This window comes from Pan troglodytes, chromosome X (assembly GCF_028858775.2).
Source record: "Pan troglodytes isolate AG18354 chromosome X, NHGRI_mPanTro3-v2.0_pri, whole genome shotgun sequence".
NCBI classification, from domain to species: Eukaryota; Metazoa; Chordata; class Mammalia; order Primates; family Hominidae; genus Pan; species Pan troglodytes.
In genome coordinates this window covers 53,941,133-54,465,441 of record NC_072421.2, presented here as the reverse complement: position 1 = coordinate 54,465,441, position 524,309 = coordinate 53,941,133, and the positions used below count along the sequence as shown (strand labels likewise).

The following is a 524,309-nucleotide window of genomic DNA, read 5'->3' as shown; positions in this document are numbered from 1 at the left end:
CTTGAGACCAGCCATGATCAACATGGTGAAACACCATCTAAACTGAAAATACAAAAATTAGCCGGGCATGGTGGTGCACACTGGTAGTCCCAGCTACTCAGGAGGCTGAAGCAGGAGAATCACTTCAACCCAGGAGGCAGAGGTTGCAGTGAACCGAGATTGCACCACTGCACTCCAGCCTGGGCAAGAGAGCAAGACCCTGCCTCAAAAAAAAATAATAATTATCTCTGAGAGTGGAGAGGTGATCACAGCAGGATTGCTATGAGTCCCAGCTACTAATGCCTATTTGAGGTCTGCAATCAATACTTTAGAGTGAAATCATTGGCTTGTGTGGGGTTTTTTTGTTTTGTTTTCTCTAACAGCATTCAGCTGCTCTCTTACAGAGGTAGAGAGTAACCTGGGTTGTGTTTGGCCAGATGAGTATAAAGATGAGAGAGACGGGCTGTTTGTTTTCTATGCTGTGTAACAAGTTACCACAAAGTTAGAGACATAAAACAACACACATGTATTATCTCACAGTTTCTGTGTGTCAAGAGTCTGGGAACAAATTATCTGGGTCCTCTTTTTCAGGGTCTAACTAGGCTGCATCGTGGGTGTCAACTGGGGCTGCAGTCTCATCAGAGGCTTAACTAGGGAAAATATCTGCTTCCAAGCTCCCTCAGGCTGTTGGAAGAATTCATCTTTTGTTTCTTTAATATCTCCTATATCATATCAAGGAAGAATTAATCTTGAAGCTATAGGACCGAGGTCCTCATTTTCTTGCTAGCTTTCATCCAGAGTTGGCTCTCAACTGCAAGTAATGAGTTCCTTGCCACGTGGCCCTGTGATAACTTGGCAGCTTATTTTTTCAAAGCTGACAGAAAAGAGTCTCTGTAACTCCAGTATACTAAGGTGGAGTCTCAGCAAAGTGACATCCCATCACCTTTGCCATATTCTATCGTTATTTATTTATTTATTTATTTTGTAGAAACAGAGTCTTGCTATGTTTTCCAGGCTGGTGTTAAACTCCTGGGCTCAAAAGATCCTCCCACCTCAGCCTCCCAAAGTGCTGGGATTACAGGTATGAGCCACTGCACCTGGCCTGCCATAGTCTAGAAGGCTAGAAACAAGTCACAGGTTCTGCTGACACTCCAGAAGATAAGATTACATAGGACATAAACACCAGGTGGTGGGGATTACTGGAGGTCACTTTAGCATCTGTTGGCCACAAGGGCTAGAATAGTAAGGATGTTTGCAAGGGAGTGATTATAATGATGAATAATGAAATCTAAGCTGAGTGTATTAGTTTTGTATTGCCACATAACCAATTACTACAAATTTAACAGCTGTAAAAAAACACATATTGTCTCCCAGTTTCCATGGGTTAGAAATCCAGGCACAGCTTAACTAGATTCTCTGTTCAGGGTCACACAGGCTGCAATCAGGATGTTGTCCAGGACTACAGCGTCATATGAGGTTTGGGTCCTCTTTCAAACTTACATGGTTGTTGGCAGAATTTAATTCTTTGTGGTTGTAAAACTAAGGCCCTCAGACCCTAGGGGCTGCCTGCCATGTGGCCATCTCCATAGGTAGTACACAATAGCATAGCAGCTTCTTGCTTCTTCAAGGCCATCAGTTTGAGTTCTTTGCATGCTAGCAAGATGGAGCCATAGCTATATCTAGAGAGAGACAGAGAGAGAGGTAGGGGCAGGGCAAATCAGAGGAGTGAAATCCTATCATCCTGGCCATATTCTATCGGTTAGAAGCAAGTCACAATGACCACCCCCTTCAAGGGAAGGGGGATTATACAGGGCATAATAATGGGGTAGAGATACTATGGGGGTCATCAGATAATTCTGCCTACCATACTGGGTAAGGAGAGAAGTGAGGACATGAGGGGACTGAGGGGCAGTTAGTTAAAAGGTGGTGGGACCTGCCGGGCGCGGTGGCTCACGCCTGTAATCACAGCACTTTGGGAGGCTGAGGCAGGCAGATCACGAGGTCAAGAGATCGAGACCATCCTGGCCAACATGGCAAAACCCCATCTCTACTAAAAATACAAAAATAAAAATAAAAAGAAAAAATAGCCAGGTGTGGTGGTGCATGCCTGTAGTCCCAGCTACTCTGGAGGCTGAGGCAAGAGAATCGCTTGAACCTGGGAGGCAGAGGTTGCAGTGAGCTGAGATGGCGCCATTGCACTCCAGCCTGGGAGACAGGGCAAGACTCTGTCTCAAACAAACAAACAAACAAAAGGTGGTGGGACCAAAGAATCAGAGGTTGAGGTGAGGTTGAAGAATTTTTACATGGGAGAACAAATTAGAGAAATGAGCCTCTTCCTCCAGAGATAGATACAGATTTACAAAGAGGCAGCCAGCTTGTTGAGTGGATCATCATAGGTTAGATTTCAGTCCAGACCCTACTCATCCTCTGGACTGGGCGTGCTTGTGCAATGCATAAACTGTACAGCCATACACAGCAGCCAAGGCAGCATATATAGGGGAAATGACCACTATGTGGTCAGCCTCAGCTCTCTCATCTCCCAGCTAGACAACCTAAGGCCAGCTATCCCCCATCTGAGCTTCAGTTTCTTCACTGGACAAATGGGAGACATTCACACTCATCTTACAGAGTTGTTGTGATGATGATGATTATTATTATTATTATTATTATTATTATTATTATTATTTTGAGATGGAGTCTCGCTTTGTTGCCCAGGTTGGAGTGCAGTGGCATGATCTCGGCTCACTGCAACCTCCGCCTCCTGGGTTCAAGTGATTCTCCTGCCTCAGCCACCTGAGTAGCTGGGACTTACAGGTACCTGCCACCACGCCCGGCTAATTTTTGTATTTTTTTAAGTAGAGAGGGGGTTTCACTATGTTGGCCAGGCTGGTCTCAAACTCCTGACCTCAGGTGATTTGCCTGCCTCAGCCTCCCAAAGTGCTGGGATTATAGGCGTGAGCCACCGCGCCTGGCCTGTTGTGATAATTAAAGGAGCTAATTGACACAAAGCATCTGATGGGGAGCCCTAGAGAGGGCAGTGGGACCTGGCTTCTGCCCTAGAGAGCACTCAAGCCTGATAGCCTATGTGTCACCCTCTTCTCGTCTCTCTCACAACCTACTCCAACATGATTCCTCCACTGGATTTCCACTTCTGTGGTCTGCCATATCCCTTGGCCATTTTTCTATTGGGATGTCGGGGCTTTGAATCTCTTTTTTTGAGACAGAGTCTCACTCTGTCACCCAGGCAGGAGTGCAGTGGTGCAATCACAGCTCACTGCAGCCTCAACCTCCCTGGGCTCAGGTGATCCTCCCACCTCAGCCTCCTAAGTAACTGGGACTACAGGCACGTGCCGCCATGCTCGGCAGGAGCTTTGACTCTTGAGTGATGCAAAGATAGAAAAAAACGATTGTCGGCAAGGCGTGGTGTCTCAGGCCAGTAATCCTAGCACTTTGGGAGGCTGAGGCGGGTGGATTGCCTGAGCTCAGGAGTTCCAGACCAGCTTTGGCAACATGGTGAAACCCTGTCTCTACTAAAATACAAAAGAAAAAAAAAATTAGCCTAGCGTGGTGGTGTGCACCTGTAGTCCCAGCTACTCAGGAGGCTGAGGCAGGAGAATTGCTTGAACCCAGGAGGCGGAGGTTGCAGTGAGCTGAGATGGTGCCACTGCACTCCGGCCTGGTGACAGAGTGAGACTCCATCTCAAAAAAAAAAAATTGTCTATTCATTCATTTCAGGAGTGGTGTCTGGGAAAACTCATTAATAAGTCTCGCTATTATCAAGTTCCCTTGGTAGTTGAATGGCTTCTGTCTGTCCAGCCTTCCTTTTAATCTTGTGAGTTCTCCTCACAGCCTTGAAATAATTCCCTTCTTCCTTAAGGTAGACAGGGCCACTTTCTGTTACTTGCAGACAAAGAATCCTGACCAAACCCCACAGTTACAAATATGGAGATGAGGCTGGGCTGGACTTCTGCTAATCTTGCCAGAATGATTTGGAGGGAAGCCTCCCAGAATAACATGCTGAATTCTAATTAATGAAGTGTTACAGGTTCAAGTTTTGCTCTCTATGAGTGGATGTATTAAATTACTATGTGGGCCGGAAATGGCAAATGGCAGCTCACGCCTGTAATCCCAGCATTTTGGGAGGCCGAGGTGAGTGGATCACTTGAGCTCAGGAGTTTGAGAAAAGGCCTAAGCAACATGGCAAGACCCCATCTCTAAAAAAATAGTTAGATAGATAGATATAGATAGATAGATTAGATAGATAGATAGATAGATAGATAGATAGATAGATAGATAGATCTCTCTCTATATATATAAAATTAGCCAGGCCTGGTGGCATGTGCTTATAATCTCAGCTATCTGGGAGGCTGAGGTGGGAGAATCACTTGAGCTTCGGGTGTGGGCGGGTGTCAAGGCTGCAGTGAGCCACGATTGTGACACTGCAGTCCAGCTGGGTGACAGAGCAAGACCCTGTCTCCAAAAAATAAACATAAAAAATAATTTTTTTTGGCCAGGCATGGTGGCTCACGCTTGTAATCCCAGCACTTTGGGAAGCTGAGGCAGGAGGATCACCTGAGGTCAGGAGTTTGAGACCAGCCTGACCAACATGGAGAAACCCCATCTCTACTAAAAATACAAAAAATTAGCCAGGAGTGGTGGTGCATGCCTGCAATCCCAGCTACTCAGGAGGCTGAGGCAGGAGAATCGGTTGAACACAGGAGGCAGAGGTTGTGGTGAGCCGAGATCGTGCCATTGCAATGCAGCCTGGGCAACAAGAGCAAAACTCCGTCTCAAAAATAATAATAATAATAATAATTTTTTGAGATGCAGTCTTGCTCTGTCACCCAGGCTAGCGTGCAGTGACACAATCTCGACTCACTGCAACCTCCATCTCTCGGGTTCAAGCGATTCTCCTGCCTCAGCCTCCCAAGTAGCTGGGATTACAGGTGGCCACCACCACACCCGGCTAATTTTTGTATTTTTAGTAGAGACGGGGTTTCACCATGTTGGCCAGGCTGGTCTCCAACTCCTGACCTCAAGTGATCCCCCCGCCTCGGCCTCCCAAAGTGCTGGGATTTACAGGTGTGAGCCACCGCACCCGGCCAAAAATAAAAAAAATAAATTACTATGTGATATGGAATAATAAGCCCATTGTAAACCAAAGTTTGAGTGGACATAATATACTATTTGCTGTCAGAAAATTTTTGGAGCCTTGGAGACAAAGCCATATGGATAACGCGTTGGCCAGCCGGGGAGCACCTATTGTGAGAAAAGTGAGGGCAAGCAAAGCGCACCCAGATTTTTGTTTCCTCCACTATGTAATCTGCTTCATACCCAATATGGCCCCAGTTGGAAACTTCTTGAGTGTTCTGTTACCTTGCCTGTGAGAAATAAGAGCTCAACAGTTCCTGAAATTCTCAGCTGCTGGCCTCATCCACAATGATGCCCGTGTCCCCAGGCATTCATTCCATCTCTGAGAACCGGGGGCTTCATGTAGATTAACCCTCACAGAGATGTTAAGTCTGCTTTTGTTTTGTTTGATGAATCCCTAGGGAATGGAAAGAGGGAGGTTCTATGATGGGCAAACAATTACCTTAATCTGAACCTAGTGCCTTTGAGACAGTGAGATCTCTGAGAAGAGCTGAGCATATGCCCAGAAAGACTGGTCACTCAGGGTCATTCATCCCAAGGATTTAGAGGCCTTCCGTTTTAAACCCCTGAACTTCACTTTCTTGGGGAACCTATGAAGGACCTCACTGATCGGTACTGGAAGGTGGGGGTCAGGCAAAGCGTTGCTCAGTAGTAGACCAGCAGTACCAGATAGAAGCGGACTGGTGTTCCATAGCGACACTTTGTGGCAATGAGGCAAAACGGCAGGCATAGCAGTGGAGGCCTTACCCCACCCCCCACCCCCGACCCCTGACCCCACCGCCCCCCGCAGCGCTGAGGCTTAGACATCAAGGCGACCTCCTTTGCAGATTGTGTAAATTCCTGGATAAACCAGAGGAAGAGAAGAGCCAAAGAAAGTGGCACTAAACTTTTTTTTTTTTTTGAGACGGAGTCTCACTCTGTCACCCAGGCTGGAGTGCAGTGGCGCGATCTTCGCCTCCCAGTTCACACCATTCTCCTGCCTCAGCCTCCTGAGCAGCTAGGACTACAGGTGCCCACCACCACGCCCAGCTAATTTTTTTTTGGTATTTTTAGTAGAGACGGGGTTTCACCGTGTTAGCCAGGATGGACTCAATCTCCTGACCTCGTGATCCGCCTGCCTCGGCCTCCCAAAGTCCTGGGATTACAGGCGGGAGCCACCACGCCCGGCCAGAAAGTGGTACTAAACTTATTGCTACTCTGGCCTGTGAAGGCTCAAACCAGTTTTCATTTAATTCGGAGAATTACAAAATATGTAACTGGGCCAGGCGCGGTGGCCACCATGCCCTACTAATTTTTGTATTTTTAGTAGAGATGGGGTTTCACCATGTTGGCCAGGCTGGTCTCGAACCCTTGAGCTCAAGTGATCCACTCGCCTTGGCATCCCAAAGTGCTGGGATTACAGGTGTGAGCCACTGTGCCTGGCCAGGATTTCTCTTTTGCACAAAGTACATTTTGTGCAACGACTTTGTTCAAAAGCCTAAGTTAGAAGCAAAACAAAACAAAAGCTGAACATTATCTACATCTTTCTCTTACATTCCTTCTCTAACAATCCTTTTTGTAGAAGCAACAGTGTACTATTGTGTTGAATAGTGACCCCTCCAAATGTATGTCTACCCAGAACCTGTGAATTTGATCTCATTTGGAAATATGTATTCAAGTTAAGGTGAGGTCACATTGGATTAGGGTGAGTCATAAATCCAATGATTGGCGTCCTTGTAAGAAGAGTGGATTTTGTTCAGCTTTGTCCTGGATTGAGAAAGAAAAAAAAAAAAAGTAAATTTTGGACAAGATACAAGAAAACAGGCAGGGCACGGTCGTTCTTGCCTGTAATCCCAGCACTTTGGGAGGCCAAGGCGGGTGGATCACTTGAGATCAGGAGTTTGAGACCAGCCTGGCCAACAGGATGAAACCCCATTTCTACTAAAAAATACAAAATTAGCAGGGTGTGGTGGCGTGCACCTGTAATCCCACTTACTCAGGAGGCTGAGGCAGAAGAATGGCTTGAACCCAGGAGGCAGAGGTTGCAGTGAGCCGAGATTATGCCACTGCACTCCAGCCTGGATGACAGAGCAAGACTCCGTCTCAAAAAGAAAAAGAAAAAAAAAGATAAAAGAAAACAGACACACAGGGAGATGGCCATGTGAAGATGGAGGCAATTACTGGAGTAATGCATGTACAAACCAAGGATTGCTGGAAACCGCCAGAAGCTGGGAAAAAGGCATGGAACAGACTCTCCCTCAGAGCCTCCTGAAGTCACGAACTCTGCCAACACCTTGATTTTGGACTTCTGGTTTTCTGAACTATCGGGGGATAAATTTCTGGGGGTTTTTTTGGTGTTTTTTTTTTTTTTTTTTTTTTTTTTTACAGAGTTTTGCTCTTGTTGCCCAGGCTTTGGAGTGCAATGGTGTGGTCTCAGCTCACTGCAACCTCCGCCTCCCAGGTTCAAGAGATTCTCCTGCCTCAGCCTCCTGAGTAGCTGGGATTACAGGCATGCACCACCATGCCCGGCTAATTTTTTTGTGTTTTTAGTAGAGACAGGGTTTCTCCATGTTGGTCAGGCTGGGCTTGAACTCCCGACCTCAGGTGATCCGCCCACCTCGGCCTCCAAAGTGCTGGGATTATAGGCGTGAGCCACTGTGCCCGGCCTAAATTTCTATTGTTTTAAGCCACCCAGTTTATGATACCTTTTTTTAATGCCCACTCCTGCCCCAGAATTGTGTACTTCTTTTTATGACAGCCCTAGGAAATGAATGCAAACATGGATGCCCTTATTTCCTGATTGAAGAACCAGGAAAGGTAAGGCAGAAAAGGACAGCACAAAGATTAAGGTTTCAAAATCTCATCCTGAGATTCTTAGCATGGCCTACCACCTTGTTAATCAGGGTAGGTCTGAGGAAGCAGCAACATTACAGTTTAGGAAGGGCTGGCCCGCCAGTCCCAGTGGCTCATGCCTGTAATCCCAGCATTTTGGGAGGCTGAGTTGGGAGGACAGCTTGAGGTCAAGAGTTGGAGACCAGCCTGGGCAACATGGCGAAACCCCGTCTCTACAAAAAAATACAAAAATTAGCCGAGTGTGCTGGCTTGTACCTGCAGTCCCAGCTATTCGGGAGGCTAAGGTGGGAGGATTTCTTGAACCGGGGAGGTGGATGCTGCAGTGAGCCATGATCACACCACTGCACTGCAACCTGGGCAACAGAGTAATACTCTGCCTCAAAAAAGAAAAGAAAAGAAAAAAGACTGGCCCAAAGGAAATTTTAACACGTGCTACAACATGGGTGAACTTTGAGGACATTGTGGTAAATGAAATAAGACAGTAACAAAAAGAGAAAGACTAAGCCAAGCAGGGTGGTTCATGCTTGTAATACCAGTATTTTGGGAAGCCAAGGCGGGAGGATCCCTTGAGGCCAGGAGTTCGAGACGGGCCTGGGCAACACAGAGTCTTCATCTCTTTAAAAAAAAAAAAAAAAAAAAAGCAAAGACTGCATGATTCCACGTATATGAGGTACGTAGAATAATCAAAATTATAGAGATAGAAAGTAGAATGGTGGTTACCAGGGACTGGGGGGAGGGAAGAATGGGGAGTTGTTTAATGGGCACAAAATTTCAGTTTTATAAGAGGAAGACAGTTCTGGAGATGGTTGCACAACAATGTGAATGCACTTAATGCCATTGAACTGTACACTTAAAAATGGTTAAGGTGGGGAGTATATATTCAGGACAATTTGAATCTATGCTCCCATGAAAAAAAATTTACAGAAAAAAATGGTTAAAATGGTAGCTTTTATATTATGTGTATTTTATCACAATTAAAAACATTTTTAAAGAAGGGCTGACCTACAAAGCCACTTCTGGCCCTTGCCACCTCTCTAGCCTCATTTGACCTCCTCCCCCTCACTTTGTTCCCCAACAATCAGGGAACAATCTGTTCCCCTGAGCGTATTGTTCACCTCTGGACCTTGATAAGATGTTCTTTCTGCCTCGAATGCTCCTCCCATCCTTTTGCCTAATGTCGAATGTCCCTTTCTCAGGGCAAACCTTTCCTGACACTAAAGACCAGCTTGGGGCCCAACTGTACATCATCATGGTATCCTGTACTTTTTCTTCCTAGCATTTATTGCAGTTAAATACTTGTACAATTGATTATTTAATGTTTATATCTCCAACTAGAATGTCAGTTCCACAAAGACAGGGACTGTGTCTATTTTGTTTACTGCTATATTCTGTTAGAACAGTTAGATACTCAGTAAACATTTGCTGACTGTCTGAATAGATGACCTACTTATTGCTGGTTCAAGCTCCTCACATTCTATAATCCAGAGCCTGTGAGCCTCAGCCTTGTGGATCCAGAAACCTGACTTTGAAGAACACACAGAGCTGATTCAACTCAGAGCTGGGCCACATGAGCAAACTGTACACTTGATTACTCCACAAAGCATATGCCATTTAATTAATTATGGAGTGGCTCCCTGGTTGAGTAGAGGAACAGAGCCAAGAGAGATGAAGAGTCTTTTTTTTTTTTTTAAGACACAGCCTCTGTCACCCAGACAAGAGTGTAGTGGCATGCTCATAGCTCACTGTAGCCTCGAACCCCCAAGCTCAAGCAATCCTCCCGCCTCAGCCTCCCAAAGTGTTGGTATTACAGGCATGAGCCACCCTGCCCAACCAAGATGGACAGTCTTGAGTGATATTTGCTTGATGAAACAAAATGAAACAGTGGTGATTGGAATATTCCTGTTTCTGACCCTGCATATCTATTAAGGTTGTTGGTTTTGAACAGCAGAAATCAACTTTGGCTAGAGAATTATTGGATGACTATTAAGTGCTTGTAGAACCCATGTGTGGCTGGAGGAGCAGGCTTCAGACTGGGCAGGAAATAAAGGGAGCTGCAGGAATAAAGAATGAACAACTTGGACGTGGCATGGTGGCTCATGCCTGTAATCCTAGCACTTTGGGAAGCCGAGGTGGGTGGCTCACTTGAGCCCAGGAGTTCAAGACCAGCTTGGGCAACATAGTGAGACCCCATCTCTACAAAAAATTTTAAAAATCAGCTGGGCGTGGTGGCGCATGCCTGTAATCTTAGCTACTTGGCAGGCTGAGTGGGAGGATCACCCGAGCCCGGGAAATCGAGGCTGCAGTGAGCTGAGATCATGCCACTTCACTCCAGCCTGGGTGACAGAGCAAGACCCTGTGAAAGAGAGAGAGAGAGAGAAGGAAAAAGAAAAAGAAAGAAGAGAAGGAAAGAAAAAGAAAGAGAGACGAAAGAAAGAAGAAAGAAAGAAAGAAAAGAAAGAAAGAAAGAAAGAAAAGAAAGAAAGAAAGAAAGAAAAGAAAGAAAGAAGAAAGAAAGAAAGAAAGAAAGAAAGAAAGAAAGAAAGAAAGAAAGAAAGAAAGAAAGAGAAAGGGAGAGAGTGGTGAACAACTTAACACTCTTCCCTCCATCCTTGTATTCTTTGCTCACGATTCAAAGATAGCATCTGGTTGGCTAACCTTAGGTTATATGCCTGCTCCGCTCAACACACCAGGAAGAGAAGAGGTAAGATCTTGCCTCTTGCCTAGTCAGGGTTTTCCTCTTTTTTTTGAGACAGGGTCTGACTCTGTCTCCCCAGGCTGGAGTCCAGTGGCACAATCTCAGATCACTGCAGTCTCAATCTCCCAGGCTCAAGGAATCCTCCTGCCTCAGCCTCCTGAGTAGCTGGGACTACAGGCACATGCCACTACGCCCAGCTAATTTTTGCATTTTTTGTAAAGATGAGGTTTCACCATGTTGCCCAGGCTGGTCTTGAACTCCTGAGTTCAAGTGATCTGCCTGCCTCAGCCTCCCAAAGTGCTGGGATTACAGGCGTGAGCCACTGTGCCTGGCCCTGTGTATTTCTTTTTAACATCAAGGACACCTTTCCCAGAACACCATCCCACAGAGGAACCTATTTCTGTCTCATGAGTCAGGACAGTGTCACATTCCCCCACAGGAATAGGACCCCTATAATTTGCTTAAACCAATAGTTCTCAAACTTCTTGGCTTTAGGGCATCTTTATACTCTTAAAAATTACTGAGGACCTAAAAGAGCTTTTGTTTGTGTGAGTGATAGCTGCCAGTTTTTATCTTGTAATAAATTAAGAATGAGAAATTTAGGCCAAGCACAGCAGCTCATGCCTGTAATCCCAGCACTTTTAGAGGCTGAGGCAGGAAGATCATGTGGGACCAGGAGTTTGAGACCAGCCTAGGCAACATAGTGAGACCCCATCTCTACAAAAAAAAATTGTTAAAAAATAGCCAGGCATGGTGGTGTGTGTCTGTAGTCCCAGCTACTTGGGAGGCTGAGGTAGGAGGATTGCTTGGGCCCTGGGAGGTCAAGGCTGCAGTGAGCTGTCATTGCACCACTTCATTCCAGCCTGGGTGACAGAGCAAGACCCTAGCTCAAACAAATAAAAATTCAGGGAGTACATGTGCAGGTTCATTACCTGGGTATATTTAGTGATGCTGAGATTTGGGGTATGATTGATCCTGTCACCCAGGTACTGAGCATAGCACTCAATAGTTAGGTTTTCAACCCTTGCCCCCTCCCTCCCCATTCTAGTAGTCCCCAGTGTCTATTGTTGCTATCTTTATGTCCATGAATACCCATTATTTAGCTCCCACTTATAAGTGAGAATGTGTGGTATTTGATTTTCTGTTCCTGTATTAATTAGCTTAGGACAATGTCCTCCAGCTGCATTCATGTTGCTGCAAAGGATATGATTTCATTCTTTTTTATGGCTGTGTAGTATTCCATGGTGTATATGTAACATATTTTTTTAATCCAATCCACTGTTGATGGGCACATAGGTTGATTCCATGTCTTTGCTATTGTGAATAGAAGCACACATTCTATTAATGTCAGAGTGATGACATCATATGTCATGTAACCTCTGAAAAACTCCATATACTTGTGAAAGAATGAGAGTGGAAATTCAAGACAAACAACATCATGAAAAGAGTTTTGAATTCGCAGTCTGAAAAAGTCTTGTAGATCCCCAAGGATTCCCAGATCATACTTGGAGAGCTACTGGTTTAAATCAATTAGGACTCAGTTCTGAATCCCACAGGGAAAGAGTAGACACTGGAACCAAAGCAGGATGCTGACAGCTTAGAAGAAGGGAGTAACTTACAAGGCCTGCTACAGTGGGGTCAGAAAGAATTCTACAAAGGCAACCACGGTACAATTAGGAAAAGGGAGAAGTGAGTCTGGGCAAACAACAATGAACAAGCAATGTTATCAAATCCCTCTCGCCTGGACAGGCCTACCCACACTCTACTGATTCAGTGTCTCTCCTTTTCAAGGCTGGGCACAGCTGGGAGCAGAGGCTCATGCCTGTAATCCCAGCACTTTGAGAAGCCAAAGTGGGAGAGTGACTTGAGCCTAGGCGTTCCAGACCAGCCTGGGCAACATAGCGAGACACCATCTCTACCAAAAATAAAAAAATAATTTTAAAAATCAAGGCTGGCCACACTTGTTTGTGGAACTATTCTTCCTTCAGATGTGTTTATAGTTCTGATGAATCTGTGCAGGCATTTGTCCCCCTCACATTACATATTGATTTCATTAGACCAGTGTTTCCTAACTAGCAGCCAGTGAAGAACCACCTTAGAATGTTTTCCAAGACCAAGTGCCACCTTGGCTATTATTTACTTAATCTTCATCTTTAAATCAACTTTATCTATTTCAAAAAGAACATTTTATTCACCACCTACCCCGCTGATTGAAAGCCTCTTTAAGCTTCTCCAAGGAGTCGCAGGAAAAATGATCCACCAGACTATTGATTCTTCATTAGAATCACATTTATGTGTGGGTTAAGTTGGCTTTAAAAGCTTTTCTGTTTTCATTGTCTTATCAGATGCTGTGGTCCACGGCAAACCAAGTGTTTAAAAGATGCGGTTTCTTAGAAGAGTTTTCATTCCTAGAAAGGCAAACTAAGCTCTTAGACCATCATTAGTTGCATCTGGGGCAGGACAAAAGAGGAAGTTTTAAATTCCTTTGTTTCACTTTTCCCCTCCAAAATGAATGGCCAAAAAGAAAGCTGAAAATGTAACGCCCCTTTTTCCTGCTACCCCTCCCCCTTGGCCCCTCCAGAGGGTCGGCCTTTTTCCGGCCCCAGTGGTGGGAGGCCCCAGCGTCTCAGAACAGCTGCGGGACTTCCAGACTCTGAGAGGTTGCTCATCCGTAAACGTGGGGTGGGGGAGGAAAGGTAGAGTGGGAATGAGGAGGACACGGAACCATAGGGCACTGGAGGCAGGGCAGGGGGTCAGGGGGACAAGAGAGGACAGGAGCAGGCAGACCCAAAGACCAACCCATCAAAGGGAGGGAGAAGAGAGACAGCAAAGCAGTAATCTGCATCACAGAGAGAGAGAAAGGGGACAGCACAGAGGGTGGCGAGGAAGGAGGAAAGGACAGAGAAAAACAAAGGGAAGGAGAAACAGAAGAAAAAAGAAGAAAAGAAAGGGGAAAGAAAAGTGGATGGAACAGTCTCCTCTAACCCTCCTGGGGAAGGATCACAGTGGTCTGAGTACCACCCAACTAACCTTTCTTAGGACAACATCATTTCTGTTCTGTCCACATCTTTGCAATGCACCTAGCTGTTGCCTCCCCCTATAAATCTGGGGGGCTTGGCCGGGTGCGGTGGCTCACATCTGTAATCCCAGCACTTTGGGAGGCCGAGGTGGGTGGATCACCTGAGGTCAGGAGTTCGAGACCATCCTGGCCAATATGGTGAAACCCCGTCTCTACTAAAAATACAAAAATCAGCCGGTCATGGTGGCTCACGCCTGTAATCCCAGCACTTTGGGAGGCCGAGGTGGGCGGATCACTAGGTCAGGAGATTGAGACCATCCTAGTTAACACGGTGAAACCCCATCTCTACTAAAAACACAAAAATTAGCCGGGCGTGGTAGCGGGCACCTGTAGTCCCAGCTACTTGGTAGGCTGAGGCGGGAGAATGGTGTGAACCCGGGAGGCGGAGCCTGCAGTGAGCGGAGATTGCGCCACTGCACTCCAGCCTGGGCGACAGAGCAAGACGCCCTCTCAAAACAAAAACAGAAACAAAAATTAGCTGGGCATGGTGACCTGCGCCTGTAGTCCCAGCTACTCAGGAGGCTGAGGTAGGAGAATCGCTGTAACTGGGAGGCGGAGGTTGCAATGAGCCGAGATTGCGCCATTACACTCCAGCCTGGGCAACAAAGCGAGACTCCGTCTCAAAAAATAAAAAAACAAACAAAAAAAAACACCAAAAAAAAGGTTTTTTTCAGGAAATTTAAGGTTCAGGAAGACCAGGTGAGCCAACAAGGAGACCAAAGGCAGGGCAACCAGCTGGGAGCTCTTCTAGAAGTCCTGGCAAAAAGGATGAGAACTGGACTAAGGGGACAGTTAGGAGAGAAAGAGGCACTGCAACATCACGATACCCGCAATTATATGGCCAGCTTTCCAATAATTTCCCTCACATCCACGGTTTCATTCCATTTGCTCCAAAAACCTTTTATTTGCAGGGAATATTACTCACATGGTACAAATGAAGAAACTATGTCTCAGAAAGGGGAAACGATTTGTCTAAGATTCCTCAGTGAGTCCATGGAGGAACTACGGCTAGAGCTGAAGAATTCTGTGTGTCCACTAACTGCCAAGCCCAATCTAGCTGCTTGGAACATATATTCGATCATTATGACAAATTAATATCCTCATATTGCACAATTTACACAGAAGCATAACTGCTCCTGGACTCCCTTGAGAGCACAGCCTATTGGCTGCCAACCTTCCTGGGAGCCAAAGCTTTCTGGGGGCTATGGCATCTTTCCATGAGGAGAGGAACTCTCCCCACAATTCCCAGAGTAACCACCCTAACTTCTCCCTTTGGGGAATTGCTTAGGGCCAGAATGAGTCTGAACCCACATGGTTGGTGGGTGTTACAGCTGTTCTTAGAGAAGCAATAACACTCCATTCTTCCCAGAGCTAGGACTGAAACTCAGGGCTAAGGATATTCTCAGCATTTCCCTTGTGCATTTGCCTCCCTCCACCCTGCTACCACCCTGATCCAAGCCATCATCATCTCTCATCTGCATTGCCAAAACAGCCTTCTACCAGTCTCTTTGATCGAGGCCGTAGACAGTTCTGTGGTTTGTGCATTGCACAAGGACATCTGGCTAAGGGGCCCAGTAGGGGCTGAAATCCAGCCTGTACTCTGGTGCCAAGCCATGAACCCTGGTGTGGGGCTACACCTGCAGGAGGAAGAGGCATCTTTCTCTTTAGACAAGGGCCCTTTCTTTTTTCTTTTTTTTTTTTTTTTGAGACGGAGTCTTGCTCTGTCGCCAGGCTGGAGTGCAGTGGCACTATCTTGGCTCACTACAACCTCTGACTCCCTGGTTCAAGCAATTCTTCTGCCTCAGCCTCCCAAGTAGCTGGGATTACAGGTGCGCACCACCACGCCCAGCTAATTTTTTTTTTTTTTTTTTGTATTTTTTAGTAGAGATGGGGTTTCACCATATTGGCCAGGCTGGTCTTGAACTCCTGACTTCGTGATCCGCCCGCCTCAGCCTCCCAAAGGGCTGGGATTACAGGCATGAGCCACCGCGCCCGGTGACAAGGGCCCTTCTTTCCAAGCCAAGTGCCATGGGGCTGTGTCCACCCAGAGGAAGCACCTTTTCAAAGTCACACAATGATAGACAAACAGCACTTAAAGCAACCATGTTCCCACTTCCACCTTTGCCCCCTATAGTTTAGTAGGCAACCAGAGGTGTCCTGTGTAAAGCAAAGTCAAATCCTTCCCCTGTTAAAAATCCTCCTATGGCTCCCACCTCACTCAGAGTCAAAATCAAAGTCCTGGCGGGACTCAGTGGCTCATGCCTGTCATCCCAACACTTTGGGAGGCGGAGGCAAGCGGATCACCTGAGGTCAGGAGTTCGAGACCAGCCTGGCCAACATGGCGAAACCCTGTCTCTACTAAAAAAAAAAAAAAAAAAAAAAATTAGCAAGGCATGGTTGTGGGCGCCTGTAATCCCAGCTACTCGGGAGGCTGAGGCAAGAGAATTGCTTGAACCTGGGAGGCAGAGGTTGCAGTGAGCTGAGATCGTGCCACTGCACTCCAGCCTGGATGACAGAGTGAGACTCCATTTCAAAAAAAAAAAAAAAGAAAAGAAAAGAAAAGAAATCAAAGTCCTTATAGTAGTCTATAAGACCACACATGATCTGGCCTCTCAATAACTCTGAACTTTTCTTTTTTCTTTAATGTGTTCCCATCGTTAAGCAATTTCTCCAATATGACTTCCTACCTCCCATTAGCTCTACCCCAGCCACACTGGCCTTGTTTCTGTTTCTTAAACATATTAAACTCATCCCATCTAGGGTTTTTATACTTGCTTTTTCTTTTGCCTGGAATTATTTTCCTCTAGATATCCACAGCACTGATTCCTTATGCTTCAGGTCTCAGCTCAAATGTCATCTCTTTAAATAGGCCTTCCCCATCTACTTTATTTAATGCTGTCTTCCCCACTCCACCCCCAATGTACCACTCTATTACTTTTTCATGTTTTATTTTCTTCATATAACTTATTACTCTCTGAATGTGTTTATTTATTATCTGTCTTGCCCACTGGAATGTAAGCTTATGAGAGCTGAGAACATGTCTGTCTTGTACAGTATTGTATCACAGCATCTAGAACAGTGCCTGACCCAAAGCAGGTACTGAATAAGTTTTTGTTGAATGAATGAATCTATGACTTTTCTCTGATAACCAGAAGTGCAGCCTCGGCTAGGGGTCCCCTATAATAGACTCACACACACTGGGGAATAAAGCTGATACTTAGGGAACAGACTTAGGATATCCTAGGTTCTATGAGGCCCACAATAGAGCCCAGAGCACAAGTTCTTTTGATTCTTTATCTGGAGGAATGGGAAGGAAAAAGTATTTGTGATATCATTGAAATTTCAGGGAACAGTCTTACTTCCAAAATTTCTTCCATCATTGCATCAAAGTCCTAAGAGTGAGCCAAATTTGGGTCAAGTGCCCATACCATGTCTATACCAGGGATCAGGTAAAGAAAAGATCTGGCCCCTTCAGCTTTTGTAATGGGAGCCTGCAGTGTGAAGCAGGTGTTAGGAATTCCCCTCTTGCCAAGACTACACACAGTGGAAAGTATGAAATTGGATAGCCCCCAAAAAGAACAACTGTCATGTTTTTAGGCGATGAAGTGGGAGCCTCAGTCTGAAGCAACCACTTGACAATTTCCATGAGGAAGTAGAAGGGGGATGTTTAAAGGTATTGGCTAGTATGGCCATCTTTGCAGGAAATGCAAAGCCAAAGCCACACTGAGTGTTAAAACTGGTCAAGTAGTGTATACATTTATTTACTTATGTTTTTACTTAAATACCTAATAAAATGTAAAGTTAAGTAATATTTATGTCCTTTTGTGGGAAGCAAGAAGGCTATAGAGTCCATCTCCCACCAAGTTGAAGATGAATCTCTTCTGGGGGAATTTTTCTTTAAAGCTTTTTCAGTTAAAAAATCATTTAGGCCAGTCGCAGTGGCTCACGCCTGTAATCCTAGCACTTTGGGAGGCCGAGGCAGGAGGATCATGGGGTCAGGAGTTCGAGACGACGTTGGCCAACATGGTGAAACCCCGTCTCTACTAAAAATACAAAAATAAGCTGGGCGTGGTGGCGCACGCCTGTAATCCCAGCTACTCGGGAGGCTGAGGCAGGAGAATCGCTTGAACCCGGGAAGCAGAGGTTACAGTGAGCCAAGATCGCACCACTGCACGCCAGCCTGGGCGACAGAGTGAGACTTCATCTCAAAAAAAAAAAAAAATCCTTTAAAATTGTTTAGAATCCTGTCCGGGCACGGTGGCTTACGCCTGTAATCCTAGCACTTTGGGAGGCTGAGGCGGGTGGATCATGAGGTCAGGAGATCGACACCATCCTGGCTAACACGGTGAAACCCTGTTTCTACTAAAAATAAAAAAAAAATTAGCCAGGCATGGTGGCAGGTGCCTGTAGTCCCAGCTACTCGGGAGGCTGAGGCAGGAGAATGGCGTGAACCCGGGAGATGGAGCTTGCAGTGAGCCGAGATCTTCCCACTGCACTCCAGCCTGGGCAATAGAGGGAGACTCCGTCTCAAAAAAAAAAAAAAAATTAAAAAAAATTGTTTAAAATCCTGAATCTCTTTGGGCAGAGCGCTTTAAAAACAATAAAAATGAAAGTTATGTTTTTCTTTTTTGAGATAGGGTCTGGCTCCGTCACTCAGTCTGGAGTGCAGTGGCGCCATCTTGGCTCATTGCAACCTCTGCCTCCCAGGTTGAAGCCATCCTCCCACCTCAGCCTCCTGCGTAGCTGAGGGACCACAGGCTCGTGCCACCACACCCAGCTAATTTTTGAATTTTTTGTAGAGATGGGGTTTTGCCCTGTTGCCAAGGCTGGTCTTGAACTCCTGAGCTCAAGCAATCTGCCTGCCTCGGCCTTCCAAGTGCTGGGATTACAGGAGTGAACCACCATGCCCGGCCAGAAAATGTTTTTAAAATGAAAAGAAAGGAGAAAGAAAAAAAAGAAATTTAAAAAAATCCTGAATCTCAGGGACCCAGAATTAAACTGATTCGCTCAATCATTGTGGCAGACAGACCCTAAGGATGAGCTCCAAAGATTCCCACCTCCTGACATCTGTGCTTTTGTATCACTTCTTCTTGAATATAGGCACACTTGCTTCTCACCAACAGAGCATGGAAAAGCTGATGGGTTGTCACTGCTTTCATTAGGTTACATAATATGGCAAAGGTGATGGGATGTCACTTAAAACATAACATTATATTATATATGACTCCACCTTAGAAGACTGGGATTAGAGACTCTTCCTTGAGCCGGCACCTGTAGTGCAGCCTGATGAGACTCTAGAGAATCCAGCTAAGCTGTGCCCAGAATCTTGACCCACAGAAACAGACAATAAATGTGTGTTGTCTTAAGCCACAAACTTTATGGTAGTTTGTTACACAGCAGTAGAAAACTAATACAATCAGGCCGGGTATGGTGGCTCACACCTATAATCCCAGCATTTTGGGAGGTTGAGGTGGGCAGATTACTCGAGGTCAGGAGTTCGAGACCAGCCTGGCCAACATGGCAAAACCCCATCTCTACTAAAAATACAAAAATTAGCTGGGCATGGTGGTGCCCACCTGTAATCCCAGCTACTCGGGAGGCCGAGGCAGGAGAATCACTTGAACCCAGGAGGCGGAGGTTGCAGTGAGCTGAGCTCGCACCACTGCACTCCAGCCTGGGTGACAGAGTAAGCCTCTATCTTAAAAAAAAAAAAAAAAAAAAAAAAAAGAGGAAGAAAGAAAACTAAAACAATCATACTCCTTAGTTAGTGGTCTCATCATCAACCTAGACATGGTACCACATGGGAATAATAATAGCACCTTCCTCATAAGGCTATTATAGAGATACCATTAGTTTAATCTTGTAAATGACTTAGAACAGTCTGTGGTACATACATCAGTGTTTTTAGGCTGTTTCTTGTTGAAGGATGGTGGTCCCGTCTTCATCCCAATAACTTCCACATTTACACTATTGAGGCTTGCTTATGATATCCATTTTGCCATCTCTGCAGAGTTCACAGGTTTCTGGACCATTCCTTACCCTATTTGGCATCTTGTGTCCTTACCCTATTTGGCACATCATGGAGCATCTTGCCTGGAGGACAATGATATTTAATTTAGCTGTTTCCACAAGACCCTTTTATTTAATTCTGTCTCTTTTTTTCCATTTTTTATTGTGATAAAATACATATAACACAAAATTTACCATTTCAAAGTATTCAAGTCAGTGATGTTACGTACAACCATTATCATGTTCATCACCTCAAACGGAAACCTCATGCCCATTAAGCAATCACTCCCCACTCCCTCCTCCCCTCAGCTGCTAAAACCACAAATATGCTTTCTGTCTCTATGAGTTTTTCTATTCTGGATATTTCGTATAAATGGAATCATATAATATGTGGCTTTCAGGTCTGGTTTCTTTTTTTTTTTTTTAGACGGAGTCTCGCTCTGTCGCCCAGGCTGGAGTGCAGTGGCACAATCTCAGCTCACTGCAACCTCCGCCTCCCGGGTTCACACCATTCTCCTGCCTCAGCCTCCTGAGTAGCTGGGACTACAGGCACACACCACCACGCCTGGCTAATTTTTTGTATTTTTAGTAGAGACAGGGTTTCACTGTGTTAGCCAGGATGGTCTCAATCTCCTGACCTCGTGATCCACCCGCCTCAGCCTCCCAAAGTGCTGGGATTACAGGCGTGAGCCACCACGCCCAACCAGGTCTGGTTTCTTTCATGTCACACGTTTTCAAGGTTCATCCATATTGTAGTATGTGTCAGTGCTTCATTCCCTCTTATGGCTGAATTATATTCTATTGTATGGACATACATTTGTTTATCCATTCATCAATTCATAGACATTTGAGATGTTTCTACCTTTTGGTTTTTGTGAATAGTGCTGCTGTGAATATTCATGTGCAAGCTTTTGTTTGAACACTTACTTTCAATTATTTTGGGTATGTACCTAGAAGTGGAATTGCTGGGACATATGATAATTCTTTTTAACCTGTTGAGGAACCCAAACTGTTTTCCACAGTGGCTGCGCCATTTTACGTTCCCACCAGCAACGTACAAGGGTTCCAGTTTCTCCACATCATCACCAATTGTTGCTTTCTGTTTTGTTTGTTTGTTTGTTTGTATGGTCATCCTAGTGGGTAGGAAGTAATATTTCATTGTGGTTCTGATTTACATTTCCCTATGACTAATGATGTTGAGCATTTTCTCATGTGCTCATTGGCCATTTGTATATCTTATTTGGAGAACTGTCTATTCGAACCTGTTGCCCATTTTTAGGTGGATTATTATTATTATTATTTGAGACGGGGTCTTGCTCTGTTGCCCAGACTGGAGTGCAGTGGTGTAATCATAGCTGACTGCAGCCTCAACTCCTGGACTCAAGTGATCTTCCCACCTTAGCCTCCTGAGTAGTTGGGATCACAGGTGCATGCCACCACACCCAGCTTTAAAAAAATTTTTTGTAGATATGAGGTCTCACTATGTTGCCCAGGCTGGTCTTGAACTCCTGGGCTCAAGCAATTCTCCTGCCTCAGCCTCCCAAAATGCTGGGATTACTGGCATGAACTACTGCACCCGGCCCATTTTTAGTTGGGTTGTTTATCTTTCTGCTGTTGAGCTGTAGGAGTTTGTTATATATTCTGGATACTAGTCCCTTATCAGATATGTGATTTAAAACTATTTTCTCCCACTCTGTGGGTTGTCTTTTTACTTCCTTTTTTACTGTAATAGAGATAGGGTCTCATTCTGTCACTGAGGCCTAAATGCAGTGGTGCAATCATAGCTCACTGCATGCAGCCTTGAGCTCCTGGGCTCAAGCAATCATCCTGCCTCAGCCTCCCAAGTAGATGGGACTACAGGCACTTCTAGGCTCAAGTGATCCTTCCACTTTGGCCTCCCAAAGTGCTGGGATTATGGGTGTCAGCCATGGTGCATGGCCTCCACCCCTCCTTGATTATTGCATTTGCCTCTCTCCAATTTCCTCTTCCAGTCCACCTGCTACAATGGCCACTGCCAGCTGTGTCCTGGTAAATGTTTAACAGACTCTCTAGAAAAAAAGAAACTCTGATTTGTAGCATTTGCTGATTTCCATGGTGTAAATATTCCCATTATACCAATTTCAAGCCACTAACACGATGTCAGTTAGCTTGCAAAATTCCTGACATTTTAACAAATGTCTTTCTTGGGAGTTGGTAGAAGCCAGCTCCAAAAAATCACTGACACAGCTGAATCTTTGTAACACACAAATTTACCAGGTCACTCCCCTGATTAAAACCTTTCCATTTTCATCTGTGGAATGAAACTGGAAAAAAAAAATGCAAAACCTTTTCGATGACTCTCCCTCTCCCACAGGATAAATACCCAAGTTGTTCAGCCCGGCATTTATATTTCTTTGTGATTTACCCACTGTGGATTTCACCATCCTCATCTCATAAACCACCCAAACTACCACCCTGATGCCCCACCGATTTTGAATGGCTCAACATTCTGGGTTTGTTTTTTTTTTTTGAGACTGAGTCTCTCTCTGTCGCCCAGGCTAGAGTGTAGTGGTGCAATCTCTGCTCGCTGCAACCTCCGCCTCCTGAGTTCAAGCGATTCTCCTGCCTCAGCCTCCTGAGTAGCTGAGACTACAGGTGCCCGCCACCATGCCCGGCTAATTTTTGTATTTTTAGTAGAGGCGGGGTTTCACTATGTTGGCCAGGCTGGTCTCGAGCTCCTGACCTCGTGATCTGCCCACCTCAGCCTCCCAAAGTGCTGGGATTACAGGTGTGAGCCACTGTGCCCAGCCAGCTCAACATTCTTATATTCACCAGATTTTTTTTTTCACACCTTTGTATCTTTTCTCTTGCTTCTCTCTGTACCTGGTGAACACCTATTTATTTTTCCAGACTCATCTGATGCCCTCAGGTAGAACTAGACATTTCCATGTTGAAATCCATTGAGACCTCTATCATAGCACCTGTAACTCCTTGCAGCGTCTGTTCCTTTATATTTCTTTCTCTGAGACCAGCCTGTGAAGCTACTTGAGAATGGACAGTTTCATTCATCTCGCTAACACCTCAGACCACAGCCTGGTCTATAGGTACCATTTAATAAGTAGTTATCAGAGGAATGTAAATCTGGACTAAGACTTTAGGAGGAGTTAGGAGTTGGCTAAACAGACAAGAGGGAATTGCAGGTGAGAGAACAATGTGTGCAAATATACAAAGGTATAAGCACACACTCCAGCTCCTTGGAAGGCAAGGAGTGTGTATGCCCCTGAGGAGTTTTTATTTTTTATCTTTTTTATTTTTTTATTTTTTTTGAGGCGGACTCTTGCTCTGTTGCCCAGTCTGGAGTGCAGTGGCATGATTTCGGCTCACTGCAACCTCCACTTCCCAGGTTCAAGGGATCCTCCTGCCTCAGCCCCGCTAGTAGCTGGTATTACAGGCACGCGTCACCATGCATCACCATGCTTGGCTAATTTTTGTATTTTTAGTAGAGACGGGGTTTCATCATGTTGGCCAAGCTGGTCTCGAACTCCTGACCTCAGGTGATCCACCCGCCTCGGCCTCCCAAAGTGTTGGGACTACACGCATGAGCCACCGCGCCCAGCCTTGAGGAGTTTTTAAAATCTTACTTTAAATAAGTAGATGAAAAAGTGAATTGTGAGTCTATCACACTGTGGACTCCAGTGATTAATAGCAGCAAGTACTATGATACTTTTCCTCCCAAACCCCTGTCTAATCTGCCAAGGGTACAGGAAGAGTGCTGTTTGTTTGTTTGTTTGTTTGTTTGTTTTTTGAGACAGAGTCTCACTCTGTCGCCCAGGCTGGAGTGCAGTGGTGCCATCTCATCTCACTGCAACCTCTGCCTCCCAGGTTCAGGCGATTCTCCTGCCTCAGCCTCCTGAGTAGCTGGGACTACAGGCACCCACCACCACGCCTAGCTAATTTTTTGTATTTTAGTAGAGATGGGGTTTCACCATATTAGCCAGGATGGCCTCGATCTCCTGACCTCGTGATCCGCCCGCCTCGGCCTCCCAAAGTGCTGGGATTACAGGCGTGAGCCACTGCGCCCGGCTTTTTTGTTGTTGTTGTTGTTACAGGGTCTCACTCTGTCGCCAGGCTGGAGTGCAGTGGCGAGATCATGGCTCACTGCAGCCTCGACCTCCCATCCTCAAGCAATTCTCCCACCTCAGCCTCCTAAGTAGCTGGGACTACAGGCACACGCCACCACGCCTGGCTAATTTTACTCTTTGTACAGACAGAGTCTCGCCATATTGCCCAGCTGGTCTTGAACTCCTGGGCTCAAGCAATCCTCTCGTCTCGGCCTCCTGAAGTGCAGGGATTTACAGGTATCAGCCACCTTGTCAGGCTCATGCTGCTCTCTTGATTTGGGAAAGTACAAATGTTCCTTCTCCTCTTGTTTTCTTAGTAGTGATTCCCAAGATTTCTTAGTGCAGATGGTGAGAAGTGGACAGACTTAGAATATATTTTGGAGATGAGGGTAAGAGGTTTTAATAACAGACTTGAATCCAAAGGAAAGAGAAGTATTAAGGATGACTCTTAGGGTTTTAGTTCAAACAACTGAAAGGATGGAGTTGCCACTAACCTAGCTGGGTAAGACTGAAGGAAGAATAGGTTTGTGGTAGTGGGAAGATCAGGACTCTATTTTAGACATGCTAAATTAGGGAAGCCTATGAGACATCCATGTGGAAAGTTCCAGCAGGCAGTTGAATATACAACTGTGAGGCCAGGCACGGTGGCTCACACCCATAATCCCAGCACTTCGGGAGGCCAAGGCAGGCGGATCACCTGAGGTCAGGACTTTGAGACCAGTCTGGCAAACATGGTGAAATCCTGTCTCTACTAAAAGTACAAAAATTAGTCAGATGGGGTAGTGGGCACGCCTTTTTAGGAGGCAGTGTAGAATATCATACAGATTGAGAGCACAGACTTTATTTTATTTATTTTATTTATTTTTTAAGACAAGTTCTTGTTCCGTGCAGTGGTGTGATCCTAGCTCACTGCAGCCTCAACCTCCCAGGCTCAAGTGATCCTCCCACCTCAGCCTCCCGAGTAGCTTCGACTACAGTCACGTGCCACCACAGCTGGCTAATTTTTGTAGAGATGGGGTCTGGCTATGTTCGCCAGGCTGGTCTCAAACTCCTGGGCTCAAGCAAACATCCTATCTTGGCCTCCCAAAGTGCTGGGATTAGAGGTATAAGCCACCACACCTGGCAAGAGAGCACAGACTTTAGAGTCAGACTGTCTGGTTCTAGTTCTGACTTAGTACTTGCTAGTAGCATGATCTTGGGAAAATAACTTCCCCTCTCTGTGCACCAGTTTCCTAATTTATAAAGTGAACATAGGTTATTGTGAGATACACATAAATTAGTCTGTATGACATACTTAGAACAGTGCCTGGCTTTTTTTTTTTTTTTTGAGACGGAGTCTTGCTCTTTCGCCCAGGCTGGAGTGCAGTGGCGCGATCTCGGCCCACTGCAACCTCCGCCTCCCAGGTTGAATTCGTCTTTACTAAAAATCAAGATAAAATACATAAAAATAAATAAACAAACATTATAAAGAGGGTGAGTGGAGGAAGGTTTTGGAGATGACGGATAGGTTTATGGCATAGATTGCAGTAGTGGCTTCACAGGTGTATACTTACCTCCAAATTAATCAAGTTGTACACATTAAATATGTATAGCTTTTTGTGTGTCAATTACACTTCAATAAAGTAGTTAAAAAATAAAATGATTTTTTTAAAAAAACAAAAACAAAAGATTTTTAGAAATCCAAGAACATGGACTAAATTTCAAGCTATCTAAATGGCAACTTACAGCAAATTCAGATTCTTTATATTTGACCTACATCTGTCTAAAACTATTCTTGTAACCTTTTCTATGATGTTTTGTCCCCTCCCCATTTAGTCCTTCATTATTTAAAAGTACTACGTAAACATTTATTATGGAGCCAGATATCTAGGTAATTCAATCATTCTCCTGTTTTCATTTCTTTCTTTCTCTTTCTTTCTTTCTTTCTTTCTTTCTTTCTCTTTCTTCCTTTCTTTCTTTCCTTCCTTCCTTCTTTCTTTTTCTTTTCTTTTCTTTTTTTTTTTAGACGAAGTCTCTCTCTGTTGCCCAGGCTGGAACGCAGTGGCATGATCTTGGCTCACTGCAACCTCCGCCTCCCAGGTTCAAGTGATCCTCCGCCCTCAGCCTCCCTAGTAGCTGGGATTAGTAGAGATAAAATTCCTCACCTGAGGTCAGGAATTCGAGACCAGCCTGGCCAACATGGTGAAACCCCATCTCTACTAAAAATACAAAAATTAGCCTGTAATCCCAGCACTGTGGGAGGCCGGCGGGGGTTGGGGGGGGTGGATCACTTGAGGTCAGGAGTTCGAGACTAGCCTAGCCAACATGGTGAAACCCCGTTTCCACTAAAAATACAAAAATTAGCCGGGCTTGGTGGTGGGCGCCTGTAATCCCAGCTACTTGGGAGGCTGAGGCATGAGAATCGCTTGAACCCGGGAGGTGGAGGTTGCAGCGAGCCAGGATCATGCCACTGCACTCCAGCCTGGATGACAGAGCGAGACTCTGTCTTGGAAAAAAAAAAAAAGAGAGAGAGAGAGAGAGAAATCAGATTTCATCCTTACACTAACTATGTCATGTTCAAAAATCCAATTCTAGGCTTCTTAATCACTTAAAAATAAAGGCAAAACTTTGAAAAAGAAACAAAAAATAGCAGCCCCTGATATTCAGAAACTGGCTTAACACTCAGAGGTAGGCTATGTTATTCTCCTATTTAGACATAAACAATCTCACAGAATATCAACCTCAAACAAGTTTATTCTGAGACCATGAAAAAAAAATGAGACAAATCAAGGTCACTTCATAATTTTGTCTAAGCACTGTGCCACCCACAATATACCAAATGACCCCTCTCTGGCCCAAAATAAGTGACTGTTACTTCTTTACCAATTTCAACTTTATCTTCACAATATTTTCCCCTCCCTATAGATAAGATTTATTGAGATATACAATCATAGAACTGTCCCTGCTTTCTGATAGCATTCAACCTAGACTAAACCACGACTATCTTAGACCCTCCTCCAAATCACCAAACCAAAGTCAAATAAGAGTTTCCTTCTAACATGATCTTACTGAGAAACCCCTTGATTGCTCATGATATGTCCTCCCTTGCTACAATGAGTAATAAACCCAACTTGTTCAAGTATGTCCATACTCAGTTCAGGTCTCTTACTGGTGGTCTTTGGCTGCAGGGCAGTGACAACTTCAAAATCTTTAGAAGAAAATACTGGAGAATACTATAGTTCCCCCATCTATGGAGGATACTTCCCCCTGTGTGGTAGGCAGTCTCTAAGATGGCACCGATGATCCCTTTCTCCTGATATTCATACACTTGTATGATCCCTTCTCCTTGGAAATGGACTGGATGTAGTGATTTGCTTCTAACATATACAATAGGCCGGAAGTGATGGAATAGCTCTTCTGAGATTAGGTCACAAAAACATGGTGGCTTCTATCTGCAAAGTCTCTCTCTCTCTCTCTCTAGCTCTCTCTCTCTCTCTCAGATTGCTCACCCTGGAACTCAGTTTCCACATCATGAGGCAGATCTATAGAAAGACACCCAAGACAAGACACCAGGGTTATTAATCATCACATAAGTGAGTTTGGAAGTGGATTCTCCTTCACTCAACCCTTCAGGTGAGACCACAGCCACTACGTTTTCAAGTAATTTGTAACTTATTGATAATAAGACCTGATCTTATATAGACCACATTAAAATTAAGAACTTTGAAACTGAACTCATATATAGAGAGACTAGAAGGATGGTTACCAGAAGCTGGGAAGGGAGGGGGGTTGGGAGGGGAGGTGGGGATGGTTAATGGGCATAAAAAAATAGAAAGAATGAGTAAGACCTACCATTTGATAGCACAATAGGGTGACTATAGTTAATAATACTTTTTTTTTTGAGACACAGTTTTGCTCTTGTTGACCAGGCTGGTTCAAGCGATTCTCCTGCCTCAGCCTCCCTAGTAGCTGGAATTACAGGCATGCACCATCACGCCCGGCTAATTTTTGTATTTTTAGTAGAGACGGGGTTTCTCCATGTTGGTCAGGCTGGTCTTGAACTCCCAACCTCAGGTGATCCACCTGCCTCAGCCTCCCAAAGTGCTGGGATTACAGGCGTGAGCCACTGTGCCCGGCCAATAATAACTTAATTGTACATTTTATTTTTTTTGAGATGGAGTCTTGCTTTGTCGCCCAGGCTGGAGTGCAGTGGTGCGATCTCGGCTCACTGCAAGCTCCACTTTCCAGGTTCACGCCATTCTCCTGCCTCAGCTTCCCAAGTAGCTGGGACTACAGGTGCCCACCACCACGCCCGGCTAATTTTTTTGTATTTTTAGTAGAGACGGGGTTTCACTGTGTTAGCCAGGATGGTCTCAATCTCCTGATCTCGTGATCCACCCACCTCGGCCTCCCAAAGTGCTGGGATTACAGGCGTGAGCCACCGTGCTCAGCCAATTGTACATTTTTAAATAACTTAAAGGCCAAGAATGGTGGCTCATGACTATAATCTCAGCACTTTGGGAGGCTGAGGCAGGCGGACCACCTGAGGTTAGGAGTTCGAGAACAACCTGACCAACATAGTGAAACTCTACTAAAAAATACAAAATTAGCCAGGTGTGATGCCTCCTGCCTGTAAGCCCAGCTACTAGGGAGGCTGAGGCAGGAGAATCGCTTGAACCTGGGAGGCGGAGGATGCAGCGACCCGAGATTGTGCCATTGCACTCCAGCCTGGGCAACAAGAGAGAAACTCTGTCTCAAAAAATAATAATAAAATAACTTAAGGAGTGTAATTGGATTGTTTGTGACTCAAAGGATAAATGCTTGAGATGATGAATACCCCGTTCTCCATGATGTGCTTATTTCACATTGCATGCCTGTATCAAAACATCTCATGCACCCCATAATATATACACCTACTATATATGCACAGAAGTTAAAAATTAAAAAAAAAAGTGGCCGGGCTCCATGGCTCATGCCTGTAATCCCAGCACTTTGGGAGGCCGAGGTGGGCAGATTCTGAGGTCAGGAGTTCAAGACCAGCCAGACCAATATGGTGAAACCCTGTCTCTACTAAAAATACAAAAATTAGCTGGGCATGGTGGCACACACCTGTAGTCCCAGCTACTCGGGAGGTGGAGGCAGGAGAATCGCTTGAACCCGAGAGGCAGAGGTTACAGTGAGTTGAGATCACACCACTGCACTCCAGCCTGGGCAACAGAGCAAGACTCTGTCTCAAAAAAGAATAAAAAATAGTAAAAAGAAGGAAACAACCCGAATGTCCATTGAGAGAAAAATGAATTGTTGTATATATACATAATGGAATATATTTGAAAGCAAATGAACTGCAGCCACATATAACAAAATAAATGAATCTTAGAAATACAATGTTGAATGAGACCGGGCGCGGTGGCTCACTCCTGTAATTCCAGCACTTTGGGACGCCAAGGAGGGTGGATCACCTGAGGTCAGGAGTCCAAGACCAGCTTGGCCAACATGGTGAAACCCTGTCTCTATTAAAAATACAAAAATTTGTCAGATGCGTTGGTGGGTGCCTATAATCCCAGCTACTGGGGAGGCTGAGGCAGGAGAATTGCTTCAGCCCAGGAGGCAGAGGTTGCCGTGACTGGAGACTGCACCACTGCGCTCCAGCCTGGGCGACTGAGTGAGACCTCATCTCGAAAAAAAAAAAAAGATAGATGCAAGTTAATAGTAATTTTCTAGTTTTTAAATGGGTGTTTAGGCCGGGCGCCGTGGCTCATGCCTGTAATCCCAGCACTTTGGGAGGCCGAGGCAGGCGGATCACGAGGTCAGGAGATCAAGACCATCCTGGCTAACACGGTGAAACCCTGTCTCTACTAAAAATACCAAAACAAACAAACAAACAAAAAAGCCGGGGGTGGTGGCGGGCACCTGTAGTCCCAGCTACTCAGGAGGCTAAGGCAGGAGAATGGCGTGAACCCGGGAGGCGGAGCTTGCAATGAGCCAAGATCACGCCACTGCACTCCAGCCTGGGCGACAGAGCGAGACTCCATCTCAAAAAAAAAAAAAAATGGGTGTTTATTATTAAGCTTTATAATTTAAATAACAAATTACAAATATTCTTTCATATACATCAAATATTATTTTATTTTAAACATTTTAAAAAGTAGGCCAGGTTGGTCGGGTGCGGTGGCTCACGCCTGTAATCCCAGCACTTTGGGAGCCCGAGGTGGGCAGATCACGAGGTCAGGAGATCAAGACCATCTGGCTAACACAGTGAAACCCTGTCTCTACTAAAAATACAAAAAAGTTAGCCAGGCATGGTGGCGGGCGCCTGTAGTCCCAGCTACTCAGGAGGCTGAGGCAGGAGAATGGCGTGAACCCAGGAGGCGGAGCTTGCAGTGAGCCGAGATGGCGCCATTGCACTCCAGCCTGGATGACAGAGCGAGACTCCATCTCAAAAAAAAAAAAAAAAAAAAAAAAAAGTAGGCCAGGCGTGGTGGCTCACACCTGTAATTCCAGCACTTCGGGAGACCTAGGTGGGAGGAGGCTTGCTTGAGTCCAGGAGTACAAGACCAGCCTGGGCAACATAGTGAGACCCCATCTCAAAAAAATAAATTAAAAAATAAAGAAAAAAATTGTTTTAGGCCGGGCGAGGTGGCTCACGCCTGTAATCCTAGCATTTTGGGAGGCCCGGGCAGGTGGATCACCTGAGGTCAGGAGTTCAAGACTAGCCTGTCCAACATGGTGAAACCCCGTCTCTACTAAAACACAAAAATTAGCCGGGCATGATGTTGGGTGCCTGTAATCCCAGCTACTCGGGAGGCTGAGACGAGAGAATCGCTTGAGCCAGGGAGACGGTGGTTGCAGTGAGCCAAGATCGCACCACTGCACTCCAGCTTGGGCAGCTGAGCAACACTCCGTCTCAAAAAAAAAAAAGAAAAAAAGTTTTTAATTAGCTGGCCATGGTGGTGCACACCTCTAATTCCAGCTACTCAGGAGGCTGAGGTGGGACTGCTGAGGTGGTCTGAGGTTCATTTGAACCTGGAAGGTCGAGGCTGCTGTAAGCTGTGTTCATGCCACTGCACTCCAGCCTGGGCAACAGAGTGAGACCCGGTCTCAAATAAATAAAATAAAAAATAAATTATGAGTATTTTAAACTTCATATTATAAAAATTAAGAGCATTTTTTAGGTCTAATGAAAGCAACAAAGTTCATTTTGTTTTAAGGGAAAGGAAAAATACAGAAGGAAGAAAAGTTTGGTGAGCTCCTAAGAGGATCAAGAAAAGGAATACAATTCAGGGGGAAAAAAAAACCTTCCATTTTAAACCATGTTATTATTTTAATCCTAGATCATTCAGGAAGCTATGCTGGCTGAAACTGGAATTTATTAAGAAGATTACACTTTCACCTGCAGTTCACATCAAGTAATTTCCATCCATGTTCCATGATTACATCTTTAAATAGTTTTTAATGATCCCCTTTCTCAATTCAATCTCAAACGCCAGAAACTGCCACATAAAGAAGTAGATACAGGCTGGTCACGGTGGCTCACGCCTGTAATCCCAGCACTTTGGGAGGCCGAGGCCGGCGGATCACCTGAGGTCAGGAGTTCGAGACCAGCCTGGCCAACATAGTGAAACCCTGTCTCTACCAAAAATACAAAAATTAGCTGGGCGTGGTGGCGGGCGCCTGTAATCCCAGCTACTAAGGAGGCTGAGGCAGGAGAATCGCTTGAACCCAGGAGGTGGAGGTTGCAGTGAGCTGAGATCACACCATTGTACTCCAGCCTGGGTGACAGAGTAAGACTCCATCTCAAAAAAAAAAAAAAAAAAAAGAAGAAGTAGATACAGCTACTTCTGCTGGGGCAGGAGTGGGGAATCAATCTTGGTTAAATTCTTGGGGCTTCCCTAACTGGTTCTGGGGTCTTATGTAATGCCAAACCTTGGCGAGGTGTTGAGGAGGATCGTTTATCCCCACAGGTTATCACTGAGGGACATTGTTCACTTGGTATTTTTAGATTGGTAGGCTCTCTGTGGCTTCTGTGCCATGCTTGGGACACAGAAATTTCTTATAATACATGTCAACACAGGCTTTGCATTCCTAGCTCCCACATTCATTAAGCAACTATTCCACTGCGAGCCCTTACCAGGAATCTGTAAGAAGTCAGGCCCAGCTCCCCAGCTGAAATTTCCCCCCTTCAGCCTGCAACCCAAGGGACATCTCTTTATAATCTGATGGGAGCCCCATTCTCCTTCAAACCCAATTCTCCTTAAAGTGCTTGGGCTTTTAGAAAAGAAAGATCCGGCCGGGTGCAGTGGCTCATGCCTGTAATCCCAGCAATTTGGGAGGCTGAGGCAGGCGGATCACCTGAGGTCAGGAGTTTGAGACCAGCCTGGTCAACAGGATGAAACCCTGTCTCTACTAAAGATAAAAAAATTAGCTGGGCCTGCTGGTGTGTGCCTGTAATCCCAACTACCCAGGAGGCTGATGCAGGAGAGAATTGCTGGAACCCGGGAGGCAGAGGCTGCAGTGAGCCAAGATTGAGCCACTGCACTCCAGCCTGGGTGACAGAGCAAGACTCTGCCTCAAAAAAAAAAAAAAGAAAAAAGAAAAGAAAAAGAAAGCTCAGGCTGGGCACAGTGGCTCACACCTGTAATCCCAGCAGTTTGGGAGGCCGAGGTGGGTGGATCACCTGAGGTCAGGAGTTCAAGACCAGCCTGGCCAACATGGCAAAACCCTGTCTCTAATAAAAATACAAAAATTAGCCAGGCACGGTGGCGGGTGCCTGTAATCCCAGCTACTTGGGAGGCTGAGGCAGTAGAATCAGTTGAGCCTAGGAGGCGGAGGTTGCAGTGAGCTGAGACCATGCCCTTGCACTCCAGCCTGGGCAACAGAGCGAGACTCCGTGTCATTAAAAAAGAAAAGAAAAGAAAAGAAAGCTCAAATATCCTGCAAGCTAATCTGCTCTCAGCTGGGCCACCTACTTCCTAGAAGGTAATAAAGCACAGAGCCTGCTATTTTCTAGAAAGGGAGAAAGAAAGGGTAAAATACAGGGAGGAAAAAAGCCTAATATTTAAAAATATTATCTGGAAGTTAGCAAAGATTTTTTAAACAGGACACAAAAAGTGCTAACCATTGAAGGAACAAATGATAAATTGGACTTGATTGAAATAAATAACTGCTCTTCCCCCTGCTTTGGCCATGTAAAACATATCTCCTTCCTTGGCCAGGCGTGGTGGCTCACACCTGTAATCCCAGCACTTTGGGAGGCCAAGGCGGGCGGATCATGAGGTCAACTCTCGAGACCATCCTGGCTAACAGTGAAACCCCGTCTCTACAAAAAATACAAAAATTAGCCAGGCATGGTGGCAGGCGCCTGTAGTCCCAGCTACTCGGGAGGCTGAGGTGGGAGAATGGCATGAACCCAGGAGGCGGAGCTTGCAGTGAGCCAAGATCGCACCACTGCACTCCATCCTGGGTGACAGAGTGAGACTCCGTCTCAAAAAAAAAAAAAAAAGAAAAGAAAAACAACAACAACAACAACAAAACACACACACACACACATTATCTCCTTCCTCTTCACCTTCCACCATGATTGTAAGTTTCCTGAGGCCTCCCCAGCTGTGCTTCCTGTACAGCCTACAGAACTGTGAGCCAATTAAACCTCCTTTCTTCATAAATTAAAAGAAAGAACTGCTATTTAACAAAATACACTGTTTAACAAAAGAGAGTGAAAAGGCAAGACAGAGAGGGAGATGTTTCAAATACATATATCCAAGGAAGGATTTGTATCCAGAATACAAAATGAAAGTGAAGATAATACAATCAAAGTGACTTAAAACCAATACTTCATATTTCTACACTTGATCTTAGCCAAAGGGCTGAGAAGCAAACTATCTCAACACACAACAACATGGAAGATTACAAACACAATGTTGAGTTAAAGAAGCCAGACAGGCCGGGCGCGGTGGCTCATGCCTGCAATCCCAGCACTTTGGGAGGCCGAGGCAGGAGGATCACCTGAGGTCGGGAGTTCGAGACCAGCCTGACCAACATGGAGAAACCCTGTCTCTACTAAAAATACAAAATTAGCCGGGCGTGGTGGCACACGCCTATAATCCCAGCTACTAGGGAGGCTGAGGCAGAAGAATCACTTGAACCCGGGAGGCAGAGGTTGCGGTGAGCCGAGATTGCACCATTGCACCCCAGCCTGGGCAACAAGAGTGAAACTCCGTCTCAAAAAAAAAAAAAAAAAAAAAAGCCAGACATAAGAGTACATACTGTATGATTCCATTTATATAAAATTCTAAAAGAGGGAAAATTAAGCTTTGGTCAGGATAGTAGTTACTTTTGAGATGAGCAGTGACTGGGAGGACACATGATGAGAAGGGCTTCTGGGGGATTGGTCACTACTCATCCATGTTGTTAACTGGAATTCTGAGCACATATGTAGGATTTTTTGTTTTTTGTTTGTTTGTTTTTTGAGACAGAGTCTTGCTCTGTCGCCCAGGCTGGAGTGCAATGGCATGATCTCGGCTCACTGCAACCACTGCCTCCTGGGTTCAAGTGATTCTCCTGCCTCAGCCTCCTGAGTAGCTGGGATTACAGGCGTGCACCACCATGCCCAGCTAATTTTTTTTATCTTTAGTAGAGACGGGGTTTCACCATGTTCATCCGGTTGGTATCGAGCTCCTGACCTCGTGATCCACGTGCCTCGGCCTCCCAAAGTGCTGGGATTACAGGCATGAGCCACTGCGCCGGGCCACATATGTAGGTTTTTATGAAATGTGGCGGCCTGCCACTCACTGGTAAACTTGCTTCATTCCTACCTCAGCTGGAAGTGAGAGACAGCAACTGGTTTGAGTCTCCTTGCCAAACTTCACTTGATTCCCAATCCCACCCTCCCCCAAGCAAATTGCAAATAAATTTTTTCTTTTCCTTCTTTTCTCATTCTCCAGATTCTCAATTCACACCTCCAACTAAACAGGAAATGCAGACTTCATTGCTTTTAAAAAATCAAATATGCTTTTTATAGAAAAGTCAATCGACAAAGAACAAACAAAGCAACAAGAACCCCAAAATCTCACATCCCGGAGTAACCAGAGTTAACAATTGGTGAAGTTTATTTTTGTTTTTTTTGAGATGGAGTCTTACGCTGTTGCCCAGGCTGGAGCGCAGTGGTGCGATCTCAGCTCACTGCAACCTCTGCCAGGTTAAAGCGATTCTCCTGCCTCGGCCTCCCAAGTAGCTGGGGACTACAGGCGTGCGCCATCACGCCTGGCTAGTTTTTTTGTATTTTTAGTAGAGACAGGGTTTCACCATGTTGGCCAGGTTGGTTTCAAACTCCTGACCTCAGGTGATCTGCCCTCCTCAGCCTCCCAAAGTGTTGGGATTACAGGCATGAGCCACCGTGCCCAGCCTTGGTGAAGTTTCTATTGGATATAACCTCTTTTTTTCTTTTTTTACATCTGTGTTCATGAACACATCTATAGGATATATTCTAAGAGCCAGAATGATATAGATGAGTGGATGGATGATAGCTGTACAGGGGAAAATTTTATGAAAAAATTAAGCTGGGCATGGTGGTTCATGCCTGTAATTCCAGCACTTTGGGAGTCTGGGCGGGAGGATTGCTTGAGTCCAGGAATTTACCAGCCCGGGCAACATAGTATAAACCAAAAAGTATTTGAGACAAGTCACAATCAACTTAGAAGTTTATTTTGCTAAGGTTAAGGACATGCCCATAATACAGCCTCAGGAGGTCCTGAGAACGTGTGCCCAAGGTGGTTGAGCTACACAGCTTGGTTTTATACATTTTAGGGAGACATAAGACATCAATCAATACATGTAAGCTGTACATTGGTTGGGTCCAGAAAGGCAGGACAAGTCGAAGGTCCAAGTCATAGATGGATTCAAAGATTTCCTGACTGGCAATTCCTTGAAAGAGTTTATCTAAAGACCTGGAATCAATAGATGAGAGTGTCTGGGTTATGATAAGGGGTTGTGGAGACCAAGGTTTTTATTATGCAGATGAAGCCTCCAGGTAGCAGGCTTCAGAGAGAATAGACTATAAATGTTTCTTATTAGACTTAAAGAGGTGCCATACTCTTAGTTAATTGTCTCCTGGATGGGCGGGGGAAGATCTAGAAAGGGTAGAGGATTCACTACAGTATGTAGATTGTCCCCACAAGAAACAGCTTTGCAGGGCCATGCCATTTCAAAATATGTCAAATAAATATATTGGTGGGGAAAATACTTTGATTTCTTTTAGAGCCTGCTATCTGTCCTGTTGGTATCTTATTGCTATAAAGAGTCTGCTTTGTTTGTCTTAAGGTCTCTGGTTTTTTTGTTTGTTTGTTTGTTTGTTTTTTGAGACAGAGTCTCACTCTGTTGCCTAGGCTGGAGTGCAGTGGCATGATCTCCACTCACTGCAAGCTCCACCTCCCAGGTTCACGCCATTCTGCCTCAGCCTCCGGAGTAGCTGGGAATGCAGGTGCCTGCCACCACGCCCGGCTAATTTTTTGTATTTTTAGTAGAGATGAGGTTTCACTATGTTAGCCAGGATGGTCTCGATCTCCTGACCTCGTGATCTGCCCGCCTCAGTCTCCCAAAGTGCTGGGATTACAGGCGTGAGCCACCGCTCCCAGCACTTAAGGTCTCTGTTTTAATGTTAAATGCTGCTCAGCTGTGTCTGAATTCCAATGGGAGGAGAAAATAATGAGGCATTTTGGACCCCCACTTCCCATCATGGCCTCAACTAGTTTTTCAGGTTAACTTAGGAATGCCTTTGGCCAAGAGGAGGGGTCCATTCAATTGGCTGGGGGGCTTAGAGTTTGTTTTTGGTTTATGATAGTGAGACCCAATCTCTACAAAAAAATAAAAAGGAAAATTAGATGGGCATGGTGACACACACCTGTAGTCCCAGCTACTCGGGAGGGTAAGGCAGGAGGATCCCTTGAGCCTGGGAGGTCAAGGCTGCAGTGAGCTGTGATGGCACCAATGTACTCCAGCCTGTGCAATCCTGTCTCAAAAATAAAAATAAAAAATAAAATAAAAAATTAAGCCACCAAATGGGAGAAGAAAATTGCTATAAATATAGCAGCAAATAATGAATACCCACTATATATAAAGAACTCTCATAAATCAAAAAAGGTAACTCAATTTAAAAATGGGAAAACAAAGCCTGGGCAAAATAGCAAGACCTCATCACTACAAAATATAAACAAAATTAGCCAGGAGACTGGGCGCGGTGGTTCACGCCTGTAATCTCAGCACTTTGGGAGGCTGAGGTGGGCGGATCACGAGGTCAGGAGTTGGAGACCAGCCTGGCCAACATAGTGAAACCCCATCTCTACTGAAAGTACAAAAAATTAGCTGGGCGTGGTGGCAGGCACCTGCAAGCCTAGCTACTCAGGAGGCTGAGGCAGGAGAATGGTGTGAACCCGGGAGGTGGAGCTTGCAGTGAGTGGAGATCACGCCACTGTACTCCAGCCTGGGTGACAGTGCGAGACTCCATCTCAAAAAAAAAAAAAAAAATTAGCCAGGCATGGTGGCACATGCCTGTAGTCCCAGCTATTTGGGAAGCTGAGTTGGGAGGATTGCATAAGCCCAGGAGGCCGAGGCTACAGTGAGCTGAGATTGAGTCACTGCACTCCAGCCTGGGTGGCAGACCAAGACCCTGTCTAAAAAGAGTGGGAAAATTATATGAACAGATAATGCACACAGAATGAAACACAAAAGAGCCAATAAACATGTGAAAAGATGGTAAATCTTACTAGTAATCAGGAAAATTAAAAGTAGAATGACACAGAGTGAAGGAGATGGGACTTATTCTTACCTCAAAGCAATTTGATTGGTAATATTTCACAACAATCAAATTGGCAAAATTAATTTTTTTTTTGAGACGGAGCTTCGCTCTTGTTGCCCAGGCTGGAGTGCAATGGCACAATCTTGGCTCACCGCAGCCTCTACCTCCCAGGTTCAAGCAATTCTCCCACCTCAGTTTCCCGGGTAGCTGGGATTACAGGCATGCGCCACCACGCCCGGCTAATTTTGTATTTTTCGTAGAGACGGGGTTTCTCCATGTTGGTCAGGCTGGTCTTGAACTCCCGACCTCAGGTGATCTACCCGCCTCGGCCTCCCAAAGTGCTGGGATTACAGGCATGAGCCACCGTGCCTGGCATAATTTTTTTTTTTTTTTTTTGAGGCAAGGTCTCACTCTGTCACCCAGGCTGAAGTGCAGCGGCGCGATCTTGGCTCACTGCAACCTCCGCCTCCCCTGTTCAAGCAATTCTTCTGCCTCAGCCCCCTGAGTAGCTGGGACTACAGACGCATGCTACCACACCTGGCTAATTTTTGTATTTTTTGGTAGAGACAGGGTTTCCCTGTGTTGGCTAGGCTGGACTCCTGGCCTCAAGTGATCCACCCGCCTTGGCCTCCCAAAGTGCTGGGATTACAGACGTGATCCACTAAGCCTGGTCAAAATTAACAAAATTTAAAAAAAATTAAGTAACTCTGGTAATACCAAGTATTTGTGAGAAAGTGAAGAAAAGGGAACTCAGATGTTAATGGTGGGAGTATAAATTGGCACAACCATTTTGGAGATTAATTCAGCAATGCCTAGTAAAATTAGATTCATAGCAAGATAAATTAAAACACATGTCCAGAAAAAGACTTTTACAAGAATGTTCATAGCTGTTGTATTATCCACTGCTGCATAACAAATTACCCCAAAACTTAGCAGCTTAAAACAACAAATATTTATTATCTCACAGTTTCTGTGGATCCAGACATACTGAGCGTGAATACTTGTGCTTCAGGGTGTCTCGGGGCTGCAATTAAGGCATCGTCTGGGATTATGGGCTGATCTGAAGGCATGAAGGGGTGGATCTACAAGGCCATACATACCAGGGGGCAGGAATCATTTGGGGCCACTTTGAAGGTTGCCTACCACACAGCTTTATTCATAACAGCCCCAAACTGGAAACAGCTTAGATGTCCATCAATGCGAAAATAGATAAACAAACTATGGTATATTCATATAACAGAATACTATTCAACAGTATAAAGGTTGAGTGGGCCAGACACAGTGGCTCACGCCTGTAATCCCAGCACATTGGGAGGCCAAGGCAGGTGGTTCACTTGAGCCCAGGGGTTTGAGACCAGCCTGGGCGACATGACGAAACCTCCCCTCTACAAAAAATACAAAAATTAGCCAGGCATCTTGAGGCGCGTTTGTAGTCCCAGCTACTTGGGAGGCTGAAGCAGGACTATCACTTGAGCCCAGGAGATGGAGGTTGCAGTGAGCCAAGATCGCACCACTACACTTCACCACTACACTTCACTTCTGGGTGACAGAGCAAGACCCTGTCTCAAAAAAAAAAAAAAAAAAAAAAAAAAAGACCGAGTGCAAGAAGTTTTACACTAATTAAATAATACATAGTATATGATTCAATTTACATGAAGTTCTGTAACAGACAAAACTGCTAATTTCTTGTGGAAAAAAAATCAGAACAGTGGTTGCCCACAGTGTCTGGGGCCTGGAGGCAGAGGCTGGATAATTTTTCTTCTTTTGATACAGAATCTTGCTCTGTCACTCAGGTTGTAGTGCAGTGGCATAAACACCTCATTGCAGCCTCAAGATCCTCAGCTCAAGCAGGCCTCCCAGCTCAGCCTCCTGAGTAGCTAGGACGACAGGCATACTCCACCATACCCCAGTAATTTTTTTTTTTTTTTTTTTTGGCCAGGCATGGTAGCTCACACCTGTAATCCCAGCACTTTGGGCAGCCAAGGAGGGCAGATCACCTGAGGTCAGGAGCTCAAGACCAGCCTGGCCAACGTAGTGAAACCCGTCTCTACTAAAAATACAAAAATTAGCCAGGCATGATGGTGCACACCTGTAATCCCAGCTACTTGGGAGGCTGAGGCACAAGAATGGCTTAAACCTGGGAAGTGGAGGTTGCAGTGAACTGAGATTGCACCACTGTACTCCAGCCTGGGCAACAGAGTGAGACTCTGTCTTTAAAATAACAATTTTTTTTTTTTTTTGTAGAGACGAGGTCTCACTATGTTGCCCAGCTTGGCCTCTAACTCCTGGGCTCAAACAATCCTCCCACCTCGCCTCCCAAAGTGCTGGGATTACAGGCATGAGCCACCATGCCTGGCTAGGGGTGGATGATTGAGAAGAGGTGTGAAATAACTTTCTGGGTTGATGGTAATGTTCTGTGTCTTTATAGGGGTTTGGTAAATTCAGATACATGCATTTGTTAAAGTTCACTGAATCACCACTTAAGATTTGTGCTTTCTTTTTTTAATTTTTGAGACGGAGTCTCACTCTGTTGTCCAGGCCAGTGTGTGCAGTGGCGTGATCTCGGCTCACTGCAACCTCCGCCTCCCGGGTTCAAGCCATTCTCCTGCCTCAGTCTCCCGAGTAGCTGGGATTACAGGTGCCCACCACCACGCCCGGCTAATTTTTGTATTTTTAGTAGAGACGGGGTTTCACCATGTTGGCCAGACTGGTCTCGAACTCCTTGACCTCAGGTGATCCGCCCACCTCGGCGTCCCAAAGTGCTGGGATTACAGGCGTGAGCCACTGAGCCCGGCCTCAACTTTCAATATAAGGAGTCTAAGGCTTAAGATTAAATAGTTTAACAAATATTATACATGCTACTAGATCCAGAAGGTCTAACAGCAGAGCTCACACTCTTGACCACTCTGCTTTAGAGTTTGTTGTTGTTGTTGTTTTGTTTTGTTTTGTTTTGAGACAGAGTCTCACTCTGTCACCCAGGCTGGAGTGCAGTGGCACAATGTTGGCTCACTGCAACCTCTGCCTCCTGGGTTCAAGCAATTCTCATGCCTCAGCCTTCCGAGTAGCTGGGATCACAGGCATGTTCCACCACTCCTGGCCTGCTTTAGGTATTGTCTGTCACCTCATTAGCCTTGTGGATTGGTGTCTGAACCCTGTAGAGAAAGAGGTTTCAGGCAGAATATGAGGAGCTGGTTTTACAAGGGACCCTATAAGGCACAGGGGGACAAAAGTGGAGGAGGTGGAACTTCTATACAGAAGACAGCATAATTCTAGCACCTCAAACATTGAAAGCAGCAAGAGATATAACCCTTGACAACATGCTGGTGTTTAGTGAGTGTTGGCCTCTGTTGTGAGTTGAATTGTGAGCTGCAAAAAGATAAGTTGGAATCCTAACCCCCTCTCTGCCTATACCTGTGAATGTGACCTTATTTGGATACAGGGCCTTTGTGGATGTAATCAAGTTAAGATGAGGTCAAACTGGATACTCCTCTCTCTTGCCCTTACATGTTGTTAGGTAATTCAGGGGATAGATGAGATGACCCAAATCCTTGGCTTATAACCTCTGCAGATTCCTGAAAGAGGTATGTCTCAAAAAAAAAAAAAAAAAAGAAAGAAAGAAAGAAAGAAAGAAAGAAAAAAGAAAAAAAAAAGAAAAGAAAAATCATTTGGCTAGTTCTCTTAGTTATGTAAATTGAAGGCAAGAAGGCACTCTTAGGCAAGGAATAACAATGATTTTTTCTTTTGTTTTATTTTTATTTTTGAGACAGAGTCTCGCTCTGTCGCCCAGGCTAGAGTGCAGTGGCGTGATGTTGGCTCACTGCAACCTCTGCCTCCTGGGTTCAAGCAATCCTCCCACCTCAGCCTCCTGAGTAGTCGAGATTACAGGTATAGCAATTTTCAGAGTTCTGGAGAGTCTTGGGGAGAGAGTAGATGAATTTGCGTAAGAAAGCAAGGGGATTTCTGAGAAGGAAGGGGCCAAGAATCCAATCTCTTCTTCCGTAGATCTAAAGTTTTGAAAATCTGTTGGGGTGGCAGTAAAAGACACTAGTGGTCTCAAAGAAGAAATTACCTTAGGCCGAGTGCAGTTGCTCACATCTGTAATCCCAGCATTTTGGGAGGCTGAGGTGGGAGGACATAGTGAAACTCCATCTCAAAAAAAAACGAGAAGGAAAGAGGCACGGCGCGGCAAGGCGAGGCGAGAGAGGCCAAGGCAGGCAGCTCACTTGAGGCCAGGAGTTCGAGACCAGCCTGGCAAACATGGCAAAACCCTGTCTCTACTAAAAATACAAAAATTAGCCAGCTGTGGTAGCACAAGCCTGTAGTCCCAGCTACTCAGGAGGCTGAGGCAGGAGAATCGCTTGAACCCAGGAGGCGGAAGTTGCAGTGAGCCAAGATTGTGCCACTGCACTCCAGCTTGGGTGACAGAGTGAGAGTCTGCCTGAAAGAAAGAGAGAGAGAAGAAAGAGAGAGGCCAGGCGCGGTGGCTCACGCCTGTAATCCCAGCACTTTGGGAGGCCAAGGCAGGTGGATCACCTGAGGTGAGGAGTTCAAGACCAGCCTGGCCAACATGGTGAAACCCCGTCTCTACTAAAAATATAAAAACTAGCTGGGCATGGTGGTGCATGCCTGTAATCCCAGCTACTCGGGAGGCCGAGGCAGGAGAATTGCTTGACCCAGGAGACGGAGGTTGCAGTGAACTGACACAGTGCCACTGCACTCCAGCCTCGGAGACAGAGTGAGACTCCATCTCAAAAAAAAAAAAAAAAAGAAAGAAAGAAAGAAAAAGAAAGAAAGACAAGAAAGAAAATAAAAGAAGGCAGAAAAGATTACCTTGAAGGCAGCAAGAATCCGGGCTAATTATCTTAGCTCAACACTAGAGCCTAAGGGCTCTTGGGGGTTGGGATGTTTCTGTTTAAAGCACCAGGACTGAACCTGGCAGGTACAGTGGTGTATTTTGAGGATCAACAACAGCTGAGCATGAAGAATTAACTTAAAGAGCTGTAACCTTGGTATTCTAAACCCTTGTACTGTGCAGGACCCACAGGAAAAGCAGCAGTGCTAGTGGAATGACTGGACTTCCTCACTAGACTTTATAAACTCTGTATGGAGCTTATAAATAAGATTCATCGCCCTGGAATGAATAAGTACCTATAGTTCTTTACCAAGTTAAGAGGAATAGAGGCCTCAAAAGGAAAATAACTTCCTATTAATAAAAGCCAATGCATGCTTAAACAATTAATAGGAAAAAGGAGACAAATAGCCATTATTTATATTCTTAAGTGGTGACACTGGTCAAAATTTCACTCAATGAATATTATTGAGTGCCTATATGCATCAGGCATTGTACCAGACTCTAGAACTATGGTGGTGTGCAAAAGAGACATGGTTCCTGTGCTCTTTGAACTTATAATCTTGTAGGGAAGACAGACATTAAACAGACTGGATGAAAACTTGGTTTCTCATTAGCTGATTCAGTTCATGTGGCCCAAACATGGTCCCCCAAACTCCAACTTTATATCCTTATCAGCTCTGCACCTGTAGCTAGCTAACTGGAGTGTCTGAGTCCTCTTCCAAATTCTTAGGGAAGAGAAGATTTCCTCAGCTTAGGTTAGGTGTCTACCCTGGTCCATTCAGCTGTAGCCTGGGAATGAGGTAACGAAGGCCCATTACCCACTCAGTGGGGCTATGCGAAGGCTCTGTGAGAAGTGAATATAGGGGAGGGCAATTGAAAACAATGGACCTGCTATCTAACCCAGCTCTACATACTGGATTTCACAATGTGTATCAAGTAACTACAATGACTTATCACAATCAATAACCAATAACATTTAATAATATCATCTTTTCCATGAGCAAGTTAATCTTTTCTTCCCAAGAAAAAATTAAAGCTCCAGGCCAGGCACAGTGCTCACACCTGTAATCCCAGCACTTTGGGAGGCCGAGGCGGGTGGATCACTTGAGGCCAGGAGATCAAGACTAGCCTGGGCAACATGGTGAAACCCCGTCTCTACTAAAAATACAAAAATTAGCCAGGTGTGCTGGTGCACACGTGTAGTCCCAGCTACTCAGGAGGCTGAGGCACGAGAATTGCTTGAACTTGGGAGGCAGAGGTTGCAGTGAGCCGAGATGGCACCACTGCACTCCAGGCTGGGTGACAGAGTAGACTCTGTCTCAAAAAAAAAAAAAAAAAATTAAAGCTCCAAATGTATCCAGGCATCTTATCTCTCATCTGGTTGCCTGATGGTGGCCTAAATTCCTAATTCTGTTGCTATGGTGTGGGCTATCTTCCACGACTGCTGTTTTGTTTGGCCTTGGGAAGTTCTTAGGAAGGGGAGAGGCCTAGCTCTTGCTGAGATAAAGCTGAGGGTTGCCTTGGTTTTCCCCAGCCTGAGAAGTGTCAGATAGCAACATCCACAAACTGGCAGATATCTCCCTAAGCACAAAAGAGATCATTAGGCCCCTTTCCATGGTCTCTGCCCAGCCTCCAAACCTCCATAAAGTATTGAGAGACATTCACTATCATATTTCAGATAGTAAGCAGAGGTATTGGCATCACCATATTATGTGTGCATATAACAGGCTGTTGAGCAACAGTAAATATTAGTTGTGTTGAGGAAAAACATTGCAATGCAAGATCAGGAAGTTCTTCAAATCTTAACCCAGGAAGAGGAGCTAGAGCATATATGCACCACAGGGAGTCTAAAAAGAATGAATCTTTCCAGCTCAAGGTCTAAACTAGAGACTGGCCAGCAGGGTGCGGTGGCTCACGCATGTAATCCCAGCACTTTGGGAGGCTGAGCCAGGCGGGTCACTTGAGGTCAGGAGTTTGAGACCAGCCTGGCCAACATGGTGAAATCCCGTCTCTACTAAAAATACACAAATTAGCTGGGCATGGTGGTGGGCACCTGTAATCCCAGCTACTCAGGAGGCTGAGGCAGAAGAATCTCTTTAACGTGGGAGGCGGAGGTTGCAGTGAGCTGAGATTGCACCACGGCACTCTGGCCTGGGCAATAGAGCGAGACTCAGACTCAAAATAATAATAATAATAATAAAAAGATAAATAAAAAAATAAACTAGAGACTGGACAGTTGAGATCCTTGGTACTTCCCTCTGGGCTCATAACCTGTGTTCTGTCCCTCTTATTGTACTACCCAGACTACGGTGGTAGGAGGCATAGAAAACCAAATCCAAAGAACAGAGCTCCTTTTCATAAGGCTTACAGTAGTGGTTCTCAACCAGGAGGGATTTTGTCCCCTTCCTCCTATGCCCAGAGGACATTTGGCAATGCTTGGAGGCATTTTCTGTTGTCACAACTCTGTGTGTGTGTGTGTGTGTGTGTATGTGTGTTGCAGGGGGTGCTATTGGCATCTACTTGGTAGAGGCCAGAGATGCTGCTAAACACCCTATAATGCACAGGGAAGCCCCACAACAAAAATATCAATAGTATTGAGGTTGAGAAAGCTTGGCTTAGAGGGCTTAGAGCAGAACATGCCTTACTCTCACTCCTCAATTCCAGGCTTCCAATCTTTTGGACTCCATTGAAGTTCCCACTTAGTCTGCTCAGAGAAGAATGATGGTCTAGGGGTGGACATTTCTACTCCTCCACCTGCACAGGAGGAAAGGCACAATCCAACAAGTTAGGGAACGATGTCCAAGCAAGGGGAAGGCCAAGATTGCCAATAGAGATATGCCAATGAGCTTCAATCAATGACATGAAAAAAAAAGGAAAATAGAGATATGCCAAAATAGACATCCCCATAGCAACAGCTTTTTACCTCTCAGTTATTACCTGATAAAGCTCTACTGCCAAGAAAGTGGTTCAATTATGTGCCCTCAAACCCTATCACAAGACCTCCATTTTGAAAGCAGATGAGAATAAGGAAAACTTGAACTCTTAAAAAACAATTTAGAGACAAGGTCTCACTATGTTGCCCTGGCTGGTCTCAGGATCCTGAACTCAAAGGATCCTCCCTCTTCATCCTCCCAAAGTGCTGGGATTACAGGCATGAGCCACCGCACCTAACCAAGTTAAACTCTTCCTACTGACCCAAGTAAGTTCAAGCTTCCAAAGTTTGCCTCCACTCAGAATGCCTTTTTGCACCATCTTGGCCTGTCTACAGCTTTCCAGTCTTTCAAGGTCCACATCAGTGTTACTTCTACTCAATCCCCCATAATTCCCCTAGCTCTTCCAAATTTTATTTATTTATTTATTTATTTATTTATTTATTTATTTATTTTGAGACAGAGTCTCACTCTGTCACCCAGGCTGGAGTGCAGTGGGGAGATCTCAGCTCACTGCAAGCTCCACCTGCCAGGTTCACGCCATTCTCCTGTCTCAGCCTCCTGAGTAGCTGGGACTACAGGCACCCACCACCACGCCTGGCTAATTTTTTGTATTTTTAGTAGAGACAGGGTTTCACCATGTTAGCCAGGATGGTCTCGATCTCCTGACCTCATGATCTGCCGGCCTCGGCCTCCCAAAGTGCTGGGATTACAGGCGTGAGCCACCGCACCCAGCAAGGATTTATTTATTTATTTATTTATTTATTTGCTTGTTTATTTATTTATTTTTGAGACGGAGTCTTGCTTTGTCACCCAGGCTGGAGAGCAGTGGCGCGATCTCAGCTCACTGCAAGCTCCGCCTCCCGGGTTCACGCCATTCTCCTGCCTCAGCCTCTCCAGCAGCTGGGACTACAGGCGCCCGCCACCATGCCCGGCTAATTTTTTTGTATTTTTGGTAGAGACGGGGTTTCACTGTGTTAGCCAGGATGGTCTCGATTTCCTGACCTCATAATCTGCCCGCCTCAGCCTCTCAAAGTGCTGGGATTACAAGCATGAGCCACCACGCCCGGCAAGGATTTATTTTCAATTTATTTATGTAGTTCTCTTTACATTAAAAAATATACATATTTTTTGTAGAGATGGGGTCTCACTATGTTGCCCAGGCTGGTCTCGAGATCCTGAGCTCAAAGGATCCTCCCTCCTCAGCCTCCCAAAGTGCTAGGATTACAGGAGTGAGCCACCGAGCCTGGCTGGATTTTCTTTTTTTCCTCTTTTTTTTTTTTTTTTTTTTTTGAGACAGGGTCTCACTCTGTCACCCAGGCTGGAGTGCAATGGAGTGATCTCTCACTGTAACCTCCACCTCCCAGGTACAAATGATTCTCCCATCTTAGCCTCCAGAGTAGCTGGGACTACAGGCACGTGCCACCACGCCGGGCTAATTTTTGTATTTTTTGGTAGAGCCAGGGTTTCACCATGTTGGCCAGGCTGGTCTGGAGCTCCTGACCTCAAGTGATTCACCGGCCTCAGTCTCCCAAAGTGCTGGGATTACAGACGTGAGCTACCACACCCAGCCTGGAGTTCTTTTTACAGCACACATTATTTTCTGCTTTGTTTTTGTTTTGTCTTGTTTTTTGAGACAGAGTCTTGCTCTGTCGCCCAGGCCAGAGTGCAGTGGTGCAATCTCGGCTCACTGCAACCTCCGCCTCCCAGGTTCAAGCGATTCTCCCACCTCAGCCTCCCTAGTAGCTAGGACTACAGGCACCCGCCACCACGCCCGGCTGCTTTTGTACTTTTAGTAGAGACAGGGTTTCGCCATGTTGGCCAGGCTGGTCTCGAACTCCTGACCTCAGGTGATCCGCCTGCCTCGGCCTCCCAAAGTGCTAGGATTACAGGTGTGAGCCACCGCGCCCAGCCGTGATACTCTACTTTGTATTAGAGTTATTTGATGTCACAAGTTTTCAGCTTGTATCCATATAACTTCTATAAAATCTATGCAATCATACATTACACATTAACATACCCAAACATTCTTCCCTGTGCTGAATTTGGACTTAAATACATCAGGTGACAAACATTTCAAGCTACTGTCTGTCGGCCAATTCTCCAGTTCCTAATGAGGCAGGAAAATAGGGTCTGAAGGCAGGGAACCTAAGGCCGTTTCAAGCCGACTTCCTAGGACTAAATTGAAAGGAAAACCCTAACTTTCGAAGCCTAAGTAACAAAAGGACCAGAGGCTACTCCCTTTGCAAACCTTCACCTGTTCTGAGCAGCAGTTGGGAAATTGAAAGTACCTCTGATTGGTTGTTTTTTGCAAATGGAAAGCCAAAAACATGAAAGTATTAATACTGCAATTTAGACAAGGACAGATACTATTAAACATGCCAAAAGCAATGACTCTTGATGTAAGCATATTAGAGCAGCTGGTTAACTGGAGATTTGGTTGTGAAGGAAAAGAACAAAGTAAAAGAATATGTACAGATGACTGAAAATACATCATTGAAAATTGAGTCAAAAGGTACAATGTGGCTGGGCGTGGTGACTCACACCTGTAATCCCAGCACTTTGGGAGGCTGAGGCAGGCAGATCTTTTCAGGCCAGGAGTTTGAGACCAGCCTGGCCAACATGGCGAAACCCTGTCTCTACTAAAAATACAAAAAAATCGGCTGGGCGCGGTGGCTCACGCCTGTAATCCCAGCACTTTGGGAAGTCAAGGCGCGCGGATCACGAGGTCAGAGATCGAGAGCATCCTGGCTAACACGGTGAAACCCCGTCTCTACTAAAAATACAAAAAATTAGCTGGGCGTGGTGGCGGGCACCTATAGTCCCAGCTACTTGGGAGGCTGAGGCAGTAGAATGGCGTGAACCCGGGAGGCGGAGCTTGCAGTGAGCCGAGATCGCGCCACTGCAATCCAGTCTGGGCAACAGAGCGAGACTCCATCTCAAAAAAAAAAAAAAAATAGCCCAGCGTGGTGGTGTACACCTATAATCCCAGCTACTCAGGAGGCTGAGGCACAAGAATTGCTTGAATCTGGGAGGTGAAGGTTGCAGTGAGCCGAGATCGCAACACTGCACTCCAGCCTGGGTGGCAGAGCCAGACTCTGTCTCAAAAAAATAAAGCAAGAAAAAGGTACAATGTAATGGTGAAAGAAATGGAGAAAGTATTTACATTTTGGACTGAGAATCAGTAGGTTGCTGATATATACAGGTTTCCAGAATCAAGGACGAATTCACAGCTCCTCAGAGCTATTGATTAGGGCAGAGCTTCTTACACACAATGCTATTAAACAAAAAAGAAGGCTGGTGTTCAATTTCTTTTTTTTTTTTTTTGAGACGGAGTCTCGCTCTGTCGCCCAGGCTGGAGTGCAGTGGCGCAATCTCGGCTCACTGCAAGCTCCGCCTCCTGGGTTCACGCCGTTCTCCTGCCTCAGCCTCCGGAGTAGCTGGGACTACAGGCGCCCGCCACAACGCCCCGCTGATTTTTTTTATTTTTTATTTTTTAGTGCAGACGGGGTTTCACCATGTTAGCCAGGATGGTCTTGATCTCCTGACCTCGTGATCCGCCCGCCTCGGCTTCCCAAAGTGCTAGGATTACAGGCATGAGCCACCGCCCCTGGCCGGCTGCTGTTTAATTTCATTTGGACAACTTTGTCAAGAGAGTGAAAAAGACACCTCAAAGTCAGCATGAAGAGTCCCTGCTCAATCCTTTGAGAGTACTTATCAACAAGTCCCTCTTCTCAACATTAAAACCAAAAATGTTTGAAGAACTACCGGCCAAAAATTTTCAAAATCTGTTGAACATTACAAAACCACAGATCTTTTTCTGAGCTCCTGTGAGTTCAAGCATTGGGACTTGGGCTAACCCTCTATCCTAGGTTCCCATATCAAGTTGAAAAATTAATAAGTTTAAGGAATAGCCGGCCGCCGTGGCTCACGCCTGTAATCCCAGCACTTTGGGAGGCCAAGGCGGGCAGATCACGAGGCCAGGAGATCGAGACCGTCCTGGCTAACACGGTGAAACCCCGTCTCTACTAAAAATACAAAAAATCATCCGGGCGCGGTGGCGGGCACCTGTAGTCCCAGCTACTCGGGAGGCTGAGGCAGGAGAATGGCCTGAACCCAGGAGGCAGAGCTTGCGGTGAGCCGAGATCGCGCCACTGCAGTCCAGTCTGGGCAACAGAGCGAGACTCTGTCTCAAAAAAAAATAAAATAAAATAATAATAATAAGTTTAAGGAATAAATGAACCTTATTATTTTCCAAATATCCAACAAATATTTGCTGAGGTCCATAGGAGAAATAACTGTTCTTTTTTTTTTTTTTTTTTTTTTTTTTTTTTTTTTTGGAGACAGAGTCTCACTTTGTCGCCTAGGCTGGAGTGCAGTGGCGCGATTTCAGTTCACTGTAACCTCCGCCTCCCGGGTTCAAGTGATTCTCCTGCCTCAGCCTCCTGAGTAGCTGGGATTACTGGCGCATGCCACCACGCCCGGCTAATTTTGTATTTTTACTAGAGACAGGGTTTCATCATGTTAGCCAGGCTGGTCTGGAACTCCCGACCTCAGGTGATCAGCCCACCTCTGCTCTCCCGAAATGCTGGGATTACAGGCCTGAGCCACCGCGGCTGGCAAAATAACAATTCTTGAAAGTAGAATGCTTTCAAGTGTAAGGCTTACTTGTGAAGGGAGCTTCTGTAACCAATAGGTTATATTATTGTTTCCAACAAGAAGTCTGCTATCATCCTTATTGTTCTTCTATACAGAAAGTGTCTTTTTTCACAAACTGCTTTCAAATTTTTCTCTTTATCATTGATTTTAAGCAATTTGATTATGCCATGCTGTTATATGTAAAATGTTTATTTAGAAACAGAATGCTTGTTCCCTGGTGCTGCAAAGAAATAGCAATTGAACATAAATTTAATTTTCTTAGCAAGGCAATTTTTACTTAGCAAGGCAAAATTTTCAACAAATTTGAAAAAATTTCAGCCATTAGTTCTTTAAATAATTTTATGATCCCTTCTATATTTCTGGGACCCTGATGACATGTATATTAGGCCCCATGAAGTTGTCTCACAGCTCACTGATGCTCTGTTTATTTTTTTCAGCCTTTCTTCACTTTTTCAGTGTTTCACTTTCAATAGTTTCTATTACTAGGTCTTCAAGTTCACTAATATTTTTTACTGCAACATATAATTTTCTGTTAATTTCCTCAGTTTATTTTTCATCTCAGACAATTTTTCATCTCTAGAAGTTCAATTTGGGTCTTTAAAAAATATATTACATGTTTCTCCTTTAACATGCTCACTCTTCGGCCAGGCATGGTGGCTCACAACTGTAATCCCAGAACTTTGGGAGGCTGAGGTGGGCAGATCACCTGACATTAGGGGTTTGAGACCAGCCTGGCTAATATGGTGAAACCCTGTCTCTACTAAAAATAGAAAAATTAGCTGGGCATGGTGGCGGGCACCTGTTAATCCCAGCTACTTGGGAGGCTGAGATGGGAGGATCACTTGAACTCCGGAGGTGGAGGTTGCAGTAAGCCGAGATCATACCATTGCACTCCAGCCTGGGTGATAGAGTAAGACTCCATCTCAAAAAACAAAACAAAACAAAACAAACAAACAAACAAAAAGCTTACTACTCTTCTACTTTTTTTCTTTTTTTCTTTTTTTTTTTTTTGAGATGGAGTCTCGCGCTGTCACCCAGGCTGGAGTGCAGTGGCGTGATCTCAGCTCACTGCAAGCTGCACCTCCCAGGTTCATGCCATTCTCCTGCCTCAGCCTCCCGAGTAGCTGGGACTACAGGCACCGCCACCAAGCCTGGCTAATTTTTTTTTGTATTTTTAGTAGAGACGGGGTTTCACCATGTTAGCCAGGATGGTCTCGATCTCCTGACCTCATGATCTGCCCACCTCGGCCTTCCAAAGTGCTGGGATTACAGGCATGAGCCACCGTGCCCGGCCTACTTTTTTCACCATATAAGATATATTTATAATAGCTATTTAATATTGTTTTTAAGGTGTCATTTCTTGGTCTGTTTATATTGATTGGTTTTTCTTCTCAGTATTGGTTGCATTTTCCTGCTATTGTGCATGCCTGATAATTTTTTTTTTTTTTTGAGACAGAGTTTTGCTCTTGTTGCCCAGGGTGGAGTGCAGTGGCACGATCTCGGCTCACTGCAACCTCCACCTCCCAGATTCAACTGATTATCCTGCCTTAGCCTCCCAAGTAGCTGGGATTACAGGCACCTGCCACTACACCCAGCTAATTTTTTGTATTTTTAGTAGAGACGGGGTTTCATCATGTTGGCCAGGCTGGTCTCAAACTCCTGACCTCAGGTGATCCACCTGCCTAGGCCTCCCAAACTGCTGGGATTACAGGGATGAGCCACTGTGCCCAGCAATTTTTTTGTTTTTTGAGACAGGGTTTCATTCTGTTGCCCAGGCTGGTCTTGAATTCCTGGCTCAAGCAATCCTCCCATCTCAGCCTCCTGAGTAGCTGAGATTATAGGTAGGCACTACCACACCAAGCTGCCTGATAATTTTTATTTAATTATTATATTTTAAAGGTGTCAAGGGCTTTCAATAGCTCACAACAAGAGAGCTGCTCTGCTACATATATAAAACCCCAACCCAGACCTGATAATTTTTTTAAAAATGTTTATTCATTCAAAGACTCCCACATCATTTTGCTTACTTTTTTTGCCCTCTAGTTACATTGGCTTTGAGTTCTTTTTTTTTTTTTTTTTTTTTGAGACAGTCTTGCTCTGTCGCCCAGGCTGGAGTGCAGTGGCATGATCTCAGCTCACTGCAACCTCCGCATCCCGGGTTCAAGCAATTCTCTTGCCTCAGCCTCCCGAGTAGCTGGGATTACAGGCGCCTGCCACCACGCCCAGCTAAATTTTTGTATTTTTAGTAGGGATGGGGTTTCACCGTGTTGGCCAGGATGGTCTTGATCTCCTGACCTCATGATCTGCCCGCCTCGGCCTCCTAAAGTGCTGGGATTACAGGTGTGAGCCACTGCGCCCAGCCCCAGACCTGATAATTTTTTACTGGACACCAGACGTTATGAATTTTACCATGTTGGGTTCTGGCTTTTATTTATTTTTATTCCTTTAAATTATTTTGAGCTTGTTTTTGGACACCATTAAGTTACTTTAAAACAATGTATCCATTTGAGCCTTGTTTTCAAGCATTGTAGATGGGACCAGAGTAGTCTTTAGGACTAATTTTGCCGTACTACTGAAGCAATACCTCCTCCAAGTACTTTTCCTGATGCCCCATGTTATTACAAGGTTTCTCTACTCTGACTCTTGGAAATAATAATTATCCCAGCTCTGCATCACCCCCAATAATTTTTATGAATTTTTTTTTCAGGGATCTTTTTCCTCTGCCTTGGATAAGATCCTCACACACATGTGCTGATCAGTACACTGCTGTAGACTCCGTGCAGGTCTTTGGAGTTCTTCCTTTGTTCAGCTCTCTACTTTCCATGCAGCTCTTCCTTCTTTGGTATTCTACTTTATGAATTCTAGCAATTGTGGCTTCTCTGAATCCTTAGCTCCATCTCCTCAACTTAGGGAGCTCCATTAAGATTCCCCCTTGGCCAGGTGTGGTGTCTCACACCTGTTATCCCAGCACTTTGGGAGGCTGAAGTGGAAGTGGGAAGATCATTTGAGCCCAGGAGTTCTAGACCAGCCTGGGCAACATTGGGAGACCCTGTCTCTACAAAAAAAAAGAAAAGAAAAAAAAAGCCAGGTATGGTGGCACACACTTCTGTAATCTCAGCTACTCGGGGACTGAGGCAGGAGGATTGCTTGAGCTCAGGCTTAAGGCTTAAGCCTTAAGCCTTGAGTTGAGGCTGCAGTGAACCATGATTGCACCACTGCACTCCAGCCTGGGTGACAAAGCAAAACTCTGTCTTACAAAATAAAAATAAAAAGGATTCCCCCTATCTGCACTGTGGCCTGTAAACTCTCTCTGGGGGTAAGCAGGGCCAATCATAGAACTACCTCACTTGTGGCCGGGCACGGTGGCTCACGTCTGTAGTCCCAGCACTTTAGGAGGCCGAGGCTGGTGGATCACCTGAGGTCAGGAGTTCGAGAGCAGCCTGGCCAACATGGTGAAACCCCGTCTCAACTAAAAATACAAAAATTAGCTGGGTGTGGTGGCAGGCACCTGTAATCCCAGCTGCTCCAGGGGCCAAGGCAGGAGAATCGCTTGAACCTGGGAGGCGGAGGTTGCAGTGAGCTAAGATCCTGCCATCGCACACTAGCCTGAGGGACAAGAGCGAGACTTCATCTCAAAAAAAAAAAAAAAAAAAGCCGGGCGCGGTGGCTCAGGCCTGTAATCCCAGCACTTTGGGAGGCCAAGGCGGGCAGATCACGAAGTCAGGAGATTGAGACCATCCTGGCTAACACGGTGAAACCCCGTCTCTACTAAAAATACAAAAAATTAGCCAGGCATCGTGGCGGGCCCCTGTGGTCCCAGCTACTCGGGAGGCTGAGGCAGGAGAATGGCGTGAACCCGAGAGGTGGAGGTTGCAGTGAGCCGAGATCGCACCACTGCAGTCCAGCCTGGGCGACAGAGCGAGACTCCGTCTCAAAAAAAAGGCCGGGCGTGGTAGCTCACGCCTGTTATCCCAGGACTTTGGGAGGCCGAGGCAGGCGGATCACAAGGTCAGGAGATCGAGACCATCCTGGCTAACACAGTGAAACTTTGTCTCTACTGAAAATACAAAAAATTAGCTGGTTGTGGTGGCGGGCGTCTGTAGTCCCAGCTACCTGGGAGGCTGAGGCAGGAGAATGGCGTGAACCCGGAAGGCGAAGCTTGCAGTGAGCCGAGATGCGCCACTGCACTCCAGCCTGGGCAACAGATAGAGACTCCGTCTCAAAAAAAAAAAAAAGAACTACCTCACTTGTTTCCCGTCTCTCAGGGCCCACTCTTCTGCACTGCTTGATTTCCAATATCTGAAAACCTTTCTTTCATATATTTTGTCTGTTTTTTAAAAAATTGTTTAAGGCAGAGAGTAAATACGTCCCCTATTATTCTATCATGGCTGGAAGACCATTGAAGAGCTTTAAGCAGGTACGTGACATGGATGGATCTGCTGGTTAGACAGATCTCTACTGATAGGTGATGTCAGAGATTCGTTTGTTCTGGAAGGTGTGAAAAAGAAAAAAAAATTAAATGATATGAGAGATGGAGTGGTAGTATTGGGCTACAGGCAGAGAGATTGGCAAGGAGGCTGGTGTAGTTTATTTTATTTTATTTTATTTTAGTGAGATAAAAGCACTCGGCCGGGCGTGGTGGCTCATGCCTTTAATCCCAGCACTTTGGGAGACCAAGGCGGGCAGATCATGAGGTCACAAGTTTTAGACCAGTCTGGCCAATATGGTGAAACCCCGTCTCTACTAAATATACAAAAATTAGCCGGGCACGGTGGCGGGCGCCTGTAATCCTAGCTACTTGGGAGGCTACGGCTGGAGAATCGTTTGAACCCGGGAGGCAGAGGTTGCAGTAAGCTGAGATTGCGCCATTGCACTCCAGCCTGGGTGACAGGGCGAGGCTCCATCTCAAAAACAAACAAACAAACAAAAAAGCACTCAAGCCTTATGGTGTAGTTTATTTATTTATTTAGTTGTTGTTGTTGTTGTTTGAGACGAAGTCTCACCCTGTTGCCCAGGCTGGAGTGCAGTGGTGCAATCTCGGCTCACTGCAACCTCCACCTCCCGGGTTGAAGTGATTCTCTTGCCTCAGCCTCCCGAGTAGCTAGGATTACAGGTGCCTGCAAGCACGTCCGGCTAATTTTTTTTTTTTTTTTTTTGAGACGGAGTTTCGCTCTTGTTGCCCAGGCTGGAGTGCAATGGCACGATCTCAGCTTACCACAACCTCCGCCTCCCAGGTTCAAGCAATTCTCCTGCCTCAGCCTCCCTAGTAGCTGGGATTACAGGCGTGTGCCACCACACCCGGCTAATTTTGTATTTTTAGTAGAGACGGGGTTTCTCCATATTGGTCAGGCTAGTCTCGATCTCCCGACCTCAGGTGATCCGCCCCCCTCGGCCTCCCAAAGTGCTGGGATTGCAGGCATGAGCCACCGCGCCCGGCCTGGCTAATTTTTCTATTTTTAGTAGAGACAGGGTTTCGCTGTGTTGGCCAGGCTGGTGGCGAACTTCTGACCTCAGGTGATACGCCCACCTCAGCCTCCCAAAATGCCAGGATTACAGGTGTGAGCCATGGTGCCCGGCTTTTATGGTGTGGTTTAGATCTATGTAAGCAACATCATAGAAATCTGGCAGTAAGAAGCACAAACTCATCCAATTCCAGAACAGATTTCAGGACTGGTGTCTGAGAAGGAGGGGGACAGGTAAGAGAAAGGCTGAGCCCAAAGTCCAATGCATAGAACAGATTATATAGATGATAACAAGCCAGGAGATCACCAAAACTGGAAAACCAGATGAGAAATAAATTTTAGACACCAATTTTGAGAAAGGAGGATGCTAATTCATAGGGTATTAGCTTGTGCACTAATACCCTATGAATGAATGAATAAATTCCTGAGTGTCTGTAGCACTTACTGTCAGCAACATGTACATGATAATTAGATGTTCAGTACCTTATGATCATTCTTGAATTATTATTCACTTCTTTATTTCTTATCTCTTCATCTGCATTCTAAGTCCACCAAAGGCATAAACTGTGATTGTGTGCTTCTCTTTCTTTTTTTTTTTTTTTTTTTTTGAGACAGAGTTTCACTCTTGTTGCCCAGGCTGGAGTGCAATGGCGCAATCTCAGCTCACAGCAACCTCTGCCTCCTGGGTTCAAGCGATTCTCCTGCCTCAGCCTCCCGAGTAGCTGGGATGACAGGCATGCACCACCACGCCCAGCTAATTTTTTTGTATTTTTAGTAGAAACGGGGTTTCTCCATGTTGGTCAGGCTGGTCTTGAACTCCCGACCTCAGGTGATCCGCCCGCCTCAGCCTCCCAAAGTGCTGGGATTACAGGCGTGAGCCACCACACCCAGCTTGTGTGCTTCTCTTTCTTATAAGTAGCAGCATTAGTATAATTATTTTGCCCAAGTTTCCTGAATCTCAGTTCAATAATTTTTTAAAACTATATTACTTAACCAGCATTCTTTTTTTTTTAAACATACCCCTAACATGAAACTCATTAACCAGCATTCTTGAACAGAAATAGTTTACCGAGGTAATTTATACGTATTCCTTGGCATATGCAAGGATGTATTCTTGAAAAGGCATGCATGGCTTAAAACCGTGCAAATCAAAAGCAATTTTCTCTCAAGAAATTATGGTAAAAGACTTCATTATGCCATTTCCATTGTGGCTAGGTAAAATTTTTGCTACGGAAGTAACATGTGCAAACCACTCCTAATTTCACACATTTCCAAATGATTTAACCATTATTTAAATTATTCTGTGGACTCTCAAAATTTTCCTCAGGTCAACAGGTAAAATAGGTCTAAATATAACTCATTATTTAAATTTTTTTTTCTTTTGAGACGGAGTCTCGCTCTTTCGCCCAGGCTGGAGTGCAGTGGCGCCATCTCAGCTCACTGCAAGCTCCGCCTCCTGGGTTCACGCCATTCTCCTGCCTCAGCCTCCTGAGTAGCTGGGACTACAGGTGCCCGTCACCACGCCTGGCTATTTTTTTTGTATTTTTAGTAGAGACGGGGTTTCACCGTGTTAGCCAGGATGGTCTCGATCTCCTGACCTCGTGATCTGCCCACCTCAGCCTCCCAAAGTGCTGTAATTGCCTGTGTGAGCCACTGCACCCACCCTATTTAAAAAATTTTAAAGCGTATTTTATATGCTTTAGTGTGGATGTACCACAATTTATTCAACCATTTCCCTCTTGATGGGCATGCAGGTTTCTTGGTACTTTTATTTTTCATTTTATTTTATTATTATTGTTTTTTTGAGATGTAGTCTCGCTCTGTTGCCCAGGCTGGAGTGCAGTGGCATGATCTCAGCTCACTGCAACCTCCACCTCCTGGGTTTAAGCAATTCTCCTGCTTCAGCCTCCTGAGTAGCTGGGACTACAGGCATGCACCACCACGCCCAGCTAATGTTTGTATTTCTAGTGGAGACGGGGTTTCACCATGTTGGCTAGGCTGGTCTCGAACTCCTGACCTCAGGTGATCCGCATGCCTTGGCCTCCCAAAGTGCTGCGATCACAGGCATGGGCCACCACGCCTGACCTCTTAGTACTTTTATTCCTTACTCCGAACAGCTCAGTCAAAGGGTAAGTATATGTAGCAGACACAGTGGTTGTCTAATCAGCTGGCATTCTCCTCCTCCTTTCCTGCTAACAGAATGCTAATTTTGTTCGGGTATTAGGCAGAGAACCCTGATCTCAAGAAAGGTGGTCTTACTCCCTGGCCTAATGTCATCAGTTATGGCAAAGGAGATATATAGGTAAGTTCCTTTTTTTTTTTTCTTTCCTTGGCTCACTGCAACCTCCACTTCCGGGGTTCAAGCGATTCTCTGGTCTCAGCCTCCTGAGTAGCTGGGACTACAGGCATGAGCCACCATGTCTGGCTAATTTTTGTATTTTTAGTAGAGACGGGGTTTCGCCATGTTCGCCAGGCTGGCCTCAAACTCCTGACCTCAGGTTATCCGCCTGCCTTGGCCTCCTAAAGTGCTGGGATTATAGGTGTGAGCCACAGTGCCCGGCCAGTTTCTTGAGGGATATCTGGAAAAAAGGGCTTTCCCTGAAAAAAGGAAAGTGGCATCTCTCTTGCTTCCCTGGCCACTGCCATACCTTCACCCCCTTTACTGCCTTTGAATGCGATTATGATATCCAGATTCAGCAGCCCATCTTGCAAGCATGAAGCAAAAAGCCTAGGGACAAGTACCCTGAAAAGGACTTTAAAAAATAAAAAGTAAAAAGCCTAGGGACAAAAAGGCAACATGCCGGACTAGATTCAGAGAGCTTCCAGATAGCTTCAGCACTTGGAGTTTCATGGAAGGTGGCACCCCTGGAGAGGGCATGGAAGTTCTGGGCCCCTTCTGATACCTCGCCCTATGCATCTCTTCATCTGTATCACTTATAAATCTTGAAGCCTAAAATATCCACGGTGTCTTAAGTGAAGTCAAAGAAACACTGCAACAGGGATGGCAATATCCAGAAGAGTTCCATAATGAAATGGAAATGGCTTATACAGGATGATGCTACCTGGGGAATGCAAGGAGGAGACAGTCAGGAGTAGGGAGCCTCTTTTTCCCTAGGACAGACTCTGGAACTGTGTAAGAAGCAGATGGGTTATTCAGTGCCCTATACACAGCTCCCGACTGACTGACTAAGAGCTGCTGGGTTTGTGGATGGCAGTTCCAAGGTGAACAGACAACATCCTATTTGGGAGGATGCCACGATCGAAGAAGGTAAAAACAAACCAGTATGTGGGCTGAATTGCATGCTATTTTCCTAGCAGCGATGGAAGAATTGAACATTGATAAAAGCCCCTGTGTTTGGATTTTTACTGACTCCTGGGCAGTGTCCAATGGCCTGGTTATATACTCAGGCAGGAGGGCAATGGAAATGTGGCCTATTAAGGGGATGCCCACATGGGGCACAGCCCTGTGGAAATCTGAGGGGTGCATTAAAGTAGAACATGTCACCAGGCGTGGTGACTCATGCCTGTAATCCCAGCAATTTGGGAGGCTGAGGTGGGCGGATCACTTGAGGTCGGGACTTTGAGACCAGCCTGGCCAACATGATGAAACCCCGTCTCTACTAAAAAATACAAACATTAGCTGGGCAGGGTGGTGGGCGCCTGTAGTTCCAGCTACTTGAGAGGCTGAGGCATGAAAATCACTTGAGCCTGGGAGGCGGAGGTTGCAGTAAGCCGAGATCGCACCACTGCACTCCAGCCTGGGCAACAGAATGAGACTCTTGTCTAAAAAAATAAATTAATTAAATTAAATTTAAACAAGTTTTTAAAAAGTAGAACATGTCAATGGCCATCACAATAACTCCCTTTTGTTTTGGAACGTGATTAGAATCATCAAGTAGCTATCCTTATGTGCTCATTTATAAGGCGAACACCTGGGTCAAGAAATGACTGGATATCAGAATTCTATAGCTATGCAGAAATGGGCTGAATTGAGACATATTCCTTGTGCACCTTCTCAGGCACACAATGCCAATTAAGAACTGTTCTGTATGCCACAAAAGAGACAGAGACTGCCAATGACTATGTGGCAGATTCCCTGGTGAAAAGGCCCTGAACATAGTTGACAAGTCAGACTAATGCTGGTAGCCCTGGAGGGCTACAAATGGATTCTGATAGGTTGGACTTTGCTTACTTGGTAGAATATGCAAATGCCCAGAGTGCTATGGAAGAACCAGGACAGAAGATATTGCATGGATTTCGATGGCCATCCATCATTTCTTCAGCCCAAGGAACACTGTACAGCCCATAATGCCCAACAATGGGCAGAGGGACAACCTCCTCTGAGTAGTAGTTTGATAGAGTCAGAAACAAGGTCACTGGAAGGAAAAATAGTCTGATAGAGATGGAGAACTGGCAATCGAAAGATTCGTTATCTAAAATGGAGAGGGATAAAGGCATAAGGGGCTGACTTACACGCCTTCATGAGAGTGTGCTCACACTCAGCATGAGTGGAACTAAAGGAGGGTCCGCACTAGAGATTCTTCTGTTTTTCTGGTAGATCTGGGGAAGAGGGGATGGGAAAGGATCCCAGTATGACTATGCAATTCTTGCCAAGGGAGGAGTACAGTGGTATAACAACTATACTTTTTTTTCTTCCCCATATCACCTCAACTTTTTTAAAAAAATTTCCTCTCCTTGATGCAGTGGTCATAGGACCAGGTCTGCAACTATAAATGCTGGAAGTAGGGATGATTCCTAAGAAACCTCATGTTTGGCTGGGCACGGTGGCTCACGCCTGTAATCCCAGCACTTTGGGAGGCCGAGGCAGGAGGATCACTTGAGGTCAGGAGTTTGAGACCGGCCTGGCCAACATGGTGAAACCACGTCTCTACTAAAAATACAAAAATTAGTCTGGTGTGGTCGTGGGCGCCTTTAGTCCCAGCTACTCAGGAGGCTGAGGCAGGAGAATCTGTTGAACCCAGGAAGCAGAGGTTGCAGTGAGCCAAGATCACGCCACTGCACTCCAGCCTGGGCTACAGAGCAAGACTCCATCTCAAGAAAAAAAAAAAAAAGAGGCCCCAAACCAAAAAACAAAAAACCTCATGTTATAATTCCTAAGGACCTGATGGGGTTGGGCTGTGCTTCACCCTATCTAGCAACATTAGGGTTAACACAGAGTGTGGCTATATTTTCTGGTGGTAGAAAATGGCCCATTAGTTCTGCACCTATGTAACCTTACCGCATCTCAATGGGAATGAACTGAGGGTGATGCACTTGTTGGACTAGTATTGCTGCATGCAGTCTAGACAAGCACAGTAGCAGAACCTAATATCCCTTACAAAGATGGAAAAGGCTGGGTGTGGTGGCTCACACCTGTAATCCCAGCTACTCCAGAGGCTGAGTTGGGAGGATCGCTTGAGCCCAGGAGTTTGAGGTTGCAATTAACCATGGTCATGCAAAAATAAATAAATAAATAAAAATGAGCTGTTGTTGATTTGAAGCAAGAAAAAAAATTTAAGTAAAAAGAAAATAGCTGGGCTGGGCACGGTGGCTCATGCCTGTAATCCCAACACTTTGGGAGGCTGAGGCGGGCACATCACCTGAGGTCAGGAGTTAGAGACCAGCCTGGCGTGAGATGGTATCTCAATGTGGCCAACATGGTGAAACCCCATTTCTACTAAGAACACAAAAAAATTAGTCAGGCGTGGTGGCAGATGCCTATAATCCCAGCTACACGGGAGGCTGAGGCAGGGGAATTGCTTGAACCTGGGAGGCGGAGGTTACAGTGGGTCAAGATTGTGCCACTGCACTCTAGCCTGGGCAACAGAGACTCTGTCTCAAAAAAAAAAAAAAAAAAAGAAAGAAAAAAGAAAATAACTGAAAAAACACAAGGTGGAAAAATTTGGAGATAAATGAAGAGAAAGACAAATAGTAGCCGAGGCTAAAAGAATAAATAAATGGGTGGCTGGGCACTGTGGCTCACGCCTGTAATCCCAGCACTTTGGGAGGCCGAGGCGGGTGGATCACAAGGTCAGGAGATTGAGACCATCCTGGCTAACATGGTGCAACCCCGTCTCCACTAAAAATACAAAAAATTAGCCGGGCATGGTGGCGGGCGCCTGCAGTCCCAGCTACTCTGGAGGCTGAGGCAGGAGAATGGCATGAGCCCAGGAGGCGGAGCTTGCAGCGAGCCGAGATTGTGCCACTGCACTCCAGCCTGGGGGACAGAGCAAGACTCCTTCTCAAAAAAAAAAAAAAATCCAATACTACATTAACACCTTGACACCTTGATTGTCACATACAAGGACCAACAACAACAAAAAAGAGATACATTAGCACTTTGAAGGACAAGAGATGACATTGTCTTCTAGCTCACTTACCCCAGATGCCTGAAAGAGTTATGTTTGCCAAGACCACTCCTGCTTTTGGAACCTAACAAGATGGAATGGAAGCCTGCAAACCTGAGTGACCTCACCTTAGAAGACATATTTATACAATATGATGAACCAGATTGATTATTAATGATTGAATGAGATTCTAGTAATATGGTAGTATCTTTGGACTTACATATCCCTTTTTTTTTTACTTTTTGACACAGTCTCCCTCTGTCACTCAGGCTGGAGCGCGGCGGTGCCATCTCAGCTCACTGCAACCTCCGCCTCCCGGGTTCAAGCGATTCTCCTGCCTCAGTCACCTGAACAGCTGGCATCCTCCCTCATCAGCCTCCCAAAGTCCTGGGATTACAGGCATGAGCCACCACGCCAGGCTGGATTTCCTTTTTTTTAAGGAAGAATACTATTCTATTGTGTATATACCACACTTTCTTTATCCACTCATCCATTGATGGGCACTTAGGTTGATTCCATGTCTTGACTGTTGTAAATAATGCTGCAATGAACACGGGAATGCAGATATCTCTTTGATACACTGATATCCATTTTCTTTGGATATATACCCGGTAGTGGGATTACAGAATCATACGATAATCCTGCTTTTAATTTTTTAAACATTTTTTTTCCTCTATAAGAGATTGGGTCTTGCTATGTTGCCCAGGCTGGTCTTGTACTCCTGGGCTCAAGCAGTCCTCCTGCTTTGGCCTCCCAAAGTGCTAGAATTACAGGCATGAGCCACCGTGCTTGGCCCTATTTTCAATTTTTTGAGAAACCTCCCTACCATTTTCCATAATGTCTGTACTAGTGTACATTTCCACTAACAGTGTGCAAGGGTTTCCTTTTCTCCACATCCTCTCCAACACTTGTTATCTTTCATTTTTTTGATTATAGCCATTCTAACAGGTATGAGGTGAAGCCTAGGTTCTTTTATTTATTTATTTTAAAAAATGGGATACATGTGCAGAATGTGCAAGTTTGTTACATAGGTATACGTGTGCCATGGTGGTTTGCTGCACCTATTGACCCATCCTCTAAGTTCCCTCACCTCACTGCCTATCCCGCAACAGGCCCTGGTGTGTGTTGTTCCCCTCTCTGTGTCCATGTGTTCTCAATGTTCAACTCCCACTTATGAGTGAGAACATGCAGTATTTGGTTTGCTGTTCCTGTGTTAGTTTGCTGAGGATGATGGCTTCCAGCTTCATCCATGTCCCTGCAAAGGACATGATCTCATTCCTTTTTATGGCTGCATAGTATTCCATGGTGTGTATGTACCATATTTTCTTTATGCAGTCTATCATTGATAGGCATTTGGGTTGGTTCCATGTCTTTGCTATTGTAAATAGTGCTGCAATAAATATATGAGGGCATTTGTCTTTATAGTACAATGATTTATATTCCTTTGGGTATATATCCAGTAATGGGATTGCTGGGTCAAATGGTATTTCTTCTTCTAGATCCTTGAGGAATCGCCTTACTGTCTTCCACAATGGTTGAACCAATTTACATTCCCACCAACAGCGTAAAAGCATTCCTATTTCTCCACAGCCTCACCAGCATCTATTGTTTCCTGACTTGTTAATAATCGCCATTCTGACTGGCGTGAGATGGTATCTCATTGTGGTTTTGATTTGCGTTTCTCTGATGATCAGTGATGTTGAGTTTTTTTCATATGTTTGTTGGCTGTGTAAATGTCTTCTTTTGAGAAGTGTCTATTCATATCCTTTGCCCACTTTTTGATGGGGTTTTTTGTTCTTTTCTTGTAAGTATGTTTATGTGCCTTGTAAATTCTGGATATTAGACCTTTTCTCAGATGGGTAGATTGCAAAAATTTTCTCCCATTCCATAGGTTGCCTGTTCATTCTCATAATGGTTTCTTTTGCTGTGCAGAAGCTCTTTAGTTTAATTAGATCCCATTTGTCAATTTTGGCTTTTGTTGCAATTGCTTTTGGCATTTTAGTCATGAAGTCTTTACCCATGCCTATGTCCTGAATGGTATTGTCTAGGATTTCTTCTAGGGTTTCTATGGTTTTGGGTTTTACATTTAAGTCTTTAATCCATCTTGAGTTAATTTTTGTGTAAAGTGTAAGGAAGGGGTCCAGTTTCAGTTTTCTGCACATGGCTAGCCAGTTTTCCCAGCAGCATTTACTGAATAGGAGATCCTTTCCCCATTGCTTGTTTTTGTCAGGCTTGTTGAAGATGGTTGTAGATGTGTGGTGTTATTTCTGAGGTCTCTGTTTTGCTCCATTGGTCTATATGTCTGTTTTGGTTACTGTAGTACTGTAGCCTTGTAGTATAGCTTTTTTTTTTTTAGACAGAGCCTTGCTCTGTTGCCCAGGCTGGAGTGCAATGGTGCGGTCTTGTCTCACTGCAACCTCCGCCTCTCGGGTTCAAGCAATTCTTCTGCCTCTGCCTCCTGAGTAGTTGGGACTACAGGCATGCACCACCATGCCTGGCCAATTTTTGTATTTTTAGTAGAGACAAGGTTTCACTACATTGGCCATGCTGGTCTCGAAGGTCTCGAACTCTTGACCTCAGGTGATCCACCCGCCTCGGCCTCCCAAAGTGCTGGGATTACAGGTGTGAGCCACCACGCCCAGCCAACTTTGTAGTATAGTTTGAAGTCAGGTAGCATGATGTCTTCAGCTTTGTTCTTTTTGCTTAGGATTGTCTTGTGAAGCCAAGGTTCTTAATGAACTTGTTGAGCAGCTGATCCAATATTAGCATCTGTGTCCCTCTAGATTTCTTGTTATGTGAGAAAAAAACAAAACTCTATTTGTTTAAGCTACTATTAGTCAGATTTTCTGTTGCTTGCAGCCCAAACCATTCTGAACTAATACCATAGATTTTAAATTTTATTAGATTCTTCCAGATTACTTTGCAAACAACAAAAAAAGATAATAGTGATTCATACTCCTAGCAGCAATGGATGCATGTAGGGAAATGGACATTCATCTGGATTTTTTTTTTTTTTTTGAGACAGAGGGCCCCCTCTATTGCCCAAGCTGGAGTGCAGTGACATGAATACAGCTCACTGCAGTCTCGACCTCCTGGGCTCAAACAATCCTTCCACCTCAGTCTCCCGAGCACCACCACACCCAGCTAACTTTTTTTGTAGAGATGAGGGGGGTCTCAGTATGTCGCCCAGGCTGGTCTTGAACTCCTGTTCCTGGCCTCATCTGGAATTTAATTTTGTATATGGTATAAAGTAGGAACCTAATTTTGCTTACTTCTTGCTGGATAACCAATTTTTAAGCACCATTTATTAAATAAACTGTCTTTTTTGCACATAATTGAAATTGAGATTTACTTATATTTTCTGTAGTTATTTATTTATTTATTTTTTGATGAAGTCTCACTCTGTAGCCCAGGCTGGAGTGCAGTGGTGTGGTCTCGGCTTACTGCAACCTCCGCCTCCCGGGTTCAAGCGATTCTCCTGCCTCAGCCTCCCAAGTAGCTGGGATTACAGGCACACACCTGCGTGCCACTACACCTGGCTAATTTTTTGCATATTTAGTAGAGACAGGGTTTCACCATGGTGGCCAGGCTGGTCTTGAACTCCCAACATCAGGTAATCCACCCGCCTCGGCCTCCCAAACTGCTAGGATTACAGGCGTGAACCACCGCGCCCGTCCTATTGCTTTTAATTCCTCTGTCTTCCTCACCCTCTTCCCCCACCCCGACCCAGGTTTTATTGTTTTAGGGGAAGGGATGTGGCAAGAGACTAAGAGCAGATTTTACTTGCCCATCTCTTTGTTTTTGTGTTTCAAAAGCCGAAGTCCTTAGTGGAAGAGGGTTAGGGTGTAGTCAAATTGTCTTGGCCAGAAAATATAAAGGGAGAATGATTTTATCCACCCTAAAGAGAGATTCTAGCCCCTCCTACCCCCTAGGTCTGAGGATAATATAATGCTATCAGGGAGATCCTTGGGTTCCAGGTAGAAAGGACCTGTGTTCTGCTTCCTGGCACCATCCCTGGGTAGACAGCAAAACGTGAGAGAACAGAGGCTGTTCTAGGCAACTTTAACAAAAATTCCCAAGTCACTGGGAGGGACCCAGTGTAACAAGGGCCTGCCAGACCGTAAAGGAACACTGTGGGAAAAGGCAATGGACCTCTGACTGCTAACCTGTGTGGCCACATAGCTAAAATTTTTTTTTTCATTGCCCAGACTGGTCTTGAACTCCTGAGCTCAAGCAATCCTCCTGCCTCAGCCTCTCAAAGTGCTGAGATGACAGGCTTGAGCCACTGTGCCTGGCTATGATTAAGGATTTAATGGACCTCTGTTCCCAGGTCTTAGCACTGTGGCTTGAACCTGAGATGGAGGAACATCAAGAATAATATAGGTTATTTTCCAATCCCAAGGAATAGGGGATATTGGAGTCCAAAGTTAAATGGAATCATAGACAATAAAGACAGATGCAACAAAAAATGTTTAAGAGCATGGACTCTTTACTAAACTAACTGGGTTCAAATTCTAGCTCTGAAACTTACTTGCTGTGTTACTATGAGCAAGTTATTTAACTTCTTTGTGCCTTGGTTTACTAATTTAAAAACTGGTGTTAATAATGGCACTTACCTCATAGGATTCAATGGGCTTGTACAAAGCGCATAGTAAATGCTATTGGATTATTAGCCGACATTATTATTATTGTTGTTATTACTATTATTATTATACACCTTAGTGGGGAGACTACAATTCATACCTGCTACATGAGGGATTTGTAACAAGACTGTTTTGAAAGACTACTACAGACTATTGGAATAGATCCAGAGAGTCCATGGAAGGAATGGAGGAAGAGGAAGGAAAGGCAGGTCAGCAAATGAAGCCTGGTTAGTTAGCCCAGCAGACTGAAGTTTCTGATTCTCAAAAGAATATACTATGTCAGACTGTACATTTCTTAAAGAACTGATCTTATTCTGGAGAGGGAGGGGCTGTTACAGCAACCCCAACTCAGGCTCTGTAGTCTGGCCACATGGGAATTTTGCAGAGGAGTTAAGATCTTGGACACTTTGCAAGTTTTAGAGAAGTGATGTGGGCTTAGTCATTTGTAGGCACTCTGAGAGTCAGTTGTCAAGGCACAGACATTTACCTTAAGATTGCTCCCTGATGGCTGGGCGCAGTGGCTCAAGCCTGTAATCCCAGCCTCAGTTCGAGTTCGTCGGGAGTTTGAGACCAGCCTGACCAGCAAGGTGAAACCCCGTCTCTACTAATATAAAATTTAGCCGGGGGTGGTGGCACGTACCTGTAATCCCAGCTACTCTGGAGGCTGAGGCGGGAGAATCGCTTGAACCCGGGAGGCGGAAGTTGCAGTGAGCCAAGATTGCACCACTGAACTCCAGCCTGGGCGACAGAGCAAGACTCCGTCTCAAAAAATAAATAAATAAATAAATAAATTGCCCCCTGACGTATGCTCTGGGCACATGTGGAAAGACTGCATCTAGGAAGAAGAAACTAGACCAATAGCAAGGCTGGAGAAATTGCATTATCCAGCCTGAAACGTGGAGTGTTTCTAAGTCAGTCGCTAAGCCAAAGATAGCTGTTCACTTCTGAGTATGCCCTTACTCAAGGAATACTCAACTTGTGCTGGGAGGAAAGAGAACCTTCTGGGAGGACATTAATAACCCTTAGATGATCCTGGTGAGAAATTCCCCTAGTGGAAAGACTTGGCTGGAGAAAAGATCACCCAGACATCCAAGCCCTGGGAGTTACTGCCTTGAACAGAGGCACCTGGATGAGAAGTACACTTTCCCTTGCTGGGATGCTAAGATTTAATAGAAGGAGAATGTGGCTCAGTATTATCTAGAGAATATAATATATTTTTTTCTTTCCTGTATTTTTCTTTTTCTCTACCTGTCCCTGCTCCCAAAATAACATAGCTTTGTGGTGTACCTCAGGGGAGGGAGGTGGCAAGGCAGTAAAACAAATACTCTGCCACTCTTTCTGGTTTCTGTGTTTCCAAAACATAAGCCCTTAAGCAAGGGGTATTAGGGTGTAGGGGCAGAGACCAAGTATCTGGGCCAGAAAACTAGAAGAAAGAGTTGCACAAACCTAAAAAATGATTCTTCTCTTCCTCACTCCCCTCTCCTTGCGAGGAAGAGACAACAAGAGCAGAGAGAGATCTCTGTGGGAGCTCAAGCAGCATTGATTAGCCTCAGCTTCCCAGGAGCAACACCTAGCTGATGGGGAAGACTCAAGAGAGGAAGAGCTGTGTGGAATGTCTAGGTAGATGGCCCAATATCTATTGGGACTTCGGGAAAAATTCTGTGCCCCGTGTCGCAGAGACATTGGAGAGGACCACAGCACTGGAAAGGACCCATGTGGGCAGAGGGCTCAGCACAAACTGCCAGGATCTAAATAACTAGAAGCAGATATCCTTACTCCACTCCCACTTACACCCATGCCTGGACATTACCTAAGATCCCCAAACTGTGGTATCACTTGGGTTAAGGGAAATGAACATCAAGAATGATGGACATTGTTTACCTCCCCGCCCCAATAACCTGATTAAAAAGAGGGCACAGGGTCAGAAATTAAGTTCCAGAAACAGTCACAACTCTACCCATGGTTGCAGTAGTCAGCTAACTACAAACTTTGAGGTTCATTTCAGCTCCATCTTGTTGACTGAAGGAGTTACAATCCTGTGTGGTAGGAAAGAGACCAACAGATAGTAGGGCCATGAAACTAACCTCCTACCCCCACTCCTGTGGGATTTTGGGGTTTAAAAATGATTCCAGTTAAATCTTTTGTAATTTATTGGCACCGGAGCCTCTAGAAAAAAATGAATTAGATTATTGGAAGGATGATTTCCTGGAACAATGTAAAACCAAACTACAAATAGTTAATATAAATCAAAATTTCTGTTTGATGAGTAGGAACATTGCAAATGTCACTTGAGAGTCAGTGGAAACCAGTAGGTAGGAAGGGAATGTTCCCTGTCATACCTTGGTGATTAGCTAGAATTGCCCGCTCCCCTTTCTGCCTACAGTGGCATTTGTGCTGAGTTACAGACCAGATTGTCCCAAACAGAAGAGCACATATGTCAATAAAAGGTCTAAATTGAGAAGGACCTGTATTTGGATGGGGAGCCGACTTGTTTGATTTTCAAATTTCTAAAGGTCATAAAAGTCACTCTACTCAATAGCTTTTTTTTTTTTTAACAAGTATTCAACTATCAAAGAGGTACTGCTCAAAAGAATTAACATCTAAGCAGATTGAAGGGCTAACATTTCCAAGTGTTGTTCTTTATTCATTACCTACATCATCAGGCTCAGAGACAAGGGAAGAAGAGCAGGTCACAACTGAGTTAGATGCCTTGCTTTTCATAAAGGTGATGTGTGTGGCAGTGGTGGGAATAGGGTGACACTGAGAAACAGAAACGGTGGCCACAAGTTTCTAGTTGCCATCTCATGGGAGTCAGGACCTACAAAGACTTGGGATAAACTGGTAACCTTTGAAACTTTGAAATTGCCCCTTAGTGGTTGTTCAGCTACTCTTCCTCTGTTTTTCCTACACTAGTCAACCAATCAACAGGGAAAAGGGACTATCTTCAGGGACAGTGAGGAAAGGAGCGTGGGAGACCCCATCCATTTTTCAGCTAATTGAGACTTCAGAGACTCTTAAGGTAGAATGGTGAAGCTATTTGGAGAAACCACACCTTGCTCTTTCAAATCGGCCAGGAAGGAAGATCTCCACCGTTCTAGTGGCTGGACCTCATAGGCCCTATTGTTTCCTCAGCATCTCCCTCCGTTGTCAAAACGGAAAGATGGGAGTTTGAATGTATTAAGGGCATGGTCCGGTTTCCTTACATATTCTGGCAATATGGAAATTAATAAGGAAGGGACAGAGGCAAGAGATAGGGCTACAAGGCGTCCCACCATTATACTCACCCCCCCCTTACAAAGTCAAAGATAAACCATTACACTTTATTTGGACTTTGGAAACCTGAGTTAAATGTATTGATTGTGCTGTTTTAAAGAGCTGAAAAAGACTGAGATTTCTGAGGCCTACAGCAGGAAAAGAAAAATAGGTAGTGGAGAAGGGATAACTCAGTGATAGGGCCGAGGCTGGAGGGCTGAAAGCATTAGTCAGATATTTCCCACACAGCCTCCCAGCTTGAGGGGCATTCGAAAAGAATGCCCTGCCCTTTAGCTGCGCCACCAGATGACTCCCGGGAGATTGAAAAATGCCTCGGCTCTGGAGTGAGCACACCTGGGTTCAAGTTCTAACTCCACAAATAGTATGAAGTTGAGCAATTCATGTCCATTTCCCCTCCTGAGCCTCAATTTCCTCCTCTGTCGGGCCGGGATTATTCATGGGAGAATGACGGAAACAATTCTATACTGCTTCTGGCATAGCACAGGAAGCAGTTTGAAGCCGCTGCGCCGAGGCGAACATGTACCGAAAGCTCGAAGGAGGCAGCATTCACTACCAGCTAGAGGATCTGGGAGTTTTTCAAGGAGGTGGCCGGTGGGAGACACAGAGAGCCAGTCTCAGCGGGAGGCAGCCTTTCCGCATGCGCGCGCTCTAGAAGCCTGGCGGCGGCGAGGGGGCGGGACCAGGTTTCTGAAGGGGTTGCTATGGCACCAAGGGGCCGAGGAGGTTCACCGAACCCTTAAAACCATTGCTCCCTCCCCCACCTGCCACCATCAGGGCCGAGGGCCATTGTTCCCGGCAAAATGGCGTCGGTAATCCCCCTCCCGGTCAGAGGCCTAAGTAAAACTGAGGGTGGGAGTCGGACCATAGGTGGGAAGAAAAACTACAATTCCCAGGGTACATCGCACCCGTCTGCGAGGCGCAGGGCACGTGCCCAGGCCTAGCGGTTACATGCCGTCAAAAATCAGTTTCATAGCTTCCCTTTCCCATCCCTGCTTTGGTCGTTTCCCAGCCCCCGCGCGCGCGCACTGCGGTCCTGGGGGGCGGGGGAGACATGCCGTGGCTGTTGCCCCCGCAACGTAACTGGGAGGCCAGTATTTGTAAATCTGTACTTCGACTTCTAATCCCAAAGCCGGCAGGTATGGGTCTCGCGAGAAATCCCGGGAGTTGGAAAAAGGGAGTCAGGGGTGGCGGGCGAAAAGGTGCCGGCGGGTACCACCTCCTAACAGCGGCGCTACAGCATTCAGAGGCTCGCGGAGACCCAAGGGTGGGCAGTGGGGGGCTAGGAAGTAGTGTGTGCTTGGACTTTTCTTCTTCTTCTCTGAGGGGAGAGGGTAGAGCAGCTGAGAGAGAGCGAGAGCGCTTCGGAACACACAGGAGATGTCGCGCGTGCTTCCTCTAAGAGATTTTCTCTTTGGAATGGGGAGAAGCCTTTCTCCTCGACGCGCATCCCTCTCTCCCGCGGCGCCGAGGGGGGCGGGAGGCGTGCGCGCACTCTAGTTGGCTGGCCACTCGGCACCTCGCTGCGATAGGGGCGGTTCCGAGTTGGGGCTGCTCCGTTGGCTTTCTCCGCCCCTCCCCCTCTTCTGTTCTCCCCTCCCTTCCCCGCCCCCCTCCGCCCCTCTCTCCTACCCGTCCGAATTCCCTGGCTGGAGTACGCGTGCGTCTGCTCAGCTCCGGGCCGAGCGCGAGCTTGGGCTCGTACCCCGCTCCCCTCTCTCCGCCCGCTCTTTACCTACCGGCCGTAGCTGGCCCGGTGGGCTCGCGGGGAGACGCTCGCGCGCGCAAGCGCACACGACACGGAGCGGAGCTCGAGACATCGAGGAGAGGAGTAAGAAGCATCGGAGGAGGCGATCGAGGAGGAGGCGGTGTGTGTGTATGTGTCTATTCTACGGTGTGGCTCGTCGTGGGGCGAGAGGAGGCTCGAGAGAGGGCGAGGGAGAAGCGAAAAGAGTAAGAGAGTCTTCCTTTGCGAGAGCCTCTAATCTGGTGAGGGTCCCGGGCCGGCCGGGGCGCTAGGAGAGAGGGAGGAGGCCGGGGGGCGTGTCTGGGATCGGGCTGAGAGATGAATGGGCCAGGGATGAATGGAGGGAGGCAGCGGCGGCCAAGAGTCTCTTAGGAGTAAGCGCCCTAGCGGGGGGCGGCTTGACCGAAGCAGGGTGAGTGCCTTCACCAGTCGGTACCGGACGAGGCCGGGCTCCGGGCTAAGGGGCTGTCGAAACTGCTGAATAGGCGGAGAGGAAAATGAAAAGGGGGAAAGTGGGGAAGGGCAGGTTTGAGGCTGAGGTGCGTTTTTTGTTTTGTTTTCTTTTTTGTTTTTGATTTTTTTTTTGGTTGTTGTTGAGGGGTGACAACTTTGGGAGCTGATGGAAGACCAGGGGACGGGGAAGGTGAGGAGGATACAGGAGGGGGACAGGAGACGGTTGACAAAGGACTGAGTGATCACTTAAGTGAGATTGAAGCTACTGAAAGGGAAGATCGCTTCGGGTGTGGGAAGTTCAGTTGTATTGATGGGAATAGGATGAAGGAAAGAGTAGATTTATTTCAGAGGTTCAGCTGATGTGTGAGGGACAGGATGGGGTGAGGAATATTGCTGGCTTGTTGTGTAAATGTGTTAGGCTCAAGGAGATTCTGAGGTGTTATTTGGGAAGGGGTGGTGTGTGTTGTGTGACTGACAGGTTGGGGATGGGGAGGAGATGGTATGATAGGTGAGGATGAAAGTGGTGAGGTGGCTTCACTGTACTGAAAGAGGTTTTGTTTGACTAGTTGAAAGTGGTGAAACATTTATATAATGGGGTGTGGATGGAAATCCTGCACGTGAGTATCTCCGTATCTTGGGGGTTGAGAGACTGTTAAAATGAGACTGAACCCTCAAAACAGATGCGAATAGTATGGCTATTTTTTCTTAAGAGTTACTGTTGATTGAGACAATTATATGAATGAAACAGCCTTTGAGTTGTGAAAATCTTCTGCATAGTAGTGATTGTATCCAATTTTTGGAGATACTGTTATCTGTTTTTCATCTATAGTAAGTTGTAATACCAAGAGAACTTTTGAAGAGGTCTTAGTATGTGATAGAGCAGCAGGTGTCTTTTAAGACGGTCTCTATCCTTTGGATTGATGAGTTTAAAAATTGTTTAAACTCGACAGCTCAAGGGAAGGATACCTTGCATTAAAGGATAGCAAAAATGCACTAAAGCTTAGCCGGGCGTGGTGGAGCGTGCCTGTAATCCCAGCTACTTGGGAGGCTGAGGCAGAAGAATCTCTTGAACCTGGGAGGCAGAGGTTGCAGCTAGCCAAGATTGTGCCACCGCACTCTAGCCTGGGCAACAGAGCGAGACTCTGTCTTAAAAAATCCACTAAAGCTGACTTTGAACTAAAATAATTGTACATGTTTTTTTGGTCATTCCGAATTTATCTTTGAAAATTGGCACTCGCTTTTTGGTGTGAGTTTAAATTACAACAGATTACGTGAACATTTTGTTTTCTGAATACTTATCTTCTGATAAGGATGTCTTGTCCTGGTCTCATTCTGTTCTGGGTCAAGATTAACGGTTATGGATTTTAATCTTTTGTGATTATTTTTTACACATTTTACTGATATATATTTAGTTTTCTTGGAAATGTTGCAAACTTGAGAACATTCCCATGCTGTTTTTCTTTTATTCTGCTTTGATATTGGAAAGAGTGTAATCCTTGTTTAGGCTACCCGCAGTTTGAATACAAAAGGTCATATTCTGTTCATAGTCTCTCAGATTGAGATGAATACTTAATGTATTAAATAGTACAGTAGAAGTATAAAGGCACTGTAAGAGCCTGGAAATGTTGCACTACCTCAACCAGGCAAGGCGGCCTCCCAGTTTTGAACTAGATGTTTCTAGAGTGAAGGACATTCACATTTTGGGTCTTGAAAGTGTAAGCATGGTATATTTGGAGAATGGAATGAGATAAGGCTGGAATCCTAGGTTGAGGCTGGGGTGAATTAGGAACTCTTGATTGTTTAAGAAGGGGAATAACATAAACAGATTTATGGTGTTTCTCTCTCTGCCTTTGCTTCTGATGTCCCCCTCTACCTGGAATGCTCTCTCTCCCCCTCCCCTAGAATTTGAACTCATTCTTTTAAAACTTAACATCTGTCACCAGCTATTCCTGAAAGCCTTTCCTGGTTTCCCTTTCTTCCTTTTCCCAGCATCCTCCACCAAGCTAGGTTAGGTCCCCCTCTTTAGAGTTCTATCATACCTTGTACATAATTTTATTACGGTACTTTGGTTGGGAGGCAGGTAGGAAAGGTATTTTTCTCCTTCTATCTGAAAGAGAAATGAAGCCCAGAAAAACAAGACATGCCCTAGTAAGTGGTGGACCCCGGAGTTCTGACTTCTAGACCATTGTTGATCTTCATATCACAAGTTTACATTTGCTTAAATAATTATAGTTTTAGGAGTTAGATTTCTGTAGTGTTGACTTAACTTTCTTCCATAGAGTTTTGTTTTTACTATATTGTTCATTGCTGAGCTGGTAAATGATAAAGCCAGTGGCTGCAAAGAACCAGAGTAGGCAGAAGTAAAGAAAATAATGGATATTATTATTATTATTTTTTAGAGGGAGTCTCGCTCTGTCACCCAGGCTGGAGTGCAGTGGCGTGATCTTGGCTTACTGCAACCTCCGCCTCCCAGGTTCAAGCAATTCTCCTGCCTCAGCCTCCCTAGTAGCTGGGATTACAGGCACGTGGCACCATGCCTGGCTTATTTTTGTATTTTTAGTAGAGATGGGGTTGCCCCATGTTGGCCAGGCTGGTCTCAAACTCCTGACCTCAAGTGATCCGCCCTCCTCGGCCTCCCAAAGTGCTGGGATTACAGGCATGGGCCCGCTATCAGATTTCTAGTCGGATAATTGAAATAAAAATAATTAACAGAGGGCCTAATTTTTTTTATTTTTAAATAATACTTATTAGCATATTTAACTGATTTTTTAAAAAATAATTATTTTATTATTTTTTAAGTTCCGGTGTACATGTGCAGGATGTGCAGGTTTGTCACACAGATAAACGCGTGCCATGGTGGTTTGCTGCACCTATCAACCCATCACCCAGCTATTAAGCCCAGCATGAGTTGGCTCTTTTCCCTAGTACTCTCCCCTCCTTCTGCCTCCCTGACAGGCCACAGTTAACTGTTGTTCCTGGAGGGCTTAAATTTTTGTATATGTTTTCGTGGGGAAGGAATTGTGTATAAGAAAAAAAACCCCTCCTTTCTCAGTCTCTCAGTATAAGTAGACCAGCTCTATTTACAGATATACTCGATTTTGTCTCTTGGCCAAAAGCCAGAATTCTTTCAAACGAGTGGGTCTTTTCCACCTTTGTTTGAGATCATAACATTTATGATGCCGTTAGGAGATATTTGATGACTAAAAGACATCTATAAGACATTCATTCAGAAATTTTAAAGCTTTAAAAGTAGAATTGATACAATTTTTAATTGTTTTGATAGAGCTTGTTATGAGATTTGGTTTGGCAAATGTTGAGATTGACTCACTACAGAAATGAGCTTTGATGCCCTTTCAGGGATATATTTTTCTCGTGAATCTTTTTTTTTTTTTTTGAGACAGAGTTTTGCTCTGTCACCCAGGCTGGAGTGCAGTGGTGCGATCTCAGCTCACTGCAACCTCTGCCTCCCAGGTTCAAGCTATTCTCCTGCCTCACTCAGCCTCCCGAGGAACTGGGATTATAGGTGCATGCCACCACGCCCGGCTAAGTTTTGTATTTTTGGTATAGATGGGGTTTCACCATATTGGCCAGGCTGGTCTCGAACTCTTGACCTTGTGATCCACCTTCCTCGGCCTCCCAAAGTGCTGGGATTACAGGCGTGAGCCACTGTGCCTGACTGAAAGAAATGAAGTACATTGTTTTCTGTGTTTTAGCATGGTAACTTTGTTTTTTTGAGAGGGAGTCTCCCTCTGTCACCCAGGCTGGAGTGCAATGGTGCGATCTCAGCTCACTGCAACCTCTGCCTCCTGAGTTCAAATGATTCTCCTGCCTCAGCCTCCCGAGTAGCTGGAATAACAGGTGCCCGCCACTACACCCGGCTAATTTTTGTATTTTTAGAAGAGACGGGTTTTCACAATGTTAGCCAGGCTGGTAGCATAGTAACTTTTAAAAATTGTGATAAAATTCATGTAATACAAACTTACCATTTTAACCATTTTATTTTATTTTATTTTATTTTATTTATTTGGAGATGGAGTCTCTCTCTGTCACCCAGGCTGGAGTGCAATGGCACGATCTTGGCTCACTGTAACCTCTGCCTCCTGTGTTCAAGTGATTCTCCTGCCTCAGCATCCCGAATAGCTGGGATTACAGGCATGCACCACCATGCCTGGCTAATTTTTGTATTTTAGTAGAGACAGGGTTTCTCCATGTTGGTCAGGCTGGTCTCCAACTCCTGACCTCAGGTGATCCACCTGTCTTGACTTCCCAAAGAGCTGGGATTACAAGTGTGAGCCACTGCGCCTGGCCCCATTTTAACCATTTTAAAGTGTACAGTTGTACAGTGGCATTAGGTAACTTCACAATGTTGTGCAGCTAACACCACCTCAAAAGGAAATTCTGTACCCAGTAAGCAGTCACTCCCCATTCTCCCTTCCTCCAAGTCCCAGGTGACCATTAATGTTTGTCTATTCTGCATATTTCACATAAATGGAATCATATAATATATGACCTTTTGTGTCTGGCTTTCACTCAGCATGTTTTTGAGATTCATCTGTGTTATGGCATGTAACATTACTTTATTCCCTTTTATGGCTGAGTATTATTCCTTTGTATGGATATACCGTATTTTGTTTATCCATTTATCAGTTCATAGATATTTGGGATGTTTCCACCTTTTGGCTTTTGTGAATAGTGCTGCTATGAATATTTGTATACAAGTTTTTGTTTAAATACCTGTTTTCATTTATTTTGGGTATACCTAGGAGCGCAACTGCTAGGTCATATATAATCCTATGTTATGTTTTGTTTTGAGACAGGGCTCTGTTGCCCAGGCTGGAGTACAGTGGCATGATCATGGCTTAGTGCAGTTTCAACCACCCAGGCTGAGGCAATCTTCCCACCTCAGCCTCCTGAATAGCTGGGACTATAGGTGTGTGTCACCACGCCCCACACCAGGCTAATTTTTTACATTTGGTAGAGACAAGGTCTCCCTGTGTTGCCCGGGCTGGTCATAAACTCCTGAGCTCAAGTGATCCTCCTGCCTTAGCCTCTCAAAGTATGGGGGTTACAGGCATGAACCACTGTGCCTGGCCCTATGTTTAACTTGTTGAGAAACCACCAAACTGTTTTCCATAGCAGTTGCACCAATTTTCATTGCCATCAGCCATGTATGAGGGTTCCATTTCTCCACATCCTCACCAACACTTGTTGCTTTCTGTTTTTTACTTGTTTTTTAAAAAATTATTTTTATTTATTTTTCTTTCTAAATAGCCATCATAATGGGTATGAATTGGTATCTCATTGTGGTTTTGAATTGTATTTCCCTAATGATGTTGGGCATCTTCTCATGGCGTGTTGACTATTTGTATTTCTTCTTTGGAGAGATGTCTATTTAAGTTCTTTGCTCATTAAAAAATTTGGTTGTTTGTCTTTTTATTGTTGAGTTTTAAGAGTTTTTAAAAAAATATACAGTCTAGATACTAGACCCTAATCAGATATGTGATTTGCAAAGTTTCTTCCATTCCATGAATTGTCTTTCTGCTTTATTTTATTGTTTTGTTTTGTTTTGTTTTTGAGATGCAGTCTCACTCTGTCACCCAGGCTGGAGTGCAGTGGTGAGATCTCGGCTCACTGCAACATCCACCTCCCAGGTTCAAGCAATTCTTGTGCCTCAGCCTCCCGAGTTGCTGGGACTACAGGTGCGTGCCACCACGCCCGACTAGTTTTTGTATTTTTGGTAGAGGTGGGGTTTTGCCATGTTAGCCAGGCTGGTCTCGAACTCCTGACCTCAGATGATCCACCCGCCTTGGCCTCCCAAAGGTCTAGAATTACAGACGTGAGCCACTGCACCCAGCCAGTATTTTATTTTATTGTAAAAATAGAGATGAGGTCTTGCTATGTTGCCCAAGCCGGTCTCAAACTCCTGAGCTTAAGTGATCCTCCCGCCTCAGCCTCCCAAAGTGTTGGGATTACAGGTATGAGCCACCGCACCCGGCCTTTTTAACTGACTCTTTTGTACAGGTTGTTAATGGGCAACTCTTCTTTAAAGGATTAAAGTAATATAGCATTAGATTAAAACGCCTTTTAACCCAACTTCCTGTCCTCCCATAGATAACCATTTGTTAAGAGTTGGTTCCATGGTTGCCAAAATAAGGATGAAATAAAAAAAAAAAGAGTTGGTTGTGGAATAGTTATAGTCCTTTTTTCTCTGTATTTGCATGCATATGTTTGTACATATACAAATAACAAGTATGTGATATATATTTTATGACTTTTCTCCCGAAGAGTGTCACTTAGGGCTCTTTTCATATCAGTATTTATATGTTCACTTCATTCTTTTTGATTGATACATAGTATTTCTTCCTGTGTGCTTCTCTAGCTTTGACTACTAGGGTCAGTTTAGAGTATGTCTTTCTAGCCTTTTTTATATGCATTCACCCATATGTGAGTACATTTAGAAATACATAGTTTTGTGGGGTTTTTTTTAACACAAATAGTATGTAGATGTAATATACATGTTGTACTACAACTTACTTTTCTCACCTTATAGTATATATATGTAGGAGATTTTTATATATCAGTATATATCCATCTTGCATTTTTTAAACAGATGCTTATTATTTCACAGTATGGACGTACCATGTTTATTTCAGCATTCTCCTATAGATGGATATTTAAGTTCTTTTCAGGTTGATTTTGTTTGTTTGTTTGTTTTGCTATTTAAAACAATGTTTCAGTTTTAAAAAGCCCTGTACCTACATATTTGTTCACATGCAGGAATATTTCTCAAGCGATACTACTAAGGATTGGAATTGCTGGGTGACAGTTATGCACTATGTACTTGGAATTTGCCCTATGAAAAGGCTATTCCAGTTTAGCTGCCAACAATGCATGGAATACCAAATTTCTTATACAATTCTCAAACTTAACAGATATTTATTTTTTGCATCCTGATAGATGAAAAATGATACTGAATCATTTGAGTTTGTACCCCTCTGTTTACTAATGAGTTTGAGTAATCCCCTTACCATACATGTATTGGCCACTTGTACTTACTTTTTTTTTTTTTTTTTTGCGACAGAGTCTCATTCTGTCACCCAGGCTGGAGTGCAGTGGCACAGTCTCGGCTCACTGCAAGCTCCACCTCGTGGGTTCACGCCATTCTCCTGCCTCAGCCTCCCGAGTAGCTGGGACTATAGGCGCTCGCCACCACGCCTGGCTAACTTTTTTGTATTTTTAGTAGAGACGGGGTTTCACCGTGTTAGCCAGGATGGTCTTGATCTCCTGACCTCGTGATCAGCCTGCCTCAGCCTCGCAAAGTGCTGGGATTACAGGCGTGAGCCACCGCGCCTGGCCTATGTTTAGCTTTTAAGTCCACATGGAATTTATTTTTGTGACTGGTTTTTGGTAGGGCTTTAGCTTACCACTCCTCAAAATTGATAACCAGTTATCCCAACACAACTTATTATACTACCTGTTCTTCACAAATTTGAAATGCCATTTTTACCATAGACTGCATTCCTATACATACATGTGTTTGTTTCTGTACTAGTTCTATTTCATTAGTTCATTTGTCTATTTTAAATTAAATTTTTTATTTTTTAAAGGCGGGATCTTGTTCTCTTGACTAGGCTGGAGTGCAGTGGCATGGTCATAGTTCACTGCAGCCTTCAACTCCTAAGGCTCACAAGATTCTCCTGGCCTAGTGTCCCATGCCACCATGCCAGCTAAGCTAATTTGTCTGTTTCTGTGCTAAAACCACATTGTTTAACTTACTATAACTATATGTTACTATCTGGTAAGGCAAGTTCTTGTTGTTCTTTATCAAGATTTTCTTGGCTTTCCTTCTACTCTTTAGAGAATCAGCTTGTCAGTTTCAGACAAAAACATCTCTTTGGGATTTTGATTGAAATTGCATTGATTTTGGAATAATAGTGGGGGGAGGGGAATTGTGAAGATGTTGATATTGGGTCTTTCCATCAAGGAACATGGTGTAGTTTGTGTATTTCAGTAAAATTTCATGGTTTTCTTTATGTAGGTGTTGTATATTTCTTCTTGAGTTTGTTCCTAGACTAGTATTTTATAGCTTTGTTGCTCTTATGAACAGGATAATTGTTTTTGTTTGTTTGTTTGTTTTTGAGATGGTGTCTTGCCCTGTCACCCAGGCTGGAGTGCAGTGGCACGATCTCGGCTCACTGCAACCTCCGCCTCCCCGGTTCAAGCAATTTTCCTGCCTCAGTCTCCTGAGTAGCTGGGACTGCAGGCGTGCGCCACCATGCCTGGCTAATTTTTTTGTATTTTTAGTGGAGACGGGGTTTTGCCATGTTGGCCAGGCTGGCCTCGAGCTCCTGACCTCAGGTGATCCACCCGTCTGGGCCTCCCAACGTGCTGGGATTACAGGCATGAGCCACTGTGCCTGGTCGATAGTTGTTTTTTCAAATTACATTTTGTAATGATTACTGAGATATATGGCAGATTTCTGTATGTTGATTTTGTCTTTGGCCTGTTTGCTGAACTCTTGTTAGTTCCTTGTTAGTTATAGTTTTTTAGTTGATTTTCTTGGATTTTCTAGATAGATAAACATGTAGTCTGCAAGTTTTGAGTTTTGTCTTCTACTTTCTAACATGTGTAGGTCTTGTTTTATTTCCTCAGTTGGTAGTAGGAAATCTTGGCTTATTCCTGACTTTAACGATTGTTTATGTGAAAGATGCTTGCCCTCATGTGTAGGATAAATGCTAATTGAAACCACACTGAGATTCCTTGCTTAAACTTATCAGAGTGTTAAAAATCAAAATGTTTGATAACACTCTTTGTTGTCAAGACTCTGGGGTAAAAGACACTCATACGTTGGAGGTAGGAGTTTCAATTGGTACATTGCCCATGGAAGGCAATTTGGCAGCATTATATAAAGATACACATGTATTACATACATTATTTTGGATATATTAGTATACTTAAATAAATAAAAGTTTAAAAAATAAATATGCAAATTTCCTTTGATCTTGGCAGGGCACAGTGGCTCACACCTGTAATCCCAGCACTTTGGGGAGGCCGAGGCCAGCGGATCACCTGAGCCCAGGAGACCAGCCTGGCCAACATGGTGAAACCTCGTCTCTACTGAAAATACAAAAATTAGCCAGGCATGGTGGCGTGCGCCTGTAATCCCAGCTACTCCGGAGGCTGAGGCAGGAGAATTGCTTGAACCCGGGAGGTGGAGGTTGCAGTAAGCTGAGATCACACCACTGCACTCCAGCCTGGACGACAGAGCGAGACTGTCTTAAAAAAAAATTTCCTTTGATCTAGCAATTCTAGTTCAGGGATACACACACACACACACACACACAATGAAATCTACAATGTTATTTATAATAGCAAACAATTGCATACTACAAAATAAGAATGAGAAACTTATATGTACTGAAAAGGAAAAACATGTATCTTAAGTTACTATGACTATAAAAAGAGCTTGGTGTGTACTGTGTTCCTTTTTGTGTAGATAGTGAAGGAGAGAACATATATTTGTTAATTTGCCTAAAGAGATTCTGGAGGAATACACAAGAATCTGTTGAGTGGTTACCTGTTGGTGGGGCAAATGGAATTGAATGGAAGGGAGATAGAGTTGGGAATGAGCCTGCCCTTTATAAACCTCTTTACTTGATATTTGAGCCACATGATTGTATTATATATATGTATATGTACATGTGTATATATATAATATAGTACATACATTGTGTTTTTTATATATATATACATATGTGTGTATATATATATGTGTGTGTATATATATATATATATATATATGTCTTTTATTTTTTTTTGAGACGGGGTCTCACTCGGTCACCCAGGCTGGAGTGTAGTGGCACAATCACTGCTAACTGCAGCCTCAACCTCCCAGGCTCAAGCAATCCTCCTACTTCAGCCTCCCAAGTAGCTGGGACTACAGGCGCATACTACATGCCTGGCTATTTATTTTTTATTTTTTGAGATGGAGTCTCGCTCTGTTGCCCAGGCTGGAGTGCAGTGGCGCTATCTTGGCTCACTGTAACCTCTGCCTCCAGGGTTCAAGCGATTCTCCTGCCTCAGCCTCCTGAGTAGCTGGGATCATAGGCACGTGCCACCACGCCCAGCTAATTTTTGTATTTTTAGTAGAGACGAGGTTTCGCCGTGTTGGTCAGGCTGGTGTCGAACTCTTGACCTCAGGTGATCCACCCACCTTGGCCTCCCAAAGTGGTGGGATTATAGGCGTGAGCCACTGTGCCCAGCCACGGTTGTCTTTATATATATTCCTAGGGCTTAGATAAGTGTATTTATCATTTTATGAAGGAAAAATGGCTACATGTAGGTAATTATATATAACTGTGAACTTAGTAAGAGACTCCAGGTTTGAGGCCTGATTTTTGTAAACTTTTTCACTGGGCCATGTTTCTACATTGTTGAATGTAGAAGAGATATTATCCTGGTCACTGGAGCATATCCCTTTGGCAATGCCTACATGGTTCATTACTGAAAAACTTTAGAAAATATATGGTTTTCTGCCTTCCTAAATAGAGTCTCCTGAAAATCATTTAATGTTTTCTGGAGTATTGTTGAATAGTACTTTAATATAGTGCTGTCCCTAGGGGTTTTTGAGACATAGAAAATAAAAGCTTGCATTTATTGATTATTATATTGTGCCTGGCACTGTGCTAAATATTTTATATGTGTATTTTCATATTGGTCCTGTGAGACTTCACAAATGCAATGAAGAATGATTGAGGTTAACTAATTTGCCCGAAATCTCTTCCAAGGATTGAAAGGCAGAACTTTGATTCCAGATTTCTCCCACTCCAGGGCATGTGTTCTTTTTTTTTTTTTTTTTTTTTTTTTGTTTTGAGACAGAGTCTCACTCTGTGATCCAGGCTGGAGTACAGTGGGGTGATCACAGCTCACTGCAGCCTCAACCTCCCTGGGCTCAGGTGATCGTCCCCACCTCAGCTTCTCAAGTAGCAGGGACTACAGGCGCACAATACCACACCCAGCTAATTTTTTATTTTTTGTAGAGACAGGGTTTTGCCATGTTGTCCAGGCTGGTCTTGAACTCCTGAGCTCAAGCAATCTGCCAGCTTCAGTCTCCCCAGGTGCTGGGATTATTACAGGCGTGAGCCACCACTCCCGGCCGACCGAGCCTGTGTTCTTTTTTTTTTTTTTTTTTTTTTTTTGGCGGATCAGCTAATTTTGAATTCCAAAATAATAAGTTCACAAAAGCTATTATTAATGAAAATATTCAACACCCAAGGTGATTTACAAAGTTTAACTGAGATACTATCTTGTTCCCAGAACATTTATAAACACAACATATATATATATACACACACATGTGTGTGTGTATATATATATATATCATTGAGTTAATTTTATATATTGAAAATAGGAATATAAGATATAAAAATAAAAAACACAAAGGTTTAAGTGAAAGTTTTTGTAATTATATATTTATATTGGGATTGCAAGATGAATATAATGCTATTTATTTTATTCTTTTCTTTCTGAATTTATAGGGCTTGGAAGTATTTTGCACAGAAAACGATCTGTGTTCTGACATTTCCCTAAAGTTCTTTGAACCTCAAGATAGAGATGATCTCTATTTTTATACTGCCATGTAAATAGGTTTGGTGCTCACCCTTCGTTGTTTTCTTTTTTTTTTTTTTTTGATACTGAGTCTCACTCTGTCGCCCAGGCTGGAGTGCAGTGGCGCGATCTTGGCTCATTGCAACCTCTGCCTCCTGGCCTCAAGCGATTCTCGTGCCTCAGCCTCCCGAGTAGCTGGGACTACAGGCATGTGCCACCATGTCCGGCTAATTTTTTTTTTTGTATTTTTAGTAGAGATGGGGTTTCTATTCATATGAAGGTAGTTCAACTCCTAAGGATCTGGGATAGGAAGTAAGAGAAGAAAAATGCTGTTTCTAGAATCGCCTCTTTGTGGTTCTAATTTCTTCTCATCAGTACCTATAATTGCCAAAATAATATTTTTAAAACTCTGGGAAATATGAATTCACTTTGGTAATAGTTCATTCCAAGTATGTTTTAATAACTCTAGATAAATATATTTAAATACCCTTATATTTTAACATCCACCAAATTAAATGGATTTTGAAGAATCCACTCAGATACATATATACATACAAACATATATATATATATTTGTTGTTGTTGTTGTTGTTGTTGTTGTTGTTGAGACAGAGTCTCCCTTTGTTCCCCAGGCTGGAGTGCAGTGGCACAATCTCGGCTCACTGCAAGCTCCGCCTCCCGGGTTCACACCATTCTCCTGCCTCAGCCTCCCGAGTAGCTGGGACTACAGGCGCCGGCCACAGCTAATTTTTTGTATTTTTAGTAGAGACGGGTTTTCGCCGTGTTAGCCAGGATGATCTGGACCTCCTGACCTCGTGATCCGCCCGCGTCGGCCTCCCAGAGTGCTGGGATTACAGGCGTGAGCCACCGCGCCCGGCCTCAAAATTTTTTTTTTTTTTTTTGAGAGAGAGTCTCGCTCTGTCGCCCAGGCTGGAATGCAGTGGCACGATCTCCGCTCACTGCAAGCTCCACCTCCCGGGTTCACGCCATTCTCCCACCTCAGCCTCACGAGTAGCTGGGACTACAGGCGCTCGCCACCACGCCCGGCTAAAATTTTGTATTTTTAGTAGAGACGGGGTTTGACCGTGTTAGCCAGGATGGTCTTGATCTCCTGACTTCGTGTTCCACCCATCTCGGCCTCCCAAAGTGCTGGGATTACAGGCGTGAGCCACCGCTCCCAGGCGCCCGGCCTCAAATATTTTTATGTTTAGTCAGGTCTTATATTAGTTTATGAGAACCAAGACTCAGTTTTGTACTACAAGGCAGTGAGTTATTCATATGTTTGTGATCATTGATTGTGGTCAGAACCACAAAGCTGAAAGACTGCAAAAGGAACATGTGAACCTTCTATGCTCAATATACTGACTTTGGAGTGGAATTTGCTTTTTCTTTTTTTTTTTTTCTTTTGAGACGGAGTCTCGCTCTGTCACCCAGGCTGGAGTGCAGTGGCGCGATCTGGGCTCACTGCAAGCTCCGCCTCCCAGGTTCACGCCATTCTGCCTCAGCCTCCGGAGTAGCTGGGACTACAGGCGCCCGCCACGACGCCCGGCTAATTTTTTGTATTTTTAGTAGAGACGGGGTTTCATCGTGTTAGCCAGGATGGTCTCGATCTCCTGACCTCGTGATCCGCCTGCCTCGGCCTCCCAAAGTGCTGGAATTACAGGCGTAAGCCACTGCGCCCAGCCAGAATTTGCTTTTAATTAATGTTATTTCCTTAGTTTTTCATGGAAAATGTGAATTTTCCCACCTTTGCCAGAGAAAATACTTATATTTTTATATTGAAGCCCAAAGTTTTTTTTATTAAGTTGCAAGGCTAAATTAAATTATTCTAATTTACAAAGTTGCTAGATAACTAGAATGGAATTATCTTTAAAAGTGGATTTTGGGGACAGGCATGGTGGCCCATGACTGTCATCCCAGCACTTTGGGAGGCCAAGGAGGGAGAATCTCTTGAGCCCAGGAGTTTGAGAGGAGCCGGGGCAATGTGGCTTGACCTCATCTCTACAAAAAAAATTAAAAATTAGGAGTTTGGTGGCACGTGCCTGTAGTCCCAGCTACTCAAAAGGCTGAAGTCGGAGGATCGCTTAAGCCTGGGAGGTCAAGGCTGCAGTGAACCGTGATCACACCACTGCAATTAAGCCTGGGCGACAGAGTGAGACCCTGTCTCAAAAAAAAAAAGTGGATATTGGGATTTAAAAATATGGAACGCTTCACGAATTTGCATGTCATCCTTGTGCAGGGGCCGTGCTAATCTTCTCTGTATCATTCCAGTTTTAGTATATGTGCTGCCAAAACAAGCACGAGCCTGTGTTTTTTGTTTGTTTGTTTGTTTTTGTTTTTTGAGATGGAGTCTTGCTCTGTTGCTCAGGCTGGAGTGCAGTGGTGCGATCTTGGCTCTCTGCAACCTCCACCTCCCGGGTTCAAGCAATTCTCTGCCTCAGCCTCCCGAGTAGTTGGGATTACAGGCGCCTGCCACCATGCCCGGCTAATTTTTGTATTTTTAGTAAAGACGGGGTTTCATCAGCTTGGCCAGGCTGGTCTTGAACTCCTGACCTCGTGATCCACCCTCCTCGGCCTCCCAAAGTGCTAGGATTACAGGCATGAGCCACCGCGCCCGGCTGAGCCTGTGTTCTTAAACTGTTTTATGGTGAAGATCCACGATGGCCCCACATATACCATAGTCAAGAAACTATTGAGGCCTGGCATGGTGACTCATGCCTATAATCCCAGCACTTTGGGAGGGTGATGAAGGCAGATTGCTTGAGCCCAGGAGTTTGAGACTAGCCTGTGCAACATGGCAAAACCCTGTCTCTACAAAAAAATACAAAACGTTAGCTAGGTGTGGAGGCTCACGCCTGTAGTCCCAGCTACTCGGGATGCTGAGGTGGGAGGATCACTTGATCCCAGGGAAGTCAAGGCTGCAGGAAGCCATGATTGCTCCACTGCACTCCATCCTGGGTAACAGAGTGAGGCCCTATCTCAAAAAAAAAAGAAAAAAAGGAAGCTATTGAATCCACGATGGTCCCAGATACGTTATACTTAGTGAAGTTCTTGGCCTAGTTTTTCTTATTCGTTGTTTACCTTTAGGTCACCAGCTATTACATTTTATTGTTGTCAGGCCTTTACTTTCCTCCTGGGATTCTTAACCCAGGAGGCCAGGCTAAAGATGAGAGTGGACACAATGAGGGGTGGGAGGGTAAGTATAGTTTTTAAAAGGCATATTTGATAATGTGATGGTTTTGATTTTCATCAAAATGTTTTGCTTTCAGATTTTTTTTTTTTTTGAGACAGATTTCACTCTTGTCACCCAGGCTGGAGTGCAATGGCACTATCTTGGCTCACAGCAACCTCTGCCTCCTGGGTTCAAGTGATTCTCCTGCCTCAGCCTCCCAAGTAGCTGGAATTACAGGTGCCTGCCACCACGCCCAGCTAATTTTTGTATTTTTAGTAAAGACAGGGTTTCACCATGTTGGCTAGGCTGGTCTGGAACTCCTGACCACAGATGATTGCCCACCTTGGCCTCCCAGAGTTCTGGGATTACAGGCATGTACCACCACGCCCAGCCATATTTAAAAAAAAATTTTTTTATAGGCAGAATCTCTCTCTGTCACCCAGGCTGGTGTGCAATGTTGCAATCATGGCTCACTGTAGCCTCCTGGGATCAAATGATCCTCCCACCTCTGCCTCCTTAGTAGCTGGGACTATAGGCGTGGACCACCATGCCCAGCTTATTTTTTTTAATTTTGTTTTTTGTAGAGACAGGGTCTCCCTGTGTTGCCCAGGCTGGTCTCAAACTCTTGGGCTCAAGCTATCCTTCTGCCTCGGCAACTCCCGCCCCAAATACTGGGAGTACAGGTGTTAGCCACTGGCCCTGGCCAGGACATCATATTTTATTGAGATACAATTTATATAACATAGAATTTACAAATATAATATAAAAGTCAATGATTTTCAGTAAATTTATAGAGTTGTAAAATCTTGATTACAACTCAATTTTAGTTCATTACCATCATCCCTGAAAGATTGCTTGTGCTTATTTGCAGTCAATCCTGTTCCTGTGCCCCAGCCCCAACCACTAATCTATTTTCTGTTTCTGTAGCTTTGTATTTTCTGGACATTTCATATAAATGAAATCATATAGTATGCAGTCTTTTCCTCTGACGTCTTTCGCTTAGCACAATGTCTTCATGGTTCATCCTTGTTGTAGCATATATCAATACTCCATTCCTTTTTTTTTATTATTTTTTATTTTTAGAGATGGGACCTCGCTATATTGCCCAGGGTAGCAGGCAGTGGCTATTCATGGGCGTGATCATAGCACACTGCAGCCTTGAACTTCTGGGCTCAAGTGATCCTCCCACCTCAGCCTCCTGGGTAACTGAGATTATAGGTGTGTGCCACCACACCTGACACCATTCGTTTTTATTGCCCAGTAATATTCTTTTTTTTTTTTTGAGATGGAGCTTCACTCTTTCACCCAGGTTGGAGTGAAGTGGCGCCATCTTGGCTCGCTGCAACCTCTGCCCCCTGGGTTCAAGCGATTTTCCTGCCTCAGCCTCCTGAGTAGCTGGGATTCTAGGTACCCACTACCACGCCTGGCTAATTTTTGTATTTTTAGTAGAGATAGGGTTTCACCATGTTGGCCAGGCTGGTCTCGAACTCCTGACCTCAAATGATTCACCTACCTCGGCTTCCCAAAGTGCTAGGATTACAGGTGTGAGCCACTGTGCCCAGCCTGCCCATTAATATTCTATTACACCTAATACATTTTGTTTATCCGTTCATCAGTTGATAGACATTTGGATTGTTTCCACCTTTTGGCTATTGTGAATAGTGCTGCTATGAACACTTGTACAAGTTTTTGTGTGGACATATGTTTTCATTTCTCTTAGGTAGATGATATCATATGGTAACTCTGTTTAACTTACTGAGGAACTGCCACACTGTGTTCCAAAGCAGCTGTACCATTTTACATTCCCACTAGCAGTGTATGAGGGTTCTGTTTTCTTCATGTGCTTGCCAACACTTGTTACTGTCTTTTTTTATTGTAGGGTATGAAGTGGCATTTCATTGTGGTTTTGATTTGCATTTCCACAATAAGTAATGATGTGGAACAACTTTTTATGTGTTTATTGGTCTTTTGGATTTCTTCTTTATAGAAATGTCTATTCGGATCTTTTGCCTATTTTAAGATTGGATTATTTGTCTTGTCATTATTGGGTTCTTTTTTTTTTTTTTTTTTTTTTTTACACAGGGTCCCACTCTGTCACCAAGGCTGGAGTGCAGTGGTGCGATCTCAGCTTACTGCAATCTCCACCTCCCAGGCTCAAGCGATTCTCCTGCCTCAGCCTTCTGAGTAGCTAGGATTACAGGCGTGCGCCACTACTGCCCGGCTAATTTTTGTATTTTTAGTAGAGATGGGGTTTCACCATGTTGGCCAGGCTGGTCTTGAACTCCTGATCTCAAATGATCCACCCGCCTCAGCCTCCCAGAGTGCTGGGATTACAGGTGTGAGCCACTGCACCCGGCCATTATTGAGTTCTTGATATAGTTTGATACCATCCCCTATCACATATATGATTTGGCACATACTTTCTCCTCCCCTGTAGGTTGTCTTCACCTCTTTCTTGAAGGTATCCTTTGAAGCACAAAAGTTTAAAATTTTGATGAGGTGAAGCTTCTCTGTTTTTTTGGTTTTTTGTTTTTTTGAGACTGAGTCTTATTCTGTTACCCAGGCTGGAGTGCAGAGGCGTGATCTCGGCTCACTGTAACCTCTGCTTCCCAGGTTCAAGCGATTCTTGTGCCTCAGCCTCCTGAGTAGCTGGGATTACGGGCACATGCCACCATGCCTGGCTAATTTTTGTATTTTTAGTAGAGATGGGTTTTCACCATGTTGGCTAGGCTGGTCTCAAACTCCTGACCTCAAGTGATCCACCTGCCTTGGACTCCCAAACAGAGGCGTGAGCCACCGTGCCCAGCCGAGGTGCAGCTTCTTAATTTTCTCTTTTATGCTTGTGGTTTTAGTGTTGTGGCTGGGAATTGTCTGACCCGAGTTACTGAGATTTACTCCAATGTTTTCTTCTAAAAGTTTTATAGTTTTAGCTTTTGTATTTAGGACTGTGATCCACTTTTAAATTTCTGTGTATGGTACGAGGTCGGGGTCCAGCTTCATTCTTTTGCATGTGGATTGCAGTTATGCCACAAGTTTGGTTGAAATAACTGTTCTTTTCCCATTGAATGGTCTTGACCTCTATATTGAAAATCAATTGACCATAAATGTTACGGCTTTTAGACTCTCAGTTCCATTGACCTATATGTCTGTCCTTAACCTGTTGTTCATTTCTAATTTATTCATTTTTGGTAGGAGAGCATGCTTTGTATGATTTCAATCTCTTTAAATTTGTTGAGATTTGTTTTATTGCATAGCATATGATTTTTTTTTTCAGAGAATGTTCTATGTGTGCTTGAAAAGAATGTCTATTTTGCTATTGTTGGGTGAAGTGTTCTGTAGATGTTACTTAGGTCAAGTTGGTTGATAGTATTGACCAAGTTTTCCATATACTTGTTGATTTTCTGTCTAGTTACTCTCTCCATTATTGAGAGTGGGGTATTGAAATCTTTTGCTATTACTGAATTATCTATTTCTCCAGTTTTGTCAGTTTTTATTAAATGTATTTTGGGACTCTGTTGTTAGATGTGTTTATGGTATATTGTCTTGATGAATTAACTTTTATCCACGTAAAATGCCCCTCCTTTTCTCTAGTAACATATTTTTGTCTTAGGGTACTGGTTTTTAAAAGACTGAGGGAAGATTTCTTTCTTCATCCTTCTTATTTGCTTCTTTTTTTTTTTTTTTTTTTTTGAGACAGAGTCTTGCTCTGTCACCCAGGCTGGAGTGCAGTGGCATGGTCTTGGCTCACTGCAGCCTCTGCCTCCCAGATTCAAGCTATTCTCATGCCTCAGCCTCCCGAGCAGCTGGGATTATAGGCACGTACCACCACACCCGGCTAATTTTTGTATTTTTAATATAAATGGGGTTTCACCATGTTGGCCAGTGTGGTCTCAAACTCCTGACCTCAGGTGATCCACCCACCTCAGCCTCCCAAAGTGCTGGGTTTACAAGTGTGAGCCACCACGCCCAGGTCTTATTTGCTTCTTATCCTATACTTTGGGAAGCCAGGTGTTAGAATTATTATACCAGAGCACCAGTACTTGCCACTCCTCAATTATATTAGGGGTCTGAATAAGATTTTATTTTGTTTTTTATTTTAATTAATTAATTTTTTTTGAGACAGAGTCTCACTCTGTCACCCAGGTTGGACTGTAGTGGCTTACTGCAGCCTCAACTTCCCAGGCTCAGGTGATCCTCCCACCTCAGCCTCCCCGGTAGCTAAGACTACAGGTGCATGCCACCATGCCTGGCTAAGTATTTTTTTTTTTTTTTTTGAAACAGGTTCTTGCTCTGTCGCCCAGGCTGGAATGTGGTGACGTGATCTTGGCTCACTGCAACCTCTGCATTCTGGGTTCAAGTGATTCTTGAGCTTCAGCCTCCCAAGTAGCTGGGATTACAAGCATACACAACCACACCTGGCTAATTTTTGTATTTTTCAGTAGAGACGGGGTTTCGCCATGTTGGCCAGGCTGGTCTAGAACTTCTGACCTCAGGTAATCGGCCTGCCCTGGCCTCCCAAAATGCTGGGATTATAGGTGTGAGCCACCGTGCCCAGCCCAGCCTATTGTTTTTAAATTAAAAAAAAATTTTCCCAACACCATGGACCTGAAGGCAAAGTTTTTTTTGTTTTGTTTTGAGACAAGGTCTCTGTCACCCAGGCTAGAGTGCAGTGGCTCTGTCAATCTTACTACAACCTTGTCCTCCTGGGCTCAAGGGATCCTCCTGCCTCAGCCTCCTGGAGTTTGGGCTACAGGCACATGCCAACATACCCAGCTAATTTTGTAATTTTTTTGTAGAGATGGGGTCTTGCCATGTTGCCCAGGCTGGTCTCAAACTCCTGGGCTCAAGCAATCCTCCCTCCTTGGCCTCCCAAATTTCTTGGCAACCTTGTGGGTTTTTTTGGGGGGATGGGGAGGGTGGGGCAGGGGTGAGACAGAGTCTCACTCTGTCACCCAGGCTGGAGTGCAGTGGTGAGATCTCAGCTCACTGCATCCTCCACCTCCCAGGTTCAAGCGATTCACAGCCTTCACTGCCCAGGTTCAAGTGATTCTCCTGCCTCAGCCTCCCGAGTAGCTGGGACTACAGGCACCTGCCACCATGCCTGGTTAATTTTTTGTATTTTATAGAGATGGGGTTTCACCATGTTGCCCAGGATGGTCTCGAACTCCTGAGCTCAGGCAGTCCACCCACCTTGGCCTCCCAAAGTGCTAAGATTGCAGGCGTGAGCCACTGCACCCGGCTATTCTTGTTGAAAATCAATTAACCATAAATAATATGGCTTTATTTCTGAACTCAATTTTTATTCCATTTATCTATACATCTATTCTTATGCCAGGACCATACTGTCTTAATACTGTACCTTTGTAGTAGGTTGTTAAATCAAGAAGTATGGATCCTCCAAATTTGTTCTTTTTCAAGATTGTATTAGCTTTGATTATTATGGGTCCCTTGAAATTCTATATGCATTTTAGGATTAGCTTGATGTTTTCTGCAAAGAAATCAGCTGGAATTTTGATGAAGTAAGTTGAATGTGTAGAACAACTTGGAGTATTTGTCTCTATTTTGTTTGTTTTATTTTATTTTTATTTTGTTTATTTTAGTTCAAGGTTTTTTTTCTTCAGCTTTTCAAATTTGATATTTCTGTGCATTTTTGGTTTGACATAATTCTTAACAAATCTTTGTGACAAACCGCGCCCTTTGAGGTGCCTAACATAGTAAGATATACAGGCTTAACTTTGCAGTGCATGATTGTGGTGAGAAGGGAAGCATTTTCTTATTGGTGGTTTGACTACTCACTTGAAAAACTTTTTCCCACATATTTTCACATGTTTATTGTGCAAAGTTTTAGAAAATACAAAAAAGCAGAAAGAAAAATCCATAATTTCAGAGTTATGTCTGTAAGCTTGTATATATTCCTTTTTACATTTAACCATATAATATATAGGGAACGTCTTTTATCTCACTGAAGACTACAGTGTTTTATTGTTGTTGTTGTTTTGTTTTTTGAGACAGAGTCTCCATCGCCCAGGCTGGAGTGCAGTGGCGCAACCTCAGCCTCCCAGGTTCGAGTGATTCTCCTGCCTAAGCCTCCCGGGTAGCTGGGATTACAGGTGCCCGCCACCACACCCTGCTAATTTTTTTTGTATTTTTAGTAGAGTCAGGGTTTCACTAAACCAGGCTGGTTTGGTCTCGAACTCCTGACCTCAAGTGATCTGCCCGTCTCGGCCTCCCAAAGTGCTGGGATTACAGGTGTGAGCCACCGTGCCCAGCCTACAGTGTTATTTTTAATGTTGTGGCATACCTCATTTTGAGATACTTAATTAAACACCAATTAGGCTTATGTTTAGTTTTTTCCATAAGTGCTAGAATGAACATCTTTATAGTTAAATCTTTGCACAGATTCTTGACTATTTTCTAAGGCAAGTTCCTATAAGTAGAATTGCTAGTTTAAAAGAATACGTGGTTTTGAGTCTTTCTTGCTATTGTTTTAGGATAGTGTATTAATATTTGACAATAGTTTCTGTTAAAATCTGAAGGCAAGCTTATAAATATTTGCATTATTTCAAATTGCTGTTGGATGTTTATAGCAGCAACATTCACAATAGTCAAAAGGTGGAAGCAATCCAATCCATTGGCAGATGAATGGGATGAACAAAATGTGGTCTATAACATATGGAATATTATTCAGCCTTAAAAAGGAATGAAATTCTGATACATGCTACAACATCAGTGGACCTTGAAAATATTATACTAAGTGAAATAGGCCAGACACAAAAGGACAAATGTGGTCTGATTCCATTTATATGAATTACCTAGAATAAGCAAATTCATAGAGACAGAAAGTAGAATAGAAGTTACCAGGGGTGGGTGGGGGCTGATAGGGAATCATTGTTTAACTGGTACAGAGTTTCAATTTGGAATGATTAAAAAGCTCTGGGCATGGATAGTAGTGATGATTGCACAACACTGTGAATGTACTTAACACCACTGAATTGTATAATTAAAAATGGTTAAAATGGTAAATTTGACGATATGTATATTTTAGTACAGTAAAAGAAACTACTATTGATGAATTCCAGAATTTTAGACAAAAACCACCTAGAAACCATGTGGTTGTTTTACTTACTGTGTTTGTCACATTGTGGCTAAGTGAACTCAGGGTTTGGGTACTCATTTTGAATTTGATGGATTGACAGATGGAGCTGAGAACTAGGTTTCTAACCAATATTCATGCAATATGAAGACAGATTGAGCTATATACTAAGTAGTCTGCTAGACACTGAGGACTAATGGTAAACAAGATAAGACACAGTCCCTAGAGTCTGTTGGTTCCTAAGATTGGACAGAAAAAAGAATAAACTTCTTATTAAGGAAAAAGGGATTAAAAAATCAGGTGATTTGTTTTCTCCTTAATGATTTCCTTTGTAGGGTGATTTTAAAATATCTTTTCCCCCCCTTCAGGTTGCTATGGAAATACATGACCACGCAAAAGGAAGTCCATTCTGATAATTCTGATACCTGAGATGTAACTGGACTGAAGAGTAGAAACAGGAAAAATTTTAGTGCCAACTTTAATTACAATGGCCACTGATTCAGGGGATCCAGCCAGCACAGAAGATTCTGAGAAACCTGATGGAATTTCATTTGAAAACAGAGTTCCCCAGGTCGCTGCAACTTTGACAGTAGAAGCTAGACTAAAGGAGAAAAACAGTACCTTCTCTGCTTCTGGGGAAACTGTAGAAAGGAAGAGATTTTTCCGAAAGAGTGTTGAAATGACAGAAGATGACAAAGTTGCCGAATCATCCCCCAAAGATGAGAGAATTAAGGCTGCAATGAATATTCCAAGAGTAGATAAGCTTCCTTCAAATGTGCTGAGAGGTGGACAAGAAGTTAAATATGAACAGTGTTCAAAGTCAACCTCAGAAATCTCAAAAGATTGTTTCAAGGAGAAAAATGAAAAGGAAATGGAAGAAGAAGCAGAAATGAAGGCTGTAGCTACTTCTCCTAGTGGCAGATTCCTGAAATTTGACATAGAACTAGGAAGAGGAGCATTTAAAACAGTATATAAAGGACTGGACACTGAAACATGGGTTGAGGTTGCTTGGTGTGAGCTGCAGGTAGGTATATAATCTTCTTGGTTATAATAAATTCAAGTTTTAGCTGGCCTGGCCTTCTGTGTGATTCATGATTAAAATGTATCATGGATTAAAATAAAATAAAGGGCTTGTCCCCCACATCCTAGAAATTATGGTCCTTTCCTATATCCTCTTAGGAGCTCACTCCAAACTTTTTTTTCTCCTGTTGTTTTCTTTTCTGTTTTAAAGGGGAAGAAAAAAAAATCTATCATGGCTTTGTTTTTCTTTTTCTTTTTTCTTTTTTTTTTTTTTGAGGCGGAATCTTGATGTGTCACCCAGGCTGGAGTGCAGTGGTGCAATCTCGGCTCACTGCAACCTCTGCCGCCTCAGCCTCCCAAATAGCTGGGATTACAGGTTCACGCCACTACGCCCCGCTAATTTTTTGGTTTTTTAGTAGAGACAGGGTTTCACCATGTTGACCAGGCTGGTCTTGAACTCCTGACCTCAGGTGATCCTCCCGCCTCGGCCTCCCAAAGTGTTGGGATTACAGGCATGAGTCATGGCTCCTGGCCTATCCTGACTTTCTTTTGGAAAAATTGTTTTAATTTGTTAGCTTTAGGAAAGTCCCCAAACTCTTAATGTCTCCTTTTGAAAACTTTTCATAAATATATGACTTATGAGTTGATTGTTATACTAAGTACTTGAGAATGTGATTGGGAAATATATTCAGTGTGGCATATACCTTTTCTCTTTTTCTTTCAATAAAATCTTGGGGGTTCATGTGGTGTTTTTCAGAACAGGAAAGGTTTTACTTGATTCTTTGAGGACCTTTACTGATAGAAGCTCATGATGCCTTTGAGTTTACCTCAGAGAGTATCTCTGGAAGAAATAATCACCAGAATCTATTGAAGTTATTCAACTAGAATGTGTTTAGAAATGAGAAATGAAAGCAACAGGAGAATGATTGAATTGCCTACATATTTGGTTCCATAATAAATGTTCATGTAGTACTTTTAATTAATGAAGAACTAAATAGGGACAGAACATCATAGAAGGGGTTATAATGAGAAGTTTTAGACAGATGTGGGTCAAATATAAGGAAAACCTCTGTGACCTCAGTCAGCCCATAGGAAATGGTTGGTTATTGATCACATGGGATGCTTAAAATTAAGATGGAATAAAGCCAGTTGCTAAGAACAGGTTTCTGTTGCTCAAATTCCAGTGGTCTCCGTGAGTGTAGGTGTATATGTATGAAAACGCCATGATTTCACTCATTCTGAATTTGCTGTAGGTTGCTGTTCAGATAGGTTGGAATTTAGTCCAGGTTTCTGCATTTCTAGGAAGCTTTTTGTTTAATGCCATGGTTTCCAAACTTTACTGTTTATAAGAGTCAGTATTTGCTTCATATGCAAACTCTAGGGCCCATTGGTACAAATTCTGATTCAATAAATCTGGATTGGGGTGCAAGACTGCAATTTTTAAAAACTTTCTAAGTGCTTCTAATTTAGGGAGTCCCTTGAACACTCTTTAGAAAGCAAGTTACTTATCAGTCAGACCCATTCCGGTGGGCCTCGAAAGGTATGTGCATGTGTGGAGTTTGCTTGGTTTTCTTCTCACCTGCTTTTTACCCTTTAAGAATTTTATATGGTATACATTGTAGTAGAAATATTAGATAAGGCAGGCAAGGAAGCATCAGAATGACCTAAAATTCCAGTACTTTGAGTACAAGGCTTTAAACATTTTAGTATATACATCTTTCTGGTATATGTATGTGTGTGTGTGTATATATATATATATTTATATATATGCACACATATATCTTTCTATAAAATTTTATAATCTTTATTTTCACTTATCTTGAATCTCTTTTCATTATCTGTAAGTGTATATTTATTTATTTATTTTTGTTAGTGTATATTTACATAATTTTTTTCTTTTTAAATTTTATTTTTTGATTTCCAAATTTTATTTTAAGTTCAGAGGTACATGTGCAGGTTTGTTACATAGGTAAACGTGTGCCATGGTGGTTTGCTGCATAAATCATCCCATCACCTAGGTATTTAGCCCAGCATCCATTAGCTGTTCTTCCTGATGCTCTCCCTCCTCCCACCCACCCCCATTTTTTATTTTTTATTTATTTTATTAATTTTTTAATTTTATTTTTTGAGACAGAGTCTCACTCTTTTGCCCAGGCTGGAGTGCAGTGGCATGATCTCGGCTCATTGTAACCTCCGCCTCCCAGGCTGAAGCAATTCTCCCACTTCAGCCTCTCGAGTAGCTGGGACTACAGGTGCGTGCCACCACTCCTGGCTAATTTTGTTTTTGTATTTTTTTTTATTATACTTTTAGGATACACGTGCACAACGTGCAGGTTTGTTTTTGTATTTTTAGTAGAGATGGGGTTTTGCCGTGTTGCCCTGGTTGGTCTCAAACTCCTGGGCTCAAGCCATCTGCCTGCCTTGGCCTCCCATGGTGCTGGGATTACAGGCGTCAGCCACTGTGCCTGGCCTACATAATTTTTTAAAAATAGATGCCTACTATTTCATTATAAGGTTCTTCTAGGTTATTTAAGCAGTCCCATATTGTTGGATATGTAGGGCCTTTTATTTTTTTGGGAGACATAATCTCATGCCGTCATCTAGGCTGGAATGCAGTGATGCTGTCTTGGCTCACTGAAGCCCTAACGTCCCGGGCTCAAGTGATCCTCCCACCTCAGCCTCCCTAGTAGCTGGGACTGCAGATGTGTGCCACCACACTCAGGTAATAGTGTTTTTTGTTTGTTTGTTTGTTTGTTTGTTTTAGACGGAGTCTTGCTCTGTTGCCCAGGGTAGAGTGCAGTGGCACAATCTCGGCTCACTGCAACCTCCACCTCCCAGGTTCAAGTGATTATTCTGCCTCAGCCTCCCTAGTAGCTGGGACTACAGGTGCGTGCCACCACGCCTGGCTAATTTTTGTATTTTTAGTAGAGATAGGGGTTTCACCATATTGGCCAGGCTGGTCTCGAACTCCTGACCTTGTGATCTGCCTGCCTCGGCCTCCCAAAGTACTGGGATTACAGGCGTGAGCCACCATGCCTGGCCGTGTTTTTATTTTTTGTGGAAATGAAGTCTTACTATTTTGCCCAAGCTGGTCTCACACTTCTAGGCTCAAGTGCTCCTTCCACTTTGGCTTCCCAAAATGCTGGGATTATAGGCATGAGCCACTGTAGCCTGCCAAGGTTTTTCCTCTCTACTATTTTACTATTATAACCATGGCTATGATGAACATCCTTGTGTATAATATTGAAAGTTATGTAAATTTTAATTTCATCTCTGCATTGTGACATCAGTAGCACTCAACTTTGCATGATACCATCTGTAAATGAGGGAAATAATTTCCATTCACTTGGTAGTAGGGTACATAGTAAAGATAAGTCAGTCATTTTGCAAGCTGTGTACTCTAGTTATGTTAAAGGATGTTTAGGTAAAACTTGAAAATATTTCAGTGGGAGAAACTGCATAGGATACTGACTTCTTTTTTTTTTTTTTTTTTTTTAAGACAGAGTCTCGCTCTGTTGCCCAGGCTGGAGTGCTGTGGTGCAATCTTGGCTCACTGCAACCTCCTGGGTTCCAGCCTCCTGGGTTCAAGCGATTCTCTTGCCTCAGCCTCCCGAGTAGCTGGGATTACAGGCATGTACCACCATGCCCGGCTAATTTTTGTATTTTTAGTAGAGGCAGGTTTCAACATACTGGCCAGGCTGGTCTTGAACTCCGGACCTCAGGTGATCTGCCCGCCTTGGCCTCCCAAAGTGCTGGGAGTACAGGCGTGAGCCACCGCACCTGGCTGTAGGATACTGACTTCTATCATTCACCTCTGGAAAGGTTTAAAAATCTCATAAGGTCTTACTACTCGAAGTGTGGTCCCTGGACCAGCAGCATGGACATCACCTGGGAGCTTGTCAGAACTGCATATTCCCAGGCCTTATTCCAGACATTCTGAATCAGAATCTGACTTTTGGTAACACATCCAAGTGATTTGTATGCACAGTTAAGTAGAGTTTGGGAAGCACTTGAAATATGGGACCAAACCCAACAGCTAGCTGAAACGCAGTAGGCATTCCTTTAATACACTAACATGATCTCTATATTATATTATGTATTCTGATTTCCGGCTTCCAGTCCAGACTTCTCAAATTGGAATCTTTAGGAGATGAGCTCCAGGAACTTACTGTTTAAAAGTTCCCAAGATGCTGGGCATGGTGGTGCTCACCTATAGTCCTAGCTACTCAGAAGATTGAGGCAGGAGAGTCACTTGAGCCCCAGAGTTTGAGGCTGCAGTGAGTTGTGATTGTGCCCCACTGCACTCCACCCTGGGTGACAGAATGAGACCCTGTCTCAAAAAAAAGTTCCCTAGGTGATTGGATACATAGCCAGATTTCAGAATCTCTAATGTGGAGGAAATGTAATATATAAAGTACATTTTAATTTACACAGAAAACAACAATTGTAATTTTCTGTTCTAAAAGGAATGTCAGAATTAGTGGACTTATTTAATCAGTTTTTGGATATTGCTTCGTCTTCTCCTTTTTTTTTTTTTTTTAAGGCAAAGTCTTGCTCTGTTGCCCAGGCTAGAGTACAGTGGCATGATCATAGCTCACTGTAACCTCGAATGCCTGGGCTCAGGATCCTCCCGAATAGCCAGGACTACAGGCATAGGCCACCATCCCCAGCTAATTTTTTTTTTTTTTGAAATATTTTGTAGAGATGCCTTAGCCTCCCAAAATGCTGGAATTACAGGCATGAGCCACCGTGCCCAGCCTGCATATTTGAAATTAAGAAAAAACTAGCTTATTTATAATCCCAGGAGAATAAGGGGCATCATCTTTGAATTACTTCCTGAGTACAATGCAGTTTGTAATGTACAATTTCTCATTATTCTTCTACAGTCTTATTTATTATATAAACAAGTCTGTAGAAGAAGACCCCAGTGAGCAGTTTGAATGTCTAAATTATTCTAGATTCTTTTTCATTCTTTTTTTATATGTGTGTGCGAGATTGTATATATAATATATATATAATTGATATGTCCATACTTTTGTCTTATCAATTTGATATATGTTCTATTTATTACCATTATTAAAATATATAAACTATAGCATTGACACTACCTCTTGCTTAATTTTCTCCCCTAATGTTAGGTAATTCTTTTCTTTTTTTTTTTCTTTTTTATTTTTTGAGACAGGGTCTCTCTCTGTCACCCAGGCTGGAGTGCAGTGGTATGATCACAGCTCACTGTAGCCTTGACCTTGTGGGCTTAATTGATTCTCCCACCTCAGCCTCCCTAGTAGCTGGGACCACAGATGTGTGTCACCATGCCTGGCTAATTTTTGTATTTTTTGTAGAGACGGGGTTTTGCCATGTTGCCCAGGCTGGCCTCAAGTGATCTGCCCGTCTCGGCCTCCCAAAGTGCTGGGATTACAGGCATGAGCCACCACCACCTGGCCTTTTGATTTTTAGAGACAGAGTCTCACTCTGTCTGCCAGATTGGTCTTGAAGTCCTGGGCTCAAGTGATCCTCCTGCCTTGGCCAACCAAGTAGTTGGGACTACAGGCACAAGCCACTGTACCTGGTACTTTTCTTTTTTTTAAATTTTATTTTTGCGTGTTTGATTTGAAATTTATAGCTCAACGATAGGTTTTAATACCTTTTTCTCTTGATGGCATTCCCTTCTTCCCCATTGTGGATATTTGAGTCTTGTGAAATAATTCTGTTAGTTTGCTTTTTGTAGAGACAGTCTCATTATGTTGTCCAGGCCAGTCTCGAACTCCTGGCTTCTAGAGGTCCTCCTGTCTCTGCCTCTCAGAGTGCTGAGATTACAGACATGAGCCACCATGCCCAGCCTAATTCTGTCGTTTTTATCACCAACAAAGCAAAGGCAAATTGTGTAATAATTCTTAACAGCCCCACTCCATTTGTTTAGAATACATTGACCTTATGGTGCTGCAAAGAACTGGGAGCAATAAATTTTACTGCTGATATTTGACTTTGAGGATGTTGAAAACAAACTCTCAGATTTAGGATTTGGCTATAAACACCTGCATTTCAAGTTTTTCATATTTTATGGTTTCCATAACTTGATTTTTTTAAGAGACAAGGTCTTGCTCTGTTGCCCAGGCTGGAATGCAATGGCATGTCGTAGCTCACTGCAACCTCAAACTCCTATGCTCCATCAGTCTTCCCCCCTCAGACTTCCTAGTGGCATGATCTCGGCTCACTGCAACCTCTGCCTCCTGGGTTCAAGCAATTCTTCTGTCTCAGCCTCCCGAGTAGCTGGGACTACAGGCGCTTGCCACCACACCTAGCTAATTTTTTGTATTTTTAGTAGAGACGGGGTTTCACTGTGTTAGCCAGGATGGTCTCGATCTCCTGACCTCAAGTGATCTGCCTGCCTCAGCCTCCCAAAGTACAGGATTACAGGTGTGAGCCACTGCACCCGGCTATAATTTCTTTCATTTTAATTTTATTATTTTTTTTTAGAGGCAGGGTCTCACTATGTTGCTTGGGCTGGTCTCAAACTCCTGGGCTCAAGTGATTCTCCTGCCTTGGCCTCTCAAAGTTCTGGAATTACAGGCATGAGCCACTGCACCCAGTCTTTAATTTTTGTAGAGATGGGGTTTTGCTATGTTGCTCAGGCTAGTCTTGAACTCCTGGGTTCAAGTGATCCTCCTACCTTGGCCTCCAAAAACACTGGGATTACAGGCATGAGCCACTGTACCTGGCTCCCATAACTTTATTTAAAAAATATATTAATGGGGCGTGGTGCGGTGGCTCACGCCTGTAATCCCAGCACTTTGGAAGGCCGAGGCAGGCGGATCACGAGGTCAGGAGTTTGAGACCATCCTGGCTAACACAGTGAAATCTCGTCTCTACTAAAAATACAAAAAATTAGCCGGGTGTAGTGGCGGGCGTCTGTAGTCCCAGCTACTCGGGAGGCTGAGGCAGGAGAATGGCGTGAACCCAGGAGGCGGAGCTTACAGTGAGCTGAGATCACGCTACTGCACTCCAGCCTGGGCAACAGAGCGAGACTCCATCTCAAAAAAAAAAAAAATCAAACAAACAAACAAAAATTAATGGAAAGACTTTGACCTATTGTTCTTTGTAAAAACTTTGGTAAATTACTTGGTGATTACTTGGTAAATTAGTAAATTACTGTGAGTGAGGGCTATAAGTCGTAAGTGCTATTTAGAAGACTATATTTTAGTTTATGATGTTGAAAGACTTGGTCACATGTTACTGAAAGACCAGTTTAGCAACTCTCAGAAAGAATCAGTCACAGGAGTTTGTAATAGTTTCTTCCTCCACTAACAATTTGAAAATTAACATCACTTAGCTTTTACACATGGAAATACAACCAGTTTTTGCTCTATGATGAGTTGGAAAATACTTACACCAGTACATTTATCATTTGTTTTCTTCATATAATGGAACTATTTCCTTTTTTTTTTTTTTTTTTGAGAGGGAGTTTTGCTCTTGTTGCCCAGGCTGGAGTGCAATGGCATGATCTTGGCTCACTGCAACCTCCGCCTCCCGGGTTCAAGTGATTCTCCTGTCTCAGCCTCCTGAGTTGCTGGGATTACAGGCATGTGCTACCATGCCCAGCTAATTTTTGTGTTTTTAGTAGAGACTGGGTTTCACCATTTTGGCCAGGCTAGTCTTGAACTCCTGACTTCAAGTGATCCACCCGTCTCGGCCTTCCAAAGTGCTGGGATTACAGGCGTGAGCCACAACGCCCGGCCAATGGAACTTTTTTCTAAATATAGAAACATCATAGAGATTTGAAATATGTTTTGTTGACTTTTTCTGAAATGTATTTGAGTGTGCTTGTAATAAGCCCCACTCTGTGGTCAGATATGTGATTGTGTACTTTGGAGGGTAACAGACCTTTGAATAGCACTTAGATATCTAACAACTCGAGCTATAGCCTGTTAACCGAACCAAACATGACACTGAAAAGAAATACCAAAAGGAAAAAAATGGCACAATAGAGTATAGCAGGTTGACATGTTGAGTGAGCATTCTAATATACTTTCATTATAGTAATGAATATACTCAAAGCAATGCAGTGGAAGTAACAGCTTAAAAATCCATACTTCCACACCTGAAGCATCTATCAAAATTGTGGAAGAACTTATTTCTATTTTATTTTCATTCATCATCTAAGTATACTTTGGGGAAAACTATATTTTGAGACATTAGCCCTATTACATTTGATTGTGAAATTAGAATTAGATATGAAAACAGTTGAATTTCCAATAAAGGAAAAAGTAATTTAAAAAGATGCTAGAATTTCTGTTTCTGAATATAGTTGTTTACAGTATTTGCACTGGGACACTTAATTTTGCTCCCCAAATATTTTTATGTCCCTCTTGGAAATGTTTCTGGATTCTGTTTAGCCGTGTAAGAAAGTGCTTCATTACATTATAGGCACACGCCAAATAGTCTGATTCAGTTTGATTTCCTACTCTCTTCATCAGATCCAGCCCTAAAAGTAGAATTCAGTCATGGACAAAGCGTGATTACATTGAAGGGAGGAGGGATAGAGCTTGCTTAAATATACATGTTCTCATCTCTGTTTAAAAACTAGTCACGAACTTTATTAAATATAAACCAAAGGCAAATGCTTTTACAAAATGACAAAGGGTGGGAGTGGCAGGAGATAGCCTTTGTCTGGGAAATAGCATTAATTTCCCCAGTTAGTTGAGTGAGTTAGTTTTGAGCTAATTATTTGCTTGATAGATTTAAAAAATTGATACATGTGGTAAGCTGAAAATAGCCCCCCAAAGATGTCCATGTCCTAATCCCTGGAACCTGTGAATATGTCATCTTACATTTCAAAAAGGACTTTGCAGATGCGATTAACTTAAAGATCTAGGGATTGGAAGATTACCCTGGATTATCTGGGTGGACCCAGTGTAATCACAAGGGTCCTTATAAGAGGGAGGCAGAATGGCCATAGTCAGAGGAGGAGATCTGATGATGGAAGCAGAGGCTGGAGTGATGCATTTGCTGACAATGAGCCAACGAATGTGGACAGTCTCCAGAAGCTGGAAAAGATAAGGAAACATTCTTCTCTGGAGTCTTCACAGGAATGCAGCCCTCCTGATACCTTGATTTTAGTCTAGAGAGACTCAATTTGGATTTCTTAATCCCTACAACTAGTAGATAATACATTTCTGTTTTAAGCCACTGTGTTTGTTGTAATTTGTTACAGTAGCAATAGGAAATGAATACAATAGACTATAGCTGCCATTTGTTCATTCAACAAATAAATAGTACCTGCAATGTGCCAGACACATGCCAAGTGCTAGGGACATAATGGGGAGAAAAAGCAGACACAGGCCTCATTTTCACAAAGCTTACAGTAGAAGGAGTTTACAGTTATAAGAAGGCTTAGAAATTGAAGTTCATGAAATGATGAAAGGGCTGTTTAATATAGGTTTGTTTAAAGGAAATGGTAGGGTTGACAGTAGGGGGCAACAGGGATACCACTCCTTTATTACATAGTTTTCTTTTTTAAAAACTTTTTATTTTGATATATTTTCTACTCACAGAAGAGTTGCAAAAAGAGTATAGAAAGTTCCTGTATACCCATCACCCAGACTCCCTTTATGTTAATATCTTGTATTTTTATTTTTGGTAGAGATGGGGTCTTGCTATGCTGAACAGGCTGATCTCTAACTCCTGGCCTCAAGCATTCCTCCTGCCTCGGCCTCCCAAAGTGCTGGGATTACAGGTGTGAGCCACCATGCTTGGCCCTTAGTTGTTTTTTAGATTGCCCCTTAATTTGACTTTGTCTTATGTTTTCTCATGCTTAGATTTAGACTATGCATTTTTGGCAGGAATACCACAGAAGTGATGCACCATCCTCAGTGCATCATAACTGGGGGTACATGGTGTTGTTTTGTATTACTGGTGATAATAATCTTGATCACTTGGTTAAGGTGGTATCTGCCAGGCTTTCTCTCCTGTAAAGTTACTGTTTTTCCTGTTGTATATTAGTAAATATCTTGGGGGTAGATCTTTGAGACTATGCAAATATACTGTTTTCTTTTAAACTTTTGCCCGCTGATTTTAGCATCCGTTGGTGTATCTTGCATGTCATCATTATAACTGTAGTGTTCTAATGATTTTTTTCTCACATTCCTTCTGCATTTATTAATTGGCATTAACCTGTTAGTTTTATGTGATTTCTCCCCAGTATACCTGTTAAGTTTCTGGAAACCCAACAATAGGAGAATTTATGGTTGAGATACTTTGGTATAGTTAGTAATAGCAGGTATCATATATTTTCCATTATCAAAATTAACATTAATGGAACATTTATACTGGTACTTAATTTGAATATTTTATTTAATCCTTAGAATAGGTATATGAGATAAGGATTATTAGTTTTCAGATGGTGGAACTGAAATTTAGATATGTTAAGCAATTTTCCCAGTGGAGCAGAGTCAGGATTTGTATTCCATCAATTATATCTATGTAAAACATTTACATAGATGATTGAAGAATTTCCCACTCACTAGTTACTTGGGCAGATCATTCTTTTATGTTTTTAACCATTTTAGAACAAATGATTTCTTAAACGGATCCTGTTTAAGATTCTTAACACTGAACTACTGAAACTCAAGGGATGTCAGTTAATGGTGTCATTGAAGGGCACCTGAGGAATAGTTTCGTGATTAGATTGTCATGGTTCAGTATCTGGCCTTCACCTTTTGTCAATGTCCAGAGGTTGGGGAGTTGGGGAGACTGACTTGTGTTCACTCCAGCTCCTAAATCTAGGATACAAGTTTATTATTTTAAAATGAGAAATATAGTTGTTAGGTAAAATGTTCTATATAGTCTTTAGGCTAGTTACATGGGGAGCTAAATTATAATCAGAAGCTGGCTTGGTGCTTATAGAGTCGGAACAAAGGAGCTAGATGTTCCTGTATGTCCTCCTGCTAAGGCAAGAGCCTGACCAAATGAACCGAATGCTCACATTCTGATTGGATGAGGACATCTTTGATCAGCAGTTCTGGAAGATAAGTGAACCTGGTTCTATGCATGGTTTATTGCCTTTTGATTTATTACCTTGACTACCACTTGTGAGCACTTTTCTTTTTTCTTTCTTTCTTTTTTTTTTTTTTTGAGATAGAGTCTTGCTCTGTCACTCAGGCTGGAGTGCGATGGCGTGATCTCGGCTCACTGCAACCTCTGCCTCCGGGGTCAAGCGAATTTTCTGCCTCCTGGGTCAAGCGAATTTCCTGCCTCAGCCTCTCGAGTAGCTGGGATTATAGGCATGCGCCACCACGCCCAGCTAATTTTTGTATTTTTAGTAGAGACGGGGTTTCACCATGTTGGCCAGGCTGGTCTCGAACTCCTGACCTCAGGTGATCCACCCGCCTCAGCCTCCCAAAGTGTTGGGATTACAGGTGTGAGCCACCGCGCTCAGCCAAGCACTTTTCTTTAGGTATTAATACCATTGCTGTCTCAAAGCTTTAGTATGGTAATATGACCAGATTATGACTATTATACCGTGATTTCTTAATTGATACGTTGATGTCACCGTTTACAAATTATCGTTATCCTCAGTGTCTGTTTATTTCATTTAGCATGAGTTCTGGGGTACTACACCATCTCTCCATGGAAAGTGGTTTGTGAATGAGATATCTGCACTCATTGCCATGACTGCTGTTTCTGAGAGGCAGAGTAGTGAACCAGAAAGTGCTTTGGATTCAGAATTCAACGTACGGGGTTCCAGTGTTGCCTGTGCCAGTTAGGTACCTTGGGTAAGCCAGATAGTTTAACTGGAGCCTTAATTTTTTACTTTTCTTTTAAAGAAAAACATGATAAATACTTTGGATGTACCAAAAAGAATAAAGAGTAACATAATGGAAACTGTGTACCTACTGCCCAGTTTAAGAAATAAAACATTGGCTGGGGGCGGTCGCTCACGCCTGTAATCCCAGCACTGTGGGAGGCTGAGGTGGGTGGATCACCTGAGGTCAGACATTCAAGACCAGCCTGGCCAACATGGTGAAACTCCTCCTCTACTAAAAATACCAAAATTAGCGGCGCATGGTGGCGCATGCCTGTAATGCCAGCTACTCAGAAGGCTGAGGCAGGAGAATTGCTTGAACCCGGGAGGTGGAGGTTGCGGTGAGCCCAGATCATGCCATTGCACTCCAGCCTGGGTGACAGAGCAAGACTCCATCTCAAAAAAATAAAGAAAAGAAAACATTGAGGATTAGAGAGATTACTTTTAAAGCATGTGACGCATTTTAGTGTTCAATAAATGGTAGTGTTAAAATACTGAGCAACCTCGTGTTTATCAAGAATATTCAAGCTGAGGCAGGAGAATAGCTTGAGGATAGGAATTCAAGACCAGCCTGGTCAACATAGCAAGGGCTCATCTCCACAAAAAAAAAAAAAAAAAAAGCTGAGCATAGGCATAGTGGCATGTCCCAGTAGTGTCTTGGGTATTTGGGAGACTGAGGCAAGAGGATCATGTGAGCCCAGGAGTTCAAGGCTGCAGTGAACTATGATCGTGCCACTGCACTCCAGCCTGGGCAACACAGAGTGAGACCCCGTCTCTCTAAAAAGAAAAAAAATATTCATTGATAGAGTGCTTTATAAGCTAAGCATCATTTTGAAGCCTTTGTAATATTCATCCTTACTTGATTAGGTTATTTTATAATATAGCTTTTATATCTTTGTTAATGATTTATCCTTTCACATTTGCAGAAACAGATCCATGTAGCCTCTGACTTGTTTCTGTAGATCATTGTTGGTGTTTGCATTAAGATACATACCTGATAAGGACATAGTTTACTTTTTGGAAATGAAATGCTTCTTATCTTGAATAAATATATATACAGGTTGGTCATACTGGTATTGTGCCATGTCTCAGGAAAGGTTTTGTGTACACTTTTAGCATTCCATATGTTATAATAGATTTAATGTTTAGTTAACATTTATAAAAGGATAATATTTCTTTTTACAGTAGTGTGGAGTAGTTGAAATCTATTTGATAAATTTGTATTTGACTCCTATTTATCAGCTATATAAATGAACATTTATAACACTGATATTTGACATAAAATTGATATTTGATGCTTTCTTCTTGGTGTCCTTACCTTGAGACAGCAAGATTTAGGGATCATTTTCATAGACCAGAATTTTCCCAGCATTTGACTATGTCAGCTTCATTAGCTAGTGCTGTTCTCTGGTTTGTCTTTTGTGGCTCATCATTCCTTTCTTGTGTAAGAATTCTTATTGATGATGTGTGAAAGTTTCTCTACCAAAGTGGTTGTCATTAATACAATAATGCATGTAGGGGTGTGTGTGTTTAAAGGATGTTACTGTGGTAGCTGAAAGCTCTACTCTAAGTATTTTCCTCTGGATTTTGGTGCTACTTTAACAGGTTTACTTTCCCCTTGCTAAATGTGAAGTGGAGTTTTGAAGATCTTGGCTCTACATTTTTAGTAGACTTCACCTCCAGCAGTATATCTGGGAAAACAGTTGTAATTTTGTAAAGTTGTTTATTCCTAATGCTGACTACTTTCAATCTGTAGAATCAAAGGATGAAGTAGGGTAGTTTAGTATGGCACATGAAAGACTTGGCATTCTACTAATTTAATCAGAAGGCATCAAAATTTATTCATTATTCTGGCCAGGTATGGTGACTCATGCCTATAATCCTAGCACTTTGGGAGGCTGAGGCAGGCAGATCACTTGAGCTCAGGAGTTTGAGACCAGCCTGGGCAACATGGCAAAATCCCATCTTTACAAAAAATACAAAAATCAGCTGGGTGTGGTGGCACGTGCCTGTAGTCCCAGCTACTTGGTAGGCTGAGGTGGGAGGATCGCTTGAACCTGGGAGGTGGAAGTTGCAGTGAGCTGAGATCGGGCCACTGCACTCCAGCCTGAGTGACAGAGTGACATCCTGTCTCAAAAAAGAATTACTAATTATTCTTCAGAGTAGATCTGCTGTCTATCATGAGTAGAGGACTTCTAGCCAATTATAGGGGCACTTAAGACTTATTAGTCAGGTTGGGCTGGGTGCAGTGGCTCATACCTGTAATCCCAGCACTTTGGGAGGCCGAGGTGGGCGGATCGCCTGAGGTCAGGAGTTCAAAACCAGCCTGGCCAACATGGCGAAACCCCGTCTCTACTAAAAATACAAAAATTAGTCAGGCGTGATGGCGGGCACCTGTAATCCCAGCTACTGGGGGAGGCTGAGGCACGAGAATCGTTTGATCCCGGGAAGTGGAGGTTGCAGTGAACCGAGGTCACACCACTCACTCCAGCCTGGATGACAGAGCAAGACTCCATCTCAAAAAAAAAAGAAAAGACTTATTAGGCCAGATAGTAAAGCATAAAGACTCTACTTGTTTCCTTGCTTTTGTTCTCTGAGTTCCTTATTTTTTTTTCAAGACAGGGTCTTGCTCTCTTACCTAGGCTGGAGTGCAGTGGCGTGACCATAGTTCACTGCAGCCTTGAACGCCTGGGCTCAAGTGATCCTCCTGCCTCAGCCTCCCAAGTAGCTAGGACTACAGGTGCATGCCTCCATGCCCAGCTATTTTGTATAGTTGGGGTCTTGTTTTGTTGCCCAAGCTGGTCTTGAACTCCTTCCTAGCCTCCCTAAGTACTGGGATTACAGATGTGAACCACTGTGCCCGCTGACTTCCTTAACTTTCTAAAAAATATTTTTTATTGTGGCAAAATGTCTAATATATAACATAAGAGTTACCATCTTAACCTTTTTTTTTTTTTGAGACAGAGTCTCACTCTGTTGTCCAGGCTGGAGTGAAGTGGCATGATATCAGCTCACTGCAACCCCTGCCTCCTGGGTTCAAGCAATTCTCATGCCTCAGCCTCCCGAGTTGCTGGGATCACAGGCGCGTGCCACCACACCCGGATAATTTTTGTATTTTTAGTAGAGAATGGGGTTTTGCCATGTTGGCTGGGCTGGTCTCGAACTCCTGGCCTCAGGTTATCTGCCCGTCTTGACCTCCCAAAGTGCTGGGATTACAGGCGTGAGCCACTGTGCCCAGCCATCTTAACCATTTTTAAGTGTGCAGTTTTTCAGTGGCATTAAGTATATTTACATCATTGTACATCCCTCAGCACTATCCATCTCCAGTACTTTTTTATCATTCCAAATAGAAACTCTGTACTCATTAAACAATTTAACTTCCCCTGGCTGGGCGCGGTGGCTCACGCCTATAATCCCAGCACTTTGGGAGGCCGAGGCAGGTGGATCACGAGGTCAGAAGATCGAGACCATCCTGGCTAACATGGTGAAACCCTGTCTCTACTAAAAAATACAAAAAATTTGCCGGGCATGGTGGCACGCGCCTGTAGTCCCAGCTACTTGGGAGGCCGAGGCAGGAGAATGGCGTGAACCCGGGAGGTGGAGCTTAGAGTGAGCTGAGATCGCACCACCGCACTCCAGTCTGGGCGACAGAGCGAGATTCCGTCTCAAAAAAAAAAAAAAAAACAATTTAACTTCCCATTCCCCACTCTGCCTAGCTCCTGTTAACTACTATTCTACTTTCTGTCTCTATGAATTTGCCTATTGTAGGTACCTCATATAAGTGGAATCAAGCAATGTTTGTCTTTCCTGTCTTGTTTATTTCACTTACCATAACGTTTTCAAAATTCATCCATGTTGGCCGGGTGCGGTGGCTCACACCTGTAATCCCAGCTACTTTGGGAGGCTGAGGTGGGCGGATCACAAGGTCAAGAGTTCGAGACCAGCCTGGCCAACATGGTGAAACCCCGTCCCTACTAAGAATACAAAAATTAGCCGGGCATGGTGGCATGTGCCTGTAATCCTAGCTACTCAGGAGGCTGAGGCAGGAGAATTGCTTGAACCTGGCAGGCGGAGGTTGCAGTGAGCCGAGATTGTGCCTCTGCACTCCAGACTGGGTGATAGAGCAAGACTCCGTCTCAGGAAAAAAAAAAAAAAAGATTCATCCATGTTTTGTAGCATGTATCAGAATTTCATTTCTCTTTAAGGCTAAACAGTATTCCATTGTATGTATGTACCATATTTTGTTTATTCATCTGTTGGTGGGCATTTGAGTTGTTTCTACGTTTTGGCTATTGTGAATAATGCTGCTATGAACATGGTTCTACAAATGTCTGTGTCTCTGCTTTCAGTTCTTTTGGGTATATACCTAGAATACCTAAAAGTAGAATTGCTGGAGCATATGATAATTCTATGTTTAATATGGTGAGGAACCATCATGTTGCTTTCCACAATGAATATACCATTTTACATTCCCCAGCAATGTACAAGGTTTCTCCATATCCTTGGCAACACTTCTTATTTATTTATTTATATATTTATTTACTTAGGTAATAGCCATCCTAATGGGTGTGAAGTGGTATTTTATTGTGGTTTTGATTTGCATTGCCCTGACAACTAATGATGTTGAGCATCTTTTCTCAAAGTTGTAGAGATTATAAGTCCCAGATCAAGTTCTAGCTTGGTGGGTTTCTGGTGAGGGCTCTCTTCATGGCTTGGTGAGGAGAGTTGGGAGTGAGCTTTCTCTTGTCTTCTTGTCTTTTTTTTTTTTTTTTTTGAGATGGAGTCTCGCTCTATTGCCCAGGCTGGAGTGCGGTGGCGTGATCTCAGCTCACTGCAACCTCCGCCTCCTGGGTTCAAGCGATTCTCCTGCCTCAGCCTCCCAAGTAGCTGGGATTACAGGTGCCTGCCACCACGCCTGGCTACTTCTTTATATTTTTGGTAGAGACGGGGTTCCACCATGTTGGACAGGCTGGTCTTGAGCTCCTGACCTCAGGTGATCCACCCACCTTGGCCTCCCAAAGTGCTGGGGTTACGGGCATGAGCCACTGCACCCGGCCTCTGTTATCTCTTTTTATAAGGATACTAATCCTATTGGATCAAGGACCCACCCTTATGACATAAAGGCCCTGTCTCCAAATACAGTCACATTGGGGTTGGGGTTTTAACTTACAAATTTTGGCGGAGGAGAGAGGACACAAACATTCCGTCTATAATACAGGGGAAGATCTGCTGATCTCTTTGTATAGTTATGCCCCCTCAAAAGTGTGAGCAGAGCTAAAAGACTAGTGGGCTGACCAGTCTTTTAGTCTTGAGGGTCTAAAGGGTAGACTGGGTCATTTTTAGTCTACAGAGTAGGAGAGAGAGTTAGCTTTTGCATTCTAGGAGAATAAGGAGCAAACACACTTCCTCGATGTCTAACAAGATGTTAGTTGTTACAGAGCAGCCCTCAGGGGAGAGACTGCTATAGCTCCATCACTCATGGGACTACATAAGGTACCCCAGGGCTCCCCTGAGTAAATCAAGGACTCAGAAGAGGATTGAATATGAGGGGAAAATAATCACTTTTCTGACTTGAATTAGTAGTCTCGATAATCAAAAAGAAGTAGTATCTAAAAGTAGATATCTAGGTAAAATCTGGTAAATAACTAGACTAACCAAGAAAAAAGAATCTTACATGCAGCTTTCTTCTTATCTTCAATGCTAGAAGCTAAAAGACAGTAGACCATTAAGGGGAAAAGGCTACACCATCCAAGAATCTCTAATCAGCTAAGATACCATCTCCCAGGGTGAAAAAGATATTCATGGACCATAGTGCAGAAAACTATGTAATAGTTGAAAAGATGAAGCTAGATCTATGTAACTAACATATGTTGACATTGAATGAATGGAATATTTGATAAAAGTGCTAAGTAAAGACTCTACAGCTAGAACAGAAGTGTGTCAGGGGGAGGGGCAATCATATAGAAGTGGACAGTGTAGGGGTGATTAAGTCTTTTTTTTTTTTTTTTTTTTTTGAGACAAGGTCTCCCTCTGTTGCCCAGGCTGGAGTGCAGTAGCAGAATCTTGGCTTGCTGCAACCTCCACCTCCCAGGCTCAAGTGATCCTCCCACCTCAGCCTCCCAAGTAGCTAGGACTACAGCTATTGGGACGTGCCTCCATGCTCAGCTGATTTTTTTTTATTTTTAGTAGAGACAAGGTTTTGCCATGTTGTCCAGGCTGATTTCGAACTCCTGAGCTCGAACGATTCACCTGCCTCAGCCTCCCAAAGTACTGATATTACAGGCATGAGCCATCGTGCCTGACCAGTGATTAAGTCTTCTACATGTGTTGTCTATGTGGCATGATAGAAAGGGGGGAAATATTAGTATTTTAGATTATTTATTTATTTTTGGTGAATGGGGGCTAGGTGAAGTAGGGAGAACGAGTAGATGAGTTACTTTCTTAAAACAGATAAATATGTTTGATCTTGAGTGTCTGGAAAGGGAGGCTATCCACTAGTAAAAAAGGAAAAATATTATATATCTCTTTGTTTTTTGAGACAGCATCTCACTTTGTCACTCAGGCTAGAGTGCAGTGTGGCGCAAACATGGCTCACTACAGTCTCGACCTCCCGGGTTCAAGCGATCCTCCAGCCTCAGCCCCCTAAGTAGCTGGGACTACAGACATACACCACTATGCCCGGCTAATTTTTGTATTTTTTGTAGAGACAGGGTTTTGTCATGTTGCTCACGCTGGTGTTAAACTCCTGAGCCTAAGCAATGCACCCACCTTGACCTCCCAAATTGTTGGGATTACAGATGTGAGCCACTGTGCCTAGCCTGCTACATCTCTTAGTTAATAATAGGAAACAACAAAGTGAAATAAATAAAGAACATAAAATAAGATTGAAGGAGTAAAATTAAGTATATTATTTGCTATACCAAATGTGGACATGTTGCATTTACTTAATAAGAAACTCAGATTGTCAGGTAGAGTTAAAAGACAAAACTCACGTGTTGTTTACTAAAATCATACTTAAAGCAGTGATAAAGAAAAGGTAAAGATGTAAACAAGCAAAGAGAAAACAAGAGTGGCAATGTGTTTTGTTTTTTTTTTTTTGTTTTTTTTTGAGACAGAGTCTCACTCTGTCGCCCAGGCTGGAGTGCAGTGGCATGGTCTTGGCTCACTGCAACCTCTGCCTCTTGGGCTCAAGTGATTCTCATGTCTCAGCCTCCCAAGTAGCTGGGATTACACGCACGTGCCACCACACCTGGCTAATTTTTTGTGTTTTTATTAGAGACAGGGTTTCACAATGTCGACTAGGCTGGTCTCGAGCTCCTGACCTCAGGCGATCTGCCCGCCTTGGCCTCCCAAAGTGCTGGGATTACAGGTGTGAGCCACCACACCTGGCCCCAAAGTGGCAATGTTAATGTACATCAAAAAAGGAGGAAAACAAGGTTGAAACATTAGACAGGATATTATGAAATTATATACTTCATAGTTTACGAAGATGTATCAAAAACTTGTAGACATCAAAAATATTTTGGCTAAATAACCTCTAATAGCATTTTCAAAAAAGGCAAACATGTATTTGTAGTGGGAAATTTCATGTACATTTCTTTCAGCATAGGAGAGATCTAGTGCACAAAAAGTGAGTAAATACAGAGGAGTTGTGCCAGGCAAGGTGGCTCACGCCTGTAATCCCAGCACTTTGGGAGGCCGAGGCAGGTGGATCACCTGAGGTCAGGAGTTCAAGATCATCCTGACCAACATGGAGAAACCCCACCTCTACTAAAAATACAAAATTAGCCGGGGTGGTGGCGCATGCCTGTAATCACAGCTACTCGGGAGGCTGAGGCAGGAGAATTGCTTGAACCCGGGAGACGGAGGTTGCCGTGAGCCAAGATCGCGCCATTGCACTCCAGCCTGGGCAACAAGAGCAAAACTCCATCTCAAAAAAAAAAAAAAAATACAGAGGAGTTGAATAATATAATCCACAATCCACAAACTTTATTTGATGGATGTATAGAACTTTATATCCTTCAAACAAGAAATATACATTGTTATATGTGGCCCCCAAAAACCCTTAAGTTAAAGCAGAGAGATTTTGTACTTGCATTACTCAATAAGATTAGAAATAAATAATGAAATAAATAACCAAAAGATTCTTAACTAATTAGAGAGCAGAAATCACATTCCTAGGTAAATTTTGAATCAAAGAGAAAATGAAAACTGAAAATGAAAATGAAAATTATAAACTAGAAAGCAATGAAAAAGAGAAGACATTACAACAAAACCTGTGGGTCATTGCAAAAGTTGTACCTGTTAGAAAATTTATAGCCTAAAATATCTTCATTATTAATGAACAATAACTAAAGGAATTTAGTACTCATGTTAAGAAATTAGGAAAATAGCTCTCCCTCTCCCGTCTCCCTCTCCCTCTCCTGTCTCCCTCTCCCTCTCCCGTCTCCCTCTCCCTCTCCCGTCTCCCTCTCCCGTCTCCCTCTCCCTCTCCCGTCTCCCTCTCCCTCCCCTCTCCCTCTCCCTCTCCTTTCCATGGTCTCCCTCTCATGCCGGGCCGAAGGTGGACTGTACTGCTGCCATCTCGGCTCGCTGCAGCCTCCCTGCCTGATTCTCCTGCCTCAGCCTGCCGAGTGCCTGCGATTGCAGGCGCGCGCCGCCACGCCTGACTGGTTTTCGTGTTTTTTTGATGGGGACGGGGTTTCGCTGTGTTGGCCGGACTGGTCTCCAGCTCCTAGCCGCGAGTGATCCGCCAGCCTCGGCCTCCCGAGGTGCCGGGATTGCAGACGGACTCTTGTTCACTCAGTGCTCAATGGTGCCCAGGCTGCAGTGCAGTGGCGTGATCTCGGCTCGCTGCGGCCTCCACCTCCCAGCCGCCTGCCTTGGCCCCCCAAAGTGCCGAGATTGCAGCCCCTGCTCGGCCGCCACCCCGTCTGGGAAGTGAGGAGCGTCTCTGCCTGGCTGCCCATCGTCTGGGATGTGAGGAGCCCCTCTGCCTGGCTGCCCAGTCTGGAAAGTGAGGAGCGTCTCTGCCCGGCCGCCATCCCACCTGGGAAGTGAGGAGCGCCTCGTCCCGGCCGCCATCCCATCTAGGAAGTGAGGAGCGTCTCTGCCCGGCAGCCCATCGTCTGAGATGTGGGGAGCGCCTCTGCCCCACCGCCCCGTCTGGGATGTGAGGAGCGCCTCTGCCCGGCCACGACCCCGTCTGGGAGGTGAGGAGCGTCTCTGCCCGGCCGCCATCCCACCTGGGAAGTGAGGAGCGCCTCGTCCCAGCCGCCATCCCATCTAGGAAGTGAGGAGCGTCTCTGCCCGGCAGCCCATCGTCTGAGATGTGGGGAGCGCCTCTGCCCCGCCGCCCCGTCTGGGATGTGAGGAGCGCCTCGGCCCGGCCGCGACCCTGTCTGGGAGGTGAGGAGCGTCTCTGCCCGGCCGCCCCGTCTGAGAAGTGAGGAGACCCTCCGCCTGGCAACCGCCCCGTCTGAGAAGTGAGGAGCCCCTCCGCCTGGCTGCCACCCCGTCTGGGAAGTGAGGAGCGTCTCCGCTCGGCAGCCACCCCGTCTGGGAGGGAGGTGGGGGTCAGCCCCCTGCCCGGCCAGCCGCCCCGTCCGGGAGGGAGGTGGGGGGCTCAGCCCCCCGCCCGGCCAGCCGCCCCGTCCGGGAGGTGAGGGGCGCCTCTGCCCGGCCACCCCTACTGGGAAGTGAGGAGCCCCTCTGCCCAGCCAGGAGCCCCTCGGCCCAGCCAGGAGCCCCTCTGCCCAGCCAGCCGCCCCGTCCGGGAGGGAGGTGGGGGGCTCAGCCCCCCGCCCGGCCAGCTGCTCCATCCGGGAGGGAGGTGGGGGGGGTCAGCGCCCCCTCCCGGCCAGCCGCCCCATCCGGGAGGGAGGTGGGGGGCTCAGCCCCCCACCCGGCCAGCCGCCCCGTCTGGGAGGGAGATGGGGGGGTCAGCCCCCCGCCTGGCCAGCCACCGGGTCTGGGAGCTGAGGGGCGCCTCTGCCCGGCCGCCCCTACTGGGAAGTGAGGAGCCCCTCTGCCCAGCCAGGAGCCCCTCTGCCCAGCCAGCCGCCCCGTCCGGGAGGGAGGTGGGGGGGTCAGCCCCCCGCCCGGCCAGCCGCTCCGTCCGGGAGGGAGGTGGGGGGGGTCAGCCCCCCCGCCCGGCCAGCCGCCCCGTCCGGGAGGGAGGTGGGGGGCTCAGCCCCCCGCCCGGCCAGCCGCCCCGTCCGGGAGGTGAGGGGCGCCTCTGCCCGGCTGCCCCTACTGGGAAGTGAGGAGCCCCTCTGCCCGGCCAGCCGCCCCGTCCGGGAGGGAGGTGGGGGGCTCAGCCCCCCGCCCGGCCAGCCGCTCCATCCGGGAGGGAGGTGGGGGGGGTCAGCGCCCCCTCCCGGCCAGCCGCCCCGTCCGGGAGGGAGGTGGGGGGGTCAGCCCCCCGCCCGGCCAGCCGCCCCGTCCAGGAGGGAGGTGGAGGACTCAGCCCCATGCCCGGCCAGCCGCCCCGTCTGGGAGGGAGGTGGGGGCGTCAGCCCCACGCCCGGCCAGCCGCCCCGTCCGGGAGGGAGATGGGGGGGGTCAGCCCCCTGCCTGGCCAGCCACCTGGTCCGGGAGCTGAGGGGCGCCTCTGCCCAGCCGCCCCTACTGGGAAGTGAGGAGCCCCTCTGCCCGGCCACCACCCCGTCTGGGAGGTGTACCCAACAGCTCATTGAGAATGGGCCATGATGACGATGGCGGTTTTCTGGAGTAGAAAGGGGGGCAAGGTGGGGAAAAGATTGAGAAATCGGATGGTTGCCGTGTCTGTGTAGAAATAAGTAGACATGGGAGACTTTTCATTTTGTTCTGTACTGGGAAAAATTCTTCTGCCTTGGGATCCTGTTGATCTATGACCTTATCCCCAACCCTGTGCTCTCTGAAACATGTGCTGTGTCCACTCAGGGTTAAATGGATTAAGGGCGGTGCAAGATGTGCTTTGTTAAACAGATGCTTGAAGGCAGCATGCTCGTTAAGAGTCATCACCACTCCCTAATCTCAAGTACCCAGGGACACAAACACTCTGCCTAGGAAAACCAGAGACCTTTGTTCACTTGTTTGTCTGCTGACCTTCCCTCCACTAGTGTCCTATCTGCCAAATCCCCCTCTGTGAGAAACACCCAAGAATGATCAATAAAAATAAAATTAAATTAAAAAAAAAAGAAATTAGGAAAATAACAGCAAAAGAAAGGAAGAGGGAATTCAGAAAAACTGAAATTAATTTAAAATTTATATACATAAAAATAGGATAAATAGATTTTATTATTTTGGGCTTTCTGAAAAACGATTAATGTACCTGATGAAGAAAATAGGGCAGAAATACACAAGGAAAGGAATGAGAAGGCTGGGCGCAATAGCTCACTCCTGTAGTCCCAGCACATTGGGAGGAGGCCGAGGCAAGTGGATCACTTCAGGTCAAGAGTTCAAGACCAGCCTGGTCAACATGGTGAAACCCCATCTCTACTAAAAATACAAAAATTAGCCGGGCGTGGTGGTGGGCACCTGTAATCCCAGCTACTCAAGAGGCTGAGGCAGAAGAATCACTTGACCCCGGGAAGCAGAGGTTGCAGTATGCTGAGATCGTACCACTGCACTCCAGCCTAGGCAATGGAGCAAGACTCCGTCTAGAAAAAAAGGAATGAGAAATAAAACATAGCATGCTATGAAAGAGAATAAAAGAAATTAGAAGATAATGTCATGTACAACTTTGATAACAAAATTTTTCTAACATTTTGTTATTTTAATTTAATTTTTTTGAGACAGGGTCTCACTCCGTCACCAAGGTTGGAGTGCAGTGGCATGATCTTGGCTCACTGCAACCTCTGCCTCCCAGGTTCAAGCAATCCTCCCACCTTACCCTCTCGAGTAGTTAGGGACTATAAACATGCACCACCACACCCAGCTGTTGTTTTTATTATTATTTTTTTGTAGAGATGGGGGTCTCACTATGTTAGCCATGCTGGTCTCGAACTGGGCTCAGGTGCTCCTCCCACCTCAGCCTCCCAAAGTGCTAGGATTATAGGTGTGAGCCACCGTGCCCAGCCCATACCTTCCTTTTCTAACTTTTTGTGGCCAAATTTTTATTGAAGTTCTTTGAGTAATATGGTCAGAGACGGTGTATGGGGTGGTGTACTGTCTGTGTCCCTGTTGTCTAGAAATGTAGGATTTTTTCACTTTTAAACTTGATGGATAGCTTGTCTGGGATCAGAATTTTAGGGCCATAGTTCTCCCTCAGAATTCTGTAAAATTGTTCCTTTGACTTCTAGCAGTTAATGTAGCAGATTAGAGGTCCAATGCCTATTTGAATGTCTCACTGGTTCATAACCTAATATTTCTGTATGGAAACCTAGAGCACTTTTATTTTGGCAATTCAGAAATTTAATTAGATTAAATGTCTAGATGTTTAACATTTTTATTGTTCTTGTTCTGACATTACAGATGTTTTAGATATGGAAACTCAGGGATTTCTTAGGGAAACTTTCCTATCTGCTTTATTGCTTTTTCTCAATTCATTTTGAGATACTGTTTTTCAAGATACTGATTTATTACCCAGGTGGGTTTATAATGTACTTATGAAATATAATAGTGCTGCATTGCCATGTTGGAGGAGTCACAGTAGCTAATAAAGGATATCTGTGATGATACAAGTCTTGAGAAAAGCATTGACAGGCAAAAATAAATAAATATACATATCCATGCATATATGCAATAAAGCATTCAGTTGAGTGGTATTAGAAATGTGCATGAGAATTTTCATGACTTTATTTTGGAACTTGTTATTCCTTTTCAGGACCGAAAGTTAACCAAAGCTGAGCAGCAAAGATTCAAGGAAGAAGCAGAGATGTTGAAGGGTCTCCAGCACCCCAATATAGTTCGATTTTATGATTCCTGGGAATCTATATTAAAAGGAAAGAAATGTATTGTATTAGTGACTGAACTAATGACATCTGGGACCTTAAAGACGTAAGTTGACCCTGATAGTGCCAATGTAGTTTTATTTGGAAATAATTTTCAGGAGTCATAACAATTTTTATAAAATAAAACTACTCAAAGAATTTTTAGAATCTGGCCAGGCGCAGTGGCTACACCTGTAATCCCAGCACTTTGGGAGACTGAGGAGGGTGGATCTCAAGACTAGCCTGGGCAACATGGTGAAACCTTGTCTCTACCAAAAAAATACAAAAAGTAACCAGATGTGGCAGCACACACCTGTAGTCCCAGCTACTCAGGAGGCTGAGGTTGGAGGATGGCTTGAGCCTGGGAGATGGAGGTTGCAGTGAGCCATGATTGTGCCACTGTATTCCAGCCTGGTTGACAAAGCCAGATCCTGTCTCAAAAAAAAAAAGAATTTGTAGATTCGAATCTAGTGACTGTTTTAAGTTAGGTTAAACAATTGAGATGTTAATGAAGTTTGTTAAAAAAATACAGTACTGAGAAGTTAATGTTTGTGGGATATTATAGAATTTTAGAATTAAAAATCATTATAGAGAATATAATTTTATTTTATTTTATTTTATTTTATTTTATTTTATTATTTTTTGGGACAGGGTCTCACTCTGTCACCCAGACTGGAGTGGTGCAGTGGCATGATCATGGCTAACTGCAGCTTCGACCTCCTTGGGCTCAAGTGACCCTCCCACCTCAGCCTACTGAGTAGCTGGAACCACAAGCATGCAGCAACATGCCTGGCTAATTTTTTTTAAAATAATTTTTGTAGAGATGGGGTTTCGCCGTGTTGCCCAGGCTGGTCTCGAATTCCTGGGCTAAAGCAATCTCCCCACCTCAGCCTCCCAAAGTGCTAGGGTTATAGGAGTGAGGCAGCATGCCTGGCCATAATTTTATTTTGTAGAAGATAATGGAAGGTTGGAGGGCTTGGTCAAGTTCAAATATCTAGTGAGCGATACTATTATGATATTATAGTATTATAGTATATTATTATAGTATTATATAGTATAATATGTAGTATTATATAGTATAATATTATAGTATTATAGACTATTAATTATAGTCTTTTATTTCTAACCACAATTATTCATTTGGTGAATAATGACTTGTAAATATTAAATGTGGTTTAATCACTTGCAAATATTAAATATGGTATAAACTTTTTGTTTCCTAACATTTGTGTATATACTAAAATTTTACATAGTTTAACCCTCTAGTGACTTTATATAAGCAGTTATTAGGTAGTAGAGAAGGACTTTCTTTTTAAAATTGTGCTGCCATTCTACAAAAGGCCACTCTGGAATGATTTTTAGTTTGAATTAAAAATGCTACACTTGGCTAAGTGTGGTGGCTGATGCCTGTAATCCTAGCACTTTGGGAGGCCGAGGCAGACAGATCACCTGAGGTCAGGATTTCAAGACCAGCCTGGCCCACATGGTGAAACCCCGTCTATACCAAAATGCAAAAATTAGCTTGGCGTGGTGGTGCATGCCTGTAGTCCCAGTTACTTGGGAGGCTGAGGCATGAGAATCACATGAACCTGGGAGGCGGAAGCTGCAGTGAGCTGAGATTGCACCACTGCCCTCCAGCCTGGGAGACAGAGTGAGACTTCGTCTTAAAAAAAAAACCAACCAACCAACCAAACAAACAAAACAGCTATGCTTGGTAGGATGTCTTATCTAAGAATGAAGTATTAGATTAAATTTTTTTTTTGCCATAACAGACAATAGAAAACAACTCAGTGATGGGAATCATAGTGCATAAGTTGTTTGCTTATGTAACTTACCTTAATAGTGTTCATATAATAAGCTGGATATGTTTGTTTACACATGGTCTTTTGTTTCTTTGTATAGGTACTTAAAACGATTTAAAGTCATGAAACCAAAGGTCTTAAGGAGCTGGTGCAGGCAAATTTTAAAGGGGTTGCAGTTCTTGCACACTAGGACTCCTCCTATTATTCACCGGGATCTGAAGTGTGACAATATTTTCATCACGGGACCCACTGGATCTGTGAAGATTGGTGATCTAGGATTAGCCACCTTAATGCGTACCTCATTTGCTAAGAGTGTCATTGGTGATTAAAGTTTTACAGTTTACTGGTTGGGTAAAGAGAGATTTTTCAATTGTATAGGTCTAGAACAGGAATCAGCCAGCTATGGCCAGTGGGATGAATGTGGCTCACTGCCTGTTTTTGTAAATCGAATTTTATTAGAACACAGTCACACTCACTCATTTACAGATTGTCTAGGACTGCTTTTGCACCTACAAGTGACAGAGTTGAGTAGTTGTGTGACAGAGACCATACAAACTGCAAAACCTAAACAGTTTACTATCTGGCCCTTAACAGAAAAGTTTGCCAATACTGGGCTTAGACTGAATTTGCTTTGAAATACCTATTATATATTGGCTTTTTTCAGAGACATCCTAATGTATTTTTTGTGGGATAATAATTTATATTTAGGATTATTGAAAGGTTCTAAGGATGTAAGTAAGAGAGTTTATTAAGTTAATTCAGAAAAATTTAAGTAAAAAGGATAGAAATAAAAACATTTTATTAATCGTTACCTAATCTTGAGCATTACAAATTATACTCTATCAGTATGGAAAATTAAATAAATTATTTCAGTGCTTTATGTAGATATAGCCAATATTCAACAAATTGTATACTTAAAAATTTGCGGCCAGGCATGGTGGCCCACGCCTGTAATCCCAGCACTTTGGGAGCCTGAGGCGGGTGGATCACGAGGTCAGGAGTTCGAGACCAGCCTGGCCAACATGGTGAAACCCCGTCTCTACTAAAAATACAAAAATTAGCCAGGCATGGTGGCAGGCGCTTGTAATCCCAGCTACCCGGGAGGCTGAGGCAGGAGAATCACTTGAACCCGGGTGGCAGAGGTTGCAGTGAGCTGAGATGGCACCACTGCACTCCAGCCTGGGCAACAGAGCAAGACTATGTCTCAAAAAAAAAAAGAAATTTGCTTTGGGGGAGTAGAAATTAACACAGATAATCCTTATAGGAAAGGGGATGTGATCTTGGTGGATACGTTTTTCTCTTCTATAAAAATGTGGTGGTGGTGTTATTTTGTAGGAACTCCTGAGTTTATGGCTCCAGAGATGTATGAAGAACACTATGATGAATCCGTAGATGTTTATGCTTTTGGAATGTGTATGCTGGAAATGGCCACATCGGAGTATCCTTATTCTGAGTGTCAGAATGCAGCTCAAATATACCGGAAAGTAACTAGTGTAGGTATAACTTTTTTCTTTTTACTTTATCAGTTGCCACGTTTCATGTTGAAATTAGTTAAGTTTGACTTACTCAAAACTAATTTTGGTTTAGCTCTAGGTAACAGTATTAAAATTAACAATTGTAATGCAACAAGCCTTAGATTTATACCATATGACTATGCTTCATTGGAGTCATATAAAATGCTTTGTATTAGTATCTTTGGGAAAATGTACAGGTATATCATCTATATATATTTGTTTGTAAGGAATTTTTAGTTATCTATTAGATGGATCTTATTTTTCAAAGCTGAATAATAGAGACCGACTGCATGGTTTCTTCTAGGTCTAAAAGCCTTTTTATGAAAGGGCATTCAAAATATAGTTCAATAGATACAGTATTTGGGTCCCTGCTATGAGTAAATTTTTGTGTTAGAAATTGTAAGGAATGCAAAGATGAGTAAGAAGTGTTTGCTACCCTCAAAGAGCTTACATTTCTAATAAGGGAATAATATAAATTCACAAATGACTATAAAATAAGAGGATGAGAATATAGTAAGGGACATAAGGAAGGTAGAAGCAAAGTGTTGTTCAAAGGAGAACTGCTTCATATCCAGTTGGGCAGCTCAAGACAGGCTGTGAAAGATTGTTTCAGGTAGCTTAACATTAGTAGGTATTGGTTTTTTAAATCCTTTTAAAATTAATACCTTTTTTTTTTTTTTTTTGAGACACAGTCTGTCGCCAGGCTTTAGTGCAGTGGCGGGATCTCGGCTCACTGCAACCTCCACCTCCCGGGTTCAAGCAATTCTCCTGCCTCAGCCTCCCAAATAGCTGGGACTACAGGTGTGCACCACCACGCCCAGCTAATTTTGTATTTTTAGTAGAGATGGGGTTTCACCATGTTGGCCAGGATGGTCTTGATCTCTTGACCTTGTGATTCGCCCACCTCGGCCTCCCAAAGTGCTGGGATTACAGGTGTGAGCCACCGCGCCTGGCCAAAATTAATATCATTTTTAATTGACAAATTGTTATTGTACATATTTAAGGGGTACTATGTGATGTTTTGAGATACACACACACACACAAATGTGGAATGATTAAATCAGGCTAATTAACATATCTATCACCCCACTTGCTTATTATTTTGTGTGGTAAGACATTTGAAATTTACTAAGTTATTTTGAAATTGACAGTATATTATTGTTATTATCGACTGTAGTTACCCTGGTGTACGGTAGATCTCAAAACCTACTCCTCCTGTCTAACTGCAACTTGTACCTTTTGACCAATGGCTCCCCATTTCCTCCCCCACAACTCCCAGTCTCTGGTAACCATCATTCTACTCTTCTATGAGGTCATCTTTTTTAGATTCCATGTGTAAGTGAGATCATGTTGTATTTGTCTTTCTGTGCTGGTTTATTTCACTTAACATAATGTCTTCTAGGTTCATCCACATTGTCACAAATGATAGAATTTTCTTCTTTTTAAAGGCTGAATAGTATTCCGTTGTATATATATACCACATTTTCTTTATTCATTCACTGATGAACATGTAGGTCATTTCCATATCTTGGCTATTGTGTATAGTGATGCAGTGAACATAGGCATGCATATATCTGTTTGACATACTAATTTCAATTCCTTTGGGTATGTACCAAGAAGTAGAATTGCTATGGTAGTTCTATTTTTAGTTTTTTTGGGGAAGTTCCATACCATTTTCCATAACAGCTGTACCATTTATATTCCCATCAACAATGTACAAGGGTTCCCTTTTCTCTGCATCCTCACCAACACTTATCTTTCATCTTTTAGATAATAGTCATTCTAACAGATGTGAGGAGATACTGTTTTTTAATGCATGCGGTATACCACATACTTTATTTATTTATTTTTTGAGACCGAGTCTCGCCCTGTCATCTAGGCTGGAGTGCAATGGTGCTATCTCGGCTCACTGCATCCTCCACCTCCCAGGTTCAGGTGATTCTCCTGCCTCAGCCTCCCGAGTAGCTGGGATTACAGGCGCGCACCACCATGCCCGGCTAATTTTTTGTATCTTTAGTAGAGACGGTGTTTCACCATGTTGGCCAGGATGGTCTCGAACTCCTGACCTCGTGATCTACCCACCTTGGCCTCCCAAAGTTCTGGGATCACAAGCGTGAGCCACTGCGCCCGGCCACCACATACTTTAATCTTTACCCCCTACGAGATAGGCGCAATCTTCAGTTTACAGATGATGAAACTGAGAATCAGAGGTTGTACCTTGCCCAACTTCCCGCAGCTACTGATAATGGTGGGTTTTGACCCCAAGTCTGTCTGACTCTAGAAGTTTGTGTAAGGAGACAATAAGAAATAAGGCTACAATCCAGAATGTGGGACATTCTGTAGGACAAATGACCTAGTTTCTCCAACAAATACATTTTATGAAACAAACAGGAAGGGAGGGAGGCTTTTATAGAATACAAGAGACTTAAGAGTAGTGGTGAGCTGGTAAATGTTTAACACCTGATTCTCTGAAGAAAGAAAGAATGCTGACTTCTAGTATTTGCTGATTTTTGTGGTATAAGTACTCCCACTATGGCTGATTTCAGGTTACCAATGTGACCTCACTGAATGAAGAGTTGGGAAGAGATGCACTGTTGCACTCATTGTATGGTTATTTCTACCATGCAGATAGAGTAGCTGTAAATAACCTCAAACACATAAATAATAGTAAACTGTAGTAAAATAGTTAGGGAGTGATGTTTTCAGTATTTATTACTTTGGCTTTTTTTTGCTCTGTTTTGTTTTGTTTTGTTTTTGAGACAGAGTCTCACTCTGTCACCCAGGCTGGAGTGCAGTGGTACGATCTCAGCTCACTGCAACCTCTGCCTCCTGGGTTCAAGCGATTCTCATGTTTCAGCCTCCCAAGTAGCTGGGATTACGGGCATGTGCCTCCACACCTGGCTAGTTTTTGTATATATATATATTTGTTTTTAATAAAGATGTGGTTTTGCCATGCTGGCCAGGCTGGTCTCAAACTCCTGACCTCGGGTGATCTGCCCACCTCGGCCTCCCAAAGTACTGGGATTACAGGTGTGGGCCACTGTGCCCAGCTTACCTTGGCTTTTAATGTAATTTATTTAATTGTAAACTTTTATAATTTAGTTTTATTTTAAATGGCCATGTTTAACAATTGGATCGCAGAATTTCTGAAAACTTAATAGCATTTGTGAGCTGGTATGAGCCAGCTCATGCACACCCTACCCTATGGACCTTGTTTGGATCCTGATTTGAACAAACCAACTGTAAAAAGACATCATTTAGACAATTTTGAAAATTTGAGTATGGACTGGGTTTCAGATATTTGATATTAAGGAATTATTCATGAGTATTTTAGGGGGGACGATTATATGATTTTTTTTTTTTTTTTGAAGACAGTGTTTGCTCTGTCATCCAGGCTTGAGTACAGTGGTACAATCTTGGCTCACTATAGCCTTGACTTCCTGGGCTCAGGCAATCCTCTCACCTCAGCCACCCTGGTAGCTGGGACCACAGGTACACACCACCACACGCAGCTATTTTTTTTTCTTTTTATATTTTTGTGTAGAGATGGGGTTTCACCATGTTGCCCAGACTGGTCTTGAACTACTGGGCTCACGCAATCCACCCACCTTGGCCTCCTAAAGTACTAGGATTACAGGCATGAGCCACCATGCCTGAGCTACACGATTTTTTTTTTAAAAGGTTCTTATCTGTTAGAGATGTAAACTGGAAAATTCATGGGTGAAATGACATGATGCCTGAGATTTGCTTTAAAATATTCCAGGATACAATATGTGTGGGGGCAGATAGCTGAAACAAGGTTGGCAAAATGTTGACTGTTGTTGAAACTGGTGATGGTTACACGGGACTTCATTATGCTATTCTACTTTCACGTATGTTTGAAAATTTCTGTAAGAGCTCAGAAAAAGAGATAAGGCTAGAATGTGTTTTTAGTTTTGGCCCATATTTTGGAAGGCCATAAATAGAAAAGAATTTCGTGTTAGATTTTGTAAGTTACAGCTCCTGAACTGTTTTTACGTAGGAGCAGAGAAAGGCAGTAATTTACCCAGAGATGAGAAATGAGTATATCAGTGGGAAGGTCAAAGAGGGCTTTTTCCATAGGTAGAATAACAGGTCAATTTTTTAAAATTTTTAAAATGTATTTATTTTAGAAAATTTATTTTTATTTTTAATTTTTTATTGTACTTTGAGTTGCTGTTTTAATAGGTCTATTTTTTGAATAGTGACTTTATTATTTTATAGTAAAGTCATTAAAAATGCCATATCACAATTCAGATTTCCATCTATCTTAAGCTTCTACATTTTAGGAACTAAATTAACTCCTAATTTCATCATATTTGTCTACGATGTAATGCTGGGCTTTCTGATTCTATGTCCTTTGAGGTAGCATGACAGGCGTAGAAGTAGATGTTAGATTGCTTCATTCCATAACAATTATTCTTTCCATTGTACCTTTCTGCTTCCAGCTTAATTTGGAATTTTCTATTAAATGACTGCAATGATCTTACTTGGGTTATTTTTTAAATCTTAAATAAAAGGTAATAGAATATAAAATAAGCAGATTCAGGAAGCCAACACAGTTATTATAGAAACATTTTGAATTGTCTGGACTTCATTTATTTGTTCTTGAATTCCTAGAACCTGATAATTAGCTTGAGGTACATGCTCTCAATATTTTATTATTGCTTAAGGATAAAAATAATACAGATTTCTTAAATATATAGGTATATATGTTCATATATATACATATATACCCATACATACACATATGTATCTACTGATTGCCGTCTACTGATGGCTTCTAGCCATTCTAGAAGACTGAAATATAGTGAATTGGGCTGGGTGCAGTGGCTCATGCCTGTAATCCTAGCACTTTGGGAAGCTGAGGCAGGAGGACTGTTTGAGCCCAGGAATTCAAGACCAGACTGGGCAACATAGCAAGACCTTGTCTCTACAAAAAAAAAAAAAAAAAAAAAAATTAGCCGAGTTTGGTGGCATGCGCCTGTAGTCCCAGCTACTCTGGAGGCTGAGGTGGGAAGATCACTTGAGCTTGGGAGGTTGAGGCTGCAGTGAGCTGTGATCATGCCACTGCACTTCAGCCTGGGTGGACAGAGTGAGACCCTGTCTTAAAAATATATATATATATATATATATATATATAGAGAGAGAGAGAGAGAGAGAGAGAGAGAGAGAGAATTGGACTGTTTGAAATAGAGAAGGCTTTATTTTGAATTTTCAAAAGTTTTTAAAAATAGCATTAATTATTTTCTGATTTCAAAAAAGTACTTGTTTATGGCTGGGCGCAGTGGCTTACGCCTGTAATCCCAGCACTTTGGGAGGCTAAGGCAGGCAGATCGCCTGAGATCAGGAGTTTGAGACCAGTCAGGCCAACATGGTGAAATCCCGTCTCTACTAAAAATACAGAAAAATTAGCCGGGCTTGGTGGCGTGCGCCTGTAATCCCAGCTACTCAGGAGGCTGAGGCAGGGGAATTGCTTGAACCAGGGAGGTGGGAGGTTGCAGTGAGCCAAAATCACGCCACTGCACTCCAGCCTGGGTGACAGAGCGAGACTCCATCTCAAAATAAATAAATAAATAAACTTGTTTATTATATATTGTTAATTGGGATTATACTGTATGTAGATTTGGGGATCCTATTTTTCCCTACTTAATAGTACATTATGAGAATTTCCCATGTCATTAATTATTCTGAGAACATTTTTAATTTCTGTGTATTGTCATATATACCTGCAGATCTAGATTTGAAAATCATACTATATATATAACATAATATGTGTAACTTTGCCTCTGTTGTCAGAAGTTTAGATTATTTAAGGTTTTTTTACTGTTATTTGTAGACAACATCCTTGTCAAAAGGTTATTAAACTTATGTTCTCTATATATACACATGTATATTTACAAATATTTCATTTAAAACTTGACTATGGTTTAGTGATAAAAATAATGTTTAATAAATGTCATGTTGACTTGGGCTTTCAATTGCATCATTTGTTACTAGAAACCATTTTTTTCTCCTAGGGCATAAAACCAGCCAGCTTCAATAAAGTCACTGATCCTGAAGTCAAAGAAATCATTGAAGGATGTATTCGTCAAAACAAATCTGAAAGGTGGGTGCAATTGTAGCAAAATGACATAACTGAAAGATGCATTTTTCTCTTATCTTGCATTGGGTCGTTTTCTGACCTTTCAGTCATGTTGAGTTTGACTTTTGAGTAGAAGCCAAACCATACTCTAGATTGAAGTGTATCAGTGCATGTTGTTTACCATTTTAGACTTGGATATCATGTGCTGAATTTTTCTTGAACTGACGTTTGGGTTGCGTTTGTGTGTGTGTGTGCCTTTTGACAAGCTTTCATCACCTTCAGCCATCAGCTTAACAGTCAGTAGGCCCTCACAGGTTAATTTGCTTCTAACAGTTGAGAGTGGACAAAATTTTAAAAATTTGATTCTATATCTTTAGTGTCATGATAATGATAAAGCTAATATGGATAGAAGAAATATGTATTCAAGAAATCGTATTCCACATTTATTTGTGTCACAATTTGCCTTATAGACAACTCCCATTACTCTTAGCTTTTGCCTCCCTTTAGGTTTTATTTCTTATTTAATTTTTAATTTTTTTTTTTTTTTTTTTGAGACAGAGTCTCGCTCTGTTACCCAGGCTGAAGTGCAGTGGTACGATCTTGACCCATTGCAACCTCTGCCTCCCGGGTTCCAGCGATTCTCCTGCCTCAGCCTCCTGAGTAGCTGGGATTGCAGGTGCATGCCATCACACCTGGCTAATTTTTGTATTTTTAGTAGAGACGGGGTTTTACCATGTTGGCCAGGCTGGTCTCCAACTCCTGGCCTCAAGTGATCCACCCGTCTCAGCCTCCCAAAGTGCTGTCATTACAGGCGTGAACCACCACACCCAACCTGCCTCCCTTTAGTTTCAGCTTTGGACAGTTGCTGACTTTAAATTGGTGGGTTTGTCTTTTGATTTTTACTTCCTTATTGATGATTATTAGTAAAGGCGATATATCCTTAGTAGAAATTTTCATGGGGTTATTGGCCATTTGTATATCTTTGCAGAAATATCTATTCAACTCTTTTGCCCATTTTTAATTGGCTTGTTTGGTTTTTTGTTGTTGAGATAGGAGCTTAGGCATGCTTTTAAAAATGAGGCTAAAAACACTATGTAGAAGTAGCTATTTTAGTTTGGATTCTGATTGTTGTTTGTACAGCCTTTAAATATGTTCTATTACCAAAGAGCACTGGAATACTGCAAAGGATTTATAGCATATTAGTATATTGGGAAAAGCACAGGCTTCATCATCAGACTTAAAGTCAAATCTGGGCTCACACTTAGCCTGTGTGACCTTGAACAAGTTAGTAATTACATAAAACAAGTATTATTTTGATAACTAAAAGGATAATAGGTTGAGGGTAGTGGCTTATACCTGTAATCCTAGCACTTTGGGAGGCCGAGGCAGGAGGATCACTTGAGGCCAGGAGTTCACGACCAGTCTGGGAAGCAAAATGAGACCCTTGTCTCTACAAAATATTAAAATGAAAAAATTACCCAGGCGTAGTGTCACATGCCTGTAGTCCCAGCCCCGGGGAGGCTGAAGTGGGAGGATTGCTTGAGCCCAGGAGTTGGAAGCTACAATGAGCTATGATCATGTCACTGTACTCTAGCCTGGATGACAGAGTAAGACCCTGTCTTAAAAACAAACAGGCTGGGTGCAGTGGCTTACACCTCTAATACCAGCACTTTGGGAGGCTGAGGCGGGCAGATCACTTGAGGTCAGGAGTTTGAGACCAGCCTGGCCAACATGATGAAACCCCATCTCTACAAGAAATACAAAAATTAGCTGGGCGTGGTGGTGGGTGCCTATAATCCCAGCTACTCTGGGGACTGAGGCAGGAGAATTGCTCGAACCTGGGAGGTGGAGGTTGCAGTGAGCTGAGATCTTGCCACTGCACTCCAGCCTGGGCAACAGAGTGAGACTCCATCCCAAAACAAGCAAGCAAACAAACAAGCAAACTAATAAACCAAAATAATTCTACTGTAAATAATAAAAATTTTACAGTAAAAATTCACTATAAATAATACAGTAAAAATTTTTATCGGGAAGCAGAGGGCTTTACTTGGTTGTGCCTCCTTAAACACATCTCGCTTTAGTCTTAGGGACGGGCACAGTGGCTCACGCCTGAGGCTGAGTGGGGCGGATCACAAAATCAAGAGATTGAGACCATCCTGGCCAACATGGTGAAACCCCGTTTCTACTAAAAAATATAAAAATTAGCTGAGCGTGGTGGCACACACCTGTAGTCCCAGCTACTTGGGAGGCTGAGGCAGGAAAATTGCTTGAACCTGGGAGGTGGAGGTTGCAGTGAGCCAAGATCACGCGACTGCACTCCGTCCCAAAAAAAAAAAAAAAAAACACCAAAACACACATCTCATTTTAGTCTTAAAAGTAATTCATTTGAGCAGCTTTTTCTTTTTCAAAAAAATCAACTTTGTATGGAATGATGGCTTATTCTATTTATGACACCATCTTAGTTAAGTATTTGTCACTTGGTCACTAAAAATGTAGGGGGTTGAAAATCCTCAACTTACAGGATATCATGCTGTGTATATACTTTTTCTGTTTATGTAGTGTAAGAAGAGGTCTCTGTAGACATTATGCAGTACATCAGTTTCAGCTCTCACTGGCCTGTAATACAGAGAGTTTAAATGTTATGTATCTGTTTTAAAAGTTAGTAAAAGTAAATTAACTTGTCCAGCTTGTAAACAAATCTTTTGAAGCTATGTCCTTTGTTTCTCTTCAGAGATGGTTAATCCCTAATACTAGGCTAGGGTTGTATCTGTTATATGTATACTCTGGTCTAAAACCAGAGTTAAATACGAAAACCACTGGACTTTGCTGAACCACATTAGCTTCACCCATGGCATTCTGTAAAGTACTTTGACTAGATTATTGTTAATGGAGACAGTGACTTCTATTTATAACATTCGTAAAAAGAGTTTGAATTTTTAATGTACTTTAGAGTTTATAAATCTGCAAGAGTTTTTGGTTCCCTTTGCTGAGAATCTACTGTTTGAGTCTGAGTAACTTAAGCCAGTGGCTTAGGGAAATTTGCCTAACATGTACTAAGCTACTTCTCCAGTTCTCACTAGGCATAATTTTGTGTATGTTAAACTTTGTTATTTAGATGTATTACTTGTAATAATTCATTTTTAATTGAAGTCACTCCGTATGCATGTTAGTTGGGATTTCTTTGCATCCCTGGTAATAAATTGGATATAAGATTTATTGTTGTTTTTGCTTCCACAGGATCTGTTAAAGAAAGAGATTTGGTTTTTATAACAAGGCAGATTAATGATTAAATTGATAGAAAATTTCAAATAAGTTTTTTGCTTTTATACAATTAATTTTTAGCAATTAAAGGGTCTTGCTATGATTGGAAGAACTGATAATGAGATATATGTTTTGTTTATTAGGTTGTCTATCAGGGACCTATTAAACCATGCATTTTTTGCTGAGGATACAGGACTGAGGGTGGAGTTAGCAGAAGAAGATGATTGCTCAAATTCATCCCTTGCTTTAAGACTCTGGGTTGAAGACCCTAAAAAATTGAAAGGCAAACACAAAGACAATGAAGCTATTGAATTTAGTTTCAACTTAGAAACAGATACACCTGAGGAAGTAGCATATGAAATGGTAAGTTAATCATACCACTATTCCCCTCACCTCTTATTGTATCAGGGTTCATTCCTTTCTCCTTCTCATTGCTTTCTTTCCTCTCATTTTCTCCTTTTTTTTGAGACAGAGTCTCGCTCTGTCACCCAGGCTGGAGTGCAGTGGCGCGATCTTGGCTCACTGCAAGCTCCGCCTCCTGGGTTCACGCCAATCTCCTGCCTCAGCCTCCTGAGTAGCTGGGACTACAGGAGCCCGCCACCACGCCCGGCTAATTTTTTGTATTTTTAGTAGAGACGGGATTTCACCGTGTTAGCCAGGCTGGTCTTGAACTCCTGACCTTGTGATCCACCCACCTCAGCCTCCCAAAGTGCTGGGATTACAGGCGTGAGCCATCGAGCCTGACCTTCTCCTTTTTTCTTTAAATTGTTATGTTGTTGTGAACTATATCGCTGTGACAGTGTATTAAATTTGTATGTAGAGTATAAAGAATAATAAAGCTCTACATTTATTAAGAAATAGGACATTACCATTACCTTAAAAGCCACCTGAGTGCCTCTCTCATTTGCATTTTCCTCCCTCATCACCATGAGTAATATCTACCTAGATTTTTTTTTTTTTTTGAGATGGAGTCTCACTCTGTTGCCCAGGTTGGAGTGCAGTGGCACAATCTCGGCTCACCACGACCTCTGCCTCCCGAGTTCAAGCGACTTTCCTGTTTCAGCCTCCTGAGTTGCTGGGATTACAGGCGCCTGCCACCACTCCCAGCTAATTTTTGTACTTTTAGTAGAGATGTGGTTTCACCATGTTAGCCAGGCTGGTCTCGAACTCCTGACTTCAAGTGATCTGTCCCCACCTCAGCTTCCCAAAGTGTTGGGATTACAGGTGTCAGCCACTGTGCCCGGCCCCTACCCAGACTTTTGTGTTACTCATTTCTTTGTTTTTCATCACAGTTTACCTGCATAATATATTGTTTTGTTTTGAAAACTGAATGGCAAGCATGCACCTAGTTGGTGGGAAGGGGCAGTATTGGTACAATTAGGTGAAGAGTCCCAGGAGAGGATAAGCTGAAGAGACTTTCTCAGTTATAGCAATTCTGGCTTCAGTTTCCCTAAGAGTTTACAAGAGCTACTTCTGGAGAAGTCAGAGGGTAAGGTTCTAAATGAGGCCAGGAAAATACACCCATGTCTCAGCGCAGTCAGGGCACCGGCAGGGCTATTGTGCAGACCAGAAATTAGTTGTCTGGTTACCATATGGTTTGATGGGGAGTGGGCCACTCTGACTCTTTGCTTCCAATCTCTCTGTGACCAGCCCCCACTCTCAATAGTGGATCACAGAAGGCAACTTCTGTGGGGTGAAATGCATGTCCATACGTGCTCCAGGCAGCTGCAGTGCTGATGGGAGGGTGTGCAGGAGCCGCAGCAGCATGTACTCAAAACCAGCTGAGTACAAACCATCTGCGCCAGGCTCACCTGGGCATTCTGGCCTCAGGTTAAAAAGAAGGATGGGGCAATGACAGTGGGAACCTGGAAATGATAGCCTTTAACATGTCTTTCTGATCATACTGTTGTTCTAAACTGGAATGATTATTTTGGACATCTGGTACACAACTATCACCCTGGCATTTCCCATTACCATCTTCCTAGACTTCTCTGCTTCACTCCTGTATTTAATTTTGGATTTCCTGAATCCCATGTCTTCAGGGGACATGGGATTAGCTGGGTCCACTTTCAGCTCCTAGAAGCCACTCTATAGTCCTTTCCATGTCTCCACCCCGTCTTCAAAGCCAGCAATGGCATATTGAATCCTTCTAGTGTCAGCAGCTGGTAAAAGATTCACCGAGATAATCTCCCTAGATTAAGGCCAATTGTGCTATATATTATAGCAAACACAATGATGGGAGTGATATCTCATATGCACAGGTTTGGGGATTAAGAGGGATCATCTTAAAGCAGATTGCAGGACTGAGAATGATATGTCATGGTACCTCCTCAAATGATCTTCTCTACTGTTCAGCCCTGTTCCTCTGAGATGACGAGGCAGAACCTTTTCTTCTCTCACTCCTCTAATGCCTAGTAAGATGTAGTACTTTGCTGTTAGCATACTTGCCTCTGCCTAGAATGTTGGTCTCCACTCCAAACTTCTGCACATCCCTCAATAGTGTGCACGTTCCTTTTTTGGCTTTAATGCAGGTCAGAACTTACCTTCCAGGCTGGATGTGGTGGCTCATGCCTGTTATCCCAGCACTTTGGGGAGGCCGAGGTGAGAGGATTGCTTGAGCCCAGGAGTTCGAGACCAAAGCCCAAGCAATATAGGGAGACCCCATCTCTACAAAAAATTTAAAATTAGCCAGGTGTGGTGGTGCATGCCTGTGATCCCAGCTACTCGGGAGGCTGAGGTGGGAGGATCACTTGAGCCTGGGAGGTCAAGGCTGCATTGACCTATCATTGTACCACTGCATTCTAGCCTGGGCAACAGAGTGAGAACCTGTCTCTCAAAAACAAATCAAATAAAATAGAATTCTTTTGTGAAAACACTTACTCTATTACCTCCAGAGATGCAGCGTGCTCCTACTTAAGACTTTTACAGCAGCTCATTTCAAGTTAAGTTATGTCCATTTCACACCACCTAATAGTGTGCTCATACAGGACAAAGGACCAACTTAGTCACCTGTATCTGGTGCCTAGTACTGCGCACATTGTAGACACTTAATGTTGCTGAATGAGGAAACCTTTTTAATCCTTCAAAAAACGTAATGGCAGTTCTAAATTACCTGTGATAAGACTGCATATTCTGAAACATCAAGTTGTTTTGTTCGTTTTTGTTTAAAGCCTGAATTATTTTAACAATGCTTGGTAATACTATTGATTTTTCTCATGCCAATTAGAGGCTCTGGCATTTATGTATGTCTTTGTTTAAGAGAGAATATAGAAACAGATTAACTGTTAATTTGGAATTTGGGGGCATAAAATAACTGCTAGTAAAAAAAAAAAAAAAAGTTAAAATTGGCCGGGCGCGGTGGCTCATGCTTGTAATCCTAGCACTTTGGGAGGCCGAGGCGGTGGATCACGACGTCAGGAATTCAAGACCAGCCTGGCCAACACAGTGAAACCCCGTCCCTACTAAAAATACAAAAAAGTTAGCTGGGCGTGGTGGCGGGCACCTGTAATCCCAGCTACTTGGGAGGCTGGGGCAGGAGAATCGCTTGAACCTGGGAGACAGAGTTGCGGTGAGCCGAGATCATGCCACTGCACTCCAGCCTGGGCGACCGAGCTAGACTCTGTCTCAAAAAAAAAAAAAAAAAAAAAAGTTAAAATCTTAAATGTTAAAGAAGTAGTTTGCTTATTATGTTTTGTTTGTAGGTCAAGTCTGGGTTCTTCCATGAAAGTGATTCCAAAGCTGTTGCTAAATCCATTAGAGACCGGGTGACACCAATAAAGAAGACAAGAGAGAAGAAGCCTGCTGGCTGTTTGGAAGAACGCAGGGATTCTCAGTGCAAGTCTATGGGGAATGTATTCCCTCAGCCCCAGAATACAACTTTGCCCCTTGCTCCCGCTCAGCAATCTGGGGCTGAATGTGAAGAAACTGAAGTTGATCAACATGTTAGACAACAGCTTCTACAAAGAAAACCACAGCAGCACTGCTCCTCTGTTACAGGTAACACAGTTACAGCTTGTAAAAGCAAACGCATGTGCGATTATATTCTCTAATCTTTATTTATTTTGAAGGGCAGTGGTCAATGACCTATTTTGTTTCTTTTCCTTTTTGTATGTTTGCTTATCTTTAAATAGCACTTCTGTGCTATAAATAGCACTTCTATCATTTCATCAAGCCTTTTACAAAACCCCTGAAATAGACAAGCCAGCTAGTTTCCTTATTTTAAAATTAAGAAACTGTTTTGTTAAGTGATTCTTCTAAGGTGCTAGTTGCAGAAGGATCATAATCTAGCATCTGGTTTTGTTTGGGGTATAAATAAAATGATCTTATTATCATTTTTGAGGGTCTAACATAAATCCTTTTTTTCTTTTTTTTGAGACAGGGCCTTGCTCTGTCACCTAGGCTGGAGTGCAGTGGTGTGATCATGATTCACTGCAGCCTCGACCTCCCCAGGCTCAGGTGATCCTCCCACCTCAGCCCCCTGAGTAGCTGGGACTACAAGTGCGTGCCACTACACCTGGCTAATTTTTGTATTTTCTTTTGGTAGAGATGGGGTTTCACCATATTGGCCAGGCTGGTCTCAAACTCCTGGGCTCAAGCCATCTACCCGCCTCAGCCTCCCAAAGTGTTGGGATTGTAGGCATGAGCCACCGCGCCCAGCCACGTACATCGTTTAATAAAGAAAATTTAGAACTAAAGATAAAATTTATTCCTCAAGAAGGAATTTTCTAGTCTTTAAGACCCTTTGTATTTTAGGCTCAAGTGTAACATTAACACAATTCCTCTAATTTTCTGCTGTAATGCATTTTCTTTTCCAGAAGGACACAGTATTTGCATAGTAATAACCTACTGTTCTACAAAGACAGTATTCTAGGTTATAGGAGAAAGAGAATATGATATATTTTACTGAAATCCTTATGTCAAGTGTAGATTAGTTAGGGATATACATGACATGGCCAGCAAATGGAGTTGATTTTTATCTGATTCTCTGTTTTTAGGTTTGCTTTACTAAGAAAATTTTAGTTATACCACAATGTCAACATTTCATTGCTTGATAAGAGTTTACATGCTGGTTTTTGATTAATGTTGTAGTGTAAATATTTTATTTCAAGCTATGTCAGGTTCTCAGAGTAAAAAAGCCATTAAAGAAACACCATTACCTATACCATTTGGACATTTTGTGCTTCAAGTTTTCCCTTCTACCTGTTACTTATTTTCTTTTTTTATAGGTGACAATTTGTCTGAGGCAGGAGCTGCATCAGTTATACATTCAGATACTTCAAGTCAGCCCAGTGTAGCCTATTCCTCAAATCAAACGATGGGCTCTCAAATGGTTTCTAATATCCCGCAGGCTGAAGTAAATGTTCCAGGGCAAATTTATTCATCTCAACAACTAGTAGGACATTACCAGCAAGTTTCAGGGGTGAGGTGAACTGTTATATTTTTAAATATATAATCAGTGTATTTACTGTAAATGGGAAAGTTTATCTTTAATCTTTTTTTCCCCTTATTTTAACAGTTACAGAAGCAGCCAAAGCTGACTCAGCCGCAGATTTTGCCTTTGGTTCAAGGTCAGTCCACTGTTTTACCTGTACATGTCCTTGGACCGACAGTTGTTTCACAACCCCAGGTTTCCCCATTAACTGTTCAGAAGGTCCCACAGATAAAGGTAAGACACATTTTAGAGGTTCTGTATTCATTTAAACAAATTAAACACTGCCTAGATTTTCTGACAGGCAAAGGTTCTCTTTTATAAATTCATTATAGTTTAGAGAAAGGTCACCAAAAGCTAAAAGTTGTTTATGCTTTCCTTCACCCAAGACATTCCTTTTTTTTTTTTTTTTTTTTGAGGTGGAGTGTCGCTCTTGCTGCCCAGGCTGGAGTGCAATGATGCAATCTCGGCTCACCGCAACCTCCACCTCCCAGGTTCAAGTGATTCTCCTGCCTCAGCCTCCCAAGTAGCTGGGATTACAGGCATGTGCCACCATGCCCCGCTAATTTTTTGTATTTTTAGTAGAAACGGGGTTTCTCCATGTTGGTCAGGTTGGTCTCGAACTCCCGACCTCAGGTGATCCGCCTGCCTCGGCCTCCCAAAGTGCTAGGATAACAGACATGAGCCACAGTACCCGGCCCAAGATGTTCCTCTTAATGTGTCTAATATTGTGTAACTAGAATCTTGAGATACTGCTTGTATAATTGGAGAAGAAACAGAGAACTCAGTATATATGGACAAAAGATTTATTTAGGACTGATCTCTTCCTCTTATTCATGATTATTTGTTCTTTGTATTAAACTTTTCCAGCCTGATTTGAACATGGAAGGATGTCTGTTGCAGTTAATTAGAAATAGTGTTTCATAGATTTTCATGATTTTTAGCATGTTCATCTAAACTCTTGACTTGTTTTGGTTCACGTTTATTTCTGTAGGAGAAATAAGAAGTGTTTTTGTCTTTCAGACTGTTAAAGTCAGCATTATTCATTTCTGACAATGAGTTAATAGTCTTTGTGTGAGTTTATATATTAAGACTATATCCTGGTTCCCTAGGTTATGGATTCTGGATACATGGTTGCATTTTTCTTTGCCATTACCCGATTTTCTCCTCTCACCTCCCACCATACCTTGCATTTGTCTTCCTTCTCTGGGAGTGAGATGATCTAATAGCTGCTAGCTAACAGAGAATGCCTGATTTAGCTAGTTGCTGGTGCATCTTTTAAGAGATTAGTATATTATCAGTTCATCATCAAACTTTTAATGATTACCACCTTCTGGGGATATGAAATAAAATAAACATGATCCTTGCCCTCAAAGAGCCCAGTCTTTTAGGGGAAAGCATGTATGTACTTGACAAATGCCAGATGCATTTAAAATCTGCTAGGGGTAGATTTAGTTTGATATAGTTGAAGATGCCAGATATTTGGCTAGTATTTATAAGTGATATGGTGCCTATTTGTAATTGAGCTCATGTGGTAGTTTGATTTGCCTCTTTCTAAGCCTATAATGCAAAGTGTGTTGAATGGGAGCTTAAATTTAACTTAGGTTCAATTTACATAAGCATACAGGTATGTGTATTTTAAAATGTGTTCCAAAAATTTAATTATCAAAATGTTACTTGCTTATTTTAAAATAAAGCCCATAAAGTTATGAAAAAGAAAGTGAAAAATTACTTATTTCTCCAGCTAGAGACAACTTATTGTTTTTTCATTTTGTTTTGTTTTGTTTTGTTTTTTTGAGATGGAGTCTCATTATGTCGCCCAGGCTGGAGTGCAGTGGCGCGATCTCGGCTCACTGCAACGTCCGCCTCCCGGGTTCAAACGATTCTTCTGCCACAGCCTCCCGAGTAGGTGGGACTACAGGCACGTGCCACCATGCCCGGCTAATTTTTTGTATTTTTAGTAGAGACGGGCTTTCACCGTGTTAGCCAGGATGGTCTCGATTTCCTGACCTCGTGATCCGCCCGCCTCGGCCTCCCAAAGTGCTGGGATTACAGGTGTGAGCCACTGTGCCCGGCCAACAACTTATTGTTTATGTTTGAGGTATAGCCTTTAGATTTATCTTTTTTTCTGTGTACACATGTATAACTTTGTTTATATATACACATGTATATCACATACATATGATTTTTTGTAGCCTGCCCTTTTCACCTAATATATAGAAGCCACATAAGCAAGAAATTTGATTATATGGGTCTTTTTATGAGCATGGTAGCCCAAATTCTAGGAATTATTGCAGCCAATCAGTATTTATTTCTGCCAACTCTCTCCTCTCTTCTTGAGAGAGTATCTATATTCATTTTAGGAATGATACTGAAATCCTTTGAGCTTTCTCATGGGACTTCCACTGTCAGGTGTGTGACGATGTCAGATTCGGATACTCAGAATCTCTGCCAGGGTTTGAATGAGTTATGTAGTAAATTGCGATAAATAAGAAACCATGAGTGGTATATTGCTGTGACTTGTCTCAACCCCTTAGTGTATTCAGTTAACTAGCATTTACTCATGGTATTAGGATTTTTATAGGACTAATGCTATACCTAGCACCTTTTTGATAATTTGCTGAAATTTTTGGAACATAGCATTATTTTCTCTATCAATATGTCCGGGAAAGTCCCATTAAAATGGGCATAGTATATGCATTTATAATTTGAATTCTCCTTGTACCTGTAGCTGGCCTTTGGAGCAGATAGAAAAACTTTAGCCCAACCTATGACTTTAGACTTGTCAGTTACTGGAGTTCCACAATCAGTCCTTTCTTTCTTTTTTTTTTTTAGACAGAGTCTCACTCTGTCACCCAGGCTGGAGTGAAGTGGTGTGATCTCAGCTCACTGCAACCTCCGCCTCCTGGGTTCAAGCGATTCTCCCACCTCAGCCTCCCAAGTAGCTGGGACTATAGGAGCACACCAGCATGCCTGGCCAATTTTTGTATTTTTAGTAGAGATGGGGTTTTGTCATGTTGGCCAGGCTGGTCTTGAACTCCTGGCCTCAAGTGATCTGCCCCGCCTTGGCCTCCCAAAGTGCTGGGATTACAGGCGTGAGCCACCATGCCTGGCCACAACCAATCCTTTCTGCAGTTTCTCTTCAGACGTTTTCTGCTTCACAGATGACTTCCCAGCATCCAACAGTTGGTCTTCAACTTGAGCGTGATCCTAGAAATGGGAATCGGGCATTAACCAAAGCACCAGATGCCAGTCAGACTTCTAGTTTCTTACCGGTTAATCACCCTCAAGCTTTGTTGAATCATTCTTCTGTCCAACATGTGAGCAGTGCACAGAATGCTGCTAGTACAGCTCAGCTCCCTTCTAATTCCATTGGGGGGGCATTCAGGGGCCCATCAGCCTTCACAAAAGATACATTCAGTATCACAGCCATACCCATCAGAAGTCTCTAACTTCAGATTCTTCAATGCCACAAAGCCAGACTGTGCAAGGAGTATTGTTTCCAAGCTTGTGTTCAGCAACAATCATTAATTTTACAACCTAAGATTTTGGCATCTCCACAGAAAAATGTTCAGCAGGATTATATTCTGCAAGAGTCTGAAGCTCTTGCAAGTCAGCAACAGCCAAAGGGTGGTATTGAAAGTGTGATTCAGCCCCTGGAATAGCCTTCTTATTCTGTTCAACACACTTCCAGGGCCACCTGCGGAATTATCATCCTTCCCATTGAAGGCTCCTGAGCAGCTGCCCTTTGTGATATGTCCCCAGCAACAAACTTCTTACTCATCACAGCCAACTTACTCAATCCATGCTCCACTACATAAACAGCCTGTTTATTCACTGCCAGTCCTGGAGCATCCTCTTTACACTGTACAACCACCGAGATCACAGCCAGCCTATTCTGTGCAGACTTCTTATCCAGTCCCAGCTGCAGTACAGCCCTCGTATTTGGCAAAGACTCACGTGCAGTCTGCTTATCTAGTGCAACCTCTGCTTCAGTCACCTTTTCCAGACCAGGCAGCATATGCAATCCAGGCAGCTTACCTCGTGCAACCTATGGAACAGCTTGCTTATCAGACACTGTCTCTTGAGCATGTATCTTATTTAGGACAAACTGCTTACACTATCCAGATAACTGAACATGCAACCTTCATAACCCAGCAGGTATATACAATAAGCCCTCCTGATAGCAAGCGAGTACACATGACAGACAAACTCTGCACATCAGAAGTTATACTCTGTACCACCATTTGTAGCACAGACTTTTGAGCAACAAGCCTATTTAACACAACCCCAAGGTAGTTCTTCTTCAACATTGGAACAAAGGATGTATTTAATACCAACCTTAGATACACAGACACATTCTACTGAGCCTTTATTTAATGTCCAGCTTTCAGCGACTCCATCCCAAGCAGATGTCAGTTTTGGACACCAGCAGCTAAAAACTCAGGCCCAGGCAACTAGCATTATATCTCAGAGGGCAGTGGAAGGACAGCTTCAAAACCCTGAGCAGATGTCCTTCATTCAGCAGGCCTCTTCACAGGCACAGATCCAGCCCCCACATTTCTCAGCACAGTTTTCCCAATCACATCTAGCACCAAGCCAGGTTTTTCACTTAGCTTTCATTCAGCAGCAGCAGCAGATGACTCATTCATCTCATAGACAAGCACAGGAAACCCATCAGTTGTCTACTCAGGAAGGTCCCATAAATCAACAGCAATCTTTGTTTAGTCAACATGCTGCTCTCCAGCAGCAGGTACCTCATTGACAGGCACCTAAGCAAGTTCAGCCATTACCAGGTATTCCAAACACCATTACAAACATGGTCCAGATTATACATCCATTGCAAGAACAGTTGCAACTGGCAGCCCTGGAACAACAATATATAATACAGCCTTTAGAGCAGCCTCAAGTACTTCAGGCACTAGATAACAGTCTGACTTTTCCCCTACAGAAAAACCTAGCACAATACCAGCCAGCATACATCCAGCAGCAGTCTGCTGACCGGCCGCAGTGGTAGCCATCTTACAGCTTAGCACCTGTTTCTGGGTCATCAGAGCCACAATTACAACAGCAGACCCTCTATCAAAGCTCTGGGATAGCCCTTCCAAATCAGCAATCTTCAGTTCATCTCCTGACACTTAGCATTCTGGTAGATGCTTCCACTGCTTTTCAGAGCATTTCTGTGTTACACACACAGCAGCATTTACAAGGCCAAGGAATTCCAAAGGTAAATCCTCGTGGGGGAAAATAAGGATGATTGTGATTTTTCTGTGATGTTTAAGGGTCAGGATGATAGTGAACTATAATAGATACAGCACTTCAGTGGGAGTCACGGTCCCTGTTCCTGACTCTTTTCCTTACTTACTGAGTGACCTTGATTCAGGTCTTTTCTAAATTTTCTCATCTGTAAAGTGAAGGGATCAGACCAGATGACTACAATTAAAAAAAATTTGAGGACCTACTTAGGATATAATAGTGAATAAAATACAAAAACCCCTTCTGTCATTGAGGTTTGTTGTCTAATGGGGAAAGATTGTCAATAACCACTATAAAAAGGAAATTATACAGTACAAGGTGCTTTGGGGAAAATGTAGAGGAGGAAAAGGAGGAAAGTGGGTTGCAGTTTTAAGGAAGATGGCTATCAGAGTAGGTCTCATTGAGAAGGTAACATTTGAGCAGACACTTGAAGGAAATAAGGGAGTCAGTAATGTATATTTCAGACAGAGGGAATAACAGGTGCAAAGGCCCTAAGGGAGAAGTTTGTCTGGCATGTTTGGAAAACAGCCAGGAGGCAAATGTAGCTTTCCGAGATCCTTTAGTCCTAAAAAGTTTGGAACCTATGGTTCTGTTATTGTTCTACATTTATAATAAAGCATTTGCCTTTGTGAGATAATACTATTGAGTGATTCTTATTGCCAAATACTATCCCAAAGGCATTACATGTACATCTTCACACCAACCCTAGGAATCCCATTATTACCTTTTTTTACTGATGAAGAAACTGAGGTTCATAGAGGTTAAGTAACTTTTCTAGTGTCATACCCAAAAGCTAGCATTTGAACCCAGCATATTCAATCATTTTACTACCCATCTGCTTTGAAAGATAGTTACCCTCCCCACCAGAATTGGAGAAAAAGGCTATGATGGCTTCAGTGAGATTTAGTTAATTTGGGGAATTGATTGCTTTTTTTTTTTTTTTTTTGAGATGGGGTCTTGCTCTGTCACCCAGGCTGGAGTGCAGTGGCGCCATCTCGGGTCACTGCAATCTCTGCCTCCTGGGTTCAACTGATTCTCCTGCCTCAACCTCCTGAGTAGCTGGGATTACAGGCATCTGCCACCACACCCAGCTAATTTTTGTATTTTTAGTAGAGAGAGGGATTCACCATGTTGCCCAGGCTGGTCTCGCACTCCTGACTTCAAGTGTTCCACCCACCTCAGCCTCCCAAAGTGCTGAGATTACAGACGTAAGCCACCATGCCCAGCCCTTGATTGAATTAATTAAAGCAAAGAACTGAGAATCTGACTTATTCTTTTTGGTCTTCTCCCCTGCTTTAGGTATATCTAAAACACACTGAATTTATTGTTTGGCTAATAAAATACTTTGAGGTCCTTAGATAAAAGGTGTGCTATGCTGTATGAGTTGTTTTCTAGTGATAATATATTACTCTACCAAACAGCTATTACCTCAGGTATTCTGTATTTTATAAAATCTCCTCTTCATCAAGGGCATAAATTATAATGGATTTCAGTATGTGCGTGCTGACTCCTAACAGGACTGAGCGAGAATAAATAAAGATCTTTGCAGCTGAAGTTTCTTCAGACAGGGGCATACTATTCTGGGATTTATTTATTTCAGATTAAGGGGTTTAACAAACCATTTTTTCTTCTCCCCCCCACCTTTTTTGTTTGTTTGTTTGTTTTCCTGCACTACACAGATGTAATTAACAAAGTATTTTGGATTTTAATGTTCATTCTGTGGGCAGATTGCACGTGTTGTATACTTTCCTTACCTAATTAAAACGTTTTCCCCAACATCTTATTAAGAAAAACTTCAGATATACAGAATATTGGAAAAAATTGTAGCATGAGCACCCATATACCTAACACCTAAATTATACAGTTAACTTTTGCTCTATCTGCTCTATCACATACCTATTATCCCTTTATTAATCCATTTTATTTTTCTGGTGCATTTCAAAGTTTAAAGGAAGTTGCTAACATCAGTATACATCATCCATAAATACATATCATTGACTAGAACTCAGTATTTATGTTTTTTAGTTTAAATGTATATACAGTAAAATGCATAAATCATAATTCATGAGTTTCGACAAATGCTTATACCTATGTAACCCCAACCATTATCAAGACATAGAAGAGGTGTTGACAGTCTTTTTCTGTAAAGGCCTAGATAGTAAATATTGTAGGCTTTGCAGGCTATATAATCTCTGTTACAGTTACTCAGTTCTGCTGTTGTATGCATGAAAACAACCATAAATATGTAAACAAATAGGCGCGGCTGTGTTCCAATAAACATTTGCTCACAAAAACAGGTCGTGTGCCAGATTTGGCCTGAAGGCTGTGGCTTGCCCACCTGATAGAGAATATTGCCATTACTCCAGAAAGTTCCCTCATGCCCCTTCCCAGTGAGTTTTCTCCACACCCCTTTAGAGTCAACCGCTGTTGATTATTTGTTGTTGTTTTTTGAGACAAGGTCTTCCTCTTTTGCCCAGGCTGGAGTGTAGTGGTGCAAACACAGCTCACTGCAGCCCTGACCTCCTGGCTCAAGCCATCCTTGCACCTCAGCCTCCTGAGTAGCTGGGACCACAGGTGCGCACCACTCCGCCTGGCTAAGTTTTTGATTTTTTTGTAGAGACGGGGTCTTGCCATGTTGCCCAGGCTGGTCTTGAACTCCTAGGCTCATAGGGTCTTCCCACGTTGGCTTCCCAAAGTGCTGAAATTACAGATGTAAGTCACCATGCCTAGCCAATTTTTTCACCATAGATTAGCTTAGCCTGTTCTAGACCTTCATATAAATGGAACAATATAATATATATTCTTGTGTAAGGCTTCTCTCATTCAACATGTTTTTGAGATTGATCCATGTTGTGTATGTATCAGTAGCTTTTTTTTTTCTTTTTTGAGACGGAGTTCGTTCTTGTTGCTCAGGCTGGAGTGCAATGGCTTGATCTCGGCTCACTGCAACCTCCACCTCCTGGGTTCAAGTGATTCTCCTGCCTCAGCCTCCCAAGTAGCTGGGAGTACAGGCATGAGCCACCACGCCCGGCTAATTTTGTATTTTTAGTAGAGACGGGGTTTCTCCGTGTTGGTCAGGCTGGTCTGGAACTCCTGACCTCAAGTGATCTGCCAGCCTCAGCCTCCCAAAGTGCTGGGATTATAGGCACATGCCACCATGCCCAGCCAGCTCATTCTTTTTTTTAACTGCAGAATAATGTTCCATTTTATGGATATACCAAATTTGTTTATCTATTCTATTCACAGACACCTAAGTGATTTCTGGTTTTGGGCTATTGTGAATAAAGCTGCAATGAACATCCCTATATAAGTTTTTTTTTTTGTAAACATGTTTTCATTTCTCTTGAATTATACCTAGAAATAGAATTGCTGGGTCATAGAATAAGTGTTTGACTTTTTAAGAAATTGCAAGTTTTCCGAATTGGCTGCACTAACACCAGCAATGTATGAGAGCTCCACACCCTCACCAGCATTTTTAATTTTAGTTATTCTGGTTGTTGTATAGTGGTATCTCATCGTGGTTTTAATCTGTATTTCCCCGATGACTATGATGTTGAGTACCTTTTCATGTATTTGTTGGCCTTTGTATATCTTTGTGAAGTGCCTGTTCAAGTCATTTACCCATTTTATTTGCTCATGTTTGTCTTTTTATTATGGATTTACAGAAATTCCTTATATATTCTGGATTATACAAGTCCCTTGTCAGATACATGTTTTATAAATATATTCTCCAGTCTTTATATTGCCCATTCGTTTTTGTAATGGTCTCATTTAATGAGACAAAGTATTTAATTTTGATGAAGTCTGATTCATCAAAGTTTTTCTATTGTAGTTACTACTTTCTGTGGCCCATGAAACCTTTGCCTACACCCAAGTTACAAGGAAACTTTCATATGGTTTATAGTTTTATGTTTAAGTCCATGGTTCATCTTGAATTAATTTTTATGAATGCTGTGAAGTAAGGGGTCAAGTTTCTTTTTTTTTTTTTTTCCTCTAGGAATATCCTAACAGCTTCATCTGTTGAAAAGACATCCCTTTCTCCACATCTCTACCAACACTTATCTTTTTTTTTTTTTTTTTTTTTTTTTTGAGACAGTCTCGTTCTGTCGCCCAGGCTGGAGTGCAGTGGCACGATCTCGGCTCACTGCAAGCTCCGCCTCCCAGGTTCACGCCATTCTCCTGCCTCAGCTTCCCAAGTAGCTGGGACTACAGGCGCCTGCCACCACGCCCGGCTAATTTTTTGTATTTTTAGTCGAGACGGGATTTCACCATCTTAGCCAGGATAGTCTCAATCTCCTGACCTCGTGATCCACCCGCCTCGGCCTCCCAAAGTGCTGGGATTACAGGCGTGAGCCACTGCACCCGGCCCATCTGTCGTTTTTATTGTAGACATCCTAGTGGGTGTGATGTGGTATCTCATTGTGGTTTTGATTTGCATTTTTCTGAAGACTAATGATGTTGAGCATCTTTTTATATGCATATAGGTCGTTCATGTATCTTCTTTTATCGTCTTTGGAGAAATATCTATTGAAATCCTTTGCCCAGTTTTTATTTTATTCTTTTATTTTATTTTTTGTAGAGATGAGGTCTCGCCATATAGCCCTGGCTGGTTTTGAACTCCTGGTCTCAAGCAATCCTCCCACCTTGGCCTCCCAAAGTGCCAGGATTACAGGCATGAGCCACTGTGCCTAACCCCTTTACCCAGTTTTTAATTGGGTATCTTTTTGTCTTTTTATTGTTGAGTTATAAGAGTTCTTTATATATTCTGGATACTTAGACCATTATCAGATGTATGCTTTACAAATATTTTCTCCCATTCTGTGTGTTGTCTTTTCACCTTCTTGATGGTGTCCTTTGTGGCATAATTTTTTTAAAAGTTTGATAAAGTCCAATTTCTCAATGTTTTCTTTCGTTACTTTGTGCTTTTGGTGTCATATCTAAGAAACTATTGTTTGATCCAAGGTCATGAAGATTTTCTCCTATATTTTCTTCTAAGAGTTTTAAATTTTAGCTCTTAAATTTGGGTCTTTGATCCATTTTGAGTTAATTGTTGTATATAGTTTGAGGTAGGGGTCCAATTTCATTCTATCCATGTGGACATCCAGTTTTTCCAGTGCCATTTATTCAAAAGACTATTCACCCATTGAATAGCCTTGGCACCCTTGTTGACAATCAATTCACCATAAAAGTATGAGTGTTCCAACTTAGTTTTCCTTTCTCAGGATTATTTTGGTTCCTCTGAGTCCCTTGCATTTCCACATGAATTTTGGGATCAGCTTGTCAAGTTGTGTCCAAAAAGCCAGCTGGGATTTTGATAGGCATTGTGTTAACTTTGTATATTGCTTGGGTAGTATTGTCTCTTAGTAATATGAAGTCTTCGAGTCCAGGAACATGGATGTCTTTTCATTAAACTAGGTGTTCTTTAAGTGTTGGCAAAGGTGTGGAGAAAAGGGAACCCTTGTACACTGTTGATGGGAATGTAAATTGGTGTAGCCATTATGGAAAACAGTATGAGGCTAGGTGCAGTGGCTCACACCTGTGATCCCAATACTTTGGGAGGCTGAGGCACGAGGATCACTTTAGCCCAGGAATTCAAGACCAACCTGGGCAACATAGTGAGACCTCCTCGTCTCTACAAAAAAATTAAAAAATTAGCTAGGTGTGGTGGCATGTACCCCATAGTCCCAGCTACTCAGGAGGCTGAGGCAGAAGGATCCCTTGAACCCAAGAGGTCAAGGCTGCAGTGAGCTGTGATTGCACCACTGCACTCCAGCCTGGGCAACAGAGCAAGACCCTGTCTCGAAAACAAACAAACAAAACAGTATGAAAGTTCCTCAAAAAATTAAAAAAAAAAAAAAACTACGATGCAATCCAGCCATTCCACTTCTGGGCATATATCCAAACGAAAAGAAATCAGTATCTTGACATATCTGCAACCTCATGTTCATTGCAGCTTTATTCACAATAGCCAAGATATGGAAACAACTTAAGTGTTGACAGATGAATGGATAACAAAAATGTGGTGTGTGTGCACATACATACATGTATATGTGTGTATACACACACACACATACATGTATATGTGTGTACACACACACACACATACATGTATATGTGTGTACACACACACATACATGTATATGTGTGTACACACACACACATACATGTATATGTGTGTACACACACATACATGTATATGTGTGTACACACACATACATGTATATGTGTGTACACACACATACATGTATATGTGTGTACACACATACATACATGTATATGTGTGTACACACATACATACACGTATATGTGTGTACACACATACATACATGTATATGTGTGTACACATACATACATGTATATGTGTGTACACATACATACATGTATATGTGTGTACACACACATACATGTATATGTGTGTATACACACACACATACATACATGTATATGTGTGTATACACACACACATACATACATGTATATGTGTGTATACACACACACATACATACATGTATATGTGTGTATACACACACACATACAAAGAAGGAAATTCAGGAAATCAGCCACTAAAAAAGAAGGAAATCCTGCTATTTGTGACAACATGGATGAACCAGGAGGACATTATGCTAAGTGAAGCCAGATACAGAAAGATACTGTATGATCTTACTTATATGTGGAATCTATAAATATCAAACTCATAGAAGCAGAGAGTAGAACAGTGGTTGGCAAGGGCTGAGAAGTAGGAGAAATGGAGAGACTTGGTTAAAGGGTATAAACTTTTACTTATAAGATGAATAAGTTCTAGGGATGCAATGTATTATTTAGTTGAAAAAAAATTTTTTTTTGAGTCAGCGTCTCACTCTGTTGCTCAGGCTGGAGTGCAGGGGTGCAATCTTGGCTCACACAACCTCTGCCTCCTGGGTTCAAGTGATTCTCATGCCTCAGCCTCCCAAGTAGCTGAGACTACAGGCGTACGCCACCATGCCCAGCTAATTTTTGTATTTTTAGTAGAGATGGGATTTCACCATGTTGTCCAGACTGGTCTCGAACTCCTGGCCTCAAGTGATCCGCCCACTTCAGCCTCCCAAAGTGCCGGGATTACAGGCGTGAGCCACTGTGCCCAGCCCTAAAAGAGATCTTAAGTATCCTCACCACACATACACGTACAAAGGGAGGGTAACTTTGTGTTGTGATTGATACGTTAATTAATTTTATTGTGGTAATCATTTCACAGTGTATATGTATAGCAAATCATCACATTGTACATCTTGATTATATACAATTTTTATTTGTCAATTATACCTCAGTAAAGCTGGGAAAAAATAGCTGGTTTTTAATTTCAGCAGTATTTTGTAGTTCTCAGCAAATCTTTTTTTTTTTAATTTTTCAACTTTTATTTTAGAATCAGGGAGTATGTGTGCAGGATTGTCACAGAGGTATATTGCATGATGCTGAGGTCTGGGATATGACTGAACTCATCACTCAGATATGGAGCATAGTACCCAATGGTTAGTTTTTCAGCTTTTTTCCCCATCCCTTTCTCTCCCCTCTCATAGTCCCCAGTGTTTACTCTTTTCATCTTTATGTCCACATGTACCCAGTGTTTAGCTCCCACTTATATGTGAGAACATGTGATAATTTGGTTTTCTGTTTCTGTGTTAGTTGGCCTAGGATAATGGCCTCCAGCTGCATCCTTGTTGCTGCAAAGGACATGATTTCATTCTTTTTTATGGCTGCATAGTATTCCACAAGTCCTTACAATTCCTTGTAAAGTTTTTTCCTAAGTTATTATTTTTGTTGTTATTATAAATGGAATTGTTTTCTTAATTTCCATTTGGATTGTTAATTGCTAAGGCATACAAATACAACTGATTTTTGTGAGTTGCCATTATATCCTGTAATTTTGCTAAATTTGTTTATCAGCTCCAATAGTTTTTTTGTAGATTCTGTAGGAATTTCTATAATAAAATCATGTCATCTGGGACTAGAGATAGTTTTAATTTTGTTTTCCAATTTATATATATATATATTTTTTGAGACAGAGTCTTACTCTGTCACCCAGGCTGGAGTGCAGTGGCACAATCTTGGCTCTCTGCAATCTCTGCTCCCCGGGTTCAAGCGATTCTCCTTCCTCAGCCTCCCGAGTAGCTGGGATTACAGTTGCCTGCCACCGTGCCCAGCTAATTTTTGTATTTTTAGGAGAGACAGGGTTTCACCATCTTGGCCAGGCTGGTCTTGAACTCCTGACCTCCTGATCCACCCGCCTCGGCCTCCCGAAGTGCTGGGATTTACAGGCGTGAGCCACTATGCCCGGCCTAGATGTTTATTTTTTAAAAAATTGTTCTTGCTGGAACTTCTAGTATAATGTTGAGTAGGAGTTGAGAGCAAATATCCTGCTTTTCCTAATCTTAGTGAGAAAATTTTCAGTCTTTCACCATTAAGTATGTTGTTATCTGTGTCTTTTTACTTTTAAAGAACTTTATTCAGGCTTAGTTTATGTACAATAAATGCATATATTTATAGTGTACAGTTAAATGAGTTGACAGATATATGCCATAATCAAGATACAGAACATTTCCAGAACACCCAAAAGTTTCTTGTGTCCCTTTTCAGTATTTGTATGTGTGTGTTTACTCTAGGGATTTTAATTTACATTCTGAATTCTTCACAGTTTTTACATAGATTTAATATTATAAAATGTAAGGACCATGCAACTATTTATTTCCTGCAGGCTTTAAGCTATAATTATTTTTGTTTGTTTGTTTGTTGAGGTAGGATGTCCTTCTGTAGCCCAGGCAGGAGTACACTGGTTCAGTCACAGCTCACTGTAGCCTCGACCTCCCAGGCCCAAACAATCCTCCCACCTCAGCCTCCCAGGTAGTTGAGACCATAGGCATGCACCACCACACCTGGCTAATTTTTTTAATCTGTGTAGAGACGGGTCTCCCTGTGTTGCCCAGGCTGGTTATAATTGTTATGTATATTATTACATCTACATACATTATAAGCTGCACAATGCAATGTTAATAGTTTTTGCCTTATATAAACATATGCCTTTTCCAAGAAATTACGAAGAGAAAAAGTTTTAAATTTTGGTGAGGTCCAGTTTTTTTTTTTTGGATAGTGCTTTTTGTGTGAAGTCTAAGAATTCTTTGCCTAGCCTTAGAACTGGAGATATTCTTCTACTTTTACATTTTTCATTTCAGTGTGATCTATGTTAATGTTTTTTATTTATTTTATTTATTTATTTATTTATTTATTTATTTTGAGATGGAGTTTCGCTCTTGTCGCCCAGGCTAGAATGCGATGGCGCGATCTTGGCTCACTGCAACCTCCGCCTCCCGGGTTCAGGTGATTCTCCTGCCTCAGCCTCCCAAGTAGCTAGAATTACAGGTGCCCGCCACCACCCCCAGCTAATTTTTGTATTTTTAGTAGAGACGTGGTTTCACCATGGTGGCCAAGCTGGTAAACTCCTGACCTCAGGTGATCCACCCGCCTTAGCCTCCCAAAGTGCTGGGATTACAGGCATGAACCACCACGCCCGGCCTATGTTAATGTTTTTTAAATTAGAGGCATTCACAAGGTAATATGTTAATCTTGTATATGGTTTTGAGATTTAGATTCAGGTTTTTTTTGGGGGGAGGGAGTTTCCCTGTAGATGTTTAATTGCCATAGCATCATTGAAAACACTGCTTGTCTTCCATTCAATTGCTTTTATATTTCTGTCAAAAATCAGTTTGGCTTATTTGCGTGGGTCTTTTCTTCTGGGTTCTCTATTCTGTTTAATTCATTTATGTTTTTAACTCTCTGTTAATTACATACTCTCTTGACTACTATAGCTATATAGAAAGCCTTAATATTGGGTAGTGTGATTGCTACCCAATATTCTTTATTCTTTTTTTAAGTTTTTTTTTTTTTTTAGCTCTTCTGGATTTCTGTTTTTCTATATACATTTTAGAATAATCTAGTCTATGTCCACAGAAAACCTTGCTGGGATTTTGATAGTAATTGTATTAGTCCTATATATGACTTTGGGGAAAATTGACATCTTGACTATGTTGGGCCTTCAAGTTCAGGAACATGATATGTCTCTTCATTTATTTAGGTCTTCTTTGATTTCTTTCATCAGCATTTTGTAATTTTCAGCATACAAATCCTAAGGCTCTTTTGTTAAGTTTGTGCCTAAGTATCTGGTTTAATTTTGAAGGATTATAAATAATTGTGCTCTTTTTTTTTTTTTCTGAGGCAGGGTCTCACTCTGTTGCCTAGGCTGGAGTTCAGTGGCGTGATCTCAGCTCACTGCAGCCTCTGCTTCCCAGGCTCGAGCAATCCTCCCACCACAGCCTCCCAAAGTAGCTGGGACTACAGGTGCATGCCACCATGCCCGGCTAATTTTTGTACTTTTAGTGGAGATGAGGTTTCGCCATGTTGCCCAGGCTGATGTTGAATTCCCGGGCTCAAGCGGTCCACCCACCTCAGCCTCCCAAAGTACTAGGATTACAAGTGTGAGCCACTGTGCCTGGCTAATATTGTAGTTTTTAATGTCAGTTTTCACATGTTCCTTGTTAGAGTATAGAAATGTGATCGTGTGTGTTGATGTTGAATTCAAATACCTTGTTGAACTTACTTATTTGTCCTAGGAGGATTTGTTTGTTTTTTTGGTAGAATCCTTGGAAATTTTTTTAAATATAGAAAATCATGGCCGGGCACGTTGGCTCACGCCTGTAATCCCAGCACTTTGGGAGATTGAGGCAGGCAGATCATGAGGTCAAGAGATTGAGACCATCCTGGCCAACATGGTGAAACCCCGTCTCTACTAAATATACAAAAATTAGCTGGGCGTGGTGGCACGTGCCTGTAGTCCCAGCTACTCGGGAGACTGAGGCAGGAGAATCCCTTGAACCCAGGAGGCGGAGGTTGCAATGAGCCGAGATCGTACCACCTCACTCCAGCCTGGCAATAGAGCAAGACTCCGTCTCAAAAAAAAAAAAGAAAAAAAGAAAATCATATAATCTCCTAAAATAGAGACAGTGTGATCTCTCCCTTTCTAATCTGTATGCTTTTTATTTCTTATTTTCCTTTTATTCTGCTGGCTAGAATTTCCAGTACTGTACTGGAATAAGAGTGGTGAGAATGTACTGTCTTGAATAAGAGTGGTGAGAATGAACTTCCTTGCTTTGTTCCGAGTCTTAGGGGGAACAAGTCTTTCACCATTAGTATGATATGAGCTACAGATTTTTTATAGATGCTCTTTATCCAGTTGAGGTAGTTACCCTCTATTACCTGACTCACTGAGAAGTTTTATTCTGAATTAATGTTGGCCAGGCGCGGTGGCTAACACCTGTAATCCCAGCACTTTGGGAGGCCGAGACAGGTGGATAACCTGAAATCAGGAGTTCAATAACAGCCTCACCAACATGGCGAAACCCTGTCTCTACTAAAAAATACAAAAATTAGCCGGGCGTGGTAGTGGGTGCTTGTAATCCCAGCCACTCGGGAGGTTGAGGCAGGGAGAATTGCTTGAACCTGGGAGGTGGAGGTTGCAGTGAGCTGAGATCGTGCCACTGTACTTCAGCCTGGGTGACAGAGCAAGACCCCTTCTCAAAAAAGAAAAAAAAAAAAGGAATGTTGTCTTTTTCAGATGTTTCTTCTGTGTTAATGATATGATTATATGGTTTTGTTTTTTTTTACTTGTTGATATATAGTGGATGATATGGATTTCAAATATCGAAACAGCCTTCATGTCCTTGGAATAAACTCATTTGGTCATGGCATATGATTCTTTGCATACATTGTTTGATTCACTTTACTGATACTTTGTTGAAGATTTTTGAACCTTAAGTTCATGACAGATACTGATTTGTAGTTCAGTTTTATGTCTTTGTTAATTTTCTATCTAGAGGTATTATTAATTGCTGAGAGTGAGGTGTTGAAGTTTCTAAGTATAATTGTAGATATATGTATTTCTCCTTTTAACGCAGTAATTTGGTTTTTTGTTTGTTTGTTTGTTTGTTTTTGAGACAGAGTCTCGCTCTGTCACCTAGGCTGGAGTTCAGTGGCACAATCTTGGCTCACTGCAACCTCCGCCTCCTGGGTTCAAGCAATTCTTGTGTCTCAGCCTCCTGAGTAGCTGGGATTACAGGCGTGCACCACCATGCCCAGCTAATTTTTGTATTTTTAGTAGAGACGAGTTTCTGCCATGTTGGCCAGGCTGGTCTCGAACTCCTGACCTCAGGTGATCCACCCGCCTCAGCCTCCCGAAGTGCTGGGATTATAGATGTGAGCCACTGCGCCCAGCCTACACAGTCATTTTTTTTAACTTCTGTTTTGAAGCTCTTATTTGGTGCATCCACGTTTAGGATGGCTATGTCTTTTTAGTGGATTGATCTTTTTATCATTATATTATATCCCTCTTCATTTCTTGTAATTTTCTTTCCTGTGAAGTCAACTTTATCTGATATTATGTACTCCCTGCTGCTTTTTATTGCTTAATGTCAACATGATATATTTTTCCATCCTTTTACTTTCAGCCTATCCTGTGTTTCAAGTGAGTTTCTTGTAGAAAGTGTATAGTTAATGTTTATCCATGTTTTTTATCCCTTCTGTCAATGTCTCTTAATTGGCATATTTAGACTGTTTTGCATTCAAAGTAATTTTTGATATGCTAGGATTTAAGTCTATCATGTTAGTATTTGCATTTTGTTTCTTCTCTATGTTTCTCCTTCTTATGCTTCTCTTTTCTTACCCACCTGTGGGTTATTTGAAATTTTTTAGGATTCCTTCTTGGTTTTCTTTTGCTTGGTCATGAACTTCTTGTTTTATTTATACTGTTTTGAGTATATTATACTGTACAGTTTTCTTAGTGGTTGCTCTAAGGTATCCATACACACACACATACACACACACACACACATACACATATGAACTTATACCCTACAGATACCGACATTTTACCACCTCTAGTAAAATATTGAAATCTGAATTCCATTTAGATCTGTTTACCACTCCCACTTTTTTCTGAGCCGGAGTCTCACTCTCTCGCCCAGGCTGGAGTGCAATGGTGCGATCTCAGCTCACTGCAACCTCCGCCTCCCAGGTTCAAGCGATTCTCCTGCCTCAGCCTCCCAAGTAGCTGGGATTACAGCTGCCTACCAACGCACCTGGCTAATTTTTGTATTATTAGTAGAGACGGGGTTTCACCATGTTGGCCAGGCTGGTTTCAAACTCCTGACCTCAAGTGATCTTCCCTGCCTTGGCCTCCCAAAGTGCTGGGATTACAGACGTGAGCCACTAGGCCCGACCTTTTTTTTTTTTTTTTTTTTTATGTGACAGGGTCTTGCTTTGTCACCCAGGCTGGAGTGCAGTGGCTCAGTCATGGTCTACTGTAGCCTCAACCTCCTGAGCTCAAGCAATCCTCCTACCTCAGCCTCACAAGTAGCTGGGACTCTAGGCATGTACTACCATGCCCAGCCTTTTGTTGTTTTTGTTTTCTTGCTGTATTGTTGAGTCTTGCTATATTTTGTTGAGTCTTGCTATATTGCCCAGGCTGGTCTCAAACTCCTGGCGTCAAGCGGTCCTCCTGCATCAACCTCCCAAAGTGTTGGGATTATAGGCATTAGCCACCATCAGCTCCCATCATCTTTGAACTTATCTGTACACAATAAGATGTTCCAGACCTATCCTATTCTTCCTTGCCCCAGCTTTATAATCAGTCATCTCCAGTGAGCTCTGGTTGAGAGGGTTTGTTTTCATGGAGAAATAATCTCATTTATAGGAAGAATGATTTAGGAATGAGGGAAAATTTCTTGAAATAGGAAAAAAAATTACCGTAGTGATGTCCTTGAGAAGATGAGAGGAGATGACATTTAGTTTCTACATAGAGGGGTTGGCCTTAGCATAGGAGTACAGTTGTCCATAATAATAAGCGTGAAGGTAGAGATTATGGCCATAAATGCTATTTAGGTGGGTGGATGTTATGGAAATTATCTTTTTGTTGCCTTTTTTATTTTCTCAGTGAAAAGGAAGCAATGTCATCAGCTGAGAATGAAGTTAGGGGAGGGAGTGTGTATTAGAAGTTTAATGATGGAAGCAAAAGTATTAAATAGTTACATAGAAGAATGGTAGTAGAATGAATGAACAAGGGAAATGTAGTGAGATTGCCAGGCAGCATTAAGGATCCTCTTGAAGTTAATTATTCTAAAGAGTTAATCTCTTTGTTGAGTTTGGTGCTTCTTTTTTTTCTAAGTTTTAGTGTTTCTCAAGGATTTGGTGATTCTTGGTTTTTTATTCAGTCATATTTAAGGATCCTGTTCACCTGTCTGATTTGTTTACTTACAGTAGCCTGCCTTGCTGCCAGTTACTGTAGAGGAGAAACAAGTTGTGTTGGGAGCACGTTTTCTTACTAGTTTGTTACCTGTAGATTTGTTCTTCCTCTCAGGCTCTACCTTGAGTTTTTGGGCAAATTTCCTTGCTGCTCACTATTTAGCATAATGAGGGGTTAGGAGAGGATAGGATTGCCTAGCCTAGCTGCTGTTAATTCACCATATCATTTAATCTCCCAGATGAAATCCCCAAAGCCAGGCAATCTTCTGGTATCCATTGAGTAGTTTTAGAGCTTCCCCAAATCACTCCTAACTTTGCAATAGTTTTCTCCTATATGTGCGTTTGAAGCTTTGGTTTCCATATATTTTGTTCCCCATAGATGTGATCTATTGGTTTCTGTTCTTTTGGAAGGTTCTTTACCATTTATGGTCTGTGGATGGCATTCTTTTTAGTTTTTCTGGGATGTTATGACTTTATTCTAGTTTTTGTTTTTTGCTTTAAGATGGGAGTCTCGTTCTGTTGCCCAGGCTGGAGTGCAGTGGCACAATCTTGGCTCACTGCAACCTCCGCCTTCCGGGTTCAAGCAATTCCTGGCTAATTTTTGTATTTTTAGTAGAGACAGGGTTTCATCATGTTGGCCAGGCTGGTCTCAAACTGCTGACCTGAAGTGATCTACCCGCCTCGGCCTCCCAAAGTGCTAGGATTACAGGCGTGAGCCACCGTACCCGGCCAATTCTAGGTTTTTAAAGTAATAATTTATGTTGCTTTCTAGAGTATTAGGTAGTTGGTAAGACAGATGTATACGTTCGTTGTTACCATATTGATTCAGTCGCAGAATTTCTCTGATCTACATGAATAATGTGGATTGACATTAAAAGGGAAAATAACTTAGTGATTTTGTTGTTGCAAATATCTAGCATTGACAACTAGAAGCAGGGGTTTCATTCAGGTTTTTGTTGATATTGTTTTCATAAGTACTGACCGGATTGGCCAGATTTCAGACTTTGAATGCATGAGGAGTCATTGAAAGGTTATGTATTACTTGTTTTCATGGCTAAATCTACATATTAGCATAGCTGAGTTGTGTATTTGTAAGATTACTCTAGAAATTGTGGTTCTATTTTCTATTTTACTACTATTCATAGCTTAGCCAATGGAATCATTTGCTTTGTTAATTCCAGTTTCTTAATCAGTGAAGGTAATATCTTTATACTTCAGTCTTTATTTTAATTCTAGCCATGGTATGTTTTAGACCCATATAGTTACTGTGGTTATCAGTGGTTTTAAGAAATTGGCTTTGTTTCTGGTGACATTTCTATTCTTTTAGTGCTTACAAAACAGTACAGAAACTATATGAAGAATGGACTCTGTTGATGTGTATAACACTGACATTAATTGGCAAAAGATTCTCTACGTTCAGTTTGTTCAGAAATATCCATGGGCCTACTGTGAGTGAATATTATTAAAACACTCCACACCTGTATTCTGGTAATGACCATTTTATTATGTAACCAGTTTCTGAGACTAGCTGGCTGCCTTCCTTACTTCCTTCCTCCCTCCCTTCTTCCCACCCTCTTTTTTCATCCTTTTTTTTTTCTTTTGAGATATGGTTTCACTCTGTCACCTAGTGCAGTGGCACTATCATAGCTTATTGCAGCCTCGAACTCCTGGGCTTAAGTGATCCTGCTGCCTCAGCCTCCCAGGTAGCTGAGTCTGAGGCATTCTAATGGAGTGAAACTTATAGTTAGGGAGTTGACATTTTTTGAGGACCTGCTATGTATCAAGCAGTGTCATTTCGTTTAATCTTCACTGTAGCTTCCTCTATAAAGTAGTTAATTCCATTACATGGAAATATTTGTGTAAAAATTGAGAAAGTTATAACTGATTTCTCTAGAGAGATATTCTAGTTTCCAGGGAATCAGACTATTTCTGTAAAAATGCTATTTAGCACAGTATTGTATTTATGTGAAATTGCTTTATTCTAATTGAAGGGAAATCAGTTTAAACAGTGGGTGTGTTTGCTGAACATTGTCAAAAAGTGTTCCCAAAAGGCATGTATTGCTTTGTATCTATTCATATTGTTGAAACTGGTAATAATAAGGACATTAGTCATTTGGATTGATTTCCAGTGACATTATTCAGCCCTCTCCCTTTTGTAATGTAAATCAGTTAGAATACTGAAGATGTTGAAGTGGGGAGAACCTTTCAGATTGATCTCATTTTTCCAGGAAGGAGCCAGCTTCGTAAATAGCAGCACAGTTGAACTCTTCAATTTGGGAGGTTGGTTGAATGAGCTAAAAGACTGATTATTTGCGGATTACCGTGATAAGGTATTTAAGAAAAAGGCAAACTGTTGTTTTGGGAGGATAGCAATTATGAAAGCTTTTTAAAATAATTTTATCATATTATACATGTCATATTCTTGATTTATATGTGTACATTCAATTTTGAAACTACAATTCTAACAATTTGGACTCAATATTAACTATTGGTTTTAGTATAGATCACCAGTTTTTATACCACATATTCTCTATTCTTGATTTTTAAATTTTGCTAAGTACCTGTGTAGTTTGAAGAATGGCTTTGTGTAATTTTTCAAAGTTACTTGGGTTTGAAATTTCTGATTCTTTGGATATCCGAAACTGACGTTTCATTTACATTCACACATGAACAAAAACTTGTTAGGCATTAAAAAAAAATCAGTTTACAGTCTTTTTTTCCCATCTACATATTTTGTTCTTTTGTCTTCTTCTAGCTAATGCTTCAGAAGAGAAGCCTAGGCCTGTCTGATTTTTTTTGTTCCCTTTTCCTCCTAAGTGCTTATAGGTGGTATTCTTTATCTTTATAAGTAAAAAGTTTGGTATATATATTTTTTTAATTTTCAGAATTCTTTGGGTATGGCATACATCTTTTATATGTCTTGGTATGGATCTTTTATTTCCTCACATAAAAATAGCTTTTTAGGCTGGGCGCAGTGGCTCACGCCTGTAATCCCAGCACTTTGGGAGGCCAAGGCGGGCAGATCACCTGAGGTCAGGAGTTCAAGACCAGCCTGGCCAACATGGTGAAACTCTGTCTCTACTAAAAATACAAAAAAATTAGCCAGGCGTGCAGCCATAAAAAAGAATGAGTTCATATCCTTTGCAGGGACATGGATGAAACTGGAAGCTATTATTCTCAGCAAACTAACACAGGAACAGAACACCAAACACCGCATGTTCTCACTCATAAGTGGGAGCTGAACAATGAGAACACATGGACACAGGGAGGGGAACATCACACACCGGGCCTGTTGAGGGGTCGGGGGAAAGGGGAGGGAGAGCATTAGGACAAATACCTAATGCATGCGGAGCTTAAAACCTAGATGACGGGTTGATAGGTGCATAACCTAGATGACGGGTTGATAGGTGCAGCAAAGCACCATGGTACGTGTATACCTATGTAACAAACCTGCACGTTCTGTACATGTATCCCAGAACTTAAAATTAAAAAAAAAAAATTAGCCAGGTGTGGTGGCAGGTGCCTGTAATCCCAGCTACTTGGGAGGGTGAGGCAGGAGAATCGCTTGAACCCGGTGGTGGAAGTTGCAGTGAACCAAGACCACGCCATTGCACTCCAGTCTGGGCAACAAGAAAGAAACTCTGTCTCAAAAAAAAAAAAAAAAAAAAAAAAAGAGGCCGGGCGCTGTGGCTCATGCCTGTAATCTCAGTACTTTGGGAGGCCGAGGTGGGCCTGAGGTCGGGAGTTCAAGACCAGCCTGACCAACGTGGAGAAACCCCATCTCTACTAAAAATACAAAATGAGCTGGGCGTGGTGGTGCATGCCTGTAGTCCTACCTACTCAGGAGGCTGAGGCAGGAGAATCGCTTGAACCTGGGAGGCGGAGGTTGCAGTGAGCCGGGATCACGCTATTGCACTCCAGCCTGGGCAAGAAGAGCAAAACTCCATCTCACACAGACACAAAAAAGGAGCTTTTTAAAAATAACTTTTCTTCTCATAAATACTTTTTAAAGTACAGAAATGTATAAAGAAAGTTAAAGTTACCTATGATCCTACCTCTCAAAAACAAAACTTTTGTAGTTTTTCTAGACATTTTCCATGCTATGTATGTATGAAAAATGTGTGGTATTTTATCAGAATTGAATCATACCAGCTGTTCTTCAAATTTTTTTTTTACCAAGGTATATACATTCATTAAGGTATCCTAAATGTACAGTTTGATGAGTGTTCACATATATATATCTTCATGAAATGCAAATGAAGATATAGAACACTTCCAGCCCCCTAGAAAGTTCACCGAGATTCATCTACATTGTTGCATGTATCAATAGTTTGTTTCATTGCTGGTAGTTGTTCTGTTGTAGAATATATCATGATTCAGTTATCCATTCTCCTATCCATGTACATTAGGATTGGTTCTAGTTTTTGGCTCTTATGGATAAAGCTGCTGTGAGCTTTCCTGCATATTTTTTGGTGAATATATGCACTCATTTCTCTTGTGTATATACTTAGGAATGGGATTGTTAGGTCACAGAATAAGGGTAGTTTTAGCCATACCTTATATTGCCAGACAGTTTTCCAAAGCTATTGTACTGAAATACGTTCCCGCTGGCAATGTATGAGACTTCCATTTACTCTGCATCCTTATCTGTTGTCAGTTGTTTAAATTTTAGCTGTTCTGATGAGTTTGATGTGGTTATATATTGTGGTTTTTAACTTGCATTTTCCTTATAAATAATGATGTTGAGCGTTTTTTCATATAATTATTAGAGATTCAAATACCTTCTTTGGTGAAGTGCCTATTCAAATCTTTTAATTTTTGTATTTAGTCTGTTTTAATTTTGAGCGATTCTTCAACCTTTTTCTGTCTTTCTTGACAGTATTGCAATGTAGAGGCCAGTTGTTTTTTTTTTATAGAATGTCTCTCAGTTTGGGTTTGTTTGAAGTTTCCTCATGATTATATTCAGATAATGCATTCTTGGCAGGAATACTGTGTGAGTGATGTTGTCTTCTTATCAGTGCATCATAATAGAAGTAATGCCAGTTTGTCCCAATATTGGTGAAGTTAACTTTTATTACTTGGTTCAAGTGGGGCCTGCCAAGCTTCTCTGCTGTAAAGTTATCGTTTCCTCCCTTATAGTTTATGAGTTATTTGTGGGGAGATATTTTGAAGCTATGTAAATATCCCTTTCACTTACTAGTTTTAGCATCCATTTATGATTTTCTAGCTCCATCATTCCTCTTTATTAGTTGGCCATTCTCCCTCATTTATTTATTTATTTATGTTAGTATGAACTCATGGGGACCTTATTTTATTTACTAGGTTATAGTATAATACTATCATTATTTATTTAGATGGTTAAAATGCCCTAGATTTGGGGGACCATTCATGGTAGCATTTGTGTCCTTTTGACATTTTCCCATCATTCTTTGAACACTTCCTTATTTTCTGGCCACAGCAAAACAGATATTCCAGGCTCATTTTGTCTTTTCCCTGCCCCTACCCTGGAATCCAGCTATTTCTCCATGGAGTTCTGATTCCTTTAATTTATTGATTTATTTGCATTTTTAAAAATTTTTTTGAGGCAGGGTCTTGCTCTGTCACTCAAGGTGGAGTGCCAGTGGCAAGATCATGGCTCACTGCTGCCTCAACCTGGCTCCTGGGCTCAAATAATCCTCCCATCTTAGCCTCCCAAATAGCTGGGACTATATGCATGTGCCACCACGGCCAGTTAATTTTTTTAGTTTTTATTTTTTGTAGAGGCGAGGTATTGCTCAGTTGCCCAGGCTGGTCATCAACTCCTGGGCTCAAGCGATCCCCTCGCCTCAGCCTCCCCCTTATTCCTTTTAGTGGGTAATGTAATTTAGAAAAAAAGCCTGAGTATTGGGTGTGTTTGCTGCTACTGGGGAGTTATTGCTTCTAGAGTTCTCAGCAGACAGGCTAGGAAGTGTGTGTGTGTGTGTGTGTGTGTGTGTGTGTGTGTGTGTGTGTGTGCACGCATTCAGATATCTTAGGTGACTTTGCTTTTGACTTTGTGTTCTAGGAGAGAATTTATATATTTTTTGCCATGTATCTCCAGTGTACATGCAAGATCTCCACTTGGTTGTATAATGACGTTTCAAATTAAGTATGTCCAAAATCGAACACTTACATTTGCACTTTCCACCACCCCAAGCCTGCTCTTTTCACTGTCATCCCCATCTCAACAAATAGCAACTCTGTCTTTCCTTACTCAAGCCATATGGCTATGGTTTTTTTTTTGTTGTTGTTGCTCTTTTTTTGAGAGAGTCTCGCTCTGTTACCCAAGCTGGAGTGCAGTGGTGCTGTCTTGGCTCACTGCAACCTCCGCCTCCTGGGTTCAAGTGATTCTCTTGCCTCAGCCTCCCAAGTAGCTGGGATTACAGGCACTTACAGGCACACACCACCATGCCCGCCTAATTTTTGTATTTTTAGTAGAGATGGGGTTTCACCATGTTGGCCAGGCTGGTCTCGAACTCCTGACTTCAAGTGATCCCCCCACCTCGGCCTCCCAAAGTGCTGGGATTATAGGTGTGAGCCACCACACTCAGTTAGCTATGGTCATCTTTTATTCTTTGCTTTCTCTCATATTCCACTTCAAACTATCAGCATGTCTTTTGACTCTTTTTACAAATTTTTGTGGGTAAATAGCAGGTGCATATATTTATGGGGGACATGAGATATTTTAGGCCTGGGGATGGTGGCTCTGCCCTGTAATCCCAGCACTTTGGGAGGCCAAGGCAGGAGGATCACTTGAGCCGAGAAGTTTGAGACCAGCCAAGGCAACATGGCGAAATCCTGTCTCTACAAAAAATAAAAAATTCTTTTTTATGGCTTCATAGTTTCCTATGGTGTATACATGCCACATTTTCTTTATCCAGTCTATCATTGATGAGCATTTGGGTTGGTTCCAAGTCTTTGCTATTGTAAATAGTGCTGCAGTAAACATACGTGTGCATGTGTCTTCATAGTAGAATGATTTATAATCCTTTTGGTAGATACCCACATGTATGAAGCTGGAAACCATCATCCTCAACAAACTAACACGGGAACAGAAAGCCAAACACTGCATGTTCTCACTCATAAGTGGGAGTTGAACAATGAGAACACATGGACACAGGGAGGGGAACATCACACACCGGGACCTGTCGGGGGATGTGGGGAAAGGGGAGGGAGAGCATTAGGACAAATACCTAATGCATGCGGAGCTTAAAACCTAGATGACAGGTTGATAGGTGCAGCAAACCACCATGGCACATGTATACCTATGTAACAAACCTGCACGTTCAGCACATGTATCCCAGAACTTAAAGTAAATAAAAATATATATATATATATATAAATAAATTAAAAGTTAGCTGGGCATGGTGGCCCATGCCTGTAGTCTCAGCGACTCAGGAGGCTGAAGTGGGAGTATTGCTTGAGCCTGAGAGATCAAGGCTGCAGTGAGTCTTAATCACATTATTGCACTTCAGCCTGGCTGACAGAGCAAGACCTTGTCTCAAAAGAATAAAAAGAGATATTTTGATACAGGCATACAATGCATAATAATCACATCAGGGTAAATGGGGTATCTATCACCTCAAGCATTTATCCTTTGTGTTACAATCTAATTATACTCTTAATTATTTTTAATGTACAATTAAATTATCAACTATAGTTGACTTGTGCTATTAAATACTAGATCTTATTCAGTTTTTCTGATTAATTTTTGTACCCATTAACCTTCCCCACTCCCCTCCTGACTCTCCCCACTACCCTTCCCAGCCTCTGGTAACCATCCTTCTACTTTCTATCTCTATGAGTTCAATTGTTATAATTTTTAGCTCCCACACATAAGTGAGAACATGCCAAGTTCATCTTTCTGTGCCTGGCTTATTGTTCACTTCATATAATGACCTCCAGTTCCATCTATGACAATATCTCATTCTTGTTTATTGCTGCATAGTGCTCCGTTGTGTATATTTGATTTGACTCTTACTTTAACATATATCTGCATCCTGACTTCTCAACACCTTCACCATTGTCGTGCTGGTATAATTCAGCTCTTTTTTTTTTTTTCGCTGTCTTGTCCAGGCTGGAGTGCAGTGGCACGATCTCGGCTCACTGCAGCCTCTGCCTCCCAGGTAGCTGGGAGTACAGGCACCCGCCACCACATCTGGCTACTTTTTGTATTTTTGGTAGAGACCAGGTTTCACCATGTTGGCCAGGCAGGTCTCGAACTCCTCACCTCAAGTGATCTGCCTGCCTTGGCCTTCCAAAGTGTTGGGATTACTGGCGTGAGCCACTGTGCCCAGCCTCATCTCTTGAATAATTGTAGTAGTCTCCTAATTGTTCTTGCTTTTGCTTTTGTTCTTTTGTAGCCTTTTTCTTATTGTAGGAAGCAGTGATAGTTTTAAAATGCAGGTCACAACATGTCTCAGAGACCCACAACCTCTCGTTGCTCATCTCTTTGATAGTAAAAGCCACAATAATGTACTAATGGCCTGCAAAGTCCTACAGGATCTGGACTCCCCTGCACAACTCTCTGACCTCATGTAGATTTTCTTTGACTTCCGTTTTCCTCTTTTTTTTTCAGACGGAGTCTCGCTCTGTCACCCAGGCTGGAGTGCAGTTGCGCAATCTCGGCTCACTGCAACCTCTGCCTCCCAGGTTCAAGCGATTCTCCTGCCTCAGCCTCCCAAGTAGCTGGAATTACAGGCACATGCCACCACGCCCGGCTAATTTTTGTACTTTCACTAGAGATGGGGTTTTACCATATTGGCTAGGCTAGTCTTGAACTCCTCACCTCAAATGATTCGCCTGCCTCAGCCTCCCAAAGTGTTGGCATTACAGGCATGAGCCACCCACACCCCGCCCCATTTTCCTCTTGAATGATGATTAAACCCTTTCATAGGCCTATAGCTTGAGGACAAGGAGATGCACACTTTCTGTGTATTAGTAAGCATTGATTTATTCTGGTTCTTCTGTACTGAAGTGTGGTTTACTTTTTTTACTCCCATAATGAATTATCCAATGTTCTGAAATAATCAAATACTTTAAAGACTATGATCTCCAACATGCAGGGCTGCCAAAATGTGTCTGCATCCTTGCTCATTTGGCTTTACTTATAAGATCTCTACCTTCCAGACTGCGAAATGGCTCAGTCTGTCCTCTCCTTTTCTTCTCCAGTATGCATTCTCATTCTTGCCATTAAACAAACAAAAAAAATGTTAGTTGCTCTTTCCAAATATCTGTAGAAAGCTTTGCAGGGCTGAGGCGAGACTGTGCCTGATCAGTTTGTTAGTTCTTACAGACCTTTGATCACTTAACGGGGCAGTATTAGAATAAAAGTTTGGAATTTAAGTCTGCTTTCATGAAGTTAGGCTCCCCTCAATTCAGTTCTATCTGCCTTACAGTTAATGGAACTTCTTCCTAGTTCCTATCACTCTTTCATCTCTCATAGTTCTTATCACTCTTTTATGTGTCAGTCTTTGTAGTGCTGGTATGTTTTCATCATTTTGGCCTATGTAATAGGCTGGATGTCATTATGTGAGTTTTATCCCAGGAACCGTGCTTTTGGATCAGTTTTTTAACTTAGGGTAAATTTCATCGTGCAGGCCTGGCACGGTGGCTCGTACCTGTAATCCCAGCACTCTGGAAGGTCAAGGCAGGAGGATTGCTTGGGCCCAGGAGTTCGAGACCAACCTGGGCAACACACTGACACCCCCATGTCTACCAATTTTTTTTTTTTTGAGACAGTCTCACTCTGTCACCCAGGCTGGAGTGCAGTGGCACAATCATGGCTCACTGCAACCTCCACCTGCCGGGTTCAAACAATTCCCGTGCCTCAGCCTCCCAAGTAACTGGGATTACAGTCATGTGCCACCACATCTGGCTAATTTTTATATTTTTAGTACAGACAGGGCTTCGCCCTGTTGTCCAGGCTGGTCTCCAACTCCTGACCTCCGGTGATCCGCCTGCCTCAGCCTCCCAAAGTGCTGGATTATAGGCATGAGCCACCACACCTGGCCCAAATTTTTTTTAAAAAAATTAGCCAGGTGTGGTGGCATGTGCCTGTAGTCTCAGCTGCTCAGGAGGCTGAAGTGGGACAATCACTTTGAGCCTGGGAGGTTGGGACTGTACTCCAGTCTGGGCAACAGAGTGAGACCCTGTCTCAAAAAAAAAAAATGTTTAGAATCTTGCCTTCACCAACAATTGGCCTTATACAAGACAACGTCTTTATAGATGAAGAATTCTATATAAATATAAAAATATGGAAGTGGGCATCATGCACAATGATAATTTTCTTTAATTAAATAAGCAAAAATTCCACTGTTAACCAGGTATATACAGCATACATATAGGCTTGAGCCAATTTGTGTCATTGGTCAGACCTGGATTTCAACTCTGGCTCTTTGAACTCACTGTGTGACTTGAGGAAAGTTATTTAATCTCGCCCAGCTTTGGTTCTTTTTAGTGTGAAATGGTTTTAAATGGTTGTAAAAGTTTTAAAATGCCTATCTTGCATTTGCAACCTACTTTGAAATATATGGGATAATGTACATATAGTAAAATCCTGTAGACTATGGGTGGTGTTAGATATATAGATTTTCACAGAACAATTCCACTTTTCTATGTGTTGGAAAATTTTTATAATGTTAGAAAAAATGCCTGTATTGCAGGCTTATTAGGATTAGGTGATATAAAATATGAGAAGTGTCTGGCATGTAATAGGTGCTCAACAAATAGTGGTTGTTAAAAGTACTTCAGGGGAGAGATATGCTTTGTAACATCAATAACATAATAAAGCAATTTATGAAATGTTTAAAAGTACATCCCAGTTTTACTGGTCTCCTTCACTCCATAATAACTGAATAAGAATCTCTGGGATGTTGTACATGGGCTTAGCTTTTTATCTCTTTTGTCTTCCCATCTCCCCTTCTGGGGCTGAGAACCACTAATGGGAGGAGGAGAGGAGTGGTGGAGCAAGTAAAGGAGAAAGATCCTCCTCAACACCTTCCCAAGGTTTGGCATTACATAAGACCTCAGAACCAGTTAGGGGAGCCTCAAGAATATAACCAAGATTGATTCCCTGCTCCTGCCCCAGCAGAAGTAGCTGTATCTACTTTTCTTTTTCTTTTCTTTTTTTTTTTTTTTTTGAGACAGTTTCGCTCTTGTCACCCAGGCTAGAGTGCAATGGCTCAATCTCAGCTCACTGGAACCTCCACCTCCCAGGTTCAAGCAGTTCTCTTGCCTCAGCCTCCTGAGTAGCTGGGACTACAGGTGCATGCCAGCACACCCAGCTAATTTTTGTATTTTTAGTAGAGATGGGATTTCTCCATATTGGTCAGGCTGGTCTCAAACTTCTGACCTCAGCCTCCCAAAGTGCAGCCTCCCAATGTGAGCCACTGCGCCCAGCCCACTATTTATTATATATGTTTAATGTTTGACTCCAGGGACTCCATCAGATTCATTTTGTATTCTCACTGCCTCTTAGCACAGTGCCTGCTACACACTAGGTTTCCAATAAATGTGTGAAGGTAGAAATAAGAAAGGAAAGGGTGACATAGGAAGAAAAACTGTGCCATAAAAATGTTCATGATCTGATATTGCCAATCCTGGAAATAAATCTGAAGAAAATAATAAAAAGGAAGCAAAAAGCACATACTACAACGCTTGTTTCATAGGGAATGTTAGCTATCTCTGTATTTTTGCTGTATTTTTATTTATATGTAATAAAATTGGCAGTAAGTTAGTTATCCAGGAATAGGGGAGGAGTTAGATAAATATGAATACTTATTGTCCTATCATGTGCCCATTAAAAACTGAAGTAATGCAGGCCAATAAAGGTAAAGAAAAATACTTAATACATTTTAAAAAGCAGAAAAAACTGTATAATTACAACCATTTATACACATGACAAAAGCCTATAGTATTGTAACAAATATTATAATCACAGCCATGTTAGGAAAACAGCATTCTAGGTGATTTTTCCCATTTTCCTACATTTTATAATGTTATATATATTTAATAATTAAACATTTTTATAGGATAGCAAATACCAAATGTAGAGGAAAATGGATACTTTCACAAACCTCTGGTAGGACTGTAAACTGGTTAGACCTTTCTGAAGGGCAATCTGGCAATATATATCAAGCCTTAAAAATGTCTAGCAATTCCATTTTTAGAAAGGCTTCCTAAGGAAATAATTAAGAATGCATACAAAGATTTGGCTACAAGAATGTTCCTCACAATATGAAATATAGTTGCAAATAGCAAAAAAATTAGATGTTTGTCTCCCTTACTTGCACCATTAAATAAATAATGGTATGTTTACACTAAAGGATATTATGTAGCCCTTAACATGTTCTTAAACACTTAAGATGTTTTAAGTAAAAAGAAGATTATAAAAGAGTACATACATTATGATTACATTAAAAACGTGTGTGTGTGTGTGTGTTTGTGTACAGAAAATGGTCTCAAAGAATATACACCAAGGTGTTAAACAAGCTTATCTATATTCATCTTGCTTTGGTAATAAGAAAAAAATAAATTCAACTTTGTACAAACAGACTTACCAAGCCTCAAATCTGATAATCTTAGGGTAGGTCATCATTATATCAATATGCAACACTATAGTACAATCGTCCTTTGGTATCTGTAGGGGATTGGTTCCAGGACTTTTCTTGGATACCAAAATCCAAGGATGCTAAGCCCTACAGTTGGCCCTATGGAATCACACACATGAAGTCAGCCCTCCATATCCAAGGGTTCTGAATCCTGAAAATACTGTCCTGTCTTGTCTTGTCTTTTTCTTTTTCTTTTTTTTTAAGACAGGGTCTTGCTCTGTGCCCAGGTTGGACTGCAGTGGTGTAATCATAGGTCACTGTAACTTCAAACTCCTGGGCTCAAGCATTCCTCTTGCCTTGGCTTCCCAAAGTGCTGGGATTACAGGTGTGAGCCACCATGCCCAGGCAGAATATTACATTTTCAATCCAAGATTGGCTGAACCCATGCATGCGGAATCCACAGATAAAAAGGGCTGACTGCAGTTTTAAACAAAAGTGAAAATGGGCCAGGCGTGGTGGCTCACGGCTGTAATCCCAGCACTTTGGGAGGCCAAGGCAGGTGGATCACTTGAAGTCAGGAGTTCGAGACCAGCCTGGCCAACATGGTGAAACCCCATCTCTACTAAAAATACAAAAAAAAAAAAAAATAGCCGGATGTGGTGGTACGCGCCTGTAGTGCCAGCTACTCGGGGGCTCAGACAGGAGAATCACTTGAACCTAGGAGGTGGAGGTTGCAGTGAGCCAAGATCACGCCACTGCACTCCAGCCTGGGTGACAGAGCGAGACTCCATCTCAAAACAAAAAACAATATGATATTGGCTGTGGGTTTGTCATAGATAGCTCTTATTATTTTGAAATACGTCCCATCAATACCTAATTTATTGAGAGTTTTTAGCATGAAGGGCTGTTGAATTTTGTCAAAGGCTTTTTCTGCATCTATTGAGATAATCATGTGGTTTTTGTCTTTGGCTCTGTTTATATGCTGGATTACATTTATTGATTTGCGTATATTGAACCAGCCTTGCATCCCAGGGATGAAGCCCACTTGATCATGGTGGACAAACCCACAGCCAATATCATACTGAATGGGCAAAAACTGGAAGCATTCCCTTTGAAAACTGGCACAAGACAGGGATGCACTCTCTCACCACTCCTATTCAACATAGTGTTGGAAGTTCTGGCCAGGGCAATTAGGCAGGAGAAGGAAATAAAGGGTATTCAATTAGGAAAAGAGGAAGTCAACTTGTCCCTGTTTGCAGACGACATGATTGTATATCTAGAAAACCCCATTGTCTCAGCCCAAAATCTCCTTAAGCTGATAAGCAACTTCAGCAAAGTCTCAGGATACAAAATCAATGTACAAAAATCACAAGCATTCTTATACACCAACAACAGACAAACAGAGAGCCAAATCCTGAGTGAACTCCCATTCACAATTGCTTCAAAGAGAATAAAATACCTAGGAATCCAACTTACAAGGGATGTGAAGGACCTCTTCAAGGAGAACTACAAACCACTGCTCAAGGAAATAAAAGAGGATACAAACAAATGGAAGAACATTCCATGCTCATGGGTAGGAAGAATCAATATCGTGAAAATGGCCATACTGCCCAAGGTAATTTACAGATTCAATGCCATCCCCATCAAGCTACCAATGCGTTTCTTCACAGAATTGGAAAAAACTACTTTAAAGTTCATATGAAACCAAAAAAGAGCCCACATCACCAAGTCAATCCTAAGCCAAAAGAACAAAGCTGGAGGCATCACACTACCTGACTTCAAACTATACTACAAGGCTAGAGTAACCAAAACAGCATGGTACTGGTACCAAAACAGAGATATAGATCAATGGAACAGAACAGAGCCCTCAGAAATAACGCCGCATATCTATAACTATCTGATCTTTGACAAACCTGAGAAAAACAAGCAATGGGGAAAGGATTCCCTATTTAATAAATGGTGCTGGGAAAACTGGCTAGCCATATGTAGAAAGCTGAAACTGGATCCCTTCCTTACACCTTATACAAAAATCAATTCAAGATGGATTAAAGATTTAAATGTTAGACCTAAAACCATAAAAACCCTAGAAGAAAACCTAGGCATTACCATTCAGGACATAGGCATGGGCAAGGACTTCATGTCCAAAACACAAAGCAATGGCAACAAAAGCCAAAATTGACAAATGGGATCTAATTAAACTAAAGAGCTTCTGCACAGCAAAAGTAACTACCATCAGAGTGAACAGGCAACCTACAAAATGGGAGAACATTTTCGCAACCTACTCATCTGACAAAGGGCTAATATCCAGAATCTACAATGAACTCAAACAAATTTACAAGAAAAAAACAAACAACCCCATCAAAAAGTGGGCGAAGGACATGAACAGACACTTCTCAAAAGAAGACATTTATGCAGCCAAAAAACACATGAAAAAATGCTCATCATCACTGGCCATCAGAGAAATGCAAATCAAAACCACAATGAGATACCATCTCACACCAGTTAGAATGGCAATCATTAAAAAGTCAGGAAACAACAGGTGCTGGAGAGGATGTGGAGAAATAGGAACACTTTTACACTGTTGGTGGGACTGTAAACTAGTTCAACCATTGTGGAAGTCAGTGTGGCGATTCCTCAGGGATCTAGAACTAGAAATACCATTTGACCCAGCCATCCCATTACTGGGTATATACCCAAAGGACTATAAATCATGCTGCTATAAAGACACATGCACACGTATGTTTATTGCGGCATTATTCACAATAGCAAAGACTTGGAACCAACCCAAATGTCCAACAATGATAGACTGGATTAAGAAAATGTGGCACATATACACCATGGAATACTATGCAGCCATAAAAAATGATGAGTTCGTGTCCTTTGTAGGGACATGGATGAAATTGGAAATCATCATTCTCAGTAAACTATCGCAAGAATGAAAAACCAAACACCACATATTCTCACTCATAGGTGGGAACTGAACAATGAGATCACCTGGACACAGGAAGGGGAATATCACACTCTGGGGCCTGTTGTGGGGTGGGGGGAGGGGGGAGGGATAGCATTGGGAGATATACCTAATGCTAGATGATGAGTTAGTGGGTGCAGCGCACCAGCATGGCACATGTATACATATGTAACTAACCTGCACAATGTGCACATGTACCCTAAAACTTAAAGTATAATAAAAAAAAAAACAAATGAAAGTAAAAATGAAACATTTCATTAAATTTGAAAGACATCTGCAAAAATGGCCCAGCACCTATTTGTAAATATTAATTTTGAAACCTTTAGAAATATTATGACAGAGCTTAACTTGTACCTATCAGATATGAAGGCAGATAAACCAAACATTAGCCATGATTCTGAGCACCAGCACAAAGTAGCATTGATAACCCCATTAATAATTGCAAGTGATTATAAAATATATTTCCATATTTTTGTATAGTAACTATGTTTTGTTTCTCTTTGATTAGTACATACACTTGTCTCTGGATTTATGCATTAGGATGCCAGTTGCTGTTCCAATTTACGGGGACTGTACAAACATTAGTTAAATTAGATACATTTTGTTGAATCTTAAGTGTACAAAAAAACTGTTTGCCGAAATATTTGCTCTCAATGTTTAAACAGTGATTATGTTAAAGAGCTAATTAACTAATCTATAATTAGAAGCTAGTCTAATTTATGCAGGAAAAAATTTCTCAGTATGGGTTGATTAGAATGATGAAATAGTTTGAAATAGTTTAGGGAAGTGGAGGAATATAAGTAGAGTCACAATATGCAGAAGAGCCTAATTTATACAGAGGAGCTACATTTTAGCGTGGCTTCAAACAGAGAGATAAGGCTAGATAATCAGGTATAGGCCAGTTCATTGAGAACATTATTTGCCATCTGAAGGACCTTAATCTTATAGAAGATGAGGCACCATCATATAGGGTTTAAACTGGGTAAGGAAATTATCAGTTTTGTTAGATTTGCATTCTAAGATCACTCTGCTATCACTAGTGGCAGTGCATAGAGGATGGATTAGGTAAATGTAAAATTATTTTCCAGTAGAATTGGTATTTGCCATATTAAGAGCTTAAACACTTTTCTCCTGGAAGCCAATGTTGCAGCTGCTGAGTACTAATTCCTTGAAGGGATAGTTGAAATAGTCTAGAGAAAAGAGATGAGAGACAGACAGACAGACTACACAATAAGTTAATGCTTGAGTCATTGATTTATCTTCTTGTAGAATGGTAGTACATCTTCTTTTAAGTAGTAGTCTTACAACTAGGACTGGAAGCTCGATAGTAGTGTCTTCCATTGAAAAATAACTCAAAACAAAAGTACATATAACAGTAATAACTTTTTCAAATGAAAAATCTTCATGTATAAGATGTACTTGTTGTATTGTTAAATTTTATTTATCTTTGGTAATAATGTTAATAATAGGATTGATACAGACATTCAATAACATAGATATTCTACCAGGTTTGCAAGGTAACCAAAACTATCATGTTTTCTGAATAGTAACAAATTGTATATTTAGCTTGAATTTTACTGTTATCATAGCAAGTTTTATGTCTGTACTGTTTACAGCCTGTATCCCAACCAGTTGGAGTTGAACAACAAGCAGCTCTTCTAAAACCAGATTTAGTTCGAAGGTAAGTATCTTCAAATTAATACCAGGAGAACAATGAGGATATGATGAAGTTTGTTTACTCATTAGGTGCTTAGTGCATCCTGACTAGAGAAGCTTCTGTATTCTTGTACTTGTGTGGATGTTTAATAAAAACGATAGTTTTTTTTTTTTTTTTTTTTGCTTTTTTATGTCAGTAGGGATCATATGGATTGTGAAATTAATTGATCATTTTCTTATTGTGTTTATTTATACCATTCTGTTCTAGGAAAAGCTGGTAAGGGTTAAGGAAGGAAGAAACAATAGAGTTTAGAGTAGAATTCTAGCTAATCTAAAGAAATAAATTACAGCAGAAGTGGGACAAAGAGTTCACATAAAGCAGCTTCTGACTTGCGGGAGGGCTTAAGAAAAGATGTTCCAGGACTTTGCACCCAAGACTGTGTGGTAGATAGAGCTCCCTCTCCCCTCTCCCCTCTCCCCTCTCCCCTCTCCCCTCCCCCCTCCCCCCTCCCCCCTCTCCCCTCTCCCCTCTCCCCTCTTTCCACGGTCTCCCTCTGATGCCGAGCCGAAGCTGGACGGTACTGCTGCCGTCTCAGCTCACTGCAACCTCCCTGCCCGATTCTCCTGCCTCAGCCTGCCGAGTGCCTGCGATTGCAGGCGCGCGCCACCACGCCTGACTGGTTTTCGTATTTTTTTGGTGGAGACGGGGTTTCGATGTGTCGGCTGGGCTGGTCTCCAGCTCCTAACCGCGAGTGATCCGCCAGCCTTGGCTCCCGAGGTGCCGGGATTGCAGACGGAGTCTCGTTAACTCAGTGCTCAATGGCGCCCAGGCTGGAGTGCAGTGGCGTGATCTCGGCTCGCTACAACCACCTCCCAGCCGCCTGCCTTGGCCTCCCTAAGTGCCGAGATTGCAGCCTCTGCCTGGCAGCCACCCCGTCTGGGAAGTGAGGAGCGTCTCCACCTGACCGCCCATCGTCTGGGATGTGAGGAGCCCCTCTGCCTGGCTGCCCAGTCTGGAAAGTGAGGAGCGTCTCTGCCCGGCCGCCATCCCATCTAGGAAGTGAGGAGCGCCTCTTCCCGGCCGCCGTCACATCTGGGAAGTGAGGAGCGTCTCTGCCCGGCCGCCCATCGTCTGAGATGGGAGCACCTCTGCCCTGCCGCCCCGTCCGGGATGTGAGGAGCGTCTCTGCCCGGCCGCCCTGTCTGAGAAGTGAGGAGACCCTCTGCCTGGCAACCGCCCCGTCTGAGAAGTGAGGAGCCCCTCCGCCCGGCAGCCAGCCCGTCTGAGAAGTGAGGAGCGTCCTCCCTCCTCGTCCGGGAGGGAGGTGGGGGGGTCAGCCCCCCGCCTGGCCAGCCGCCCCGTCCGGGAGGCGAGGGGTGCCTCTGCCCGGCCGCCCCTACTGGGAAGTGAGGAGCCCCTCTGCCCGGCCAGCCGCCCCATCCGGGAGGGAGGTGGGGGGGTCAGCCCCCCGCCCGGCCAGCCGCCCCATCCGGGAGGGAGGTGGGGGGGTCAGCCCCCCGCCCGGCCAGCCGCCCCGTCCGGGAGGGAGGTGGGGGGATCAGCCCCCCACCTGGCCAGTCGCCCCGTCCGGGAGGGAGGTGGGGGGATCAGCCCCCCGCCCGGCCAGCCGCCCTGTCCAGGAGGTGGGGGGCGCCTCTGCCCGGCCGCCCCTACTGGGAAGTGAGGAGCCCCTCTGCCCGGCCAGCCGCTCTGTCTGGGAGGGAGGTGGGGGGGTCAGCCCCCCGCCCGGCCAGCCGCCCCGTCCGGGAGGGAGGTGGGGGGGTTAGCCCCCCGCCTGGCCAGCCGCCCCATCCGGGAGGTGAGGGGCGCCTCTACCCGGCCGCCCCTACTGGGAAGTGAGGAGCCCCTCTGCCCGGCCAGCTGCCCCGTCCGGGAGGGAGGTGGGGGGGTCAGCCCCCCGCCCGGCCAGCCGCCCCGTCCGGGAGGGAGGTGGGGGGGTCAGCCCCCCGCCCGGCCAGCCGCCCCGTCCGGGAGGGAGGTGGGGGGGTCAGCCCCCCGCCCGGCCAGCCGCCCCGTCCGGGAGGTGAGGGGCGCCTCTGCCCGGCCGCCTCTACCGGGAAGTGAGGAGCCCCTCTGCCCGGCCAGCCGCCCCGTCCGGGAGGGAGGTGGGGGGGTCAGCCCCCCGCCGGGCCAGCCACCCCGTCGGGGAAGTGAGGGGCGCCTCTGCCCGGCCGCCCCTACCGGGAAGTGAGGAGCCCCTCTGCCCGGCCAGCCGCCCCGTCCGGGAGGGAGGTGGGGGGGTCAGCCCCCCGCCGGGCCAGCCACCCCGTCGGGGAAGTGAGGGGCGCCTCTGCCCGGCCGCCCCTACTGGGAAGTGAGGAGCCCCTCTGCCCGGCCAGCCGCCCTGTCCGGGAGGGAGGTGGGGGGTCAGCCCCCCCCCCCGGCCAGCCGCCCCGTCCAGGAGGGAGGTGGGGGGGGTCAGCCCCCCGCCCGGCCAGCCGCCCCGTCCGGGAGGTGAGGGGCGCTTCTGCCCGGCCGCCCCTACTGGGAAGTGAGGAGCTCCTCTGCCCGGCCACCACCCCATCTGGGAGGTGTACTCAACAGCTCATTGAGAACCGGCCATGAAGACAATGGCGGTTTTGTGGAATAGAAAGGGGGGAAAGGTGGGGAAAAGATTGAGAAATCGGATGGTTGCCGTGTCTGTGTAGAAAGAGGTAGACATGGGAGACTTTTCATTTTGTTCTGTACTAAGAAAAATTCTTCTGCCTTGGGATCCTGTTGATCTGTGACCTTACCCCCAACCCTGTGCTCTCTGAAACATGTGCTGTATCCACTCAGGGTTGAATGGATTAAGGGCGGTGCAAGATGTGCTTTGTTAAACAGATGCTTGAAGGCAGCATGTTCGTTAAGAGTCATCACCACTCCCTAATCTCAAGTACCCAGGGACACAAACACTGCGGAAGGCCGCAGGGTCCTCTGCCTAGGAAAACCAGAGAACTTTGTTCACTTGTTTATCTGCTGACCTTCCCTCCACTATTGTCCTGTGACCCTGCCAAATCCCCCTCTGCGAGAAACACCCAAGAATGATCAATAAAAAAGAAAAAAAAAAAAAAGAAATAAATTACAACTAGATATTTAATTGTATTATTATTTAGTACTTGAAAACTAGTATTTTTCTGTATAAAAATATAGATTGGATAGTCTTTATTGTTCTATCTTCAAGTTCATTGATTGTTTCCTTTGTCCTGTTCATTCTACTATTACGCCTATTCAGTGAGGTGGTTTTTTTTTTCTGTGATTGTTTATTTCTATACTTTCTATGTGGTTCTTCTTAAAATCTTCTATTTCTTTTATAAGGTTTTGGTTTTTTCATTTGCCTCAAGATTATTTGTGATTGCTCATTGAAGCATTTTGATGATAGCTGCTCTAAAATTATTGTTAGAGGCCGGGTGCAGTGGCTCACACCTGTAATCCTAGCACTTTGGGAGGCTGAGGCAGGCAGATCACTTGAGGTCAGGAGTTCAAGACCTGCCTGGCAAACATGGTGAAACCCTGCCTCTACTAAAAATACAAAATTTAGCCGGGTGTGGTGATGTACGCCTGTAATCCCAGCTACTTGGGAGGCTGGGGCTGGGGGATTGCTTGCATCCAGGAGGCAGAGGTTGCAGTGAGCTGACATTGCACCACTGTATTCCAGCCTGGGTGACAAAGTGAGACTCTGTCTAAATAAATAAATAAAATTCTTGTTAGATAATTCCAATATCTGATTCATCTTATTCTTTTTTTTTTTTTTTTTTTTGAGATGGAGTCTCACTCTATTGCCCAGGCTGGAGTGCAGTGGCACGATTTCGGCTCACTGCAACCTCCACCTCCTGGGTTCCAGTGATTCTTGTGCCTCAGCCTCCCAAGTAGCTGGGATTACAGGCTCGCACCACCACGCCTGGCTAATTTTTGTATTTTTAGTAGAGACAGGGTTTCACCATGTTGGCCAGGCTGGTCTCGAACTCCTGAGCTCAAATGATCTGCCCGCCTCGGCCTCCCAGAGTGCTGGGATTATAGGCGTGTACCACAGCGCCCAGCCTCATCTTATTCTTGTTAGATGATTTCAATAACTGACTTATCTTGGTGTTGGCATCTGTTGATTACCTTTTTGCATTCAAGTTGTAATTTTTCTAGTTTTTGGTATGACAAAGGAGTTTATTTTCATTTGTCTCCTGGGCGTTTGGATATTGTCAGGTGACTGTAGATCCTATTTAAGTTTTTTTTTTTTTTTTTTTTTTTTTTTTTTTTTTTTTTTTGAGGCAGAGTCTTACTCTGTTGCCCAGGCTGGAATGCAATGGTGTGATCTTGGCTCACTGCAGCCTCCACCTCCTGGGTTCAAGCGATTCTCCTGCCTCAGACTCCTGAGTAGCTGGGATTACAGGCACATGGCACCATGCCTAGCTAACTTATTTTAGTAGAGACAGGGTTTCACCATGTTGTCCAGGCTGGTCTCAAACTCTTGACCTCAGGTGATCCGCCCACCTCAGCCTCTCAAAGTGCTGGGATTACAGGCGTGAGCCACCATGCCTGGCCTATTGAAATCTTCTATGTTAGCAAGCAGTCGCCCTTGTTTAGATGCATAGGTTCTGGCCTGCTTTTGTGGGCCGTGATTCTGATGACAATTTAGTTTTCAAAATCCTTACAGTCCTGCTATTCTGGTTTGTTTTGTTCACCTGGAACCCCTGGCCCCCACTGCTGGGCCAAGAGGTGGAGAGTGCTTCCCTAGGCCTGCTCCCCCAGGTCTGCTCTACAGGCTATACTCTACTTACTGGTGGGACCCCTACCAGCGGCACTGGGGAAGGACAGGGCCTACTTAAGTCCTCTTCTGTTGCTGGGTTGGGGATCAGGAGATACTGTGCTTGGGCTGCCTTTGCCTCTGGACTGGGAATTGGGAGACACTGCCTGTACTGCCTTTATTCACTGGGTGGATAATTGGAAGATACCAAGCTGCTATGATGTTACTCAAGTCCTAGGGGTCCCCAGCCAGTCCGCTTTCATCTTTTCACTCTTCTGTGCCCTCTTGTCATTGTGTACTACATTATTTCTAGAACTTTTAGCTGTACTTAGAGGGGAGGAGCAGGGAGAGTTGAGTTTCTGCCATCTTGTCCCAAACCCTAAACTGATGTGTTAAGTAACTTTGGAATGTGAATGATATAGCCCATTGGCTAAAATTATATTCCTTTTATCCTCTGATTACTTGTTACTGCCATTTCTCTGTGTATTTAAAAAACTCTTAAGGGCAGTATTAATGTATCTTCTTCCACTACTTATATTTATGCAAATTCTTTGTCATATGGACATAAAAAATTTAGGAGTTATTTTTATCTCTTGTACATCTATATATAGATGCTTCATGAGTAGTTTTTAGGAGAAATAACTTGCTTAAATTAACTTGAAAGATATCTATTTCAAAAAGATGTCTGAGACTTAGAGCTTGTCATTTAAATTCCAAACGTGTTTATTGAAATTTTTGTATTTGTTGAAATATGTTTGAGTTTAAAGAAAAACCTGAAAAATGCCTTTGACACAGATAAACTAAAAGGTAGCCTCCCCTTTCATAATAATATTGATGTAGACCTGTAAAATGTAACTAATTAGAATTAATAATGTTGAGCTATTTTTACATCATTCATTTTCATATCTTGTTCTGCCTCCTGCAGAACACTATTCTTGTCTCCCATACCTGGTCTACCCTGTTGAGTTCATTACATAAACAAGTATATTTTGAGTGATAATTTGTTTTGGTTTTAGAAGTTTTGTTTGAAGATATTAATAAAGTAACCCCTAAACAAACAAGATAAAACTGATCAAGAGCACCCTATAATAAAAGGCTCCACAGAGGTCTATCACTGGCAATATTTTTCTTTCATTCTCATCACTGTGAGATGGTTTGCTAAATAAATACAGTGTGATCTTGATTTTTCAGCTTTTTAAGAAAGCTTTATTGAAATATAATTCACATACCATATAATTCACTCATTTAAAGTGTGTAATTTAATGGCTTTTAGTATATTCACAGAGTTGTGCAGTCATAACTTTTAAAAAGATTGTAGTATTAATTTTTCTTAAATTCATTATTTATAGTTTTATAATTGGGAGTTTTTCTTAGAATTTTACTGTCAAGACTGGAATGAGTTACTTTTTTAAAAATATTACTAGCTTGAATCAAGATGTGGCAACTACGAAGGAAAACGTCAGTAGCCCTGATAACCCAAGTGGAAATGGCAAACAGGATCGGATCAAACAGAGAAGAGCTTCCTGTCCCCGACCAGAGAAGGGGACTAAATTTCAGCTTACCGTCCTTCAGGTCAGTTTGTAAATATGGTTTGGTTAAGAGTACATATAGAGGTCTGGAGGGTCAGAGAGGGGCAGTGCTGCAGAAGTGAGTTGTAGAATATTGCGAAACCCTCTCTAAACTAACCTTTTCTCCGTTACAGACTTTCCAATGTGAGTATTATGTGTTCATTGTTAAACTTAGGAAATATAAGAAAGAAAATAAAATCTACTTTTAACCACCATTCAGAGATAGCTCCTATTAATGTTTTAGTTTGTTTTTCTCTCTTTTTCCTGTATGTACATGTAGTGTTTTACATTATTGAGGTTGTAATAGTACTAGTAATCGCAGCAAAAATCTATTGAGTTCTTTTGTGGTAGGCACCCTAAATGTTATCCATGCATTTTACCATTTAATCCTTCAATAACCCTGTATGATAGGTCATAGTATATACTCATCTTTACAAATGAAGATACTAAAGATCAGAGGAGTGAGCCGGGTGCAGTGGCTCACGCCTGTAATCCCAGCACTTTGGGAGGCCGAGGCAGGTGGATCATCTGAGGTCAGGAGTTCGAGACCAGCCTGACCAATATGATAAAACCCCGTCTCTGTTAAAAATACAAAAATTAGCCAGGCATGGTGGTGCATGCCTGTAATCCCAACTACTCGGGAGGCTGAGACAGGAGAATCGCTTGAACCCAGGAGGCGGAGGTTGCGGTGAACTGAGATCACACCATTGCACTCCAACCTGGGCAACAAGAACAAAACTCCATCTGAAAAAAAAAATGAAATCAGAGGAGTGAAGTAAGTTGCCTAAGATCACTCAACTAGCAAGTGATAATGTCAGATCTGAACCTAGATCGGACTTTAAAGCCCGTATCTCTAACCAATATAATGTATGTTTTAGTTGGCTGCTTAAACCTATATATAATTTTATATCCTGCATTTTTAAAAACCTAATATATCATGTATGCTTTCCTGTATCATTAATTTTTCAATAACATGACATTTTAAATGGCTACATTAGATAGCTGCTTATACAGAGAAATAACTTACATTCCCTATGTTCTTGGTTTATGTTCTTTCTTTCCATCTTTTTCCCAGTCTGTCTTTTTTCTAACTTGCTGTCTTTTACTATTTTTGTCTGTCTGTATATCTTTGCAGCAAAATCCTTGAACATAAATCTTTGTATCTGTCCCTGATTATTTCCTTATTAGATCCATAGGAGTCGGATTCATGGATCAGAATATGAAGATTTTTAAAGTTTCTAGATACATGTTGCTAGATTGCTGTCCATAAAGATTGGTCCAGGTTACATTTCCATTTGCAGTGCCTCTTCTTTTGCTTAGAGTCAATTTATAGATTAAGATAATTTTGGAAATGAATTATTAAATTTAAATCTTTGCATTGCAGATAGCTCTAGTGACTATTATAACTTTTTTTGCTTTCTTATAAAAGTTGTATTGTTTTCTTTACCACAGGATCACATTTATAACTTATTTTTTACTGAGTAACTTGAACCTGTTAGTTTAGTCATAGAATGGCTGTTTAGATGGTATTCCACCAAGGGAAAACATAGTCTTTTTACATTCTGAACTATTTAAGCCATTTTCCACATATATTGTACATGAACTAGTGTAGATGTTCCTTGCACAATTTGCAAAAAGAAGACAGTGACTGACTCTTAAACCGATAAAATGTTTGTACTCAGGTATCAACCTCTGGAGATAACATGGTAGAGTGTCAGCTGGAGACACACAACAACAAGATGGTCACCTTCAAGTTTGATGTTGATGGTGATGCGCCAGAAGATATTGCAGACTATATGGTAAGTGCAGTAAGACCAAATTATCTTCCCTTCAGCATTCTGTCTTTTTTCCCCTATAATTCTGTCTCCATTTATTTTGAGCCATTGTTTTTTAGAGTACGATTAGTTTTAAAAATTTGTACAGAGGTAAATTGGGTTATCATCAAGTGTAAGTCACTGCATCTCCTCCGGTTTCAGTATATTTAACTGGAAAATATGCGGAGGTTTCATTTAGAGATAATATAGCTAAATGGCTCTTATCTCTGATTGCATGTGAAAATCACCTGACAAGCTTTTTAAAAACAATTGTATTGCCTGGTCCCTTGATTAAATCAGAATATTTGGAGGTGAGGCCCAAGCATCAATAGTTTGTAAAGCTCCCCAGGTAATTCTTTTTTTTTTAGTTTATTTTTTGCTGGGCACAGTGGCTCATGCCTGTAATTCCCGCACTTTGGGAGGCCTAGGCAGGAGGATCACTTGAGCCCAGGAGTTCAAGACCAGCCTAGGCAATGTAGTGAGTGAGACCTTGTCTTCACAAAAAATTTAAAAATGCCAGATGTGGTGGCCACACTTGTAATCCCAGCACTTTGGGAGGCTGAGGGAGGAGGATTGCTTGAGCCCAGGAGATTGAGGCTGTAGTGAGCTATGATCATGCCACTGCATTCCAGCCTGGGCAGCAGAGCAAGACCCTGTCTCAAAAAAAAGTTATCTTTTATTATTTTTATTTTTTATAACAGGCTTTGAAAAAGCTAAAGCCCCAGGTAATTCTTTTTCTTTCTGTTTTTTTTTTTTAATTTTTGTGGCTACATAGAAAGTTTATATATTTATGAGGTACATGAGATATTTCGATGTAGGTATACAATGTGTAAGAATGATGTAAAGGTAAATGGGGTATCCCTCCCCTTGTAATTCTAATGTGTTAGCCACTGATCTAACTTCTTGCATGTTATTGTTTCATTTAGTTTTTAATATTTTCTTTGAATCGTTAGGCTTAAGTTAGTATTTCTTCCCCCCTTATTTTATTATTATTATTTTTTTATTATTTTTTAGGTTACTTTTGCATCTTCCCCTTTTTTGATGGGGATGGGACTAGGATGGCAGGAAGAGTGCATATAATGCTTTTTGTTTCTGCCAGCTTTCTTTGTGTATGCATTTCTAGCCAAGCAGAATTAAACATTTTAAAAGTTAATTATTTCATCATCAGTTCTGTTCTTGTTTAACGTAATATTTTCTGAACTGTCTCTTCTTTCATTCTTTTCAGGAATGTTTAACCTAATTAGTGGTCTTCCGAGCTATTTTTTTTTTTTTTTGAGACAGAGTCTCGCTCTATTGCCCAGGCTGGAGGGCAGTGGTGTGATCTTGGCTCACTGCAACCTCCGCCTCCTGGGATCAAGTGATTATCCTGTCTCAGCCTCCCAAGTAGCTGGGATTACAGGCGCACGCCACCACACCCAGCTAATTTTTGTATTTTTAACAGAGATGGCATTTCGCCATGTTGACCAGGCTGGTCTCGAACTCCTGACCTCAGGTGATTCACCCACTTCAGCCTCCCAAAGTGCTGGGCTACCGTGCCCAGCCTTCCGAGCTATTCTTTATTTTCTTTGGAGATGTTTCATTTTGTGGTTTGTGATTTAAAAGCTTTTGGGTTTGGACATCTTAGTTTTAAACATTGCCTCAGTTATATTCTTCAAATAACCAATTTATAGAATGACATATTTTTTAAAATGCTGGTTCCTTCTCTGGTAGGTAGTGCCAATCTGAGAAATGTCAGTAGTCTCAGAATAATTTAATGTATTTTTTGGCATTTTATTGCTGGTCTTTGTGAATTCTATTGTGACACTTGGATTTAGATACTTAATTTTAATTTTATTCTTCTTTTTCTTTTTCTTTTTTTTTTTTTTTTTTTGAGACAGAGTTTTGCTCTTGTTGCCCAGGCTGTAGTGCAATGGTGCGATCTCAGCTCACCGTAACCTCCGCCTCCTGGGCTCAAGCAATTCTTCTGCCTCAGCCTCCCAAGTAGCTGGGATTACAGGCACCCGCCATCATACCCAGTTAATTTTGTATTTTTAGTAGAGACAGGGTTTCACCATGTTGGTCAGGCTGGTCTCGAATTCCTGACCTCAGGTGATCCACCCACCTCAGCCTCCCAAAGTGCTGGGATTACAGGCATGAACCACTGTGCCTGGCCCAATTTTCTTTCTTTATGTGATAGTCACTATTTATATAATATTATAACTTTGAAGAAACTGAATTCATTCTCATGAATAGACTTACTTTTACTTTTGGGCAGGTTGAAGATAACTTTGTGCTGGAAAGTGAGAAAGAAAAATTTGTAGAAGAATTGAGAGCTATTGTAGGTCAAGCCCAGGAGATCCTTCATGTCCACTTTGCCACAGAAAGAGCCACTGGAGTTGATTCTATTACTGTGGACTCCAACAGTAGCCAGGTGAGAACAATTGTTTAGCAAACAGATCTTCTCAGATATGAATCAGGAACTTTTTAATTTATCTATTCATTTTTAATTCAGACAGGGTCATCTGAACAAGTACAGATAAATTCTACATCTACTCAAACCAGCAGTAAGTATATTTAGTAAAATTTACCATTTGGTTTTTGAAGCAAGACATTTGAAAACTTTTAACACACCTTCATTGGGAAAGATGTTAGCCAATAAATTAATTTGGTAACTTATTAGTGTAGGTTTTCTCACACTTTGAAAGGCCCAAAGGTAATAATCCATCCCCTGACTTTTCCCCAAGTGTTGGTTCTTTATCTGATTGATTTATTTTTGAGTTATTGGGTGGTCATGTTACCAGAAAAGCAGTCACAGTACTGATGACCTTAAATGGCATAACTGTTTGAAACTTAACTGGTAAGTTATTTTTTTCTGATTTGAGATGGATAGAAACTTTTTAACAAAAGTCATCATTTTCTAAGTTTGCCTCATATTTCAATAGTCATTCGTATCTTGATTTTATTCTACTAACGATGAATGATATGCTTCTACTTGCGCTGGTCACTGATAACTTTTAGTAAATCAGATACCAGATAAACTTCCAGAAACGAAAACTAGGGTCTCCTGTTTTCTTTTCTGATGACTTTATCTTTCCATTCTTCTCAGTTCTGGTCATGGGTATATTAAAGAGTGTCTGGGAGGGGGATAAGAGCCATAGACAAATGAGCACCCCTGAAGAAATTACAGGAACGTAAAGAAGCAAAAGGTGGTGTGGGAGTAATAGAACCAGATACCATTATCCTGAAATTTAGTTTGACTGTGTTAGGATGCAGAGTCCTTCCTATATCTTATTTTTCTGGTTAGCCAAGATATGAGTAGGTTTCTGACTAACAAAGTTGGGTAAAGTTTAAAAGAGAATTACTTATTTGAGTACATTTACAAAGTAGCAGTTAAGGGGTTTATTTTACTTTATTTTTAAAAATGTCATACAGTAAAACTGATTTCTTTTTCTTTTGGTGTACACTTCTGTAAATTTTAATACATGTATAGATTTATATAAGCACTATCATAATCAGGATACAGAATAAGAGATATAGGTTTTAATGAGAAAAGTGCTGTCAGTTTTTTCAGAGAGTACCCTGTTTCTAATTGCTATTCAAGCAATATTTGTTTCAGTAGAATCTAAAATCCTTCTCTAAAGATATTGTGTGCTTAGTACTTTAGACTTTTTGTCAGTATTAAAAGGGCTGGTCTTATCAATTACATATATTCTAGTACTATTAGAAATGGAGATATAAGACAAATTGTTTATTTAACCTGGCTTCTTCAGTCAATAAGGTAAATAAATTGAAAATAGCTTAGCATATTATTTTTTGCTAATTATTTCTGCAGATGAATCTGCTCCTCAGTCATCCCCAGTTGGTCGGTGGCGATTCTGTATCAATCAGACGATAAGAAACCGTGAGACTCAGTCTCCTCCTTCTCTTCAGCATTCCATGTCTGCGGTTCCTGGCCGACATCCACTTCCTAGTAAGCTTTTCTTCTCTGCCAGCTTTGTCCAGACTCAAAGGATGGGATGCAAAATACATATGATATCTTTAACTGGTTTCCATGGGAATTTTATGCTTATGAGAATTTTCATAAGCTTTTTTGAAGACATTAATATTAGGATACAACTTAAGCCATTTCCTATTTAATATTTATGAGAAAAAAGGAAAACATTATTTCCCTTGACAGGTTGAATTCTGTGTTTTGAGTCTTATTTACAAGAGTACTTTCACACAGGTTCTCATTTGCCCCTTTGTCCTCCTGTTCCTTTTGACTTAGGGTACTAGTCTGTGCTTTGTACTCGTCAGTACGTGCTTAGCCATTCTTTATTATTGTTCCAGGTCCAAAAAACACAAGTAATAAGGAAATATCACGGGACACATTGCTCACTATAGAAAATAATCCATGCCACCGTGCGCTTTTCACCTCCAAATCAGAACACAAGGATGTGGTTGATGGTAAGATTTCTGAATGTGCTAGTGTAGAAACCAAGCAGCCAGCTATACTTTATCAAGTGGAAGATAACAGGCAGATAATGGCACCAGTTACTAATAGTTCCAGTTACTCTACTACTTCAGTTCGTGCAGTTCCAGCTGAATGTGAGGGACTCACCAAACAAGCAAGCATATTCATACCTGTGTATCCATGTCACCAAACTGCCAGTCAGGCTGATGCACTTATGTCCCATCCTGGCGAATCAACTCAGACTTCTGGTAACTCTCTTACAACTCTGGCATTTGATCAAAAGCCTCAAACCTTATCAGTACAGCAGCCAGCTATGGATGCAGAGTTTATTTCTCAAGAAGGAGAAACTACAGTGAACACTGAAGCAAGTTCTCCTAAGACAGTCATTCCCACTCAGACCCCTGGCCTTGAACCAACTACCCTTCAACCCACTACTGTCCTGGAATCAGATGGAGAAAGACCTCCAAAACTGGAGTTTGCAGACAACCGAATTAAAACTCTGGATGAAAAATTAAGAAACTTGCTCTATCAGGAGCACAGCATCTCTAACATCTATCCCGAGAGTCAGAAGGATACCCAAAGCATAGACTCTCCATTTTCTTCCTCTGCTGAAGATACCCTCTCCTGTCCAGTGACAGAAGTCATAGCCATCAGTCACTGTGGAATTAAAGATAGCCCTGTACAATCCCCTAATTTCCAACAGACAGGCTCTAAGCTTCTGTCCAATGTGGCTGCAAGTCAGCCTGCTAATATATCAGTGTTCAAAAGGGACCTGAATGTGATAACTTCTGTACCCAGCGAATTGTGTTTACATGTAAGTATCATTCTTTCTAACCAATTCCTTACTCTTTGCTTATTGTTTTAAAGAAATGCCTTCTCTTCTAAAATTCTGTCCTTTGAGATGAAATGGTCTATGTCACAAGATTCTGAGGTCACAGGTATTTAAGAAGGCTATGACTTAGGCTGCAGGTGTTCAGAACCTCTCAGTAGAGATGACAAACTATCTTTGGTAAGAGAGCCCTCTGGTGAATTAGCTAAGAACTTGCAAGCAGTGTCTATATTTGTATTAATGACGGAATGAAAACTGACTCATGGATTGTTTTAGTGGGTAGGAAGAACTTTTAGATTTTCACTTAAAATGCCGGTTATCCGTTTCCTTCTTTAAAAAAACAAGTTATGGTTTTTAATTTAATCATGTTTGGGGGGATTTAATTTGACAAAAAAAGAGAAGAAAAGAAAGTAAAAATCATCATTAATACCATGACTTTTTTTTTTTTTTTTTAAACCCTAGACGGAGTCTTGCTCTGTCACCCAGGCTGGAGTGCAGTGGCATGATCTCAGTCTGCCTCCCGGGTTCAAGTAATTCTCCTGCCTCAGCCTCCTGAGTAGCTGGGATTACAGGCACGTGCCACCACGCCCGGCTAATTGTTGTATTAGTAGAGACGGGGTTTTACCATGTTGGCCAGGCTGGTCTCGAACTCTTGACCTTGTGATCCACCTGCCTTGGCCTCCAAAGTGCTGGGATTACAGGCATGAGCCACTGTGCCTGGCCTGACGTATTTTATGAGTTATATAATGTAGGAACTTTAATTTTCCTTTTCTGCCCCTTCAAATCACAAAAGTAACCACTAATAATTTGATGCTTATTCTTCTTGACTTTTCTTAAGCTTATACAGATCTATTTACATACATATAACATTATATTCATAAAAATACTGTGCTGTATACATACTGTTCTGCAACTTAATTTTTTCATTTTACAGTAGATCATGGACATCTTTCTAAATCTTTATTGCTGTATCTTTTTGTCATTTTTGTTATTATATAAGTAATAATATATACTTGTACATAGTATATATGTACTATGTACAAGTAAAATCCACCCCATCCCCAAACCTGTAGACACAGCTGTTAACAAATCTTTCCAGACATGATTTTAATTAATATACAAATATTTATAAAGACATACTTTTTATATATGATATATTGTATCTTTATATAGATATAGATACATGTTAATATTTATATACATATACTTATTTACATATATGCTATTCTGCATTTCTTTCATTTATGGATATCTATCCATGTCAGTACACATAGTTCCATCTTACTCAACTTTTTGAAACAACTGCATAATATTCCACTGATACATATAATTTAAAGATTTAAAAAATTTTTAAATTATTTTAAATAATAAATATCACATAATGTGATTCGAATCTTAAGAAATGAACTGTTATTTCTGTCATTTAAACTTTGTTGCTTGAAGGAGACTCTCCCAAGTGTCAAGGTCAAATGAATTCATTTATTTGTTTCAAGTGTCTGTTGCTATATCTGGATCATACTTAGCTGCCACTGTTTCTGGTGTCGTGGAATTCTTCTTTTTTCCCCTAAAATACTTCTATGAGTAATATTTTCAAATATATTGCATGAGTATCCTATTTGGTATTCTTTTGCATGTCCAAAAATGTCTTTATATTGCTTCACACTTGATTGACTAAGTACAGATGGTAGGATCAGAATTTTTTCTTCTCAATTTAGAAGACAGTGTTTTATTGTCTTTTATTAGCCTTCCTGATGAGAGTGATGTCAGTTGTTTATCATTCATTTGTAGGTAACCTGTTTTTACTCTAGACCACTGCAATGCTCTTGTACTTTTTACAACGCGGAAATGTTCTGTATCTGCACTATCCAATACAGTAACCACTAACCAGATATGACTATTGAGCACTTGAAATGTGACTAGTGCAACTGAGGGCCTGAATTTTTAATTTAATTTAATTAATTTAAATTTAGACAGCCACATGTGATTAGTGGCTACTGTATTCAGTTAGCACAGGTCTAGTTGCTCTTAGGGAACTATCTTAGAGCTCTGATTATCAGACTGTATCTTGGTATATCACTTTCCCATTCATTTTGTATATCACTCTTGTGGATGTTTCGAATTTGAAGATTTGTGTCTTTTTTCAGCTCCGGTAACTTTATTTTCATTTCTTTTTTTTCTTCCCCTTCATTGTCTTGCTTATTTCCATTTAGAAATTGTAGGAGATATATGGCCTCTTGGATTATTCCCCATGTTTCTTAACAGCTTGCTCTCACTTTTAATTTCATTTTTTAAAACCTTATGTTCTCAGATATGTCTTCAGTTTTTTTTTTCTTTTTAAATTTCAGATCACTCTCTTGGTATTCAGCTGTATCCAGTTAATTTTTCATTTGGCAGTCATGAATTTGATTTTTTAAATCTTTCTTATTCTTGGCTCCATTTTCATAGCAACCTATTTTTGCATATATTTTTGTTCCAAGCTTTTTTCTCAGAAAACTGACAAAATATTAACTCTAAAATATATAAAGAATGCTTACAAATCATTGAGAAAAGATCAGACAACTCAGTGGAAGAATATCCAAAGCATCTGAACGTGCATTTCACAGAAGTGGAAATATAAATGCCTGCTAAACATGTGAAAAGATTTTCGACTTTCTTAGTAATGAGAGAAAGGCAAAATTTTATGGAAAAATAGTTTTCTGCTAATCAGACTAGCAAATATTAAAGAAATTGATGGCTGGGCACAGTAATTTTCATTTTATGTTGGTAGGAATAAAATCAGTACAGCCTACTTGGAGGGCAGTTTAACACTGTGAAAGTTAGAAATGTGTACATTCCTGTGACTGAGCTATGTCACTGTCAAATTCTACCTGAGAGAAGCATTTGCACATATGAACAAAGGAACATGTATAAGAATGTTCAGTGTAACATTGTTTGATTATTGGTAACAGGAAAGGATTCACAAACAAGTTTAAATATTTGTAAATAGAAATTGAGGGACATTGATACTATGAAGCAATTTAAAAGCATGAAGTAGACCTATAAATATATGTTAGCTATTATCATCTTTATTTTAGCATGGACATATCTCCAGGAAAAATCATCAGGAAAAATATATGCAGAATAATTCAGACAGTATGATGAGGTGTGTGTATGTGTGTGTGTGTGTGTGTATGTATGTATGTGTATGTGTGTGTGTGTTTTTGAGACAGGGTCTCCATTACCCAGGCTGGAGTGCAGTGGCATGATCGTGGCTCACTGTAACCTCAACCTCCTGAGTTTAGGTGATCCCCTTGCCTCAGCCTCCCAAGTAGCTGGGACTACAAGTGCGTGCTACCATGCTTGGCTGATTTTTAAACTTTTTGTAGAGACATGGGCTTGCAATGTTGCCCAGGCTGGTTTTGAACTCCTGGCCTCAAGCAATGCTCCTGCCTTGGTCTCCCAAAGCAGTGGGATTACAGGCATGAGCCACCACACCTGGCCTGTATTTTTAAAAAGGAACACACACACACACACACACACACACACACACACACACACGCATACGCATATATATGTACATAAATGCACAAAAAAGTTCTGAAAAGATAAATTGATATTAGTGGATATCTTCCAGGGGAGACTGGGAAGGAGGGTTGTTACAGGGATTTTTGTTTTATCTAATGGTTTAGATCTTTTACAGAAAACAGTTATTCATGTTGTAAGCCAAAAGATATCTAAGGCAGATCTCAATCAATTTAGAATTTTATTTTGCCAAGGTTAGGGACATGCCTAGAAGAGAGGAAACATGGAATCACAGATACAGTCTGTGGTCTGTGCCTTTCTCCAAAGATGATTTTGAGGGCTTCAGTATTTAAAGGAGAAAAGCAAGCTGGAGGGGAAAGAGGGAGGTTATGGTAATCCACATGTTGCAAAAGAAAAAGGAGCAGGTAGGAGAATAATCAATTATGTATTCATCTCCCAATTTTGCTCAGTAAATCAGCACTTTACATAAGGTGAACATAGGGTAGCTACCTCTGGAGATATTTAACCTTTTATTTGTAGCTGTTTGCTTAGGAACAAAATGAAATGCAGTTTCTTGCATGACTCAGCTTTCAGCTTAATTTTTTTCTTTTTGGCATAGTGAATTAGGGTCCTGAGTTTTTGTTTTCCTTTCACAGTGTAATACTTGTAATATTTTTTAAATGAAAACATTCTTATTGAAACAGTGTTAGAAAGAAAACAGCTTTTGAACCCCACAAACCAGTTTCAAAATCTTGCTTTGCCATTTACTATGTAATACTAGGCAAATTATCTACACCCTTTACCCAGCCTTAATTTCCTCATCTGTAAAATCGAGATAATAGTACCTACTTAAAGGGCTACTGGATGCCTTTGGTATATTCTCTTTATTGTTTATTCATCTTATTTCATATTCTTTGTGCTCTATAAATATGGAAACTTGTCTTGTGATTTCTTAGAATTTTAACTCTTTTACAGTGTTCGATCCAGTGACATTAAATTTGTTCACAAGGTTGTGTATCCATCACCATTATCTAGTTCCAGAACTTTTTCATCACCCCAAAAAAAGAAACTTCATACCCATTAAGCAGTCATTATTCATTCTCCCTTCCCCCTTGCCCCTTGCAACCACAAATCTGCTTTCTGTCAGTATAGATTTGCTTATGCTAGATATTTCATATAAATGGAACCATACAGTTTATGGCCTTTGTGTCTGGTTTCTTTCACTTAGCATAATGTTTCAAGGTTCATATTCCATTTTATGGCTATACTGCATTTTGTTTATCCATTCATTGGTTTATGGACATTTAGGTTGTTTCTACCTTTTGGCTGTTGTGAATAGTGCTGCTACGAACATTCATATAAAGTATTCATATGAGTTCCTGTTTTCAATTATCTGGGGCATATGGTAATTCTACGTTTAACTTTTTGAAGAACCACCAAACTCTTTTCTAAAGCAGCCACACCATTTTACATTCCCACCAGCACAATGTGAGGGTTCCGATTTGTCCACATACTTACCAACACTTGTTTTCCAATTTTTTGATCATAGCCATCCTGGTAAGTATAAAGTGGTATCTTATTGTGGTCTTGATTTGCATTTGCTTAATGGCTAGTGGTGTTGAGAATCTTTTCGTGTGCTTGTTGGCCATCTGTATATCTTCTTTGAAGAAATGTCTGTTCGAGTCCTTTGCCTATTTTTTAATTGGGTTGTTGTTTGTGTTGTTGAGTTGTAAGAATTCTTTTTTTTTTTTTTTTTTTTTTTTTGAGACGGAGTCTCGCTCTTTCGCCCAGGCCAGACTGTAGTGGCGCTGTCTTGGCTCACTGCAAGCTCCACCTCCCGGGTTCACGCCATTCTCCTGCCTCAGCCTCCCGAGTAGCTAGGACTACAGGTGCCCACCACTGCGCCCGGCTAATTTTTTTTTTTGTATTTTTAGTAGAGACAGGGGTTTCAACGTGTTAGCCAGGATGGTCTCGATCTCCTGACCTCGTGATCCGCCCGCCTCGGCCTCCCAGAGTGCTGGAATTACAGGCGTGAGCCACCGTGCCCGGCCGTAAGAATTCTTTATATGTGTGGCTGGGCATGGTGGCTCAAGCCTGTAATCCCAGAATTTAGGGAAGCCAAGGCAGTAAGATCGCTTGAGGCCAGGAGTTCAAGACCAGCCTGGTCAACATAGTGAGACCCCCATCTCTATAAACTAAAATTTAAAAAATCTTTGTATTTTCTGGATGCTAAGTCTTCATTAGATATTTTATTTGTGAATATTTTCTCCCATTCTGTAGGTTTGTCTTTTCACTGTCTTGATGGTATCCTTTAACGCACAAAAGTTCTTAATTTTGTTGAAGTCTGATTATCCACTTTTCCTTGTATTGCTTTGTTAGCTCTTATAATTAGGTCTTTGATATATGTTGAGTTAATTTTTGTATATGTATGAGACAAGGGTCCAGCTTCGTTCTTTTGCATTTGGATATCCAGTTGTTCAGCACCATTTGGTGAAGAAACTATTCTTTCCCCCATTTAATGGTCTTGGCGTTCTTGTAAAAAATCAGCTGACTATAGATGTATGGATTTATTTCTGGACTAATTCAATTCATCAATCCCAATATCTATCCTTATGCCAGTAGCAAAATGACAGTGTTTTGATTACTGTAGTTTTATAGTACATTTGGAAATCAGGAAATGTGAGTCCTCCAACTTTGTTCTTTTTAAATATTTTTTGGCTATTCAGAGTCCCCTGTGATTCCATATGAATTTTAGTATAAGCTTTTCTATTTCTGTGAAAAAGGCCATTGGGGTTTTGATAGGGATTGCATTGAATCTGTAGGTCACCCTGTGGACTGTTGACAGATTAAGTCTTCCTGTCCATGAACTTTCTATTTATTTCAGTATCCTTGAATTTCTTTCATTGATGTTTTGTAGTTTTCAGTGTATAAGACTTTCACTCCTTGGTTAAATGTATTCCTAAGTATTTTCTTATTGTTATTAGAAATGGAATTGTTTTCTTAATTTCTGTTTTGGATTCTTCATTGCTAGTATATAAAAATGCAACTGATTTTTATGTGTTGTTGTATCCTCCAACTTTACTGAGTTTGTTTATTAGCTCCAATAACTTTTGGTGGATTATTTTGGATTTTCTATATATAAGAGCATGTCAACTGTGAATAGAGATAGTTTTATTTCTTCATTTCCCATTTTTATTTTTCTTATATACAAACTTTTTTTTTTTTTTTTTTGAGATGGAGTCTTACTCTGTTGCCCAGGTTGGAGTGCAATGGGATGATTTCAGCTCACTGCAACCTCCACTTCCCAGGTCCAAGCAATTCTCCTGCCTCAGCCTCCCAAGTAGCTGGGATTATAGGCGCTCACCACTACGCCTAGCTAATTTTTATATTTTTGGTAGAGATGAGGTTTCACCATGTTGACCAGGCTGGTCTGGAACTCCTGACCTCAGATGATCCACCCGCCTTAGCCTCCCAAAGTGCTGGGATTACAGGTGTGAGCCACTGCGCGCAGCTCTTATCTATAAACTTCTTATGCTTTTCATTTGTTTGTCCTTTTGCTTTTTGTACTGGGATAATTTCTCAATTTTTAAGCGGTTGCATCTCCTATTCAGCTATTTTTTGTATCAAGTATTACATTGTTTTAATTTCTAGTAACTGTAGTTCATTCCTTTCTTTATCGATGTAGTATATTCACACATCTCTCTGAATATATTGAAGTCTTATTCTATGTTATTAATGCTATTTCCTTGGCTATTCTGTTTGCCGAGTTTAGTATTTTCTTATAACGTTAGTTTTCCCTTGGTGTTTAGTGATTCTTAGTTGTGTTCTCTTCTTTTTCACTCATGAGATTCCTTGTTCATCTGTCTGTAAATGTTTTATGTAATTACCGTAACTTTCCTTCAGTAATTGTGGGAAAGGTATGGGACATGCTCCCTGGCACTGTATTTTGTAACTTCTCTCTAATGCTGCCTGGAGGGTGGCCCAGTAGCTAGTCTCCAAATGTAGGAGGGCTTACCTTTCTTCCTGGATGTTGTCTCCTTCCTACATTGTTGACCTCTCTCTTGGCCACAAAACCTTTTCCTCTTACTGCTCTTATTTGGGGGCACATGCCTCTGCTGCCCTTTGCTTGGTCTGGAGGTGGGGAGAGAAGGGACAGAACTGCCTGCCTGTTCCTTCTTTGTTATCCCAACCAGTTCATTCTTCCATTCAGTAAATATCTCTTTAGCAGTGAATAAGTCAAAACCTCTGTTTTTGTGGAGTTTACATGTAGTAGAAGAAAATGGATACTAAACCTATATATGGTAGTCAGGGAAAGACTTGTATGTGATGGTGATAGTCATAGGCAGAGATCTGTTCAAGGAACCAAAAGGCGGCCAGTAAACAGGAGAGCATTAAGAGATAACATTGAAAGAGACAGAAGATAGATCTGATAGAGTTTTGTAAGCATTCTAGCCTACCACTCATCTTTTTAGTTGGCCAGGGTTCTCTCCTGCTGCCCGTATCAGCCACTCAAGTATGCAGCATTTTGAAACAATTCCTACATATGTCATGGTCTACTTTTTCCTCTGTCAGTCATATATGCATGTGTCTATGTATATTTTCCTGTTGTGTCTGTAAATTTGGATTGATAAGGAAGGCTAGAACAAATATTTAATTTGCCATCTTGATCCAGGTACTACATATTAAAATTATTTTCTGTAATTTCAGTGGGACCAATGTAACATTTTCTAAATTGTAATACTGATTTTTTTCTTCTCATGAAACTATTACTAGTTTAAAATGAGACTTCAGAAAATAAAAACTGATTGCTTACAATTTTATTTTTAATATGTCCTGACCTGCCATAAGTTTGTGTTTGTTTTTTTGTTTTTTTTTTTGAAACAAGAGTTTCGTTCTTGTTGCCCAGGCTGGAGTGCAATGGTGCGATCTCGGCTCATTGCAACCTCCGCCTCCGGGTTCTAGCTATTCTCCTGCCTCAGCCTCCCAAGTAGCTGGGATTACAGGCAGGCACCACCACGACAGGCTAATTTTGTATTTTTAGTAGAGACGGGGTTTCACCATGTTGGCCAGTCTGGTCTCAAACTCCTGACCTCAGGTGATCCGCCCACCTCAGCCTCCCAAAATGCTGGCATTACAGGCGTGAGCCACTGCGCCCAGCCCTGCCCTAAGTAGTAATAATGCTTACCCAAGACATCATACTTACTGCCATGTAGGCTATCTTCCTTCAGGCAAATGCTAAATCCCATTCTTTGTGCTTTTATATATTTTTTTAATCTTCTAGATTAGTAGTGACCCTTCTCATGTTTCCCAAAATATTTGTGGTTTTCTGTGCTAACTTTTCATATTAATTATTATAGGGGATTTATCTTTAAAGCACTCATTTAGATACAACAGTTATATCTGGGGTCCTTTTTGGGGGAGTAGGAGGACAAGAAGAGGGGATTGATTTTATAGCCAGCATAGCCTGATGTTAACAAGAATTTTTAGAGCATGATTTTGAAGTAATTTTGATGTCCTTTATAAATTTCCGTATGCTTTCATAAAGTAAGAAACTTGATTTCCTGATACTTCTCTGTAAATCTAAGTGCCTAGATATCTTGTTTTTTTCTGTTTTTATGTGTTTCAAGCATCTTTAACTGAGTCTCTTAAATAATATAGGCATAAATGAAAATTTCCATGATAATAGCATGGAGTTTTAGTAACCTTTTTAGTAAACTGGCACATATGAAGGAAATTTTAATTTGATTTTCAGTTTTCAAAGTTTGTATAATGATGAAAAATATTCTGGGGTAGAAGATTAATAATCTTCTCTTTTATTTACTAAAGTCTAAATAATATTTTTAAAGAAACAAGGCTTTTTATAAATTGAGTACTTTGGGTTCAGTCTGATATGCTACTATTAATGCAACTATATACGTAATACTCTATTTTGGGTTAAAGATTAGTCTATACAAGAAATTCCGATTTTTTTTTTTTTTAAAGCTTCACCTTACCTAAATTATTACCACTTTGGTTTTTCTCGGTTGTTTTGTTTTGTTTTGTTTTGTTTTGTTTTGTTTTGTCTCCATTAGGAGATGTCCTCAGATGCTTCACTTCCAGGGGATCCAGAGGCCTATCCTGCTGCTGTGTCAAGCGGTGGAGCCATTCATCTGCAGACAGGAGGTGGATATTTTGGCCTAAGCTTTACTTGTCCTAGTCTCAAAAATCCTATTAGCAAGAAATCCTGGACTCGCAAATTAAAAAGCTGGGCATACAGGCTACGGCAGTCAACCAGCTTTTTCAAGAGATCAAAAGTCCGTCAAGGTAGTGTGCTTACAGTCAGGGACATAGACTAGGTAACATCACTTTTCATTTACTTATTTTTTTTGTTGTTCATATACAAATCTTGCCACTTTTTCCACATAGCCCATGTATGTGACATGTCCCATTAATGTCATTGCCATTTTATTTTTTCCTTTTGTAACTAATTTGGTTTTCCGGTTATTCATTTCATATAGATACTAAGTCTTGGGATAAATCTTGCAATGTCTGATTTAGACTTAGGGACTTAATATGATGTTGCTTATTACATTAACACCTTTTAATTGTCTAGCAGGAGTTAAGCTTTTTCTACTTTTCTTCATTTTTGGTAATGTAAACAAATTTAGTCTTAACAAACAATTTTCTCTTTTTTACTTACAATTTGGCAAAACTTGCAGTGGAAACAGAAGAGATGAGATCAGCAATTGCTCCTGATCCCATTCCTCTGACACGGGAGTCCACAGCTGATACTAGGGCTTTGAATAGATGTAAAGCGATGAGTGGATCATTTCAGCGGGGTCGGTTCCAGGTTTGTGTCTTTGATTGAATCCTTATCTACAAGGGCATTATAAAATATAACAGCCACTGGAGATCTTGGTCTGTAGATGATACTTCCATTTTTGTTTTTATTTTTTTTTGAGATGGAGTTTCACTCTTGTTGCCCAGTTGGAGTGCAATGGTGTGATCTTAGCTCACTGCAACCTCCGTCTCCTTGGTTCAAGCGATTTTACTGCCTCAGCCTCCCGAGTAGCTGGGATTACAAGTGCGCGCCACCACACCCGGCTAATTTTTTGTATTTTTAGTAGAAACGGGGTTTCACCATGTTAGCCAGGCTGGTCTTGAACTCCTGACCTCAGGTGATCCGCCTGCCTCGGCCTCCCAAAGTGCTGGGATTACAAGCATGAGCCACCATGCCTGGCCGATGATACTTACTTTAAATGTAGATCATTGTCATATTTAATTTGTTCATCTTGCATGCATCCCCTCACCTTTTGAAGCCATCAGTAAAGATGAATCTAAAGAAATGGAGATTTTCATAGCTGGTAGAGAGCACAGAAATAGGTTTTCTTTTGGCGGGTGGGTGGGTCCTCTTTTATAAATGTAATTTCACGTCCTTTAGAATCTCAGCAACTCTAATTGTGGAATTTTATTTGAGCAATATGATGCCCACTCTCTTTACCCAAGGGGCCTGATTGAAAGAGTGAATTTGGGGGTATAGATTAAATTTTTAAGTTTTGCTAGTATCAATACGTATACATCACAGCAGAGCATCTACTTGTCTGTGCTATGCTAACCACTTTTACGTTTTTATATCTCAGGTGATTACAATTCCTCAGCAGCAGTCAGCAAAAATGACATCTTTTGGAATAGAACACATATCAGTGTTCAGTGAGACAAACCATTCTAGTGAAGAAGCCTTTATTGAAACAGCAAAGTCTCAGTTGGTAGAAATAGAACCTGCCACACAAAATCCAAAAACTTCGTTTTCTTCTGAGAAGTTACAAGCTCTTCAGGAAACCTGTAAAGAAAATAAAGGAGTTCCCAAACAAGGTGACAACTTCTTATCTTTCAGCGCAGCTTGTGAGACTGATGTATCTTCAGTGACCCCAGAAAAGGAATTTGAAGAAACTTCAGCCACAGGAAGTAGCATGCAGTCTGGATCTGAACTGTTGCTTAAAGAGAGAGAGATATTGACTGCTGGGAAACAGCCTAGCTCTGATAGTGAATTTTCAGCCAGTCTTGCTGGCAGTGGAAAGTCAGTGGCAAAGACTGGTCCAGAGAGTAATCAGTGCTTACCACACCACGAAGAACAAGCTTATGCTCAAACACAGAGTTCACTCTTCTATTCGCCATCTTCCCCAATGAGCAGTGATGATGAATCAGAAATAGAGGATGAGGACTTGAAGGTGGAGCTTCAAAGATTACGAGAAAAGTAAGGACTGTTTCTCTTTTGTCACAAATCTGGTTGCCCTAGGTTTTATAGAACTTAGTATTGGATTGGTAACTAATTTAGGATTGGTGACATTTTAGTGATTGAAAACTACAAAGAATGCTAATGCTAAACATTTATGAATGAGAAAAAGTTCTTATATATAAAATGTTTTCATAGTCTCAAGACTATTACAGTTGCTTATTTACCAATATGATTTAACTACTCTTTTTGCTAACCTTTACAATCCTTATTCTTCAGGAGTTTTGGTTTTAGATTTTACAACTATTCTTATATAATTTCACATTTGATAAGTAAACAGCTGATTTATTATAATCAGAGATAGTGGTTCATCTTCTTTAGGAAAAGGTAAGATACTTTCAAGATCAAGCTTATTATTTGGTGACTGAGGTAATCAACCTTCACTAGTGATATTATGATAATATATTTTGTCAATAGAATGCTGTTTTGTATTTAGTTTTATAAAATAGGTCATTTTAAAAAAAGAAATTCAGGCCAGCTGGGCATGGTGGCGCATGCCTGTAATCTCAGCACTGTGGGAGGCAGAGGCAGGTGTATCACTTGAGGTCAGGAGTTCAAGACCAGCCTGGCCAACATGGTGAAACTTTGTCTCTACTTAAAAAAAAAAAAAATACAAAACTTAGCCAGGTGTGGTGGCAGACGCCTGTACTCCCAGCTACTTGGGAGGCTGAGGCAGGAGAATCGCTTAAGCCCGGGAGGTGGAGGTTGCAGTGAGCCCAGATCGTGCGCCACTGCACTCCAGCCTGGGTAACAGAGCAAGACTCCGTCTAAAAAAAAAGAAAAGAAATTCATATTTAAGTTGCTGAATTCTAATTCTATCCACATGGTTCAAAATTCAAAAGGTACAAAAGGGTAACCAGTAGTCTCCCTCCTAGCACTGCAGCTGAACTATCCAGGTTCTCTCCTTAGACACAATAAATATTACCTGTTTCTTGTATATCCAGTTAGTCTATAACTGTACAAACAAATATGCATATTTCATTCTTTGTTCCCCAAATAGTAACTTACACTGCAAGACTGTTCTTATATCTTGGTTTTCTTTACCATTTCATAGTATCTTGGATATATATCTGTATCATTATATGTTTGACTGTTTCAAAGTATTCCATTATATGTATATACTCATAAGTTAATTACTAGCCTCCTATTGACGACCCCATGCCCTTACTTTGAAAAGTTGAAACCAACTCTAGCAATTTTTGAATATATCTTATGCTTTAGAGAATTTCCGCACTGTTCTGGGACTTGAACAATTTGTAAAGCAGGGAGAACCAGGGAGGACTAAATAGGCACGCAAAAAGCTGGATTTGGCTGGGCACAGTGGCTCATGCCTGTAATCCCAGCACTTTAGGAGGCCGAGGCGGGTGGATCACCTGAGGTCAGGAGTTTGAGACCACCCTGGCCAACGTGGCAAAACCCCGTCTCTACTAAAAATACAAAAATTAGCCAGACGTGGTGGCGCGCACCTGTAATCCCAGCTACTCAGGAGGCTGAGGCAGGGAGAATTGCTTGAACCTTGGAGGCAGAGGTTGCAGTGAGCCGAGATCGCACCACTGCACTCCAGCCTGGGTGACAGAGCGAGACTCCATCTCAAAAAATAAAATAAAAAGCTGGATTTTAGTCAAGTTCTTACAAGCTTGAATAATGCTCCACTTGGATGCTACGCTCAAGTGCTTCAAGAATTAAAGCAGGTTAAAATCCTTGGAAGTTTCTTAGTTTCTAGGGCCTTGCCCAGAGAAGAAAAAAACCCAAAACTGTCATTCCAATGATAGATAATTATAATATTTTCTCTCTAACTTGTTTCAGTGTTTTTAACTTGAGCTTGCAAGAAAACTGTGAATATATACTTTAAATATTCATCACCAGAAGGCTGATATTCCACTTTAAAATATATATACAGGCTTGACGTTACATTATGTATATGTCAACTTATATATTAAGTACTATACAGTATATGTACACTGATACTTTTTATAATAAAAGTTATTAAAGCAGTTTCATATTTGTGATATAAGTATTCTGTTGCTTTTGTTTTGGTTTGGTTTGGTTTTTTTTTTTTTTTTTTTTTTTCGAGACGGAGTCTGGCTCTGTTGCCTCAGCTGGAGTGCAGTGGCATGATCTCAGCTCACTGCAAGCTCTGCCTCCTGGGTTCACGCCATTCTCCTGCCTCAGCTTCCCAAGTAGCTGGGACTATAGGCACCCGCCACCACGCCTGGCTAATTTTTTGTATTTTTAGTAGAGACGGGGTTTCACCGTGTTAGCCGGGATGATCTCAATCTCCTGACCTCGTGATCCGCCTGCCTTAGCCTCCCAAAGTGCTGGGATTACAGGCGTGAGCCATTGCACCTGGCCTTCTATTGCTGTTTTTAATGGTTCTTTTAAACCATTGTCAAATGACTGGTAGCTTTTGTAGCTGGCTAGTTTTTTGTAACTGGGTGGTTATGAATATCTACTTAATTTTGAATGTGAGACATGGATTCTCATAACCTCATAGAACCCAAGACCTGGAAAGGATCTTTTATTTTGAGACAGAGTCTTACTATGTTACCCAGGCTGGAGTGCAGTGGTGCAGTCATGGATCATTGCAGCCTCTACCTCCTGGGCTCAAGCCATCCTCCCACCTCAGCTTCCCAAGTATCTGGGCCTACAGACGTGTAACACATCCAGCTAATATTTAAATTTTTTTGTAGAGATGAGGTCTCCCTGTGTTGCCCAGGCTGGTCTCAGACTTCTAGCCTCAGGCCATCCTCCTGTCTCAGCTTCCCAGAGTGCTGGGATTATAGGCATGAGACACCATGCCTGGCCTAGAAGGGATCTTAAAAGATAATTTATTCATCCTTCAGTGTTCTTTTAGCATTATGGTTTCTTCACCGATTTTTATTTATTCTTTCTTTTATTACTATTACAATTATTATTATTAAGATGAGGTCTTGCTCTGTCACCCAGGCTGGAGTGCAGTGGTGCTGTCATGGCTCACTGAAGCCTTGACCTCTGGCTCAAGAGATCTACCTGCCTCAGCATCCCGAGATGCTTGTACTACAGGCACGTGCCATCATACCTGGCTGATTTTTTTTTTTTTTTTTTTTTCAGAGAGACAGGGTCTCACTATGTTGTCTAGGCTGGTATCGAACTCCTGGGCTCAAGCGATCCTCCTACCTTAGCCTCCCAAAGTGCTGGGATTACAGGCATGAGCCACTGCGTCTGGCAAAAAATGTTAATATTATTAATACTATTTGACTTTACATTTTGTTTTACTGACTTTCACTGTATTTCAGTTTTAGAAATTTGTTAATCTTTTTCTTCATGAGTGATTATTACAGTTAAATGTTATGCTTAGGAAGGCATTTCCCACTTCCCCTCTGGAAATTGTGAAAATACTCTGTATTTCCTCCTTCCTTCCTTCCTTCCTTCCCTCCCTCCCTCCCTCTCTCTCTCGCTCTCTCTTTCTTTCTTTCTTTCTTTTTTTGACAGGGTCTCTCTCTGTCACCCAGTCTGGAGTGCAGTGGTGTGATCTTGGCTCACTGCAGCCTTGAATTCCTGGGCTCAAGTGATCCTCCCACCTCAGCCTTTTGAGTAGCTGGGACTACAAGCATGCACCACCGTGCCCAGCTAATTTTTGTTTTTTTTTTTTTTTTTTTTTTTTTTTAGAGAGATAGGGTCGCCCTATGTTACCCAGGCTTGTCTCGAACTTCTAGTCTGAAACAATACTCCTGCCTCGGCTTCCCAAAGTGCTGGGATTATGGATGTAAGCCATTGTGCCTAGTCTCTATTTCCCCATTCTTAATCTAAATTCCTTGTTAAACTTTACTTATACTGGTTTAGAGTTTCTTGGCTCATCTTTATGGAGCCAGTGCCATTAAAATGCTTTTTGCATGATTTTCATTCAGACACATTCAGGAGGTGGTAAATCTTCAAACCCAGCAGAATAAGGAGCTGCAGGAGCTCTATGAACGCCTTCGGTCAATTAAAGATAGCAAAACCCAATCTACTGAGATTCCTTTGCCACCTGCATCACCACGTCGACCAAGATCTTTCAAAAGCAAACTTCGAAGCCGCCCCCAGTCCTTGACACATGTGGACAATGGCATAGTTGCTACAGGTAAATCAGTCATAAAAGTAATTTTTAAAAAATCTAGTCCAAGATTAGCAAAATTAGAAAAATGATTATAATACAATTTATTTTTAATTAGGCTAAAATAATTTAAAGAAGTACACATTATTCTGAGATTATTTTCTGTTTTTGATGTTAAATGTCCTTTTATGTAATAATGATTAGGATAATTGATAGATTGTAGAGAGAAGCTGAGTATGGTTCATGCTTTTATTTGGAAAACCGGCAGCTGGAAGCCCAATGCCAATCCCCACAATAATTTTTGAAATGTTATCAGTCAGTGGGAACTTCTGGTCTAGCATTTAGAGTTTGTTGGAGAGTTTGTTGGTAACAAGATAATCTTAAAATTTTACTCGGCCGGGCGCAGTGGCTCATGCCTGTAATCCCAACACTTTGGGAGGCTGAGGTGGGCCTATCGCCTGAGGTCAGGAGTTCGAGACCAGCCTAGCTAACATGGCGAAACCCCATCTCTACTAAAAATACAAAAATTAGCTGGATGTGGTGTCAGGCGCCTGTAATCCCAGCTACTCAGGAGGCTGAGGTGGGAGAATTGCTTGAACCCTGGAAGCAGAGGTTGCAGTGAGCCGAGATTGTGCCATTGCACTCCAGCCTGGGCGACAAGTGCGAAACTCCATCTAAAATACATACATATATATATATATATATACACACACATATATATACACACACACACACACACACACTCAACAAGAATGAAACTCCGTCTCATAAAAAGAAATACATACATATATATATACACTCATGCTCTTATCTGAAGAGATCTTTGTTTATTAGTTATAAGAATATTAGTAAAATATACTTCTTTGACTTTGAAAAATAAGAGCATCAATCTCTACTTAACTAATATAGAAGTTGTTAATCAGATCAGGCCTCTTTGTTTATATGTGCATAGTCAAGGTGAGGGTTAAGGATGTATTGTAAGGACATATGTGAAACCCCAATGGAACTTGTCGTAGGCAGAATAATTCCCCCCAAAAACGTCCATGTGCAAATCCCTGAAACTTGTGACCATGGTAGGATATATGGCAAAGGAGAATTAAGCTTGCAGATGGGATTAAAGTTGCTAATCTGCTGACTCTAAGATAGGGAGATTATCCTGGATTATCCAGGTAGGTCCAGTGTAATCACTAGGATCTTTAAAAGTAGAAGAGAAGAAACACAGAAGAGTCAGAGAAAAGGGAAACAGTGTCAGAAAGGTGCAACATTGCTGGCTTTGAAGATGGAGGAAGAGTGCCACAGACCAAGGAATGGAGGCAACTTCTGGAAGCTGGAAAGGCCAGGGAACACATCTCTCCTATAGCCTTCAGAAGGAACACAGCCCTGGCAACACCTTGATTTTAGGCCAGTGAGGCCCATGTTAGGCTTGTAACCTAGAGAACTATAAGATCAATTTGTGTTGTTTGAAGCCACTAAGTTTGTGGTAATTAGTTACAACAACAATAGACAACTAATACAGAACCCAAGAACAGGAACTGTACTTGGATGATCTTGTAAAGACAGAATTAAGGGGTAGACTTAGATTGAAGGCAGCTCTGGGGATTTAATAGCAGAAGTACATGAACCTTCAGTCTGATGCAGTATCACTAATAGCTATACTTTATTTTATTGTTTCATTCCCAAATGGCTTCATTTTATGCATAGTTTCTGCTTTCCCAAAACTGTTAGATAACACTGGTTACTCGTGATCCCAAAGCATTCTTTCACTTTCAGGTCCTTATTTAACTGACCTTTGTTAGATTCCAGGGACAGAAAATTTGACTGTCCCTGCTCATCTTTTTCATGCCAAGAAATGGGTCAGAGCCCATTGCCTGGCCTATAGTTGGGCTGTTCTACAGTCAGGTGTCCACCTGTTTCTAAGTAAGCATGGCCAGAGAAGTATGATCTCATGGTAAAAACATGTCTCTGGAGGCTGTCTTTGGGATTCCTCAACTTATTTTGTGTTATAATGGATGTACCACAGTTTGTTTATCCATTCACCGGTTGGAGGACATTTGGGTTGTTTCTAGTTTGGGGTTTTACAAATAAAGCTCCCGTAAATAGTCACATACAGCTTTTTGGGTGAACATAAGTTTTCAGATCACTTGGATGAAATACCCAGAAATGAGATTGCTGCATCATATGGTATGCATATTTAACATTTTTTAAAAACTAACAAACCATTTTCCAAGCAGCTGTATCATTTTACATTTTGTCAGCAATGTGCGAGACTTCCAGTTTTTCTGATGCTCTTCAGCACTTGGTATTACTAGCATTCTTTTTTTAGCCAATCCAATAGGTATTTGATGATATAAAGTGGTTATTTTATTATAATTTTCATTCCCATAATAGTTAGTGATGTTGAGCATTTTTTTTCTTGCACTTATTTGTGATCTGTATATCCTCTGTGGTAAAGTGTTTGTTCAAGTTTTTTGCTATTTTTTTGTATCCTGTTTTATTTTTAATTGAAATTTTCATTGAGATAATTGTCGATTTACATGCAGTTAAATAATACAGAGGGATGCTATGTACCTATGTATCCTTTACTCAGTTTATCCCAAAGGCAACAATTTTTGTCATTTTAGAAAATTAGGTTGTTGGTTTTCATATGGTTGATTTTCGAGAGTTTTTTCTGTATTTTTGATAAAAATCCTTTGTAAGACATGTGATTTAGAAATATATTATTCAAGTCTATAGCTTGTCTTTTCATTCTCTTAACAGTGTCATTGGCAGAGCGAAAGTTTGTGATTTTAATAAAGTATACTTTATCAAATTTTTTTTTAAAATTGTGATTTTGGTGTAATATTTAAGAACTCTGGCTAAACACAGGTCACAAAGATTTTCCTCTATGTTTTCTCCTAAAAGTTTAATAGTTTTATGTTTACATTTAGATTTATGACACATTTGGAATTACTTTTTGTATAAGGTGTGAGGTTTTGGGTGAGGTTCTTTTTTGCATATTGATATTCAATTATTACATTACCATTTGTGGAAGAGACCGTCCTTTCTCCATTGAATAGCTTTTGTACCTTTTTGAAAAATCAATTAGCCATATATGTGTCAATCTCTTTCTGGACTCTTTATTCTGTTCCAATTAATCTATGTGTCTGTCCTTTCACCAATACCACACTATTTTGATTATTGTAGTTTTATAGCAACTTTTAAAATTATTATTGTTAAAATTAGGTATTATGTTTCCTGAAACTTTGTTTTTTTTCAAAACTGTTTTAGCTACTCTACTTCCTCTTCCTTTTCATATAAATTTTAGAATCAGCTTGACTATATCTAAAAAAAATCCTGCTGTGATTTTGATTGGAATTATGTTAAATCTATATATCAATTTTGGGGAGAATTGACATTTTTACTGTGCTGAGTCTTCCAATCAATAAACGTAGGCTATCTCTCCTTTTTTTTTGTCTTTTTTTTTTTTAACTTTTATTTTAGGCTCAGGGGTACATATGCAGGTTTGTTATATAGGCAAATTGCATGTCATGGGGGTTTGGTGTACAGTTTATTTCTCCAGGTCTTCTTAGATATGTTTTATCTGCTTTTTATAGTTTTCAGCTTACAGATTCTATATGTGTTTCGATTTATTTATACCTAAGGATTTATTTTATTTCTACAGGGTTTCCAATCACACATTGATAGAGAAATATGATTAATTTTTGTGTATCGACCTTACATCTGAAGATTTTGCTAAACATATTTGTTCTAGAAGTTTTCTTATAGATTCTTTGGGATTTTTTGAGTGAGCAATTATGTCATCTGCGAATATAGACTTTTTTGTTTCTCCCTTTTTAATCTTTATGCCTTTTATTTCTTCTTACTATTGTACTAGCTAAAAGTTTATATTGGACATCCTTGCCTTGTTCTTCCAAGGAGAAAGCCTTCTGTCTTTTGCCATAAATTATAATGTTAACTGTAAGTTTTCGTATATGCCCTTTATTAATTTAAGTTCAATAAGTATGTTGGTTTACAGTTTTCATCTTTTTGTTTTATCTTTTGAAAATTTTGATACTATCTTTTTCTGGTTTGATATCAGGGAAAAGCTGCCTTATAAATGAGTTGGAAAGTAAGTATTTCTTTTGCTTCTTTACTTTTAATTTTTTTAAAAAATTACAGTTTTATTGAGATATTTCACATATCATAATGTTCACTCATTTAACTTATACAATTTACAGACTTGTGCAGCTATTACCACAATTTGATTTTGGAATATTTTCAACATTCCACAAAGAAACATGTACATATTCATAGTCATCCCTCATTGTAGCTCCTCTACCCCAAACCCCCAACCACAGGCCCCAGGCAACCACAAATCTGCTTTCTGTTTCTATAGATTTGCCTATGCTGAAACATTTTGTATCAATACAGTTACACAATAATATGTGGTTTCGTGACTGGCTTCTTTTACTTATAATGTTTTTGGGAGTCAAACATTTTATAACATGTATCAGTACTTCATTTTTTATTGCTGTATAATATTAAAATGTATGTTTATCCATTAGAACACTTTCATCACCTCAAAAAGGAACCCCTTTTCTATGAGTAGTAGCCCCCCCCCATTTATTCCCGCTTCCCCCATCCTCCAGCCTCATCAATCACTAAAGTATTTTTTGTCTCTATAGATTTGCCTGCTCTTTTTTGGGAGGCCAAGGCAGGAGGATTGCTTGAGCCCAGGAGTTTGAGACCAGCCTGGGCAACAAAGTGAGACCCCATCTCTATAAAATTAGCCAGGCATGGTGGCGCACGCCTGTAGTCCCAGCTACTCAGAAGGCTGAGACAGGAGGATTGCTTAAGCCTAGGAGGTTGAGGCTGCAGTGATCCATGTTCACGCCATTACACTCCAGCCTGGGCAACAAGCAAGACCTGTCTCAAAAAAATAAAATAAAATAAATAAAATAAAATAAGATTTGCCTACTCTGGACAGTTCATGTAAATGGAATCATACATCATGTGGTCTTTTGTGACTTTTTTCACTTAGCATATATTTACAAAGTTTAACTGTGTTGTAACATGTATTGGTACTTCATTTCTTTTTGTTGCCAAATAATACTCCATTGTATGGATATGCCACATTTTATTCATTCGTCAGTGATTACACATTTGTGTTGTTTTCTATTTTTTTTGCTATTACGAATAATGCTGCTATGAACAGTTGTGTTCAAATTTTTATGTGGACATTTGTTTTCATTTCTCTTGGATAGATATGTAGGAGTGGAATTGCTAGATGACATGGGAACTCTATGTTTAATCTTTTGAGGAATTACCAGACTTTTTTTCCAAAATAGCTGCACCATTTTACAGTCATAACAGCAGGACATGAGGGTTCAACAACTCAACAATAAAAGATTCAAAAATCCAATTTTAAAATGGGCAAAATATTCAAATAGGCATTTTTCTAAAGAAGATATATGAATGACTGATAAATACATGAAAAGATGTTCTGTAACATTAGTTATTAAGGAAATGTAAATCAAAGGCACAATGAGATACAACTTTACACCCACTTAAAATGGCTGAAATTTAAAAAGGCAATTCCCAAGGACATAGGACATATGAGGCGAAAAAAAGAAAAAAAAATTTTTAAGACAGTAGCAAGTGTTGGAGGGAATGTAGAGAAATTGTTGAGTTGTGAGTAAGGACTAGAGCCTTACTGAATATAATTTTGCAAATAATCATCTCCTATTCTTAGATTATCTTTTCACTTTCTTGATAGTGTCTTTTGAAGCACAAAAAGTTTTTAATGGTTTTAAAATCTAATCTGTTTCTTTTCTTTTGTTACTTGTGCTTTTACTGTCATATCTAAAATTCCATTGGCTCACCATTGACTCTATAGTAATTGAAAAGAAAGAGAAAAAAGAAAAAAAATCTATTGCCTAACTTAAGGTCATGAAGATTTATTCCTATAATTTCTTTTGTTTGTTTGTTTGTTTTGTTTCGTTTTGAGATAGAGTCTCACTCCGTCGCCCAGGCTGGAGTGCAGTGGCGTGATCTCGGCTCACTGCAACCTCCACCTCCCAGGTTCAAGCGATTCTCCTGCCTTAGCCTCCTGAGTAGCTGGGACACAGGCGCGTGCCACCACACCCCACTAATTTTTTATTTTTACTAGAGACGGGGTTTCACCATGTTGGCCAGGCTGGTCTCAAACTCCTGACCTCAGGTGATCCGCCCACTTTGGCCTCCCAAAGTGCTGGGATTACAGGCATGAGCCACCGCGCCCGGCCTATTCCTATATTTTCTTCTAGGAGTTTTATAGTGAATCTCTTACATTTAGTTCTTTTTTTTCTTCTTCTTCTTCTTTTTTTTTTTTTTGAGACAGAGTCTCACCCTGTCGCCCAGGCTGGAGTGCCATGGCACAATCTCAGCTCACTGTAACCTCCACCTCCCAGGTTCAAGCGATTCTTCTGCCTCAGCCTCCTAAGTAGCTGGGACTACAGGTGCATGCCATCACACCTGGCTAATTTTTATATTTTTAGTAGAGACAGGGTTTCCCCATGTTGGCCAGGCTGATCTTGAACTCCTGACCTCAGGTGTTCCACCCGCTTCGGCCTCCCAAAGTGCTGGGATTACAGGCCTGAGCCGCTGCACCCGGCTACATTTAGTTCTTTTTTTTTTTATTTATTTATTTTTTATTTTTTTTTATTGATCATTCTTGGGTGTTTCTCACAGAGGGGGATTTGGCAGGGTCATAGGACAATAGTGGAGGGAGGGTCAGCAGATAAACAAGTGAACAAAGGTCTCTGGTTTTCCTAGGCAGAGGACCCTGTGGCCTGGCCTTCCTTAGTGTTTGTGTCCCTGGGTACTTGAGATTAGGGAGTGGTGATGACTCTTAACGAGCATGCTGCCTTCAAGCATCTGTTTAACAAAGCACATCTTGCACCACCCTTAATCCATTTAACCCTGAGTGGACACAGCACATGTTTCAGAGAGCACAGGGTTGGGGGTAGGGTCACCGATCAACAGGATCACAAGGCAGAAGAATTTTTCTTAGTACAGAACAAAATGAAAAGTCTCCCGTGTCTACCTCTTTCTACACAGACATGGCAACCATCCGATTTCTCAATCCTTTCCCCGCCTTTCTCCCCTTTCTATTCCACAAAACCGCCATTGTCATCATGTCCCGTTCTCAATGAGCTGTTGGGTACACCTCCCAGACGGGGTGGTGGCTGGGCAAAGGGGCTCCTCACTTCCCAGTAGGGGCGGCCAGGCAGAGGCGCCCCTCACCTCCCGGACGGGGCAGCTGGCCGGGCGGGGGGCTGACCCCCCCACCTCCTTCCCGGACAGGGCAGCTGGCCGGGCAGAGGGGCTCCTCACTTCCCAGTAGGGGCGGCCAGGCAGAGGCGCCCCTCACCTCCCGGACGGGGCGGCTGGCCTGGCGGGGGGCTGACCCCCCCACCTCCCTCCCGGACGGGGTGGCTGGCCGGGCAGAGGGGCTCCTCACTTCCCAGTAGGGGCGGTCAGGCAGAGGCGCCCCTCACCTCCCGGACGGGGCGGCTGGCCGGGTGGGGGGCTGGCCCCCCCACCTCCCTCCCGGACGGGGCGGCTGGCTGGGCGGGGGGCTGACCCCCCCACCTCCCTCCCAGATGGGGCGGCTGGCTGGGCGGGGAGCTGACCCCCCCACCTCCTTCCCGGATGGGGCGGCTGGCCGGGCAGAGGGGATCCTCACTTCCCAGTAGGGGCGGCCGGGCAGAGGCGCCCCTCACCTCCCGGACGGGGCGGCTGGCCGGGCAGGGGGCTGACCCCCCCACCTCCCTCCCGGACGGGGCGGCTGGCCGGGCAGAGGGGCTCCTCACTTCCCAGTAGGGGCGGCTGGGCAGAGGCGCCCCTCACCTCCCGGATGGGGCGGCTGGCCGGGCGGGGGGCTGACCCCCCCACCTCCCTCCCGGACGGGGTGGCTGGCCGGGCGGGGGGCTGACCCCCCCACCTCCCTCCCGGACGGGCGGCTGGCCGGGCAGAGGGGCTCCTCACTTCCCAGTAGGGGCGGCCGGGCAGAGGCGCCCCTCACCTCCCGGACGGGGCGGCTGGCCAGGCGGGGGGCTGACCCCCCCACCTCCCTCCCGGACGGGGCGGCTGGCAGGGCGGGGGGCTGAACCCCCCACCTCCCTCCCAGATGGGGTGGCTGCCGGGCAGAGACGCTCCTCACTTCCCAGACGGGGTGGCTGCCGGGCGGAGGGGCTCCTCGCTTCTCATATGGGGCGGTTGCCAGGCGGAGGGTCTCCTCACTTCTCAGACGGGGCGGCTGGGCAGAGACGCTCCTCACCTCCCAGATGGGGTCGCGGCCGGGCAGAGGTGCTCCTCACATCCCAGACGGGGCGGCGGGGCAGAGGCGCTCCCCACATCTCAGACGATGGGCGGCCGGGCAGAGACGCTCCTCACTTCCTAGATGGGATGGCAGCCGGGAAGAGGCGCTCCTCACTTCCTAGATGGGATGGCGGCCGGGCAGAGACGCTCCTCACTTTCCAGACTGGGTAGCCAGGCAGAGGGGCTCCTCACGTCCCAGACGATGGGCGGCCAGGCAGAGACGCTCCTCACTTCCCAGACGGGGTGGTGGCCGGGCAGAGACTGCAATCTTGGCACTTTGGGAGACCAAGGCAGGCGGCTGGGAGGTGGAGGTTGTAGCGAGCCGAGATCACGTCACTGCACTCCAGCCTGGGCACCATTGAGCACTGAGTGAGCGAGACTCCGTCTGCAGTCCCGGCACCTCGGGAGGCCGAGGCTGGCAGATCACTCGCTGTCAGGAGCTGGAGACCAGCCCGGCCAACGCAGGGAAACCCCGTCTCCACCAAAAAATACGAAAACCAGTCAGGCGTGGCGGCGCGCGCCTGCAATCCCAGGCACTCGGCAGGCTGAGGCAGGAGAATCAGGCAGGGAGGTTGCAGTGAGCCGAGATGGCGACAGTACAGTCCAGCCTCGGCTGGGCATCAGAGGGAGACCGTGCAAAGAGGGAGAGAGAGGGAGAGCTCCAGGGTGCTGCAAAATATTGACTGTGCACTGGAGATGGTGTTTTTTTTTTTTTTTTTTTGGAGACGGAGTCTGGCTCTGTCTCCCAGGCTGCAGTGCACTGGCACAGTCTCGGCTCACTGCAAGCTCCGCCTCTCGGGTTCACACCATTCTCCTGCCTCAGCCTCCCAAGTAGCTGGGACTACAGGCGCCCACCACCACGTAGTGGCGTGATCTTGGCTCACTGCAAGCTCCGCCTCCCGGGTTCACGCCATTTTCCTGCCTCGGCCTCCTGAGTAGCTGGGACTACAGGCGCCCGCCACCACGCCCGGCTAATTTTTTGTATTTTTAGTAGAGACAGGGGTCTCACCGTGTTAACCAGGATGGTCTCGATCTCCTGACCTCGTGATCTGCCCACCTCGGCCTCCCAAAGTGCTGGGATTACAGGCGTGAGCCACCGCGCCCAGCCTGGAGATGGTGTTTTTAAGGGAGCTCAAAAAGAGGTATGATTGCTCCGTTGTCTGCAGTGCTGCTGTTTGTTGGCTACCACAACGCTGAGCTGGGGAACAAGGGGGAATGAGAATTGCCCCAAGTCAAAGTGTCACAGATGCCAGTAGTTTCCATAGTTTGTCTTTCATAGAGGTTTTTAGTTTTATTCTATGGCTTTGGATAATTGTCAGGGGTGGTTGGTTCTAGTTGTTTTGCCTATATTTTTATTGTTTTTGAATACAAGAAAGTTTACCCAGGCCCTTATTCTGCATTTTTAGAAGTCCATCTTCTCCTTCCTTTTCTATTTGCTGAAGAGTTTGTCTTGAGTTAGTATTATTTCTTCTTTAAATGTCTGGGAAATTTTTCCAATGAAACCATCTGGGCTCAGAGATTTCTTTTTTGGGAGGTTTTTAACTTTTCAAACTTTTGGCCAGGCGCGGTGGCTCACAGCTGTAATCCCAGCACTTTGGGAGGCCAAGGCGGGAGGATCATTTGAGGTCAGGAGTTTGAGACCAGCCTGGCCAACATGGCAAAACCCCGTGTCTACTAAAAATACAAAAATTAGCCAGGTGTGGTAGCGGTGGCACACGCCTGTAATCCCAGCTACCAGGGAGGCTGAGACAGGAGAAGGGCTTGAACCCAGGACGTGGAGGTTGCAGTGAGCTGAGATTGTGCCACTGCCCTCCAGCCTGGGTGACAGAGTGAGACTCCATCTCAAAAAAAAATTTTTTTTTCAAAAATAAATCAAACTCTTCAATAGTAGTTACAGGATTATTTAGATTACGTATTTCATGTTGGGTGAGTTTCGGTAGTTTGTGGTTTTGGGGGGGGCCTTGTTCCATTTTGTCTATGCTGTTGAATTTTTGTGTTTACGGATAATATGAACATTATATTTAATATCTGGGGAATGACATCACCTTTCATTCCTGATATTTAATTTGTCTTCTCTTTTTTTCTTTGTGATTCTTGATAGAAGCTTATCAATTTTATCTTTACAAAGATCCAGTATTTGCTTTTATTGATGTTTTTCTCTACTGTTTTCCCATTTTAAATTTTATGGATTTCTGCTCTTTATTATTTTCTGCCTTCTACATGCCTTGTGGTTATTTTGATCATTTTTTTCCCCTAGTTTCTTTTTTTTTTTTTTTTTGAGACGGAGTCTCACTCTGTCGCCCTGGCTGGAGTGCAGTGGCGCGATCTCGGCTCACTGCAACCTCCACCTCCCGGTTTCAAGCGATTCTCCTGCCTCAGCCTCCCGAGTAGCAGAGATTACAGGCGCCCACCACTTCGCCCAGCTAATTTTTTGTATTTTTAGTAGAGACTCGGTTTCACCATGTTGACCAGGCTGGTCTTGATCTTCTGACCTTGTGATGCGCCCACCTCAGCCTCCCAAAGTGCTGGGATTACAGGTGTGAGCCACCGCTCATTATCTCTTATTTTTGTCCTTTAAAATCATTTGGGAGGCCGAGGCAGCAGGATTACTTGAGCCCAGGATTTCAAGACCACCCCTGGCAACATAGTGACACCCCATATCTACAAAAAAATTTTTAAAAAAATTAGCCAGTCATGGTAGCGCACACCTGTAGTCCCAGCTACGCAGGAGGCTGAGGTAGGAGGATTGCTTGATCCTGGGAGGTTGAGACTTCAGTGAACAGTTATTGTTATTGCACCACTGCACTCCATCCTGGGTGACGGAGTGAGACCCTTTTTCACAAAAAAGAAACCAAGATTTGAGTGCTTGAGGTATCATTGCTTCTAGGCCCTCTTAGCTGATAAGGAACTATACATGTGTATACTAACATATATATACACACACATATCCCTACCTATGAATATTTCTGTATGTAATCATCTGTATTTATATTAAGGTAAATTTGCATTCATATTGATGTCTCCAACTCTAATCCATTACCACATGGATCATTCTGCCCTTATCGACTTATCTATTTGCTTATCTGTAACCTCCCACTCCAGAAGTGAGAAACCTGGCTCCCACCATCCTCCAGCCATTTACTTGTTTAATTCCAGTGTACAAGTATCGTAGTTTCAGAATTTTAACCCAAACCCTAGTGGGAAACACTTTTATAAAGTAGAATACAATGCTTATGTACAGTTTCTTTTGCTTTCAGTATTACAGGTGCCACTCATTTCCAAAGTTATATATAGTTCAGCATCTGTTCTTTTACCCGCTTATATGAGGTTGCTTCATACATTTTCAATATGATTAGATGCTTTCGTCAAATTCTACATTCCCTTCTGGGATTCCCTGACCTCCTAAATTGCTTTTTAAACTTGCATATATTAAGGTTCATTCTTTGTGCCTTTTCTGTGCATTTTGACAAATACATTCTATCCTGGGATCTCATGACCTCCTAAATGATTTTTTTTTTACCTTTGCATACATTGAAGTTTATTCTTTGTACTCCAGTATTCCCTAGGTTTTGATATATTATATTTTCTTTGTTGTTGTTGTTCTTGAGACGGAGTCTCGCTCTGTCCCACAGGCTGGAGTGCAGTAGCGTGATCTCCATTTACTGCAAGCTCTGCCTCCCGGTTTCACGACATTCTCCTGCCTCAGCCTCCCGAGTAGCTGGGACTGCAGGCGCCCACCACCATGCTCGGCTAATTTTTTGTATTTTTAGTAGAGACGGCATTTCACTGTGTTAGCCAGGATGGTCTCGATCTCCTGACCTCATGATCCGCCCACCTCAGCCTCGCAAAGTGCTGGGATTACAGGCGTAAGCCACCGCACCCGGCCCTATATTTTCTTTTTTTTTTTTTTAAGTTCTAAATGTTTTCTAATTTCCCTTGAGACTTCCTCTTTTATCCATGGATTATTGGTAGTGTGTTGTTTAATTTTGAAGAGTTTGGAGATTTTTCTCATTGTCTCCTTTTTTTTGAGGCAGAGTCTCGTCCTGTCACCCAGGCTGGAGTGCAGGGGCGCAATCTTGGCTCACTGCTACCTCCGCCTCCCGGGCTCAAGCGATTCTCTTGCATCAGCCTTCCGAGTAGCTGGGGCTACAGGCGCCCGCCACCACGCCCGGCTAATTTTTGTATTTTTAGTAGAGACGATGTTTCACCATATTGGCCAGGCTTGTCTTGATTTCCTGACCTTGTGATCCTCCCGCCTCAGCCTCCCAAAGTGCTGGGATTACAGGTGTGTGCCACCGCTCATTATCTCTTATTTTTGTACTTTAAAATCATTATGGTTAGAGAACATCCAGTCAGTCTGAGATATGTGGAGATTTTTTTTTTTTTTTGAGACAGAGTCTAGCTCAGTTCCCAAGGCTGGAGCGCAGTGGCATGATCTTGACTCACTGCAACCTCTGCCTCCCAGGTTCAAGCAATCCTCCCACCTCAGTCTCCCGAGTAGCTTGGATTACAGGCACGCATCACCACACCTGGCTAATTTTTCTATTTTTAGTAGAGACAGGATTTCACCATGTTGGCCAGGCTGGTCTTGAATTCCTGACCTCAGGTGATCCACCTGCCTTGGCCTCCCAAAGTGCTGGGATTACAGGTGTGAGCCACCACGCTCAGCCTGACGTGGAGAATTTATCAAGTCCCTATGGCTATCTCACTTCTCAGATCTCCCTGTTAACCTCAGGCTAATGGAGTACCTGCTTCTAAAGTTCTAAATCAAGTGAATCCCTTATGGTAGCAGCAACAGCAGCCAAACTTACTGTTTTCTCAGAATGCCCCACTTTGCTGGGCAACAGAGCTGGGTGGGGGTGATGGGAACAGCCTTGTGCAAAAACACCACAGATTGCACAGTTCTTACCTGAAAAGTTCAGTAGTTTTCACGAATAAATGCTTCTGATTTTGTTGTATTCCTTAGGACAAATTCTGGAGTACTAAAGTGATTGTTTTTGAATTTTGTCCAATTTTAGGATTCCTTTTGAGGGAGGTTTCTTAACGTCCTCACTCTGTCATACTGGAAGCCAGAAATTATTTTTTTTCAGTAGGCAGGAAGGAGAGTATCTGATTATTGTACTTCTGTTAAATTAACTTATTTATTAAAATATTTAGATGGGTTCCAAGCCAGACTTTGTTATTTATCTATTTATTTTTTAGAGACAGGGTCTTGCTTTGTCACCCAGGCTAGAGTACAGTGGCTCAGTCATAGCTCACTGTAACTTCAAACTCTTGGGCTCAAGCAATCCTCCTGCCTCAGCCTCCCAAGTAGCCAGGACTATAGGTGTGTGCCACTGTGCCTGGCTAATCTTTTTTAAAATATTTTTTTGTAGAGATGGGGTCTTGCTATGTTGCCCAGGCTGATTTCAAACTCCTGACCTCAAGCAATCCTCCCACCTCTGCCTCCAGAGTCATTGGGATTACAGGCGTGAGCCACTATGTCAGGCCCTCGAACCAGATTTAATATAAAAATGATCATGTCTTCTTAAGTAGGAACTAAATTATCTTCATTTTCTTTTTCTTTTTATAACTCATGGAGGCCAAGTTCACAAAGACAGGATGCTCCACATGTACCTTCCAGTAGTTTTGTTACCTTATTGCCTCTCACAGGAACAGGTGATTTCATATTTCTAGCTCCAATAGTGCTCTTTCAAAACTTGCTGACATTTCATCTTTTTCCCATTTGGCCAAGATTGGTGGACACATTTGTTGGCCTTAGCACAGCATTTCATAAGTTGTCAGCAGGGAGTTAATAGGTGTTACATGGTCAAATGCGAAATGTGGTATTAAATAATATAAATACCAGTCTCTCCACTGTAGAATTTCTTAGGTCCTTTAATGTGCTAATATGAATTGAGAATGTCCAAGAAAGGAAATAATATACAAAATCTCCCAAAACAATTTTACCAGGGAACCCATTTTAGGAAGCAGTGCTTGGCCAGGTGCGGTGGCTCATGCTTGTAATCCCAACACTTGGGGAGGCTGAGGTGAGCAGATCACCTGAGGTTAGGAGTTCGAGACCAGCCTGGCCATCATGGCAAAACCCTGTCTCTACTAAAAATACAAAAACTAGCCAGACGTGGTGGCAGACACCTGTAATCCCACCTACTTGGGAGGCTCAGGCAGGAGAATAGCTTAAATCCAGGAGATGGAGGTTGCAGTGAGCCGAGATCATGCCACTGCACTCCAGCCTGGGTGACAGAGCAAGACTCCATCTCAAAAAAAAAAAAAAAAAAAAAAAAGCACTGCTTAACACGTATATATCCTTCCCTGCCCACAATTATACATGTTTTGTTGGAAACATGAGTTGATACATGGTATTGCTATGTTTGTTTATTTATTTATTTATTTATTTTTTAGACAGAGTCTCACTCTGTTACCCAGGCTGGGGTGCAGTGGTGTGGTCTCGGCCCACTGCAACTTCTGCCTCCCAGGTTCAAGTGATTCTCCTGCCTCAGCCTCCCAAGTAGCTGGGATTACAGGTGCGCACCAACACGCCTGGCTAATTATGGTATTGCAATGTAATGGTATCCACAATGTATGTGTGTAGTTAACTTATAATATGAGCATTGTAGTAAACTGTACAGAATAGAGCCAACCTAACAGACATGAGACTGCTATCTTTAGACAGGTCTGCTGGCAAGATTGGCCCTTGGCTGGTATGTGGGAACTTGGTTTCCCTCTGTTCCCTAACCGGTAAATAGTTCACTTTGCCTGGTTTGTTGGTACAAATAATGTGATTTATCCTGAACACATGTTTTCCTCCTCAGAGTCTGGAATTTTGGTACGTGCCTCTGAGACCAGCCCCCAGTGAAAACCATGGTCACTAAGTCTCTAATGGGCTTTCCTGGGTAGAAATGTGTACACCTGTTGCTGTATTTTTTTGTTGCTGGAGAAAGGATAGGGAGAGAACATATGGAAGTCTGAGCATGAATTTCTCTAGACTCCTGTCTTTTCCCTTTGCTGACCGTAATGTGTATCTTTCACTGTAATAAACCTTAGCTATGAATACAACTATATCTTGAGTCCTTGGAGACCTGTTGAATCACTGAATGTGTGGGTGGTCTGGGAGATCCCAAGACATAATAAAAATATTGCATGTGTTAGGCTGGGCGTGTGGCTCATGCCTGTACTCCCAGCACTTTGGGAGGCCAAGGCAGGCAGAACACTTGAGCTCAGGAGTTTGAGACCAGCCTGGGCAATATGTCGAAACCCCATCTCTACAAAACATACAAAAATTAGTTGGGCATGGTGGCACACACCTGTAATCACAGCTACTCAGGAGGCTGAGGTGGGAGGATTGCTTGAGTCCAGGAGTGTGACAGAGCCAGACCCTGTCTAAAAAGGTATATATTGGGCCGGGCGCAGTGGCTCACGCCTGTAATCCTAGCACTTTGGGAGGCCGAGGCGGGTGGATCACGAGGTCAGGAGATCGAGACCATCCTGGCTAACACAGTGAAACCCCGTCTCTACTAAAGATACAAAAACTTAGCTGGGCGTGGTGGCGGGCACCTGTAGTCCCAGCTACTTGGGAGGCTGAGGCAGGAGAATGGCATGAACCCAGGAGGCGGAGCTTGCAGTGAGCCGAGATCGCGCCACTGCACTGCAGCCTGGGCGACAGAGCAAGATTCCGTCTCAAAAAAACATATATAGTATATATTATATATATTATCTTAATCCTCAGAACATCTCTGTAAGCTAGATAAATATTAATGTTTGTCTTTTTTAGGTGAAGAGACTGAGGTTAGTGAGGTTAAGTAACTTCTTTTGGATCTCAGTTAATAGGTGAGAGAATCCAAATCTGTCTGACTTCAAAGCCTTGGCTTTTAACTATTATACTGCATTGCTTCCCAAAACCATAAATTGTACCTGTAGTGGGTTGAGGGGAATGAATGATGATAGTGGTCTGAGAATGCTTCATGCAGAAGATAGGATTTGAGTTGGTCTCAAAGGATAAATGGGCTGGCCAGGTATGCAGTGGCTCACGCCTGTAATCCCAGCACTTTGGGAGGCTGGGGCGGGTGGATCACCTGAGGTCAGGAGTTCGAGACCAGCCTGACCAACATGGTGATACCCCCATCTCTACTAAAAATGCAAAGGATAGCCGGGTGTGGTGGTGCACACCTATAATCCCAGCTACTCGGGAGGCTGAGGCAGGAGAATTGCCTGAATCTGGGAAGCGGAGGTTGCAGTGAGCCGAGATCATGCCATTACACTCCAGGCTGGGCAACAAGAGCAAAACTCCATCTCAAAAAAAAAAAAAAAAAAGATAAATGGGCAGAATTGAAATTAAGGGAAGTGGAAAGAGTATTGTCAATAGATAGAATTTCATGATATTAAGGCATGCAAACGGTAAAAATGCAAGATTTGCAAGAAAGACATATAACTTTCAAATAGTTGGGTGAAATGGAGGATTTATAGTAGAAAGTTTTCCTTCTGTACTTAAAAAAATTTGGCAGCTGCCACAGCATGTTTCTGTTAGTGTTTAGTGTAAGATAATGAATCTGATCTAAAACAATTATATATTTAAGCTTAATAAGTGATACATGTTAGTTTAAGGATAATAAATAAAATAATGTACTTGTTCTGCAAGGACAACCATGATTTCCCAGGTCTTTGCCACCTAAACAAGTGGGAACCCTCATGCTGTTAGCAGTAAAGAACTGTTGAAGCTTTTTTTTTTTTAAGCAGCATTTTATCTGAAAACAGCATTTCACTCATATTATTTTTTACTTATTTATTCTTTCTGAGACACGGTCTTGCTCTGTTGCCCAGGCTGGAGTGCAGTGGCACGATCTTGGCTCACTGCAATCTCCGCCTCCCAGGTTCAAGCGATTCTCCTGCCTCAGCCTCCAATTAGCTGGGATTACAGGTGTGCACCACCATGCCCGGCTAATTTTTGTATTTTTAATAGAGAGAGGGTTTAACCATGTTGGTCAGGCTGGTGTCGAACTTCTGACCTCATGTGATCCACCCACCTCGGCCTCCCAAAGTGCTGGGATTACAGGCATGAGCCACCGTGCCCAGCCTTCACTCATATTAATCTGGTGGTAGTTTGAAGAATATATTGGCTAGAGCCAAGGAGTGAGTCCATTTAGATCACTGCAATCATAGTAGTCTATGCATGAGATAATTAAGAGCTTATAGAATGGTAGAAATGAAAGTGGACAAGAGACATTGTATAGGAGGAATTTCATGACGTAGTGATGGACTGGAGATTTGTGTATTGGTGGGGAGATCCAAAGGATCTGAGTTTGAGTGGTTTGGAAAAAAATGCAGTATCTTAAACAGAAGTATGACATTTAAGCAAATCGTCATGCCAGGATTGTGATAGGTTTGACCCCAGGTATATTGACTTGAATTATTTATTTTTTAATTTAATTTTTTTAGAGACAGGGTCTCACTGTCACCCAGGTAGGAATGCAGTAGCGTGATCATAGTTCACCATAACCCTGCACTCCTGGGCTCAATCAAGCCTTCCACCTTAACCTCCCAAGTAGCTGGGACTACTGGTGTGTGCCACCATGCCCAGCAAATTTTTTTTGAGACGAGATCCTCCTATGTTGCCCAGGCTGGTCTTGAACTCCTGGCCTCAAGCAATCCTCCTGTGTCAGCCTCCTAAAGTACTAGGATTACAGATGGGAATCACCATGCCTGGCCTGAATTGAATAATTTATTAACATCCAAGTAGAAAAATACATTTGGGAATTGGTTGTGAGATTGTGATTGAAGAGAGGAATCAAGGTATAGGATAAGAGATAGAAATAATGCAGTGGAGTGATCACTGAAACTGTCTGAATATAAGCATCACCTTGGAGGAAAGAACAAAAAAGAACATCAAGGACTGAACTCTGGTTTTATTCATTTCATCAATAAGAAATGAATATTAAAGAGCACATTTGAAGTTAATATGTTATTACTACCTATCATAAACCACGTTTGCATAGTACTTATTTTAATGTGCATTGATTGGGTATTTTCTGGCTTGTGAGCTTTGAATTAAGTGGTCTTTTATATTATGATATGAATAACTTTTAAATGAAATCAGTAAATAAATGATCCTGCTTTATGTAAAGCATAGATACTGAATAACATTCAAATAGCATTTTTTTCCTTTTCATATGGCACATTGTTCTTCATAACTTTGTGTGTGTTTGTGTGTGTATGTGTGTGTGTAGTTGTTCTTTCTGTTGCCTGCTTAAGAGACACGGTCTTGCTTTGTCGCCCAGGCTGGAGTGCAGTGGTTGTTGCCCTAGTCCCTGTTTCATTTAAATACTTGCTTCAGTTTGTTAATTATTTTTTCCTCCACTTGTTGGCTATTGTGCCACTAGTTCAGCAGCCTTAATTTACTGCCAATTGAGTATTTAAGATAACTTGTTAGACCAGAGTTATACACAAGAAGAGTCCTAACATTTTACTTCCCTTAGTGGAGAAATGTTCTTTTTTCATTTCTCTTCTTTTTCTCCCTCCCACCCAGAAATGTTCTTTTTTTTGTTGTTTGTTTGTTTGGTTGGTTGGTTGGTTGGTTGGTTGGTTTTGTTTTGTGTGTGTGTGTGTGTGTGGAATCTCACTCTGTCTCCCAGGCTGGAGTGCAGTAGCGTGATCTCGGCTCACTGCAGCCTCCACCACCCAGGTTCAAGCAATTCTCCTGCCTCAGCCTCCTGAGTAGCTGGGATTACAGGCACCCACTACCATGGCCAGCTAATTTTGTATTTTTGGTAGAGACGGGGTTTCACCATGTTGGCCAAGCTGCTCTCAAACTCCTGACCTCGGGTGATCCACCTACCTTGGCCTCCCAGAATGATTGGATTACAGGTGTGAGCCACTGTGCCAGCCCCAGAAATGTTCTTAAATTAATGACATTTAGACCTAACCTCTCTGCAACAAATGCTTTAGAAGCTGAAGGGATTGGGCACAAAAATATTTCTAAGAGAAGACGGATAGGCAAAACTGTGGGCATTGATACGTTCCTGTTTCTGGCTATCTTCTCTTTTTAATTCTACCTGCTGACATTCTTCTAGGTTGAGAACACAGTCTATAAAAGCTTAGGCTCCAAAGCCTTCCCCAACTTTGTTGTGCTCTTTGCTCCCTCGCTGGAATAAGCAGAGAATTAGTTGAATGTGCAAAGGGATAACAAGAAGAAATGATGCTTTTATTATAGACTGACTTTTGTGTCTCAGGATTTTATGTCTTAGAAAAATTGGGATTCCAACAAGTTAGTATGTCATTTTGATATATCATGGTTGCCCCAAATTGGTAAATGTTGTTTTAAAACTCTTGTATATGTGAATGGTCTGATTAATTCATTAAACTCTTCTTATACAACACTACTGTGTTTCCCTTTGATATTTAAGGCTGGGTGCGGTGGCTCACACCTGTAATCTCAGCACTTTGGGAGGCTGAGGCAGGCAGATCACTTGAGGTCAGAAGTTTGAGACCAGCCTGGCAACATGGTGAAACCCCATCTCTACCAAAAATACAAAAATTAGCCGGGCGTGGTGGTGTGCGCCTTGATTCCAGCTACTCGGGAGGCTGAGGTGTGAGAATCGCTGGAACCCAGGAGGCAGAGGTTGTAGTGAGCCAAGATCGCGCCACTGCACTCCAGCTTGGGTGACAACGCGAGACTCTGTCTCAAAAACAAACAAAAATATTTAATCACCTTTGAATCTAAATTTTCAGTAGCACAGGGTTCATAGAAAATCACAGACTATGCATATGCAATCATTGAGATTGTCATGTTTCCCTTTATTAAGTAATATCTTCTTCCATTTCCTACTTTATTATATCAGTTGGCATTTATTTTATTGTATTATTATTATTCTTTGAGACAGAGTCTTGCTCTGTTGCCCAGGCTGGAGTACAATGGCGTGATCTCGGTACACTGCAACCTCCGCCTCCCGGGTTCAAGCGATTCTCTTGCCTCAACCTTCCGAGTAGCTGGGATTACAGGCGCACACCCCCACGCCTGGCTAATTTTTGTATTTTTAGTAGAGACGGGGTTTCATCACGTTGGCCAGGCAGGTCTCGAACTCCTGACCTCAGGTGATCTGCCCACCTCAGCAGTTGGCATTTATGATGGAGTACAACGGAAAGCCCACTGAACTGACAGTCAGGATATCTGGATTCTAGCCCCAGCATATGACGCCAGTTGTTAATCTTCTGGGTCCCAGTTTCACTGTCTATAAAACAGAATGATACTTGTTTATATCACAGGCCTGTTATAAGTTTCAAAAAGTATTAATATGGAAGCTTCTTGCATTACCTCTTGCAATTTTTTTTGTATTTTTTCATGATTAAAAGAAGTACCATAACACATGTATAAGGCATCTTCACATGCTTGTTAAATCCCTGGAACTGTTATTGTGCTTAAATTTACAACTGTATTTCCTAAAATTAATTTTAGACCCACTCTGTAAGTTTTTGGCTTATAATTCAGTCAGAGGAATTGGAACTCTATGAATATTTTCTATAAGAATGATATCATAAGCATGAGTAATAGTACTCAATTATCATGTAAAGACTTAGTGTGATGTTCAGATTAGGAAAGTATACTTATGGAATTCTCTGTAATTGATTTCTTTCATTTATTTGAACATCTTATACTCCACAACTCATGAGGCTCATCAAACCATCTGTGTCTTCATTTCTGCTATTCTAGATACACATTCATCTTTTTAAATCGTAAACAGAAATATCGGTAAAAAATAAAATGAGATTCTAGTTTTCTGAAGCTTCTTGAAAGTCAGTATGGTACATTGAAAAGATAGAGTGTCTTTGTCTAGGCTTTAGAGTTCCAGGCCTGTCTCTGCTGGTAATTAGTTGCAAGAACTTGGGCATGTCAATTTACTTATTCTGGGCCTTGTTTTCCCATTATAAAAGTGGCTTGCACTAGACCTTTTTTTTTGTTTTTAACATTATTTGATTCTTTTTTAATCTTTAAAGTATCTATCTGAGGGAGCTGGTGAAAAGATTAGAGTTTATACTAATTTTTATGAGTACTATTTATTACACTTGATTTATACCTAAGGTAACCATATAATTTGCTGTCCAAACAAGAGGAAACTTTTTTTTTTTTTTTCTTGAGACGGAGTCTTGCTCTGTCCCAGGCTGGAGTGCAATGGCGTGATCTCAGCTCACTGCAACCTCCGCCTCCCGGGTTCAAGCTATTCTCCTGCCTCAGCCTCTCGAGTAGCTGGGATTACAGGCGTCCACCACCATGCCTGGCTAATTTTTGTATTTTTAGTAGAGACAGGGTTTCACCATGTTGGCCAGGCTGGTCTTGAACTCCTGACCTCGTGATCCACCCGCCTCAGCCTCCCAAAGTGTTGAGATTACAGGCGTGAGCCACTGCGCCCAGCCAAGAGGAAACTTTTGAGAGTGAAAGGGAGTACTGTTAGCAATTACTCCAGGACAACAGCTTTAAACCAGGACGACGCAGGTAAACTAGAGTGTGTGTTCACCCTAATTGCACCCCATGTGTGGTTCTGTTAACTGCTTTGTTGGCCAAAGAGTTATCTGATTATCAGTTTTAATTCGTTTTCATGGTTTCCCTGTTGTTGTTTTTTTTTTGTCTTATAGATCCACTGTGTGTGGAGAGTAATGCAGCATCATGCCAACAGTCTCCAGCCAGTAAAAAAGGGATGTTCACAGATGACTTACACAAGCTGGTGGATGACTGGACAAAGGAAGCAGTAGGAAATTCTCTTATTAAGCCAAGTTTAAACCAACTTAAACAAAGTCAACACAAACTAGAGACAGAAAACTGGAATAAAGTATCTGAAGTAAGTTGTTTATACCCAATTCACTTTGTTTACAAGAACTAAAACCATAAAAATTGATGCGCTTAGGCCTATAGTTACAGTCACTGTGAGAGAATAGTATGACTTGATAACATAGAGACTTTTATCCTTTTTTAGATTCATTATGTCTTTGAGCAAATTATATTTTAGACCATGAGTCAGTAAACTTTTGGGGGGAAGGAGCCAGTTAGTTAATATTTTAGGCTTTTCAAGCTATACTATTACAACTACTTAACTCTGTTATAGTGCAAAAGCAGCCATAGAGAATATGTAACCAAATGGGCATGGCTTTGTTCCATTAAAACCTTATTTACAAAAAGAGGTGGTGGGCTGTGGTTTGCCGACCCTTGTTTTAGACTGTTCTATTTTTTTAAAAAAAATCCAGCAAGTATCAAAGAAGAAAGCGTCTGGAATGAAGGTTAATTCAGTCCAGTGTTTCAAGAAGAGTTTGGGTTTTAAGGAAAAGTTTTCCTGTGTTTCACGTCAATATTCTTAGATCTGATAAGTTATTTGTTCATTATGAAAAAGAATTTTAAAGTTATTTAAACTAGAATATTATAAGAGGTGTTTTAAAGAAAAGACGCCTAGTTATTGCATGTGGCCTTAGTCAGGTGTACATGCAATGAAGTGAAGAAAGATGCCCACAATGCATTCTGGAGTAGGAAGAAGTCAGGCTTACAGAACAGCACACATAGTATAATATAATTTATGCAAAATTATATACATTAGATATGCATAGAGAAATATGAAAAGCCATGAAAAATATGCTGGATGGTGGAATTTGGGCCTTATTCTACTTTGTACATTTCTGTGTTTTTGTATTTTTAAAGTAAGTGACTTTTTTTTCAAAATGAGTAAACCTATTAAAATGGAATCAGGGCTTATAATTTTAACCCTCTTAATTGAAAGAGATTTATCTCTGTGTGTTACATTTGTGTACATGTATTGTCATATGTGTACATGTATAGTCATATAGTTTGTTAAAGAAATAATGCATTTATTGTTAATATTGAATAAAAATTTTCAAAATCCTCAATTTCCCAAGCTAGTGAGCAGTATATCTCCTTGGGAGCTCTGTGTATTTATCTTACTTGTGGCACCAATTTATACACAGATAGCATCACCATTGTAAAAATTGGAAGCCTTTAGAGGCAAATTTCAAGACATAAATGCATTTGTACTGCCAGTGAGAGAACCTCTGAGTACTGTGTGAATGGAGGCTTTTGTTGACTAGTTGGAGGGCTGTTTACTGGAGTATAATGGAGGATGTTTGGAGGAAGGGTGAGTAGAAAATGGTGTGTGAATAAAAGTAGTGAACGTCATTTAACAGACTTGGGTTCCAATGTCAGCTCAGTCACTTACTAGTTGTGCGACTTTAGAAAAGTCATTTGATCTATCTGTGCCTCAGTTTTCATGTCTTTCAAACAGAATACCTGCCTTACAGGATTGCTGTGAGGATTAAATGAGATAACACCTATAAAGCTGTACCTTTATAGGTGTTACATAGTAGGTACCCTATATATAGTAACTATTTTTGTATTTGTAGGTTCAGTTGGTTATATCTTTTGTGTGGCAAGCCCATCTCACTAATGCTCTTACATTGTATTGCTCTGTATCTTTACTCAGAAATACTTGTTTGCTTAACAGTTATGTACCAAGCCCTCTGTTAGACATGGGTTTGGTGAGTAAAAACAAGTATGATCCCTATCCTCATGGAATTTATGCTCTGCTAAGACAGCTAGTTAGACATAACAGAATTGCATATACGAATATAAAATTGCAACCGTAATAAGAACTACAAAAGAAAGATATAGGCTATAATATGGGAAATTTGACCTAGTAAAGGAAAGTCAAGGAAAGCTTCACTGAGAAAGTGATGATTAAGCAGAGATCTGAAGGATGAGTAGGTGTTAACTAGGTGAAAAGAGGAAATGATTCCATGCGGAAAGGATCGCATACGCAAAAGCCCTGTATGAGGAAAGGAGCGTGAAGGGATTGAAAGTAGGCCAGTTTGGCTGAAGTGAAGAGAGCAAAGAGGAGTTAGTGCACAATGGATCTAAGGTAGATGGAGTCTTAAAAGTGGTAATGATAAGGAACTTCATCTGTATTTTTTGTTAGTTAGTTTGTTTGTTTTTATTTTTTTTGAGACGGAGTTTCACTCTTGTTGCCCAGGCTGGAGTGCAATGGCGCGATCTCCGCTCACTGCAGCCTATGCTTCCCAGGTTCAACAATTCTGCTGCCTCAGCCTCCTGAGTAGCCGAGATTACAGGTGCTCGCGACCATACTTGGCTAATTTTTGAGTTTTTAGTAGAGACAGGGTTTCACCATGTTGGCCAGGCTGGTCTTGAACTCCTGACCTCAGGTGATCCACCTGCCTTGGCCTCCCAAAGTGCTGGGATTACAGGCGTGAGCCACCGCGCCCAGCCGTCTGTATTTTAAGAAAGATAAATAGCCATTTAAGCCCTAGGGTTGACATGATCAGACTTGTTTTTTGAAAAAATGACTCTGACTCAAGCAAGAGAAAAGGATTATTTATTGGAGGTAAGGGTAGATGTTGGCAGACCAGTTAAGAGTTAGTCATGGTAACTCTTAACTGGTCTGGAAAATGGGAGAAGTTGAGTTGAACAGAAGTGAACAGATTCCAAAAAATGCTTAAGAGATTAAATGGACAAGATTTGGTGATGGAATGGATGTATGGTGAAGGGGAGGTATTAAGGCTAGGTTTCTGGCTCCCATAACTGGATGCTATTCTAGTGTACCAATCACCGAGATGGGGAATGTGAGCAGACAGTGTGCTTTGGTAGGGGAAGATCACACATTTGATTTCTAGGCATTTGTTTCTGAGATGCCTTTGAAATATCCAGGAGAAAATGTATAACCTCTCCAATTTGTCTTTTTTTAAAAATCAGGTTATCTATAAACTAATAATGTTCATTATATAATTTAATCAGTGCAGAAAAGTACAAATTTTAAAATATCACCTTCAAATCCCACCACCCAGAAAGAATTTTCATTAACTTTAGATAAACATCATGTCAAATATCTTTCTATGTATGTATGCATGGAAATAACTATAAAAATGTAAGGCAGGGCAGTTATGAAGATGGCATTAATTAAGGTACATAATTATGGTTAGCACACAGAAAGGTGCTCCAAAAATGGTAGTCCCTAATAGTAACAATAGGAATAGTATGCCAAAAAGACTAGGAAGGAATATTCATTTGTGCAGCAGCAATAGAAAAAAAAAGAATAGGAAGGAATGTAGACTGATAAAAGTATATACCAAATAAACTGATCTTTTGTTTTTATTTTTGTTTTTCTTAGAATACTCCGTCTACTATGGGCTACACATCAACATGGATTTCTTCTCTGTCCCAAATCCGTGGAGCTGTCCCAACTTCCTTGCCACAAGGACTCTCACTCCCTTCATTTCCTGGGCCATTATCATCATATGGAATGCCTCACGTTTGTCAGTATAATGCTGTGGCGGGGGCGGGGTATCCAGTACAGTGGGTAGGAATTTCAGGAACAACACAACAATCTGTAGTAATTCCCGCCCAATCTGGGGGACCATTCCAGCCAGGGATGAATATGCAGGCATTTCCAAGTTCATCAGTGCAGAATCCTGCCACAATCCCTCCTGGTCCTAAATGAATCAGAGTAGATGGTGATAAAAAGGGAGGTTTTTTCAGAATTATTTTCAGGACACCCAAGATATTAAAGTTTCTTCCTCTTGGGTTCTGTCATATTTTCCCTCATTTGAGTTTACTTTAGACTATATATTTTTTGTTCCAGTGTGGTATTTGATACAGCTCATCATTCTGTAGAAATGTGCAGTTTGCACATAGAACACTGCACACAGAAATGTTTTTTCACTTCAAATTCTATCCTCTTTGATACTTGATTTTTTAAAAATACTGTTCAGAATGCTTTAATAAGCTCAGCTTGAGCATTATCATTTCCAGGACACTTTCCATGAATTGTTGAGAAGCTCCCCATCCCCCGCCTTTTTTTTTTTTTTTTTTTTTTTTACTGCTGCTATCTGCAGCTGGATACTTTTCTTTAAAAATGTTTAAAAATTATTTAGATTGATTCTCCCCAAATGTGGATGAACTGAGACCCTCCATCAGCCAGAGTCTTATGGGATCTTCACTTCACATGTTTGTCTTAGGTTTACCTTTCACAGAAGGCAGGGTAACTTGCTGCAGGAAACGTTTTGGTGTATAAAATTAGAATCACTTTTTTTTTTTTTTTGAGATGGAGTCTCTCTCTGTCACCCAGGTTGGAGTGCAGTGGTGTGATCTTGGCTCACTGCTGCAACCTCCCCCTCCTGGGTTCAAGCGATTCTCCTGCCTCAGCCTCCTGAGTAGCTGGGACTACAGGCGCCAGCCACCATGCCTGGCTAATTTTTGTATTTTTAGTAGAGGATGGGGTTTCACTATGTTGGCCAGACTGGTCTCAAACTCCTAACCTTGTGATCCGCCCTCCTTAGCCCCCCCAAAAAATTACAATAATTTTGTCAACCAATACAGAACATGAGCCCTTTTTAAATGTGATTTCCCGTCATCACAGCAGTAGGATGAAGCCTTGTTTTGGGTGAGACAGAGGGAAAGGGAAAAAACAGAATTGTAACAGTTCCTTGATTCTGCAGATACTGCTGCTGTTTTACGATTTCAGTAATAATTCAAAGCAGCTGTCTCCTTGTTTCTCACATGCATACTACATTGGTTTTGAGCATCTGAGAGGCATTGGTTTGTCTTGCATTCTTTTGCAAGGCATATATTGCAGCTGATATGAATCTCGTTTGGGGGGAATCCTTGTATTCCTAACAAGGGGGATTAAAGCTACACCTCAATCCATTCTTCTGAAGTGAAATTTACTTGACACAGTAGGTTTCGAGACTTACATATGAAACACTGGCTTTACAGGGTTCTCAGACATGTGGGGTATACACTGTCCTGCAGTGAGATAGTAGACCCTAGAAGGATACTATTTAAGTTGTCCTTAGCTCTTTTTAATTACAATTTTTAGTTGTTAGAATTTCTTTTTAGTATCTATAGTATCTTAGATGATTTTAGATCTTAAATGAGTTTGGCAGCCTCTTTAGAATCTGAGAGAGATCACTGTCAAGTTGCACTTTACTGGGTTTTATCCAGTTTTAGGAGGAGGGGAGGCAATGTCAAAATGTACACCTTTGGTTTTTAAGAAGGTTAACTATAATAATGTTAAAGGCTAGTCACAGGGTTACCTAATGCTCAGTCTGTGAAACCTAAATAGAATTCTTAAAATGTTATTTACCAACTAAGTATTCATGTTCAAATTACTTACCTTCCACTCTGAAGACTTTAAGGTCATTTCTAATACACATTTACCTAATTAGGAGTTCTGTCTACTAGTAAACATTCCAAATTGCTACCCAACATTACTGTTAACAGATTTTCCTCCGTATTCTTCTAAAAATTATACCCCATGGGCTTGCCAGGTAATGAGGAAAACTTAATGGGTGTACTTTTTTTTTTTTTTTTTTTGCACAGTCTACTTTGTGACATTAAGTACCTCTTTTCCAAAAAAAAAAAAAAAATGTGTTTTATGTTGCTTACCTGAGGATCACATCCATTATCAAGAAGATTCTGTCGCTATAATTTGAGGCATCTAGGGCAGCATTTTGAGAATTGCTGTTGATAAGATCCACTGTTTCTTTTCATAGAACATGATCTGTTTTGTATGAGTCTTTCCAGATGTTAAGTACAGATTCTTCAAATTTCTTGTACAGTATTGGTTTGCAGTTTAAAGTGATTTTAGGACATTAGTGTAATGCAAATGCTTGCATTGCACTGTTTTCCATATGTATAAAAACAATGCTCCTAAAATCCCTAATTCTTTAAAACTGCCTGTGTTTCATTATAAAAAGTTGGCTTTGTGTAATTACACCGAGACATACAACCTATAAAGTGAAAATACTGCAGATTTTAGGACCCCTTCTTCTCTAGTCACAATCATTTTAAACAGTGTACCCCAGGATGAAAAAAGCTCCATGGCTGACATGTACAATTACATGTATTAATGACTGCTCTACATCCTATGTTCTGCCTTTGGCCACCACCTCTATTCCACATATAATTCATCATTCTTGTTTGCCTGCAGACTCTTGCAGTGCCTTGTAATATTTACAATCTTTTCAGGTTTTTGCTGGAAAGAAAAGTAGTCTTCTAAAGTTTGAAGATGGTGAATAGTGTACTGCTGTCTCCATGCTGACTGCAGTAACTGGGTTATCATATATGTTATGTATACATTATGTATATATAACATGTGTACATTTAAAAATACAGAAAAAAGTGAGCTTGTGCAGAAATGGAGAAAACAATGTTATTCTCATCACTGTGGGGTTTTATTAAAATTATTTTTTCCCATGACTTACATGTTTGGTTCAGATTATAGTCACTTTGACTGTAAATACTGGCTAGTTTTCTATCCAGGGCTTTTGCATTATTTCATAATTTTGCTAAATCATATAATAGTGCTATTTTCATCCTTGTCTGAGGTACTTTTCCTCCCCAGAAATAATTAACTTGAGGTAAAGCTCAGAAATTCCCTTCTTAACAAAGAGCCTACTATATAAAAAGGGCCTTCCTTTCCAAAAAACACACAAACCTGTCCTTTTCATTTTCCTTCTTGTAGAGGAGAAAATGGTTGTACTTAACCATCCTGCTTGTAAAGTTTATTCAGAGGATAGTCTGTATGTCCAGCCACCATGTTTACTTCTCAAAGTGCAAGTCTGATGAATAGTACTGTATCTCCATATGTGGTAATGTGAGCATTTCATCATGAAGTACCTGCTGCTATGTCTGTGAAGTTGGGTGTAACATCATAAGAATATGAAACCAGTATTGGTGTAAATCTAATGAAAATAACCCTATGTATATTTGTAGCAGTCTTGAATCTCTATTTAAGGTAATTTGCTGTAATATAACAAATATTCATTCTGTTTTTCATCCCTTCCTTGCCAGTTTTATATCAAGCATGAATTCTAATGGTTTGACAGCAAAATTATCTGTGAAAGTTTAAAAGGCACTTTTCTGCTGTGATTTTTGGATTGAGTGTGGAGTGTTATGTACAGTTTGATGGGATATATCATTTTAGAACCCCAGATTTAATTCTAGTCCAATTAATTTTGTTTAACTACCTCGTTTTCAGTGCTGTTTTGGGTGCACAAGTAAACACTGCCTGTGAAACTTGCTTTTTTGCCTTGATTCTCAGTATTCTTTCAGATTATAAATCTGGTCTGCCTCTTTTTCCCAGTGCTAGCCAACAGTTTGAGATGAGAGGGACCATCACTCTCATCTGTGTTTAAGTGGAGAGCCATGTGCTTCTGTGAAATATGCTTTGGGGATTTGGGGGTGGAGAGCAGAAGAATAATTGAAATTGGTGGCAATATAGGATTTAGGTGTAGGAGTTAGTTATAAAATAAACAAATGGTAAGAAAGTACCTGAATTAGACAATCCAGTGCCTATAACTTTGCATTTTTTATTAGAGATGCATTTCTCGTCTGTGTGCCTAAAGGGCAATGGGTTGAAATTGCTTTAACTACCACAGCGAAATATTTGACAAATCCTTCAGCAATGGCCTATCATTCAACATATATTAGCACAGTGCTAGGTATTTGCAGTGATATTTTGTTACCTTAAAACGGCCAAATGCATTTAGTTGAAATGTAGTTGATAGTAAGGGTTTTATATAACTTTATCCAATCTCTGAAGTTTATGGAAGCATTGACTTTCTTCTTTGCTGTCTTTTCTGAGTGATGAAAATGATGCATTCCTTTTTTTTCCTTGAAAACTCAGCAAATGTTTGTAACCAGATGTTCCTTGTTTCACATGTTTACTGTGTAACACTACAGCATATTTAATATTGGTAAATATTGTATTTCAGTCATTATGCATAAGTACATTCCTGAGGTATATTTGCCATCATTTTGGGATTCAGTTATTTTATCTTCTGTTTGGGTCAGAAAAACTTGAACTATCTGAGGTGGTATGCAGGCCATTTTCTGGAAGATTGTTTTTTGAATCTGTAGTTTATCAAGGACTTGTTCCCCCCCTCCCTTTGTTTAGAAGAGGAATCAGAAAAGGGGGGTGGTGTGTAGAAAAGGCCTTTGATTTGATAGGTGTAATTTCTAAGATTGAAATTTTAAAAATGCAGATCGTAAGATAGTAACACTCAAACTTGATAAAATCCTTTGAATTGAAATTAGTATGAAATTTTTATGGAACCAAATGCCTTCAGGTCACCCTGGAAATAGTCTTTGTATGTGAAAGATCAACACAAACATTGGTCAGGAACCCTGACAGCCAATATATGAAGGAGCCTGGGATAGTAACTAGGTTACACTAAAGTTATTTTCAACTAAGATAGCTAGACGAGTGTACAAACCAATAGCTCCTATTCTGGAAGGTTTTCTTTTTATTAAAAAAAATTCAAACAAGGTTAAAAGTCAAGCAAGAAGGGAAGAGAGAAACTGGGTTCTGAGAAAAAATGTGCCAGTATAAAATAAACTCCTAAATGCGTGCTTGTCATCCTCTAGTTTTTTTTTTAAGTTGAATTTCTTTTCCACTGTAACTTAAGATTTGAGATTGACGTTTGCGGTCCAGAACATACCCTCAGCAGATACAGTGACTAACTGGAAAGTGCAGTTGTTCAAGGTCTGTCATGCTCAATCACCTAAAGCTATAATTTGTTTGATATATTAAGCATGTAGACCTAGTGCAGCATGGGAGCCACTCAGGAAGTTTATGCAATTAATAAACTTTCAGCATAATTTACTATGAAGTATGCAGAATTTCACCCTCTTCTCCACACTTAACATTTAGTTGTATATGTGAACTCTCCTTTCTTAACTGGGGAATGTAGCATTATATAGAATGTTGTTAAAGTTAATTTTAATCCTTTTTGACATTAACCTTTTTTTTTTTTTTGGTAAACCAAGTGATCTGCCTTTCAGCAACTGTCTTATTTTGGTTCTTTGAAACTGTGATTTTTATTTCATTTGTACCCAACCATTGTAAGTATTTTGTTTTGTTTCCTGGAAATTCTGTTTTGAAACAGAAAATAAAGGCTGTGTTAAATGAGTATGTTATCTTATTAAAATGCTGCCATAGTCACTGCAATCATCTGGCTAAAACTGGTTCTTCATTTACCAAATGTAATTTAGCAGATTTAGAACATTTAGTCCTGTAAACTATGCTGGCCTAAAAAAACTAACCAAGCTGCGTGTTACCTCTTGATTTACAGTTCCAACAAATTGAGTTGGACTTCATTTTCACGCTTGTACATGAGCCATAATTGTAACAGTTGCTCTCATTTACTGAACACATACTGTGTTAGCTAGGCTTTTACCTGCGATATTTTTAATTCACACAAAATCCTATAAGATGGGTCTGTTACTATTTCCACTTACAATGCAAATTTGAGGATCAGAGAGATTAAAGAATTTACTAGGGCCACATAGCTAGTCAGTAGTGAAGCCTGGATCCAAACCCAGATCTGTCTGTCTGCACAGCTCATGGGAAAAACCCTAGGCCACACTGATTCTCAGATGTACTACATGCATAATAATTCAGATACATTTAGAGTAGGCCTTTATCTAATAGGATTTGTATGTACACACTTTTTTTTTTTTTTTTTTTTTTTTTTTTGAGACGGAGTCTCTCGCTGTCGCCCAGGCTGGAATGCAGTGGTGCGATCTTGGCTCACTGCATCCTCCACCTCCCGGGTTCAAGCGATTCTTCTGCCTCAGCCTCCCAAGTAGCTAGGACTACAGGCGTGTGCCACCACGCCCGACTAATTTTTGTATTTTTAGTGGAGACGGGGTGTCACCATATTGGCCAGGCTGGTCTCAAACTCCTGACCTCGTGATCCACCCGCCTTGGCCTCCCAAAGTACTGGGATTACAGGCGTGAGCCACCTTGCCTGCCCCACTTTTTTTTTTTTTTTCCAGACAAGGTCTCATTCTGTCACCCAGGCTAGAGTGCAGTGGTGCAATTACGGCTCACTGCAGCCTCAACCTCCTGGGTTCAAATTGATCCTCCCTCCTCAGCTCCCCGAGTAGCTGGGAGCACAGGCACCTGCCACCACACCTGGCTAATTTTTGTATTTTTCATAGAGATGGGTTTTCACCATGTTGCCCAGGCTGGTCTTGAACTCCTGGGCTCAAGCAATCCTCCCATCTCGGCCTTCCAAAGTGCTGGGATTACAGGCATGAGCCACTGCACCCAACCTGTATGAACACTTTTTACATGTCTTTCATGAAGTTGTATCCAGTGCTTATTTCACAGTTTCAGAAGGAGGTTTTTATGGCCCAAGCAAGGATTCAAAGTGTTCCCTATGCACAAACTTATTAAGAAGTATTTCCTTTCATGTTGATAGTGTGTATCGTCCACCTTTAGAAAAACACGTATTTGGATATCTCCCTCCCACACTTCTCATTCGTCACTCTGCACTGACTTGAGAAGCTCAAGACTGGGTCAGATCACTTGCTCATCTGGTAGCTTAGGGAGAAGGACATGCATATGCTTATGCAAACAACCCTGGATGAAGAGTAATAGGCCTACCAGAAATATTCAAGATTAGATGAGTGTTTTAAAGGTGTTTTTAAATATATGTTATCTTGATTTACTGACCCAATGACTGTGAGTCATTCTATCTTAGGTGATCCTTAAAGGGAGGCAACAAGGTACATGTGGAATAAGCATGGGTTTTTTTTGATTCACAGACCTCTCGAAGCTATATTTCCTTACTTGTAAAATGAGGTGGTTATGAGTATTAAATGAGACGTGTTAAGGCAACTAACCCTGTCTCTACTAATTGCACTTATTGTTAGATATCACTGGTGACTTTCACAGTAAACTTGCACTTGGGAAATTAAACTGGTTTGGAAATGGGCCCTGATTCTGATTATAGTTAATACAGATACCTTTTGGAGTCCAGCAGACCTGGAGTTGTATTCTATCTTACGGACTTGGGAAAATTGCTTGACTTTTTAGCCTCAATTTCCTTATCTGTAAAAAGGATAATTCCCTCAGTGAGGTTGTTTTGAGGTTGAATGAAAAAGCATATAAAGGGCTTATCACTGTGCCTGATACATAGTAGGTTTGCTCAAATAACTTACACAAGGGACCTTACAGATCATTATTGTAAATGAGGACAAAACAGAGGTGACAAAAAAACTGAACTCAATCCGTGGGTCAACATAAGGTCTGTTGGTGGAAAAAATTGGGTGTTGGCCCAAAAGGGGCAAGATGATGTAATAAAGTGAGGTGTAGAGGTGAGAGTGTTTAAGTTGGGGAATAAGACCAACATAGACCCTTTTAAAATATGCCATCATTAATGAGCACCACTTAGTAAAAGAATGAGATAACAGGCCAGGCGCAGTGGCTCACGCCTGTAATCCCAGCACTTTGGGAGGCCGAGGTGGGTGGATCATAAGGTCAAGAGATCGAGACTATCCTGGCCAACGTGGTGAAACCCCGTCTCTACTAAAAATACAAAAATTAGCTGGGCATGGTGGCACACACCTGCAGTCCCAGCTACTCAGGAGGCTGAGGCAGGAGAATCGCTTGAACCCAGGAGGTGGAGGTTGCAGTGAGCCAAGATCGCATCACTGCACTCCAGCCTGGCGACAGAGTGAGACTCCATCATACACACACACAGAATGACATAACAGAATTACATCTGTGACTAGGGTTTAGAAAGAGGTGAATAGTTGGGGAGTGGGGAGAAGATGGACATTATAATAGGAGCTCAAGACAGGAGTGAAGTATAGCATAAATGATGGTCTAGATAGGAGCAAGACCTTGGGCTAGGTGGAGAAAAGACTATCATAAAATTCTGGAATTGGAAAGGACTAGTTCACATGCATGTTACAAATGAGGAAGTAGGCTTAGGAATTTAACCAGTATTTATAAACGTTCTCCATTCCAGCTCAGTGGTTCTCAACCCTGACTGTATATTAGAATCACCTTGGGAACTATTTTTAAAAATGTTTTAGTTGTACAACAATATGAATATACTTAATATTACTGAACCATATACTTAAAAATGGTTATGATGGTAAATTTTATGTGTATTTTACAATTAAAAATAAAATTTTTAAATTTAGTGTCTGGGCCCCATCTCTAGAATCACCATCATCTTAAAAAGCTTCCCAGGTGACACTGATAGGTGACTTGGGTTGAGAACCACTGTCATTGTTTACTAATCAAATGACTTTCCTACTGTCAGCCAGTTGCTGATTCAGGTAACACAAGCAATATGGCAACCTCATTAGACCTTCTGATGAATTATTTCCTATAACTCTATGACCTCATAGCCTCTCAAAGAGGCCCCAAGGATTTGGGCAATAGAGAAAGCTAAGTGGACCTCTTTCAGAAACTGAACAGCTAGTTCCTACTTCAGTGGAATGATGACATAAGATTGAGTTTGATGTGAACTCTCCATATAACCTCTTTATGCTTCTCCCCACCCTTCATAAGAGTTAACATTTCTTAGGTGCTTATTGTGCCAGTTATTATGCTAGTGCTCTACAATGTCATTTAATCTTCACAAGCTTCTAAGGTATCATTACTTATCACCTTTCTGTGCTCCTTGACTGTCTTTAAAACTGCTTTCTTCCAGTGCCCAGCTTTATTCCTGGCATGTAGTAGGTATTAAATAAATCTGTTGAATAAATTAATAGGCCCCCATTTCACAGATACAGGAAGGGTACAAGAGGCTAAGCAACTTGTTAAAACTATACAGCTAATAAAAAGTTGAACTGGTATTGGAAACCAGTTCTTGGCTCCAAAGCACACATTCTGAAATGCTATTCTATGACTTCCATCCTGTATAGTTTCTCCTGTACTATTTATGTTAGGAATCTTGTGTTTAAGTAGTGTAAACACAATTTGAACAAGTTTAAGCAAAAATAGGAATTTATAAAGATAGGGGTGCCTCAAAGAACCCAGGGATAATACAGATGGGCCTTAGGAGCAAATGAACCAGGTGTCTGAATACAGCCAGGATTTTTCATGTCTTCTTCTCCAGCTCAATCAAATTCTCTGGGAATGTCCCTAAAGGATGGCTCCTGCTGCAACCATGAGGATAAGGTAGATAAGATGGTAGAAAAGGGGTGCTGCAGAGACAGTCTAATAGATATTTATCTATCAACCTCCTCTTGGCTGTCCCATAAACATGCTGTTTTCCCCATACCTACAATTCCCAAAATGCCAGCACCTAACATTAGCCATGGACAACTGCTGGTCATATGCAACTACTGCATTCAGAAGCAATGGTATGGCAAGGACATAATCTTTCCTCCTCTAGTTCAGTGACAATGTAAATATGGCTGCTCTTGATCTCACAACCTCTGATAAACTTAATTGCCACCAATAGATCTAATATGCAAGAGTAGAGAAATAATTAGATAACCACAATCAAAATGCCCTTTTAGGAGCCAGCACGGTAGCTCACGCCTATAATCCCAGCACTTTGGGAGGCCAAGGTGGGCAGATCACTTGAGGTCAGCAGTTAGAGACCAGCTTGGCCAACATGGTGAAACACCATCTCTACTAAAACTACAAAAATTAGCTGGGCGTGGTGGCATGTACCTGTAATCCCAGCTACTGGGGAGGCTGAGGCAGGAGAATCGCTTGAGCCTGGGAGGCGGAGGTTGCAGTGAGCTGAGATCCCACCACTGCACTCCAGCTTGGGTGACAGAGTGAGACTCTGTCTCAAAAAAAAGCCCATTAGGCCGGGCACGGTGGCTCACGCCTGTAATCCCAGCACTTTGGGAGGCCAAGGCGGGCGGATCACGAGGTCAGGAGATCGAGACCATCCTGGCCAACATGGTGAAACTCCATCTCACCTAAAAATACAAAAATTAGCTGAGTGTGGTGCCACACACCTGTAGTCCCAGCTACTAGGGGAGCTGAGGCAGGAGAATCACTTGGACCCAGGAGGTGGAGGTTGCAGTGAGCCGAGATTGCGCCACTGCACTCCAGCCTGGCGACAGAGCGAGACTTCATCTAAAAAAAAAAAGCCTATTTAGGAAAGGAGGGGTCACACCATTATCAGCCACCAGGTCCATTTCCACCTGGATCAGAATAAAAGAAAGAAATTACAGGCATATAAAAAATGGCAATCAATTTACTGATGTACCTCCTTGCTTAACCAGTCTGGACATGGGCCTAAGAGTATGTTCTAGAAAAGCAGTGATTCTCAAACTCAAGAGTGCGGCTAGAATCACCTGAAGGGCTAGTAAGACCTGCAAAAACTCGGCAGGTACACTCCATTCAAACCCCTGCACTAAGAGACTTCACCAAACATTAGCATGGTTTCTGGCAGTCTTAAGATTGAATCCCTGAGAAGACCCAGCTCACTTTTTGTTTTGTTTTGTTTTTTTGAGATGGAGTCTCACTCTATTGAGCAGGCTGGAGTGCAGTGGCGCAATCTCAGCTCACTGCAACCTCCGCCTCGCAGGCTCAAGTGATTCTCGTGCCTCAGCCTCCCGAGTAGCTGGGATTACAGGTGTGCGCCACCATGCCTGGCTAATTTTTGTATTTTGAGTAGAGACGGGGTTTTGCCATGATGGCCAGGCTGATCTCAAACTCTGACGTCAAGTGATCCGCCCGCCTCAGCCTCCCAAAGTGCTGGGATTAACAGGCATGAGCCACTGCACCCAGCCCCAGCTCACTTTTGAATTCCCTGTCAGGAAAAACTTTCAGTTTGTTCTAGTCCACACCTAAGGATAGGCCTCAGCTTCTCTTTATTTTATTTATTTATTTATTTATTTTTTTATTTTTATTTTTATTTTTTGAGATGGAGTCTCTCTCTGTCGCCCAGGCTGGAGTACAGTGGCGCAATCCTGGCTCACTGCAACCTCCACCTCCTGGGTTCAAGCAATTCTCCTGCCTCAGCCTTCCCAGTAGCTGGGATTACAAGTGTGCGCCACCATGCCTGGCTAATTTTTTTGTATTTTTAATAGACATGGGGTTTCACCATGTTGGCCTGGCTGGTCTCGAACTCCTGACCTCAGGTGATCCACCTGCCTGGGCCTCCCAAAGTGCTGGGATTACAGGCGGGAGCCACCAAGCCTGGCCTGCTTCCCTTTCTTAGGGCATTTAGTAAAAAAGGGCTTAGTATTGTAAATCCTTCCTCTGTTCCTTTGAGATGTTTATGTATTTCCTACAAACTACAGAGTGTTTGTTTCTCAAGGGCCTAGAAGCCAGTCCTTTGAAATGTAGGGTAGGGCCTCTGTCTCCCAGTCTCTGGGAGGATAAAAATCTAACTTCAGTAATTGCCAGGTAGCAGACACAGCTGGCCTAATGACATTTATACTGAGAAACCCTCTGTAATTTTTCACTTCCATGACTCTACTGAGTCCCTGCTTGCTTTCCTTCCCTACTCCCTCATTTTCCCTCTAAAATGCCCAGTCACCTCTGTGCAAATCAGAATGAAGCTCAACTCTTTCCTCTTCTGTCAGTAGTTACTGAATAAAATCTGTCTTCACTGCTTTAACTAATGTTACTTAAACCACAGATTTCTGGCCCCACACTCAGAGTTTCTGATCCTGGAGGTCTGAGGTGAAGCCTGAAAATGTACATTTCTAATAGTTTGCAGGTGATGCTGATGTGCTTGCTCCAGAGACAAACTTTTGAGAATCACTGCTCTGGTCAGGCACGGTGGCTCATGCCTGTAATCCCAGCACTTTGGGAGGCCAAGGTGGGCAGATTACCTGAGGCCAGGAGTTTGAGACCACCCTGGCCAACATGGTGAAACCCTGTCTCTACTAAAAATACAAAAATTAGCCAGGCGTGGTGGCGCATGCCTGTAGTCCCAGCTACTTGGGAGGCTGAGGCAGAAGAATCACCTGATTGCTTGAACCTGGGAGGTGTAGGTTGCAGTGAGCCGAGATCGCGCCACTGTACTCCAGCCTGGACGATAGAGTGAGACTCCATCTCAAAAAAAAAAAAAAAAAAAAGAGAGAATCACTGCTCTGGCTGATCAATTATGGTCCCTATTCACAGATTTGATCTTCTAGTGATACAGATTCTTTAAAACCTTATTTGACTGCCTGTTGGTTTCATTTGAGGGGACTCAGAATGCTAAAAACAAGTGCCAAGAATCTTGTCAAGTTAGGCTCTTTGAAGCTTCAGATCTGCTAAAGGGAACAGCCTGGATCATCCTGTTGTGGCTTCTATTCATCACATTTAGGAGTGCTGGAGAACAAGGAGTACTACTTAGGAGGCAGATATAGATAACTTCGTTCCAATTGCCTTGATGCCAGTTTCCTAACTGGTGAAACCTTTGAGACAAAATTGAGATTCTGCTGTAATTCAGCAAGGCCAATGAATATCTGACCCTCAGCAAATGCAGATCTCTTGATATAAGCAAAAGGGGCTGCTGTTTTGAGTCCCAAGAGCAATAAGCAAATGCTTCACTGCCAAATAACACAGAATGCCAACTTCCTTCCCATCAACTGATGCAGAGGTCTCTGATCTCTATCTGTTCTACGTTTTAGGGTCTCTACAAAAAATAAAATTATTCAGGCGTGGTGGCATGTGTCTGTAGTCCCAAGCTACTCAGGAGGCTGAGGCTGAAGTCGAGGCTGCAGCGAGCTGTAATCACACCACTGCATTATCTGGAAGCTGGGAATTGAACACAATGAAGACTCTATTTCTCACCTTTGTTCTTCTCTGAAAGTCTGCATTTTTTCTCTCTTTCTGCAGACCAGCATCTTTCACTTCTGTCCCTCTGGTGGGAAAATTGGTTGACAGCTTCCAAGCTTTACACTTAGAGAAAAGCTGGTATCTCTTGTCCAATTGCAAATTTCCAGAAAATGAGATTTTGATTGCCCCAGGTTGGATTAGCTGCCCACCTCTGACCCAATAAGCTATGGTTATAGGAACACGACAGTTTTTGCCATAACCCTATAAATGGGGGAAGGTGGAGGGTCAATTCCCGGAAAAGAGGGGCTGGGCAGACCGTCCCACAGGTGTCCATTATACTAAAAAACCTCCATTCCTTCCATCCTTCATCCCTTCAAGCCACTGCTCTCTCCTTTCACTGCTTGCTTTCAAGAGTTAACTATGTACACTGCCTTGCCATCTACTTATTCTTTGACAATCTGGCTTGTTCCATCTCCACTATTTTATAATTTCCTTTATGTAGCTTGAAGCTTTTTTGCTTTTGCATCCTAATAGAGTATTCCCCTATCTCATTCATCCCGATCACTCTTGGGTTCTGCACTTCTGCATTCTAACTCTGCCTGCCATTATCTCCCATCTTCCAGTAAGTTCCAAGCCAGATCTGGCTACTACTCATTTCAGATCTTGTTTTCTGCTTTATTCCTGCTGAAAGAGTGGGCCGGCCCTAAAAGCCAGAAAGAAGACAGGCACTGCATCTGTTTCATCTCAGTATGTTGAAAATACATTTTTCAAAAGATTATGACTCCATATATCTGAAATTAGAGCCCTTGCAGCTATTTAGAAAAGTTCCCGACAGACTAAAACACAATGAAGTTTGGAAACCAAAGGCCCTAACCATAGGACATAGTGGATCTGGGAGTACCAAAAAGGTACAATTTGTAATGTAATTTGTGTTGGTAATTATCTCCCTGCCCAAAGAGATGCTGAGGGCAAGGATATTCGATTTAACTTTGTCTCTGCATTACCTTAGGCAAGTAAATAATGTAAGTTTCTTTTTATTTATTTATTTCTTTTTTGAGACGGAGTCTGGCTCTGTCACCAGGCTGGAGTACGGTGACATGATTTTGGCTCACTGCAACCTCCGCCTCCCAGGTTCAAGCGATTCTCCTGCCTCAGCTTCCCCAGTAGCTGGGATTACAGGCACGTGCCACCACGCCCGGCTAATTTTTGTATTTTTAGTAGAGACGGGGTTTCACCATGTTGGCCAGGATGGTCTCGATCTCCTAACCTCGTGATCTGCCCGCCTCGGAGGGATTACAGGCGTGAGCCACCGCGCCCGACCAGTTACGTCTTTCTTAATTGGGACCAACAGCTCTTTAAATATTATCTTTCCACTAAGGGGAAAATCCTCCCTCCTGGGGAGTTTTAGCTCACTTCAGCTGAATTCAGTCAATCCACTCTAACTTCCATTCCCATGATGCATCAATCCATCCCCCAAAACTCTTTTTCCAGGAAAAAGCAGTAAATAACCTAAGCAACTCAGTGAGATGCAAGGAGTTGGAGTGCAACTCCTAAACACTCATCATCACGCCCCGCTTCCTGTGACCCTGTGAGCACAAGGGCTGAGAAGGGTGGTAGTCTGGTTCCTCGACTATATCCTAAGGCCATAGAGAAGACTACAACTACCAAGATGCCCCTCTCCCCGCCCCGCCCCTCCTCGCTCCCCTTCCTCCAGCTAGAAAGCGTGTACCACCGAGAAGACGAGGCAACATGGCTCCCGGAGGTGGAAGAAAGAGGCTTCACCCCTTCTAAAGCGGGAAGAAGAGCGGCCGGAAAGGAGAAAAAAGAGAAGTGACTAGAGCCCATCCTCGCTTTTATCCTCCCAGCCTCTCCCGGGTCCGGTCTGCCCCTCCCCTTCTCTCTACCCAAATCCAATTTGTGGTCTCCTCCCCTCCCCGCCCTCATTCCCTCGCTTCCTCACCCCTCCCCTCTGGAATCCTTTTCCCGCCCCCCCCCTCGCCCCCCGCGGAGTGCGCACGCGCCCGCCCCCAGCTTCGCGCCCAGATCGTCGCCTATCCTGCTTGCGCAGCCGCTATTGCGTCTGCCCACCGACGAAGCATGGGTGTCCAGGGCTTCCAAGAGTTCCTGGAGAAGCGCTGTCCCGGGGCCGTGGTGCCCGTGGACCTCCTAAAACTCGCGCGCACGGTCTCGCGCCAGCAGCAGCAGCAGCACTTGCACCGCCAGCTGCCGCCGACTGCAGCCCTAGCGCCCGGGGCTCCACGCGCCGCCAGGGGCTCCGTGCCTCTGCAACCGCCGCTTCCGCCCGCTGCCTTGGGTGCCTACTCCGGGGGCGCGGGGCCGACTCGGCACCATCACCCCGCTCACCACTTCCACCATCATGGCCAGGCGCAGCCCGGGCTGCACCCTCCGCTGCCGCCGCCGCCGCCCCCTCCGCTGCCCGGGGCCCGGGTGCTGGTGGACGCCGGCTCGGCGCTGCCGCGGCTCTATGGCGGCTACCAGACGGATTGGGTGTGTGGCGGCCAATGGAACGCCATGCTGGGCTACTTGTCAGCGCTGTGCCAGGCTTGTGCCTATCCTGGCGGCGACGGCCTGGAGCTCGTGGTCATGTTCCCGGGGGGCCTGGGCAAGGACCGGCTGGCCGAGTGGGGCCGTCGGTGCCAGGCCGAGCGGCAGACAGCGCAACTGATCGTGGGACACGTGGGCAACAAGGGCACCCCTCCACCGCGGGCCTGGTTCCTGCCACCGGCCTGCCTGAGCCACTGCGTGAGGCTAGCACTCATCCGCTTCCGGGTCAAGGTGAGGGAGGGGCCGGATCTTAAATAATAAGCCCCACACCTATTCCCTCCCAACTAAATACCTAACCACCTACCCACTTACCCACTACCCTACCTCCCATCTACCCACCCACCTACCCGCCCAACAGCTAACCTACCTGCCTAACTACCCTCTACCATTTTATCCATTTACCTCCCACTTCATACCACCCCCTACGGATTCACTCACCTACATGGCCATATCTCTACTCATGTCATCCCAGTAGCTCACTTTAGCTTCCCTTATCCAGTTGGCCTACCACTAGGTTTCAGCAGAATCTAGTCAGAATTTCTTTTGTAGCCTCATCTTTCTCCTGCTGTCTTCTGCCTCAAACTGAAATGCCTCAACCCTGCTTTTGCCAGTTGACATCTCTCTCCTGTATCTCTTTCCAACCTCGCAGTAAATCACTTAAGCAGGTGTGAACTGAACACCTTTCTTCTACATTGTTTTTCCGTCTTCACCCACTGCTGCTTTTTTACCCATCTGTCCATTCAGCCTTTTTCATTTCAACATGCATCTTCTTCCTCCTGCCTTAGCCTAAACACATAAAAACCCACTGATTCAGTCACTGTTCAAGTATTAACGCACTGAGTGTAAGGGTTTTAAAGACATGTGAGACACTGCTCATGCCCTTGGAAAGTTAAATGTATACACATGAAACATTTAATTATAGCAATGTGTATGTGATTATGCCTTATGGTCCAGACAGTAAGTACAGTTCCTGTTTTCTGTATGTGGGGGTGGTGGGATATCTTTGGACTAAAGTGGTCAGGGGAGGCTTCCCTGAAGAAGTCGGACCTCACCTGGGTCTTCAAAGATGGATTGGATTTGAATGAGTCACAAGCTTGGGAGGAGGCTGCTTTAAGTGGGAGGAAGAAAATGAGCAGAAGCAAAAAGGAATATTAAGTATGCAAGGCCCCATAGGCAGTTAAGTCCAATGTGCATGTAGTTGGGTCACTGCATATGGGGCCTGGGGAACAGCTTGGCAGCATCCCCAGTTCTTGGCACCACTGCTGCTGCTCTGTTGCTTTCCCATACTCTTAGGTTTCAAGTTCCTACGTGTAGAGAATAGCAAGGCTTGGGAAGTAAAGGAGGTGGGCAGGAAGAAGAAAAAGAAAAGTAGTACAGGGTTGGGTAGAACTAAACCGCAAACCTATTTCCCCAACCAAGGTTCTTGGGGGTTGTCCTTACAGTTAGACAGAACAGGGGATTGTGGGAATCACTTAAGAAGTGGTGTCGGCTGGAGTAATGAGGAGGAAAGAAATTTTAGCTCAGAGACTAAAAGACCTAAACAGAGAAGCTTGCTGTGGTTATAGAGCTTGTGGCTAGAGTCCAGTCATGCTAGACTCGTTCTCAGCATCAAATCTGTGCCTAGAGTGCCTAGATTATAGTTGTTTTAATTTAAACTAATCCAAACGTGAGCTATCTCATACAAGGTTAAAAAAAAAAAAAGCACACATTTGCTTGCTCTTCTGACTGAACATTTTAAGGTAGATTCTTTATTCATGGCCATTCTTTCCACTTTGTTTTCACTGCTACCACCCAGGCTTTTAAGGACTTTTTAACCTCGTTGTTATTAACCTGGTTGCTGGCAATAGTGACCACATTGATGGAATATTTACTATGTTTTAGGTGTCGATCTATGCACTTCTTTTAAAAAAAATTACCTCATCATCCTCGCAATAACCTATGAAGCAGTATTATCCCTGTTTTCCAAATGAGGAAACTGAGGCACGGGCTTAGAAACTTGCCCAAAGTCACCCAGAGATAAGTGGCAGGGCTGAGATTTGTGCCTATGTGGTCTTCCTCCAAAGCTCATACTCTAAACAACAGTGCTGCTCTAAAATGAATCTTTCTAAAGTACCACTGTGATTAGATCATTTCCCCACTCAGCTAAACTCTTCCTTGGCTCCTGGGTAAAGACGTGTTCAGGTCATTCACTTACTTTTTTATTAGAGTGCTTGCTGTAGGCTAAGTACTAGCTGCTTGCTGAGGACTGAGAGGTAAATAAGGGGATCCCGTCCTCAAGGAGGACAAGGTTTAGTGAAAGAGATAATAAATTGCAGATACTGTGGGCTAATTGCAAATGATGAAAAATGTGGCCCCTATAGGGGGCATGGTTAATTTTGAGTAAGGGAGTGAAAGTTGGGGAAGGCTTCACCGATGGTGCTAAGCCATGAAGAGGGCTGTAGATAGTTCAGATAGCGGACAAGGGTGTGGAGACCCGAATAGCCAGTTATGAGCTCTGAATAGATTTTGATTGGAGGTTGGCAGGAGGGTTGAACACTTGAGTATGGGTTTGTGGTGTCCAAAGTTTTTTTTGTTTATATACCCCATCAGTCAAAATCTTTAGAGAAGCAGCCCTTGGTATATTTTTGTCATACTTCACTACACAGTCTCATTTTTAAAATCCCAGCAGTTAATAAAAAAAGATGGATTGAATAGATGGATATGTGATAAATCAGGTATAGTAAAAATAGTAGAATCTCAGTCACGGGTATTCAGATGTTCACGTAAAATTATCTCAACTTTGCCATGTGTTTGAAGTTTTTCATAATAAAATGTTGGGGAAAAATTCCCAGCAGTCCTCTTTAGTCCTTAGAAGCACTCTTGGGGAATGTATAAATCTTATTCCCTGTGCTAGATTATAAACAAACTCTGATCTTTTTGTATTCTCCATAATGTCCTGTGTACTTTGGGTGCAGGGTACATTGTTTTTTTCCATAGTGAATAGGTCAATGATCCTAAGAGAATGGATTGTAGAAGTGACTTTTTAAGAGTGTAGTGTGGCTCTTAATATAATGGATTTAAGACCAGCTCCAAAATTGCATATCTAAAGTGTCTGTCGATGTTACTAATGAGTGAAGTTCTCTCTCGGTTCTGGTCAGTGACTTTTTTGTTGTTACTGGAGTGATAAAGAACTCCCTGGATTGTAGCACAGACTTGAAAGGTATTGATTAATAACCGATTGTGGCTTCCCTTTTCAGAGGAGTGTTCTACCGTCTTGAAGGTGGGAATTTTTCACTTGGATGATCTGCATGCCTACTGTTTCTTTTGACTGAATGTCAGTGCCTCAGAACAAAACCCACTACTGTATCTCTCCCCTCTTTGGTTTTGTTCTTCAGGCTAGACCACAAGATGGGCCTTTATTCCCAGTCTCATTTTCATTTGTGATACAGAAAGTAGAGGTGGAAGGATTAAATAATAGATAAATTGCTGGGTTGTCTGTTTAGCTTTAGACAACTTCGGACTTCCCATGAAAAGATCCAGTATGTATTGCTGGGATGAATTTTTTGATTTGGTTGGTTTCATTTATATGCTCTGCAAAGCTTTGTAAATGATAATCAGTAGAAGGAAAATTAAGTAAACCCACAAATTGCTTGCCTGATTGCTTCCTAAGGGTCTCAGAGATAAAGCAACCTAAAGCAGTTTTAGATTGTGATTCAGGAGATAATTTAGGGTGATTAAGGGAATGAATGCTTTGTTTTAATGGTTACTGTGTAATTAGAAAAAAATGATCAGCACATCAGACTCACCATTTCACAGCTATACTTTTTTAGAATGATTATGATTACATAAAATGAGTTGATTTAAAGAAAGCTATTAAGTTGCAGTACGTGGATATGGCAGAAATCATGTTGGTGGCATATGAATAACCAGACTTTGAGAACAGATACCATTTTGTGCTTTGGTTCTCTAGAATACGATAAAGCAATGGCTGCTATGCCTCCTGATTGTTTACTTACCATTAGTCATAGACATTCTGAAAAGTCATTGACTTTTCTAGATGCTCTAGTCGTTGGAAAATAAAATAATAATTACTTCTTAGGCAACAAGTTGTATATTAAAAGCTTTTAAAATATCTCATTTAATCCTCAAGAGCTTGCAAGGTGCATGGTATTCTCCCCATTTTACAGTTGAGTAACTGAAGTAACCAAGAGGTAAAATAATTTTTCTTTGTTCTAAGTACTAGTAAGTGGTGGATAAAAATTATTGTTCTAGGTTTATATTGCTCAAAGTTTACACAATCCCACCATCCTGTTTCCTTCATTTTATACATTCTTGTGTATGATCGTACACTGTTATTGGCTAGACAATATGCATAGAAGACAAACAATCATAAGTAGATTTTTTGAGCACTTAGTTTGTGCCAGCATTGCTAAATGTACAATACTGCCAATACAAGGCAAATGTGTAAGCTAAGTGCCAAGTAAGTGAGTCATACAGTGATGTTATAGGAATTCAAAAGTAGTAATCCCTGTCCTTTCTACAGTTTCAGTCTCTGCCTCTCTGGTTTCTTTCACTTACAGCATGCACAAATAATCTTTGAAAAACAAAAACTTCCCCTTTATTTTCTAATTCCTTCGAGCCATTATCTTTATCTCCTTTCTTCCCTATTCACCATTATTCTTAAAGAAGCAGATTGTATTAATTCCCATTCCCTAGCCTAGTGCTACTTTATATCTGATGTCACCACTCTGAAGCTGCCACATGCATTTCCATTCTTAGCCTTTCTTGGTCCTCTTTAAGATCATTAATATCAAGCCATCCTATTCTTGAACTATCTTCCTTGGATTTCATAATTCAGCTCACTTCTGATTCTCCTTGTAACCCTCTAGTTCTTTCTTCTCTTTTCCTTATTCCTCTTCTGCCTGCTTCTTTAAATGTTGGTGCCCTCAAGGCTTCTGTCTTAGTCATATTCTTCTGCTTTTGTTTCCTGAGCAATCTCATCCATTATTGTGGCTTTAAGTATTAATTAAATTCTGATGATTCCTATTGCTCTGTCTCTACCCTCAACCTCTCTCATGAGCTTTCAACACATCTTTTCAGCTCTCTACTACTTGATGTCTTTTAGGTCACTTAAACTAAAAAATACCCAAAATGGAACTCATTATGTTTCCCCAAAACTTGTTTCACTTCTGGTACTCTCTTTTTCTATGAATGGTGTCTTTCATCAGTTTCAAGCCAGAAGCCGTGGAGTCCTCAATTCTTCACTCTCCTGTCACTTCCCACATTTACTTGGTCATCGGATCCTTTGAGTTCTACGTCAGAAATGTCTCCTGAGTCCAGCTACTTCTGTCTGTTTCCACCCCCATTGCTTTAGTTCAGGCTGCCAAAATTTTTCTTACCTGAACCAGGAAGACAGTGTCAACTTGTTCCTTTATCATAACACTCTCTGGACTCCATCTGCCATATTGCTGCCAGAGACACCATTCTGAAACAGAAGCTGACTCTGTTATATGCCCAAAGGTGTATTTGCCCACCCTACCGAGTCCAAACTTCTCAGCATGGCAGACAGCGCCCTTCACAATCTGATCCCAAACTCTCTCCAGACTTACCTGGTGCTCACCTCTGGCCACCCCTGTTCCAACCATTCTATATTTTCTTAGTTTCCTAGACATACCGTGTCCTCTCTCATAGTATTTTTCTTATGTTTATCTTGACCTTTGCATAGCAAATTCCCCCTTATTCCTGCTCAAAAGTTATCCTATAGAATCTTTCCTAGCCAGCCTCTGTCAGCTGTGGTAGATGAAGCCTTCCCTTTACTACCAGAGTACTCTGTTCTTACCTCTCTCATATTTTTTTCTCTTTCATAGTATTTTCATATCGCATAATTATCTTTTAAATGAGTTCCAAGAGGGCGGAGATTTGCTCTAGGACTTGACATATATAAAATAATGTTTGCCGTGAGAGAGATTGGTTGATTTGCCTTTACTGACTGAATCACTACAGAGGGCTTTACAGGTCAGATGAAGAATTTAGAATCAGTGCTATACAATGTTATATGTTAATTCCATCTAAATAAACTCAGATTGCAAACTGAATTGCCAAACTCCTGTTACTCAGAAGTTTTGTAGCTGCTTAGCAATGCACTTATAGAATATATTCCCCTTTGATGGTAGTAATAATAGCTACCACATGGGCGAGGTACCTCACCAATATTCATTTAATCCTCACAACCACCCAACAGGAGAGATATTAATCTCTATTTTTTCCTCTACTCCTATGACAGATTAAATCTCTCTTTTTTTTTTTTTTGAGACAGAGTCTTGCTCTGTGGCCCAGATTGGAGTACAGTGGCATGATCTTGCCTCACTACAACCTCCACCTCCTGGGTTCAAGCAATTCTCCTGCCTCAGCCTCCCAAGTAGCTGGGACTGCAGGTGCGTGCCACTACACCCAGCTAATTTTTGTATTTTTAGTAGAGACGGGGTTTCACCGTGTTGGCCAGACTGGTTTCGAACTCCTGACCTCAGGTGATCCACCTGCATCAGCCACCCAAAGCGCTGGGATTACAGGCGTGAGCCACCACGCCTGGCCTAAATCTCTACTTTTTATAGCTAAAAAACAAAAAACTAAACAGGCTCAGTGTAGTTACTGGCCCAAGGATACACTGCTAGAACATGGTTGGACCAAGATTTGGACCTAAAGATATTTGACACCAAAATCCTTCATCTTTAACATATCTCAAAACAGTATAATTGCATTTTTATAGTTATATTTTAATAACTTTTTCTAGAACATTTTTTCCTATATTTAGTTTGTGTAGCATAATGGCTGACAACACAGGCCTTGGAGCCAGACTGCCTGGGTTTAGATCCCTATTCTTCTAAGTACTCATTATGTAAGCTTAGGCAAGTTACTTGCTCTGTGCCTCAGTTTAACAATAATACCTACATCACAAATTTTGCTGTGAGTGTTAAATGATTTAAGTAATATGCTTGGAACATCATATGGCATGTAGTAAATGCCATATAAATGCCAGCTACTATTATATTGACTAAAATATCTTGTAGCGGGGCATGGTGGTGCGCACCTGTAGTCCCAGCTACTTGGGAGGCTGAGGCAGGAGGATTGCTTGAGCCTGAGAGGTTGAGGTTGCAGTGAGCTGAGATCGCACCAATGCACTGCAGCCTGGGCGACGGAGTTAAGACCCTGTATATATTTTTTAAAAAATTATAAAATATCTTGTGCACCTAGTAGGTTGGACATTGATCACCTCACTCTCATGCTTTAAGCTTAGCATGGCATGCCATGGCATGCCTTCATGATCTGCCCACCATTATCTAGCCTAATTTTACCCCATTTTTCTTATCAGGACAATGCTTTTCAGTTCAGTTAATATTTTTGAGCACCTGTTCTGTGCCAGACACTGTGCTAAGTACTATGAACAACGGAATTAATTTACTCAGCCAATGTATTGGACTGTGTGCCAGGCAAAGTTCAAGATTGTGAGGATACAGCAGTGAATAAAACAGATTTCTGACCTCATGAAACTTGTATTCTAATGGAGAAAATAACAAACAAGATAAATAGGCAAAATATGTTTTGTGACATAGGAAATGCTGTGGAGAAAATGAAGTAGGGAAGTGAGATAAGGAGTGTTGAAGTCAGGGGTACAAAGCATGGTACCCTACCCTTCCAGGAGCTCATAGTCTAGTAGAGGAGACAAGTAAGAAAATACTTACGGTATAAGTCCCCAGGATCATTTCTCCGGCCCTTGTCATTAGGCCCAGGGACATAACCAGTAGAAGTGGCAGAAACCAGGATTTGCATACCAGAAGCAAAACCCTTGCCCGTTCATCTGTATCACATGAGGAAATTACAAAGGTTATGGCAAAGATGGCAAACTGGCAGCCCGTAGGCCTTATGTGGCCCATGCATGTATTTTTGCATTGGCCCACACATTTTTTTCCTTTTCTTTTTGAAAGAACTTCGTTTATTTTCATTGATCAATAGTGTTCACCAGGATCTGAAATCAAATAATGCACTTGGACTGAATATTAAGGCATCATCTAGTTGAATGAATTGAATGATTATCATTTCCTGCTGTCATTTAACTTGCATTATATGAATACACTTCTTTTTTAACAAGTTCGAATTTGTTGCCAACTTTTAAAAATTGAGAAATGTTGCAAAAAAGTCTCTTTCCAACTACTCCTGAAATATCAGATCCTCTGGCAATACTGGTTGACCCCTTTTGGTGAACCACATGGTCTTCATTTATTGGTCTCTACAGCTCCATGGTGTCTCCCTGCCACAATGATGAAGTGCCACTTGTCATTCATGGTAGACATCTTCTACAGTGGCTCCCAATGAGTCCCACCTCCTGGTATTCACACCCTTTTGTAATCTCCTCCCGTCCCCCCCGTTTGTGGGCTGGACCTAGTGGCTTGCTTCTGATGAGCAGACTACAACAAAAGTGATGGGATGTCACTTCCAAGATTAGGTTATAAAAAACTGTGACTTCCATCTTGTTTGCACTCTCTCTCTCTTTCTCTCTGGCTCTTCTTGCTTGATCACTCTGATGAAGCAAGCTGCCATGTTGTGAGCTGCCCTATGGAGAGGCCCACAGGAAAAGAAACTGAGGGAAGCCTCCAACCAACACTCAGTGAGGAACTGAGGCCCTCAGTCCAACTACAGCCTGCAAGGAACTGAATTGCTGCCAACAGCCACGTACGTGAGTGAGCTTGGAAGCGGATCCTTCCCCAGGCGAGCCTTGAGATGACTGCAGCCCTGGCTGGCACCTTGATTGAAGCCTGTAGGAGACCTTGAGCCAGAGGACCCAGCTAAGCCATGCCTACAGATACTATGAGATAATAAATGTTGTTTTAAGCCACTAAGTTTGGGGGCTACTTTGTTACACAGAAATAGATAACTGAAACACCATTGATTGTTGTGCTTGTTCTTTTTAAATAATATTTTTGATGAATATGAAATATTTCTCATACATCTGTGCAAAGTGAAAAAAATCTTTTTTATGGAAGAAGTTCACGTATTTGAACAGGAGAGCCTATTTCTTTGTGGAATTGATGAATTTTCATATACGTCTAAATAAAATGTGTCTGTTGAAAGACTACAATTTAAGATACCATTTAAAAGTAAACCATTGTAAGAAATATCAGTATACAGCCGGGCGCGGTGGCTCACGCCTGTAATCCCAGCACTTTGGGAGGCCGAGGCGGGCGGATCACCTGAGGTCGGAAGTTCGAGACCAGGCTGACCAACATGGAGAAACCCTGTCTCTACTAAAAATACAAAATTAGCCGGGCGTGGTGGCGCATGCCTGTAATCCCAGCTACTCGAGAGGCTGAGGCAGGAGAATCACTTGAACCTGGGAGGCAGAGGTTGTGGTGAGCCGAGATTGCACCATTGCACTCCAGCCTGGGCAATAAGAGCGAAACTCCGTCTCAAAAAAAAGAAATATCATTATACAAAAATGATGAATGCTGAAATGAACTTAAAAATGTACTTGGAATTTCAACAGGCTATATTTCTAGATACAGATAAAATAAGTGATGCCACAAAAGGCAATTATGTATTAAATGAAAAAACTGCCAGGGGTTGAAAGCCTTTTTTATGCAGTAGTTTTCTAAAAGTGTTTATTGAATACAACAGAAATTATGTTATAAACAAGCATTTGCAAAGGTAGGAAATACTTTTGTTCAGGATGTCAAACATCGATGGCTAAACATTCTTGGGCCAGATTTAGTCAAAAAGTTAAATTATTTTTGGAGATTTACATGGCAGCTGGTTACAACAGATTAAAAACTCCATCCACATAGCTATACATTTAGCTGTATACGTAGCCAGTGGTTCTCAAAGTATGGTCCTAGACCAACAGCATTGTACCATCTGGAAACATGTTGGAAATACACATTCTCAGTCCCCTACCCCATCGGACCTACAGAATCAGAAACTGGCGGGAAAGGTGGGGGAGCTTATGGATCCATTTCAACAAGCCCTCCAGCTGATTCTGATACATGCTAAAGTTCGAGAGCCACTGCACTTAGGTATGATTTATGTGTTAAGAATTTGATGTAACCTGACTCTTGGACTCATCACAGGTACATCTGGAAATACCTGGATTTTGTGTGATGAGAAAAGTCTTGAGATTTTTAATAACAATTGGTCAAAATTAGTAAGTATGGCTACAGATTGTGCTTCTGCAATAGTGTTAAGAACTGTTGGACCCAAGAAACAATTTGAAGCAGAAACACTTTCCAGGCACCTAAACTTAAAGCTATTTCTGCTAAAAGCTTCAAAATGAATCAGTCAGATCAGGAACTAGTAATTAACATTGTGGTTTGCACCACAGTTGAATACTTTGCTTGGTGAATTATTAGGTGCATGTTATGGAAATCTGCCCTATTACATGGAGGTTGATTGGCTTAGTTGAACATGGTACTCAAGATGCTGAAAAAAATGATTTGGCATCCAAAGGGCATTCACCACACCCGCAGAGATTGAAATAAAATATTTGGCTTGTTTGGTTGATTTTACAACTCATCTAGACACTATGAATAAAAACAGCATTGTTCAGAAATACCTTCACAAATGTATGGTTGTACTTGCTTGTTCCTAGCAAAATTATGCCTTTGGGAAACTCATTTGGCAAGAGATAAACTGGCTGACTTTCCTTTGCTGAAATTGGTTTCCAAGAATTGAAAGTGATGGCCTGAATTACATTCCCACAGTTGTGGAGTTGTCTGTTGAATTCCAGAAAAGGTTCCCTGACATATTTGATGAAAATGAACTAATATTGTTCAATTAGCCTTTCTCAGTGTTTAGAGTATGAAAGAAGAGCTACAATGGAGATTCTGAATTACTGTGCCATGGTACTGAAAATGAAGCATGATGTCATTGAAATGCCGAATTCTACAAATACCTCGGAAGTAGTTACCGAAATATAAAAAACACTATGCCAAACTTCTGTGTTTGGAAATGCCTACATTTCTAAACAGCTGTTTTCCATTATGAAATAGGATCAAATTAGTCACTTGAAGTGAAAGCATTCAAGGCTCAATTCTGTACTGCATGTTGTAACAAAAATATAAGACCTAACATTGACCTCTTGGCACATAAATGTGTCAGGCCACCAGTTCCAAGTCAAAGGAGAATAAACAAAAAAAAAGTGTAATGATAAATTTTCTAGTTTTTCACTTATGTCTTTAATGTAAAATGTAAACTCCAGTATTTTGCATGTATAAACACCCACAGCTTAAATAAAAATACATTTGTGTGTGTGTGTTTTTTATTTTTAAACACAGGGTCTTGCTGTGTTGCCCAGGTTGGAGTGCAGTGGTGTGAACATGGCTCACTATAACCTTGAACTCCTGGGCTCAAACCTTCCACCTCAGCCTCCCCAGTAGCTAGGACTACTGGCATGTGCCACCCACACCCAGATAATTTTTAAGGTTTTGTTTTGTTTGTTTGTTTTAGAGACAGGGTCTTGCTAGGTTGCCCAGGCTGATCTCAAACTCCTGGCCTCAAGCAATCCTCCTGCCTCAGCCTCCCAAAGTGCTGGGATTACCCACCATGCCTGGCCAAATATTACATTTTTGGAAGTTAATTTTTCTTTACTCAACCCCTTCATTCATGTTAGCTGCCCATCCCTGTAAGCATTTACAGTCCCTAGTTCAAAGACTCTTAGAAATTTCTTGTGATCATTGTCTTCTCTGCAGTTCCCGTCCTCCTTTCTGAGGTAACCCAGAGGTTCCCTTGGATTCTCGCTCTCTTTCTCCTAAGAATACTTTTCATGATACCTCTGACTTTTCAGTCGTGAAGATTTGCTTTGGGCTAAACAAATGCCTACTCTGGTATCTACTTGTCTCAAATTATTTCTGAGGACCTTCAGACAGTAGTACATACCACAGACTTCATCTCTGCAAAACAGACTTTCATAGCTACTTTTTCAGTCTGTGCCAGCTATTATATTATAAATTGTAAGTCTTAGAATTGGGTAGGAATTAAGTAAATCTCCATTTTACAGATGAAGAAGCTAAGTGACTTGTCCCCACAAACTTTGATCATAGGTTCACTGGATGCCAAAGCTCCTGCTGTATATACTGATAACAAAAGTTAGTATCTAAAGTACAGTTTCCAGCCCATGGTTGACACACAACAGGTTTTTTAAAAATCCAAGTTTTCCCTTTTGTTCTTAAATGTGACAGAAGATTTCATCTGCAGAAATGGGCTGGCTTCTGGCAGCCTAAGAGTAATTAAGAGTACTAAAATTGGGCCGGGCGCGGTAGCTCACGCCTGTAATCCTAGCACTTGGGGAGGCCAAGGCGGATGGATCACCTGAGGTCAGGAGTTCGAGACCAGCCTGGCCAACATGGTGAAACTCTCTACTAGAAATACAAAAATTAGCTGGGCGTGGTGGTGGGCGCCTGTAATCCCAGCTACTTTGGGAGGCTGAGGCAGGAGGATTGCTTGAACCCAGAGGTGGAGGTTGAAGTGAGCCAAGACCACGTCATTGCACTCCAGCCTGGGCAACAAGAGCAAAACTCCATCTCAGAAAAGAGAAAAAAGTACTAAAATTGGGTACTCGCAAATTAAAATTAGTACCTTAATAGTGTGTACTGAACACTGGATCAGTATTCTACTACCTCTAGCTTGACTGCCGTATTTCATGGCAAAGACTACCACGTATGTGCCTGTAGATAATTGAAATTCCTACAGTTGAGAGGGAAGGCCACTTTATCAATGTTTCCTTGAAGTAACTGTGGTTCCTAATTGCTGCTATTCTTTTAATACATTATTCTTTAGCTTTGTGATTATCAGTCTGGTCTCTTAATGGTTGGTTGGTGAACTCCACAATGTAGTGATGCATATTTGCATCAACAGTAGTTTCAGTCTGTAATTATTTAGTAGTTAGAGTTCCAGCTGAAATGTAAATCATCTATATTTCTATTGCTGAACCAGACTTATACATAATCCATCCCGCCCTCGAATCTTCTTATAAGGTGATACTTCCTTACTATCTCTGATTTCTTTTTGCCTTGGTGAGAACAGGTAGTGAAGATAGACCACAGAACTCAGCCCGAGTTAGTCACTAGTTTGGTGTATTTAGCATGGTAGAGGGGCTTGAGGGAATATGGGACAAGCTGGAGGAAGTCAAGTACCGCAGAGGTCAGGAAGCAGTATTGCCTCTAGTTTGAAGTTACTTTAACAAGCATTTATTATACTCTTTTTATGGTCCAGGCAGAGTGCTAACATAATTCTGCCACTAATGGGCTTACAATCTAGTTATTTTTTTTATGCCCTTGTGTTTATTGTATTACTTGTGAGTTGATCTCAGATTACTTTATGCCCACTTTTCCAGTTTCCTTTATTTGAGAAACAATGTACTTAATGGAAAGACCATTTGTTTTTTTAAAGACAGGGTCTCACTCTGTTGCTCAGACTGGTGTGCCACTGATGATGATCTCGGCTCACTGCAGCCTCAACCTCCTGGGCTCAAGCGATCTTCCCACCTTAGCCTCCTGAGTAGCTGGGACCACAGGCATGTACGATCATGCCTGGCTAATTTTTTAAACAATATTTGGTAGAGATGGGATCTCACTGTGTTGCCCAGGCTGGAATCCTCGGCTCAGGCGATCCCCCTGCTTCTCCCTCTGCCTCACAAAGTGCTGGGATTACAGGCATGAGCCACCATGTCCAGCCCTGAAAGAGCATTATTTTAAAGTCAGACCTAATTGGTTCAAATCCAAGTACTGCCATATTGCTAGCTGTGTTATTTGGGGCAAGTTACTTAAGTTTTCCAAGCTTCTGTTTTCTCTGTTTAAATAAAGGAGAGGGAGGGGGATGAATGATCTAATACCCATTTTACAGAGTTAGAAGGATAAATGAAATATGCCTAGCCCAGTGTCTATCTTGAAATGTTAATCACTACAGTTAGTTCCATGAGGTCAAAGACTCTTGGCTCTTGTTACTGCTGTGTCTCCATACCTAGATTGGTGCCTGGCGTATATTAGTGCCTGGTTCAGTACCTATTGGTTGAAAGTTGAAACAGTTCATTGGTTGCCTACTCCGTGTGAGTGGTCTATGTACTGGAGATAACAGCAGTGAACAAAACAGATTTTTAAAATCCTCAGCCTTCTTGAAGCTTACATTCTAGTGAATAATACTTCTGGTGGTTTTTAATATCAAATACTCTTCAAATATTTCTGAAAGAGCCGCAGTATATAATACATAAAATGGTGACTATGAGCTCAGGTTGAAGAGAAAGTTAGGAACACCAGGCCAGGTGCAGTGGCTCATGCCTGTAATCCCAGCACTTTGAGAAGCCAAGGTAAGAAGATTGCTTGTGTCCAGGAGTTTGAGACCAGCCTGGGCAACATAGCAAGACCTGTCTCTACACAAAATCAAAAATTAACCAGGCATGGCGGTGCACACCTGTAGTCCCAGCTATTTGGGAGGCTGCAGTGGCAGGGTTGCTTGAGCTCGGGAGGTTGAGGCTGCAGTGAGCCGTGATCCCACCACTGCATTCCAGCCTTGGTGACAAAATGATACCCTCAAAAAATAAAAATTTTAAAAAGTAGAAACACCAATCCTCTTTAGTTATTTGGTCCGGTCTCCACCTACCAAAATTCTGGTTTGGGGAAGCACAGTTTGCAAGCCACTTCTTTAGACTACCTGTGGTTGGAAATGAGACACGTCTTCTCAGAGAGCTTTTTTCCCCTGAGGTTTTCTTTTTTTTTTTTTTTTTTTTTTTTTTTGAGACGGAGTCTCGCTCTGTCGCCCAGGCTGGAGTGCAGTGGCGCGATCTCAGCTCACTGCAACCTCCACCTCCTGGGTTCAAGCGATCCTCCTGCCTCAGCCTCCTGAGTAGCTGGTACTACAGGCACCTGCCACCACACCCGGCTAATTTTTTTTTTTTTTTAAATAGAGACGGTTTCACCATATTGGCCAGGCTGGTTTCAAACTCCTGACTTTGTGTTCTGCCTGCCTTGGCCTCCCAAAGTGCTGGGATTACAGGCATGAGCCACCACACCCGGCCTCCCCTGAGTTCTATAAACAGGTGTCACTTCCTCTCAAAAACCATCACCCCACTGACTGTTGAGGTGCCTTTACTCTGTGTTCCCATGGTACCCTGTGCTCCATCACTTCTCACAAGTTAAGTGTCTTGCTTTGTGCTGTCTGCATCCTGGCACTTAGTAGGCCCTCAACCCCTATTCACTGAACTGAATGGTGAACCAGCAATTAAAAGCTATAGATAGTCGTTCAGAATCTCAACTCTCGCTTTAAAACTCAAATTTGCTGTTTTTTCTGATCAGTTGTTTGGTTATGTTATAGTTGAATCTCTCCTAAATCATTTTACTCTCCTGGAAAATTGCAAGGTTAACGACTAAACTGGACCGATTTGGGCCAGGCGCTTACAGGTGGTAACAGTGATGATAAATGTGTAAATTGAGCCAGAGTGCTCACTATTCTGACGGTCATTGTTGGCTCTTTGCCCTGTCAGGATTGAATGCAGATTGTATTTTGCTAGGAATAAATTGCCATGTTGTGTGATCTGACTAGATAAGTGTTTTTTAAACTTGCTTCATCATGAAATCATCTGGGGTTCTTGTTAAAAAACAGATTTCCAGCCTGACCCTAGACCTACTGAATGAGACTCTTCAGGGGTGGGGCTTAGAACAGCGATTACTTCCAAGGAATGAGAGTAAAAGGACTGTTTTCATTCTACACACTGCCATATTGTTTGCTTTTTTTTTTCCCTGAATATGTTCTGCTTTTATTCAGCTGCAATTTTATCTTTTGATTAACTTATAATTCATGGTACAAAAATTCAAAAGATACAAAAGGATATATGATAAAAAATATTCCACCCCTTTCCCAGTCACTAGGTTCTCCTCCCTGGAGGGGACCAATATTATCAGTTCGTTGTGTATTCTTTCAGAGATACTATGGATATAAAAGCAAATAAATATACATTTTATATATATGTGCACATTTTACATATATACATATTCTACACAAAAAATACCTTTTAAAAACAGCATACTATGCATAATGTTCTGTACCTTGCACTTACCATTTACCATATCTTGGTGATTTTTCTATGTGTATAGATAGAGTTTTGTCATTACTTTTTATGGTTTTACACTATTCCATTGTACGTATACATTATGATTTACTTAACTCGTCCCTTATTGATGGGCAATTAATTAGGTTGTTTCCAGTCTTCACCTATTACAAATAATGCTCCAGTAAATATTTTGTGTTTGCAAAGGAGTTGCTCACACTTAGGCACTTTCATTGTTGTTCCAAGTGCTTTACATATCTAAAAGATAAATCCCTGAAAGGAGAATTGCTGGGGCAAAGGGTATGCACATTTGTAATTTTGAAAGGTCTTGCCAAATCGCTCTCCCTAGAGATTCTACCATTATACCTCTACCAGGAATGTTTGCAAGTGCCTGTTTCCTTCACCAATACATTATTTGCTAATCTTATACATGAAACATCATGTTTCAGTATTATTTTAATTTTTATTTCTCTTATCACCAGTGAGTTTGATCATCTTTTTATATGCTTAAAATCTGTTTGTTTCCTTTTTTGTGAAATGTTCTCTTACATTGTTAGGTTTTTTCCCTTCTCTATTAAGGAAATTAGTCCTCTGCACTGTAAGTTGCAAATTTTTTTGCGATTGTCATTTGTCTTTTGAGCTTACTTACATTGGTTTTTCCCAAGCAGAAATGTTTGATTTTTTTTTTTCTTATTCATCAGTCATTTATACATTCATACTGTGGAAATGTTTGATTTTCATATAGTCAAGAGTATTGACCATTTTCTGGGGGTGTTACTGGATTTCTTCATAAACTATCCCCACTCTGAGATTATACAAAATTTCCCTCATGGTGTATTTTATTATTTTTTTATTTTTATTATTATTATTTTTTTGAGATGTAGTCTTGCTCTGTCGCCCAGGCTGGAGTGCAGTGGCGCGGTCTTGGCTCACTACAACCGCTACCTCCTGAGATCAAGCAAATCTCCTGCCTTAGCCCCCCGAGTAGCTGGGATTACAGGCACCAGTCATGATACCTGGCTAAATTTTGTATTTTTAGTAGAGACGGGGTTTCACCATGTTGGCCAGGCTGGTCTTGAACTCCTGACTTCAAGTGATCTGCCCGCCTTGGTCTCCCAAAGTGCCGGGATTACAGGCATGAGCCACCGTGCCTGGCCTATGATTTTCATGGTTATCCTAGTTAAAGTGTGAAGTATGGATCCATGTTTTTCTCCTGAAATGACTCTTCAGTTATCCCAACACCATTTGTTAAATAATCTATATTACTTTTCTAATCTAAAAACTGGATTTTTTAAACAAATAAATGGCATATAAATAAAGGGAAGGGGAACTGCTATACATTAAGGTCCTTAGAAGCCATATCAATGAAATACAGCATGTGGATTCTGTTTGAATCCTGATTTGAACAAAGCAACCATCGAAAGACATTTTCGGGACAATCATAGAAAGTAGAATAGGCACTAGATATTATGATATTAAGAAATTGTTAATTTTGTTGGGTGTAATAATGGTAGTGTTTGTTACTGTAACTGTGAGAGTTAAATAATGAAGTATTTATGGGTGAAGTGATTTGATGTCTGGAATTTGCTTTAAGATATGCCAGGAATGGTCAATAGCTTATGAAAAGATATTCAACATCACTAATCCTCCAAGAAATGCAAATCAAAACCACAATGAGATATTACCTCACACTCATTAGGATGGCTACTGTTAAAAAAAACACAAAAAAAATAAGTGTTGACAAGGATGTGGATAAATTGGAACCCTTATGCACTGTTGGTGGGATTGTAAAATGCTGCAGCTGCTGTGGAAAACAGTATGGAGGTTCCTTAAAGTATTAAAAATAAAACTACCATATAATTCAGCAATTCCACGTCTGAGTATATATCTAAAACAATTGAAAGCAGGATCTCTAAGAGATATTTGCACACCCATGTTCATAGCAGTACTATTCACAGTAGCCAAGAGTTGGAAGCAACCCAAATGTCTGTTGATGGATGAATGGATAAACAAAATGTATAGCATACAATGGAATATTATTCAGCCTTAAAAAGGAAAGAAATCCTGTCACTTGCTACAATATGGATGAACACTTGAGGACATTATGCTAAGTGAAATAAGCCAGTCACAAAAGGACAAATTCCATATGATTCCGCTTATATGAGGTACCTAAAGTAGTCAAATTCATAGAGACAGAAAATAGAATTGTGGTTACCAAGAGCTAGGAGGAGGGAGAAAAGGGAGCTGTTATTTAATGGATATAGAATTTCAGATTTGCAAGATGAAAAAATTCTGGAGATACGTTGTATAACAGTGTGAATATCCATAACACAGCTGAACTGTACACTTAAAAATAGTCAAGATGGTAAATTTTATGTGGTTTTCAATCACAACAAAAAATATTAAAATACCATAAAAAGGCCAGGCACGGTGGCTCACGCCTCTAATCCCAGCACTTTGGGAGGCTGAGGCAGGTGGATCACCTGAGGCCAGGAGTTCGAGACCAGCCTGACCAACATGGTGAAACCCTGTCTCTACTAAAAATACAAAAATTAGCCGGACCTGGTGGCATGTGCCTATAATCCAGCTACTAGGGGGGCTAAGGCAGGAGGATCGCTTAAACCTGGGAGGCGAAGGTTGCGGTGAGCCGAGATCATGCCACTGCACTCCAGCCTGGGCAACAGAGCGAGACTCTGTCTCAAAAAAAAAAATAAATATATATATATATATATGTATATATACACACATACACACACACACACACACACACACACAACATAAAAAGGAGGGGGGCAAGGTAGATGAAACGAATGACTTAACATTGATAACAATTGAAAGTGGGTAATGCTTTCATGGGGGTTCATTACCTTTGTATATTTAAAATTTTCCATAATAAAAAGTTATTAAAGTTCTTAAAGCCTTAGGGGAGCTTGGGATTTGTAAACAGAGCTGAATTGGAATCCTAGCTCCAATTTTTAAAAATCGAGGTATAACTCATATACCATAAAATTCAACATTTTAAAGTATACAATTTAATGGTCTTTAGTATATTCATAGCATTGTGCAGCTATCACCACTAATTCCAGAAGATTTTTATAACCTCAAAGGGTAAACCAATACGTACTAGTCTTATTCCCCATCCCCACAATCCCTGGCAAGTACTAATTTATTTTTCCATCTCTTTGGATTTGCCTATTCTGGGCATCTCATATGAAAGAAGTCATACAATATATGGCTTTTTGTGTCTGGCTTGTTTCACATTAGCATTCTGTTTTCAAAGTTCATTGATGTTGTAGCATAAATCCGCACTTCATTCCTTTTTATTGCCAAATAATATTTCCTTTTATGGATATACCACATTTTGTTCATTCATCAGTTGATAGACATTTGGGTTATTTCCACTTTTGGGCTATTATGAGTAAGCCTGCTGTGAACTTTCATGTACAAGTTTTTGTGTGAACATAGATTTTCAGTTCTCTTGGGTATATACTTAGGAGTGGAATCATTGGATCATATGAGATAACTATGTTTAACCATTTCAGGACCTCTGAGACCACTTTCCAAAGTGACTGCACCATTTTTCATTCCCACTAGCAATTTACGAGGATTCCAATTTCTCTGCATCCTTGCCAACACTCATTATTTTCCATTTTTTGATTATAGCCATCCTAGTGGGTGCTAACTGGTGTCTCATTTTGGTTTTGATGGGCATTTCTATAATGACTAATAATGTTGAGCAGCTTGTCATGTGCTTATTGGCTAGCTTCACTTTTTAGCTATGTGACTTTGGTCAAGTTCTCTAACCCCTGACCCTCATTGATCGTTTGTCTTTAAAATGAAGATAATAATGCCTCCTGATGTTATTGCAAGGTTAGTGGATGTGAGGGGGGGTTTGGAACAGTGCCTGGTACATAGTAGGTACTTAATTGATACCTAATACTACTTTGCTACTCGAGCTTGGATAGCTTGCAATCTAGTGACTTCACTACATCTGCTGTAGAAGTTAAACGCTGAGATGATAGTGCCCTCTCATTTGCCAGAGCTGTTTTTGTTTTTAACAATCTCACTAGGCCTTTCTTTACTATTCTGTACCAATCAACTCCTGTTCTCTGTCCTTTCTAGTTGGAAGGACATGGTTAGAACCATGGAGATAAAAGAGTAAGATAGAACCTGTGACCTTAAAACTTGAAGATGATGGTATTGTCAAATTAGTTCTGTGACTGTGTCATCTGTCTCTGTGCTATAAGAGTGAAGAGGAGGGGAATTATCAAGGAATTTGTCCAAGAGGTGGCAGGCCTATGGAAAGTATTCAGAACATTGGGAAAGAGAGGCAGTAAGGCATTCTAGGCAGGGAAACCAAGTGAGCAAAGACAGGGAAGGAGGAGTAATCTTGGAAATGGGTAGTTAGGAAATTAGCCTGTTAGGAGAGGGGTATTGCGGAATTGTGAGAGGAATTCATGAGATTCTTACTCTATTGTTTTTCATTACCTACTCCAGAATATTTAGTGAAAGAAGTCCTATACCTGGAATCATGAGACTTTTGTTCTAATCTTGGTTCGGCTGCAATTAGCTAGGTCAGGTCATTTATCCCCTCTAGGCCTCAGTTGCCTATGTGATAAAATGAATAATTGGATTAGTTCAGTGATTCTTAATTGGAGGTGTGCATGAGAACCTACTGGAAACTGTTTTGAAATGTAGGTGTTTGGATCACACTCAAGACATTGTTCCAGGCTGGGTACAGTGGCTCACGCCTGTAATCCCAGCACTTTGGGAGGCCAAGGCCGGTGGATCACCTGGGGTCAGGAGTTTGAGACTAGCCTGGCCAACATGGTGAAACCCCGTCTCTACTAAAAATACAAAAATTAGCCAGGTGTGGTGGCATGCGCCCGTAGCCCTGGCTACTCAGGAGGCTGAGGCAGGAGAATTGCTTGAACCTGGGACATGGAGGTTGCACTGAACGGAGATCAGGCCACTGCACTCCAGTCTGGGTGACAGAGTAAGACTCTGTTTCCAAAAAACAAAACAAGAAATAAGTTATTCCAGCAGATCTGAGGTGAAGCTCAGGTTTGTATATTTTGAAAAAGATCTCCAGGTGGTTGTGATATACATTCCTAGTGTTTTAAGAGCTACCAAATTGATTAAAAATCACTAGTCCTTGGCTTTCTGGAGTTGAAATCACTTGAATGGTGGCATAATCAGCTTCAGACCAGCTAAAGATTAGGTGTTGTAGTGGAGAGGGTCTTTGGTGACACCTAGAGACTTTGATGTCAATGTGACCCAGGTTGCTGTTTCCCAGCTCGATAGCTCTGAGTATGGCATCTTACTTTTCTGAGCCTCAGTTCCCTCATCTGTAAAATGGGGCTTCTAATACCTGCATGGTGAGGTTGTGATGAAGAGAGAGAAAATATCACACTTAGTAACTATCCCTGGTACAAGGTAAATGGATGCTCAACCAATGACTTGTATGAGTGGTGTGCTGGAAGAAACTATTACCAGGGGACAGCATAAAACTTTACTCCTACCCTGACACATCTGGAGTTACTCATATCTCTAAGGCATAAATATGTTACAATACTTTTTGGCTCCTTTGCCTGGATATCAAATAAATATCGACCTTGCTTCACTGTCTGCTTACTGGTGTCTCTCCCCTTGTGTGTGACATGACTAGCAACTGTAACTAGACTCCTTTTCCATAATCTAGCAAAAGTTTAATGCATTGAAACTCCTGTTAAACTCCAGAAAACTACCATTCCAACTTAAATGACAGATAGTTGAGTTGAAAAAAACTATCAAGGTCCACAGGCTCTAGAGCCAAAATCTGGGCTTTGCTCCTTCTAGCCATATGACCTTGGGGCTAACAATGTGTAAAATGGGGATAGTAATAATAGGTATGCCCTCCCAAGGTTGTTGTGAGTATTAAATGAGTTAATGCACATAGTACATATTCAGTATCTGTTAGCCATTATTATTACTATTACGTACCAGGTCTTATGTGGGAGCCAGGAATACAGAGGTAAATTCTCTCTATGGTCAAGGAACTTAATTTGGTGGAGCCGGTATACAGATAATTTCAGTATACTTCAAGTACAGCAATAGAGGCATGTACAGGAAGAGTACTTAACAGTTTACCTCTATTACATAAAAAATAGTGATCTCCAGGAAGAAGCGTGGTACAACAGAAAGTGTGCATTCCGGAGTCAGATCAGCCTGGATTTGAATCCTGTCTACCACACTCACCCATTATGCAACTTTGGGGGCAGCCAATCTCTCGTAGCCTTAGTTTCCCCATTTCTAAAATGGGGTGTAGTTTCTGACTTCTCACTGTTGGAAGTGCAACTGTTTGGGTGCCCTGCGATGTACAGTGCTACTAAGAAAAAAAGCAAAGACTTTTTGAAAACAGTTAGATAAACTTAGATTTCTGTGTCTATTTCTACGTCTAAGTTTTTCATCCATATGTACCTACCTAAGGTTAATGATGAGATAATATATATAAAATATGTACAGCACATAGATACTGAGCAATAAATAATAGCTTTATTATCTAACAGAAGTCTCTGATGTTATTGTTTGACGTAAAAAGTAATATATACCTCGTTAATTTCAGTATTCTAATTTTGAAGAGCCTCAGGGCAAGTTTCATGAAAGGAGTGAAAAAAAAACCAGGGGAATAAACACAAACGCTGTCTGTGTTTACAGTAATAATCAAGTTGTAGAGTGGGAGAGCATTTTTGTTTTGTTTTTTAAGAGTATTCTGTTCTGGTTGGGCACAGTGGCTCACACCTGTAATCCTAGCACTTTGGGAGGCCAAGGCGGGAGGATCACTTAAGCTCAGGAATTCGAGACCAGCCTGGGTAACATAGTGAGATCTCATCTCTGTATTTAAAAAAAAAAAAAAAAAAAAGTAAAAAATGTTAAAAGAATGTTCTGTTCTCTCACGTACAATTTCAAATTTCACCAAACTATAAAATTTAGTTGCTAAACCTCCTGACCTTCTAACAATACAAATCAGGTTCTGTGGCATGACACGTTCTCTTCTTCCCTTCTAGGTCTTTCAGAGCCTTGAAGACCACCATTTGGAAGTGGTGGCGTTTTTCAGGGAAAATGGCTTCCATGGCCTTCTTGCCCATGACTCCGAGTATGCTCTCTACAATATTCCCTCTTACTACAGTTCCCATGCTCTGAAACTGAGCTGGAATGGGAAGAACCTCACTACCAACCAGTTCCTGATGCAAGAAGTAGCCAAGCAGCTGGGCCTGAAGAGGATGAATTTCCCCATATTTGCTGCACTGCTAGGTAGGTCATCCAAAGAAAAGACTGCAGTGATTGGTAGTTTCCTCTTCTGGTGTTAAGAGATGAGGACTAGAGTGATTTAGCCTGTCGTCATTAGATTTGTCTTCTTAAAGTCTTCACGCTAAACACTGCTGGGGAGAACTCAGCATGGTTTTTGGGCTTCTTGGTAGAGCACACTAAAACTCAGCATGTTTGTTTTGTGGGTTGCTACAGGTTATTCCAGAACATTATTTAGATTCCTGTAAGCCGCCTTCTTTTGCTACATTTTATAACTCTTTTATGCAGAGTATTCTCAAGCCAAATGTTTTATTAGGCCGAGACAACTTTGGTTCCCCACACAGAGCATTAACATTTCTTCCCCAGTGTCTCAATTTAGATCGGAAAGACAAATTGTTCATTATGTTTTTCTCTTTGTTTCTTTTGTGCTAATATTTTTTATGAAAATTTCCAAATATACAGCAAAATTGAAAAAGGGCTTTGCAGTAAAAACCCTATATCCACCACCTGTATTCTGCCATTAACATTTTACTCTAATTGCCTTATATATCTATCCATTCCTTTACCCATCCATCAATCTGTCTCTTATTTTATTTTATTTATTTTTGAGACAGAGTCTCGCTGTGTCGCCCAGGCTGGAGTGCAGTGGCACGATCTCGACTCACTGCAATCTCCGCCTCCCGGGTTCAAGCGATTCTCCTGCCTCAGCTTCCTGAATAGCTGGGACTATAGGCACCCGCCACCATGCCCAGCTAATTTTTACATTTTTAGTAGAGACAGGGTTTCACGACGTTGGTCAGGCTGGTCTTGAACTCCTGACCTCAAGCAATCCACCCGCCTCGGCCTCCCAAAGTGCTGGGATTACAGGCGTGAGACACCGTGCCTGGCCCAATATATCTCTTAAAGATGTGTTTCAAAGTAAATTGCAGAGAGTTGATTATGTTTTGAATTGGTTTTTCAAGTACTTAGCGCATGAAGGTTAGTATTCTGTCTCAGGCATGGCCTTTGCTCTATAATTCCAAAGGACATGAGTTTGGATAATATAGTGGAGTCAGCACAAGTTTTGGAATTAGGCCATTGGCAAATCACTGAAGTGACATCTCCCTGGTTTCAGTTTTCTCATCTGTGAAATGCGGATAATAATACCTCATGATGTTATTGGTAAAGTGAAATGAAATAAAGTGTACAAAATGCCCAGCACTCATTAGGCAGTTAGTAATTGGTGGCTGCTATTATAAAAGGCAACATGACTTAGGGGATAAGTAATAGCATGGGCTTTGGAGTTACATTCCTAGCTTTTTATCTTGGTGTGTGTACCTATTGGCCAGACCACATTGGGCCAAGTCACCAAACATGTCTGAACCTCAGTTTCTTTATCTGTAAATGTAAATGATAATACTACCATCCATAGGCATTATAAAGATGATACATAAAATGCACATGAAACATATTAAGTGATCAACACAGAACTACTGTAAGTATTACATTAAGAATATAGACCTATGTGAATTATTTGATCATTTTCTCTCCCAGGACCCCTTTCATGGCCTGGAGGTTCTAAGAAAACATTTGTACAGGCAATGAATGACAAATGTACTTTATAGGTAACCACATCCTCCCAGATGAGGACCTGGCTGCTTTTCACTGGAGCCTCTTGGGACCAGAACATCCTCTTGCATCACTTAAGGTAATGTTTCCTATTTCTTGCCTATACAGATTAGGGGATATGAGGTTTTGATTGGAGTTTTGATGGAATAATTATCTTACATTAGATTTAAAATATTTCACATACATACAAAAGAAAAAAATATTAGTTATGGCCAGGTGCGGTGGCTCACACCTGTAATCCCAGCACTTTGGGAGGCCGAGGTGGGCAGATCACCTGAGGTTAAGAATGCAAGACCAGCCTGGCCAACATGGTGAAACCTCGTTTCTACTAAAAATACAAAAATTAGCTGAGCGTAGTGGCAGGTGCCTATAACCCCAGCTACTCAGGAGGCTAAGACAGGAGAATCGCTTGAACCTGGGAGGCAGAGATTGCAGTGAGCCAAGATCGTGCCACTGCACTCCAGCCTGGGCAACAAAACGAGACTCCATCTAAAAAAAAAGACAAAAAAGAAAAACTTGGTTATGATCAATACCCTTAATATCTCAAGAATTCATACAAGTCTATAAAGAAATATACCGATAACCCAATAATGAAATAATGAACAAAGGACAGAAGCAGAAAATTCACAAGAGAGAAAATACAATGACTAGATGTTCAACCTCACTATTGATCAGACATGTAAATTAAATGATCAGTGTGATTTTTCTTTTTTTTTTTTTTTTGAGACAGAGTCTCACTCTGTCGTCCAGGTTGGAATGCAGTGGCACGATCTCAGCCAGCTCACTGCAACCTCCACCTCCTGGGTTCAAGCAATTCTCGTGCCTCAGCCACCCAAGTAGCTGGGATTACAGGCCTGGCTCATTTTTTTTTTTCTTTTTTTTTTTTTTTTTGAGGCAAAGTCTTACTCCGTCACCCAGGCTGGAGTTCAGTGTTGCAATCTCAGCTCACTGCAACCTCCACCTCCCAGGTTCAGGCAATTCTCCTGTCTCAGCCTCCCGAGTAGCTGAGATTACAGGCATGTACCACCATGCCCAGCTAATTTTTGTATTTTTAATAGAGACAGGGTTTCACTGTGTTGGCGAGGCTGGTCTCGAACTCTTGATCTCAAGTGATCTTCCCACCTCAGCCTCCCAAAGTGCTGGGATTACAGGAATGAGTTACCACACTCGGCCACTGTGAATTTTTTTTTTTAACTTAACAGTTGAACAAATATTGAAAAATTAGTTTACCCACTGTTATCAAGACTGTTGCAGCCAGGGCACGGTGGCTCATGCCTGTAATCAAAAATTAGCCAGGTGTGGTGGCACGTGCCTGTATTCCCAGCCACTCAGGAGGCTGAGGCAGGAGAATCGCTTGAACCCAGGAGGCAGAGGTTACAGTGAGCCGAGATCGCACCACTGCACTCTAGCCTGGGTGACAGAGTGAGACTCTTGACTCAAAAAAAAAAAAAAAAAAAAAAGACTGTTGTGAGACTGATACCCGCATACACTTCTGGTGGTAGTATAAGTTGGTGATTGTATTCTATTTCCCTCGTTCTTTCATTCTCCTAGATGACTGTTTCATACCTTCTCTGTCCTCAAGCCTCTAATACTTTCTCCTCATTTGCTCACTCTCAGTTCATGACCTCACTTCCTGTTTTACTGAGAAAATGGAAGCAATGGGAAGAAAACTTCGATGAGTTCTTACCCCCTCTTCACCTCACCTATATGAAGGTGTTATCCCCTCTGTGGCCACATATTCTGCCTGCCTCCTATTAATTGTGCATGACCTGTCCATGTTCCTATCTAAGGCCAATCCCTCTACTTATACTAGGTCCCATCTCTATTTATTTAAAAAAAATTTTTTTAAGAGACAGGGTCTTGCTATGCTGCCCAGGCTGGAGTGCAGTGGCACAATCATAGCTCAAGTGATCAATCCTCCTGCCTAAACCTCCTGAGTAGCTGGGACTATCAGGCACAGCTCCCATCTCCTTTGGCCAACTTAAGAGCATCAGTTCAGCAATTCTCCCCCTTTCTCTCCTGCATCATCAATTTTCCTCTTTTCATTGGCTCTTTCCAGATTGTGTAAGCATGCATCTATGAAGTTTAAAAATACAACTTTATTTTTTTTAAAAAAAGCCTCTGACCTCACTCTCCCCACCCAAGCTACTGCTCTATATTTCTTCTTATAGAAAACTCCTCTAAGGACTTGGCTACACATGAGTTGCTTACTATTCCCTTCCCCTGTTTGCTTTTCAATTGATTTGCTGAAATTGCTCTCAACAGGGTCACCAATATAACTTCTCAGTTAATAAACCCAGTGGCTAGCTGTCAGTTTTCATTTTACTTGACCAGTCAGCAGCATTTGACACAGATGCTCACCCATTCTTCCATAGAACACTTTTTTCACTTGGCCTTAAGGACACTATTCTCTTCTTATTTCCTTCCTACCTCGCTGACTGCCGCTTCCCAGTCTCTGTTGCTGCTTCCTTGTCTTTTCCACTTGTTAAAGGTGGAATAGCCCAGAGTTCCATCCTGGTTCCTTTCTCTTTTCTTTTCTGATTTGTTTTATTTGTTTGTTTGTTTGTTTTTGAGACACGGTCTCATTCTGTTGCCCAGGCTAGAGTGCAGTGGGGCGATCATGGCTCACTACAGCCTCGAACTCCGGACTCAATTGGTCCTCCTGCAGCAGCCTCTTAAGTAGCTGGGACTACAGGCACATGCCATCACGGCTGGCTAATTTTTTTTGTATTTTTTGTAGAGATGTGATCTCACCATGTTGCCCAGGCTGGTCTTAAACTCCTGTGCTCAAGCGATCTTCCCACCTCAGCCTCCCAAAGTGTTGGGATTATAGCCGTGAGCCACCATGCCCGGCCCCTTCTCTTTTCTGTCTCCACATACGATTGATCTCATATAGTCTTAATGACTTTAAATACCATCTGTCCGTTGATGACTCCTAAGTTTTATGTCTTCAGCTCTGACCTCTCCCTTGAACTCCAGATTTTAATATCTAACTGCCAATTCAATATTTTCATTTACATATCCAATAGGTATCTCAAAGTTATATGTTCAAGTGGAAATTCCTGATCTTCTCCCTAAACGTGTTTCTCCCACAGCCTTCCTCATTTTTGTTGAAGGCAACTTCATCCTTCCATTTTCTTTCTTCCCTTTTTTTTTTTTTTTTTTTTTTTTTGAGATGGAGTCTCGCTGTGTTGCCCATGCTGGAGTGCAGTGGCACAGTCTCAGCTCACTGCAGTCTCCACCTCCTGGATTCAAGTGATTCTTCTGCTTCAGCCTCCTGAGTAGCTGGGACTACAGGTGTGTGCCACCACATCCAACTAATTTTTGTATTTTTAGTATAGACAGGGTTTCACCGTGTTGGCCAGGCTGGTCTCAAACTCCTGAGCTCAAGTGATCCGCCCACCTTGGCCTCCCAAAGTGCTGGATTACAGGTGTGAGCCACTGCACTCAGCCCATCCTTCCATTTTCTCAGGCTAAAATCCTTGGGGGTCATCTTGACTTCCCCCCCCCATACCCCACATCTCATTTGTCAGCAAATACCATCAGCTCTCCCTTCAAAAATATACCTACTTCTTAACATTTGCACTGCTGCTACCCTGGCCAAGCCACCATTATTTCTTGCCTGGATTATTATAATAGCTTGCTAACTATTGGTCTTCTACTTACACTCTTCCCCTTACCTCCATTTTATTCTCAATATAACAGGAGAGCGACCCTTTAAAAAAAAAAAAACAACTGAGATCCTGTCGCTTCTCCATTCAAAATCCTTGGCCGGGCACTGTGGCTAACACCTGTAATCCCAGCACTTTGGGAGGGTGAGGCGGGTGGATCACTTGAGGTCAGGAGTTCGAGACCAGCCTGGCCAACATGGTGAAACCCCATCTCTACTAAAAATTTTTTAAAAGGCCGGGCGTGGTGGCTCAAGCCTGTAATCTCAGCACTTTGGGAGGCCAAGGCGGGCAGATCATGAAGTCAGGAGTTTGAGACCAGCCTGACCAACATGGTGAAACCTCATCTCTACTAAAAATACAAAAATTAGCTGGGCATGGTGGTGCGCACCTATAATCCCAGCTACTCAGGAGGCTGAGGCAGGAGAATCTCTTGAACCCAGGAGGTGGAGGTTGCAGTGAGCCGAGATCATGCCACTGCACTCCAGCCTGAGCGACAGCAAGACTGTGTCTCAAAAAAAAAAAAAAATAGCTGGGCGTGGTGTTGCGTGCCTGTAACCTTAGCTACTCGGGAGGCTGAGGCAGGAGAATTGTTTGAACCCAGGAGGCAGAGGTTGCAGTGAGTCGAGATCGTGCCACTGTACTTCCTCCTGGGTGGCAGAGCAAGACTCCGTCTCAAAAAAAAAAAAAAAAAAAAATTATCCAGTGGCTCTTCATGTCACTCTCCAAATCCTTACCATGGCCTGCAAAGCCCTTTACTGTGGCCCCCTCTCATATCTGATCTCTTTCTTTCTTTTGCTCTTAGAACCTTTGCACTTATCATTCTCCCTACTTGGAATACTTTTCCCCTCATAGCTATTTCTTCAATCCTGAAGGTTTTCTAAAATTTCATTCTCAGTGAGGCTTTTCCTGATCACCCTATAAAAAATTATATGCACACACTTCTGCAGTAGGGATTGTTTAGAAAACAATTAGCACATACATATTTGCATTCCCTAGCTTCTTCTCTACTCTTCTCTCCACAGCACTTATCTACATCTAGTACAAGCCCGGTTAATTTTTGTATTTTTAGTAGAGACGGGGTTTCACCATGTTGGCCAGGCTGGTCTCGAACTCCTGACCTCAGGTGATCCGCCAGCCTCCGCCTCCCAGAGTGCCGGGACTACTGGCATGGGTCACCGCGCCCAGCCTACACTATACATTTTACTTATTTAGTTTAACTTCCCTCACCCTATCCCAACACATCTACACTAGAATTTAAGCTCCCATGAGGGCAGAGATTTTTGTCTGTCTTGTTCACTGCTGTTTCCCTGGTGCCTAGGACAGTGCCTGGCACATAGTAGGCAGTAAATATTTAAGGAATGAATAATAAAGCCTTTTGGCAAAACAATTTATAAAAATTCAGAAGCCTTTGGGAAATTTATACCCTCTGCCTCAGTAATTACACTTTGAGGAAGCTTGTAATTAAATAATTGGAAAGTGGGCAAGACATCATACTTATAGTTTATGAAAGCATTAAAAACTTTTTCTTTAAAAATTTGTTAAGGGCCAGGCGCAGTGGCTCATGCCTGTAATCCCAGCACTTTGGGAGGCCATGGCAGGCGGATCACTTGAGGTCAGGAGTTCAAGACCAGTCTGGCCAACATGGTGAAACCCTGTCCCTACTAAAAATACAAAAATTAGCCGGGCATGGTGGCAGGTGCCTGTAATCCCAGCTGCTCGGGAGGCTGAGGCAGGAGAATTACTTGAACTCAGGAACTGCACATGTGTGCACATAATTGTTTTCTAGACAATCCCTACTGCACCACTGCACTCCAGCCTGGGCGACAGAGCAAGACTGTGTCTCAAACAAATAATAATAATTATAGACAACACCATGAGGGAAGTTTTGTATAATCTCAGAGTGGGAATATTTTATGAGCAAATCCAGTCGTGGTGTGTGCCTATAATCCCAGCTACTTGGGAGGCTGAGGCAGGAGAAACGCTTCAACCCGGGAAGCAGAGGTTGCATTGAGCCGAGATTGCACCACTACACTCCAGCCTGGATGACAGAGTGAGACTCTGTCTCAAAAAAAAAAAAAAATGTTTAGGTATCACAAAAACAGGAAAAATAATATATGGTAAATCACCATTGTAACGTGTTCCAGATCCAACAGTTACCAGTATTTTGCCACACTTTCTGGGTTTTTTTGTTGTTGCTAATGTTTTTTAAAGCAAATCCCTTTCACATTCTTCAGTACACATCTCTAAAATACTTGGGCATTTTCTTACATAAGCATAATGCCATTATTACTCCTGACAAAATTAATGCTAATTTCTTGGTATCATCTTAATATCCAGTCCATTTTCAGATTTTCCTGATTGTCTTAAAATGGCCTTTTGTGATTAGTTCAAATCAGAATCCAAATGTCAACTCATTATAATATTACATTTAATAGCAAAAAAGCCAAAATGTCTCATGAAAGGAAGCCTGATTAATTGTGACAGTGTCATATACAGTAGTTATCTCTGCAGGAAGATGGATGATATGTTTTTATTGCTTTATACTTTTCCATCTTTTCCAAGTGTTCTGTACTGAGAATTAAGGGGCAAAACTATTTTTAAAGAAAATATTTTAACTGTCTCTCTGTGGATTTACCAAATTTGAATTCCATATCTCCCCTCAATTTCACTCTTTTTCTTAGTGATCCATCTTTGATGTCAGTGTCCCTTGCTTATCTTGCCTTTCTAGGTTCGAGCTCATCAGCTGGTTCTTCCTCCCTGTGACGTGGTGATCAAGGCTGTTTCTGAGTATGTCAGTTCCATCAAAGATCCCTCAAACCTGGATGTAGTTGGGAAGGATGTTTTCAAACAGTCTCAGGTAAGTTAGCATTCCCCTTCCTAAGAGTCCTCCGTTTTCTTACCTTCTTCAGCAACACCAGCAGGTCCCTGATCTTTTCTGTGACACCTAAGTTTTCCTAGCTGCTTGTCTTCTCCATGCTTACAAATGAGAGCTCCAAAATTTCCTTTAAAAAACATTACACAGCCTGGATTGAAAGTGCCCTTTACCTTTTTTTCTACTGATGATTAAAGTAATATAAGCCCATTCTAGTCCGGGCACGGTGGCTCACACCTGTACTCCCAGCACTTTGGGAGGCCAAGGTGGGTGGATCACTTGAGGTCAGAAGTTCAAGACCAGCCTGGCCAACATGATGAAATCCCATCTCTACTAGAAATACAAAAAATTAGCTGGGTTTGGTGAAGCAGAAGAATTGATCGAACCCAGGAGGCGGAGGTTGCAGTGAGCCGAGATTGCGCCGCTGCACTCCAACCTGGGTGACAGAGTGAAACTTCGTCTTAAAAAAAAATAAATCGGTAAAGTAATATAAGCCCATTCTAGAAAATTTAGAAAATGAAAACAAATTACATAAAATATCATTACCCATAAACAACTTGCTATAGTTACCACTCTGACATATGTCTTTCTAGTCTTTTTTTGTTTCAGTGTACACATGGTGGCTCACACCTGTAATACCAGCACTTTGGGAGGCCAAGGCAGGAAGATTACTTGAGCTTAAGAGTTTGAGACTAGCCTGAGCAACATAGCAAGACCTTTCTTTCCCCCAAAGAAATTTGAAAATAAATTTTTAAAAATGTACACATGATCCCTGACTTAACGTTGGTTCAACTTAACATTTTTCTGCTTTCCAATAGTGCAAAAGCAATATGCTTTCAGTAGAAACTGTACTTTGAGTATCCATATACCCATTCTGTTTTTCACTTTCAGTATAGTATTCAGTATATTACATGAGATATTCAATACTTTATTATAAAATAGGCTCTGTGTTAGATGAGCTATATGCTAATGTAAGGTATTCTGAGCACATTTAAGGTGGGCTAGGCTAAGCTGTGATGTTCAGTAGGCTAGGTGTATTAAATGGATTGTTGACCTATATTTTCAACTTGTGATGTGTTTATTGGGACATAACCCCGTCATAAATCGAGGAGCATCTGTGTATCTTAACATAAAGGAGTTCTTCCTCAATGGAAGATAATGGGCAAAGAAAAAAGACTGCTTAAAGTGAGTCCACATAAAACAAGAATGAAAATTTCATTGTTAATAGTGGAAAAAGAGCTCAACTGGGATTTTATTCTACAAAATGAAACTAAAAATTATGAAAATAAGTTAGTTTTATTTTTAACAATTTGATTTATATTTTCAATTTGGATTTCTCACTTATTTTTAAAATTAACATACAGTCAAGCTGACTTGTGAATTTTAACACATGTATCGATTTATGTGACCATCATCACAATAAGAATACAGAACAGTTGTACTACCCCAAAAAACATGCTATCCCTTTGTAATAACACCCAAACCTACCTTTAACCCCTGGCAACCACCAGTTCATTTTCTGTTACTATGGTTACATCCTCTAAAGAATATCACATGAATCATACAGTATGTGATTTTTTTTTTTTTTTGAGACAATGCCTCGCTCTTGTTGCCTTGGCTGGAGTGCAATGGTATGATCTTGGCTCACTACAACCTCCGCCTCCCTGGCTTAAGAGATTCTCCTACCTCAGCCTCCAGAGTAGCTGGAATTACAGGCGCCCGCCACCACGCCTGGCTAATTTTTTATATTTTTAGTAGAGAGGGGGTTTCACCATATTGGCCAGGCTGGTTTCGAACTCCTGACCTCAGGTGATCCACCTGTCTTGGCCTCCCAAAGTGCTGGGATTACAGGTGTGAGCTACCGCGTCCAGCCCAGTATGTGATATTTTGAGAACAGCTTCTTTAATTCAACATACTACCTTTGAGATTCTTCTAAGTTGTTGCGTGTTACCTGTATCAATAATTCATTCCTTTTTATTGCTGAGTAATAGTCATTGTATGGATATGCCAGTTTGTTTATCCATTTACCCGTTAAAGAATATTTAGATTTATTTCGATTTATGGTGTTATGAATAGAGCTGCTATAAACATTTGTGTACAGGTTTTTGTATGAACATAAGTTTTTATTTCCCTGGTGTAAATACCTACAAATGGAGTTTCAGGGTCATGTGGTAAGTGTATGTTTAAATTTATAAGACCTTGCCAAAGTAGCTGTTCCATTCCTTACCAGCATTTGGTATTGTCAGGTTTTTTTCCATTTATTTTTTTAATTGACAAATGAAAATTAGATATATTTATTGCATACAACGTGTTTTCAAATATGTATACATCATAGAATGGCTAAATCGAGCTAATTAACATATATATTACCTCAAATGCTTTTCATTTTTTTTGTGGTGAGAACACTTAAAATCTACTCTTTTAGTAATTTCCAAAAATATAATACGTTGTTATTAACTGTAGCCGCCATGTTATACAACAGATTGTCAGTGTTTTTTATAGCTGTTCTAATAAGTGCGTAGTGGTAGCTCGTCATAGTTTTATGTTTCCCAAGTGACTAATGATGAACATTTTTTTCTTTTTGAGACACAGTCTCACTTTATTGCCCAGGCTGATGTGTAGTCGCATGACCTCTGCTCACTGCAGCCTCCGCCTCCCGGGCTTGAGCAGTCTTTCCACCACAGCCTCCCAAGTAGCTTGGACTACAGGCGCACACCATCATGCCTGGCTAATTTTTGTACTTTTCGTAGAGACAGGGTTTTGCTGTGTTGCCTAGGCTGGTCTCAAACTCCTGAGCTCAAGCCATCTGCTCACCTCGGCCTCCCGAAGTGCTGGGATTACAGGTGTGAGCCACTGCACCTGGCCAACATTTTTGTTCTGAGCATACTTCATTCATATATCCTCTTTGGTAAATGATTTGTTCATGAACAGTCTTTTCCTTTTTTTAAAAAATTGGTTTGTTCATTTACTTACTGTGGTGTTTTGAGAGTTCTTTATAATGCATATGAGTGCTCTGACAGATATCTGGTTTGCAAATATTTTCCCCCAGTCTGTAGTTGTCTTTTCTTTTAACAGCATCTTTTGCAGAGCAAAGTTTTAAATTTTTCATTAGTTTTTATCTTTTATGGGTCATGCTTTTGGTGTGATGTCTAAGAACTCTTTGCCCAACCGCAGGCATGACAATATTCTTCTGTTCTCTTTTTTAAAAATATTTTTTAAAAACCAGAACATTGGCCGGACGTGGTGGCTCACACCTGTAATCCCCACACTTTGGGAGGCTGAGGTGGGTGGATCACCTTAAGGTCAGGAGTTCGAGACCCGCCTGGCCAACATGGTGAAACCCCATCTCTACTAAAAATACAAAAAATTAGCTGGGCATGGTGGCGCGTGCCTGTAATCCCAGCTACTCAGGAGGCTGAGGCAGGAGAATCGCTTGAACCCGGGAGGCGGAGGTTACAGTGAGCCAAGATTGCACCATTGTACTCCAGCCTGGGCAACAAGAGTGAAACTTCATCTCAAAAAAAGAAAAAGCAACAAAACATTTATTGCGTGACCAATCATTGAAATTCTTAAAAGGAACTGGATGCTGCTACAGCTGCCCCTTTGGGTTTATGTGTTATTCCTTCACAGAGTCCATGCCTGAATTCATGGTGTACAATTTTTAGGTAACTAGTAACACCAATCCCGGTGGTATTTCGTCTTTTAGCCTTAGCACTCCAGTTATACTTTATTTTATGCTTGGGAGGGTAACGACATTTGCCACACATTGACTTCTGAAAGTGGCAGGTATTAGAGCTGTAGCAGCAGCGCAATGTGTGCGTCTTAATGTGAGGCTTTCCAAATGATGACGTTCCCTTCGTCACCTCACTTCTACTTTCTGTTTTTCTTATTTATTTATTTATTTATTTGAGATGGGGTCTCACTCTGTCACCCAGGCTGGAGTGCAGTGACACTATCTTAGCTCACTGAAACCTCCACGTCCTTGCTTCAAGCGATTATTGTGCCTCAGCCTCCTGAGTAGCTGGGATTACAGGCACGCGCCCCCACACCTGGCTGATCTTTTGTATTTTTAGTAGAGATGGGGTTTCACCCTGTTGGCCAGGCTGGTCTGGAACTCCTGACCTCAGGTGATCCGTCCGCCTCGGCCTCCCAAAGTGCTAGGATTACAGGAATGAGCCACCACGCCCGGCCTGCTTTTCTTTTTTAATTACATAGTTCTGCACTTCACATTTTAGAACAAATCATCCATATTTAGTTCATTTCTGTATAAAGTATGAGAGGTTGTGTTTTTCATATGGATGTCAAATTGTTTCAGCACAGTTTGTTGAAAAGACTATCTTTTCCCCATTGAATTACCTTTGCACTTTTGTTAAAAATAAATTGGCCATGTTTGTGTGGGTCTATTTCTGGACTCTGTTCTGTTCAGTTGATCTATGTGTCTATCCTTTTACCAGTAATACACTATCTTGATTACTGTAGCTTTATAATAAGTCTTAAAATTGGTTAGTGATTCCACCACATTCATTCATTCATTCATTCATTCATTTAGAGACAGAGTTTCACTCTGTTGCCCAGGCCGGAGTACAGTGGCACAAACATGGCTCACTGCAGCTTCAACCTCCTGGGCTCAAGTGATCCTGCTGCTTCAGCCTCCCAAGTAGCTGGAACTACAGGTGTGTGCCACCATGCCTGGCTAATTTTTAAATTTTTTGTAGAAATAAGGTCCCGCTATGTTACCCAGGCTGGTCTCAAACTCCTGGGCTCAAGCAATCCTCCTGTTTTGGCCTCCCAAAATACTGGGATTACAGGCATGAGCCACTGCACCCAGCCAACTTATATTATTTTTCACTGTTATCTATATTTGTTCCTTTGTCTTTCCGTATAAATTTTATTTTTTTAATTTAATTTTATTTATTTTTTTATTATACTTTAAGTTCTAGGGTACATGTGCACAACGTGCAGGTTTGTTGCATATGTATACATGTGCCATGTTGGTGTGCTGCACCTGTTAACTCGTCATTTACATTAGGTATATCTCCTAATGCTATCCCTCCCCTCTTCCCCCACCCCACGAGAGGCCCCGGTGTGTGATGTTCCCCACCTTGTGTCCAAGTGTTCTCATTGTTCAATTCCCACCTATTAGTGAGAACATGTGGTGTATGGTTTTCTGTCCTTGCGATAGTTTGCTGAGAATGATGGTTTCCAGCTTCATCCATGTCCCTACAAAGGACGTGAACTCATCCTTTTTTATGGCTGCATATATTCCATGGTGTGTATGTGCCACATTTTCTTAATCCAGTCTGTCATTGATGGACATTTGGGTTGGTTCCAAGTCTTTGCTATTGTGAATAGTGCCACAATAAACATACGTGTGCATGTGTCTTTATGGCAGCATGATTTATAATCCTTTGGGTATGTACCCAGTAATGGGATGGCTGGGTCAAATGTATTTCTAGTTCTAGGTCCCTGAGGAATCACCACACTGTCTTCCACAATGGTTGAACTTGTTTCCAGTCCCACCAACAGTGTAAAAGTGTTCCTATTTCTCCACATCCTCTCCAGCATCTGCTGTTTCCTGACTTTTTAATGATCGCCATTCTAACTGGTGTGAGATGGTATCTCATTGTAGTTTTGATTTGCATTTCTCTCATGGCCAGTGATGATGAACATTTTTTCATGTGTCTGTTGTCTGCATAAATGTCTTATTTTGAGAAGTGTCTTTTCATATCCTTCACCCACTTTTTGATGGGGTTGTTTGATTTTTTTCTTGTAAATTTAAGTTCTTTGTAGATTCTGGATATTAGCCCTTTGTCAGATGGGTAGATTGTAAACATTTTCTCCCATTCTGTAGGTTGCCTGTTCACTCTGATGGTAGTTTCTTTTGCTGTGCAGAAGCTCTTTAGTTTAATTAGATCCCATTTGTCTATTTTGGCTTTTGTTGCCATTGCTTTTGGTGTTTTAGTCATGAAGTCCTTGCCCATGCCTATGTCCTGAATGGTATTGCCCAGGTTTTCTTCTAGGGTTTTCATGGTTTTAGGTCTAACATTTAAGTGTATAATCCATCTTGAATTAATTTTTGTATAAGGCGTAAGGAAGGGATCCTGTTTCAGCTTTCTACATATGGCTAGCCAGTTTTCCCAGCACCATTTATTAAATAGGGAATCCTTTCCCCATTGCTTGTTTTTGTCAGGTTTGTCAAAGATCAGATGGTTGTAGATGTGTGGTATTAATTCTGAGGGCTCTGTTCTGTTCCATTGGTCTATATCTTTGTTTTGGTACCAGTACCATGCTGTTTTGCTTACTGACCTTGTAGTATAGTTTGAAGTCAGGTAGTGTGATGCCTCCAGCTTTGATCTTTTGGCTTAGGATTCTCTTGGCAATGCAGGCTCTTTTTTGATTCCATATGAAATTTAAAGTAGTTTTTTCCAATTCTGTGAAGAAAGTCATTGGTAGCTTGATGGGGATGGCATTGAATCTATAAATTACCTTGGGCAGTATGGCCATTTTCACAATATTGATTCTTCCTATCCATGAGCATGGAATGTTCTTCCATTTGTTTGTGTCCTCTTTTGTTTCATTGAGCAGTGGTTTGTAGTTCTCCTTGAAGAGGTCCTTCACATCCCTTGTAAATTGGATTCCTAGGTATTTTATTCTCTTTGAAGCAATTGTGACTGGGAGTTCACTCATGATTTGGCTCTCTGGTTGTCTGTTATTGGTGTAGAGGAATGCTTGTGATTTTTGCACATTGATTTTGTATCCTGAGACTTTGCTGAAGTTGCTTATCAGCTTAAGGAGATTTTGGGCTGAGACGATGGGGTTTTCTAAATATACAGTCATGTCATCTGCAAACAGGGACAATTTGACTCCCTCTTTTCCTAATTGAATACCCTTTATTTCTTTCTCCTGCCTGATTGCCCTGGCCAGAACTTCCAACACTGTGTTGAATAGGAGTGGTGAGAGAAGGCATCCCTGTCTTGTGCCAGTTTTCAGAGGAAATGCTTCCAGTTTTTGCCCATTCAGTATGATATTGGCTGTGGGTTTGTCATAAATAGCTCTTATTATTTTGAGATAACGTCCCATGAATACCTAGCTTATTGAGAGTTTTTAGCATGAAGGGCTGTTGAGTTTTGTTGAAGGCCTTTTCTGCATCTATTGAGATAATCATGTGGTTTTTGTCTTTGGTTCTGTTTATATGATGGGTTGCGTTTATTGATTTGCCTATGTTGAACCAGACTTGCATCCCAGGGATGAAGCCAGCTTGATCATGGTGGATAAGCTTTTTGATGTGCTGCTGGATTCGGTTTGCCAGTATTTTATTGAGGATTTTTGCATCAGTGTTCATCAGGGATATTGGTCTAAAATTCTTTTTTTGTTGTGTCTCTGCCAGGCTTTGGTATCAGGATGATGCTGTCCTCATAAAATGAGTTAGGGAGGATTCCCTCTTTTTCTATTGATTGGAATCATTTCAGAAGGAATGGTACCAGCTCCTCCTTATACCTCTGGTAGAATTTGGCTGTGAATCTGTCTGGTCCTGGACTTCTTTTGGTTGGTAGGCTATTAATTATTGCCTCAATTTCAGAGCCTGTTATTGGTCTATTCAGAGATTCAACTTTTTCCTGGTTTAGTCTTGGGAGGGTGTATGTGTCCAGGAATTTATCCATTTCTTCTAGATTTTCTAGTTTATTTGTGTAGAGGTGTTTATAGTATTCTCTGATGGTAGTTTGCATTTCTGTGGGATCAGTGGTGATATCCCCTTTATCATTTTTTATTGCGTCTATTTGATTCTTCTCTCTTTTCTTCTTTATTAGTCTTGCTAGCCGTCTATCAATTTTGTTGATCTTTTCAAAAAACCAGCTCCTGGATTCATTGATTTTTTTTTGAAGGGTTTTTTGTGTCTCTATTTCCTTCACTTCTGCTCTGATCTTAGTTATTTCTTGCCTTCTGCTAGCTTTTGAATGTGTTTGCTCTTGCTTCTCTAGTTCTTTTCATTGTGATGTTAGGGTGTCAATTTTAGATCTTTCCTGCTTTCTCTTGTGGGCATTTAGTGCTATAAATTTCCCTCTACACAGAATTTTCATCTTTTCTGCTCTGGTTTCTCCCCATCTTTGTGGTTTTATCTACCTTTGGTCTTTGATGATGGTGATGTACAGATGGGGTTTCGGTGTGGATGTCCTTTCCGTTTGTTAGTTTTCCTTCTAACAGTCAGGACCCTCAGCTGCAGGTCTGTTGGAGTTTGCTGGAGGTCCACTCCAGACCCTGTTTACCTGGGTATCACCAGCGGAGCCTGCAGAACAGCAAATATTGCAGAATGGCAAATGTTGCTGCCTGATCCTTCCTCTGGAAGCTTCATCTCAGAGGGGCACCCGCCTGTATGAGGTGTCGGTCGGCCCCTACTGGGAGGTGTCTCCCAGTTAGGCTACTCGGGGTTCAGGGACCCACTTGAGGAGGCAGTCTGTCCATTCTCAGATCTCAAACTCTGTGCTGGGGGAACCACTACTCTCTTCAAAGCTGTCACACAGGGATGTTTAAGTCTGAAGAAGTTTCTGCTGCCTTTTGTTCAGCTATGCCCTGCCCCCAGAGGTGGAGTCTACAGAGGCAGGCAGGCCTCCTTGAGCTGTGATGGGCTCCACCCAGTTCCAGCTTCTGGGTGGCTTCGTTTACCTACTCAAGCCTCAGCAATGGCGGACGCCCCTCCCCCAGCCTCGCTGCCGCCTTGCAGTTCGACCTCAGACTGCTGTGCCAGCAGTGAGTGAGGCTCCGTGGGCAAGGCTCCGTGGGTGTAGGACCCCCCGAGCCAGGCGTGAGATATAATCTCCTGGTGTGCCATTTGCTAAGATCATTGAAAAAGTGCAGTATTAGGGTGGGAGTGTCCCGATTTTCCAGGTACCACCTGTCATGGCCTTCCCTTGGCTAGGAAAGGGAATTCCCCGACCCCTTGCGCTTCCCAGGTGAGGCAATGCCCCACCCTGCTCTGCGGGCTGCACCTAGCACCCACTGTCCAACAAGCCCCAGTGAGATGAACCCACTACCTCAGTTGGAAATGCAAAAATCACCCATCTTTTGTGTCGCTCATGCTGGGAGCTGTAGACTGGAGCTGTTCCTATTTGGCCATCTTGGAACCTCCTCCCTTTTCATATAAATTTTAGAATAATCTTGTCTATACATCTACAAAAAAGAAATCCTGCTGCAATTTTTATTGGAATCGCATTAAATATGTAGATGAATTTGGTGAGCCTTTGAATCCATGAATATTATTTGCCTATTTATTTAGGTCTTCTTTGATTTTTTCATCAGCTAAAAGTTTTATAGTTTTTAGCATACAACTGTACATATAAAAATATTTATACTTAAGTATTTCATATTTGAGACACCTATTATAAAGGATATTTTGTTTTTTAAATTTCTAATTGTTCATTGCTAATATATAGAAATGCGATTGATTTTTGAATGTTGCCCTTGTATTCTATGACTCTTCTAAACTCACTTATTACTTCTAGGAGTTTTTTGGTAGATTTCTTGGGATTTTCTGTGTAGGTGATCATATTGTCTATGGATAATGACCATTTTATTTTATTTTCCCATCTGTATGCCTTTTTCTTCTTGACTATACTGCACTGTCTAGGATTTCCAAATGATATGAATACAAATGCTAAGAATATATATTCTTATCTTGTTCCCGATCTTTAGAGAAAGCATTCAGTCTTCATTAAATAGGATATTAGCTGTAGTTTTTGTGCATGTTATCAGGTTGAGGAAGTTATCTTCTATTCCTAGTTTCCTGGGTGTTTGTATTTTGGCAATTGCATTTTTCCACATATATTGATAGGATCATGTTGTATTTCTTCTTTAGTCCATTAATATTTTAGATTGATTTTTGAATATTCAACCATCCTTATATTCCCAGGATGTGATTGTAGTATATTAGTCCCTTTTTGTATTGCTGGATTTGAATTGCTGGTATTTCATTGAGTATTTTTGCATTTATTTTCATGAGGGATATTGACCTATAATTTTTTTGTGCTGTCCTTAGTCTGGTTTTATTTTCAAGGCAATGCCAGACTTAATGAAATGAGTTGGCAAGAGTTCTTTCCTCTTCTGTTATTGGAAGAGATTTTGTAGAATTGGTGTTATTTCTTCTTTAATTGTTTGGTAGAATTTGCCAGTGATGTGTTTGGCATGGATTTCTTTGAATTTATACTGTTTAGAGCTTCTTGCATCTCTGTTTGTCAGTCACTAAATTTGGGGAGTTTTTAGCTATTATTTCTTTTTCTTTTTTTCTTTTTTTTTTTTTTTTTGAGACGGAGTCTCACTCTGTCACCCAAGCTGGAGTGCAGTGACACAATCTTGGCTCACTGCAACCCCTGTCTCTCGGGTTCAAGGGATTCTCCTGCCTCAGCCTCCCAAGTAGCTGGGACTACAGGCACCTGCTACCACGCCTGGCTAATTTTTGTATTTTTGGTAGAGACAGGGTTTCACCTTGTTGGCCAGGCTGGTCTTAAGTGATCAGCCTGCCTCGGCCTCCCAAAGTGCTGGGATTACAGGAGTGAGGCACTGTGCCTGGCCAGCTATTCTTTCTTTCTTTTTTTCTTTTTCTTTTCTTTTTTTTTTTTCTTTGAGACGGAGTTTTACTCTTGTTGCCCAGGCTGGAGTGCAGTGGTGTGATTTCAGCTCACTGCAACCTCTGCCTCCCAGGTTCAAGTGATTCTCCTGCCTCAGCCTCCTGAGTAGCTGGGATTACAGGTGTCCGCCACCACGCCTGGCTACTTTTTTGTATTTTTAGTAAAGATGGGGTATCACCATGTTTGCCAGGCTGGTCTCGAACTCCTGAACTCAGGTGATCCACCCGCCTCAGCTTACCAAAGTGCTGGGATTACAGGTGTGAGCCACCGCGCCCAGCTATTATTTCTTTCCTTTTCTTTTTTCTTTTTCTTTTTTTTTTTTTTTGAGACAGAGTCTCTGTCACCCAGGCTGGAGTGCAATGGTGCGATCTCAGCTCACTGCAACCTCCGCCTCCTGGGTTCATGCAATTCTCCTGCCTCAGCCTCCCAAGTAGCTGAAATTATAGGTGCACGCCACCACACCCGGCTAATTTTTTTAATTTTTAATAGAGACGGGATTTCACCATGTTGTCCTGGGCTAGTCTCGAACTCCTTAACTCAAGTGATCCGCCTGCCTCGGCCTCCCAGAGTGCTGGGAATATGGGTATGAGCCACCGTGCCCGGCCGGGAACCCTTCTTTCAAATAGTTACATGAAATTCAGCTTTTTGGAAAAAGGAGAGCCATTTTGTTTTTAAGTGAGGCTAGAGGACCTGAAGACCTCAACTCTTGTGTTTATGTACATGCACGCTGCAAATAAAGAGGCCTGGAATGCTGTATAGATCCTGGAGTGTTAACAATCACAATCTAGCCAGGTGTGGTGGTACACACCTGTAGTCCAGCTACTCAGGAGGCTGAGGTGAGAAGATCACTTGAGCCCAGGAGTTCAAGGCTGCAGTGAGCTATCATCACACCACTGTACTCCAGCCTGGGCAACAGAGGAGACCCTGTCTGTCTCAAAAATACAAATAAATAAAAAAATTTAAAAATAAAAGCAGGGGCCAGGCAAGGTGGCTCACGCCTGTAATTCCAGAACTTTGGGAGGCCGAGATGGACGGATCACGAGGTCAGGAGATCAAGACCATCCTGGCTAACACAGTGAAACCCCGTCTGTACTAAAAATACAAAAAAAATTAGCTGGGCATGGTGGCGGGTGCCTGTAGTCCCAGCTACTCGGGAGGCTGAAGCAGGAGAATCACTTGAACCCAGGAGGTTGCAGTGAGCCGAGATTGTGCCACTGCACTCCAACCTGGGCACAGAGCAAGACTCCATCTCAAAAAAAATAAATAAATAAATAAATAAATAAATAAAAGCAAAAAAAAAATCACAATCTATGAGAGATAACATTATACATGTTTTACAGTTTTTTATTTGTAGAGAATACTCAACACTAGGGCTGTATGGTGGGACACTCTCGTACATTCATGATGGTAGTATAACTTGAGACATCTGTTTTGGAAAGAGATTTAGTATCATGTGTCAAGAGTTTGTGAAAATGATCACACCCTTTGAGCTAGTAACTACACTTCTAAAAATTTGCCCTATGAAATAACCCAGAAGACCTACATAAAAATATGCCTATGTGAGAGTATTATTTATAATTAAAAACTGAAAATGACTTTAATATCTTCCATTCCACTTGATGAAATATTATGATGGTCTTAAAGTTATATTCAAGGAGACTTTTAAATAACTTTGGAAAAGGCTTGATAAATGAAAAAGCCCCTTCTTAGCCCTTTCCCTACAGAGATAAACATTAATTTTTACTTCTGTTGCCACAGATTAGTTTTGCCTTTACCTGAACTTTTTGTTTGTTTGTTTGTTTAGACAGTCTCGCTCTGTCGCCTAGGCTGGAGTGCAGTGGCAAGATCTCGGCTCACTGCAGCCTCCGGGGTTCAAGCAATTCTTTTGCCTCAGCCTCCCAAGTAGCTGGGACTACAGGCGTGCGCCACCATGCCCAGCTAATTTTTGTATTTTTAGTAGAGACAGGGTTTTACCATGTTGGCCAGGCTGGTCTCGAACTCCTGGCCAAAGGTGAGCCCCACCTTGGCCTCCCAAAGTGCTATTACAGGTGTGAGCCACTGCACCTGGCCCTCCTTTACCTGAACTTTATATGTACTCTTTTTTTTTTTTTTTTTTTTGAGACAGGGTCTCTGTTGCCCAGGCTGGAGTGCGGTGGCACAATTTCGGCTTACTGCAGCCTTGACCTCCCAGGCTCAAGCGATCCTCCCACCTCAGCCTCCCAAGTGCCTGGGACTACAGGCACACGCCACCACACCCAGCTAATTTTTGTATTTTTTGCAGAGACAGGGTTTTGTCATGTTACTCAGGCTGGTCTGAATTCCTGGGCAGAAGTGATCTGCCTGCCTCAGCCTCCCAAAGTGCTGGGATTACAGGTGTGAGCCACCAGGCCGTTTATGTGTACTCTTTTGTGTCTCCCTTCTTCACTCAGTATAATATCTTTGAGACTTACACATATTATCGTGTATATCAATACTTTGTTCTTTTTTATAACTGTATAGTAATCCATTGTATGAATATACCACAATTTATTTATTCTTCCATTGATATATATTTGAGTTGTTTCCAGTTTGGGGCTATTATGAATAAAGTAGTTGTTAACATTCTTGTTCATGTCTTTTGGTGGATATATGTACTCATTTCTCTTGGGTAGTATTTAACTGTATCCTCCTAGAAGAAGTAGGATTGCTGTATCATATGGTAAGTGTAATTTAATTTTATAAGAAACTGCCAAATTGTTTTCCAAACTGTACCAATGTACACTCCCACCATCAATGTACTGGAGTTCAGTTACTTCATATCCTTGCCAGTGCTTGATATTGATAGTCTTTTACTTTAGCCATTTTGGTGGATATGTAGTGGTGTCATATTGTGGTTTTATATATGTTTAAGTGCCTTTGATTTTAATGTTCATACCTTTTGAACCAATAATTTCATTTTTAGGATATTTTCCTAAGAGCATAATCTGAAATCCAGAAAAAAATTTATATAGACAATATATACTCTTTGCTGTATAACTTACAAAAGCCAAATGTGAAAAATTACCTAAGTGTTTTTATTAGGGAAGAGGTTACATAATTTATGACACATTCATAATGACAAAATATGCAGCCATTCAAAATTACTTAGATTATTATAATAAAAGCAGGATACAAAATTGTACATAAAGCATACTGTCAACTATACAAAAATACATATATTAAAATAGACCAGCTATACATCAACAAAATTATACAAAATAATACTGTAAGCCAGACACAGTGGTTCATGCCTATTATCCCAGCACTTTGGGAAGCTGAGGCAGGAGGATTGTTTGAGGCCAGGAGTTTAAAACCAGCCTGAGCAAAAATAAAAAAAATTGGCCGGGCACCGTGGCTTACGCCTGTAATCCCAGCACTTTGGGAGGCCAAGGCAGATGGATCACTTGAGGTCAGGAGTTCAAGACCAGCCTGGCCATCATAGTGAAACCCTGTCTCTACTAAAAATACAAAAGTTAGCTGGGCGTGGTGGCACACACCTGTAATCCCAGCTACTCGGGAGGCTGAGGCAGGAGAATTGCTTGAACCCGGGAGGTGGAGGTTGCAGTGAGCCAAGATCACACCACAGAACTCTAGCCTGGGCGACAGAGCGAGACTCTGTCTCAAATAATAATAATAATAATAATAATAATAAAATAATAAAATTAAAACATACTGTAAGGAAAGACACCAATTATTTTAGAAAGACACCAAAATATATTTGGATGGTGGTACTATGTGATTTTTCCCCCTTATCCCATTGTATTTTTTTGTAATGATCATGTAATCATTTTAGAATAGCACAAAATATAAGCTTTAAGTATTCCATATTTGATGTTTCATAATGCTTTCTCCCTGCCTAATCTTGTCTGCAAAGCAAAAATTTGCTGTCTTAGGTTTCTTTAAATATTTGATTTCTGATAATTATTTTGATTCCCAAATTATGAACTGTATTAAAAAAACACTCTCATGTTTTTTCTTCTGAAAATCTGATGTTCCAACATCTCCAGTCCAGGACAGAAGATAAAATAGAGCGATTCAAGAAAGCAGTTGAGTACTATTCAGTCACAACCAAACTCTCTTCGCTGCCAGTGGGTCCCTCCTTTCTAGGTAAGGCTTCCATCTGACCCTAAGCTGCTCTGTTCATAGGGGAAACTGAGTTGGTCCCTCAGGAACTCCAGGGCCAGAGCGGAATCACTCATTCGTGTTATATCCTCCTACAAGTCATTCCTCATCCCTGTTTGGTAGGCTTTCTCCTTTTGATTTCTGTGTCATAAGAGACGTAACATAAGAAGGGCCCTGGCCAGGCACAGTGGCTCACGCCTGTAATCCCAGCACTTTGGGAAGCTGAGGCGGGCGGATCACCTGAGGTCAGGAGTTCACGACCAGCCTGGCCAACATGGTGAAACTCCGTCTCTATGAAAAATACAAAAAATTAGCTGGGCGTGGTGGCAGGCGCCTGTAATCCCAGCTACTCAGGAGGCTGAGGCAGGAGAATCGCTTGAACCCGGGAGGCGGAGTTTGCGGTGAGCCAAGATCGCGCCATTGCACTCCAGCCTGGGCAACAAGAGTGAAATTCCACCTCAAAAAAAAAAAAAAAAAAGAAGGGCCCTGCTTTCTCAAATTTACAGATGGGGTGCAATGCCATTTCCTTAGCTTGGGCTTCTTCTGATGCCAACCCCCATTCTGGCCTGGTATATGTAAAATATCCCTGTCTTTGGGGTCTGGCCTGAGTTGGAATTCCACTTCTGCTAATTACCAGCAAGTGAACCTTGGCAAGTCACATTTATATGAAATGTGGCTCATGATACCTACTTTATAAGATTCTTATCAGATGAAATAATTTATGTAAGGTTCTCAGCATGGCACATAGTAGCTGTTCAATAAATTGTAACTTATTTATTAATAACACTTTTTCAGGTGATATGGGGTGAGCAGAATATAACATGGTAAAATTATTAGGATTGACTGAAGTATAGCTCTTTCTCTTGGCTTCAGGTTTTCGGAATAATAGGCTTGGAAATCCTCCCCTTCCACGAAATCAAGTGGGCACCATTTCTGCTGGAAAGCCAATGGTAAGCATCCTTTAAGAAGCCTGAGATAGCATTAGACTCAGGTTGCTTCCTGATTTTTATAATCTGAGGAGTTAGGGTGATTCAGTGTTATTAGACTGTCAAGGCTATATATACTATATTACCTTCTCAACTTAAGGCTGGAAGACTATGCAAAAAAAGCATCCAAATCAGTAACCACTAGTCATTGTGAAAATAGATTAGCTAATATCAGAGAATAGTTCTAGGAGACTTCAACTGTTCATTGTCCTGTCTGTGGAGGATTCTGTTCATACATCATTTCTCATTATTCTCATTAGGTGCTTTGTATCTCAACAATCTCCGCTGCTGGCATCATCCACTGTGTCACAACTTCTGAGGGAGCCATCTTGGAGCCTTATAAAATGTTAAATAGCTTTTATCTCTGTTTTATCGTTTAGTTTTCTCATCAAGTGCCCCAGAAAGTGAAATATCCACCACCATTCCCAGTGGGACCCAACTCATCTCTTCTCTTCTCCTCCCATGCTTTGGGGGAATCCCATGCTTTTTCTGAGGATCCCATGCTGCAGAACAGCCCCTTTGCCAATTGGGCTGTCTCCTATGACTCTTCTGCATCCCAGTTTCCCAATTACCTGCCTTCTAAAGCCTCACCTCCTTTGGGACCAGACTCTTCCCACTCCTCTTCCTCTGATGGTGATGAGCCAAATGGAGCTAGCTCTGAGTAAGTATCTCTGTAGACACCTAAGGAAGTAGATTTCTGAGGCATCTGTATTATTTTGCTTGTTAGATGGGTGGAGGGTGTGGGAAAGTGTATTCCTGGGTTTCCTCTGTAGTGTTTTGCTCTTAGGAAAGCAAAGTAGGAAAACGTTTTCTATGCTTGCCCACTTCATGCTTATTTGGCCCTGTGCAGATGGTAATTTTCAAACATCCAGGCCACTGAAGTAAAAGGCAGCATAGGAGCTGATTAAGGAAGCCTTGGTATGGGTATTGTGGCTGTCATTTCTTAATTTGTGAGGAGGGCAGATTAAATGTCAAAAAAAGAAAAGCATTTCTAGAGTGGAAATAGTGGAATCGTTGAGTAAGCAATTTTATTGCTTAGTAACTAAGACAGGGTTCTGAGGATTAAAACAGTGGGATTTGTGCTAGCTCATTTGTTCATAGATTATTCCTCTAAGCAGATTAGTCCTGGGAAACAGAGCTGCTTTGAGGTTGTAATTGTGATTATTTTCTTAAAACATAAGCAAACTCTAAACATGGCCTCTTACAAGGTATAAAGGGTCCAGAGTGATTCCCATGACTTTTGATCACTTTGGTTGGTGTCAGGTGAAAGAAACCAGGAAGTCAGTAATGGCCATTGAGAGGAAAGGTACCAGTCCAGTGCTAACCCAGTGTCCTGCCCTCCAAAGGGTTTGTGAGACCCCTTGGGTCCAGAACAGGCATCTTAAGTAGGAATATCTTTATCAATCTCCCTTTTCTGTTTGACACTGTCTTTCTACATTTTTTAGTCATATCACAGAAGCATTTCATCACCAGCCTGAGTGGGGAAATCCCAATCGTGACAGAGGGTCCTGGGCACAGCCTGTTGATACTGGAGTTTCAGAAGCGAGCCTAGGTGATGGTGAGCCCCACATCCCATCTCTGCTGTCTATGTCTACGAGGAACCACATGGATATCACCATTCCACCCTTACCTCCAGTAGCTCCAGAAGTCTTGAGAGTTGCTGAACACAGACACCGGAGGGGTCTTATGTACCCATATATCTACCATGTCCTCACTAAGGTGAGGCAGCACATCAGCACCTACCTCCCTGCTCTTAACACTGTACTTCCTACTTCCTAGGACTGTAAGTTACCAAAGAACATTCTGGTCACTGGTATATGAAGTTAGAAAAAGAAGGCCACATGTGGTGGGCCCCTCATCCTACTAAGGCCTTAGGTGAGGCCAGACTAGCAGGAGTTGGGACTGTGTGGTAAATGAGTCCCCTAGAAGAGAAGTGTAATTGTGAGATTTTGAAGTAGATAATGCACCAAGTTGGTCTGGTTCTAGGGATGGACACAGTCTAAGAGGCTTTATGCCCTTTTCCTTATTTCTTTTTCTACTTCCACAAAGCTGTTCCCCTCCTCTGGTCTTATACATGTCCATCCTCCAGCAAAATGCCTAAGGTGGACTTTCCCCATTCATTAGCTATAGTCATTGTTGAGACTTCATTTTATTTTATTTTGTTTTATTTTTTGAGACAGAGTCTCGCTCTGTTGCCCAAGCTGGAGTGCTGTACTCTTCTGCCTCCGAGGTTCAAGCAATTCTCCGGCCTCAGCCCTCCTGAGTAGCTGGGACTACAGGCACCTGCCACCACACCTGGCTAACTTTTGTATTTTTAGTAGAAACGGGGTTTCACCTGGTCTAGAACTCCTGACCTCAGGTGATCCACCCGCCTCAGCCTCTCAAAGTGCTGGGATTACAGGCATGAGCCACCATGCCCGGCCGTTGAGACTTTAAAAATGAAATATAGCTTATAAGTAGGCTGCAATCAGCTAAGCTCGTTACAGCTTCTTTTTAGTATGAAACTGTCTAAATACAAATAAAAAATTTAGTAGGCCACAGAGGCTACAGTTTATTATTGGTTCTTCTCAGCTCAGTTCTAAACCTTGAGGTAACTCATTTTTTCCTTTTCCCTGGAACGTTCTCTTGTTAGGGTGAAATTAAGATCCCCGTATGTATTGAGGATGAGTGTAACATGGAGCTGCCTCCAGCTGCTCTCTTATTCCGGTCAGCTCGTCAATATGTATATGGAGTTCTTTTTAGTCTGGCAGAGACACAGAGGAAAATGGAACGCTTGGCCATGCGACGGCGGCTGCCTGTGGAAGGTAAGTGTAGTTCTAGCTATGACAATTCTCTCAGCACTTGACACAGCAGATATGTCTGTCCAGGCACATTGGGTACCTTTGGCTATGGAGTAGTCTTTAAGAAAATGCAACATTCAACAAAATGCATACTGATACTGGGCATACATTAACTTAAGCCCCAATTCTGCAATTATTCAAGCATTTAGAGTGACTACTACTTATAAGAACCACGCTGGACCAGGCATGGCAGCTCATACCTGTAATCCCAGCACTTTGGGAGGCCAAGGCAGGCGGATCACTTAAGCTCAGGAATTCAAGACCAGCCTGGGCAACGTGGCAAGACTCCATCACTAGAAAAAATGCCGGGTGCTGTGCCTCATGCCTGTAATCCCAGTACTTTGTGGGGCTGAGGTGGATGGATCACTTGAGTCCAGGAGTTCAAGACCAGCCTGGGCAACATGGAGAAACTCCGTCTCTACTAAAAATTGAAAAAATTAGGCGTGGTTGTGTACACGTGTAGTCCCAGCTACTTGGGGGGCTGAGATGGGAGAATTGATTGAGTCTGGGAGGTCAAGGCTGCAGTGAGCCCTGATCGTGTTACTGTACTCCAGCCTGGGTGACAGAGTGAGACCCTGTCTCAAATAATAATAATAATAATAAAGGCCGGGCGCAGTGGCTCACGCCTGTAATCCCAGCACTTTGGGAGGCCGAGGCGGGCAGATGACGAGGTCAGGAGATCGAGACCATCCTGGCTAACCCGGTGAAACCCCATCTCTACTAAAAAATACAAAAAAAATTAGCCGGGCACAGTGGCAGGCACCTGTAGTCCCAGCTACTCGGGAGAATGGCATGAACCCAGGAGGCGGAGCTTGCAGTGAGCCGAGATCGCTCCACTGCACTCCAGCCTGGGTGACAGAGCCAGACTCCGTCTCAAAAAAAAAAAAAAAGAAAGAAAAAAGAAAAACAGGCCAGGTGCAGTGGCTCATGCCTGTAATCCCAGCACTTTGGGAGGCCAAGGCGGGCGGATCACCTGAGGTCAGGAGTTCGAGACCAGCCTGACCAACATGGAGAAACCCTGTTTCTACCAAAAATACAAAATTAGCCGGGCATGGTGGCGCATGCCTGTAATCCTAGCTACTTGGGAGACTGAGGCAGGAGAATCGCTTGAACTCAGGAGGCGGAGGTTGCGGTGAGCCGAGATCGTGCCATTGCACTCCAGCCTCGGCAACAAGAGCGAAACTCCGTCTCAGAAAAAAAAAAAAAAAAAAATTAGCTGGGCATGGTGGCATGTGCCTCTAGTCCCAGCTACTTGTGGGACTGAGGTGGGAAGATTGCTTGACCCTGGGAGGTTGAGGCTGCAGTGAGCTGTGATCGCACCACTGCACTCCAGCCTGGGTGACAGAGGAGACCCCGTCTCACACACAAAAAGAAAGAACCATACTGGGCTTTGGGAACATAGAGGTATATCTAACAGTCTCTCTCCCATGAATTTTTTGTTTTGGGATTTGAACCTGTAGGTAGTTGGAGACATTGAAGTATTTTAAGCTACACAGTGCCATAGTCAAATTAGTGTGTTCAAAAGAACATTTCTCTGTTTCTGGGAAGATAGAGTAGATCAGATGTATTTTTCCTTAGTCCTCATGCTAAGTACAACTAAAAGCCCAGGACATTATCCATAAAACAAGGACAAGACACTCTAGAAAGTAGAAATCTTGGGGCCCAAGGAATGACACAGTGGTGCAGTGGTGAGTTCCCTGAATTTTCTTTTTGCCTCATGTATCCCAGACTGGGTGTAGGACAAACTGGCAGCCCATAAATGTCAACAGCTGCAGACCATTATAAGCCCACCACAAAACCTACTTTCTCTGGCCAAAGGACCAGAAAGGAACAACCTAACAACACAAAGATTTTTAAATAATAATCTCTGTACTCCAGCCAAATACCACAGGAAAACAATGGTCTACCCCCACCCCTACCAGCAAAGGCCAAATGAAGAACCTAGACTTCCATACTTACCCAGGCTGTAATGAGGTGCCCCTACCTGCTCCTGCTGGGGAGGTGTCAGATAAGGTCAAGTGGGGAGCCAGGACTTCCACTTCCACCTGTCAATAATGACACAGTGTCCCCCTTCACCCACCATAGTGGGGTCAGAAAAGGCCTACTAATACACAAGGTTTAAGTAAGATCCAGAGTATTTTGAAATAATACCCAAAATGTCCAGTTTTCAATGGAAAATTCCTCATCATACCTAGAACCAGAAAGATAACAAATTCAGACCTCAAGAAAAGAAAACGAACATAGAGATGACAGAAGTTTGAATTATCTGACAAGGATTTCACAACAGCCACCATAAAAATGCTTTGATAAACAGTTATAAACATATTTGACTTTTGCATAGCAAAAGAAACAATCAACAGAGTAAATAGCCTACAGAATGGGAAAAATATTTGCAAACTGTGCGTTAGACAAAGGGGTAATATTCAGAATCTACAAGGAACTCAACAAGAAAAAAGCAAATAACCCCATTAAAAAGTAGGCAGCTCTCCCTCTCCCTCTCCCTCTCCCCACGGTCTCCCTCTCCCCACAGTCTCCCTCTCCCTCTCCCCACGGTCTCCCTCTCCCTCTCTTTCCACGGTCTCCCTCTCCCTCTCTTTCCACGGTCTCCCTCTCCCTCTCTTTCCACGGTCTCCCTCTCCCTCTCTTTCCACGGTCTCCCTCTGATGCCGAGCCGAAGCTGGACTGTACTGCTGCCATCTCGGCTCACTGCAACCTCCCTGCCTGATTCTCCTGCCTCAGCCTGCCGAGTGCCTGCGATTGCAGGCACGCGCCGCCACGCCTGACTGGTTTTCATATTTTTTTGGTGGAGACCGGGTTTTGCTGTGTTGGCCAGGCTGGTCTCCAGCTCCTAACCGCGAGTGATCCGCCAGCCTCGGCCTCCCGAGGAGCCGGGATTGCAGACGGAGTCTCGTTCACTCAGTGCTCAATGGTGCCCAGGCTGGAGTGCAGTGGCGTGATCTTGGCTCGCTACAACCTCCACCTCCCAGCCGCCTGCCTTGGCCTCCCAAAGTGCCGAGATTGCAGCCTCTGCCCAGCCGCCACCCCGTCTGGGAAGTGAGGAGTGTCTCTGCCTGGCCGCCCATTGTCTGGGATGTGAGGAGCCCCTCTGCCTGGCTGCCCAGTCTGGGAGGTGAGGAGCGTCTCTGCCCAGCCTCCATCCCATCTAGGAAGTGAGGAGCGCCTCTTCCCGGCCGCCATCCCATCTAGGAAGTGAGGAGCGTCTCTGCCCGGCCGCCCATCGTCTGAGATGTGAGGAGCGCCTCTGCCCCGCCGCCCCGTCTGGGATGTGAGGAGCCCCTCTGCCTGGCTGCCCAGTCTGGGAGGTGAGGAGCGTCTCTGCCCAGCCTCCATCCCATCTAGGAAGTGAGGAGCGCCTCTTCCCGGCTGCCATCCCATCTAGGAAGTGAGGAGCGTCTCTGCCCGGCCGCCCATCGTCTGAGATGTGGGGAGCGCCTCTGCCCCGCCGCCCCGTCTGGGATGTGAGGAGCGCCTCTGCCCGGCTGCGACCCCGTCTGGGAGGTGAGGAGCGTCTCTGCCCGGCCGCCCCGTCTGAGAAGTGAGGAAGACCCTCCGCCTGGCAGCCGCCCCGTCTGAGAAGTGAGGAGCCCCTCCGCCCGGCAGCCGCCCTGTCTGAGAAGTGAGGAGCCCCTCCGCCCGGCAGCCACCCCGTCTGAGAAGTGAGGAGCGTCTCCACCCGGCAGCCACCCCGTCCGGGAGGGAGGTGGGGGGTCAGCCCCCCGCCCGGGAGGGAGGTGGGGGGTCAGCCCCGTGCCCGGCCAGCCGCCCCGTCCGGGAGGTGAGGGGAGCCTCTGCCCGGCCGCCCCTACTGGGAAGTGAGGAGCCCCTCTGCCCGGCCACCACCCCGTCTGGGAGGTGTACCCAACAGCTCATTGAGAACGGGCCATGATGACAATGGCAGTTTTGTGGAATAGAAAAGGGGGAAAGGTGGGGAAAAGATTGAGAAATCGGATGGTTGCTGTGTCTGTGTAGAAAGAAGTAGACATGGGAGACTTTTCATTTTTTTCTGTACTAAGAAAAATCCTTCTGCCTTGGGATCCTGTTGATCTGTGACCTTACCCCCAACCCTGTGCTCTCTGAAACATGTGCTGTGTCCACTCAGGGTTAAATGGATTAAGGGCGGTGCAAGATGTTTTTGTTAAACAGATGCTTGAAGGCAGCATGCTCGTTAAGAGTCATCACCACTCCCTAATCTCAAGTACCCAGGGACACAAACACTGCCGAAGGCCGCAGGGTCCTTTGCCTAGGAAAACCAGAGACCTTTGTTCACTTGTTTATCTGCTGACCTTCCCTCCACTATTGTCCTATGACCCTGCCAAATCCCCCTCTGCGAGAAACACCCAAGAATGATCAATTAAAAAAAAAAAAAAAAAGTAGGCAAAGGACAAGAAAAGACATTTTACAAAAGAATACGTACAAGTGACCGACAAATATATGAAAAAATACTCAGCATCACTAGCTATCAGAGAAATGCATATTAAAACCACAGTGAGCTGGGTGCAGTGGCTCACGCCTGTAATCCCAGCACTTTGGGAGGCTGAGGCGGGCAGATCACACGAGACCAGGAGTTTGAAACCAGCCTGGCCAACATGACGAAACCCGTCTCTACTAAAAACACAATAAATTAGCTGGGCATGGTGGCACACACTTGTAATCCCAGCTTCTTGAGGGGGTGGGAGGGTGGTGAGAAGGGAAGCGGGGCTGAGGCACAAGAATTGCATGAATCTGGGTGGTGGAGGATGCCGTGAACCAAGTCTAAAACCAACAGATGTTGGCAAGGATGCAGAGAAAAGGGGATGCTTATATACTGTTGGTAGGAATGTAAATGAGTACAACCTTTATAGAAAATAATACAGAGATTTCTCAACTAAAAAACGAACTGCCATTCAATCTAGCCATCCCACTACTGGGCATACATTCAAAGGGAAAGAAATCATTATATCAAAAAAGATACCTGGGCCAGGCATGGTGGCTCACGTCTGTAATCTCAATACCTAGGGAGGCCCAAGTGGGAAGATGCTTGAGGCCAGGAGTTTGAGACCAGCCTGGGCAACATAGTGAGACCCCATCACTACAAAAAAAAATTTTTTTTAATATAGCTGAGCATGGTGCGTACCTGTAGTCCCAGCTACTCCGCAGGCTGAGGCCAGAGGATTGCTTGTATCCAGGAGTTTGAGGCTGCAGTGGGCTGTGATCACTCCATTCCATTGCACTCCAGCCTGGGTAATAGAATAAGATCTCATCTTTTTTTTTTTTTTTTTTTTTTGAGATGGAGTCTTGTTTGTTGGCTGGAATGCAGTGGCACAATCTCGGCTCACTGCAAGCTCCACCTCCCGGGTTCACACCATTCTCCTGCCTCAGCCTCCCGAGTAGCTGGGACTACAGGCGCCCACCACCAGGCCCGGCTAATTTTTTGTACTTTTAGTAGAGACAGGGTTTCACCATGTTAGCCAGGATGGTCTCGATCTCCTGACCTCGTGATCCGCCCGCCTCGGCCTCCCAAAGTACTGGGATTACAGGCGTGAGCCACTGCACCCGGCCATCTCATCTCTTAAAAAGAAAAGGGATTACATAAAAACAACACTTCAGACCAGTATCCTTCATCAATATATGTTATGGATTGAGTGTTCCTGTCCCCTGCAATTCGTATGTTGAAATCCTAACCCCCAATGTGATGGTATTAGGAGATGGGGCCTTTGGGAGATAATTAGGTCATGAGCATGGAACCTTCATGAATGAGATTAGTGCCCTTATAAAAGGAACCCCAGATAGCTCTTTCTACTCTCCACTATATGAGGATACAATGAGAAGACAGCCATCTGCATACCAGGAAGCAGGTTCCCACCAGATGCCTCTACCAATACCTTGATCTTAGACTTCCGAGCCTCCACAACTGTAAGAAATCAATTTCTGTTGATTATAAGCCTCCCAGTCTATGGTACTTTGTTATAGCAGCCCAAATTGACTAGGACAATATGGATGCAAAAATTCTTAACGAAATATCAGCCAGGGGAATTCAGCAATATATAAAAAGAATTACATGCCATGGCCAAGGCCGAGTAGGGTTTATTCCATTGTTGTAAGACTTGTTCAATATTTGAAAAATCTGTAAATATAATCCACCAAATAAACAGGCTAAAGAAGAAAAATCATGTGATTATATCAATGGATGCAGAAAAAGCATTTGACAAAATTCAATACTCATTCATGATAAGAACTATCAGGAAACTAAGAATAGAAGGGAACTTCCTGAAGATAAAGAACATCTACAAAGAACCTATAGCTAACATACAGTCATTCCTTGCCATATGTGGGGGATTGGTTCCAGGACCCCCACATATACTAAAATTCACTCATAATCAAGTCCCACAGTAGGTAGGCCCTGCAGAACCTGTGTATATGAAAAATTGGCCCTCTATATACGTGGGTTTGGCATCATGTGAATTCTGTGTTTTCTATCAGTGTTTGGTTGAAAAAAATTTGTGCATAAGTGGACCCGTGTAGCTCAAACTTGTGTTCAAGGATCAACTGTACTTAATGGTGAAAGATGTTTTTCTCCTAAAATCAGGAAGAAGTCTAGAATGTCTGCTCTTTCTACTGCTCTTCAACATACTAATAGAAGTTTTAGCCAGACCAGTAAGGCAAGAAAATGAAATAGAAGGCATGGACATCAGTAAGGAAGAAATAAAACTGTAATTGCAGATGGCATATAGTCAGTCTGTGTAGAAAAATCACAAGGAATCTACAACAAAACTCCTGGAACTAATAAGTGAGTTTGTTAAGGTTGCAGGATACAAGATAAATATATAAAAATTGATTACCTTTCTATATACTAACAATGAACATGTGGAACTGAAAAAAGTGCAAGACCATTTACAGTCCTTCCAAAGAAAATGAAATAAGAATTTAACAAAAGGTGTTGAAAATCTGTATGCTGAAAGTCACAAAATGCTGATGAAATCAAAGATCTTAATAAATGGAGAGATACAGATGTTCATGGATTAGAAAACTCAACATAGTAAAGATGTCAGTTCTCCCCAAATTGATAACACAGGTGTGATGCAATTCCTATCCAAATCCCAGCAAGATTCTTTGTAAATATAGACAAGATGATTCTAATGTTTATATGGAAAGACAAAGGAATTAAACTAGCTAAAATGATTTTTGAAAAGGAAGAATAAGTTGAAAGCAATTGCTGAACCTGATTGTAAGACTTACTAGGTAGCTACAGTAATTAAGATTGTAGGCCAGGCATGGCCGCTCACGCTTGTAATCCCAGCACTTTGGGAAGCCAAGGTGGGTGGATCCCTTGAGCTCTGGAATTCGAGACCAGCCTGGGCAACATGGAGAGACCCCATCTCTACTAAAAATACAAAAAATATATATAGCCAGTTGTGGTAGTGTATTACCTGTGGTCCCAGCTCCTCAGGAGGCTGAGGTGAGAGGATCACTTGAGCCCAGTGGGTAGAGGTTGCAGTGAGCTGAGATCACTCCACTGCACTGTAGTCTGGGTGTCAGAGCGAGACCCTGTCTTTAAAAAAAAAAAAAGACTAGGCAGAGGTATTGACACGTAGATCAATGGAATACAACAGGGCATCCAGAAATAGTCCCATATGAGTACTGATTTTTTTTTTTTTTTTTTTTGAGACAGAGTCTCGCTCTATTACCCAGGCTGGAGTGCAGTGGCACAATCTCCACTCACTGCAACCTCTGCCTCCCGGGCTCAAGCAATTCTCCTGCCTCAGCCTCAACTGGGATTACAGGTGTGAGCCGTCACGCCTGGCCAGCAAACTGATTATTGACAAAGCTGCAAAAGCACTTCATTGGAGGAAGGATAGTTTTTTTGTTGTTTTTTGTTTCTTTTATATAAATGGTGTTAGATCAACTGGACATCCATAGTTGAACAAGTACCACATATCTATACTACTATCTAAAATATATAAAGAACTCTCAAAACTGAACATAACAAAAACAATTGAATTAGAAAATTGGCAAAAGACATGCACAGACATTTCACTGAAGAAGATATACATATGGCAAATAAAGACATGAAAAGATGTTCAACATCAGTAGCCATTAGAAAAATACAAATTAAAACCACAATGAAATATCACTACATACTTACCAAAATGGCAAAGGTGAATAATAGTGATAATACCATATCCCGGAGAGGATGCAGAGAAGCTGGATCACCCGTAAATGCTGGTGGGAATGTAAAATGATACTGCCATTCTGGAAAATAATTTGTCAGTTTCTTTCAAAACTAAAAATAGACTTATACAACCCAGCACTTACACTCTTGGGCATTTATATTAGAGAAATAAAGATTTATTTTCATGCAGGAACATATTCACAAGACAGCATTATGACCCCAAACTGGAAGCAACCCAGATATGCTTCAATGGGTGAATGATTAAACTGTGGTGCATTCTTGCCATGGAATACTACTCAGCAAAAAAAAGAATGTACTATCGATACATGCAGCAACATGGATGGATCTTAAGGGCATATGCTGAGTGAAAATGCCAGGTTCTTTTTTTTTTTTTTTTTAGATGGAGTTTCACTCTTGTTGCCCAGGCTGGAGTCCAATGGCACAATCTTGGCTCATTGCAACCTCTGCCTCCTGGGTTCAAGCGATTCTCCTGCCTCAGCCTCCCGAGTAGCTGGGATTACAGGCATGCACCACCATGCCCAGCTAATTTTGTATTTTTAGTAGAGATGGGGTTTCTCCATGTTGGTCAGGCTGGTCTCGAACTCCTGACCTCAGGTGATCCGCCCGCCTCGGCCTCCCAAAGTGCTGGGATTACAGGCGTGAACCACCACGCCCAGCCTGCCTTTGTGAATCTAAAAGATGTTGATTTTTTTGAGAATTTTATGAAATATCTTAATATCTTTTGGTGTATCTCATTGTGTATTATAAAGCCAGATATTTACATAATTCTTCCTTGTGCTTCTTTCCTTGTTTACCCTGGTGCATCTACTGAAAAAATAAGATTCAGAGTAACTAAGAAATGTGTGACATTGGACCTTGATTTATTTCTCCAAGTTACTTTTTGTTTTTTGTTGTTTTTTTTTCAAACGAAGTCTCGCTCTGTCGCCCAGGCTGCAGTGTGGTGACTTGATCTTGGCTCACTGCAATCTCCGCCTCCCAGGTTCAAGCGATTCTCCTGCCTCTGCCTCCAGAGTAGCTGGGATTACAGGCACCCACCACTATGCCTGGCTAATTTTTTTTTTTTTTTGGTAGAAACAGGGTTTCACCATGTTGGCCAGGCTGGTCTTGAACTCCTGACCTCAAGTGATCTACCTCAGCCTCCCAAAATTCTGGGATTACAGGTGTGAGCCACCACGCCTGGCCTTATTTTATTTTATTTTATTTTATTTTATTTTATTTTATTTTATTTTATTTTTAGAGACAGGATTTCACTCTGTCACTCAGGCTGGAGTGCAGTGGGAAGATCATAGCTCACTGCTGCCTCAAACTCCTGGGCTCAAGGGATACTCCCTGCCTCAGCCTTCCAAGTCGCTGGCAGCGCATGCCACCACACCCAGCTAATTTTTAAATTTTCTGTGGAGGTGGGATCTCTCCATCTTGCCGGGGCTGGTCTTGTACTCCTGGGCTCAAGCGATCCTCCTGCCTCAGCCTCTCAAATTGCTGGGATTAAACGTGTGAACCACCACACCCAGCCCCTTGATTTCTTTATCTGCAAAATAAGCCTTTTGTTTTGTGATAACGTATCATAATAGTTCCCTCTCAGGATTTTTGTGAGGATTAATGAGATGATATATATAAAGTACTTGCATATCAAGCACTTAATAAACGTGTACTATTCCTGCTGCTAAAAATAAAAATTATTGTGACAGAAAATTAAGAGTTGAAATGCAATGGAGCCTGTCAATGTCCTGTGGCTAGCCGTAGAAATGCTGAGAGATTCTCTAGAGCCTCTTTTTCCTCAATTTCTGTTTTCCAGTTCCTTCAGTGATCCTTAAAGAGTGGTCTGCCTATAAAGGGAAGTCACCTCAAACCCCTGAGCTGGTGTCTGCACTGACATTTCGGGAATGGACTTGCCCAAACCTCAAGAAGCTCTGGCTAGGCAAAGCAGTTGAAGACAAGAACAGAAGGATGCGGGCCTTCCTGGCCTGTATGAAGTCGGACACGCCCAGTATGCTCAATCCAGCTAATGTCCCCACCCATCTGCTGCTCATGTGTTGTGTACTCCGGTAAGCTACCTGACAGGCAGGTGGCCTGTTCTTTCTCTTTTACTTTTTTTATATTTCCTTTAAGCACCTGCTTTTATGGTATTTCAAGGTGGGGAAATTTTTATTTTATGTTTGGCTTATGCGCCAGAAACACCGAAAATGATTGTTCAGACAGCCTCCTCAGTTTATGATCCTTGGTCATATCGGTCCATGCATGACTCCTCTTTTATATCTGGTTTTAGTTTAGTTTTTGTCTTGTTCAGTCCTCGTCCCTGATCCAATTTCCTTCTTTTATTCACCCATAGTCATCTACTCTTGGGTATTTGATGTGTGTCCTTCCAAGCCATCTTCCATATATTTGTTTAGATATCCATGTATTCATGCACAGTCTATAGTATTTTCTATGGGTAAACATGTTTCCTTTTATGGCATGAATGGTATTGTGCTGTACATCTCATTGTTTCTTTTTTTTCCCTTTTTTATTGAGATGGAGTTTCACTCTTGTTGCCCAGGCTGGAGTGCAATGGCGTAATCTTGGTTCACTGCAACCTCCACCTCCTGGATTCAAATGATTCTCCTGCCTCAGCCTCCCAAGTAGCTGGGATTGCAGGCATGTGCCACCATGCCTGCTAATTTTGTATTTTTAGTAGAGATGGGGTTTCACCATGTTGGCCAGGCTGATCTCGAACTGACCTCAGGTGATCTGCCCACCTTGGCCTCCCAAAGTTCTGGGATTACAGGCATGAGCCACCCCGCCCGGCCTGTTTCTTTTTTTCACTCAATATTATTTTTGAGGTCTGTCCATGTTCATATATCAATCGTTCCTCTTCACTGTTGGGTTATGTTCTATCAAATACTAATACTGATTGATAGATAATTGTTTCCAGTTCTTTGGTATTACAAATAGTGCTGCAGGGGATTTCTTCATAGATGTCTGTGTCTCTTTGTGTTCCTGAGTCAGTTTAAAGCATATACTGAGAAGTAGAATTTCTTGATCCTGTAAAATATGCATGTAGCTTTTTCACTAAATACTGCCAAATTGCTCTAGATTATAGCTGCACCAGTTTATATTCCTGTGAACAATATGTGTTTCATTTCCTCATATTATTGCCAGTACTAATACCATAAAACTTCTTAATTTTGCCAATCTAGTGTTTTCAAGTAGTATCTTTAATTTTAATTTGCATTTGACTACAGAGGAGGTTGATCTTCTATTTTTATGCTTATTAGCCATTTGAGTTTTCTCATTCTCTGAAGTGCTTCTTTATTTGTCTTGCAAATTTTTTATTAGGTTACTTGTCTTATTTTGCTGATTACAGAAGTTCTTTGTCAGATATGTATGTGTGTACACTCAGACACACATGTAGCAAATATCTTTTGTATATTTGAGTGTGCATGCATGTGTCTGTGCATGTGTATCAGTCACAATTTGTTTAAACTTTATATATAGTGTTCTTTGTTTACCAGCAGTATTTTGTTTTTACTAGCCTTTTAAAAATTTAACTTGGCTGGGCGTGGTGGCTCATGCCTGTAATCCTAGCACTTTGGGAGGCCAAGGTGGGCGGATCACTTGAGGCCAGGAGTTCAAGACCAGCCTGGACAGCATGGTGAAACCCCATCTATACAAAAAAAAGAAAAAAAAATACAAAATTAGCCAGACATGGTGGCGGGTGCTTGTAATCCCAGCTACTTGAGAGGCTGAGGCAGGAGAATCGCTTGAACCCAGCAGGCAGAGGTTGCAGTGATCTGAGATTGTGCCACTGCACTCCAGCCTGGGCAACAAAGTGAGATTCTGTCTCAAAAAAACAAACAAACAAACAAAATTAGGCTGGGTGCAGTGGCTCACACCTGTAACCCCAGCACTTTGGGAGGCCGAGGCGGGTGGATCACTTGAGGCCAGGAGTTAAAGACCAGCCTGGCCAACATGGCAAAACCCTGTCTCTACTAAAAATACAAAAATTAGCTGGGCATGGTGGTGCACGCCTGTGGTCCCAGCTACTTGGGAGGAGGGAGGATCACTTGAACCCCGGAGGTGGAGGTTGCAGTAAGTCGAGATTGTGCCACTGCACTGTAGCCTGGATGACAGAGCGAGACTCTGTCTCAAAACAAAACCAAAAAAAAAAACAAAAAAACAAAAACAAAAAAAAACTTTATTTTTATAGATTTAAGGGGTACAGGTGTCCTTTTGTTGCATGGATATATTGTATAGTGGTAAAGTCTGGGCTTTTCACGTAGCCATCACTCAAATAGTGTACATTGTACCCATTAAGTAATTTTCAATCCCTCACCCCCTTCCCACCCTTCTGAGTCCCCAATGTGTATTATTCCACTGTCTACGTCCATGTGCACACATTATTTACCTCCCACTTATAAGTGAGAGCATGTGGTACTTGACTTTCTGAGTTATTTCACTTAAGATAATGGCCTCTAGTTCCATCCATGTTGCTGCAAAAGACATGATTTCATTCTTTTTTATGGCTGAATAGTACTCCAGTGTGTGTGTGTGTGTGTGTGTGTGTGTGTGTGTGTGTGTGTATCACACTTTCTTTAATCATTCATTCATTGATGAACATTTAGGTTGATCCCATACCTTTGCTATTGCAAATAGTACTGCAATAAACATACAGGTGCAGGCTTTTTTTTTCTTTTCTTTTTTTTTGAGACGGAGTTTCGCTCTTGTTGCCCAGGCTGGAGTGCAATGGCACGATCTCGGCTCACCGCAATCTCTGCCTCCCAGGTTCAAGCAGTTCTCCTGCCTCAGCCTCCTGAGTAGCTGGGATTACAGGCATGCACCACCACGCCCGGCTAATTTTGTTTTTTTTTTTTTTCAGTAGAGACGGGGTTTCTCCATGTTGAGGCTGGTCTTGAACTCCTAACCTCAGGTGATCCGCCCACTTCGGCCTCCCAAAATGCTGGGATTACAGGCGTGAGCCACCGCGCCCGGCCTGGTGCAGGCATTTTTGTTGTGGTTGTTGGATACATATTTTGCAAATATTTTCTCTCATTCTGCAGGTTGTTTGTTTACTCTTATTTCTTTTGCTGTGCAAGAGCTTTTTCATTTATGCCCATTTGTCTATTTTTGTTTTTGTTGCATTTGCTTTTGAGGTGTTTTTTTTGAGATGGAGTCTAGCTCTGTTGCCCAGGCTGGAGTGCAGTGGCGTGATCTTGGCTCACTGCAGCCTCAGCCTCCCAGCCTCAAGCAGTTCTCCTGCCTCAGCCTCCTGAGTAGCTGGGATTACAGGTGCACGCCACCAGGCCCGGCTAATTTTTTATTTTAGTAGAGATGGGGTTTCACCATGTTGGCCAGGCTGGTCTTGAACTCCTGACCTCAGGTGATCCACCCGCCTTGACCTCCCAAAATGCTGGGATTACAGGTGTGAGCCACCGCACCTGGCCACTTTTGAAGTCTTAATCATGAATTCTTCACCTAGACCAATGTCCTGAACAGTTTTTTCTAGGTTTTCTTCTAGGATTTTTATAGTTCAGGTCTTACATTTCAGTCTTTAATCTATCTTAAGTTGACTTTTGTGTTTTTTTGTTTGTTTTTGTTTTTTTGAGATGGAGTTTTGCTCTTGTTGCCCAGGCTGGAGTGCAATGGCGTGATCTCTGCTTACCACAACCTCCACCTCCCAGGTTCAAGCGATTCTCCTGCTTCAGCCTCCTGAGTAGCTGGGATTACAGGCATGTGCCCCCACGCCTGGCTAATTTTGTATTTTGTATTTTTTTTTTTTTTGAGACAGAGTCTCACTCTGTCACCCAGGCTGGAGGGCAGTGGCACGATCTCGGCTCACTGCAAGCTCCGCCTCCCAGGTTCACACCATTCTCCTGCCTCAGCCTCCTGAGTAGCTGGGACTACAGGCGCCCGCCACCACGCCTGGCTAATTTTTTGTATTTTTAGTAGAGATGGGGTTTCCCTGTGTTAGCCAGGATGGTCTCAGTCTCCTGACCTTGTGATCCGCCCACCTCAGCCTCCCAAAGTGCTGGGATTACAGGCATGAGCCACTGCACCCGGCCCTAATTTTGTATTTTCAGTAGAGACGGGGTTTCTCCATGTTGGTCAGGCTGGTCTCAAACTCTCGACCTCAGGTGATCCGCCCGTCTCAGCCTCCCAAAATTCTGGGATTACAGGCATGAGTCACTGCACCCAGCCTTTTTTTTGAGTGGGGTCTTGCTCTGTCGCCTAGGCTGGAGTGCAGTGGCGCGATCTCGGCTTATGACAACCTCTGCCTTTCGGGTTCAAGCGATTCTCCTGCCTCAGCCTCTCGAGTAGCTGGGATTACAGGTGTGCACTACCCTTCCCCGCTAAGTTTTGTATTTTTAGTAGAGACAGGGTTTCATTGTGTTGGCCAGGCCAGTCTCGAACTCCTGACCTCAGGTGATCCACCCACCTCAGCCTCCCAAAGTACTGGGATTACAGGCATAAGCCACCACACCCAGCCCATCTTGAATTGATTTTTGTATGTGGTGAGAAATAGGGGCCCAGTTTCATGCTTCTGCATGTAGCTAACCAGCTATCCCAATACCATTAAAAAGGTATTCTTTCCCCAGTATGTGTTTTGTCAACTTTATCAAAGATCAATTAGCTGTAGGTATGTGGCTTTATTTCTGAGTTCTCTATTCTGTTCCATTGATCTATGTGTCTATTTTTATGCCACTACCATGCTGTCTTAGTTACTATAGCCTTGTAGTAGTTTGAAGTCGGGTAATGTGACGCCTCCGGCTTTGTTCTTTTTGTGTAGTATTGTTTTGGCTACTTAAGCTCTTTTTTGACTCCATATGAATTTTAGGATTGTTTTTTCTAATTCTGTGGAAAATTATGTTGGTATTTTGATAGGAATTACATTTAATCTGTAGATTACTTTGGACAGTATGGTTATTTTCACAATATTGATTCTTCCGATCTATGGGTATGAATTGTTTATCCATTTCTTTATGTCATATATAATTTCTTTCATCTGTGTTTTGTAGTTTTCCTCGTAGAGATCCTTCACCTCCTTGGTTAAATATATTCCTAGGTGGTTTTTTTTTGTAGCTATTGTAAATGGGATTGACTTCTTGATTTGGTTCTCAGCTTGATCATTACTGGTGTATAGAAATGCTACTGGTTTTCATACATTGATTTTGTATCCTGACACTTTACTGGGTTCATTTATCAAATCTAGGAGTCTTTTGGAGGATTCTTTAGGGTTTTTCTAGATGTAAGATGATATCATCAGCAAACAGGGATAATTTCACTTTCTCTTTTCCCATTTGGATGTCTTATATTTTTTTTCTCTTTCCTGATTGCTTTGGCTAGGACTTCCAGTACTATGTTGAATAGGAGTGGTAAAAGTGGGCAAGTTACTTTTTTTGGAGACAGGATCCTGCTCTGTCACCAAGGCTGGAGTTCAGTGGCACAATCACAGCTCACTGCAGACTCAACATCCTGAGCTCAAGTGATCCTCCCGCCTCAGTCTCCTAAGTAGCTGGGACTACAGCACACACCATCATGCCCAGCTAATTTTTTTTTTTTTTTTTGAGACAGAGTCTCGCTCTGTCACCCAGTCTGGAGTGCAGTGGCTTGATCTCAGCTCACTGCAACCTCTGCCTCCTGGGTTCAAGTGATTCTCCTGCCTCAGCCTCCCGAGTAGCTGGGATTACAGGGGCCCACCACCACGCCTGGCCAATTTTTGTATTTTTAGTAGAGACGGGGTTTCTCCATGTTGGCCAGGCTGGTGTCAAACTCCTGACCTCAAGTGATCCTCCCGCCTCAGCCTCACAAAGTGCTGCGGCTACAGGCGTGAGCCACTGCACCCGGCCATGCCCAGCTAATTTTTTAAAGTTTTTTTTTTTTTAGAGACAGGCTCTCACTATGTTGCCCAGTCTTGAACTCCTGGGCTCAAGCAATCCTCCCATCTTGGCCTCCCAAAGTGCTAGGATTACAGACATGAGCCACCATGCCCAGCCAGAAAGTGGGCAAATTTTTGCCAACTTTTTATTATAATTTCATATATATAGAAAAATTAGAATAATAGTACAGTGAACACTCATAACCACCACCTAGATTCTATAATTAATATTTATCATATTTGCTTTACTTCATATAACTGTCCATTTATTCATCACTAGGCATTGATTTTTCCATCTTTTTTACTGCATTTCCAAGTAAATTGCAGACATCAGTATACTTCTCCCTTCACTGAGAAGTATTTATTTTGGTTCTGTCCAGCCCATGATTTTCTACCTTTATGGTGTGTGTTTTGGTGTCTTATTTAATAAATTCTCCCCTACCCCTAAGTCATAAAGATATTTTTCTGGCTGGGTGTGGTGGTTTATGCCTGTCATCCCAGCACTTAGGGAGGCCGAGATGGGCAGATCACGAGGTCAGGAGATCGAGACCATCCTGGCTAACACGGTGAAACCTCGTCTCTACTAAAAATACGGCTGTAATCCCAGCTACTCAGGAGGCTGAGGCAGGAGAATGGCGTGAACCCGGGAGGTAGAGCTTGCAGTGAGCCGAGATTGCGCCACTGCACTCCAGCCTGGGCAACAGAGCGAGACTCCATCTCAGAAAAAAAAAAAAAAAAAAAAAAGATATTTTTCTACGTTTTCTTATACTTCTATAATGTTGCCTTCCATATCAGGTCCTTAATACAGTAGATATTTTGTACATGCTGTGAGAAAGGATCTAACTTTATTTACATAATACACCAGTTTCCCAGCTTGATGTATTGAATGATCCTTTCTTTCCCCGACCTTTCTTATGTACCATGTTTGGTTTTTTTTTTTAGACGGAGTCTCGCTCTGTCACCCAGGCTGGAGTGCAGTGGCGTGATCTCGGCTCACTGCAAACTCCACCTCCTGGGTTCAAGCGATTCTCCTGCCTCAGCCTCCCAAAGCTGCTTCCACATTTTCAGGTATTCGTTACCAGAAACCCGCACTTCTCAGTACCAATTTTCTTTGTTTTCTTTTTTCTTTTTTTTTTTTATAGCCAGGGTCTTGCTCTGTCACCCAGACTGGAGTGCAGTGGCGTGATCATGGCTCACTGCAGCCTCCACCTCCTAGGCTAAAGTGATCCTCCCACCTCGGCCTCCCAAGTAGCTGAGACTACAGGTGCATGCCACCATGCCTGGCTTTTTTGTTTTTTGTAGAGATGGGGTCTATGTTGCCCAAGCTGGTCTTGAACGCCTGGGCTCAAGTGATCCTCCCACACTTTGGCCTCCCAAAGTGCTGGGATTATAAGCATGAGCCACTGTGCCCTGCCTCTTAGTCTATTTTCTGTTGCTTATGGCAGAATACCTGAAACTGGGTAATTTATAAGGAAAAGGAATTTATTTCTTACAGTTATGGAGTCTAAGAAGTCCAAGGTTAGGGGGCTTGCATCTAGTGAGAGCCTTCTTGCTGGTCATATGGTAAAGGGGCTGATCACGTTCATGTGCTGTATCAGGTCTCTCTTCCTTTTCTTATAAAGCCACCAGTTCCCCTCCCATGATAACCCATTAATCCATGAATGGATTAGCCCATCTGTGAGAGTAGAGCCCTAAAGATCAAATCACATCTTAAAGGCCCTACCACTCAATACTGCCACACTGTGGATAAAGTTTCAATATGAGTTTTGGAGGGGACATTCAACCACAGCAGGGTCCCTTGTATTTACATGTTTTTTTTTTTTTTTTTGGAGACAGAGTCTCTGTCACCCAGGCTGGCTGGAGTGCAGTGGCGCGATCTCAGCTCACTGCAACCTCCACCTCCTGGGTTCAAGCGTTTCTCCTGCCTCAGCCTCCTGAGTAGCTGAGATTACAGGCGCGCACCACCACACCCAGCTAATTTTTGTATTTTTGTAGAGACCGGGTTTCACCATGTTGCCCAGGCTGGTCTTGAACTCCTGACCTCAAGTGATCCACCCGCCTCTGCCTCCCAAAGTGCTGGGATTACAGGCGTGAGCCACCGCGCCTGGCCATATTATGTACTACGTTTTTATATCTGTATAAGTTCATTCATGGATTCTATTTTGTTTCACTGCCCATTAGGGTCCTCATCAATATCACATTGTTTCAGTTATTAAGGGTTTGCAATTTGCCTTAATATCAGGCAGCACAAATCTCCACTCTTTTCTTTTTTGAGACTTATACTAGTTATCCTTGCACCTTAGGAGCCCTTACTCTTCCATATATAATTTGTGATCAGTCTAGTTTCCACCAAAATCTTGTCGGGATTTTTTTTGTCATTGAATTGAATTTATAGATTAATTTGGGGAGCTTTGACATCTTTATAATGTTAAGTCCTCCCATCCAAAGATAATAGTTTACCTCTCCCATTTATTCAGGTTTCTTCCTTTATGTCTTAGTATAGTTAATTTTTTTCCGTTGAGATCTCCTACATTTTAAATTAATTTCTAGGTACTTGATAGATATCGCCATGATTATGTGTGATATTCTAGTTTCTGTTATACTTTCTCATTGTTAAAAAAAAGTAAGTTTTTGTGCAAAGGGGAAGTCAAGCCCTACAAGTCACCAGAGAACTGCAGAGCACTTCGCTTTCAAAATGGGCAGACCTTAGTTTGAGTGCTGGTTCTGGCATTTTTCAGCTTGGATATGTCACTTTAGCCTTTCTGAGCATCTCTTTCCTCACCATAAATGGATATAATTTTACGTCTCAGAGCAGTTTGAACATTGAGATAACATTCAGGGACCCTACCACATACTAGATCCCCAATATATACTAATTTCCTAACTACCTTAACATTAAGATTAGTGACTTACAAAGTTTTCCCAGTAAGAATAATGAGGCCGAGCACCGTGGCTCACACCTGTAATCCCAGCACTTTGGGAGGCCGAGGAGGGTGGATCATTTTAGGTCAAGGAGTTCAAGACCAGCCTGGCCAACATGGTGAAACCCTGTCTCTACTAAAAATACAAAAATTAGCCGAGCAGTAGTGGCACACGCCTCTAATCCCAGCTACTCAGGGGGCTGAGGCAGGAGAATCACTTGAACCTGGGAGGCAGAGGTTGCAGTGAACCATGATCGCGTCATTGCACTCCAGCCTGGGCGACAGAGTAAGACTCTGTCTCAAAAAAAATTTTTTTTAAAGAATAATGATAAAGATTTATTCTTCCTACTGCCTAACGTGTTCCTGGGCCACAGCCCTACATTGTCCCATATTAACTCTGGAGTTGTACATTTCATTTACCTTCTTTCTAAAATATATAGTAGGCTGGCGCGGTGCCTCATGCCCATAATCCCAGCACTTTGTGAGGCTGAGGCGGGTGGATCACCTGAGGTCAGGAGTTTGAGACCAGCCTGGCTAACATGGCAAAACCCCGTCGCTAGTAAAAATACAAAAATTAGCCGGGCATGGTGGTACACGCCTCTAGTCCCAGCTATTTGGGAGGCTGAGGCATGAGAATCGCTTGAACCTAGGAGGCGGAGGTTGCAGTGAGCCAAGATTGCACCACTGTACTCCAGACTGGGCGACAGAGCAAAACTCTGTCTCAAAAAAAAAAAAGCAAAACAAACAAAATACATATAATAGCTCATTTTCCCATTTATTTGGTTCTCTACGTTACATGGACTAGATCCAGGAACATAAAAACAATTAAAAATAGCTTATGAATCACCACACTGTCTTCCACAATGGTTGAACTAATTTACACTCCCACCAACAGCATAAAAGCGTTACTATTTCTCCACATCCTCTCCAGCATCTGTTGTTTCCTGACTTTTTAATGATCACCATTCTAACTGGCGTGAGATGGTATCTCATTGTGGTTTTGATTTGCATTTCTCTAATGACCACTGATGATGAGCATTTTTTCATGTTTGTTGGCTGGATAAATGTCTTCTTTTGAGAAGTGTCTGTTCATATCCTTTGCCCACTTTTTGATGGAGTTTTTTTTTCTTATAAATTTAAGTTCTTTGTAGATTCTGGATATTAGCCCTTTGTTAGATGGATAGATTGCAAAAATTTTCTCTCATTCTGTAGGTTGCCTGTTCACTCTGATGATAGTTTCTTTTGCTGTGCAGAAGCTTTTAATTTAATTAGATCCCATTTGTCTATTTTGGCTTTTGTTGCCATTGCTTTTGGTGTTTTAGTCATGAAGTCTTGCCCATGCCTGTGTCCTGAATGGTATTGCCTAGGTTTTCTTCTAGGGTTTTTATGGTTTTAGGTCTTATGTTTAAGTCTTTAATCCATCTTGAGTTAATTTTTGCATAAGGTATATGGAAGGGATCCAGTTTCAGCTTTCTACATATGGCTAGCCAGTTTTCCCAACACCATTTATTAAATAGGAAATTCTTTCCCCTTTGCTTGTTTTTGTCAGGTTTGTCAAAGATCAGATGGTTGTAGATGTGTGGTGTTATTTGTAAGGCCTCTGTTCTGTTGCATTGATCTATATCTCTGTTTTGGTACCAGTACCATGCTGTTTTGGTTACTGTAGCCTTGTAGTATAGTTTGAAGTCAGGTAGCATGATGCCTCCAGCTTTGTTCTTTTTGCTTAGGATTGTCTTGGCTATGAGGGCTCCTTTTTGGTTCCATATGAAATTTAAAGTAGTTTTTTTCCAATTCTGTGAAGAAAGTCAGTGGTAGTTTGATGGGGATGGCATTGAATCTATAAATTACTTTGGGCAGTATGGCCATTTTCACGACATTGATTCTTCCTATCCATGACCATGAAATGTTTTTTCATTTGTTTGTGTCCCCTCTCATTTCCTTGAACAGTAATGTGTAGTTCTCCTTGAAGAGGTCCTTTACATCCCTTGTAAGTTGTATTCCTAGGTATTTTATTCTCTTTGAAGCAATTGTGAATGGGAGTTCACTCATGATTTGGCTCTGTTTCTCTGTTATTGGTGTATAGGAATGCTTGCGATTTTTGCACATTGATTTTGTATCCTGAGACTTTGCTGAAGTTGCTTATCAGCTTAAGGAGATTTTGGGGCTGAGATGATGGGGTTTTCTAAATATACAATCATGTCATCTGCAAACAGGGACAATTTGACTTCCTCTTTTCCTAATTGAATACCCTTTATTTCTTTCTCCTGCCCAATTGCCCTGGCCAGAACTTCCAACACTATGTTGAATAGGAGTGGTGAGAGAGGGCATCCCTGTCTTGTGCCGGTTTTCAAAGGGAATGCTTCCAGTTTTTGCCCATTCAGTGTGATGTTGGCTGTGGGTTTGTCATAAACAGCTCTTATTATTTTGAGATACGTTCCATCAATACCTAGTTTATTGAGAGTTTTTAGCATGAAGGGCTGTTGAATTTTGTTGAAGGCCTTTTCTGCATCTATTGAGATAATCATGTGGTTTTTGTCATTGGTTCTGTTTATGTGATGGATTACGTTTATTGATTTGTGTATGTTGAACCAGCCTTGCATCCCAGGGATGAAGCCGACTTGATCGTGGTGGACAAGGGCTTTGATGTGCTGCTGGATTCGGTTTGCCAGTATTTTCTTGACGATTTTCGCATCGATGTTCATCAGGGATATTGGCCTGAAATTTTCTTTTTTTGTTGTGTCTCTGCCAGGTTTTGGTTTCAGGAAGATGCTGGCCTCATAAAATGAATTAGGGAGGATTCCCTCTTTTTCTGTTGTTTGGAATAGTTTCAGAAGGAATGGTACCAGCTCCTCTTTGTACGTCTGATAGAATTCGGCTGTGAATCCTTCTGGCCCTGGACTTTTTTTGGTTAGTAGGCTATTAATTACTGCCTCACTTTCAGAACTTGTTATTGGTCTATTCAGGGATTCGACTTCTTCCTGGTTTAGTCTTGGGAGGGGTTTTTTCTTTTTCTTTCTTTTTCCCCCCCGAGACGGAGTCTCGCTCGGTTGCCCAGGCTGAAGTGCAGTGGCACGATCTTGGCTCGCTGCAACCTCCGCCTCCCAGGTTCAAGCGATTCTCCTGCCTCAGCCTCCCAAGTAGCTGGGATTACAGGTGCCCATCACTACACCTGGCTAATTTTTGTATTTTTAGTAGAGACGTGGTTTCGCCATGTTGACCAGGCTGGTCTTGAACTCCTGACCTCAGGCGATCTGCCCGCCTCGGCCTCTCAAAGTGTTGGGATTACAGGTGTGAGCCACCACACCCGGCCTCCTGTGTTTTTAAGAAGACAAAATGGTAGGAAAAAAAATGCAGTTTTAACAATTAGCATAAAGTCTGGTTGGAAATTTAAATTTTAAATGAAGATTAACTTATCCTTGATACTGCATTGTCCAGCAATATCAAGTAAACACCAGGTAGGAACATTGAAGTTATAGCCTAACTGAGTGCTAGGAGCCTATACTCCTCAATTTCTTACACAGACTGTAGGTAAAAGATTCCTAGATGTCCTAGAGAAATTGAGTCTTCTAGGAAAGGTTGATACAGTTTGAGGAGGGCAGAACCTTTGCGCATACAATAGTCATCACTTAGGAGGGAGGGATACCGAAGAACTCAGTCAGGCTTCTGGAGGGGAGGTGAGGGGCAGCCCTGCTGAATGGGAGAGGCATGCATCAAGGCTTTATCATTTCTAGCAAAAATTCATTCAAATATCAACAGTTTTCCAGAGATGGAACATGAAATTGGACAAGGTTTCTCCTCTTTGTTTATGGGTAAAGTTGAGGAATCTCTCTTGAGAAGCAAATCTTTTAAGAAGCAGTGGATTCACTCTCAGCTATAACAAGATATTTGGATTAACCATGTGCCATCCCGATACATGAAGAATAAAGATACATAAGAACTAGTGTTCATTCACTTGACAGAATAATTCTAAAGTCCATCAGGAAAGGCAAATGAACAAGATTAGCTTAGAAAATGTAACAAAAATAATAATAAGATATATCTTGGTCCTGCAGCAAGACTGTTATTGGAAAAAAAAAGAGGTGTTTTGGACCTATTACATACCGAAGTGTATTATAAACTCATACCAAAATAATGTAGTATTATCACAAAAAATTGACAGCTCATTGTTTTAGAGCAGATAATAATGAATAAGATCCTTGACACATTAGAACTTAAAATACGCTAAAGAAAGCATCACAAATCAATGAGGAAGAGATGCATTTTTTAAATAATTATTTAGAGAATTGGATTTGTATTTGGGGAGAAAACATCCATTTAGAGCTATGCCTCACATAAATTCCAGATGGATTAATTATAAAGATGAATGTAAAAAAGATAAAAGGCAGAATAAAAGCTAAGCAATGATTTGCTGACCTTGAGATAGGAAAGGGATTTTTTTTGTTGTTCATTTCTTTTAGGAAAGGAATTTTTTAAATGAGAGTACACAAGCCTTAAGCCCAGAGTATTGTCAGAGACAGTAACTATCTTGGTGACAGGAAAGGCAAATACCTCAGTTGCCTGAGATATAGGCAAACTGAAAACTACAAAACACTGTTAAAAGAAATCATAAAAGATATAAGTAAACAGAAAGATACCCCATGTTTATAGATAAGATAAAATCCTTCTTGTTGATTTCTAACTAGAAAAAAAGAATATAAAATATTGTTAAGATGGCAATACTCCCCAAATTGATCTACATATGCAATGGAATCCAAATTCCCAGCTTTCTTCTTTGCAGAAATTAACAAACTAATGCTAAAATTAATATGTAAATACAGGCCGGGCACAGTGGCTCACTCCTGTAATCCCAGTACTTTGGGAGGCTGCGGCAGGCAGATCATGAGGTCAAGAGATCGAGACCATCCTGGCCAACATGGTGAAACCCCGTCTCTACTAAAAATACAAAAATTAGCTGGGTGTGGTGGTGCGCGCCTGTAATCTCAGCTACTCAGGAGGCTGAGGCAGGAGAAACGCTTGAACCCAGGAGGTGGAGGTTGCAGTGAGCTGAGATCGCGCCACTGCACTCCAGCCAGCCTGGGTGACAGAGACTCTGTCTCCAAAAAAAAAAAAAAAACATGTAAATACAAGGGACCCTGCTGTGGTTGAATGTCCCCTCCAAAACTCATATTGAAACTTTATCCACAGTGTGGCAGTATTGAGTGGTAGGGCCTTTAAGATGTGATTTGATCTTTAGGGCTCTACTCTCACAGATGGGCTAATCCATTCATGGATTAATGGGTTATCATGGGAGGGGAACTGGTGGCTTTATAAGAAAAGGAAGAGAGACCTGATACAGCACATGAACGTGATCAGCCCCTTTACCATATGACCAGCAAGAAGGCTCTCACTAGATGCAAGCCCCCTAACCTTGGACTTCTTAGACTCCATAACTGTAAGAAATAAATTCCTTTTCTTTATAAATTACCCAGTTTCAGGTATTCTGCCATAAGCAACAGAAAATAGACTAAGAGGCAGGGCACAGTGGCTCATGCTTATAATCCCAGCACTTTGGGAGGCCAAAGTGTGGGAGGATCACTTGAGCCCAGGCGTTCAAGACCAGCTTGGGCAACATAGACCCCATCTCTACAAAAAACAAAAAAGCCAGGCATGGTGGCATGCACCTGTAGTCTCAGCTACTTGGGAGGCCGAGGTGGGAGGATCACTTCAGCCTAGGAGGTGGAGGCTGCAGTGACCCATGATCACGCCACTGCACTCCAGTCTGGGTGACAGAGCAAGACCCTGGCTCTAAAAAAAAAAAAAAAGAAAAAACAAAATTGGTACTGAGAAGTGTGGCTGTTTCTGATAATGAATACCTGAAAATGTGGAAGCAGCTTTGGAACTGGGTAATACGCAGAGGCTGCAAGAATTTGGAGGAGCAGGCTACAAAACACCAAGATTCTAGTGAAGGCTTAGAGCACAAGAAGACTAGGGAGAGTTTATAACTCCTTAGAGATTGATTAAATGGTTACAACCAGAATGCTGATATAAATATGGACAGCGAAGGCCATTCTGATAAGGTTTCAGATGGAACTGATGAGCGAGGTATTGGAAATGGAAGTAAAGGCCATCCTTGTTATAAATTGGCAAAGAACTTGGCTGAATGGTGTCCGTCTCCAAGGGCTTTGTTGTAGGCCAAACTTAAGAATGATGAATTCGGGTATCTGGCAGAAGAAATTTCTAAGCAGCAAAGTGCTCAGACTACTGCATGGTTATGTCTAACTGTTTACAGTGAACTGCTAGAGAAAAGGGAAACAGAGCAGAAACATTTGGAAAATTCACAGCCTTGTCATGTGGTAGAGAATGAAAAAGAGTTTTCAGGAGTGGAACCAAGGGTGCAGAGGAGCCACCACTTTATGCCTAAAAGGGAGCCAGGTGCTAATAGTCAAAACAATGAGGAAAAGGCCCTAACGGCACTTCAGAGATCTTTGAGGCAGCCCCTCCCTTTAGAGGCCCACAGCCCTTGGAGGACAGAATTGTTTGGGAGTGGAGGAGGCCTGGGACACAACTGCCCTGTGCCACCTCGGGAAAGCTGCTTCCCTCATCTCAGCCCCTCCAGCTGGAGCAGCCATATCTCACATGGCCCCAGGTGTGGCTCATGTCTCAGCTCAGGAAGGTACAAGTCGTAAACCTTGGTGGCATCCACATGGTGATAATTCTGCAGGCCCGCATAAAGTAAGAGCTGTGGAGGCTTCGCAACCTCTACCCATTAAAAGGATCTCATTGAAAGCCTGGGAGCCCAGGTAGAGACTTGTTGCGGGGCTAGAGCCACCACAGAGATCCCCTACTGTAGCAATGCCCAGTAGGAACATAAGGTTGGAGCTGCCACAGAGTCTCCAACCAGGGCAATGCGTAGTGGAGCCATGGGAACAGGACTGCCACTGAGTCCCTAGAACTGTGAGGTTACTGGCAGCATGCATTGCCCACCTGGGAAACCTTCAGGCAGTGGATTCCAACCAGTTTGAGCAACCATGTGGCCTATACTCTGCACCCATACAGACAGGGCTACCTGAGGCCTTGCAGGTTGGGCTCCCACCACAGCGTGTCTAGGAGTCCCCACATGGAGTCAAAAAAGATTATTCTCCAACTCTAAGATCTTTTGTTTTGTATGTGTGTATGTGTGTATGTTTTTTGTTTGTTTGTTTTAAGACAGAGTCTCTGTCACCCAGGTTGAAGTGCAGTTCACTGGGGCCTCAAACTCCTGGGCTCAAGCAGTCCTCCCACCTCAGCCTCCCGAGTAGCTGAGACCACAGGTACTTAACCACCATGGCCAGCTAATTTGTTTGTTTGTTTGTTTATTTGTTTGTTTGAGATGGAGTCTCGCTCTGTCACCCAGGCTGGAGTGCAGTTGCACAATCCCGGCTCACTGCAAGCTCCGCCTCCCCGGTTCACGCCATTCTCCTGCCTCAGCCTCCCGAGTAGCTGGGACTACAGGTGCCCGCTGCCACATCGGCTAATTTTTTTTTGTATTTTTAGTAGAGATGGGGTTTCACCGTGTTAGCCAGGATGGTCTCCGTCTCCTGACCTCATGATCTGCCCGCCTTGGCCTCCCAAAATGCTGGGATTACAGGCATGAGCCACCGCGCCCAACCCATGGCCAGCTAATTTTTACATCTTTTGTAGAGATGGAGCCTTGCTGCGTTGCCTAGGCTGGTCTCAAACTCCTGGACTCAAGCGATCCTCCTGCCTCAGCCTCCCAAAATGCTGGGATTACAGGCCAATTCTAAGATCTTGGAAGTAGATAACTTGTTTAGATTTCACAGGCTCACAGATGAGAGTTTGGGCTTTTGAGATGAATTCATTTTCTTTATATATAACCCACTGTCAGGCATTCTGTTATAAGCAACAGAAAATGGACTAATAATACAAACTCAGAATAGCCAAAATAATGTTGAAAAAAGAACAAACACTGTACAGTTTCAAAATTTACTACAAAAGTATAGTAACCAAAAACAGTGGAATAAGGATAGACATATAAATTAATGTAGTTACATTCGAGTGTCCAGAAATAAACTCTGCTATTTGTGGTCAATTAATTTTTGACAAGGGTGCCAAGATAATTCAATGGGGGAAAAATAGTCTTTACAACAGATGGTTGGATATTAACATGCAAAAGAATAGTTAGACCTCTACTTCACACTATATACAAAAATTAACTCAAAATATATCATAGACTTAAATGTCAGACTGAAAACTATAAAACACTTAGAAGACAAGAGGTATTCTTCATGAACTCAGGTTAGGCAGTGGTTTCTTTGATATGATGCCAGAAGGATAAGTAACAAAAGGAAAAACAGGTTAGACTAGATCAAAATTTAAAATTTGTGTGCTAGAAACAAGACTACAAATAAAGTGAAAACACAACCCACAGAATGAGAGAAAATATTTGCAAACCATGTATCTGATAAGGGCCTAGTATCCATAATATATATAAAGAATTCTTACAACTCAAACAATTGGCTGGCCACACTAGCTCATGTGTGTAATCCCAATACCTTGGTTCATGTCTGTAATCCCAACACCTTGGGTGGCCGAGGTGTGAAAATCGCTTGAATCCAAGAGTTTGAGGCCAGTCTAGGCAACATAGCAAGACCCCACCTCTACAAAAAAATCTTTAAAAAGCAGCTGGGCGTAGCTGTGCACCTGTGGTCCCAACTACTCCAGAGGCTGTCGGGGGAGGATTGCTTACACCCAGGAGGTAGAGGCTGTTGTGAGCCATGATCATGCCACTGCACTCCAGCCTAGGCAACAGAGCAACACCCTGTCTCAAAAAAAAAAAAAAAAAAAAGCCTACAAGTAAAGCAATAAATGATGAATAAATCAATTTTTTAAATGGGTGAAAGATTTGAATAGACATTTCTCCAAAGAACATACGCAAATGTCAGCCGGGCGCTGTGGCTCACACCTGTAATCCCAGCACTTTGGGAGGCCGAGGAGGGCAGATCACGAGGTCAGGAGTTCGAGACCAGCCTGACCAACATGGTGAAACCCTGTCTCTACTAAAAATACAAAAATTAGCCGGGCATGGCGCGTGCCTGTAATCCCAGCTACTCAGGAGGCTGAGGCAGGAGAATCACTTGAACCCAGGGAGGGGAGATTGCAGTGAGCTGAGATCGCACCACTGCAGTTCAGCCTGGGTGGCAGAGCGAGACTCTGTCTCAAAATAAAATAAAATAAAATAAAATAAAAAAGAACATATACAAATGTCCAATAAGCACATGAAAAAATGATCATCAGGGAAATGCAAATCATAACAACAATGAGAAACCAGTTAACACCCATTCAGGTGCTATAATCAAAAAGACAAGGGATCGGGTGGGAGATTTAAAAAGAAGACATCCAGCAAGTGTTGAAAAGGATATGGAGAAATTGGAACCCTCATACATTGCTGATGGGAACATCAAATGAAGACACATGTCCACACAAAAACATGTTCACAAATGTTCATGTAGAATTATTCATAATAGGCCGGGCACGGTGGCTTATGCCTGTAATCCCAGCACTTTGGGAGGCCGAGGTGGGTGGATCACCTGAGGTCAGGAGTTTGAGACCAGCCTGGCCAACATGGTGAAACCCCGTCTCTACTAAAAATACAGAATTAGCCAGGCATGGTGGTGCATGCCTGTAATCTCAGCTACTTGGGACGCTGAGGCAGGAGAATCACTTGAACCCGGGAGGCAGAGGTTGCAGTGAGCCGAGACCGTGTCACTGCACTCCATCCTGGGCAACAAGAACGAAACTCCATCTCAAAAAAAAAAAAAAAAAGTAATATAAAAAAGTAGGCCCGGCGCAGTGGCTCACGCCTGTAATCCCAGCACTTTGGGAGGCCGAGGCGGGCGGATCACGAGGCCAGGAGATCGAGACCATCCTGGCTAACACGGTCAAACCCCGTCTCTACTAAAAATACAAAAAATTAGCCGGGCGTGGTAGCGGGCGCCTGTAGTCCCAGCTATTCGGGAGGCTGAGGCAGGAGACCTATAGTCCCAGCTATTCGGGAGGCTGAGGCAGGAGAATGGCGTGAACCTGGGAGGTGGAGCTTGCAGTGAGCCGAGATCGTGCCACTGCACTCCAGCCTGGGCGACAGAGCGAGAGTCCATCTCAAAATAAATAAATAAATAAAAATAAATAAAGACTGAGTCCTCCTTCAAAAAAGAAGATATAAAAAGGAGAAGATCAGTAACTGTGACTGTATCTATGTCCCAAAATACATAAAATTAAAAAGACTAAACGGGGAAATATTTGCAACAGTTAGGACACTGTTAATATTCACAATATATAAAGACTTAGATATCAGAATAGCTATCTAAGATAGCACAGATGGGTAAATGACAGTCTCTTCAGACTCATTTGCTTAGAAGAAACAGAAGCCATTCTAGCTCTCTCGCTTTTCCTCTCTTTTTTTTATTTTCTGGTAGAGATAGGGTCTTGCTACTCCTGGCCTCCGCCTCACAAAGTGTTGGGATTATAGGCATGAACCATCATGCCCAGCCCACTCTAGCTATCTTACTGTAAAGGTATAACAGGTAGTCTCCTAGTCATCCAAGGACAAGAAAAGTAGTATACACAGGGAATGGTCCTGGAAAGGCAGGAACAGAGACTGCCCACTCTCTCATAGGCCTGCATAGGTAGCTCTTCTTTCTGCATGTGTTTTATAAAGTCGCTGCATCACTTAGCTCAAATTCTGAAGACTCCGAATGGCAAGCCATGAATTGTTTCACTTGGATCAGGTATCCATTCCTTGTCCAAATAGCTGTCATTGTTATAAAAATGGGGCTTTACGTTATCTGAGAAGGGGCATAGACAGAACAGGCAAATTAATATGTCTGTGATAGACATAGATCAGTCATAGAAGTAAATAAGTGCTTGGGAAATATATGCAACCTCATCCTTGGGAATCAAAGAAATTTAAATAACGAGAGACTTATTTTCTGCCCATTAAATCATCAGTGATTAACGGTGACAATCAATGCTGACACACTGCTGGGATAGGATGTAAATTGGGTCTGGTCTGGAAAACAATTTTGCTGTATGTATTAAAGACCTTCAGAATGAATATAACCTACGACCCAATAATTCCACTTCTAGGAATCTATGCTAAGGGAATGAATAATCAGAGATATAGGCAAGATTTAATATGTTAATATCTTTGTAGTATTATTTATAATTTTTATTATATGAATTTTTATTATATGAATTTTTATTATAGGAATGTTTAAGCTAACTGATACACCCACATGCCGAACATGCAGCCATTAATCATGTTTTTGAAAAGTATTTAATGAACAAAAAGTTCTCATAGTATAATGTCGAGTGAAAAAAGCAAGATATGATATTCTTTATATAGTATGAAAGAGAAAAAGTTGAGAATTCAGATGCTAGGAATGAAGAAGCCACAATCATAGCAATCTTAACAGTGCTTATATCTAAATGGTAAGATTACAAATTATTTCATTTTTTTATTTTTTATTTTTTTGAGACAGAGTCTCGCTCTGTGGCCCAGTCTGGAGTGCAGTGGCATGATCTCAGCTTACTGCAACCTCCGCCTCCTGGGCTCAAGCAATTCTCCCACCTCAGCCTCTTGACTAGCTGGGACTACAGGCGCACGCCACCACACCTGGCTAATTTTTGCATTTTTAGTAGAGACGGGGTTTCCCCATGTTGGTCACGCTGGCCTAAAACTCCTGACCTCAAGTGATCCACCTGCCTCAGCCTCCTAAAGTGCTGGGAGCCACCACACCTGGCCTTATTTTTCTTATTAATATTTTTTTCTTGTATTACCTTTAGCCAACTCACACCATATTTTTTATTTTCTTTATGCTTTTTTACATTTTCTGAATGAGAATGAACTTAAACTTTTGTAATATACTTTTGTATATAGAATAAAGTTGTAAATGTTATTTAAAATTAAAAGATGTGGCCTGGCACAGTGGCTCACGCCTGTAATCCCACCACTTTGGGAGGCCGAGGCAGGCAGATCGCCTGAAGTCAGGAGATCGAGACCAGCCTGACCAACATGGTGAAAGCCCATCTCTTCTAAAAATACAAAATAAGCCAGGCATGGTGGTGCATGCCTGTAATCCCAGCTACTTGGGAGGCTGAGGCAGGAGAATTGCTTGAACTTGGGAGGCAGAGGTTGCAGTGAGCCGAGATGGTGCCATTGCACTCCAGCCTGGGCAACAAGAGTGAAACTCCATCTCAAAAAACAAACCAAAAAAAAAGATGTGGGCTGGGAGCAGTGGCTCACGCCTGTAATACCAACACTTTGGGAGACCGAGGCTGGCGGATCACTTGAGCTGAGGGGTTTAGGAGCAACCTGGGCAACATGACGAAACTCTGACTCTAATAAAAAATACAAAAGTTAGCAAGGTATTGTGACACGAGCCTGTAGTCCCAGCTGCTCAGGAGGCCGAGGTGGGAGGATCACCTGAGCCTGGGAGATCAATACTCAATACTGCAGTGACCCGTGATCACACCACTGCCCTGAGCATGTCTCCAAAAAAAAAAAAAAAAAAAAAAAAGATGTGGAGTAAAGGGGGAGCTGCTGAGTATTAAAGCACATTTAAAATTTAAGTCACTATGGTGCTGGCATGAGAAATAGACATAGAATAAATAGGATAGGAACAGATTTTCGTATGTATGAGAATGTAATATATAATAAAAGGAGAACTTTACCAAATTGTAAAGGAAGGATTATACCATAATTCGTTCAGTTACAAATGGTAACTAAAAGCACCTGCTGTGCCAGGCACTATGCTGAGTGCTGTTTTGGTTTTGGAGGGGTGTTTTGTTTTGTTTTGTTTTGTTTTGTTTTTGAAACAAGTTCTTGCTCTGTCGCCCAGGCTGGAGTGCAGTGGTGGAATCTCTGCTCACTGCAGCCTTGACCTCCTAGGCTCAAGCAATTCTCTCTCCCACCTCAGCCTTCTGAGTAGCTGGGACCACAGGCATGAGCCATGAGTAATTTTTTTTTTTTTTTTGAGATGGAGTCTTGCTCTGTCACCCAGGCTGAAGTGCAGTGGCACGCTCTTGGCTCACTGCAACCTCTGCCTCCTGGGTTCAAGCCATTCTCCTGCCCTCCTGCCTCAGCCTCCCCAGTAGCTGGGATTACAGGCATGCACCACCATGCCCAGCTAATTTTTGTATTTTTAGTAGAGACGGGGTTTCACCATGTTGGCCAGGCTGGTCTTGAACTCCTGACCTCGTGATCTGCCCGCCTCGGCCTCCCAAAGTTCTGGGATTACAGGCTTGAGCCACTGTGCCTGGCTGCCACGACTAATTTTTGATAATTTTTTGTAGAGATGGGGGTCTCTACAAAAAGACTAGCCCAGACTAGTCTTAGTGCTTTTATGTGCTTTTTCTTCTTTACTTATTACAACCTTTTGAGATGTAGGTGGTGCCATCCTCATTCTAAAGATTAGCAAACTGAATCCCCTAGAGGTCCAGGGGATTTAGTTGCCCAGGGTCACATAGAAAAGGAGTAGTGGAGGCCAGGTGCGATGGCTCATGCCTGTAATCCCAGCACTTTGGGAGGCCGAGGCGGGCAGATCACGAGGTCAGGAGTTCGAGACCATCCTGGCTAACATGGTGAAACCCCGTCTCTACTAAAAATACAAAAAATTAGCCGGGCGTGGTGGCAGGCACCTATAGTCCCAGCTACTCGAGAGGCTGAGGCAGGAGAATGGTGTGAACCCAGGAGACGGAGCTTGGAGCTTGCAGTGAGCTGAAATCATGCCACTGCACTCCATCCTGGGCGACAGAGCGAGACTCCGTCTCAAAAAAAAAAAAAAAAAAAAAAGGAGTCATGGAACCTAGATTAGAACCAAGGATGTCAGTCTCTAAGTTTGCATTCTTTGCCACGACATACTTTGTAGCTAAAGTTCTTAGCAAGGTATCTAGAATATCAGAGGCATTTAGTAAATGTTATTCTTATGTATAACTTATAGTTTGCTGCATATATTAAAGCTTGTATGTAATATTTGTAGTAATGTAACTACTAATAGCAATAATAAAGCTGTCATCATTAAAATTCAGGAAATTCCTTGGGAATAAGTAATGCTGTTATTTTCCAGGGAAAATCCCCAGTGGAATCATGTAATTCCAAAAATCGCACATGATGAAGCATCAATAAATATTGGTTGATTTAATAATTATTTCCTGCTGCCCCATTTCTGAGCCTCTCACTCCTCTGACTCATTAGACCCTACATTCTGTCTCATAATTCATTCAAAAATAGTTGAACAGTAGTGCGGGCCCAAAGATGGAGCTAGCATTTCCTTATAAATGTCCTGACATTGACTTATTTGTTCAGCAAACATCTATTAAGCATCCACTCTGGCATGTACTCTATTAAGGTTAGAGAGACATTTAAAATTGCAAATTAACATTAAAGTGTAAACCAAACCAAACAAAAAGCTCCAACCCCTAGGAAATGTTCCCTCCTCTGTGGAGCCTTCTCTAGATTCTCCAAGGTAAATTTAGTCACTGACTCAGAGCACCCAGAACAATCTGTTCAACTTCTAAAATCACACCCCTTGCATTGTGTTAGTCTTTCTGTGAGTTCGCTGTTCTCCCACACTTGACTCCTTTAGGAGCTCCTTTAGGTCAGTTTTTCTTGCACAGTGGTTCAGGATATGACTGGTACAATTCTGCTTTGAAGGATTTTTTTGAGTTTTGTCTTGTTTTGTTTTTGGCTTGGCATGACCAGATTAATGCATCAGTCGCTCTTCCAATAAATATTTATTAATACCTATTCTATGCTATGTACTTGGCTAGATAGTTCATAATAAATAAAGGATGATAAACAAACACAAACAAAGGCAAACAGGCAAGGTCCTAGACCTCATGGGAACTGACCTGGGCACTTGAAAAGAATGTGTTTTCTTTGTATTAAGTCAGTCAAGTATTTAAACCTTATTTATTGTACTATTCAAATCTTCTGTGAATTTAAATGTATTTTAGGTATGTTTTACATATTATAGCTTAATAGTGGTATATTAAAATTTCCCACTGTAATTGCATTTGCATTCATTTTCTTCTATTTTTGCTTTACATTTTGCCAATGAAATAAGATGGAAAGGTTAAAAATGAAAGAATGGGCAAAGGTAAATCAAGGAACTATAAATCCAAAAAAAGAAACAATATTAATAACCTGAGCCAGTCATTATCAAACCAGTCCTTCTGACAATCCTACAGTGTCTTCCTACAATTTCAGGATGACGATCCAAATTCCTTAATCCTGTTTTTGAGTCTCTGTTCTCTGGTCTACTTTCTTTTTTATTTCCCCCCCACACACACTTTCTTCATCGTCGTCTCCTCCTCCTCCTCCTCCCTCTCCCCCTCCCCCCCCGCCGACTCTGTCGCCCAGGCTAGAGTGCAGTGGCATAATCTCAGCTCACTGTAACCCTCGCCTCCCAGGTTTAAGCGATTGTCCTGCCTCAGCCTCCTGAGTAGCTGGGATTACAGGTGCCCGCCACCACACCCGGCTGATTTTTTTTATTTTTAGTAGAGACGGGGTTTCACCACATTGGCCAGGCTGGTCTCAAACTCCTGGCCTCAAGTGATCTGCCCGTCTCAGCCTCCCAAAGTGCTAGGATTACAGGCATGAGCCACCGCACCCAGCCTTCTTTTCATTTTTTTCTTTAGTAACCCTATTTAATCCTCACAACCACCCTGTAAAAAGAGCAGGGCAAATTTTATTATCCCCATTTGGTAGATGAGGAAATGCAAGGCTCAGAAAGGTTAAATAATTTGTCCATAGCTATCAACTAGTAAGTGGAGGAACCAACACTCAAATTGAGATCTTCTCTCTTCAAAATTCATACTCTTTCTGTTAAAACGTTCTGGGCTTTTATGTGAACTTCACTTATCCTGGGCCATGTCTTGGGTACCATGATATGGTTCATGACCACACTTTCCACCACCTGAAGCCCTCAGTGTTCCTCAGGCTGCCACCAATCTGACCTACTTCCTAATCTCGCCTCCTGTCACTCCAAACGTGCTTAGCTTCAGCAATATGGAAGCTGGTGCATTGTGCCGAACCACACCATCAGGCCTTCACACATCATACTCTTCGCTCAACCTGGAACATCCTTTCCCCACCTTTTGTCTCACTAAATTCTACAGGCCCTTTGAAACTGAACTCTTGCTGACTTTTCTCAGGATACCATCTTTCACCTTTACAGTCATGGCCCTCTTCTATGCTCTCATAGCAAGCACTCTGTGCATTCTTCCATCTTGGTACTTAACACACTGTCCTGTCATTGTTGATGTACATGATTCTTTTCCTCTACCACCCAGACTGGAAGTAACGAAAGCAGAGATTCTTTTTCCTTCATTCAGTTAGTATTGCCAAAATCTAGCCAAGTACTGGCTCATGATAGGTTCTTAGCTTAATAAGTTTTTGTGACATGAATAAGTGAGCTTCTGTGGCCTAATAACAGTGCTTTTATTTTCTAGGTACATGGTTCAGTGGCCTGGTGGCCGAATCCTGCATCGCCATGAGCTAGACACCTTCCTTGCACAGGCAGTGTCTACCCAGCTTTATGAACCAGATCGACTCCAAGAACTCAAGGTGATTTCATGTACCCTCATTTAAGTTCTTTCTTTTACGAGCTTATAGCACTACTTTAGGTCTTTTTTTTTTTCCTGAAGCTGAGGAAAATAGTAAGTTCTGCAGGTAACTGTTTGATTTACTTTAACCAAATATTTATGTCTATGAATAAAGCCAAGAGGTGCCTGCTACGCTGCTCTCATACTGATAAATGAGAATGGACAGAAAAGATGGATATTACGCAAGGAAAATAAATCTTGGCCCATAGGCCATGGCAAGGTTTCTGACTCTTACAAGATACACTATAGGGGACATATCCTAATGTCCCCTGCTTGTGTCTATTTACTCAGACACACCTCCTTTTAGTGATATGTATTGAGTATTAAGTAGAAGTATAGGAAAGCATAAGGAAGAAAATAAACCCACCCACTGAAGGCAGTAGAGCACAGTAAGAGCACAGTAGTATAGAGGGGAGGCTCTGAAGCCAGGCTGCCTTGGGTTTGAATCCTGGCTTCATTACCTCCTAGCTGTGTGACCTTGGGCAGGTTACTTAATCTCTCTAGCTTCAGTTTCCTTACTTGTACAATTGTATATTAGTCTATTTTGTGTTGCTATAAAAGAATACCTGAAACTAGGTAATTTATAAAGAAAAGAGGTTTGTTTATTGAGCCCATTGTTCTGAAAACTGTACAAAAAACATGGTGCCAGCATCTACTCAGCTTCTGGTCAGGGTCTCAGGAAGCTTCTACTCATGATAGAAGGTGAGGGGAATAAGACAAGAGGAGCCAGTGTGTCACATGGTGAGAGAGGGCACGTAAGAGAGAAGGGCAGCAGTGCTGTAATCCCAGCACTTTGGGAGGCTGAGATGGGCAGCTCATGAGGTCAGGAGTTCGAGACCACCCTGGCCAACATGGTGAAACCCTGTCTCTACTAAAAATACAAAAATTAGCTGGGCGTGATGGCAGGGCACCTGTAATCCCAGCTACTCGGGAGGCTGAGGCAGGAGAATTGTTCAAACCCGGGAGGCGGAGATTGCAGTGAGCCAAGATTGCACCATTGTACTCCAGCCTGAGCAACAAGAGTGAAACTGTCTCAAAAAAAAAAAAAAAAAAAAAGAAGGGCAAGGTGCTGGGTTCTTTCTAGCAATCAGTTCTTGCATGAACTAATAGAGTGAAAACTCGCTCATTACCACAGGGAGGGCACCAAGCCATTCATGAGGGATCTGCCCCCATGACCCAGACACCTCCTACTAGGTTCCATCTACAACATTGGGGATCACATTTTAACATGCAATTTGGAGGGGTTACATATCCAACTGTGTCAGTTTGTGAGGATACTATGTAAAGTAATCCATGTAAAACCCCTAGAACAGTGTCTCACTATTTTTTTTTTTCGAGATGGAGTTTCGCTCTTGCTGCCTAGGCTGGAGTGCAGTGGCGTGATCTCGGCTCACCACAACCTCCGCCTCCCGGGTTCAAGTGGTTCTCCTGTCTCAGCCTCCCCAGTAGCTGGGATTACAGGCATGCGCCACCACGCTTGGTTAATTTTGTATTTTTAGTAGAGACGGGGTTTCTCTGTTGGTCGGGCTGGTCTCAAATTCCCGACCTCGGGTGTTCCGCCCACCTTGACCTCCCAAAGTGCTGGGATTACAGGCATGAGCCACCATGCCCGGCTAGTGTTTCACATATTTTATATACACAATACTCAATAAATGTAGCCATTAATGCAGAACATCCCTCCCTTGACTTTAGTAACCTTGTTCCTTTGAGCACCCAAAGTAAGCTAGAAGATCAAGTTCAATAAGACTTGCAAAATCTTAAGTGAGGTCAACTAAGGAAAGGTGGAATAGACTCAGACAACCAGTTAGTGCTTGCCTTTTGCAGTAAATGTAGTATTGCTTGTCCTAGAATAACTGCTCGTGCTAAACGACACCTAGGAGGGGACCTGCAAACACTTCCCCTTTTCCTGTTAAAGCTGTCTTCTAACACAGTGGCTTGAGATAACCACTGTGGGAATTTTGAGGTTTTTTTCCAGTCTTCTGTCATACATTTTTTACATATTTATGTAATTATATATTGTAGTTTTTTTCCATTTCACATAGCACATATTTTCTGTGTCTTAAAAATTTTAATAAATAGTATTTTATCATATGATTGTATCATTTAATTGTTATAATATTGGCGACTTAGGTTGTTTTCAGTTTTCCTCTGTTATGTGTTGTCTTACTCCATTTACAGTTGCTATAAAGGAATACCTGAAGCGGGGTAATTGGTAAAGAAAAGAGGTTTTTTTGGAGACAGAGTCTCACTCTGTCACTCAGGCTGGAGTGCAGTGGCATAATCTCAGCTCACTGCAACCTCCACCTCCCGGGTTCAAGCGATTCTCCTGCCTCAGCCTCTTGAGTAACTGGGATTACAGGCACATGCCACCATGCCTGCCAGATTTTTGTATTTTTAGTAGAAACGGGGTTTTGCCATGTTGGCCAGGCTGGTCTCAAACTCCTGGCCTCAAGCGATCCACCCACCTCAGCCTCCCAAAATACTGGGATTACAGGAATGAGCCACTGTGCCTGGCCAAGAAAAGAATTTTCTTTGGTTCACAGTTTTTCAGATTGTACAAGAAACATGGTGCTGGTATCTGCAAGTTTAATTTCTAACTCAACAAATGTGAACATTTTCAGGGTTCTTCATACATATTGCTTAATTGTAATATACATTTCTTTCTTTCTTTTTTTTTTTTTTTTTTTTGAGATGGAGTCTTGCTCTGTTGCCCAGGCTGGAGTGCAGTGGTACAATCTCGGCTCACTGCAACCTTCACCTCCCAGGTTCAAATGATGCTCCCACCTCAGCCTCCCGAGTAGCTGGAACTACAAACACTCACCATCATGCCTGGCTAATTTTTGTATTTTTAGTAGAGACGGGGCTTCACCATGTTGGCCAGGCTGGTCTCGAACTCCTGACCTCAGGTGATCTGCCTGCCTCTGCCTCCCGAAGTGCTGGGATTACAGGCGTGAGCCACTGCACCTGGCCATGTAATATACATTTCTTACCAGCTTTATATGATTGCCCATTTATTTCACTGCATCAGCAGCAGCAGCATTGAGTGTTCTTTCAGCCTTTACTTTCTAAATTTTTTTCTAATTGGACAGGTGAAAAAAAAATGTCTCAGGTTGGTGTCTTTAATGTTGTAATAAGTACCTTTCAAATCATCTTAGGGGAAAGACATGGATAGAAGCTGCTTATGCACTGAGATGTCTACATTGAATGACAGCATGTTCAAATTTAACTGGAAGAATCAGCATGACAGGAATAAGAGTAAATGTTACCAAGAATAGTAGTTTCTTAATAGTAATATTTCATCTGTGGTGGTTTCAGATTGAGAAACTGGATGCCCGAGGGATCCAGCTTGCTGCCCTCTTCATGAGTGGAGTCGACACAGCTCTGTTTGCTAATGATGCCTGTGGCCAGCCAGTCCCTTGGGAGCATTGCTGTCCATGGATTTACTTTGATGGCAAGCTGTTCCAGAGCAAGCTAATTAAAGCAGGCCGAGAGCGAGTATCTCTGGTTGAGCTCTGTGATGGCCAGGTACCAGCATGTCAGGCTGCTAAGGACTAGCTCTGATCTTCTGTGGGAGTGAATGGGCAGGGAGGGGAAAGGAGCAGAGATAGTGGAGAGGGATGGGGCGGAAGCAGGAGAATGTGTCTCACTTTAACCTGACTCAGTCAACAGTGGTCCCAAAGGCCCGTAGTCTGATATGTACATGTTGTAAAATTTTATGTTGGAAAGTTTTTTTTAATGAGCTTAAAGTTTTCATATCCTTTTTCTTACTCTGAGTATTTCTTATCCATGGAATATTCAGATGTACTATATACCTTCCCTCCAACTCAGTATTTCATTTCTCTTATTTACAAAAACTGTCTGTCTCTTTTGCAAGCAATTTTTTTTTAAAAGGAGCTGTGTTTGGAAACAGAAGAGGGTAGTAAAGTTGATGGGAGAGTAGAAGCAGAGGATTTTTTTTTTTTTTTTTTAGACGGAGTCTTGCTCTGTCGCCAGGCTGGAATGCAGTGGCGTGATCTCGGCTCACTGCAACCTCCACCTCCCAGGTTCACGCGATTCTCCTGCCTCAGCCTCCCAAGTAGCTGGGACTACAGGCATGCACCACCAGGCCCAGCTAATTTTTGTATTTTGAGTAGAAATGGGATTTCACCATGTTGGCCAGGATGGTCTCGATCTATTGACCTTGTGATCCACCTGCCTTGGCCTCCCAAAGGGATTTTTTTTAATGAAACATTGGGAAAGATGAGGGGAGGCAAGGGAAAGGAAACCTTACTTAACTCCTTTATCCATTTTGGTGGGGAAAGAGCTGAGGCACTAGAGCAGGGGTTGGCAGACTACCCAGCACACCTCCTGTTTTTTGTCACTATCCATAGTTTTTTGCGCTATCCATAGTGCTACAAACCATCTGTTTTTTGTAATACAGACCACCCTCTGTTTTTGTAAATAAAATGTTATTGGAACATAGCCACATTCATTCATCTACATACCATCTATGACTGCTTTCTTCTTTTTTTTTTTTTTTTTTGAGACAGATTCTTGCTCTGTCACCCAGGCTGGAGTGCAGTGGCACGATGTCAGCTCACTGCAACCTCCGCCTCCCAGGTTCAAGTGATTCTCCTGTCTCACCCTCCCAAGTAGCTGGGACTACAGGCACATGCCACCATGCCTGGCTAATTTTTTGTATTTTTAGTAAAGATGGGGTTTCATCACATTGGTCAGGCTGGTCTTGAACTCCTGACCTCAGGTGATCCACCTGTCTTGGCCTCCCAAATTGCTGGGACTACAGGCGTCAGCGACCACGCCTGGCCTATGACTGCTTTCATGTTACAGTAGCCGAGTGGAATAATTGTGACAGAGACAATATGGCCTACAAAGCCTAAAATATTTACTATCTGACCCTTTTCAGAAGAAGTTTGCAGACCTTTGTACTAGAGGTATCAGGATCTCCAATCTTGGATATGGGGGAGAAGGTTAAAAGGCTTTTTATTTGTCAGATTTTTATTCTCTCTTTTATCTAATTCTGTTACATCTCCCTTAGAAAGTGACCCAGCCCAATGCCGGCCATGTAATAGACCATCAGTAATTCTTATTGTTAAATTTGTCTTCCTTGACCTAGTCAATGTACATCGCAAGCCCTGAGTCAGAACTCATATGATGGTAGTGTGATGTCATGTAAAGAGTCGGGGCTTTGGTGCCAGACAGGCTTCCTGAGTGTGTAGCTTTGAGCCCTTTAACGACAGGCCTCAGTTCACTTAATGGGAATAGAATTGTGAGACTGTACCTAGAGTGCTCCATCCTGGGCCTAAAACATGGGACAAGTTCGAAAAATGGCAGCTGCTATTATTACTCTTCCTTATTTGAAGGCTGACCTGGCAACCAAAGTGGAAAAGATGAGACAGAGCATCCTTGAAGGAGTCAACATGAATCATCCACCGCCTTCTGCTCTACTTCCGTCACCTACTTTTGTGCCTCCCATGGTGCCCTCTCTCTACCCTGTTTCACTTTATTCCCGAGCTATGGGCTCCATGCCACTTACCCCTCAAGGGAGGAGCCGGGGATTTGCAGGTCAGTACCAAAGAATGAGGTATTTACCATCCTCAATTTATGTCATAATAATCTATCCAGTCATTATTGTCAATAACAGGATCAACAGTTTCACATATATCTCATCTCATTGACTTTTTTTTTTTTTAGACGGAGTTTCACTCTTGTCGCCCAGGCTGGAGTGCAATGGTGTGATCTCGGCTCACTGCAACCTCCGCCTCCTGGGTTCAAGCGATTCTCCTGCCTCAGTCTCCTGAGTAGCTGAGATTACAGGCATGCACTGCCACACCTGGCTAATTTTGTATTTTCAGTAGAGACGGGGTTTCACCATGTTGGTCAGGCTGGTCTCGAACTCCTGACCTCAGGTGATCCACCTGCCTCAGCTTCCCAAAGTGCTGGGATTACAGGCGTGAGCCACAGCGCCCGGCCTCATCTCATTTATATTCTGTGCTATGTAGTTTGAAGAGCAGCTTATATCCATTTTGACTTTTAAGACCATTCTTCATAGAGGTCGTTGGTCCCCAGGGATTTGACTCTCACCAACCAAACTCATGAAGTGACTGATGTGGAAACCAGAACCCACTTTATTACTTTAGAGAACCGTAAGTCATATGGACCGGCTCTTCATGGTTACTGTTTGTTCATTCCTTCCATATAGGCAATGCACACAGGAGCTTGCAGGAAGATCAGTGAGAGTAAACGGCCAGTGCTGGTAGGCAACAGTAGCTTGATGTATCCATTTCCACTCTGCGAATATACTTGACACATTTCCCTTCCTTCAGCTCCAGAAGCATGGAGAGAAATATGTCACCATCCATGCCACCAGAGGATTGCAGTTTAGTGAGGAAAACATACACACACACACACACATATGTACACACAAACATATGTATAAATTACGGTGGCACTTGAGCTACAGTTTAACGATGAATACACAATCATGCCTAGGTTACTCAGATACTGATCCTGATAATTGAGACAACCTGTCCCGTGGTGAAACAAGATTTTTTTTTTTTTTTTTGAGGCCTGGTCTCCCTCTGTCCACAGCCCGGCTAATTTTTGTATTTTTAGTAGAGACGGGGTTTTACCATATTCGTCAGGCTGGTCTTGAACTCCCATCCTCAGATGATCTGCCCGCCTTGGCCTCCCAAAGTGCTGGGATTACAGGCGTGAGCCACGGCACCTGGCAGTGAAACAGGATATTTTAGTGGAGACATTTTAACATAAAATAGCAAGATTCTGTGATTGGGTCAGAGTGTCATTGCTGTGGTTGAAGATGTTTGTTATCTATTGCTCCTCCCTTTAAAAGTAATAACGCTGGAAGTTGAAGTTAGTTTTTTAGGGTGACAAAATTCAGTATGGGTGGTTAGCTCAAGGCTGGGCTTAGATGAACAGTGTGAAAGTCTGCTCTGGTAACTCCCTGTTCAGTCAGATCATGATCAAGTCTTAAAAACCAGGGAGCCAGCCAGTCCATCCCTTTCAGATGACTTTACAGATCCTTTCTCCGTTCTTTATGTGTTGATTTTATTTTGTAAGTCTCAAAAGACAGCCTTAATTTAAGCCAGGTTCTTGGAAGGTCACCACTGCCCTACCTACCAGTGATGCTTAGTCTCCAGTTACTGGTGGTTCACAAGGAGCCTCTTGCCTCCTGAAAGCCCACAGTAGGATCCTCAAATGCAAGTCTTTCTTGTCCCTCTTAAAAGTAACTAGCACTCTAGGCAGGGAGCAGTGGCTCATACCTGTAATCCAGCACGTTGGGAGGCCAAAGTGGGCAGATCACTTGAGGTCATGAGTTCCAGACAAGCCTGGCCAACATGGTGAAACCCTGTCTCTACAAAAAATATAAAAATTAGCCGGGCATGGTGGCGGGCACCTGTCTGTAATCCTAGCTACTTGGGAGACTGAGACACAATAATTGCTTGAACCCGGGAGGTGGATTGCAGTGAGCCAAGATCGCGCCACTGCACTCCAGCCTAGGAGACATGGCGAGGCTCTGTGTCAAACAAACAAACAAAAAGGTAACTAGCACTCTAGTTCCTTGGACTCTCAAGTTTTATAAAGTTTTATATAAATGAAGGACTCGTGTGTGTGTGTATGTGTGGATACAGGGTCTCACTCTGTCGCCCAGGCTGGAGTGCAGTGGTGCAATCATGGCTTACTGCAGCCTCAACTTCCTGGGCTCAAGTGATTCGCTCATCTCAGCCCCCTGAATAGCTGGAACTACAAGCATGCACCAACATGCCTGACTAATATTTTGTTGTGTGTGTGTGTGTGTGTGTGTGTCTGTGTGTGTGTGTGTGGAGATGGGGTCTCGCTATGTTGCCCTGGCTGGTCTTGAACTGGGCTTAAGCGATCCTGCCTGCCTTGGCTTCCCAAAGTGCTGGGATTACAGGTGTGAGCCACCATGCCTGGCCTAAATGAAGTACTCTTTACTAACAACCTGCTAAATGAGTTAAGGGTTCATTTGGTTTCTTGTCATAAACTAAAATTAAAGGCCTAGTAGAACTCCATATTCTATGAAGGCTTATTTTTGTGCTAAATTACAAAACCCACTGTGCTTGTGACTTGGTTCTGGTTTTCAATTGTTGCTGTTCTTGCTTTTTATTTTTTTTTCTTTTGAGATGGAATCTCGCTCTGTCACCCAGGCTGGAATGCAGTGGTGCCATCTCTGCTCACTGCAACCTCCACCTCCCAGGTTCAATCAATTCTTCTGACTCGGCCTCCTGAGTAGCTGGGACTACAAGCATGTGCCACCACGCCTGGCTAATTTTTTTGTATTTTTAGTAGAGACGGGATTTCACCATTTGGTCAGGCTGGTCTCGAACTCCTGACCTCAAATGATCTACCCACCTTGGCCTCCCAAAGTGCTGGGATAACAGGTGTGAGCCACCATGCCCGGCCTATCCTTGCTTTTTAATTATAAATTACTGTTAGTTTAGTTTCATTATTTTCAGTTTAGTTTGGTTGTTGGTTGTTTGGCTAATTCTACAATCTGTAATGATGTATATTTGTATCAAAAGTAGTTTAGGACCGGGCACGGTGGCTCATGCCTGTAATCCCAGCACTTTGAGAGCCCGAGGCAGGTGGATCACTTGAGGTCAGGAGTTCGAGACCAGCCTGGCCAATACGGTGAACCCCTGTCTCTACTAAAAATACAAACATTAGCTGGGCGTGGTGGCATGTGCCTGTAGTCCCAGCTACTCAGGAGGCTGAGGCAGGAGAATCACTTGAACCTGGGAAGTGGAGGTTGCAGTGAGCCGAGATTGCACCATTGCACTCCAGCCTGGGTGTCACAGTGAGACTCTGTCTCAAAAAAACAAAAAAAAGAGTAGTTTAGGCTTGTAATTTTCCAATAACTAGATGTTAAGACATTCATTCTTTCAACAAATACTGAATGCCTACTTTATGCTATGATCTGTGATTAAAAAATGAGTCACCTGCACCATACTTGGTAAAGTAGATGTGTACAGATCTCCGGCCCTCCTCACTAAATGTGCTTCCATCATGACACCTTTCTGTTATCACAGAATCTTTTTTTGTTTTTTTTTTTTGAGACAGAGTCTTACTCCGTCCCCCAGGCTGGAGTGGAGTGCAGAGGTGTGAACTAGGCTCACTGCAACCTCCACCTCCTGGGTTCAAGCGATTCTCCTGCCACAGCTTCCTGGGTAGCTGGGACTATAGGCACGGACCACCATGCCCGGCTAATTTTTGTATTTTTAGTAGAGGCGAGGTTTCCCCATGTTGGCCAGGCTGGTCTCGAACTCCTGACCTCAGGTGATCCACCCGCCTCGGCCTCCCAAAGTGCTGGGATTACAGGCATGAGCCACCGTGCCCTGCCACAGAGTCTTTTTATCAGAGAGAAATGGAAAGAAGAGTAGGTAGCGGGTTGTAGGATCTTTTGTCCACCTCTTATCCTGCCTTGTACTTACAATTCTTTTTTCTTCTTCTTTTTTTTTTTTTTTTTCAAGACAGAATCTCACTCTGTCACCCAGGCTGGAGTGCAGTGGCGCAGTCTCAGCTCACTGCAACCTCCACCTCCTGGGTTCAAGTGATTCTCGTGCCTCCGCCTCCCGAGTGGCTGGGATTGCAGGTGCACACCACGATGCCTGGCTAATTGTTTGTATTTTTAGTAGAGACAGGGTTTCACCATGTTGGCTAGGCTGGCTCTGGAACTCCTGACTTCAAGTAATCCGCCCGACTCAGCCTCCCAAAGTTTTGGGATTACAGGCGTGAACCACCACACCTGGCCCATTACCACCATTCTTTCTATCTTGCCAGGTCTCCATCCAATCCCACCCCAAGGAGGAAAACTGGAGATTGCTGGGATGGTTGTGGGCCAGTGGGCTGGCAGCAGATCCTCCAGGGGCCGAGGATCCTTCGGCATGCAAGTGGTTTCTGTCGGTGGGCCAGGAAAGGGGTATGTACCCAAATAGGTTGATATGAGCTAGTCCCCTTGGGAAAATGCCTAGGCCTCCTTGGGAAAATGCCTAGGTATTAAATCCTTCTATTAAGGCAAGAAGTACTAACTAACTTTACTTTTTTTTTCTTTTTTTCTTTCTTTCTCTTTTTGAGATGGGGTCTCACTTTGTTGCCCAGGCTGGAGTGCAGTGGCATCATCTCGGCTTCCTGCAACCTCGTCTGCCTCCCAGGTTCAAGTGATCCTCCTGCCTCAGCCTCCCAAGTAGCTGGGACCACAGATGTGCATCACCATGACTGGCTAATTTTTCATATTTTTGGTAGAACTGGGGTTTTGCCATGTTGCCCAGGCTGGGCTCAAACTCCTGGGCTCAAACAATCCTCCCGTCTTGGCTTTCCAAAGTGCTGGGATTACAGGTATGAGCCACCATGCCTGACCAACTTTCCTTTTTTTTTTTTTTTCTTGAGATGGAGTTTCGCTTGTTTCCCAGGTCAAAGTGCAATGGTGTGGTCTTGGCACACTGCAACCTCCACCTCCGGGGTTCAAGCAATTCTCCTGCCTCAGCCTCCCAAGCAGCTGGGATTACAGGCGCCGCCCACCACCATGCCAGGCTAATTTTTGTATTTTAGTAGAGATGGGGTTTCACCATGTTGGCCAGGCTGGTCTCAAACTCCTGACCTCAGGTGATACACCCACCTCGGTCTCCCAAAGTGCTGGGATTACAGGTGTGAGCCACCGCGCCAGGCCCAACTTTCCATTTTTTAAAGTCAGTTTTCAGTTTAGTTCAGCAAATAAATAATAAATTGCCCTGCCTTAATGAAAGAGTTTTTGCCCTAGAGGAGGACATGGGATACAGAACAATTCAGTTCAGTAGAATATAGGAATGACCGAGATAGATGTTCAGTAGTAACACTGAGAAGGGGCATCTGACTGAAGAGGGTCAAACTTTTAAGAGGAGACGAATAGTTAACCAAGTGAAAAGGGGTGTGTGGGCTTTATGTTTCTCATGATCACTTTTTTTCTCACTTGCTAAAGGCATGGAAAAGAACAGACTGGTAGGGGATCCAAGGGACACAAAAAAGGAAATAAGCAAGTAAGTATGTTTTTTGAGATTATTTAGCTTCTGTTTGATGCCTTTTGCCTTTTCAGCTAAACTAAAAGAGATCACATCAGGCATGGAAACCTGAGCTGCTTAGGGGAGCTTCTCAACTCCTCCAGGCATTTGATTTCATTCTAGTGGTATAGTGAGGGTTAGCCTGCCTCAAGCTTTTCCCACAGGGCTGCGAGTCTTACCCTTTTCCGAGTGAGGCCACAAGATAGAAACCAGGTACTGTGTCCTAAAGACCTGCCCCTAGTATACTATGTGCAGCATGCAGCCAGAAAGGGGCCAGAGTGATGCTAACAGTGAGACTGCCCACAGCCTGCCTGAGCTTCTGAGGGGCCACCAGATATGCTTAAAAAATTGGACTTCTTTGCCTTTGCTGAATATATGTGGCGGGAGCATTACCATTCTGCTTTTTTTTTTTTTTTTTTTTTTTTTTGAGACGGAGTTGCGCTCTTGTTGCCCAGGCTGGAGTGCAATTGCACGATCTCGGCTCACCACAACCTCTGCCTCCCGGGTTCAAGCAATTCTCCTGCCTCAGCCTCCTGAGTAGCTGGGATTATAGGCATGCACCACCACGCCCGGCTAATTTTGTATTTTTAGTAGAGATGGGGTTTCTCCATGTTAGTCAGGCTGCTCTCGAACTCCCGACCTCAGGCAATCCACTCGCCTCGGCCTCCCGAAGTGCTGGATTACAGGCATGAGCCACCGCAACCGGCCTGCTTATTCTTAATGACTCAGAAATGTCTTGAACTTTCTCTCTCTCTTCTTTCTCTCTCTCTCTCTCTCTCTCGACAGGGTCTCACTCTGTCACTCAGGCAGGCTGGAGTGCAGTGGCACAGTCACAGCTCACTGTAGCCTCTACCTCCTTGCCTCACGCAATCCTCGCAGCTCCGTCTCTCAAGTAGCTGGGACTACAGGTGTGCGCCACCACACCCTGCTAAGTTTTTCTTTTTCTTTTTTTTTTTTTTTTGAGATGAGTCTCGCTCTGCTGTCCAGGCTGGAGTGCAGTGGCGCGATCTCGGCTCACTGGGAGCTCTGCCTCCTGGGTTCACACCATTCTCCTGCCTCAACCTCCCAAGTAGCTGGCACTACAGGCACCTGCCACCACGCCCGGCTGATTTTTTGTGTGTTTTTAGTAGAGATGGGGTTTCACCGTGTTAGCCAGGATGGTCTCGATCTCCTGACCTCATGATCCGCCCGCCTTGGCCTCCCAGTTTTTCTTTTTTTTTTTTTTTTGTAGAGACAGGGTCTTACTTTGTTGCCCCAGGCTGGTCTCAAAGTCCTGGGCTCAAGTGATCCTCCAGCCTCTTAAAATGCTGGGATTATAGGTGTGAGCCACTGCGCCCGGCCTTTAAACTTTCTTCTAATCCATGCCTTGGATTATATCACAGTTCCCACTGGTCCTCATTAGGTATGCCCCACCCCACCCAAATACAAACTAGGAGGACCTATTCTTGTAGTGATCCAAAATATTGTAGTAGACTCAAACTGCTGGGCTTCTTATAGTATAGCAGCTACCATTTCTTGAGTACCTACTTTCTACCAAGCCCCCTCTAGACATTCTACATGTAGTCTGTAATCCTGGGCAATTTTGTCATCAGTTCTCAATCCTAAATCTATTCTGTATACAGCCAGCCCTCACTGCATCCATGTTAATCCCCATCATCTAATGTTTCCTCAAAGAAGATAAATTTGCTTTAATGTTATTTTTAGGCAAAAATGGAACTAGATAGTAAGTCTCCCACACAAAGCATTTCATAATGCACTCCAAAGCTAGAGAACAGTGACTTTGGTGATTTTTCCAAAGCTTCTCAGCTTTTTCTTGAAGCTGCTCAGTAAGGTAAACGGATGCACCTAGAAGGAAAGCTAATCACCAGATAGGCTCTCGTAAGGTAGTATAGCCTTGGTGAATTCACCGTGATTCAGGGTCTGGTCATCAGGCATACAGTCTGAAAAGCCTGATACTTTTGGTACAATAAGAGTAGATCTTATTGGATCTCTTAGTGAATAGATCTCTTAGTGGTTGACTCACACTAACCAAGATTATAGAAATAGCTGTGTGGATATGGCTAAGGGGTGGGGGAAGAAGGGGGTGAGAGATAAAGAACTGATTTATGATAAGAAATAGTTATCACAATGTATTACACATTTACTCTTCTAATCACTCTTACAAACACGTGAGCTCATTGAAACCACATAAATACCCTGTGAAGTATTTCTTATTCTCCATTTTATTATTACTATTTTTTTGAGACAGGGTCTCGCTCTGTCACCCAAGCTAGAGTGCAGTGCACTGCAGCCTCAACCTCCCAGGCTCAAGCAAATTTCCCACCTCAGCCTCCTGAGTAAGCTGGGACTACATGTGTGAGCCACCACACCCAGCTAATTTTTAAATATTTTTTGTAGAGATGGGGTTTTGCCATGTTGCCCAGGCTGGTATCAAACTCTTGGCCTCAAGCTGGGTCTCCCAAAGTGCCGGGATTATAGGAATGAGCCACCACACTTGGCCTGTTCCCCATTTTAAACAGGAGGAAATTGAGACTCAGAAGAATGAAGTATCTTGCCCCAAATTATCTATGAAGTCAGTATCAGAATTGACATTACAGCCTGAGCTAACTGATTGCAAAGCCCCGTGCTATGCTAATTCCAATATAGTATAACAACTCTAGTTGTTAGAGACAAACATCAGACTCAAGTGTGGCTGACTCTAGCGTACATGCCTTTAACCATTACTACTAGAGCTTTCTTTCTCTAAGGGCGAGCTACAAGAGAGGCCTTGGTATCAGAAGTTTGCTTGGGGGCATGGAATCAGACCAATGATATTAGCTAGCTTTTTTTTTAATGAGTCACCTAGGCTGGAGTGCAGTGTTGCAATCATAGTTTACTGCAGCCTCAAACCCCTGGGCTCAAGTGATCCTCCTACCTCAGCCTTCTGAGTAGCTGGGACTAGAGGTGCATGCCACCATGCCCAGCTAATTTTTATATTTTTTGTAGAGACAGGGTTTCGCCATGTTGGCCAGACTGGTCTCAAACTCCTGAGCTTGGGTGTTCCGCCTGCCTCGGCCTCCCAAAGTGCTGGGATTACAGGGATGAGCCACTGTGCCCAGCCTTAGTGAGCATTTATTGAGTTCTTACACTGTGCCAAACACATATGTTCTAAGTGCTTTGTATATAGTGTCTCATTGAATCCTTACAGGAACCTACGAAGTAGATACCCTTATTCTATCTATTTTACAGATGAGGAAAGTGACAGAAAACAAGGGATGGTAGGTGATCTTAAGTTTCTCTTAGCTGATGGCTGCGGACACTATTATCTGCTCTAGAGGTCACCTAGCCAAGGAAATCCTCATTTCAACTTGGTTTATAGCAAGCCATCTTCTCTGGACAGAGCTGCTGCTGACTTCGTTTTTGACTCTTCTTTTTCTGTTTCAGTCGGGACAGAAAAAGAAGAGTATGAGATAATTAATAAAATGTTCCAGCTTATTAAATCTGGTTACACTGTAATCCTGTCTTCCTGAGATTATTCCTAGGCTACAAGAGTTTTATATGTTCTTAAATTCTTTTTTTTTTTTGTATTTTTTTTTTTTTAAAAACAGTCTTGCTCCATCACTCAGGCTGGCGCGATGTCAGCTCACTGCAACCTCCGCCTCCTGGGTTCAAGCGATTGTCCTGCCTTAGCCTCCCAAGTAGCTGGGATTACAGTAGTGCACCACCACACCCGGCGAATTTTTATATTTTTAGTAGTGACAGGGTTTCACCATATTGGCCTGGCTGGTTTTGAACTCCAGACCTCAGTTGATCTGCCTGCCTCGGCCTCCCAAAGTGCCCAGGCTGCAGTTCAGTGGCACGATCTTGGCTCACCGCAACCTCTGCCTCCCAGGTTCAAGCAATTCTCCTGCTTCAGCCTCCCAAGTAGCTGGGATTACAGGTGCCCACCACCACACCCGGCTAATTTTTGTATTTTTAGTAGAGACAGGGTTTCGCCATGTTGGCCAGGCTGGTCTCGAACTCCTGACCTCATGATCCGCCTGCCTCGGCCTCCCAAAGTGCTGGGATTACAGGTGTGAGCTACCACACCCGGCCAGGCCTGTTCTTAAATTCTTTTTTTTTTTTTTTTTTTTTTTTTTTTTGAGACAGAGTCTCGTTCTGTCGCCAGGCTGGAGTGCAGTGGCGTGATCTTGGCTCGCTGCAATCTCTGCCTCCTGGGTTCAAGCAATTCTCCTGCTTCAGCCTCCCAAGTAGCTGGGATTACAGGTGCCCACCACCACACCCGGCTAATTTTTGTATTTTTAGTAGAGACGGGGTTTCACCATGTTGGTCAGGCTGGTGCTCAACCCCTGACCTTGTGATCTGCCTGCCTCGGCCTCCCAAAGTGCTAGGATTACAGGCGTGAGCCACAGCGCCTAGCCGCCTGTTCTTAAATTCTTAAGTCACTTACTTGTAATGTTTTGATGTATTTGTTGATTCCTTCAGGTGGCTAATTCCATCCATTTGTATGGCTGTTACTTGTTTCATGTTATTTCCAGGTTGTTGGACAATACTTCACAGTAAGCCCCATATTGTACAGACTTTGGAACCAAATGATCTAGCTTTGAATGTGGCTCTGCTACTTACTAGTTCTGTGACCTTGGGCAAGTTACTTAGCCTCTCTGCCCTAGTTTTCTCATCTATAAAATTGGAGAAATTGGTATCTATGTTGTAGAGTTGTTATATGAGGACTAATAGTAAAGTCTTCGTACTTTTTGAGCCTGTTTATTTTTTCTTTCTTGAGACAGGATCTCACTCTGTCGCCCAGGCTGGAATGCAATGGTGCAATCATGACTCATTGTAGCCTGGACCTCCCAAGCTTTAGCGATCCTCCCATCTCAACCTCCCAGGTAGCTTGGACTACAGGTGCATGCCACCACGCCCAGCTAATTTTTGTAATTTTTGTAGACATGGGGTTTCGCCATGTTGCCCAGGCTGGTCTCAAACTCCTGAGTTCAAACAATCTGCCCGCCTTGGCCTCCTAGGAGCTTCAGTTTTCTTATCTGTAAAAGGAACAACAGAGTATGTGGCATGTCCAACCACTTAGTAGTCAGAAGCTGTTATTATTCCTAGCACCAATCATTAAGAGCCAGCACTGCACTACAAGGTAATGTAGTTCATATCATTAGCAATAGCTACCATATTCCTGGGATTTACAAAAACCAGGTGATTGTTTTTAGTTATGAAAGATTCTGTGGCTCACGCCTATAATACCAGCACTTTGGGAGCTGAGGCGGGTGGATCACCTGAGGTCGGGAATTCGAGACCAGCCTGACCAACATGGAGAAATCCCGTCTCTACTAAAAAACAAAATTAGCCAGGCATGGTGGCACATACCTGTAATCCCAGCTACTCGGGAGGCTGAGGCAGGAGAATTGCTTGAATCCAGGAGGCGGAGGTTGCGGTGAGCCGAGATCGTGCCATTGCACTCCAGCCTGGGCAACAAGAGTGAAACTCTGTCTCAAAAAGAAAAGAAAAGAAAGATTCTGTGGAATATTGCACATAGATCTTCTGTGTTTTTTTTCCTTTTCTTGCATTTGCCTGTTCAATTGTCAGCATTGGGCAGTGTTGCATGGCAGTTAAGAGAACAGACTTTAGAGGAGTAGAATCCTGGCCCTATGACTTTGTATCTGTGTCTCCTTGAGCAAGTTGCTTTAATATTTCTGAGCCTCACCTTCCTCATCAGCAAATGGGGCATGATCATATCTACCATTTAGGATCCCCAAAGTATTAGAAAAACATATTGTAAAGCTTTGTAAATAGTAGCAGTGTCAGCCAGGCGCGGTGGCTCACACCCATAATCCCAGCACTTTGGGAGGCTGAGGCGGGCAGATCACCTGAGCTCAGGAGTTCAAGACCAGTGTGGCCAACATGGTGAAACCCTGTCTCTACAAAAAATACAAAAATCAGCTGGATGTGGTGGTGCACGCCTGTAGTCCCAGCTACTTGGGGGGCTGAGGTGGGAAGATGGCTTGAGCCCAGGAGGTCATGGCTGCAGTGAGCCAGGATCGCAACACTCCACTCCACTCTGGGTGACAGAGCAAGACCCTGTATAAAAAAAGAAAAAGCTGTGTCATTATTGTGTTGTCATTGCCATTGGATTTCATTTGGGTCTATATGTTTTCACCCTAACTTCTCAAGATAATATCAGAATGTACTAGGTATCCGGCTGGGCGTGGTGGCTCACACCTGTAATCCCAGCACTTTGGGAGGCTCAGGCGGGCAGATCAGTTGAGGCCAGGAGTTCGACACCAGGCTGGCCAACATGAGGAAACCCCATCTCTACTAAAAATACAGAAATTAGCTAGGCGTGGTGGTGGGCGCCTGTAATCCCAGCTACTCTCAGGAGGCTGAGGTGGGAGGATTGCTTGAACCTTGGAGACAGAGGTTACAGTGAGCCGAGATTGCAGACTACACCCCAGCCTGGGCGACAGAGCGAGACTCCGTCTTAAAAAAAAAAAAAAGATTGTACTAGTTGTCAACCAGCTTGAGGTCTTCTGGTGTTTTTGAAGAACTGAAGCCGCTTCCTCAGGCTAGCTTATGAATATGCTTAGGAAGGGTCAGCCAGTCTGGGATTCCCATTTCCACTGAGTATCTCTGTTTTTAACAGGGCTCTTCAGATGGAGTTTCTAAATCCCTGGAGCTTCATCAAGGTCGGTCTCGCTCCCAGGTAAATGGAAACAGTGGCGCATTGATCAAGGAAGAGAAGAGTGATCATCGTCTTCCAGCTCCATCACAATGTGCCTTATCCAGAGACAGCAATGAGTGTAATAATGGTAACCGCTACCTCCCTATGAATAATAGGGAGAAGAACCACTTACAAGAGCAAAAGCTAGAAACTGTGGCACAACGGAAAGAGGACTGATAAGCTGAAGATGGCTTCACCAAACCAGGAAGAGGGAAAAACTTTTACTTTTCTGATTTTAGGCCCAAGCTAGAGGAGGATATAAATGCTTACCCTAGATTTCTCCAGGATTTTGGTGGGATGTCCTATTGTGTCCATCTTTTCCCCTTCCCTGCCTGTTTCTGGGACTTCAGATTCAGTGGTCTGTTTCTGGAGAAGTTCTGGTCAAAGCTGAATGGCAGTAAGACTAGGTCCTAGTCTCAAATTGAATATATAGCACCAATAGTTTATTTATCTCCTCTGGGAGCCTAGTAAGGCAGTAGCTGTCAGAAATTGGGTATCATCACATAAGGTCCTATAGAAAAGCTCTAGCTTTGGTTTTTCTGAGCATTTATAATGATACTCATTATCAAAGACTTATATGATAAACCTATGAGGTTGTGGGGACAGCTGTGGCCTCCTGAGGTTTTTTTTTTTTTTTTTTTCTCTATGAAGTGGTATCTACCTCTTCTTCACTCCTTCCAACTTACCTACCCCTGGATTTTGTACCACCACCTCTAGCTTTGGCCTGACAATCAGATAGGTAGATGTTTTCAGAAAAGTAAGGTAGTATTGCTTATTTTAATTTTTATTTTTTATTTTATACACTTCAAAAAAACTATCAATGGCCTTTGTACTGGGGGATTCAAGTGAATCAGAAAAGTACTGGGCAGATTTTTCCTGCCTCTCAACCAGTGCATTGTTTGTAAAATAGAAGATGTGGCACAGTTCATTCACTCCCTATTGCCCACACCATGAAAGGGTGGGAATCAGTGTAATGAACTTGAGTACGAAAGGGACTCAAGAGACTGTGTGTGTGTGTGTGTGTGTGTGTGTGTGTGTGTGTGTGTGTGAATGTGTGCTTGTGTGTGGGTGTGGGTGGATGTTGTGTGGGTGGGTGTATATATGAATGTGTGTATATGCATACACATACCCTTTATATAAAGAGACAGATCTATTTATCTATACATATTTTATATATATGTGTGTGTGTATGTGTGTATATATGTGTGTATATATATACACATACATACATACATACATACATACATACATACATACATACATGGTGATGTCCCAGAGGATTTACTCAATTTCCCAGAAATGCTTCCACTGCTATGGAGTGGAAGGTTTCAAAAGACCACACTTTAAATCTGAAATTCTTACTAAGTCACAGCCCATTCACAACTATGAGAAGTTGGATGGGCTTCTCTAAATCAGACAAAAAGTACTTTCCAGAAATTGCCTGTTCAGAACAATAAACTCTTGGGTTGTTACAAGCTTAATCTTGAACAGAGCCCTCACATCCCATATGGTGAAAACAGGAGGTTGGAATGGGATTGGGAAGAGTTGGGCATTTCCTTATGAAGGTTTGGAGAGAAAAGGGGGGATGGGAGGTGACTACCATTTGAAAGGGCTTTCAGCCAATTTGGAGGAAATCTCTTCTGGAACTCCAGGGTCAAATTGGTTTCAGGCTAGAATTGATTGACATGAATCCCTGAAGGAGAGAGGACTAGCTTTGGAAAGATAGGGTAGGGAAGTGTGAGGAAACTATTTGATTTTACACACCTAGATTGTTTCATTTGTTCATTGACATTCTGACTACTGGATCTTTTCATTTGCTTTGCAAGGAAGACTTTAGAGGACTCTGGCCTGGGCCTTGAGAAGAATTCTATTAAAAGATTCTCAGCCTCCTGTGTGGCCAGGATCTGCCCAGGATAAAGAGGCTATTCCTCCTTGCTGGAGATAATCTTGAGACAACCTTGCATTTCCAGTTTCCCTCCTTGGGCAGCCTAACTATGAGGGAGGGAAACATGGCTTGCAATAAATTAGCATTGTGTCTTCATTCAGGAATTGAGGCTTCCAGCCTCATATACCTCCTTTTGGGCTTTGTGATATTCTTGCCCAAGAAGTACCATTTCTACAGAAATACAACTGACTAATCTTCTAGCAGGGTTCTTTTTGAAAAACCCCATGCACCTTAACCCACAGCAGGTCCTTGGTGATTTTTGCCCAGACAACCAGAAGGCTATTTGCTTACTGCCCACTTACAATGACCAGATCATAGGAAATTGAAAACAGTGTCAGACTATTTAGTCCTAATCTGTCCCAGATTAAGAGAATCCATGATTTTCAGGGGGAGGGAGCCCTGCAATGCCTTGACCCCTGCCCAGATACTTCTTACATAAACCAAAGAAAAATGACAAGAGTGTACATCTAACCAGACAGAAGTAGAAACAAAGTATAGAAAAACCTCCTCTTTGGAATCAGCTCCCTTAATGTGGTCCCCCTTCTCTTGGACCTGCCCAACCTTTCACAACGTCTTGAAGGTAGGACTTCTATATCCAGCAAAGGAAGGGATAGTAGTAAATTTACATGGCTTGGAATTTTCTTTCTGGAGCCACAGAGGGATGAATCCTTTGGAGCTCTAAAAGCAACCAGTATCACTGAGCTGTGAGATACCTATATCTCCATTTTCTAATAGGAAGCACTTGGACTTAAAATTGCTAAGATATTTTTTGCAGTTGCTATTTCTGTGCATCTTGAATCTATCTGACACAATCAAATGACAGTATTGTTAACTCTCACACCATTAAGAAAATTTCTTATTTTGTAGGCATTCACTGTGAGAGGTAAAATTGCTGCTTTGGCAGGGATGATTCCAGTTTGCCAAAAGGCTTTTCTTCCTTCCACAACCTCTTTTTCCCCTAGCCCAGGGTGAAACAAGTGGGTCATCTCCAACCTTGATTTTTATTTGGATTCAGCATTTTGGGTTTGGAAGGTTGCAAGAAGGAACCATAAATGGCCATATTCCTAGATTTTTATTTATCTGACAAAATACACAACTTAAAAGCCAGGAAAACTAAGGTTCATTACGGGGAGATGAACTTTTTCTAATTGGAGGACAAATTGTGGAAGGTGGGGTCTGATCTTTGTTTCACCACTTGAAGAGACTGTCATCCTTCACCTGAGGTTCCATTTCTAGCTTTTATGTGACCTCTCTTGAACAAAGTCATTTGGGAACCCCCAGAAATGACCCCTTTACATTGTAGGACCATAAGCAAAACACTGGTTGTGTATAGTCACTGATCCCCAAGGACTTGCAGTTTTTTATTTCTGCTGGTGTGTCTTGGGATCAGCTTATAACTCCTACTCTTACTTAGTCAGTGACCAGTCCAGTCTGGTCTGGACCAGGCCTGACAAACTTCTGCTCACTTGCATCATTTTCATTCTGAGCCAGTAGGACTTTGGGTAGACTTTAAAGCCCAAGAATTGGTACTCGCTTTGGCTAGTGACATTTGATTTTTGTCTCCATCTTGATTTCTGACATCATTGGCCAAGTCACATTAACTTTTTTTGATCACTGAGAAAAACAGTCGAACAAGGCATTACAGAGGGTGGTTAAGGTAGAGGGTGGGGGGCAGGAATGCTTATGTAGGGTAGAAAGAATGTGGGGGTAGCTGTTTGGTTATGGTGATCCAGTCCTTTGGAACCTTACAAGGCTCCTGTGGGCATGTCAATGTTACCATTACAGCCTCTACGACCCACCCACCTTTGAAAAGTCAGTACAAGTAGACCACAGTTTAAAGTAGTTAGTATAATTCTACTAAGGTTTAATCATTATACTTGTTCACTTCCTGGTGCATATTTCCTAAATATGCTTGGGGTTTGGGGTGGGGGGTTGAGTTTTCACTGTTCCATTGCGTGTCATCTTACATTTTTCTCCATCCTGTGACTTTGGCATCTTATTCGACTTTCTATTTTCTTTTCCCTTGGCTTATTGCAGTAGTCTGCTGGTGCAGGTAGAGAGCTCAGTGCACCTATTCCCCTGTTACTGCTAATTATCTTGAATATTGTCAGAGGTTATTTTGATGTTCTAAGAATATAAAGTCATTTTTTACAAAATCATCTTTTCCAAGTTAAAAGCAAAATAAAAAAATCCCCTGTGCTAGGGTGCCCATTTCAGCTTTTGACATTGCCCCTGTACTTTTATAGATGCTCTTTTTGTCCGTGTTGGTAGTAACTAATGACTAGTGAATTTTCATGTAAATGAAGCAAAATAAATATTTCAGATTTTATTAATCTCTCATAACCCAGCCAAATCTGATGACTTCATTTTAATTGCTTCCCAGAAAGCACTTCCCCTCCCACCTTCTATTCTATTCTATTCTATTCTATTCTATTCTATTCTATTCTATTCTAATCTGTTCTATTCTGTTTTTAGAATAACACACTAGGTAAAGAAACTTTAACTGCAAGGAGTCAGTGACTTTTAGTGCTCCCTGATAAATGATGTTATTGACAAAAGTAAAAAATTATTTCATTGTTTTTTTCCTGTATTACTATCTCCTCTCCTGTGCTTTTGACAGTGTGTTTAGTGGATGGATAATATGTATTTCTCTTTCCCACTCCCAGATTCCAAATTCCCTGCCTTTTTGGCCCACCTCACCACAAAAGCTCCATAGTTTATTAATGTAAGTTTGAATGGATGCTTCTTTGGGGAAACTTCAGGAGTTAATGGAAGAGTTTCAGAAAGGAATGAGAATGCCTCAGGAGTTGTTCTGTGATGGAAATTGGTCTGTTGTTCTGTTAATGCTGATGGAAAGAAACTTACAACGCTTAATAAAAATCTATTCTTTTAGTAAAAAAAATTGTGAAATAATTTTGGGTGTGCGAAGTTTGATTTCTTTTCCCATCTCTGGATCCCTTTCTGCAAATGGGGGATATACTTGTCTCAATTCAGAAGTGTTGCACAGAGATTTAGGAGTCTGTTTGTATAATATCGGGGCAAGAGACCAAGTACAAGAATCATCAAAAGGTAGAGCATATTTAGCCTCATAGTTAACTTCTTTATTTGAATGTCCTAAAGGCACCTTTGTCTTGACATTTCCCAAACTGAACCCATCCCTTCTGTGCAAGCCTGTGCCTCTCCATCAGTGACACTACTTTCTACTCAATTGCCTAAACCACAGACTGACCTGGGAGTGAACTGTCTTAGACTTGTCCCTCACTTCTCAAATCCAGTTGATGGAAACATCTGTTGATAACACCCAACCATTTTTCTATTTCTCACATCTGTTTCCTCTTTTCTGTCCTGGCTCCTGTGGCTTAGTGGAGGCCTCATCATGTCTTACCTGGACTGTTGCAGTTGCTCCCCGTCTTACTCCTTAACTGGGCAATTTTAAGCAACATTTTATGTCTAAGTGTATGTACCTTTTTCCAGTGAAAGGGCCCATACCTTTTTTCAGGTTCTTAAAGGAATCTGTGACACAAAAGGATGTTAAGAACCATTGCTTTAATCCACCATGCTTAGTAGCTTCTAAAGTGTCCCTCTAACATGCTGCTCCCCTGACTCCACGGTCTCTTCATGATCTGGCACCTGACCACATCTCAGCTCATTTACTACCTCCGTACTCCAGCCATAATAAAATGCATCCCATACACATTGAGCTGTCAATATCCATTTCTTCTCACTTGCTTGTACCATTGCTAAAATTCCTTTCTCCCTTTGTTTCTGGTGCAGACTTAACTTATTGCCCCAAGATTCAGCTCATGTCTTTATGATTCTTTTTCTGATCCCCAATTCGGTGATGAGTATAGACTCATCACAGCCAGCCCCTCTAGTGCTTTGCTGCATCTTTGCCCCTAGATTACACTTGTGAGCAGTGACTGCGCTTAACCATCTCTGTGTTCTTGGCACCTACTGCACAGCACACACTTAGTAAATGTTTGATGAATAAGTCAAGAACAGCTAAAACACTTTTGAATAAGTCCTTTGGTACAAAGCAGATTTCAGACTTTGAAGGCAGAGGATATGGTGGCAAAAACTCAGGAAGATTGAGTATGAGGTTTCAGCCCTGGATGGTATTCACTTAAATGTGTTTTAAAATTGAGCTCTGAGTCACCTTTGAGCAATAGAGGGATGCTTTGAGCAGAGTCTGAAGCCAGGACTCTAGGGCATTCTTTACTGCTTCTGCTGAGTGACTCTAGCTGGGCTTGGCCTCTCTAACCACTTTGTGCCTTGTGTGTACAGATTCTAAAAGGAAACAGCTGAGCCTCAAGGTGAGCACTAGAGGCCTGCTGAAGCTTGTAAACACTTTATCCTTAAATGAAAAATTATTTATAACATCTTTTGTCTTATATGGGTTCATTATAGCTACAGATGTCTTTTCCTGGCCTTTGATCTTTGAGTGTTGGGACTGTGAAAAGTTAATAGAAGGAAATCTTTAGCATCTGGCTTTTTAAAATGAATTTATTGCAGACCTATTAGGTACCAGGCATAGTACTAAACTCTCATACATTATTTCTTATCCTTAACTCTCCAAAGTACGATCCCTACTTTACATATGAGCAAACTGATTGAGTGGTGCCCAAGTTCACACACAGCTAATAAGTAATAAACTCCGGGTTCTAAATCTAAGCCTGTTTTGACTTCAATAACTCATTTCTGCCTCCCCAGCATTCCTTCCTTATTCTGGCAATTAAGCCCAGTTTTCTCCTTTGGGGGAAGTGGCCATCTATCTTGGGGCAGAGTTGGGTTGACCATCAGTCATGTGGCTTCATCTCCCCCAGCACGGGGATGGAGGGGTAGGTGACCTAAGCAGGGCCAATTGTAGTGCTTTTTCATGGAGTTGAGGGAGAAAGTTACGAAGAATGAAAATATCTCTTTTAAGAATACAAGCATTAGGAATAATGTGAGCCTGGAACACTGCCTTCTGTTTACATCTTCCAAAACTAGCCTTTATTACATGTGAAAAATATGAAAATTCCGTAATAATTTAATAGCAGATACACAAAGGCATCTATTGAGGGCCTACAATGTGCACAGGAGAGAGTTCTAGACACTTTATGTACATTTTCATTATTCAGTCCTTATACATGTATAATTTCTAACTTGAGAAAAGGAGAATGTATCAGTCAGGATAGGCTAGGTTTTGCTGCAATTATAACCCCCAAATCTCAGTAATTTAACAAAAGTATACTTATTGCTCATATGTCCAACTGGGATTGACAGCAGAACTCTGTTCATGCATGGTGGCTGGTGGACACTAATAGACTAATAGAAATTCCATTACTGCCGGGCACGGTGGCTCACACCTGTAATCCCAGCACTTTGGGAGGCTGAGGCAGGCAGATCACCTGAGGTCGGGAGTTCGAGACTAGCCTGACCAACATGGAGAAACCCTGTCTCTACTAAAAATACAGAATTAGCCCGGTATGGTGGCACATGCCTGTAATCCCAGCTACTAGGGAGGGTGAGGCAGGAGAATCACTTCAACCTGGGAGGCAGAGGTTGCAGTGAGCCGAGATCATGCCATTGCACTGCAGCCTGGGCAACAAGAGCGAAACTCTGTCTCAAAAAAAAAAAAAAAGAAAAATTTCATCACCAAGACTCTACTTTTTTTCTTTTTTGAGTTGGAGTTTCGCTCTTTTTTTGCCCAGGCTGGAGTGCAATGCAATGGCATGATCTCGGCTCACTGCAACCTCTGCCCCCCAGGTTCAAGTGATTCTCCTGCCTTAGCCTCCTGAGTTAGCTGGGATTACAGGCGTGCGCCACCACACCCAGCTAATTTTGTATTTTTTAGTAGAGACGGGGTTTCACCATGTTGACCAGACTGGTCTTGAACTCCTGAACTCAGGTAATCCTCCAGCCTCAGCCTCCCAAACTACTAGGATTACAGGCGTGAGCCACCGCGCCTGGCCACCAAGAGTCTACTTTCAAGGATCATTTCCATAGTTCGTTACTAGAGAAGTTTCTCTGAATGTGTAGAGCATCAATATGTTAAGTAAGAAAAGTTCCATCACTGAGTCAGGGGAGGGCATATGACCAAAATATACCTTGGCTCTTAAAGCTTAGAGTGTCACAGATCACTCCTCTTTTCATTGCCCAAAGCAAGCCACGTGGTTGCAGCTAATTTTATAGAGGTGGAAAAGAACAATTGTACTATGTGCCTGAATGGCGATAAAACTGGTTAAGTTTGGTGAGTCACAATGACAGCATCACAGGAAGAAATGGTCCATTTCTGGTTGACTTAATTCACTTTTGGTTGGTACCCATTACTTAACCATTTGAGACCTTCAGTCTAAAATTTGGAATGTAATAACTAAACATTCATTCCCGTTTCAGTGTTTCAGTAGGGGTTCTCTGCATGTGGTCGGAGGTGAACATAATCTGGTGGTAATACAAGCACTGAGCTTAGTCCCTGTAGCCCACCCTGTGGGGTGGTTGTGAGGATTAAATGTGTACGCAAAGGGCCTGGCATGTACTACAGCCTAGATAAATGTTAGCTGTTGTGGGTTAGGGAAGAAATGGTAGTAGATGAAAGACTTACGTACACTCCCAGTCCTGACTTCCCACATTCCTTCCCATTCTATAATCTGACATCAGCCCTCCCCATCTGAATGTGGCTGCTTCCAAAGGTGACCTGTGTGCTCTGTCATGAAGTTCAGGGTTTCCCTACAGGCCTTATCTTGCTGAGGTCTTCCATGCCAATATGATGCTGCAAAACAACCCATTTACTGAAACTCTGACTTCCCTGACACTTCTCTCTTGTTTCTCTTAACTTTTGGACTACCTAAAAATATATGTAATATTTGATAAATACAAAAGGATATATGTAACATACATTATGAAATTCAATAATAAAATGAACACTCAAACCCACCGCCTAACCTAATAATGATCCCATCTCTTTACCTTCCCCAGAGGTAATCAGCATCTTGATTTCATTTTATTTTTATTTTGAGACACAGTCTTGCTCTATTACCCAGGCTGGAGGGCGGTGGCATGATCTCAGCTCATTGCAACCTCCACCTCCCGGGTTCAAGCGATTCTCGTGCCTCAGCCGCTTGAGTACCTGGGACTACAGGCGCCCACCACCACGCCTGGCTAATTTTGTATTTTTAGTAGAGACGGGGTTTCACCATGTTGGCCAGGCTGGGTCTTGAACTAATGACCTCAAGTGATCCACCTGCCTCAGCCTCATAAAATGCTGGGATTACAGGCGTGAGCCACTGTGCCCAAACTTAAATGTGATGTCTCATTCCTACCTCTCCATTGTTTCCTATACCCCATCCTCCTCCAGCTTGATTCCCTTATCTCTGATTAATGTCACCATTATCCTCATAGTCACCCAAGCCACAAACCTCAGTCATCCCAGATTCTTTCCTCATCCACAAGCTCAAACATTCTGCTTCTGCAGTGTCTCATATCTGCCCCTCTTCATTTTCATGGCTCCTCCCCATCTTACTTCTTCCTCTTCTTCTTTTTTCCTGCCATTCAAAATGTGATAAGTGGTTCAGCAACATTAGCATCACCTGGAAACCTAACAGAAATGCAGACTATTGGCCAGGCATGGTGGTTCACACCCATAATCCCAACACTTTGGGAGGCCGAGGCGGGCGGATCACTTGAGGTCAGGAGTTCAAGACCACCCTGGCCAACATAGTGAAACCCTGTCTCTACTAAAACTACAAAAAAATTAGTCAGGCGTGGTGGCGCATGACTGTAATCCCAGCTACTCAGGAGGCTGAAGCACGAGAATCGCTTGAACCCAGGAGGCACAGGTTGCAGTGAGCCAAGATCGCACCACTGCACTCCAGCCTGGGTGACAGAGTGAGATTCTGTCTCAAAAAAAAAAATGCAGACTATTGGGCCCTACCTGAGATCTACTCAGTCAGAATCTGCATTTTTTTTTTTTTTTTTGAGACAGAGTCTCGCTCTGTCACCCAGGCTGGAGTGCAGTGGCACGATCTCGGCTCACTGCAAGCTCCACCTCCCAGGTTCATGCCACTCTCCTGCCTCAGCCTCTCGAGTAGCTGGGACTCCAGGCGCCTGCCACCACACCCGGCTAATTTTTTGTATTTTTAGTAGAGACGGGGTTTCACCGTGTTAGCCAGGATGGTCTCGATCTCCTGGCCTCATGATCTGCCCACCTCGGACTCCCAAAGTGTTGGGATTACAGGCGTGAGCCACCACGCCCGGCCAGAATCTGCATTTTAACAAGATTCCTGTATAATTCATATGCACATTAAAGTATAACAGGCTATCATGGTTGCTCATGCCTATAATCCCAGCACTTTGGGAGGCTGAGGCAGGAGGCTTGCTCGAGGCCAGGAGTTCAAGACTAGCCTGGGTAACATAATGAGACCTCATCCTCTACAAAAAAAAAAAAGAAGAATAAGAAGCTGGGTGTGGTGGTGCACACCTGTAGTTCTACTCGGGAGGCTGATGTGGGAGGATCGCTTGAGCCCAAGAGGTCGAGGATGTAGTGAGCCATGATAGCTCCACTGCACTCCAGCCTGGGTGACAAGAGCAAGACTGTGTCTCTGAAATAAACAAATACAGTAAAATGAGCAGTACCCTAGTTGAGTCTCAATCTGGATAGCTGTAAGTCTTCACCAGTTTATAACCTATGCCCCGTGTCAGTGCCACTCAAGCCTGGCTGCATATCAGAATACCTCAGAAATCTTTTTCATTTATCTTTTCATGATTTATAACATCCACTAATTGTTTTTCAATATAGAAATACAAAGAAGAGGCCAGACGTGGTGGTTCATGACTGTAATCCCAGCCCTTTGGGAGTCCAAGGCAGGTGGATAGCCTGAGGTCAAGAGTTCAAGACCAGCCTGGTCCACATGGTGAAACCCCGTCTCTACCAAAAATACAAAAATTAGCCAAGCGTGGTGGCACCTGCCTGTAATCCCAGTTACTTGGGATGCTGAGGCAGGTCAATCACTTAAACCCAGGAGGCAGAGGTTGCAGTGAGCTGAGATGGCGCCACTGCACTCCAGCCTGAGTGACAGAGCCAGACTCCGTCTCAAAAAAAAAAAAAAAGAGCGGCCGGGTGGCTCACGCCTGTAATCCCAGCACTTTGGGAGGCTGAGGCAGGCGGTTCATGAGGTCAGGAGATGGAGACCATCCTGGCTAACATGGTGAAACCCCATCTCTACTGAAAATACAAAAAATTAGCCAGGTGTGGTGGCAGGCACCTGTAGTCCCAGCTACTTGGGAGGCTGAGGCAGGAGAATGGCGTGAACCTGGGAGGCGGAGCTTGCACTGAGCCGAGATCATGCCACTGCACTCCATCCTGGGCGACAGAGCAAGACTCTGTCTCAAAAAAACAAAAACAAAAACAAAAAAGAAATACAAAGAAGGAAATTTAAATTGGCCCATGCCTTACCCAGGTAGCTCCAAATGATAGGCTTTTTTAAAAAAAAATTATTTGTTTGTTGATTTTGTAGAGACAGGGTCTCTGTATGTTGCCCAGACTGGTATCAAACTCCTGGCCTCAAGTGATCCTCCTACCTTGGCCTCCCAAAGTGGTGAGATTATAGGCGTGAGACATTACTATTTTTTTTTTTTTTTGAGGTAGGGTCTCACTCTGTCACCCAGACGAGTGCAGAGGCACAATCATGGCTCACTGCAGCCTCGACCTTCCTGCACTCAGGTGATCCTCCCACCTCAGCCTCCCGAGTAGCTGGGAATACAGAAACCAGCCACCATGGCTGGCTAATTTTTTTATTTTCTGTAAAGACGGGGGTCTCACCATGTTGCCCAGACTGGTCTCAAACTCCTGGGCTCAAGTGATCCTCCCGCCTCAGCTCCCCAAAGTTCTGAGATTACAGGCATCAGCCACCACACCCCACCTGTATTTAATAATTTTTTTTTCTCAAAACCATTCCTTTTTGTTTTTTAATTTTTTTTAAAATTTTTTAATTTCCGTAGGTTATTGGGGAACAGGTAGTGTTTGGTTACATAAGTTCTTTAGTGGTGATTTGTGAGATTTTGGTGCACCCATCACCCGAGCAGTATATATTTAATTTTTTTTTTTTTTTTGAGACGGTTCCCTCTTGTTGCCCAGGCTGGAGTGCAATGGCGCGATCTTGGCTCACTGCAACCTCCGGCTCCTGGGTTCAAGCGATTCTCCTGTCTCAGCCTCCTGCGTAGCTGGGATTACAGGCGCCCGCCACCACGCCCGGCTAATTTTTGTATTTCTTTTTTTTTTTTTTTTTTTTTGAGATGGCGTCTTGCTCTGTCACCAGGCTGGAGGGCGGTGGCACGATCTTGGCTCACTGCAACCTCCGGCTCCTGGGTTCAAGCGATTCTCCTGTCTCAGCCTCCTGAGTAGCTGGGATTACAGGCGCCCGCCACCACGCCCGGCTAATTTTTGTATTTCTTTTTTTTTTTTTTTTTTGAGATGGCGTCTTGCTCTGTCACCAGGCTGGAGGGCGGTGGCACGATCTTGGCTCACTGCAACCTCCACCTCTTGGGTTCAAGCCATTCTCCTGCCTCAGCCTCCCGAGTAGCTGGGACTACAGGTGCCCGCCACCACACCCAGCTAATTTTTTGTATTTTTAGTAGAGACGGGGTTTCACCATGTTGACCAGGCTGGTCTTGAACTCCTGACCTCAGTTGATCCACCCGCCTTGGCCTCCCAAAGTGGTGGGATTACAGGCGTGAGCCACCATGCCTGGCCTAATTTTTTATTTCTAATAGACATAGAGTTTCATTGTATTGGTCAGGCTGGTCTCGAACTCCTGACCTCAGGCGATCCGCCCACCTCAGCCTCCCAAAGTGCTGGGATTACAGGCGTGAGCCACCGCGCCCAGCCTATATTTAATAATTTTTAACACTACATACTATTCCATTAGATGAATTAATTCCCTATTCATAAGTGCTTTGTTTCCAGTTTTAGCTATTACAAACAATGCTGCAGTGATCATCCCTGTGCACATATCTTGGTGAACTTCTGCAAGGATATCCATAGGATAAATTTGTAATGGCAAGATTGCTGGGTGTATCAGTTAGGATGCTTTTGGTTGCGAGTAACAAAATACACTTCCAGCCAGCAGTAGGGTGAGCTAGAGCTACCCAGTTTCTTTCTGTCTTTCCACTTTGCAGTCCATACTTTTTCCAGGTAGTTTTCTATGTATAGACCCATCACTCTGCCTTGATCCCTGGACCAGCAGCATCACTATCATCTGGGAACTTCTTAGAAATGCAAATTATCAAGCGGGTGCGGTGGTTCCGCCTGTAATCCCAGCACTTTGGGAGGCTGAGGAAGGTGGATCACCTGAGGTCAGGAGTTCGAGACCAGCCTGGCCATCATGGTGAAACCCTGTCTCTACTAAAAATACAAAAATTAGCTGGGCATGGTGGCACACGCCTGTAATCCCAGCTATTGGGGAGGCTGAGGCAGGAGAATCGTTTGAACCCGGGAGGCAGAAGTTGCAGTGAGTCAAGACAGCACCACTGCACTCCAGCCTGGACAACAGAATAATGAGATTCCAACTAAAAAACAAAACAAAAAAAAACCCTTAAAAAAATGCAAATTATCAGTCCCTACCTCAAACCTACAGAATCTGAAACTTGCAGGGGCTGGGGGTAGCAACCAGCAATTTGTGTTTTAACAAACTAAGTGATTCTGATGCATGCTTAAGATAGAAAGCCATTGCTTTGGCCAAGGTGACCCTAAGATGGCTGCCAGTGGCAATGGAGGCTGTGAGTCTCTTCCTTTAAGTCTAGCAGGAAAGAGAAAACATCTGACCCAGCATTCCAAGCAGGACTCCCAAGACTTGCCCTAATTGGCTTGTTTAGGTCACAAGTCTTCCCCTGAATTAATAATGTCTGTGACCAGAAGAAGTGGGAGTAGGATCAATTTACTCCAAAATACATGGGCTACAAGTGGAAGGAATGGATACACAATAAAAATTTAGGAATTGTTAGGAAGGAAAAAGTGGGGAACGATTGCTGAGAAGGTACTAGCAAAGCCTACAACATTTAGTTAAGGGGTATGTGTGTGATATATAGATATAGATAGATAGAGATAGATATAGATATATCCAAACTGTACCCTCAAAAGATTGCACTTGCTTACAGTCCCACTAGCAGCATATGACAGTATGTTTCTTCATACCCTCACTAGCCCTGTATGTAATCAGACTTTAAAAATTGTCCCAATCTAATAAGAAAAGATGGTATTTTATTGTTTTGATTTCTATTTCTTTAATCATGGATGAGGATGAATATCTTTTCAAATCACTGTTGATGTATCTAGGTCTTTCTCTGTAACTACTTGCTTATTTCTTAGCTCATTTATTATTGGGTTTTGCCTTTTTTTTTTAACAGATTTTTATTTTCTTTCTTTCTTTTCTTTTCTTTTTTTTTTTTTTTTTTTTTTTTTGATACAGAGTTTTGCTCTGTTGCCAAGGCTGGAGTGCAGTGGTACGATCTCAGCTCACAGCAACCTCTGCTTCCTGGGCTCAAGTGATTCTCCTGCCTCAGCCTCCCAAGTAGCTGAGATTACAGGCGTGAGCCACCATGCCCAGCTAATTTTTGTATTTTTAGTAGAGATGGGGTTTCACCATATTGACCATGCTGGTCTCTAACTCCTGACCTCAAGTGATCCGCCCACCTCAGCCTCCCAAAGTGCTGGGATTACAGGTGTGAACCACCATGGCCAGCCTTAACAGATTTTTCTGAACTCCTCATAAATAAACTAGCCCTTTGTCATGTATGTTGTAAATATGTTTTCCCAGTTTTGCTGATCTTCTGAATTTGTTCATGGTATTTTTTACCTCCCAAAGCTTTGAACTTCCATACAAATCTATCAGTCTTTTTCTTTATGGCATCTGAGTTTGAGATTCTGCTTTAAAAAGGCCTTCCTGGGCTGGGCGCAGTGGCTCATGCCTGTAATCCTAGCACTTTGGGAGTCCGAGGCAGGTGGATCACTTGAGGTCAGGAGTTCCAGACCAGCCTGGCCAACGTGGTGAAACCCCGTCTCTACTAAAAATACAAAAATTAACCGGGTGTGGTGGTGCACACCTGTAATCCCAGCTACTTGGGAGGCTAAGGCAGGAGAATCACTTGAACCTGGGAGGCGAGGGTTGCAGTGAGCTGAGATCACGCCACTGCACTCCAGCCTGGACAACAGAGGCTTTTTTTCTCTGTCTCAGAAAAAAAGGCCTTCCCCATTTCTAGAGTACAAATAAGTACATTAATATTTTCTTCCAAAATTATTTTGTTTTCACTTTTTTCTACTTTCACTTCTGATACACCTGGAATTCTATTTTGGTATAAGGAGTAAGATAAAGATAATTCCCCCACCCCTTCACTACCAACTAGCCAGTTATCTCAGCACCATTTTCTCCATTGATTTCAATTGTGGCCTTTATCATAAATTATTTTTTAATGTACTTGAGTCTACTTAGGGAATCTATTTGTTCCATTGATCTAATTCTTTTTTTTCTTTTGTTTTTTTTTTTTTTTAGACGGAGTTTTGCTCTTGTCACCCAGGCTGGAGTGCAATGGCACAATCTCAGCTCACTGCAACCTCCACCTCCCAGGTTCAACTGATTCTTCTGCCTCAGCCTCCCGAGTAGCTGCGATTACAGGTATGCACCACAAACGATCCTTCTGCCTCAGCCTCCCGAGTAGCTGCGATTACAGGTACGCACCACAAACGATTCTTCTGCCTCAGCCTCCCGAGTAGCTGTGATTACAGGTACGCATCACCCCACCCGGCTAATGTTTGTATTTTTAGTAGAGACAGGGTTTCACCCTGTTGGCCAGGCTGGTCTCAATCTCCTAACCTCAGGTGATCCACTCACCTTGGCCTCCCAAAGTGCTGTGATTACAGTCATGAGCCACCATGCCCAGCCAATCTAATTATTTTTACTATACTAAACTGTTTTAATCATCTTAGCTTTGCGGTATTTTTTTTTTTTTGAGACAGGGTCTCACTCTGTTGCCCAGGCTGGAGTGCAGTGGCCCAATCTTGACTCACTGTAGCCTCCACCTCCTGGGCTCAAGTGATCCTCCCACCTCAGCTTCCCAAGTAGCTGGAACTACAGGTGCGTGCCACAATGCCTGGCTAAGCTTTGTAGTATTTTTTTTTTTTTTGAGACAGAGTTTTGCTCTCGTTGCCCAGGCTGGAGTGCAATGGCACAACCTCGGCTCACCGCAACCTCCGCCTCCCAGGTTCAAGCGATTCTCCTGCCTCAGCCTCCCGAGTAGCTGGAATTACAGGCATGTGCCACCACGCCCGTCTAATTTTGTATTTTTAGTAGAGATGGGGTTTCTCCATGTTTGTCAGGCTGGTCTTGAACTCCCAACCTCAGGTGATCCACTGGCCTCAGCCTCCCAAAGTGCTGGGATTACAGGCATGAGCCACCGCACCCAGCCGCTTTGTAGTATTTTTAATATCTGACAGAACTTGTTTTCTGTCATTTTCTTTTTTTTTTTTCAGAAATGTTCTCATTATTACTTTTCCAGGTGAACATTGATATTACTTGTCAAGTCAGTGAAGTTTAAAATTAAGGAGGTTGGCCTGGTGCTATGGCTCACACTTGTAATTCTAGCACTGTGGGAGTTCAAGGTGGGAGGATTGCTTGAGCCCAGGAATTTGAGACCAGCCTGGGCAACATAATGAGGCCCTGTTTCTACAAAAGCAAAATAAAATTAGGGATGCTGGGCCTCCACTCCAGACATAGTGAAAGCAGATTTTAAAAATATGATACTCTGGGCTGGGCACAAGGCTCATGCCTGTAATCCTAGCACTTCACTGCAACCTCCGCCTCCTGGGTTCAAGTAATTCTCCTTCCTCAGCCTCCCAAGTAGCTGGGATTACAGGTGCCCACCACCACGCCTGGCTAATTTGCTATATTTTTAGTAGAGATGGGGGTTTCACCATGTTGGCCAGGCTGGTTTCGAACTCCTGACCTCAAGTGATCTGCCCACCTCAGTCTCCCAAAGTGCTAGGATTACAGGCGTCAGCCAGCACGCCCGGCCTCAATACTTAATAGGATAGAAAAACAGAAAACTGAAATAAAAATTTTCTTTTAGAAAAGGGAGTTCTGATGTTGAGACAATCATCTATCCTTCTGGAAAAAATTAAGCTATATCCCTCCATCATATCAAATTAACTAAAACTCTAAAAGCATTCTAGAAGCTGGGAACAAGACAAAGTCTGTACTCTGACAGAGCTTACAATCTAAGGGGAGAATAACCATGAACAAATAAACAAATTAGGTAACTTCAGAGGGAGATGATCTTTGAAGAAAATAATCAAGATAATAGGGCATATCTTGGCAGAGAGGGGAGTGGCTAATTTAGTTAGGGTGGCCATGGAAGGCCTCTTTGAAGAAGCAATATTTGAGTTGATCTCTGAAGGTGTCAGCCATAGGAAGATGTAGAGGAAGAGAGTTCCAGATAGGAGAAATGCAAAGGTTCTGAGGAGGAAATGAGTTTAAGGTAGATTAAAGATCTAAATGGAAAGTATCATAACAGAAAAACAAAAAAAGATAATATGGTTGTTACTTTGGATAAGGAAGGTCTTCTAAAACAATAAACAAAGCAGCAAAACCATAGCAGAAAAGATTGATGTAAGTATAAACTATATAAACACTGAAAACTTCTGCATGATAACACAAACCATAAACAAGTTACATACTGTGGGAAAATATTAGCAACATACATTTTAGACAAAGGATTAATATCTAGAAATATAAATGACTCCTACAACTCAACATGGAAAAGACAATGCTGTAAGAAAAAATAGGCAAAGGTTACAAATAGTTCATAGAGGATGGGCCAATAATAAACATCATATGAAAACATGCTCAACTTCACTAGTGATGGGGGAATGCAAATTAAAAACAAACAAACAAACATGAGTTATCATTTTTCATCAGTCAGATTGTAAAACAATCCAAAAGGCTAGCACAGTGGCTCACACCTGTAAACCCAGCACTTTCGGAGGTCGAGGCAGGTTGATCACCTGAGGTCAGGAGTTCGAGAGCAGCCTGGCCAACATGGTGAAACCCCATCTCTACTAAAAATACAAACATTAGGTGGGCATGGTGGCACACATCTGTAATTCCAGCTACTTGGGAGGCTGAGGCAGGAGAATCACTTGAACCTGGGAGGCGGAGGTTGCAGTGAGCCAAGGCTGCAAAATTGCACTCCAGCCAGGCAAAAAGAGCAAAACTCTGTCTCCAAAAGAACAAACGAACAAACAAAACAACCTAAATGCCAGGGTCCTAGGAAATGTGAAGATACACTGCTGATGGTATTCAAAAATTGGCATAGTGCCTTTGAAGGGCAAGTTGGCAGTATGTATTAAAATTGAAAATATTTTTATTTTATTTTGTTTTATTTTTTTGAGACGGAGTCTCGCTCTGTCACCCAGGCTGGAGTGCAGTGGAGTGATTTTGGCTCACTGCAAGCTCCGCCTCCCGTGTTCATGCCATTCTCCTGCCTCAGCCTCCCGAGTAGCTGGGACTACAGGCGCCTGCCACCACGCCCAGCTAATTTTTTGTATTTTTAGTAGAGACGGGGTTTCACTGTGTCAGCCAGGATGGTCTCTATCTCCTGACCTCGTGATCCACCTGCCTCGGCCTCCCAAAGTGCTGGGATTACAAGCGTGAGCAAAATATTTACACTCCATGACTCAGTAACCTTCTTTTGAGTGTCCATCTAGAGAAACATGCCTGGGCACAAAGAGGTCCCTACGGCGATGTTCACTGCAGCCCTGTAATAGTGAAAAATTAAGACCACTTTAAATATCCATCAAGGGAGAGGAGAAATAGATTAAGACTGCCTCCTTCCCCAGTGATGGAATTCCCTGCAGTAGTTAAAAAGAAGAAAGTTGGCCGGGCGCAGTGGCTCACGCCTGTAATCCCAGCACTTTGGAAGGCTGAGGTTGGTGGATCACCAGGTAACGAGATCAAGACCATCCTGGCCAACATGGTGAAATCCCGTCTCTACTACAAATACAAAAATTAGCTGGGCATGGTGGCTCGAGCCTGCAGTCCCACCTACTCAGGAAGCTGAGGCAGGAGAATCGCTTGAACTCGGGACATGGAGGTTGCAGTGAGCCGAGATCACGCCACTGCACTCCAGCCTGGCGACAGAGCGAGACTCCGTCTCAAAACAAAAAATAAAGTTGATTTTTTTTTTGTTTTTTTGGTAGAAAGATCTCCAAGACTTATTGTCAACTGAAGAAAGCAGTTGGCCGCCTAATTTGATTGAACAGTATGATCCTGTTCATGTGAAAATGATAAATACCCACACCAACCTCCATATTTCTGTGTTACTATCCTGCCGCTACCCACCCGGACCCCCACTCCCAGTGGAGAGGATTTTGGTTTGAGCAGTGAGGCTGTTTGAGTGGCTTCAATCCCAGTTCACCTCACAATTACCACCAAGTAGGCATGGGAGTCAGCTACATAATTGGTGAAGCCCAGCACAACGTGAAAATGGAATGGAGAGCCTCACGTTCAAAAAGCAGAGGAGAAAGCCGGGTGCAGTGGCTCACGCCTATAATCCCAGCACTTTGGGAGGCTGAGGTGGATGGATCACCTGAGGTTGGGAGTTTGAGACCAGCCTGACCAACATAGTGAAACCCCATCTCTACTGAAAATACAAAAATTAGCCGTGCATGGTGGCCGGCAGCTGTAGTCCCAGCTACACAGGCGGCTGAGGCAGGAGAATTGCTTGAACCCGGGAGGCAGAGGTTGCAGTGAGCCGAGATTGCACCACTGCACTCCAGCCTGGGCGACAAAGCGAGACTCCATCTCAAAAGAAAAAAAAAAAAGAAAAAAGGAGGGGAAGTGTAATTAAAGATCCCAACCTAAAAAGGTTTTTTCCTGTGGAGCCAAGATGGCCAAATAGGAACAGCTCCAGTCTACAGCTCCCAGCATGAGCAACGCAGAAGACGGGTGATTTCTGCATTTCCAACTGAGGTACCGGGTTCATCTCACTGGGGAGTGCTGGACAGTGGGTGCAGGACAGTGGGTGCAGCACACCGTGCATGAGCCGAAGCAGGGCAAGGCATCGCCTCACCTGGGAAGCGCAAGGGGTCAGGGAATTCCCTTTCCTAGTCAAAGAAAGGGGTGACAGACGGCACCTGGAAAATCAGGTCACTTCCACCCTAATACTGCACTTTTCCAACGGGCTTAAAAAATGGCACACCAGGAGATTATATCCCGCATATGACTAGACCAATAACAGGCTCTGAAATTGAGGCAATAATTAATAGCTTACTAACCAAAAAAAGTCCAGGACCAGATGGATTCACAGCCGAATTCTACCAGAGGTACAAGGAGGAGCTGGTACCATTCCTTCTGAAACTATTCCAATCAATAGAAAAAGAGGGAATCCTCCCTAACTCATTTTATGAGGCCAGCATCATCCTGATACCAAAGCCTGGCAGAGACACAGCAGAAAAGCGAATTTTAGACCAATATCCTTGATGAACATTGATGCAAAAATCCTCAATAAAATACTGGCAAACCGAATCCAGCAGCACATCAAAAAGCTTATCCACCATGATCAAGTGGGCTTCACTCATAGGTGGGAATTGAACAATTAGAACACATGGACACAGGAAGGGGAACATCACACACCGGGGACTGTTGTGGGGTGGGGGGAGGGGGGAGGGATAGCATTAGAAGATATACCTAATGCTAAATGACGAGTTAATGGGTGCAGCACACCAACATGGCACAGGTATACATATGTAACAAACCTGCACGTTGTGCACATGTACCCTAAAACTTGAAGTATAATAATAATAAAATTTTTAAAAAAAAGTTTTTTTCCTAGGCCGGGCTTGGTGGCTCACGCCTATAATCCCAGCACTTTGGGAAGCCAAGGTGGGCAGATCACTTGAGGCCAGAAGTTGGAGACAAGCCTGGCCAACATGGTAAAACCCCGTCTCTACTAAAAATTAAAAAAAAAAAAAAAGCCAGATGTGGTGGTGTGCGCCTGTCTGTAATCCCAGCTACTTGGGCGGCTGAGGCAGGAGAATCGCTAGAACCTGTGAGGCAGAGACTGCAATGAGCAGAGATCACGCCACTGCACTCCAGTCCAGCCTGGGTGACACAGCATGACTCTGTATCAAAAAAAAATTTGTTTTCCTTAAAAAAAAGTTTTTACTTATAAAACATAGTAAGTGTAATAGTAATGCATGAATAATGACAAATTACAGAAAAATATTTTTGTCATAATTTTACATGATTTTTTTTTCTTTTGAGACGGAATCTCACTCTGTCACCCAGGCTGGAGTGCAGTGGCACGATCTTGGCTAACTGCAACCTCTGCCTCCCAGGTTCAAGTGATTCTCCTGCCTCAGCCTCCCTAGTAGCAGGGATTACAGGTGTGCACCACCACAGCCTACTAATTTTTGTATTTTTAGTAGAGACGGGGTTTCACCATGTTGGCCAAGTCAGTCTGAAACTCTTGACCTCAAGTGATCCACCTACCTCGGCCTCCCAAAGTGCTGGGAATACAGGTGACAGCCACTGTGCCCGGCAAAAATAGTGTTATTAATATATCATGATCATAAGATTTTTCTGACTCCCTTTTCTGCAAATTCAATTATTTGGTCATCAACATTTTTAGGAACTTCATTTTTTTTTTTTTTTTGAGACAGAGTTTCACTCTTGTTGCCCAGGCTGGAGTGCAATGGCGTGATCTCAGCTCACCACATCCTCCCCCTCCCAGGATCAAGTGATTCTCCTGCCTCAGCCTCCCAAGTAGCTGGAATTACAGGCATGTGCCACCATGCCCAGCTAATTTTTGTATTTTTAGTAGAGATGGGGGTTTCACCATTTTGGTCAGGCTGGTCTCGAACTCCCAACCTCAGGTGATCCACCTGCCTCCGCCTCCCAAAGTGCTGGGATTACAGGCATGAGCCACCGGCCGCAACTTCATTTTTTTTTTTTTTTTTTGAGACAGAGTTTCACTCTTGTTGCCCAGGCTGGAGTGCAGTGGCGTCATCTCGGCTCACTGCAACCTCCGCCTTCTGGTTTCAAGTGATTCTCCTTCCTCAGCCTCCCGAGTAGCTGGGATTACAGGCACCCACCACCACACCCAGCTAATTTTTTTTGTGTTTTTAGTAGAAACGGGGTTTCACCATGTTGGCCAGGCTGGTCTCGAACTCCTGACCTCATGATCCGCCCACCTCGGCCTCCCAAAGTGCTGGGATTACACGCGTGAGCCACTGTGCCCGGCCACATTCATTTTTTTTTTTTTTAAGACAGGGTCTCACTTTGTTGTCCAGTCTAGAATGCAGTAGTGGGATCACAGCTCACTGCAGCCTTGACCTCCTGGGCTCAAGGAATCCTCCCGATTCAGCCTCGTCAGTAGGTGGGACTACAGGTGCGCACCACCATGCCTGGCTAATATTTTAATATTTTTATTTTTTATAGAGACGAGGTCTCACTTTGTTGCCCAGGCTGGTCTTTTTTTGTTGTCGTTTTATTTTGTTTTGTTTTGTTTTGAGACAGCGTCTCACTCAGTTGCCCAGCCAGGAGTGCAATGGGAGATCATGGTTCACTGCAGTCTTGACCTCAAAAGCTCAAGCAATCCTCCCACCTCAGCCTCCTGAGTAGCTGGGACTTCAGGCACGAACCACTACACCGAGCAAATTTTTTGTTTTTTTAATTTTTAGTAGAGATAGGGTCTCACTTTGTTGTCCAGACTGGTCTCAAACTCCTGGGCTCAAGCAATTCCCCGTCTCGGCCTCCCAAAGTGTTGGGAGTATAAGTATAAGCCATTGCGCCTGGCCTGTCTCTTCAATTACAGGGAAGAAACTTTTATATTGTCTTCTTCATTGATATTTTATCTGAAACTTTTCATTTAATGTGTCTTTTGTGACAATCTTTAATTTTAATTTCTATTTCTAAGCCTTTGGATATTTGTTTTGCTGTGTTGCACCAGTTTTTAAAACCAGAGATTCTAAACTCTTTGAAAAATTATAATAATCCTCTCCATACACTTTACTGCAATGTCCATGGGTACTCGTTTATTTCATAATCATTTCCTTGCAAAGTTTACTGCCTGAGTGCCAGCAGTTCCTGTGCCAGTGTGCAGGCCAAAGCGTTAATCTTTGTACAGGCCCTGGTGACAGGACAAGCTTGCCTCTCACAACAGGTCTCCTCACTGTTCCTGCACAGAGGCCCTCCTCTCTCCCAGATCTATAGCCACTGCTACCTGTGCTGCTGCTTTTGCTACTGCTGCCACTGTAGTCACTGCCTTGACGTCCCCTCTGGGCCCTGATGTCCCCCTCTGGTGTGTTTCTGCACACCAGGCGGCCTGTCAAACTGCTTGGTGGCATGCACATTGCCTGCAGTTTCCATAGGCCGTGGGTGCTGCCACTTAGCATATCCCTTCTGCTCATGTCCATGATCCATTGTCACAGTGGACTACACTTAGAAAAGACAAGCTCAAAGATAAAATTATCAATTTCAAGACAGCCACAGCATTACATTAAACCAAGCCTAAGGCCCCTCCTAGGAGCAGAGCTCGGTGAACAGGCACGCCCATGAAGCTGGCCCTGGAGGCGTGGGTTGGTGTTCTCCATTGCTTAGTTTGGCACCTGGGGCACCATCCTGCTAGTTTTTATTTCAAGTGTGTGCAAACCACATTTTGTTTCTGTGTTTCAAATTATGCAAAGAACCATTAATTGATTACCTTCCCATTACATTTATACACCAGTTGCTGTTAAATCCACACTAGTGGTATAAAGGAATGGTTAAGAGCCTGGTCTCTGAGCCTGTATCACCAGGAACCCCTGCTAGGATACAAACTAGCTAAGTGACCTCCAGCAAGTGAATTAAAGTTTCTGTACTCAGCTTCATCATCCATACAATGCTAACAGTATTGATATCTACTTCATATGGTTGTTCTAAGGATTCAGTGACTTAATGCTTGTAGCGAGTTTGTAACAGTGCTTAGCACAGTAAGTTCTCAGATAATGTTATTTAGTATTATTTTGTCTTTTGTTTTTACTGTCCTTGTACTTTCAAGTCTGTTTCAGAGGACACCTGTTTTTCCTCATGTAAGTTTCCCCCCAATCCCCCCTTTTCCACTCATGTGTTTTATAGTTCACTGTAGCCCTCATCATTTTTTTTTACCTCAATAGCTATAACATATATGTAGAGAAATGAATTGGAAAAGATCCTGCTGAGGTTCCCTCTAGAGAGGTAAGCAGGCATTGAAATGCCCTGTCATGGGGAAAGTTCAGCCTGGCTGTTTGAATGTTTATAATGGGAATGCATTTACATTACAATGGGATGGAACTGAATCTGTGTTATTAAAAATAAATGTTTACAACTGTTAAATGGAGGTGGGATGGGGGAGGTAGGCTTCCAGGGCAGCCTGGTGCTGTGGCAGCCAGGTCCCATCATGGGCTGCATCCTCTGAGACTGGACCAGTCCACACATTTCCAGGGCAGCAGCCAGCTGCCTCCCATCCTTAGCAGTGGCAAGACTTCCTTTGTCAGCAAATCTGACTGCCTCTGGTTCAGACCCCTGGCAGCTTTGCCTTTCCCAATATCCTTTGTCCACTCCCCACCTCTCAAAGACACTGGGGAGGAATTTTAGGAGTCGGGGTAGGTACCACTGTACCTAGGTCCAATGCTACCTCTTGTGAAGCCTTTCCTCACACACCCACTGAATGTGTTTGAATTAACTGTGACTGCCTCTTTGTTCCCACACCACACAGGTTGCTCAAACCTCTACGTAGCACTTAGGGTTTGACCTTTTCCAGCCTCCTTGTTTTGTTAATTTATTAGATCGTCTATTCCCTAAGGGTACACACAGGGTCTCTAATTCAGGCTTGGAGACCCTGACCCCCACCTGTAGCCCACCCAGTCCTCTTGCCCCCATCTTAGGGCTTTAGCACTTTTTTTTTTTTTTTTTTTGAGATGGAGTCTTGCTCTGTCGCCCAGGCTGGAGTGCAGTGGCACAATCTCAGCTCACCGCAAGCTCTGCCTCCCGGGTTCACGCGATTCTCCTGCCTCAGCCTCCTGAGTAGCTGGGACTACAGGCACGTGCCACCACACCCAGCTAATTTTTTGTATTTTTAGTAGAGATGGGGTTTCACCATGTTGGCCAGGATGGTCTCGATCTCTTGACCTCGTGATCCACCCGCCTCGGCCTCCCAAAGTGCTGAGATTACAGGCGTGAGCCACCACACCCGGCCAACACTTTTGATTCCTTTTGCCTTTGTCCCTAGCTAGCTCTTTTCTTATTCAGGTCTCAGCTCCTGTCACCTTCTCTGAGAACCCTTCCTTGACTACCTTATCTAAAATAGACTGCTTTCCTTTCAAATCATTCTCTATCTCATAACTGGTCTTACTTTCCTGATAGCACTCACCTCAATTGGAAATTCTCTGATTTGCCTCACTTTTTATCCGTCTCCCTTGCTGGAAATGAGTCACAGGAGGGCGGGGACTTGTCTGTTTTGTTTACCCCTAAATCCCCAGTGCCTAACAGTAGGTGTTCAAGAACATATGTGAATTTCATTCACATATTAATAAAATTTTATTTGATCATTGACTGTTTCCGCCAGTAGACTGTCAGCTGCATGCAGGCCAGGGCCTTATCTGGGGTACCTCAACATCCTCAGCACCTAGCACAGTGCATGATGCATAGTAGATTAATAAAGAACTGTTGGGTGAGGGAATTAATGTTCCACACACACCTGAACTCAACATAGTCCAAATTAAATTTAGTCTCCTCCCCACCAAATCTGTTTTCTCTTCTGCGTAGCCCAGTTCATTCAGTGGCACCGTCATCTATGCTGACACTCAACCCAGAAGTGAACTCACACCCCTTTCACTCACTCATCTGCTATTATCAGTTTCCAAACACTGCCTAGTCAACCTCCAAAATATCCAAATTATCTCATCTTTTTCTACCCTTTCCCAAACTATCCTGGACCAATTTTTTCCCCCCAACACTAGTGAAACAGCCTCATTCCTCCTGACTCCTTGTGAAGCTAAGAAATCTTAAACTGCAGGACCTGTCACTTTCCATAGGGTCACATGGTGATGTGTTTTATAAAGTTCACAAAATACATTTAAACAACAATTGGTTCAAAGCGCTGTCCCTTTCCACTGAGGGCCTGGCCATACATTCCCTTGCATTAGGTGGTGTTGGAGCTGCCTGACATTTTTGAGATCCACCTAAGGGGAAGTTGATTTGGGGGATATATTTAGGTTGGGTTTCATGGGATATTTGTTATTTAAAAATTCATTTTATTTTTATTTTGTAGAGACAGGGTTTCACTATGTTGCCCAGCCTGGTCTTGAACTCCTGGGCTCAAGTGATCCTCCCATCTTGACCTCCCAAAGTGCTGGGATTACAGACATGCAATCTGCACCCGGCCCCATGGTACATTTACATGTGCCTTGTATCACTTCTCTTCGTAATTATTACCCAGGTGTAGGAATTGCTTGTAGAAATACTCTTACTGCCTACCTTTGAACCTAATTTTGTATTCATAAGTCATTTTTTTTTTTTTTGAGATGGAGTCTCGCTCTGTCACCCAGGCTGGACTGCAATGACACAGTCTCGGATCACTGCAACCTCCGCCTCCCATGTTCAAGCGATTCTCCTGCCTCAGCCTCCTGTGTACGTGGGACTGCAGGCATGTGCCACCACACACGGCTAATATTTTTATTTTTAGTAGATATGGCGTTTCACCATGTTGGCCAGGCTGGTCTCGAACTCCTGAACTCGTGATCCGCCCGCCTCGGCCTCCCAAAGTGCTAGGATTACAGACATGAGCCACCGCGCCCGGCTATTTTTTTCTTAAAGACGTCTCACCCTTTCTCCCCCAAACCATATAAGCTTCAGGTCCCATTAAACCTGGACCTTTCAGTGCAGTGGCTCAGGCCTGTAATCCCAGCGGTTTTAGAGGATCTGAAACCAGGAGTTTGAGACCAGCCTGAGCAATATAGCGAGGCCTGGGCTCTATAAAAAATAAAAAATAACCAAGTGTGGTGGTGTGCGCCTATAGTCTCAGTTACTCATGAGGCTCTGGCGGAAGGACCGCTTGAGTCCAGGAGTTCTAGGGTGCAGTGAGCTATGACCGCCCAGCCTGAGTTGACAGAGTGAGACCTTGTCTCTAAAACAACAAACATAAAAAAAAAAAAAACCCTAAACCATCCTCTGGGTAAGTCACAAATATGAGACTAAGCTACTCCTGCTCAAAAACCTGTGTTTTCTTTTTGCTAACTGCATACAATCTAAACTCTTTTGCATTTCGCAATCTTTCATGTTGTGACCCTTTACTGTTTGACCTCCTACCTATCTCTCTTCTGTTTTCCTTGTTCCAACAATATTCAACTTTTAGTAAATATTTTTCTATGTGCCTCCATGCATTTGTACACGTTGATCCTTTTGAGTACAATGTTCTCGCTTGTTTATTTAAGTGAACTTACATCGTCCATGTCCCCCTGCCGTCTTTCTTACAGCAGCTGCAAGCAGCTTGTAAGGCTCTTTTGTAGCTTCATGTTGCATTTTGCAAAGGTCATTTTGCAGGTGGTATTTGTGTGCTTACTATGCCTTCTATTCCAATTGTTTACTCGCAACTTTGTTTCCTGCACTGGCAGATGCCCTCCCACTCCAGAGGCCCTGTTTTCACCATTGCATCCCCAGGGCCTACCCCACCATCACTGGTTAGTAAATTGTGTGCACGCACACATTTCTTTTTTAAAGCAATGGGACCCTTTAAGAAAATGAAATAGTAAGATAACTCCTAGAGAATTTTCTAGAATGTTTGAGAAAACCTAGGCCATCTTGAAGCATATGTATGAAGCTCCATTAACTCAGCAAAGCTCCACTAACTCAGCCTTTCCTCTCATCCCCCCTCCTCTCCCCTCCCCTCAGGCTATAGTCAGAAAATTGTGGGACAGGTGCAAACAAATCCTGGAACTGTATTTGAACTGAAGTGAAACAGTAGGGTCAAAGAAGAGTTCAGAGGGAGTTGTGGAGTTGGCAGCAGCTTTACAGAGGAACTACACTGAGGGCCTGGGGACAGAACGCGGGTAGCACAGGGCACAAGGTTCAACGTCTCTGCTCCGGGACTCAAGTCACTTGGCTTCTCGAAGCCCCTGCCTTCATTTGGTGATAATCACAGAGCTTCCTTCACAGGGGGAAGAACCAACAACGCAGAGACCGTGGGAAAGAGCCCAGCCTATCGAAGGTGCTCAATGAACAGGAGCCGCGGTGAGTACTCCGCCTCTACCCCGGCTGAAGCCCGCCCCCGCCGCCACCTATTAATTTTGTAGTTTGGAGTCACCGAGTTCACCTCCTCTCATAGGAGGACAAGGCTGGGGAGGAGGAGTGTGCGAGTCGGGGTAGCTGAACTCCCTGTTTGCCCGGAGGAGGGGGAAGGCTAGGAAGTTTCGGGCCCCACTCAAAATGGAGCCAAACGTCTGCCTCGCCTAAGATGGCGGCTTCTCCGCCTCTGGGCTCAAGGTCTTCAGCGGCGATTGGGCACCTTAAAGAGACGAGCGGGTCCAAAGGTGGCTGAGAACCGCCCTCCTTTCTCAAGGTGGCGCCCCGCCCCCTGATGACGTCACCCGGGAGCCGGCGGCTCGCGGTTCCCCGCCTGCGCCGCGCTCACCTCGCGAGTCCAGCCCTCATAAGATGGCGGTCGCCTTGGTTGTCTGGGTAGCGCTGCCACTCTCAACATGGTAGCTGTTTATCCCGTATTTCTCCTCCCCTCTCCGCCTCAACTTCCTCATTGTTTTGAATAAACTTTATTGACTACTCCGAATTGCCTACCACCGCCACTGGGCTTCTCCCAGCGACTTTTCGGGCCGTGTGCCTCGGACGTGGCGGCCGGTTCATCTCTTTCCCCGTTGGTTTCCTCGCGAGTATCTCCTGCCGGCCCAGCGACGACGCCACTTGCCCGTTCGCCGGGCGGCCGCCAGACTAGGCCCAAGCCGCGGTCTCCAGTAGGCCCGAACGGCCGGGCCGAGGGGAATGTTGTGGAGGAGGCTGCTCTGAAGCACCGTTGAGCGGCTGGCGCCGCGCGACCCAGCGGGGGGCTCGAGGGGAAGGCGAGCGAGGTTCCCGGCGGTACGGGGACTATCCCAGAATTCGACGCGCGTCGCCGTAGGGGCCGGAACTACCGGACGAGCCTCCGCTGAGGCGCTTCGCAGTCCCGGAGCTAGCCCGGCTGCCGGCGTGTCGCTGGGGCTGAGCTCCGCGGGCGTGGAGTCCACGCTTTGGGCAAGGGCAGCCCAAAGCATGAGGAGGTCCCTGTAGGATTCTGGACCGAAGACGTTCTTGTCAGGTTTGGGGCGTGAGGAGGTTCCTGTCAGTTGGGGAAGCGTTAAGATTGCTGTAAGTTTTGGGGGCTGCGAGGGTATTACTGTCAGTTTTAGGATATACTGTGAGGTACCTGAACATCTGGGGAGACTAGGGAGCTCTCATCAGTTTGGGGGGGGCTGCAAGGAAACGCTGCCAGTTTCCGAGCGATGCAAAAGAATCCTTGCTTAGTTTCGGGAGTGTGAGGAAATTCTAGTCAGTTTGAGGGGTTTTGAATAGATCCTTTTGAGTTTCAGGGATGCAGCCAGAACCCTGTCATCTTTAAAGTACAGAACGAGCTGGTCAGTTTAGAGATTTATATTTATTTCAGTTTTGGGGGTGATGAGACTCCTGACTGGTCGGGGAAGGAATGATATTGAGAGTGATGGAAAGGATTATTTGAACTCTCCGAACACGACCCCAGAACTGTGATTTGAGTTGGGCGCCTAGTCTTGTCTGTCTTGTTCGTGAAGGCTTTGAGTAACCTGAAGAGACTTTCAGGGATCCCTTATCTCTCTCTGGTTGGCCCTATTTCAGGTGGTGAGAGGAGGGTCTTGTCTTGAGATACCCCCAGCCTCATTTTTGACGCTGTGGTTTGCGTCATAATAGAGGGAGCCCTGTGAAACAGGGGTCAGCTAGGGGAGGGTTCAGTGAGAGATGAGAGAAGCTTCCCGAAAAGGCTTCAGGTATTTTCTTGAAACCCGGAAAGAAGTTATCACTGACAACGGGGCCGAAGAAGGTGGGGGGTGGGGAGTGGAGAGTGTGGGGGCGGTGGGAAGCCTGGAAGGTTGAGCTCCGTTCTTTACGTGTGAAAGAAATTCTAAGGGCCGGGCGGACTTTCTCTGGTTGCCCCCTACAGCCGCACCAGCTGTGTTGCATCCCGGCGGCGGTAACTCTCTATTGGAGAACTGAGGGTTGGTGCAAGGGGGTGGGGGGCGGGGGCTGATTCACTCTGTAAAAAGTGTTATTTGTGCCTAGCTATCGTCCAGAGAGGACGCGTGCTGCCGCCTCCCGCCCCTCTTGACACGACGAACCTGGCCGGCCGCAGAACGCTCCAGGGCCGAGCGAAGATGGCCTCGGTGCCGGTGTATTGCCTCTGCCGGCTGCCTTACGATGTGACCCGCTTCATGATCGAGTGTGACATGTGCCAGGACTGGTTTCATGGCAGGTAAGGAGGGCAGGCCAGGCTACACAGGGTGCGGTGGCCAGGTGTGTTCACTTGCTCTCTCTTCCTTTCTCAGCTCTGTTTTTAGATTCCGGCTCAGAACCCCCTCTCCCAGACTCAGGTTCTGCCATCTCTCCTTGCAGAACAGGACCTAGCTGACATTAGCCTCTGGTTTCTCCTTTTCCTGTGTTTTCCCCTATGTATTTCTTCTTTGCACTTTTCTTTTGAGTGTTTTTTTAGATTTATAAGAACCCCCCCTTTTCTTTCCTGTTACAAAGAATCATTTTTATATTCTTCTCATTTTATTTTTTATTTTGTTGTATTTTTTTTCGAGACGGAGTTTCACTCGTTGCCCAGGCTGGAGTGCAATGGCGCGATCTCGGCTCACAGCAACCTCTGCCTCCCAGGTTCAAGCGATTTTCCTGCCCCAGCCTCCAAGTAGCTGAGATTACAGGCATGCACCACCACACCCAGCTGATTTTGTATTTTTAGTAGAGACGGTGTTTTTCCATGTTGATCAGGCTGGTCTGGAACTCCCGACCTCTGGAGATCTGCCTGCCTCGGCCTCCCAAAGTGCTGGGATTACAGGCGTGAGCCACCGTGCCCGGCCATCATTTTTATAGTCTGACAATTATGTTCTGCCTCAGACACTGGCTTTTGGGAAAACAGTGTTGCTTATTTGAGGTAGTTGAGTCCATAAACAGGGATTTAAGTTGTGGCTTTGTACTTAGTTTCAGAGTGACCATGCACAAGTTGCTTTGCTTTTCTGAGCCTCATTGTCTTCAGCTATAAAATGTTATCAAATACATCCTTTCTGACTTTGCAAAGCAGTTTGGATGTACTCCATAAATGGAGGCAGAAATGGAAGAGTATTTTATTTCTACAGCATTTATCTGCAGCACCATCCAACTAAATTGAATTAAGCAGAATAGATGCTGGGTAAAACAGGAGTAAAACCACTGATGAATTTCCTTCAGTTAACCGTGTGTGCACATAAGCACCTGTCACCCAGAATTCCGGAGAGGTTAGTGTGTACGATAAAACTAATATTTCATTAATGGGATTTAAATCTCAGCTATGGAAAGACAACCTTGAGGGGGCTTTGTACACTGGAGCACAACAAAACAGTGTATGGCACCCTCCTCCTGTTGCTTGTTAGATTCTAGAATTTTCAGTTGTCTGGTCTCCTCCAGAGGGGCTATTTCTTTTTCTTTTTTTCTTTTTTTTTTTCTTTTTTTTTTTTTTAATTTGAGACAAGGTCTCACTCTTGTCACCCAGGCTGGAGTGCAATGGCATGATCTCAGCTCACTGCAACCTCTGCCTCCCGGGTTCAAGCGATTCTCGTGCCTCAGCCTCCCGAGTAGCTGGGATTACAGGTGCACGCCACCACGCCCGGCAAATTTTTTTGTACTTTTTTGATAGAGATGGAGTTTCACCATGTTGGCCAGGCTGGTCTCAAACTCCTGACCTCAAGCGATCCGCCCGCCTCAGCCTCCCACAGTGCTAGGATTACAGGCATGAGCCACTATGCCTAGCAAGCTATTTCTGTTTATCACACTCAAGACCAAACTATAGGTGCTGGTGCTGCTAAAATCCTGCCCTCAGCAGGGACTGCCCCCTTGCCCCGTATCCAAATTCATGTTTAACTGATCTCTATTGAATATTTATTGTGTGCCCTTGTGTGCCCGGCACAGAGTTCTGTTTTACTACCTCATGTTATTTAAGAGGGGACAACCCTAGAGGGTGGGACCTTTTCCTTTGCCCTGAAAATAAGTGGGGATTAAGATGTCTTTCAGGATTCCTGGTGTCTTTGCTAGTGCTGATCAAGTCACTCCTCAGCTTAACATTCTTCTTTCAGTGGTTCGTCTCTGGGATAAAATTCAGTATCCTTTATATGACAGACAAGACCTTTTGTGATCTACTTATTTATTCTCATTTCCTGCCACTCCTCCTCTCTTGTTCTTTATGTCCTAGCAAGAGTGAACTACCTATAGTTCTGGGAAAATTTTATACTCCTTTATGCCTTTTTGTCTTTGTACGTGCAAACTCCCACTAATGCCCTCTCCCCTTTGCAACTCACAGACTGTAAAAGGTGTAAAAGTCCTTCTTCCTCTTGGTTCCCATTGCACTTTGTGTGCGTCTTTATTAAAAAGTAATTATTTAATCATATCATAGTTATAAATATATCTGTGTCATTCATTAGCCAGAGCTTCCTGAGGGCAGAGATGTCTTCTTTTCATTTTTGGTATCCCCAGAACCTAGTTCAGTGCTAAACATGTAATAGATGCTGAGTACATTTTTGAATGAGTTAATGAGTCTTCATGAAAAAAAGCTGTTGCCTGGGGCCCTTACTTTGGATTGTATGGGAAATGTGTAGGTTCAGACCTGTAAAATGGGCTCCTGCTAACTCCTCACTCTGGAAACAGGGAACAGGAATGAATGCTTCCTGACTGCTTATGTCTGCCGGACCCCATGACAGGGACTTGGGATAAATTATTTAGTCTATATGCAAGCCTGAAAGTTGGATATTTCTCTTTTAAATAATGTTCTTAATTTTTTCTTGCTTTTATAGTGAGACCTGCTTGTTGTAGAAAACACAGAAAAAGAATAAGGAAATATAACTCACCTAAGTCTACTACTGTCTGGCACAATCCACTGTTAAATTTGTTGTTGCATTAACTCCCATCTTTTGACTTAGAATATAAACATATTTTTACAAGATGGGATTGCGTTATAAATACCATTTTACAACCTATTTTTTATTTCTAGTTAATGTTACAATGTAATTGCCAGTTCATTAAATATTCAGCTAAACTTGATTTCTGATATCCCACAATATATATGTGTCACCGGTTAATTTGGTAATTTCCTTTATGGTTGGACATTGTACTTTTTTGAACATTATTTGTACTTTTTTATATTATAAATAATGTGAGGAAACTTTGGGCGTTCTGGAAAGGTTTTGCATCTTGATATGAGTGCTGATTAAAACAAAAACATTATGGAAAGCATCTTTGCCTAGTAGATACTTGACATTTATTTATAAGGAGCACCATTGAGGCCTCAAAGAATTCTAAACTTACAAATACAGAAATGGGCTTATGGGCCAGGCCCCTCTTTAATCACATTTCTGTGGTGAGTTGTGTGTTTCTGTGTACACTCTAACACAAGTTAACTGCCTTAATTTTTTTCCATGAAATACACCAAATTTTAAAAATCTCTTTTGCTTCTCTCTATGGGCCCCCACTGAACAAGGAAGCTAGCTGAGAATCAGGTCCTTGGGGGTGGCTGCTCTTGCTTACTCAGTGCATTGCTCACAGAAACACACCAGGCTTATAGTGCGCCATTTAAGTTTGTACTTCAGCACAATTGGAAATTACTACATACTGTGGACTTTTTATGGTTGCTTGCAAGAGTTAAGCCAACAAATTTTAAATCCACAAATACCTAGAGGTGATAGAAATCTGTTCATATCTCTAGTGACTTTTTTTTTTTTTTTGAGACAGAGTCTCACTCTGTCGCCCAAGCTGCAGTGCAGTGGCATGATCTCGGTTCACTGCAACCTCTGCCTCCTGGGTTCAAGTGATTCTCCTGCCTCAGCCTTCTGAGTAATTGGGATTACAGGTGCGCGCCACCACACCCGGCTCATTTTTGTATTTTAGTAGAGACAGGGTTTCACTATGTTGGTCAGGCTGGTCTCGAACTGCTGACCTCGTGATCCACCCACCTTGACCTCCCAAAGTGCTGGTATTACAGGTGTGAGCCACCATGCCCGGCCTCTAGTGACTTTTGTAGGATAGATTTCTTGAAGTCCAGCTAGGGATTATGGAATATAATGCCAAGTTACTTTCTGGAAAGGTTATAACAAGGGAGGCAACTATTCCATTTTGCAGCTGAGAATCTGGAATTCGTGGAAGTTAAGTGACTTTCTGAGTGTGGATTTGAACTTTGAATTATTTGATTCCAGAGCCCAGGTTCTCAGAAGTGCAAAAAACATGGTATTGCTTCATTCTTCCTGTAAGAAGCTGGATTTTGCAAAAACACTTTGATTTGTACAGCGGTGGTTCTCAAACTTCAGCATGTATCAGACTCACTTGGAAGACCTGATGAAACACAAGTTAGGGATGCCCTAGCTACAGTGTTTCTGATTCAGTAGGTAAGAAGGGCCCACCCTTGAGAACCACTGATTTAGAACATTATCCTGTCTTGATTCCTTCCCCTTCTGCGGAGTGTGATAGCTTCTGATACTGAGGGATGGATGGACTAACATATCATTATTGTACACCAGTCATTCTCTTTTTTTGGTACAGAAAAATTGGAATGAACATTCTTTTTATATTATTCTTTTTTAATTCCTAAGTGAGCTAACACAGGAGGAACGAACTTTTTTAAAGTACAGTTCATCAACTGGGAATTTGTTCAAAATGCAATTTCTTGGGCTAGGACTTGGACTCAGCAGTCTATATTTTAACAAACAAGTGATCCTGATTCACCCTAACATTTGAGAATCATTGCTGTAAAATAGTGGAGAAAACTAGTTGGCAAGCATTTATTGATTTCTGGGATTTTTAGCACAAATTTCACTCTACAGTTTTCCTGTTTATAAAAGAAATATTGGTTGATACATGCCCAAGGGAATAACTTTGGTGTGGATTTTTAACTCTAGAGGAAAGGACACTGATTTCAGATCTGGGTTCAAATTCTGATTCTGTTACATATTAGCAAATAATTTCTTATCTGTGAAGCCTTAGTTTCCCTGAGAGGTTGTGATGATTTAAATAAAATGGTTATAGCTATCGTTTATTGAGCACAAGCTAGTGTTCCACTCACTATGCTAACCACTTCGCCTAATTATCTTTATCTTTTTGGGGAGTTTTAAAAATTATTCCATTTAGTAGTTATAGGACTATTCAAATTACCTATTTTATGTTGGATGTGTACTTTCCAAGAATTGACCCATTTCATCTAAGTTGTCAAATTTATGTTTGTAGAATTGTTCATAGTATTTCTTTATTATCCTTTTGATATCTTCAGGTGCTGTAGTGATAATTTTGTTTCATTAGTGATACTAAAAATGTATCAGGCTGGGCATGTGATGTCATTCATGCCTATAATCCCAGCACTTTGTGAGGCCAAGGCTGGTGGATTGCTTAAGCCCAGGAGTTCAAAACCAGCCTGGGCAACATGGTAAAACCCCGTCTCTACAAGAAATACAAAAATTAGCAGGGTGGGTGGCACATGCTTATAGTCCCAGCTCCCCGGGAGGCTGAGGTGGGAGGATTGCTTGAGCCCAGGAAGTTGAGGCTTCAGTGAACTGTGATCATGCCACTACACTCCAGCCTGGGTGACAGAGCGAGACCCTGTTTCAAAAAAACCGAAAACAAACAAAAAAAATTTGTCTTCGTATTTGTCAGACTTGCTAGAGGTTTGTCAGTTTTATGGATCTTTTCAAAGAACAAGCTTTTTGTTTCATTGACTTTTTCTGTTGTCTTTCTGTTTTCAATTTAATTGACCTCTGCCTTTATTATTTTTTTCCTCCTTTGGTTTATTTTGCTCTCTATCTAGTTTCTTGAGGTGGGAGATTAGATTATTGATTTGAGACTTTCTTTTCTTTTTTTTTTTATTTTTTATTTTTTCTGAAACAGCCTGTTGCCCAGGCTGGAGTGCAATGGCGCGATCTCGGCTCGCTGCAACCTCCACCTCCCGGGTTCAAGTGATTTTCCTGCCTCAGCCTCCCTACTAGCTGGGATTATAGGCGCTCGCCACCACGCCCAGCTAATTTTTTGTATTTTTAATAGAGATGGGGTTTCACCATGTTGGCCAGGCTAGTCTCGAACTCCTGACCTCAGGTGATCCACCCGCCTCGGCCTCCCAAAGTGTTGGGATTACAGGCGTGACCCACAGCACCCGGCCTTTCTTTCTTTTCTAATGTAAGCCTTTAGCTGTTAATTTTCTTCTCAGCACCAATAGATTTTAATATGTTACATTTTCCCTTTTCATGTAGTTCAAGGCATTAAAAAAAAAAAATTTTTTTTTTTTTTTTTTTTTTGAGACAGTGTCTCAGTCTGTTGCCCAGGCGGTACTGCAGAGGCAGGATCATAGCTCACTGCAGCCTCTAGCTCCTGGGCTAAAGTGATCCTCCTGCTGCCTCAAGGCATTTTTAAATTCCCCTTGAAACTTCCTGTTTGACCCATGAAGTATAGAAGTATGTTGTTTAATTTTTAAGTTTTTGTAGAGTTTCCTGTTATCGTTTTGTTACTGACTTCTAGTTTGATAGTGGTCAGAGAATATACTTTGTATGATTTCAATTCCTTTACATTTATTGAGATTTGTTTTATAGCCCAGAGTCTATCTTGGTAAATGTTTCATGATCACTCGAAAAGAATGTGTATTCTGCCATTTTTGGGTAGAGTGTTCTATAAATGTCAATTAACTACTGTTGGTTAATGGTGTTGCTGAATTCTTCTAATCCTTGCTGATTTTTTCTTTTTTCTTTTCTTTTTTTTTTTTTTTTTTTTTTGAGATGGAGTTTCGCTCTTGTTGCCCAGGCTGGAGTGCGATTTGGCTCACCGCAACCTCCGGCTCCCAGGTTCAAGCGATTCTTCTGCCTCAGCCTCCTGAATAGCTGGGACTACAGGCATGTGCCACCACGCCCAGCTAATTTTGTATTTTTAGTAGAGACGGGGTTTCTCCATGTTCGTCAGGCTGGTCTTGAACTTCTGACTTCAGGTGATCCGCCTGCCTCGGCCTCCCAAAGTGCTGGGATTACAGGTGTGAGCCACTGCACTCGGCCTACTCATTCATTCATTCATTTATTTTTGAGACAGGGTCTCTATGTCACCTGGGCTGGAGTGCAGTGGTTTGATTATGGTTTACTGCAGCCTCAAATTCCAGGGCTTAAGCAATCTCCTCATGCTTCAGCCTCTACAATAGCTGAAACTGCAAGCATGTGCCACTGTGTGCCCTAATTTTTAAAATTTTTTGTGTGGGGAGGGTGTGGGTGTAGGTTGGTGGTACCTCCCTTTGTTGCCTGGGATGGTCTTGGACTTCTGGCTTCAGATGATCCTCCCACCTCAGCCTCCCAAAGTGCTGGGATTACAGGCATGAACTACTGCTCTTGGCCCGAGTTATCTCTGTATTGCTTTTTTCAGTACTTGCTCTAGGTATTACATTATACATATAACTTACCATAAGCAACTGCTCTTGACATTTTACCAGTTTGATTGAAGAGTAGAAACTTTACTTTTCTTTTTCCTTTTTTTTTTTGAGACAGAGTCTCACTCTGTCACCCAGGCTGGAGTGCAATGATGTGGTCTCGGCTCACTGCAACCTCTGCCTCCTGGGTTCATGCGATTCTCCCACCTTAGCCTCCCGAGTAGCTGGGACTACAGGTGTGGTCCACCATAGCCGGCTAATTTTTGTATTTTTAGTAGAGACGAGTTTTCACTATGTTGACCAGGTTGGTCTCGAACTCCTGACCTCATGATCTGCCCGCCTCAGCCTCCCAAAGTGCTGGGATTACAAGCGTGAGCCACCATGTCCGGTTGAAACTTTACTTTTCTTTATATGCCTTAATGTTCTTTTGTTTATAATCTAATTAATCGTTTTGTTGTTGTTGAGACAGAGTCTTGCTGTGTTGCCCAGGCTGGAGTGTAGTGGAACAGTCACGGCTCACCTGCAGCCTAAACCTCCTGGGCTCAAGTGATCCTCCCACCTCAGCCCCCTACCCCCCAGTAGCTGGGACTACAGGCATGCACCACCATGCCTGGCTGATTTTTTTTTTTTTTTTTTTTTTGAGACGAAGTCTCGCTCTGTCTCCCAGGCTGGAGTGCAGTGGCGTGATCTCGGCTCACTGCAACCTCCGCCCCTCCAGGTTTAAACAATTCTCTGCCTCAGCCTCCAGAGTAGCTGGAATTACAGGCGCCCGCCACCACGCCCAGCTAATTTTTTGTATTTTTAGTAGAGACGGGGTTTCACCATCTTGGCCAGGCTGGTCTTGAACTCCTGACCTCAAATGATCCACACGTCTCGGCCTCCCAAAGTGCTGGGATTACAGGCATGAGCTACTGTGCCCAGCCTACTCATTCTTTTAGGATAAGTGTTGGCAACAGATACGTTTAGTTTTCCTTAATCTGAGAATATCTTGATTTCCCTTGAATTCTTAGGGGATCTTTTCACTTCATATCGAACTCTGGGTTTCTAGTTCTCTTATCTCAGCGCTTGAAAACTGTTCTGCTACTTCCTTTTGCCCTCCATGGTTTCTGATGAGAGAGCCTCTGTCATTCAAATTAGTGTTCTCCTTGAGGTAATGTGTCATTTATCTCTCATTGCTTTCAAGATTTTTCCGTTGTCTTTTGCTTTTAGGAATTTGATTAAGCCATGTCTTAGTGTGGATTTGTTCCGGTTTGTCTTTTGTTGTAGTCCTGTAGGTTGCTGAGGCTCTGTTCATTTTTTTTCCAATCTGTTTTCTTTCTGTTGTTCAGATTGGATAATTTCTATTGTTCTATCTTCAACTTACTGATTCTTTTCTCTGTTTTCTCCATTCTGCTGTTGAATTTTCATTTAAGTTACTAAAGAATTTTCATTAAGTTACTGTATTTTTCAGTTCTAAAAATTCTGTTAGATTCTTTTCTATATCTTCTATTTGTTTGAAGAGATTTTCTATTTTTTGTTGACACTTTCTTTTTTTTTTTTTTTTTTTTTTTGAGACAAGAGTCTAGCTCTGTGGCCTAGACTGGAGTGCAGTGGTGCGATCTTGGGTCACTTCAACCTCCACCTCCTGGGTTCAAGTGATTCTCCTGCCTCAGCCTCCCAAGTAGCTGGGATTAAAGGCACATACCACCATGCCTGGCTAATTTTTGCTGACACTTTCTATGTATTTATTTATTTTATTATGATGATTATTATTTTTTTCTGAGATGGAGTTTCACTCTGTTGCCCAGGCTGGAGTGCAATGGTGCGATCTCGGCTCACTGCAACCTCTGCCTCCCTGGGTTCAAGCGATTCTCCTGCCTCAGCCTCCCGAGTAGCTGGGATTACAGGCACATGCCACCACGCCCAGCTATCTTTTGTATTTTTAGTAGAAATGGGGTTTCACCATGTTGGCCAGGCTGGTCTCGAACTCCTGACCTCGTGATCTGCCCACCTCAGCCTCCCAAAGTGCTGGGATTACAGGCATGAGCCACTGTGCCCGGCGACACTTTCAATTTATTCATTTGTTTCAGGCATGTTCTTAATTGCTCATTGAAACATTTTTATGATGGCGCCTTTAAAATTCTTAAATAATTCCAACATCTGTGTCATCTCAGTCTTAACATCTGTTGATTTTCTTTTCTTATTCGAGTTGTGATTTTCCTTGTTCTTGGTATGACAAATAATTATTTTAATTATATTCTGGACATTTGGGGCATTATGTTACGAGATCCTGGATCTTATTTAAGACTTCTGTTTTTGCAGGCCTTCTCAGACACTGCACTCCAGTGGCAGAAAAGGGGGTACCACTTCATGACTGCCAGGTGGGGGTGGAAGTACAGGTTCCCCACTTGGTCTTTGGTGCTATCCACCACCTGCTAGGTGGGTGGATCCTGCTGTCTCTAGTCGGTCTGCTTTCTTCCCTTCACCTTTCAGAGTTTTATGTTTGTTTTGTATATATTGTCCAGGGTTTTTAGCTGTACTTGGAGGGATAGGGAGGAGTGCATCTACTTCATATTGTTCCAGAACCAGCAGTGATAGGTTAAATAATGTGCCCAAAGCTACACAGACAGCTGGACCACAGATCAAACCTGGGTCTCCTCTACTTTCACTGTAGAATACAGTATTATAGACAATATAAGCACTGTTTAAGTTGTTAGAAGTTATGGAAGATAGGGAAAATCAGATATGTGCTATGTGCCAGGCATTGTTGTGGACACTGGGGTGGGGGAGGGGGGGATACGGCAGTGAACATGAGACAGTAAACTAACAGCTTAATATATAGTGTGTCAAGTGATAATACATGGTCTAGAGAAAAGTAAAGTAGGGTGAGCAGGAGAAGGAGTACCACCCCAGGGTTGAAGTAGTGGTTACTTTATACAGGATGATTACAGATGGGTTACCTATGAGCCTGAAGGAAAGCGAGGAAGGGAACCATGCTGGTAAGTAGGGGAAGAGTGTTTCAAGTAGAGGACATAAAGGACCCAAGTGGGGAGCAGACCTGGCATGCTACCAGTCCATTCCAATGCTATTGGAACAGAGTGAGTGAGGGGAGAGTAATAGAAGCTGAGGTTAAGGGTCGGGGGTGTGCAGATCATATACAGCAGTGATTTTCCAAGTATGGTTCCCAGACCAGCAGGATCAGCATTATCTAGGAACTGATTAGGCCAATTCTTGGATCCCACCCCCGACTGACTGAATCAGAAACTCTGGAGATGGAGCCCTAGAATCTGTGGTTTAACAGCCCTTCAGATGCACGCTAAAGTTTAAAAACTATGGGTATAGGGTGTAAGGACTTGGTTTTTACTCTGGATGGGAGCCACAGAAGTTTTTTGAGCAAGTGAGAGTTGTGATCTGATTTAGGTTTTGGCTCTTGTGAGGATAGACTAAAGGTGAGGAGCAAGGTAGAAGCAGGGAGAATTTGGGGGCTACTGTAGATCATTATTCCTTAAAGTGTGGTCCCTGGACCAGCAGCATCAGCATCACCTGAGAGGTCATTAGAAATGCATGTTTATAGGCCCAACCCAGTCCTACTGAATCAGGATGTCTGGGGATGGGGCCTAGGAATCTGTATTTTAACAAGCTTACCAGGTGTTTCTGATATTCCCTAAAATCTGAGAAACTCTGGTCTAGTTAGGCAGTGGTGGCTTAAAGCAGAGTCAGTGATGATGAGAAGTGGTTGGATTTTGAATATATATTGATACAGGATTTGTTGATAGATTGGATTGGGGTTGTGGAAGAAGGAACTCAAGAATGACTCAATTTTGAAGAATTTGGTGTAAAGGGGACTAGAGTAATGGGGCAGAGACTGAGGGGATCACAAAAGGGTTTTTTGTTTGGGTTTTTTTTTTTTTTTTGGAGATAGAACAGTCTGTCTGTGTGCATGTCAGTGCATATGAAGTTATTCCATTGGTGCATCCAGAATTCAGTGAAACCTGTTATATGACAAACTCATAAAGGAGACACTTCCTAGGTACGCTGGAACTTGCTGTGTCCTTTGCATTCCTGTAAGTCCTGTGTGCCTGGAGTTGGAGGGGTGGGGCGGTGGGAATGGTGGATGCTTCAGCTTCTGGTTTTATAGATGGTGCTCTGTCTGGACCTGGATCCTTGGGTACCCTCAGAAGGCAGAGGTTGAGGAGATAAGAAGCCAGACAGGATCTTGAGCAAAATCATCATCTCTCAGGCATCTCCAAGTCTCAGCTCCCACTCAGTTCCACATCCCTGGAAGAGTTGAGCGTCCATTTTGGAGTGCTCATAACACTTGACTGTATTAATCACCCCACTTTATATCCTGGTTACATATTGTAGTGATATAGTAGAGTCACAAAGTCCTGAATTTGTATCCTGCTCTGCTACTTAGTAGTTTTGTAATTGCCAACAATTTACTTAACCACTCAGACCCAGATTTCTCATCTGTTAGATTAGGATAATATTAACGATGATGATGATGATGATAGCTAATACTTAACATGTGCCAGGAACTTTAAGTACTTTACCTATTTTAGCTCATTTAATCCTCTTAACCACCCTATGAAGTGGGTACTATTAGTACTTCCATTTCACAGATGCAGAAACTGAGATGCAGAAAGGTGAAGTATAAATTGCTTAAGTTCACATAGCTAGTGAGTGGCAGAGGTGAGATTCAAACCCAGGCAGTTTGGCTCCTAAGCCTGTACTTTAAACCTCTGCTTCTGTGTTTAATGTCTGTGAATGTTGTACGGAAGGCCCTGATTTGTTGTGGAGATTAAATGTGATAATATGTGAAGTTCATAGCTCAGTTTTTTTCTCAGTGCCTTTTATGCTAACTTCAAATTCATTCACTCACTATCCTGTTACCTTGCTTTACTGACTTTATAGCACTTACGAAACTGTTTTGACACTGCCTCTCTGTCTCCCGCTCTAAAATGTCCAGTCCATGAGGGCAGTGTCTGCTCAATCAATATTTGTTGAATTTATGCACTCATTTACTTAACAAATACTGCTTACTGTGTGCTTGGCTTTGCAGTATACCATGGGGATAACTCATCTTAATCACAAGACCTGGTGCTATAATAATTATCCTCTTGACTAAGGAAGCTACTCAGAGCAAATCAGCATTTACCACCCTTGGTCCCAGGTGGTAACTATCGAGACAGTGCAGCCAGAAGCCCGATTTTTCATTTGTCTGCCTCCCTGATATGAGGAGTTGTCTAGCACGTTGATGTTTGTTGAATAATAAGTAAGGCAAGACTGAGAGATGGGAAAGGTGAGGACTTTTGGTAAATAAGATACACTATCTGGCAAATGTAGTGGGGACAGACAGCAGGTAAGTGAGCAGTTCCAAGGCCTCGTGGTGAAGGCTGAAATAGGGATAGTGTTGTGGGGGTGCCACAGCAGCAGGGAAAAGGAAGAGCAGGAATGTTCCAGGTAGAAGGAGATACATGTGATGAAACCCAGAGGCTAGAGCTAGACAGAGTATGGCACTGAGAGTCCGCTGGCTTTTTAGAGCAGAGCTGGCTTCATGGGTGTGCAATCGTTATAGTCACATGGTGCCCCATGCCTGAGGTTTAATGTTCTGTGGTGGTTGTCTTGAAATTCTTAATAATTTTGCCTTTGATTTTGTGATTGGTATGTGATGGAACAATGGAGTGTGCGCTGGGGACTTAAGAGTCTTGGCTCATATGTGGTTCTACCTCCTGCTGCCATTCTACCTCCCCGAACAGGTTCTTGGCTAGCTGCCTGGGGCACTGGGCCCAGGTGCAGGTGTGGACAGAGTCGGTTGGGTTCATGTACCCTGTGTACTAAGTCACCGGGCAGGGCCCCAGGGTACTTGTGTGGGCCTGCACTCGCCCCTTGAGTTATCCCCATACCCAAGGGAGCGTGACAGTAAATAGCATATTAAAACTGCATGGTAAGTTGAGAGAGAGACCATGGAAGAAAGGAAAATGCTTTTCTATTTTTTGAACAGGGAGCTCCCACTTTTCATTTCCATTAGGCCCCACAGATTGTAAGTGGGCTATGCAGTAGGAATGTCTCCCCCAGCATACGCTGTGTGTGAGGGGAAAGACGTGAGCTCAGCCAGAGAGGCAAGGCCTTTTGGGCCATGGTAAGTTTATACTTTACCTTAGGAGAAATAGGGACCCTGTGAGGCATTTTAAGCATGGGTTGATAGGATCAAATTTGTGTTTTTAAATGATCACTTTGGCTGTAGTGTGGAGGGCCGATTGGGTAGGGACAGAATAGGGGCCAGGAGTCCAGTTAGGAGGGCAGGACAATAACTGAGTTAGAGATAATAGTGGCCTGAACTAGCGCAGGGGCAGTAAGGATGACAAATTAACACAATTGATAGCTAATAAAGAGAGTTGATAGGACATGCTGATAACTTGGATAATAACAACAAACATACACAGCACTTACTATGGGCCAGACACTGTTCTAAACACTTTCTATATATTTAGTTCATTTGCTTTGGATAACAACCTTGTGAAGTAGGTACAGTTTTTATCCCCATCTTACAATGAGGAAACTGAGGCACAGAGAGGTTAAGTAACTTGTCCAAGATCCCACAGCTAGTAAGTGGCACAGCCAGGATGCAAACCCAGAGAATCTGGACCTAAAGTCAGTGTTCTTAACTTGATGCTAGAACGTCTACTTCAGGGTATAGTGGAGGGAGAGGGCTAGAGGTGAATCAGTGATGGCTGCCAGGTTTCTGGCTTGAATGCCTGGTGAGGTTATGGAGCCATTTGCAGAAGTGGGAAACCTAAGAGAAGGGAGCATGTTTAGGTGACAGACAGAGGGAGAAACTGAGTTTGGACATGTTGAATTTGAAGTACGTAAGTGGCTATCCAGTAGAAATGTCTCACCCAGGAGACATTTGGAGGGAAGGGTCTAATCTGGCTTGGAGTTATGAGTGCATAGAGGGCACATGGAGCCCTGGGAGTGAGAACAGTGAGGAAAAGTGAGGAGAAAAGAGTGCCCAGGTAAGAGGACCTAAGAAACTTCAACATTTAAGGACTGGGCAGGAGAAAAAGAGTTCATCGGGAAAAAGGAACAGCCAAAGACATGATTAAAATCACATCACATCCCTACTCATAGTGGCTGTTACTCCCCAGTTCTTGTGGCTACCCAGGAAAAGCCAGAGTGCTTTACAGTGGCCTACAACACCCTACTACATGAGTCTATTGCCTTTCTGACTTATTACTGTCCTCCTACCTCTCTACTCTAGAACACTCTCCTCCTCTCTGCTACCTTCGGAGTCTAGGGATGCTCCCACCACAGGGCTTTTGTACTTGCTGTTCTTATTGGGATGCTCTTCCTTCATAGCCACATGAGGGGCTTGCTCCCTTACTCCCTTTGGGTCTTTATTCAAAAGCCATTTTGTCAGTCTTTCCCTGTCTTCCCTATCTAATATTTCACCCTCACTACCATTCTTCCTGGCCCCCCCATTGTGTGTGTGTGTGTGTGTGTGTGTGTGTGTGTGTGTGTGGTGTGTATAGTTATATATTCACACATATATATTCCTCTATATTCCCCTTCCTGTTTTTTTTTCTACCTAGGTCTTCTCACTATCCAACATACAATGTGTTTCACCAGTTGCATTGATTTATCTTGTTTCTTGTCTGCCTCCCCACTAGAACATCAGCTCTATGAGGGCAGGGATTTTTGTATGCTTTGTTTTTTGTCTTCGTCTCACCAGCACCTAGACCAGAGCCTGGCGGATGCTCATTAAATGTCAGCTGAAGGAATGGGCACCAGCCAGATGGGGCGTTATAGAAGTCAAGGATAGAGAGCTTGTCAGGTGGAGAGTGTACAGGGTTGGCAGGGCGAAAATGGTGCTAAGAGGTTAAGGGAGATAAAGCAGAGAAGTACTTATTGCATATATCAACAAGGGGGTCAGGAAACCAGTGAGATCTATTTTAAAGAAGGTGGGGACTAAGATCAGACTATAGCAGGGGATGAATCACAAAGTGCATATAGCAACCCTAAAAAAGTATTGATTTGGCTCTGATAGAACACCTCTGGATACTACTAGGCAGCTAAGGGTGGGAGGGAGACTTTTTACTGTATATACTTCTGTACTCTGAGTTTTGCACCATGTACAGCTGTTACTTATTCAAAAGAGGAGTCATTATCAAGCTTCGTAGGTTTATTTACTTCATTTTTAAGCTGCATAGGTTTAAAGAAAGAACGTGTTTGGCTGTGAAGGGGCGGACAGAAGGGAGGGAGGATGGGAGGGCGGGTAGGTCTTGGTTTTTTAATTTGTAAACATCAATAGACTTGTTTAAATGCTATTGTGAAGAGAAAGAGAGAGATTGAAGATACTGCAGAAAGAAGGAATAATTGATTGAGAAAGTAAGAAAACATGTGACCCAGGTGGAAAACTTGGCTTTAGAAGGAAGGAAAGGTAGTACTTTTGTTGTGATAGGAAAAAAAGGATGGGTGTAGAAGGAGGTAGATTGGTGATGAGAAGTTAAGGTAGTTCACCTCTGATTACTTAATTTTCTCTAAGAAGTAGGAAGTGCATTGCTTCTTGGTCTTTTGGCTAAGATCAAGTGTAGAAGTAGGAAGTGGCTGGCATGATGGCTCACACCTGTAATCCCAACACTTTGGGAGGCTGAGGTAGAAGGATCACTTGAGGCCAGAAGTTTGAGACCATTCTGGGCAACAAAGCAAGACCCCCTCTCTATAAAACACACGTACAGACACAAATTAGGTGGGCGTGGTGGTATGTGCTTGTAGTCCTAGCTACTTGGGAGGCTGGGGCAGGAGGATCACTTGAGCCTAGGAGTTAAAGGCTGCAGTGAACTATGATTGGCACCACTGCTCTCCAGCCTGTGCAACCCAGTGAGACCCTGACTCTAAACAAAACAAAACAAAAACATTAAGGAACTCAAAGAATGAAAGCAAAGAGTGCTTAAAACAACAACAACAACAACAACAAAAGCCAAAACCAAAAACCAGAAGTAGTAGGAAGCAAGGTAATTTTTGAGAGAGAAGAGGCAGGTAGTGGGGTGAGAGATTTGACACAGCCACAGTAGATAATGAGAGAGAGTTGAGTGGGGAATTTCAGAAGGATCGTCAGGCAGCATGATCCAGATTTTTTTTTTTTTTTTTTTTTTTTTGAGACGGAATCTTGCTTTGTCGCCCAGGCTAGAGTGCAGTGGCATGATCTCGGCTCACTGCAACCTCTGCCTCCTGGGTTCAAGCTGTTCTCCTGCCTCAGCCTCCTGATTAGCAGGAATTATAGGCGCCCACCACCATTCCCAGCTAATTTTTGTATTTTAAGTAGAGATGGGGTTTCACCATGTTGACCAGGCTGGTCTTGAACTCCTAACTTCAGGTGATCCACCCGCCTCAGCCTCCCAAAATGCTGGGATTACAGGCGTGAGCCACCGTGCCCGGCCAATCCAAATATTTTGGACAGTGAATTTATGATGGCACCAATCCAATGGGTTATTTTTCTCTAGCCACATCTAGTGGTCTAGAGTTAGGTAGTTGTACTGAGCCAGGGTTAGGGTTTGCATATGGGGATGAAAGGCAGTGGGGCAAGTGAGGGTATCTGTAAGAGAATGATTGAAGTGAGGAATGCTGGAATCTCAACTAGATAGGGAAGGAGGGTAAAGTCAAGAATGTGTGAATAGGTGAAAAGTATGAGGATAAAGAGTTTTGAGGGCAAAGAACAGGTTGTAGTGAATGAGAGCTGGATAAGACTTGTGGTCAGAGAGGGCGATGTATGAGTTTCATATTCCAGAGGTACAGCAGTTGCTGGTGTTGACAGGGTCTGGGGGATGGTCGTGAGAGTTGGTAGCTGAAATGGGAGTAGAGGTAACAGTCTCTGAAGATGAGAAGATCAAAGAACTAAGTGCCTGGAATGTTGTGTCTCCACATGGATACTGATTTCATGTAGGATGTTGTCAGGACTCGGGATGGAGAAGATCTGAGCAGGTTCTTCAGCGAGTGAAGGGGTGTGTTGGGGAGAAGGGTATGTGGCAGTGATGAAGAGGAGTAGGAAGTGGTATGGCTGGATGGTGTGGAACTCAGAGGAGTGGGAGCTCTTACACAAGGGTAGAGGAGAGATGATCTGGAAGTCTCACCAGAGAGTGAGAGGGATGGCTACCCACAACCCAGTCCTGAGTTATGAGGGTATGGGAGAATGTGCAGCTATAAGGGCTCTAGCACAATGCTGCTTAGATTTTCTGTGGCAAAGAACCAAGGCACTTTTAAAATTTCCAATCTATAATGGGCCGATCCTTTTATGATATAAAAAAAGAATTACTAGAAAAAAATCGTATGAACTGGCCGGGCGCGGTGGCTCATGCCTGTAATCCCAGCACTTTGGGAGGCCGAGGCGGGCAGATCACGAGGTCAGGAGATCGAGACCATCCTGGCTAACATGGTGAAACTCCGTCTCTACTAAAAATACAAAAAATTAGCCGGGCGTGGTCGTGGGCGCCTGTAGTCCCAGCTACTCGGGAGGCTGAGGCAGGAGAATGGCGTGAACCCAGGAGGCAGAGCTTGCAGTGAGCCAAGATCGTGCCACTGCACTCCAGCCTGGGTGACAGAGCGAGACTCTGTCTCAAAAAATAAATAAATAAATAAAAATTTTAAAAAATGGTATGAACCAAAAGACATATAAAAGACAAGCCCCAAATTTTATTCTTAGATTGAACGGATATAAAATTATTCTGTTAAATTGCTGTAAAAACTTCTGCATAATAGTGATGCTTACTCTTACTTTCTGTACTTACCACAGACCTGTAGTAAATAGTTCACAGACCAGCATTAGTCTGTGGACCACACTTTGAGTGGCACTGGTGTAGAGAAAATGATTTTCCCATAGGAGAAGCTGCATTCAGTTAAGCCTGGAAGGTGAAGGAGTGTTTGTTGAAGAGGGTGCCAATGTTGAGCAGTTTGTTTACCAAGTTGGGAAAGGGGATGAGCAGCGGGTGTTTAGAGTAGAGAAAGCACATAGCCACATGGGGTGAAAGTTTAGGGGAGAGAGAGGTGTCCAGAGGGAACAGGGGTATGAGATAGAAAGCATGCAGTCCAGGGAACTGAGTTAATGCTACAAGGTCTGGGGAATATCTTTGAAGAAGTTTTAGGCAGGTGAAAGGTGAGGTCCGGACTGGACTTCTAGCACTTACTGTGAAACCGGATACTTACTGTGTATCAGACTTTATGCTCACTGTGCTACACACATTAGTATTATTTTTGTAGAGATGGGGTTACCCTATGTTGCCCAGGCTGGTCTTGAAGTCCCGGCCTCAAGCGATCCTCCCACTTTGGCTGCCCAAAGTACTGGGATTACAGGTGTGAGCTACCGCGACTGGCCATGCTGTGCACTTTATATACATTATCTTATTGAATCCTTAAAAACCCTACAAAGTTGATGGTGATATCCCTAGTTTATTGATAAGCTGCTGGTTTATAGGCATGAGATTATTAGTTGGGAAGATATTTAGTTGGGATATTGGGAAGATTATTAGTTGGGAAGTCCTAATCCCAGGAAGTCCATTTATGAGCATGATCTTGGCTGAAACAACTTGAGCTCTGCCTTAATGTTCTCTGCTGTGTGTGGTAAACCAAACATTTTAAGACTTGGGTCTTCTTTTTTGGAGACAGGGTCTTGTTCTGTCACCCAGGCTGGAGTGCGGTAGCACAATCATGGCCCACTGCAGCCTCAATCTCCTGGGTTCAAGGGATCCTCCCAGCTCAGCCTCCATGCTCAGCTAAATTTGTTTGTTTGTTTTGGTAGAGATGGGGGTCTCAATTTGTTGCCCAGGCTGGTCTTGAACTCCTGGGCTCAAGTGATCCTCCTGCCTTGGCCTCCTGAAGTTCTGGGATTACAGGTATGAGCCACTGTGACCGGCCTAGGTGTTTAATTTTAGCAAGAATTTATTTGGAGGGCTGCTGGTGCCTTCCCTAGTAAGGGAAGGTTGAATTTTGTGAGATTACCACCTCATATACATGCAAAGTCAAATTTTCAAAATTAAGTAAATCTTTTTAAGTCTTTAAAATGTGAAATAAGCAACAGATGTTTATTGTAGGAAATTAGAAGCACAGATAAGATAAAAAGGATTATCTGTAATTTTTCATTTAGAACTACTGTTGACTATAAATTTTTTTTTTAGTCTTTTTCATTTAATAAAGTATCTCAAGTTTAAAAATTAGGTTATAAGGCTGGGCGTGGTGGCTCACACCTATAATCCTAGCACTTCGGGAGGCAGAGGCAGGTGGATCACTTGAACTCAGGAGTTTGAGACCAGCCTGGCCAATGTGGTGAAACCTCGTCTCTACTAAAAATACAAAAAATTAGCCAGGCATGGTGGCACATGCCTATAATCACAGCTAATTGGGAGGCTGAGGCAGGAGAATCACTTGAACCCAGGAGGCAGAGGTTGCAGTGAGCCATGATCACACCACTGCCTAATACAGTAACCCCTAACCACATGTGGCTGCTGAGCGCTTGAAATTTTAAATTTTATTTAATTTTAATGGATTTAAACATAAATAGCCACATGTACTTAATAGCTGTTCTACTGGACAGCACTGTTCTAGACCTCATAAAAAATAAAATTTCCATAAACCTTGGCTGTTTTTCTCTTTTTCAGTTGTGTTGGTGTTGAAGAGGAGAAGGCTGCTGACATTGACCTCTACCACTGCCCCAACTGTGAAGTCTTGCATGGGCCCTCCATTAGTAAGTAGATCTTAGGATTTCCTAGAGAAGACAATCCAGAGGAGAGACAAAGGAAAGGAAATTTGGGGGAGTGATTGCTTTTGCCTGAGCACTTCTGATTCTTCTTCCTCAGGAAATAGCAGAAGCCTGTGCAGGCTCCACAGGCCAGCACCTATCTCACTGAGAGGACAGAAGTTCATAACTTCACCTCCCTCCCTTCCTAAGGCTTATCTAGAGAAAGTACCCATCCATCTTCACCAGGAACTTTCCTGAATCTGTGAGGGCCTCATTGACTCCAGATGCTCCAAGGGGTGGTTAGATTGGAAGAGAAGGATCTGCTGAGGCCTTTGTTCTTGGTATCATAGCTCATGACCGTTCTGACTCACAATCTCTCATGTTTTTCTGGCTTAGTGAAAAAACGCCGTGGATCTTCAAAGGGGCATGATACACACAAGGGGAAACCAGTGAAGACCGGGAGCCCTACGTTCGTCAGAGAGCTCCGGAGTAGGACTTTTGACAGGTGAGGAACCCTGCCTCCAGTGGCTGGTGATGCCAGGGCTCTGGGAAGCTGGAACTCACCTCTTCCCAGCTTTCCCAGTGGCTGTCCCATTAGGAGCTTCCCCAGTTTGTGAGTATCTTCAGGGCTCTGCAAATTCCTTCTGGTTTGGTCAATTTCTGGAAAACTTTTGGTAGTTGGGAGGCAGTATTCACCTAAGTTAAATACTTACATTCATCCAAGGAATGCTGACTAGAAGGAGTCTTAGGATCAGAAAGTTTAATTCTCTCATAGAGAAGAAGAAACTCTTTTAATATAAAAAAATTATTGGTCATATATCTTTTATGATCGAAAAGAGGTTTTATCTTTTTAAAATTAAGCTGGCCTTGTTAAAAGTAAATTACATGAAATAAGCAAAAATAATGAGTTAAAAAAAGGAACAAAGCATTCTCCTTTGCTTGGTTTTTTAATTCAGTAGACCATGTTCAGGTTTTTAAAAAATAATTGCAACTTCGATTTTAGATTCAGGAAGTACATGTGCAGGTTTGTTTACGTGGGTATATTGCATGTGTGAGGTTTGGGGTGCAAATGGTCCCATCACCCAAGTAGTGAACATAGTACCCAGTAGCTAGTTTTTCAGCCCCTTCCCTACTACCTCCCTCCCAACTTGAGTGGTCCCCAGTATCTATTGTTCCCATCTTTGTCTATGGGTACCCAATGTTTAGCTCCTACTTAAAAGTGAGAACAAAAGCAGTATTTGATTTTCTGTTCCTGCATTAATTGGCTTATGATAATGGTCTCCAGCTGCATCCATGTTACTGAAAAGGACATGATTTCCTTCTGTTTTATGGCTATGTAGTATTCCATGGTATATATGTACCACACTTTTCTTTATCCATTCCACTGTTGATGGGCACCTAGTTTGATTCCATGTTTTACTATTGTGAATAGTGCTGCAGACATATCAGTGCATTCGTCTTTTTAGTAGATGGTTTATTTTCCTTTGGGTGTAAATCCAATAATGGGATTGCTGGGTCGAATGGTAGTTCTCTTTTAAGTTCTTTGAGAAATCTCCAAACTGCTTTCCATGGTGGCTGAACTAATTTACATTCCCACTAACATGGTATAAGTATTCCCTTTGCTCTGCAGGCTTATCAGGATCTGTTATTTTTTTTTTTTTACTTGTTTTCAGGTTTTCTGTAACCAAAGTGTTAATTGGAATAAGTGTTCCTTCAACTTAATGTTTCTTGTTTTATTTGTTTATTTAAAGGCAGAAACTTCTCCTCTCTACTCTGGACTCCTCAGGTTCTTTCTCCAAAGTCAACCCGTTATTTGTAGATCCTTTCAGAAATGGTTTTTGCATATACAAACATAGATTTTTTTAATTCCTTTTTTTGACACAAATGGAAACAACTATATATTGTTCTGTATCTTGCTTTTTTTAAAAAAATATATATTTGAGATCAATCCATAATAGCACATACAGATGTTCTTTTTCATGGCTGTTTAATATTACATTGCATGATGTAACATTTATTTAACCAGTCCTCTACTGAGGGACATTTAAGTTGATTCCAGTATTTTGCTATTAGAAAGAAATACTGTAATGAATATCTTTGCACTTAAGTTTTTGCATACGTTGCCAGTTACATCCATAGTGGCTATACCATTTCACACTCCCACAGATAATGTGCGGAGGGTGCCGATTTTCCTATATCCTAGCCAATATTTGTTTGTTTGTTTGTTTTATTTTATTTATTTATTTTTTTTGAGACGATGTCTCGCTCTTGTCCCCCAGGCTGGAGTGCGATGGCGTGATCTCGGCTCACTGCAACCTCCGCCTCCTGGGTTCAAGCGATTCTCCTGCCTCGGCCCCCCGAGTAGCTGGGATTACTGGCGCCTGCCACCACGCCCGGCTAATTTTTGTATTTTTAGTAGAGACGGGGTTTTTACCATGTTGGCCAGGCTGGTCTTGAACTCCTGACTTCAGGTGATCCACCCGCCTTGGTCTCCCAAAGTCCTGGGATTACAGGTGTGAGCCACCGTGCCCAGCCACCAATATTGTTTATTATCAATTTTTTTTGCCTTTCTGATAAAATAAATCGTGAAATCCTGCTGTTCCCACTTGTACTTCTTTTCTTTTTTTCTTTCTTTTTTTTTTTTTTTTTTTTTGAGGCGGTGTCTTGCTCTGTTGGCTAGGCTGGAGTGCAGTGGTGCAATCTCAGCTCACTGCACCCTCTGCCTCCTGGGTTCAAGCAATTCTGCCTCAGCCTCCCAAGTAGCTGGGATTACAGGCACGCACCACCATGCCCAGCTAATTTTTGTATTTTTAGTAGAGATGGGGTTTCACCATGCTGGCCAGGCTGGTCTCAAACTCCTGACCTCAAGGGATCTGCCCACCTTGGCCTCCCAAAGTGCTGGGATTACAGGTGTGAGCCACTGTACTCAGCTCACACTTGTATTTCTTTAATTATGAAGGAAATAAGTAGATTTTTTTTTTGAGACAGGGTCTCATTTGAGACAGGCTGGAGTCCGGTGGTGCAATCACCACTCACTGCAGCCCTGACCTCCCTAGCTTAATCCATCTTCCCACCTGCGCTTCCTGGGTAGCTGGGACTACAGGTGTGTGCCACCACGCCCAGCTAATTTTTTTTTTTGTATTTTTTGTAGAGACGGGGTTTTGCCATGTTGCCCAGGCTGGTCTCCAACTCCTGGGCTCAAACAATCTGCCTTCCTTGGCCTCCCAAAGTGCTGGGATTACAGTTGTGAGCTACTGCACTCAGCCTTAGATTTCATACATTTATAAACCAGCTTGATTGTTTTCTCTGTGAACTACTTGCTTGTTTTATAGGCATTCTGTTGTGTTACTATTACTGATTTATAACAGCTTTCTTGGAGAAAATTTTAATTTCTATATGGTTAAGTTTATTACTATTTTTAATGACTACTGGGTTTTTCCCAGGTTTTTCTACTCTTAAAGCTTTATTTTTTGGAATTTAATCTTTGGACCATCTAGGATTATGTAAAGAATGAGATAGGCAGGCCAGGCACAGTGGCTCATGCCTGTAATCCCAGCACTTTGGGAGGCTGAGGCGGGCAGATCACCTGAGGTCGGGAGTTCAAGACCAGCCTGACCAACATGTAGAAATCCCCTATCTACTAAAAATACAAAATTAGCTGGGCGTGGTGGCGCATGCCTGTAATCCCAGCTAGTCGGGAGGCTGAGGTAGGAGAATCGCTTGAACCCTGGAGGCGGAGGTTGTGGTGAGCCGAGATTGTGCCATTGCACTCCAGCCTGGGCAACAAGAGCAAAACTCTGTCTCAAAAAAAAAAAAAAAAAAAGAGATAGGCATTGAGCTTGAGCTTAATATATTTGTCCCAACACAAGTTGTCAGAGTTGTCAAATACAAATCTTTCCTCCACCATGATTTAAAAGAAAACTATTTTCTGCACCATGATTTAAAGAAAACTATTTTCTTTCTTTTCTTTAAAAAAAAAAAAAAAAAGACAGGGACTCTCTCTGTCACCCAGGCTGGAGTGCAGTGGCATGTTCAAAGCTCACTGTAACCTCAAGTGATCTTCCTGCCTCAGCCTCCCAAGTACGTAGGACTGTAGGCCTGCACCACCATGCCCTGCTAATTTTGAATTTTTTTGTGGAGACGGGTTTAGAAATGATGCCCAGGCTGAAACTCATTAAGTATGCTTGTTGAGAAAGTTGTTGTATATGCATGTTGAGAAAGTTGTTGTAAAAATGTTGTTGTTTTGTTTAAATCAGTCTTTTCTCTTTGACAGTGTTTTAAATTGGGTAATGCTGCTCTTGGTTTGAACAAATCTGTCAAACTTGTCAGATGTGTCTTTTCTTTCTGGCCAGGCTGTTGACTGATTTCTTCTTGTCACCCAGAGAAGAGCACCATGTTGGCAGAATACTCCCCACCTCTGCCAGTGACCTGGTCTCTTGCCTTGGACAGATCATTTCTTCCCTGGCAGATGAGGTTTTTGGCATTAGTTTCCAGCTCACATTAAGTCCTCTCATAAAAACCCCACCTCTTGGGTGAGTGGCAGCCTCCAATAAGGCCTTTAGTGGGCAGGGCCTCAGGCTCAAGCTTTCTCTCCTGTGGCCCACAGCTCAGATGAAGTGATTCTGAAGCCCACTGGAAATCAACTGACCGTGGAATTCCTGGAAGAAAATAGCTTCAGTGTGCCCATCCTGGTCCTGAAGAAGGATGGGTTGGGCATGACGCTGCCCTCGCCATCATTCACTGTGAGGGATGTTGAACACTATGTTGGTAAGACACTACAGACCCTTTTAACTGTAACATTGTTCATTCCTGTCAAGATCTGTGTCCCTTCCCCTCCAGTCTGTTTTTGCATTTCCTCTGTAACCATCTTGGGAATCTCAGGTGAAATGCCTTGTCCAAAGTCATTCTTTGGCAGAGATAGAGTCAAAATCCTAGTCTCCTCTTTGTTCTCCTTTCATGCATTCACTCATTCGTTTATCAGAGACAGGGTCTCGCCCTGTTGCCCAGGCTGGAGTACAGTGGCGCGATTAACTCACTGCAGCTTCCACCTCCTCCTGGGCTCCAGGGATCCTCAAACCTCAACCTCCTGAGTAGCTGAGACTACAGGGATGCACCACCATGCCTAGCTAGTTTTGTTTATTTTTTGTAGAGATGATGTCACACTATGTTGCCCAGGCTGATCTCCAACTACTGGGCTCAAGCGATCTTTCTGCCTCGGCCTCCCAACTGGGATTACAGGCGTGAGCCACCACGCCCAGCCCCTTCTCCTTTTAATAGTCCATAAAACCCCAGGTTGAGCTCCGTTTTTTACCTGGGAAGTTCTAGGGATCATTGTCTGTCTTCTGTTGAAATGAGAAAGCTTTTGACTGTTGTTCTCACATGCCACTTGTTGTCGGGCATGAGTTTCTGGGGAGAGGATGAGAAGAAATGGAGAAGCAAGGCCCAGGCAGATGGACTACTATGTGTGAGGCTGTGTGTCTGGTAGTTCCATTGCCCTAGCAGGGCACATAGATCTAAGGAAAGTGCGATGGGTTCCTTCCCCTGCCCCCCAAACAAACACACACATATATGTACAGTGTCAGTGGAGAGAAGCTTTGAGTGTAAGGCCATTCTAGGGACTGATGAGGGGACAAGAGAGTCTTCCACAGTCCCTGAGACTACTTGGTGCAGAACCTATCTCTTTACTCCAGGTTCTGACAAAGAGATTGATGTGATTGATGTGACCCGCCAGGCTGACTGCAAGATGAAGCTTGGTGATTTTGTGAAATATTATTACAGCGGGAAGAGGGAGAAAGTCCTCAATGTCATTAGTTTGGAATTCTCTGATACCAGGTAAGAGGTGCAGGAATAACAAAAAAACCTGACAAAGTGCCTGAAACTTGTGTGATATATCTAGTGTATATTCGTGTTTCTCTCTCTTTTTTTTTTTTTTTGAGATGGAGTCTTGCTCTGTCGCCCAGGCTGGAGTACAGTGGCACGATCTTGGCTCACTGCAACCTCCGCCTCTTGGGTTCAAGCAATTCTCCTGCCTCAGCCTCCTGAGTAGCTAGGATTACAGGCGCCCGCCACCATGCCTGGCTAATTTTTGTATGTTTAGTAGAGATGGGGTTTCACCATGTTGGCCAGGCTGGTCTCGAACTCCCTACCTCAGGTGATCTGCCCGCCTTGGCCTCCCAAAGTACTAGGATTACAGGCATGAGCCACGGCACCTTGCCTCGTGTTCCTTTCTCTTCTTCCTGGTGGTTTCTTCCTTTGGGATGGCGAGCTGGGTTATATTTTCTAGGGTAGCTGCTCACGTAACAGTTGAGTCATATTTCTCCTCCACAGTTTCTAGCATTGGATAGATTACATAGTAGCTATTTTAATTAATTTTTGTCTCCTTTTTCAAGACCTTAGGACACCCTTCTTTGACCTTTTCCTCCTGTATACAACAGTGCCACAGTCACTGTGTAACTGGTGGGATAGGTCCTCAGTTCCTGGAAATAGATTTACTAAAATTATCCCCATGTAGGTTTCTTACATTTAAAAAGAAAAAGAGAAACCTATTTACCTTTAAATGATTCTATCTGGACTCACACACTCAGTAGATACGTATATAGTCTTCTCTTTGGGTCAGAAATGTGGGAAATACCAAGAAATCATAACGTATCTTTTTGCCCTTAGGAAACTTACTGTCTGATTATTTACATTTTTAACTTTTAATTTGTAGATTGATAGGAAGTTGCAAAAAAGTGTACAGGGAGGTCCTGTGTACTCTTTAGCCACTTTCCCTCAATGGTAACGTATTATGTAATTACGGTACAATATTAAGACCCTTGCTGTTGTGTTTTGTTTTTTGTTTTTGTTTTTTTTTTTTTGAGACGGAGTTTCGCTCTGTCACCCAGGCTGGAGTGCAGTGGCATGATCTCGGCTCACTGCAAGCTCCGCCTCCCTGGTTCACGCTATTCTCCTGCCTCAGCCTCCCGAGTAGCTGGGACCACAGGCACCTGCAACCACACCCGGCTAATTTTTTATGTTTTTAGTAGAGACGGGGTTTCACTGTTAGCCAGGATGGTCTCGATCTCCTGACCTCGTGATCCACCCACCTCGGCCTCCCAAAGTGCTGGGATTACAGGTGTGAGCCACTGCGCCCGGCGCTGTTGTTTTTAAGATGCAAGGTTAAACAACCTGAGAGTGTTTAAAAACTGTATTTGTTTGTTTATACTTCACTTCATCCTGAAAGACTATTCAAGGTAGCTTACAGAGATGTGGAGAAGCCAAAAAAAAAAGAGAGAAAATTAGAACAAAAGTGAAATAAGATTGGGAAATAGAATGCATGTGGTGGGTGCTCAGCACATTTCCCAGTTGGTGGAGATGGACTATAGAGTTTTCAGTGAATTTCCTGAAGGTCAGAACAAAGAGAGGAGTGCAGTATTGTAAGATTTGTGGCTTTACGTAGGATAAAAGCAACAGATGTTTCAGAGAAACATTTCTTTACCTGGAACTGAGCCCTGTGAGGTTGCTCTAGTGGTTTCTCATAGAGAAGACACTATGAGATGGGGATAGTGCAATAACTTCTATAATCCACATGCCAAGTGAGTAGTCTGGAGTGGGGCTGGGGAGTATGAGCATTTAGTGGAGGAAATGAACACCTTTGACTGGAGAAGCCTGTGGAGCTGGGACTTGGGACTTCTGGAGATGAGTAGAATGAGGATACTGACCAGACTTACAGAACAGAAGTAAGTGTCCTATGTGCCTTTGGGGATTCTGTGGAGGGAACTTGTTCTCTGACTTATCTGACCCTCACTGAACTGTGGGGTATTTTATTCAGGCCTCAATCTTCTCTTCCTAATCAGCTGACATCTGCTCTCCACCCCTTCCTTGGTAGACTTTCTAACCTTGTGGAGACACCGAAGATTGTTCGAAAGCTGTCATGGGTCGAAAACTTGTGGCCAGAGGAATGTGTCTTTGAGAGACCCAATGTACAGAAGTACTGCCTCATGAGTGTGCGAGATAGCTATACAGACTTTCACATTGACTTTGGTGGCACCTCTGTCTGGTACCATGTACTCAAGGTAGGAATGCGCATGGCTTCTGGAGGCAGCCAGGCCTTGGGCCTCCCTGTACGTGTCATATGGCAGCACAGAAACATTTTGAATCAGTTTGATTTACATTTTGAATAAAAAAAATTTGATTTGGCCGGGCGCGGTGGCTCACGCCTGTAATCCCAGCACTTTGGGAGGCCGAGGCGGGCGGATCACGAGGTCAGGAGATTGAGACCATCCTGGCTAACACAGTGAAACCCCATCTCTACTAAAAATAAAAAAAATTAGCCGGGCTTGGTGGCAGGCGCCTGTAGTCCCAGCTACTTGGGAGGCTGAGGCAGGAGAATGGCATGAACCTGGGAGGTGGAGCTTTCAGTGAGCCGAGATTGTGCCACTGCACTCCAGCCTGGGCGACAGAACGAGATTCCATCTTAAAAAAAAAAATTGATTCAAAAATGTTTGACGAATCAAACATTTTTGAATAATAGCAGATGCCTGAGGTTTTCCTGGTTGTTACCTTCTTTTTTGTTGTTGTTGAGGCAGAGTAAAAACAAAGATTTTATTTATTTATTTATTTGAGATGGAGTTTTGCTGTGTCACCTAAGATGACAGTTGCCAGTGCTGGACTGCAGTGGCGTGATCTCAGCTCACTGCAACCTCTGCCTCCCGGGTTCAGGCGATTCTTCTGCCTCAGCCTCCCAAGTAGCTAGGATTATAAGCGCCCACCACCACGCCTAGCTAATTTTTGTATTTTTAGTAGAGACGGGGTTTCACCATGTTGGCCAGGCTGGTCTCGAACGCCTGACCTGAAGTGATCTGCTTGCCTCCACCTCCCAAAGTGTTGGGATTACAGTCATGAGCCACTGCACCCAGCCGTTCTTACCTTCTTAATTGAACCAGTTTATACTCATATCAGCATGTATGGAAATGTCCACATTTACTTTGGAAATTCCTGGTAACATGAGAAACTTCCCTTTCTCCAACATTATTGAGGTATAATTTATATACTATAAAATTCATCCATTTTAATTGTACAATTTGATGAATTTTGTCAGTTGTATATAGTCATTTAACTGCCACCACAGTCAAGATAAAACCTGTATGAGAAGTCTTTTTAAAGTCAGGATTTCCATAGTTTCATTTTTAGTAATTGTTACAATTTTGTAATTAGTGTATTGTCAGTGACTATGAAGGATTTTTGAGGTCTGGAAAACAAATTTCTTAAATGATTTTGGTTTTCACCATTGTTCAGATTATTTAGTTTTCTTTTTTATTATTATTATTTTTTTCTTAGAAACAGAATCTGTCTCTGTCACCCAAGCTGGAGTGTGGTGGTGCAGTCATAGCTCACTGCAGCCTCTCACTCCTGGGCTCAAGGGATCCTCCCACCTCAGCCTCCTGAGTAGCTGGGACTATAGGTGCATGCCATCACTCCCAGCTAATTTTTTTTACCTTTTTTTTTTTTTTTTTTTGAGACAGTCTCTCACTTTGTCACCCAGGCTGGAGTGCAGTGGCATGATCATGGCTCACTGCAGCCTCGACCTGCTGTGCTTAAGCTGTCCTCCCACTTCAGCCTCCCAAGTAGCTGGGACTACAGGTGTGCACCACCACTTCTGGCTAATTAAAAAAAATTATTTTTGTAGAGACTAGCTCTCACTATGTTGCCCGGGCTGGTCTCAAACTCCTGAGCTCCAGCAGTCTTCCCACCTTGGCCTCCCAAAGTGCTAGGATTACAGACGTGAGCCACTGTGTCCAGACAATTTTTTTACTTTATTTTTTGTAGAGACAGAGTCCCACTGTGTTGCCCAGGCTGGACTCGAACTCCTGGGTTCAAGTGATCTTCCTGCCTCAACCTCCCAAAGTGCTGAGATTTCAGGCTTGAGCCAACATGCCTGGCCTAGTTTTCTTATCAGAAAAGTCAAAGGAAAGAATGGAAAACTTGGATTGTGGCTCTTGTCCAAGTGATCACAAGTCCTTACCTAGTTGTTTCCATTGGGTTTATCATTTAGGAATTAGAATGTGTAAATGAAAGTGCTATTATGCAAATGTTAGGTTTAACTCTTTTATTTTAAAATAATTTCATTTTATGGAAAAGTTAAAAAATAATGGGAAGAATGTCTGTCTGCCCTTCCCCGAGATTCCTCAAATGTTACCATTTTATTATATTCTCTCTCTAAAGCAAATACAATAAAATGGTTGTATATATATTTTTTTCCTGAGACATTTGTGCGTAAAGACATAATATTCCTTTATATCTTAATAATTCAGTTGTAGTTCTTAACTACAAGTTTGTCTTAAAACTTTGTCTTAAAAACAAAGACAAAGTCTTAAATAATTTGTATAGTTATCAAAATCAGGAAGTTAACATTGATATACTAGTACCTAATCTACAGACCTGATTCAAAATTCTCCAGTTGTACACCTGATATTTCTAGTGTTACTTTTCTACATTGAAATTTATTATTGTGAAATACTGGTTAAACCAATCATGCTGTGAGAATATATTTGTGCTACTGGGTTTTTGTTTCTTTCTTTCTTTTTTTTTTTTTTTTTGCCAAATTATCTTTCTGGTGTTTATCCAGGCAAAACACAATTAGGAAATAAATGTTCTTCCAAAAGATAATCACATAACATATAATCTTCCAGAAGTCCTTGGGCGATTACTGAACTTTTAAACTTTTATTAGTTTTGATTGCAGGTGTGGGAAGGAACACTCTGTAAATGGCATTTGAAGGCAAATTCAATTTTCTTCTCATCAGTAATGTGGCCTTAAATTCTCCTAAGGCTACTAGTATTGATCTACTCATCTGTAGAGGCCATTCTTTATTTGGCATTGTGTCTAAAATAGGAACACTTGGTGTACATATGTCTTAACTTGAACAATTTTGTTTGAAATGCCCTTTCCAATTTGTTTTTGTCAAGTTTATAGAAACTTAAAAGTACAAAAAGCAAAGTGACCTTTTGAAGTTTTCCAAATCCACAAAGAAATGATAATTGGATGGGTTTGGGCAAGAACTCTGGCATATTGCCATCGTTTTGGAGCATAGGAGAAATACCCCTTTGGAGTACCCGTTAAGGACTTTTCTGGAAACCCTTGGTATTTTTGTCACTTCAACCTCTTTTTGTTTCAGGGTGAAAAGATCTTCTACCTGATCCGCCCAACAAATGCCAATCTGACTCTCTTTGAGTGCTGGAGCAGTTCCTCTAATCAGAATGAGATGTTCTTTGGGGACCAGGTGGACAAGTGCTACAAGTGTTCCGTGAAGCAAGGACAGACACTTTTCATTCCCACAGGTCTTCCCTTGGGTGCTTCTGGGAGGGTTTGGGGAGGGTGGAAAGAAGAAGGGAGCTTTTGGCCCCACAGCGTATTAATCTGATTACGTGGGATGTCTTTCTCATATCAGCGAAAGGCGCAGAACTGGGCTTCAAGAAATTTCATGTGGTAGTCAGTGGGCAGCATGGTCACCTGGGGAGGCTGAAAGTGGGGAATGTCCAGGAGGAGGCTGATGGACTTCTTTGTCCTGGGTTGATGTCATCTGGGTGAACAGAGAACATGACTCTAAGCCCCGTAAGTCTAGGGATAGTGCCTGGGAGGCTGGCATTCTAGGCTCTAAGTCAGAATGACCTGTGGTGGGGATAGTGCTTTTTTTCCCTAAACAGTTTGTACCTGGGCTTCACTCTTAGAATTATGAATTATTAGGTCTTGGGTGGGATCTGAGTATGTTTATTGTGAAAAAATCCCCCAGTTGTCTCAATTTGGGGAGAGTTGACATCTTTACTTGATTAGGTCTTATATGAATACAGGGTATCTCTCCATTTATTTAGATTTTCTTTGATTTCTTTAATCAGAATTAGTGTTAAATTTTCTTAAAATGTATAGTAGAATTCTCTAGTGCAATCACATATGCCTGGAGATTTGTTTTCTTGGGAAGTTTTAAATTAACATTCAATTTAAAAAATCTTTAAGGTTATTCAGATTTTCTGTTTCATATTAAATAAGTTGCGATCATCTGCTCTTCAAGGAATTGGTCTATTTAATCTAAATTGTCAAATATATGTGTGGAGTTGTTCATAGTGTTTTCTTTTTTTTGAGATGGAGTTTCACTCTTGTCGCCCAGGCTGGAGTGCAGTGATGCGATCTCGTCTCACTGTGACCTCTGCCTGCCTCCCAGGCTCAAGAGATTCTCTTGCCTCAGCCTCCTGAGTAGCTGGGATTACAGGCTTGCACTACCACGCCCGGCTAATTATTGTATTTTTAGTAGAGATGGGGTTTTACCATGTTGGCCATGGCTGGTCTCGAACTTCTGACCTTGACCTCAGGTGATCCACCCGCCTCAGTCTCCCAAAGTGCTGGGATTATAGGCATGAGCCACCGCACCCAGCCATAGTATTTTCTTATTACCCTTTTGATGTTTTCCAAGTCTCTAGTGGTATTCTTTGTATCATTCCTGACGTTAGTTATTTGTGCTTTCTCTTTTGTTTGTGTCAATTTTCTATAGGTTGGTCAATTTTATTGATCTTTCCAAAGAGCCACTTTTTTTTTTTTTCTGAGACAGAGTCTCACTCTGTCACCCAGGCTGGAGTGTAGTGGTGCGATCCCGGCTCACTGCAACCTCCGCCTCCCAGGTTCAGGTGATTCTCTTGCCTCAGCCTCCTGAGTAGCTGGGATTACAGGTGCCTGCTGCCACGCCCGGCTAATTTTTGTATTTTTGGTAGAGTTGGGGTTTCACCATGTTGGCCAGGATGGTCTTGATCTCCTGACCTCATGATCTGCCTGCCTTGGCCTCCCAAAGTGCTGGGATTACAGGGGTGAGCCACCGCACCCGGCCCACTTTTGGTTTTATTGATTTTTCTCTGTTGTCTTTTTGTTTTCAGTTGTGTTGATTTCTGCTTTTATCTTTATTTTTCCTTCCCTCTGCTTGCTTTGGGTTTATTTTGTTCTTTTTCTAGTCTTGAGATGAGAGCTTAGTTTATTGATTTCAGGCTTTCCCTAAATTTCCCTCTCAGCATTGATTTAGGTGTGTCACACAAATATTGACATGTTGTATTTTCATTAAGTTAAATGAGGTTTTGAAAAATTGAGATACATCTTAAATATTGTAAAATTTACCATTTTAAAGAGTACAATTCAGTTCTTTGTATATTTACAAGGTTGTGCAACATCACTGCTATTTAATACCAGAGAATGTTCATTATGTTATTTATCTACTTTTTGAGATGGAGTCTTACTCTGTTACCCAGGCTGGAGTGCAGTGGCACAATCTCGGCTTACTGCAACTTCCGCCTCCTGGGTTCAAGTGATTCTCCTGCCTCAGCCTCCCGAGTAGCTGGGACTACAGGCTTGTGCTACCACACCCGGCTAATTTTTGTGTTTTTAATAGAGATGGGGTTTCACCATGTTGGCCAAGCTGGTCTTGAACTCCTAACTTCAGGTGATCCACCCGTCTCAGCCTCCCAAAGTGCTGGGATTACAGGCGTGAGCCACTGTGCCCGGCCCGAATGTTCATTGTTTTTTAAAAAAACCCTATACTCATTAGCAGTCACTCTTTATTCATTTGTCTGCCAGCCCTTGACAACCCCTTTTTCACTTCATTTGTGTATGGATTTGCCCTTCTGAATATTTCATATAGATGGAATGTTGTAATATGTTGTCTTTTGTGTCTAGCTTCTTTCACTTGTAATGTTTTCAAGAATCATCCATGTTACAGCATTTATCAGTATGTCCAGGCTGGAGTGCAGTGGCGCGATCTTGGCTCACTGCAACCTCTACCTCCCAAGCTGAAGTGATTCTTCTGCCTCAGCCTCCCGAATAGCTGGGATTACAGGCACCTGCCACCACTGCCTGGGTAATTTTTGTATTTTTAGTAGAGATGGGGTTTCACCATATTGGCCAGGCTGGTCTCGAACTCCCAACCTCAGGTGATCCACCCACCTAGGCCTCCCAGAGTGCTGGGATTACAGGCGTGAGCTACTCCTGCTCCCCGGCCAGTGCATCTTTTTTTTTTTTTTTTTTTTTTTTTTTTTTTTTTTGAGACAGAGTATCGCTCTGTTGCCAGGCTGGAGTGCAGTGGCGCGATCTCCACTCACTGCAACCTCCGCCTCCCAGGTTCAAGCGATTCTCTGGCCTCAGCCTCCTGCATAGCCAGGACTACAGGCATGCGCCACCATGCCCAGCTAATTTTTGTGTTTTTAGTAGAGACGGGGTTTTACCATGTTGGCCAGGATGGTCTCAATCTGTTGACCACGTGATCTGTCCGCCTCAGCCTCCCAAAGTGCTGGGATTACAGGTGTGAGCCACTGCACCGACCATTTCGTTCTTTTTAACAGCTGAATAATATTCTGTGGTGTGGATATGCCACATTTTGTTTATCCATTAGTCAGTTGATAGACATTTGAGTTGTTTGCACTTTTTGGCTGTTATGAATAGTGTTGCTGTGAACATTCGTGTACGAGTTATTGTGTGAACGTAAGTTTTCATTTCTCTTGGGTATATATCTAGGAGGGGAATTGCTGAGTCATATGGTAACTCTGTGTTTAACTTTTTGAGGAACTGACAAACTGTTTTCAAAGCAGCTGCATGTACCATTTTATATTCTCAACAGTAATGTATGAGAATTTCAGTGTCTTCACATCTTCCCCCAATGCTTATTGCTGTCTCTTTATGATTATAGCCATCCTAATGGGCATAAAGTGGTATCTCATTGAGGTTTTGATTTCTGTTTTCTGGATGACCTTTGATGTTTAACATCTTTCCAAATGTTCATTGGACACTTGTATAGTTTTTTTTGGAGAAATATCTATTTAAATCTTTTGCCCGTTCTTTAATTAGATTGTCTTTTCATTGTTGAGTTACAAGAATTTATATACTTTGGATACTAGACTTTTACCAGATATATGATTTGCAAATATTTTCTCTCATTCTTGGGGGTTGTCTTGTCACTTTTTTGATAGTGTCCTATGAAGGACAAAAGTTACAAATTTTGATGCCCAATTTATCTATTTTTTTTCTTTATTTGCTTATGCTTTTGGTGTCTAAGAGGCTTGCTTAATTCAAGGTCATGAAGATTTATGCCTATGTTTTCTTCTAAGCATTTTATAGTTTTAGTTCTTACATTTAGATCTTTCATCCATTTTGATTTATATTGATTTTGTATATGGTATGAGGTAAGGGTCCAATTTTTCTTTTGTATGTAGTTCTAGTTGTCCCAGAACCTTTTGAAAAGACTGTTCTTTCCCCATTGAATTGTCTTGACACCTGTGTCAAAAATCTGTTGACCAAAGATAAGGGTTTATTTCTGGACCTTGAATTCTATTCTGTTGATCCTTCTAACAGTGTCACACCATCTCAATTATTGTACATTTGTAGTAAGTTTTGAAATTGGGAAGTGCCAGTGCTCCAACTTTTTCTTTTTCAGGATTATTTGGCCCCTTGAATTTTTTTTTTTTTTTTTTGAGATGAAGTTTTGTTCTTGTTGCTGAGGCTGGAGTGCAATGGTGCGGTCTCAGCTCACTGCAACCTCAGTCTCCTGGGTTCAAGTGATTCTCCTGCCTTAGCCTCCCGAGTAGCTGGGATTACAGGCACCCGTCACCATGCCCAGCTAATTTTTTCGTATTTGCAGTAGAGACGGGGTTTCACCATGTTGGCTCAGCTGGTCTCGAACTCTAGACCTCAGGTGATCCACCTGCCTTGGCCTCCCAAAGTGCTGGGATTACAGGCGTCAGCCACAGGGCCCAGCCGGTCCCCTGAATTTTCATAAGAATTTTTTGGTTCAGCTTTCATATAGGTTTTCTAGTTATTTTGTAGTGTTTGCTCTAATTATTACTTTATACATACATAGCATATCACAGTCTACTAGTATTTACATATTACCTGTTTGAGGGAAGGGTTGAAACCATACCTCTTTTATTTGAGACAGAATCTCATTCTGTCACCCAGCCTGGAATGCAGTGGTAAGATGACAGCTCACCGCAGCCTTGACCTCCCAGGCTCAAGCAATCCTCCCACCTCAGCCTCCCAAGTAGCTGGGACCACAGATGTACACTACCACGTCTGGCTGATTTTTTTAGTTTTAGTGGAGATGGGGTTTTGCCATGTTGCCCAGGCTGGTCTTGAACTCCTGAGCTCAAGTGATCCACCCACCTCGGCTTCCTAAAGTGCTGGGATTATAGGCGTGAGTCACCGCACCGGGCCCAAAACCTTACCTCTTTTTACATCCCTTTATCCTTCGTATTTTTCTACAATTAGTCATGTTTTACATTTTTCCATGTATTTGTCTTAAATATTTCTCATCATACATTGATTATGAGATTGACGTGCTACCCACTACACCAAGAGGGCTACTATCCTCTGCGTATGTTGAGAACTGTATCACAAAGTTTTATAATTTTTGCTTTCCCTATGAAACATAATTTAGAAAACTCAAGAGAAGGAAATTCTATGGTATTCACCCATGTTTTTACTCATCTGTTTATTCTGTTTTCCTTTCTGGTGTTTAGGGTTTCAGGGTAGGTCTACTGTCGACAAGTTCTTAGTTTTTTTCCATCAGTAAATGTCTTGATTTTTTTTTTCTTTCATTCCTGAAGGATATTTTTCTGGATATAGAACTCTGGGTTAATAGTTCTTTTCTTTCAACACCTAAAGAATGTTTTGCTGTTTCGTTCTGGCCTCTGTGGTTTCTGATGAGATTTTGGCTATCATCTGAATTGTTTTTCCCCTATAGATAATGTATCATTTCTTGATGCTTTCATTCTTTTTTTTTTTTTTTTTAAGTTTTCTGCAGTTTGGCCATGCTGTGTTTTTCTTGGTGTGGATTTCTTTGGGTTTATAATGCTGAATGTGTTCACTGAGCTTCTTGAATGTGTAGGTTTATGTCTTTTGCTGTATATGTGAAATTTTTAGCCATTATTTCTTTTTCTTTTTTTTTTTCTTTTCTTTCTTTCTTTTTTTTTTTTGAGAGGGAGTGTCACTCTGTTGCTCAGGCTGGAGTGTAGTGGAGTGATCTCGGCTCACTGCAGTGTCCGCCTCCCGAGCAGCTGGGATTACAGGCATGTGCCACCATGCCCTGCTAATTTTTGTATTTTTAGTGCAGACAGGGTTTCACTATATTGGCCATGCTGGTCTTGAACTCCTGACCTCAGGTGATCTGCCTGCCTTGGCCTCCCAAAGTGCTGGGATTACAGACATGAGCCACCGCGCCAGGCTGCCATTATTTCTTGAAATACTTTTTTAGACTCATGCTCTAACTTCCGCTGGATCTCTGATTACATGAATGTTTTGTATCTTGTCTTAGTCCCGCAAGTCCTTGAGTTTATTTTTCTGTGTCTTTTTTCTCTTTGTTCAAGTTCAGATTGGGTAATTTCGGTTTCTCTGTCTTTGCATTTTCTGTTTCTTTCTTCTGTTGTCTCCATTCTTCTGTTGAGTTTGTCAATTGCATTAATTTTAGATATAGTATTTTTTTTTTTTTTTGACACAGAGTCTCTCTCTAGCGCCCAGGCTGGAGTGCAGTGGCGTGATCTCAACTCACTGCAACCTCTGCCTCCTGGGTTCCAGTGATTCTCCTGCCTCAGCCTCCCAAGTAGATTACAGGCGCGCACCACCATGCCCGGCTAATTTTTATATTTTTAGTAGAGACAGGGTTTCACCATGCTGATCAGGCTGGTCTGAAGCTCCTGACCTCGTGATATACCCACCTCGGCCTCCCAAAGTGCTGGGATTACAGGTGTGAGCCACCACAGCTGGCCCAGATACAGTACTTTTCATTTCTAAAATTTTCTTTTGTTTCTTGTGTATTTCTTTGCTGAGAATTTCTATTTCCTTTTTTTGTGTCAAGCATGTTTGGAATTGCTCACTAAGGTATTCTTATGATGATTTCTTTCAAATTCTTGTTACATAATTCTATATTTGTCTAACCATATATTGTCTTATATATATTGGATTGTCTATTGTTTTACAAGTCTGTTTTTCTCTTCAATTATCAATATTATTGATACGATTTCATTGGTTTTTTAGAATGTTTAATACATGGTGAGGCAGGTCATTCACTCCCACCCAACTCCCACCCCCATCTGCTTTTCTCTTTTATAGTTTTCTGTTCCCAGGCATTTATTCATCCATCTTTGAATCCTTTGCCTGGTCTAGTCCATAATGACTTTTCTATACTGGGCATTTAGTAACTGATGGATTGAATTTGCCCATTAGCGGTTTGAGTTAATTAATTGACATCTTGGTAGAAATGCCCACACACCGGGTGCAATCTACTTAGGGCCACAAGCATTGAGTGTCTACTGTGTGCCCTGGCATTGGGCTAAGTGCTAAGGACAAAAGATTGATAGGCTGTTTCAGTATAATATTCTACTAGCCACAATAGCACCAATAGGGGTATTCACTACTAGTTTTGGAAGCACAGAGAAGAGCGCTTAGTCTAGCCATAGGTTTGTGAAAGTCTTAGGAGAGCAACACTAGAAGGGTGAGTAGGGATTAACTAAGAAAAGAAAGACAGGAATGGCATTTCAGACATAGGGAAAGGTGGAAGAAAACCAAAACTGTGTGAAGCAGCTTATGGATACTAGAGCTTAAAGAGCAAGGGCTGGGGTGGATGAAAGTGAAAAGGTAGGCCGACTGAACTTACCACAGAGGCGATTGAGGGCCATTGAAGGTTTATTTAGTTTCTAATGAAATATTTCAGATGTACCAAAAGATATAAAGAACAATATAGGCCGGGTGCAGTGGCTCATGCCTGTCGCTGAGGCTGGAGTGCAATGGTGCGACCTCGGCTCACTGCAACCTCTGCCTCCCGGGTTCAAGTGATTCTCCTGCCTCAGCCTCCCGAGTAGCTGGGATTACAGGTGCCTGCCACCATGCCCAGCTAGTTTTTGTATTTTTAGTAGAGACGGGGTTTCGCCATGTTGGTCAGGCTGGTCTCAAACTCCTGACCTCAGGTGACCCACCCGCCTCGGCCTCCCAAAATGCTGGGATTACAGGCATGAGCCACTGTGCCTGACCCTAATTTATATTTTAGATATATCGCTTAGGAATGGATGTGAAGGATAGATTTGAGATTATTGTAGAGCAGTGGTTTGCAAACAGTCGGTATTCCTTTATACTCTTAAAAACTATTAAGGACCCAGAAGAGCTTTTTATTATGTGGTTTATATTTATCAATTTTTACCATATAAATTAAAATAGAAAATTTAAAAGTACTTGTTAACTTATTAAAAAATAATTATAAGCCCATTACATGTTAGCATAAATAAAAATTTTTTATGAAAACTGTTTTCAAAAATGTTTAGTGGGAAGAATGACATTGTTTTACATCTTTGCAAATCTCTATAATATCTAGGTTAATCAAAAATTGTTAGAACCCCAGATCTGCTTTTGCTTTCATTCTGTTGGATGTCACATCATGTACTTCCTGGAAAACTCCACTGTATACCCATGAGAATAAGGGTGAAAAAGGCAAAGAACATCATAATATTCTCATGAATATAGTTCTGAGTGGCATCTCAGCTTCTCTCAAAGAGTCTCAGGGAGCCTAAGGATTCCTTGGACCACACCTTGAGAACATCTGGTGTTGGGAAGCCAGTTTGGAGGCTAACTGCTCTTAAGGAGTTGGGTTTGAGATGAGTAGGTAGTGGAGATAATCAGAGGAAGAAAGGCCCTCTTCCAGCTTTGATTTTGCCTTGTTACACTGCAGGGTGGATCCATGCTGTGCTGACGCCTGTGGACTGCCTTGCCTTTGGAGGGAACTTCTTACACAGCCTTAACATCGAGATGCAGCTCAAGTGAGTACTGAAACTGTGGTGATTCTATGTTGGCCATTCCTGTCTGCTAGAGTGAGGAGTATAATGTAGAAGGAGGGGACATGGCCAGAAAGGAATGGTTCCTCGTTCCTGATCATGTTCAGCTGAAGATTAACACCTTTTCTGCACTTAGTAGTTATTTGACTTTGGGCGAGTTATATAACCTTTGAGCCCAAGTTTCCTAATGTATAAAGTCAGATCTTGCAGAGTCATTTTGAGGATTAGAGATACAAAGCATCCAGAACAAAACCTGATTCATAGTAGGTGCTCAGTAAATGAATCCTTGTTTTTGTTGTTGGTGTTTCCTCCTTCTAGAGCCTATGAGATTGAGAAGCGGCTGAGCACAGCAGACCTCTTCAGATTCCCCAACTTTGAGACCATCTGTTGGTATGTGGGAAAGCACATCCTGGACATCTTTCGCGGTATGGAGCCCTTTGCCAACTGTCCTTTTTGCCCCTCTCCCCTGAGTGAATGAGTATGTGTGTATGTGTAAGTAACGCAGTCAAGACATGATACTATTTCATTACCAGAAAGATCTCAGTATATAAATTAAAATCATGTTGTGTACCGTAAATATGTTCAATTTTTAAAAAGTGATAATTAGTGCTTTAAAAAAAATCTCCCTAGTGCTACCCGCCCAGCCCCCAGCCCCTTCTTTTTTGAGATAGGATTTCACTCAGTCACCCAGGCTGGAGTGCAGTGGTGTGATCATGGCTCACTGCAGCTTCAAACTCCTGGGCTCAGGCAATCCTCCTGCCTCAGTTTGCCGAGTAGCTAAGACTACAGGCATGGGCCCCCACACCTGGATAATTTTGTAAATTTTTTGTATGAACAGGGTCTTGTTATGTTGACCAGACTGGTCTCAAACTCCTGGCCTCGAGCGATTCTCCCACCTCAGACTCCTTTTGCTGGGGTTACAGGCATGAGCCACAGTACCCAGCAATGCTACCCCTTTATAGTCCCTTTATAGTTTCACCCACTCTCCTCCCTTGTACCATCCGTAACTTCTGGAAACCACTAATCTGTTTTCCATTTCTATAATTTTGTCATTTCTTTTTTCTTTTTTTCCGAGACACAGTCTCACTCTTGTCACCCAGGCTGGAGTGCAGTGGCGTGATCTTGGCTCACTGCAACCTCCATCTCCTGGGTTCAAGCTTTGCCTACCTCAGCCTTCTGAGTAGCTGGGATTACAGACACCCGCCACCACACTCGGCTAGTTTTTATACTTTTTTTTTTTTTTCTTTTTCTTTTTTTTGAGATGGAGTCTCGCTCTGTCACCAGGCTGGAGTGCAGTGGTGCAGTCTCTGCTCACTGCAAACTCTGCCTCCTGGGTTCAAGTGATTCTTCTGCCTCAGCCTCCAGAGTAGCTGGGACTATAGGCACGCGCCACTGTGCCCAGCTAATTTTTGTATTTTTAGTAGAGACGGGGTTTCGCCATGTTGGCCAGGATGGTCTCAATCTCTTGACCTCGTGATCCGCCCGCCTCAGTCTCCCAATGTGCTGGGATTACAGGCGTGAGCCACCACGCCTGGCCAAATTTGTCATTTCAAGAATATTGTATAAATGGAATCATATAGTACGTGACCTTCTCAGATTTCACTTTTTTACTCAGCATAATACATGGCAAGGCATGGATTTTAACCTTTTTGTTTAGCAAGTGTGACTGAAAATATTGGATCACAGTGAAATGATCTCTATTTCCTGCTGGTTAAGATAAAAAGTTCAATTTGGATAGTCTGAGAGTTTCCTGGATCTGCTTCCCCTGGGGATAAGGCCCAGTCCTGACCGTCCTGGCATCATTGTTTTGGTTCCTGGGCATTAGCCCAGTTGGAAGCCACTTTACTTACTGGGTTTCCTCTTTCCTGGTCTGATCCAGAATAGAATGGGTCCCTTACTTAGGCCTGAGATTCTTCAAGTTGACTTGGCCAGGAGAAATCAGTATTGATGAGTTACAAAGAATCTCAGGGGCCATGAGTACAGCCTCGTAGCCAATACCTCAAGCTCTTATTCTGCCACCTAGACTGTCACTTAAGTGTTCAATCAGATGCTGGATGACTAACTGCTCATTACTTATTCTAAACAGCTTGGTTCAGTAGAAAATTATTTATAGAGCCTAAATCTGGCTGTTTGTAGTAGCCTCCTGACATAAGGCAGAACACAGCTAATCCATCTTCTACATTAATGGCCCTTAAAGTCTGTGTAGGTAGAGCTCATAGTCCTCCTGAGTGTTCTCATTTTGAAACCCAGGAGGCACAGTAATGTCATGGAAGGGGCACAAGCCTCAGATTCAAATACACATGGTTTTAGTCATGGCTCTAGCACTTGCTAGGTGTGTGCCCTGGGTCTTGACTTTGCCTCTCTGAACCTCAATTTTCTGGGCTGTATAATGAAGATAATACCTTGCTTACAGGATAGGTATAAGTGTTAAATGAGATAATAGATATCACATTCCTAGCACTTAGTAGGTACTCAGTGAGTGAACACTATCAGAAGAACTGAGATCTGCAGTTGTGCTCAGAACCTTGAGCATTTTCTCTGGTTGTCTTAACAAAAGTCCCAAGTCCTTCACTTTCCTGCATGGCTTTGTTGACACTCTGCTTTCCTCTTTCCTCCTTTAGGTTTGCGAGAGAACAGGAGACACCCTGCCTCCTACCTGGTCCATGGTGGCAAAGCCTTGAACTTGGCCTTTAGAGCCTGGACAAGGAAAGAAGTAAATATGCATATTTCTCTACCTCCTCTGGAGTTTTGCCCTTTGTAGGGACTGGATTTGGGTAGATGTTTTGGAGAGACAGAAGAGACCAGAGAAGCTTGTGGGCTCCTGGGTGTAGAGTGGAGGTGTGGGCTAGGATTCCTTTGATTACATTTTAAAATCTTTCTTTCTGATGATAAAAAGTAATACAACATCACACTAGAGAATTAGAAAAATGAGGAAAAGTATAAAGAAGGAAAATTATCACCTATGATTTTTACACTCAGCGGGAACTGCTATTAACACTTGTGTACATTTCCTTCTGGTCTTTTTTATGTGCATTTTAAAAACATAATTACTGTCACACTGTGTGGTAGACCCTTGAACAATGTGGAGGTTGGGGTGCAGACCCTGCCCCCCAGTGCAGTCAAAAATCCACATATAACTTTTGCCTCCCTAAAACCTTAACTGCTAACAGCCTACTGTTGACCAGAAGCCTTACCAGTAACATAGTCAACACATATTTTGTATATGTTATTTGTGTTGTATACTGTATTATTACAATAAAGTAAGCTGAAAACATGTGTTTACTGTTCATAAAGTGGAAATGAATCCTTGTAAAGGGCTTCATCCTTGTCTTCACATGGAGTAGGCTGAGGAGGAAGAAAAAGGAGAGGGGTTGGTCTTGCTGTCCCGGGTGGCAGAGGCAGAAGAAAATCTGCATATAGATGGACCCATACATTTCAAACCCATGTTGTTCAAGGGTCAACTGTATATCCAATTTTGTGTTTGAATCTATTGGTTTGTCTTAATTTTCCTGTGTCACCAAAGTTCTCCAGAAACATTTAATAGTTATATGATATTCTTTTGCAGGAATGTACCATCCTTGCCTAACTACTTGCTTATTGCTGCTTCCTTTTTATTTCTTTGAGGGGATAGTTTTAAAGAATCAGACAGTAAATATCAGTCTTTGTCCCTCATTTCTTGATTGTTTCTTCAGGATGGATTCCTGGAAGAACAATTACTGAATCAAAGTATATGAAAAAATGTAAGGCTCTTGATGCATACTGCCAAAGTGGGTTTTAGAAATGTACGAATGTCCATTTATCCAACTGAACGTTAATCAGCTATAAAAAAAATAAGAAAGCTCTGTATGTACTGATTTGGAAAGATCTCCAAAATTTGTCAAGGTGCACAACCGTGTGTATAGTGTGCCACTTTATATGTAAAAAGGGGAGAAATAAGAATTATCTTAGTATATACTTGCCTGGATATATGATCTGGGATGTAGAAACTAATGAAAATGGTTACCTGTGGGAGTGGGATGATGGGATTGATGGCAGGGGCAGGGTGGGATTGATGGCAGGGACAGGGTAGGAATGAAGCTTTTCAATATCATTTTATTTTATTTATTTATTTATTTATTTATTTATTTATTTATGAGACAGAACCTCACTCTGTCGCCCAGGCTGGAGTGCAGTGGCACGATCTCAGCTCACTGCAGCCTCTGCCTCCCAGGTTCAAGCGATTCTCGTGCCTCAGCCTCCTGAGTAGCTGGGATTACAGGCATGTGCCACCACGCCTGGCTAATTTTTGTATTTTTAATAGAGACGGGGTTTCACCATGTTGGCCAGGCTGGTCTTGAACTCCTGACCTCAAGTGATCCATCCACCTCAGCCTCCCAAAGTGCTGGGATTACAGGCATGAGCCACCACACCTGGCCTGCCTTTCTTTTCTAATGTAAGCCTTCAGCTGTTAATTTCCTTCTCAGCACCAATATTTGATTTTTGACCTATGTGAACGAATTAACTTTTCAGAATACTGAATTTAAAAAACACACCAAGAAATCAAGAGAAGAAGAAAGGTCACTGCACTGCAGGCTTAACTTGTACAATCTCCTTAGTTCCTGTTGCCAACCTTCCCCTCGGATATTCTTGGATTTCATATTTTGAGCCTTCCGTTGCTCCCTGGGCTCACCTACACCTGGACCTTAGCCTGTGATTCTGTTTCTCCACACCTCTCAGGTGTGGCTACCTTGGGTTTCATCTCTGACACCTCCCATGGAGTGAACTTTAGAGTGACTGTGTCCCAAAAACACCAAAAGGGAGGTGGGTGTGGCCCAAGCACTCATGACTCAGGATGGACCCAGGGACCAAGGGATGGCCCCAAACAGAGTGATCAGTGGGAGCTGGAGTAGAGTAGAACACAGTTCTGAGAAGCCCATGCTCATGGAAGGAGTCTTTTGTGAAGTGCAGATGATTTGTAGGGGAGGAACCTGCTCCCTCACCTTTCCAGAGACCCTGGTCTGGGAAGGAGGAAGCCATAAGATTATTTAGCTGGGTCACATGGTTTCTCAGCTCCCCGCCTAGCCACCAAAATAAATTCCACCAGATAGATGAAAAGAGTTAAAGGAAAAAAAGAGAATTAAACCATGAGAAACAAGGAAATGCTGAGGAATTTTTTATCAGCCCTCTGGATACAGAAATGAAGTGAAAAGTGGTAGAAAAAAATCACAAAGGAAGAAAACCTTGAGATCTACATAAAAATGTAAATCTCGGTACTCAAAAAGAGGGCAAACGAAAGAGAGACAACTAACAGGGATCGCTCTGGGTTGCTGTTGAGCTAGCTGTGGGCCAGCAGCTGCTCAGCACAGAGTTCTTTCCTCACAAGTGGAGAGGCTGGTTTGTCCCCACTGATCTCCCTGAGGTCCTTGACTTTTTTGAGGGGTGTGGCCCAAACCCACAACTTAGTTCCTTATACCTTTTGATACTCTTTTATTAGATAGATGTTTTACAAATATTTTCTCTCAGTCTGTGGCTTACAAAGTAGCAGAGGTGCTGAAATAGAGGTTTTTCAAAAAAGTTTTGCTTTTTAAGTCCAGTTGATCAACTTTTTTCTTTTCTGGTCCATGCTTATGTCCTATCTAAGAAATCTTTGCCTAACTGAAGGCCACAAAGAACTCTTCCTCTGTCTAAAGCAGGGGTTTCCAGCCGGGGTGCAGTGGCTCACGCCCGTAATCCCAGCACTTTGGAAGGCCGAGGCGGGTGGATCACCTGAGGTCAGGAGTTTGAGACCAGCCTGGCCAACATGGCGAAACCCCATCTGCACTAAAAATACAAAAATTAGCCGGGCGTGGTGGTACGTGCTTGTAATCCCAGCTACTGGGGAGGCTGAGGCATGAGAATTGCTTGAACCCAGGAGGTGAAGGTTTCAGTGAGCCGAGACCACCACACCACTGAACTCCACCCTGGGTGGCAGAGTAAGACTCTGTCTCAAGAAAATAGTAAGAAGTAAATAAAATATAGCAAGGGTTTCCAACCTTTTGGCTTCCCTGGGCCACCTTGGAAGAAGAATTGTTTTGGGCCACACGTAACGATAGCTGATGAGCTAAAAAAAAAAAAAAAAAATTACAAAAAATATCATAGGCTGGGTGCAGTGGCTCATGCCTGTAATCCCAGCACTTTGGAGGCCAAGGCGGGTGGATCACCTGAGGTCAGGAGTTCGAGACCAGCCTGGCCAACATGGTGAAACCCCGTATCTACTAAAAATACAAAAAATTAGCTGGGCGTAGTGGCTCACTCTAGTCCCAGCTACTGTGGAGGCTGAGGCAGGAGAATCGCTTGAACCCGGGAGGCGGGGGTTGCAGCAAGCCGAGATGGTACCATTGCACTTCAGCCTGGGCAACAATAGTGAAACTCCATCTCAAAAAAAAAAAAAAGTCTCATAATGTTTTAAGAAAGTTTTCTAATTTGTGTTGAGTTGCATTCAAAGCCATCTTGGGCAGTGGGTTGGACAAGCATGGTCTAAAGGGTGTATAGTTTTAGGTTTTACATTTAGGTCTATGATCCATTTTAAGTTTGTGTTTGTGTGTATGGTGCAAGATAGGGATTGAGGTTTGTTTGTTTTTGTTTTTTTTTTTTGCATGTGGATGTCCAATTGGTCCAGAATCATTTGTTGAAAAGACTACTCTTTCTCCATTGAATTGCCTTGGCATATTTGTCCAAAATCAGTTGTCTCTTTATGTGCGGGTTTATTCCTCATGCCTCTTGTTTGACAGGCTCTGCCAGACCATGAGGATGAGATCCCGGAGACAGTGCGAACCGTACAGCTCATTAAAGATCTGGCCAGGGAGATCCGCCTGGTGGAAGTAAGGAGCATGGGGCAGGGAAGAGAAGGCATTTGGAAAGGCCTTGAGGCTCAAGTGGCAGGTTAGGCCTCTGCAGTTAGCATGAGAGCCCAGGGGAAGGGTCGGGAAGACCCTACCAAAGACCCAATTCATTCGTTCAAATAATTATTACTGTGTTTCAAGTGTGCCGCACATTGGGCTAGGCTCTTAAAATACGTAAATAGTGCCTGCCCACAAAGAACTCAGCCTAATAGAGGACCCTGAGCAAAGTTAACCTCTTTGAGTTTCAGTTTCCTCATCTCTAAAATGGGGATAATTGTACCTACTCGAGGATTGTTAAAAGGATTAAATAAGGTAATGTGGGTTGAGCACAAAAATAGAGTGCTTGGCACACAGTAGGTGCACAGTAAATTCTGACGGTGGGTTGTGGTGGTGGGTGGTGGTGGTAGTTGTAGTTGTTGTTATTATTAATATTTTGACTCAGTCTCTGCATTCTGCAAAATGACAGTTCTCTCGGGGTGAAGATGATTACAAAGCCATGTTTCAACAGGTGGCATATACCACGAGGCAGTAAGGTATAGTGGTAAGAGATTCAGAGAAACCTGGGTTCTGGTTCCTGCTCTGTCACTTGCAAGCCTTTCAGAGCCTCAGTTTCCTCATCTGTAAAGTGAGGATAACATCAACCTTTCAGGATTTTGTTAGGATCAAAAGCTAATATATGTAGAGCCCCTCGCACAGTGCCTGGCAGAGTAAGTACTCAATAAATGTGAGCCATTGTTATTAGTAGACTTTAATAGCAAAGAGAGAAGTTGGTGTGGGATGGTGAAGTAGCAGAGGCACCAGAGGAGAATTCCTTTAAGCTCAGAAGCTGTAAAGTTTTATTTAGTGCCCAGGATATATACATCCATGCTGAAGGGTGGTCAAAGTGAGCTGGGAAGTTGTGCTTCTAGCCTCAATGCTTGCAGCATGTTTCACTGCCTACACCATAGCTTACAGTGTCCACCTCCTACCTCTCATTTTCCTCCAGTCCCATCTGTCAAAATCATTCAGGATAGTTAAAGGCTTACCTTTTCTCCAGCGCCTCCTGCTTAAACCACAAAACTTTGGGCTGGTTGGAAGAGGACTTAGAGATAGATTATATGTGGTCCATGAGCTTTCAAATGTTTTAAAGCAATGGAATCCTTTTTTTAAAATGACATCTTAGGTGGAAGCCCAATATTCAAAGCATAGCTGCTTTGAATAAGATGAAGGTGGGAGGCCCAGGGCTCCACTTGTTCTTCTCATTCGCCTTCTACCTTCCCCTGATTCTCGGGGCTCCTCCCAAGAAGCTCAAAGGAGCCACAGAACATCTTCAAAAATCACCTTTCCAGTCTAGTCCTTTAATTTTACAGCTAAGCAAACAGTCTCAAATGGTCAGATAACTTTCCTGAGCTAGTTACAGAGCTAGCTAGCAGCGGAATTAGGGCTAGAACCTCTCCTTCTCTCAAATCCTGTAGTCCTTAGAATTTGAACCACACAGATTAGTACTTGATTATTTTCTGTCTCATGTCAGCTACTTAATGGAGTATTTTCTCTCCAGTTTTGACAGTAGTGCTTTGCTCGTCTTCTTACTTGTCAATGGCTGGGTAAAGAAATGCCACCCAATAAATTCTTGATGACTCATTATGTAAAAGCTAGGGTGTGCATATGTGGAGCATCTATAAGCCACTTCCATGGCAGTACCACCAGTACCAGGAACAGACCTCTGCTGTTAGTGTTGAGAGAACCCTCGAGTAAGCTCTAACCCCCTCATGTACTAACACTCTTGTAGGACATCTTCCAACAGAACGTTGGGAAGACGAGCAATATCTTTGGGCTGCAGAGGATCTTCCCAGCCGGCTCCATTCCCCTAACCAGGCCAGCCCATTCCACTTCAATGTCCATGTCCAGGCTGTCACTGCCCTCCAAAAATGGTTCAAAGAAGAAAGGCCTGAAGCCCAAGGAACTCTTCAAGAAGGCAGAGCGAAAGGGCAAGGAGAGTTCAGCCTTGGGGCCTGCTGGCCAGTTGAGCTATAATCTCATGGACACATACAGTCATCAGGCACTGAAGACAGGCTCTTTCCAGAAAGCAAAGGTGGGTGCTGGCCCATGGGTTCAGCCCAACCCTTTTGGGTGTCCCTTGGAAGAGCAGGGTTTCAAAAAGCAGGCTATCCTGTCTGGCTGCCATGTCCCTTAGACCCCCTGCTGTTTGGCTACCAGTCCCACTCATTTAATAGGCATTTATTGAGACCTTTTCTATGCTGGGCACTGTGATAGGTGCTGTGGATGTGACTCTCAAGAGGCTGACAGGCGAGTGAGAAAGACAGGCATAAAAACAAATGAGTGCAATCAAGTATTGTGAATGCCACAATCAGGGGTGTGTGTGGGACCCTGAGATACAGAGGAGGGTTGATTCTGTCTGGGTAGGGAAGATTTTCAGGAGCTCTTTTCAGAAAACATAACACTTAGCTGAATTTTGAAATGCTGGGACGGGAATGAGATTTGAAAACATTGCGTGTGTCAGGTTGTAGTCTTGAGCAGGTCCTTGAGAAAAGCCCTCCACCAGGGCTCCATCTTGCCTCAAGATTGTGATTCTCTCCATGGGCATCTGAAGATGTGCCCCTTCTTTTTTAAGGGAACATGGTTCACAAGATTGACAGGTGTCCCCTGAACCAACCACACATTTTCAACCTCCTGCTCCTGTGATCAGTGGGGGTGTGGGGGGACAGTATAGCAGAAGGCCTTGGCTCAGGTGGTTTTGACAGTGAACTGAACCAGTGAAACCAGAGGGAACTTGCCATCGTGATTCCCATGGGAGTCCCAGACAGGTAACAGCTGAGTCTCCTACTTCTACAGTTCAACATCACTGGTGCCTGCTTGAATGACTCAGATGACGACTCACCAGACTTGGACCTTGATGGAGATGAGAGCCCATTGGCCCTATTGATGTCTAACGGCAGGTGAGGTGGGAAGGAGGAGCACAGAGGTACTGGGACTGTCAGTGGTAATATGCCACTGAGACAGGGCATGGAATTGGAATCTAGGGGTTGGGACATGGGTAGGAGGGACTGTACTTAGGGCAATACCTAGATATTATAATGTATCGTTGCTTAGTTCAGAGAACCATGGTGTGGTGTTGGAGGTGGGTAGAGCGAGAGGTCTGAAATCGAATTGGCAAGCCTGAGAAAGATTTTATCAGTTCTAGAAACTTCAGCAAGTCATTGGGAGAGAACCACTGGCAGCAATAAGTATAGCATACTTACTAAAAGCATTAGTTTTTTCTATACCTTTTGACTTTCGATTAGATTTTTAGGAATTTAGTTTACAGAAATCCTTGCACACAAGTGTGTAACGATAAATGTTCAGTGTTCACTGCACCATTGTTTGTAATAGTAATTGGAAACATCCAAATGTTCATCAGTAAGGGCTAGATAAATAAATGATGGTACATCTATAGAATGGAATATCATGTAGCTGTTAAAAAGAATGAGACAGTTAAATATTGACACAGAAAGATGTTCAAGGTATATTTTAAAAATCAGGTTACAGAATAATACATAGGAATAGTTCCATTTTTACTTTTAAAAGGGCATGTATGCACATGTGTATATGTATGCACGTATGAAAAAGCTGTATATAGACATTTGTATTTTTTGAAGAGGTTTAAAAATGCAATATACAAGCGTTAGAAATAAAACAGTGTGAAAGAGCACACAGTGAAAAATCTCACACCCATCTCTCTTTCCCTGTTACCTTCCCATGGACAACCAATGTCAGTGGTTTCCTTCCAGAGATATGTATGTACATTTAGGCAAATAAATAGTGTGTTATATATATGTAAATACCTTTAAAAAAAATAGAGATGGGGTCTCTGTTATTGCCCAGGCTGAGCTCTAACTCCTAGACTCAGGTGATCCTCTCACTTCAGCCTCCAAAGTGCTGGGATTACAGGTGTGAGCCACCTTGCCTGGCCTAGTTATATATTTTATATTTCTTATACCAAGTTTTTTTTTTTTTTTTTTTTTTTTTTTTTTTTTTGAGACAGAGTCTCACTCTGTTACCAGGCTGTAGTGCAGTGGTGCGATCTCAGCTCACTGCAACCTCTGCCCCGCTCGGTTCAAGTGATTCTCGTGTCTCAGCCTCCCAAATAGCTGGGACTGCAGGCGCATGCCACTATGCCCAGCTAATTTTTGTATTTTTAGTAGAGACAGGGTTTCCGCATGTTGGCCAGGCTGGTCTCGAACTCCTGGCCTCGAGTGATCCGCCCACCTCGGTCTCCCAAAGTGCTGGGATTACAGGCATGAGCCAACGTGCCCGGCCTTGTTATACCAAGTTTTTAACAGTGGTTATCCCTGGAAAGTACAATAGGGAAGGTAAGAGCAAATTTTCACTTCAGTAGCATTTGAATTTTGTACAATGAGCATGTATTTACTTTTCTTTAAATATTTATTTACTTTTCTTTAAATAATTTTAAAAGAACAAGTTCTAAAAGAATAAAATAAAAGCTGTTTACAACAAAATTATGGACTTGGGAATCAGGCAATCCGAGGTTTAAATCCCAGCTGTGACACATATTCAGTGTTCTACTTTGGCAAACTAATGAACCTATCTGAGCTTCAGTGTCCTCATTATATGTATTCTATAGTTAAAACTTACCTTAGGGTTGTTGGAGGATTAAATGAGATAATATACGTAGAACGTTAACCACAGGGCCTGCCATATAATTAATACTTAATACATGGTAGTTCTTATAAATATGATGATGAAGATAGAGACAAAAGAATTCTCCATGAAGATGGTGATAATGATGTGGGTATGACCAGAATCTAAGAAGATTGTCAGAAACCCTGAAATACATAGAGGCAGGGGAAGGCAGTAAGGGCTATTTTCTAGATACTCAGAACACTAGACATCAGCAGTCAAGAGCCAAGTGCAGAGTATGAACGATGTAGGAACACAAACAACAAAGGTAGCTTAATAGTCTCCTTGTAGGAAAAGGTTACCTTCAGGTCCATCTGGGCCCATCTGGGTGGAAAATAAGGGAAAAAGGAGTGAGAGTAGGGCAGATTCTGAAAGCAACAGAGCTATTCTTGGGGTTTGAGAATCCAGTTACTAAAGTGTAAGATTAGAGAGACCGTTGAATATTGCCTTTGTCCAGAACTCATGATAGGTCTCCTGGACAGGAGAAAATTCAGAGTCCTAGGAGTCTAGCCTATAATGGCTATTGAAGGTACAATAAGACATTTCCTGCCCCTGCCCCACCCCCAGCAGTCCTTCTTGTGCTGCTGCCTATTACCCGCTGCAGCTGTCAGAAGCTGTTAAGTGAACCCAGATAGTCAAAGTATAGAAATATTTACAGATGATGTGATGCTATGTCTGGGCTTCTCTCCAAACTTGGTGTTTTGCAGAGAATGAGGTGTAGATGAAACAAGACTGGCTGGGTTGATAATTGCTGAAACTTAGCTGAGTGATAGGTATATGAGAATTAATTCTACTTTTATATTTTTGTGTATTTGAAATTTTTCTTTAAAATTTTTAAAAAAATTATTAGAGACAGGGTCTTGCTGTATTGCCTGGGCTCAAGCAGTTCTCTTGCCTCAGCCTCTTGAGTTAGCTGATACTACAGACATGCACTACCACAACCCAGCTGAAATTTTTAATTATTAGAAGTTAATAAAAGATCAGGGCATACATAGCTGTCATTTATTGAGCATCTCCTCTGTGTCAAAGTCTATCTTAGCTGTTTATATACACTATTTTATTTAATCCTCACAACCCTAAAAGTAAGTAGTAGTATCCCCATTTTACTAAGGTGAAAACTGAGAGTCAGAGAACCTTATAATATTAGCTACATGGAGCAGTTGCCATGGATCAAGCTCTGTATGAGCTCATTTAATCCTCAACCCTCTGAGGTAGAAAATAGGTCAGTTAAATGACAGTCAATTCACTGAAAGTCAATTTAACCAAATTACTAGTTGCTAAATGTATCAATGTACTGATTTACCAAAAACATGTTTCTTTTTAACTGTTTATGAGGTTTTTTTCAGCAGTTTGTATTGGTTAATATCGTCTACTATGTGTAACAGGATTATCTAAGCCACTTTTTGAGTCCTGGACAAAGGCAGTGTTCATTTCAACCAGCAATCATGAGTGTCTTCACTTACTGGCCAACGTTTGTTATTTTTTTTTTTCTTTTTGACTGTAGCCATTGAGGTTTTTCCAGCAGTTTATATTGGTTAATATCATCTACTATGTGTAACAAGATTATCTAAGCCACTTTTGAGTTCTGGACAAAGGCAATGTTCATTTCAACCAGCAATCATGAGTTTCTTCACTTACTGGCCAACATTTGTTATTTTTTTTTCTTCTTGACTATAGCCATTCCGGTGGATGTAAAGTGGTAACTCATTGTATGTGTTTTTTAAAAAATAAAAATTGTGGCCCAGTGCAGTGGCTCACAGCTGTAATCCCAACACTTTGGGAGGCCAGGGTGGGCGGATCACTTGTTAGGAGTTTGAGACCAGCCTGGCCAACATGATGAAACCCTTGTCTCTACTAAAATCATAAAAATTAGCCAGACATGGTGGTGGGTGCCTGTAATCCCAGCTACTTGGGAGGCTGAGACAGGAGAATTGCTTGAACCTAGGAGGCGGGAGGTTTTAGTGAGCCAAGATCATGCCACTGTACTCCAGCCTGGGTGACAGAGCAAGACTCCATCTCAAAAAGAAAAAAAAAAAAAGCAAATATAAAAATTGTCTATATTTAAGGTATACAATGTGATATTTGATAAAATCTATACTGTGAAATGATTATGCCAGTAAAGCTGATTAACATATGCATCACTTCACATACTTACCATTTTTGTGTGTGTTTGTGGTGAGAACACATAGGTCTACTCTCTTATGAAATTTCAAGTATACAATACAGTATTTTTTTTTTTTTTTTGAGACGGAGTCTTGCTGAGGCAAGAGAATTACTTGAACCTGGGAGGTGGAGGTTGCCGTGAGCTGAGATCATGCCATTGAACTCCAGCCTGGGTGACAGAGCCGAGACTCTGTCTCAGAAAAAAAAAAAAAATTTTTTTTTGGATACAAATCCTTTGCCAGATAAACGATTTCCAAATATTTTCTCCCAGTCTGTGGCTTATATTTTATTTTCTTAATGGTTTCTTTTGAAATACAAAAATTTTTAATTTTACTTAATCCCAGGTCATAATGATATTTTTCTGTGTTTTACTCTAGTTTTATAGTTTTAGGTTTTACATTTAGATCTATGATGCATTTTAAGTTAATTTTTGTATATGATGTGAGATAAGGGTCCACATTTATTTCTTTGTATCCATTTTTCTCAGCAACTTCTACTGAAAAAAACCATCCTTTCCCTCACTGAGCTGCTTTAGCACCTTTTGTCAAAAATCATTTGATCATAACTGTAAGGGTTTATTCGGAACTCTTTTCCACTGCTGTATGTCTGTCTTTATGCTGGTATTGCATTGCCTTGATTACCATAGCTTTAGAGTAAATTTTGGAATTGAGCAGTATAAGTCATCCAATGTTCTTTTTCAAAATTATTTTGGCTGTGTTAGGTCCTTTCTATGTCCATGTACGTTTTACTATCAGCTTTTTATTTAAAAAGCTGGCTGGATTTTGATAGGGATTGTATTGAATCTGTAGGTCAATGTAGAGAGAATTGCAATCTTGCTAGCGACTAACAATACTGCTAGTGACTGTTTTTATGTTCTGCTTCCCTTCAGTACGAAAAGGGTGAAGAGTTTATCCAAATCTCGGCGAACCAAGATAGCAAAGAAGGTAGACAAGGCTAGGCTGATGGCAGAACAGGTGATGGAAGACGAATTTGACTTGGATTCAGATGATGAGCTGCAGATTGACGAGAGATTGGGAAAGGAGAAGGCGACCCTGATAATAAGACCAAGTGTGTGTCTGTTCTTTCTTTTTCCTCCCCTGCCCGTTTTTTTGTTTGTTTGTTTTGAGACGGAGTTTTGCTCTTGTTGCCCAGGCTGGAGTGCAATGGCACGATCTTGGCTCACTGCAACCTCCGCCTCCCGGGTTCAAGTGATTCTCCTGCCTCAGCCTCCTGAGTAGCTGGGATTACAGGCATGTGCCACCATGCCTGGCTAATTTTGTATTTTTAGTAGAGATGGGATTTCACTATGTTCATCAGGCTGGTCTCGAACTCCTGACCTCAGGTGATCCGCCCATCTCAGCCTCCCAAAGTGCTGGGATTACAGGTGCAAGCCACCACGCCCAGCCCTTGCCCGTTTTATATTTGTTTTTGGCCCTCTTGATAGACTTAAGACCTTAGGCCTGAGCTTGTTGACATTTTGCTATACTATGTTCTGTAGGCCTTCATTGTTTCCTTTGTTCTAAAGATTTATTTATCACCTGATCCCTAACCTCTAAATTAGTCATCTGTGGTCATTACTTCCAAGAAAATTAGTCTTATTTTTTTCTTCTGGGTATTTGGCTGAAATGCTAATCATAGCTTCATAATAAGTGCATTCCATTGTTTTCTAGAATTTCCCCGGAAATTGCCCCGTGCGAAGCCTTGCTCTGACCCCAACCGAGTTCGTGAACCAGGAGAAGTTGAGTTTGACATTGAGGTAGGATTCTGCCCTGGATCTAGTCTTCTGCTCATTCTGGTGATAGAGACAGAAGACAGATTGTCATTCTAGTTGGGGGATATGCAGGGAGGAAGACATCCTTTGCATTCATTTCCTGAATAATTTATTTATTATTATTATTATTTTTTGAGACAGAGTCTCCTCGCTCTGTTGCCCAGGCTGGGGTACAATGGCATGATCATGGTTCACAGCAGTCTTGACCTCCGGGGCCAGCTCAGCCTTCCTAGTAGCTGGGACCACAGGCTCACACCACCAATGTAGCTAATTCTTTAAAAAAATTTTTTTTTTGTAGAGATAGGGTCTCGCTGTGTTGCCCAGGCTGGTCTCAAACTCCTGGGCTCAAGCGATCTTTTGCCGTGGCCTCCCAAAGTGCTGGAATCACAGGGTGAGCCACTGCATACAGTGAAATATTTATTAAGTGAAAGATTGTGTGCCAAGTGCTGCTGAGCATATAAATGGAAGATTTCAATTTAGTTGAAATACCTTAAACATCCTTTAATACAGAATAGAATGAAAGTCAGTGTGGGCCGGGCGTGGTGGCTCACGCCTGTAATCCCAGCACTTTGGGAGGCTGAGGTGGGCGTATCATGAGGTCAAGAGATCAAGACCATCCTGGCCAATATGGTGAAACCCCGTCTCTGCTAAAAAATTAGCTGGGCGTGGTGGCACACCCCTGTAGTCCCAGCTACTTGGGAGGCTGAGGCCGAAGAATCGCTTGAACCCAGGAGGCAGAGGTTGCAGTGAGCCGAGATCGTGCCACTGCACTCCAGCCTGGCGACAGAACGAGGCTCTGTCTGAAAACAAAAAATAAAAAGTCAGTGCGATGTAGCAGAAAGAGTATGTGATATGGAGTATCTGATGTGACCTTACACAAATTATTTAACTTCCCTGAGCCTTAGTTTTCTTATCTGTTTAAAATGGGAGTATACTACCTAGCTCACAAAGATGCCTTGGAAATTAAGATAAAAGAATGAATATTCTGCTTAGTACTTGGTCTATACTTGGTGCTCAGAAGATATTAATATCAGGAGTCAGATCATCGCCCCTGTACTGGGGCCTTACCAGACCAATCCTGGGCAGCTGAGGTGATACACTCTCTCTCCAACAGGAGGACTATACAACAGATGAGGACATGGTGGAAGGGGTTGAAGGCAAGCTTGGGAATGGTAGTGGCGCTGGTGGCATTCTTGATCTGCTCAAGGCCAGCAGGCAGGTGGGGGGACCTGACTATGCTGCCCTCACGTGAGTACTGGCTTTTATCTCCCCTTTCCAGGCTATCAGACAGCAACCCCCGCTCCCGCCCAAGGTGCCAGGTCAGCCAATCAGTAGATATTTATAGAGCTATTTAAAGGGACAAAGAATTATCCAGGGCATTTGGGTGAAAGAATAAAGTAGGCATGAAACCAGTCCTAAGGAACTTAAGATCTGATGGCAATAAGATGTATAGACTTCAAGAGGAATCAATTTTGGGCACTTAGGAAGTTGGGAAGAGGGGCTGGAAGAGTCATGCAAGGAGAATTGTTACAAAAACAATGAAAGGAAAGAATGCAGCATGCCTAAACAGGGAGGGAAGTGTGCCCCTTTTTTGCCACCTTGCCTGCTGTCTGTGAAGAGACAACGCAAAAAGGACTGGCTTTTCGTGAAAACAATCTATGATACTGTCTTGATCCTTAAACTTAATTCCAAATTTTTCACTTTGGATGATTCTCCCCTTTTTCCTCCCACTTTGATCCTCATAGCTATCGTCCCTCCTCCCTGAGTATTCTGATGACCGATTTACTCTGACAGCTAAAAACAACTCTCTCAGTATTTCTCCTCTGTTCCTTGCAGCGAGGCCCCAGCTTCTCCCAGCACTCAGGAGGCCATCCAGGGCATGCTGTGCATGGCCAACCTGCAGTCCTCATCGTCCTCACCGGCTACCTCTAGCCTGCAGGCCTGGTGGACTGGGGGACAGGATCGAAGCAGTGGGAGCTCCAGCAGTGGGCTGGGCACAGTGTCTAACAGTCCTGCTTCCCAGCGCACCCCAGGGAAGCGGCCCATCAAGCGGCCAGCATACTGGAGAACCGAGAGCGAGGAGGAGGAGGAGAACGCCAGTCTGGATGAACAGGACAGCTTGGGAGCGTGCTTCAAGGATGCAGAGTATAGTAAGGGCAGCTAAGCACATGGGTTCAGGCCAGAAGGGGTCTCCTCAGTCCCAGTCTCCATCCTAGTCCCAATAGAGGACAGCTTGTAGTGAACAAAGTCCTGGTCTTAAGCCTGATACTTAGTTTCTCTAAGCCATATTTTCCTAATTTGTAAAATGGGAATATCTCACAGGTTAATGTTAAGAATTTGAGATTATGCTTACACAGATCATCTGGCACAGTTTCTTGCTCATGGGAAGCCTTCAAAAAATGGTAGTTATAATTTGCTATCATCTATTTTTACTAATGTCCAACCTTTACCGCTGGTGACTCTTTTTTTCTCTTGCCTGTTTGACTGCCATCATCTGTGTCATTTGTGTCCTGTGTTGGCCAGTTTGTCCCTTGCAGAGATACATAATGACCTTTCAGTGAGCTTTTTACATTTAAGAGATGACTCCTTTTTTTAATCCAAGATTTTATTGAGTACCACAGTGTATCAGGCACTCTTGTGTAATACAGGTGACTGTATAATGTAAGTGCTTTTTGTTTTGTTTTGTTTTGTTTTTTTTGAGACAGAATCTCCCTCATTAACCCAGGGTGGAGTGCAGTGGTGCCATCTCAGCTCACTGCCACCTCCGCCTCCTGGGTTCAAGCAATTCTTGTGCCTCAGCCTCCCGAGTAGTTGGGATTACAGGCGTGTACTATCACGCCTGGCTAATTTTTGTATTTTTACTAGAGACAAGGTTTTGTCATGTTGGCTAGGGTGATCTCGAATTCCTGGCCTCAAGTGATCTGCCCGCCTGCCTTGGCGTCCCAAAGTGCTGGGATTATAGGTGTGAGCCATTGCGCCCGGCCATTGTTTTAATATTTCAAAAGTTATACAAATATGGTTAATGCTTATTGACCAAAATTAGAAGAAGATGGAGAAAGCAAAAATTCTTTTTGACTAACACTGTTTCCTCTCTGAACCCAAAGATAACCTTTGTCATCATTTTCATGTATACCTTTTATTTTGTTGTGTTTACATTCATATGTAGACAGAAGTGTAGTTTTAGTGTGTGTGGTTCTGCAACTTGCTTAGTTTTCTTTCAATGTCAGTGCAGAGATATACCTTATCAATACAGAGATCTATCTGCTGCATAGTGTTCTGTAATATAGAAATATATCATATGTTTAATCATTCCCTACTGATTGACATTTAAGTTGTTCCTAAGTTTTTACTTTTACTAACAATGCTGCAATGAAAATTCTTACAGTAACCTTTTGTACCTGTGTGCCAGTTAATATTTTTCTAGGGGGGATAGACCTGTTGAGTTGAAGGGTATGTAGAAGACAAATGTTAATAAATAGTGCCAAATTTCCCTCCAAAAGGGCCAGTACATGATCAGTGTATGAAACATACCTGTTTACCCATAGTCTTACCAGCAATGGATACTATCAGCCTTTTTAATTTTTGCCAACCTTATGGCAAAAGATGGTGTCTTGTTTGTTTTACGTGTTTATTGACTCTTCTTTATTCCTTTTCTGTGAATTTTCCATTCAGTCTTTCACCCATTTTTCTATTGGGATGTTTTGTTTTTCTTATTGATTTGTAAGAGTTCCTTATATATTCTAGATGTGTTGGAGTATTTTTTGTATATTCTGGATTTATTGAAAAATATTTCCTTTTAGGTTTGTGTTTAATTTTGTCTTTCTAGCATGTAGATGATTTTGATTTTTACATTGTCATCTTTATCAATTTTTTTTTTTTTTGAGACACAGTCTCACTCTGTCTCCCAGGCTGGAGTGCAGTGGCGCAATCATGGCTCACTGCAGCCTCGGACCTCTGCAGTCCCACCTCAACCTCCCTGGTAGCTGGGACCATAGGTGCATACCACCACACCCAGCTTATTTTTTGTACAGATGGGGTTTCGCCATGTTGCCCAGGCTGGTCTCAAACTCCTGGGCTCAAGTGGTCCTCCTGCCTTGGTCTCCCAAAGTGCTGGGATTATAGGCGTGAGCCACTGCATCCAGCCATCTTTATCAGTTTTTAATAGTTTTTTGTATTTTATGTTTTGATTAAGAAGGCCTTCTTATATTTTCCCCTAAAACTTGTATAGGAGTTAAAATTTTAGCTCTTTATCTGGAATTAAGTTTTTGTGAATTGTGGGAGGTTAGAATCTAACTTTATTTTTTTCCACATCAGTAGTCATTTCCCCCAGCACCATTTATTGACTAATTCATCATTATCCCCCTGACTTGAAGTTCTACCGTTGTCATAAACGAAATTCCCATATATATGGGAATTTGTTTTCCACTTTAGTCCGAGTTCTGTACCTTAATAGCTATATGACCTTGGTCGGGCTAGTTAACCTCTCTATGCCTCTCTGTGATAGTCATACCTACCTCATAGGTTGTTATGAGAGTTAAATAAATATACAGAAAGCACTTAAAACATTGCCCAGCACATGATAAGTAAGTACTGTGTATTAGATATTATTAATATTATTCTGTTCCATAAAATCAACTTGTCAAAACAAATTTTTATTTTACCAAACAGATGCTAAAAAAGAAAATGAAAATCAACTTGTCTATTCCTGTGACAATACCATGTAGGTTAGTTACCACAGACTTTGTTTCTGGTAGAGCAAATCCCCTCTGCAGACCTTGCTGTGAACCTGAGGAGACCACAGATGCTCACCAAGGCTCTCATCTTTGAGCTAAGCTTTGATTTGTTTTAGGGACATGCCAGGTTCCCCTGGCCACCCACTCTACTGTGAGCAGTCAAATCACATTGACCTGCAGCTAAGATGTCTGGACTTGATTTAACCGCTCCTCTTAGAACAGGTCACTCAGCCTCTCCTCCCTCCTTCACCTCCCTACTTTGCCCAGCAACCATGGAAAGGCAGCTTACCAAGGAGAGACCTCCCTACTTTTTCTTATTTTTCCAGAATTTTGAGGCTGCTGTTGAGCTTTTTCTATTCCAGATGGATTTTAGAATCAGCTTTTCAAAGGATTGCATGGTGTTTGTGGATTAATTTATGGAGACCTATCTTTCATCAGAGACATTTCGGCTATACTGGGATTTGCGCATTCCTGAATATAACCTCATGTCCTGAAAATTTGTGCACTAAAAACAATAAGGCAGGCAAAAAGAGATTAGGGCCACAGCCCTCAAAATCTATGTGACTTTGAAGCCAAAATACAGACTCAAATAATAGCAGTTCTAAGTTAGAGCCCAATGGCATTTGTACCCGGCATTATAGTCAGTCGCTTCTCTATGGCCTTAAGCTCTGGACTCAGACTTCCTCTTTCCAAATCTGGATTCTTTTGAGGGCATTTGGTTAAATAGATACCAGCTTCATCAAATTAAAATCTGATCCAGGGCCTAGTCCCTATCAATCTTTTTTGGCAAAACAAACAAACAAAAAAAAAACAGAGGGAAATGTCTTTGCAACTTCTTTATCTGCTCTGTCAGGTAGCCTATCCCATCAGAACTAAATTTTGTAGAAAATAGTCACCATTTATTTTTTCTCTGGTAGGCAAACTTGTGTGATTTTTAGTTTTTGTCTGTATGTCTTCTTATGTTGCTAAGGCTTTCTCTGTAGTTGTGAAAAAGTCTACCACTGATTGGTTGTAAACAACTATGGAAAATTGTTTTTGAACTGGTACAACTTCTGAACAGCATTGAAATCATTGTTTTGTCTTTTTGTTGTTGTTTGTTTGTTTGTTTTGAGACCGAGTCTCACTTTGTCGCCCAGGGTGGAATGAAGTGGCGTGATCTGGGCTCACTGCAATCCCTGCCTTCCTGGTTCAAACAGTTCTCCTGCCTTGGCCTCCCAAGTAGCTGGGATTACAGGCACACGCCACCACGCCTGGCTAATTTTTTGTGTTTTTAGTAGAGACAGGGTTTCACCACGTTGGCCAGGCCGGTCTTGAACTCCTGACCTCAAGTGATCCACCCGCCTCAGCCTCCCAGAGTGCTGGGATTACAGGCGCGAGCCACCAGGCCCAGCCAGACATCTTCCTCTTATTTACCTTTTGGGTATGAGCAGCAGCCATCTTTTGTTTCTGTCTTCAAACATAGTCTGTCTCTATTTATTCAGGTCTTCTTGTACGTATCTCTTCTTTGGTTTATTTCTTCTTCAGTTTATTTCTAGAAATTTTATTTTGGTTCGTAAAATTGGCATCTTTTTATGTATTACGTTTTCTAATTGGCTATTGCTAATATGGAGGACAGTAGTTAATTCTTTCCCATATCAATCCTGTATTGGACTACCTTATTATACTGTTATTAGTTCTATTTGTTTTCAGTTTATTGTCTTGAGTTCTTGAGGTAGATGATCTGTGTGTCCTGTATTAGTTTGATAGGGCTACCATAACAAAATATCACAGACTGGGTGGCTTAAACAACAGAAAGTTATTTCCTTACACTTTTGGCAGCTGAAAGTTGAAGATCAAGGTGCTGGCAGAGTTGGTTTTTCCTGAGGTCTCTCTGCTTGGCTTGCAGATGGCCTTCGTCTTGCTGCCTCTTCATGTGGTCGTACTTCTGTGCATACACGCCCATGACGTCTCTCTGTATGTCCTAATCACCACCTCGTATAAGACCACCAGTCAGATTGGTTTAGGGCCTACTCTAATGGTCTCATTTTAACTTAATTATTTCTTAAAAGGCTCTATCTCTAAATATAGTTACATTCTGAATACTAGGGGTTAGGTCTTCACCATATGAATTTTAGGGGACACCATTCAACCCATAATATCCTCCTCCTCTCCAGTATTCATACCTCTAGCTTCCAGTTTTATTACAGTGTTGAGTCATAGTGGTGATGGGGGCATCCTTGTGCTGTTTTCAGACTTTAAAGGGAATACTGCCAGTCTTTCTCCACTCAATATATAGGTCTCTGTTAGACTACTCTCATAGAGTTCAGGGGAGTCTCTAGCTATTTATTTATTTATTTAGACACAGTCTCGCTCTATCACCCAGGCTGGAGTGCAGTGGTGCAATTTTGGCTCACCGTAGCCTCCACCTCCTGGGCTCAAGTGATCCTCCTACCTCAGCCTCCCGAGTAGCTGGGACTGCAGGTGCACACCACCACTCCTGGTTAATTTTTGTGTTTTTAGTGGAAACAGGGTTTTGCCATGTTGTCCAGGCTAGCTTTACTTTAAAAGGTTTTTTTTTTTGTTTTAAAATCAAGAATCAAATTAGGTTTTATCAAATAATTTTGGCATATTTGGACATAAATACATAGTTTTTCTATGTTAATTTGTTAATACAGTGAATGACATTAATAAAATTACTAATTTTGAATCGATATTTTCTTGAGATTAGCTGTACTTGTACTTGGTTGTGGTGTTTAACAATAGTTCATCTAGTTTATTTGATTGCTAGTCTTTTCAAAAACTAGTTTTTTGGCTTTATTGATCATCTCTAGTGTTTGATATTTTATTCTCTTTTTAATTTTTCTGTATTCAACATCTTGAGTTGAAAGCTCTGTTGATGTATTTTCAATCTGCTTTTTGGTAAAGCGTTTTTTAAATTTTATTTTTATTTTATTTATTTATTTTTGAGACAGAGTCTCGCTCTGTCACCCAGGCTGGGGTGCAGTGGTGCAATCTCGGCTCACTGCAACCTCCGCCTCCCCGGTTCAAGCGATTCTTCTGCCTCAGCCTCCTAAGTAGCTGGGATTACAGGTGTACGCCACCACGCCTGGCTAATTTTGTGTATTTTTAGTTGAGACAGGACTTCAACATATTGGCCAGGCTGGTCTCAAACTCCTGACCTCAGGTGATCCACCCGCCTCAGCCTCCCAAAGTGCTGGGATTATAGGCGTGACCCACCGTGCCTGGCCTGAAATTTTATTTTTTAAATTAACATGAAGTAAAATTGACTCTCTTGGTATACACATGTTTATATTCTTCCAGCCACCCTAATCAGGATACAGAGCCCTTTGATCACTCCCTAACCTCCTTTGTGTTACTACCCCCTTTGTAGTCATGCCTTCCCTCTACTCCCGAGCAACCACTGATCTGCTCTCTGTCACTGTGGTTTTTGCCTTTGCCAGAATGTCATATAAATGGAATTATGCAGTATGTAATATTTTGAGACTGGTATCTTTTGCTTACCATAATGCCTTTTTTTTTTTTTTTTTTTTTTGAGATGGGGCCTCGCACTGTCGCCTGGGCTGGAGGGCAATGGCGTGATCTTGGCTCACTGCAACCTCTGCCTTCCGGATTCACGTGAATCTCCTGCCTCAGCCTCCTGAGTAGCTGGGATTAAAGGTGCACACCACCACACCTAGCTAATTTTTTGTATTTTTAGTAGAGACGGGGTTTCACTATGTTGGCCAGACTGGTCTCGATCTCCTGACCTCGTGATCCGCCCGCCTCAGCCTCCCAAAGTGCTGGGATTACAGGCATAAGCCACTGCACCCGGCCCACCATAATGGCTTTAATATTCATTCATGTTGTTGCATATCAAAAGCTTGTTCTTTTTTATTGCTGAGTAATATTCCATTGTATGGATTATACCCATTGAAGGTCATTTCAGTTGTTTCCACTTTGGGGTGATTACAAATAGAGCTGCTGTGAACATTCAGGTATAGGTTCTTGTGTGAATATGAGTTTTCATTTTTCTAGGGTAAATACCTAGGAATGGGATTCCTGGGCGGTATGGGCAGTGGGTGTTTTAACTTTACAGGAAACCACTGGCTGGGTGTGGTGGCTCGCGCCTGTAATCCCAGCACTTTGGGAGGCCAAGGCGGGCACATCACGAGGTCAGGAGTTCGAGACCAGCCTGGCCAATATGGTCAAACCCTGTCTCTACTAAAAATACAAAAAATTTAGCCAGGTGTGGTGGCATGTGCCTGTAGTCCCAGCTACTCAGGAGGCTGAGGCAGAAGAATTGCTTCAACCTGGGAGGTGGAGGTTGCAGTGAACCGAGATTGCACCACTGCACTCCAGCCTGGGGGGACAGAGTGAGACTCCATCTCAAAAAAAAAAAAAAAAGGCCGGGCGCAGTGGCTCACGCCTGTAATCCCAGCACTTTGGGAGGCCGAGGTGGGCGGATCACGAGGTCAGGAGATTGAGACCATCCTGGCTAACACGGTGAAACCCCGTCTCTACTAAAAATACAAAAAATTAGCCAGGCGTGGTGTCGGGCGCCTGTAGTCCCAGCTACTCGGGAGGCTGAGGCAGGAGAATGGCGTGAACCCAGGAGTCGGAGCTTGCAGTGAGCCGAGATCGCACCACTGCACTCCAGCCCAGGCAACAGAGCGAGACTCTGTCTCAGAAAAAAAAAAAAAAGCTACTGAACTGTTTCCCAGAATGGTTGTTTTACATTTCCACTAGCAATATGTGGAATTCCAGTTGCTCTACATACTCATCAGCACTTGGTTTTGTCAATATAGTTATTTTAATCATCCTAATAAGTATGTAGTGATATCTCATTTAGTGATTCATCTAATGGCTAATGATAATAAACAACTTTCTGTGTGTTCGCCATTCATATATCCTCTTTTTTGAAGTGTCATTAAACAGACATTTTGAATGCGTTATTAAGATTTCTTGTTAAGGATTTAACTATGAATTTTTCTTTTTGTTTTCTTTTCTTTGTTTTTTTGAGCCAGTCTTGCTCTGTCACCCAGGCTGGAGTGCAGTGGCACGATCTCGGCTCACTGCAACCTCTGCCTCCTGGGTTCAAGTGATTCTCATGCCTCAGCCTCCTGAGTAGCTGAGACTATAGGTGCGTGCCACCATTCCCCAGCTAATTTTTTTTTTTCTAGTAGAGATGAGGTTTCACCATGTTGGCCAGGCTGGTCTTGAACTCCTGACCTTAAGTAATCCACCCACCTTGGCCTCCCAAAGTGCTGGGATTATTGGCATGAGCCACCACACCCAGCCTGGATTTATTTTCTTTAGTAGATATAGAATTTTCAGGTTATCTGTTTGATTTTAGGTGAGTTATTTATTTATTTTTTATTTATTTATTTTTTAAGACTAGCCAAGTGCAGTAGTGAAAAGAGGGGAAAGAGTTTGGGTGAGTTTTTATAGTTTGTATCTTTCAAGGAATTGGTCCATTTCATATAACTTACAGAATTTATGGGCATAGAGTTGTTTGTAGAATTCCCCTATTATTCTTTAAATGTCTATGGGGTCTTTAGTGATATCCCCCTTTTCCCTTCTCATTCTTGATATTGGTAAATTGTTTCTTCTCTTTTTTTTTCCTTTGCCATTCTTGCTGGCACTTTGTCTTTTTTTTTTTTTTTTTAACTTAAAAAGTGTTTTTAGGGCTACAGGTGCATGCCACTGACTGATTTTTTATTTTTATGGAGATGGGGGTCTCACTGTGTTGCATAGCCTTGTGTCAAACTCCTGACCTCAAGTGATCATCTCTTCTGGACCTCCCAAAGTGCTGAGATTACAAGTGTGAGCCAGGCCTTATTGTGTCAATTTAATGGATCTTTTCAATATTTTTGGTTTCATTTTCTATGTTTTGTCAGTTACATTCCGCTCTTAATGTAGTTAAGATTGCTGTAGTTTTATTTTATTCTTTTTCTAATTTCAGAGATGATCATTTAGATTATTTATTTGAGACCTTTTTCGTTTCTTTTTTTGCTATTTTTATTCTTTTTTTTTTTTGAGACAGAGTCTTGGTCTGTCACCCAGGCTGGAGTGCTGTGGCGCAGTCTCCGCTCGCTCCAACCTCCACCTCCCAGGTTCAAGTGGTTCTCCTGCCTCAGCCTCCCGAGTAGCTGGGATTACAGTCAGGCGCCACCACGCCCAGCTAATTTTTGCATTTTTAATAGAGGTGGGATTTCACCAGGCTGGTCTCGAGCTCCTGACCTCAAGTGATCGCCCTCCTTGGCCTCCCGAAGTACTGGGACTAAAGGTGTGAGCCACCATGCCCAGCCTTTTTTTTTTATTTTGGTATTTTATAAAGTTGATATATTAACAGCATATTGTGTATATTTTGTGGTTACATGTGATATTTTGATACATATATGCAATGTGTAATGATGAAGTTAGGCTTAGTGATATATCTATCATCAAACCTTTATTTTTGTGTCAGAAACATAATTCTCTTCTAGCTGTTTTGAAATATGCAGTAAATTACTAACTGTAATTTTCTGACTGTACTATTGAATGCTAGAATTTATTCCTTCTATCTAACTGTATTTTTGTACCCATTAACCAACTATTTTTCATCCCCCGCTTCCTTTCCCAGCCTCTGGTAACCACCATTTTACTCTCCACCTCTGTGAGATCCACTTTTTTAGCTCTCACATATGAGTGAGAACATGCGATATTTGTCTGCCTATTCCTGGCTTATTTCACTTAATATAATGACCTCCATTTTCATTCATTTTACTGCAAGTGACAGGATTTCATTTGTTTTAATGGCTAAATAATATTCCATTGTTTATATATACCACATTTCTTAATTTTACTCATTTGTCCATTGATGGACACTTAGGTTGATTCCATATCTTGGCTATTGTGAATAGTATTGCAGTGAACATGGGAATGCAGATATCTCTTTGATATACTGATGTCTTTCCTTTTGGATATGCCCAGCAGTCAAATTGCTGGATCATATGGTAGTTCTATTTTTACTTTTTCGAGACACCTCCATACTGTTTTCTATGATAGTTGTACTACCTTATATTCCCACCAACAGTGTATGAATGTTCCTCTTTCTCCAAATGCTGAAGAGTAACAAATCCTCTCCAGCTTTTGTTACTTTTTGTCTTTTGGATAATAGCCATTCTAACTGAGGTGAGATGATTTCTCATTGCAGTTTTGATTTCTATTTCCCTGATGATGAGTGATATTGGACATTTTCCCCATATACCTGTTGGACATTTTTTTTCCAACTTTTATTTTAAGTTCTGGGGTACATGTGCAGGATGTGCAGGTTTGTTACATAGGTAAACGTGTGCCATGGTGGTTTACTGCACAGACCAACCTATCACCTAGGTATTAAGCCCAGCATCCATTAGCTGTTCTTCCTTGTACTCTCCTTCCCCACCACTGACAGGCCCTAGTATATGTTGTTCCCCGCCTCCCATGTGTCCATGTGTTCTCGTCGTTCAGCTCCCACTTACAAGTGAGAACATGGGGTATTTAGTTTTCTGTTCTTGTGTTAGTTTGCTGAGAATAACAGCTTCCAGCTCCATCCATGTCCCTGCAGTGGACTTGATGTCGTTCCTTTTTATGACTGCATAGTATGCCATGCTGTATATGTACCAGCTTTTCTTTATCCAGTCTATCATTGATGGGCATTTTGGTTGATTCCATGTCCTTGCTATTGTGAATACTGCTGCAGTGAACATACATGTGCACGTATCTTTATAATAGAATTATTTATATTCCTTTGGGTATATATCCAGTAATAGGATTACTGGGTCAAATGGTAGTTCTGCCTCTAGATCTTTGAGGAATCACCATGCTGTCTTCCACAATGCTTGAACTAATTTACACTCTCACCAACAGTGTAAAAGCGTTCCTTTTTCTCTGCAACCTCACCAGCATCTGTTGTTTTTTGAGTTTTTAATTGCCATTCTGCTGGTGTGAGATAGTGTCTCATTGTGGTTTTGATTTGCATTTCTCTAATGAACAGTGATGTTGAGCTTTTTTTCATATGATGGCCGCATGAATGTCTTCTTCTTCTTCTTTTTTTTTTTGAGATGGTGTCTCACTCTGTCGCCCAGGCTGGAGTGCAGTGGCACAATCTCGACTCACTGCAAGCTCCGCCTCCCAGGTTCATGCCATTCTTCTGCCTCAGCCTCCCGAGTAGCTGGGACTGGGACTACAGGCGCCTGCCACCACGCCCGGCTAATTTTTTTGTATTTTTAGTAGAGACTGGGTTTCACCATGTTAGCCAGGATGGTCTCGATCTCCTGACCTCGTGATCCGCCCGCCTCAGCCTCCCAAAGTGCTGAGATTACAGGTGTGAGCCACCGCGCCCGGCCGAATGTCTTCTTTTTAGTGGGGTTGTTTTCTTATAAATTTGTTTAAGTTCCTCTTAGACTCTGGATATTATACCTTTGCCAGATGGATATATTGCAAAAATTTTCTCCCATTCTGTAGGTTGTCTGTTCCCTCTGATGAAGTTTCTTTTGATGTGCAGAAGCTCTTTAATTTAATTAGATCCCATTTGTCAATTTTTACTTTTGTTGCAATTGCTTTTGGCATTTTTGTCATAAAATCTTTGCCTGTGCCTATGTCCTGAATGGTATTGCCTAGATTTTCTTCTAGGGTTTTTATAGTTTGGGGTTTTACATTTAGGTCCTTCATTCATCTTGCGTTAATTCTTGTATATGGTATAAGGAAGGGATCCAGTTTTAATTTTCTGCATATGGCTACCTGGTTCTCCCCAGCACCACTTATTAAATAGAGAATCCTTTCTCTATTGCTTGTTTTTGTCAGGTTTGTCGAAGATTAGATGTTTGTAGGTGTGTGGTCTAACTTCTGGGTTCTCTATTCTGTTCATTGGTCTATGTGTCTGTACCAGTTGCATGCTGTTTTGGTTACTGTAGCCTTGTGGTATGAAGTCGGGTAGCGTGATGCCTCCAGCTTTAATTCTTTTTGCTTCGGATTGTCCTGGCTATTTGGGCTCTTTTTTCATTCAATATGAATTTTCAAGTAGTTTCTTCTAATTCTGTGAAGAATGTCAATAGTGGTTTAATGGGAATAGCATTGAATCTGTAAATTACTTTGGGCAGCATGGCCATTTTCACGATATTGATTCTTTCTGTCCAGGAGCATGGGAATTTTTCCATTTGTTGGTGTCCTCTCTCATTTCCTTGAGCAGTGGTTTGTAGTTCTCCTCGAAGAGGTCCTTCGTTCCCTTGTTATGTGTATTCATAGGTATTACATTCTTTCTGTAGCAATTGTGAATGGGAGTTCATTCATGATATGGCTGTCTGCTTGTCTGTTGTTGGTGTAAAGAAATGCTTGTGATTTTTGCACATTGATTTTGTATCCTGAGACTTTGCTGAAGTTGCTTATCAGCTGAAGAAGCTTTTGGGCTGAGATGATGGGGTTTTCTATATATAGGATCATGTCATCTGAAAACAAAGATAATGTTACTTCCTCTCTCCCTGTTTGAATACCCTTTATTTCTTTCTCTTGCCTGGTTGCCATGGCCAGAACTTCCAATGCTATGTTGAATAGGAGTGGCGAGAGGGGGCATTCTTGTCTTGTGCCAGTTTTCAAGGGGAATGCTTCCATCTTTTGCCCATTTAGTATGATACTGGCTGTGGGTTTTTCATATATGGCTCTTATTATTTTGAGGTATGTTCCTTCAGTACCTAGATAATTGAGAGTTTTTAACATGAAGGGATGTTGAATTTTATCAAAGATATTTTCTGCATCTATTGAGATAATCATGTTTTTGACTTTAGTTCTGTTTATGTGATGAATTACATTTATTGATTTGCATATGTTGAACCAACTTTGCATCCCAGGGATGAAGCCAACCTGATGGTGGTGGATAAGCTTTTAGATGTGCTGCTGGATTCAGTTTGCTCATATTTTATTGAGGATTTTTGCATCAGTGTTCATCAGGGATGTTGGCTTGAAGTTTTCTTTTTCTTTTTCTTTTTTTTTTTTTTTTTTGAGACAGCGTCTTGCCCTGTCACCAGGCTGAAGTGCAGTGACGTGATCTCTGCTCACTGCAACCTCCGCCTCCTGGGTTCAAGTGATTCTCTTGCCTCAGCCTCTCGAGTAGCTGGAACTACAGGTGCGTACCACTATGCCCAGCTAATTTTTGTATTTTTAGTAGAGACGGGGTTTCACCATGTTGGCCAGGATGGTCTTGATCTCTTGACTTCGTGGTCTGCCCGCCTCGGCCTCCCAAAGTGCTGGGATTACAGGCGTGAGCCACCGCAGCCGGCCGAAGTTTTCTTTTTTTGTTGTATCTCTGCCAGGTTTTGGTATCAGGATGATGCTGGCCTCATAAAATGAGTTAGGGAGGAGTCCCTTCTTTTCAATTTTTTGGAATAGTTTCAGTAGAAATGGTACCAGCTCTTCTTTGTACCTGTAGTGGAATTCGGCTATAAATCTCTCTGGTCCTGGGCTTTTTTTGGTTGGTAGGCTATTTATTACTGCCTCAATTTCTGAACTCATTATTGGTCTATTCAGGGATTCAGTTCCTTCCTAGTTCATTCTTTGGAGGGTGTATGTGTCCAAGAATTCATCCATTTCTTCTAGATTTTCTAGTTTATGTGCATAGAGGTATTTATAGTATTCTCTGATGGTTGTTTGTATTTCTGTGGAGTCAGTGGTGATATCTCCCTTATCATTTCTGATTGTGTCTGTTTGATTTTCTCTCTTTTATTCTTCATTGGTCTAGCTAGTGGTCTATCTATTTTATTAATTTTTTCAAAAAAGGAGCTCCTGAATTTGTTGATTTTTTGTTTTTTTGAAGGGTTTTTCGTGTCTCTGTCTCCTTCAGTTCAGCTCTGATCTTGGTTATTTCTTGTCTTCTGCTAGCTTTGGGATTTGTTTGCTCTTGGTTCTCTAGTTCTTTTAGTTGTGAATTTTGAGATCTTTCTAGCTTCTTGATGTGGGCATTTAGTGCAATAAATTTCCTTCTTAACACTGGTTTAGCTGCATCCCAGAGATTCTCATACATTGTCTCTTTGTTCTCATTAGTTTCAAAGAACTTCTTGATTTCTGCCTTAATTTCATTATTTACCCAGGAGTCATTCAGGAGCAGGTTGTTCAGTTTCCATGTAGTTGTGTGGTTTTGAGTGAATTTCTTAGTTTTGAGTTCTAATTTTATTGTGCTGTGGTCTGAGAGACTGTTATGATTTCAGTTCTTTTGCATTTGCTGAGGAGTGTTTTACCTCCGATTATGTGATCAATTTTAAAGTGCCATGTGGTGATGAGAAGAATGTATATTTTGTTTTTTGGGTGGAGGGTTCTGTAGATATCTATCAGGTCCACTTGATCCAGAGCTGAGTTCAGGTTCTGAATATCTTTGTTAATTTTCTGTCTAGATGGTCTGTCTAATATCGTCAGTGGGGTATTAAAGTCTCCCACTATTTTTGTGTGGGAGTCTACGTTTCTTTGTAGGTCTCTACGAACTTGCTTTACGAATCTGGGTGCTCCCATATTGGGTACATATATATTTAGGATAGTTAGGTCTTCTTGTGGAATTGAACCCTTTATCATTATGTAATGCCCTTCTTTGTCATTTTTGATCTTTGTTGGTTTAAAGTCTGTTTTGTCAGAAACTAGGATTGTGACCCCTGCTGTTTTCTGTTTTTCATTTGCTTGGTAAATTTCCCTCCATCCCTTCGTTTTGAGCTTATGTGTGTCTGCACTTAAGATGGGTCTCCTGAAGACAGCATACTGATGGGTCTTGACTCTATCCAGCTTGCCATTCTGTGTCTTTTAATTGGGGCATATTTAGCCCATTTACATTTAAGGTTAATATTGTTACGTGTGAATTTAATCCTATCATCATGATGGTAGCTGGTTATTTTGTAGACTTGTTTATATGGTTGCTTCATAGTGTCACTGGTCTGTATACTTCAGTGTGTTTTTACTAAAGTACTTCCTTTAGGAGCTCCTGTTGGCCATTTCTATGTCTTTTTTTGAGAAATGTCTGTTCTGGTATTTTGCCCATTTTTAAATTGGATTATTTGTTTTTTGCTTTTGAGTTCCTTATATATTTTAGTTATTAATCCCTTGTCAGATGGATAGTTTGCAGATATTTTCTCCCATTCTGTGGGTTGTCTCTGCACTTTGTTGATTGTTTCCTTTGCTGTACAGAAGCTTTTTGGCTTAATGTAATTATATTTGTGTATTTTTGCATTTGTTGCCTGTGCTTTTGAGTTCTTACTCCAAAACAATCTTTGCCCAGACCAATGTCCTATAGCATTTCCCCAGTATTTTCTTGTAGTAGTTTCACAGTTTCAGGTCTTACATTTAAGTCTTTTAATCCATTTTCAATTGATTTTTTTGTATATGGCGAGAGATAAAAGTCTAGTTTCATTCTTTTGCGTATGGGTATTCGGTTTTCCTGACACCATTTATTAAAGAGACTGTTCTTTCCCCAGTGAATGTTCTTGGTGCCTTCGTGGAAAGTGAGTGGGCTATAAGTGGGTGGATTTATTTCTGGATTCTCTATGCTGTTCTCTTGGCCCATGTATCTGTTTTAATGCCAGTACCATGCTGTTTTGGTTACTGTAGCTTTGTAATATAATTTGAAATCAGGTAGTATGAGGCTTCCAGCTTTGTTCTTACTGCTCAGTATTGCTTTAGTTATTTGGCATCTTTTGCAGTTTTATGTGAATTTTAGGATTGCTTTTTCTATTTCTGTGAAGAATGTCATTGGTATTTTGTTAGGGATTGCATGGAATCTATAGATCGTTTTTGGGTAGTATAGACATTTTAGCAATATTAGTTCTTCCAATACATGTGCATATGATATCTTTCCATTTTTTGTGTGTCCCCTTCAATTTTTTTCATCAGTGTTTTGTAGTTTTCCTTGTAGAGATCTTGCAATTATTTGGTTAAATTTATTCCCGGGTATTTTAAGTTTTTTGTAGCTATTGTAAAGGGGATTGCTTTTTTTAGTTTTTTTTTTTAGATCATTCACTGTTAGCACATGTAAATGCTACTGATTTTTGTATGTTGATTTTGTATCCTGCAACTTTACTGAGGTGTTTTTTTTGTTGTTGTTGTTTTTGAGACAGAGTCTCGTTCTGTCACCCAGGCTGGAGTTCAGTGGCATGATCTCAGCTCACTGCAACCTTTGTCCCCCGGATTCAAGTGGTCCTTTCACCTCAGCCACCCAAGTAGCTGGGACTACAGGTGCCCGCCACCACACCCAGCTAATTTTTGCATTTTTAGTAGAGATGAGGGTTTACCATGTTGCCCAGGTTGGTCTCAAACTCCTGAGCTCAAGCTATCTGCCCGTCTCAGCCTCCCAAAGTGCTGGGATTATAGGCATGAGCCACTGCACCCAGCCATCTTTACTAAATTTGTTTATCAGTTCTTTTATTTTTATTTTTTGAGATGGAGTCTTGCTCTCTCACCTAGGCTGGAGTGCAGTGGCGCAATCTTGGCTCACTGCAACCTCCGCCTCCTGGGTTCAAGTGATCCTCCTGCCTCAGCCTCCAAGTAACCGGGATTACAGATGCCCGCCATCACGCCCAGCTAATTTTTTGTATTTTTAGTAGAGATGGGGTTTCACCATATTGGCCAGACTGATCTCGAACTCCTGACCTCAGGTGATCTGCCCACCTTGGCCTTCCAAAGTGCTGGGATTACAGGCGTGAGCCACCGTGCCCGGCCAGGCCTGTAGTTTTAATTGTTGTATTTTTTTCTGGTTTTGGTATCAGGATAATGCTGGCCTCATAGAATGAGTTTTGTGGAAGTATTCCCTCCTCTTCAGTTTTTTGAGTTAAGGTAGAATTGTTGTTTTAATGTTTGGTAGAATTCAGCAGTGAATCCATCAGGTTCTGCGCATTTATTTGATGGGAGACTTCTTATTACTGCTTCAGTCTCATTACTTCTTGTCTGTTCAGGTTTTCTGTTTCTTCATGGTTCAAGCATGGTAGGTTATATGTGTCCAAGAATTCATCCATTTCTTCCCAGTTTCCAATTTGTTGGTGTATAGTTGTTCATAGTAGTCTCTACCTTTGTATTTCTGTGATATCAGTTGTAATGATTCCTTTCTCATGAGATATTTTTAATTTCTAATGTAAACATTTAGTACTTTAAATTTTCCTCTAAGCAGAACTTTCTTTGCGTCCCCCAAGTTTTATGTTGCAATTTCACTTTTATTAATGGAAATATTTTCTGTTTTCCTGTGGGATCTCCTCTTTGACCCATGTTTATTTAAAAGTATGTTTAATTTTTATGTGTTAGAGGTATTCCAGTTATCTTTCTATTGCTGCTTTTTGTTCTATTTGTTAAGACATCATTCTTCTGGTTTCCTTTTGTTCTTTGTCAGTGGTTTCCTTTTGCTCTTTCAGCCTAGTTGATTTGGTCTTTGTATGGTAAATACAATGTCAGAGCTTCCTTAGGGACAGTTTTTGTCAGTTTCTCTTTTTTTTTTCCCTGTAAATGGGCCATACTTCCCTTTTTGTTGCATGCCTCATGGTTTTTTTTGTTGGAAACTGGAAATTTTGAATATTATAATGTGGTTTACTCTGGAAGTCAAATTTTCCTTCCTCAGTTTGCTTTTGTTGCTTGTTATGAACTGCAGTCATCTATTATTTAGTGACTTTTCCCAACTACTTTTTACAAAGATTATATTCCTTATTGTGCAGTTACTGAGTCTCCATTCCTTAGCCTCATTAGTAAGCTGAGACTTTCTGATAGAGATTTCCTGACAACTTTGTTTGGAAGGCAGGAGTACAGTGGCACAATCTTGGCTCACTGCAACCTCCACCTCCCGGGTTCAAGCAAGTCTCGTGCCTCAGCCTCCCGAGTAGCTAGGATTACAGGCATGTGCTACCATGCGTGGCTAATTTTTGTATTTTTAGTAGAGACAGGGTTTTGCCATGTTGGCGAGGCTGGTCTTGAACTCCTGACCTCAAGTGATCCACCTGCATCTGGAGTTTCTTAAAGACATGATTTAGCAGCCTTTTTCTTTGTTAATCACCCCTTGTTGTTGTGAGATTTTTATTGGACTCCAGAGTTCCATAAAAGTTGTTCTGACAGTTTTTGCCAGGTTGATGGTTGTTTCAGTGGAGGGACAGATCATTTTAGCTCCCTATTACTCCATTATTAGTGGTGTCACTCCTACTTCCCTGCACCCTCTTCGTGTGTGTGTGCGTGTGTGTGTGTGTGCACGCGTGCACGTGCATGTTCATATTTTTTTTGTAAAAAACACATACCATTAAATTTATCATCTTTTTTCCATTATTTACCTTTAAGCTCCGTTAGACTTGACAAATTTACCATCTTAATCATTTTAAAGTGTATAGTTCAGTACTATTAAGTATATTCACATTGTTGTGCAACAGATCTCTATAACTTTTTCATCTTGCAACACTTAAACTGTATACCCCTAAACACTAATTCCTCCCCCTAGCCATTGGTCATCACCTTCTACTTTCTTTCTTTTTTTTTTTTGAGGCAGAGTTTTTGCTCTTGTTGCCCAGGCTGGAGTGCAGTGGCACGATCTTGGCTCACTGCAACCTCCGCCTCCAAGGTTCAAGTGATTCTCTTGCGTCAGCCTCCTGAGTAGCTGGGATTACAGGTGCGCGCCACCACGCCCAGCTACTTTTTTGTATTTTTAATAGAGACAGAGTTTCATTATGTTGGCCAGGCTGGTCTCGAACTCATGACCTCAGGTGATCCACCTGCCTCAGCCTCCCAGAGTGCAGGGATTACAGGCATGAGCCACTGCGCCCGACCTCTACTTTCTATTTCTATGATTTTGACACCTTTAGGTCCTTTGTAAGAGTGGAATTGTATAGCATTTGTTCTGGCCTTTTTTTCTTAGCATAATATCTTCCATGTTCATCCATGTTGTAGTATGTGATAGATTTCCTTTTTTTAAGGCTGCATAATAACTGCTGTGTGTACCTACCATACTTTCTTTTATTTTTCCTTTTTTAAAATTATACGTTTCTGGGATACATGTGCAGAACGTGCAGGTTTGTTACATAGGTATACATGTGCCATAGTGGTTTGCTGCACCCATCAACCCGTCATCTACATTAGGTATTTCTCCTAAAGCTATCCCTCCCCTAGCCCCCTTCCCCCTCACAGGCCCCAGTGTGTGATGTTTCCCTCCCTGTTTTCATGTGTTCTCATTGTTCAACTCTCACTTATGAATGAGAATATGTGGTGTTTGGTTTTCTGTCCTGTGTTAGTTTGCTGAGAATGATGGTTTCCAACTTCATCCATGTCCCTGCAAAGGACACGAACTCATCCTTTTTATGGCTGCAAAGTATTCCATGGTATATGTGTGCCACATTTTCTCTATCCAGTCTATCAGTGATGGGCATTTGGGTTGGTTCCAAGTCTTTGCTATTGTGTACAGTGCTGCAATAAACATACGTGTGCATGTGTCTTTCTAGTAGAATGATTTATAATCCTCTGGGTATATACCCAGTAATGGGATTGCTGGGTCAAATGGTATTTCTCGTTCTAGATCCCTGAGGAATTGCCACACTGTCTTCCACAGTGGTTGAACTAATTTACACTCCCACCAACAGTGTAAAAGCATTCCTATTTCTCCACATCCTCTCCAGCATCTGTTGTTTCCTGACTTTTTAATGATCACCATTCTAACTGGCTTGAGATGGTATCTCATTGTGGTTTCGATTTGCATTTCTCTAATGACCAGTGATGATGAGTATTTTTTCATATGTTTGTTGGCTGGATAAATGTCTTCTTTTGAGAAGTGTCTGTTCATATCCTTCACCCACTTTTTGATGGGATTGTTTGTTTTTTTCAGCCCAGGTGATCTTTTTGTTCCCTTTGTGTGCATTAAGTATGTACTGTTTATTTCTTCATTCACTTAGTAAACAGTTACTGAGAACTTATGCTTCACTGTGTTAGTAGGCTCCCTTAATTTGAAATAAATAATACATATTCCTGCCCTTATGGTAAATTGGAGGCAACAGATTTACTAATCAGCTCTTAAATACCATATAACAGCTTCAGTAGAGGGATGCACAGGATGCTATGGAGAGCCAAGTAGGAGGCATCTCAATCATGATTAGGAGAGGGAGGGAAGAGTTCTTGTGGAAAGTAAATCTAAAGCTGAATTTTGAAGGGTGAGTAAGTAAAGTAACTCATGAAGTTATTCACTAAATGGATGTTGGGTGAATGAATCAGAATTAGGTGAATCTAGGAGAAGGACATTTGCTGCAAGGATGCAAAGTAGAAGGGCATGAAATGTATGTGGTACATTCAGAGACTCTTGGAGTTGAGTATGGATTAAGTAAAAGGTACATTTGTAGGGGAAGGGCAGGAGCTGGAGTAGGTGTCATTCTATCTTCACCCTTTGGATGAAATCTCATTTTACCCTGTTTTCCCTTCTCCCTGCAGTCTATCCTTCACTGGAGTCTGATGATGATGACCCTGCTTTGAAATCTCGACCCAAGAAAAAGAAGAATTCAGATGATGCTCCATGGAGTCCTAAAGGTAATCTAGTATTTTGTCCTTTAAACTCTGTAGGGGTGGTCAGGAGAAAATAGACAAGGTAGGTGGGATATTTAATATCAGAAGACCTGATTCAGTCACTCATTTGTTTATTCAGCAAACATTTGTCGAGTGTCTGCTGTGTGTCAGGCACTGTGTTAGGTTCTGGAGCTAAAATGACTAATAAGACACAGAGTTTATGTAATTAGTCCAATAAAATCAGAGGTAATGGAGCATATTGCATTTGATATTATATGGTTTGAGGTGAAAGGAAGACCTTGAACAGATTTTAGCAAGCAGTCTGAGGCTTCTGAGAACGTTCTGATACCATCATCCCAGTGCTCTGGTAGTTTTGTTGTCAAGGAGGGAAATTCTGCTGACTGTTGAGCTCTATAAGGCCCAAGATTATCACCTATACTGAGAGGCCATCTCTGAGGAGGGAAGAATGACCACTGAGTTGAACATGGAGTTTAGAGGATAATGGAAGAATTTTCTTCGTCTCCTTGGCTGGATAGTATTCACACTGAGGATGCATCCTTCAGTTAGTTTTTGCTGCTTAACAGTCTGCCCAAAACTTAGTGGCTTAAAATAACAGTTAATAATTTTTCATAATTCTGTAGGTTGGCTGAGCTGTTCTTCTAGTCTAGGCCAGATTCCCTGGGGCTGAATGGTCTCAAAAGTTCTCCTTCAGGTGTCTCAGACCTACTATCTAAGTCCCACTAAGACCTACTATCTGAGATGGCCAAGGCTTCTCTCTACATGGTCTTTAGTCTACCAAGCTTTTCCACAAGGTGGCAGAAAGGTTTCTAGCAGCAAGAGAGGACAAGCCCCAATGTGCAAGCACTTTTCAAGCCTTTGCTTAAGTCATATTTACTGTTGTCCCATTGACTAAAACAAGTTACGTGGCCAAGCCTTGATCCCATGGTTGGGAAATAGATTGCACCTTTTGAGAGGAGAACTGCAAAGTCACATCGCAAAGTGTCATGCATACGAGGATACATGAGCACACTGAAGGCCATTACCGCAACAGTCTGCCATAGAGGTCATTGGGATTTCAGTACCTGTGGTTCCCCAGCAGATAAAGGGCTTGCTCTTCTCACCCTGCCTTATTTAGACTTTTTGGTGTTTGCTTGAGGTCGAGGGGGTGACATAGGGGTAGCAGGGCATTCCTCAGAAGTGTTATGTTAGTGAGTTAATCAGTAAATGTTTCTTTTTAAAAAAAAATTGGGGCCGGGCCTGGTGGCTCACACCTGTAATCCCAGCACTTTGGGAGGTCAAGGCGGGCAGAACACCTGAGGTCAGGACCAGCCTGACCGACATGGTGAAACGTCGTTTCTACTAAAAATAGAAAATCAGCCGGGAATGTTGGCGGGCGCCTATAATCCCAGCTAGTTGGGAGGCTGAGGTAGGAAAATTGCTTGAACCCAGGAGGCCAAGGTTGCAGTGAGCTGAGATTGCACCATTGCACTCCAGCCTGGGCAACAAGTGGGAAACTCCGTCTCGGGGGGAGAAAAAAAAAAATTTGGCTAGGTGCAGTGTGGCTCATGCCTTTAATCCTAACATTTTGGGAGGCTGAGGCGGGTGGATCACTTGAGGTCAGGAGTTTGAGACCAGCCTGGCCAACATGGTAAAACCCCATCTCTACTAAAAATACAAAAATCAGCTGCATGTGGTGGCATGTGCGTTTAGTCCCAGCTACTCGAGAGGCTGAGGCACGAGAATTGCTTGAACCTCGGAAAGCGGAGGTTGCACTGAGCCGAGACCATGCCACTGCACTCCAGCCTGGGCAACAGAGCGAGACTCCATCTCAAAAAAAAAAAGAAAACTTAGGCCTATTTTTAAATTTTATTTTCTTCTATCATTTCCAGGTTTATTTTTCCTGTCAAAGTAAATTTTTCTGGTTAGCACAGTAGAAAATTTAGAAAATATTGAAAATAAAGGGAATTATGAAGAAGGAACCACCCACGAGTCCGCCACCCAGAAGCAACCAATGTTAACATTTTGACATGTTTCTTTATAGTCTTTTCCCTATACATTTTTAAATTTTTATTGTTTAAATCACGTGTGTACAATTTTTTTAATTTTTTTTTAAATTTTTTTTAAATGGAGTCTAGCTCTGTCCCAGGCTAGAGTGCAGTGGCGGAATCTTGGCTCACTGCAATCTCCGCCTCCCGGGTTCAAGCTATTCTCCTGCCTCAGCCTCCCGAGTAGCTGGGATTACAGGCGGGTGCCACCATGCCTGACTAATTTTTTGTATTTTTAGTAGAGACGGGGTTTCACCATGTTGGCCAGGCTGGTCTTGAACTCCTGACCTCATGATCTGCCCGCTTCCGCCTCCCAAAGTGCTGGAATTACAGGTATGAGCCACCACGCCCAGCCACATGTATACAATTATGCACTGTACTTTAAAATTTTGTTTGGGCTTTTGATCAAAGTAGTGGGTGTAGCATATCAAAAAGTATAGAGAAATTAGGCCAGGTGCGGTGGCTCACTCCTGTAATCCCAGCACTTTGGGAGGCCGAGGCGGGTGGATCACGAGGTCAGGAGATCAAGACCATCCTGGCTAACACGGTGAAACCCCGTCTCTACTAAAGATACAAAAACTTAGCCGGGCGTGGTGGCAGGCGCCTGTAGTCCCAGCTACTCGGGAGGCTGAGGCAGGAGAATGGCATGAACCTGAGAGGTGGAGCTTGCAGTGAGCTGAGATCGCGCCACTACACTCCAGCCTGGGTGACAGAGCGAGACTCCGTCTCTCACACACACACAAAAAAGTATAGAAAAATTTAGGAGGAAAAGCAATGTTCTTCTGCCCCTACTTTCCCCACTTGCAATCCCGTTCCCAAGAGACAACCTCATAGTTTTCGTTTCCTGGTAGATGCCTCCAAAACTCAAGAGAAGTATGCCACCCTTTCTTGGTTTATGAAGTCTATTTCTCCTTTAATCAACTTACATCATTCCCTGCTTTTTTTTTTTTTTTTTTTTTTTTTTTTTTTTTTTTTGAGGCAGAAACTCGCTCTGTGGCCCAGGCTGGAGTGCAGTGGTGCAATCTTGGCTCACTGCAACCTCCGCCTCCTGGATTCAAACGATTCTCATACCTCAGCCTCCAAAGTAGCTGGGACTATAGGCGCGCATCACTGCACCCAGCTAATTTTTTTGTATTTTTAGTAGAGATGGGGTTTTGCCATGTTAGCTAGGCTGGTCTCAAACTCCTGACCTCAAGTGATCCATCTGCCTCGGCCTCCCAGAGTGCTGTGATTACAGGCCGTCAATCTCTCTTGATTACCTACTTTGTAAGATACAGTTGTTGGTGACCCTACATCCATAGGGTCCTTTTGTAACCTTCTGTGAACCATTTTTTCCCTTGTGGGAAGTAAATCTAAAGGTGAATTTTGAAGGGTGAGTTAGTAAAGTAACTCATGAAGTTATTCACCACACTAAATGTTGTGTGAATGAATCAGAATTAGGTGAATCTAGAAGAAGGACATTTGCCGCAAGGATGCAAAGTAGAAGGGCATGAAATGTATGTGGTACATTCAGAGACTCTTGGAGTTGAGTATGGATTAAGTAAAAGGTACATTTATAGGGGAGGGGTACATTCCCTTTTGTAACCTTCTGTGAACCATAATTTTTTGTTTATGCTGTCAAGTTTATTAACATATACATTGTTGTTACTACTCTACATTGACTAGAAATTAACTGTAAATATCGAAAACCAATAGAGACATCTGGTCTTTTAAGTTAATATTATATCATAAGCATGTTCCTATGCCATTGTTTATAAATAATATTTTTAATGGCTACAAGATATCAGTTCCATGGATATACCTAATATATATGTAATTTCTAACATATAGGCTATTTTCAAGTTTTTACAATTAGTACATTTGGAGTGAATATCTTTATATGTAAATGTTTATATCTCTGATTATTTACTCAGGATGGATCACCATGAAACCTTAGAGGGGCCAAAGTATGTGAGGTTATACAATGAAAAGTTTCCTTCCCAGCCCTGTTAGTAGCCTTCTACTTCCCCACCTGGAGTCAACTAGTGTTATCAGCTTTTTTTTTTTTTTTTTGAGAGGGAGTCTTGCTCTGTCGCCCAGGCTGGAGTGCAGTGGCGCGATCTCTGCTCACTGCAAGCTCCGCCTCCCGGGTTCACGCCATTCTCCTGCCTCAGCCTCCCGAGTAGCTGGGACTACAGGCACCCGCCACCATGCCCGGCTAATTTTTTGTACTTTTAGTAGAGATGGGGTTTCACCGTGTTAGCCAGGATGGTCTCGATCTCCTGACCTCGTGATCCGCCCGCCTCGGCCTCCCAAAGTGCTGGGATTACAGGCATGAGCCACTACGCCCGGCCATCAGTTTTTTCATTTATCTTCTCAGAGACAGTTTGCGCATATACAAGCAAATGCATGTATATGTTTTCCTACCTCCCCCTCCTTTTTTTTTTTTTAACTCAGTTGGAAACGTATTTTATACACTGTTATGTGCTTTGCTTTTCTCTCTTAAGAATACATCTGGGCCAGGCACGGTGGCTCACGCCTGTAATCCCAACACTTTGGGAGGCCAGGGTGAGCGGATCACGAGGTCAGGAGATCCAGACCATCCTGGCCAACATGGTGAAACCCCGTCTCTACTAAAAATACAAAAATTAGCTGGGCATGGTGGCGCACGCCTGTAGTCCTATCTACTCAGGAGGCTGAGGCAGGAGAATCGCTTGAACCCGGGAGGTGGAGGTTGCAGTGAGCCGAGATTTTGCCACTGCACTCCAGCCTGGGCGACAGAGCAAGACTTCATCTCAAAAAAAAAAAAAAAAATAGTTCTTGATACTTATTGCAGAAGTGTTTTCCAGAAAAGTTGTACCAATTTACACTTCCATCAGCAGTGCTTGTTTATGAAATGTATGCAGGCATTGAACACACCAGTTAGGAGTAGTATTTGATTATGAGTAATGTCTCAAGCATCCTTAGTGAGTGCTTGTTCTCTCAGAGTCACAAGATGGCTACTTCACCTCCAGCATTGGGGTCTGGGCTGCAGTCAGGAAGAAGGAGAAAAGCAAAAGGAAAAAGGGACAGGCATGCTGAGTGCTGAGCATTCCCTCTCCCCAAGGAGTTTTAATTCCACGTTTTTTACACATCTCTTTGGCTGAAATTGTGTCAGATGGCCAAGACTATCAGCCAGAGATGCTAGGAGATACAGTTTTTATCTAGGCATATTGCTGTCCCACAAAATCAGTGTTTTTGTTAGTAAGCAGGAAAGAGAATGACATTTGGTTGAGAATGAGTAGTCTCTACCATGATGGTTTTTTTGTTTGTTTGTTTGTTTTTTTATTTATTTTGAAACAGTCTCGGTCTGTCGCCCAGGCTGGAGTGCAATGGCATGATCTTGGCTCACTGCAACCTCTGCCTCCCAGGTTCAAGCAATTCTCCTGCCTCAGCCTCCCAAGTAGCTGGGATTACAGGCACCTGCCACCACACTCAGCTAATTTTTTTTGTTGTTTGTTTTTTGAGACAGAGTCGTTCTGTCACCAGACTGGAGTGCAGTGGCGAGATCCCAGCCCACTGCAACCTCCGCCTCCTGGGTTAAAGCAATTCTGCTTCAGCCTCCTGAGTAGCTGGGACTACAGGCACGCACCACCGCACCCAGCTAATTTTTTTTTTTTTTTTGTATTTTTAGTAGAGACGGCATTTCACCATGTTGGCCAAGATGGTCTCGATCCCTTGTCCTCGTGATCCGCCCACGTCAGCCTCCCAAAGTGCTGGGATTACAGGCATGAGCCACCGCGCCTGGCCAGTTTTTTGTATTTTTAGTAGAGACAGGGTTTCGCCATGTTGGCCAGGTTGGTCTCGAACTCCTGACCTCAGGTGATCCACCTCGGCCTCCCAAAATGTTGGGATTACAGGTGTGAGCCACCACATCTGGCTTCTACCATGAATTTTTGATCCTTGGTAATTCATAAGCAAACAACAGTATCTCATTGATTTAATTTACATTTTTTTGATTAAGCATAGCCTCTATGTTTTATTAGCATCAGAATTTCTTCCATTGTAAATTTTGTTTACATCCTTTGCCCACTTATCCATGTGGTTCTTCAAGGTTTTCGAGTTGCCCATTTTATATAGTAAGGGAATAGTCATCCTTTGTTTCATACACACACACACACACACACACACACACACACGCACATATTTTATACTTATAATGTGCTTGTACTTATTCCTCATTCTACAGGAAAATTTGAATATTTCAGTATCAAGTGTTGATCATTTGTTTGCATATTCAGAGAGTAGATAATTAACACCCTTGTATTTTTTAAGCATAATTTTTAAATATCTAATGTGTTGATCTACAAAGAATTGCTTAATATATGGTACTGAGCAGAAGATATAAATTGGTATTCCCCCCAAAAAGATGACTGTTGGTGCTAGAATCACATTCCCACTAAGCTGAAAATGCTTTCTTTGCCATGTGTACTGACTCATACGTATCATGGGTTGTTTGAGGCACATCCATTTTGTACCATCAAAGTTCTGTCTGCTCTTGTGCTGGTATTTCACTTATTCACTACCTATTTATGACTTAGAAAAACCGCAGACTTTTTTATTTTGAGGCAGTCTCACTTTGTTGCCCAGGCTGGAGTGTAGTAGCATGATCTCTGCTCACTACAACCTCCGCCTCCCAGGTTCAAGCGATTCTGCTGCCTCAGCCTCCCAAGAAGCTGGGATTAAAAGCACCCGCCACCACCATGCCTGGCTAATTTTTGTATTTTTAGTAGAGATGGGATTTTACCATGTTGGCTAGGCTGGTCTCAAACTCCTGACCTCAAGTGATTAGCCCGCCTCAGCCTCCCAAAGTGCTGAGAATTACAGGTGTGAGCTACCACGCCCAGCCAAAAAACTGCAAACTTTTAAAAAGTGGCTTTTAGTTAACTAAAAAGATAGTTCTTTAAAATGAAGAAGAACACCAAGTTTAACCCAATAGGATGAAACTGTAGAGCACAGATGCATCAACTGGTGTTCATGGACCTTTGAATCTCCTATTAATATTCTATTGAAATTTTATGTAAATGTATGCATCTATGTATGTGTATTTCTTTAGTAATTTTTATCACATTTTCAAAGTGAGTTCTTAACTCAAAAGATGCATTCTACTAAGGCATTCTACTAAGGGGATTCCCATTAAGATCAGGAATAAGACTAATGTGCCCACTAACACTGCTATTATTTAGTATTGTTCTAGAAGTTCATGCCAGTGTAATTAGAAGTAAAGCAGAAATTTAAAAAAAAAAAAAAAAAAGAAAAGAAGAGACCAAATCATGATGTGAGCCAGTAGGGTGAGAATCCTGTTCACTTTTGGCCATCATTGTATCTGTAGCACTTTGCCTAGTGCCTGGCCTGTAGGAGATGTTTAACAAATATTTGATGAGTGAAAGATAAGATATAATTTTATAATCGATATAGAAAACACAGGTATGGGGCTGAGCATGGTGGTTAATGCCTGTAATCCTAGCACTTTGGAAAGGTAAGATGGGAGGATTGTTTGAGCCTAGGAGTTCAAGACCAGCCTGGGCCACATAGTAAGACCCTGTCTCTACAAAAAATAGAAATAAAAATAGAGATATGATATAATTATGTAATATCAGAAAATGAAAGAGAATCAACTAAAAACTGCTAATACTGATAAGAGAATTCAGTAAATTGGGTAAATCATTGGATATATACCAGCTATCCAAAAATCAAGAAGTACTATATTAGTAATAACCATAATGTACTGAGAAAAAGAAATGCTATTGACAATAGCAACAAACATATAAAATATGCAAGAATAATTGTAAGAAGATAGTGTGGAACCGACATGAAGAAATAGAGATTTCCCATATGCCTGGTTATAAAGACTGAGTGTTGTAAAGAGTCATTTCCTTCCAAATTAATGTATACATTTAACACTAGCCTAAATCAAAATCCTAATGGAATTTTGTGGGGAATTCATTCTAAAAGTAATTTAAAAAGTAAACAGGTATAATTAGCTTAAAGAATATTGGGATAGAGAAAGTAAATGAAATACACTATAGTGCTACAGTAATCATAAGCACCAGAACAGTCAGTAAATACTTTTCCTTTTAAAAAATTTTTGTTATGAAAGTTTTCAAACATAAGATAAAATCCAAGAGGTTATTACCATGAACACCTATATATATATATATATATATATATCTGTCACCCAGATTTAATGAACATTTTGCTGTATTTGCTTTATTCTTTTTTTCAAGGCATTTTAAGCAAAATCTTACGTGTTACGACATCACTAGTTTTTTGCTGATTTTTTCTTTCTTTCTTTCTTTCTTTTTTTGAGACAGAGTCTTGCTCTGTCACCCAGGCTGGAGTGCAGTGGCATGATCTTGGCTCACTGCAAGCTCCGCCTCCTGGGTTCACGTCATTCTCCTGCCTCAGCCTCCCCAGTAGCTGGGACTACAGGCACCCGCCACCACACCCAGCTAATTTTTTGTATTTTTTAGTAGAGATGGGGTTTCACCATGTTAGCCAGGATTGTCTCGATCTCCTGACCTTGTGATCCGCCTATCTTGGCCTCCCAAAGTGCTGGGATTACAGGTGTGAGCCACCACACCTGTCCGTTTTTTTGCTGATTTTCTAATTGCTCTATCCATTATTGAAAATGTGGTATTGAAGTCTCCAGCTATTATTATTGAATTTATCTATTTTCTCCCATCAGTTTGGTCAGTTTTCACTTCATTTATTTTGAGCCTCTGTTGTAAGGTACACATATGTTTGTAATTGTTATACCTTCTTGATGGATTGACCTTTTTATCATTATAAAATGCTCTTCTTTGTCTTTAGTAATGATTTTTGTCTCAAAGTCTGATGTTAGTATAGCCATTGTAGTTTTCATTTGAGTACCACTTTTATTGTTATCTCTTTTTTCATCCATTTATTTTCGACCTGTGTCTTCAAATCTAAACTGTGTGTCTTGTATAGATAGCATATAGTAGGGTCATTTTTAATTCATTCTGCCAACATCTGCCTATCAGTTGGAGGGTTCTAATAGCTGCCAAAGTTCGACTCAATATCCATTTTGCTATTTGTTTTCTATGTGTCTTATTTTTTGTTCCTCAATTCCTCCATTAGTTACTGCCTTCTTTTATGTTTAATAGCTATTTTCTAGGACCCCCCCCCCTTTATTTTTTTTTTTGAGACAGAGTGTCACTCTGTCACCCAGGCTGAAATGCAGCAACGCGATCTTGGCTCACTGCAATCTCTGCCTCCTGGGTTCAAGCAATTCTTTTCCTGCCTCAGCCTCCTGAGTAGCTGGGATTACAGGTGCCTGCCATCACGCCTAGCTAATTTTTATATTTTTAGTAGAGTTGGGGTTTCACCGTGTTGGCCAGGCTGGTCTCGAACTCCTGTCCTCAGGTGATCCACCCATCTTGGCCTCCCAAAGTGCTGGAATTACAGGCATGAGCCACCGTGCCCAGCCCTAGGATCCCATTTTAATTCCTTTCTTTTAATCTCTCTATATGTGAGGGGGTTTTTTTGTTGTTTTGTTTTGTTTTTTTGAGATGGAGTCTTACTCTGTTGCCTAGTCTGGAGTGCAGTGGCGCAATCGCGACTCACTGCAACCTCCACCTCCCGGGTTCAAGCAATACTCCCGCCTCAGCCTCCCAAGTAGCTGGGAATACAGGCACACACCACCAAGCCTGGGTGATTTTTGTGTGTTTAGTGGAGACGGGGTTTCACCATGTTGGCCAAACTGGTCTCAAACTCCTGACCTCAGGTGATCGGCCGCCTCAGCCTCCCAAAGTGCTGAGATTACAGGCGCGAGCCACTGCACCTGGCCAAGTTATTTTCTTAGTGGTTGTCCTGGGGATTAACAACTTAATTTATACCATTCTAATTCACATTATTATCACTTAATTTCTTTCTTTCTTTTTTTTTTTTTTTTTTTTTGAGGCAGAGTCTCGCTGTGTTGCCCAGATTGGAGTGCAGTGGCACCATCTCGGCTCGGCTCACTGCAAGCTCCGCCTCCCGGGTTCATGCCATTCTCCTGTCTCAGCCTCCCGAGTAGTTGGGACTACAGGCGCCTGCCACCACACCTGGCTAATTTTTTGTATTTTTAGTAGAGACGAGGTTTCACCGTGTTAGCCAGGATGGTGTCCATCTCCTGACCTCATGATCCGCCCGCCTCGGCCTCCCAAAGTGCTGGGATTACAGGCGTGAGCCACCGCGCCCAGCCTATTATCACTTAATTTCAGTACTACACAGAAACTTTGCTGCTATATAGCTCCATTACCCTTCTCTTTTATGCTATTACTGTCACAAATTACATCTTTATACATTGTGTTCATGAACACAGGGTTATAGTAATTGCTTTATGTAATTGTCTGTTAATCCAGTTAGAAAAAGTTACAAAAATATGTTGATAATGTCTTTTAAATATACCTATCTAGTTACCTTTACCAGTGCTCTTTATTTCTTCATGTGGACTCAATTGTCTAGTGTCCTTTCATTTCAGCCTGAAGGTTTCCCTTTAACATGCCTTTTTTTTTTTTTGAGACAGAGTCTCGCACTGTCGCCTGGGCTGGAGTGCAATGGCATGATCTCAGCTCATTATAACCTCTGCCTCCCGGGTTCAAGCAATTCTCCTGCCTCAGCCTACCAAGTAGCTGGGATTACAGGTGCCTGCCACCACGCCTGGCTAATTTTTTGTATTTTTAGTAGAGACCGGTTTCACTATGTTGGCCAGGCTGGTCTCGAACTCTTGACCTCGTAATCTGCCCACCTCGGCCTCCCAAAGTGCTGGGATTACAGGCATGAGCCACCACACCTGGCCCTTTAGCATTTCTTATAGGTAAGGTCTACTAGTGTCAAACTATTTGTTTTTATTTATCTAGGAATATCTTGATTTCTTCATTTTTGAAGGATAATTTTGCTGGATCTGGAATTCCTGATTGATAGTTTTTCTTTTAGCACTTAGAATATGTCTTCTCACTGTCTTCTAACCTCCATGGGTTCTGATGATAAAGAAATCACTTTATGTTGTGAGTCACTTCTGCCTTGCTGCTTTCAAAATTCTGTTGTCGTCGGCCGGGCACAGTGGCTCAAGCCTATAATCCCAGCACTTTGGGAGGCCGAGGCGGGCGGATCACGAGGTCAGGAGATCAAGACCATCCTGGCTAACACGATGAAACCCCGTCTCTACTAAAAATAGAAAAAAAATTAGCCGGGCGTGGTGGCGGGCACCTGTAGTCCCATCTACTCAGGAGGCTGAGGCAGGAGAATGGCGTTAACCCTGGCGGCAGAGCTTGCAATGAGCCGAGGTTGCACCACTGCACTCCAGCCTGGGTAATGGAGCAAGACTCCGTCTAAAAAAAAAAAAAAAAAATTCTGTTGTCTTTGGTTTGAGTTATGATGTGTAGCCTTTTAAATTTGTTCAGCTTGGAGTTCGTTGAGCTCTTGAATGTATAGATTGTTTTTCATCAAATTTGGAAAGTTTTTAGTTGTTATTTCTTCGAATAGGTGTCCTTCAGATCCCTTTGGCTCTGTTCACTTTTCTTCATTCTCTTTTTATGTGTGCTCATCAGACTGGATAATCTCAATTGACTTATCTTCAAAGTCAGTAATTCTTCCTTCTACGTGCTCAAATGTGCTATTGAAACCCTCTAGGGAAGTTTGCATTTCAGTTAAAGTTTGCATTTCAGTTATTTTACTTTTCAACTTCAAAATAACTGTTTGGTTTCTTTTTATAATTTCTGTCTCTATTGGTATTCTCTGTTTGGTGAGACATCATACTCATACTTTCCTGTAGTTCCTTAGACATGGTCTCCTTTAGCCTTTGAAAGCATTTAAAATAGCTGATTTAAAGTCCTTGTCTAGTAACTCCAACTATGTCTAGGAAGTCAGGGACAGTTTCCACTGATTGATTTTTTTTCTTGTGAATGGCTATACTTTATTTCTTTGTATGTCTTGTAATTTTTTGTTGAAAACTGTGCATTTTAAATGCCGTGGCAACTCTGAAAATCAGATTTTCTCCACTCTGCTCCTCAGAGAACACTCTTTGTTGTAGTTGTGTTTTGTTTAGTGGCTTTTCTGAACTAATTCTGTAAAGTCTGTAAACTTTTTTGTGTGTGCACACTGATGTCTCTGCTCATTTAGCTTAGTAGATGTCTCATGATCGGACACAGATTTCCTGAAATGCCTGGAACCAGTGAGTGCTCCCAGTGCTTGCTGAGGGGCTCTCTATGTGCATGTTGGAGCATGCCTTCACTCAGCCAGGCAGTTTACAACTCTGCGGTAGCCTTCACTTCTATTTGTGTAGCACCTCGAAGTCAGACAGAGGTGCATGCTTAGGGCCTTCTCAAGTCTTACAGCGCCAACACAGGCATGTGGTCTTATAATTTGCAGAAATGCGTGAGAACTTGTCAAATTCTTTATGGACATCTCATTCCTTAGCTTTTTTTTAACCATTTGGGTTAATCTATTGTTTGTCACAACTGTTATCCATCACCTTAAACAGCTATGACATTAAGCACATGCCTTTAAAATTTTTTTTTAAATACCCATCAGGGAGGGAGAGGCTTTTAGTACTAGGCTTTGAAAGAAAGCTCTAGCTCCTTTCTGCTCACTACATTGCTGGGAACTTGGACTGCTATTTTTCAAGGTGTTCACTAAGCTGGGGTAAGGTAGATGTGTCCTAGGGCAAGTTAAAATGCACAAAGCTCATTGTTCTTACTGAGATTCAGCTGTTTTTCTTGAATCAAGTGCTTTCCAGGTTGCTGCAAGCCTTTTGTTAATTTCCAGAGTTCTGAAAAAATTTATCCTGACAATTTTTGCTGGTTTTTTTGTTGTTTTTATTGGGGAGTGAATTCTTGGAGGTCCTTTGCCATTTTTACTGATGTCGCCCATCATAACATCTCATCCTTAATACTTAAATATGCATTGAATGATATTTTCTTCCATAACCACAGTACCATTATATGACACCTAAGCAAAGTAACATTTATTTCTTTTTTTTTTTTTTTTTTTTTTTTTTTTTTTGAGACGGAGTCTCGCTCTGTCACCCAGGCTGGAGTGCAGTGGTGCGATCTCGGCTCACTGCAAGCTCCGCCTTCCGGGTTCACACCATTCTCCTGCCTCAGCCTCCGGAGTAGCTGGGACTACAGGCGCCTGTCACCACGCCCGGCTAATTTTTTGTATTTTTAGTAGAGACGGGGTTTCACTGTGTTAGCCAGGATGGTCTTGACCTCCTGACCTCCTGATCCACCCACCTTGGCCTCCCAAAGTGCTGGGATTACAGGCATGAGCCACAGCGCCCGGCCAACATTTATTTCTTAATATCATCTAGTACCATGTACTTATTCAAATTTCCCCCAGTTGCACCAAAAATATCTTTTGTAATTGGCTTACTTAAACCAGAATCCATTCAAGGATTACACAATGCATTTGGTTATTATAAGCTCTTAGTCTTGTTCATTATTTAAAATTTGTTAATATGACAATTTTATTTTATTTTTTGAGACAGAGTCTCACTCTGTCGCCCAGGCTGAAGTGCAGTGGCGCGATCTCAGCTCACTGCAATCTCTGCCCTCAGGGTTCAAGTGATTCTCCTGCCTAAGCTTCCCAAGTAGCTGGGATTACAGGCACGTGCCACCACACCTGGCTAATTTTTTTGTATTTTTAGTAGAGACAGGGTTTCACCATGTTGGCCAGCCTGGTCTCAAACTCCTGACCTCAGGTGATCCGCTCACCTCGGCCTCCCAAAGTGTATTATGACAATTTTATTTTTATTTTATTTTATTTTATTTTTATTTTATTTATTTTTTGAGACGGAGTTTCGCTCTTGTTGTCCAGGCGGGAGTGCAATGGCACGATCTTGGCTCACCACAGCCTCTGCCTCCTGGGTTCAAGCGATTCTCCTCCCTCAGCCTCCTGAGTAGCTGGGATTACAGGCATGCACCACCATGCCCGGCTAATTTTTTGTATTTTTAGTAGAGACAGGGTTTCTCCATGTTGGTCAGACTGGTCTCAAACTCCTGACCTCAGGTGATCCACCCACCTCGGCCTCTCAAAGTGCTGAGATTACAGGCGTGAGCCACCGTGCCCGGCCGACAATTTTTAAACATACGTAAAAGTAGAAGGGATAGCACCTGAATACCCATAGTCTTAATACCCAGATTCTATAGTTGTAACATTTTGCTATAGTTGCTTGATTCCTCTATCTGTATCTATCTGGCTATCTATAGTTTTTGCTGAGCCACTTCAAAGTCATCATAACATATTTTACCCTTTAATAATTTAGTATCTCCTAAGAATAAGGACATCTGGCCAGGTGCGATGGTTCACGCCTGTAATCCCAGCACTTTGGGACACCGAGGCAGGTGGATCATTTGAGGTCAGGAGTTTAAGACCAGCCTGGCCAACATGGTGAAACCCCATCTCTACTAAAAATACAAAAATTAGCCAGGCGGGGTGGTGGGTGCCTGTTATCCCAGCTACTTGGGAGGCTGAGAAAGAAGAATCACTTGAACCCAGGAGGTGGAGGTTGCAGTGAGTAGAGGTCACGCCACTGCGTGACTGTGAGACTCCATCTCAAAAAAATTAAATAAGGACATCCGCCATTCCCCGGTGTAACCACACTACTTTTTTTTATACTTACCAAAGTTAGTAATAATTCCCTAAGATCTTCAAATACCCTGTTCATAACCAAATTTCCCCAACTGTTTACACAAAATATCTTTTATAGGTTTTTTTCCCTCCCAAAACCCAGGTCTAATCAAGGAGGGTTCTTTTTTCCCCAGCTTAAAACAACCACCATTTTCTTATGTTCATGTATTCTGTGGGTCAGGAATTTGGAAATGGCACAATGGCGACAACTTGTCTCTACTGCATGAAGTCTGGGGTCTCAGCTGGAAAAACTTTGAAGGCTGGGGGTGACTTGTTGGCCAAGAGTTTGAGTCATCTGAAGTCTTTCACTTACATGTTTGATGCCTGGTCTGGGAGGACACAAAAGACTGAAAGTGCCAACATGTGGCCTCTCCATGTGACTAGTTTCCTCACTGCTCAGCAGCCTCAAGGCAATCAAACTTTTTACATGGCGGTTCAGATTGCTAAAAGCATGAGTGTTCCAACAAGCAGTGTGGAAACTGAAATTGCCTTTACTGACCTTGCCTCAAAAGTCATATAGTGTCATTTATACCATATTCTATAGCTTGCAAATAAGCCTGCTTAGATTCAAGAGTGGGGCACAGATCTCACCTATCAGTAGGAAAGGTGTCATGGGATTTGGGGTCATGTTTTAAAACCACCACACATACAAAACTATAGAGAACAATATAAAAGAGATCCAAGTATCCATGACTGAAAATTATGCGTCAACTTTTGGTAAATTTGCTTCAGATCATGTTTTAAACAAATGTTACCTTTAAAGAAAGAATTTCAGCCTTCCGAATTGCTTGTTCTAGAATCTGCATACTGCTTATCCAGAAATTCTCCTTTATAATAGCAATAGCTAACCAAGGAGTTTAAATCTAGGTCAGCAGTACCACCACATCTTTTTTCTGTGACATTAGTTTTTTTCTTTAAAAATATAATAAGGCTGGGCATGGTGGCTCATGCCTATGGTTTTGGAGGCTGAGGTGGGTGGATCACTTGAGGTTAGGAGTTCAAGACCATCCTGGCCAACATGGTGAAACCCCATCTCTACTAAAAATACAAAAATTAGCCGGGCATGGTGTTGCATGCCTGTGATCCCAGCTACTCAGGAGGCTGAGGCAGGAGAATAGCTTGAACCCGGGAGGTGGAGGTTGCAGTGAGCCGAGATGACCCCACTGCACTCTAGCCTTGGGCGACAAAGCAAGACTCCATCTCAAAAAATAAATAAAAATAGAATAGTTCATTGAGCTCCTATATATCCACCAGTGAGAATGAACAGTTATTAATATATTGCCGTATTGGCTTCATTTATCACTATCTTGTTTTTAAAATTTTTTTCTTTGCTTGAAAGCAAACCCCAGTTATTATGCTGTTTCCCCCAAGTATTTCAGTATGTATTTCTAAAAAGTGGATATTTTCTCACCAAACCTTACAACCTGTTATTATACATAACAAAACTAACAATAATTTGATAATTCTTTATCTAATTCCAAGTCCATAATCAAATTTCCTAAATTGTCAAACCATGAAAAGGTGTTTTTATATTAGATTTGTTTAAATCAGGGTCTAAACAGGGTCCATGTGGCATTTGAATGCCTTTTAACCCTCTCAATCTAGAGCACTCTCCCCTTTTTTGTTCTGTGCTATTGATTTGTTGTTGACACTGGTGTAATTGCCCTGTAGCATGTCCTACCTTCTAGATTTGTCTGTTTGCTTACTTGTGACATTGTCTTTTTAAAGAGACTAAGCCAGTTTATCTTGTAGAATGTCTGCTTGTTTTCTTCTGGTGTCATTTAACTTGTTTTTCTGTACCTGTTTCCTAAACACTGAAAGTAATATGAATGGCTTGCTATATTTTAGCTCTTCAACAAAACTACTTCTCAGGTGATGTGAATTTCCTATTGCTTCTCATCAAGAGGCGTGTGAAGTTGTGTTGTGCTTTCTCACTATTAGTGACGGTAAAGTTCATACTTAAAGTGGTAATCTCTTGATCTCATCATTATAAGTTTTTTCTTCTTGAGGTGAATGGGTAATATTTTGGTGCTGTGTGAATATCCAATTCCCTAGAATCAATTGTTTCATAAGGACTTGCCAGCTTGTGGTTTTCTAATTCTGTCATTCCTTCTACATTTAGTAGCTGGCTTTCTTCTGTAAAGAAGAGCTGTCTCTCATCATTTAGGGCTGTTTGGTTATCCTGAAATACACTTCCTTTTGAAATGGTGGGATGAGTATTTTTTTATTTCAGGTTGGTAAGGCATTATAAAAGAGTCCTGCAAGAGGGTGGTCTTCTTCAGGAACTCATAGCCTGGCTGGTAGACAGAATAACACATCAGCATTAGAGAATGAGACAAGGTGGTATGTGCTATGTATCAAGTAATTTATACAGATCATAAGTTCAGAGGAAAAAGAGATCAGTGGAACCAAAGAGGTTTTGTGTAGGAGATTGATTTCAGCTTACCTTAAAGAATGGGTAGGTTTTGAATAGGCAGACAAAAAGGAAGATAGTACTCTAGGTGGTGTGGATGGTGAGGATGAAAGCATAGGGAGAGAGGATGAGCTGTACACACTCTGGAGATGTAATAAGGAAGCCATCCGTCTGGAGACGCTGAGAATATGGATGTGGAAATAAGGTTGGAGAGGTAAGTGGGCCAGAAGCAGAATATGGGACAAACTTAAATGCCAGTTCAGGGAGATTAACTTTTTATTTTTATTATTATTTTATTATTATTATTATTATTATTTTTTGAGACAGAGTTTCACTGTGTTGCCGAGGCTGACGTGCAGTGACGCAATCTCTGCTCACTGCAACCTCTGCCTCCCAGGTTCAAGCAATTCTCATGCCTCAGCCTCCTGAGCAGCTGGGACTACAGGCGTGCACCACCATGGCCGGATAATTTTTTTTTTTTTTTTGAGATGGAGTCTCGCTGTGTCGCCCAGGCTGGAGTGCAATGGCGCAATCTCAGCTTACTGCAAGCTCCGCCTCCCAGGTTCACGCCATTCTCCTGCCTCAGCCTTCTGAATAGCTGGGACTACAGGCACCCGCCACCACGCCCGGCCAATTTTTTGTATTTTTAATAGAGACGGGGTTTCACCATGTTAGCCAGGATGGTCTTGATCTCCTGACCTCGTGATCCACCCGCCTCGGCCTCCCAAAGTGCTGGGATTACAGGCGTGAGCCACCGTGCCCGGCCAATTTTTATTATTATTTTATTACTATTATTATTATTTTTTTTTGAGACAGAGTTTCACTGTGTCGCTGAGGCTGGAGTGCAGTGATGCAATCTCTGCTCACTGCAACCTCTGCCTCCCAGGCTCAAGCAATTCTCATGCCTCAGCCTCCTGAGCAGCTGGGACTACAGGCGTGCACCACCATGCCGGGATAGTTTTTGTATTTTTAGTAGAGACGAAGTTTTCGCCATGTTGGCGAGGCTGGTCTCGAACTCCTGGCCACAAGTGATCCATCTGCCTCAGCCTCCCAAAGTGCTGGAATTACAGGTGTGAGCCACTGCACCTGGCCTGGCTTACTGTTATATTTTTAGAGACAGTGTCTCACTCTGTTGCCCAGGCTGGAGTGCAGTGGTACAATCGTAGCTCACTGTAACCTCAATCTCCTGGGCTCAAGCAATCCTCCCACTTCAGCCTCCCAAGTAGCTAGGACTACAAGCACATGCCACCACACCTGGCTAACTTTTTAATTTTTTGTAGTGACAGGGTCCCACCTCACCCTCCCAGAGCAATGGGATTACAGGCATGAACCATCATGCCCAGCCAAAGGAGGTTCACATTTTTTTTCTTTTTCCCTCTGGGAGGTTTACCTTTATCCTTTAATCAGTGTGTGCTTTGAGCATTGGTGAATTAGGTTCTTATGTGATGGCAAGCAAAATCTGGCTTCATAAAAAGCTAGAAGCAGGAAGACCAATGAGACTACCTTTGGAGAGCTTGGAGGTAGGGAATATGGCTAGCATTCGGATAAATGTCTTAGTGACACCTTCTCATCCTGTTTCCCTTGCAGCCCGCGTGACCCCAACTCTGCCGAAGCAGGACCGTCCTGTGCGTGAGGGGACCCGGGTAGCCTCTATTGAGACAGGTTTGGCTGCAGCAGCTGCAAAGCTGGCCCAGCAGGTAGGTGCTGACACCCCAGGTCACCCTGCAACTAATAGCAGTTTGACTTAGAGCCTCAACACTTAGACCTGCAGGCTGATAGGATCCCACCTTTGTCTCAGTGGGGATTGAGTAACCTTTGATCTTTATCCTTGGCAGTATCCCAGCCCCCTCTTAAATCCCTCTTATCCCAACTCAATGATAAGCTACTTCCACAGGTTACACAGTTGACATGATTCAGGATGAAAGAAAATATTAGGCCAGAGAAAAACCCACTTACCTTTTTTGGTGTGTAAAAACCTCTCAGATGAGAAGGACCAGATCCTTCCTTTGCTCTCATATGAAGCCCTGAGGGGGTGACTCAGCTGAGTACGCTCAAGTTCTCAGCCACCCACCAGTATTGGAATTTGGTTGATTAGAAATTTTTCTTGTCCTCTTTATGAAATAATATTATCTTAATCTTCACCCACCAATTTTTTTTTTGTCCTAAAGAGTGATCTTCACTAGAATCAAATTCACCTCCTAGCATTACATCTAAAAGTTCTTTAATGTGCGTAATGTGCTTAGGAGCCTTTGGAGGTGAATTCTCTGGTTATCTTGCAATCAATATCCCGTTAGCTCCTAATCCCATATCCTATAGCTTAGAGCACTGTTAAGCATCTGCTTTGTTAGTTGCTTCCATATATAATGTGTAATGTAATCTGCCCAATAGCCCTGTTCAACAGGTGATATTTTCATCATTTTATAGGTGAAGAAAATGAAGCTCTCGTTAATTGACTCAGGATAATACAGCCAGTAAATGGAGGAGACAATTCAAACTCATATCCTCTAACTTCAAATTTCATATTACTGTCTATTTAAATAAATGCTTATGTAGTTCAGTCATTACATCCTATTTAAATACTGTTTAAATCTTTGGCAATCTTCTTTGACCAGAACTTCTGTCTCTTATGTATATCCCAATACAGTGTAAGCTGTAATTTGAAAAAGGGGGTTCTACTGTTTTATATAAATATAAATTAAGTAAAGGTGTGAAAATTACTCTCAGTGCCTTTTAAGGAGCTAAATTCTGTTTGGGATGATCAGAGATAACCTCAAAGAAGAGGTTTTGAAATTGGGGAGGGGCTTTGCAAGCTAAGCTTCTGGTAGGGGCCAGGGAGGCATTCTAGAAGAAGGGACTTCCTTCGTATAGCACACAAAGCCCTCTTAAAGTCCTCTTGATTTGGTCTCTAGTCATCTCCCTGACCTCCTTCCAGCCCCTCATGCACACCCTTTATACAGCCATAGTGCACTGCAATACTCATAGTCCCCTCAGTGAGTATATCAGATTGTCTCATGCTTTTGTGCCTTTACACAAGATGTTCCTTTTACCCATTGAGAATCATACCCTATCAGATACCTTACCTAACAGCCCTTCATACTACCTACCACCACTTTATTTCAGAGGCCTTTTTCTATATGCTTCTACAACATTCTCTCGTGGTACTTACAATCATAAATGTATGTTTTGGTGTTTCTTATTAAACTATGAATACTTCAAGAGTGGGAATATATTTAATTTAACTTGGTACCCCCACTATGGTCAGAAAATGTGTTTAGTCAGTATTGGGGTGGGTGGGTGAGTGAATGAATGAATGAACGAAAGAAAGAAACAGATCTTTCTGTATTGGAGATTTCATGTTGGGGAATTAGTTAAAATAAGTAATGATTATAAGAATGGATTCTAGAGTCATCCTGCTTGGATTTAAATTATGTAATAGTTCTACCATTTGGGCAAGTTAATTTCTCTTTGCCTCATTTCCTCATAGACTTCATTTTAGGATTAAATGAGGTAATGTACGTACAAGCTCTTTTAGAATGGCAGTTGTTACGGAGTAAGTACTATAGGCCTGTTAGCTTTTTTCATCATTATCATTATGGGTTGGCTAAGTGTAAACAGCCAGACTGTGGAAGATCATGAATGTCAGGCCAGGGAGTTTGAACTTGGGCGGGGATCTGCTAACAGCTTTTTGAGTAACGGGATTGGCAAGGTGAAAGTGGTTCTATCATAAGATGGTCTAGTTGTCTGTGGGAGTATCTGGATAAATTATATGTGAAAGAGATTGGCAGCAAAGGTAGCAAAATTTAGGCTAGTGATCTAGATATGAAGAGGTAATTCTGGATTTAAGTGAGAGAAAAAGGGACAGAAATGCAGTTCCTGGTATGGTTAGAATAGCAGTTTGGCTGAGGGAAGAGATTCTGAAGCCAAATGGCTTGGATGTGAATCCCAGTTTGACCACTTACTGGTCCTGTAACCTTAGGGAAATGACTTAGCCTCTCTGTGCCACAGTTTCTTCATCCTTCAAATGGGATTATAATTCTTACTTCTTGGGTATTTACGAGTATTAAATGAGTAATTATAGAAGAGTGGTTGGCATGTATTACTAATATTGTTATTATTGTACCCCAGAAATGCCCGTGGTAGCCACAGCCTGTGAGATCTTCCGAAGGCAGGATTAGGCTTGTGTTGCCAAGAGAAGGCAAAAAAATGTGATCACTGAGTTGGTTTGTGTGGCTGTGTAGCATTTCAGAAGGTGAAGTGATTTACATGCTCTCAGCACCACGTTTCCAGGTTCTCAGGGCTCCAGATGCCCACTATACAAGTGTCCACCATGCAGTGGATAGTAGATCCATAGGGCAGTGGATGGTTGAGATACAAGGTATTGGGAGAAGTGACACAACTCCTTATTTGTCATTCCCATCCCCAAAGTGAGGTTTTTAGACCCAGTGACCTGGAGGATTGTCAAGCCCACTGTTAAAAGAAAAAGACCAGCAAGAGGAAGTGAAGCCATTATAAGAGATGAAGATAGAATAATAATTAACCACTTGTCGAATATCTACTATGTGCTGTGTATTTTTATGTCATCACTTAATCTTTTCAAAAATCCTAAAAAGCAGATATTATTTTACCTGTTTTATAGATGAGGTAGCTGAGATTCAGAAAGGTTAGTCAGTTTGACCATAGTCATCCAATTTAGGGACACAAGCCTGGATTTGAACCAGATTTATCTCATTCCAAAACTAATAATCTTTCTAATCTTTCTACGCTCAGATTTTCCACTTTGAGAAGTTTGCAAGGTGTCTCTTCAGATAGACCTGGTTAAATAGTGGTCCCAACTACTTTTCAGCTGTGAGGCTTTGGGCTCAAGTTACTTAATATCCCTGTGCCTCCATTTTCTCATATGTAAAATTAGGATTTTTTCTTCTTAGAGCTGTTATGAGGATTAAATGAGATAAAGTGTATAAAGTGTCTCAGCTGCTGATGTAAATTTAGTTATTATTATTAGACGTGTCCAAGGTCTACCTCATTAGTGGCAATACTAGGACCAAAATCCTAGTCTCCAAATTCATTTACAGCTTTCTTGGCACTGTACTAATAAGTGACAGTGGTGACTTAAGGATGGATGGTAACAAAGAGATGATCTCAGGTATTGGAAGGCCTGTTATGTGCTGTGTGTACATCCAGGCTAGACTTGGTGCAGGTAAGGGAGAGGGTGGCAGGTTGCACAACCATATTGGACATTGTCTAGTTAGTTCCTTTCCTGGGAACTTGTCTTCTTCACTCCTTAATCTCTCCTCCTACTTGGCTTGTGTTTCAGGAGCTACAGAAGGCCCAAAAGAAGAAATATATCAAGAAGAAGCCTTTGCTGAAGGAGGTAGAACAGCCTCGCCCTCAAGATTCCAATCTCAGTCTGACAGTACCAGCCCCCACTGTGGCTGCCACACCACAACTTGTCACCTCCTCCTCACCCCTGCCTCCTCCTGAGCCTAAACAAGAGGCCCTGTCAGGAAGTCTCGCCGACCATGAGTACACCGCTCGTCCCAATGCCTTTGGCATGGCCCAGGCAAACCGCAGCACCACACCTATGGCCCCCGGTGTCTTCTTGACCCAGCGGCGCCCTTCAGTTGGCTCCCAGAGCAATCAGGCAGGACAAGGTACAACGGCCATATGGTTGTAGAACCGAAGGATCTTAGAGCCACCTGCCCTAAATCCTAAGTGCTCTAGTAGATGACAATACCAGGGAGGGACACTGAAGGCCAACCTAAGGTGCTTGGATTTGATCTTATGGGCCATGGAGAGATGTTGACTGATTTGAAGTACAGACAAGATCAGGTTTTAGTTTTGAAAGATCCTTCTGGTGGCCAGAAGGAGGTAGAGGGTGGGCTAGAGATGGGAACTCTAGGGAGGAGGCACATATACAAGTTCAGGCAGGCAGGAAGAGTACCTGGGGCTCTGCCAGAGGGAATGGAGAGGAAGGAGATGAACTGATCAAATATGGAGGCAGTCAAATAGGACATGGGAGGGGATTTAATGTGGGGAGACAGAGACAACAAAGAGTTAGAGGACTGAAGCCTTCCTTTCCCTCACTTTGGTCCTCAAAGCCCGGTCCCTAGAGTACGCAGCTCAAGGGCATGGAGGTTGGTGTGATGTTGAAGGCTGATGAAGATGAGAGTTTCTAATGAAGCAAGGCCCTAGGGATGGCAACTTCAGGGACACTGAGCTCTAATCACTAACCAGGCCCTTGTCCAGTCCTGGTGGGTAGGATAAGAGGGTATGGAAGTACATTTACCTCCCTGCAGGATCTTGGAAGGAAAATGATTGGGACCAGAGTAATCAGTGGAGAAAAAAGAACTAGACAAACTGTAATCAGGGAGTCTGTTGCTGCTACAGGAGGTCATAGGAGGAAGAGTCAAAGCATGTGGTGTTGGTTGGAAGTAGTTAAGGAGGGCTTCCTGCCCAATATGGTCTAAGGATGGAGAAACTTTGTGGGTAGAGAAACAGGAAGGGGAGGTGGCCTGAGGGCAGTTGGTGCCAGATTTGATGTTGAAGCCCTTGCCAAAGCCCTTGCTTACTTTTCCCTTCCCCCACAGGAAAGCGTCCCAAAAAGGGCCTGGCCACAGCAAAGCAGAGACTCGGCCGTATCCTGAAAATCCACAGAAATGGCAAACTACTTCTGTGAGCCCTCCTGTGTCCCACCCCTCACCCCTTTACCCCCATTGCCTTCTCCGTTGTCAACTCTTGGGGCACTCCTGGATCCTATCTGCCCTGGACAAGGTGCTGAGGTGCATTGTCCTGCTTTCTTGGGACTTACCAAAGGCACGGACCCCTCCACCGACTCCTTCTAGTTCCCTTTCCCACTTTCACTAGAGCATCCTGCCTGCCTTCTCCACTGAGTAGCAGGTAAATGGGAGAGGTTTCCAGCTGACTAGAACCCTCTTTTCTACTCGTCCAAACCACTCCCGTCACCTGCCTTGTCTGTTCTTTACTCTTCATCCCCCGCTACAGCTGGAAGGCAGGATGAGGAGAGGTATGAAGGAGCCTGAGCCATGAAGTGGGAAGCCCAGTGCTTGACACTTTCTGCAACTCTAGCCCTATATCCAGAAGCCTGCCCACCTCCACCCATTCTGTTTGCCCCATTTCCCCAGTCCAGTGGACATGCCCCACCTCCAGACTTGCTCATGGGAGAAGGCTGTGGTCTCTGCCCCCTCTTGCCAAATGCTTCATGGAAATGAAGAGGAAGGCCTAGAGCCTCCTTCCTGCCCCACTGTGGGCCATTTCCAGAAGTGGCCTAGAAATGCCAACTTCACTTACCTTTCGAAAGAAAGGTGATTCCTATCACTTGTCAAGGTAGGGAGAGGTCAGATGCCCAAGCCTTTGACCACGGTTTTGTAGCCTGTTGGAGGAAGCTACTTTTAGCTGGCTACACATGAGGCCACTTGTTTTAGGGTGAGCTCCAGGGATTTGCCTGGATTTTGAAATCATGTAGAACATTATCCACGTGGCTGTGGCTGTGGCTGTGGCTGGGCCCTGGCAGGTGGAAAACCATCTCCCAGAAACCTGAAAGCACCTGCCAATGACGCAGATAACCCTGGCCCTACAGCCTGCTTGCTCCGCCTATACCACAGAGCACAGCCTGGACATTATGGAGGGTGTGGCGGGACGGCCCACACCTGGGTCCTCCATCGGGAACTTTTCATGCTTCTTTCTCCACCTGAGGTCTTGGTCTGAAGAAGACCTCAGGACTCACATCTTCACTCCTGGGCCTTTGCACTTCCAGACGACAGGTCATCGTTCAAGCAGAATGCAGACAGGCCATTCACGAGCCCAAGTTGAAGAGAAGAGACGCCCATCCGTGAAGGAGCAGACCATCCATCCGATCCTCCCTTCCCCTGTCCTTCCTTCGTGGATTGTCTCCATTGTCCAGACAGTGCCCCCACCTCCCACCGCCTTGCCTCACTGGCAATCTGGACTCGATGGAGAACATCCCCCCACCTCCATTTGGCACTACCCAAGTGGAGTGTACCCTTGCCCTTTCCACCTGTACCACCCACTCCAACCTCACCCCAGCTTGCCCAGTGCTTCTGGGGAATTTAATAGCTACCATGCAGGCTACAGGGAATTTGTGAGGCTTCTTTTGTCATCTTTGTATCTCCAGTTTGTCTTTCTTTTCTCCATAGCCCTGCCTCTACTTTCCTTCCTTGGAATCAGGGGTTCCTTTAGCCCATTTGCTTTCTCTACCTTGGGGACCCCAGGGGCCAAGCAGTTCTCCATCTAGTCACACCAAAGGCAAAAAGCCTGGCTACCTCCCCCCTAGCACGTGAGTCCCTACTCCCCTCCCCTCTGTTTCTGCCCAGCTTTGCTTATTTTGGGGATTTCAAGGCAGCAGAGGGTAGTGAGGGGAGAGCAGGAGAAGCCTCTGTCCTGTATAGGCAACTGCCTGACTATGCGGTGACTGCTGTAACCAAGATCAGGTCCCCAGCCCTTTTGTCCATTAACACCCCCTCTTGATCTTTCAAAGGCAGCTAATTGCTAGCAAATCCCCCCGATTCCGGCCTTTTCCCTCTATTTCTTTGTTAGAAGTTTTCTGTGGAGCTGAAACCCAGCCTCTGTTTGACTGGGTTTCATTTAGCTTAGTTGGGTTCTTGGAGCCCCCTGTTTGTTGTTTTGTGTTGTTTCCAATGAAAAGCAAGTTTACCCTCAGAGTTATGCTTTTCCAAAGAGGCTGATGTCTTTGTTTTTGTTTTTTTTAATGTTTCAGGTTCTAAGTGAAGTGAGTTGGGGAGGGGTTGGGAGTGTTAGTAATCAAGGTTTAGAACACCATGAGATAGTTACCCCTGATCTCCAGTCCCTAGCTGGGGGCTGGATAGGGGGAAGGGAGAGAGGATTTCTATTCACCTTTAATATATTTTTACAAAAAAAGCAAACAATTTAAAAACAAGCCCACCGCTTCTGTACATGTCTAAATATATTTTTAGAAGTGGGTAGGATTGTGAATTTCTGATGCAGGGCCTTTTTATAAATAGGTTAGGGTAGCATCATTCAGACTTCTCTGTTGTTTTTGTCCCTGTCTTTTTCTTATGTTGTGTTACTAATGTAATTTATATTTTTTTTAGATCCTCCCTTTCCTATAGAGATAAAAGTGATTTATCTTGGCAATTGCTTTGCTTGGCATTCTTTTTTTTTGTGGTGAGGGTGGTGGTGTGGTGCAGGGTCTGGGAGTGCTGCCTTCTCCTTGTACTCTCTGTCTCTCCCTCAGCAAGTTGTCGGGCATTTCCCTGGTGCTCAGCCTTATGCTTGAAGTGGGAAGGGTATTCCCACCCTCAGGAGGGACACGCTTCACACACCTGAAGTAGATCATCAGAAGCAGACTGAGCAGAAAAGAAAGGGTGCAATAATTCAAAGGGGCCTAACAAGTTCAATGGGGGAGGGCTTTCCAGAGACTGCTTTTTCAAGTGTGTCTTCTTTCTGTGAATGTGGGATTTTTTTTTTTCTTTCCCTCTCTCTTCCATGCACTTGTTGTGCAATCTGGACTTGATTACTGTGCTTAGGGCCAGTACAAGGGTTAGAAGAATATAATTATCAGAGCTTGTTTTCACGATTATCGCACTTGTTTTCTTGTGCCAGGCACTGCTCTTAATACTTTATTGATTCATTTCATCCTCACCAACACCCTCATCCTGCCAGCGAAGAAACAAAGTAACCTTCCTGTATCATACATGAAAATTCTGGGACCAACCTGGTTCCAGAATGTGTATTCTTATCACTCTGTTCTACCACTTCTCACTGATAAACACTACCATTTATTAAGTGCCTTTTGGGTGCCAGGCATTGGGCTAGGGATTTTACTTAGGGATATCTCATTTAATCCTCACTGAAAAACCCCATGAGGATATTCGTCCTATTTTACAGTTAAGGAGACTGAAGTTTGCCAGTGGTCTTCTGCAGCAGGATCTGCCTGATTCCAAAACTTATGTTCTTTGCCTTCACCATATTAGAAAATCTTCTGAGGCTCAAGCACCCAACAGATCTTTATTAAGCCTCTGTTATGTGCAAGATGCAGAATTGAGAGTTATCTCCTAAGGAGAGCTCCCAGGGTGATCTTGGGAGCCTCAGTTTCAAATTCACCACCACCCTGACTCTGTGGGTGAGCCAGGGCAGGCTGCTTACTGTCTGTGGGTCATCTATTAAAGTATTTTGAACCCAGTCAAGATTTACTTCCTCCTGGAGATTCTGCTTCTGTGGGTCTGGAGTGAGGCTGTCTGGTTTTGGCACCTACTGGTTAAATGACCTCCTCCAGTTCTCACAGTCTGTCTCAGGAGTAGGTGGGGTTTTGATAATGTTCATGTCTGAAGCATAGAGAACTGTATTTCCTGGTAGAAAGGAAACAGGAAAGAAGGGCTTTAAAGCCTTTGCAGGAATGATGGGCTGGGTTATTTTTGTCACCAATTCCCACCCCACCTTCCTCAGTCAAGGGACAAAGCACTTTTTCGTGCTTTGTTTTTACCAGCCTCAGGTTAGAGGATAAGCTAGAATCTTGGTCACCTTATTCCTCAGTCCAGGCAGGAGGTGCCAGCAGTTCAGAGGTTCCTGTCTCAAAATTGGGAGGGAAACGAGGCACCCAACTTCAGTCATCCCCCTTTCCAGTATGGAGTGGAAAAGTGCACAGGACTTGTGGCTAAAGAGCCCTCCTTCTCAATGACTAACCAAGTAATTTGGGAGAAACTGCTTGTCTGTGTCTCAGTTTCTACATTTGCAAGATGGAATTAACTATGAAGCCCTCTAGAAGCTTGGTTGCCCCTAAACTTTCTGGATGCTGTTAATTCCCAAACCAAATCCTCTAGCCCTAACTTGTTCTGAGTGCAGATCCCCATTTCTGCTATCTCATGTTGTTTCTCCTGCCTCAACTACACAGGCCCCTTCATCAGGACTCCATACACACCAAGTTAACTGAAATGGCGCTTGCCCTCCAGTAAGTTGAATGGAGGAGAGGAGCATCATATGATACAGCACATTGATAGAGATGAGCAGGGAATCCATCCTAGAGAAGCAAGGAGATTGGGGAAGCCTTCCTATTGGGTGGTGCCTGAGCTGAAAGATGAAAAGCAATTCGTTGGTTTGGCTAAGAACAATGGGAGAGTAGTCCAAGCCGAAGCAGTAGCTTGAGTAAAAACAGGTTGGGGTGTGTGTGTGTGTGTATAGATATAGGTCAACAATATCGTAAACTGCAGCAGGGACTCACCTGGGGGAACATCAGCACAATCCCCAAGAGGGAATATGTAGTTTGAGGAGGCATATGAACATAATTGGTTAGTTATTAGGCATAATATTTATTTTAAAATCCCAGGTTATGGAGGATATGTAATTTTGATGTTTGTCAAAAGACCTTACTTTATCCCAAGAATGGCAGAGAACCTTTAAACGGTTTTAAGCAGAAAATCACATGATCCAACTTGGCGTTTAAAAAGGATCCCTTTGGGCCGGGTGCGGTGGCTCACGCCTGTAATCCCAGCTCTCAGGGAGGCAGAGGCGGGAGGATAGCTTGAGCCCAGGAGTTCGAGACCTGCCTGGGCAATATAGCGAGACCCCGTTCTCCACAAAAAGGAAGAAAAAAAAAGACAAAATAAGTGTGAAAAGGATCCCTTTGGAGGTGGGTGAAGACGGGGAGAGACTGAAGTCAAGAAGGCTAGTTTGGAAGCTACTGAAGGAGAGATGGGGATGGCACCATCTCATCTAGTGTCCCATCGAATGCCACTTTCCTAAGGAAACCTTCACCCAACTGTCCAGTCAACTTGGACCTTTTCCTGGACTCCTACATCCCATAAAAGGCAGAAATCCCAGGCCATTTCCAGGGGGCAGACCATGAGGTCGGCCACTCAACCCAAGAGACAGAAGATGGACTCCTATATCCCTTCAGCTTTTTAATTCTCAAAATAACCTCAGACCCTCTCCTTTTCCATGGGACCCCATCGTAATGCCAGCACTCACCAATGAATGTGTTAAGAGAGTTACAGTACTCATTTTGTATTTTCCTTGTCAGGAGTCCAGTAGCCTCCCTCACACTAAATTCTGTCATACACAACCTTTCAGGAGTATCTCCCCAGAGTTCTATTTTCATCATCCCCTCCTGCTTAAGAACACTTCATGACTTGCAACTGCTTATTACACCCTCTGGCTCTCAAGGCTTTCCAGAACCTGGCCCAACCTGGAGACAATGGGATGTGGTGGAAAGAGGATGTGCCTGGGAGTTGAGAAGACCAGTGATTATATTACAGCTCTGCTTCCTATATGATCTTGAACTGGTTGCTTCATATTTCCTTGCCTGAGTTTTGTCATCTGTGAAATGAAGATACGATCTCCCTACTTCACAGGATTCTTGGGAGGAATTTTATTAGCTAGTGCCTTTAAAGAAAATTCTTAGTTCTGTCTGGCTTTTACCTAAAATATATATATATACGTATATATATATTTGTGTATGAAAATTCAATGTCTGGCACTCAGGTGATCAGCAAACATAGTTTATTTTTTCCCAGTCAAAATTTGCCCAACACCTAGAATCTCGGAGTACAGAGAAAGTAAATCTTTAAGGAATTAGGGAGAGTATTCCAAACTGGGGCGGGAAATTGAGTTGGCTTCATGAGGGAGGTGGTGGTTGAGAAACATAGGGAGATGGCTGAGTCAATAGGGGTGGTGGGCCTTAAACTGTAGTAGAGATAGCAAGCAAATCTACGACACAAAGTTGTTGGAAGGTTCCAGAGTGCCTTCCATGCCAGTTCAATATCAATTGTTCAGTTCTACAGTCGTTTATTAAAGCCTGTTGTATCAGACCCTGTGCATACCATTGGAGAGCTTGATCTTCAAAGAGTATGTAGTTTAGTATACAGACATGGAAACCCACATACATCATAGTGGGTAAATACTATGTTACGAATAAGTTTGAGGTGCTATGGGAGCATGAAAGAAGGAGACCGAACCCAGTTTGAGTGGCCAGAAATGCTTCTGGGAAGATGTAATGCCTGGATTAAGTTTGAAGAGCACTCACCAGGCAAAGAGGGCAGAGGATGAGTTGGAAAAAAGCATTCCAAGCAAAAGGAACAGCATGAGCAAACTTAGAAAGTCATAAAGTAGCCTGGTGTGTGAGTGGAACTACAAGCCCTTGAGTTGAGCTGGAGTACAGGCTGCAGTAAGGTAGCAAGTGTCAGGGATGAAGCTGAAGAGGTTGGCAGGGACTGGGTCACGGAAGTCCAGTGTTTTGGAAGATTCTCTCTGGCGATCCTTGGGATGAGGAGAGACTGCAGTGGGCTAACTTGGAGGCCAGTGTGAAGTTGATTGCAAGATTCCAGTTAAGATGTAATGAGGTCTAGGGCCAGGTGCGGTGGCTCACGCCTGTAATCCCAGCACTTTGGGAGGCCGAGGTGGGCAGATCACCTGAGGTCGGGACTTAGAGACCAGTCTGAACAACATGGAGAAACCCTGTCTCTAATAAAAATACAAAAAATTAGCCGGGCGTGGTGGCGCATGCCTGTAATCCGAGCTACTCGGAAGGCTGAGGCAGGAGAATCGCTTAAACCCAGGAGATGGAGGTTGCAGTGAGCTGAGATCATGCCATTGCACTCCAGCCTGGGCAACAAGAGCAAAACTCTTGTCTCCAAAAAAAAAAAAAAAAAAAAAAAAGATGTAATGAGGTATAAACCAAGTCTGTGGCTATGAAGATACCAGAGACCAGAGATGTTAACCCACATCTCTTATTTTTTTCCCTAACATTTTGTGATGAACATTTTCAGACATAAAAGTCAAAATAATTGTACTGTGAACACCCATATATCCACCACCCAGATTCTACAATTAGTATTTTACTACACTTGGCTTTATCACATATGCATACCCATGTATCAACGCTTTATGCATTTCAAAATTTTGGACATGTGTACACATTCCTTTAAACATTTCAGCATGCATGCCATTTACTAGAGTTCAATATTTGAATATTTTTTAAGGTAAAATATACGATGAAATAAATGCACACATCTTAAGAGTATAATTTCACATGTTTTGACAAATGTATAGACCTGTGTAACCCACATCCCTATCAAGATACAGAACACTACCATAATCCCAGAAAGTTCCCACATGTCCCTTCCTGGTCAGTCACAGCCCTTTCTCCTTCCAGAGTTGGCCTTGAGTTTGAAAGGGTAGGATTTGGAATGTGTGAAAATAGACATTCCAGGTGGAGACAACCTAGGTGGCTTCCTCTCCAGCAAAGGCATGGAGGCAGGTAACTAGGGGGGGACACACAAATGTTAGTAAACAAAGGGATGGATGCCCTTCACCCTTCCACCTCTCTCCCTACTAAGCCTCATCTTTTTTGGGTCAAAGCATGAAACAGTGAAGCAGAAAGGAGTTGAGTCAAGGGACTGTCAGGCCCTCAGGAGCTAACAGTCTTCAGGGGAGGAGGAGACAAGCACTGACAGTCACAATTCAGTGTAATGTTGAATGTTATATCGTACCAGGGTCAGGGCTATAACCAAGGGAAGGGTGGAAAGTTAGGGAAAACACCACAGAAGTGCCACAGAGGTTTGGTGTGTGTGTGTGTGGGGTGTGTGTGTATGTATATGTGTGTTTGTCTGAGAGAGAGAAATGATAAGGTGAGTGACTCAGACTCTTGGGACTGGAGGAGCTCAAAGGAAAAGAGAGAAGAGCATTTGCCAGCCATGAAAAGTTCCCTGGAGGTAACGTGTGGAAGGATGTTGACTGTTAAGTGTGGTAGACATAAAGATGTTTCAGTTGCAGGTAACAGAAAATGCGAGTCAAGCATAGGACATTGCCTCATGTAACTGATAAGTCTAGAGGTATGTAAGTTTTAGGCACAGTTTGATCAGAGCTGTGGTCCTGATCTCAGTGCTGCCCTATTTTGTGTGTGTTAGCTTTGTCTCCAGGATACTTCTTCATGGTCACAAGATGGCTGCCTGCCACAAGTAGGGATATGGTCACTTTCCACAATCATTTTTCAAAGGGCCTGAATTTTGTTCCCGTTGAACTATCCCTGACTCAATCCCTGTGGCCCAGGAATTCCGTCTACTGACTGATGTAGGCCTGGATTATATGATGCAATCGTTGTGGTGAAAAAAAGGACCCTCTGGAGTTGGGAGTGAGGTCATTTCACATAAACCACATGACTTCCACATGATACTTGTGCTTATTTGCCATCTATATATATATCTTCTTTGGTAAAATGCCTGTTGAAGTCTTTTGATGTTTTTAATTGGGTTGTTTGTTACAATTGAGTTTTGAGAGCTTTTTATTTATTTAGGATATAAATCCTCTGTTTGATATGTGGTTTGCATATATTTTCTCCCAGTGTGTAGCTTCTCTTTTCATTCTCTTATCAGTGTCTTTCATGGAGCAAAAGTTCTAAATTTTGATAAATTCTAATGTATTGATTTTATTTATTTTATGGATTTCCCTGTTTAAGTATTCTTTGCCTAACCCTAGGTCATGAAAAATTTATCTTATATTATCTTCTAAAAGTTTAATAATTTTTACATTTATGTCTATGATACATTTTTAGATAATTTTAGTACATTGTAAGAGCTTTAGGTCAAGGTTCTTTTGCCAAAAATCAGGTGGCCATACTTGTATGGGTCCATTTCTGGAATCTCTATTCTGTTCTGTTAATCTTATGTATCAATCTCTCCATCAATACCATACTGCTTTTATTACTGTACCCATATAGGAATTCTTATCACGTAGAGTGATTCCTCCCATTTTTTCTTCATTTTCAAGATTGTTTGGCTCTTCTAGGACCTGTGCCTTTTCATACAAATTTTAATACAAGCTTTTCTGTGCCTACACATACTTTGCTGGCATTTTGAAAGCAGTTGCATTAAGTCTGTAGATCAATTTGGGTTGAACTGATATGTTGTTGAGGGTTTAAAATGATTTTTGATTTTATGTACTTTTAAATTGAAGTATAATCTACATATAAAGAAAGGCACAGACTCTAAATGTACGGATTGGTTCACATCTAAACTACCTATATGGTCCCAGAACCTACAACTTGTGGAATTAACAAGTAAATTGGTCTCTCTGGGCATCTGGCAAAAGCAAATACCAAACCTGTTAGTACAATCATGATTAACAAGCAAGGCTGAACAGGATTTTCATAGATAACCCCAAGTTGAACATGAATGAAGTAATCCACAATAAGCAAGAGCCACAACAAACAGCGAGATTAAACTTCCATGAACTTCATATAACAGAAGAAGCTAATAGAGATAATAAAGTATGATAAAATGATTAAGTACATAAAAGAAGAAATAAAAACATAAAAGAACCAAACACTATTGAGAAAAAAAGAACAGGCAGATTTGAAAAAAGAACCAAAGCAGACTTCTAGAAAAGAAAAACACAATAATTGAAATTTAAAACTTAATGAATGAGTTAAATAGATATTAGACACTATTGAAGAGATCATTTAACTGAAAGATAGATCTTACGAAATTACTCAGGAAATAGCAATAGAGAGAGTTAAAAAGAGGCAAAAGATAAGAGGCTGGGATATGTGGAGGATAGAATTGCTACAGGACAGAGAAATATGTTACAGGAAAGGGGTCCCAATCCAGACCCCAAGAGAGAGTTCTTGGATCTCCCGCATGAAAGAATTCAGGGCAAATCCACAGTGCAAAGTGAAAGCAAGTTTATTAAGAAAGTAAAGGAGGCCAAGCACGGTGGCTCACGCCTGTAATCCCAGCACTTTGGGAGGCCGAGGCGGGTGGGTCACCTGAGGTCAGGAGTTCGAGAGCAGCCTGGCCAACATGGTGAAACCCTGTCTCTACTAAAAATACAAAAAATTAGCTGGGCATGGTGGCTGGCACCTGTAATCCCAGCTACTTGGGAGGCTGAGGCAGGAGAATCGCTTGAACCCAGGAGGGGGAGATTGCAGTGAGCTGAGATCATGCCATTGCACTCCAGCCTGGGCAACAAGAGCAAGACTGCGTCTCAAAAAAAAAAAAAAAGGAATAAATGAATGGCTAGTCCATAGAGCAGCCCCGAGGGCTGCTGGTTGCCCATTTTTATGGTTATTTATTGATGATATGCTAAACAAGGGATGGATTATTCATGCCTCCCCTTTTTAGACCATATACGGTAACTTCCTAACGTTGCCATGGCATTTGTAAACTGTCATGGCGCTGCTGGGAGTGTAGCAGTGAGGACGACCAGAGGGCACTCTCGTCGCCATTTTGGTTTTGGTGGGTTTTGGCCGGCTCTTTACTGCAACCTGTTTTATCAGCAAGGTCTTTATGACCTGTATTTTGTGCCGACCTCCTATCTCATCCTGTGACTTAGAATGCCTTAACTGCCTGGGAATGCAGCCCAGTGGGTTTCAGCCTCATTTTACCCAGCTCCTATTTAAGATAGAGTTGCTCTGATTCACACGCCTCTGACATTTCCCCCCTCCCTTTTATAAGAGAACCCTTAATCCTAAGGGTTTCAGAGGGATGAAGATCCATCTTCTGTAACTTCTTCAGGTTGAGCAGGGGCCATGATATTCCTGCCTAACTATGAGGGTCTCTTGCATTCAGGGTAGAGAGGAGCTCGGTCAGAAAGCATCATTATGGTAAGGTCCATTCATAACTCTTGAGTTTCAACAAAAGGTGATATCTGGAAGATTAATATGTGTTTAAGAAAACATTCAGTAAGTTCGTCCTGTATTCCTACACAGAGTATAGCAGCAATATATTCCACAAGAGTAAAGCAAAATAAGTAGTTATTCCAAGGGGGTGTGGCTAACTCCACATGTCCCCAGGCCTTATCTAGAATCTAATGGAGTTAAGGTAGGTAAATTGAACAAGTTTCAAAAGTCAATGAAACAGTTTGATTTTAAAGCATTTAGCAAATCTGATATCTGACCTCAATTTAGACCAAATGTCTACATTTTCAAGACATTTTATTTTACCAGTAATCTTTTTTTTTTTTTTTTTTTTTGAGATGGAGTCTCTCTCTGTCGCCCACACTGGAGTGCAATGGCGTGATCTCTGCTCACTGCAACCTCTGCCTCCCGGGTTCAAGTGATTCTCCTGCCTCAGCCTCCCGAGTAGCTGGGATTACAGGCACCCGCCACCACGCCCGGCTAATTTTCGTATTTTTAGTAGAGACGGGGTTTTACCATGTTGGCCAGGCTGGTCTTCAACTCCTGACCTCAGGTGATCCACCCTCCTTGGCCTCCTAAAGTGCTGGCATTACAGGCGTGAACCACTGCACCCACCCAACCAATAATCTTTAAAACTGTCTTTATTTCCAAAAGATTACTAAAGTCACGTGAACAAAAAGGCATTAAAGCTTCTATTTTTTTCTGACAAAATATTTGATTTAAGAGCTTATTTTTCTAAGCCAATTAATTAGAGCTCTTTTATATATAAACAAACAACACATATAAATACACAGAAGATTCAGCACTTGTAAGATTTTTCATTTGCCATTTTCTTAATTGTATGACTGGCTTCAGGGCGGAGCCCTTGGAGGAACAGGGCCAGGAAAGCATGCAGTTTCCAGAGCCAAATAAGCAGCAAATAAGCAGCTGAAGGCAAATACAGATCCCCAAAATTAAGGGTGCCATTTTATAATGGTTCCTGGATCCCCAAAAGGAGGGAAATACCACAGAAGACAGTGCAGTGCTTCTACCTTGCATCTCATTGCAAGGCAACCCAAAGCCAATCAGCCCATTTTGTAATCAGCCCATCCCTCATGGGAGTCTCATCTCCCAGTGGGGGGTGGGGATGTTTCCTTATCTTCCAGGTGGCCAAGAACATGCTTCTCTGATCCAAGTGTGCAGAGTCAAGTATCCCTCTATAGGTACTATTAGCCATCCCTTAAAGCATATTTCCTACCTAGTTATGATACACCGAAGCTCTCTCATAATGCAAAGTAATTTCTGATACCCACAAAACTCAAAACCGTCAGATAACACAATGCAAAACAGAAGAGGGCCTTTGATTTTGAGAGGGATCTATTTGCTTTTAATTCCTGGAGTTTCATGAGGAAAACAGAGGTTTTTTCCCAAAACGGAGTCTGTGGCGCCTCCTCTGTTTTTCCCAAGGAGTCCCAGGCTACCAGAAGTTATCTTAGGGCCTCTCGTGTGTGCATTAAGAGTGGCAAGACAAAAAAAAAAAAAAAAAAAAATGGAGAAAAATAATTCAGTTGACTGAGAAGAAAAAAACTTTTTCCAGAAAAACAAGTTTCAAGAAGAGAAAAACAGGCCTTTTAAATATATCTATAGCTTGGATATATCTATATCTATATTCACTTTTAATTAAGCTGACTTTTAACAATAGTACTCTCTAAAAAAGAAATCCTTTCAGATCTCTTATTATCCGACTTTAGCCATGCCAAGTGGCCAATATTTCTAGCTTCTGAACTTTACCAAAGGTAACCTCCTAGGTGCTTAGAGAAAGGAAAATTTAAGACACTCCAAGGAGGAGAAGAGAATAAACAAGGTCACACAGATATTAAACCAGAAATGACTTACTTCCTAGTGGGGAATGGAACCCGGACCACTACTGTGAAAGTGCAAGACCTTAGCTACAGAGCTACAGCACAGGGCAGTCTCTATTTGCTTTCCCAGACGGAGTCTAGAGTAGTTAATTTTCAGCTTGCAAAGGCTTTTAACTATTTAATATGATTTTTAGAGCTAACTATGACATGAACCCTAAAATTCCTGTTCCCTGAAAGGCGGAGACCAAGAGAAAGTACCGCCACGTGGTTGAAAGGTCAAGCTCCCAAGGACATAAAACAACGCGGAGACTTCATCCAGTTTTTTGTTTGTTTCAGGGACCTGCAGCCAAGTTTGTTACTGACCAGCTTGCTGGGCTGTCTTGAAAAGTGGGCTTACAGGTGTTCTAAACCCACGTTTTATCCTAAAGTATCCCTTGACACAGAAAAACGAATTCATGGCACAAAATACACCAGCTTAAGACTAGACTTAGAATTCTAATTCTTTTTTTTTTTTTGAGAAGGAGTTTCGCTGTTGTTGTCCAGGCCGGAGTGCAATGGCACGATCTCGGCTCACTGCAACCTCCGCCTCCCAGGTTCAAGTGATTCTCCTTCCTCAGCCTCACAAGTACCTGGGATTACACGCATGCACCACCACGCTCGGCTAATTTTGTATTTTTAGTAGAGACAGGGTTTCACCATGTTGGCCAGGCTGGTCTCGAACTCCTGACCTCAGGTGATGTGCCCACCTCAGCCTCCCAAAGTGCTGGGATTACAGGCATGAGCCACCACCCCTGGCCTAACCTTAGACTTCTTTTTCGCATTAATCAAAACTTTACAGAGGAGATAAACACTGTTTTGTTGTTGTTGTTGTTGTTGTTTTTTGAGACAGAGTCTTGCTCTGTCACGCAGGCTGGAGTGCAGTGGCTCAGCTCACTGCAACCTCCGCCTCCCAGATTCAAGCAATTCTCCCACCTCAGCATCCTGAGTAGCTGGGATTACAGGCACACACCACCATGCCTGGCTAATTTTTGTATTTTTTTTAGTAGAGACGGGGTTTCACCATGTTGGCCAGGCTGGTCTTAAAATCCTGACCTTGTGATCCACCCACCTCGGCCTCCCAAAGTGCTGGGATTACAGGCGTGAGCCACCTTGCCCGGCCTGTTTTTGTTTTTGTTTTGTTTTGTTTTTTGTTTTTCCATTCATTCAACCATTTGCACAGAGAGAGAGAAGCCAGAAATCTGACTGGTAAGAAATTCTTACCCTTTCGTCGGCATGCCAGGCTTCTGGGTTCCCTTTCCCTGAGTGGCCCTAGTGATCCGGCTTGCGGCACCATTGCCCTGGGGGCCAAGCTGCATCATAAAGGGAAATTATTTTTTTTTTGTTCTGGCCAGAGCAAGCTACGTGCGATGAAACAGAGACATTAGCCACTCTGCTTAGCACCCAATATCAAACTGGCAAGGCTTAAATTTGCCCCCAGATGGGCCCCGTCATCTTTAATCCAACCTCTGGCTTGGAGTTTCAACACATGGTCTCTGGGCAAGATGGTTGCCCTGAGTAACAGAAAAGAAAGGGAAAGGCAGGCCGGGTGCGGTGGCTCATGCCTGTAATCCCAACCCTTTGGGAAGCTGAGGCAGGCGGATCACTTGAAGTCAGGAGTTCGAGACCAGCCTGGCCAAAATGGAGAAACCCCGTCTCTACTAAAAATACAAAAATTAGCTGGGCGTGGTGGTGTGAGCCTGTAATCCCACCTACTCGGGAGGCTGAGGGAGGAGAATCGCTTGAACTCAGGAGGCGGAGGTTGCAGTGAGCTGAGATGTGCCATTGCACTCCAGCCTGGGCACAGAGCAAGACTCTGTCAAAAAAAAAAAAGGGAAAGATGAGTGAGGGGGAAAGCAAAATGACCAGGGAGGCCAGAGAAAGACCTACCAATTGCAGAGACACTGAAAAGTTCAGGCAAGGGTTTTTCCAGCAGTCCTGTCAGCTCTCAAGATTTCCCCTTTTAGGGAGGAAAAAAAGCTCCCCATGTCCCACAGTCCTGTACAGGCCTAGCCCTGTCACCCACAGGCATCAGCAAAGAATGCAAGGCAGATTAATCCAAAGAGAATAGCAGTTAACATCCCATAGTGTGGAACCTGTTCTTAGCCAAGAGGGACTTTACCGAGAGGGACTCTCACCCTCCTAAATTGGGCCTCTAACCCAAGGTCGGTCAAGCGTCCTTGCCGTTTATTAAGAGGAGCCTCTAACCCACTCTGTCTTAGGAGAGACTCTAACTCCCCTAAATTGGGCTTTTTTGAGGGGGTGGGGACACAGTTTTGCTCTTGTTTCCTAGGCTGGAGTGCAATGGCGGGATCTCAGCTCACCGCAACCTCCGCCTCCCGGGTTCAGGCGATTCTCCTGCCTCAGGCTCCCAAGTAGCTGGGATTACAGGCATGCACCACCACACCCGGCTAATTTTCTATTTTTAGTAGAGACGGGGTTTCTCTGTTGGTAGGGCTGGTCTCGAACTCCCGACCTCAGGTGATCCGCCCGCCTCGGCCTCCCAAAGTGCTGGGATTACAGGCATGAGCCACCATGCCCTGCCCCAATCCCATTCTTTACTCGGGTATATGCACCCCACTTACCTAAAGTCAGCCAACTGGTGCATGCAGATGATTTTCCTTTGGGTCGGGGGTCTCCTCAGTATCGTCCCTTCCGTGGGTCGCCAGAAATATGTTACAGAACCCCAATACTTACCCAAAGGTAGCCATTGAGTCAGGGTTTCTGCACTATAGCCCTTTCTGTGGTCGCCAGAAATATGTTACAAGACAGAAAAATGTGTTACAGGAAAGGGGTCCTGATCCAGACCCCAAGAGAGGGTTCTTGGGTCTTGCACATGAAATAATTCAGGGCGAGTCCTCAGTGCAAAGTGAAAGCAAGTTTATTAAGAAAGTAAAGGAATAAAAGAATGGCTACTCCATAGAGCAGCCCTGATGGCTGCTGGTTGCACATTTTTATGGTTATTTCTCTCTCTCTGTCTTTTTTTTATTTTTTATTATTATTATTTTTTGAGACGGAGCTTCACTCTGCGACCCAGGCTGGAGTGCAGTGGCGGGATCTTGGCTCACTACAACCTTTGCCTCCCGAGTTCAAGTGATTCTTCTGCCTCAGCCTCCCAAGTAGCTGGGATTACAGGCGCCTGCCACCACACCAGGCTAATTTTTTGTATTTTTAGTAGAGACAGGGTTTCACCATGTTGGCCAGGCTGCCCTCGAACTCCTGACCTCAGGTGATCTGCCCACCTTGGCCTCCCAAAGTACTGGGATTACAGCCACTGCGCCTGGCCTCTGTTTATTTCTCGATGATGCGCTAAACAAGGGGTGGATTATTCATGCCTCCCCTTTTTAGACCATATACAGTAACTTCCTGACGTTGCCATGGCATTTGTAAACTGTCATGGCGCTGCTGGGAGTGTAGCAGTGAGGACGACCAGAGGGCACTCTCGTCGCCGTTTTGGTTTTGGTGGGTTTTGGCAGGCTCCTTTACTGCAACCTGTTTTATCAGCAAGGTCTTTATGACCTGTATTTTGTGCCGACCTCCTATCTCATCCTTTGACTTAGAATGCCTTAACTGTCTGAGAATGCCGCCCGGTAGGTTTCAGCCTCATTTTACCCAGCTCCTATTTAAGATGGAGTTGCTCTGGTTCACACGCCTCTGACAGAATGGGATGATTTCACAAATGAGTAATTGCAGTTGCAGAAGGAATAAATAGGGAAAGGTCAGGGGGATGTAACATACAGTTGCCTATTCAATATTTTCACTTGGAAATATATCCAAAACTTAACTCTTAATCATCTGTTCCCAAACCTGTTTTTCTCTCGGCCTCCCTCATATTAGTAGATGGCAACTTCATCCTTCCAGTTGTGAAAGCCGAAAACCTTGAGAATCCTTAATTCAGCCCTTTCTCACACTTCATATCCAAGCTGTAAGCTGTGAACCCCCAAAATCTGAGACAGGTCTCAGTTAATTTAGAAAGTTTATTTTGCCAAGGTTGAGGATGCATGCCTGTGACACAGCCTCAGGAAGTCCTGATGACAAGTGCCCAAGGTGGTCAGAACACAGTTTGGTTTTATACATTTTAGGGAGACATGAGACATCAATCAACATATGTAAGATGAACACTGGTTCGGTCTGGAAAGGCGGCACAACTGGACCAGGGAAGGGGGGTTCCAGGTTGTAGGTAGATAAGAGACAAATGGTTGCATTCTTTTGAGTTTCTGATGAGCCTCTCCGAAGGAGGCAATCAGATATGCATTTATCTCAGTGAGCAGGCGGGTGACTTTGAATAGAATTGGAGGCAGGTTTGCCCTAAGCAGTTCCCAGCTTTATTTTTCCCTTTAGCTTAGTGATTTTGGGGCCCCATGATATTTTCCTTTCACAAAGCAAATCCTGTTGGATTTACCTAAAAATATTTGCAGACTCTGACATCTTTTCACCATCTCTGCTGCTACTAACTACCTTGGCCTTCCACTTCTGAGAAGATGGAGTAGACATACTTTTTCCTATTTTGCCCACTAAGTATAACTAAAAACTCTAGATATTATATATAAAACAAACACGGCCAGATGAAGTGGCTCATGCCTGTAAATCCCAGCACTTTGAGAGACTGAGGCAGGTGGATCGCTGGAGCCCAGGAGTTCGAGACCAGACTGGGCAACAAGGTGAAACCCCGTGTCTACAAAAAATACAAAAATTAGCTGGGCATGGTGGCACACGCCTGTAGTCCCAGCTACTCAGGAGGCTGAGGTGGGAGGATCACTGGAGCCCGAGGAGGTCAAGGCTGCAGTGAGTCATGATCTCACCACCCCACTCCAGCCTGGGCAACAAAGTGAGACCCCGTTTCATCAACCAATCAATCAATCAAACATAAGACTTTGAAAGGTGGAGAGAAGGCAGAACAACTACGGATATTGGGACCCAAGAAACAACACATTGGTGAGTTCTTTGGTTTTCTTTTTGTCTCATACATACTAGACTGGATACTGGAGAAGCCTGCAACCCACAAACACCAACAGATGCAGACCAAAAAAATAGCCTTTCTCCAGATAAAGGACCAAGAAAGGGGCAGCCTGGCAATGCAGAAAACTTAGATAATGACCATTGTACTCCAGCCGCACACAGTGGAAAAACTCTGGCTCCACCCCCACCCTCACTGAGCGAAGAGCCTAGAGTCTCCAGGCTGTGTTGAGGTGCTCAAATGTCCCTCCACTCACTGAGGTGGTGTCAGAGAAAGCCAAGTGGAGAACATGAACTTCTACCTCCATCTGGCATTAATGAGGTAGCACCACACCTTTTCCTGCCAGACTCTGCTCAAAGGAGTTCAACTCAGAAGATTTTACTGAATTCCAGAGTCTTATAACATAATACCCCAAATATCCAGGTTTCAATAAAAAGTTGCTCATCATACCAAGGATCAGGAAGATCTCAAATTGAATGAGGAAAGACAATCAACAGATGTGAACACCAAGATACAGTTGACCCTTGAACAACATGGGTTTGAACTGTGCAGGTTCACTTATATGTGGATTTTCTTCCGCTTGTGCCACCTCTGAGACAGCAAAATCAGCCTGTCCTCTTCCTCTTCCTCTTCCTCAGCCTACTCAATGTGAAGACAAAGAGGATGCAGTCAGGCGTGGTGGCTCACGCCTGTAATCCCAGCACTTTGGGAGGCCGAGGCGGGCGGATCACCTGAGGTTGGGAGTTTGAGACCAGCCTGACCAACATGGAGAAACCCCGTCTCTACTAAAAATACAAAATTAGCCGAGTGTGATGGCGCATGCCTGTAGTCCCAGCTACTCGGGAGGCTGAGGCAGGAGAATCGCTTGAACCTGGGAGGCGGGGGTTGCAGTGAGCCGAGATTGCGCCATTGGACTCTAGCCTGGGCAACCAGAACGAAACTCCATCTCAAACAAACAAACAAACAAAAAACAAAACAAGAGAATGCAGACCTTTATGATGATCCACTTCCACTTAATAAATAGTAAATATATTTTCTCTTATGATTTTCTTAATAACATTTTCTTTAGCTTAATTTATTTTAAGAATACTGTATATAATACATATACAAAATATATATTAAGTTTTGGGGCAGTCCAAAGTTATGAACAGATTTTTGACTGTGGGGGGGGTTATGGTTGTTGCCCTTAACCCTGCATTGTTCAAAGGTCAACTATACACAGATTATAAAATCATCTGAGAAGTATAAAGGAGCCATCATAAAAATGCCTCAACAAGGGCCAGGCACGGTGGCTCATGTCTGTAATCCCAGCACTTTGGTAGGAGGCCAAGGTGGGCGGATCACCTGAGGTTGGGAGTTTGAGACCAGCCTGACCAACATGGCGAAACCCAGTCTCTACTAAAAATACAAAAATTAGCCGGGCGTGGTGGCACGTGCCTGTAATCCTAGCTACTTGGGAGGCTGAGGCAGGAGAATCGCTTGAACCTGGGAGGTGGAGGTTGCAGTGAGCCGAAACTTGCCATTGTACTCAGCCTGGGAGACAGAGTGAGACTCTGTCTCAAAAAAGAAAAAAAGAAAGAAAGAAAGAAATTCTGAAACTTTCCTAAATGTGGCAAATTTATACTTTGGATGAGGTTCTGTTCTGTGATGCTGAACCTGTGGCTGGAGTTCACACAAGGGAGCACCTCAAGCTGTCCTGAGGGCTGGTTGGGATGCTAAAGAAAGAAGCACTAAATACCAAAGTGATCAGTCCAAAGCATTTATTAGAGGAACTTAGAGTGCTGCAGCAATCCTCACAACAGACAGCGAGAGAAAAGGAGTGTTCTACCTGCGAATGTCTGCATCAAAAGTCTTGCTTCAATGTTGATGGCTGCTGACTGATCAGGGTGGTGGTTGCTGAAGGCTGAGGTAGCTGTGGCAATTTCTTTCTTTTTCTTTCTTTCTTTCTTTTTTTTTTTTTTTTTAGGCAGAGTCTCCCTCTGTCACCCAGGCTGGAGTGCAGTGGTAGGATCTTGGCTCACTGCAACCTCTGACTCCTGGGTTCAAGTGATTCTCCTGCCTCAAACTCCAGAGTAGCTGGGATTACAGGTGCATGCCATCATGCCCAGCTACTTTTTGTATTTTTAGTAGAGACAGGGTTTCACCATGTTGGCCAGGCTGGTTTCAAACTCCTGACCTCAAGTGATCTGCCTGCCTCGGCCTCCCTAAGTGCTGGGATTACTTAAGACAACAGTGAAGTTTGCCAAGTAAGTTAACTCTTCCTTTCATGAAAGATTTCTCTGTAGTATGCAGTGCTGTTTGATAGCATTTTACCCACAGTAGAACTTCTTTCAAAATTGGAGTCAGTCTTTTCAAACCTTGCTGCTGCTTTATCAACCAAGGTTATAAACCAGTACATCAGGGTATGGAATTTACATAAGAGTTTAAGGAATTTGGTTCAAGGCCAGGGCCAGTTTCTTTCAGTGTTTTGGACAACCTAGATAATACCTTTATCAGTGTCTGGGAATGTTCAAGGCCCAGTTTGGGTTCAAGCTTGCTGGGAGAAAGCTGCAGTTGAGTGGGTCAGGGCACTCTGTAATTTTCAGTTAGGGCACAGAAAAAAAGTGAGTGCAACAAGGGGACTTTACAGATTCTAATATCATTTACAGATTGCATTTATGGTGAATCCAAGCTGGGTAGAAATGAAATAGTTTCCTTCTTAAAAAGAATTATTAACGTTTTTTACTACTACATAAATGTAAGTTATTTATATTTATCATGTTCATTTTATTTTAAACATAAAAGAAGACTGGTTGCAGATTTTTATAAAATTTACTCTTAGAGCATAAACCATGAGGCGAAGTAAATTTTATGTAAATCTTTTTTCTGAAGAAATTCTATTTTATATTTTCAATCAGAAAAATGAAGAATTTTCTCAGATTTCATTTACATTTTGCTGTATTGTGATCTGTAAATAAATGTGTATGATTTTGTTTTGCATAAAATTACTATAGATAAATAAGAATGGATTTCTGAAAAATGTTCAAGTAACCATCAGGAAGACAGATAAAGCAGAGAAACGAAAAACAGTTTAAACAGAAAATACAAATAAAATGGCACACTTCACCCTTATTTTTTTCTTTTATAAAATCACAAGTCATCAAGCAATTCACTCTTAATATATCAATAATTAGGTGTAAATGGTCTAAATTCACAAATTAAAAGAGGTTGACAGTGGATAAAAAAGTATTACCCTGGCCAGGTGCCATGGCTCATGCCTGTAATTCCAGCACTTTGGGAGGCTGAGGTGGGTGGAACACTTGAGGTCAGGAGTTTGAGACCAGCCCGGCCAACATGGTGAAACCCCATCTCTATTAAAAACATAAAAATTAGCTGGGCATGGTGGTGTGGGCCTGTAATCCCAGCTACTCAAGAGGCTGAGGCAGGAGAATCGCTTGAACCCAGGAGACGGAGGTTGCAGTGAGCCGAGATTGTGCCTCTGCACTCTAGCCTGGGTGACGGAGCAAGACTCTGTTTAAAAAAAAAAAAAAAAAAAGGTGGAATTGTGGAATTGTGACCTTTAAAATGATGAATTTCATGGTATGAGAATTATATCTCAATAAAAAAGTACAGGCTGGCGTGGTGGCTCACATCTCTCATCCTAGCACTTTGGAACACCAAGGCGGCAGGAGGATTGCTTGAGGCCAGGAGTTCAAGACCAACCTAGTCAACATAGCAAGACCCTGTCTAAAAATAAATAAAAATAAGTACATAGATCTGAATGAAAATGAAAATACAACATTTCCAAATCTGTGGGATGCAGTTGAAGCAGTGCTGAGAGAGATTATTTATAGCACTAAGAATTTACTTAGAAAACTTTCAAATCTTACCTCAAGAAGCTAAACAAAAGGAGACCAAAATAAACCAAAAGCAAGCCAAAGGATAGAAATAATAAAGAGTAGAAATCAGTGAAGTTGAAAACAGAAAAACAGAGAAAAATCAAAAGCAGGTTCTCTGACAAAATTTATTAAAATTGACGAACCTTTAGCAGGACTGACAAAGAACAAAAGAAGAAACGGATTATTAATGTCAGGAATGAAATGGAATATCACTACAGACTTTGCAGACATCAAAAGGAAGATAAGGCAATACAGGCATACCTCACAGATATTAGGGGTGTGGTTCCATACCCACTGTAATAAAATCAATGTCTAAATAAAGCTTATAAAAGTTATGTTTGTACTATACTGTAGTCTATTAAGTATGCAATAACATTCTGTCAAAAACAATGTGGCCAGGCACGGTGGCTCACCCCTGTAATCCCAGCACTTTGGGAGGCCGAGGCAGGCAGATTACGAGGTCAGGAGATCGAGACCATCCTGGCCAACATGGTGAAACCCCATCTCTACTAAAACTACAAAAATTAGCCTGGTGTGGTGGCATGTGCCTGTAATCTCAGCTACTTGGGAGGCTGAGGCAGGAGAATCACTTGAACCTGGGAGGCAGAGGTTGCAGTGAGCCAGATCGTGCCACTGCACTCTAGCCTGGCGACAAAGTGAGACTCCGTCTCAATAAAAAAAAAGAAAAAAAGTACATATCTTTTTTTTTTTTTTTTTTGAGATGGAGTTTCGCTCTTGTTACCCAGGCTGGAGTGCAATGGCGTGATCTCGGCTCACCGCAACCTCCACCTCCTGGGTTCAAGTGATTCTCCTGCCTCAGGCTCCCGAGTAGCTGGGATTACAGGCATCCACCACCAGGCCCGGCTAATTTTGTATTTTTAGTAGAGATGGGGTTTCTCCCTGTTGGTCAGGCTGGTCTCAAACTCCCGACCTCAGGTGATCAGCCTGGCCTCAGCCTCCCAAAGTGCTAGGATTACAGACGTGAGCCATGGCGCCTGGCCTACAATGTACATATCTTAATTAAAAATACTTTATTGCTAAAAATTGCTGCTGATCACCAGAGCCTTCAACAAGTCATGATCTGCTTCTTGGTGGAAGGTCTTGCTTCAAATGTTGATGGCTGCTGATTGATCAGGGTGGTGGTTGCTGAAGGCTGAGGTAGCTGTGACAATTTCTTTCTTTCTTTTTTTTTTGAGATGGAGTTTCGTTCTTGTCACCCAGGCTGGAGTGCAATGGTGCGATCTCAGCTCACTGCAACCTCTGCCTCCTGGGTTTAAGCGATTCTCCTGCCTCAGCCTTCTAAGTAGCTGGGACTACAGGCACTCACCACCATGCCCGGCTGATTTTTGTATTTTATTTAGCACAGACAGGGTTTCACCATGTTGGCCAGGATGGTCTTGATCTCTTGACCTCGTGATCCACCCACCTCGGCCTCTCAAAGTGCTGGGATTACAGACATGAGCCACCGCACCCAGCCTAGACAATTTCTTAAAATAAGATAACGGTGTGAAGTTTGCCACATCAGTTAACTCTTCCTTTCACGAAAGATTTCTCTGTAACATGTGATGCTGTTTGATAGCATTTTACCCATACTAGGACTTCTTTCAAAATTAGAGTCAATCTTTTCAAACCTTGCTGCTGCTTTATCAACCGAGTTTATGTAATATATTCTAAATCCTTTGTTGTAATTTCAACAATGTTCACAGTATCTTCACTAGGTGTAGATTCCATCTCAAAACACCACTTCCTTCGCTCATGCATAAGAAGTAAGTCCCTATCAGTTCAAGTTTGATCATGAGATTGCAGCAATTCAGTCATATCATCAGGCTCCACTTCTTTTTTTTTTTTTGAAACAGGGTCTTGCTCTGTTGCTTAGGCTGGAGAGCAGTGGTGCAAACATGGCTCACTACAGTCTTAACTTCCAGGGCCCAAGCAATCCTCCTACCTCAGCCTCCTGAGTAGCTGGAACCATAGGCTGGAACCACTGTGCCCAGCTAAGTTTTTAAAAATATTTTGTAGAGATGAGGTCTCCCTATGTTGCCCAGGCTGGTCTCGAGTTCCTGGGCTCAAGCAATCCTCCTGCTTCAGCCTCTCAAAGTGCTGGAATTACAGGCATAAGCCACTGTGCCTGGCCTCCACTTCTAATTATAATTCTCTTGCTATTTCTACCACCTTTGCAGTTACTTCTTTCATGAACTCCTCAAAATTATCCATGAAGGTTGGAATCAACTTGTTCCAAACTCCTGTTAAGGTTGATATGTTGATCTCCTCCAATGAATCACAAATGTTCTTAATGGCATCTAGAATGGTGAATCCTCTCCAGAAGGTTTTCTGTTTATTTTTCCAGATCCATCAGAGGAGGCAGTATTTACGACAGCTATAGCCTTACAAAATGTATTTCCTAAATAATAAGACTTGAAAGTTGAAATTACTCCTTGATCCACGGGTTGCTGAATGGATGTTGTATTAGCAGGCATGAAAACAACGTTAATCTTGTACATTTTCATCAGAGCTCATGGGTGACTGGGTGCATTGTCATTGAGCAGTAATATATTGAAATGAATATTTTTTTCTTAGCAGTAGGTTGCAACAGTGGACTTATAATATCCAGTTAACCATGCTTTAAACAGATGTGTTGTCATATAGCCTTTTATTTTTTCCATTTATAGAGCACAGGGAGAGTAGATTTAACATAATTCTTAAGATCCCTAGGATTTTCAGAATGGTAAATGAGCATCGGCTTCAACTTAAAGTCACCAGCTGCATTAGCCTCTACCAAGTGAGTCAGCCTGTCCTTTGAAGCTTCGAAGCCAGGCACTGCCTTCTCTCTAGCTATGAAAGTCCTAGATGGCATTTTCTTCCAATGTAAAGCTGTTTCATCTACATCAAAAATTGATTGTTTAGTGTCCCCACCTTCATCAATTGTTTTAGCTAGACCTCCTAGACAATGTGTGCAGCTTCTGCATCAGCACTTGCTGCTTTACCTTGCATTTTTATGTTATGGAGATGGCTTTTCTTAAACCACAGGAACCAATCCCTGTTAGCTTCCGACTTTTCTTCTGTAGCTTCTTGACCTCTCTCAGCATTCGTAGAATTGAAGGGAATTAGGGCCTTGCTCTGGATTAGGCTTTGGCTTAAGGGAATGTAGTGGCTTGTTTAAATCAACAACTTAGAACAATGGACCAAATCCTCAAAAAGTACAAACTGTCACCACTCACTTAACATGAAATAGATATTTGAATAGCCATATAACTATTAAGGAAATTTAATCTTATTTAACTCCCCTAAGCCCCCCCACCACCCAAATCTTCAGGCACAGATGGTTTCACTAGATAATTCTAACAGACACTTTAAGTAACAATTCTACACAATCTCTTCCAGAAAACAGAAGAGGAGGAAACACTTTACAACTCATTGTGTTCAGCCATTATTATACTTATACCAAAATCAGATAGTATGAGGACACCAATGTCCCTTGTAAATATAGACACAAAAATTCTTACCAAAATATTAGCAAATAGAATTCAGCACTATATAAAAAGAATAATGCACCATGACCAAGTGCGTTCATTCCAAGGACGCAAGGTTGGTTCCATAATTGAAAATCAACCAATGTAATCCACCATAAATCAGGTGAAAACGAAAAATTGCATCATCATATAAATTGATCCAGAAAATAGCATTTGACAAAATTCAATACCCATTCATAATAAAAACTAAAAAATAGAGGAGAATTGGAATAGAGGAGAATTGTCTTAGTCAGCTCAAGCTTCTGTAACAAAATACTATAGATTGGGTGGCTTAAACAATAGGCATTTATTTTTCACAGTGTGGAAGGCTGGAAAGTCTGAGATAAGGGTGTCAGTATGGTCGGGCTCTGGTAAGGGTTCTCTTTCCAGCTTGCAAACAGCTGCCTTCTGCTATGTCCTTACATGGTGGAGAGGGGGGAGTGAGAGACAACTTTACTCTTCTCTCTTCTTAGAAGGATATTAATCCCGTCATGAGGATCCGTCCCTCATGACCTCATCTAAACCAAATTATCTCCCAACATCTAACATCCTAACACCATCACACTGGGGGTTAGGGCTTCAACATATGAGTCTTTGGGGGACACAAACATTTAGTCCATGACAACTTTCTTTTTTTTTTTTCAGACGGAGTCTTGCTCTGTCGCCCAGGCTGGAGTGCAGTGGTGTGATCTTGGCTCACTGCAGCCACCGCCTCCCGGGTTCAAGCAATTCTCCCACCACAGCCTCCCAAGTAATTGGGATTACAGGCACCTGCCACCACGCCCAGCTAATTTTTGTATTTTTAGTAGAGACAGGGTCTTCCGATGTTGGCCAGGCTGGTCTTGAACTCCTGACCTCAAGTGATCCGCCTACCTCGGCCTCCCAAAGTGCTGGGATTACAGGTGTGAGCCACTGTGCCCGGCCCTGTAACAACTTTCTAAGCTGAATAAGAAACATCTACAAAAAAGCTATAACTAACATATTTACTGGTCCTAAGATCAGGAACAAGTAAGGATGTCTGATATACTATTCAACTTAGTATAGAAGACATAGCCAGACCAATTAGTAAGGAAAATTAAATAAAAGGCATACATATTGAAAGAGAAGAAATAAAACTGTTCTTATTTGCAGATACAATGATTGTTTATATAGAAAATCCCAATAATCTACAAAAAAAAAATTCCTGGAACTAAGTGACTTCAGCAAGGCGACAGGGTACAAGATTAACATATAGTGACCTCCCCCCATTGTATTTCTCTGTACTAAGCAATCAACACCTGGAAGCTGAAATTAAAAATATGTAAAAATATGCAAACTAAAAATGTACAATCACTAAAAAATGTAATGCTTAGGTGTAAATATAACAAAATTTGCACAGGAATTGTATGCTGATATCTACAAAATGCTAAATGCTAATGAAAGAAAGATCTAAATAGAGAGATATTCTGTGTTCGTTGGTTAGAAGACTCAACATAGTAAGGATATTAATTCTCCCAAATTGACACACAGGTTTCATGCAATTCCTGTCAAAACTTTCAGCCCAATTTTTTGTAGATATACAAAAGATTATTCTAATGTTTGTATGGAAAGGCACAGGAACTAGAATAGCTGTAGTAGGTTGAATGTTGGGCCCCAAAAATGTTTGTCCACATCCAAATCCCTGGTACTTGTGAATATGACTTTATTCAGTAAAATGATTTTTGCAAATGTGATTAAGAATCTTGAGATGAGGCCAGGCACGGTGGCTCATGCCTGTAATCCCAGCACTTTGGGAGGCTAAGGCAAGTGGATCACCTGAGGTCAGGAGTTCGAGACTAGCCAGGCCAACATGGTGAAACCCAGTCTCTACTAAAAATACAAAAATTAGCAGGGTGTGGTGGTGCACGCCTGTAATCCTAGTTACTCGGGAGGCCGAGGCAAGAGAATTGCTTGAACCTGGGAGGCGGAGGTTGCAATAAGCTGAGATTGTGCCACTGCACTCCAGCCTGGGCAACAGAGCGAGATTCCGTCTCAAAAAAAAAGAATCTTGAGATTAGATCATCCTAGATTATCTGGATGAACCCTAAATCCAATGGCAATTTTCCTTATAAGACATAGAAGCAGAGAAGACACAGATACAAAGGAGAAGGCCATATGAAGATGGAGGCAGCGATTGGAGTTATGCAGCCACAAGCCAAGGAACACCGGAACCACAGTGATCAAGACTGTGTGCTATTAGTGAAGAGATAGACACATAGATCAATGTAATAGATAGAAAATCTAGAAATAACCATGTTTCCAGATTTCAATTTAAGTGGTACTTGAGAAACAGAGAATGTTGAATGTTTTATTTGAATTATAACTTGAAGTGTAAAACATAAATTATAAAACTCTTACAAAATAACATAGGAGAAAATCTTCAGGACCTAGGGCTTGGTGAAGAGTTTTTAGACATGACACCAAAACCATGTCCATAAAAGAAAAAAATCGATAAATTGGACTTCATCAAAATTTCATGCTATGAAAGACACTGGTAAGAGGATAAAAAAGCAAGCTACCAACTGAGAGAAAATGTTTGTAAACCACATATCTGACGAAGGACTCATATCTAGGGTATATATACAAATTCTCCAAACTCGACATTTAAAAAACAGTCAAAAGTCATGAAGAGACATTTCACTGAAGAGGATATATGATGGCAAACGAGCACATGAAAAGATGTTCAATGTCATTATCCATTAGGGAAAAGCAAATTGTGACTCCAGTGAGATATCTCTACACACCTATTAGAATAGCTAAAGTAAAAAATAGTGACAATCCCAAATGCTGGCAAGACTGAGGAGAAACTGCATCTGTCATATATTGCTGTTAAGAACAAAATGGTACAGCCACCCTGAAAACAGTTTCCTAAAAAACTAAACGTACATTTACGATATGACCCAGCAATCCCACTCCTGGGCATTTATCTTAAAGAAATGAAAATATATGTCTGCATAGAAACCTGTACACAAATGCTTGCAGCAGTATTATTTGTGGGGTTTGTTTGTTCATTTTTGAAACAGAGTCTCTCTCTGTCACCCAGACTGGAGTTCAGTGGCACAATCTCGGCTTACTGCAACCTCCATCTCCTGGGTTCAAGCGATTCTCCTGCCTCAGCCTCCTGAGTAGCTGGAATTACAGGTGGGCGCCACCACACCCGCTAATTTTTGTATTTTTAGTAGAGACAGGGTTTTGCCATGTTGCCCAGGCTGGTCTCAAACTCCTGACCTCAAGCGATCTGACCGCCTCGGCCTCACAAAGTGCTGGGATTACAGGCATGAGCCACTGTGCCCGGCCTTATTTGTAATAGCAAAAAACTGAAAATAACCAAAATATCCACCAGCAGGTGAATGAATAGAGAAAATCTGGCACATCCCTACCATGGAATACTACTCAGCAATAAAAAGGAATGAGTCCTGAAGCACACAACAACTTGTATGGACTTCAAGGCCATTATGTGGAGTGAAAAAAGCCAGGCCCTAAAGGTCACATACTATATGTCCATAGGTAAATGGTTAAACTGTGGTACATCTATGCCATCAGATACTACTCAGCAACCAAAAAGAAACTATTGATACATGCAACAACTTGGATGAGTCTCAGGATCATAATGCTGAATGAAAAAAGCTAATTTTACAATATAGTTTAGTACATAATTGCATTTATACAATATTTTGGAAACGACAAAATTACAGAGATAGAAAAAAGATGATTGGTTGGCAGGGATTAGAGATAGTTGTGGGGGAAGTAGAGTGTATAACTATAACGAGGAAGCAGAAAGAAGATATTTGCGGATGGAATAGTGTTGTATCTTGATAGTGGAGGTTACATGAATCTATATATATGATAAAATGACACAGAACAATACATAACACAAAAATGTAAACTTCCTGTTTTGTATTGTACTATAATTGTGTAAGATCCATCTATCAGAGCAAAATGGGTGAACATGGGACCTCTCTGAGCTATGTTTGCAACTTCCTGTGAATCTATACTTTCAAAATAAAATGTCTTCAAATGTAAGTCAAATCATATCACTCCTAGCTCAAAATGCTGAAGATTCCTCACTTATTCGGAGTCAAAGTCCCAAATCCTTAGTTTGCCAGGACTTGTCTGTCACCCGTGTCACCTCTCCGACCTCCCTGTCTTCAACTCTCCCCTTCACTCCCTCTACTCTAGCCATATTGGCCTCCTTGCTGTTCCTTGAAAGTGCTAGGCATTCTCCTGCCTTAGGCTCCTGCCCTAGCTGGACATTTATGACCCTTAGTTCTGGAGATTTTTTTTTGAATTATTGATCACTTCTTTCCACCTGTTTTCTCCTATTCTTTCTGGAATCCCTATTATTTGGATGTTGTTAGATACTCTGGTGTAGACCTCTTATTTCTCCTCTCCTATTTTCTTTTCCTTCCTCCTTCCCTTCCTTCCTTCCTTCTTTTTCTTTTTTTCTTTTTTTTTTGAGATGGAGTCTCCCTCTATTGCCCAGGCTGGAGTGCAGTGGCACAATCTCAGCTCACTGCAACCTCCGCCTCCTGAGTTCAAGCGATTCTCCTGCCTCAGCCTCCTGAGTAGCTGGGATTACAGGCGCCTGCCACCATGCCCGGCTAGTTTTTTTGTATTTTTAGTAGAGACGGGGTCTCACCATATTGGCCAGGCTGGCCTCGAACTCCTGACCTCGTGATCCACTGGCCTCATCCTCCCAAAGTGATGGGATTAGAGGTGTGAGCCACTGCGCCCGGCAAAAGCCTACAGTACCCAGTAATCCCAGGTGGTCTCCCATTCAACTACCAGCCAGGCCTGACCCAGCTTAGCTTCCAAGATTGGCATGTTCTGGGTGGTATGGCCATAGACATTGGCCACCTCTCCTCTTCTCTCTCTCTCTCTCTCTCTCTTCCTCTCTCTCTCTCTCTCTCTCTCCCTCCATCCCTCTCTCTCTCTCGATCTATCATGTGCCTCTACTTACTAATTCATTATTTGGCTTTACTTTCTGGAAGATTTCTCCAAACATGAGTATCATTCAACACTTCTAAAAAGTTTTTCATTCATATATATATAATATATATATTATATAAAATATATATAATATATATATTATATAAAATATATGTATAATATATATTATATAAAATATATATATAATATATATATTATATATAATATATATATTATATATAATATATATATTATATATAATATATATTTATATTTATATATAATATATATTTATATTATATATATAATATATATTTATATTTATATATAATATATATTTATATTATATATATAATATATATATTTATATTTATATATTATATATATTTATATTTATATATAATATTTATATTTATATTTTATATTTATATTTATATTTATATATATTATATATATATTTATATTTATATATATATTATAGAGAGAGAGAGAGAGAGAGAGAGAGAGTCGCTCTGTTGCCCGGGCATGATCACAGCTCGCTGAACCCTTGAACTCCGGGGCTGAAGCAGCCCTCCCAGCTCAGCCTCCTGAGTAGCTGGGAATACAGGCATGAACCATCATGCCTGGCAATTTTTTTCATTTTTTTTTTTTTTGTAGAGGCAGGGTCTCGTCATGTTGCCAGGCTGGTCTTGAACTCCTGGGTTCAAGGGACCCTCCCACCTTGGTCTCTCAACATGCTGGAATTACAAGCATGAGCCACCGTGCTGGGCCTTGATAATACATTTTAATTTCCAAGAACACATTTTCTAATCTACAATGAACTCAAACAAATTTACAAGAAAAAAACAAACAACCCCATCAAAAAGTGGGCGAAGGACATGAACAGACACTTCTCAAAAGTGCAGCCAAAAAACACATGAAAAAATGCTCACCATCACTGGCCATCAGAGAAATGCAAATCAAAACCACAATGAGATATCATCTCACACCAGTTAGAATGGCAATCATTAAAAAGTCAGGAAACAACAGGTGCTGGAGAGGATGTGGAGAAATAGGAACACTTTTACACTGTTGGTGGGACTGGAAACTAGTTCAACCATTGTGGAAGTCAGTGTGGCAATTCCTCAGGGATCTAGAACTAGAAATACCATTTGACCCAGCCATCCCATTACTGGGTACATACCCAAAGGACTATAAATCATGCTGCTATAAAGACACATGCACATGTATGTTTATTGCGGCACTATTCACAATAGCAAAGACTTGGAACCAACCCAAATGTCCAACAATGATAGACTGGATTAAGAAAATGTGGCACATATACACCATGGAATACTATGCAGCCATAAAAAATGATGAGTTCATGTCCTTTGTAGGGACATGGATGAAATTGGAAATCATCATTCTCAGTAAACTATCGCAAGAACAAAAAACCAAACACCTCATATTCTCACTCATAGGTGGGAATTGAACAATGAGAACACATGGACACAGGAAGGGGAACATCACACTCTGGGGCCTGTTGTGGGGTGGGGGGAGGGGAGAGGGATAGCATTGGGAGATATACCTAATGCTAGATGACGAGTTAGTGGGTGCAGCGTACCAGCATGGCACATGTATACATATGTAACTAACCTGCACATTGTGCACATGCACCCTAAAACTTAAAGTATAATAATAAAAAAAAAAAAGAATAAGACAGGGAGCCCAGCTCCCTGAATGTGAAAAAAAAAAAAAAAGAACACATTTTCTGTTTAAAAAATAGTATCTTAAGCTGGTCCTGGTGGCTCACGCCTGTAATCCTAGCACTTTGGGAGGCCAAGGCTGGTGAATCACCTGAGATCAGGAGTTCAAGACCAGCCTGGCCAACATGGCAAAACCCCTTCTCTACTAAACACAAAAATTAGCTGGGCATAGTGGCGGGTGCCTGTAGTCCCAGCTACTCGGAAGGTTGAGGAGCCGAGATCATGCCACTTAACTCCAGCCTGGGCGAAAGAGCGAAAGTCCGTCTCAAAAAAAAAATAAGTAAATCAAATAAAAACAAAAAAATAGTATCTTGCTCTGGTTTTATGGATATATTATTTTGTCTTTTACTTCTAAGGCGGGGTCCCCAACCCCTGGGCGCTGGATCAGTATCGATCCATGGCCTGTTAGGAACTGGGCTGAACAGCACGAAGTGAGCAGTGGGCGAGTGAACATATTACCACCTGAGCTCCGCCTCCTGTCAGATCAGCGGAGGCATTAGATTCTCTTAGGAGCGGAACCGTTCTGTGAGCTGCACATGTGAGGAATCTAGGTTGCATGCTCCTTACGAGAATCTAATGCCTGATGATCTGAGATGGAACAGTTTCATCCCGAAACCATCCCCCATCTCTTCCTTGGTCGGTTGAAAAATTGTCTTCCATGAAACAGGTCCCTGGTGCCAAAAAGGTTGGGGATTGCTCTCTGAGGAATGGTTAATGGCTTTTTTAAAAGGCTTCCTATTACTGCATAGCTTCTTTCTAGTTTCTTCCTGTCCCTCTCTATCTTTCATGTTAGAAACTTTCCTCGGATGTCTGATAATCTGTTTGATTATGTTCACTTAACTCCACTTTGCAATATGGGATTTTTAACCTCAATTATGCCTGGAGTCCCCCATTCCAGAGCTCCTCTATTTTTCCCCTCCTAACAATAATCCTTGAATCTTCTTCCGGGGCGCAGGAGATAAATCACCCAGTTAACAGAGTGAGAGGAGTATCTGAAAATCTAAGTGCTTCTTAAACAGACTTTCATGCAACCTTTCTGTTTTTAACCCTTCTTTCATCTCCACTTGCAGAAGTACCAAAAGTATCCCAATGGCCTTTTTTTGCAGAAATAGAGAAGCTCATCCTAAAATTTATATTGCAAGGCCCTCCAAATGGCCAAAACAATCTTGAAAAAGATCGAAATGGGAGGATTCGCACTTTCCTATTTTAAGACATAATACAAATCCCAGCTACTCGGGAGGCTGAGGCAGGAGAATTGCTGGAACCCGGGAGGCGGAGGGGGCAGTGAGCCGAGATCACACCACTACACTCCAGCCTGGGTGACAGAACGAGACTCTGTCTCAAAAAAAAAAAAAGATTGGGAAGCTGAGATGGGTGGATCACCTGCGGTCAGGAGTTTGAGACCAGCCTGGCCAACATGGCAAAACCCCGCCTCTACTAAAAATACAAAAATTAGCTGGGCTTGGTGGTCCGCTCCTGTAATCCCAGCTGCTCAGGAGGCTGAGGCAGGAGAACCCAGGAGGCACAGGTTGTGGTGAGCCGAGATGGAGCCACTGTACTCCAGCCTGGGCAACACAGCAAGACTCCATCTCAAAAAATAAAAATAAATAAAAAAGTAAATAAAAAAATGAAACTCTTAGAAGAAAACATAAGAATAAATCTTCATGACCTTGCATTTGGTAATCCACAAGCACAAGCATCAGAAGAAAAAAATAGATAAATTGGACTTTGTCAAAATTAAAAGCTTTTGTGCATCAAAGGGCACTATGAGGGAAGTTAAAAGACAACATGTAGAGAAAATATTTGCAAGTCATATATCTGATAAGGCTCTAATATCAATGATACATAAAGAACTTTTATAGCTTGACAACAAAAAAGTCAAACAACACAATCAAAACATGGGCAAAGGACTTGAATAGACATTTTTCCAAGGAAGATTTTTAAAATGACCAACAAACACATGAAAAAATTCTGAACATCGTTAGTTATTAGAGAAATGCAAAGCAAATCCATAATGATATGCCATTTCACACGCAGTAGGATGGCTACAATAAAAAATAAAACAAAAACCAAAAACAAAACCCAGAAAATAACTACTGTTGGCAAGGATGTGGAGAAATCAGAACCTTGTACATTGCTGGAGGGAAAGCAGTGTGGTGCAGCTACTGTGGAAAACAGGTTGGCAGTTCCCCCAAACGTTAAACAGGTAATTACCATATGACCAAACAATTCCACTCTACAGTATATACCCCCTAAAATTAAAAACAGGTACTCAAACAAATGCTGGTACATGAATGCTATTAGCAGCACTATTCACAATGGCCAAATATCTTTTTTTTATGAGATGGAGTCTTGCTCTGTCACCCACACTGGAGTGCAGTGGTGTGATCTTGACTCACTGCAAGCCCTGCCTCCTGGGTTCAAGTGAGCACGTCTGGCTAATTATTTGTATTTTTGTTAGAGACAAGGTTTCACCATGTTGGCCAGGCTGGTCTCAAACTCCTGACCTCAAGTGATCTTCCCGCCTTGGCCTCCCAGAGTGCTGGGATTACAGGTGTGAGCCACCACTCCTGGCTGGCCAAATATCTTTTAACAGATGAATGGATTTAAAAAGTGGTATTACTATAATAGAATATTATTTCATCACAAAAAGATACTTCATACTTAATGAATACTTAATGATATGATAATGAATACTTAATGATATGATAATGAATACTTATATGAATGATATATGATATGATTGAATAATGATGATACTTAATGAATACTTAATAATACAAAGTACTTCATATTTTATGAAATCTTCATATTCATAAAGATACGAAATACTAACCTTCCACCACTAAATACATAACCTATCTCCATTGGCCCCAAGCTTCTCTCCTTGCCTCTTATTATCCAAGCATCACCTCACTTAGTATCCTTCCTGCATAATCAGCATTGTGCTGTGTGGATTATCCCCTTGTGTTGCTGATTTACAACCTTACCATCTCTGCTGGATTCATCTCATGAGTTTTTTGTTGTTGTTGTTGTTGTTTTGTTTTGTTTTTTGAGACGGAGTTTTGTTCTTGTTGCCGAGGCTGGGGTGCAATAGCATGATCTCAGCTCACTGCAACCTCCACCTCCCAGGTTCAAAAGATTCTCTTGCCTCAGCCTCCTAAGTAGCTGGGATCAGAGGCGCCTGCCACCATGCCCGGCTAAATTTTTCGTATTTTTTTTAGTAGAGATGGGGTTTCACCATGTTGGCCAGGCTGGTCTCGAACTTCTGGCCTCAAGTGTTCTGCCCATCTCGGCCTCCCAAAATGCTGGGATTACAGGTGTGAGCCACCACACCCGGCCTCATTTCATGAGTATTAAAACACATTTATGTTTTTTATGTGTCCTACGTGACACGGTCCTCATCTTCTAACATTCATACACTTTTCAACCCACTTCAGTGTGGTTTGGCCATCCAGCAGTATTAAAAGTGCTCTTGCAAAGGTCCCAGATAACCAACAAGTTACTAAACTCAATGGCGACTTTCTAGACCTCATCTTATTGACCCCCATCAGCATTTGAACACACAGTTGGTCATTCCCATTTGAACATGTCACCCTAATTTGATTGAAAACATATTTCTACCATTTTACCGGAAACGTTTACTACAGCCAATCATTAACTGTGAAAACTCTTCAGAAATTTCCCTAATATTCTTCTTTTTTCATCTTCTGTTTTAATGTCTAGTCTTTCTCCTAAGCAATCTTACATGCAATGATGCAGCTAAGAACTACCTGTGTGATGATGAAAAAAAATGTTCATTATGAGAAATTTAATACAGAAGCCACTAAAATTGCCTCTAATTAGGAAAATAATAAATGGTAGCTTTTCTTCTTGAACAAAATGACAACCTATCAAAAGAAGAAAACCTTTTCCCTCTTTTTCCTGTCTTCCTGCCTTGGACTTGGATGTGTTGAACAGTATTTGTGATCATGAGTAAAAGGCCAAGAAAATTACGGAGATGTCAGCATTGACATTTTAAATCACTGAACCAATTCTAACAACCAACTTCATCTAGACTTTTTTCATAAAGCTTTAAGCCCTGTTTGGGTATCCTGTTGGTATGTCTCTTGGTACCTGCTGACAAAAGGATTACTGACTCAGACACATTTATTTCAAATGCATCACAATGAACGTAAGTGAACTCATGATCCTCTCCACTAAACTTGATTCTCTTCCAGTCTCTCCCATCTCAGTAAATTGTACAACATCCACCCACTCGCCTATATGAAAAACACGAGTTTCCTTGCATTCCTCTCCCTGCACATACACATCCCAACATTCCATTACCACACGTTGTCAATTCTGTCTTTTCACCATCTCTCAAATCTGTCCATATCTGCTGCCCCTTCTCCAATCCAAGTCACCAGTCGTCACATGGACTACTGAAAAATAGTCCTGGCCACATCTCCTCTGGCCCATCTCTGATATATTCTCCAAAAGCAGCGGTAGTAATGTTTTACAGAAAACCTTTCTGATCATGTCTGTCCTCTTGCTTAAAGTTCTGTAATGGCTTCCCATGTAAGTGGTAATTAAGTCCAAACTCTTTACAGGGCTTGTAAGACCTTACATGATGTCAACCTTACCTACCTCTCTAGCTTCCAGTCAACTTCGGTCCTCCTCAATCTCTACACTGGCAATACTGACTTTCCTTTACTTTCTCAACCACTTAAACTCCTTTAAGTTCCCTGTTTTGTTGCCTGGTATACTTTTCTCCCAATCTTTGACTCAGTAACTCTTCCTCATCCCTTGGGTCGCAGCTTAAACGTCACATTCTTAGTATGTCTTCCATGGAGTCCTGCAACTAGGTTAAATCCTTCACTGAATCCCACTACGGCACCATGTTCACTTTAAGCACATGTAACTTCTAATTACTGACTGTTTTTCTGCTGGACTGTAAGCTCCAGAGCACAGGCACCATGTCTGTCTTAAAACAAAGCCCCTCATCTTCCCATCATTAAAATGTCAAATCTATGTTACTTCTAACCCAACTTCCTCCTCTGGTTACAAGGGAGAAAACATTTCTCCTCTGATCCCTTCACGTGCACTTTGATTTCCATCCCACCTCAAGTACTTTGAGCCTTTGACTCCCTGCCTCCAAATATACGGTTTTCAGAATCATTCATTTCTTCCTTCCCTCAACATCATTAACATAAGCATTTAAGCATATTCTAGTAGATCTCACTTAAAAAACCCAAAACACTGATTACATCAGTAAACATTAAAAAAAGAGGAACAAGAAAAGAAGACCACAGATGAAGACCAAACTCTACCTCTTCCTTTGGCTACTATAATATTTTTCTACTCTAGATACTTCACACTAAAGAGATGAGCAAATTTTTTCACATTTAGAAAACAATGAGTGATGCCAGGCGCAGTGGTTCATGCCTGTAATCCCACCACTTTGGGAAGCTGAGTAGGGCGGATCACCAGAGGTCAGGAGTTCGAGGCCAGCCTGGACAACATGGCAAAACTTGGTCTCTACTAAAAATACAAAAATTAGCCGGGTGTGGTGGCAGGCACCTGTTTTCCAGCTACTTGGGGGGCTGAGGTAGGAAAATCACTTGAACCTGGGAGGCGGAGGTTGCAGTTAGTCCAGATCAGGCCACCGCACTCCAGCCTGGGCAACAGAGTGAGACTCCATCTGAAAAAAAAAAAAAAAGAAAGAAAATACTGAGTGTTAACGAGAATATGGAGCAAAGGCATAATCACTTGAGAGAGTAGAATTTAGATAAGTATTTAGAAAATTTGAGTCAAATCAAAGATGCCAGTAATCTAGGTCCAAGAATTCCACTTTTAGGTGTATGTGAGAACATTTTTCAATTGCCGGCTATGACACTATAGTGGATGTGTTGTGGAGTTACTTTAGTGGGTTGTGACGACATTAAACAAGTGAACTGGAAGAAAATAGAATAGAAAATATCTGATTGCATTGCATGCAGTTAGGGTGAGTACTATTTTATGAAAATGTTATTTCACTGGCATATACGTGTGTGCTTATATGCATGTGGGTAGGCAAGCTTGTGTTCTCCAGGGCACAACACAAAATACATTTCTTCCTGGGGTTTCTGTCAGAAAAGCTTTCAAAACTCTCTTCTAGGAACTCTCTTGAATATGTGCCAAAGGAAGTCTGTCTGTACAAGAGTATTCACTGCACTGTGGATGAAAACACCAGGAAAGAGCCTGAATGGCTTTCACAGACAGTCCTGTGTATTTCACTTAATTATTAGGAGCCTCTTCACAGTCCATTTCCACATGGCTCCTGCATGTCCTGCAGAGCCCTTCTTTAGGCCAGGCTACCGAGTTTTCTCCCCAGTCACCGAGTTATGAGAAACTCCCAATGAACCCATGGGTGTAGGTTGAAGAACAGGTGGCAGCACGGGGAGGAATAAAAGCCCAATTTGGTATATATGATTTCCCTTTGGGGATGGGGTTGTACTGGTTACGCTAGACTTTACGGCTTGGTGGATTAGTCAACACCCAGTTCATGATGGACAGCTCAGGTCACATGACCAATTTGGTTTCTCATGGCCAGTCTACCAGGGCCGGTAGCAAGCTAGGAACAGTCTCTCAAAAAACAATAGTTCCTTGCTGATGAAGGCATGGATTTGCTCCAATCACAGGGTTTACTGACATGTTTCTCTCAACAGGGATTACTCCCAACTCCATAAGGTGTCATGACCTGTTACAGACATTTTAAGCACCTTTCGGATCCCTTGAGTCATAAGGGCTTGGTGGCAGATCTGGGTGAACTGCAGCCTGGGACAATGGGAGAGCCTTCATTTACCCTGGGCCCCACTGAATACTGGCCATTTTTCTTGTTACCTACAAAATGGGTTGGAGTAGGACACACAAATATGGCAAATTTTATCTTCAACATCCAGATTGGCCCACCAAGCACTGTGCCTCATTACTGGTAGGGGATGAAAACAGAAGCCACTTGGCCTCCACATTTGGAGAAATATCTTGACGTGCCTCAAGTCACTGGACCCCTCCAAATTTCATAGAGGTGGCAGGCTTCTGTGATTTCAAAGAATTGAACTCAAAGTCTCTGGACCCTCATGAGTCTTTCCAAAGTATCTAGATACCCATACTTTCTCTTACCTAGGTCCTATCAGCATGATATCATCAACAGAGCAGACTAGAGTAATTCCCAGTGGAGGGTGGTGTGGTTAAAATCTCCAAAGACTAAACTAGAGCTCAGACTTGGAAAAAATGATATATCTCTGTGCATGACAGTAAGTGTATAGAATTTTCTATGCTAAGGAAAGCAAGGTGCTTTTAGTGTTCTCTGCTTGCTGGAATGTAGAAAAGAATATTGATTTACTCCATTAAGGAGGTCACATCTGGGATAGCAACTGCAATCAGCAATCACCACCTGATTATATTTATGATAATCCACATGTACACCCCAAGGTCCATTCATCTCTCGCACTGGCCAGAATTGGCATGTGAATGAGATACAAATGACTACTTCTGTGTCTTTTACTATTTTCTGCATGGCATGCTTTTCCTGGTATTTCCACAGGCATGTGATATTTCTATGGATTTCGTATCTTGGCAAGAAGTAAGGATGGGGGGAAATCCAGTAATTTCTTAGCCTTCTTTAGCATAATAGCTCTTACTCCATGGTGGGTTACAGAGGCAACGTGGAGATTCTTGCAGTTTCTGAATAAGTGTGTGTGCATGTGCGCATGCACCTGGGGGCACGTGCTCCACAAATACTTGCAGGAACTAGAGAAACAACCATGAGACGAACTTTGTTCAAGATTTCATCCATCATCTGATCCTGATAAGCCTCCCTCTGACTGATGGACCATGGTGGCATTCTGCATTCCAAGCCATTAGTATTAGCTTAAAGTCAATATCCAATAATGACTAACTGTTTCGGTGTTTCCCTTTTCTGCAGTGCCTATGTACCTAACTAACTGGCTGCAAGTCTCTCAGAGAAATACTAGAATGAAGATTCACATTATACATTGAGTTTGCTCTGTGACTTTCTCTTCATTTGAGGGCATCTGGGTCTATAAACTGACTCAAGTCAGGGACAGAAATTCAGTGGATGGTGGTTCAAATGACTCTTCAGTCAACAGACTTCCAGGGTCTTTTAAATTGCTGTATTGACACAGATAAAATATGCTGGTTTGCAATGGGCTTTATTTCAGTCAGTTTCTTTGCTTACAATTTGTTCCCTCATCTCAATTCTTCTGGGCACAATCTTCTTTCTCTTGAAGCACCTGTTTAAAAGTTCTCTCAGCCCATGCTTGTCAGAAAATATCTCTGTGTTTCTCTCGCTCTTGAATGATAGGGTAGCTGGGTATATAATTCCAGACTGCTTCCTGACTTCTATTATTCCTTGCAAAGTCTTCAGTCAGTCCAATTTCCATTCCATCATGGTAATGTGCATTGCCTCCCTGCCTGATTTGTCTTTGGTGTTTTCTAGTTTTACTATGATGTGCCTAGTTATAGATTTCTTTCTTCAAAAATCCTGCTCAAAACTTTTGCTCCCTGAATCTGAGTATTCATGTCTCTCAGCAATTCTGATATATTCTCAGCCATTAAGCTTTTAAATATTCTCTCTAGACTCTTCTCCTGGAACATCCATTAGATGTATGTCAGTCTCTCCTCCATGTCTCTTAACCAGTCTGTCATAGTACCCACATTTATACCCCCTTGTGCTGTATTCTAGATAATTCTGTTAGATCTATCTTCAACACCATCATGTCTCTCTTCAGTTTAATGTTCTGTTTAATTTGTATATTAGGTGTTTGTTTTCAATGACTATACTGTCCAGTTCTAGAAGCTTTCTTTGACTCTTTTCACACCTGTCTTTTAAAAATACCATCTTGCTCTTTCTTCTTACATTTGCATGTCTTCTTTCATGGCTGTTACTTAAACATACTATCTCTTAGTTTCTGTGTGATAATCCTGTCAGCTGACATTCCTAGGGGTTTAATTATGCTGTTTGTTGTTTCTGCAGCTCTTGCTCATGGGAAATTGTTTCTTCCTGCGTTATTTTGTGATTTTGAAATTCGAGCTCCTATTTGGCAGGGCCTTGTGGGAGTCCTGTGGAGAGTGTCCCTCTAGAGACATGTTTGCTTCTGTCAGGCAGACGGCCCAAGGTCTCACCAGCCTGGGAGCACATTTAACGTTAATTTATCATGTTGAGGGATCCTGGACCATAAGGACAGTATAAATTCTAACTAAAAATTACATGAGACACAGGCTCATCTTTGTTTCCAACTCCCTGCCAACAGTGTCTTGAACGCCATTCTGTCATCCTCACATGGCCATTAAAACTCAAAAGCTATGTTACCAAGACCAGTAACCTGGCTCGGGAAAGCCATGCTGTCAGCTCATGTGCTTATAGCATTGTGTTTTGGCTTCCTCTTCACTCTTGCCCCCTGTGTATTGCCCTTAATCTTTTTGTGACGTCAGCTATACACTTGAAAGAATGCTTGCTCCATTTTCTCTAACATGTCCAAGAGTTTTGGAGTATGTCGGGGGAGGAGGGGGGAATGGTAAATCAGGATATTTAATCTTCTCTATTTCTAGATGCAGTTGTTCTTTTTTTCTCTTTTCTTTTTTGAGATGGAGTTTCGCTCTTGTTGCCCAGGCTGGAGTGCAATGGCACGATCTCGGCTCACTGCAACCTCCGCCTCCCGGGTTCAAGCGATTCTCCTGCCTCAGCCTCCAGAGTAGCTGGGATTACAGGCGTCTGCCACCATGCCCAGCTAATTTTTTGTATTTTTAGTAGAGATGGGGTTTCACCAGGTTGGCCAGGCTGGTCTCGAACTCCTGACCTCAAGTGATCCACCTGCTTTGGCCTCCCAAAGTGCTGGGATTATCGGTGTGAGCCACCGTGCCCGGCCCGCAGTCGTTTTTTAAACATGCCATTCTCTCTCTCTGTCTTCCATACATGCTATTTCCTCCATGAAGAACATACCTTAGCCCTCTCTTTGCCTGGCTAACTCCTTGTCATACTTCAGGTTTAAGTTCAGCAGTCGGTTCCTCTAGGAGAAGACTTTGACCATCCCTGCCATGTCTGTGCTCCTCTAGCCCCTGTACTTCTCCAACTGTGATGCACTTACACTGCTTCTTATTAACGTGCCTACCTTTCCTTCTAGCCTATGGTAGTAGGCATCCCGGCTTGTGACTGTTCCCCCCGTGTCTCCACAATGCTTAGTACAGACTTGTTGATTCATAACTTTTTTTTTTTTTCGAGACAGAGTTTCACTTTTGTCGCCCAGGCTGGAGTGCAATGGCGCAATCTTGGCTCACTGCAACCTCTGCCTCCCGGGTTCAAGTGATTCTCCTGCCTCAGCCTCCCAAGTAGCTGGGATTAGAGACGCCCACTACATCGCCTGGCTAATTTTTTTTGTATTTTTAGTAGAGACACAGTTTCGCCATGTTGGCCGGGCTGGTCTCGAACTCCTGACCTCAGGTGATCCACCTGCCTTGGCCTCCCAAAGTGCTGGAATTACAGGCGTGAGCCACTGTGCCCAGGCTAATAACTATTTTTTAAATGCATGAACTTTCCCTCAGCCACTCCAGCTTTGAGAACTTAGGAATGGGCCCAGAATCAGCACACCAAGCTATCTCTCCTCACTCCATCTCACCATGTCAACCCTGTTCTCCTTACAAGGGATGTGACCATCTCAAAGACTTTTCCAAACCCCCTAGGACCCCGGTGCGACGTCAGCCAATTTTGTTCCTCCGGACTCCATGATTAATTGAATACAATGCGTGATCTCTCATATCAGGCCACTCTGACTACTATCCTGACCTTGCTGCCCATTAGGGTCACCACACCAACATTCCTGGTAAGGGCACCCAGGTAAGTGCCATTACCTCTGCCACTCAGGATACACATCCTTATCAAAAGCAGGGATTCCAATTCAGCTGCAGTGTTTCCCATCAGCATTCTGTGGCCACTGAGAACAGCTGATGGAGCATTTAAAAAACACATCACCATTTTCTTCACCCAGTGTAGTCTCAAACTGTGGAGGGAGACTCTGCGGTCCCACTCAAGTTTGACATAGTCAGGGGGTAGGGTGACATACATGACAGTTTCCCTCTAGCTTTCCCTAACATTTTAAATTACTTTATCTACAACATGCCAAGGGATTTCACACGGTGCAAATTCTGCAAAGCCCATCCATATTGACAATTCACCTCAAACTAAAGTCGTGTTCCCCTACTTGGTCAAGCACTCTCAAAATCCATTCCTACGGTAGCCATCATGTTGTGTTGGCCTTCTTTTCACGTTTGACTCTGCTTTTGTCCCCAAGCGGTTTTGGGTTCACTGCAAAGAATATCCACAAATCCTCCCAGAGATGCCCATTCCAAATATCAAGGTTTCACTGTTTCCCAATTAACACTCTGATTTTCACAGATTTCTGGCTAGGCTGTACATTCAACTGGTGTATATATATTTGTACATGGTCAAACTGTACAATTAGGTTTTGTACAGTTAGCCCCAGGAATCAAGCAATGTGAGATTCTTTAGCATAATCACAGAAAGTACTTGAGGTTTTTTTTGGTAACCTTTATTTTAGTTTCAGGAGTACATGTGCAGATTTGTTATATGCGTAAATTGTATGTCATAGGGGTTTGGTGTCTTGATTATTTCATCGCCCAGGTAATAAGCATAGTACCCAATATGCACTTTTTCGATCCTTACCCTCCTCCCTCCTTCCACCCTCATGTGGCCCCGGTGTCTGCTGTTCCCTTCTTTGTATCCATGTGTACTCAATCTTTAGCTCCCACTTGTAATTGAGAACATGTGGTATTTGTTTTTCAGTTCCTGTGTTAGTTCTTTAAGATATCACCAAACTGCTTCCCACAATGGCTGAACTTATGTTCCCACCAGCAGTGTATAAGTGGTGCCTTTACTCCACAACCTCACCAGCATCTGACCTTTTTTGACTTTTTTTTTTTTCTTTTTTTCTTTTGAGATGGACTCTCGCTCTGTCTCCCAGGCTGGAGTGCAGTGGGGCGATCTCATCTCACCACAACCTCCCCCTCCCCGGTTCAAGTGATTCTCCTGTCTCAGCCTCATGAGTAGCTGGGACTACAGGTGTGCATCACCATGCCCAGCTAATTTTTGTACTTTTAGTAGAGATGGGGTTTCACTATGTTGGCAAGGCTGGCCTCTAACTCCTGACCTCG

The 524,309-nt window shown here is 42.6% G+C and overlaps 4 protein-coding genes and 1 non-coding gene across 27 annotated transcripts; 3 read left to right on the top strand and 2 right to left on the bottom strand.

Moving 5' to 3' along the window:
- The first annotated feature begins 70,492 nt into the window (after positions 1-70,492).
- On the top strand, positions 70,493-233,102 carry WNK3 (WNK lysine deficient protein kinase 3). Of its 9 annotated transcripts, none has more exons than XM_024353380.3 (24): positions 70,493-70,915; positions 94,217-94,872; positions 119,477-119,649; positions 121,485-121,705; positions 122,720-122,877; positions 128,937-129,025; positions 132,406-132,625; positions 135,964-136,258; positions 137,488-137,681; positions 137,778-137,927; positions 174,419-174,483; positions 180,622-180,769; positions 182,448-182,564; positions 184,834-184,989; positions 185,071-185,122; positions 186,391-186,528; positions 186,888-187,825; positions 197,413-197,644; positions 198,040-198,170; positions 198,961-199,574; positions 203,501-203,712; positions 207,764-207,793; positions 225,646-225,848; positions 229,191-231,431. In XM_024353380.3, the coding sequence occupies exons 2-24, from the start codon at positions 94,336-94,338 to the stop codon at positions 229,518-229,520; spliced, it is 5,403 nt and encodes a 1,800-aa protein (XP_024209148.1). In that variant the 5' UTR covers positions 70,493-70,915; positions 94,217-94,335; the 3' UTR covers positions 229,521-231,431. The 9 variants fall into 9 exon arrangements, with proteins under 9 accessions (XP_024209148.1, XP_054532946.1, XP_024209144.1 ...); XM_024353376.3 differs by lacking the exon at positions 70,493-70,915 and adding an exon at positions 71,405-71,765 and having other exon boundaries at positions 229,191-233,102; XM_024353381.3 differs by lacking the exon at positions 70,493-70,915 and adding an exon at positions 71,407-71,652 and having other exon boundaries at positions 197,413-197,503.
- LOC112207121 (U6 spliceosomal RNA) lies at positions 85,778-85,884 on the bottom strand. Its single transcript, XR_002941590.1, has one exon. It is a non-coding gene; the product is annotated as a U6 spliceosomal RNA (small nuclear RNA).
- Positions 233,103-244,282: 11,180 nt separating the features above from the next.
- FAM120C (family with sequence similarity 120 member C) lies at positions 244,283-353,456 on the top strand. 4 transcript variants are annotated; one of them, XM_016943768.4, is made up of 16 exons: positions 244,560-245,363; positions 268,242-268,488; positions 270,087-270,169; positions 276,490-276,618; positions 291,278-291,377; positions 292,266-292,342; positions 292,759-293,039; positions 293,824-294,097; positions 295,011-295,182; positions 305,205-305,454; positions 330,671-330,785; positions 334,139-334,348; positions 336,184-336,385; positions 340,643-340,781; positions 341,817-341,874; positions 348,524-353,456. In XM_016943768.4, exons 1-16 carry the CDS (start codon positions 244,665-244,667, stop codon positions 348,776-348,778), a joined length of 3,291 nt encoding a protein of 1,096 aa, XP_016799257.2. In that variant the 5' UTR covers positions 244,560-244,664; the 3' UTR covers positions 348,779-353,456. The 4 variants fall into 4 exon arrangements, with proteins under 4 accessions (XP_016799260.2, XP_016799257.2, XP_016799261.2 ...); XM_016943772.4 differs by lacking the exons at positions 334,139-334,348; positions 336,184-336,385 and having other exon boundaries at positions 348,524-348,685; XM_016943770.4 differs by lacking the exons at positions 340,643-340,781; positions 341,817-341,874; positions 348,524-353,456 and adding an exon at positions 337,023-337,107.
- On the bottom strand, positions 280,203-286,175 carry LOC107970930 (large ribosomal subunit protein eL37-like). Its single transcript, XM_054677062.1, has 2 exons — positions 286,118-286,175; positions 280,203-280,510 (listed from the first exon to the last, which is right to left on the bottom strand). The coding sequence occupies exons 1-2, from the start codon at positions 286,173-286,175 to the stop codon at positions 280,203-280,205; spliced, it is 366 nt and encodes a 121-aa protein (XP_054533037.1).
- A 22,058-nt stretch (positions 353,457-375,514) lies between the features above and the next one.
- PHF8 (PHD finger protein 8) lies at positions 375,515-482,695 on the top strand. Of its 12 annotated transcripts, XM_063804426.1 has the most exons (25): positions 375,672-375,764; positions 376,745-376,819; positions 378,887-379,076; positions 398,855-398,940; positions 399,331-399,439; positions 403,541-403,701; positions 404,625-404,766; positions 406,802-406,988; positions 410,090-410,252; positions 418,652-418,739; positions 419,073-419,179; positions 421,376-421,467; positions 425,504-425,593; positions 427,383-427,685; positions 428,447-428,550; positions 433,344-433,522; positions 434,125-434,210; positions 435,340-435,382; positions 435,505-435,544; positions 436,062-436,375; positions 456,362-456,457; positions 475,130-475,239; positions 478,857-479,193; positions 480,130-480,214; positions 481,317-482,695. In XM_063804426.1, exons 2-25 carry the CDS (start codon positions 376,804-376,806, stop codon positions 481,393-481,395), a joined length of 3,207 nt encoding a protein of 1,068 aa, XP_063660496.1. In that variant the 5' UTR covers positions 375,672-375,764; positions 376,745-376,803; the 3' UTR covers positions 481,396-482,695. The 12 variants fall into 12 exon arrangements, with proteins under 12 accessions (XP_063660495.1, XP_063660496.1, XP_016798743.1 ...); XM_063804425.1 differs by lacking the exon at positions 435,505-435,544 and having other exon boundaries at positions 375,515-375,764; positions 435,340-435,473; XM_016943263.4 differs by lacking the exon at positions 375,672-375,764 and having other exon boundaries at positions 376,701-376,819.
- The last annotated feature ends 41,614 nt before the right edge of the window (positions 482,696-524,309 follow it).

Excerpts from the sequence above, each read along its gene's own strand:
- WNK3 (XM_024353376.3), top strand. The coding sequence starts at position 94,336 with ATGGCCACTGATTCAGGGGATCCAGCCAGCACAGAAGATTCTGAGAAA. Across the intron at positions 182,565-184,833 it reads AAGATATTGCAGACTATATG|GTTGAAGATAACTTTGTGCT; the intron begins GTAAGTGCAGTA and ends ACTTTTGGGCAG. Across the intron at positions 184,990-185,070 it reads TGGACTCCAACAGTAGCCAG|ACAGGGTCATCTGAACAAGT; the intron begins GTGAGAACAATT and ends TTTTTAATTCAG.
- FAM120C (XM_016943768.4), top strand. The coding sequence starts at position 244,665 with ATGGGTGTCCAGGGCTTCCAAGAGTTCCTGGAGAAGCGCTGTCCCGGG. Across the intron at positions 295,183-305,204 it reads ACGGCGGCTGCCTGTGGAAG|TTCCTTCAGTGATCCTTAAA; the intron begins GTAAGTGTAGTT and ends TCTGTTTTCCAG. Across the intron at positions 340,782-341,816 it reads GTCGGTGGGCCAGGAAAGGG|GCATGGAAAAGAACAGACTG; the intron begins GTATGTACCCAA and ends CACTTGCTAAAG.
- LOC107970930 (XM_054677062.1), bottom strand. The coding sequence starts at position 286,175 with ATGATCACCTACACAGAAAATCCCAAGAAATCTACCAAAAAACTCCTA. Across the intron at positions 280,511-286,117 it reads AAAACTCCTAGAAGTAATAA|AAAGTAGAAGTGAGGTGACG; the intron begins GTGAGTTTAGAA and ends TAAGAAAAACAG.
- PHF8 (XM_063804425.1), top strand. Across the intron at positions 398,941-399,330 it reads CTTGCATGGGCCCTCCATTA|TGAAAAAACGCCGTGGATCT; the intron begins GTAAGTAGATCT and ends TTTCTGGCTTAG. Across the intron at positions 436,376-456,361 it reads CTTCAAGGATGCAGAGTATA|TCTATCCTTCACTGGAGTCT; the intron begins GTAAGGGCAGCT and ends TTCTCCCTGCAG.